Source organism: Phalacrocorax carbo, chromosome 1 (genome assembly GCF_963921805.1).
Source record: "Phalacrocorax carbo chromosome 1, bPhaCar2.1, whole genome shotgun sequence".
Lineage (NCBI taxonomy): Eukaryota > Metazoa > Chordata > Aves > Suliformes > Phalacrocoracidae > Phalacrocorax > Phalacrocorax carbo.
In genome coordinates, this window is record NC_087513.1 from 25244336 (window position 1) to 25723931 (window position 479596).

The window sequence follows — 479596 nt, forward strand, 5'->3', positions numbered from 1 at the left end:
TTCAAAATATTTGGCTCTCTGGGTACCCAATGGGCCGATTTGGCTCTGACTGCAGGCACAGAGAACCATGCTGACTGCCAGCAGAAAACATGCTCTTCATATGTCGCTTCATTGCTTCATTGCTTCATTGCTTTGTCCAGAATTTGAGAATATTGTGACGAATGGAAATGTGTCGATAATTATTTAAGAGTTGCTTAATATATGATGACTACATTAAATTGCTTTGTGTATAATTTTCATATAAAATGGTGTGGTTTCTCTTTGTCTCAGCTGAGTCTCATTAGTCTACTGTATTAGTACATAAGTAGTATTTATGACTTACTATTTATTTGTGGTCTCATTCCTGCTGAATTAAATGGAGCCTTTGCCATGTACTTCATTAGGGGAGATGTGCCAGGTCCTTGTTCTCCTTTTCTATAGTGTGCTATATTTAATATACTTTCCCTTTGCTTTTAGAAGCTGTGCTTTTAGATTACCAGATTTAGATTACCTCTTGACTGTTCAATTATTGCGATCAAATAGTCAGATCAATCTTGCAGTGTAAACCTCCTTATGTATTTTTACAGTGAAATATCTGTGCTTGTTTACCACAAGAGTCTTGCTTGTTTGAAGCCAAGCAGCCTATAGCCTGAGGGCTTGCTGAGGAGCAATGCGGCACAGCAGCTCAGGAAGGGTGTAGTGAAAAAAAAAAGCGCCTTATACCCTGGATCTTACAACTTTTTAACTACGTGTAGACACCAAGACAGTCCACATATTGGCTACAACAATCAAAAGACTGTTGTATGTTATGTGCTGTTGCTGGCAGGACCGGAAGGCTTTTAGTGACCCCTTAGATGCACAGAAGCCTGTTCCTGCCCCTCACTCCCGCCCTGCCGTTGGCAGCCCCCAGTAGGATGCCAGCTGCCCTGATGCCCCAGAGCTCCCAAGGCTGAGGATATTCCCCAGAGGTCAGGTCCACACAGATTTCAGATTGCTTTGCAGCTATTAGTGATAAATGATAAGTTGTTACCAGGTTGGTTCTTTGTCTCTGCAAAGTTGATTTGACGATTTATGGTTTTTAACAATTACTGAACTCTTTGTCAGTGTTGTTCCCTAATACTTTTGCCTTGTGTTTTTGGAAGCTGTTGTATGTTACTTTACCTGCACAATGTTCAATTTCTGTACAACGTTCTTTTACAATACTTATCTACTATTTTTAAAATAAATAATTCCCAAATGTTGTACAGTCAAACATGTATTTAGGGCTAAGTTAACAAAAGCTAAAATTGTGTCTGTGAAGAAAGGTTATCTTTCAATAAAAGTGCCTGAGATTTCTTAAACCTTTTTTATTGTTACTCTCAACAACTGACATACATGGCAGTGAAGAGTACCTGCTGAGAATAATTTAAGCTTACTGGCTATCAAAAAAGTCCACTTTTAAAAGAATTCAAAAAGTAGAAAGGTCTTTAACTGCTTTATAAAGCAGTTAAAGTAAAAATTCTGCTCTCTACTAAGTTCCTCTACAAACGGAACAAATATATCAGAGTCTTTAACTGCTTGGTGCTTCATTAGAAAATCAGAAAGCAATGCATACATCTGTGCAAAATAATCCCTGAGTGCCTGGTACTTGATTCAGTGCCCCTTGAAGTCAGGAGGAATAATTTTAGGTCAGGGTGCTACAGCAGACTCATAAGAATGGCTGGAAGAGTCACTTCCAAGCATTTCATTTGGACATCCTTTGACGAATGGCCTCAGGTTCTGCCGCATTCGGTTGTGGCAAATGTGGAAGCTTGGGTGTCAAGCTCCAAGAGTGGGCTTCAGATTTCCCTCCTAAATTCTCAGAACTCCTGTACGAGATACAGGGAAAAAGTATTTACTACATTAGGGCTGAAGAACCAGCAAATTGATACACCCAAACCATCCAAAATAAAATGCTAATGAAAAGCATGTGCCTGAAACTCTGTTCTCAGGCATCGATCATAGAGTGCTGCAGGGCATTTTTGCGCAACCTGCTTCTTCACTTAGAGATTTCCATTTCCAACCTCCAACATCCTCTAACAACACAGGGAGCATGAAAACTTCTTTTGTGATTCTTTCTCAAATTCTACATCCCAAGGGAGACCCCGATGTTACCAGGCTACAAGATGCATTCTTCTCTTGACAGACTCTGTGTAGCCCACAGAGAAAAATTAATGAGCCCAAAAGGATAACTATAAACCCATAGCATGGGCAAACAGCTGTGAGGGGAAGGTCTGGGTCTGCCAGCTGACCACAGTCACACTTTTGGCCTCTCCTACAGGTACTTCTCCAAGGAGCTGGGAGGGACCCTCCCCATGGGCAGCTGAGGGTCAGAATGCCTTGCTGTAGCTGGATCACGGTCTTACCCCCACCCAGAGAGACATAGGCACAGTGACGTTCAGAGATGCCTAAAGTAGGACCCAATCTGAACAGTTTGAGAGAGCAATCTAATATTTCCAGGACTTAGCAGGCAGTTAGATTTGTGAATTTTTCCTTTGGACATAGGCCTTTGGGTAAGTAAGCATGGAAAAAAAGAGAAGTTCAAAACCTATGTTAAAAAAGATGGACCTTCAGGTCAGGTGATTCTCTTTAACTAAAAATTAAAAAAAAAATCTTTTTATTATAAGTGGGTTTTAACACAGGATTCGCTAGGATTTATCAGGCTAAGAGGCTCAGCCTTTACACTGCACAGAGTATCACTGAGATAAGCTGTTCTTCACCTCAAACATTGTAACTCATGCTATGTGTTGTCCATCTTCATCTGTGCACATCGTGAGTGTAGCTAGCAAAGGCAACATACCGGCAAGCATACACACTCAAGCTACACAACATAAGCATTTCAGGCATGTGTAACTAAGCCACAAACATTTGATAGCTTTTACTATTTGGCTCAGCAGAAGTAAACAGAATAAAAGTCTTTTGTTTATTGTAGCGCTTGCTTGGGTGCATAACAAATGGAAAAGCATTTTCTGCTCTCCTAGATGATTTCCCTGAACAATTGTCCTTTATCAGACATTTATGTTGTCTTGCAAAAATCTGCTTCTTATTGTAAAAAAATAAAAGGATGAAAGGAAAAGAAATAAGAGGGGCAAGGGAGCAGGGAAGAAGGAAGGGAAGGGATAGAGGGAGAAAGAAGCTAACTTACAATCTGTAGTTCTGAGACTCACCTTTCAAAACTGGTGTTGATCCTTGTACAAGACTGACAGCTTTTGCTGACATCCTTCATAGATTTGAAAAGTTCAGTTTACATAATATAGAAACCCATGTGCCGGCTAGTTCTTTCTTTAGATCCCATTATAATGCATCAGAGGAGAAGGAAATGGATGGCATATATAGTACCATAATTTTCCCTGTTCACACTGTGAAAGCAGATGGAGTTTTGCACCCATTAAGAACAATTCTTCAATTCCAGTAAGCCATTAACCCTTTCCTGGTTGCACTGCATATTTTCAGTGTAGCAATTCTGGAATTCATGGCTTAAGCAACACCTTATGAGTGATATTTTTGAACACCACTCCTGAAGTTCTTAGGTGTGGAGCACCCTTCATATAATAGTGGATTATGACTGAAGCCTTATAATCAGAACCAAATTTCCAGTGCCCTCCTGCAGTCACTTACCCCCTCACTCTCCAGTTGTATTGCACTTCCAGGATGGTTTTACAGGCCACATAGATAAAATAGATTGTGTTATGCATGATGCTGACAAGGTCAAAGAAGGCTATTATATGACGTTGCCAGGAGCATGATTTTCTGCTTCTGCTACACAGTCATGATGGGACTAAATCACAGGAAAGCTAAACATCCTCCTAGCTAATGGGAGATAGAAACTCCCATCTGCTTTGGTTCCCCTTCAAAGCTAGCAAAGCACGGGAGTGGACAGCAGATCTCGGTCCAGCCAAACAGGTCTTTTGTCTATAATGCTCCCTCAAACTGTGTCACACAGTTAGCTAAATGTTAGCCAGACCCCAGCTCAGCCTCTTGCCATGGAGTTTACTTTCCTCTGTCATTGGGAGCACAGGTCTTGGGAGAGCTCTGGAGATGGTCTTCTGACAGTGGATACCACTCCAAGCAGCTTGCAGTCCAAGGAGGCATCCTCACCCTGAGGACCTGAGGAGCTTCTGCAACAAGCTTCAAAATCAGTCTCTCCTAAGCACATCTTGGGTCCTCTTCCTTGTCCACCTCTGAGAAGAGTCAAGCTATCTCTGATTTGAAACCACTGGGGTGTTTTCCTGACAAATAGATAGTGTTAGCAGAAAAGTAAAAAATACTAAGAAAACAAGAGTACTAATTACTGCTAGCTACTCTATTGTGCAGGGCCGTAGCAAAATTGTGTCTTTCAGGTTAGCAAAGAAAATGAAAGTAAAAAACCTTTAGAGAAACTGGTGACAGACAACATTAATGGAAGTTTTGAGCTATTTAGCAGTGGATCAGAGCTATAGAAAATCCCACTCATTTTACTCATAAGAATAGTCGTAAGCCTTTCAGCGTGATTACCCAAGGTTGTGAGCCACATCCTGCTGAAATCCATTTGTAAATAAAATTCATACACTTTCCCTACATAAATAAAATCACATCACTTAATTATGGTTGCAAATTAAATAGAACTGTTTCCCAAAATACCATGCTCCCCTAGGACAAAATGATGCATCTCAGCAGGACCAAGCAATTCATTGCCAGCATTATATTGGCTTCTTTCTTAATTGTGAAAATAGCTAAAGATTGATTGGAATGAGGAATTGGTTTGGGCTTTTTCATGTTTGTTTTTTTTTTCCCTGTGGCTACTAAGACCTCAAAGCATAGAAATAGCAAGATGTTTTTGTAGCTACTTATTACTACAGATTCAAAGGAGAAATATTTATTTGTCATTTTGGTTATAGACAGTAATGAAATTGTATTAACAATACTTGTGAATTAAAAACGTGTGGTAAAATAATGCAGTGGTTTGAATTCAGTTAACATTAATGTTTGCAGGTGATAATGCTGCTATTATCTTCGGGAAGTACTACTCCAGCTAGAAACTAATACCTAATGAGAAGAGAGATCTGTGTTCAGATAAATGCCAAGTTCATCTGCTGAATCATTCAACAAAGTAGACTTTGTATAGCATGGTACAGAAAGTTGTGTAATACAGATTCTAATCCCTGATATATAATCTTATTTTTTCTCACATAAATTAGTCACATCTCAGATAGCATCAGAGGGCATGGTGACCAGCTGGTCACTGTTCCCCACAGAAGATTCTTTTTTTGTCTATTTTAACACTTAAAGCTGCCATTCTGCCCCTCACTCAGACTTCTGCTTTGTAGCCTAGACAACTAAGAAGTTTCTGTACGTTCCTGGGCATGATGCCAGTGGCCAGTCATGGTTAAAGAAATCAAGCATGTGCAAAGAGACAATCTATAGCTTACTCAGGATGTCATTATCTGTGTATGGTGGCAGTAGCTCCTCTTTGAAATTCAGTAGCCTGAGGTCCTGGGTACCCAGAAAAAGTGACACAAGAGTATGGGAAAAGACATGTGTGTTTTAAGCAAAGTGTAAGCATTTAACTGATACAAGAAATCTTCAGTAAGATGTCTGAATGACGAGTTTTTCAACATTTGACCATTTTGCATTGCTAAATCACCTTGGTTCTTTTCCGCTTTATAATAATTACTTTCTAAACATCTTTTTTTTTTTTTTTTTGTCCTCTGCCAGACACTTCACAGTATAGTCACATCCCTCCTGAACACAAGGGTGCCCACAGAGATGGGGAGCCCTGTGGATCCAATAATATAGGCAGGTACACCTGATAAATCTACATACGGCCCCATCAGTTCTGAGTGCAATGCAAAAATTATTTTAAACCTCACACCTCTGTTTATACATCCCAAAATGAAGATTATTTTTTTTAATTCCTTTTGGAGAAGAATGGAATAGAATAGAATAGAATAGAATAGAATAGAATAGAATAGAATAGAATAGAATAGAATAGAATAGAATAGAATAGGATCTTTTCAGTTGGAAGGGACCTACGATGATCATCTACTCCAACTGCCTGACCAGTTCAGGGCTGACCAAAAGTTAAGGCATGTTGTTAAGGGCATTGTCCAAATGCCTCTCAAACACTGACAGGCTTGAGGCATCGATTACCTCTCTGGGAAGCCTGTTCCAGTGTTTGACCACCCTCTTGGTAAAGAAATGCTTCCTAATGTCCGTCTAAACACTTTGTGGTGCATCTTGCCCTCTTTGTGATCCACTATAGACCTTGGATTTTTTCTGTCTTACTGCTCTCCAGTTAAGAAGTCCTTAACTTCATGAAGGACTTAATGAACTCTTTAGCCTCATTAAGTTCAACAAGGCCAAATGCAGCATCCTGCACGGGGGTTGGGACAGTCCCCAGTATCAATACGGACTGGGGGATGAAGGGATTGAGAGCAGACCTGCAGAGAAGGATTGGTGGATGAAAATTTGTACATGAGCCTGCTATGTATGTTTGCAGCCCAGAAAGTGAATCATATCCTGGGCTGCATAAAAAGAAGCATGGCCAGCAGGTTGAGGGAGGTGATTCCCCCCCATTTTTCTGCTCTGGTGAGACCCCACTTGTATGCAGCTCTGGAGTCCCCAGTACACAACAGACATGGACCTGTTGGAGTGGGTCACAAAAATGATCAGAGGGATGGAACACATATCCTATGAGAAAAGGCTGAGAGAGCTGGGGTTGTTCAGCCTGGAGAAGAGAAGGCTCCAGGGAGACCTTATTGCAATCATTCAATATATAAAGGGGACTTATAAGAAAGATGGAGAAAAACTTTTTACCAAGGCCTGTAGTGCAGGACAAGAGGAAATGGTTTTAAACAGATGTTGGATGCGGAAGGTAACCTTGCCAGGAGAGATGAGTAGAAGGCTGAGGTATTTCATGCTTTCTTTGCCTCAGTCTTTAATAGTCAGACTGGTCATCCTTGGGGTTGTCAGGCCCCTGTGCTGGGAGATGGAGATAGTATGCAGAACGAAGTCCCACTTGTTGAAGAAGTGGCAGTCACTGACCTGCTCCTTCTCCTGGATGTTCACAAGTCCATGGGGCCAGATGGGATCCACCTGAGGATACTGAGGGAGCTGGCAGAGGAGCTCACCAAGCCACTGTCCATCATTTATCAGCAGTCCTGGTCAACCAGGGAGGTCCCAGATGACAGGAAACTAGAGAATGTGATGCCCCTCTGCAAGAAGGGTTGGAAGGAGGATCTGGGGAACTACAGGCCTGTCAGCCTGACCACGGTGCCGGGAAAGGTCATGGAGCAAATCATCTTCAGTGCCATTACGCAGCACATGCAGGGCACCCAGGCGTTGGGGCTCAGCAAACATGGGTTTATGAAAGGGAGGTCCTGCCTCACTAACCTGGTCTCCTTCTATGATAATGTGACCCACTTAGTGGATGAGGGGAAGGCTGTGGACGTTGTCTACTTGGGCTTTAGTAAGGCCTTTGACGCTGCCTCCCACAGCACTCTCCTGGAGAAGCTGGCTGCTCACGGCTTGGACAAGTGCACTCTGCGCTGGGTTAAAAACTGGCTGGATGGCCGAGCCCAGAGAGTGGTGGTGAATGGAGTCAAATCCAGTTGGTGGCCAGTCACGAGTGGTGTTCCCCAGGGCTCAGTGTTGGGGCCGGTCCTGTTCAATATCTTCACTGATGATCTGGATGAGGGGATTGAGCGCACCCTCAGTAAGTTTGCAAATTAAACCAAGTTGGGTGGAAGTGTCGATCTGCTGGAGGGCAGGAAGGTCCTACAGAGGGACCTGGACAGGTCGTATGGTTGGGCCAGAGCCAACGGTATGAGACTCAACAAGACTAAGTGCCGGGTCCTGCACTAGGGTCACAACAACCCCATGCAACGCTACAGGCTTGAGGAGGAGTGGCTGGAAAGCTGCCTGGAGGAAAAGGACCTGGGGGTGTTGGCTGACAGCTGGCTGCACATGAGCCAGCAGTGTGCCCAGGTGGCCAAGAAGGCCAACAGCATCCTGGCTTGTATCAGGAATAGTGTGGCCAGCAAGAGTAGGGCAGTGATCGTGCCCCTGTACTCGGCACTGGTGAGGCTGCACCTCGGGTACTGTGTTCAGTTTTGGGCCCCTCACTACAAGGACATCAAGTTGCTGGAGCGTGTCCAGAGAAGGACAACAAAGTTAGTGAATGGTCTAGAGAACAAGTCTTATGAGGAGAAGTTGAGGGAGCTGGGATTGTTTAGTCTGGAGAAGAGGAGGCTGAGGGGAAACCTTATCGCTCTCTACAACTACCTGAGAGGAGGTTGTAGCGAGGCGGGGGTTGATCTCTTCTCCCTAATAATAAGTGATAGGATGAGAGGAAATGGCCTCAAGCTGCATCAGGAGAAGTTTAGGTTGGATATTAGGAAAAATTTCTTTATTGAAGGAGGGGTCAGGCATTAGAACAGGCTGCCCAGAGAGGTGGTTGAGTCTCCATCCCTGGAGGCATTTAAAAGAAGGGCTTTTTAAAAGACATGGTGCTTGAGGATACGGTTTAGTGGTGGACTTGGCAGTGATAGGTTAGCGGTTGGACTCGATGATCTTAGGAATCTTTTCCAGCCTTAAAGATTCTATGATTCGATGAAAGAAGGTAGATTTAGATTGAATATAAGGCAGAAATTGTTTGTGATGAGGTTGATGAGACACTGGAACAGGTTGCCCAGGGAAGTTATGGCTGCCCCATCCCTGGAAGTGTTCAAGGTCAGGTTAGATGAGGCTTTGAGCAACCTGACATACTGAAAGTTGTCCCTGCTTACAGCAGGGGGGTTGGACTATGTGATCTTTGAAGGTCCCTTCCAACTCAAACCATTCTATGATTCTAATTCCCCATTTTTTATTTGTACAGTTGGTTTGCTTTGCTAAATACAGTTCTCTGTACTTAACTAAATTAATGTGGTTTTTTTTTTAATTTCAAATCATTTACCCAATTTAGCAATACAGTTTTGGATTCTAAACCTGTCTCAAAAGAGCTCATAACCCATAAAACATTTCTGTTATCTGCAGATTTTATTATATCATTCTCTTACACATGATCTAAATCACAGATTAAACTACACTGCTGGAACCATCAAACCACAATATTCTACAAGGTAACCTATTGGATATACGCTTCCACTTTTGGGGCAAGTGACCCCTGTTTTTTGAGTGCAGATTTTGAACACAGATGTATGCCCAAACTATATACTTTTCTTGTAGGTCATATTACCCTAATTTACTTAGGAGAATGTAATTGAACAAAAAGCTTTCTAAAACCAAGGTACATTACTTTTATTGCTTCCTTATCTACTAACCCAGTCAAAGTCACTGGGTAGTCAGAGAAGGAATTGCTTCCTTTGACATGACTTGCTCTTGACAAATTAGTGTTTGCTGCTTCTTATCAAGTTATTATTCTCTAAATATTTAAAATTGATTATTTAATTACTTGTTTCAGTAGCTTTCTGGATGTCAGAGTGAGTTTGACACACTTAGTTGATTTTTCTTTACTCCTGGCAGACCCCACCATCTGTTATGAGGTCTCACACACAAGTGCTAATTACTTAGAAATTGTTTCATGTGAATTCCTTAAGTACTCAAGAGGGCAAATTTGATCAGTTAACACTGGTCTGAGTACATTGTACCTATCCAAATGTTCTTTCACCTGTTCTTTTCCTGTTCTGGCTTGCTTCCTATACCTGTAATAATTTCCATGTATTGAGCATCTGGTCACCACTGACCTTCTGTATGAAAATTAAAATGAAAGCAAAAAGACTGAAGATTTTGTCTTCTCAGTGACATTTTTAATTGCTCCTCTTCCCTGTAAGTTACGGCCTACATTTTATAATCCTTTTAATTCATTTGTTAAATATTTTTTTTGTCTTATTTTTTTATGTCCTTTGCTACTCATAGCGCATTTTGAATATTGGCTGGAACCAGTAAGTAGCTACCAGTAAGCAGTCCCAGCTCATGGCTTCTGCTCAGCTCGGTGTCTTTGTGCATGTCAGGCAGCAGAAGTGTGGGCATTATTGGATATCTAGACTTCAGGATCATGCCATTGCAAAAGCCATGGGAACCCCAATGTTGTACTCACAGGTACCCTTATGAGTCCCTTCCTCTAATGTACACAAAAGTGGAATGGATGTGATTTGCCACTGATTTTTTTAAGGGAGACAGGAGGTACTTACATTAAGTTCTATGATTTTGTTTTTACTTCACATAGGGCAACTATGTAGTTTAATTTACAACTTTTCTTTACCTGATTTCTTTCTCATTGGGCCACCTGTGATAAAGGAATTTTGCTAAAATGAAAATAGAAGAAATTCTCAGTGTGAACGAACACATAAATGGGCTTTTTGTCACTTCATGTTTTTCTGCTTCAGGATGCACATCATTACTGAAGTAATTATTCAGAAGCATGTTAGAAGTTCTTTAAACAGCTGAGCAGAAACTTAAAGGTATCTACCCAGGAAGCAATGGAGTGGCAATTTTGTCTATTTTATTTCTAAGGAGTGTCCATATTTATCCATGCTTTGCTGGCTTCACAGAACCTTGATGAAGTGCCTCCAAGAAGCAAGCAATGGCATCTAAATTATTTATGGAAACATTCACAGCACTATAATGACTACTAACCCATCTCAGGAATAAAGGTCAGTAAATCTATTAGGGTCCTTGAGCTTTGCCTTGCTGATATTTCCATTCCTCTAGCTCATTTCCCTCTTATTTTTAAGAAAGGTAATATAATTTGTTCTTGAATTTATTAATGGTCTGTGCCACTAATTGGACTGCAGGTAGCAGTTAGAAAAACACAGGAAGAAGAAACTAAATAATTATCCACACACTTTTTTTAGTTTCAACTTTAATTGGCATTGCCTCAGCTAATCACAGTTAAAGTGAGGTGAATATACAACATTACATACTCAGCTATAAACATATTTACACCAGAAACTGTTTAATGGGTCTGTTCAAATGATAAATTATATTCCTGTAGCGACATATTACTCACTGCTCAACTCTCACTGGAAAAGAGTTTCTGTACAGAAGTTCAGTGTAGTGGCTCAGGGAGGACCCTGAGGGCCTTCTCTTCACTGTTTTGCTATTGCCTCATGCTAACAAGTAGCTTAACCTTCCTGTGCCTTTGGTTTTTTGTTCCTGGCTGTACCAACACTATCAAAGGTGATGGGGGGGGAAAAAAACCTCTCTCACTCTTTCTTCTAGGAGATTGCTGACTTTCAAAAGAAGTTGCTCAATATTTTTGGAGTTAGAGTTAGTATTTTCATTGGAACCAGGAGAAAACCCAGAGAAAGTGGAGATTTATGAACATCATAAGAAGGTGCATGGTGTGTTGAAACTTTCACTATAATTTTTGTTAAATCTATACATAAAAATTCATCTTCGTCAGGATAATACAATTCAGTACATCATACCACTTTCCAGCTTTGTCAAAATGCAGCCAACTTCAGGATGAAATGTGGAAGCTCTTCAGTAGTAAATGGGGCAATACTTACTTCTTAACCTGGTCAGAGGGAGTTAGTACCTGGAAAAAATGTAGAGCCAGGTATTATTGAGAAGGATGGTATGGGTCAAACAGATGGAACAGGAAAAAGTGATGCAGCACTGTCCAGCAGTAGATTAAAATACTACTGCTTCATTACACATAAGCAGGCCACCACTGTTCATCACTCACACCTGCATAATATATTGGCAGCAAATACTAATGGTCAGTGCAGGTCTTGTCTGCCTTAGCCAAATAGTTAAATCATTGAAATGGGCTTTAGATGAGCTGATCATAAGACTGATTTATATGAAGTTCTTACCCAACCCATATGTACACTGTGACACGAATGTGGCTGTAAACAAATATAGTACACCACCTGCTGATAGCTGAGTAGTGTATCGATTATCACTCTGCATTGTATTAAAGTAACTCAGATGAGACTTATGAGGATGTTGAGGATGATGTGGTAATATATTGTATATTATACAGGTCTAGTAACAGCAAAGTCAGCTAAGGTTAGCTGTTCCCCAGACTGAGAACTGCCCATAGGTGAGACAGCCTCCTCTTGAGACAGTAGAGCCCAGTAGGACCAGGTATGGTCCCTAGACCTCACATTTTGAAGCTAATAGATAAAGAAAACCTCAAATCCCTTTTAGCACCTACACCAAGGAATGTTGTAAGCTTCTCTACTGGCTGGCTGGTTTTCCTAACTAGTTCAGTTTCCAGCTACTTTTTATAAAAACAATCCTCTCCTCTGTATTGTCACACTCCTTTTATCCTGAGAGAAATGTTCAAGCACATGCACAAAAGAGGAGGAAATTGTCTAGACATCTCTCAGGAGACTGGGTTAGGGTTTGGCTGATCTTGTTCAAATGCTCACAAAACAGTAGGAATGCTTCGATACACAAAAATGCCACGCAGTCAATAAATCCCAAATTTTCAACAGCCATAATAACTGTTTGTTCAGTCATCATTGCTTTTCCTTTGATGTGACCCACAGCCACACCAGCTGGTATTAGGGTAAATCCCCCCCAGACAGGAGTGCTAGCGTGTGGAGATCAAAAGAAAGTGATATGACTTATTTAAGACACTGTCTTGTTGAAACATCCCTTGAAGACTGTACCAAGAGAGCTTGGCCATTGTAAAAATAACCTGTTGAAAGGGTCTCACAGGTGGCCAACTAAGAATTTTGTGAATACATACAGTTTATTCACAGACTAACGTTTAAATTTTGTGACAAATCAGTGTCTTTGTACTACAGGAAGAATTACTGCTCTCTGAGAATTTAAGATTGTGCTATGTGGTCAGCCACTGAATGGAAATACTGTTAATGTGAGTTACAGAACTTAAAGCCAAAAGGTGACTTCTGATCAAACAATCTGTCTTGTCTGCCCTTAAAGATTCTGAAGATAGGAGGTTACCCTTTAATACATGTAACACTAACAACCCTTATCATCCATGGGTTTGATGGTGGTTGGAAGGAGCATTGCTCTTTCATTGTTCCGTGTTCATGTAAAGGAAGATAGTCTAAATATTGAGTTTTGCTGGAAATAAATTAAAATGTTGTGATAGGGTACATTTTTGTTGTTATTTTAGTCATTCTGGTTGAAGCTGGATGAGAAAATTATCCTTTTACTTCTTAATAAAAGCGGGGAGAAGAAAAAGCAACTGCTGGCTGTAAGCAAATGACAGATGTGAAAAATCTAATAATATGTTCATAACAAGGTGGAAGAACTAAGCATATATTCACAGACAGAATCTCCAGGAATCCTAATCTGACAAGCTATGGCTATATTTCAGCAACAGCAGCAATGAAATATTGACATCACAGAAATGCACATTATCACTTCCTTTTATTCCAGTCTCTTTGTCAAATACAGATTCAAAAGTGAATTATTAGCTATCTGGATGTTAGACTGCAGAGACAGCAATAATTCTGCAACCTGTTTAGCACTGAAAAAAATTGAGAAAAAAGAATAATCTAGGTGTATCCTCAATATATTTTGGTAAAATAACGTTTTTCAATCAACTACGTATAGGTGTCTCTAAGAACCAGCAGGACACTATTCACAGGGCTTGTGAAACTGCTTATCACTAGTTTGTTCCAACATGCTGCCGGGTACTCTGGCTTGAAACCAGGGCATCATGTCCTTAAAACTAAGCAATCTGTAAGTGCTTTACTGGATAGCAGCCAATGATACCAGGCAAGATAAAGTCCACTGAGCTTTTAATGCTGCAGTTGTATAGATAAAATTTACAGATAACATAAATTGGATATACCCAAGAGTGTCTTAATCTGTTCATTGTATTTGGGAACCTACCCAAGTGTTTTCCTTTCTATTTATTATGAATAGCTTTACTCTGAAGACCATGATATTTGTTCATTTAAATTCCATCTGTCTTGTAGGGGATCCAGCTGCCTGACAGGATGAATGCTTTAAAAAAACCAAGCCTAAGTACCTGTAATAAGAGATATTCTCTTTCAGTAGCAGTGATGACATTTTTAAGCTCCAGGACCATCTCACACAGTTGCTTTTTCTTTCCTTGCAGTCACAGAGACAGTACCTAGATAAGGAAGGGGGAAAATGCGTTAGTATTTTTTTCAAAACTTTTCTAAAAACTGCTAAATGATAGCCAGAGGCAATTATTCTCCTGTTTTTCCTGTTTTCCCACTTCTTTGACTCCCTGACCCTCATGTGTGTTCTAATTTTGTTTCTGTTCTTGGCCAGCCTCTGGGCTGCTTATACACTTTGTACAAATAATACGCTAAAAAACCCCAAAACTTAATATTTAAATATTTAATGACCTAAGAGCAGAGGCAGATATGAGTTGCTGCTATATACTCCAAAAATAATATATTTCATGGTAGGGATTTTGGGAAAGAAATTTGAAATAAGCAGGGAAGTTTGTGTAAAATCATGGAATATCCTTGAAAAGGGATTCTAGCAGTGACAAACTGGAGATAAGGGTGACACAAGATTTAGAAGAGAAACAAATAGCTCTTGCATATTCACTTTAAATTTTATAAATTTAAAAGTTTAAATAGCTTTTTCATTATAAAAGCCCAAAAGGATGCTAGTGTTTGCCAAGGAATATTTTCCTTACAGTTTCAGGAATATTGTGGGTATACCATAAAGGAAAAATCAATGCTCACAGACTTGGGAACTCTTCTCCAAGCCCTGCTGGACATCCACCACCAGTGATGCATTTAATCAGGTGCTCTTCCAGCTCCCAGGCTCCTGCAGACTCCTAACATCGCCTCGGAGAGGGCGCTCTGCTTTTGTTTCAGGCACTTCCTACCCTCCAAATTTTCTCTTCTTTCTCCCCCACCTCTCTCCATTCCTGGAGTCACAAGACCTGGGCTCTTTTCCCATTCCCAGCTTTTCTCTATGCACATGCTGTGCGCAGAGAAGGGGGGAGCGCCTGGGAGCTGAGAGGGGACTCTCTGCCCCCATCATGGCCTGAGAAGCATTGGGTTTCTTCCTGCAGGTCTCAACAGGAGGAAGCATTGTCTGTGAGCTGCTATCAATTAAATACAATAAATGAGCATGTATGTGAGCATGTGTTTAGACGATCACACTGCAACCATGCTCTGATGCCTATAGAGGCCTACCTGAGCTTTCTATCACAAATAAATTAATCAAGAACAGCTCATCCGTATAAAAACATTGTCCCTGCCATGCAACCAGGAACCATGCTGTCTGCAATACCGTGATCAGTTGAACTAGTTCTTCCATTGCAAATTAAAACTGCCTGAAGGCAGGTGTATTTAATCTAAAAAACTTTTTCATGTCTTCACATAAAATGATAGAGACTATACGCATTCTATTGTTTTTAAATGAGTTTATTAAAAGCAGTTTTGTAGCCTCTTCTGGCCTTTGTCCCCTTCTTTACATGTACCAGATAAACAATTCACTGTTAAAGCCATGGTTGCTGTTTAAAAGCAATAAAAATCTGAGATTCACCAAGCAAAATGAAGTATGGACTGAAGTAGGACCTGAGATATTTTAAAATCTGCTATTGAAATGGGTTATGTTCACCTCTGCATGAAATTCTTCTCCCTACCTTTTAGCCATCTACTGTATAGATGTTTCAATTAATCCACTTGCCTCGAGTCCCTTTCCAGTTGAGAGGGAGAGAGAGATGTCCTCAGGAGAAGATCCATTTGACTTAGCAGCTATCCTACAGCGCACAGCTTCAGCCCTCTGAAATGGCTCCTCCCAGAGGCAAGGGAGAGAGACTGGCAAGAGAATGCTTCGGCTAGGAAGTTTAGCAGTAAAATGGCTAAAAGTTTAGCTTGCTTCAAAATAACTTCTCAAGTTATTTCTCACAAAGAGCCAAGAAACATCAGCTGGTTAAACCTGGTGGCAAATGTCATCAACTGAAAGCTCCCCACAGGTGCCAGCAGGTTGCAGAGGATGGCCAGGTTGTGCAGCAGCTAACAGGCATGGCTGTGGTCTGGGAGCAAAACTTAGTAGCCCTAGAGCTACTGGTTATTGTCTTCTTCCGTTTTTTGGCTACAAATACTCTCCTGGCAATGCTGCAGTGATACAGAGCTTATTATTGGTCTTTATTCATGCCTTTCTGCAATTCCTTAGGGCATTTTGTAGTTTAAGTCAGGTAGGAGAAGCAACTGACAGTCAATAAACTATGGCAATTTTCAGGGAGCCTATGGCTCCTGAAGTGATCGTTGTCAGTTGGTTTAAATTACAGAAATCTTCAGGCTATTGTATCAGTGTCTGGACTTCTCAGGGTTATGAGAAAAAAAAAATCAAGGATATTTTCTTCTCTGCTCAGTAAACGGAAAATTTCCCCCTGTAGCTTAGCTTAAGACAAAAAGCAAAGAAAAAAAAAACACTTTCTCATGAATTTTGTTCATATGAGCAAGACATCAAATTCTTAAGCAATGACATTAGAATCTTTTTGATACGGTCTCCAGGGCTGCGGAGAAACAGAACAGAGAGATGTGTACAGGCTCAAACAACTCACACCGTGGTCCCAGCTTGCTCCGAACACTATCCCATCAATCCTGATTCATAAAGGCAGTTCAACAGAAGGAAGGAGAAAGTCATTACTGATTGTTCATTGTTTCATCCCAAGTCACATTCCCTCAGAAATATTTTTTGACCCATAATGAGCCCATTAAATGACACTTACAAAAAAACCAAAAAGTAAGTTTGAAAGATTTTTTGATTCTGTCTTCTGACTTCATTGTACTTCTCTAACATTCACCCAGCAATTTATTTAACCAGAAGCATAAATTATGTACCTGCTAGCCAAAGAGCTCTTAATAAGTGAAAGTGACAGAAAGACTGAGATTAGCTGACCAGTTCTTTTCTCCACAGAACCCATAGCTCTAATTTTAAGTCATATCATATTAATTTGCGTTTCTTTCACAAACTATTTTTAGTCCCAGCCCTTTCAGATTGATGTGTATAGATATAAAACAAGGCAGGTACATGAGCTCCCTCCTTTTCATTTCTCAGTGTTATATTTGAATATTTACCAGTAGAGAAAGTAAGACCCAACGACGAGATTTCAATGCAGGATTTCACAGTACCTCTTTGGAAAGATATTTCTATGATTAATAATAGTTGTTGAAAGTACAGGATATGAATCAGCCTCTGTGTCCTGATGATTGGCTCTGTGAGAAGAAAAAATCATCATACCAGGGGAAAAAAAGTACTTATGAAAAATTACTGGAAGTGATTTAAAGCAATCTACTTGCTGACTTACTTAGCTAGGTAATCATTATGGCTACTGTCTAAGGAAAGAAATGAAAGAAAGACTTCTGGAGTGGCTTTGATTTAAAAAGATGAATTGATATCTCAGAACATGACTCCTGAGCAGGCCATTTCTGCTTCTTATGCACTGGGCAGTTTAACTGCTCAGTGAAAGGCATAATTGTTGTGAATGCAATGACCCTAGCATAAAAAGAAAGACAAAACCTTATTGCACAGATCTGAAAACTGGTCAAATGCAGGCCTACCTGAAAAGACAAAAAAAAAAAAGATGCTGTCTTTGCATTATCTTGGATCAATAGTGAATCTCTGACTATACACTGCAAAATAGGTATTCCTGGGCATCCTGTGATACGGTAATTTGTGCTTGCTTTTCCTTTGGTAATAGGTCTTATCTAGAGAAAAGTAGGGATGGACATATTCAGTTGGCTTCCTGAAATACAGTGTCACCGTTTCTTTCTCCTACCTTTTTATCCATGGACATTTTCCCAGTCATTTTTAGTTACTGCCTCCTGTGGGCTTGTGTAGCAGACATGCTGACTCCTTAATTAAAATTGCATGCCAGGAAGTAAGTAACTGCCAGCTGAATGCTTGCCTCCTACTGTTGCATTCTGTCAGCTCAGGGATGGTTTTCTTTCTCCTCCCCCTTATTATTTTTTTAAGGAAATGTCAGTTGCTGTTTCTGAAAGTGAATTTGGGAAACTCTGGAAAATGCACTTAATCTCATGATTATATCTAGGAAAATGTCATTATTTTTTGTGTAGAAGAAGAACACAAGCACATTAAAAGTATTAAGACAGTTTTCTGGGTCTGAATAACCCAAAGACCATGCAAATGAATACTGGGATAAAACCATTAATGGACAAACCAGAGTGGCTTATGCTGCGGGTTGGTACCCATCTGGGGACATATCTGTGGAACACTCCTCAAATTAAGCAAGAACCTCCTATTTACATGTCCCACCATAGATATATGTCTTTTTCCTAGAGTAAAGTCCTGTTCAGGGAGGAATGGGAAGTGTGGATGCCTGCCTGAAGCTTCCCAGGCTTTGAGAAGAGATGCAGGGCAGCAGTCTCTAAGAACACACAGGTGAGGCGTATGCATCTCTGCAAAGCAAGCAGCTTGCACACTAGCAGCGCTTCTGCGGGCTATTGCTGAAAGGGCTGTGGCTGGGAGGCAGCCCCATGCTGGCTGCCCCATGCTAGCCCCTTCTGGAGGCTGCCGGTTCTTCTTCCCTGTGCCTGTGCCCTGAGCCTCGTCTAGGATTTTTCCCTCTGAAAAAAAATCACACTACCTTTGCTCTGAAGGAAAGTGAGATGGAGAGTTAGAAGCCCTTTCTAGAGTGGGAAGGTTGAAAAAAACAATCATTATGGCCAGAATTAGGCTCTTGAATGCCTTGGGTAGAGGCCAAGACATCCACTCTTCTCTGCCTAGACCAACATTTGTTCATTTTCACCATTACTTCCTGTGATGTCAGGCTTAGGCATTTGCCTTTGTTACTTTTAGGAGACTGAGTAAGAGCAGAAACCTTTTCCCAAAGAGAGGGAAATAAAAGGTGTTTTGCAAAAGTTCCTCCCGTCCTTCTAGGTCTACCCTTCTTTATATTCCTTATGCTGTGACTATAAACTCATTTACTGTTCCAAAGCTTTCCAGGTATCTACAGAGATTTGAAACAGGCTTGGTTTTTTTGCCCTGATAAGTGGAATCCATCTCTACGTTGACTGCCTGAGAGTCTGAAATTCATCTTTGCTCTAATTAGAACAATACATTCCAGTATGGACCAAGACTCAGGGCATATACCAAAGCAGTCAAGTAATCGTGCTCCTTGGCTTCCAGTGTTTCTACAGGCTCACCTCATTGCTATGAGCAGAACTGGCGTGTTACAAGCACAGCAAAAATTCCAAAATAAGCATCCGTTTCACTACATCAGTACGTTTGCAATGGCTTGTACCGTACGGCATTCACGATGACTGCTGAACAGCACTGATGTTAAAAAGGACAAACAATGAGAACTACCAAAATCCAGGTAACTTCTGCTCTACCAGCTCCTGAGAGTGGAGCTCCTGGGCAGCGGGAGGCCTCAGCAGTTTGCAGTTCACGTGCCTGCTGTGCTTCACAGGGAGAAACAAGAGCTTAGCAGCTGTGATAACTGGCTACTTTAGCATTTCATATCTTCAGGGTAAGATATTTTTTTTACAGTTGCCTTTATTTTTTCACTTAGAATAAAATCTTTACCCCAGGAAACTCAATAGAAAAGTTCCCATTGATTTTAGCTAGGCTAGGATGTCAACTTAATATTGTAAAATGGGAAAGCAAAGGTTTTAAAGACAAGAAACATCATTTATTGCAGTAACTGACACAGTTGGAAAAAACAGGTAAGCTTTTGGGTGAACAAGCCTTATAGTCCATATTGCACTAGCTTAAATATTCATCTGAAGTTAAAATATACATGAGCATAAGATAAACACAGCAGGATGAATATTTTAACTAATCCCCAAATTAATCACACTTTTCAGAATTAATTTTGAAAATACCACTCATTTCAGGCTTCCTTTTTTAGGTTGGAACTGATAAAGCACAAAGCTCTACCACAACCAAAACACTGAAAAGGAAAATAAATAAAACAAAGGCTAAAAATACCCTTGTGGTTTGCTCTAGGTTATTTTCTCTGCCTAAGCCTTCACAGTGCAAAATGAAAACCAGCTAAGAATAGATCTTCATGTAGATGAGATAGCATTGGCTCTCTTGCTCTGCTTTATGTTTTAATTCTTATTTTCCATGTTTATTGCAACCAGGTAGGTGCAAAGATTGTGAGTTCAGATGTCTGGCTCAAACTCAACTTTCTTGAGTTTGAATCCCAGTGAGGAAAAAAGGAGCCGAGAAAAACATGGATAAATACATGATAACATTTGAAACAAAACTTTTAAAAACTAATCATGGTTGCTAAGTAACAAAAATGTACTTAACCTTTGCTAACGATTAACGAACCTCAAAATTAGCATAAGCCAGAAAACAAACAGCAAATGAGTTTTGCAGACATTCTTTTGTTCGGGGAGTTTTCCAGGTTGCTTACAGTTTTTGCTCTTCTAAAATTTGTAAAGAGATAAGAGGGAGGAAATCACCCAGGTTACTGAACTAAAGAAGACGTCGTTCCCCTGTGAAATACTAGCAAGTGATATTTGTGTTCTGAAGACTTTTTTTTCCCCTGAATGATACTCATCCTAAAATGAGATATGAGCCTGAATATACCAAGCTAGCTTTAGGGTAGGGGCCTATTTTGCAAGGCTTAGTTCACCTACCCATCACTGAAAAGACACTGTGCATAACCTGTGCTTTAACTGTTAAGAGTTAATTGATAACAAGAGTCTTCATAGAATATTTTCCTTGTCAGGTCTTTAGCCTTTATCTCAGCATATGTAATCGCAGATATTCCTTAAATACTATTACTTCTGCCCTTGAAAATGTCTTATTTCATGTGCTAAAGTTAAACCTGGTCCATCCATCTGCATTTCTCTTAACTTCATTTATAAAACCTTTATCACCATTTTGCTAACTTTCTTGCAAACTTCCCGCAAAGTATTATATAAGGGATCAAATTCATTTCTCTCTAAGGGTGAAGCTGTTAGATAACCTAAGGTTGTGCAGTGAGGTACAAGCATCAAGCCATGAAAAACACATTCCAGATTTTTCTTGGGTATCCGTGAGATCATAGTTCAGTCCACCACTATCAATGCCTCCAATGCCTAGAATCATGGAGTATCTTGACTTGGAAGGGACAGAATCACAGAACCAAAGAATCAGAGAACCACAGAACCAGAAATTTGTAGAGGTTGGAAGGGTCCTCTGGAGATCATCTTGTCCAACCCCCCTGCTTCAGCAGGCACACCTAGAGCAGGGGCACAGGAACGCAACCAGGTGGGTTTTGAATGTCTCCAGGGAAGGAGACTCCACAGCCTCCCTGGGCAGCCTGTGCCACTGCTCTGGCACCCTCACAGGAAAGGTTTTTTCTCATGTTTAGCTGGAACTTCCTGTGTTCCAACTTGTGCCCATTGCCCCTTGGCCTGTTATTGAGCACCACTGAAAAGAGTCTGGCCCCATCCTCTTGATACCCACCCATCAGATATTTATAAGCATTGATAAGATCGCCCCTCAGTCTTCTCTTCTCCAGGCTGAACAAACCCAAGTCTCTCAGCCTTTCCTCACAAGGGAGATGCTCCAGTCCACTGATCATCTTGGTAGCTCTCCGCTGGACTTGCTCAAGCAGTTCCACATCCTTCTTAAACTGGGGGGCCCAAAACTGGACACAGCACTCCAAATGTGGTCTCACTGGGGCAGAGTAGAGGGGGAGGATAACCCCTCTCGATCTGCTGGCCACGCTCCTTTTAATGCATCCCAGGGTACCGTTGGCCTTCTTGGCCACAAGCGCACATTGCTGGCTCATGGTCAACTTGTTGTCCATCAGCACTCCCAGGTCCTTCTCAACGGAGCTACTTTCCAGCTGGGGTTGTTCCTCCCCTGTTGCAGGACCCATAAGGATCATTGAGTCCAATTTCCTGCTCCTTTCAAGACTACCTAAAACTAATCCATATGACTAAGATCATCATCCAGGCACTCCCTGAACTCTGACAGGCTTGGTGCCATGACCACTTCCCTGAGAAGCCTGTTCCAGTGACTGACCACCCTCTCAGGGTTACTTCCCAAGTAGTTTTTGCCAATAAAATCCCAGGAAATCAGACACTTTATAAGACAATGTGTCTCCTTGCCTAGCTAGATGAGTTAAGATTTATCCTTATGGCTCCTCTAAGTCTGTGGTGTATCTGCCTATTTAAGAATGGAAGAACAACAACCTGCAGTTATGGAAGTAATGAATTTGTGTCTGACTGATTGTAAGATCCTTGATCTCTGTGCATTTCTGCTGTGTGACTCTATTTCTCCTTCTAGTGAGATCTCTTTATTTTTGTTTTCTACTCTACTTTTACTTTCTGTCTTTCATTAGCAGGTAGTACATCCTCACATGGTACATTGACACCGTATAAAGAGTTGGTGTCTCTTACTATCACACAGCCTTTGTTTGGCCCATCAAGGACAGGGGAGTAGGACAGAGCTTTCTTATTTTCTCCAGCTCAGACTAGAATGTCATACACCTGTTTCCTGGAAAACAAGATAGTCAGTAAAACTTGTTGGGTGTTTTGGGGATGATATGCTTTGTTCTCAGAAAAATAACAATTTACTGAAATTGAAATATTGAAAAGGAGCAGTATTGACCTTTTTTTATCCAATTTCTTTTATAAAAATACAAGTTACAGTTTTTCAGTTTGAAATTATATCTAGTTTTATAATTTAAGCTACCAAGAGATGTTAAAAGTGAACCAATATCTAAAAACCATTCAAAGTCAATTGGAACACTATATTTTGATTGCCACAACCAAATTAACAAACACAAATATGATCATCATTGTGCCAAAAACTTTCAAGGTGTCAACTATTTGATCTTGGAGGGGAAGTTCTTTTGATATCACAAAATCACTTTTGGTATGAAAAGCTTACTTCCTGGAAAAGTTGAAAGAAATTTTTGGCAGTATTGTTTCTCAAAAATAAGCCAGAGCACAAACAGACTAAGAATAGGTATGCCAGACAGATCACTAATACCTTGACAATTCATGTCTTTATCAGTTCTAAATTTAAACACTTATATACCAGTAGACGTCGATTTAAATTACCCAGGGACTAAGATACTAAAGATAAATTACCCCTCTGATCTTCAGAAGACTCTTTGAAGATCTAGATTTGGAGGATGTGCTGTGTATCAGAGACACAGATGTAAAAAAACAGTTTTCATAAATCTGTTCAACAGGTGTAAAGCTTATTCCATTTACTTGTGACATCTTTAAGTTAGATGTCTATGCCTTAGCTGATGTTGTGCTCTGTTTCTAATTGAGGGGTAAAAAGAGGCACCTCCTGTTGATGGTTTATCAGGCTTATACTAGAGATGTATCTTAGAATAAGCTGAATTGCTCTTGCCTATTTGCCCATGTAGATGGTTAAGGCACCTCAGATATCTAGCTGAGGCTGAGAAGCTTAAGGTTTGGGCACCTAAGTAAAAATAGATGATTTCTGAAGCTTGTTTGGTTTATTTTGAGAACATATATGGCCAAGATGACGATGTCTTTCTCAGATTGTCATGATGGTTCAAAATGTCGCTTCCTCGTGTACATGCTTTACCCATGGATTAGGGCAAACACAGCTGTGTATACTATTTACACATCCCTGGAGAAATCATTAGATCTTAATGTAGCTTTAGATATGACTGATCACAAAGTCAAGAGTTTTATTAAAACTTCCAATGTACTAAAATGCTTCCAATGTAAGCACACTGAAATTGCCCCAGGATTATGGATGCTATCATAATAGATTCAAAGCTATTGCCTTGCTTCATAATACTGCCCTTTTTAAAAGCATTAAACATCGAATTGATTTTAAATTACAAGATCTGAAATCAAGAAGAAAGTATAACTTATATTCATTTTACATAAATATTTTTGGAGTTTTAGAACTTCAGATAAAAAATGAACTAGCTAAATACACTCACCTTACTGATATTAATCGTTAAGAACTCATGTGCAGCAGGAGAAAAAATTGGCCACATCTGATTGGGTTAATAAAGTAGACAGAGGAATCAAGGCTCACAAAATTAGGTAACAGACTGCTGCAGACAACAAAAACATTTTTAATGGGTTCTCATTTTACTGTGAAAAGTTTTGTGAGACTAGCCAATGCTATAGAAAATGAAGGCACTGATGGGCTAGAGGAAGCACAATGCATTAGTCACTAAATACACCAGACATAAGATTTTGTACATTTGGAAGCTATAAGGAGACACAACTGAAGAGAATTTTCAGGCAGCTAAAAATTCGTGCAAGAGAAGCCACCAGGCTGGAAGGCTTCCTGCAAAAATTTTCTGTAGAAAATTATCAGTGCCATGGCTGAGATATCAAGCCTTGTTCTATCAAAAAATTAAACCTATAAAATTCTAAATAAAGCATGGCTCTCCTTATTCTGTTAGTCTATAAGAAATGCATGGAAATACTGGACTATACTTCTAAACAGAATAAAACCCCTTGTATTTAAAATATAGTTACTTATATTTCCAACACGTTTATGCAAGTAAACTGAGTTGATGAGAGGTTAACACGACACTGGAAATGTACTTGCACTCCCCTGCACTCTTTCCCTGGCACACTCAAAATTTTTGTCTTTTATACTAGAAGTCTTACATTTGTTACAGAGATGGAGAATTTTTTTCGTGGGCTTGCACTGGGCAAGATGAGGGGGCAATGATGGCGGAGAGTCAGAACTCCAACTCATTAGTCTAATTGGGTGCCCCCCAGATCTCAGTTACTGAATTAGAATTATATCTTGTTTCCACCTTTCTGCCTGCCACCTACACACCTATACCCTCACACATACGTAGTTTGTTGCTGATCATTTCTAAACTTACAGCAACTGCCTTAAATTAATTTACATTTTCAAGGGGTGGTTACTCTTAGCACTGAAAGGGACTAGAGATTTAGTTTTTTCAAGTAAGCTCCTTCTTTCCCCTTGGAGCATCTTTACAGGAGGGGGAATTCCCTGCTCTGGCACAATTCAAAGTCTAGTTCTGGAGTTATGTTTAGAATTTAAATGGTCTCATATGGCACTCTACATGTGAAACTCACTCGTATTCTTACGAACAGTTTATTTTTCAATATTCTGTTTGAAATTTTGCATCAGCTACCTATGTTCCTCATTAAAAGACAAATTTGTTTTCAAGAACCATTTCCAGAACTCCAGGCAGTATACGAAAGCAAGGAAAACTTCAAAGAAAGTGGTAGAAAAGGTTTATTATCCTGAGGAAATAGGGCCTTTGAGCCAAAATCCTGGGTCAGAGTGGACTGGCTGTCTGATGTATGCTGGGAAATATATGTTCACAGACTTGACAAAGAAAAGTCACTGAGTGATATTTTCATGCCTGGCAAAAAATGAACAACACTTTATTTACAGAAGTTTAACTCTTTTATCACAGAAGCCCTATTCTACCTCCTACTTTACTACATTCGGTACTCTAGAGCCAAATCTTGTTTTTTTATAAAAATTCACATGTGTATCTGTAGAAAGGAAAGCTCCCCCGTGATCAGATATCTCCTCTAAAATCTGATTTCATTGCCAAAGCTGCATGGCTACTGGACAGCTCAAACAGAGGCCAAAGGGATAGACAGGCTGATTTAATCATTTGCTTGTCAGAATATAAAATGAGCTCTCAGTTCTATTGCCATTAGCATTTCAAAGAGAGTGTGACAGGCTTATGTAGTTTTAAAAAATAATAATTCTGTTTCTTCCCAGATGCAGAATCCAGCTGTTTGAAACTAGCACCAAAGAAAAGCAAAGCACATCACATATAATTGAAATGCCTTGACACCCCTGCTCTCCACTTAAAGGCGGGATATGACAAAAACATTTGAAATTCTATTTGATTTTTGAGCTATCAATTATTTCAGCAACAGTAACACTTCAAGAGAATGTGACAAAGCAGTACCAAAATGACAGAGGTTAAGTATGAAATACAAAAAAAAACCACTCCTGCAGGATAGTATTTAAAATGGCCATAAGGCATAATCCAGTACTTAAGGTCAAATGATCCAAAGCGAGCTGCTACTTAATCTGAAATTCACCAGGCAGTTTTATTTTGGCCCTGAAAGTTCTCTTGCCTTTGGCACCTGACCTTAATCTCATGGCGACACCCTCGTCACTGGCAGCACCAAGTCCTACAAAAGGCACAGCTGTTCTCTCTCAGACTCACAGAAAATTAAAAGGTGGCAGTGATTTGTACAGTTGGATCCTGCCAAGTGCTACCATCCAGGAAAGCAAGATCAGGGTTTAATTCCCTCCCTAATTTGATGGGATTCAAAGCCATATCCCCCACAAGAATGCTGCAACCATCAGACTACAAATACTATCAAGTGGATGGAAGCATCCTATGAGCATACCCAATTCATGCTTTTGCTAAGGAGAAACAGGAATTCAGATACTGTGCTCTTTCCTCCATTGATTAGCTCCAAGCAGCTCCCTTGCAAAGGGATTTTCTGTAGACCAAGCTAAGACAGCTGGATGCATCAACTCACTCATCACTGAACTGTCTTTACAAGGGAACTGAACACTTTTCCCTGACTACATTACTAAGGAATATAGTGGACCTAGTTTGACCCTCCAAGTTATCCTAACGGGGTTAGTGCCTAACTTTATTGTGTCGCAATATTTGATTTGTCAGGGTTTAAATGACTTCTTTTCATCTCAACCTTACTGCACAAGGCCCTCAAGACTCCTGTAGCGTGGAGATGAAAATCTATTCCCTGTGGCTATATAGGAGTTTAGATCTTTTTTTCCATAAATATGTCCTTTGGCTTTATGAATGCCTCCACAGGGCAGAACTTTGTATTAATTACCCTGCATAAAAATCAAAAGGGATTCCAAATAAAAGCCTCATTTCTAACCTGAATGTATGAAAAATGAGTTCCTTCATTGACAGAAAGGCTACTTACTGTGGAATCTGAGAATGTTTTTTACTTCTGTAATTGCCATATTATTACTAATTATCTTATCCTCTGTCATATCTGTGGATGCTTGGTGGGTACCCTTAATATTTATGCATACATAGAGATTCTTTCATCTTGGAAGAGGGATATTTACATTCTTATATTAATCAACATTTTCTTTCACAGAAAGAATTTCTTGCACAGATTAAGGGCAATTATTAAGGGTTTAGAAACAAAATGCCTCTGTATTGCTGGTATTTTCAGAAACTGGATACAGATCAAATTCCTGGCAAATAATTCCAGGCAATACATTTGTGTTCCATTTATTTTCTGCCATTGCAGCATATGATCTCCACTGTTCATTAAGGCTGACATCTATTTTTTCATGTTGATGAGACTTTTGCTTCACATCAACATGTAAGACAAGTGGCAGTTAGCAACAGTGGCCAGCTTTCTACAAACCTCCCCTTCTTGCTCAGACTAGCTCACTGTGTTCTGTTATCTTGTCAATTTTCTGTTGACAAATTTTGTCCTCATTCATACAAAAAAGTCAATGGAATGTATTACTTGTATGGGAGAGTGTATTACCCTAAATCCCCAGTGAACATTTAGGAGTTACTAGCCAAAACACTATTGGAAGTTCGCATGTTTGGATTTTATAGCATGTCTTTTGGCGTCATGGACAGAGTGAAACACTCAGGCTCCATCACCATGCTGTTAATGGTGTGACCAGAGCAGGGCAGGAACATCAGGTTAGCACAGGTATATCTATATATGTTTGACATCAAAAGCAAAGGAGTCATAGAGGCAGAAAATAAAACCCATAGCTTAGGCAAGAAATCAAAGCAGTTGTCCAGAGTTTGGATAAATCAGAGCTGCTAGTTCAGATGTGTGTAATGCATCTCCCATTGTATAGATGTAGACAAAAAGCAACACTGAGTGCAGCATCCTTCTGAACAAGGAGGAGCATGTCACACCTCGTAACTTCTGCTGGATCGCACAAAGAGCTGCTTGCAAACACTTTAGCTCTTTCTGTTAATTCAGCCCTGATTAATTCTGAGAAGAGTTGGGTTTTATACCTGGTTCTGAAATGTGACTTTGGGAAAATCAGCTTTGCTTCCCTGGGTCTCTGTTTCCCTTCCTGTAAAATGGAATAATAAGAGCTACGTAAAGTATTCCAAGGCCTAAGAGCAGAAGGAAGTGCAGAAAGCAAAGCACTATTATTACTTCACCTTATCTACAGTATAACTCTTCCTCCAAACAACATTTTGTTCTAAACAAAAGAAATTCATCAGAAGTTCAGCATTATCCTTGGCCCATCATGTTTCTATGGTTACAGAGCCTGTGTTTTTCATCTGTAGAAACTAGCAAGAATTTTCCCATTTTAAAAGACAGCAGCGCCCTGGCTTTCTGACCCGCCCTTATCAAGGACTGGTTATTCTCATTTTGCCAGCCTCACCAAGCACTGCACTGAAAGCATCTCCAAATCAGACTGCAGGACAAAGCATTTAAAGACAAAGGGAGCATTATTTGCAGTAATACTCAGAAATGTCATAACAAAAAAACCAAAATGTAAGAAAGGAAGTTAAACTTTATCCCTGCAGGTTTATTCAGTCTCTATTTTTCAGCAGATCGGGCAAGCCTTTGCATGATGGAGGGAACACGATCCTCTTCCTGCCAGGGGCTGCGTGACTTGGCCTTCCTTTCAAGACTGTTCATAGCCTGTGTCAGAGACAAACCACCAAGCTTCATCTCAGATCCAGTCCATCTTGGGTATTTTCTCATGCCACTTGATTTTCTACATGAAGTGCAATACAATGTATACACAAGCATATATATATTTTTATATATGTATATACAGTCACAGTGCATAGGCAATATATGTAAACACATGCGCGTGCACACACAAGCCCTTTACTACATGAACCACTGTGAGGCAGTACAGATTCCTTTTCTCACCCCCAACCATTCCTTTCTGCAGTAAGAAGGCACACTTATGGATTAAACTTAAACTGCCCTTAAGCACAAGCTTGCAATTTCCTTAACATCCTCTAAAAATACTACTTCTTTTCTCTTCTCTACTGCCCTGTGGAGAAAAGCAAACCTCCCTTCTCAGAAAAGAAGCAAAGCCCATCCCTTCTCCAAGTAATGTCAGAATTTGGCTGCTGCTAAACCGGCTCCCTCTTTATTCCCCCTACGCCCCCAGCCTGTATATTCTTCATTTGCATTCCTCTCCTTCAGACCTCTGCGGGACTGTATCTGTTGCGGTAACGTTAGTGTCAATTACTACATAAAAACTGAGAGTTAGTTTGGTGCAATGATCTACCATGTCTTCTTCACAGCATGCTTAATGGATGGTTTTGTGATGACAGAGGGAATAACCTGCACCAGTCCTGTGCAAGATATTCAGAGTGCTCTTGAAAGACTGATACTGATGCTGGATGCTGGATCCATCTCTCTCCCATTTGAGGGGAAACCGTGTAAGCTCACTCATGACCACTAAGCTTCAGCTTGCAGGCTTTGGTGCAAGTTTGTCCATCTGGATTTGTCTGCATGTAAGCTTTGCTTCCATGGCTGCATCCCTCTGCAGGTGCTTTTCCCAAGATGTTTTGGGTTTTTTTCAAAAAAAATTATTTGGGAGCTTTCATCCTCCTTGTAAAGAACCCTTTACTGAAATAATATTTCCCTGGTCATTCCAGTCTTATTCCTTAATTTTGCTGGACTACTGCTAACTCCAGAGGAAATGACCAGGGCTCATATAACCTGCAAGGGTGTCTGAATGCAGAAGTACAATGCAGAATAAGCAAATATCCTCTGAAGCTTCAGTAGAGGAAATGGAGATTTCCTCTAGTTCACTAAAGGCAACTTCTCTATGTTTAATAACTGCTACTGCACTTTTATCCCGTGAACCAACACAGGCTCACCTTGAACCCATGTCAAACTTCCACAACATCCCAGAGCAAGGAGTTCTGGTCTAACTAGGCATGGAGTGAAGCACTTCTTCCTTTTGTTTGGCTTTGTACAAGTCCCTACTATGCAATTTCAAAGTGTATTTCTTTGGATTTTATCTTCAATCCTAGTTTGTGTGAATTGTCAGTGATGCAAAAAGGAGCAATAAATCAATAGCCAACGTGCTGTTCCAAATGATTGGCACAAAAGTTCAACTGAGCAGAGGCTGGCAAAACCAAGATGTCATTAATTTAAGAGATAGATCAACTAAAACTCACAGAAGAATAAGGTGTTGTTCACCTTTGCTTCTAGACTACAGAGTGTAGAAATAGCATAAATATCTAACTGTGAAAGAAGGTTTACCAGGGGTGACACTTGTCACAAAAAGGGTAGGAGGATGAGTGCAGGGATATCTTGGAGAGACACGTGTCCCAGCCTGTGTCTCAAAAGCTGCCGGTTCAGCACAATAACTAAAGCCAAATGTTCTATTATTGCTTTACCTTGTGCCCCAAATTCTTAGAAATACTGTCAGTGCCAGACAGCTGCTCAGCCTAGCTCATAAAGTAGCCAGGACAGAACCTGCTGGATAGGGACTTCTTGGGCGAAAGAAAGGGCTCCTACAAACTTTCCTAGATGGGGAAGGATCTATTTCATGGTGTTCCAAAGTGCCATCAGAATTTGTACTTGTCCCTTCTACATATTTGTGAAGGAGGACAACCAGATTCTTCAATTTTTTCACTAAAAATGCAGACACACAAAATTTATAATACTAGATAGAACTTCAGAAATCAGTGTTTGGCAAAACTGTATCAACATGCAACTTTACTGGTATAATTATTAGGATTAATAATTAGTAATTAATGATTTTCTTCTGGATTTTGTCCCCCTTTTAAATGCTTTTTTTGGTTAAGTGTATGTAGATTAGAGCTAAACTACATGTATCAATTTTAGATTTTAAGAGTAGAAATATTTCTATAGAATCGAATAAACTGCAACACCGAGGTCAAAGTGTTTTTAATGGGTCATTTTCTACTCCTTTTAGGTCTTTGAGGAAGGATGTAATTTTCCAGAAAGTTCTGAGAAAAGGTCAGTGAATCACTTCTTCAGGTGATTGATGTAAATCAACAGAGAAAAGCTACCTTCTGCTGACATCCATTTATACCAGCTGTAAACTGGGGGCTGTAGCTTTAGGTCTGGTTATGACTAAGATTTATTTTTATGGCTTATCAAAAGCTTAAATGGAGTTTTAATTAAAAACAAAGCATAGTTTGACAATGAAGTGGTTGCCAATTCCTCCTTAATTATCACACTACTCAAATACTAGGGCTAGCTTGTCAGCGTTTTGAATTTTCTAAGTGGAAAGAAGGAGAGGAAATAGATAACATGTCAACTACAGCAAACTGCAATTAAGATTATTGGCAGATGAAGACCCTCAGGGAACTAGAGTCCCACATAGCAGTAAGCTTGATAATCAGATGGTCCAACCTTGTGCTAAAGAAGTGAATGAGTCATGTTATACAATATAATCATTTAAAAGAAAAGTTTAAAAGAAAAATAGGATAGAGAAGCACACACACAAAATCCTCTCAGTTTTTCTTGTCTTCTAAGGGACAAACACATTTCTCATTTGATCACAAGTATCTTGATTACACGCAGAGCAGGAAAGCCAGGAGCTCCTGGCACACATCAGCCGTGTCTCAGCTCATTACCAGAGTGAGACTGGGTGTGCTCCTGCCTGAATGCCATCCAACAAGGGAGCCTGGGCATGCAGCCCATAAGGAGACTAACTGCTCCCCATCCTAGCTGTGGGGGGATCTGCTGGGCAGCCTTGCGAGGTTGTTGATGGGACCTGCATGTTGGGACTCACCACCGCACACCCCCAGCAAAAAGCCCAGATGATGGCTTTTCCTTCTGTCATTAAACTAGAGCAAAAGCAGCCAGCTGACCTCCAATGTAGGTTAAAAGAGATGCCTGAGGACTGATATTGAAGACAATATCAGAAAGTAGGGAGGCTTCCTGGATTACTACCTTCTGTGGCAAATTAATTCAAGAATTACTGCAGCGAGAGGGAAAAACCCTTACCCTCTGATACTGAAGACAATACCAGCTCTTTAAAAATGGTGGGAATCTTTCCACCAACCAGCAACCTTATGCAACAGCGCTTGTGACAAGTGAGAAGCATGAAAACAAGATCCTTTCAGTTCATATTTATTCCCACCACATCCCTCTCAAGCAATAATGAGGCTGGGGAGAAAGGAAGTTATTGTAGTCTTAACAGCTGTAATAAAACATTCAAACCAGCAGACACTGTGAGGTTAAACTAGATGAGATAACTCAGTGTTGCAAACAGCATTTCTCTCCTTAACCGTGTAACCACCACCGAGGCTTTGAGATGAGGGATATGCTGCGCCGCCTTTGAATTTCTTATTCTGAAAGGGATGCACAAAAGGGAACTCTACCCATTTTCCTCCCTATTAGCACTGCCTAAGGAGTCGTGTAACTCAGAAATTCCCATACAACAAGCATATTCTCCCTCTCCTTTCAGCTTGGAACTCCATGAAGCTGCGCTGTAATACCCTTTTATTCACTGAAGTTTCTTTCAGTGTTCAGAGTCCCATCTGATTTCACAGGGGACAGGAGGAAATTGTCATTCCTTTGGTCAGCAATAAAGCACCAGTACATTTCAGAGGACAGCAGTGGGGCTCTAGCATGACTTCCGCATTACCCTATGTTAGCTAAGTTCCCAATAGTAAAAGAAATTCTGCCCTCAGTTTTTCTACTGACAACACTGTGGTGACAGGGACCACACAAGCAAATAGCTTTTATAGATAGCCTGATAGACCACACAGATAAACTAGAAGAGATATAAATTCACATTGTTTCATGTATCAGTAAAGTTCGTCACTTAAACTCAACTAGCAGAAAATAAATTTTAGTGAAACCCATTCTGGAAAGAATAGAGCTCGAGTTCCAGAACTAAGATGGACTGGGCATGGAGACTGCTGTTTTGGTTCACAGAGGCAAGACATTGCCACCATGTCATTTCTTCAGTGGTTACTTGAAGGAATAGGGAGCTTAGTAGCCTGTGTGTAGAAAGAATGAGAAAACTTGGCAATTATTTCTAACAGTCATCAAGGATGACAGCTGCTTCTTTGCATACCTGACAGATTGTGACTTCCAGCATCCACTGTAGATAATGGGGTTGTGCAGGTGACATCTGCATCCCAGTGACTGGTTTTGGGCCAGGTGCTTAGAGGGTAACCGTGGTAAGACATGGGGCCTTATCAGTAAGTGGCATTTATGCTACAGTTTCATAATCTGCTGAAAAACACCAGTTCACCAGGCACAGAGGGACAGAACACCCTTCCTCATCCCGTCTGCAGTGGTGGGAAGCTGTCCAGTGTCAGCACAGAACAGGAGAGCAGGCTCAGAGCTCAGGCTGCTCCAGGCAACATTTACTGCTTTGAAGTAGTTTTTAATTTTGAAGGAATTATTATAGGTCTATACAGCTAACTGTTATTGGCCCCAAACTCTTCAGTAACTACTGCTCCTTTAATTTTTTCTTTTTAGTAAAATATATGACACTACTCTGTCCCGGGAACTGACACCGGTCACTCATGCTGGTGGTCTATTACAGTAAGACAGCGTAGGATTGACAGGTTCACTTAAATAATATCAGCATTAACTAGAATAGCAATGGCTGGCAATTGGTTGGAACTATATACTCTGTATGAGGGGGTTTTTTAAGTAAGCCTAACTTTGGATTTAAAGTAGACACAATCAGCTGAAAGGAAATGCAGGTTTCCCCCAGTAATCATTAAATTATACTTTCTGAGGGACAAGATACATTCTGGTTTAGAAAATAAAATATCATTGTGGTGAGAAAGACTTTCTGTTTAGGCAGTGATACAGCACATGGAGGTATTTGAGTGGATTTTCCTTTATTTGACATCTTTACACCAGAATTATCTTTCCAAAAGATAGACTGTCGCTTAAATAGGAAATAATGGATTCAGTGCAAAAATTACTGGCTCTGCTAAGCTGAGTGGTTACTTAATCATTGTGTCTCTCTACAGTTGAAAATATGTAACTTCCTCAATAAAGTTGACCAAGCTTGGTTAAGTTAGTGATGGATGTAGACTACAGGAAAAGGTGTTGCAAATTATCAGGACAGTTATTTCACTAATAACCCATCCTGCCTTGTAAGTACTCTCACACTGCAGTCCAGATCTCATCTTTTCAATAAATAACAACATAGCAATAGACTTAGGAAACAGAAAACTATTCATTTTGGTGAAAGTGAAATGGATGAAGTGATGCAGACAACAGAAAAGGAATTAGTGGTAATATTTAAATATTTTACTCATTTTAATTCTTATCAAAAGGGAGTTTTACAGTCCTAAATTGCATTATGCTTCCAGTTATTTTTCATATACCTCCTATTGTGCACCGCATGAATAGAAACCTCCCTGTAAACTGTAAATTACAAGCATCAAAAAGAATGAAGTAGTTGAAAGTTTGCTCCATAAGTCTTCACGGATTTTTGCATTCAGCCACAAGTCAGGGAGGCACCAGGGTAGAGCACTTACAGAACCAAACTTAGATTTAGGTTAACTAATTAGGTTAACCAACTAATTTATAGTCTTATTTAGAGATTTCATTACCCTCCAGAGTTCTTTGCTGTTTTCTCTTTGTAAGTGAGACACTTACACTACAAACTTCTTATTTAGGTCCTAAAACTGAGCTTTTGAGTCTCCATCATGTTGAGAAGATGAAAAAAAAATACTTTCTGAAAGAGACTTGAGAAGGAAAGGAGGGAGAGAAGAAGTTCTGAGGTGAGCTGGGAAGGACATTTTCTGCAGTGTTTTAGAAAAGCTGCATCCAATTTTGTACTTAACCTCAGGGAGGAAAAACAAACAAGTTTTGAAGAGACAATAGGTATGCTTGAATGGAGCTACAGAGGTTTTGATTGCAAAAGTCCTCGTAAAGGTATATCTATGCAATTAATTATTTAATAGTCTAACAAAATCTCAGGACTGAATGTAGAATGTGGATAGCCTCTACAAAGTTAATATTGAATACAGCTTTTCTATAGGCATTTCTGTATGCTTCTAGTATTGAATACAGCTTTCAGCTTCAGTCCTTTCCTTCTACTTTCTATCAAAAGAGAGAAAATATTATGCAATTTACACATAATAGCTCATCCCAGACAAGACATGTTTTGAAAAGTTTTTAAAAGAAATTATAATAGTTAAACTATTTCTGTTTATTTTTTAACATTTTTTAAACTTTATTTTCTACTTTTCTGAAAATAGCAATGGGAAATAGCATCATGGGGGAAATTTATTTAAATGAGTACAATTTGTCATGTACTCTATACCCTTCTGAAATTATATGCTAAATATCTCCTTCGAAGTGATTATTAGGAAAGTGGGGGCCTATGAGTTCAAAACCGGGAGCTAGATGGCTCAAAGTCAAAGCCATCTTTCGTCTGTAAGGGGTATGAGTTGATAACTTCAACACAGTCATCAACTAGCCTCCCAGTCACACCTGTCACTGGCTTAGCTCCTTTGGTTGCTCTAGAAAAGCCCAAAGCAGGTACACACACTTGCTTACCTGTTCCCCTCCAAAACAGGATACATGTTGTCCTCCCATTGACATGGCGCAGTCCAGATAGTGGACAGCACAAAAGCTGCAGGCACAGCCCATGACCCTTGCTATTCTATGCCTCCATTTCACTCCAAAATGTATCTTTTTTCTTTGTCACCAGCTACCACTCCTGAATCCTCCTTCTTTGGGGTGTTCATCTTTCTCTTCAGTCCCTCAAGACACATTTCAGTGGCTGAGAACTAGACAGTGTCTAAAACATCCTTGTATCTCCTCCTTTCTGATGGAAGAAAGAGGGAGAAGATCTGACTTACTGTACTGTGCCTTTTTCCTAGTCTTGCTGACCCACTTTGTGATCTAATTGACCAGATTTTCTATGAAAAAGTACTATCCTCTCCTCTTCCTTGTATCAGTCCAATTAAAGATTCTAACCTCTCTGAGGCAAGAACATCATCCTCTCCCTGGCTGGGGAGGTGAAAACCTGAAACTCTGGATGGCAACCTCCCTCCTGCGTGTTTATCCCATGTGCGAGCGGCTGACCGTGGGGCTGGCGGCCTCCCCTGATGCTTTGCCTGCAATAATTGCAGTGTCCAAACAGCTCCCGAGTTTTACACTGAGAGCATATGCTACCCTGGGATTTGACCGATATATTCTGAAAGGCTATCACAGCTTTAGAGCAGGCATGACTCACAGTTGGGACGGTAGAAAGTCAGTTATCATGCTAATAAATGTAATATGGAGGAAGCTTCTAGTGCTGCTGTTGAAATGCTCCCCTCTATGCAGTGTGCTCCATCCACACCCTTATCTTAATGGATCTCAGATAAAACTGAATGCCTCTCAAGCTAACTTTTTTCCATCCCTCTCTCTTCATACTCATGCTTTCTTCTTTAGTCATGCTTGTAAGATGTTAAGTAGATAGTCACAATTTACAGATTACAACCTAGCCTTCCCCCCCCCGAATGTGATGACGCCTTAGTTGGCCTATATTATGGATATAGCTATACAACACAGCTTTACAGTTTTATGCATAGTTGAACTTTGTTGTCCTGCATCTGCCACTAAGCAGTGTTTATACAATTCTGTCACCTCAAACATAAATATAAAACAACACATTTTAAAAACTAGTTATCAATTTTAATAAAATATGCTAGAAACCATTCACTTATATCCAAGCTATAACAAAAGAACATAGCAGAGGTTATCTTGAAAAAATGGATTAATATGTATTTACATCATATTCATTTTTAAGATAGTCATTATTAATAAATAATATTGAAATCTGATTATAGTAAATACTTTAGGAGTGCATTAATAATAGCTACTAATAACCATTATGTAATTAAAAGATTTTTGTTTTCTATGCATATATTTATACATTCATCAATGATCACTGGGTTTAAATGACTTTTTAATGACTGTAATTGCACATTCTCCCTTCATGCAACCTTGTCTTTTTTTCATACCATTTATTTATGCAAAATATAGTTTATATCATTTATGACAAACCTTTCTCCTACATTTTTCAGCTGCTTCTCTGGATCGTTCAAATCTTTTTCATTTGGATTCCTCTAGGTCAGGCATTGAAAGACCTGATCCAGAGAAACCAAAATCAAGTTGAATATAATCAATTGACCTCAAGGAGGCAAGCAGCATCCCATTCACATTAAAAGTATTTTCTTCTGGCTCCTGTTTGAACCTTGGTACTTCTGAAAGCCACTCACCAGTCTGGAAAGGGAAGACACAGAGAGGAGCAATTCAGAGAATGGAGAGTTTTGCAGAAGCCCAGGGCAATGGGCAACCCAACACGCTGGCACAAATGCGGGTGCTGCTCCTGGAGGAAAGCAGCCTTCATGCCTGGCAGGGCTGGTGTGACCTGCTGCTGCTGGGAGGCTTCGATCAAGCATTCCCACAAATCACATCAGCTAAGCCACCCTCACCACCACGGGAGAAGAAAGGCTTAATTCAATGCCTTATCTGCCCTCAGTGAATACAACTGGAAGTGCTGCTTTTCTTCATGTTTTCCCTCTGATATTTAGCATTAAGGATTGCTGTCTGGCCTTCAGCTTGTATCATTCCTTTTCAGCAACCCACCTTCTTCTTTCCTTTTTTTTTTAATTTTTCATTTTGAATTTTAGTAGTAAAAGAGAAATGACACTTAGCAATTCCTCCAAGGGTTCTTCTTTCAAGTAGGATTTGTGAAGTCCTGTCCTTGGCAGTAAGAGCTTTCCCCACTCCAACAAAGCGTCTACTGAATAGCACTGCTTACCTGTGTGATGGCACTATCCTTACAGGAACCAGGGACACGTGGAAAGATGCAGAATTTAGCACTAAGACTTGTAAGAATATTCAGCTTAACTATCTGTCCCAAGCTCTCACTGCCATAATTAGAAAAGGCTTCCAAATATCATAATGAAAAAGAAATGTATATGGCTTTACGGGAAACGTCTAGCAATCTCACTTCAAATATTATCATTTCTTATATTTTTCAGTGTTGTTGCTGCTTGTAGCAGATGGCTAGTTTATACCTTTTGCCCTTTGTGCAGGAATTCTTGTTGTTTGATGAAATAACTGGCTTTCAACAGCAATTTTAATTTAACTGACGTACTTTTTGGGAGCTGGGTGACACTTAAAAATTTTCATTGAAGCAAAGTGTCTGGTAACAAACATATTTAAAATGAGGAACATGTACAAGGCAATTTGGGTAGGATGTTCAGAACAATGGACTGAAAAAAGCTGCTGTTTATAAATGGCTATTTACATAATCTGCCATTTCTGTTATCTGCAACATTCTGCACAACAAAATTACTGTGAGCAAATAAAATTTAAATGTCACTATATGAACTAATCTTAGCCAAAGCATAAGAAATTTAAATTAGCTCATAGTTAAAGCAGCTTGCATGACACACTTAGACGATGAAGTAATCTTTTCAGCAGGACAAGGATGGTGGCTCAGCCCTGATCTTTGCTCAGCTGGTAATTTGGCCATCCCCCTGTATTTTGAAGGTGAAAGGTGTCATTCTTAGAAGGTGGCACACTGGCCTGCCAAAATAACACACTTCTCACACGGGGGACCCACCTGCAAGCCACCTTATGCTTCAGTTTGAACTGTTGAACAAAGAGGATGTTCTCCTTTAACTGCACAGTAATTGATATTGTCACATCTGGGCAACTAACCAACACTGAAAAAACATTGATCATTATGGGTTCAGTCCTTGCAAGTGTCTTCTGGCCCTGATTCAGCAAAGTGATTAAAGCTATGCTGAATGGGAAGCATGGAAGTAGTCCCACGGAAATTGAAAAGTACCTTGTGCTCTTTAAAATAAGCATGTGTTTATAGTCTCTGGTGGAGTAAGGCAAGAATGAACACAGGTTTGTGGGAGCAAGGCTGTATTTTGCCTTATTGATAACAAGGTACTTGTTCAGCACTCTGGGTCCCAACACGCTTTCTGAATGAATTCGCACAGTATCTGTACCACTAACACCAGTATTTGGGGAGCTGGCACAGACAAAGGAACACAAAGTAATGTACGTGATCTGACCAGCCATCAGCAGTCTTTGCAGCAGGAATTATTTTTAATGAAACACGGTGGGGAGCCCTCTCATACAAGTAAACCATGACCCCCCATCTATAGTGGTTGTGTGGGGCAGAGAGAAATAAGATGGTGCTTGATGGTTCTCCCCATCTTATCAATACATGTCTTCTAGCTGTCAAGGGCAGTCCACTGCATCAAATGATGTCGCTAGTACAGCCTGTGCTCCACCCAAGGTCTCCTCTTCCTGTCTTTCTTCATCTCCAGTATCATTACCCACATGAAGACACTCTGTGAAGCTTTTCTCCTGCTTCACACCAGAGATGTGCACTTGCTCACCAATCCTTGGAGCTGCTGCAGGTAATAAAGTCCCTTCCTTACATCCAGTGTGGCCTTAACGGCTGAGGAACTCAAGAGGAAGACGTGGCTCTTAGGCTACAGCATCTGCTTGTGGACACTCAGCACTCACTGCAGAAGCACATGGATCATAGGATGTTCAAGCATAGCCTTCTCTCAAAGATCTCATGCAGATCAGCATAGCATGGGCAATTATGTTCAGCTGCAGCCAAGAACCACACCTGTAAGCACATGGCCCTCATCTCTTCAACTCTGGATCCACACTGTGATTTAGTTTGTAAAAAGCCAGCTCAATCCAGGTGGCCCAGTGCAGTTTCACACTAGGACAGGGGAAGGGAAAGAGACAGAGAGAGAGGAGCTTTTAATCCCCAAATCCACCAGTACAAACACCACTTTTGCCGATGTTGACCACGGTTCTTTTTTCCTATACAAGTCCTTAAATATGCACATCTTGTACCATCTCATAAACATCTTTTTTTGTAATGGGATCCATATATGACCCCATGATAATGACACAATTATGGAGATGAATGATGAGGTTACAAAGTCTGATGATGACACGAAGGTAACATAGACAACTGCCACTGTAATGAGTTGCAGAGACACCTTATGGTCCTGGACGACAGGATGAAAAAATGGCAGAGGAAATTCAGTGTAGATAACGTGAGAGATGTGCATGAAAATAAACACTCCTAACTTTATATACAAAAAGGATGAGCTTTGAAACAACTATTTCCAAGCAACTAAATTTGGTTTTATACTAGATAGCTTTATGAAAACTAAGATTTCCCAGTCTTTAGAGGACCACTTCCCTGGAGAGGAATAAATTTGCTATTATATGTAGTCTTAAGGGGCACTTTGTAAAATAATTTGTTATAAGAGTATTACAATCATACTTTAATAGTTTTGTATTTAAATTGGTATTGTGAGATAAAACTAATGCACATTGTTTTATTGGATTATGTCCTGCACTTTATCAATTCCTTGTCAGGTTGCTTGTAAAGACTACAGAAAAATCCTGAGGGTATCATAATTATGTTTCATAATACGGTAATTATATGTGCATAACTTTAAACAGGAGAAATCTTTAGGGATATCTTCCTTTTATAGTCTGGTATTATCATAATCATCTACAGTCATATAGAAATTTAAATAAATATCTGAATTTGCTCCTGTTTTTAACTTTTTCTGCTAACTGTGTCACCGTGATTTGTTAGTACATATTTTTATACCCACATATATGGAGCTTTCAGAGAAAACCTTCTCAGAAATTATAAGCATTTTGGATTAAAGTGACAGAATTAAAATCAACCTTTCCTTTTAAATAATAACTGTTTAAAATAATAATTCTTTTAAATACCTTTTTCTTTCTTAAATTAACTCGGGGCAGTAGCAGGTACCAGATAAGTACAACCAAAATGAGTTTTGCTTTTCTCCAACTGCATTACAGGACTAGATGACCTCCCGAGTCCCTGCCAGCCAGAGTAACTCAACAGCTCTGTGATCATTGCCTGAGAGTGAGCCTGTCCCTAACTATAACCATCAGACCCTTTCCTGCCCTGCCGGTATTCCCCCCAGTGGTTAAATACACTCTTTGCAGGAGGAAAAAGCCATGGCCAATATTTTTAATTTCCACCCTTCTCCATGAGCCACGGTCTAATCCCAGCATTATAACCAGAGTCTGAAAGAGATCTGAGTCTTGCATTAGTGTAACTTCGTTTACTTTGGCTGCCTTTTACAGTGCCATGAGTGTGAAATGAATCATGCCCCCTATATTTTTAATCACCATGCCTGCAGCCGAAGTCAAGTGGTACAGATCAGCCAACACAAAGGTGGCCAGCATCTTAAAAAGCAAACTGCTAAGTTAGTTCCATACCCTGCTTCTAAGCTGGAAACTGAATGTTTCAAGGCTGAGACAAATAAAAGCAGGAATGGTGAGAATCATAAGGGCTCTGGCAGAGAAGAGGACGATCCCCGAACAATGCATGTTATCTGGTCTCTGTGCCTTTTCAAGTCCTGCAATAGAAAATTGTCATACTACTACCTGTTACAGAAAGGAGTGGTAAAAATCAGTGGAACAGGAATTACAGCCTTCCTCGGACTGCAGTTTTATTCCATTTCATTGAGCTATTCCACAAAACCGAAATAATGATGTTATTAGCCAGTTAAGTGATCAAAGGCTATAAATGTTTATAAGGCTTTAGCATAACAAAACTCAGTCAACACAGAGTTTGTCCTGCTTAATATAAACTCTATTATGAAACACCTAGCTACGTACTGATTCATTTGACCTGCTTCACCATGATAAATGGAGACCCGTGCCTGTCCATATGTAATGAACCTCTGCAGCAAAGGCTCTCATACAGTGAAAACTTGTAACAGTGGGTGTCATTGCATTAAACAGTATTAAAAACTAAAGAAGAAAAAGCAATGCCACCGGTCTTAGAAGACTGTACGGTGACTGTTTACAGATTTGTACTAGAGTATCGAGTTTTGATATGTGAGCACACACAGGCATAAGGAATTCAAAGGCATAAAATAGATGTGTCCTAGAATACTAGATTGATGGGCAAGTAAAGGTTAAACATTCATTTCCAGCAAAGTGAATTAACAGATAGGAGGAGATAAAGCTCTGTCTCTCCAAGAACCACCTGACTGATGAAGAAATTGAATGTGAGCTAAATAGAAAGCCCTCTGGTAAGGAAGAAGGGTACAGACATCCATTTACTGGAGTACTTAAAAAATTTAGAGACCAAAGACTAATTTCTAATTTCACTTTCATCAGTGTAAACTCAAATAAACTCCCCTGATTTCAGTGGAGTTGCTCCAGACTTTTAGCATTTTTGATGACAAGTCTGACCTTGACCTCTCCCTTTGTCAGAAATATCAACCCTTTTCCTAAACCTTGAGTACTATTGTCTGGCTTTCAGTGCTGTAAGAGTTTTGAATAAGATCAGTATTTTATCTCTTGATGTTCTCTTTAGTATTCCAGGCTACCCGATAGTTTCTGTAATGTTCTGTGTGGATGCCTCCATAAACTGTCCTTATTCTGAATTCATTGAGCAGGTGTTACTTTTATACACCTGCAGATGGTAAGGCTACCAGAAAGGACATCAAAGCAAAGCTAAATAGCAATTCTGATAATATAATGCAAATTCCTTATTCAGCGCACGGCTGACAGCACACAGTTACATCAGCAACTTTAAAATGGGCAGGCTCCAAATGCTGAATTGGACTTAGATGGTGTAGTGGATATACAGAGTTAGGAGGAATAGTCCAGGCAGTCGCTCACTTTCTGCAGAAAGATATGCTTTTGTTCTATACACAGGAAGGAATACTTACCAGAACCTTGCAAAAACCTGTCAGAAAAAGTAGTCTTATATAAAAAGGTGGTTTTAATTTTGATAACGGAACTGCTCGGGGACTTCCTTTATTATTTCATTGTTATGTTGTCTATATACTGTCTTATAATATTAAACAAAAATCACAATTATTCTCTGTGATATAGTTTGAGGGAGACAAGACGAGGCTGTGACTTGCAAGGAAAAGGACTGCTTTGTTGCTTTGATTTATTGGCTGTCTGGCTGAAGGTGTCTCCCCAGCACTGGTTCTTTTCATGCTTCTGATAATCACCATTCTTGAAAAGATGATGTCTTAACTGCTCCCCCTCATAAACAACAGCACAGAGTCAAACTGATCCAAAAGCTGCCATGATACAACCTCGTTACCTTTGTCTGGTGCTTTTTTGCATCAAGAGGAATGTGAGTGTCTTGTAGTGTCTTAGAGATGACCTTGCACCCTTTGCCTCCTCACCACCAGAGTTCTGCTCTTGGAGGCACCTGCACTTCAGGGAGGTTACTTGCACTACAGGAAACTGAAACCAACAGTTTCTAAACCAATACTGGCAGTTTTCATGGACCGGCTAAGTTTCTAAATGGGATGAAGAATAGGACAGGGGTTATGGTTTTCACAGCAAAATACAGTAAAAAGTTATGTCATTCTGAAGCAAATGAAATCACAGTTCCATTGCACGTCAGACAAGATGCAGTCTGGACTTTGGATTTAGGGAATATTTAACAACATTTGTAGTACACAGTAAGCATTTCGAACTAAGTTATACCAGTAGCTTCCACAACACTAGGTGATGCTTGATATGTGCCAAAGAAGCCTTAAAATGTGTAAGCAAATAAAATTCTAAGTCTAATACGTAAATCTTAAGGGCATGATATGCAGAAGACCAACAGTTATTGATTTAATTTCTTAGTCTCAAGTGCTGAAAAACTTGGACATTTTTATTTTTAGAATATGTCACCAACAGATCAGTCCAAGCATAACAAAGCAATAAAATACTATTTTTTTAAGGACAATATTTCTCCAGTCCTAACTATAGGAAAATTTTTCACTGCTTTAATGATCAGATCCAACTAGCACCTTTTTTCTCCGAAATAAAACTACAGTATTACCAGGGCAGTGGGGTTACACAGCCCTGCTTCTCTCCCACCATTTGGCACAAGGCAGTGACGCAGCTGACAGATGTCATTTACCCTACTGGCAACAGTTCTGTGTCAGAGATCAATCCCTCTATCTACAGCCAAATCCGAACCAAAATACAGCGTTGGTTTATGTACAAATTAACATCTACATGGCTGTTGGGGATTAAAGCACATAAAGTCATAGCCACTGAGACTACAGAGAGACTTTGGGGAAAGTACATATATTTACTCAAATTTGGGTCAGGATACATGATAAAAACCTTCATTCTGATCCTTTTTGTAAAGAGATGTAAATAACTTTACTTCGGCCCTGAACTCAGTCACATTATCAGCCTTGGATCCAAATGTATTTCTATTCTTTAACCAATAGTGATCATTTTAATGAGCTTTTCATCAATGTTGGGCATAAACATTTTATTCTGCTTGAATGGCTCTTAGCGTTCTAAGGCTGTAAGGGAATTTCCTGAGAAAAATCATAAAGTGCAGTCTGGCCAATCACAGCAGGTATGGTTTGTCATAAAAATACCAACGAAGAATTCCCAGTTGATTGTTAGTTACATTAAAATGTTATTAACTAATCTAGAGTTTCCAGGGAAGCAGAGAAAGAAATAATCTCTTGATTTCCAGAGTTACTGGCTTCCAAGTATAATGCACCAGAAATCTGGATAAACTATATTCTAGGGTTCTAACCAAATATAACTTTTCAGGTAAATAACCTAAGTCATAGAGGTATGTGGTGAAATGAACCTTCCTCATTACTTGATAATGAACATTAAATAAAGAAAAAGCTAGCTTACTTCTGATTGAAAAATTAGGTCCTGAAAACTGATACGTTATTTATTAAGTCCAGTTGGAAAAAATTATAGATCAGTTCCCAGACCTGAACATACCTGCAACCAGCTGAACAGGCAGACAGGTTCTGCAAGTACTCACATTCAAGGCCAATTTACATTTATGAGTGAGTCCTGAATATGCATAGATATGGAGTCTTGGAAAGGGAGTTCTGTATTCATGTGCTTGTTCATTTAATACACAAATGCAACACCAGCTACATTTAGCAAGAAAGCATAATATTTTATTAGGCAAGAATAAGTGCATACAATGGGAAAGGAAACATTATTATCCCAGTTTTACAGAGCATGGAATAATGAACAAAGAACTTAGTAGCTTATCTTGGGTTACACAGGAAGTCTGTGGCACAGGCAGGAAATGAAACCAGGTCTGCCTGCTTCACCCCCGTTTCTTAGTGCAAGATCATCGCTCACCTTTAAGCCTGCATATCTGAAATCAAAGGCATACACATTCTTTCAGACTAAATTGGGGAAGGCTTGTAGAGCTCTGTTCTTGCAAGTAGTAAACTTTAAACTTAACCTATAATTGAAGAGGAAGCATTTCCAGGAGGCAAGCCCATGCCAGGGCACTGGTTCAGTACAGAACATGGCTACTCATTAAATTTTTAGCACTTTTTCTGGTATCACCTCTGTGGTCCTTAGATTTTTCCATTTGAACTCACTATAACTAGTAAGATCATGACTATAAATAATAATGCAACAAGAAAACAAAGCAATAAAGAATATTGCAGAAATAATCTGGCAAGAGACCACTAACTTACAGAGCAGAACAAGAAGTATTACCTAATTAGAGCTAAGGCCACAGGTTTGTAAGACGAAGTAATGTTGACAGGTTATTGGCCAGCGTAAACTCTTGCTGAACACGTCTCCACCGTGAACTGTGCACCCACAGAGGTCCCTGTTACACAGGTACCTAGATGCCAAGAGGGACCCACTGGAGAGCCCTGCCTGGCCAATCTCTTTCCTTTCCGAGAAAACCAGAGTGCACAGAGGAGTGACATGGATCAGGTTTCCCCTGATGTAAAGTCTTCAGGTTGCCATACTAGGCAAAGCTACCACGCTACAGCCTTACAGTACAGCTGCTAAGGCTCAGATCTTTCACCATGCCTCCTGACTTTTGATTATGCTCGGCCTATCTCAGCACTAAGAATTTTTCTAACCTTTAGCTGCTACTAAATCTTTGTGAGAGATATTTTCACCATCTGCAAAGAAAACATACCAGGAAAAATATAGAGCTGAAAATATAATTTTTAATAGTTTTTCCCCCAGTGTAAGACAGTGTAAAACAAACGAACTTCTGTCTAAATGCAAAACAAAATTACAACTGTAACACACCCGTGTTGCTATGCTTTACAATAATTCCGTGTACCTTTGCTAACAAAACATATGTTGAGATCACACAATGTAATGGATTACAGAGAAAATACCACTGAGTTAAAGAGTTGATGCTACAGAAGTATTTTATGAATTGGGAATCCACACAGGCAGTTTTCATTAATATTAGTGACTTATCAGTGCCATTCTTTACTTGTTTTCCTGAATGGAATGAGAGTCCCTGCTAAGAAGAACAGATTCCTCACCTCAAAATGGGCAATAAAAAACTAAGCGTAAGTGTCATACACTCTGCATATAATTACATGTTGCTTGATGGATGTTAATAGAATTGCACTAGCTGATGAGTTGGTCCTGTATAAGCATAGGACTGTATAATCTCAAGATTCATATATTATACATAGCTGGGTAGATATATCTATACAACTAATCTACCCATACTTTATCATTACTACTGCTATTGCTATTGTCTGTTTCCCTGTCATGCACAGGAGAGACATAGCTCTTTAGTTATATCGTCTTCACAGAGACTAAGGCAGATTTTATTTCTTTTTACCCTTTCAGCTTAATCCTAAAGAATCTCGCACCTTCTGGAGACACACAGGAAAAAAAACGAATTCTAGAAAATTTGCATTTTCATAGCCCGGCCAAGAAAGTCCTATTGCAGCCAATGGCGGTTATCCACCCACCAGTCCTGCACGGGGTGCCGGGCTGCCATTCTGTTTGCTTCTGGATCTGAGGCCTTCAGAGAGGAGCTTCATGCATGTATGGAGAGTGTTTTGGTCTCTCCAGAGTCTCAGTGGAAACTTCTTTTAAAATCCTTTCTATTATTTCTGCTGTAGCATCTCTACTTGAGCAGAAATGTCAGAATGGTCTCACCTGACTAGATGCTCCACTCTCAGGCACTTCACTCCCAGGCACCCGCTTTGCCCTACCTGCCTGCCAACTATTAGCTGATACCCAGGGACTTTCCCACCATGTCTACCAGTCCATTAGAAGGAATACCATAGATTGTCAGCTAGTTGATTAAAGTTCTCCCTATTTTAATTAAGAACCAGCCCACACCCCTCAATGAACCTCAGGAGCTTACCACAGTCTCGATACTGTTTTGCACCCCCTTTAAAAATCTGACAAATTCACCCTGGGTGATTACAGGGCTTTCTGTCACTCATTTGACTCCTCCATACTCGTTGCTCTACCCTCAGATCCTTGCTTAGCCCACAGTTTTGACTACAAATTTCTCAGCTGCTGTGGGGGCCACGCAGTTGCCTTCATTCTCAGGAAGTGCTGCTCTGCTCTGACCTCCTCATTACAGGATCGTCTTCAGTCTCTCGCATCTTCTCAGTGTGGCTGCCCGTCCTGGGCTCATCAACTTTTTCTGTTCAACCTCTCTATGACTTTAAATCTGTGAGCCTTAATGACTTCTCATCAGCTCTTATCCCTCCTGCTTTGCCTGCCCTTTAGTTTGTTAATGTGGTAGTTGGTCCTGTCTATGTTTATGTCTCCTCCACCTTTGGTCATCACCATGGAAACCACCTCCATCTTGCCTATCAGTCAAGCTCATAGCACAGCCGGGGCCTTTGGCAAGAACTCTGAAATGCCAACAATTTTCCTAAATAATATTTCTAAATTACGATCTTTCTTACTACCCCGCAGCTAGATTCTTATGATCTCAATATTTGATTGCTGTGACATGTTTAATGCTGATTTTGACATGTGCCATCTTGCCCAATTGTACCTATCAAAATTCATATTCAAGGAGCACCTTCCTGGCTTGTGGCTACAGCAGCGTCGCTTTCCTCTCTGTCTCTTCACAGACTCTCCTTTTGCTGCTCTCCAGCTATGCATCATGTGTCCTGAATTCCTCCCAGCCTCTGTCTATTCCACATGAACCTCTTACTCAGTGTCAGGAGTTAACTAACAACTTTGTTTTCCCATACCACCAGCTTCCACCATGCACTTGCTAAATTTTCAAGGAGGCACCTTTGGGTTGTCTCCCCCCAAGACTTGCATGAAAGTGCCGACGGACATCTCCAGTAATGGCGGGCAGCACTGGCTGTTGCCACTGCCCTGCCAGGGTCAAATCTGCTACTTCTTATGTCACACTTGAGAGGCCACCTTTAATGTGCTTTGTTTGTTGGGATAAGCAGGTCTGAACCAGGTCTTCAGGATCCTGAGCACCATGGTGATGGAAGTAATATAAATGTTTCAAGATCTGAGCCCTAATTCCTTTGTTGCTGAATTTAATGGTCCCAGTAGACTCTCTGAACTTAAACCAGATCAAAGGAGAGCAGGAATCAGCCTGTGCATTGTAGCTTTCGTTTTAATCTGCATAACGTGGTTCTGGGCTGAACATGGTTTTACAATATGCAAGGACCATTTATTTCCTACCATGTACATCTTTAGCCGAGGAAAAATGAAGTGTTGTCACTTAATCACAGGATCCCTTCCTCAACACAAATTATATATTAAGTCTTGTTATTATGTATTGCACCTTCTAAAAATAGGTCACATGTCAACAGGAGTGATTCCAGATTTCGGGCTTTTTCACAGATATGTCTACTCTGACCTTTTAAAGTTACCTGTTCAGATTTGCTTAGTACTCTCTAAAACTTACCCAGGAAAGGTCCATTAAAATATTCATCAAATTCAATATTGGATGACTTAATTAAATCTACAAGATAAAGAAATAAGAGTAAGGTAGCAAAACTGAAAAGCAGTTACGTCATGCAGCAGGAGAACTGCCTTCGTCTAAGGGTTTCCTAAGTAATGTATTCTTAATTTCTGTACTGGGATAATACATTGTTTTGTGTGGGACTGCTCTCTCCTAACTAAATGAATGCAATTTATCCATAAGGTGGGGAAAAAAAATGGGATTTTATATAAGCTCATAGGAGCAAATCTACTTTGTGTTGTCACGGTGGCAGGTCCATGATGATGCTTGACTATAACCACAATCACCCCTTCAAAACTCTGTGAATAGTTTTTCAGCTCTATTTCCTTTGTGGTCAGGGTGTTCAACAAACAGTGTGAAAAAAAATTAGTCTGAAACAACCTGATTACTGATGATATAGAAGCAGTTTAAGAGAAGTCCTCCATAAAACCAAGTCATAACAGTACTGAACTGACCCTGTGGGGAACGACGGCCCGCTCCCTGACAGGTCACACAACTGCACCAGGAATCGCCGGCTTGCAGGTGACTAGATGGCACTGTTCTGCTTAGCACAGCTGTGAACAGAAATACGTCTGCTTCTCCAGTCAAACACCTTACGTCCTGGCTGAAGTCGCTTTCATCATCAGTATGAACACAAAAGGAAGAAAAGCCAAGCTTATATCTTTTTATAGGAATGAAATACGTTTTATTCTTTTCATGAAGAATTTGGTAGCCCTTATCTATTATAAGGCTACTTAAAGTTAACTATGCCTGAAAAATAGGTGGATAGGCTTTAGGTATGAAGAGGTATTACCTACAGGTCAATACACTCAGTCATAGACGTGTATAAAATCCAAGCAGAACAATGCTTTGTAACAACGTGTAGCTTTTAATGGCTTAAGATGCTTCCAAAGGTTTAAGTAATTCTACACCATATTTACTAGTCTGGTAGTCTTGGATAAGCTTTCATTAGCTAAATGTTTTAGTTCATTGCAGTAAGCAATTACAGTTATATTTAAAACATATTTTTCATGCAAGTGTTGATGTTTTTAAGATGAGCTAATTTTAATATGACTGACAGTCTAAGAGGAAGGCAATATCCTCTGTCATTCAGAGGGAGATTCAAAATCAATTATATATATATGAAACGTAATTGTATGTATGAAACAGGGGAACTCAAGGGACAGATGCAAACGACAAAAGTGTTAACAGTTAAATGATGACCTTTCTCAGTGCAGTGTTTGAGCTAAGATAATGATCTCTGATTAACAAAATCAAGGTTTAACTCTGCTTTGCTAATGTCCTGGGGTAATTTGTGGACTGACCTGTGATTCTGTGACTGCATTTTAAAGCCCAAAGCCGACCTGTCCCTGCAGAGCTAGCTGGAGCCGTAGACCTGAGCAGATGCACCAGCTGGAGCTCACGGGTTTTCCAGCTCTGGTGGAATGAGAGGTGAATTGTTCGTCATCCAATTCAGGCAGAATCAGCCAAATTAACTCAGATCACCTCCTTAGCTGCTCCAAAGAGAATGCTTGTGTGATCCCATCTGTTCAACAGAAGAGCTTGGGAAGTACGTAACCCCAGAAGAGAGGCTGCGAGAAATGCTTATGGGTTAATAACTTTTTGAACCATTGCAGCTGTTCACAAAGCTAATGTCTGTGCTTGACATCTTCTTTCCTTTATAGGGCTTGGCTGTCCAGGGGTTGGAGAAGACCTAACGTAATTCAGATTGCATAGGGCGGGGAGAGAAAATCTTTGTAATTAACAGAGCCTTCCTGGTCTGCTTCTGCCACTATGTGCAATAACCACGTATATCCCTCACCTCCAGCTCAGACTCATCTTTTCTTTTCTGCCAAAACTGCAAGGAAGTCTTCACAGATAGCGTGATGTGTTTACATTTGGCAAAGGGAGAATCTGCCACATGCCAAATACAAAACTCTTAGGATCTCATTGTAGCAATTCAGCCTTTCAATCTGGAATAGAAAAGCCAAAACAGTGGGTGAGGACTTCTTATCTTATATTTGTTCAGATTTCTAAAGTAACTTTTTCTACTACATGAAAGAATGCTGCGGACTGTTACGTGACTAAGGATTTGTCTGGTTCATCAACTCTTACGCCTGGGGACTTTTGTGCCTCCAGATGTACAATGAGGCACCTTCAATTTCTAGTCGTTACATTATTCTTTAACAAACCTTTGCCCTACTATTACTATAGTCCTAATGTAAACTATTCAGCTATGCCCACAATTAACCGCAGAATGAATTGCCTTGCAGCACAGAGAAAGAAATTATGACACGAAGACCTTTAAAATCAATTCAATAAAATTGATAGAACGCTTCCAGCACTTTGCCTGGGAGCAAAGCATTTCTCAGCAGGCCCATCAGGTCCAACGCAGGGAAACCAGACTCTTCGCTCACGCTGCCTCCCAGCTGGGGCTGAAACACACACATTTATGCAGACCAGCCTCTTTTCCAGTCTCTGATCCCACATGTCAGATCCAGTTAGCTGATGGGTCACTCCCGGGTGTTCAGAGGAACATTCAGTTATTGCTTTTTTTAATTTTATTTTTCCCCATTGCAATTCTGTTACACATAGCTTTGGTGTTAATATAAGACATTATTGTTATTATTTGGTAAGAAGGCTGTGAGGATGGTTTGTAAAATCCATAAGTGTTCTGGGAACACTTTACTGTGTTGAAACTAGTTTATCTGGGCTTTTTATTATGATTTTTCTTCTCTTTTTTCGTTGATATGATGTGCTTTAACCCACTTCAGAACCTAAGTCCTTTGTTGCACAGCTGACAGGAGGGTGACTTAGTACAAGGGAGCTAATGATGTGGGGATAAGAAGAAGCAGGCATGCGAAACAGTGGCAGGGATAGCTTTTCCTATGGCAACGAAGGGTTATTCTGGCTCGATGTTGTAGAAAAATACAGCCTTTGACTTTACTCGGCACAGGCGAGGCTGTTGCCCAAGGTCCTCCTGAAACACAGGATGGTCAGGTGTTTCACTCCTGCCAGAAGTGGGGAATCTAAGGTCAGAAATGCAGATAGCACAATGGCGGTGTGCACCGTGGCTCTGCGTCTCACCAGAGGGATAATGCTGCAGAGTGCTCCATTTTTGTCCAGGTATTCAAAGCTCATGAGTAAATCAGCAAGCCTGTGAGAGTATTTAAAAGAGTAATGTAGGAAGGGATTGTTTACTGTCTAATATCTACAGCTGGGATGTATTTCAAATTTCCTTTTTTCTATCTAGAAACTCCTTAAATAAATTAAAACCTATTTTTCTTCATTAGTGTAGAAAATCAGGAGTCAAGAAAAATGCCATAACCACACTCTTCAGCATAAGACTCTGTAAGCTGGCAATACTGAGTGTATGAGATGCTACCTTCTGAATTACCAATTCACTTTGTGTTATTTTTCTGCCTTATTTCCAGAGTTAATCCATCTTGCAGCCTCACCAGCCCCACTCCGCTTTGCTTATGAGCTCTGACAAGATCACAGCTTGAGGTGGTGTGGTTGCATACAATAGACAGAACAGGGTTGTGATCATGGTAATTGGCTGAGGCGTCCAAGCCTGTAATTGCTTAATAATAACCATATCTGGTCTTTTTTTGCACAGCAATCCTGTGTTAAAGTTTTCTGTGACTGCTTAGCTAAGACCTGTGGCGCACAGAGTAGAACTGCATGCAAATGATGGGAGAAACATAGATCAGATATGTAAAATACTTCAACTCAGGGGTAAGAGGCAGCCAGTAGAGAAATTTCTGCTGTGGAAGACCAAGGCTTGAGAAGCCCATAGTTTCCTGAAATAAAATACTACTTAAAACTTCTTAGGAAACACAGTTCTATATTTCAAATTAGTGTTCTACACAACATCCTGCCAGAGACATTTCAGAGAAAGGCTTATTGGCATTTTTAATTTGTGGCCACTTTTTAACTTTTCTTAATTGTTTTTCTGCAAATTGATCTCATGGTGAACCCCCGCTCCTGAACATGGTTACTTTATTCTCTCAATCCTATTAATTAAAGAATGCCAGCTGGGTGGGGGTTAGAAAGAGACAGTCTTGGAGAAAAGACTTTTGTGAAATGCCTTCTAAATTAAACTGTTTTAAGGACTGTGATTGATTGGCATGAATTTCTGTGGACCAACCACTAGTCACGTTAATTTCAGCAGGAGCAAGTCCTGAGGATATTCAGATGACACTTTTTTAATGCAGAAGGAAATCAATGCTTGGGATAAGTTGTCAGGCAGTAGTTGTATCTGTCACCATTGCTTTGTGTGTGAGCAATACATGAATTGAACAACTGTACAGAACAAAATCACAGTCTGGACGTGAAAGTTAGACAGAAGGATATACAGACTCAGATCTATGTCGTGATAAGTCACCTACCTGCCTTTCCTGATGAAATTTTACCGTTTTGAATTATATCCCAAGACAATAAGCATTGCAATTATATAAATAATAACGCAGTCTAGCTATTTTATTCAATATTTTAATTCTGCGTTTCTCCGTATATGCTTTTTTCAGCACTGAGGTGTATCATTGCAATGTAGGGAGTGCTACTGAGGAGAAACTAAGAGGAATAAAAAGGGGACCCGCAGTAACCCATACAAGGGTAGGAAATCTGGTAGAGGGAAAGAAAAAAAAAGAGTTAAAAGACATGGCATCGATTTATTATCTACTTAAAACTTACAAATGTCCTGACAGCCCACCACTTAGTTGGTTGCTCACAAGTACTTGAGAGAAAACAGATGTTTGCTTCAAAACTGTGTGAAGTTCATTCCTGGTAGCAGAGAAAGAAGATTATGAGTTTCCAGATATAAAACAAAATAGTTATGCACAGAGAGGGTGGCATAAATATGGAATGCAACCACTCCTCAGTTCTGGTGATGACAAGAACAGTGGCTGCAGGTTCAGGACTTAGGGACAGATTGAGTAGATACTGTAGCAAAGGACTGAACTGTGCAGAAAGTAGGTTATAAATGGCATCAGATATTCCAAGTAGTTTTCTGCTTCTGGGGTGATACAAGCTGTGCAAAATGATGATGATGTGCTTAAATTGAAGTGGTCTATTAATTTATACTTTGCCCATGATATGTTGCTATGGTCATAAATAAGGGTGCACGGTGTGTGTTACAAGAGTGCAGAGACACACAGCTACAGGAAAGAAAGGAGGAGTAAGTCGAACAAAACTAGCTGGCTTGAGGGAGCACATAGGTGTTAGACTTCATGGCATTCGCAAACAGACTTTCAAGCTGTACACTTTAGTCTCCTTAACAGCATTGTAGTTTAAAAACTTGCTAATACCTTAGTCTAAGACAAACAGCCCTGAATAGCAGCTGATTTCATTCTCTAAGGAAGCTTTCTAATCCTCAAGTCCAATCTTTAAAGACTTTTTGCAATTGTAACATTAAAAAAAAAAATTCCCCCCCGAAATTTCAAGCAGAAACATAAAAAGGAATTGCTAGTTTGATCAATCTTACACTGCATGAGCTTTCCATACTTAATTTTTACCCATTGGATCAAATGCCTGAAATCTTCCAGGCTGCATTGAACTTCTTTCATTTTTTACAAATAAAAAGTCAGTAATGTTACAGAAGAACCATGTTGTTAATATTTGAATAGATATTGTGGGTCATGTAATTACATTAAAAAAAAAAACATTTTAAAAATCTAGATTCCCACGTAGAGCAAGTGGCTTATTGACCTCTCAGAAGTTTCACCTATAGAAAAGCATCTCCTGCGTTCAAATCTGTAAAACTTCAATTTTAAATTTTGTGTAAACAAATTAATTCCTATTTTGTAACTGAAAGGATGTTCATGTTGGAAACTCTGGGGGTTCTACAGTTTTAAAGAAATCTAAGTCATGCAATGTTTCAAGCAGTTTGAATAACCTATTTCATGGGCAGACTCAAATTATTAAAGGGATTACTAGGCCTCCCAAGTGTAGGTGTCTAACATTGGTTTAGCTGCTGGACTTTAGTGGGAATAAATCTAAGGCCATTATTCAAGAAAATGTACACACTTAAACATGTTTTTATGCAAATCTCAAGACACGAACTCATACATCTCCTTAGGCCAGTGTTTTTTAACTAGATGTATCTATCTGAGTCGTCTTTCTTAGGAATATTTTCCCAAATCAAAGCCTGAAATGCTATACCTGCTGCAGACTCTGTAAGTATACCTGGTGGGTGTAAAGGATGTTCTTGCATCCTTCAACTCCTCGTGCTCGGCTACACAATCAGACTGCCACAGATGATATTTTCAAGGACAGCTAATCACACTGCACTTAAACAAACAACAATATTCAGCTACAGAGTGTTGGAAAATCCAAGGTTATGAAAACAACACAGTACTTTAAAGGCACACGGTAACCATTCTGTAGATTCAAATTCACTGGCAAAGTTAGGGAGCTTAAAACTTAGAGACACTGCCACTTTACGACCCAAAGACCATTCACGCAGAGTATATAAAACAAACAAACAAACAAAAAACCCCCCAAAACTGGCTGTGAGAATGCTACTATTGTGTGGCAAAGCATGTTCTTTCTTTTTTTTTTTGCAAAATACATAATGAAATACAATCCCTCACCAGCTCATCACTCAAAGAGCTAAATCTGATTTTACAGTGAAAATGCAATTTCATCTCATCAGGTTCCATAGTGCTGAAATACTAAACTTAACAATAGAAACTGATGTGATGTGTTTCAAATTAAATTGAACCGCTGCAAACAATGGGTTTCTTCAGAGGCTGGCCTTGACTGAATATGTTTTTCCACTTCATTTTGCAAGGAAATCACCAAGTCTAATGGCTTCAAGCAAACTAAATGATGTGCAGGTTGGACAAAAAAAAAAGCAATGTCACTGAAAAAAAGCCACACACAAACAAAGGGAAATTATCACACGCTGCACTGAAGGTGTTATCACTTCCCCAGGACATCTGAGGAGCTTCTAACCAAAGCAAGGAACCCAGCCTTAAACTAGTGAAGTCAGTAGAAAAGATTTTGGCTTCTTTAATCGCTGGATAAGACCCGATGTCTGAAGAACATTGTGTGAAGTTAGTGTATGACCTGAAAAGGTGAATACTGAGGCATGAGTTTGAACTGTTTATCAAATATCAGATGTTCTCTCAAGAACTTTTGAGAGGAATGCAGAGGAGCAAGCTCCCAGCTCACAGGAGATGAGCCTTGGAGCCAGCCTGACGGGCTTCTACGGCCAAGGCCAGCCACCACCCACGGACAACACAGGCAATGGAGCTGAGTAGAGGACGGTTATTGCACAACGGCCCTGACATCTTCCATACCATACCGCTTCCTTCCCTCACAAGGAAGGAGAATAAAGGCTGGAGCTAGGCATGACGGCAATATCTGAGTAATGAGTAACACTGATCAGGAGACTTCAGTGCCTGGGCTGGGCAGGATTAGGGCTGTGTTGCCCACGACTGCAGAGTCAATCCCTCCTGCATGGCTGCTCACTCCACACAGAAGAGTCACTCCACATAGAAGAGTCAGGCATTTTCCTCTAGAGGGAAGAGTCTTACAGAGATTTTCATCCACTTTCCCTGGAAGAAGGGGACAGTATAGGCCTGAAAGCGTGTCAGTGATATATAATTAAAAAAGGCTTGTTTAAGTCATAAACAGTCCTTACAAAAATTTAAAAGTAAAACTGGAGGCATCTCAGTCTGAATTTAGTCTTCCGTGGTCTTTTACTTCCTTGCAGATACTGTCAAAGACAGATTTCTTCAATGTAGTCAGAATGAACTGATTATTATTTTTTGTCCTGTGCCTACAAATAAAAAATAAAGGAGGGGGGGAGAAATATCCAGAACTGTTTATTTCTTTTAGAGATGAGCTGCCAGCCAATTCCTCCTTTCAAAGCCAGATGGCTGTGAGCTAATTCCAATGTCAACTGTCCAATTCCTAGATGCCTGTTTGACAATATTGTTCTTCTTTATTTGTTTACTTTAGGAATAGGTCTGCAGGGAGGTTTACGGTCTCTATCTTCCTCACTTAGGGGAAAGCCTGTGTGAGCAAAGAAGGGGTTAGGAAAACAAAACCTGGGGAAGGTTCCCAGGGAAGGCTTTCTCCTAATCCTTCCAGGAGAATAATGAGCTGACTGGCTTATTGAAAGCAAAAGCACTCAATGGCCAAACTGCTCCAGTCCTCTCATGATATGGATATCTAAGCCTTCCCTGCAGGACAGTGAGTACATGTCCATAGCAGTGTCCTCTCTTCAGAACTGAGCTCCACTGCATTCCCGTTGGCCTTCAAAGCCCTCTTGCTCAGCAACATGCTTCAGAGGGCTCACCTCAGAAGCTACAATGATGTCCAAAGAAGTTCTTAGGGGAAATATGTAAGTTCCCAGAAACCAGCTCAGCACCCCACATGGGAATCCTGCAACACCCAGGCAGTGGGTTAATGTCATTGCTGCAGCTGCTACAATGGGAAGCCAGTATTTACTTAAAACAACAGTTATATGTTGATGTTTCTAGGTTCGCCTTTTCAAAGCTCACCAGAGTCTTTTTCTTGGGGTATTTTAGCAATACCGACACACCAAGCTTGTGAAGCCTATTAACCTGTCTAAGCAACTAATCCAAGGGACAGTCAGCAATTCAGCTGATAGAGTTTGTCTAATTGGTAGTAGATATGAAAATGGACCTACAAGAGTTTGTTGCTTATCCTTTATGAAAGTATTTGTAATGTATCAACCACTCATCTGCTCATATTTTCCAGAGTCATATTCAGGGCAGTCAAAAACTGGTATGACAGGGTTTGACTGGTCACACATTGTCCAAGAGATGTTTCACCAACTCCAGAACAGCGGCTGTGAAGGCTCTAGACTTCCCTCCATGCCTTACGGCAAGTGTTTAGCTCATAATTTCAACAGATACATAAGAATACTGATAATAATAATGAAATTTTGCCTTCCTTCTACATTCATGTTCTTGCTCTGGCTAAGTTATAAAACCAGGGTGAAAAAATGTAGACCTGCTACACTCAATGAGCTAAATTAATTTCTACCATTTGAGATTCTGACAGATGATATATCAAGAATACCGTGTGGGTCAAAGAGATTTTTACATTTACAAATCTAAAGAGACTTTAAAAAATAAAAATATTCATGATTTCCTACCAGTCTTATATTAAAAATAAGGCTAGCTCTTTTTTTCCATTCCATGGGTAACACTTCTGAAAAGTTGACAAGCTAGTTGTTATCCCTGGCAGCACAGAATTTTCACTATTTATTTTTTATATGATTATGTTAAAAGCAAAGTCTACTGAAATAATAATGACATAGTCTGTGCTATGACTGCCTTTTTATTTCTAGGAAATGAAAGAAGTCTGATGCAATCTGGAAGAATGCAATCTATTGATCAAATGGGTAAAAATTAAGCATGGAAAGCTCACACAGCTAACCACCTCTTTATACATCATTTTATCCCAGTGAAAATAATTTTGCAGAATGACAGCACCTCAGCAACTTCTACATCAAATATTCCTTTACAATGAAACAGACCATTTTTCAAATGGCCGCCCTGGAAAGGCAACATGTTAACTGGGAATCACACCATGATCCTTTTGATTTCTTCCAGCCGTGTGGCTTGGTGGCAACGTTTCTGCAGGTCAGATTCTGCCTTGCTTACGTCTGTGGAGCTGCAGTGTTTTTGAACAGTCTCAGGAGCAGAAAAGGCAAAAGAGATAACTGACAGCACAAGAGATAGCTTGTGCTCTCTTGGGACAAAATTTATGTAGGGCTTCAAAGGGAACGTTCAGTTTTGTATAATAAGAGGAAAGATAGTAATTTAGCAATTATGTGACTACAGAGATAGAGATGAATTTTGGAGCACCCTTTTGGTCATGCTGATGTGAACAGGGAGAGTATTAGGATGAGTGACTAAGTTGCCTTGGGCAGGAATTTTAATGGTAAGGAAAAGCAGAATTTGGAATGTTAATCAGGAAAAAGCAACAGAAATTTGAAAGCAAGTTGATCTTGGGGAAATAGAGACAGTCGCTAGGGAGTATGATCCCAATTACGTATATTACCTTAGGAATATTTGTACTTAAACCAGACATTATAGATTGAATGTGTCATTCTTTATCAGCCCTTTCTGTTATATGAGAAGGGCTACACAAATAGGCTCTTGAAGTTAACCTGAAAATTCCCTTTTTCTTTTTTCTTTTCTTTTTTTTTTTTTGGCAATCAAAGACTTTCTAAAGGCTGGTGAACAAAAGTAATTGGCTTTCACACAGTAAGTAGCAGGGTTTCATTCTGATTTGGTAGGGGATTCATTTAAAATTGAGTCTTCAATGCCTTCTTTCTTAAAATGATACAAGTATATACATTTTCTCCATTCTTATGTTCATGTAATCTAATTAACAGTGAAAGGATTAAGCTTTTCTTAAAAGTTGATAAATGTGAGGTTAATGAGCAGTGGAAGGAGCAATTTGAACCATGCAGCCACACTACGTAATTCTAAATTAACTGTAACCATTCAGGAAATGGACTTCGGAATCATTGTAGGGAGTGCAATACAAATCTCTGATCTGTCTGTGAGAGCAGTTAAGAAGCAAACAAATTGCTAGAATTTAAAAGGAGCGGGTGGGAAAGTAATAATGAAAGTACAATAATACAGTTCTCTGAATTGACAGAATGATGCCTCTGGCTTCAGTCTCCCTAACCCCAAAAAAGACGCGATATAAAGTAAAGAACTCAGAGGTAGATTATGAGAATAATCAGAGATAGGAAAGAGAGATGGGAGAGAATGGTACCATTGCTAGAGAAGAATTGATACAGGTATGCAGAATACTGAATGAAAAATATCTTTTAAATATTATTTGTATGTTGTCCCTCTTTCTAAAGTACCTATAGTATGGTGCAAGCAGTTCTGACAGTGTCTGTACTGTACAGACTTCAGATCAGTTTTATCTACTTCCTGGGTGATAATACTAGCACCAAGAAATCTATTTTAAAGATTTTCTTTAAGCCAGGCCTGTGTGCACCTTGCTATATAATGACTTCTACCTTTGCCTGTGACCTGTCTCCTACCCCTAGTGAGGCCTATTGATGCCGTTGAAAATAATGCTTATTGGGGATCCAAATCAGTGTATAGACCCTAGCAGCAGGTGAGCCAGTGACACAGATGTGCATGGTAGTGCTATGCAGAAGACACACAGCTCTAGCTCTCCTTCAAAATGTTCAATCACATCAATGTCAGTAAATTGCCTGGTCCTCAGGCGTATTCTCTCCCATGTAAGGACCAGCAGGCTGGCTCTGAGTCCAGGGGAGGCAGGGCAATGTTAGCAGGCAGATGAAATCACTTTGAAGAATTTTCCGTGCAGCCGTCTGTAGTTACGGGTACGTACTCATTACGGTCAATTGAGCCTGTTGCTAAGGCATGCTCTTTCATTTCTTGGTGTGTCTAAACTCTTACAGCCAGCATCTCCGACAGGCTTCAGTTGCCTGGGAGACCCCCCTCCATCCCGGCAAGCAGCAGCTGGCCTTCCTTATGCACTCCTTCAAGGAGTCTCTTCCAGGCTACAGCAACCTGCCCCGGCACAAAGCAGTCAGGTCAGCAGCACAAAGTGCACTTGCCCATCCCTCCAACAGCTGGGCAACTGTGGAACACCACCATTGCGTACACGTGCAGCTCTGATTTCCCACAGAGTACTGTAGCACAGAAGCCATACTCTTCTTAACAATGCTCCATGGTATGGGCCTGAATCAGCTGGAAAAACAGGATTAATATAATGATTTATATCTCAGGGACAAAATAATTTTATTCCTAAATTATTACAGGGAACTCAGATTTTTCAGGCATATGAAAATGTGATATGAATTCCCACAGGCAGTAAGGTCAGCCTCAAACTTCACCCTGTTGCTTCAACTGCAAAGAAAATAGCTTCAAAATTACCTACTTTTAAAGTAAACAGCAGATTATATAACAAAAATGAAATAAATAAATAAATGCATAACCTTAAACAATAGTCCCATCAAAGCAAAGCACTGTGCTTCACACATTTCTCTCCTTGTAAAGCGGATGAAGAAGAGAATGAACCACGTGTAATTTTGGCCAGTTGGGTCATTTAAAGAACTACTGCCAAAAAAACCTGGGAGAGCTTGGCTGTGACTCACATTTTTCTATTAAAAACTCATCATGAAAAACCACATATTTCTGACAGACCTTGGCTCCTTAGTAATAGCACATCACATAATTGCTTGAATCTTTGGGCCTTTCTTATTTCTAAATCAAATTTCTTCAAGCTCATAGCTTCTAGGGAGAATTATGGTTCTTTTTCTGAAGAACCTAATTTGCATGAGGCTTTTCAAGAAAAAGAAAAGAAAACCCTGGAAATACACAAAGCGTATCTTTTCCCGTCATGACTAAAAGTCTTCAAATAACCTAGATCAGTGTTCTGTACATGTAAATAAAGTTATCTGATATACTGTGGATCATTTTATAAACTTAGTTAGATCCTGTTGAACATTAGCTATGCAAGGGACACAGATGAGATACTGGTTTACACCTCTACTTTATCAGAATTTATTGAAATTCAGTTACGCTTTTGAATTATCCATACAGATAGATTTCCTTCAAATAAGCTTTATTTTAAAAAAAAAATGTATCCCTTTAAACCTCAATTGTAATCAGGCTTCAGACAAAACTTCCAGATGGCAGTTCCATTCTAGACAATCTGCTCTCTTGAGTGCCTCTCTTGGTAAAGCCCAATGAGCATCAAGTGCATTTATGACATTCTGATGCAACTCCTAACGCAAGATAAGTTTACTTTTCATCTAATAGTATATCAAATATTTTACATTGTAATAATTGATGCAGTGATTGCAAAATTGCTGTTCAGCAGAGGAAAAAAATGCCATTACAGAACATAGCCAAGCACCCTGACAGTATGATGTGAACCCTAATGAATTAGCTGACAAGTGAGCACAATAAGTTCTGCTCAAGTGTGCTTTCTAGTAGCTGGTGCAGTGCTGTGTTTTGGACTTAGCATGAGAATAAAGTCGATAACACACGGATGTTTTAGTTGTTGCTAAGTAGTGCTTACGCTAGTCAAGGACTTTCCAGCTTCCCATGCTCTGGTGCACAAGAAGCCGGAGGGGAGGGGGCACAGTCAGGACAGCTGATCCAAACTGGCCAAAGCGATATTCCATATCATATGAGATCATGCTCAGTATATTAAGTGGAGGGAGTTGGCCAGGGGGGCAGCAATCACGGCCCAGGCACTGGCAGCATCAATCAGCAGGTGGTGAACAGTTACATTACTTTTTTTTTTTTTCCTTGGGTTTTACCTCTCTCTCTTGTTTTAATTTTCATTACATTATTATTATTAGTTATTATTCTTGTTATTATTTTATTTCAACTATTAAACTGTTTTTATCTCAACCCACAAGTTTTCTTACTTTTGCCCTTCTGATTCTCTCCCCATCTCACTGGCGTGGGGGGAGAGAGTGAGCGGCTGTGTGGGGCTGAGTTGCCGGCTGGAGTTAAACCACAACAGTTCTGCTCAGGTGTGCTCTCTAAGCAGCAATTCAGCAAATTTGCTTTTCACTGTATTTTTCCCTTGCAAGGCTAAAGTTCATGCAAATTAGTTCTTAGCTGGGGTGTCAGGTGAAATGTATTGGAAACATACAAAAAGCAGCTTCCAGTCCCTTGCCCAGCTCTGCGTGATGCACAGCACTTCTTTTCTGTACCCTGAGCCTCTCAGCCCTAGCCGTGCTTTAACACTTATGAGCCATGACACTGAAAGAGGTTGAAGAGATAGAACAAGGACATTTTGACCGCAGCACAAACCAGGCTTTGCTCATCTGAGATGTGGCTCCCTTGGCCTGTTGTAGCCTTTGTCTCAGAAGAGTCCTGCTGTAGCCTCCCAGGCCCACACTTCATGTGATGAAATCTCCACTATACTGAATCTGCTAAAGACATTTTGAAATTCTCCACCCCAATTATAGTGCAAAGTCTGCCCACCAAGTACTCTGCAAATCTTGCACTGGCAGATCTTGACTCAGGAGTAGGACGCAGCCCTAACCTCAGCAAGGATTGCAGTTTATTGCAGATAACATGCCACAGGAATCAAGCTACATTAGTTCCCCCACCTCCTTAAGGAAGTCCATCCACAATTTAAAAATCCCTGTCGTAATATTTCTAATCTTAAGCATGTTTTTCACAATGGATTCAGGACCTGCATTTCCTCCACTCTGTCACAGTATTGGGTAGCCTGGAAGGTTGTTGGTTGTTCTTTTTGAATTCATTGTAGTCTTCACCACTCTCAGTGAGTCTTCTGACCACGTAGGGACAGGACAATTCTCCCCCAGACCACCAACTCACAGCTTGTCAGAGACCAGGGTCTCCTGTCTGACCCATCAAGAAACACTAGCAGTAAGCAACTGTAACTGTAGCATCCAGTGGCTTTGGGATGGGATCACTCTTCACAACACTGTCCTCCACATAGCCTGAAGATCTCACATGACAATGGACATAAAAGCCAACATATTTTGGAGATGGAGATTTCTTTGCTCTGATGGTGGTTGGCAATAGGAAGAACTTCCCCAGTCTCAGCAGCCCTGTCTGCTAAGGTCACAGGGACAAGCAAGGCAGCAGCCAGCTCCACAGGATGGTCTTAACTCAGAGCAGCAGGAGTTTAGCTCAAAGCTGCATCTATATTTGTAGCTGCCCCTCAGTTACCATCTGAAAGCTAAAATCCCTCATCATCCTCACTATCTAGCCACAGGAGTGCCTGACAAACACACCAGGCATGAAAGCGTGCGGGAAAGGAGAGAAGGCTCAGGGCTGCCCAGCCTGTCACAGCACTCAGAAGCCCTCTGCCCAGAGTGACCCTTGGAGATGACAGTGCCTTTCCATCCATCTGGAAAGAGTGTCTCTGGGAAAGGATTTTCAGGAAACTGAACCACATAGGAGACCACCGATGACCTTGCAGAGAAAGCACTGCAACTGGGTGTGATGGTATGTAAAGGTGAAGAAAAAATGGAGAAGGCCCATGGTCAGGCCACAGACAGCAATTCTCCATTGCAGAGGAAGCAAATGTACCTCAGAAATGACCTTGCCCAGAAACACTGTGACAGAGAGGTCATATATGTGCTTGGAAAAGATGCTGTGAAAGATGTCCAAACTTTCGCCCCCAGTCCACTTCTGAGGAGGATGGGAGTCCAACATCACACACCTTTACGCAGCTACAAGCCTCTGCTTTCTGCGAGCTACCTGCTAAGGACGTCAAACAGGCAGCAACAGGCAGCCAGGTGACCTCCACCAGCACCAAACCACTGGTGCCTACAGAAGAAAGGGCATGGTTTGAGGAAATTGAGCAACAAGCCAGGACATGAATAACAAACATGAACAAGGAACCTGTCTGGGGAAAAGAAGCGGTGGTGTGTGAAAAGCATGTGTGTACCTGCAGGTACACTGTGTGCACCTCAGTTATGAGGCTGTCCCACCTCTCTTGGACACCTGCCCTCTTTGCAGCAGGGCACCCATCAGAGCTACAGTCTGCCTCAGGGAAAGCAGGGCCATAGTGACAAACCCGCAGGAACAGACCCAGCTCCATCCCTGTCCCAAACGCAGATGCAGTCTCTCTTCAAGGCAGGGTCAAGCAGAGACACAACACTGCAGTCCAGGACAGGAATGGTGTGAATGATGGAACCTCATGGACATGCCGTGAGATATCGCCCAGCTGTGGTCACAGTGGATACCTGGGGAATCACAGAGGCACTGTAAGATTGTGTAAAATTGATGCAGGCTGTACTCCAGCCTGGGATGTCCTCAAGAATTATCCCTAGATCAGGAACAGAGGATAATACCTAAAGATTCTTAATGGTATGGGACCCGGTTACTCGATTCATTACCTCCCTTCTATGTTCTGTCACAGAACCTGAGTTCAGAAGAGTCATTTTCTTCTGCTGTCGCTGTTGCATGGGACTTGTTAGTGCACGTCTCTCCAGAGGGGACCTTTGCTCAGGGAACCTATTCCTCACGAGACATTCTGATGTCTTCACTTGCCAGAAAGACCATTAACTGCAAGCATCTATGACTTTTATGACAGATCTTAGAAGTCATTTTAGAAGTTACTTCTGTTTGTATGTCATTTATATACCTACTGAAAAGACAGCATTTAGTCATCAGCTCTCCTGGAGATAGCTGCTTTAAAAAAAAATAAAAGAAATACATTCAGAAACATTTTACTCTTTTCCTTTTCTTATTTTGATGGTGGTCTATATATATAAAGCAAACCAATAATTCTGTCATGTTGAGATCACAATGCATGAGTTCATGAGTTCATCTTTTTTTTAATAGATCTTCTCGGTTTTGAATTATCTAACAAGTTTCATAAAGTGAAAAAGACAAAGCCAAGGGGCATTTTGGCACTGCTGCATATATATAGCTTTTACCCTGAATTCATGCTTGCCACTGAAACATTCCATCTTCGTAGAAATGATGTGAGCACTTTGCTTTGTTGATGTAGTACACTACCTAATGTATCAAATGAATGAGGTATCAGGTGGCATTATAATAACACAGCACATCAATGGAGATAGCTGTCTCTCTAATCAGGTCTTGCATCATTACACCGGAAAGCAATCAGAATGCTGCTTGAAAGATGGTACTATTGGCAGGAAGAAAAATTCCTGAAGTGTGTTTAACAACAATTCACAGGATTAAAGTAAACCAAAATATATCGACAGCATCTGTTCCATGATGCAAGGTAGAAGTTCTAGCCTTACATTAGCATGTAGCCTCTTGAAACTAATCCTATAGCATCTCATGAACAATCTGGCATACACTACATTTGCTTTATATACGTATATTTTTATCCTCCAATTTATAATAACTCCATTAAAGTAGTTTATGCTTCCCTCTTTTCCTCCTTTATCATCTGAATTTGTTCAAGAATGAATTTGCATGCAGAGAGGTGTTATCATATGATCATGCACTATTAAGAATGTTATTTCAGTTTTTGCTTCACAGCTAAATAACAAGGAGAAAAATGAAAATATCTTTCAAGTTTGTGCTGTATCTTTGACCAAAAGCAGTGATTTTTTTGCACTCTGGGGACCAAGGTTAGGAGTATAAGAACACAGGTTTTTCTGCATAACATTTGCTGGTGAATGAAATTCATTAGCCAGCTGGAAAGGAGTTTCGATCCTTCTAATGAGGTAATTGGAGTTTCACCAGGGCTGGAATCAATAGGGTCACAGGTTTATCCAAAAAGGCAAAGGGGGATGATATCTGCAGACAATATCATCCCAATCCCTCAAAAACAGATGGAAGATGTTATGAGTCTCTTAGGGGCATATTCCATCTCCTGGGCTAGCCCAGATCTCCTCAGATGCACTGCAACACTAAGTGCTCTCCCCTTCCCTTGACCATGGACAATTCATTCCCCATTTCCTTTTTCCTTACTGTCTATTGCATGATGCTTCACCAAACCCATCTTTCCTTCTTCTTCGCCTTCTGCATTAGCCATTTTGCATATCGTGTCTTCCCTGACTCTTGTTTTCAAGGAAGAAAACTGACTCAGACTATGTACAAATAATTCCAGAAGTAAATGCATAACTGAAACAAATTATGTTGAGAAACAGAGATTTATCAGCTGATCAGTTGCTCTTGTCATCTCACCCCTTCAGAGGAATGAGCAGGGAGAAAAATGTATGGGCAAACCTGAATGATTCATGCAGACAAAATTCCCAGTGCAACAAGGTCTTTGGAGGATTGCAGCCTTCTAGCTGTAACACATGTGGAATTGCAGGGACCTCGGCAGACGTGACAGCCTTTTCCCTCTCCAGCAGTCTCTTTTCCATCCTCCTGTCAGCAATTTGGCTGACTTGGGCTGGGAGCCACGGTACCACTGGCAGCTCAGCCCTGGCTGTGCATTATCCAGCCATGAGATGTGGGGGAAGGCAATTATTGAGCTATAACCCACTACACAGGCTCCAGCATAATAATGCTGTAATTGGTTGCTCTCCAGCCAGTCTTCCATTTGACACCATTGTTCTCATCAAAACCCTGCAATACTATGTGTTGGCTGCACATGAAATTTCTGCTCTCACTGCCTGTGTGGGCGGTTATAATGTCTCAGATTCATTTCTCCCACAGTCTTTTCATTTGCTGGCCAGATTTGGCCATTATCACTCATCCTACCCCTTTAAATAGAACCCCCAGTGCACCGTTTTGTCTCTTTTTCCATTAAAGTCATGTCTGGAGGGGTCCTTGGACCATCACTTGCCTTTAGCAAAAAAGGATGGAATGAAACTCAGTGGTGAAAGCAAGCTACTGGCAGCTCATATCCCAAGCGTCACTGAAAATACCTTTCAGCTGGGTTTACGATTTTCAGGCTTGAACAAAGACGCTGTGACTAATATTTTAATACATGTAAATTAACATATTGGAGTGACTGGAAACTAACATTTGCAATATGCCTGCCAAAGAAATTGTTACTAACATTCAGCTTACAACAAGAGCTCTAAGCTACAATTGCAACGCGCTTTATTTTTCAATGCAAATGACTGGTCAGATTTAAGATACAGCACCATCTTATGGATATTTCTGTATAGATTAATGACTGCAACTGTTTCTTGGTTGGCAAAAGTGCTTCTTTGCCAACAAAACACAGCAAGGCAGAATTATCCATCACTACCCTTTCTATATATGTGAAAAGTTAGAATGAGCTCTGGGAATGGAAAGGACATTGTTCTGACACACACACTTTGGCAAATTCTCCATTTATCTACCAAGTCTATGATCAGGATGCTGAGTATTCCCAGTATTCTAGTATCACAGCTTCCAAAAAGTACTAAAAATTTCATCTAAGAGATCTCAAAACACTTGAGATTCATTTCTTAATCATGATACTAAAAAATACATTTAAATCTCATTTTATTTGCCTCTTGGTTTCTAGGCCATTAAGATGAAGTATGGTCATATTTTCAAGATTTCCTCTGCACTTTTAAGTAATACTGACTATCTTTTTCAGTTTTCTTGCCATGACAGTTTATGTCCATTCCTATTTCGGTGATTCCAGAAACTCCAGGAAAAAAAACCCACATTCAAATAGCAAGGACTAGCAAACCTGTTTTCCAGTTTAAGTCCCCACTATTTAAGAGATCCTGTAATTAAAGGAAGTGTAAATGTTCACTCTCGTTTCATGCATTTTTAGTCAAAAATGTCATAATCTTTTGTGTAAATAACAGCCAGACCCTACCTTTTTTCCTTCCATCAGTATTACAAAAAATTAAACAAATTCAATTTATTTTTGCCATTTCTCACCTGGCAAGCAAAGCATTATCTGGGTTTGATACTTTGTTTGTTAAAGTATTATATAAAGGATGGGAGACCATTGAATGCTCCAACCCATCAACAGTGACCTTGTACGCAAACCCTGACTCTCTACTAACGCAGATCTGATTATAAGGAAAGGATGTATTACCCCTTAAAAAAAAAAAAGTGCCTCTTTGGGAACCCACATAAGTGTGTGTTTAATTATGAATCTAGTTTTAGTCTCATTAAAATCAAGTCTTAAGGTTTTGTAGGTACTTGCTTGACTGTGGTTAAGTTTACATGTAAAATGAAGTACCTTCCTGAATGGTGGAAAAAGCCTATGTAGGATGTATGTCTGTGTGTGTATCATACACAAATATTTTAAATTACATTATTGCTATTGATTATGTTTTATTATAAATACATCTAAAATTATAGCTAAAGTAAAATTCTAGGCACCCTGGTGATTCAGTAACAATACAGTACATGCAGTGAAATCCTAGGAGCTTTGAAACATTAATGGATTTCTAGAATAACTTACATCCAGGATTTTGTTTCTCTAGGGAGCATAGGCTCAAAAATCCCATTAGACTGCATCCTAGCAGCCTTCCTGAAATGTCACTACTGAGGGGCACAGGAGAAAGGTTTTCTTTGTCTTAGGCCTGTTCCAGGCCACTTACAGCTTTGTGATTTACAATAAACCTCTTAAACTCCACTGGAAACCAATGGACAGCCAGTGCAGTATCCTGATAATGGATAACAACGTTGAGGCTTCACCAGGTGACTACGCAGGTGGTGCTGGAGATAAAAACCCAGTTGCAAAACCTAGTAGCAACGAATGGCAGGTGAATTCGTCATAATTCCTGCCGTTTCATTTTGCTAACTTTCCATTTAACATTAATCTCATGCCATGATTTAGCAACCATCCCCAAAGCCTGTAAGCCAAAGCACTGACTGCAAGATGCAGGACAGCAAAAAGAAATTGTATTTGTATTTGTTGTTTGCTTTTGGAATTAGTTTAACACAAATATTTAAAGACACTCAATATGAAGAAAGTGTGACACCTTCTGCTTGCATTATCTTTTGTTAAGTGAAATATATTTCAGTAACCTTGTACTGAAGCACAGGTTTTAATCTAGGACCCTATTCTCTTCAAATTAGCTTTTGTAAACAAGTAAAATAAAATTAAAACAGCTGAATTAATTGAAAGATGTACTTGGTAAATGCCCACTTTACTTAAAATATCTATTATATTTCTGAAAAGATACAAAAAAAAAAAGGGAAGATAAAATATTATCTTTGCTCATACATATGTCCTTACTTTAGAAGCAAATGCAAGAATTATTTTTCTGGTAATGTTTTCCAGCTCTCCTTTCGGCTTACTGCCAGACAGAAAGTTGGTAATTCCAGAAAAATCACATCAGAGCTTCACTGAAGATATAAATCAAAATCTTACCTGTCTTGAATGATAACAGTGAATATATGACATCCTCCCTGACAGAGTCACCAGGACACTACAAACACAGATCCAGTAATGACAGTAGAAAGATGACAAAATGCTGAAGAGCCAATGTGACACTATAAAAAGATGCATACAGCCAAATGCGGTACGACCAAGCCCAAGTTCTCGGGAATCCAGGATCCCAAATCATATTATTGCCTTCAAAATTATTAGATCTGGAAAAAGCCAGACTCATGTCGTACTCTTTTTACCAGCCTCCTTTTTGACAAGCCACTTTGAGCGCAGTCACTTCAACTTCCCTCCACAGGCAGAAGGGCACGGGTTTTTAGGAGGGGTTGGGGAATATGAAAGCTCAGTTCTCACTACTGCAGCTTTCAAAACGAAAGATAACATACCCAGATACTATTAAGATTGCAGACAATTACATGAATAATGAAACTTCATGCTGTAACCAAAAATTTATAGGGAAAAGGAATCGTTAGGTCACCTGTGAGAAATGAACTGAGCTGTACTAAATCTGCACTGAAACTGTACTAAAACAACTCTATTGAAATCAGACCTTCAGCTAACCCAAGGCATCGTGTTAGAAGACCAAGAGGCTGAGAGCATGAGAAAGCAGAAAATTTTCACATGGTGATGCAGAGAAAAGAGTGCAATGTCACTTCCACTTCCACAGTTTAAATTACTGGGCTGGTTCAAAATAAAACCTGAAGTAGTATTTGATTCAAGTCGAGCCACAGAATAGTAATTTAAAGAATGAATGATTAAAAAAATGGTTCCAGCTTGCTAGGTCTAAAAATATCCTCCTTCAGAAAGGCTATAAGAAGGTCTTCTAAACGATAAATCCAGACACTAATGCAACTTCTCTTATCCCTGGTTTAAAAATGAGTATGTTCTGGCAAATTCACTAGCAACTTCATTCAAGTTCAAATGCAAGGCAGACTTCAGGAGCCTCTGGAAAATGAATGGAGAAAAGCCCACTGAAGAGAAAAAAAGGGGCTATTTCTGTCATCAGTGGACTTTGAATCAAGTCCTAACTTATCAGGATTTACATTCAACACATGGACAACTGGGTACGATTAGGAGGCTTTTCAAAGGGGGCATAGTCACAGTGATGACCTTTCTGCCCTTCCCAGAACGCACCCTTTGAGTATGCTCAGTACAGCTGCCTCTATCTGTATTCTCTGCAACATTTTTTCTGCACAATAAAGTACATAAGCTGTTTGCAAGGAATTCTTCTGGAAGAAAATATATCAAATTCAAGCTCATACATAGGCATCTGAGCAGATTTTGACTGTCCGAGTACTCAAAATGCAGATTTCAACTGTGACAGCAGGGACTTTTTTTGTTTTGACCATATGCTGTAAAAGGTCTGCCAATATGTTCAAACACTCCCTTCATCACAGAAAATTACCATATATGACTCCGTAAGGGTTTGAACCATGCTGGTTTCCTTGCATGAAGTGGGAAGACCTGTTCATAACCGCAAGGTTCTCTTGTTGCCATTTCAAACTCTTGAAGAAATTTCCATACACTCTCACCATCCTTGCAGAATGGTTTGATTAAACAGCTAATCTGGTTTTGCTATCTATTAATATTTCTTTTACATGAATCATTTAGGATATGAGTTAATGACCCTCTGTACGATTTATTTCATTATCCAGAATTTGACAAAGCAAACCTTGACTCTGGCTGTTTTTCTAGACATTAGGGCACCAATGCTTAAAGTTAATCTCTCTTCTTTTCCAGAACGTTGGTTCTCCACTCATCAGTCAGTGCGGTGCAGAATAGGGCCGTTTCCATAATAGAGCTCATTTCCATAATAAATGGAACGGAAGATATGAAAAGGACATTGTCAATCCACCTGAACTCCTACACACACCGTAAAGGAAGACAAATTCTTTGCAGATGACTAGACTGAGACTGAAGTACAGAGTTTAGAACAAACAAGAAAGGATGTCCCTGAACTATGCAAGCAGTCGTCCATCACACTATTCAGTTACAGCCCTGGTTCCTGGAAATAGTCCACATAAATGGCATTTTTAGTTAATTAATCACTTATGTACACAGCCTGGAATCTGAGCTCACACGTGAAGCAAAATTAACAGGATAATAATGTCCTCAGAATCTTTTTTAAGTGGCCAGTATGCAAAACTGCAGGCTTGAGTGGTGAAAGTAGGAAGAATTGGAAAGGCTGAGCCCCTCCTGCACCCCTGTTATCGCTCTCCCCACCTCACCCCTACTCCTGTCATGATCACAGAGCTGTTCTCACTGACAACAGCACCGCACAAAATCCCTGCTCTGACTGCAGAACGGGGGCCACATTTCTAACACAAGCCGAATGACATCGGTGGTGACTGCTCAGCTCATCGTCTTTGGGGAAAAAGGCAGCTCTGCCATTGGAAGTATTAAAAGGACAGTCATATGTAAACTTATAAAGTATTCTGTCTGGTCAGCATGATGTGGTGAGGCTGGCTTACCTTTGAGAGTGCCACTTCAGGAAAAGGGTACTACCGCTAGGAAGAAACAGGAATAATCAGAATTTGTACCCATCACCAACACAGGAAGACTGAGGGATCACGTAGCCCACAGAAAGCTGAGCAGGAGGAATAGAATTCCTTTTTATAAAAAAACCTGTTTTAAATAGGAAGGGAATAAACTGTTTTCCATGTTTGCTGCAGACAGACAAGACTAATAGGTTTAAATTGCTCAGGGACATGGTATAGATTTCAGTGGCTCTGAGCTCATTGCTGGCAAGAGGCTGAAAAAATCTCTTGCTTTTCCCCACAGCATCTCCCAGTCACTGTTCCTTCTCACCCCTGTCCTCCTCTCTGCAGGACTGGGACTAAGCTCCAAGGCAATGCTGAAGGGAGCAGAAGAATGAGCCACTTAGTCTCCTCTGCTTCAGCCTCAAAAGTGCCACAAGTCCTTGGCAGGAGCACACCGGCAGCGGCTCCTGGAGGAGGGATGGGGCCTGGCCCAGTGCACGCCTGGCATCTGCTTGCTTCCCTGAAAGCCCACCCTGTGCTTCTGTCTCCATGCCTTGACATCAAGTGGAGAACCAGGTCAGGCCCCCTTTGCAAGTGCCTTTTTTCTTCAGCATAAAAAGATGGACATCACAGGGTTTTTTCAGATGAGCTCCTCTTGCACCCAGAGAGATTCCCTCCAACATAGGGAAAGCTCTTAACGTCTGCCCTTGTCTAAACTGAGCAGAACAGGTCCGGTAGGAAAGGGAGTGGAGGCAAAGTGCTTTTGTCATCCTGTGTGACCAGAAATTCAGAAAACACAGTGTAGGGTAAGCAGGGATGGGGTTTGGAATCTTTCAAGCAGCACTAGGCTGCATGGTCCCATTCGCGGTACAAATTTCCAGAACGGGAGGCTTAGGGTAACATTAAGACAAGCTTCCTGAATTGAGAGTTCAATGTTGGAACTGTTTGCCTAGGGACATTAAATACTAGAATGTACTAAGAATAAGATTAGACAAGCATCAGTCACGAATGAGTTAGGTGTAGTGGATCTTATTTGGGAGCAGAAGTACAATCCCAATAATTTCTTAAGATCCTTTCCAAGACTACTTTCTATTATTGTTTATAGACCTGAACAGGGCCTAAGCAAGCACATTCCTCTGGAGATGTGACAGGATTCACTGGAACTCGCTAGCAATGTCTGGCAGTGTCACACGTGCGGCATCTGTATCACCCCGTATGAGATACCATGTTCCACTATCTTGCTCACAAGACTCCACACCACTCACATCAGCAAGTTTTGTGTCATCCGGGCTTGCTGAGAAACCAAGTATTTTAGAAAGCACTAACAATCCTTAGTAAAAATAACATTATCTGTGTGTTAATAACAACCACAGGAAAGTATTAAGGTGGTATTTTGGCTAAACAACAGCTACTTTATGGCTCTGTACATTTCTTGATATTGCTAATTCAGAAGGTCATTAACCTATAATAAGACTAATTTTAAGATTTCCACTGGCATTATTAAGCTAACAGGACAACAGACCCTCTGGTATATATGGTCCTAACATACTTCACCAATAAAGACAGGGTGCGGGGTAGTGAACTTTATTGTGGGTAGAAACACTCCTTTAAGAAAAACGGATTTGGATATCTCTTTAGAATTTTAAAGTAGATATTAATGTCACCTTTTCAACCCCACACCGAAAAATCAGATTGCCTTAACTACTTGAGCTTAAGGTGTGGAGAACAACACTACATTTTAGACACAAGGCTACCGTGAATCAAATTAATTCAAAAATCTCCATTTTTTAGAGTAGCTTTTAGTACTAAGTGATGATGTGACATAAATTTTAATCTGGCCTCTTAGCAATAACGTGCTCATTACATTGATGCCGCACAGCTTGAGAGCAATGCAGTGCCTCCAAAATGTCAGAGCAGGACATATGATTAGCATTTTCTCATATAATTCTGTACCATTACATACATATATGCATGAAGTAAACCTAAGCTACACAGCTGGAAGCTATGCCTGGAAATACTTGCATCTAACTTAGTTTTTTTCTTTACATGGATCAGCTATTGACATCACTTACCCAGGCCAGCTGCCCCTAGGGACGCACGTGAGAAGAGGATGGGAATTTCTTTTAAGGGCTAGAAAATCTAGTTAGGAATCAAGCATGTGGACACTCTTTATTCCTCCCTGTCCTCTTGCCCGAGACCCATCTAGCTCATGAACACTGGCATCTAGTTCTGGTGTGCCAAAAGGAAATAGCAGGGCATAAAGGCCATCTTGTTTAATGATTACTCTTAGGAAGTCAAATCAAATGGAATAGTTTGGGAGGAATGCTTTCCTAAGCTCTGCAATTCTGATATAGGTCAGTGGAGCAAAGGTGTTTAAGTAGGAGAATAAGAATATATTCCATCGTCTGCAAATGCAAGAGGTTGTGGTGGACAAGAAAGACTTTGTAGCAGAGTCACAGCAAGATGATTGCTGTGAGAGTGCAACAAAAACATGATATAATGTCTTCTCCACCTTCTAAGCCCATGAACGCTCTGCCACTTGCTTGCGTGGCTGAGAGGACCGAAAAAATAAATCCTGCCTTTTCAGGCATCAAAAGAAGCTGTGTGAATAGTTTCGCAGAGAGTTCCACCACCGATACAGTGCTATAGTGAGACACACTATGAAGTAAAAAGGTGGCAAGCCTGGTTTTCAGGGAAAGCTGCTTATTTTGTCAACTCAAGCTGAAAAGCTCTGTTTGTTGCAATACACAGTTACTACTGCCAAACCCATTTTAAGTGTGGCCAACACCACAATGTCAGTTAGTGATCCCTTTCTACAAATTCCCATCCAAATACTTGAACCTGCACAGAACACCTGAAATTAGAGGAGAGGTACCACCTGACATGCCTCTGGGAGAAATGCATTCCTGAAATGCAGTGAAAATATATTCCATAAATTAAACCTCCAGAAATTTTAGCCACCTCCTGCAAACACTTCACAAAGGAATGAAACAATCTGCTGCATGGAAAAGCTGGAGGACTGGGAAATATATCAGCTATGCACAAACTTCTCACACCACAGAGTTGAGCACTGCACACTGGTAGCACGTGAATGCTGATAATTCGTCATTATGAAGATCTATTGGACACTGCTTATCATGAAGGAGAATGCAAGCTCTTCTGCACTTTCAATCTTATATGTGTCCAGGTGGATTGTAAATTCACGTTACCTATTCCATATGCCCATACACCATCTTCATTATGTGTTCTTGTCTGAGCAAAAACTCATACATATCAATGAACAATGATGTCAACATTCAGATGTCTTCAGAAACTGTAAGCCAGGCCATGAAACAACACATGCTCAACTGCACCATCATATTATTTAAAAAGTAATAATAAAAATGCAGTTATTTCTTCTACTTTACTTTTAGGTTTGGTATTTTTGTGGGAGTATTCTTTCATGCTTTCAAGCTTTCCTCCCCAAGTTCATGGTATACAAAGGTGGTCACCTGCCACTCGATGCTGCCTGGGGTAGTATATTCCCATGATAAAGCAGCTACAAAGCACCCTAGAAACATCACCGTCATGTCTGGCTTTGGCTATGACCTGCTTACAAATAGCATAACGTGAGATTCTTGCTTAATGGCATGATTTGGTAACCCAATGCATTAGGGAAAAATAGTACAAGAAGTGTCTAACCTGGCAATGCATCGCATAAAGCTAAAACTCATTACTGTGAACTACTGAGCCTCAAAATAATAATGAATTTTATGACCAAAAGACAGTTTATAAGTGAATTACAAGGCACTGATTCTATCATAGGAAATCTTTACTGAGCATAAATATATTCTTATACATCTTATTTTTAGTCACATATTTTCCCAAAGGAAGGATTTGAAAACATAGCTAAACTTTTTATCTGCATCTTGAAATAAAAATCTTAGATCAGTTCAAAACTGAGTTTTTCACCACCATTTTTGCTGCTTTTTATCCCCTAAATAGAAAGCCTTATTGAGAAAATCCTCATTTCATTGCCATATGAAAAAGAACAGTATGGTCCTTCACACCGTTTCGTTAAAATAAATAAGCTCTACAAACTAAATTAGGCAAAATATAACATCTAGGCATAAAAAATTGCACTTGAATGAGTGCAACCGTAAATAAACCTATGCTGAGGTTGGACAAAGCGAAAAGAAAGTACAAATAAAATGGTTTTGGTCAGATTATCTTCATGTGAATTAATGGATGAATTTTCCTTTTTGTGGTTGGATTTTTTAAGTTTATAGGTGTTTGGATATAAACATTCTGCGTTTTACATTTGTTTACTTAACTGGTTGAACAGCATTTGAACAGAAGCATCTGAGGAATTCAGGGAGAGGTTCTGACTGATTTTTACAAGACTGATACCACCAATGTTTGATGGTAGCATTATCAGTAAAGTAGACAAAGGGAATTCAGGAAGGGTGGCTTTTGTGTTCTGCAGAAATGTTTACGATATAAGATACTCTACATTTAAGTGCACCAAAAAATAGCACCAAGAACCAACAAGGGATCAAAACCAAAAACTCAAATTATATTAGATTAGAATACCTTTACAGAATGGAAACACACAATACCAAATAAGGGTTTGTGCAAAAAGCTGCAGAAGGTGAGATTGTTCATCCTAAACTCTTAGATATGCCAATAGATATTGTCAATTCATTTTATTGATGCAGTCAATGCCAAGTTGAGAACATTCTGTTTTGGGCCTGGTCTGATAGAAAACAACAATCTAAATTGTTCTTGTTTTTATCTTTTCCCCCAAAGAAGGAGATGGAGTAAGAAAAGATGAGGCCTGAAAGGAAAGTACAAGACTTTCGCTGCCTTGCTATAGGCCCTTTGCATGCAGCTCTAGGGAAGACATTTAAATGAATGTTTTAAGTGGTAGAAGAATGCAAGTAGCAATTCTATCTTCAGTAAAGGCAACAAAAAAGAACTACAGGCCAGTCAGTCTCACCTTGATCCCTGGGAAGGTGGTAGAGCAAATAATCCTGCAAACTATTTCCAAACATACTCAAAGCGAGAAAGTGACTAGGAGTAGCCAGCACGGATATATGGAGAAGATATGGTGCCTGCCCACCCTGATAGGCTTCTACGACCAAATGAATGGCTTGACGGACAAGAGGAGAGCAATGGATGTAGTTTATCTGGTCTTCAGCCAGGCTTTCAACACAGTCTCCTGTAACATCCTCATAGACAAACTGATGGAGTGCAGGTGAGATAAGTGGGCAGCGAAGCGTAGTGAAAACTGACTCAACTGTCTGGCCCGGATGGTTGTGATCAGCAGCACAAAGATCACCGGGAGGCCAGGAAGCAGTGGTGTACCCAGGGACTGGTATTGGGACCAATACCATTTAACATCTCCACTAATGACCTGGGCAATGGGACAGAGCACACTCTCTGACAGTTTGCAGAGACCATGAACTTGGCAGGAGTGATTGATATACCACATGGTTGTGTGACTGTTCAGTGGGACCTCGACAGGCTGGAGAGGATGGCAAACAGAAATCTCAAGAAGTTTGACAAAGAGAATTGCAAAGTCCTGCACCAGAGGATGGAAACTCCCATGCACCAGTATAGGCTGGGGGCTGACTGACAGGAAAGCAGCTTTGCAGAAAGATTTAGGTCCTGGTGGACACCAAGCCAAACATGAGCCAGCAATGCAGTCTTGCAGCAATGAAGGCCGACAGCCTCCTGGGCTGCATTAGGACAGATGTCACCAGCAGGTCAAGGGTGTGATTCTTCCCCTCTCGCCAGCACTGGCAAGGCCACACCCAGAGCACTGGGTGCAGTCCTGGGCTCCGCAGTATAAGAGGGACACGGGTATACGGGAGCAAGCAAAAGGGCCGGGAGCTGTGTGGAGAGGCTGAGAGAGCTGGGATTGTTCAACCTGGAGAAGAGAAGGCTCAGGGGAACCTTATCAATGTATACAAATATCTGATGAAGGGAAGAAAAGAACACAGAGCCAGATTCTTCTCAGTGGTACCCAGGGAAGACAAGAAGTAATGGGCACAAAATGAAATTCAGAAAATTAATTCCCTTTAAATATAGGAAAAAGCTTTTTTACTGTGAGAGCGGTCAAACACTGACACAGGTTTCCCAGAGAGATTGTGGAGTCTCCATCCTTGCAGATGTTCAAAACCTGACTGGACTCAGCCCTGGGCAACCTGCTCAAGGTGACCCTGCCTGGGGGTTGGACTAGGTGAACTCCTGCCAATCTCAGAAACTCCGTGCTTCTGATGCAAAGCATGAAGGAAAATAAGAGATATCTTCCCTCCAAAAAGGTGCAGGTGGCTATTGGAGCAAATGTAGTATTTTCTACAAAGAAAAGTCGTGTAATCTTATGTATGACAACATGATCATCCTGGCTGTAATGCAGCAGTAGTCGTGAGATGACGCTGCTGGACTGAGACATTACATTTCAGAATGTTTGGGACCCGACTGTTCTGAAGTTTCAGAGAGTTCATATCCCAGTCGGTGCTTTGCATATCTTTGGTGGCAAGTTTTTTACAGTGTTACTTTATTTTTATTTGCCATTAGAATGAGAACAAGTTATTGCAAAAGGCACCCACAAATCTGAGTGCATATTTCATCCTCTTAGTGAAAAAGTAGTTTACAGTAACCATTTCCATATTTTTTATGGAACTACCCCTTATCTGCTACAGGACTAGCACTACTTGCAATGATACACTGGGAACACAAGCACTGACACGTGGCTGGTGATGGTGGTACCCAGGAAAACTGGCCTTAGCAATTCCTGCACTAAGGCAATGTGACGTGAGGCATTCAATAGGTCTACACTCATACTTTTCCCTGACTGCCTTTATGCATTTCACAAATTTTGCCTACTATTTTCAGTTAATGTTAAGGACATGAACCAACCATATAAATAACTCACTTATTTTTATATGACTGCTACACTTAAGACCTAAACTTCGAAGAAAGCCAGTGTATTTGTCAGCACAGCTCTCCCTCAGTGCTCCACTTCACTCCCCTGGTAAAGATCCAGAGGCAGAACCCAGACTGCTAATGCCTAACACTGCCATCTAGCTAATAGCTGGTGCCCACAGCACAAGTAATTTCACCTTCTGAAAGCTGCTTCACTTAGGAGATAACTGCCAGGTTTAAAGATCCTTTCGTAAATCTCATACTGGAAGTCTAGGCACTTCAAAACGTTGGTAATGGGCTAGAGCCTTTCACCACCCCAAAGCCAGCCCAGCTCACACAGTGAGAACGAGGTTGGCTGCTTGAGCCTGTTGAGTTTGCATTTAGGGCTTTGAACGCTTGCCACTGCTAATGAGCAGAGACCTATAGCTGCGCGGGCAGGGCCTCAGTCGCCACTGTTTTAAAGCAGCACAGTGGGACGCTGCCTTTCTCTGAGCCTGTCCATCCCTCCAGCCTGCGTCCTCCTGACCCCTGGCCCGTCCCTGGGCAGTAGCCCCACAGCCTGCCTCGTACCTGCACCACCAAGCGTGGGGGTGAAGGGAGCAGGAGAAGGACGTGTTGATCCACAAGAAATCTGATGTGCCCTCCCTCCCCAGGGCTACCTTTCCATGGGGCCGTAATCAGACTCCATAAATCTAGTTTTCACATGGGGAAGTCTTTTTTTATTTCATTTCAGAGAGTGATAGCGGTAGACTTCCATATATTTCCACCGCCTTAATTGTGAAGATACGAACCTGGCTGGATCCGCAGATAGCCTGGAACGACCATTTCAGAGAGATGTGAACTACCTGTTCGTGGCAGCGGGCTCCCAGCAGAGGTACCCTGCGAGAGCAATGCACGGTTCAGCGTCAGCTCACTCCCCATCTCACAACGGCATGGTTTCGGTGGCTTCTTTTTCTGGGGCAATTTGAGATGCCTCTCGTTTTTCCCCCATGCTACATGGCAGAAGGTGCCAGCTTGCTCGGGCCGTGCCTTGCCGAGCCGTGCCGAAGGCACAGCCCGCCGCTCTCCCCCCCCAGCACGGCGGGCAAGGCCAGGACCGGCCGGGTCCCAGCGGCGCTGAGGGGGAGCCGGGGGCTTTCCCGGCCGGCAGCTGCCCTCGTCGCTGGGAGCAGGACGGCCCGGCCAGACCCGGCCCGGCCGAGCAGAGCCGAGCCGAGGTAGGTACGGCCCAACCCCGCCCGGCCCGGCCCGGCCCGGCCCCGCCGCCTGCGGGCCGCTGCCCCCCGCCGGGGCGGGCAGAGGTGTTAGCCCAGCCCCGGCCCCGGCCCCGCCTCCGCCAGGAGCCGCTCGGAGCAATTCCCACGGCAACCCAGGCTCGACCCCCTTCCCAAACCCCGCCTCCCCTCCCCGCCCCTCCGCTCCCGCCCGCCCGGCCGCCGCCGCCGGTCGGAAACAGTCTGTGTGTAAACTCGACGTGTCCGGAAAGGTGCGCGCCGCTCCCCGCCTCGCTCCGCGCCCGGCCGCGGGGCGCGCCCGCCGAGCGCGATGCTGGACCCGTCCTCCAGCGAGGAGGAGTCCGATGAGGTGCTGGAAGAGGAGCGGCGGGAGGTGCTGGGGGCGGCGGGGGGCGGCTCGCCGCGCTCGCTGCTGCCGCCGCCGCCGCCCCGGGACCCGCGGGGCAGGGAGGCCGGCGGGGCGCGGGCGGCCGGCCCCGGCCCCAGCCCCAGCCCCTCGGTGCTGAGCGAGGGCCGGGAGGAGCAGGAGCGCCTGCAGCGAGAGGAGCGGGAGAAGCGGCTCCGGCTGCAGCTGTACGTGTTCATCGCGAGGTGCATCGCGCACCCCTTCAACGCAAAGCAGCCCACGGACATGGCCCGCCGGCAGCAGAAGGTGAGCCCCCGCCTCTCCCCGCCGCCCCCGGCCCCGCTACCGGCCCGCCCGCCGCCGCCGCGCTTCGGCCCCGCAACAGGTTGATGCGGGCGCTGGGGGGAGCCGCCCCCCCCCTCCCCCCCCACCTCGGCACGGCCAGAGCGGGCGGCGGTGGGGCAGGGGGGTGCCAAAGCCAGGCTTCAGCCCCACTTCTCCAAACCGTCACGTTTACCTAGAAATCCATCAGGCAACACGGGGAAAGTCTGCTTAAGTTTGTAGAGCTGCGCTTAAAGTCGCCGTGCGAAGGCAGCGGGAGCGCAGAGCCGGGCGTAGGGGCGGCGGGGCCGTGCTGGGGCCGCGGGGATGCTTCTGCGGCTCGGCGTTGTGTGAAGGATGGAGCGGAACCTCCCAGAGGTGCCTCCGGCAAATCGTAGTCTGGCCATCCGCGCCCAACTCGCGCAAATTCAGCCGTCGTTCGGAGGTGAACGGGAAAACTGTTTTGTTTCATGAATTGTTCAGTGCGGTCTCTCTGTACAGAGAAACAACAGGCGCGCATGTTTGTGATGAGAACGGCCTTGTAGCGAAGGTTGACCAAAATTATTCCCTGCGTTGTGTACATCAGAGACAAGCTCTTGAGAACTGGCAGGTGTGTGATAGCTATTTACGCTGTAACGGTGCTTATTCTCCGCTACTTTTGATCTGCTGAATAGGTAGAATACTCAAAGTTTTGAAACAAGGTGCTGCCTTTCCAGATAACCACTTAAAAGCTCAGTTCTTGAACTGTTCGGGCTAAAAAATGTGAATACTTTTTTTACTTTCAGTTCTGTAAAACAAACCAACCCAAATCAAAACAGAAAAGAAACAAAGAAAACCACCTCCACATCAGTTTCCAGAGGGAAGGAATTCGGTTCCGCTTGGCTTTTTGTGATCTTGGTATTCCCATATCTCTAAGGGCTTGTAAAATCCAATACTGAATGTTTTGGGGTGTCTGAATTATGCCTGCTGCAGGTAATTTGTGCTTGGTGAATTCTCTGACAAGTTAACATGGTGGTAATAACAAGATTATTTCTGGAAGAACATTTTGTTTTTATTAAGTGTTAGGTATTTAAACTCTGAAGCCTGTATAAGGGCATCTTGTAACCAAGAAGTCAAAGAAAATCTGGCAAAATGAGAATTCTCACCATCCCACGGAGAACTCCCCACCCCAGAACAGAGCTATTGTAGAAATGATATTTTGAAGGGACATCGGGAGGTCATCTAGGTGTGACCTCCCGCTGGACAAAGCCAAAACTGACTTGATGTAGTGTTGATATTAGCCTAGGTTCAAGCAGGAGGCTCAAAAGCCTCCAGAGGTGAGATCCCATCTGTGTGACCTGCTCCAGGGCTGCATTGCTGTCTTCTTGATGAAATTTTCCTAATCAGCTGCCAAGTTACAACTTGTGGCCATCAGCTGCACAAGATACTGAGCATTTGGAAGTTCTCGCTGATCTCAGTCTTTCAGTATAGGAACCGCGTTTTAAAAGTAACTACAGTATTAATTATGTTTTATTAATCAGATGTATGAAAAGACTGTACTGATGTGCAGCAAATACAGAAATACAAGAGCTGTGGATTTAACATATGAGCAGTGAACAGACTGATTGACAGAATTGACTTGATACCTAAAATTAAATGTTACACTTGCTAATTACTGTTTTTAAGTCAACTCTGACTTTTGGTTTAACTACTCTATGTAGAGAGAGATTTTTGTCACATTTAGGAATTTAGCTGCAGAGCAAGGATGATTTGTCTCTTGCCAGTCAGGAGCTAGTGTTTTTAGATAAGATGTAACACAAAAAAATAATTCTTTCTAGGAGTTGCATTCCTCTGTAGAAAGTGATGAAATGCACATAAACATCCTTCCTCTTCTTTGACAATTTGATATGTTACCCCATGAATTACTGAATACAGGGTAGCAGAACTGGCGCGGAGTTTTGAGAGTTCAGAAAACCTGCTTTGATAGCTCAGGATTGCTGAGAGCCGTACAAAGGAGACCTCTTTTGTGCTCTGGTTTTTTTGGCACTGCTGCACGGTGGCCCCGTGTCAGCCTTAGGAATGAGAGTGCAACCACCTGTCTTATGCCCTGTCCTGTAGGAAGACACTTTTGGATGTGTGACAGCTGGACTCATATTCCGTAGGGTAAAAGTCTGTCTTATTTCCTGAATGAATTTTCTCCCTGCCAAGGTATGATACAGATGTGGACTGCCCCTTCATCTCTTGCTCTTCCACTTCACATCTGACTTCTGTTATGTGGCGGGCTGTCCATTGTGAGCTGGACTGAGATTCCCTCCCTGTCTTATTTAACTGGAGCTGCTAACTACCACGCGCCCTGCCCATCATCAGCACATAAGTGATCTGAGGCACGGTTTTGAAGCAGAACTTATGATGCTCTGTGGTTCCAGCTCCCAGCCCAGTCTGCCTATCTCTGGCCGTGCACCCTTCCTGATGCTTTTGCACCAGCCTTCTTTCTGATAACCTGAGAATAGTATCCACCCTGCTTCAGAGCAGAAGTATTTTGTTCTTTCTGCCAGTTCATTTGGCATATTGCTGAGCAAATACTGTGGAATGCAGTTTGCTTCTTTTTTAATGTGGAATGTATTATCCAGTAAGGGAATGAGATAGAATTCACAGATCAAATATCCTCAATTGCACTGTAATATAAATAAGAAAATGGTTTACAATATGGCTGGCTTCTTATGTTCTTGCTTCAGTATCAGATTAAAATGTACTATATGGTATCTTGAAACTGTCGTACTTAATGGACTGAGTTACACTAATTAATGTAAAGAATTTTAAATGCAGGCAGTGTTTCACTCTTCCGTTGTCCTTTCTCATCCTTCTTTCTTGTCACTAAGTAAAATTAGCTCAACTCTATTGTGATAGATAAGAGTAATTAAAAAATAAGAAATAAAACTTTAAGGAAAAAAAAAAGAACTATCATAATTCACCAGAGTCCATCAACTCTGCTAACTTGTTCTTAATGCCAAATTCAATGTAATCTAGCCCAGACTTTGCTGAAACACATACTTTTATGATCTGGCTGCATTAATTTTTTTAATTTGTAGGATATGTGGTAGAAATACTCCTTTTGAACTCTTCAGAGTTAGTTGGTGACCTACTATTACATCCTGTCTTACTTTCATTACTGGTAGATTTGTGGTAGAGAAGGAAGAATAAGGTAATATTGGAGACATGGAACGGAAGTATGGTGTGATTTTTTTCCCAAGGTGGGGTAGCAGATCCTGATGGGTTTAGTTCTACAGAGTAGAAATAATATGTACTTAGTAACGTCTTTTCAATAGACGTTTATGGAGATATGTTCACGTATTCTCCAAACTTTTAGAGAAATATTAATGCATCAGTGTATTTCATGTCATGCCTTTATGAAGCAAGGTTTGTCTGCCCCTGGTTTAACTTTGTCACTTTTTTGTAGTTTCCACTTTTTTTAATGAGTCCTCTGGAACCTATTTCAGCATCTTTTTCTGCCTCTCCGCTCCTTTTCTTTCTGGGCCAGCAAAAGAGAAGAAGAGAATAGTTAATCCCATTCCTCTTCTTTCTCTCCCACCCCAGCCAAACTGAATCTCAAACAGGCAGATTGAATTTGCCCTCAGAATGGGATTTAGGTGGTGAAAAGAAATGCATTCCCAGCGTGACTGTCTTTCCATCAAGGGAAAGTGGTGTATGTGAATGTACAGAGTCAGTGATTAGATGATGACCCTGATAACTGTGGTTTATACTACTCAGTTGTACGTGTTGTACGTACTCAGTTTTACTCGGGGAGTGTGCGCCAAAGCGGGGTTCTGTATCTGGGAGATGAATCAGAGTTAAAGGTCCTGGGGAAGGAAGGGACAGCGAAGTGCTACAATTAACTATCAAAAAAGGATGTTCTTCCAGCATTTTTCTTCCTCAACATTTTAAAATTTACTCTAGTAACCAAGTGGTCACACAGTAGAAACCCAAGACTGCGAGAGAAGTAACACTCTAATGCTAAACAAGGTTTTCTAATTCATGAAAGGCTTAGTACATCAAAGCTGATAATTCAAGTCTTGCTTTCATAGGTGATAAGTAGCAGAAGTAATTGAGCCGGCTGTTTAGAAATCATAACTAAATGAGTTTACTTCCCAAACACATGCCGACCTGATTTCCTTCCATTTCTTCTCTCCACCTGCTCAGTCATGAGCATATCAAAAACCCTGACTTCTAGTTAATACTCAAAAGTAGGAGTGGTACTATTCAGTAATTTATTTTCATCTGAACTCCATGTGTTTGTTCTTTCCTGTTTCTTGGACTATACCTCTAAAGGAGAGGCTTGTAATGATATGTATCCACTAAACAATGTCATGAGGAAAATGTTGGTTACAGGAATAGACTTTATTCTCTGGATCACCATTTTATTCTCAATGTCTTAATTTCTCCTTCCTCAAGCCCACTTTTCCTTGCTTTTGAGCTGGTGATGCGTATCTACTTACTGATTGGCTGAGCATGTTTTAGGAAAGAAAAATTGTCTCTCGGCTTCTGAGCCTCGTTGGTAAGATGCTGTTTTCCCCATTTCTAAGGTAGCAAGGAGAGTACATCCAAAGCCATTGTTGCCAGAAACTCTAGACACATTTTGGAGGAAGAGCTTAGCTATAAAACTTGGCCATCTGGTCAAAATTCTGCTGAAGTCTTCCTAGAAAGACTTCTTCCATTTATCCCTTCAATGTTTCCTTTACAGATTTATTTATTTTTTTGTGAAGTGTTTCAGAAAGTAATTTTAAATCAAGTTTATTTGCCTCTTTGTTTTTCCCCATCACAAACACCTTGATAACCTTGTCAAGCTGTGTGTATTTTGTTTCACTTAAGTTAGGATAGAGTATTTTGGAAAATCCTGTCAAAGCCTGTTAAGATGGTGGCCTACAGAGCTGTCTGCGTGTTGAGACAAGGTTATTGGCAAACAGATCTTTTTACCGCAGTCAGAACTTGCTCTTTGGGGAAGAACTTGTTCTTGCCTGCACTAAGTTGCTCACAGTAGGCAATTGGGTCAACCATGGCAGAAAAGTTATTGAAGGGTGATGAGGGAAGCAGAGCCTTCTAGTTACCAGTGCCACTTCAGAAATGACAATCCATCAGAGTTTTGTTTTAATCTTCAACTGTTCTGCTGCCCTGCCAGCTCAGCATTGATCAGTGTGCCTTTACCAAGAGCTAGGCAATGTGCTGGGAAGACGAGGCTTTGGTAAACAGCTGTGTAATGAAGCGGACATGTAGGGTCAGTCTGCAAACCTCGTTTTTACTATGCTGAAATTCATCAGTCTCTTCTTTTGATTTGCTTTTTTTTTGTTTTTTTTCCTGCCTCTTTTACCCATACTTAGCTTTGAAATTCAATTATTTTTCTATTATGATTATTATTATTATTTATGGGGACAATTATTTTTTTTTTTCTGAATGAGTGTCCTCAGGTTGTTTATTCCTTTCTGTCACCCATGCAGTTTGACAAGTGTGTTAACTGTTGGCAAATACCCCATTTAAAGTGCTTGAGGAAGGCTACTTATTAGTTTTTTCTACTGGGGAGGTGACAGGAAGGGAGTTTGAAGAATCAGTTGACTGTAGCCATCTCTGTAGGAACAGGATGGGGGAATTTGCTGGCTGGGCTGCCTTGCATTTCTCACCCTTTGCAGGCAGTTGTTATTCTCGTGTTGTATTTTGCGTATCTGAACCATTGGTAATTGGTGACAGAGAAGCAGAAATACCAAATCAGCTCATCTTGTCTTTATAACTTTCTCTGACATCGTCTGAGGAACATACTTGTTGCTGCTGTGGAAGGACAAAGCTGGTGAGAGTACTCTTTTCCCCTCTGAACGATACTCCTTTCCCTGTATCTGGAGAGGGGCAGTATGTCAAAATATTCATTACCATATACTGTCTTTAACTGTAGATATTGCTAGAGCAGAAAATACTTGTTGATTGCTAGTTGACTATTCACCGAATGATGTAATTCTATCAAAGCAAATTTACCATTTCCCCCGTTCTTCTCCCATGCACACTTGTCGTCACCAGTTCATGTTTGGGGACACTACTAACCAATCACCTCTCCATTTGCGTGCTGCTTATTAAACTTGTTTTTTCCTTCTGGCTTTGTACCATTTCTTTTTAATATTGCTGAATGCTTTTGTTATATATTGTTTCGTTTTTTTTTAAATGTACCTCTTTATTTGTGTTCTACTTGTGTTCCCCTTATTTCTTTTTTGTATGTAGATGTCTCCTAGTTTGCTGGCTTAACACACCCCTCTCTCCTGCAGCTTTCCTTTTATTAGTATGCTTGCTAGAACTGGAAAGCCGATAGCTCAGGGACAAAACTTGCTTCCCATTTATCAACCCAAGAGGTGTCTGTGTGGGCAGATGGGATGATGCGTCTTCTAGGAGAGTGTTTGGCTCTCCTCTGCTGATTGAGGGGTGTGTGTTGGGGTGCTAGTCTTTGTGCCTTGACTCTGGTCCTATATTTAGTTGTATTGAGCCCCAGTTAGTATACTATTCTGTCTGAACTGAGTGCCAGCCACGGCGGTTTTTAAACTTTTTAATCCTTAAGTCTCTTTTCATATAGCTTTTTTTGGCACAGTGGCTGCAAAGATGCCTCCTATATTTCTTTCCAACTTACTCCTCTTGCTGCCTGCTGATGGCTGTGGCATGCACAGGTCTGGTACTCAAACTTCTCCTCGGTTTCTAGCTATTGCTGTTCAGGAGAGGAGGCAGGGAGAGGAACAGCATCTGTTGAACTCCTGTTCCCTTCGCCTAGTGCCTATCTCCAATGCCTGCTTCTGCCTAGAAGTGCTGGCACTGAATTGAAAGCAGCCCAGTTCGTGTGCGTTGCAGCTGATTCCCACAGGTTTCAGAATAGCAGCTGTGAAAAGGCAGTTTTCAGTTTGTTGCTGTGTGGGGGAAACTCTGAGCAGCAGGAGAGGCAGAGTGTTTGTATGTGGGTACCAGGCTGCATCAGCTTAGATTTGTGTTTTGGAGGTTATTTTCACAGTCATAAGCGTTGAAGGCTTTTCATTTTTTGTTTAAAATTCTCAAGAAGTTGATGGTACTTGCCCAAAAGAATTTATTTCTGGTTCTTGTTTATTTTGCAGTGAGGAGACAAAGCATATGCTTCTCTTCAAGCGTGATTACTTGTATGAATAAGTTTAAGAATGTTCTTGAGTGTTTTTCCTGTCAGGAAGGGGAAAAGCATTAATTAACAGCATTGTGAAGAATGAACAGAGCTGCAGTGAGTATTTCTTTAACTACATGACCTGGTGAAGAAAAATTAGAAGAAAAGGTGATTGTACAAGAATTTTTCTCCAGCTCTGTTTCAATTTTTCTTTCATGTATTAATTATTCATTTATGTTCAGTTGTCTTGGCTGTGGGGTTTTGGAAATAGAAGCCGCTAGCTTCTGTTTAATGAAAGTGCTGGAGGGATACTCTGAGTGATAGTGTAGACACACAAAAAAAATCACCTTAGGTTAGTACTTTGAGTAGACTTGTTTTAGCCACAGACAAGGATGTAGAAGAAAGGACAAAGCTCAGATAGTGTATAAATGAGGTCTCCAAAGAGATGATGGACATCTACAAAGATTGGGGAGAAACGGAAATCAGCGATGGAGAGTTTCATGGGCTGAGTTGAATGTATTGAGAAAATATGTGGAACTGAATTAATATTTTGAGTAGAGGAGATATTCAGCAAGGACAGTGACAAAGTTAAGAGGAATGAATTTGTAGCAGAGAAATCCACTGGTCATTTGAATAACGCTTTTCAGTATGAAATGGAAATGAAGGAGGAATGGGTTGGGTATAAGAGTTTGCAAGAAAGATATAGGGATAGGCAAAAGAGGTGAGGATTAAGCTGGGGAAAAGTGAATAGTCTCAATATCCATGTCAGTGTAATACAGAATCGCAAGGGCAAATTGTTGGTGAGAAACTTGATGCTCAGAAGTTGGAGTCCATGGGAAATCAGAGTGGTAGGATATAGTACATTGGGCAAAACAGTATTTTCATGGTCCCAGATTTTTTTCTGCAGGTTGCAGTTCTTTTATGTGTTTAGGTTTTTCTTATGGTGAATTCATGAGTTTTCTTTACCAATAAAAAAAAAAATCCACCTCCAGGAAGGCTGCACTGCATGTTTATCTTGCTGGCTTTTTCTGGGGAGCGTCCCCAGTTTGTGCCTATTGCTTATACGTTTCTTCATTTCTAAATTATGTATCTGAGGCCTTGTAGCAAGGTACCAGCGTCTGGTTTTCATTCAAAAGAGTTTTACAAATGTTTTGCCATTCAAAGTGTTTAATACATTAAATATGCATTTGTGTTAAAATATGAATATTGACCATTTTTTTCAAATTCTTTTTATTTTGATCTGCTTACGGATGGAGCATAAGCAAATAAAAGAAATAAAAATAAAGAAGTGGTTGTTTGGGGTATAGATCTGATATTAAATGATCTTAGTAATCAGCTCCCCTCTGACTCTCTCTTCCTTCCTACAGTGTCATTAAAAGGCATACGATTTTTCAGTCCCTTACTAGTGGGGACTGAGGAGCAATAAATAGCAATATTATTTGGAGATGGAAGTTAAACTCTTAGAAATTTTTCTTTCTAGTAATCTTCAACTTGCAGAGTTGGAGCATTTGCCTGAATGGACCCTTAAATTCAGCTTGTGGTGACTTAACACCAAATTAAATACCATTCTCATAACCGCATATATGCTACAAATGGTGGAGGTTCTGAGTGTGCTAGCATGTGGTTATGAAGTAATTAGAAGCATTTTAGCTTAAATATTCTGTGATACAAATTCTACCAATCTCATTTATATGGTTTTGGGTTCTTTTCAGAATGCTTTGGCTCCCAAATTCAATTACTTTAAAAACATAACTTGAGATTTTTAAGGCCAACTTTTAAAGTTGTCTTCCTCTGCCATCCAAGTTTTCAAGTATCCTTACTTAATGCTTCCAGGCCTTTTTCCATGATAATAAATGTTAGAAAATGACTAGCTATGTTTTGTGTATATAAGCCTTCTGTTTTACCACTTGGTACATAAAAAAAATAAACATCCTATAAAGGTAATCTGAGAACTATGTGAGATCTGGCAGCCTGTGGATATATAGATGTATTTTGCTTATGCACTGCTGAAAAGAAAATAAACAAGAATGTCATTCTTAACCATGTAATTTAAAGGTGATGGGATCGATCTCCAGGTCAGTCACTGGCTAGTATCAGTGTATATGAGTATTTTTGTGCACAGCTCTCACTTGGGCACCCAGTCCGTAGCATGGTTAGTACCGTACGGGACTGCTATTACAGCAAGATGAAGGTTAGTTTGTCCCTTCTTTGTCCCACCTCCCACAGGCTGGGGTGGGGAACTTTATTACTTGCTTTTTAAGACCTCTTTACTTTCTAAAAGGAAGAACAGTGGTACACTGTGTTCAGGGCTGGGTATTAGCAGTGGTTGTTGCTTGGCTCTTCCTCAAGGTTAGAATCATTGTGTTGTTTAGGTTGGAAAAGACCTCTATGATCATCATGTCCAACCATTATGTCCCTAAGCACCACATCTACATGTTTTTTAAATACCTCCAGGGATGTGACTCAACCACTTCCTTTGGCAGCTTGTTCCAAAGCTTGACAACCCTTTTGGTGAAGAAATTTTTCCTAATATCCAATCTAAACCTCCCCTGATGCAGCTTGGGGTCATTTCATCTTGTCCTATCACTTGTTACTTGGGGAAAGAGACAGACACCCACCTTGCTACAGCCTCCTCTCAGGTAGTTGTAGAGAGCCTTAAGGTTTCCCCTCAGCCTCCTTTTCTCCAGACTAAACAATCCCAGTTCCCTCAGCTTCTCCTCATAAGACTTGTTCTCCAGACCTTTTACCAGATTTGTTGCCCTTCTTTGGACACGCTCAAGCACTTCAATGTCTTTCCTGTATGAGGGGCCCAAAACTGAACACAGTACTCAAGGTGCAGCCTCACCAGTGCCAGGTACAGGGGCACGATCACTGCCCTGCTCCTGCTGGCCACACTATTCCTGACACAAGCCAGGATGCTGTTGGCCTTCTTGGCCACCTGGGCACACTGCTGGCTCGTGTGCAGCCAGCTGTCAACCAACACCCCCAGGTCCTTCTCTGCCTGGCAGCTTTCCAGCCACTCTTCCCCAAGCCTGTAGCGTTGCAGGGGTTGTTGTGACCCAAGTGCAGGACCCAGCACTTGGCCTTGTTAAACCTCAGCCCATAAATCCAGCCTGTCCAGATCCCTCTGCAAAGCCTTCCTACCCTTGAGCAGATCAACACTCCGAGCCAACTTGGTGTTGTCTGCAACCTTGCTGAGGGTGCACTCGATCCCCTCATCCAGATCATTGATAAAGATATTAAACAAGACTGGCCCCAACACTGAGCCCTGGGGAACCCCGCTTGTGACCAGCCACCAACTGGATTTAACTCTGTTCACCACCACTCTTTGGGCCTGGCCATCCAACCAGTTTTTTACCCAGTGAAGTGTATGCCCATCCAAGCCATGAGCAGCCAGTTTCTCTAGGAGGATGCTGTGGGAAATGGTTTCAAAGCTTTACTAAATTCCAGGTAGACAACATCCACAGCTTTTCCTTCATCCACTAAGCAGGTCACCTTGTCATCAAAGGAGATCAGGTTGGCCATGCAGGACCATCCTTTCATAAACCCACGCTGGCTGGGTCTGGTTGCCTGTACATGCTGTGTGATGGCACTGAAGATGATTTGCTCCATAACCTTCCCTGGCACCAAGGTCAGGCTGACAGGCCTGTAGTTCCATGGATCCTCCTTGTGGCCCTTCGTGTAGGTGGGTGTCACACGTGTTAACCTCCAGTGAACCAGGACCTCCCCGGTTAGGCAGGACTGCTGATACATGATGGAAGGTAGCTTGATGAGCACTTCTGCCAGCTCCCTTGGTACCCTTGGGTGGATCTCATCCAGCCTCATAGACTTGTGTGTGTCTAAGTGGTGTAGCAGGTTGCTAACCATTTCCTCTTGGATTACAGGGGCTTCATTCATGCATTGGAGCAAGTGGATTACAGCAGTCTTTCTGCTACTTTAATACAACTTGCTGTCTGTAGATGAAAAGCATCGTGTAAGAATGACAAGTATTATTTATTTAAAATGGCAACATAATTATCCAGATTTTCACTAAACTGCTTGCTGTTTTATGTGTTCTGGATATTTAAGCTCTAATAGATTAATAAAACATTAATTTGCTAACTATAGTTATTAGCCAGAACTCAGTCTGGAATGGGCTTCGAGAGGTCACAGAGATGTGATAAAATTGGTAAACTGGCTAAAGCCTTCATACCTGACCCTCTTGCTGTGTTACAGGCTCTATCTGTTACAAGTGCACTTAATTACACAGAGCAGCACACAAGGGAAGGAGGCTGTACAGGCTGGCAGAGTTCTCATATTATAAAAATCTATTTCTAAATCTGACTGCTGTATTTTGCTAATCCATGCCTCATGGTGTGGGCTGATGTGCAGCGGTCATGGCTACTGCCCAGTAGCTGCGGAATTATGATCTGTGGAGATAATTGAGACTTCTACAAAGTAAGACCATCCCCAAAGGTAACACACTTAATCAACGACAACGTTATTGTTTGCATCACCATTTTAGCTCAGGTCAGGAGTATGTTTTGAAGTCACCCTCCTTGTCCCATGTGCAGAGTTCTGGTTTGGACCACATGAATATGACTGTGTGGGCAAAGCTAAACCAGAAATTATATTCTGGGAGCACATTAAGGTGGTGCAACGGGACTGAGGTAGTCTCCTGAAATGCATTTAGGGTGGGTTTTAGGTCCTCAGCAAGAACTGCTTCGCTGTGCACTGTGATGCACTCTTCTGGTGTCATGCTGCTTGCCAATGTAGGTGTGACTTCAGAGTCAGAGAGATTTAAAATACAGCAACTAACACAGAGTCACGAGAGATGGAACCTAAATGAGATAAACAGCACAACAGGGCAGTCTCCCCTCTAAGCCAGTAAAGCAGGACAAAATATGCAATGCAAACATAAAAACAGCTGAAGTAACAAAGTAATAGAGTCTTGGTATGTCTGAAGTTAATTAGGGGCAACAAAGTGCCCCTAATTACTGAAAGGATACTCAGCAAAGCTGCCTGGGATACTAATTAAAAGAAGTTATTATAAGAAATAGAATGCATAATTAATGACTGAGAAATCATTTTCAAGAGTATCTTCAGAGAGCAAATAAAGTGTCCTTGAAAAATATTGTGACACCCTGAGCCATCCACTGAATCTAATTCTGCAGATAGACCTGAACTGATTTGCAAGAGGTTGCTGTGCTTATACTTTCTGGTGCTAAGGTAGGGATTATTGGGGGCAGAATGACAGGTAGAGTAGGAATAGTATTTCCATTTTAATATCAGATACTCTCTTCAGGTTTTTTTAATGTATTACTTCAATAGAACCTGGTAATGAAGTATGCTGACATACTGTATTTTGTTTTAATAGTTAGCTTTGCAATACTCTGTTCTTCATTCAGCTGAGTGAAGTCTTTAATGCTTGAAGAGGGCCTTCGGGTAGCATCCTCTCTGTTGATTAGTAACATGTATGTGTGGCAACTTTGGCTGTCAAGTGTACGGGCCACCAAATGGACTGTGATTTCTGTTTGCTCCGTTCACGAAAAAATAGCAACCTGAAAGTTACATCTGGCAGAACAAAAATGGAAAGTTTAAAGATTTATCTTCCTTGCAAAAATAAAAAATATCTAGCCTGATTAATGAGGTTTTTTAATCCTAATCAGTTTTTTAAAGGGCTAATCAGGGGTTAAGTTTTATCCAGGCGCCTGTTTGGGTGTTCCTGCCGAACTGAGCACTCATTAATTTATAAACTTGAATGTTTTTAATAGCCCTGGTCCTCAGTTACTTTGACATGCTTATAGAAACTTAGATTAGGAATAACAAAGCTATAAGTATTTTCAAGCATTGGACCCTATGTGTAATTTCCTGTGCTGCTTCTAAACATCTGCCGGAGGCCAAGGTGGGGGGGTGGAGGTGCCCCGAAGTGCTGGGGTGAGTGTGGAGGCAGCCAGGAGGGACATGGGTGCCTGTAAGCAATTAGGCAGTGAGACCAACCCACTGCTGTATGATGTCCCTCCAGGAATCCGTTGGATTTAATTCTTGCTGATCAATCTGTGATCATTGTGGTGAGCCCCCCTTTACGTGGGATTCATGTTCACAGAGGGAGCAGACCCAGAACTGAAATATCCATATGCTCCATAGTGTCTTTTTCTTGTTCTGGGATTCAATAAGTTGATTAATATCTCTTTGGTTCTGTAAGGCTGTGTATTGTAACTCTGACTGTATTCATATACTGGAAAAGGGGAAACTGTCGACTTATGTATGCCTGAAGTGAGACCATGACCATGCTGCTGGTGGTGCTGCTTCCCTGCACACTGTCATTCTGCCAAATTCCCTATGGGACATGAAAAATACACATATGTATGGTTATATATAAAAGGAGGGACAGAGAGTGTGTGTGTATGCATGAGAGAGGCTGGGAAAAAAGCTATAGATACTGTTATGAAGGGAGTAGAATGAGTGCTCCACAGCATGTTACAATCTAATCTGTTTTAAAGATATTACACGTTGAGCATAAAACACTGAATACAAGTCACTTAATACTGCTACTTTTTCAGAAACATCTTTTTCTGTTTGTTGTTGTAAATTGCCATACACTTTCTTTAAAAACCAACCACACCCACTCCCACCCTGAGCCGAGCCAAACCAACCCAACAAACCCAACACCCCAAACCCTGCAGATCTGTATTTCTGCCTTGGCTCAGTTTGGTGGCTACTTCATGCAAAATGAAACTCCTAAATCTGTTATAAGGAAGCAAAGATGTTCATATGGCTTCTATTAACAGTAGAGGTTTTATTTTTTTATTAATATTGAGCTTTCAGAATTGATCTGCTTCCTTAGGGCTAGCTCAGAGTGTGCCCTGTTGAAATCAGTACACTGAATTTCTACTTTTCTCTTTCTGCTTTTTAGGCATAAGACTTAAATATCTGATTTGTTTTTGTATATGAGAATGGATTTATACCTTGGCTGCAGAACTTACTCTGGATTGAAACATAGCATATGTGTTCTCAGTGTGAAGGCAATTTATTTTCCTAATTTGATTCAATTTGTATTTTCGTGCCTACAGTCAAAAAATAATTAGTTCCAAAAGGAAAACAACTATCCTGATTGTGTGGTTAAAAAAAAGGCAAAAAAACCAATTACCCCCCTGCACTGCACGACTGTACAGATAGCTCTTACGTTTTTCTTATTCTGACTTTAGTGAGGCTACAGAGCAACTGGCACAGCTGTCGTAAGCCACTCTTTGCAGGGAGAAAAAAGAAGTTGTCCCATTTTATTTTTAACAGTGATGTGGTTAGAGTGGAATAGCTTCTTCATATCAGTGATCAGAATCACAGTGCCTCAGTGCTAATAAGATAAATAGGGTAATGCATGCTGATTATAATAGCTGGAGTGACAGCTAGACTGAGAGATTGAGTAAAGAGGTGTGAGATGTTGAAGCTCTGAGCAATACAGATAGTCAGCGATGCAAATCCATTTCAATCTGTAATGCTGGAGAGCCTGGAAAATGGACAGGATTGCATAATAACATCAGAAGAAGATAGGTAGCCTTTAACTCTTCCTTTCACAAAGGGTGAAGTATTCAGAGCAAGAAACTAGATTGTTTTGTCAATGGAGTGAACCCATCCTTGGACAGTATGTGCATTTGTGTGTTAAAGGCAGGTGTCAGGAAATATTTATTCACTACAGGTATTCATATCAATAAGTAAAAAAAAATAGAACTTAGGGTACTATCAAAATTGGAGAACTGTACCAAAATGCTTGTAAGTTGCTTGCTAATTTTAAGCCTAATAATTTTAAGACCAATAAAACATTGAATTAATTTGATTTCTTTTTCTATAGTGAGTAAATAAATTTGTGCAATCAGTGCAGAAGAGTGAGAAAGATCAGAACGGTCTAAACTAATACCATTTTAAAGAGGGGATGGCATCTAATGCTGAAGACTTTTTTTGTTCTCTTTCTTTTTTTAAGAGGGGTCATAAACTTGTGAATGCTTTGAGATAGGCTGAGTTAGGGACACCATTTCTGATGCAGTAGCTTCTAAGCAGTTTCATGTGTATTTGGAAATTGTGTGCATACAACTTAGTAAACCATAATAAGGGCTTTTTCTGAAAGGTGTCACAGATAGGATATCTGTAGGTTTCCTCTCAATAGTTCTTATGGTACAAAAGGTATTTTATCCACCCGTCAGTTCAGAAGATTCTTTCTGAATCACAAAAGAGTTACCAGGGAACAGCACAGCTACTGCCAAACAGCTCTGCTACCGTATTTGTGCCTTTAGTGATACCTGTTTAATTAAATGCTTTGCTTCTGACAGAACATGTAGTAACCTAAGCTAACAAAGCTACTGTGCCTCAGGTACACCTAGTAAGCACCCTAGCATATATCATGGCTGAATGAAATGATTGCTTTGTTGTGGGATGGAAAGCTTATCTTGCAGAATTATTGCAAGGCTGGTGAATGTCTTTGACACACAAACAAGTTACTGTGTATCATAGTCTGACACCAAATGGGAAGGGACCTCCGGGGTTGAGGCAGTCTCATGTCCAAAATAGAGACCTGTTGTCTCTTTTATAAGCAGGTAAAACTTCAGTTAGTAGGTATCCCCCACTGTTTTTCATTACTCTAATAGTTGTGAGAATTCTGTTTCCCAGCTGAATGCATTTGCAGTTTGTTTTACACCCATTTGCTGTTCTGTCAGCTCTGCCCTTTAGTTAAAATAACAGCTTTTTCCTCCTGAAGGATTTAATAGGGGATGGTGTCTTGTTCTGCCATATGAAACAATCCAAACTCTGAACCATCCCTCAGGCAGTAGTCGCTCCCCTTCTCTGATTATGCTAACACCCTTTCTCTGTACGTTTTGCAGCTGGAATTAATGTACCCTCCTTCTCATGTTGCCTTTCACGTTAGCGCAGTGCCTGGGGTGAGCTGGGACAGCACATCTGAGCCTTCAGCTCAGAGCAGCCAAGGAGAAGAGAAGTCTTGCAGAAGTCCTTGTGAGTCCTGGCCTGAAGTGTGGGATGCCGAATTTCACCCCGTTTCTGTTACTGCAGCTGCCATGCTGGCTGTGTTTTCCAGTGTGGTTTTCTTATCCACTCTGTGTGCTAGTGCATCCCATCCTCAAATTTTAATATCAGTCTTCAAAAGTTCCTGTTCTCTTTGTCATAACAAGTGTGGAAATATTGTGTTTATGTTTAATTTGCAGGTATAGCCCTCCAGAGCTTTGCAGCTACCTTTCTGGAGGCCTGCTATTTCTCCTTTAACACTTACCATCAAATTTTCATGGATTTTTTTTTCCCCTTGTGGCAGTATCTTAGCTGCTTAACTCTTGTCTAGGTAAGATCTACGGCATTCTTTTAGTCAGAAACCAAGAATAAAAAGTGAACGGATTACTTGATCTTATCATCTTTTAAATAATTCTGGCAAATCTGTGACTTTGTATGACTAATCCTTCCCATTTTGGGTCAGATGTTGCCCTGTTACCCTAATTTTAACCTTACTTTTATATCCTTCTGAGGAGCCTATCCTCCTCTGAATATAGAGAGCTGCTGCCCTCCTTTGGGAAGGAGGTTTCTTTGGGCAACGCTGGACAACTTTCAGACAACTCCTCTAAAGGATTTCCACACCGCCTCATTCACGTCTCTCAACCCTTCAGTCTACATGATTGAATTGACGAACTCCTCTTAATTCCTTGACACAGAGAATAAATTATCACTTCTCAGTTTCCAGGCTAAAAAGATCTTTCTGACAAAATACAAACTGCTGAGACCGGATTCACGTTCAATAATCATGCATAGCAGCCAGCTCTCAAGATAATTAAGTGCTGCAGTGATAAATAACAAAGACCGTTCAGTGGCACAGTTCATATGCATTCAGTTGCAGCATTGCTGCGTGCCTTCCTTTTCATTTGTTTTTAGCCCAACTGCTATCAGAAGACCTGAGTTTCAGGTCATCCAATAGGCTTCTAAAAAGGCTGTTTCTGGCATTCTGCCCTGGCCACGCACGTTTGGCACGCTGCAGAGCAGAGTTTAACAAACATCTGTTGGGCCAAGCTTTTTGTTGACCACAGGAGGTTAAATGGTCAGGAAGTGTTGATTTCTCTACAGAACGCATCTAGACGTGTGAATTTTTACTACAGTTTCTCACATGACTTGAATGCTTGTAGCAGACAACATGTATAACGGTGCAATTATGCCGCAGTGTTTGCAGTTCATTCTCCCCTCTAAAATATTTTTCAGCATACTTGAGCCAATGTTTTTGTTTTCAAACCCACTGACATGTATATACAACTTCCTTTGACACCACAACTTTGTGGCTGAATAGAGCACAACAATTAGTGACTTCTGGGTCTACCTCATCTTTTATCCTGCCTGTGGTGCTATAATTCAGGCGTCTCCCAACTTTGGAAAGTTGCAAGGAGCCTTGGCCTGTCTGCCTAGCTACTTAGGCCTGTCTGCCTACTCCTACTTAGCACTTTGAAGTAATTACAATTTTTGGAAAAGCTGGTACAAAAAACATACGGTGAATTATTCTAAAGGTCAGTCATTATTTCTGTGCTTCTGAAGAACAGTACTCGTGTCTGTGCTAGGGACCAAGTGAATCACTTCTAAACTCTGGTTCTTGTTCCTCTGGGGTTTACCTGCACAAAGTTAAGCAGCCCACATTCACTACAACTCTCTTCCACTTGTCACAGTCCTCAGCTATACTGGATTTTACAGAACAGCATGTGCGGCTTCTGTTTCAGGATTGTGTTGTCTCATCCTTTGCACCAGAAGGAAGTGGAAAAGAGGCATCCTGTCAAATTAACTCAGTAGTCTCAGTAAAAGAGTTTGAAACTGGGGGCTGAAGGAAGGAATAAGCTAAGTCTTTCCCTCTGAAAGCTCTGATTTGGATATGCTTCAGTCGTTCATTGTTATGCCCCCTGCACAAAGCATGAAGCATAGCTAAGTATTGGTCCTCTACTGTCACTTTGCAAATAATAGACATATTGAAAGTTGATTTATATCTGAAGTTTGGAAAGGAAATTGCATGTCCAAAATAGCAGACACCCCGCAACACCCAACTGACTACGGAATAGCTATGCAAGGGTGTTAGCTCTCTTCCTCTGGCATGTTCCTAGTGGCCATGCCATTTTCTTCTGGGACAGTGGGAGAGATGGAGATCAGGAATCCTGTTCTGTTGCTTTTGGTTAGATAAATAAATTACCAGCACAGTGTGTACTGAAATCTTCTTAAGCAGCTTTTGCAGAATAAAAGATAAGCATTTACTCCCGACTTAAACGAGAAAGGCCTGTGCTGAGCATCTAAAGATCCGTCACTCAGCCCCTCCTGGTGATCCAGGAGAGAAGGGTACTTGATAATTGTATGTGATGAGGTTAGTCCAACTTCTTTTTCCCCAACCTGAATTGCTACTGTTAGAAAAATTCTCTTCAAAGGAAGTGCATGTTACAAAAAACAACAAACAAAATCCCAGCCTCTAGACATGCAGTGTTTTGGGGAGGGAAAAAAATTGCAGGTTTTCCATTCCTACTAGTTTGAGTAAGCCTTTGGTGTCACTTCAGACACTGATGGGTTGACTGAGTACCTCACTCAAGTTAACTCACTGGAGGTTTAAAAAGACATCTGGAGACACTGCATTTTCCTCCTACAGCTTACTGCTTCATTCATAAGCAAAAAGCTACAGTTCAGCTGTCTCCTAAACTTGTTGTAAAACCACCTCCAAAGAACTTGGTGAGTTTATTTCAAGGTAAGGTAGTGGTTTTTCTTCTGTTTGAACCTAAATGAAAGACCTGAGGACAGAAAATAAACCCTGAACATTAACTGCAGCCAATGAGTGTGTTCTCATTGGATTAAAACCAGGTCCTAAACTGTTCAGAAGAGAAAGCTGCAGCTTCCTGACATGTTTAAATATGATGGAAGGAAAGATGATGTCACTCCCTCATCAAACACTCTCCCTCTTGGGTGTGTTAGTTTTTCTTGGCCATAGCCTGGAGATGAACAGGGTACATTCACTGGGCAGTGAAGCATGTTAACCTACCAGTTTGGGACTTTGTCCTTGCTGCCTGTACCTTTTTATTCCTGCTTTGTGGTGCCAAGGTGACAGGACAGTCTCTTTCCCTGGACTCCCTTGTAGCCCTCCCCATCACCTGGAGGAACTGCTCTGTAGATGCAGACCTGTAGTGGTAGATCCTTTAAAGTGTCTTTTTTCTCCCTTGGGTTGGATTTTACAGCTTTCGTTCTACTCTGGTAATTCCCCTGTTGGCCCATTTTTGTTAGGTTTGTGTTTGAGCACGGTTGTTGTCAGCAGGGAAGGCTGGAAGGCTTTCAGCCAACTTCCTTTCATTGTTTCTTTCAAATATCTGATGTTATCTCATCTGCCTTCATGTTATTAAATATGTGTGCTGTCCTGGAATCACTTAACCTATTCCCATTCACGTGCCTGCAACGCCCTGCTTAGATCCTGGCCTTTGGGGGATTGAGCAAGTGATTTTTTTAAATTTCAGTGGGATTTTACGCAAGTAGGTGCTCTGTGAATATGTTGTGCAGTTGTAACTAAGAATTTAGAGAGAGTAATAGCTTTCAGACTATTTTCTTCTTTTCTTTTTTCCTTTTTTTTTTTTCTTTTTAAGAAGGGAACAAAAAATGGTCACACCGCTAAGCTCTAATTACAGTAGCTTCAGAGAGACCTGCTTGATTTGCCTTTTGAGCTCTGTGCTGTGTTAGGTAGGTTTTGATCAAATGCGTTCCTGCCAGCATTGAGTCGTTAGCATTCAGTTTAAGTTAGTCACCAGTGAATTATGGTCTGTGATATGGTTCAGGTCCCATTGCTCTAGTTCTTTTTTCTCTTTATTGATTTCCATTTTTGTTTTCATTATTGCCCTGGTCTCTCACTGCATGCTTCCTAGTGCTTTTATTTTATCGCTTTTCAGAATGAATATCCATGAGTCATGATTTGAAATAAAATGGCAATAATGACATTACGCAACACTTGGAAATAAACATTTCCGAGATTGTTCCTTAAGTTTTTTAAGTGGCAGACTTTGAGAAAAACCATACCACTCTGCAATGATATGGCAGTAGGGAAAAAAAAAAAGGGCTGATAAACTTTAACATTTTAATTTAAATACCTCATTCTTGAATAGGTTTGCCAGCATTAGGCAGAGAGAAAAAATTTTCTTGGCCATTTCCTTTAAACAGAAATCAAGTAATTAAATCATAACTGGTGCAGAATTAAAAATATAATGTAATTGTACACCTTTTCCTAATCTGTGCAGCTGAAAAATGGCTACATAATACTGTGTCCCCTCCCCCCAGGTTCCTGTCTTTATCAGTGTGAAAAAGTAAAATGTCAGCTCCTCCTGGTTGTCCGGAGGAACGTAATGTGGTACGGCTATGGGGCTAGCCTTGGTATTAAAATAGGTAAGAGCACGGACTATTACATGCTCAAAATTTACTAGTTTTTCACTGCCTCTAGTCAGATGTTGGGTCTACATTTCGGGGTTTGTTTCTAAACTGAGAGATTTCTCCTTTATTTCAATGGATTGCTTCTCCCTGGAAGCGGTATTTCAAAGACCTACTGATGGAAGTGAGGAGCACTTCTGGTAGAAATTTGTCTCCCTTGACTTCTTTTTCTTCACAACAGCTGTCTTGAAACTCAATGAGATTATGGGATGCAGCTGCAGCTGTTGATGTTTCATGATATGCTTTGCAGTGGTGCAACTCTTTATCCTCACTCCTGATTTTTAATGAAATAATTGAGATAATGTAATCTGATTATTATAATTTTGATAATTAGTTTCCAGGAGGGACATCTTTTCAGCTGTGCTTGCTGTCATTGAGGAATAGCAAATCTGGCAGCAAGTAACTTGCTGGACGGGGGGACTAAAACTTTGGGTAAGTTGTCTTTAGGAAAAAAAAAAACAAACCCCAAGCTAAACAAATCCTACAAGAGGAGGAAACTATCTCTTATCACTCTTATCTTAAGGTGCTTTAATTTATTAATATTTTCGCAGCAGGATTGGTATATCAGACACTTTACAAGCTTTGTTCCTTTGGTTGACATACTTTACATACATACATACATACATGTTTTGCCTGTGCAGTTTGTTCTCAGCAATGCACCTCGGTGTGAAACAAGTTACCACTCAGACAGAAGCCCTCTGCTCGCTCTGCAGTGTGTGCTGGGAGGACCTTTCCTCCGTGTTGCTCTGAGTGAGGCTGTAGGACAAGAATTTGAGGGAGATAAATTTAGGACTAAAGGAATTTATCTTTTTTCTAAACTTCTTCATACCTTCAAAAAACTTTTAACATTCAAGCTTAGACTATCCTCGTTTTGAATTGCTATCAAAGCATGTTTTAAGGCCCTTGAACTTTATGGCTCAAGGTCTAAGCTTATCTCTGTTTATTAGAGGATGAAACTTTTATTTAAGGCAAATTGACCCCAGTCTATCATGAGGATCTTGTGTCTTCCGCTAGAGAACCTGGTGCTAGCCTTTGTCACAGGCGGAGTACTGGGCTAAACTGGCTTGGTCTGAAACAAGGTGGAAGTGCTTTTGACCCCTTAAGTGTTGTGGTTGAAGGCAATAAGCAGATCTTGAATTTTAAGCAGTACTGTGAGATTCTGTAAAACGTCCTATGAACTAAATATAAGATATGGAGGAAAACAGGCAGAAACTGTAAAATGGCTGGCATGTGAGTTCCTGCATGGTCCCCAATAGTAATGAGGAATTTTGGAGGCATATGCATGGTGATGATACACTAGTTGTCTCTATTTTCGGGAAGATGTATAGAATGTACTGTCTTAACTGAGAGGAGGAATGTCATCAGGAAAGGGGAAAGGTTGAGGTGCCTCGGTTTTGTCTAGAGGTTCAGTTATCCTTTGCTAGAAAGTTGTGAAACTGCTAGTCTGATTGGTCTGCAGCCAGAAAGCCCTCTTGAGCCTGAAGGTTATGGCTGTTCTGTCTCGCTCCAGTGGGTGGCTTGGGGAAAGCTCCAGTGTGCAAGCAGAGCCTGCAGATCTCCTGTTCGGGGTGACTGAATGAGGAGCAGGCTAAGGATTAGCAGAACAGGTAATACACGGCGTAAGGACAGGCAGATGAAAAGGCGAATAGTTTGTTCTGGTGGAGGCAGTCTGGATTGTCTCTCACTGGTAGTGACAGACACCCTTGCCTGAATGCCTTGAAAACTGCAGGAGGGTTAGCAAAGGAAAATTGTCAGATAGTTTTTGGCATAATTTTTCAGAACTCAGTATACTCTTAGTTTGGATGGTACAGTGTTTCCTATAAATTTTTAATTTTTTCAAAAAAGAATTTAATTGGTTTTGCCTGTTTTGACAGCAGTGCCACTGAAGGTCAGATATGTTAAAAAAAAAAGCCACCAAAACCTGTCCTTTTTTTTTTCCCCCTCTCTCTTCTCTGTTCTGCTTTGAGAATACTCCTTTAGTCAAATTAATAGGAATTACAAAACTGTTGGTGGATGGGAGCCTGCTGTACATGACTGTGAAGATAAAAAGTGATATTAGAGAAGGGACAAGCATCTGAAAGACTTGGATAATCTAAACACAGGAATCAGACATCAGTTGTCTGAGGCAAATCTGTCATTATTTGACTTTAAAATGCCTGTTGAGCTAATCTACAGCTGAGCTGTTGCTAACTGGCCTGTGACATATGAGCAGTGGGGTAACCTGGAAGTAATGAAAAGACTTCAGTGTTGTTTGTGTGAGGCCATACGGGTGTGCATGGGAAATACTGCACTGAAAATTAGGTGTGTGGCAATAGCAGCCTATGACCAGGTTCTAAAAGATCTTTTTTTTTTTTTTTTTTAAATTTCATTCAGCCTCTTTTCCAGAAATAGGTTTTCTTTCTGACTGCTGTCAGAAATGGACAGGCTGCAAATTTGTCCTCATAAAATGTGTTCGTGAAGGGAATTGTTGATTTTTACTAGGTGTGTTCCTCTTGAAAGAACAGTAATTACTATTCTTATGTTTATACAAGATTTCTGGGTGGAGGAGGAAAATATTTGGCTTCAAACCAAATGGCTCATGGGGAGTGAGTTTATTCTTTAACATGTGACTCTGAGACTTCATTGTATATAAACAACAAAGTCATCCATCTTTTTTATCTTTTTTTTCTTTTTTTTCTTTTTTTTTTAACATTTGGTTGTAGCAGGTTTTCATAGAAGCAATATAGTATGTGGCTAAATATGTCTCAAAGTCCTGCATCTGGTTGTTAGAGGTTGGGAATTTAGGCTGGATGTGCACTATTTCCATAGCTCTGAAAGTTAGCAGAAGTGGAGACCAAATACTGGGGAAAAATTCCTTTGTTGAAAGATGAGGTGATGTTTACAGAAGGCTCACAGAATCTTAGTTTCTTTTCCTTATTTTTCTGCTGTTTGATACTGTTTATGATTAAATAATTAATGAAATACTGTTATGAAAAACTCTAAGTTTTGGCTTACACAGAATATATTTTCTAAAGTAAGAGGCATTGATCCTTATGGGTTACTCCCCTTAAGTGGGAGTCTACAAATTGTAGATTATTGTGGATGTTGTGAGCATGCTTCTGCCTTGTCATGAAACATCTGGTATTTTGGGTAATAAATTTCTCCACTTTCGGAGTATCTTGTAACCCATAATGCTGCATCAAGACGGAAATTGAGAGATGTAAAATTTTGTGTCAGCCTTTTTAGCGACTGCACCATATTTGTGTCCTTCATGATACGGATGAATCTGTGTTCCTTATGCTACCATGTGCTGCAACTACACTTCATATATTATATGTACAAAAGAATGGAAAATTTGCAGGGAATATGCCTAATTATTGTAAATTACAAAATCGTTCATACAGTAGGATTATTTCTCTCACTTGAGACATGAAGAGGCTTTATTACTTCTCAAGTGCTGTAATGTTGAAGTGGCAGATACTGTTGTGGATGTAACCGGTGATTCAAAAATGAGTTAGCTAGTTTTAATATTTTTATTTAACTGTAGAGATCGATTTGCTCATTCAAGAAGAAAAGCTTGGGAAGGGGGGCGGTTCTGTAAGATCTCCAGTTTTGGGTACACTTTTTGGGATTCCCATTGAGATAGTGGTGATCTGGTCGGCGGAGGCTAGTGTGCATCAGTTCACACTAGGTTATCGACTCTTTTGGGCCATTAATAAGGCATCTGCTGTAGAGTGAGGTGACTTGCCCACTTGGCTATGTTGACTGCATGGGTAAGATCTCCACTGAGTGTCCAGGGGAATTTGAACACCTCCAAGGATGAAGGCTCTGACCTCTCTGGACACCTGTTCTTGGGTTTGACCACTCTTAGGGGGGAAAAAAAATAATAAAAAAATTTCCATACATCTAGAGAAGAATTTCCTACGCTGAATTCTCCAGCTGTAGGTAGTGTTGGTGGGACACAGCTGTGTGGGTCTCTGGATAGTGGGAAGTGCTGAGCTGGGGTGTGATGGCTGCAACCCAGGTTGTGGTAAGGAACATAGTGTGCCTCTGTCATAAGGAAATGTATCCTGCTTTCTGAAGTGTTGCCAAACTGTTTACAGTATAAACTATATCTAGAGCTGAATTTGGGTGTTGTGTTCATTGTGCTGATCTGCTGCATTTTTACCACACACTTTTTCATGGAATCTCTTCCTTCAAGACCAGAGTTCATCAAATCCAAAGTGATCAGGACTCACACAACATTATTTTGCTTGTATGTAAGGGGGGGAGAGGCCCTGAGAAACCTCCGCTTTCTCTTAAGAAAACAAACATCACTTCTCAAAATGATATCCCCATATTTACTGGGACAAGCACCAGGATGAAGCTACTTCATGTAACTTTGGCCAGGTGCTGGGATTTAGAAGTTTCTGATCTAGAAGTTCAAGAACTTCTCTGTGAAGATGAATCCCTACCAACTTGAACTTTCATTTCCATGCGTAGATCAGTGTTGCTGTAGTACACTGCTGTAGACAAGTACTTCTCAGACGGTGGGCTGGGATGCTCCAGGGTCATGAAATACAGTTAGGCCTTAAGTTTGAAGGCATCCTGTGCTACCTGAAGTCAAGACAATTTCACTGCAGTACACTTGACTAATAAAGACGAGTGTTCTGTCAGTTGGTGTCCTCATTTTGGCTGGGATAGAGTTAATTTTCTTCCTAGTAGCTGGTGCAGTGCTGTGTTTTGCATTTAGCATGAGAATAATGTTGATAACACATGGATGTTTTAGTTGTTGCTAATTAGTGCTTATACTAGTCAAGGACCTTTTCAGCTCCCCACACTCTGCCGGGTGCACAAGAAGCTGGGAGGGGACACAGCCAGGACAGCTGATCCAAACTGGCCAAAGGGATGTTCCACATCAGAGGACGTCATGCTCAGTATATAAACTAGGAGAAAGCTGGCTGGGGCACCGCTGCTCAGAGACTGGCTGGGCATCCATCGGCAGGTGGTGAGCAATTGCACTGTGCATCACTTGCTTTGTATAGTCTATTTTTTTTTCAGTTATTAAACTGTCTTGATCTCAACCCACAAGTTTTCTCAATTTTACTCTTCAGCTGTGTAGTGCTCAGTCACCAGCTGGGGTTAAATCATGACAGTTGGCTACACACCCTTTTCTACAATAGATATAATAAAATAGTTAGAATTAGGAAGTACATTTATTTGATTAAGAAGTATGACTATTTTTTGTGTTTAATGTTGATAACTATCTGTCCCGATTAGTTTCTTTTCCTGTACCTCTTACATACCTCTTGCAACTTGCTCTATTGTATTTGAAGAAAAGAGCAGTTGTGTTTTTAATGTGTTATCAAATTCTATTAAACTTTATTTAGCAAAATACATTTAAAATTTTTATAAACAATTGTTTGACAATTATTTTCCCCTGGAAAAGTGCCTTTTTTTATAGCAAGTAGAGTATTGCTTTTGGGTTTTTTTGGTGTGATGTCTTTTTTTTTGTTTTGTTTTGTTTTCTTGTTCAGTGATGGTTGCCTACCTGTTCCTGGTTTTAGGGCTTTAGAAAATCTGTTTTGAAGGAAGAAATAATCTCTCATGATGAGTTTCCCTTCCTTTTTTTTTTCCTGGGTTGAGTGGTCCGAGAAAAGATACTTGTCCCTAAAATCTCCTCTCTGTAGAGAAGTGGCTACCACAGCGCTGCTGTTTGAGCTTTGGCAGTAGCTATTAGGCTGTCCGGTTCTTTACAAAGTCAGATTTCAGGAGACGATACCACTTGTTCTACCTTTTCTAATTCATTCACTTGAAAAACAGAATCTCATTCTTTGTATGATTTGTTTAATACTCTTGAGAAAGCAGAAAGCAATTTTATTTTCAGTCATTCTCCTGAAATAAAATCCTTTCAAGGCAGCTTGCTGCCTCTGAAACCTTTTATAATAACTTCATGCTACAGCTCCTATTGCCTCACAACATACTTTCATACGTTTGCCTTTAAAATAAGTACAGAAGCTCTACCTCCCTTTTGCACTTTTTAAAAGCAAACTTTCTTGGGATGCGGGCTTTTGAAAATTAAACTTACAAGTTTCAACTTTTATTTCAAAGGAGGACATAATGCCTTTATGAGAATGCTTTGCTTCCCTGCAAGCTTCTACTTCTTACACATCAGAGGCAATACCTTGAGGAATCAGTGTTTCGTTCAAAGAAAGAGACCTGTAGACTATAATGAATTAAATGTCAAGAAAGATCAGGAGGTGTATTTCAGTAATGTTAGAGCAGAATTGTCATTAAAAACTTACTCGTTTTTAATAATTTTTGTTTTGTTTTCAGCTAACTTGTAAAGCCATGTTGGATTACCAAGGAGTTTTGAAATGTTATGAGAGGCATATCTTTAAAAGTGAATTATTTAATGAATGTAGCTGAAGGTGCACATGAAGTAACTAAAAAAAGATGAAAACTGAAATACAAAGTTAAGTAATGTGCTGCCTTTAGAGAACAGGAGCATAATCTGCAAGACCCAAAAGATGGTGGACTATACCTCCAATATTTTAATAGTCAATACTTCATAAAAGCCATGTTATCTTGATGTAGATGATTCTTTCCATGACCAATTCTGCTCTGTTATCTTTGTGTTGCTGTGGAGCTCGCAATCCCTTTTTTCCTCTTCTCTGGAAACTGCCTTTACTTGTCTCACCCATGGGACACTGTAATAGGTATGCAATGTTCTGCTGGAATTTCTGGTCAGAAGAGCTTTGGAAATTTTTTGTACTGAGTTCTTGACTGACTTATTCCTGTGTTCACAGAAGGCTGTCTTCTGTTGCAGAATCTAAATGAAGCTGAGGTTGAGTAGCTTTTGTAATTTAAATTACACAGCATCTTTTTGTTGGGGTTTTGGTTCCCCCCTCCCCCTTTTTTTTTTAATTATTGTGTGTTTCTGCCTCTACTACATACCAGTATTGGTGCAAGTTGGTCAGCTTGGTGAGCTCATTTTGGAGCCACAGTGAGAAAGTTTTTCTTTAAAAAAGAACAGAAAAGTTAGACATTTGTGAAGTCTTAAGCTGTATTCGTAGGACTTCATATGGCTTTTTGTTGAAAAACTGAAACAGAACACTAACATTATTCACTGATCTTTGTGGGGAAAAAATAATTTTGCTTAGTAATTTTTTCTAAGTTGCCTTGACTATGGGGAAATGTCATTTTGGCTCTAGGGTTAATATCTCTCTCTCTTTGTTTTTCTTGGAGCCTTTTGTTGGCTTCTCTTGTGCTGGAATAGGGAACACAAAAGTTAAAGCGGGGACCCTGCACGAGCATGCCTGGTACTCTAGGATGGGTACTGCCTCCTTTTTCTTATGGATGTGGAATTAGTCTTCACCTACAGGGGGACTGAATTATAGCTCTGTTTGCTTGAACTCAGGCTAATAACAATGGTCTGCCTTCAGCACAGGGATGCAGTTACTTAGAGGAGACTCTTACAAAGTGGGAACAAACACGCCATGAGCATAATGTAGCGATTCTATTGATTTCTCTTTTTGTTTGCTGCAAATCTTGTGTTCAAGTGTAACATCCTTGTAAGATCTGGCACTCAAGAATTCATAAGAGCTCTCCCATCAGTGTTGCTACTTGTCTCTCAAGGGTAGAGATGCTTTCGATGTGCTGCCTAGTAGTCTGCTGTGCAAACTCTTTGATAGCAAAGAGTTCACTTAGGTGAGGGATGGAAAAGAATAAGCTGTTTCAGAGGGATAAACAAAAGTATTGTGGAGATGTAGTCTTTCAAATAATTACTACTTGTAATACAGTGGTTGACAGCACTTCAGATGATGTAGAAAGCTTACTTGCGACTTAAAGCACAAGAACAAATTAGCACCATAATAGCTAGATTAATATTTATGGGGAGTCCAGGCTCACATCAGACCTCAGTGCCAGTGAAAAAGCAGGTGAGAAGCTTTATGAAGGGTTGCAGCTAAGATGACGACATTGCTGGCAAACATGGGCGTAGTCTGTACTGTGTAGTACTACAGTGTACAACTAGTGTGTAGACTGAAGTTCCCTAACTGTGTTCGAGATTAGGAAGGGTGTGGCCTGTGGTCTAAGCTGAGGTCTTGGGAAACCTGGCGTGCAATGTTTGTAATCTTCGCTCTGCCCAAAGTGGTGTGGGGCTGGGAGGCTGGAAATTTGGACTGGGTGCAGGAGGAGACTTGTATGGGCCACAGGACAGAAGGGGAAAACTTACATAGGTGGCTGTGCAAAGGCCAGAAACCTTGTCGCTAGTGTTTGGCAGTGAATCAGTGAAGGAGCTGCTAAGCTTACATCTCTTCGTTCTGTCCGCCTCCCTCTTTTTCATACCTATCTTTTTCCTTTGAATGACTACAGGGCAAAATAAATGACTTTGAAAGCACAGTAAGCTCCTTTAAAGAAATATATTAGGAAGCTGAAACTTTTTGGTGTTGCAGTCTTTTCACACAGTTAGCACATTAGCACAGCACTTACGTTGTCAGAAAGGTGGTTTTTGTGCAATCGCTTAATTTACTGTGTGGTTTTTGGTTTGTTTTTTTGTTTTTTTTTACGAAGTAGTTCTTTATCTATTTAAAAAAGCAAAAATTCTAGGGGATGAGAAAGATGCTGTTTTTCAAAAATACATAAGTGAGTATGGCTGCTCAAAGGCCAAATGTAAACAGTGGTTATCATATAATGTCACTCAGAGTGATGAATAATCGAGTTACTTGAAAACTCAGAAGGTCACCTACCAAATGTCCTTTGTCAATACATTTCCATTGAGTCTGAAAGCATTAGAGGAGAAACGGAAGTAAGTGAAAACTGCAGAAAAAACTTGCATTTGAGGTATTGTCAAAAATTCATGGAATGGGTTGCATTCATATTTTTGCATTGATCATAAGATTTATTTGAATTATTAGAGGCTATCAAGGATTCTTTTTAAACAAATAATGTTAAATGCAGTAACATTTTCCATTGTGTTTACTGAATTGCACAATTCATGATAAGCAGTTTAAGACTTTTGTAAAGTAACTATATGTGGTAACGTACTGGGAAAGATTTAATATTAATTAATGCAGAACTACAGATGGAAAAAGGAGACATTTCAAACCTGCTGATCTTGAGTTTGTTTCCTCCAAACTGTTGGCACTCCACTGTCTCCTAATTCAATGCAACCGCAGTGACTATTTCCAAATGATAACCTGTGATCTTGATAGTTTGCTTTTAGGGTTTTTTTTTGTGCTGGGAAGTAGTGAAGGACTGTTAACAATGTGTAGGTGTGGGTTTGGTTCTCCCCATGCCCCTGCTGGTGTTTTGTTTTTTGTTTTGGGGTTTGTTTTTTTTTAACTGGATCACTGCTTCCAGGCTGGACCATGGGGCTGGCTGCCATCAAACCTTGCAGTTCCCCTCACCACCCTGGTGTACCCATGCTGCTGGAGTCCTCCATGCAGCATCACGCTGGAAGCGTGATGTGACTTGGGCTGCAGCCACCTGGCAGCAGAAGGCACGGTGGGTGAAACCCCATGCAGCAGGCAAGCTGTGGTGCCGTCAGACTGCCCTAGCATAGGCCAGGCCCATCTTTCTGCCCCTCAGGGTGCCTGACGGGCAGCCCTCTGCCATCCTGCCTGGTTTTTCAACCCTCATCAGAGGGGAATAAGAGCACTGTGCAAAACATCATTACTGCCCATGCAGCTGGGTAGGAGCAACTTGCTGCCACTGAGCGTGGGCTGGGTGTTGGCTTTGGTTTAGCCATGGTGGACAGCGTTTCCATTCTGCCAGTCTCTGCTGCTTTTCTTGCACACATTGAAGCGTATGTTGTAGGGCAGGCATCACACAGACAGCAGCCCTCCTTATTCCACCAAATTGACTTGTGGGGGTTTTTCCACCCAGTTCTTGTGTATTTTCCAAACTAGTTTTGCTTTCCTGCTAAGAATCATGCTGTAATGGAGCTCTCCTGCCGGTCTCATCTCCTTGCATTGTCCTTTTTCAGCTTCCCTGTGCTACCTCCCAGTCCTGTCCCAGCCTCGTTGCACAACCTGCCCCAGCTCTAGTTTCCTGTTTTCCCCAGTTGTCATCTCTCAACCTTTCACCATCCTCCCACTCTCCTTCCTTTCTTCATTCATCAGGTCACCTTCTATTTTACCATCTTTTGAGTTCCTAGTATCGAGGATACCCTGAGCTGAGAAAGGGTACTGACAGGCAATATTGCTGTTTGGAGTTTTCTTTTATAACTTGTGTAAACTTATTAGCTGTGTCAGAGGGCAGGCCAGCACCTTGGAGTTTGGGCTGCAGAGGGAGGCTCTAGCTTCTGGAGGTTTTTCAGGGTACGCAGCTGCAAAAGACTTGGTCGAGTAGACAAAAATGAGAGTTTTGTAGCTATGCTGGGTTGTCCATGGCTGGCTGCAGACACCCACCCAGCTGCTCTCTCACTTCCCCTCTTTAGTAGGACAGGGGGAGAAAGTAAGATGGAAAACCTTGTGTGCCGAGATAAACAGGGAGATCACCTACCAGGTACCATCACAGGTAAAACAGACCTGACTTTTGGGGAATGAATTTAATTTATTGTCAGTCAGAATAGAGTTGGATGGTGAGAAACAGAGATGAAAACTAAAATTCCTTCTACCCCCATCCCACCTCATCTTTTTCCCAGGTTCATTATCACTTCCTCATTCCCAGCTCACCTACCTCTTCCTCCCACTCCGAGTGGCACAGTGGGAAGGGGAATGGGGGGCTGTGGTCAGTCCAGAACAGCTCTTCCCTGCTGCGCCTTCCTCTTCACAGTTTCTCCCTGCTCCAGCGTGGGTTCCTCCCAGGGGCTGCAGTCCTTCAGGCAATACCACGTGCTCTGCTGTGGTCTCCTCCATGGGCTGCAGGGGGACAACCTGCTTCAGCGCCTGGAACACCTCCTCCCCTCCTCTTCTCACCTTGGTGTCATGGGGCTGTTTCTCACACTTTTTTTCCCTAACTCCTCCCTGCCATGCAGCATTTACCCTTTCTTAACTTTGTTTTCCGAGAGGTGCTGCCGTCATGACTGGCCGTGTCTGGCATGGGGCAGCTCCGGCCTCCTCACAGAGGCCACCCTGCAGCCCCCCTGCCAGCACCTGGGCACCTGCACCCGGTACAACAGCTTGGCTAAAATCAGAGGTTGTTTTTATGTAGATGGCAAAATACCTTTTCTGGACACAAAGAATGTTCTTTCATCATGCTCTAAAATCCTTTCTCAGCCTACAGAGATATTACAGCTTTTCCAAGAAACGCACCTGTACTGGCAGCAGTGGGCTTTGCCCAGGCTGCCCCTCTGGGCTCTGCTGAGTTGGCTTGGTTGGGCGGGGGGGGGATCACTGCAGGCAGATATATACAAAGTTGCAGCCTAAAAATTTGTTTGAAATTTTTGCCATGTGGCCCAGCTGAGGGGGTTTCCAATATAGTGCTGTCAGTCTCGCTTACCATAGCAAAACATCTATATAAGTATGTTTCATCATGCATAAGAAGAGACAGATTTATTAAGAAGTGAACTGTCCATTTACACAACACAGCAATTGCTTATTCATTTGTGGTTTTTGTTCTTATCTATGCATTTGAGAGATTTTCTGGTAGAATAATAATAATCTTCATTACTTTCTTCTGGTACAGTTTACATCTATCTTCCTTCCCCTTTTCTTATTTGAAAAGATGTAATTAACTTTTTGTTTGGGTTTTTTTGGGGTTTGTTTTATTTTTTTTTAATGTCTAGGTCAACTGGATATTATGCTCATTTTATTTATCTGCTCTGGCAGCCAGAGAAGGGATAGTGTTCAGTCAAGAACTGCACGGTCCTTTGTCATGTTGCTCCTATTTTTTTACTTTTTTAAAACAAAAAAATTGAATAAATAATGCAGGAGGAGAAAACAATAGGCTTTACAGAGATTCCATTTTTATTCTGTCTGCCAATAAAAGCTGGGGTGGGAGGCTTTTCTGATAAATATAGTCACTTAAAGCCCCCTGTATTAAATGTTATCGCTTCACAGCAATTATTGCTGTTCTTCGTGATTCGTCTATAATATTAAAAAGAGAGAGGGAACACGAGTTGAACTTAGCCTCCCTGTGTGTGAGGCTGGACCCTCAGATGTGCAAAGCACAAAACTGCTCCCTTTGTATGCCAGTGGCATTGGTGGTTTTTTTATTTTGCAGTGTCTCTGCCATAAGTATTTGCACCTGAACTGGATGTAATTTTGAGACTGGAACATGAGAGAGCTGTTTTAGTTGGGGGTGTCTTGGCAGGCTACTTATTTTCTCTTTTTCCCTCTCTCAGATTTTATTTATTACTTGAAGGAGACAAATAAACATGTATATAAAAGTTTCTGTCCATTGTGGCTTTGATCAGTTGTAGGAGGGGAAATGAGAGTTGCATTGCGGCACCCTGTCTCTAAGGGTAACCCTGCACTGCTATTGGAGATCAGAGATTGACTTTCATCCCTCCTAGCTTTTAATGTGTCAGGGAAGGAAGAACAGGGGACCAAACCTCTCTGCAAAAGCTGAGGGTTTTGGTGCTTTCTTGCACAGTAGAAATTCTTGCTTTTTCTGTTCTTTCCTCTCTCACCTGATGCACTTGAGGGAGTGCTTAGTTTTGGGTTGGCATTGAGAACTAGCAGACAAGTAAAGCTGGTGTGGAGAAGGCTGGCTATCAGGGCCATAGTAGGTAGGGGAGAGCTCAGTGCTTGAGACGCGAGGGAATCATGGAAGGAGGGAGCTCCTGCCAGCGCCTGGAGAGCTAATCTCAGTGTTACTTGTACAAGGATGCAGGCAACATGAAGTCCTACATCCTACGTCTGTCATGGGGTACGTTGGCAACTAAGGTATTTTTCTGGATTTCAAGACCTTTTTATTGGTCAAAAAAGCAGAGAAAGACAGCTAGATTTATCCAGTAGTCTGGTATTCAAGTGTACAGAAAGGTTTGCATGTGAGCCTGATTCTGTGCACATTTACATGCATCCTTGTATTTTCCTGCAGAAAGGAGGAATTAAATTCCTTTTATTAAAATCAGGCTGAAACATTGACAAAGAATGGAGTTAGTGTTTTACAGTGTTATCTGAATAGTCCAGTTGACTTTGAGACTTTATATGCTTGAAAGAAAAGTCATACTGAAGTACAAGTAATTTTGCTGTAAACTCAGTTTTATTGCTTCTTAATAGCTCACTCTTTAGCACTGAGAGATCTTGTTCTGAAACAACAGAATTTTTGTAACTTCCTTCATACTATTGAGTCCTTACAATTTTGGTTTGCATACAAAACCAAATAAACAATAAACCCCCCAATCCTGCAAATGTCAAAATCTTTTGGCAAGTTAAACTGTAGTTCCTATGACTAAGTGGCTAATGGAGGGGAATTCAAAACTTTGTGTGATTCAGAAACACAGGACTTAATGCTTTCCAGCAATAACTTCTGCTAGAGAATGTTTAATAGTCAGAAGTTCTCAGGCTTTTTACTGTGGTAGTGCAATGTATAGATGCATGATGTGATTTTACATTGTTCCTCTTGCTGGAGAAGTCACCTTTACTTTTCTAGTGTAAGTGATCACTTGAAGTGCAAAACAAGGGGAAAAAAAATATCTATGAGAAGACTACATCTGTAAAACAAGGTAAAACTTCTTTAGGAAGAATCAGGAAGCTAAAGAAATGCAACTAGAAATGTACTTGTAAACGACAGCTAAAACCTGAGCATCATCCAAATACATATGGTAGTGCAACATGACGTTAGGTTGAGATTGTTGGTGAATTTTAACCAAAAAACATTTCAAATTATATTTGTTTTTCTAAATCAGGAGTTAAATCATATTCCCATTATTGCTTACTGGTGCAAACGAAACCACAGGTTCCTTTTTAGATGCAGTGATTTCAGCTGGACCTTTCTATAAGCATAAGGGAAAAAAAAAGCTTTTTGGGGTTTGGTTAAGATTTTATTTGACACTTACAGTATGGTCATTTTTATTGGCTTCTTTAACGGAGGTATCTTTTAATACATTTCTGACAGTTTGTGAGCTGGAGGATGATTTTTATGTATGAAATACATTTACTTTTAAACCAATTGGTTTATCTTGTTTTATTTTTTCATTTTTAAGTTTTAATAGATATGGCAGGGATAAGGGAATTGGACCCTATATGGCAGAACAAGTGGAATTCATCCTACCAAGTAGAGATGTCTGGCTGAGTGTGTACTGTAGGCCACTTCACATCATCAGCAGAGGGAAAGCAGGCATTCCTGGGCTGCAGTTTGTCTCATCTGTAGATATCTGCTTGAGGATGAGCAGCCTGTGGTGTGCCTGTTTGTCTCCTCTGACTGGAAGGGGCCTAAGCTGGTGGTTCAGCTGTGGACATAAATATATATTCAAAGACATCTCAGATTAGGTGAATTATGCCTTTGATATTGGCTATATATTTTGGGTTGTGCTTTTGAAGGAGAGAAGGGGCATGTGTTGTTGCTATTGTGTTAAGTTTTATGTCACCGGCTTTCTAAACAGCAGTCATGATGTGTGAGAAGGCTTGGGTTTTCAGAGTCGTTTGGACTTCTTGTTGTAGAAGCTTAGTCTGTATTTACTGAGAAGAATTAGTATCTTATTATTAATGATTTTCATGCTCCTAGTTTATCATACAGTGCATTTGCTCTGTTGCAATTTTTTTCTATAATGCTTGTAGAAGTATTTAAAACCCTTCTGCAATCTAAGAAAAAAACCTAATAACATATTTAAAGTCACTAATTTAAACACTTGTTACTGTCTCCTTTTCCTGTTAATGACTGTTATTTTGCATTACTTGAGTGGATCAGGGGCTTTCTACTTGTGAATTGAGATGAGTTCCTCCACTTGTCCAGTCTGGCCTCAAGATTTTATATTTTCCTCCTACCTTTCTACCTCAAATTAAAAGATAGACCCTAGAAAATTCCTAAGATTTAGGTTGTCTATCTGAATCCCTGAAACCTCTCCCAAAACTTTATAAACTTAGAAATCTGTGTCTTGACGGAACATACGCTCCTGAATCTGTGGAGAGAAATTGTCACTAGGAAGGCTTTGAGCTATAAGACTAGACTTCTGGCATGGGGATTTTATTGCCAGACAAGTCGCTATGTAATTAACTGATGAGTTGGAATCACAAGTTCTTGTCAGGAAGCTAACTACTACATAATTCAGAATTAAGTGAGATCTGTTTGTTTAAAAACAAAGTAAATTGTCCTCTGCTTCTTAATATTTATGCTTTTTTTTTGTGTGTGGTCCTCTTTCTTTAGAAAATGGATTTTCTTAAAAATTCTGAATATTTGGCTTATCTTCAGTAATTTGCATTTAAATGCAAACTATGACTTTCATCTTTTGTGCAAGGAGAATATAAAGAAGTGGTGATAAAGACATAATTAGCTAGCACTTTTCTTTAAGGTAATGGTTTGAGGCTTTATAACTGCTTACTACTAAGATATGGGAGAGGAAAGGAAAAAAAATTGGTAGTGTTGTGCTGTTCCTTCCATACACTCTTCCTCCATAATGCATCCAATGCTTACCCTGAAGTTGAAGCCAGAAATCTGCTCTGCTGGCACACAGGAGTTTTAAGGGATAATTGGCCTTCGTACTTTCTAGTCTATAAAAGAGAGAGCGGTGGTCTGTGAGACTGTGAATATGTACACTTATAGAATGTATTGTTTAGGCAAGATAACATTTAGCAAATTGCTGGTTTTCTACTTCCTCTACTCACTTTGCTTTTCCATTATGTTAACACTTAGATTAGAACTAAATGGTCATCTCCTCAAGTGCATTTTGTATGAATAAGCAACGGAGGGGGGGAAATGACTTGCACTTGTAGAGTCACCCCAACAATATAAATGGTTTTCACACATATAATATAAGTGTAACCATGTATATGAATGAAATGGCAAGGAGAGTAGCTATGAATACTTAAAGTACTGTTCTATTTATAAAATAGTCTCCTAATAAGTGCTACAAGAGCTCTGCTATGAATTATGTGGTTTTAGGAGAGATGTAAGGGGGAAAAAGAGGAGGCAAAAGAAATAGTAAGTGTAGGAAGAGAAGTTAACCACACACTGTCCTCTGTCTTCGGGGAATCTTCTGTAAGCCAGGACATCAAGCGTTTGTTGCATTTATGAATGCTTTTGGTGCTTTCAGTAGTGTGAGTAGAATAACCTTGTAGTAGAATAGACTTGAACCCTAGAGGCATTGTTTGCTGTAAGTTGCACTGGTAGTAAAAATAGGATTATTTGCTTTTGAAGTACGCAGTAAGATACAGTGGGGGGTTTCGGGGAGGTTTCAGTTGGGTTTTTTTTTTTTTTTTTTCCCCTGTGTGTGGGTGGGGTTTGTTGTTGTTTTTGGGTTTTTTCTGCCTTTTTTTTTTGAAAGACGATACCTTGAAATGCCTTAATATATTGTGGTGGTATGCATTAGTAGAGTAGTGTCATGGTTTAACTCCAGCCAGCAACCAAGCCCCACACAGCCACTCGCTCACATCCCGCAGCACCAGGGTGGGGGAGAGAATCAGAAGGGTAAAAGTGAGAAAACTCATGTGTTGAGATAAAGACAGTTTAATACGTAAAGAAAAAGCCACACATGCAAGCAAAGCAAAACAAGGAATTTACTCACTCCTTCCCATGGGTAGGCAGGTGTTCAGCCATCTCCAGGAAAACAGGGCTCCATCATGCATAACAGTTACTTGGGAAGACAAACGCCATCACTCCAAATTCCCCCCCTTCCGTCTCCTTCCCCCAGCTTTATATACTGAGCATGATGTCATATGGTGTGGGACATCCCTTTGGTCAGTTGGGGTCAGCTGTCCCGGCTGTGTCCCCTCCCAGCTTCTTGTGCCCCCGGCAGAGCATGGGGAGCTGAAAAGGTCCTTGACTAGCGTGAGCACTACTTAGCAACAACTAAAACATCTCTGCATTATCAACACTGTTTTCATCACAAATCCAAAACATAGCCCCATACTAGCTAGTATGAAGAAAATTAACTCTATCCCAGCTGAAACCAGGATGGGTAGAATCGTAGAATCATAGAACTGTTAAGGTTGGAAAAAACCTCCAAGATTATTAAGTCCAACCAACACTACCATGCCTCCTAAACCATGCCCCAAGTGCCACGTCTACGTGTTCTTTTTAATACCTCCAGGGATCGTGACTCCACCAACTCTCTGGGCAGCCTGTTCCAATGCCTGACCACTCTTGCAGGAAAGAAATTTTTCCTGATATCCAATCTAAACCTCCCCTGATGCAGCTTGAGGCCATTTCCTCTCGTCCTATCACTAGTAACTTGGGAGAAGAGACCAACACCCACCTCACTACAACCTCCTTTCAGGTAGTTGTAGAGAGCGATAAGGTCTCCCCTCAGCCTCCTCTTCTCCGGACTAAACAACCCCAGTTCCCTCAACCTCCCCTCATAAGGCCTGCTCTCCAGACCCTTCACCAGCTTCATTGCTTTTCTCTAGACATGCTCCAGTAACTCAATGTCTGTCTTGTAGTGAGGGCCCCAAAACTGAACACAGTATTCAAGGCTTCACCAGTGCCAAGTACCAGTAGTATGTATTTAGAGGGCAATGAAAGTATAAGGAGCCTTTTCTTCATGTCTAAGCAGCCCAGATTTATATTTTCATAAAACATTTGTAAAATCATTTGTGCTACAAGGTGGTTGAAAGTGATGTAAACACTAGTATATTGAAGTTTCAGCTAGTAGAATTTAGTTCCCTAATAATAAATGGAAGAATATAAGTAAATGAAGAAATACTCTAAAGATAGGTTAGAAAAGAAGAAGAAATGAGTTGCTGGAATTGTCTTCACACTGATAGCTCTTTGATCATAGTCTTTCAATCCAATAATTTGAGAAATATGAAATAATAAATTGCTCCCTTAGAATATCTTCTGATTTCTCTCCCCGCCAAAGATTCTTAACTTCACTTTTTAATTTCTGCTCAAAGAACAGCATAGGCTTTTCTTGAAAGTCTTTCAATATCTAGTCAAAGCAGAACACAGAAGAAGTAATAAATGTTCTTTTATCTACTCTGCTCAAAACAACCCAGCTTATTCAAAGACTGTAGCTGTATTTCTGTGGTTTTAGACACTTTCAGAACTGCTCAAGATTTTGTGTATTACTATCTTGCGGGATGCAGCTGTTAGTTGCCCATTTTACAGCTGAAAGCTGTAGGCTTACATGTGGCTTCATGCTGAATTCCGAATAGAATTTAGCTCTGTAACTCACCGTGATCATCCAACATAGGAAGTGTGGAGGCTTCTCCACAACTTTCTGCACATCAAATAAGAAATGGTGGCAGGTTCAGAATTTATGATTCACATTTGGATTTCATAGTCAGCAGTGAATCTTACCTAGAGATGACATACAGCATTGGCTGTTGCAATACTTCACTTACACATTTTTCCACCTGCTAACTGTTCTTTCTCAGAGCATTTTTCTCAACCCCCCCTTATTTTTCTTAATTAGCTCCTATCCAGATTAGGACAAAGCTAACAGTATTTTCCTGCTTACCTCTTTTTTTTTTTTTTTTAAAGCTCCTGAAGAATTGATTAAAAAAAAGGATTTTTTTTTCTATTTTTGCATATTTAAATGTGACAAAAGTAGGATTTATTACCTTTTTAAGGGAAGAAGAGAAGGTTATTATAATTTTCCTATCCTAAGCAGTCAGTTTTCCCAAGCTCACTGGATCTTTTGGCGGCTGGTGTTTTTCAGCACTTTCTTTGCTAAGCCCTATTTGGAAGTTCTCTGCTTTTTGGCCTTCTTGGAAAGGACTTGGGTAAACTTTAACATTGTATTTGGTAATACAAAAATTGTTGCTAATTGGCATAACTTTAAAATGTACCATACGTTATTTTAATTTAATTTTTTTCCTTTAATATATCTTGTATTTTAGACAGAAAATGCTGGACTGCATTGCCTCTAAACTGAATTAATGTAAGAAACCCTTGGCTGCATTAGTGCGCCTGTGTGTTTTAGGACATTTAGCTGTTTAGTATTCTAGCAGGGGATCATGCCTGTTCTCTTCCCACAGATGACTCTAATGGGATATTTTATAATTGGATATGCTGCCTGCCATCTTTAGACCACACTCTGTTCTTGGAGCCACATACAAACATCTCTTACCCTGAAAATTGTGCTGCTGTCACAAAGTTAGTGGTTTCCTGGTGGAGCATATGTTGCCCATATGGGCTTCTCTACATGCTGCTTCCCCTCCAGTCATTGCTATCAACTGTGTTGTGGATCCGAGACTTTTAAGTTCCATCACTGGATGACCTACATAAGGCTGAAAAGTAGAGTTGGTTTGTTTTTTTTTTAGCTACTATAATTATATTGGAGCAATTGCTGAAAGCATTTGGGAGAAGTTGTATTTAGAAGTAAATATGTCGTGCTTTCTTTGTGAGAAACACTTGCATTATGTGCTTGTTGTTAATAGTATTTGTTCGTTAAGACCAGGGAGGTGTGCTTTATGGTCTTGGCAGCTGACAGAAGGACGTGGAAGAGCCGCCACTGTGCCAGGTGCCTCTGTGAGGAATGAAGGATGGTCTTACACGAGCACTCCCCTCCTGCATTCGGCTTGTACACAAGCTTCATGCTGCACAGCAAGATGGAGAGGTGCTGGAGCACAGAAGCGTAAGAAAAGCCAGGCTGGCAGCTGTCCCAGAGCCTGGTGGCTGGCAGGGAGTCTGTCACCAGTGCTGACCGGAGGAAGGGAGATGAGCCAGGGCACAGACTGAAATGTGAGCTGAGCTGGATGCTGAATCCACCACGAACACCAAAAGGATGGGAAATGGGGGAAATGAGTTGATGTCAAGATTGTTACATGGGAAGACCATCAGCTGGGACTGATGAAAAGGGAGTGATAGCAGACGACTGGTAGCAGGGGGGAACGACAGAGAGTTTCCTTCAACAACAAAACATAAATTAAAAGAAAAACTGCCAAAGCAGTTTGTATTGCCAGACTGTGAGACAATTCACCAATATAATAAAATCAATGACTTGCTGCAGTTCCTGAGCCAAGTATTTCCTGGGCAAAATAAACTAATAAAACAGCACCGAAGGCCCATCTGCTAACACAAGACACTGTATTAAAACCTGTCATGTTACCATTAGCGAGTGTGCATATACATAAAATGAGGTCCTACTATTCTTTAGAAAGGAAAAAAAAGAGTAATGCTATTTGTATGTAGTGAAAAAGCTATTAAAATGCAATCATTGTAATAATATTTTGCAATTCCCCTTGTTGATGTATGTATTTGTAATTGTGTGGGATGTTTTTAAGTGAGAGAATTCAATCCTCTTTCCAAGAGGTAGAAATCATCAGCATAAAGAACTTTTGAGAAGAGACTTAGCACCAGCCTCTGCTATTACCATAATGTTCAGTAATGTGCTAACTTTTAATCTATGTTGGCAGTGGAGGGGGAAAAAGCCCTTCTCTGAGAGCTCACTCTGCATATCTCTGCAAAAGAAAAAAAAGCACTTGTAGATGAAAAACGATGACACTGATCAGGAAAATCATCATTTTTGGGGACTGGGCCTCTTTGACTCAACTGATACCAATCGTGTATGGTTCTTACTCCCTTCTGAAGCTGTAAGACCACTACACTCTCCATGCGTTACCTCCGCTTCATTGTATTGCTAAAGTTTCACTGTTTTTGTCATACTGATAGGAATTTATAATTAATCTCAAATCAACTTTAGTTAGTACAGAAGCCTTTTATCCTGGCAGTGGTTGCACTGTTACTTGCTGGCCTTTGTACTGTGAACAAGGGAACAAACCTGAGATTTTTGTCACTTGCTTGGTGAAGTCTGGATTTTCACCAGTTCTTAACTGTGAGCTGTTCCCACTGTATCATGGAGCCAGATGATCAGTTATGCAGTTCAGTCTGTTGTGAAGGAAAAGCATTTCACCTTTTTGTTCTCTGTGTGTTGCTTATACATCTTGCCTGGGAAATGAGGCAGCCTCTCCTCCGTAAGCCGCCTTCTAGAGGAAGGATGCTTCTGGGAAGAAGCCCTGTCCAGGACAAGAGAGCAATAAGCCCCTGTTAAAACTGAGTTCTCCATCTTCAGAAACATCTCTTCAGTGACTGAGGAGTCTGAATTCTTCCCAGGAGCTGTGGTATCTTGATCATCATCTTAGATTGCTGGAGGGTGTCTCTTTTCACTCAACAGTCATTTTAGGATCTTGCATAGTAATACTACCCTGCTGTAGGGGTAGAAGCTGGAGTTAGAGGCTAGTGCTTTTAAGCAATGACTTAGGAAGGTGGGAGAAGATGGCAGATCTTAAATTTTGGTTTCACTGCGTCTTTCCTGTACAAATGTAAATAAAACCGGGAATTAGCTGTGCTGATGTAAACACTAAGGCTTGAAAGTTTTGAAGCTACTTTTTGTTCTCCTCTGTATGTTTCAAATCTTTTCCTCTCCAGGAAAATAGAAACAGCAAACCCCCCAACCTTGTCAATAAAACAAAAAAACCAACCTGAATCCTGGTTCTCCGTGGAACAGGGAGAAGTGACCCAGATTTATATCATTCATGTTTCTTACTTGTAGGATGCACTGTCTGTTCTGTAGGTACATCTTCTGGTTTTAGCTCTCAATTTTAGCTTCTTTTAAGACACAGCTTTTTGTTTTAACTCTTTCACCCGGTACGATTCTGTACGGTTTCTGTACCTTTCATGCTGCCTTTTGCTTTCCCGTATCTCTGCCCTAAATGCTCCTGTGAAATCTTAGAAGGAAGGTATAAACTGAGATGTCCCAAAGAAACTGTGAGAGTTACTTTTTCTAGTATTTATGAGGGAATTTACAATTTCAATATGATTGCTGGTATTTGTTAGATTTTTGGAGATCTTTGAAAGTTTATGTCAACTTTTTATAGCTGATGAACTCCCAAATCTAACAGTTTCATGCTTTAAGCAAAAGATTAACCATCTTTTCACCATTTTTTGTAGGATGTTGTTTCTTTTGGGGGGAGCAGGAGTAGAAGAAAAGGAGGAGGAAAAAGGATATTTTCTTAAACATTTCCCACTTTTAATGACTCAGATAAGATTAGCTGATTTGTCACAAATTTTCAGTGTGTAATGAAGAAGGGGATGGAGAAGGGAACCAGTTTATGGTAGTCTGTAAAAACAGGCAATTCCGTGTTTGTTTATCATGTTATACAATAAAGACTACAAAAGCACCAAGCTACCACATATCACAATTCCAGTGCGCTTACAGAATTAGGACAGTGGAAAGGCAGTGGCTTGAGACACATCCGAGGTGGTAAATACTGGATCTCAGGAAGATTTCTAAATACTAGTCGAAGATCACTGACTAGAAAGACAAAATGTTATTTCTTTTGATAACTTTGAAGTAATTTATTGTGTTTTTTTTCTTTAAATATTTCTTATAACAATTCATCGACATGGGACTTAAAAATGAAAGATTTCTAAATAATTCTGGATAACTATATCCCTGTTAATGCTCTAGACAACTTGATTTATCCTTGAAGTTAGCTTTGTTCTGGTCCTGGGGTTACACTAAATGACTTCCAGGCATGCCTGCCAACCTAAATTTCTCCATGATTATATCGGAACAACAGATGATTACATGATTAGATTCAATTGAAATTTCAAATTAAAAGTTCCAGGACTGCAAACAGGATTGATCGCATGTGTGATTGCAGATTAGGCAATTAGTTTGTTAAATTCCATTTGGAACTCATGTTTTATGTAGGTTTGGAAAGGAAAATTTGACTACTCTGAAATAAAGGGAAATTTTTCTAGTTGTTAATAGTATCTACTGCCATCTTAGAATTTTCAATCTGAACTTTAAACCAAGTTTCTAGGATTCAGAATCTGTTACTTGGATTGACTTCTTGTCCTCTTTGGAGTGCGAGGATGTAGGGAGTTCATTAACTAGTTGTTCTGCTTCTTTCAACACTGGTGTGTATCCTTTATAGTCAATGTGCTTGTCCAAACTTACCAACCATCATCCTTTCCTTTCATTAATTAGAATACTAATGAACTTATTTCCCCCCTGGTTTCCTGCTAAGAAATTTGTGAAGCAGTCTTGCACAACAGATTTAATAGAAGTGTTTTGGTTGATAAGACACATCTGAAAATATTTGGTTCAACTGCTTGATTCAGTTCTTTTCCACAACTGTTTATTTGTTTAAGCTTTCTTTTGAGATTCAGCTTCATCTGTGTGAAGGAGATCACCGTGTGGCAGAAAACAGTGAAGTGATTACCTTGGATTTCCATCAGTTATTTAACTGTCATTATTTACAGCAACAAATGGTATACAACGAGCATTCTTAACCTCATCCTCACAGAGGTAATCAGATTTTGGGACTGAACAACCCATTGCTTCTGTCCTGACAAATGCTCCATTTGTGGAACTAGAGTTGTGTCAGTTGATTGCAGTTTCCTGACTTAATTAAAATATCTGCTACTTTTATAAAGCTTTACTTGGCTTTTGATCAAACAGCTTAATTGTCTGCACAGTCAACTGCTTTATTTGTCATTGGGGCATGGGGGTACCTCAGGATGGGAACTGTCTTCTAGATAGATATCTGACATGCAGGGAAGGGAAACGTACATATGGCTGTGTGTATGCTATTTATTAAGATGAATGCATCTGAGAAAAATATTTTGTGATCATTTTTGTGAGGTCAATCAGCGTGACAATAGCATGTATAGATTACATGCTAGGAGGCAAGTTAGGGTGGTAATAAAGGTATTCTGGGGTTTAAGTCCTTGTTTTTTGTGATTTGAGTGAGTAAATGTAAACATAGTTTCAGTATACAGTTTCTTATCATTTAACTAATAAAGACAATTCCATAATCACTCCATTTTAAACCTCAGAACAAGAATTCCAGTTCTTGAGAACATAGTATGAACTGCCTGCAAATGTGGGTTACTACACAAGAAGAGGGGGGCTAATGGTGCTGCTATTAATATATGGTCAAACATATTGATAGACATACAAGTTTTTAGTTTCTAGATGGAAAGCCAGGAGACTTTCAGAAGTATATAGCCGCTGAATCTAAAGAAATCTCTAGGGCAAGTACAAAATAAATCTGAAGTCTAGGGCTTTGATTTAATTTCAAGGATTTGCCGCAAATGATGTTGAGATTCAGAGCTTCTGTTGGAATTTGCATGCATCTTTTCTAAAAGGACAGAATATTAGGCAGTGAAAATTACAGGTCATTACCAGCTTCTTCTTTACTTATTTGTATGAGTAGAAAACTACATTGGATGTGTTATTTTATGCAAAGAGCTGAACGCAGTACTGGAATCCTGAGAGCTTGCAACCTAGCTAACAGGCATCAGTTATTTTCTCCAAACTGAGAGTGTTTAAAATAGGTGTAACGTAGCATTACTGGAGAACGTTTTGGCCAAAAATCATAAAAAGATTCAATTGCTTTATCTAGTGGAGTGTTTCTTTTTTTTTTTCTTCTTCTTTTTATTTTTTTAGTGAAAAATATCAGATGCCGAAAAGAACAGGAGAGTGGGGAAAAACAAGCAAACAAAAACCCTTCATGAAAACAACACACCAAACTAAAACCCTATATATGCAGCTTCCAAATAATCATCCCTCTTTATCTTCTCTCTTAAAGCCAAAGTTTAGCAAGCCACTGACTTTTAAGATTTATTTTCCTTATTGGTATTCAAATTGTTGCTTTTGGATGGACGTTGGTGCTAACTGCTAGTGGCTGTAGTGCCTTGCTAATGCTTGTGCTTTTTGCCTTTCCTCCTTTCTATAAGTTTTTTACAAACTGGGGGTTTTGCTGAGATCAGAGGGCCTTTCAGAAACGAGTATTCCTGCCTCTGCCACTTGTTTTCTCTCTGGCAAGGTAGCAGGAGCCAGTACTGCCAGCTGGTCATCTTCTGGACACAGTGCCATCCTGCTGATGAGGCATAAATATCTGAGGCTGTGTTCTAAAGCACAAAAACATACCCTTTTGTGTGAGAGCCGTTCCTGCTCTCTACATGGCTTATATCTTCCTCTTATTGCTTGCCTATCATTGTTGTTCTGTTGAAATTACTGTCCTGTGTTCTGGCAGAGACTTGGCTGGGCTTGTGTGAGAAATCCCTTTCTACTTTATCCTCTTTCAAGGGTAGATTCTGCCAGTGTTGAAGTTGGCTTCTACTCTTCTGTAGTCATGGATGCTGAAAAGCCTCGTTCAAGATGGATGGATGTTTGACCTTTGAAGTCAGGGAGAAAATCAATGGGAATGTGGTGGAACGCACTAAAGACAAATAACATAATGCTTAACTCCGATAGGGACTGAAAGGGGTGGGGAAGACCATTTTAGGGCAGAAAGTCATTTTAGGGGAACTAGAAGATTCTAATCAATACTCTTTTAATATCTTTTTCAACACAGTTGAAAGATCCAATTGCTCCATAAGAGGCTTGTCTGCTTTCCTGCTGTATTCATCCTCTGAGTTAAAACTTACTTGGACTATACCAGTCAAGAACTTGCTGTCTTCCTTCTCACATTTTCTTGCAGAATAAGTGGAGAAGGTGATAAGGAATTACATATTGATGAACCAGAAAAAAATCTGATTCAGTATATGGAGAATCTTGGCAGACATTTCTTACCATAGTTGACATACGCTAACTGTGCTGCAGATGTATGACTAAATGTAATTTGTAGTTGTGAACATTCTCTGTTTCTCTAGTCAGGATGATAAATTTCAGATGTGTACACACAATATCAACTGAACCATGCTCTGTTGTTAACAAAAGAGTCCACGTGAAGATTTTTAGGCAAACTGATGCTCAAAAAATACTTGAATAAAATATAATCACCTGTATATCCAGCAGAACATGAAATGTAAGTTCTTCAAAAATAAGTAAGAATTTAACACTTTTTGCCATCATGCCTAGTGATGTAGAAGCCTTATGTAAGGTTGGGTCTTCAGGGAGTCTTAGGGACTTCCTTTAATTCCTTTGCAATTTGAGTGTAATTTGTCTTGAATAAAATAAACAGGAATACTCTAGAGTCAGGTCACTGAAACCTGAAGACTCAATATTTAGCAATCCAAGTAAGTCATACTTCTGATTGACTAGTTTAAATGCTCAACTCTTCTGAAACAGCATCCCAACCCCTCCCACAAGAAATAATTAGTCCTCCACAGCTACTTTCCCCATGCATACAGTAAAGGCTATGATTTGACAGTCAGGACCTTATGAATATTTTAGAAGTAAAGTATTGCTGGTCTTTTCCTTTAGGGAAAAAAAATCACTGCCTTATAGTAGAATTGGATTAGTAACTCTTAGAAACACAAGTAAGACATCTACAGAGCAGTTGGCTTGTTCTGCTGTGGAGCACGCAGTAGCTGGTGCTTTCAGACACGCTTTGACATTTGATCCCCAGTGAGTTTGATCTGACACTAATAGAAATGGGAGATTTCATCACGTTTTATGTTTTTTTCTTCTGTGGGTGATGCTATGGGAATAACTAACTGTGTTTGAGTGCCTTAATCATACTTCTTGCTTTTAGTCTTAAGTTTGGATTTCAACATACTTAACTCTGAATTTCAGCTATTTGTAAGGCATAGTTCTGGAGGATGACTGCAATCTGTAAGCTGAAAACCTTGTGCTGGCACCCATAATTCCAATATAATGTGACTCTTCCTAGTTTAGAAAATCTTGTTAAACTACTTTGCGTAGAGAAACACTATATCATAAATTCAGTTTCTGGTACAGGCAGGAGAGATGGGACTGTAGAATCAATGTATGCACTTTGAAGGGCCTTAGCACAGGATCTCCTATCTGTGGTACCTTGAATGTGACATCCATGTTTTCTGTTACTGCCAGCGTGGTTTGGAGGTGAGGAACCTTTAAAGGATGCAAAGATGTTTGCAAGGTAAGCTACTGAAACATGAGTATGTGCAGGATCTCTCAGACAACTAAGTACTTTAGAGTGGTGCTACTTTTTTTGACAGTGCAGTGTTCCTGTATCTGCTAATCATAGAATCATAGAATCGTTAAGGTTGGAAAAGACCCTTAAGACCATCAAGTCCAACCGCTAACCTGTCACTGCCAAGTCCACCACTAAACCATATCACATATCACCTGCGCAGAAGACCCATTGAGCTATTTCCTGATGTGTCTTCCTCATTTCTGCCTGGATATCTTCCAGTTGTCTGTCTCTTTGATGAATAACTTTGCTATTGATATGTAGAGAAATCATGGACAGTGATCTCAAGAACAGTCTCCTGGTAGCTTTTCCAGAGGTGGGGTCTGTGGTATAGGAGAAATGGAGCCAGATTCTTCTGAGAGGTGGACAGCTAAAAAGATAGGACGCAAAACTCACAAGTTACAACAAAGGAAGCTCCAACCAGATATCAGGAATAAAACCTCTGATAGTGAATGTGGTTAACCACTGGAACAGGTTGCTCAGAGATTTTGCAGAATTTGCATCCCTGGAGGTGTGCAGACCTGGACTGGCCAAGGCCCTGGCCACCGCAGTAGTTGCAATACAGCAAGTTTGATTGCTGACCTAGCTTGGAATAAGAGTTTGGACCAGATGACCTCGACAGATCCCACCCATCCTGAATTTTCCTGTGTTTTTTGTGCATGAGCAATACACAAATCGTGTGTACTTGCACAGCATACTTGATGCTTCCAAGAAATTTTGGATTGTTTTATTTGGGCATATGCATACCAACTGTATGATGTGTTCAGACACGGGCAGGAAAACAGATGTGTCTAAAAAGCGTGGGACATACTGAGCTTTGGCAACGTTGCCCAAAAATAAGCAACTGTTAGGAAAATCCTAGAAAGAAGTATGCTTAGGTATACCAGTTAGGGAGGGATGGGGTAAGGTGACTTTGTGACATGATTTAGAACTGTGAACTGAATGTGACTGTAAAAAGAGAAGAAGCTGGACTGTAGTGGTGCCACATGCTAGTGCATTGGAACATATGGGCTCTTGTCACAACTGAAGTTGCAGCGGTGCCACTGGTACTGTAAATGACATTGGTAATAACCCTGTACTACGGGTGACAGGGTCAACTTTTGATGATGTCAGAACACCCTGGTTATTCTCTGCCTGCTTTATAGTGTAATAATCAGTTAAATGCAGTTGTTACAATTTAGCTTAATTATTATATGTTTCCTTGAAATATAGCCTATGTGCTTGACTTCAAGTAATTGCAACCATATGGGAAACTACCTGTTTTTTGGGGGCTCTTTTTAAAAATATTCTTAAAGACTTGAGTGAAAGGTATGCCTCTGGAAGAGCTGAGTTAGATTGTTAATGGGTTTATTTGTGATTCAGTTTTAAAGTAAAAATTTAAACAGAACCTTTTGGGCATTATATGTAGAGGTTGAATGATTGCTTCATTCACTAAGTGTTGCTCAGCCTCAGTTATGCAGCCTTCATCCAGATCATTAGAGTAAGCCCTTGAAGGATTAAATTTTGCTTAATAGCTTAGCATGTTGGAGGTAAGACTTGTTCCACTGTTTAGTTCAACCAGTAGCTTTAGCTGTTGATAGTCAACTAGGCAATTTTGGTTATGTCTGTGCTTGCTTGTTTTCATCATCTCTCTCTACTCTTTCAACTATACAGAAAACAGTAACATCGTTATTTCATTCCTTTTTTTCCCCTTTGTTTAGGAAAACTTTGCTCATTGTGGGGGTGGAAAAAATAGAGAGTTGTGGAAGATAAAGGCAATAAAATGCATATGGAAAACCCTCTCCAGTGTATTATGTACATATTACAAAACTCGTGATCAGAAGTTTGGACTTTGAGAAGAGAGAGGGATGATGGCTTTTTCATTTCCTCCTTTGTAGTATCTAGAATAAGATATCATGATATAACTGATTTTGAGAAAGGGCATCACAGAGGTAGAGATTTAACTCCTGTTGGGCAATGTGTTTCCCATATCTGGAAACAGCTCTGCTGGAAACAGCTCTACTGGCTAATAGGAAAAAAAAACACAAAAAACCAAAACAACCCCAACCTGTAATCCTAAACTTCACAGATTTCCTGCTCTCCAGGGTTTTTGAGATTTTTAACTAGATGAAAAGCAAAGATGTAATTTTATTTTAAAACATTATTCCTGTTATCAGCAGAAATGCCTGTGTATCTTCCAAAAGCTATATGATGTGTAATTTCTTGCTGCTCTTCCTAGATGACCTGGATACCTAATTTTTACATATGTCAGGATGGTAGAAATTTAAGGGAGTGAAATGGCTTTTGGAACCGTAACTTACAATATGTTAATCAAACACATCATACTGCAAATACTTGTCAGCCTAGAAGTAAAGGTAAATTGAGAAGGGTTCACTGGTTCCATTTCTACACTTCATAAATTTGGGAATGAGTTTCAGCAGGCTGGAGTGAAAGTGTTCCCAGGAGATTTTTAATAAACATTCATGAATAACTCAAGTAAGTAGGAAACTGCATCTCTTCTCACTTACCTGCAGCCCATGTTATGCTGAGGGCTTGTCTCTCATGGCTTTTGTACCCAGTTAGGGTTTTTCTTAAAGCTCTTTGCTCCCTCTTTTCTTCCTTTTTTTGCTTGGCTATGAAAATCTGGCACAGGACATTGCCCCTTGGTCCTTGGATTGTGTTGAGCTTTGTCCTTGCCTTGCAGCTGGCCAGTTTCAATGCCAGAAACCCTGGTGAATCTGATACTTCAGAATTTTCTGCTATTTGTTCACGACTAACCAATTTCATTTGTGTATATCTTTCCTCCTGCCTCTATTTCTTAACATTATAAAGTAAATTTTTCTAGTGTAAGCAGAAACTAAGCACAATATGTGACTAAAAGTTTTATTGTCTTCTGTTAGGATGTCAGTAGTGAAGGGATTTCAAGTGTAAAAGCTGGTTGACAGACTCCATCCTCTCCTTCATACCCTCAGACCAGGTTTCAAAACCAGTTGTTGTTTCAAAGTTGTTTACTGTGTACATAAACCCCAAGCAGTTTAGTAACCAAGCAGTTACCAAATGGTATTGATAATATTATTTTTCTAGACTGTATTCCTGTGACTGCTCTTTTCTAAATAAACAGTCATTGAATTCAAATAATATTTCTTACAACTAGATTTCCTGTAACTGTGTGGTACTTTTCCGTGTCTATTTTCTTTAGCTAGCTCCTAATCAGAAACGTAAGACTTCTACAATATTTATTTAATCTTGATCTGACTCAATTTTTTTCCCTATGCACTGAGTTTAACAAATGCACATATCCCAAAACACTGTGTCAATCCAGTTTTCTTTCAAACCTTAATGAACAATCTGTGACAAGCTAATTAGGGATATTTATAATAGTTCTAGCCTCAGTAATATTTTTATCTGAAAAAGTTGTTAGAAGCTGTACTGTCCTCTGAACAAAGAAATGATCTTGTATGAGTTAAAATTTGGAGGTGGTAAAAATGGAATTCATCTGTTGCCATGTCCTGTCATTCCAGAAGAAACCCTGGCACTGGTTTAAGTGATTTAAGCTCTAGCAAACGTTAGAGAAGAGGAAATGAACATGATCACTTGTTGGCCGATTCCTGGGTTGAGCTGAGGCTCAGCACAGTATTGTCGCTATATAATAGTTTCAACATTCGGGTTATACTGTCTAGTCAGAGGACAGTTGTTTCTTCTATCTGAATGCTTGGGCAAGTGACAACCTGCTGAATTTGGCTCAAACTTGACTCACTTGGATCTCGTACCGTCTCTCCCTGCTCCACCCGGCTTGCATCCGATGCTGTTGCCTTTTTCTGCTGGTCTCTTCCTGTGTTTTATCAAACCTGATTCCAAAGTGTGCCCTGGGAATTATTGCACTCTAAAACAGTAGTATAAGACAGTCAAGTTTTCTGTCACTCTTCTCTTTCCAGCCTCATTCCCGCAGGTGTACTACACTCTCACTTCCTAGGAAGCGTGGGCTGTTCATATAAGAAAGCAATACTGAGGTTTCACAGGCATGAGCTGTTCTGGAAAAGACTTGTGAATCCTACCACAAGTCTAAAAAAGAACATCTTTTTAAAAAATTAACCATAGGTGAATCTTCAGATTCACGTTTTTGTAATGAAAGTACTTGTGTCTGAAGTGACTTTTTGCCTAACCTGATAATTTGAATTGTTACATTGGAGAATGTCTTGAGGCCTTTCTTCTTCATTATTTGATATATGGAGGCTGTACAAAAGAGGAGGGAAATAAAACATACTTGCTATATTCTGTTCGGCCTAAGAATGAAGACATTAGAGGCAACATTACCAATGGATCCTCTTTGTTATATTGCAAATCAAAAAAAAAAAAATTCTTTCCAGGGGAATGAGTTTTAGTAACTGCCTATATTTATTGTTGAGTTGTATATACGTGTATGGAGTAAACAAATCTGTAGTATTATACCCTACAACCTAGTTGTTTGTTGTGATACATTTGGTTTACTCTTTGAAGAGAGGGCAAGTTATCAATACCTCCAGCATCGTACAGAGTCATGTTTCAACTGGCAGACAGTCAGCTTTTGTTTTCAATATTCTGTCTTGTTTAGTATTCAGAGCATGGAGGAGAACGTGCTATAAGGGAATTGGTTTGCTGTTTTACTGACTGACTCAGCCATTTAACTCGGTTCCCTCGAGGCATCAAAGACTGCAATGAAGGAAATACATTTTGCCAATAACTTTGTATGGAGATAAGTGCGGCTTAATAACTTTTAAAATTAGTACTAACATTATTGCACAGTGGAAAACACCTTAATTAAACTTGTCTTTTGGTTTTTCTGTTTCCTCTAAGTCTGTATTACTGATACTGAAATCTTACGTAAATCTAACCTCTGATTTATAACTGGAGGTTAGATTTTTGTTCAAACTTCAATTGAAACTTCAATTGAAAGGTGATTTCTTCCAGCACTATTTCCTGTGGGAAAGCCGAATTTTGCTATTACTTTATTCCTCCTTATTTTTAAGTAGGATAAGTGATGAGGTTAAGGCCAAACTTCTCCGGACTTTTATACTATATTTTCACAGAATTACACGTCTCTCAACGCTTTGTCTTGTGTATTGCAATGTGTCTGACGGTCCCTGTTGCTTGTACAAAAGGGCTGTATGGGAAATGAGTTACTGGGATACAGCTGTAAAGGACATAAAGATTTTAAATATTGTTTTGAAAACCTCACAAAATATCCTAAAGCACAAATATTAGGGGGCTGAACCCCAAAGTTACTCTATTCATTAATTTAGAAAAATGCACCTGTGTAAAACTGCTGATATGACTGCATTTTATCTCAAGTGTCTACCTTGTTTTCATGGCAAAAGAAAGGAGCAGGTATTTGCAGCAGTGAATAATCATGTTTTTGGAATACAAAGGTACTGTTCTCATTAGGCAGAACTTGAAATAATAACTCAAGTGTAAGCAGCTTGTGTTGAGTGTAGGAAAAGTTGGATCACAGAGATTATTCAGGGGAAAGCAAAAGTTCTGCCTGGAAGGAGGAACGAGCTGAAGCTGATTTAGATTTCTAGTCTTTGTTGAGAAGTGCGGTGTCCATTCATGAGCAGTGAGGGAAGGAAGGAAGGAAGGAAGGGGGGACTCAAGCATGGACAACATTGTGAGCCTCTGAGGAGGGGTGTACTGGACCCAGGTAGGCACCTGAGCACCATGGGAGAGAGATCAGAATGGCAGTGTAGCACCAACCTCTTTTCTAAGTGAAATCTGAGGTGAGGGAATAAGAGGAAAACTATGAGTTGCCTGCTTAGATAAGCCTGTTGAATGAGATCTACTTGTGCATGTGAGCTGAGGGGAATGCAAAGGTGACATCTTCTGGATCCTCTCTGAAGCATCTGTGAGGAAGAAGATACATAAGCAGAAAATTGATTTATGAAAGCTGAAAGACTGCAAAATTTTGAAAACAGTACAAAAATGGAGAAGACAGATACAGCATGGGTTCTGATTGGAAAGAAATCATTGAAGATCTTGCTAAAAGCTATTCTGATAACATCAGTGCATATCTTATAGTTTACATAGGATGGACCTAAAGATCTACAGGGAGATGTTATAAATGGTGTAGTTTCTGCTTGTCTTTTGAGTAATGTAGATTCAAATGTTAAAGATACATTTTTATTCATGAGGGTGGGGGGTGATTGTTTTTCAGGGTCTTCTGCCTTTCTGCTGAGAGCATGTCTGAGAAGGAGGAGAGGTGAGATGGGGAGCAGCATGCTAGAAGCTCTGTGGTCACCAAAGTTGGAGGCAGGAGGAAGGAAGGAGGGGAGAACATATGTGGAGGCCCTGAGTTACTGCTAGGAAAGGGACAATTCTGATGGCAGTGGATGGAAATGAAGGGGATATTGGGGAGCAGTAGGGACAGGCCAGCCCCTAAGGAGAGGCAAACTGGGATGCCAGTGGCAGGTTGGAGTCAGGATCAGGTCTGGAGGCAGTGCTCAGCGTCAGCCTCCATCTGGTGGTCCCCTGGGAAGGCCATGGTGATGAGGCAGCTCGAAGGCCAAGCCGAGAAGTCATGTCGATGGTTGAGGGTCAGGCTGAGTATCAGGGATGCAGGAGACAGGGTGCTGACAAGTGTTGTGCAGCCACCATGGGGGCCGGGGTGAGCGGCTCCCAAGGCAGCAGCGTCAGGACCTCCCTGCTGCCCTTCTCCTCCACAGCTCTTTGCCACGAAGGGGCTGGTCTCTGACTCGGCCAGCGCATTGTACAGCAGAGGTCACAAAACCAGGTATTTTACTCAGAAATGTTAACGTATTAATATTGTCTGTTACTCAAATCATCTTGGGTGTGAACACATACGTGCTGGAGGCCAAATTAAAGCTTAGCAGTTACAGGAATTGTGGTGGCCTGAATTGTGCACATCAGGTTGAGGAAGGACTTGGTGAGAATCAAGAAGCATCCGTGTTGGGTTGCTTTTTACAGCATTTTCACAAGGGAAGACAGAATTAATACTCAGGAATGAAATTTTTAGATTATAATTAGTAGGTAGTGTGATAGCAAAAACTGCAACTTCATTTCAGATGGTTAAAAAGAGGGAAATATTTAATTAAGTAAAAAAAGAAACAGAATCCAGAGTCTTGATTATGAAAGAAAAAAACAACAAATGTTTTCTTTTTGGTGTGTGAAGCTGCTTCTTCTCTATAAAGAAGGCACATCAATAAGGATGAGATGGGAGAGAGATGCTCATAAACAGAAGTAAATTCTAAAAGGCTTGGATGATGTGAATATGTACCAAGCAGAGGAAATCACTTAGCATAGCAAAAGGAGAGTACTGGAAATAGGATTAAACTGCATTAAAAAAAAAAAGGGGGAAAGTTCTGAGTCACTGTCAGGAAAAGGCTGACAATAAAATCTGTTAGCTACTGTTATAATTTCCCAATTTAACAATTATGAGGATCCCGTTGCTTGGAACCTCTAAAACAGAATGGTCACACATTTATTTGTGATATTCCAGAGGGATTTTTTGAGTACTTCTCCTTTTAAAGGAATTTTAATCAAGTGTTTTCTTGTGGCTCTTGGTTATATAAAGATTTCCAAAGGAAATCCAACTTTGGATAGAATTAGTATACAAATCTCTTGGGTCTCTCAAGAGATGTGTGAAGTCTCACAGATTTATTTAGAATGTGAAAAGTGTACGTTTAGGTTCATATACTGTATTTTCCTTCTACATTTTAATATTATAGCTTACAGTTCTGAGACAAGCTCATTTTTTCCAGAAAGGTGAGTGAATTTGCACTAATTGATGAATAGACTTTACCTATTAATAAAGATGCTGCAGAAAGAAAATGTCAACAGACGTTTGAGTGCTGTGTGTAACTTTTCACAGAATGCTTCAACAAAAGAGGACACCATAGTCATATATAGTATATGTATGTATAATCAAAATGACATTGACTGTGAAATGCTCGATCTTGTGTTTCAGATATGTTCATTGATATGGCAAAGTAAGCAAATTTGGATAGTATGTCTATGTACTTTGGCATAAAAAGGGTGAATTGAATCTGGTGTACATAGACATCTGACAAAACATGTTTGATTGTAATATGCTCAAGGATCACATGCTATCTCTGCATCCCTGTTGGAAGGCTTTTTTTTTTTCAGTTTGAGAATTTGAAATTAAGTGGAACACTGCCTAAAGGTGCAATCAGATGTCATTATAAAATTTGTATTGCTCAGCCAGTAGTTTCAGCTGTGTAAATTAATCCCTGAGAACTTTCTGCAGACTGACCAGAAGGACTGTGACAATCTAGACTGACTTCCTAATTATGTGTACTTAAAATGCATCCATTTAGTTTTTTCAAATCCTTTCTTTCTGCTAGAACATTTTGTTCAGGAAGATGATCCTTTGTATTTAAGTCTTCAACTGATAGAGTTGAAATTCCATTAGACTGGTCTATATGATTTGGGGAGGGGGAGAAAGGGGGAAGGAATTTTAGGCATATGGGATATTCAAGTTTGAGGTAGAAGCATAACATTTCAGAGTTAACTGCTAGCTGGGGATAATAGTTCTTCATTGAGCTACGTTACAGTAGTCAATCAGACTGTGTTAGAGAATAGTAGTGTAAAGTGTACATGGGTATTGGGGCGGACATGGTAAAGCTTTTACCTACTTCTTGGATGTTTCTCTGATGTAAGCTAAGGAAGTGTGGGTCAGATGAGTGGACAGTGAGGTGAACAGAAAACTGGCTCAACAACAGAACTCAGAGGGTCGTGATCAATGGGGCAGAGTCTGGATGGAGGCCTGTCACTAGTGGTGTTCCCCGGGGGTCTGTGCTGGGTCCAGTCCTGTTGAACGTATTTATCAATGACCAGGATGATGGGATAGAGTGTAACCTCAGCAAGTTTGCTGATGACACCAAGCTGGGAGGAGTGGCTGATACACCAGAAGGCTGTGCTGCCATCCAGCGAGACCTGGACAGTCTGAAGAGCTGGGCTGAGGGGAACCTCATGAAATTCAACAAGAGCAAGTGCAAGGTCCTGCAGCTGGGGAGGAACAACCCCATGCACGGGTACATGTTGGGGGCTGACCTGCTGGAAAGCGGCTCTGTTGAGAAGGACCTGGGAGTGCTGGTGGACAACAAGCTGATCCTGAGCCAGCAATGTGCCCTTGTGGCCAAGAAGGCCAAGGGTATCCTGGGATGCATTAAAATGAGTGTGGCCAGCAGGTCAAGAGAGTTTATCCTCCCCCTCTACTCTGCCCTAATGAGACCACATTTGGAGTACTGTGTCCAGTTTTGGGCCCCCCAGTTTAAGAAGGATGTGGAACTGCTTGAGCAAGTCCAGCGGAGAGCTACCAAGATGATCAGGGGACTGGAGCATCTCCCATATGAGGAAAGGCTGAGAGACTTGGGTTTGTTCAGCCTGGAGAAGAGAAGACTGAGGGGGGATTTCATCAATACCTATAAATATCTAAAGGGTGGGTGTCAGGATTATGGGACTAGGCTCTTTTCAGTGGTGCCCAATGACAGGCCAAGGGGCAACGGGCACAAGTTGGAACACAGGAAGTTCCATCTAAACATGAGAAAAAACTTTCCTGTGAGGGTGCCAGAGCAGTGGAACAGGCTGCCCAGAGAGGCTGTGGAGTCTCCTACCCTGGGGACATTCGAAACCCACCTGGACGTGTTCCTGTGCCCCCTGCTCTAGGTGTCCCTGCTGAAGCAGGGGGTTGGACAAGGTGATCCGCAGATGTCCCTTCCAACCCCTGCCATTCTCTGATTCTGTGATTCTGTAATTTTATAATGCAACACAAAAATAAACTTTATTGGGCTCATGAGTACTGCAGTCCTCTAGGTTTATGAAAATTAGTTTCCAGAGATAGCTCTGAGGCATGGGGCTGGGAGGTCAGAGATTGAGCACTTTCATGAGAAGTGCTCTCTTTGCTGTTAAGGAAATGTTTCTGTGAGTTGGTTGCCATGTGCAGTTGCTTATTTTCACCCCTGTGGCTTTCCTGAGATCATCTGCTGTGCTGGTCCAAAGTAATATTATGTGCTGAGAAATAAATGTATTCAGGAATTTGGATGTGTCTGTCACAGTGGATGTTTATTGTGATGGCTATCCAGATGTTTGTATTTATTGTTCAGATAGCATCTAGATGTTGTTTGTGATAAATGGATTCATGCGGCTTGTCAAAAAGTAGGAGATGGAAGTGTTTGAAGCCTCATCTTGAGAGGCTGGGGAAGGATTTCAAAGTAAAAATTTCTTCCACTACGGGTTTCCAGCCTAGGAGAGAGTATGTGTCAAATGTTAAGTGTAGCAGACGACATGAGGTGATGCTTGGATAGCTCGCTCAGAGCTGCAGTCTCTTTCGCAGCAGTGGTGTCCTTGCCAGATAAAACTGAGGGTCACCTGCGTTAGCACAGTATATTTTGGGTTTTTTCTACAGTCCCTAATATTATTGTTCTTTGAGCATGCTAGTTCTAGCATACCATAGGTAAACTGGGTTGTGTGTGGTCATCTGTAAAGTCTGTGCCTCTGTATGATGTGAAGACATAACTGTTAATGACCTCACACGCCAGGCTTTACCTCTGTTTCTTTAGGTTTTTGTTTGTTAATTGGATTGGAAAAACAGTCTGTCTAGACAGCTACACTATTTCTAACAGTGACCTTAATGATATGCTTGGGCAGAGATTGGAAATGGAGCAAGTGTATGTGGTGATTCCTATAATTATATTAATCGCAGGAATTTCCTATACCAGATAGGGGAGAGTGGGGGTTGTGTTTAGTGTGTAGCATTTCTGTGTTTATAATCTGCAGTAGATTTCTCGTCCATAAACTTGTCTACTAACCCAAGTAGATTTTTGGTACTTACAATGTACTTTGGCAAGGTGTTGATACACGTCTGTTATCCACTAATGTTAAATTTTCTTGACATTGATTTGTTAGTTGGAATTGAAGGCATGTAATTAATGAGACAGTTTTTAAATGTGAATTTATTGCCCTTAACCTGAAGAGTGATTCAGTGGTGTGGACTGTCTGCTCCTGTCTAGTTCTGGGGAAGCCAGAAAGCTTTAGTTCAAAATAACTGTTTGTGCTGCAATTATGTATTTTCAATTTATCTTTCCAGTCTCCATAAAGAAGTGGTATTTTCTTGTTTCTGTTGGGATGATGGAACTGGGCAGGGGTACAGGTAGGTTGACCAAAAGGTGCTGATGTACAAGTACAGCAATCAAGCATAGATTAGCTTGGAAAATAGAACTGAATGCAGCCTCGGCACATTCTCAGATGACATCAAAATGAGAGGAGCATCTGATAACAAAAGGGCAGGGCCACTACTCAGGGGACTCCTGACTTGCTGGATAAATGAGCCAACAAAAATCTCCAAATGTTCAGCACAGACAAAAGCCAAGCCACACTTTCAGGCCAGAGCCCCATTTGTCTTTACAGGCAAGAGTCTGACTGGTTGGGTCTTCTGCAGCAGAGGACCTGGGGATCCTGAAGGAGTTGGGGGAAACGAAGTGTGAGCTGGGGGAATGAAGGCTGGCTGTATTTTCAGCTCTATTGGCAGGAGTAGAGCTAGCAGGTCAAGGGAAGTATGTTTACCCATCTGCTTGACACTGGTGTGGCTGTATCTGGAATACTCTCTCTGATTTTGGATCCCCCAGAGAAGAGTGGTATCAACAAACTAGAAGTCGTCCATCAGGGTCACGTCAGATGCTTAAAGAGGTAGAAGACACGATAGACAAGAGGAGGTAAAGAGGCCTGGTTTGGTTTAGTCTGGAGAAGGCTGAGGTTAAATACTGTCTTGTAGTGCTTAAGGGGGACAGGTCTACAGACAAGATGGAGCCAGACTCTTTTTAGAGGTGCACAAGGAAAGAACAGGAAGGAATAGTCACAAGCCATAACATAGGAACTTCTGACTAGATATTGGGGCATGGGGGGAAAGCTTCAGAAAAAGCATTGGAACAGGTTACGCAGAGAACCTGCAGTATCTTCATCCTTGGAGATATACAAAGCTTGTCTGGACAAGGTCCTGAACAGTGTGATGCATCTTCAGAGCTAGTCTCGCTTTGAGAAGGGTTTGACTAGATGAATTCTAGAGGTCCCATCCATCCTAAATTTCTCTGTTTCACAGACCTCACAGAGAAGGTAGATGGAGTATGGACACAATTCAGCTTATTCATGAAACTAGATAAATTTTGGGGGAAAATATTGTGTAAAATTACCTAGTTTGGTGAAATAAATATTTAAACATTATCAGAACCCAAAGTAGAATGGATACTGTGTTCTGAATTTGATTCCAGCCTTTACTGTTATCCTTTCTTTTCCTTGAATTTAAGCCAAACTAGTCCTGAAACATGTTGCCACAGTGTATGATGGGCATATAACTTGTGTTTGCCAGGTGTCGAACAGAAATTAGTGTCTTAGTTTTGTTTGCATTTCCATCACTGTAAAGAATAATTTGGATTTCTTTTTATTTCCATTTTCCAGAGAAGGGAAATCTTGTTATCTGTGAAACCTCCACACATTTATTTTTTTTTTTAATCAGAACTGATAGAACCTGAGAAGTGCATGCAGAAGTTACATGTGTGGGCAAAAAGCTGACATTTGCATAACCAAGGAAGGATTGTACGATCATAGTGTCTCCTTAGAAAGTGGGCTAAAATGGAACATGAATGCCTTGGAAAGATGAGAGTAGGTTGGGGGAACATGTATTTTGCTGATGCTTCCATTAGTTCAGGCAGCTCTGCTGTAGCCTACTCAGCTACACCTAGAGATCTTCGCTGGCAAAATGTCCTGGTGTAAGGCTGTTAGCAAACAAAGCTCTTCAGTGCAGTGCTTTTGAGGTACAAAAAAGCTGTTTCTGGTAGCTTTATTTATATGTGGAGAAGTTTTGCAAATCGAGAAAGCTGGTTTCTTGGAGTAAATATTTCTTCTGACAAATAGTTCTGGGGGTGCACAGTTGACTTGGGGTGGAAAAGATGATGTATTGCAGAGAAGGAAGACAGGAGCTGTGCTGTAGGAAGTGATGCAAATCCATTGAGTCCAGCACAGTTTGAACTGCTGATGTGCACTGTGAATCAGAGCTGTATATCTATCTACATGTTAGCAGCAGTTACCTCTAAAACTTCCCTCCATTTTCGTTTCTGGAAAGGCACTGGTAGCTGAGGTTCCAGCCATGGGCAAGGATCCCCGTATGCATCTCTGCCAGGCCTGATTTTCATGTTCGCCCACATGAGCCATCCTCAGCTTTCTTGGCTGGAAGGTTTGCTTCCGTAGCTTTCAGGCATGACTGGTCTCTTGTGGCTCTGGCAAACTCAAGCAAGTAAAGCCGCGGTGTCACTGTGTACTCTGCATGGGAGATGGTCCCAAACAGTGGTGGGACAAGGGACAGCAAAACACAGCTGGCCGAGCTTTATTGTGTCTGTGCAGCCACTAAAAACTGAGAGGAGATCAGTGTGATCTGCCACACAGAAGAAACAAAACCAGTAATATAAGTCTAGCTGATGACTGTCAGCTAAATTCTACAGCAAATCTCAGGTAGTAGGAGTAAGTACAAGGAAAGTGATTGCAACTGCACTGACAAACTCATCTCAGAGGAGATAGCTTTTACGGGAGTGTGATATTTACTGCATTTAGGACAAACACGTAGCAGATGCTTTCTTTCCTAGTGTGGCATAGGCTGTAAAAGGTTGACAATTTTTTTCAATGATATAGAAATCTACCATTGCTATGAGGAATTTTTAAGTAGTTACATTTTTCTGCATTTCTTTATATCTTTTCATTCTTCTGTCTAAATATAAGGAAAGTCTGATTACACACACCCACCCACCCACACCCACCCCAATACTTGTTCCCTTTCGTTATCAGAATACTTATTTTTCTTCTCCACTCAGGTGGCCAAACTGACCTTTTTGAAAGCTGTCTGCAGTTCTGTATTTTGGCAGTCAGTGTGGTACACCTGAATTCCTTCACATAAATCAGACTTTGCCTTTGCTCACTGCCTGTGATTTTTGTCCCGTCCCCTGTACTCCCTGAAGAAAACCAACACCCAAACCCTCTGTTCTCATGAAATATTTTGTAATCCTGACAAAGAATTTTGATTATGCTGCTCTGGGAAATGAAAATAGTTGAAGTTTCAGACTTAATGATACAGAAAATATTTTTAACTTAAAATGAAATAGTCTGTAAGTGGAATTGAATGACCAATACATTATTGGTAGTGTTTATAGTTTTTAAACAAGTGGCAGAGGAACAAAAGGTAAATCCCGTGTTGTGCTTGTTTGATTATAAGGAATGATACATTTGTTTGTTAAATGCATTATCTGGTTTTGGAAATCTAGTATTTGATTCTACAGGATGTGGAATTGCTGCAGAATGAGTATGTGCACAGGGCAGTCTGCACTGAATGACAGCAAACAGAATCCTTACAGACACGGTTTTACTTGGAATAACTTCAGCTTTAAGAAAATCAAATAACAGCTAAGGTTGCTAAGTGACAGCAAAATATTTATTAAATATCCCTTATTTAGAAAATCAAACCAGTTTATGCAATGAATAGTAAAGGGCAACATATATTGTGTGCCACCCACATGCTGTATAGGACCAGTATTGTACACCATGAAGACCTGCATAATTCAGCACAGTAACCACAGCTATCATCCCTGTCTTAAACAGTATTAGAGAATCTCAGTACTATTTAGTCTTCTTTCTCAGAAGAAAATCTCGAATAATTCACTAGAAACGAACACTCTGTCTCTGCTCTGAAACACAAGTAATGTTCTTGTTTGTGTAGGCAGATACTGGAAGAGGAGGCAAGGTGGGGGAGAAGGAGGGGAAATGGAGTGAGAATCACTCTTTATAACTGGCTATTTGCTTTGCAAGCTTATTCTCATCACCAGTGTGAGATGAAGCTCATTAACAGCCAACGATGTGGCACAGGCATTTAGTTTTCCTTGAAGGAGAGGATAATGATGGGTTCAGGCTAAGGCTCTGTGCCGTGCCCTTGGCTCTTGCTGAGGAAGTGTGTGTGTGGCTTTCCCGAGTCCAGCCCTGTGGATAAAGCTCTCCCCACCACTGTGGGCGGTGGTAGGAAGCTGGGCTTACAGCAGGGCTGGTCAGGGACAAAGACTTCGGTGGCTGTTGAGTCTGGCTTGGCAGTAGGGTGAAAGCTGTTCCAAGCATTGTTAGATGTTGTCCAGCTGTTTCTAAGGCTCATTTGGGAAGAGGAGAGCCCACTGTGATGGGTTGACTAGTAAATCATTGTACAGCTGATCTGGGAGGCCCTGCGGAGGAAGAGCAGGAAGGGAGTCCCTGAGCTCGACATCTTTGAGCATGCTGCTGTGGTTGGAGGATTTGGAAAGGTGGGGAGACCAGGGAGATGGCAGTTAGATCAGCACTTAACCAGCCACTTTTCAAGGCAGCAAGAAATCATATGAAAGAAAATCTAAAAAAAAAAAGGAAAAAAATCAAAAAATGTGTAAAATGCATACACGTTCCTTTTGTAGGCACGTGGAGCTTAGGTTGAAAATTTGGTTTGATGTGCAAGTGGACCTGTTAGATGTGTAGGGCCTTGAACGCATGGTCGATTTGAATTACTAGGAAATTATTGGTAGTTGAATTTTTATTGTCCTAGAAGTCGTGTGTTAAATTGAGCATCACTGTAAATGCATTGACCTTTTGTACCATCCAGGTTTGGTTCTGGCTGAGGGTATGGGCGAGTGGGATGAATTATCCTATAGTAGAACTCAATTCATGACATCAGAAAGTTAGTCCTTGGCATAATTTCTACTGTTTTATCCTTTTTTTCCCTTGACAAAGAGCCTGGCAGGACAACAAGCAAAGTTATGTTCAAAGAAGTGTGTGAGAAGTTGGATGGAAAAGGATTTATTTCTACCTGCATTTCTGTCCTTTCAGGAGGTGCGAACTTACCTCCTGACTGAAAGGGAAGGGAGAGACAGCTGTTTGAGGGATTGCGCGTTGGGTTATTTCTTTTTCCATACTTTTTCTGCTCTCAAGAAGTATAGTTTTAGCTAAAGTTGTCCAAAAGCAGCTGCTGCTGTGGAGGCATTGGACAAAATGGCATAGTTTTGAAATAACAAAGCTTCTTATTTTTAGGAAGTGTTCAGGGACTTAAGTCATGTTTGGTGCTACAGATCATATGCATTGCAGCTGAGAATGTGGGGAGTGGCTCTTTGGTTGGCTCCTCCCTACCCCTTTCTTTTTGTAGTCTGCAGAAGAAATATTTTATCTAGCTGTCTTTAGAATTGCAGTCATCACCTCCTGCTATTTTCCTAAAATACCCATATGGTCTGAGAAAGGGTAATTTCACACTGCAGTGTGGGAGTAGAGGAGAAGCAACGCTGTTGCTTGTGTTAAGGTCAGGGGCTTATTGATACTCGCACAGATCCCAGCTCCGAGTGTGAAGACGTGCAACCTGCGGTTATTTCTTTGCTATATTTCTAAAATTGCCACAAGGTGGCAATGGTTCAGAATGTTACTCCTCTGGCACCAGCTCTTTGGCTGACTGCACTTACAGAAAATAGGGTCAGCCACAGGCTGTGGTTGCAAGCCAGCATCCGCGGCGCTCTGGGGCATGGGGGGAGAGGCTGGCTGTGGCCAACGCACAGGCCACATTTTAAGCTTTTTCATTTTAAAGGCCAAAGTTTTGTAGAGGGCAGTTGTGCTGTGAGTTATGTCTTGGCCAGCTGCTGTGGCTGCATATGTTTAGGGCAGTAGCTCTTTGTACTTAGGCAGTGACAAGCGGATGAAAATGCTCTAAATCTAGCATCACAGTGTGAAGGTAGGGTTTTATAGTTTTTCCTTCTTTCTTTCAAAGAGAAGATAAACAGTATTACTGTTACAAATACATACATGCTTCATTTTTCCTTCAAAATGTTGGAGTTTATTATTTAATGAAGTAAAACCTGTGACATTGGAACAACTCCCTAAACTGCTAGATCTGTTTGAAATGCAGCTGCTTATAAAAATAAGAATTTAAACTCTGAGTAAAATCCATTTACTGAAATTGTTTAAAGGTATGAGGGGAGCTAAGCCAGAAGAGCCTCTAGCTTTTCATACCCAAGTTTCACTTTAGAAGGGAAAAAGCAAATCTTTAAATTAGTTCTTGAAGAAAATATATTGGGATATATGAGACTTCTTTGAAATGTTAAATGCAAGGTGAGAATTTTTTTAATAGTTAAGTGCTTGAGGCTCTTTTGATACCTTTGCATTACTCTGTAAATTATGAAAAGTTAAATTGCTACTGCAACTTGAAAAAAAGTTATTCTTAATTTAATTAAATAGCTCTTTGAGAAATTTATTCTATCTTAAATATATGTTTTCATTCTTTGATGATCTACTAAGGTTAGCAGATGAAAAGGAAAAAATAAATGTTACCTTTTGTGAAAGGCACAGGGATGGAGGGGAAGCAAAATTTTTATCTGTTGCGTGGCTGCAATAAAGAAAAAGCAAATTTGAGGGCAGTTAATCATGTTTTCCCTTAAAGTTGTCTTTGTTTATCTTCAGTCATTCTGCAGAATGCAATCAAACCTGATATTCTGAGTCACTGAAATTTAGTTATATGTTCTCCCATGAAGGAGCAGTAGTTATTTATGACTATTACACAGAGTTACGACCACAGATTTCATACCACTGAGAATGCGAAATCCAAATAAGCAGTACAAAACTGAAGCGGGTTGATGGAAAGCAACAGAATCAATGAGGCTTTGCTGTACGCTTCAGGTGATATTCGGAGTTCAGTTTACATTTGGGGGTACATGTAGTAATGTCAGTTTTTATTTTAATTTTGCTGTTGATGGTTCTTTCTCTTAGCATTAAAATACAGACACAGACACACTGACAGTAAAGATGTAAAGAAGTAGTGATAGACTGGGAGCAAAGGTCTGCCATGTGTGGGTCTTACACAGAGGAAAGGAGGAAAGGGTATGTGCAGTGGAAAGGTAGTCCTACTGCAGAAGGATTTTGAGCTCCATCATGTGAGCTCCTACCAGAGAGAATCTGGCCAGGCTTATTTCCCTTGAGTTTAAGGATTTCACTTGGGATTCTGGTTATGCATGATGTCCTCAACTCTTGTTACTTGTTAACCAAGATGGACAGCTTCAGAGGTAGCCCATACTTGGATATGTTGAGCTGTTTGGTAGTGTCCAAGAGTTAATGTCCTGTACAGATGCCTGTTTCTCTCCATTTGCTATTATGGCATTCTTATGCAATTAGACTTCCCTTTTTTCTCCCCATTTCTAAGCTACTAATTTTACTGTTAGTTTTGTGTTGTTTCATTTTTAAAGGCACTTGGCTGCAAATTGAGGAGTGTCGATGAATCCATTAAAAATTGCCAACATTAAAAAAAAATCGTACATTCAATATTCTGACAAAAAAACAGATGAACTGTATGTTATAGCAGACTAATATAAATTATTCTGTATCTTGGTAGTTAACACAACTCTGTCTCTATATATGACAGTACTTGGGACCTCTAAAATAGACTTCACATCATCCTTAGTCCAAGGTGTAGCTTTTAATATTTTCCATTGGAGTTATTGTTACTTTTTAGTTTTTCAGGAGAAATTTATTCCTTTACACATCCAGATTTTGCAATAAAACATAAGTAATTCAAGAAATGTACAGTAATCCTAAAATGCCACTCAACCCTTAGAATTACTTACCACCTGAAGTAGTGAATATGAAAGTCATATATAAATATTTTAAAGGCATTTCAGTTTGCTGAACTATGATGGTTAGAAATTAGGAAGTCAGAATTAAATTTATATTTCATTGCCTTATTCATAATGTTTTTGTTTGATATGTGGGTAATAGACAAGCAAATCACCTAAAGAATGAAGTCTGCAAGCGTGAAAACACATTTCCATAATTGCCTTGGCAGGAAGCCCGCATGTTCTCGTGGCAGAGCTGTGAATATTCCCTGGGATGAAGGAGCTGCTTGCTCAGCAGAGGTGCACCGCCTGCGGGAACGCTCAGCTCTTTTTTACGTCCCCTACGAGAACAAGCGTATGCTGAAAAAAACTTCAGACCATCCTTAATGATTTGCGTTTTCTGATACCTCAACTTGTCTGATATCTTTAGAAAATGAGAGAATTAGGGGAATGGAATAAAGGCAAAGACTTGTCCTGCATGTCTGGAAATAAAGTTTGATATTTGTTAGAAACCGCTAACCTTTGTGGTGCAGATTCTGCGCAAGGAGTGGACGTCTGGCAGGTAGGTGGATAGAGGCCATTTTTGGTGTATGTGCAGACACGATACAAATATTTCTGTCCCATTGGTTTTTAACTAGCCGTGGTACAGGCTGGCAATGTGTCAGTGCTAGTCTCCTGCTCTCAAGAGCTCATGCAGGAAACTTTTCCAAGTCGCAGCAACCTCTGTTGAAGTTTGCTTGTTTCAGCGGGAGGCCTTTTCCTCTGTAGGGGTTTCTTGGGGCTTGTTCTGTATTGCTCATCATTTCATTAAGATGAAGAAGAGAATTAGCATGTATTTTTAACTAGATAGGATTTTTTTTCAAAGGCATAGTTCTTTGGCTTTGCATTGCTACTGCCTACATTTCACCATTTTTCAGAGGATTTCTCATCTCAAGTATTTAGATGGCATCTATAATACTGTTTCCTGTGAAAATATAACAACTTTAAGGTTTGCATTCAATTTGGGGAGAGTTTTGCAGTAAATTGCTACATGTTTTGTAGAAGCACATGACTGGACAAACTTAGCAAACTTTGTTGGATGGAAATCCTCCCTTGATATGAAGGTCACCATACTTACTGTAGATGCCAAAAAGTTCTTCTGTAAGAAACAATGGTGCAATCAGAGTAATGTCATTTGTTGCAGGTTAGCCATTACAATCAGAACTTTCTGCCCCTGGAAAAATGTTTTCAATATCAATTTCTATACACTTATTTGTTTTTATTTTTAATTAAGCAAAATACAGGAAGGATGAAAAAACTTTTAAATCAGTGATGTTTGAATTTTTGTAATGTTAGGTTTAAAGTTTGGGAATACTCAACTGGAGTAAAGTCTTTACATTAGTTTTAAAGTTCCGGGAAAGCAAAACAACTGTTTTTAACTGTTGCTTTGTTATATTAGTATGTTAGTGGTAGTCTCCTTTGATGTGATATTCTAACTTCTCACAGATTTGACAAGGAGAAATATCGTACTAAATATTTCAAGAGTTGATAGGAAGCTCGGCAAAAGGACTGTGTCTGGGTCCCTGGAGAGCTTTCAGATTTTGTATTTTCCCATAACATTAAACTTTGATAAAAATGGGTTGATTGCAAGGTTTAATCATGCAATATTCTCTAATCACAGGAGTCTGTTTTCAAAATGCACTCGATTTTGATATGAAATCCACCAAATGTAATTTGGTATGAGCCTCGGAGCCTTGTGGTTGCTGTTCCCTAAGTTTGGTTGTTTCACGTCATTCATAGCGGTGTAACATCAGTGGCTAGAAGTCCATTTTCTTCATAGGGAGCATGTTTCTGGCATTTTCTTCACAGTGATCACGCTTATTAAAACACGCCAGTGGTACCACCTAGATTAGTCCAAAAAAATGGAGGCATCCCAGTTATTTTTCACTTATTTGAAGGCTAAAAAAATTGAAATATTTGAAGACTGGAGCTAAGAGCTGAATTTTATTAGCTGGTGCTGCTGCCGTGGGGAAGGCCAGCCATTTTATTCAGCATATACATATAAAATATTGCTCAGAAGAAGTATCCATGCAGACTTACCTGTAGCATCCTGAGGACACAAGGGAAAGAGCAGAGGTTTAGCTGCACGCTTGAGTGCATGTGTGACTTGCTGCAGCAGCCGGGCTTGCCCAGGTGCGACTCTGAAGAGCTGTGACTCGCTAGGGAGCCATCTGGCCAGGGAGCCTCTGCTGCCTCTTCCCTGTGCACATCTCCAAGTGTGTATAGTGCTGCATATTTTTACTTTGAGACTAACTGCATTTATTATTGTTCTCTTTCCTCTCCTTCTTTTTTCCTTGCATAGCTCAATAAGCAGCAGCTACAGATACTGAAGGAACGTTTCCAGGCCTTTTTGAATGGGGAGACACAAATCGTAGCAGATGAAGCATTTTGCAATGCTGTCCGAAGTTACTATGAGGTAAGTTATGTGTTTTGTTCTGTATTTTTTAAAAAGTTCATAGGATCTCTTTTAATGCAGATACAAGGAAATGGATTTTACCTTTCAAAGAAACAGCTTTCTCCTACTCCAGCTTTGCCATTTTAGATGTTGAAATCCACTGCCTGGGCACAGGGATAAACTGAACTGGAAAATATCTACCCTTTTTGAAGAAGGGAGAAAACAAAAGGAAAAAAAAAAAAGACAAAACTAAACCCCCCCGGTGCTAAAGTGCTAAAAATCTTTTTGGCAGTGTTTGATACTACTAGGCACCACTATCTTTATCTCCGTATGCCTAAGTTGCCTCTTTTAATCAGCATTTCAGTTGTAAGTTACCATCTTGAGAAATATGTCTTCTGATTTTTAGTTACCGCGCAGAGATTTGAGAGAGGAACAAAAAACAGAAGGGATAGGGGTGGACAGATCATTTCCCTGTGAGAACTTAGTGTGAGTTTCTCCAAATCACAGCCTGATCAGAACTGTGGAAGTTGAAATAAAGGACATCTCATAAAGACTCTTGTGAAAGGATGGGGATGGGTCTAACTTAGTTTACAAGTCTACAGGTGAAACAGGAGAATATGAACATTCACAAGGTACTACGTAGGGGTGCGAGAACAGTGTAGAAGCGATTAGAAAGTAATTGTTTTTTTGTGTATAACTATAATGAAGTTAAGACTGGGACGAAGGACAGTTTGGAAGCTGGTGCAGGGCAAGGCTGAGCTACTTAGCTGCCCAGCAGTATGTTTCAGAGGAGTAGGATGTCGAAGATGCTGAACGTGAGGTAGAATTGAAAAGGACGTAATGTTTATGTTTCTTTCTCTCAGGAAGCTGTGTAAGAAGCCTGTTGTGTTAAAGGAAGTAGCCTGCCCTTTGGAAAGGATGTGGTAGTGAATAAAGACAATTTTAAAATAAATGCCTAAACAGCAGCTGTTGTAATGAAGGGCTACGCTTAATAATCTAAGGTAGTCCTATAAAATGGAAGACTCAAATTTTCCAGCTATTTCAGCCATTCATCACTGTGAATGTGAAGCTGTCCAGTTTCAGAGGGTTCCAAAGATCTTGGCATCATTGTCAAGGCTATAGTGACACCACAGGCTGGTGGGATCTTCATCCCGTGTTAATATACCATGAGCTCATCTAGCAGCTGTAATTTGGTTCTCCAGTCTTTTTTTTGTTCATTCCACACCCCTCCCCCAATTCCATTTTCCATTCTTTCCAGGGATTTCCTTCCAGACTTGCACAACCTTTCCCAGTTGTGCAGTATGAGTCAGCATTTGCTAGTCATTTTTAATTTCTTTTCAGTATTGGAGTAGATAGTTACCAGTATGCAGTATTAGATTTAATGAATATTGCAATGGTGGAATCCAGCTGGAGGCTTGCTCAAGCTACTGCTCCTTTTCAATGCATTTTAATAACATTTTATGCATCTTGCCACGTATTCTCATATCATGGCTCATCTGTGCCTCTTGTATCTTTTTCGTTTGCTTCATTACCCATTTGTTGAAAATACTAATCTCTGTTACTTTTTTGTGTGTTCTGTTGCTGCTGTGCTCTAATGCTTTCTCATCTCTGTCTTCGACATATGATCCAGCACATCTCCTGTTCAGTGGTGTTAGTTTGAATTATGGACATCTTGCTTGTTTCTGTCATACAGCATCTCATAAGCCTCAGTGTTAATTTCCTTATACTTTAGTTGCTGAGCTACAGTTCAATTTTATCTGACATGGAAGGAAACAAATACGTGGTCTGCACGGTAATTATTTTACTCTGAAAATGATTAATTTCCCTTTAATCCCATGCAGTAGTTATGGTTTGAGACATTACAGTATTGCTTGCAAAGCCAGGCTATTCTCATTATTGTAGTTGATTTTCTACACCCAGCTCTTTAACTCTGAGTGTGAAAGAGACAGTGTGAAAGGTCATGGGACGTAAATCCTGTATTACTAGTTGCGGGTGTTTTGAGTCACTAAATCTGTCTATAATTACTGGGTTTGTTCAGAATTTTTCCTCCTAAAAATCTTAGAGTAAGTTCCTAGGATTTAGAAACTTATAGCTCAGTCTTTGATTTACTTTTCTAGCAATATGTGCTGAAGGAGTGATCTATTTACTAAATAATATGAATTTCACTGCATAGAGAGTCATGCTCCTGTGTCAGGACTACTTGGGAAGGTTTACACTGGTCAGTTTTTTTGCCTTATCCTCCAGCATTATGTCTTTTCTAATGTGGCTGTGGTTTTTAAGACTTCCTGTTAACATTCTGGCATTGTTTTGCTTTTATCTTGAAAATCTAATAGGAAAACAATCTGTAGGATAAGTTGCATAAACCTTTCTTTAATTCTCCAGAAATGGTTATTTTAGTGTTCTGCATAATCTCCCCCGAGCATCCCACAACACTTCCTGAAAGTATCACTGAAATTTAGCATGATTCATTTCTGTATTCATATAATAAGATTGTCTTGAGGAATTATTTCCTCCTCCATCCTAATTTTTGAGAAGGTATGGAAACGTTTACAGTTCTCTTTCTGTAGTCATTTTCCCAGAATTAACACAGGATATTTTATTTTTTTGTGTGGAAAATTCCATTACAGACGTTGAGCCAGATTCTAATCAGTAGAACATCAGATGTTGGTGATGCTTTTTGGATAAAGAGAAAAATTCAATCATATGGCAATTTATTATGAGTAATATTGGACACACTGCTAAGTATAAAATTAAGTGAGAAAGTGACTTATGAAATAACATCTTTCTTTGAATATTTCAACCCATATTTTTAGATCGTTACCAGTAAAATAGTGGATAATCTTTCATTCATCAATCCTTGCATGCTTCATGGAAAATGCTCTTGTGCAGAACCCTGAGAGGTTCATTCACCATCTTTAATATACATACCTTTAATAGGTATGTATATACCTTGGGCTAAACTCACAGTCCTAAATCTTTTGTCTGGAATGTATGCAGTCTTAGATACGAGCAAAATGGGTGCAAAGAAGTGCAATGAATGTTTGAAATACTGTAAAAATGTTTTCAATATCATAAAGATTCCAATTCTCAGATTTTCAATTCTCTGCTTAAAGCATTGTGCAGCTGCAAGAAATTTTATGTACTGCTGATTTTCCTTTTTTTCTTGCTGCTTCATTTTAAATATGTGGTTCTTAGCCATAATGACTGCATGCTGCTTAAATTTGAACATTAAATGCAGGATCTGTGGCAGTTAGCACTACGAGGGGTTTTCAGAATTTAAAATCAGACTTCGTTCGACTGTACCTGTTTGCCTGTGATACAGAGATCGTATTTAACTTAATTTCTATTTAAATTCAGGTGTTGTCCTTGGCAAATTAAATTGTTGTCTGCCGCAGTCAGGCAATAGGAGAGAACTGAAGTATGGCCAATAGTGAAAATTGATGAGGCAGAAGATTCATGTACAAACCTAGCTAAAGGATCGGCACTGCCTGGCTGGGGGGAGGGTTTAAAAAAATGTGAACTAAAAGTAGAAAACAACCAAAATCAACAGTAAGAAAGAGCAGAGGTCCCATGTTGTAGAATCGTAGAATGGTTTGGGTTGGAAGGGACCTTAAAGATCATCTGGTCCAACCCACCTGCCATGGGCAGGGACACCTTCCACTAGACCAGGTTGCTCAAAGCCCTGTGCAACCTGATGGTGGACACTTCCAATGATGGGACATGCACAGCTTCTCTGGACAGCCTATTCCAGTGCCTCACCACCCTTGTCATAAAAATTTCTTCCTTTTATCCAATTTAAATCCTCCCTCTATAGCTTTCTAAATGGAAAGAGAAACCCTTTCCTTTCCCTCTCCGCAGTGGGGGTAGGGGACACATTTCAGCTTCTGCAGTAAGCAGAGCAAGTGTCCTACAGAAACCTTTCTCCTTCGGTACCAAATCCTGAATGGCCAGCACAAGCCCTTGAGGGTAACGTGTTGGCAAAGTGTGAGTGGGATGTGAATCCTGGCTGGATGTTGCTGGTTAGGTGTATGTAGGCACACCTCTCCTAAGCCTGATGGGGCTGTCTTTGCTTTTGTAGCCTTTCTTACCTCTCCTCTTGAGGCTGGGGACACCTTCCTTCCCCGTGCTCCTGTGCTGTGGGGGCATGCAGAAAGGGCTCCTCGTGGGGTTTGGCAGCTGGTTGAGGTGGTGTGGTGCGAGGCAAAGGTGGCCAACCCCACTCTTGGGCATATTCAGAAGGGTTGATATTGGGCTGTTAAGGAGTTTGAAAGTTCTATAGAGACCGAGAATGAAAGAACAAAAAAAATATAAAATAATCCCATAAACATCCGCCAGTGTAGATGTACCTGTAATAATATCACTGTTTCTTTGTTTTGATCAAATCTGTGTGAGCATTTACAGGCATCCTGAAAATGTTTTCCTTCCCTTTACACAGAGCAATTGTTTTGTCCATAGGTGAAGCACACGCTAACGTGACAAAAACATTATTTCTTGCACTTATTCTTAGAAGCGGATGAATTGTGTTTATTGGAGCATTTTTATATGAAGACTTTCGGATGTTGGGTTAGTCTGAAAAAGGTTGAGGTATTTCTGTAAAGGAAGGAGTGAAGCAATGATGCTATTTCTGCCTGTAATTATGGAAAACTTGGTCTGAAGTTTTTTTATGCATGAAAGTGAGAGGCAAAAGGATCCCACCGATGAAACTGCAGAAAGGAACTAGCTTTCTGAACTAAGTCATATTTTGGTTGCTTTTACAGCTTGATTTTTAATATCAGCTATTTTAGGTACACAGTTTTTATTCAAAGCAACAAAAGTCATAGCTGATCCTGATAAATATTTCAGGGATGAATTTGACCCCTAAAGGAACTAAAAAGCATTCATTAGAATCAAAACTTAGTACACACAAAATAAATAGTAATTAAATGTTGGAACATTCTGTTTTGATATTATCGAGGCAATATAATGGAATCAGTAAATTAAAAATTTATTTAAATACATTAGGATAATAATTGTAGAAGCTAACTGGGCTTAAGGGCATAAATTCACTGGGTTTTGCTTTCATTTTGTTTTCTCAAAAGTCATAATTGGCATATGTATGTATTGAAGAATATGGACTTTTTGCTCTGTTCAGATCCTCTTCAAAAACGTGAATACTGGGACAGCTTGGGATTTATTGTTGATACAGTCTCATTTGGAGAAGCTGTTTCAACAGGATATTTTCTTACATTAACTTTAGGATTATCTTGTGTTTTGCCTTGTGAGGGAGCCTTTCATCAACAAATATGTTTATAGTTGCCCTTATCATGGATAACAGGATCAAGTGTAGCCTGATGAAGTTTGCAGATGGCACCAAGTTGAGTGGGGAAGTAGACACTCCAGAAGGAAGAGCTACTCTGCAGGAAGATCTGGATAGGCTGGAGGAGTGGGCCAGCAAGAACCTTATGAAGTTCAACAAGGAGAAGTGTAAGATCATGCACCTGGGAAAACATAATCTGGGAGTGCAGCACAGACTGGGATCCACCTGGCTGGAGAGCAGCTCTGTGGAAAGGGACCTGGGGGTCCTGGTAGACAGGAAGCTCAACATGAGCAGTGTGGTGCTGCGGCCAAGAAGGCCAACAGGATGCTGGGTTGCATCAAAAAGGGCATCACCAGCAGAGAGAAGGAAGTCATTACCCCACTCTACTCAGCGCTTGTCAGGCCACTCCTGGAGTACTGTGTGCAGTTCTGGTCCCCGCTATACAAAAAGGATGTGGCCAGGCTGGAAGGGGTCCAGAGAAGGGCCACCAAGATGATCAAAGGACTGGGAAGCTGCCATATGAGGATAGGCTGGGAGAACTGGGTTTGTTCAGCCTTGAGAAAAGGAGGCTTAGAGGGGATCTCATCACCGTGTACCAGTACTTAAGGGGTAGTTGCAAAGAAGGTGGAGACTCTCTTTTTACACGGAGTCCCATGGAGAGGACAAGGGGGAATGGATGCAAGTTGCTCTTGGGGAGATTCTGATTGGACACAAGAGGGAAATTTTTCACAGTGAGGACAGCCAACCATTGCAATGATCTCCCCAGGGAAGTGGTTGACTTGGCCACGTTGGACACCTTCAATAGTCGTCTGGACAGGGTGCTGGGCCATCTTGTCTAGACTGTGTTCTTCCTAGAAAGGTTGGACTGGATGACCCCTGAGGTCCTTTCCAACCTGTGATTCTGCGATTATCAGCACTTACACAGTTAGTTTCCTTCCAGTTGCTTTAAAATGTTGGCAAACTTGAGGTCAATGTAATGTTGGTATGGGGGCTGTTATTTTAGAGGTCTCTTTTAGGACAGTTCTTTGAAAAGCTTCATAAAAATGTTTTTAGGCCACCTCCAAGGAAGAGGTATAACAAAGGTTTATATCTAGGTCATCCATTTCACTGAAGAAGCTCTAATGCCTTCAACATTTTGTATCAGCAACACAATATGGCATGTAATGGTGATAGTCTCAGTGTTAGCAGTCTTATTATTTTCTGCAAAGAAGTGAGGGCGAGATAAAATACAACAAATTAAAATATGTTTTGCATGGTCTAGACCTCTTCTATGCTAAGGATAGACATGGTAGAGTTGAACTGCAGGCTTTGTGATGCACAGCTTTCTCTTGAGAGAGTATGGTATTGCCTTTGCATAGAAAGTGTGTCAGTGCTGAAATCCTCTAGTCTCTTGCTTTACAAATAGCTACATATAACTATATCCTTTGCATTTTTGAAGACCAGAAATCCCATTTTCACTTCCACCTGTATGGTGTCAGAGAAGGAAAGCATTTTGCTGAGCATCTGCACAGAACATAATTGCTAGCTGTGGAAACTGTGTCTATCTAGTCTCTTTGGACACTGATATTTGTGGGTGATTATTGTTAATTTGACTGAGGATGTTGTACAGTTTCCATATTAGCATTACAGATGTAATTATAACAGACCTGTATTTCAAACCTCTAAATGAGTGGAGGAAATGGCTCATTTAATTGAAATGAAAAAAAAATCTCACTAATGGTATCCCTTTTCTTCATCTTGTGACCACTGTTGTTCCAGGCAAATAAGGAATGCCTTGTAGATCTGACACTGCACTGCAGAGTAATTAGTGCTGGGTAGTGAGGTATTTCTCTGCTGTAGTAAGCACTGCATGACATTATTTACTGGTTTATTAGGTAAATTCTGAATGTCTGTTAATCTGAACAAACCAGATAAAGAACCAGCAATGGCTCAAATTGTCATGCAACAGTGAATTTGGTCTGTGTTGCTTAATTATTTTTCTCCTAATCCCAGTGCTGTTTCTGTCTGTCTAAAAAGAAAACAAAACCAATCGGGTGTTGGTTTTGCACAGTTAATGGTGTGTTGCACTGAGACATGGACTATGTACATTTTTGTTGATGCTGTCTTCTGGGCAACTGAAAACAGTGGAGGTTTTTTCAGCTAGCCTGATACTAATAAGAAATGTCAGTATCAGTGCTGCAGAAATCTTGTAGGAGATTGTAAGATTTTATTCTCTTTTTTTAAATTTGGAAATCATTATTTGGAAGTATTTTTCTTTCACTAGGTGAGGAAAGGATGTCAATTCTTGATCTTTTTAAGTTATCCTTCCCACTGCCTTTTCCAGGTGTCAGCGCAAAGCTGACCTTAAGGCCCTTTGGAAATGGAAATAATACTGCACAATATTTCATTAAAAGAAGTTACGTTAATGCCAATGAATTTTCCTTTGTGCCTTTATACTGTTATGTCTGGTGTGTTCTAGTCAGGAGTATATCAGGGACTCTCCAAAAAAAGGGGAGTGACAGGACACTTTTTTTCCTCCTTTCAGCAGTCAAACAGATATTCAGCCCAATCTCTGACTTGCTGTCTTTCTCCATGACCAGAGGGAAGCATATAGGTTAACATTAATAGTACACTTTAGGTATCTGGAAACAAGTGAAAATTTCCACAAGATGCCTATGGACTCTGTTTGAGCCAGAGTTAGTCCAACCAGGGTGTCTCTTTCCTGACTCTGTAGGTGCTGGAATTTTCTCACAAAATTTCCTTGGGCTTCAAGTTTTGATTAGAGATCCACTGTAGGAAGCTGCCATATTTTTCTAATCATTCATTCCACTGAATTGCAAGCAACTAATAGCTAAAGGATTTCTTGATTTTAAAAACAAACCAGAACAAACAAATGAACAAAAACCCCAAACCCAACCCACCAAGCAAACAAATAGTAAAGGAGAGAACCTCCTGTTTTCATGTACCATTAGATTGAATTTCTAGGCCTGGTATTTACTCTGGATATTATTTCATTTACTCTTAGATTTGTGGATGGTGGGATAAATAACTTTTGTTTGCATATTTTGATTGAACCTCTCTGTTACCATTTTACTTTGTGATAGAAAGCTTTACCTGTCAAATCCTTAGAGATGTGCGACTTGTCAAAATCTTTTAAACTTTAAAGTAATGTCTTGGAAAAGTGGCATTTTGTTCTTAATGGTGAATTGGTAATCTCTGAGTAAACCAAACTAGAGAGAACAAGACGGTAAGGGATAAAAAAGGTCAGCAAAAGCATGGCTGAAATCCAGAAGTCAGTAAATGAGAAGTGAGGTTTTAAATTCTCACTGATCTCTCTCAACCCCATTTCATTTCTGTTCTATTACTAATTTCAAAAGACAACAACAAATTCATATATCCTGAGAATTGTGAAGGCAGAACACAGACAGTGATGATATAAATATTATCTTAGTGATTCTTTTCAGGTTTTGATTGATCTACATTTCCCACCATAGGGTATTGCTGAAAAATCAAATTAGAAAATGAGATTGTTCTTAAGTTTTTATTTTCTGAAGTACGCTTTATGGTGCCGTAGAGATGGCTTTTTCTATTTCATGTTGCCTTAAAAAGGTTTTACTCCTTACAGAGCAAGAAAGAGGTTTCTTTAAAGTTAAATCCAGGCATAAAGCTGTTATCCACCCAAGATTCTCAACAAGAAACAACATTATCTTAAACAGAGCATACTAAGAGAAATAGATTACCCAGTCTGTTCCAGTTAGTAAATGCCTGCTTTGAGCACCGCTAGTGAACAGTAACTACCTCATTAAGGAAACTGTTCTTCTTTCCACTTGGTCTTGCCATCAAAACATTTCCTCTAATTTCCCAGTTCAGATTTTCTTCTTAACTTAAGATCATTGCTTAGCTTGTTGGTTTTAGATGTAGATTTTTCAATCTCTTCTTTTATTGTATTACTCTTTGTATAAATGGGTCTGTCTTTGCCTCCTTAGCAAAGCAAAAATGCTGAGCAGATTACATATTCATAACCTGTAGTAAATAGTTTGATATTGGGCATTTGTTATGACCCCTCTTTGGACCTTTCACTTTTCTTATTTCTAAATTAGAGCTCCAGAGACAGCCCTAAATCCTGGTGTGGTTCTGATAGTTTGTACCTCTTTATCTTTTACTCCTGTAATTCCTCGCACCCAGCTAGGTGATGGTCCTTCCAGAAGTGAGTGATCCAGCAGGGTTGTGAATTTTAAGGCTGACGTAAAGGAAGGAGGATTGACAAGTGACTGTACCAGGATAAGAAATTCCATGGGCCTTGGAGCTACCTCTGCAGGTGTTTTGAGCAGGTGTCTAGGGCTGTGCACAGAGCTACCCTGTCTGTAGCACCTTAGTTAGCTAGGGCAGAACTAGCTTTGGTCTGTCTGCTTGCCAGCACGTTGTCATGGAGGTGTACTCCAGCATTCAGAGCCGAGTCCCACACAGCATGCCTGCTGGCACAGTTGCCAGTGACTGGCAAGGTGATTAAAGACAGTGCTGCTGTCTATTTTTTCTTCTTCTGAAATGAAATAGTCAAAAGATGCAGTTCTGCATCTATATTTATAGATCTATACGGTCCTAGGCATGCATATGATTTCTCTGGACATCCTCTTTCTGTTTCTCAATCTTGTCAGCAGTGATGGCAAAATAAATGTTAATATGCTCACCTGTGGCATGCTACTGGGCCACACCTCCCAGCTAGAAAGCTGCATCTGGGTGCTTGGGACTTGTGAGCATTGCATTCTGTTCAGCAATTTCCCTCAGTTTGGAATGTCAGCATGCTGATTCACAGCCCAGCACGAGAAAATACACAATCTCCTGGGGGTGAGACTATGATGTTTTTGTTACATTTAAGTTTTCTGTTCTTGGTGTACCTTTCCTAAAACTAGGAAGGTTTTCCTTTGAGAGCAGCAGGCATCCTTCGTTTATATGTGTTTGTATCTCTGCAGTTCCACTGTGATAAGTATGCACCATGTATAGTATGTTATTCTGCTCATCGTATGCAGATACTAGTGCAGAAGAATCTTCCAAGTCTAAGAGTAGGAAGTACTTCAAAGATCAAATTTTATTTTCAATGAAATCCAACATTTTTTCAGACCTTTCTTCCTGACCAGCACAATATTAGCCAGGAATACATACTCCCTCTTCTGAGTCTATTCACTTGTGAGTCTTCTATAATCTTCCTCTGAACATTAACAATAAAAAGAGTATACCTTTGCTGTTTATATATGGAATTACAGCTTGTTTATTTGGTTTTTCTTAGTTCTTCTCCTTGGTTTGTTTATGTCCAGGCAGTCTAGAATGCTGTGGTGGAAGTCTGGACAAATCACAGGAGTCAGTATCCTAGTACTGTCCCTTGTCTGTTTTACTGGTTGTCTCTGAATGGAATTCAGTTTTTAATGTTTTCAAGAGTATTTCCTCTATAAGTAGTTAAATTAGATGGGAGCAAAATGAGCAAAGTAAATCTAACTGTCTAGTTCTGTACTGTTTTTCTTGCACTGTCGTAATGAGCTGTGGCACATGCAATGTGATCAGTAGGATTGAAATGCCCATGACAAACCCCTTTGGCTTTACTCTCTCGTGATCTCTCTACACCTTCCTCCAGAGCAGTAGTGCAGCAGTTTCTTATTTGGGATAAATCTGCAAATTAGAAAATATCCTTTATTTTTGCCATTAATTAAGGTGTAATTTTGCCATTTTAAAATCTAGCCTTTAGTAATGGAAAGCAAGTTACCTTTTTATTTGTCTTTTGAGCTTTTGGTAGCTCAGTAAAACTTAGTGGAAAACTATAAAAAAAAAATACAGCCAGATCAAAACTTGATTTTGAAAAAAGGCAATGGACAATTACAAGTTTCCCAAACTTAATAACATTCAAGCAGAAATATTTTATCAGAACAAAGTCCATAGGATTCAGTATAATTTCTCAGATATTACCAGATCAAAGGACATGAAAAATACTTGGCCAGGGGAGCCCCACGCGATGATTTCCATGAGTGTTCTCCCCAGTTGCAGTTGTCAGGGCTCAGGGGCTTCCTCTACTTGGCCACCTTTCCATCACTGATAACAGCATAAGGCAATTAACCAGTTCTTCAATTTTATCTTTCAACAACAGGAAGAGCTTGTTATTACTGTGTTCATATTCTGTGCAGGCAGTCTTCTAGGTCTGGAAAATGAGACTTGTATCAATTGTTAAAATGTTTCCTTTTCCCATTTCTCAGTTTTCTCAGAAGTTTGGTTTTGGGGGTACGAAGGAGGGAAATGGGTGAAGTTTTAGAAGCCCCATAGTCTTAGCTCCAGAATCCATTCGTTTCCTTGTCTTTACTGTAGTGGAGCTGGTTTTAATTGCTCTCCATCCATTCCTTCTCTGCTTATGTTGGGAAGGAATGATGAATTTACAGAAGTGATCTTAAAGTACAAACTTTTTTCTTTTGGGCAGTGGCATCCTGTCCAAACAACTACACAAATGTTCAGTTCTGAAAAGACTGAGTAGGCCGGTCCGTGGGGCCCCAGTAAGTGATGTAATTTGTGTACCTGGAGAAGAAAGTTCTTTTGAAATACAGGTTCTGATCTGAGGCTTGCAGCAGTAACTGGTGATTAATTGTAAATGATCCCTGTTGCCTTATGTCAACTCTCAGCCTTCGGACTGTGCTTCAGAGATGCAGCAAATACAACTGAGAAAGTTAAAAAAGGGAACAAAAAGAAGTGGTGCTTTCCATTTAGCTTCCGCTGTTTCTCTGCATGCTTTGAGTTGATGGGTCTTCTGTGCCTTGCTCCTGGCAAGAGACTCAGCAGGAAGTAAAAGTGAGCGTGTGTCTCAAAGTGTGCTGGGAACCCACAGTTCCACCATGGCTGTGCAGCTCACCATGATGCTTTTATCTCTGTTTCCCTCTTGGACTACTGAGCACATCCATAAAACCTCACTAGGAAGTAAGCTAAAGCTTTCATCTTTCAGCATGAAAGAGATTTACAACTTTTCTAATCCAACTAGCAGTGAGTACTGCTTCAGAAAGTTGATTTCTGCTGCCAAAGAATTGATGAAGAAGGAAAAGGTAAAGAGTGACCTTTCTCCCTACTTGTGTTCTTCTTTGAGCATGTGAATCACTTTTAACTGCATTTTCCCTTCACTTCAGAGAAGGGTCAAAAAGGATGGACTGCTTTCCAATTTTTGTGTTTACATTTCCATGTACATAACATTGAAACTAAAGATGAACTTGAGACAAGTATCTGTACCTAAACAGGAATACACCTCTTCTGTACTGTGGGTGTGACATGCAGGGTTAGCTACACCAGCGGCTCTGTACCTTCCTCATATTAGTCATGTTCAGCTTACTCTGCAGCTCAGTTGGCACTGTGATGCTTTTTTTTTTTTTGCCTTCTTATGATGGCAACGCCATCAAATCTTTTTTTTGTCTGAAGGATTTTCAAATGTGCAGAGCTGCATTGCTAAAACTACACCTTTGTCATTTGCTAACGACATGGCATGTTGGCGTGTGATGCCTCAGATAAGGTACAGGAAAGTTCATCAACTGCACGTATCATCTGAGTGAATACCAAAATCTGATGTGAATCCCTTTCCCCTCAGCTGTCGCCTCCATGCAGTACCACTGTTGGGAACTGCTTCTCACCTGAACCTAAAAGACTCTTCCAAGTGTAGAAGAGCTCCTGACGCCACCATTATACTGCTCTGAGTGTAGTATAGTTCAACACAGCGTTGAACTTCAAAACTAAAACTGAAAGGAAGGACAGAGCCAAGACCACACCAATTGCATGCTCGGAAGAGAAGATGAATAGGAGAAGTCCAAGATTGAGTCATCACCCTGATGTGAATAGAGAGTTTATCCCTGTTGGAGAAACGAGCTTTAAACACACAGGACTCATGGTAGTGGCACTTTGCCCAGATATGTGTGGGTGCTGAAGTCCTTTTTGTGGATACCTCTGAAACAAGCGCTCAGATGTCACCCCAGGGTCTACTTGAAAAGTACTGACTGCTCTCTCCTGGAAGGATACCTTGTTTCTGGCATCAAGCCAGCATAACTCTCCTACATTTTGAGGGTGAACCCAGAACGAGTATGTAGCCTTTGCTTCCTTGGCAATATCACAAAGATGGGTCTGAGAAGTGCAAGCAGGCTGCTAGCCTTCTGACGTGCCAGCCTGATCATCGTGACCCAACATGTGTGCAGCTTGTATCTAACTGCATTCTGTAGGTCTGTGAAAAGGAGGCTGAATTGTCTGCCAGCATTACATGGCAGGCTGATGATGCAGAGGTCAGACTTCTGTAACCAAAAAACGGCAGCAAGAGAGGAAAAACTTACGTGTGAGAGTTGTCATAAATATTTTAAGACAGCCTGTGGAAAAACGATAAGGCCCCTTTGAATAGGAGTCAGAGAGAAATTTCCAAGCAGTTGATGTGAAGATGTTTTAACTCTTTGTGGTTGTGAAATGCAGATTTTGGTTCTACTGTTAACTCTGAGAAGAATAAATTGTGTATATCACTTCAGAATCAGATTGATCACCATGGGTGTCTTCAGGCTCAGCATTGTTTTATGGCTCTTGATCTGAATATGCGTAGTCATTTTTCCTGACCTTTAAAATATGAAGACTCATGATGGCTGTAGGCTTCACAACAATTCTTTCTTTAAACCCCATCTCCTCTACTGAAAGGAAAGGTACTCTTTCCTCAAGTGAAACAAGAGGCAAACGCTGCATCCAAAACATGTTCATATTCAACAGTTAGGATGTTGAGTAAATGCCTGAAGGTCTGAAAAAATGCATAGGTAAATTACATGTGCTACAGGCACTGGAATAATTTCAGGTGTCAAGGAATGAGACATTTATGTTATAAGTACACAAGCCCTGTCTTTGCCTACGAGCCCAGACCTGATCCTTTGAAAAAGTAATAATGACAGTGAATACTGGTGGCAGGGGAGCCTGCAAAACAGGAGCTTGTGTAGACTGAAAGTTGTGTTCAGTTTAAGCAGCAATAAGAACTCCTTCTTACTACTGTTAGTTTAGAGGGGGAAAAAACTTTTTAAATAAAAGCTCTGAAAATGTTCTGAGGTTAACAATATAGAAAACATTACTTTCAAAACAGTCTGCAAATTTAATTTTTGGAGGTGGTCTTGATTTGCCTGTTCGCCTGAGTTAGAATAGATGTTAATGAATGTTAAGGTGATGCTGTTAAACTGTCAGAAAAGGTTATGGTTAAACAGCAGTGTGGACATTAACAGCTTTCAGTAAAGACAACTTTCCCTTTCCACTCAATAGACTATGACAAAGGAATCGATGATTTGAAAAAAAAGTCTACTTTTCCTGTCAAAATAATGTTATAGCCAGCCTAATGACAACCAGCGAGATAGAAATTAATTTGTTACCTTCAACACCAAAAGCATGACTCCTGATACTCATACTAAAGCAGCATTGCTTCTTTTTTATCACCTTGATCTCTGCATAGGGCAGGTAGCAGAAAGGTCTTATCCACCTGCTGCATGTTCAAATGCCATTGCTTTGTTTGAGAAAATGCTCAGGACTTCAGTGTCCACCAGAATTCTGTGTGGATACCAATGTAACAACAGAATATTATTTATATGAAGAATAATTTAACTAAGGAAAGTATTTAGCTCAGTCTTTGGTTCTTTAAAACATTTATTTATTCACCTTTAAAGCAAATTTCTAAAATGTGTAAATCAATGATCCTGAAACAGTTGAAATCAGTTGGAGACAGAAGTACATTGCACTTCAGAAAGTTGGAGTAAGTGTAAAATACCTAAATTATTGTGGGGTTTTGGTTTGTTGGTTTGGGGTTTTTTTTTCTTACTTTGTTCAGCAACTCAGTCAGCATGATGGTGAAAGAAGGTAAAGAGGGTCCAGAATATATAGAAGCTTTAAGATGAAGGTCTAAAAAAACCACAGGGAAGCTTTTTATGATGATTTCTATAAAAATGTTCTTGGAGCACTTGACATAATTCACCCGTAGCTGTGTGACCCAAAGTGAGCCAGCTGTAACCTGTCAGCTGGATCATGGGTCGGGCAGATGCCCTGAGCATGGCCCAGTAGTGAAATAAAATGCATTCATGAAGAACAACTACAAGGGAGGCTGTTTAAATTTTAAATTCAGCACACGTTTAGCTAATTAATAGAGCTTCAGCAAGGGACTCATCACATTAGAGCCTACAGATATTTATTTATTCTGGACTACAGCAGCATATCAGGCTACATCTTAGAGAAACGCTTATGTTCCGGTGCTCACATCTGTATTAACAGGGTGTTTAAACTAGAAATCCCCCTCAATTTGTTAGATGATCTGTGCCAAGTTTCAACACGTCCTGTGCAAGGCCCAGAAACTTGTGTTCCTCCTTATATGGAGGTTGGTTTAAGATTTTTTTTGAGTTCCTGAATAGTAACTGACATGGTGTTTTAAAAAGTAGGATTTAAAACAGGTTTTTCCAGTGGTCATCTGTTCAATTGTAACGGAAATAATGGACCAAAACTCCAGGGGAGTTTTATGTGCAGTTATTTACAGTTCTAGCATAAAGTCCGTGTTTTACACAGAAACTGCTGGTGCTGCCTGCCCTTCTGTGAGGGGTGGGATTGATAATCAGATGCATACTCTGCAACGGAGGGCTACTGAACTGAAATGGCAGGAAGCAAGAGGTTGCCATAAGCAGAACTGAATGTTTGTTTCTTCAAATTTGCATAACTAATCGACAGCTCTTTAGGAAAGCTGCGAGCTAGGTGCAGGAAAACAAGCTCGGTGCAGCAGAGGAAAAGTATCGTTACAGCATTTCAGTAACAGGGAAACTTCAAGCATGTTAGAAAATTATCCTTCAGAAGAGGAGATGGAGTGGTCTGTCAGGAGCCCTCAGAAATAACTTTCAGGTGGGTTTGTGTTTGTTGGTGTTGCCGCTCTTTTCAAAAAGCGGCTGTGCTTCTGCAGCACACTGCTTAACTGCTCTAACTGCAACCAAAGCAACAATAAATCTTGTTGCTCATTCTGGCTTCCTTTCCTAAGTGCTCCTGGATCCTGGACAGTCCCTGTCCTGGATCTCCGTGCTATGTTGGATGGCTGCGCTGTTCACCTGCTCCGGGCCCCGACAGGCAGAGCACTGACCCCAGAGGATGCTGCTGGATGGGCTGTGAGTTTTGTAGCTGGTCTGAGACTTCTGCCACGCGTGAGGCACCCGGTGCTGCTCTGCAGGGCCCCTCTGCTAACAGCGTCCTGAGAGACACTGCTGGAGAAGAAACTCTGGCCAGGGCAGTGTCTGCTGTATCGTACTGATTAACAAACAGGGTAACCAAGAGTAGGGAATGAAAGGATGTATCCAGCCTCAAGGAAAAGATGTAAAAAGCAAACAGTCCTGCCAGTGACAAATCCACCTCAAGAGCCCCAAAACAAGAAAGGTAGTATTTATCTTAAAAAATAGCTTTAATCATATATATCATGTGGCTATGCATATTTTTTGTGAGAACAATAATGGAAGCAACTCTTTGAAAGGTAAGAAATTCAGAAAAATTAGCTTCACAGATAAAAGAGAAGGCATCTCATGCAGGCCACTGATTTAAGTTTGAGAGTGGGAGAGACTTGTTTCTTAATTTCTGTTTCAAGGAGGGGAGAAGTTATGGAAAAATTATATTTAGATGGCTTTGGTTGGAGATTGCATGTAGCTGATTGTAAAATACCATCAGCAATTTTAAGATGTCTTGCAATGCTTTTTCATATAGGATAGACTTCTAAAGTGAAGGAACTCTTTTGGGTCATGTAAAAATAGGATTTAAAGAGTAGAATTTCCATAGCAGCATTCTGAAGCTCGTCCTGCCTGGTTAGCTGGCCCTGTGCCTTGTGCTGGGAGCATTTCAGTATGTGCTTGAGGAAAATGTTGCAAGGAGGAGGAGGTTTGTTAAGAACTGGCAAAAGTTTCAGCAGTCAGAGGGCTGTATGAGAGAGACGGGCAGCACCTAAGCCAGAAAAGAACTAGGTTGCTGGTACCTAAAATTAGAAAAAGATTGTACTAGATTTTTAAAAGTAAACCGTACAAGAAAGCAATCACTCCAGGATAATACATTGTTTGTAGATTAAATCGTAACGTCATATCTTAGAAAAAATGGGAAAAACATCTGTAAAAATTAATTATTAAATAGTAAAGAGCAATCTAAACAAATGTCAGTTAAGCAGAGCATTTAAATTAAAAACTGAAAATAATTTCCATTAAGTTCAGCCATAAAATCCAGGTGAGTAGTCATGCTAATGCTCCCTGTAGTCAGTTGAAGAGGACAGTGCAGCATATTTTCAGGTCGCAGGAACCAAACTATGGTCTGTAGAGAGCAAGTGATAACTCTACAGAGGGAAGACTACTCAAGAAAGATAACAAAACCATAATTATTCTGTATGACTTTAATTGCTGTCTCCTGTCACATTTGTTCCATCTCCAGAAAAGGATATAGCAGAACTGAAAGAGTCATAGGAAAGGACACCATATATATACATATAGATATTTGCGTGTATATATCTTGTATTTATATATAAAACAGTTTGCAGATGATAAGGGTATTCAGCAAGGCTGCTGGAGGAAATGCAACTACTCTTGCAGTTCCTGAAGTGCAGCAGAACCGCTAACTTCCTGAAGCTTAAGAAACTGGTAAGATTCACTGGTTGGGAGGGGGGGAAAAAGGATGTGGAAAATGTAGAGCTGTTTAATAAAAGCTGATTACCCACAAACCATGATTGCAAATATGGTGGGTGAAAGGAGCCGTATCCAGGAGGAAGGAAAGCCTGCAACTAAACTAAGAATAAGTGTAAAACAGCTGGAACTGGTAACAGTCAGTATAACTGAGAACACATGAAGCATAGGAGATTGATTAAAGAAGTATTCACTGAGGGTGGAAAAAAAAACAAAAAAAGAAAAGCCATAGTTACCAAGGCAAAGATGCATGTTCTCTGCCTTTGATTTGGCACTTATTATAGTTCATAAAAGAAAAATGAGTGCTAAAAATTAAAATGCAAAAGGTGTTCCTCAGCATCTTCTGTAACTACTACCTGTAACTACTATTAAAGCAGTTTTATTCTAGCAAAAAGAGACACAGCTTTTAGCCATTTTTCATGTAATACAAGAAAAAAATATTACAGTAATTAATATGACAATAATTAACTCCTTGGCTCTTTGGGTAGACTTCCACAAGAGCCTTTAAGATCAGAATAGGTACCTCCTTTAATATATGAGTTATATATAAGCTAGGTTTCCCTTGAGTTATCAGACTCACCACATGGTAACTGAATAAGATTCCTTGCTCAGAAGGTCAGATATTTTCTTTCTAATGATGAAAACAAGACCACGTCAAGCTTGCAATCAGTTTCTGACTTTAGGAACTGTAATAGCAGTAGCTCGTCCACAGTTTTTATCTGTTTTTCTGTCTACTCTGTTGGCATTTCATCTTCTGTAAGATTTCTCTCCAGCAATTTGTTCTTGCTCTTGTTTACGTGTTTTAGATTAATTGATCACTGATTAAAACAGATTAACGTGCCTTGGAGGAAGAATAAGAATACGGACTGCTTCCTCCCAGGTGGATGTTGTAATACCACTGATCTGGAGAGCCAGTGGAGAAGGTTCGTTGGCTGAGAACAGTCAGTCTCCTCATTGGTAGAGAATTAATTCTTCTAGGAAACAAAAGATGTAGTTTTCATTCTCCCAGCTCTCATCTCCTCACATCAGGGATAAAGGGGCTTCTTGCCTGCATCTGGGGGAAATTATTTGACCATTTCTCTCCAGGACAGTGTTCAGTACTGTGAGGCAAGTGAGGTCCTCCAGCTTGATGCTTGACAGCTGAGCTCTGAAGAGGACTAGGATTTTTAGATATGATTACTTTTCTCAGTGTTTACGACATCTGTGCCCAGTGTGATGCTATGCCAGACCTCCTGGTACGCTGATTTAGTGTATGGAGGCACCTAGGTAGGTCTCTCCACTGCATAGTAAATTCCTACCGTCAGAGCACTAGGGTCCTTCTGAGGTCTATCCTTGAGTTTCCCCAGCTCCTTGCAATATAGAGGGCATATGTGGCGTCTCTTGTCTGTTTGCCACAATTACTTAAATAATTGATGATTTAAATAAATGGACAGAGTGAAATTTGTTTTTTATTATGTGTATGTAAGTGTTTTCAAAGACAGCTGTTTGAGGATTCATTTGAGGCAACTTTAGTGAAAGCTGTCTGTGGAAGGATTTCTCTCCCCCCACCTCACCGTCTCTGCTGCACATCCATGCTGTGAGCCAGGCTTGACTGAAAAATAACTCCTGGGCAGAGAGATGAAGCAGGTTGTTTCAAATGTTGTCTAGTTTTGTGATATTTTGTTACTTTTCAGCTGGATCTGTTCCTTGATTTATATGACTGGGTCATGTAAACAAGATCAGCAGCAGATCTGAGTCAGCTGAAAGACAACCGCTGAACATTTGATGAGGGGTTTGGGCCAGAAGTATCTGCTGCCTTTTGTTGGTTGCCAATCTTGGGTTGCTTTAAACATTTCTGCTCAAGACTACGTCTTGTTCCTAACATTTTAATAATTTGTGGGGGAAATTGCATGAGAATATTGTTGGCCTTGTTAGATGTCATTATTTAGGTTTCAGAGACTGTGTTCATGTACAAGCATGCAATAATTCAGACTTGATCACTAGAAGAACTCTTAGTTTAACATTATGTTGGAAAATAATTGGACAACAATTCCATTGCTTTTTCACCTTTTTCCAGCATTCTGTAAGAGGTCCTAAATCTTTGTCCACTCAGAGAAGCAAATTTCTTTTTTTATTAAAAGGCAAATGCCCCTCCCCCCACACACTTTTTCACTTTTAGATATGGATAATCATGACTGGGTTCTGACATGTGAAAGAGCATGAAAATTATGTGCTCCATGTACTGTATAGCTCATAATTCTCTCAGACACAAAGTGAAGTGAACCCAATTAAACACCTGCAGGAATGAAAAAGGAAAAGTTGGGAGAAGGGGAGGAGCCACCTCTGTGTGCTTGGGCTACATATCTATAGTACATTTCTTTCCTACTCCTCTTTGCACAGATTAGAAAATATAACTTTTTTTCCTGTGATGTTCCCAGAGTTTCCAACTAGATAAAATGAGAAAAAGTGAATTACCGTCCTCTGATCTTAATTGAAATACCAGAAGATGTCATCTAAAAAGATGAGAAAGTCAGTAACTCAATTCAGCTGGATTTTAGATTGATGACATTGATTTCTTCTCTACAGTTGTGTTGGAATCAAAAATATGTTTTGCTTATATAGCAGTTAGACTGAAGTCTGTTCAGTATAATGGATTATTCTGAAGTTTTCTCTACTCCTTCAGTTGTTTCTTCTCTGGATAATGCTTCAGAATGGAAACCCAGCCTCAGGTTTACTCTAAAGACAAATAAAAAAACACTAAATGAGGCATAGTGAATACAAGCACAATATCTAAAAAGTTCTAGCGAACTAGGGTTAGCTAAGCTACTTCTGGACTGGATCTATGCAATATTTGACAACATATAACAATGCCTTTTTACTCATACGATGACTTGCTTACCAAAGAACTCGAAGGGCATAATATTCACAAATGGGCACTGTTCATAAGCAGTGTTTTTGTAGAAGAAAGCAGTGTTGTGGAGGATGCGTCTGGTGTCTTTGTTCAGTTTAGTTGTTACTTCGGAGTGTGTCTGGGCAGGAAACAGAAAGGGACCTGGCTGTGTTTCAGAGGCCGTTGCATACTGGGTCAGGGGAGACCTCTGATGAGGGGAGGCTTCATCTTCCTGGATGGAAGATCTCAAAGGGATTTTCCACCAGGGAGCAGATCCAGCCTAACAGGCTATAAAGAGGAAATTTATTTTCTGGGGACCAGGATGCCATTGAAAGTTTCTAGACTATAAAACAAAACCATGAGAAAAGGGGTCTACCTTGAAGGGCTGTGGACAGGAGTTTACATTTTGAGTTCAAGGACTGTTTTATCTGGATTTCCCAGTAGATCTGAGTTCTTGGTGTTCAAAGTTTCTTTCTCCTAGATTACGGTTTCAATTTTTTTTTTTTATAAAACCTAGCTTTAGAATTTGGAGGCTTTGATATTTTCTGATGTGCTTGAATTAAACTGATGGTGGAACAAAGTTGGTAGAGTCATATCTCAGGTGGCATAGGTAAATGCAGCTGTTATAAAAGTAGCATCTTGCTTTTAATTAAGCACAGTGAAGAATTGCTGGAAAGCTGTAATGAATCTTCATTCAAGTTAAAGCCAAGATCTGGTCAAACTTCAACATAAATCTGTTTCTGTTGCCAACATAAGGACATAATTGCCTTTCGTGAAGTTTTAGTTTAAGGTTTGTTCAAACCTAGCAGTGGCTGCTCAGCTGGATGGTGTTTTGTTTTGGTGTCAGTTATTCTTTGCATCTCAAAAGATCAAAGGCTGAGAGAGACAGTGACGTTTTCATCCCTTTTGACAATGTGTTTATGAGCTTCTTCTATGATCATTTTACTACCAGTCTCTTACTCGATGACATTGCAACTTTAATTGCTTCCTGATTATGAGAGTGATGCTGCACCTTGCTCTGTCCCTGGAAGCTCCAGGATTTTTGGTATAAATAATGCAGACAGATTCCAAATGCAACCTGCCAAAATATATATTATCTTGGAAGTTAAAGATGTTGAACTTGGCTCTGTCAATGTGTGATGAAGCACCTGCCAAAACCAATTGGATGCGCTGAGCATGGAGAACGAGGGCAGCTACAGGTAATGCCGAGGCAGCTTTCTCATATTTGCTGTAGCTTGTGTGCGCTGTTGTAGATGGGTCTTCCTAGTTGTGGCTGTTCCACTAGCGTGTGATCTGGGACGTGGCAGCGCTGCTACACGGCTGTATTCCAATGTGCTGGGCTTTGTAGTTTGTCGATCTTGTAAAAACTTCCTCGTCCCTGACTTGGCAATAGAGAGTTCACTTTTTTTCTCTTGTTGGGCAGCTACGTACTTTGTGACTGCAGCAAGTATTAGACTTACCTTCTAAAAGGCTGCCTCCTGTTACAGTTTTGTTCCTTCTCTTAATCTTTATCCCTTACCTGATCAAATTCACCAGCCTTTTGCCTGTTCCATGATTTATGGGCTCAATTCTTAGTGTAAAGATGAAATAATCTGAGTTGTTTCATAGGGTGGAAGCATTAATTGTGCAACACCAACAATATAAATTCTAAATACAAGGCTTATTACTTTTTACTAATTGGTTTTTTCATTACTTAAATAGTGATTAAGATCTGTATGCAAATTCCACAGTAAATTAATCTCTGTAATATAAGTGTCTTGGAAGGTACAATCATTTGTAGAAGGGGCCATGATAAGGAGGCTGTTTCTGCCTGTCATAAAACTTATGATTAAAATAAAAAACCTTGAGAGATTATTCTGGGCTTTTCAGAGCATCACATTAGAAAATCTGTGTTTGAAGATGGCAGAAGGCTCTTGGTATGACTAATGTGTTTCAGAAGTTGGCAGACGAATAGTGCAAATGTTTCCAAATAGCCTGACACAGAATTGAGTTACCTTTCGTATAAAAAGTACTTAGATCAGTGCAAGTCTACTTCTTGGATAAGTAAGCAGGAAATCTGTTTTCAGAATAGTCTAGAAGAAGCTGTAATAAAAATGAAAAATCTTATGCATTGATGGAATTATGACTAGAAATTGAGTGGAATAACAAAACGAAAATGAGAAGAATTTGCAATCAGACTTTGGTTTTGCAGTGTTTAGGGTGTAGCCTTAGAGGTGACCAGAGATGCACACTGTTCTCTCTACGCATTAAAAATGCATTAGGATGTTGACTAATAGGCTGGTCACAATAAGCAAATAACTTAAGCCTTATCTTGTCCTAAGTAGCACTGTTTTTACAGCAGGAGGGTAATGTTTGTTTGCTTATTACTTTTGACTTGTATACCATTTACATTTCTTGCCAAGTTCTTGACTGGCTTAGCTTGAAAATATTTCAGAATATCTGTGTAGTTACTAAAGGCATTTAAAAGAAAAAAAGCTAAAAAATAAGCACACCTTCCTGTATCTTTCTATTGGATTGAAACCAGTGCCTGTAATTGGAGAAAAGAGAAAGAGGTATGCCTTGTTACTGTAAATTTGAAACCGGACTAGGAGCAGACTGCAGAAAGAAAACTTTTCAACATCATCGTGGTGGTGGTTTTCCTTTTTTTCCACCCTCACTTCTCTACCCTGTACTCATTTCTGGGAACTGTGAAGCAAAAAAGTTCTGGGCTTTGGGGTTTTTAGCAGTGTTGGGGAGGGGGGCTCAGTTATAAGAGCTCTATGAAGGTTTATTTTTTTCCCTGCTTCCATGTGTAATTATCCAACAAAACTGTCTGCAGGATCTTGTTGGTAACTAGGTTTTATCCCTTGGTAAATAACCAAAGTTATCTCTAAGAAAGAGGTTCCTGTGACTGTAATCATTTCAGACTACCCCATTAGCTGCAAATGAAATTTTGTAGGTGATTCTGCTATTTTCGGCATCTCAAGAAGCACAGAAGAGGGAAGGCACCCATGTGGAAATGCTGAGGGAGGAGGACAAAGCCATGTGGACATTGTCTTCCCTGTTGCCCCAACCTGGGTACAGATTTTCTTACCTCAACTGTAGCATCCCGTCGGACTTTGTGCAATATCTGAACAGTACGGGCACCAGGGAGGTCAGGGGTGGCGGGAGCTTGGCGGGTAGCAACTGCTGCTCTAAAAGGCAGGGGCAGTAGCTGGCCAGTGTGGCTGTAGGGAAGTCTGTAGAGAAGTTACTGTTCGCTTTTGTGTCTTAGACTCTTTGCTCAGTTAAGTCCTTGCCATAGAATGTACTGCTAGCAAGGCAAAATATCTGATGATTGTATAAAATAAATAAGAAATTGAAGGTGTTTCTGACTTGGGATGATATATTGAAAAGTAATCTTTAAAATGGTCTAGAGAATACTGTAGTGGAGTGAATTAATATTTTCAAAACCTTAAGTACTCTAAAGATAGAGAGCAAACTATGACTAAGAAGCCTCAAAGTTACCATTAAAGCTATCTGGACCTTGACATATAATTGGAATGCATAAAAATAGTCTAATTTAAAAAAGTTTGCACTTTGCATGCTAAAATCTAGGGGGATTAAACTGCAGACCAAATGTTCATTAATCTTCCCATTGAAGCATTGCTGTCTGAAGTGTAGCCAGCTGGGTGATTATTAAATCTAAAGAAGGATTTAAGATTCAGAAAGCATTTTGAAGCTTTTATGTGTATTGTAACTTTTCTACCAACACCATGAATTGATCACCCTTGTGAAAAACTAATCAAGGAAAATGTATTGTTGTTTTTTGACACACAAAGATTACACCTTATAATGGGGGAGAGAAGGGAATGTATTTATAATAAAGGCAGACTTTTAAAGAAAGTTTTATTGGAATAAAAATATTTATAAGACTACAGTTAACAGCTAAATCCTACGTGCCAATGGCTTTGTGTCTGGCAGCTCTGTATAACCTGTGTACCACTTTCCAGAATGGAAATGCATTATAATGAGTGATGAGATGGTATCACTGTAAGAGAAATGTCCAGACAAATAATAATGCATTTTAAGTGTAAAAACAAAGCAAAGCGTTCCCCAAGCACAATGATGCATTGTCCCTGCCTGCATTTTCACTCATTTTCCGTTATTCATGTCCTCCTCTTAAGAGAAACACTTTGAAGTACAGACTGTCCTTTTTGTGGGGCAAGGAGGCAATTTCTATAACACCAAATATGTTGTCATCGTGAAGCAACTATTATCTATCACATCAGCTTGCACTTAAACTTGACCATGTTGTTCCATCCTTTTTCTCCCAAAATGATTTGAAGTCTTCTGATTGGCTTGTTTAGAAGCTTTTGGAAAGCATTCACACCACTTGCCTTGAGACGCTTTGTAGAACAGTCTGGACAATTAATCTTTGTGAGCTTCTCTGTCCTTGTTGTGGAGAGAGAGGTTCCCCCAAGGATTGCTTTAGATCAGGGCCTGTGTTAAGTGCTCTGAGTTGTCCTCTGGATGAGCATGCCCTTTCCCAGCACATGGAAAGAGGTCAAAAATGGGTGAGTTGCATAGCTAAACATGGGTTGTAGGACTGTTTGTCCTTATTCACCTCTGAATGGTTCCTTTCTCTTCCTGTGTAAATACAGATGGAGGTACAACACTAAGATTTTTCATTTTTCTCTTTGCTGAGAGTTTAGACATTACTAAGTTATGGACCAGATGGGGTTTTACTCCCTTAATCTTCGAGTTTGCATCTCTTCTTTATTTACTTGCCTCCAGTCATACAGCTCTTGGTGTCTACAGCAGTTTTTGCCTTCTTTTCTCCTGTTCAGCCTATTTGTTCTTATTCCATCATTTTAGTAATGACGGGATTATTTTTTAAACAATCCCAGTAGATTATCCTAGCAGCTATTGGGTCATACAGGAGACAAGAAGTGCAGACTGCCTTTCTATTTGGTTTAGGAAGTAGGCAGCTGTGGTTCTTTCTCGGAGGACCTTCTCTCTGCAACTTTTGTACACTACAGATTCTCAAAATCTCTAATTCTCAAAAATACTGTTAAAACAATGTCACCCTTCATGGGATGCAAAAGATGGAAAGGAGCTGAGTTTTCCCATGTATGTTTTCCCATGTATTCCTGGGGATCATAGTAGGAGAAAGATGCCATATTAAAAGATGAGACATCATCAGTTAGCCTTGCAAGGCTTAAGAGGGTCTACTCTTGTCTTTGTTTTCTAGTGACTATCCAAGTTTTGCAGTATTCATGGTGTGTCAATTCTTTCCCGGTTTCCTTAGACCCCAGAGTGAACTCAGTGCTTTAACCATTCTCCCCACCCAACAGTGCCCTTTCCATCCCACCAAAAAATAAACCACCAAAACTAAATAGTAAAGGGGAAGAAAGTGGCAGGTGCATTGCTTAAGTTGTCAGTTTGCTGACACTTTTTTGGTTGCTGAAACAGAGGCAGAAAAAAAATAATATTATGTGATGATGTTTTGGGTGGCTTCAGACCAATTTCTATTTGCTTGTGTGCTTTTTGAGCGTTCATCTGCACTGGCAGAATATATAGATTGGAAATGAAAACGTGATCTTGCTGAGTAAAAAATATATATTCTGAAGCAGTGTCCTCATTTTAAAGTATTGAGGGTGGTGGTGCGGAATAGGGACTGAAAGGATCTCAGCAGAGCTACTCTGACTGTAGGCTGCCTGGTATTATGTTCAAAAGTAGAGATATAGTAGTATGTTCGTTCAAACTAGAAAGTATTAATCCATACTTAGGTGAAAATGGTTAATGCAGGAGAGCATTACTGATAATAGGGAAATGAAATAGCCAATTCTTTTCATTGCTGACAAAATGAGCCCAGTGCAACACCAATGATGAAAACTGTCACTTACATAACTTCCACTTTTCAGTCAAGTTGAATAAAAATTAGAACCACAAGTGACTCTAGAGAAAAGTTCAGTGAAGGCTGTTTTCCCTTCTTTATTGTACTTGCCTATTTACTTCGGTTTTTCTCAAAGTTAATGCAAGAAATTGGATCTTGTACTTAGAAAGATTGTACCCTAAGAGATAAACACTATCATAAGAGATAAAGTGCTGGGTTTTGTTGTATTCTGTACAGCACTAAATAAACACCAAAAAGTCAGCAAATGGAGGTGTTCCTTAGCAAGGCAAAAGGAAATGTGGGCTATTGATTTTGAACAGCTGTGTTTTTCTCAAGTTTGCAGGTACCAAAGGAGGTAGTTATGCATAAACTAGTAATCTTCTGTGGTTGGGAAATAAATAAGTGTGCTAAGTAAATGATTTTTCTAATCCTTTCGGCATGGCTGTGTTTGCTGCTCATTATTTCTGTGTATATATGTTTCCTTTCTGAAGCCTGTTTCTTTCAGCCTTCAGTTTCCTCTTTCTTCTTTCTGCTTTATTATTTCTAGCTGCTTTTGTTGGCCTTCACCTTCTTCCCTCAGTCAGTGTTGAACACCTCCTTTCTGGAATTTGTTTGCTGGAAAATAAATAGGGCCAACAGTGCAGTGAGGCTAAGCCTTTTTTTTCAGTGATGTCTCCAAGGCATGCTGTGTTATACATTGAAGTTAACAGCCTTCTTATGGTTTTTGGTAGCTAAAATAAATCCTTTGAAATTCTTGCCACCTGGAGCTTTCCATTGGTCCCCAAAGGGAGGAGTTCTGGACAGGCAAGATCAGCATATTGGGGAGCAAGTTTTCAGCTCTTCTGTAAAGAGGGAAGGAACTCTGGAAGCAATGTGTTGATGAGCTCCAAGTGTTTGCTGAATTTCACTTTACTAACCAAGAAAACGCACTTTGACAAAAAGGGGCTTTGCAAATGACTTCTTTGCCAAGTAGATGGTGATGGATATAACCAAGGGCAGTGAACATGTTGTGGCCTTACACAGTGGAAGAAGTTCCTTACATGTCAAGGAAAACCTCTGCTTTGTATCTCCATGCTGAAATAGTTTCATGTCTGCTTGAATTGGCAAGTCTTGAATAAACTGGGAAAATAGCATAAGAATAGGTCGGTGGTAACTTGCCTGGCTTGGTGACAAGAGAACCCCTGCATTTAACTTGCAAACAAACAAATGTGTGCTTCAAAGCATAAAACTCTTCTCCCACCCTTTGGGGTTGTGTGTTGATCAGTATAAAATACTTTACTTGTGCTTATGGTCTGTATTAGTCAATACATTAAAAAGATAGATGTTGGAAATATCTCATGCCTAGCATGGAGTTTAGGTTTCTCTTGCTATGAGGGTAATTAACATCTTCCCCTGGGCAGGCTGACAGCTGGAGTACCATTTCTGTTTAGGAACTATTGAACTTAATGATTTATTCTAGATCCACTCTGTGCAATCTGTTCTTTCTCCTATATCTGAAGGACTTAAGAAGCATCTACAGAGATAATATGGCTTTTTTAGCATGAGAGAACTGTGGAATAGAAGAGCCTAGGCCTGTACAGAAACTGCTTAGTCTCCGATGACATTTATGAATTTATTCCCACAGTTAAATAGGAATGATGAGTGGACCGTATAGGTGTGATTTCAGACCTCATGGCACTGTCTACAGCAGACTTAATATATCATAGCCAGGAGGAAAGCAACATACAGAGGGAACAGTGCTTTCTCCCTAGCAGCACGTCAGATGTCCCAGTCCCATTACTGAACACAGAATTACTGAGACTTCTTTTAACAGCAGGCTGTTTCTTCTGTTTCAACAAACCAAGCATCACAACATTTTGAAATATGCAGGTCTATTTCTGCTGTCCTTTTACCTGCTTATCAGCTAATTTCTCCCTGCCACAGACAACAGGGAGATGAGAAGTCATTTTTGTTATTGCTTGCTTATAGGTAGCCTTATGCAGGGTCTAGCATGAAGGTACTCGAGCCTCATCTGTGGGGAAGAGGATTTGCCTCTTTCTGGCTGCCAGTGTTGAATACGTGGGTGTGGATCAGCCTGCACGGATCTTGAACCACGCGAACATTCAGTGCCTGGGTGAGCAAAGTCACTTGGGGGGGAAGCTGGACTATGGAGCTGTACATCCAGGTGATATTTGGAGAATAACTCCTCCGGAGCCTGAGGCCAATACCACAGTGCACAAAGTCCCTCAGCGCACTTCAGCCAGTGAACTCTGGGGCTTGGCAGAAGGGGAGACTGTACTTTCGAAGAGAAGATGAAAGTGGCTGTAGCAAGTAGAACTATTGCTAAAGTAATTAACAACTATGCTCATATAGGAAACAGTATATAACTTGCTACGTCTCACAAGGGTGCAAAAGCTATTGTTGCTGTTGTCAGCCTTGAAAGGAGGATAAATATGCTTGTTCCAAAAGGCCAACTGGATAACTTTAATAAATGAATCCAGAAGAAAACACTGCTTCTGGCTGAAATAGGTTTGTGGGGTTTTTTTATGGTGATTGTCACAATAGCTCTGTTAGTTCTTGCGCCCAAGGCACAAACATTGCAGTACATGAGTCTCTGAAATGTGTAGCCATCAGGAACAGAAATTTGGGAAGACTTTGGGCAATTGCTTGTGCCAATTTGAAAAAGGAGGCAAAGAAACAAATCCCAGTGCAGAGTGTTGTGTAGTATGCTTGTGAGCATGTAAGCATAGAGAAGTAGCACACATTTTAATTTGCAAGACTTTGGGTTTTAGTGTTTGGGTTTGTTGTTTTTTTTACAGATAGCTGGTTGCTAAGCTGTGGGAAATGTCCGACATGCAGCTATGATATTGCCCAAAAGAGTTGAAGAAAACAAAGTAAACTTTCTAAAGATTTCAGCTTGTGATGGTTTCTGAACCATTACTCTTGATAAGAGGAAATTATAGCTTAACATAGTCCAGAAGGGTAGCAAACGTGATATTAAAAAAAAAAAAAAAAAAGGAAAACTATTAAATGAAGATTATGCCTCTTCATACAATGATGGTTTATTACTTTAAATTTTATTTCCTTTTCTCACCTTAATGTAATGTGATATTTTAAGGAGGCTTTAAAAACAAACAAAAAAACTTGCTGTTATCCAAAATTTAAGATTTTTCTATTTCACCATTTTTTTTTCCCCCTGAATTAGGGAAAACTGTACAGTGTAGTGTATTTTTAGGAAAAGAAACCTGTGATTAACAAAATCGTGACAGAAATACTTAAATAGAGTAATAGAGAAATAGGAGTTTATTAGTGTGATCTCTTAAAATTTTAGTATCTTTTGCTTTTACCTGAAGGTAAGGGCTCTGTTCTGAAGACATACACAGACAAAGAAAAATGGCCCCTGAACTGCTAATTTCATTGAAAAAGAATCAACATCGTGCCTGGAGGATATTTCTAGGGAGTGAAAGGGAACAAGGGAGGAAGAAGACCTGCAAGCCAGTCTTAGAAATATTTTTTTTCTAAAAACATAAAAAAATACTTCTGATTTCAAAATACTGAGCAAATCTCAGTAAGCATCTCAATTTCCACTCATGTTTAGCAACCAGTAGTTATTCAAAGTAGTTATTAAAATGCATTGTTATCCATTAGTCTCTTCTTAGAATCTAAATGCTGGATCAATGGCTAATGCAGTAATTTTATTCAACTAGCATAAAAATAATTAATGTGTATTATTAGATGTATGAAGCTACTGCATAAGCTATTTATTTTTGATCCAAAAGGATCTTGTTCTTGTAGTCTGATTAGTTGATCAGAATAAACCTAATCTAAACATCAACTTCATAATTCTTCAAGTGTTTTTTTTATTTCTTTCCAGACTCTTATAACTGCACATCATATCTGAAACAATAGCTTTTTCTGCAGCTCCAGGGTATAGCAGCAAACAGTGTTGGTTATAATATATGTTAATTCCTACTAGGCATAAGCCTTTGTTCTTAAAATATGTAGTTGTGGAAGCTGTTCTCCGAAATGTCAGAAGTTTTTTGCACCTTCATCAGACTAGCCCCAATTCTCAGTGCAATGCATTGTGCGGTTTCAGAATACAGTAGAACTACTGAGGGCTGTGTGAGCTGGTCCCAGAGAATATTGCTCATGTTAATGACTGAAATGGGGAATATTTTTATTCCTGTGGAACAGGAAGAACTTTAAGAAGTGGGTGAGAGCTGTTGACTGCAATGAGAGTTGCTAATGAGGTTTTGTATAACAGGCTTTGAGGAGCTGCTGCAGTAGCAGCAAAGGTGCTATTTAATATCACACAGTAAATGCCCTATGCTTTGTTTTGCATTGTGATGCTTCTAGCACAGCAGGATGATGCATGTCACATCGAATTTTTAAGTAGAGAAACTTACTTCAATTCCTTTTAGTTCCTAGAGGATAATTATTGTCTTTTGCAGACATTTTAGAGCTCAATTTAGCCCTGAAAACCGCTGGCCATTTTTAAAAATGTATCCTGTGTGTCATCAACTCAAGACTTCTGGTAAATGTTAGAAGCACATCAGGAGCTTGAGTGGAGAACACATCAGGAACTGAAAAGCATTCACAAACTTGAGTGTTCCTTGGACTTCCGTTAGAGTCCTGTTTGCCCTTGTTCAGCCTTTATCAAAGAGGCACTTCTATTAATTTATATTTTTTTTATTTTAATTGACAATTTCCAATATGACATAGTTGCCATTAATCAGTATAGTTCTAGCTTTCTTTCAAGCAAGCAAATGTAAAAAAAAAAAAAAATGCCCTTTAATACAAGAATGATTAGTAGTTGTATATCTGTGCTTGATAAGGTTCTCCTGAAAAAAGTCTCCAAAGAGAAATATCTGTAAGCCTTATCTGACAACTTTTTTTCTTAGTGTTATGAAAAAGTTCAGGTTTAACATTAGTGTGTTTTCAGGATGCCCCAAACATCAGTTGCAGCACATAGGCATGAATAAATACATTGGAGATCCACGTAACTAGCTGGCTCATCAGTCTTTGAGCCCGAGTAGGAGAGACAGTGTTTGGCCCTTGTCTAGCCATACACTTTTGTGTGTGGAATATGGTTTGAAAGCTCTGGGAGCTCTTGAAAGGTGGAATGTGTGATGTTTTTAGAGGCTGAACTTGCCTTACATGCCTTACAGTGAAATTTGCTCTTTTTTTTTCTTTCCCCCCCTAAGAGAAAGAAAGATTAAACTAAACTTTAAAGGTTTATGTGGGACATCGATATTCAATGAATGTAGGTTTAAAGCATTGTATAGTAAGTAACAATGACAAGCAGATGAAATTGGGGCAGCTGTTATTCTGGGGACAGTGGGTCTATCCCCACCTTCACCGAGATCTTTTGAATCTTATTTCTCTGCACTGAGCACGGCAGATTGACATGGCAGTACCACAAAACACAGGAACAGGAAGTGGATTCCACCTGCCCAGGGAGGAGCCCACCAGCTAAAGAGCAGTAGTGCCATCACTGGTGGCACTAATATGGTGAAGAAACACAGCTCCCAGCAGTCTGAGCCTCTGTGACAAGCTCCAGCTCCACCTGGGAAAAATGACCTTAAAGTGTATTTCTTCATGAACAGGATGTGACTGGGTCTTGGAAAAGAGAGGCCAAATCCTCCCAGAGGTTATGCTTTGCAGTCTTGATGGTGCCCTGTCTGCTTTGATCACAAGCCCATGGACTGGGAACATTTTGTTCCAGGCCGGGAAGAGGACAGCGTGGGAGTCAGCGCCTGGTGGAGTCTTTGGAAGAACTTCAGCATTAAGGGCTGTGTCTGGATTGGTGGTGCTACCCAAATGACCACGCTGCACTGCTTGCAGCTCCTTAGAAGGCCAACAGAAGCAGAGCCCTCAATAGTCCTAGTTAGAAGGAGATAGCATACTTTCACAAGCAAAATAAAGCGTGCAGCGTCAGTTGAGCAATTTGTGCAATCACAAGTCTCCAAGTGTCGGCAATGAAGCATTTCCTACGGTCCGCATTACTGCAGAAGATACTGTTACAGCTGGAAGGCAAAGACATTTTATGCTTAATTCAAAATGGCATACAAGTCATCACAGCCATAGAAGTAGGAAGCTACTACAGCTCCTGGATGAACCATTATTTAGAGGCTCTCTCTGTGTGTAAGGGCTGTGGTGTTTTATTCCACCTCTTATTGTGCTGGAACATGCAGGATACCAAGGTCTTGGATCCAGTAATGCCAGAATTTAACAGAAGTGGAAAAAGCTATTAGGCAACTTAAATTATGTGTTGTAAAGAAAGGTGATAAGGAAGCTGGGTCAGATGATGTCTAGTATGTCTAGAAGTTTACTGAGCCAGAATCATACTGTGCATTTTGAACTGCAGCCATCTTTTCCATGAGAGGTGTATTGAGCCACGGCTGTTAAAACGCTGGATGTGCCTAGAGTGCAAATGTGATCTTCTCAAAGCTAGAGGAAAGGCAGTGACTGTCAAAAATGAAGAAAAATCTCTAGCTGCTCTTGTGGCAAATGAAGTTCCCAGTGCTGCTTTGCTTATTAAAAAGGAGAGTGTCAGTGCAGTTGCACTACGAGGAGGTGTACAGGAGCCCCATGAGTAAGGATTTTCCTTTGCAGAGACTGAGAAAGCATTCTTGTGGTCCTTCTGCCCTTTTCAGCACCATTTTGAATTTTAAAAGAACAAACAAAGTTTTGCTTAAACAAAATCCTATTTTACCACACAAAACTTGTACTCAGAATATAAGAACCAATAAGTCATAGCTGAATTCAGTTTGTCTCCAAAATGGATATGGATGAACATGACTGACTGCAATGCTTTTCTCTGTGTGTGTACGCACATGCATTAAACAGATACATATGCATTTTTATATATACACACACTTATATTTCCTGAAACTAAAATTTCTGTTTTCACATGGTTAATAAGAAGGCAATTTTATGTTCAAAAAAGTGTTCCGTTATAACTTATTACCTACAAGACCAAGGATTTTTATTTTATAGGACTGGATATACCACAAATGTCAGTGGTGTTCTGCAAGAGATGTGTATGGTACACGCATTTTTGCCATTAAAAATATGGGGGGATTACCTTCTGTGTTTTACTTTATAAAAGAATGTCAGTATGAAAGTGAGATTTTGGGTAAAAATCCTAATGTGTAAATATTTTTCCCTTTTGAGGTAATGTACTGTTTAGAGCACACTCTTTTTTGTTTGCTTGTTTTTGCAATCCTTTGTTTAAAAAGTGGGGAGGCTTAGATCTTAAATTCCCTCTTTATCAAACCCTTTTGCAAAGTTTTCTGCCAGAGAATAAGAGAGTTGGTAAAACAATTTGGTCAGTGCGAGCTTAGTGTGTTGCCAGTGGTGCTGTGCCTAAAGCTGAGTCAGGCTCTGCTGGAACTGATGTATAAGCAAGTAGCTGAAAGGTTGTTCTTTACTGGTATGTGTGGCAGAATTACAAAACGTTATTTTTTATTAATAACACCACTTACACAAGCTGGTAGAAACATTATAGATACTTATAACTATTTGGGTTTTTTCTTCCAAACTGGCTAAAAAGGTGACCTTAATAGAAAACTCCATCAGTATGTGTATTTGAAATGAAAGAAAACACATGTAAAAGTTTGTAATGCATGGCCTAATGGACTTCATATTTAATCTGTCTACAAAGAAAAGGCAAAGGTTATCTACAGTTGAGTTTATGCAAACTCTTTTGCATATTGCTTGTGGTTTTTTCTAGACTTTACAGTAGAGTATGAGTATCATATTTCTGTTGCCTGTAGATATAATTAGTTAAATTTGATATTATGTTTGATAAATAGAAATATTATTCAAGTGGTAGGTGCTAGAAGATGTAAAAGCAGTTGTTTGTTTAAAATGTCCAATGTTTTCTCAAGCTGTAGGCACTGCTAAATGATGGGTTTTCATCTCTAAACAGAAATATCCTTTTAATGTAACTATCTAGTGCTAAAGACTATTTGGAATTAAGCTTTTTATATGCATTTGCAAGATGTGACATTGCATATGTATAACGTTTGGATAAAAAGTGAATTTAAACCATACTTCAGTAGGTAGATGCAAATTATAATTGTTCCTGTAATTTTAAGAGAAGAAGAAATGGAAGAATTTTTTTTTTCAATTCCTTACCTGATCATCTCTGAATGGTTATGGTATGAGGAGAACTTTATCCATCAAAGACTGTATATATGGCTCAGTCCAAGAGTATTTAGAAGGGCTTTAAATAATGTGAATTGAAAAAGTTCCTCAAGATGGATATACTGGGCTGACCAAACCCTGTTTTTTAACTTTCTATTTTCTCTTGAACTCATTGTATGTGTTAATAGAGTGGGGCCTTTTGGTGTTTGATAGTTTGTTAGCAGAGGGTAATATGAAGAGCTGATGTTGACTTAGATTTAAGGAACCAAAAGTGACACTAAAAGTTCAAATGCCAGCTAACAAAGAGCATTACCTTAGGATTTCTTTGAGGAAGTCCAGAAAATGTTGGTAGAAACAGGAAATACTTCATTAAAAACTTTGACTCATGACAAATTATTTCTAAATAATACAAGGATTTCCAAACAATCACGGCTGATCTGCCAAATCTAGTTCCCTGTAGAAATAGATATCTTTGTCCCCAAATAACTTTTTCTGATATATTTTACATTCAAACCTCTAATAATTTTTTCTCTTCAGTTCCCCCTTAGTGTTGGCAAACTTGAGATAATATTTTAACACTGGACAGTTTTGAATGATGATTTAATTTGAATTAAGTTTAATGGTCAGAGAATCCAAATACAGGAATAAAGGGAAGAAGAGCCAACAATTTAGTGAATGTGCTTAGTTATAATTTTGCTTTAAAGATGGATAACAACATAAATATTTTCCCTAATAGGGATGATTGGGCTGTGCATATAATCCACATTGAAGAAAAAGTGGTGAGCTATGTTAAGACTACTATAGCTTATGTATTTCACTGTAAAAATGACAGCCAAGAAAGTACCGCCAGTGTTGTAAAGCATGTATGTAACTCAGTCTGCAGTCCTAGCCTAGACTCTGGACCCGCAGGTACTCAGCCAGACGAGCTTTCTGGAACAATGGTGGAAACAACAGCTCCATTGGCATGAAACTGGTGGCATAGCATTCTCTATATAGTAGCAATTCCCGTAAACTTCTGTTTAGAATTTAAAAAAAAAAAAGGCAGCCGTAAAATAGCTCAGAAAAGCTTTGAAACTGAGGAGACAAATCTCAAGAAATGTAACTGAAGCAAAGGATTCTGAATTTAACATGAAGAGTACCATATGTCTTTCAGGAACAGGAATAACGACATTAAATAGCTTTTTAATGCATCTTACTGTGTCAAATTTGAGGCACATATGCTACACTCCCAACTGAATTTCTGTTCTCTTATGGTTTTCTGTTGCAAACAAAGTCTTAAAAATTGAGTCTTTCTGTTCAAATGTTATTATTATTTTTTAATTACCTCAAATACAAATAGTTCATTTTAAAGATGATATTACATTTTTTCTCCTCTCAGGAAAAAATTGGTAAAATGTCACTCAAAAAGGAGTAGAACAGTAAAAGCTTCAGGTCCAATGGGTTCCTTTTCAGAATGAACCATGTACTTTTTGTAGTCAATTATCCACACCTTGGGTTTATATTTTGGGTAATTTCCTTTAACATCCGCCATATCTTTTGCAAAAGAATTATCTTGGAATAACTCTTGAATATTTAATAAAAATACAGTTTGTGATGTGAAACACTTCAGAAGGCAATATTTTAAGGTCAGGGATACATGGAAAATGTATTTTGTATTTGCACATACCTATATAAAAACTTGTTTTGCTCAACATGAACATGTCATCAATGTCAATGTTGTGGGCACTGAATGTTACAGTAGTACTCCCCTTCCACAGGTAAGTACTGAAAAAATGGAACATATTTTTCCTGCAGTCTCCTAGAAAATCAACTTCAAAATCAGAAATAAATTTTTAATTAGTCTGGCTCATAAGTGAAGGGAAATGCTAGCAGCTTTTCAGCCCCTGCATTCTGGAGTAATGGTTTTGAATAATACGACTGAAAGAAGGTAATGAAAGATGAATGATATTCTGATGATCTTACAGTGTGTGTTTTGCAGATTTATTTTTTTTTTTATTACAGTGATCCAGTTCTATTAGCAATACATAGGGTTGTGTAATCTTGGATAAACATGAGATTTTTGTGGGGAAGAGGCTATAAATATTCTTAATTTCGTTCTTTCTTCTGCATCTGCTTTCTCTCTGGCTATGCAAACTAATGTGATGGAAGCTTTAATGCTGTTTATGAACAAAGTATACAAAGTAGCTGAAGTTAATTTGAAGTAATCTTTTTAAAATATTTTTTTCTATTTGCTTTCCAGTGAAGCTGTTAGAGGAATGAATCAATTGTAATTGCAGACTGTTAAAACAAGGAAAGGTTTAATATCCTTGTACCTGTTTGTGTTGATAAGTTTTATTGTTGAGTGGAACTTCTGATTATTATTTGTTTTGAAATGAGATTCAATATTTTTGTAGTGTTTTTAGGAAATTAATATCGGTATTAAGTGACAGTAACCATATCAGGTCCCTTTATAAATAAGAGCTTAACCTTAGATACTTATGTTTCCAAAAAAGGAAATCTATCATGGTACAGTTAGACAATAAAATTAGCAGGTATTGGTGATGGTTTGTTTAACATCAATTAGGATGTCTGTTGAACGATATATTTTGTAAGTGACTGCATTTTAAAATATGCTACAGGGAAACATGCATCAACATGCACCGGAACTCTTAGAGTATGTTTTTCTTGATCTGTTTCCACCTGTGCACTCCTCTCTGCTCAGCTTTTTAGCTCCTCTCCTACTGCTGTTTTATGTTTTCTAAATGAAGCACAGTAATATTTTAGGTTGGTTGATAGGTACACTGTCTTCCAACATGTAGCATATGGAGTCAGAGCTCTACTGTGCTGTCATCTCCATTCATCGCATTTTCATAGCTCTCAGTGACTAAAGTGGTTATCTGAAAACACATAGCTAACTCATCTTCCGCAACAGTGAGAAAGGTGATCTATAGGAAGTCTGTTTAGACTATGTGGTATCCCATCTGTTCTTTGCATTCCAGCAGTGCTTGGGGTGTTCGTGTGGCGCCCAAGCAGTCGCCCAGCAGCCAAGCCTTGCAGGGCAGAGTGCCTTGACCCATCTCCCTCTGCTGCAGGAAGCCAGGGGGTTCTCCCTGAGTTGTCCATTCAACGACATGAGCAGTTTATCTCTTGTTCCAAGCAGATGTCAGTTGTTTACACGGCTGATCAAGCTGCAGTGTCATCTTTTTCTTGGTTGCATTTTGTAGAGGAACAATTTCATGAGACTTGCTACTAAAATGAGCGGGCCACGCACAGTGCCTGGGTGGATCAACCTCGCCAAGGCCTGTGTTAGAAGAGATGAATGCAACCGTCCTTGAACACTGAAAAGCTGTCACAGAATGCTGATGCTGATTTAATTGGTTTGTTGTTGTCATTTGCCCGGGAGGGGGTTTTTGTGTTGGTTTTTGTTTGGGTATTTTACACAGAGAATCCCATACTGTGTCTCCAGTACTGTATCTACAGTAGTAGAATCAGTTCTGTATTTTTGAGTCCTGCTTCCCTCTATTGTTAATATTGATTGTAGTATTTCTCCAGGTTTTTTTTGTTTCCTGGATTTCTGTCTCACCTTCCATCAGATTCTTGGCTGGCTTAAAGGTCATAATTTAACTAATACTCCTGAGTTTTAAGACACTGTAGCTTATCCATGAGTTACTTGCAAGTACTTTAGACTTCTATGGCTTTAATGGAGGAAAGACTAATTAAATCTTGTAGGTAAGTTTTAAATTAACTGCTGTTAATTCAAACCTCATTCTAGTTAGCTGTTGTAAATTTGTGCATAAATACTTTAAAAGCTACTTAGTTTAGAGTACTTGCTCAATGCAGAAACTTTTTCAACATGGTTGCTTGTTTCTGTGTGAAAAATATAGCAAACTTGGTCTGTATAACTCTTCCTTATAAAGCCATCTTACACAGAAGTAAAATACTAGTTTGTAATCCCTTTATAAGGGATTGTTTTGTGTTTGTATCCATGCCTAACTTTCTCTGTTCCTTTTTTTTTCTTTTTTATTTTAAAAGGTATTTCTCAAGAGTGACCGGGTTGCAAGAATGGTCCACAGTGGAGGATGTTCTGCAAATGACTTCAGAGATGTTTTTAAGAAAAACATAGAAAAGAGGGTCCGAAGTTTGCCAGAAATCGATGGATTAAGCAAAGAGACAGTGCTAAGTTCTTGGCTAGCCAAATACGATGCGATATACAGGGGAGAAGAGGACTTTTGCAAACAGCCGAATAGAATGGCCTTAAGTGCTGTATCGGAGCTGATTCTGAGCAAGGAACAGCTTTATGAAATGTTCCAGCAGATTCTAGGGATCAAAAAATTGGAACACCAGTTGATTTATAATGCCTGCCAAGTAAGTATCGGTGTCACTCGGTTCTGTTGTTTCCAAAGTATCTCGCCCCCAGCAGCAGGTCAAGTGCTTCCTCCCTATGTGCAGAAGCCTTCAGTTTTAAGTGCATCTCCACAGTCCAAGGAGATGAGACCCCTCAGGAAGGAATCTGCATCATTTGGTTGCTGGAGAGCACTCGGAAAAAGGGTATGCCAGATTATATGGTACTTATGCTACAGGGATCTCCTGACACCTCTTACAGTGTCACAACTCCAGTGATTTGGGTGATTCTGCAGAATGGTCTATATACCTGCATACCCTCATATAAATTACATATGTACGTTTGTACATGCATTTGTGTGTATGTGTATGTATCTTTAAAAGAAATTTCCTGCCTGATGGGTGACAGGTGGTTGAATTCGGGATCGTCTTGGCCATCCAGTGTCTAGAAGTTCGGTGTGTTAGAACTCAGCATGCTTCATTTCAAACACCATCTACAAAGCTAATTTGTACATTTTTACTTCGATATTCTGTTGGATAAGAGGGATGTTCCCCATAAATTACTAAGGCTGAGACAAACATTCTATTCAGCAGTCATATTTGGATTTATATGTGTAATCTATTGCTAATCAGTAGTGTAAATGGTATGTTAAAATATTTTATCTGGCCAGTCTTCATAGTGATGCAACTGTAAACTAGCAGCTACTCAGGGAGGAAAAACCTAAAAAAACCAAGGTTTTTTTGAAAGTCTTGCAACCAACCAGTGTGGCTGTGGCATTTAAACTGAGCTTTTACAGCTTCCTACACTGTCTATAAAATAGTAGACCAGATTACAGCTAAATTGTTTTTCACATATTTTGCTGAAGGCTGGCTTGTAGTTATGGGCCATCTTAATACGGGGACAAATGAGGAATCTTGGACATTATTGCCTACTTCCTTTATGGAGTAGTGTGGTATGTAATCATATAAGTGTTCTATGAAACGTCTGCAGTGTTTAATCCTTCTCAGGGTCATAGGTCCAACTTTCATAATGAGAAAGTGCAATATTTTACTCTGCATGAGGGCTTCCGTTTTCACTGTGAGCTCTTTACTGACAGGGTGGAAAGAGACTTCTGAATAAGCAGCATTTTGAATGGAAAGAGAAGAAATATTTCCTTTTTTTCCCCGTTTGCCCCATTTTTTTCCTTTTGCCTCTTAATTCACATATATTTATATCATGAAGGTAACCTCTGGGATATGCAGGTTGGTAACAAGATGAAGCAGCACTGAAAGCTTGGGGGATAATCCTGCTTATGTGAGTTTTTAATATAACAGAACATAGAGGCATAGGAGAATTCAGTTTGGAAAAGACCTCAGGAGGTCATTCAGTCCAACCTCCTGCTTGAAGCAGGGTCAACTGTGAGGACAGACCAGGTTATTGAGGGCTTTATCCAGCCAGGTGTTAAAACTTCCAGGAGTGGAAACTCTCTGGGCAACCTGTTCCAATACTTGAAAACATGAAAAAATAATTTTTTTTCCTCAAAATAGATAACCTGTTACTTACAGTAGAAATTCTGTATGGATTCCTCATTCGTGTGTGGTGTCTGATGATTGCTAAATCTTACTTCATATGTCACTGTGAATGGTCAAGATCTGCTGTTAGTCTATGTTGTGCTAGAAGAACACAAACAAATGTGATTGTAGAGCTTTGAACAAGTAAACAAACAAACAAAAAATTGTTTTCTTAGTCTGGAAGTGGTTCTGATGATACAGTCCACGAGGTTCTTGCATTTGTGTACTTGAAGGCTGCTTTGTTTTGGTTCGTAATTGTAGAAATGTTGATGGAACAAAACTGGTTGGTAAATATCAACAAATTTTTCTCTGTTGGTCCACATACTAGAGACTGATACATTGCAGTGACTCATTTTTGTCTTCTACCACAGTAGAATTTTGAGCATGGGGTCCTGTTCTGTTCTTTTTTAACTGCAAATTAAAGAGGAAATAATCTTGTGGTAGGTAGGAAGGGAGAAAGACTGATTGATCATCCTGATGCGTGCAAAAATGACTCAGTGGGATTAAGAGAAGACCCTTCTCATACTCTTTCTGATTTTGAGCACTGAAGGTTGTACAATCTCCTGTGCAGGTCTCCAAAGTACACATTGTTTACCCTGGTTTCATATAGATATTGGAGGATGGGAAGAAAGACACACTTACCTCTTTGGGAGCAGCTATAGGAGCACCTACATATTTCAAGCTGGGAAGAATGGAGAGGTAAAGGCTTCAAGCCTATACCCTTCTTGTTTGGGGTTCTAGCACTCTGAAGATTTTTTCCAAGGCAAGGATGAGGTTACTTAGCTAAAGCAAAAACTTTCATCGTGTACTCCAGCAGAGTTGCTGCCATCCATACATCTTATATCCTGTTCCTGTGGTCCAGTCAAGCACATGACACACCAAAGGTATGAGGAGAAGGCTGTTGCAAAGGAAATTATAACAACCATAGCCTTTCTGGGAAGTGTATTGCAGACAGCAACCAGTCTCTGATAAAGTAATACCTTTCCTCCTTTGGCAAAATCCCTTATTTCTCATTATAGTTTTAATAAATATTTAGTTTAGGCTGTATCTTATTCCTTTCTATTGACAGTGTATTTATAGATGAGATGAAGCTAAACTCAGATTTCAGTCAGCACCAGCAGTTTTCATTCTGCCCTAGAAGCCTCTGTCTGTCTTTGCATGAAAATGCTCACTTTCATTTCCCTTTGCTGCTGCTGTTTAGAATACTAGAGACTTGCAGATAATGATAATCAATAGTGTCTGGGAGCAGTGAGATAAGTGAAAGTCCAAACAGATGTTGAAATTGTATTTTTGATACAGGTTTTGATGAGTTGGCTTCTAGCCTGCGCTTCTAGCGGAGAATCAGATATATGAAATCCTGTGTATTTTGCAGCTCGGAGAAACAGCTGCCCTTAACAGCAAATCTGTATAGTTATAATTTGTGCAGAAAACTCTGTATTTTTCTTTCCCCCTTTTTTTTCGTTCCTTCCAGCCCTTTGCAAACGGGAAACAGAAAAATGTCTTACAATGTTGATGATAAGAGTAAATTATCCTGCACCTACAGGGCTGCTAAGCAGGCAAGGATGCTATTTGTAACAGTAGGAGGTATTGTCTGCCAGCCTCCTCCTCGCGACTTTCTCTCCATTTGGAAACTTGTTACTGGTTTTCAGCAGCTTTTGCTTCCTAGCCTATTCTAAATGGAGCATTCCCTTCAACTTTTAAACCCTTGGGTATCTTGCAGCAGCTCATCAGACAGTTCTGCTAGGGTGTGGGTTGCTGCGGGTCCATACAGGTGACACTCTCCATCCTTTGTGTGACAGCAGTGAGAGACAGTGTTCCTTCTATCGGCACAAGAACTTAATAAAAAAATAAAGTGAATAGTAACAGAGCAGTTCTCTGACACTGTCAAAAACAGTCCACATAGCTATGAGAAATTTATGCACTTTTCTTTGAAGAACAACTTTTTTTCACAATCTTCTAATGTATACTAAATGCCTAAGCTTGTCCTTAGGTAGTGAACATTAACAGGACGTTCACTTTAGGATGTTGAAGATTCCTTCTATGATCTTGTTTTCAACTTTACAACCTAGAGAAAGGCCAGCAACTGCTGTCAGCCACCTATATCTCTTTGTGATGAAAAGATTCAATTTGGTAAGTGCTGACACTTTCACCTGATTTTTATTTATAATTTGTTCCCTTGACCTGTGTTTTATGATTGCCAGTTAGCTGGGACTTAATGAGCTCCTTGACTTAATGAGCATCCTTTTGAGATGCCTGGCCACAGTGTGTTGTAATGACTTCTTTGATTTATAGAGATCAATCATGATATAGTCTTTTTTTTTTTTTTTTAATTATTCACTGCTGTAGAGGATAACTTTGATGCAGAAAGTCAAACTGAAAGTCGAACTCACTGATGTGTGGTCATGTGCTATTATTATACCACTTCACCAGTACCAGAATTTATGTATCAGGTAAATCATGACTCCACGCAGTGTTTATTTTATTTTGAAGTACCCTTATAAGGTTAACTTTTTAAGCTGATCTAAACCCTTTGTCTTGGGTGTGAGGAGCAGAGAACAACACTGATTTTCATAACGAAAGAATTCTTGCAAGTCACATTCTCTTTTCTGAAAGGTAATAAATAATTTTGAGAATAATGTAGCATTTTTTAAGAAGAATTATTTGCTAAGTCTTCTACTGTTGACTTTAGGGGAATCAACCACAAACGTAATTCTCTGGAAATAGCTTTAGATGGTACTTTGCTGCAAGACATAATTTTCTATTTAAAAGCCTTGTATTGTGTCTGGTTCACATCCTTTATTATCTTTAGCTTTTTTCAAGATGTAACTCTCTGTATGTGTCTATTACTGAGAATGATGGACTATATTGTGTCTTCCATAATAAACCTTTGTATTTTTAATTATGAGAATATTTTCTGTCAAGAATTTCTCCTGAACTGGAGTCTGCTTATGGTGCTCAGTACAATTGGACTGTTTCACCCAGTGCTTCACTGAAGTCCAGTTAATTATGCGGTTTTGGAAATGAGCCAAATTAAGGGCGATTTAATTTGCAACAAGGCCTTCATGACTTCTGAATGTTTGTAATTCTGATCCTTTGCTCAGTAAAATCATGAAAAGTAGTGAATTTATGTCATGGATCACAGAATTTCCCATATTTCTGGATATTTTTCTTAGAAACTTTCATACCCTGTGTAAGTTATAGGGACAAATGCAACTTCATGAAGCATAAAGAATAATTATATCTTCCTACAGAAAGTTTCATTGTGGAGCTGATAATCATCTTCTTGAAGTAATTAAACAAGTGTTAGGATTCCCTTTAGTATATAGGCCAAAACTTAAACAGATTAATTAATTTTTTAAGTAGGGCAAGGCACAGGAAAGAATTGGGAGTCTTTTTAGTCAAAAGATACTGGCTCCCTGAGATATTATTATGTGACCAGGCCTTCAGCTAAGCCAGTATCCTTCCAATGGTCACCAATGACTGTCATTAGTTATTTCGTGAAAAAATTATACCTGGTACAACAAGGTAACCTCTGAAAAATGCTGGTAAGGTCCATTGCTGTATTTTTGAGATAGCATCAGGTGTTAGGTAAGACATCCACTGTCTTAAACGTACCTCTGGGCCAAAAATGTGTTTTTACCCTGCCTAAGATATTCCTACGCCCCTATTTAGAAAACAAACAAAAATCCCTTGCGCTGATCACCTGCTTTATATGGGAGATCTGCTACCTTCAAGCCTTACCTGGTAAGAGGTTACTGCTGGGTAGCCAGAGCAGGCCCCTGGCCTGGGGCAGGATTTATTTTCTCTCTAGATAAAAGGCAGTTTTGCAGCGACTGCAGAGCAGACAGCAAGCAGGACAGGAGCGTGGGGAGAAGCTGTCTGGGCTCTCGGTGGGCAGAAGGGAGCGCAGTGGTATTGGGAGGTCTCTTGGGAGCAGAAAAGCAATACTTTTGTGGGACTGTGGGAGGCTATAGAGCTGTTGTTAGTATTCAGGTGTTGACTGCATTTTCATGTGATAAATGTGAGTTTAGAAAGTTTCTGCACGCAGTCATGATGCAATAACGGCATGCTTCCGTACAGAACAGGTCAGTGCTTTAAAACTGTCATATGTGTCTGTCAGCCTGAGAAGTGTTTCATGCCTTTGATAACAGAAACGTTCAAATGTTCACACTTCAGGCTTATTCACACATCAACTCTATTGGTTTCTAGTACCTGTAAATACAAGAATATATCTTCTCCCATGCCTTCCTCCTCACAAAAAAAAAAAAATAAATCTTCTTTCTGATTGATATTTCTCTGTTCTTCAAGGGGAAAAAAGATCTGCCATTGTCTGTTCTTGAGCGAGAGCAGAATAATTCAAACCAATTATTTCAATGGAGAAATAAACTGTCATTTCTCACAGGATTTTAGACGTCTCCTCTTCATGAGATGTCACTCTTAATTACGTGCACATAGGAGTTTAATATAAAGTTATTTCAACAGTTATATTTTTTCAGGTGCTTTTTGCTGAGCTGCTTCATTTGTCTTTTACCTCTGTTCAAGAAGTCTGGAGCGGTCTTGCTCAAGACAAAATCTTCAGTGGTTTGGAAGATAGTGCTGCAATGTCAAATACTCCTCCTAAGATTACTTCTGTATGGGACTGTGAAAAATCCAGAGCTAAGCTGAACAGTGTATGTCAGGTCAGTTTGGAATTTCAGCTTAATAATGTGAGTTCTGGTGAAAAAGGAAGTCTTGGAACCCCCAAGTGATTCAGTTCTGTTAACACACGTTGATGATATTTAAAAAGAAAAAAAAATATTTAGCTCCTCTAAAAAAGTGCTTTTTCTATAATAGCAGAGTTTACTTTGGAAAAAAAAGTCGCTGATTGCCCCAAGGGGTGTTGATTTGTTCTCATTTACTCTAATGATAGAAGAATGATGGAAAGAATATTAAAGCATCCTCAGAGAAGCAAGTTACTTTTTCAGTATATTTAAATACCTGGCTCTGAACAACATTTAAAAGCCTTGCCAGTTACATAATGGAGAAGTACTTTGCAATTTTTATGTTGGTAGTTGAAGGAATATGGAGAAAATTCCAGAGAGAAATGGTGTGTTGGCAACAGTAATGTATTTTCAGTACTTGAGGTATTGCAGTATCCTTCTACATTCAGCTATTGGGTGAGAAAAATTGGCTTTGACAGCTGCATTTAAAAGGAAAACTTGAGTGGGACATCTGAAAACCATGAAAATATTCAAAGGTTTACTTGTTGAGTATAAGTGTTAAGAAAATACATTGAGGGATAGCTTTTTCACTTTTAATCACTTTTAAAACAAAATTTATTTGTGGATTTTTTTTCCTATCATAGAGCTCTCTTTGTGCGTATGTGGCTTCTGTCCTTGTGGTGTTTTGTTTTCCATCTGCATGAAGGATTTGGACACGTATGGTCTCTAGAAGCCTGAGAGACTACCAGCACTCTTAGACTAGTGGATTTACTTCTGTTTTCTAAGTTAGCATCCTTCTAGGCCTGTTCTCCTCTGTATCACCTTTCTTGTCACAAGAGGTAAGCCAGGTGTGACTGAGAGTCATCAGAGAGTTACCCATCTCCCCTCCTTTGAGGATTGAAATCATCAGCATTGGGATTTTGGCTGCAGATCTTTCTTTCAAGCTGTTTTGTTTTCTGAGACTGTCCTTGGCATTCAGGGAGTTCAGGAAAGTGGCAGCAGAATGGGCATCGAACCACAAAAAATACGGAAGTTGTTTTTGCCTGGGTTAAAGCAGATCCCTTTAAGCTTCTATTTATTACCTTTCCCTGTGTTTCTTTCCCTAAAATATTCTTTTGGAGCCTTCATGAAGTAATTAATGCTGTTTTGACATTCTCCTGAGTTCCAGATCCAAGGGACTTAAGCTGCCTCAACAGTCAAAGCCAAATATACCCAGCATTTAACTTGCATTTATATTAACATCACCAGTGCATTTGACTCATCTTGCTTAATATTACCAGCTGAGGATAAAATTCCTCTGGTTTGGTATTAAGCAATAAAAATAAGTCTTTTCTCCCAAAGGCTGTAGCATTTTTTAAAACAAAAGGTTTTTTATTTTTAAGGAGAGATTCTGTGTCTTCAGGTAAATAAATAGAAAACAAATAATTTTACAGCCACATTTCCAGACTGATGATTAAGTTTATTAATGTGTCTGTTTCCTAGCTTATATGTGCATTTGAATGAATGCTTGTGAGCAAGCTGAATAAGTTAATGACCCTTAGCATGCATTTGTCCCCTGTTCTAAGACGTGGTGGTATTCTGTATTCCCTCATTATCAATTCAAAGTAAAGTGGTTTTGCTTAGAACAGTCACTTCCATCCCAAGGATCAATTTGATTATTTAGGTTTGTTCCTCTGCAGGGTTTTTCGTCCTCTGAGGTGGCTTCAGGAGCTGGTGTGAAGCCAGCAGAAGCAGCTGAAGAAGCCACAGGAAAAGAATGAGCCTATGTTTCTGTATCCCCCCTCACTCACTGGTACTGAATGTCTTATTCTGAAGTTTAGCTGCGTTTTTCCCCCATTTTTGAAATTTTTAAGAGGAAGTTTCTTTGCAGCTGGCTGCCTGGACAAGGTTCATATGGCTTCCTGCACCCCAATCACTCCAAAGGGAAATATGCAGGTAAATTTGGAAACGAGCCGGCAAATATATGTGGTAGATACATATTTTAAACAGAAATATCAAAGCACAGCCGTAATAGAGGATAGACTGTCCTGTGCAAGAATAATGATGTATGTCAAATGACTGAGAGATCTGCAGCTCTCTTTGAATATGCTATAATTTGTGTGTTTGTTTTTTGTCCTCTAGGAAGGTGTTTTTGTGGCTGTCCTTAAACTGAGAGAACTCTCAGGTCACCTTTTCAGCTGTGTCCTCTGCTGAGGCTGTCCTAATCTCTAGGATCTAATCTCTCAAGCTCTAATCTTCCAGGCTGTGCAGCCCAGACACCCTCTCACCCCAAAAGAGGATTGATTCCGAACAGAAGAGCTGTCATGCAGGGACGTGCTCCTTGGCATTTCATTTATTCCCATATTTTATATTACAAGACTCAAAGTTAGTTGATCGTATCATCCAGATTCAGTCTGGTGTCAGTGCTGAGGCTGTCTGCTTTGCGATTAGATGTTCATCATTTCAAACTTCTGACATGTTTACAAGAAAGTGCCTGTTTCTCTCTCTATAGGTCTTCTATAGATAGGTAGGTTATTTTCATTTTAATTTTCTGCTACAGGCATGAAAAATTCTCGAGCCAACTGAAATAACCCTTTTTTGGTCAGTAACACGAGTAGAGTAGTCTACAAGCTTACAGCGTGCTGGGAAGGGAAAGAGTAAGAGAAGAGTAGAAATAGGATTCATCTGTATTTTGTGTCCTCTATAGGAATCTGTTTATTGAGATAACAGAAAAATAAATTGACTTCCAGGCATTTTAGCTATAAACAAGAAAAATCTGAAATAAAATTGAAGCTACTCATTTTGTAGAAATGTTGACTTCCAGCTGCAGTTGAAAGGTGCAGTTGTATGGTAAGTGCTCTGGGGCTATGATAGAAGTAATGTCCCTTTGCAAACGAAGTAAGGGAAGAGGCAATCCCTCCATCACTTCTGAATAAACTGTTTTCCTAACTGATCATGCAGTGCCAAGCTTTTCTAATGCGGGAACACTAGGACTGCCCGTAAATGAGGGAACATAATACTGAGCCATGCCTGAGAGAGCCTCCAAAGGTACATACCATTTCTGGAGTACCTTTGTTTTATTCCTAGGAGTACTGTAGAATCATGCTCCAATCAGTCTGGCACAGCCTTCTCCCCATACTGTGTCTTTGCTCAGGAGACTGGAGACAGCCTGAGGTGCCTGAAACACCTATGCCTCCTTAGAGAAACTTATCTACCAGTATTCCAGTTTTACCATACTGGAGCAACTACTACATTTTACATATGGATAGCAGGATTTTTGTAACTGGTTTTTTTTTCCCACCTGTTTAATTTTAGTGGTTTCCTCCCATTCCCATATTTCCAGGAGGGTGGAAGATGGAAGCTTGTAACTTCTGGCATCAGGAGACAGCTCCCTGTCTCTTTGCAGTTGTTCATCTAGAAAACTGGTTCAGGACCCTGGCAGCAGAGGAAGGGGAGTGAGTCCTGTTGTGGAAGAATGTATGTTGGACACCTGAGGTCATGGGATTGGGACCAAAGCACAAAGAGGAAGCAACAAGTGCTAGTGTTTGGTGACTTCACCCTATCCAGGACAAAAGCACCCATTGGCTGGCCATACCTTTTTCCTTGCTTCTAGCCTGGATCTGTGATGTTGCAGAGAGGTTGCTGAGGCCTGTCCAGCCTTCCGGCTACTGCCCCTCGCTGCTTGTCTGTGCGAGCACCAGTGACATGACCTTGGGGAGATCAAAGGTGACTGTAAGTCTCTGAAAGCAAAGATGGTCCAGGGTGACACATCCAACCTGCATAATTGATGTAATCAGTGAGGCTTTGACCTTTGGTTATGGCACCTGGTTTTGAGGAAAAACTAGTAAGAAGTGATGAATCTGACAAGACTGTAAGAATTAATCTGACAAGAAAGCGTGTACATGTTTGTGGATACGATTCCTAACCTAACATGGAGGATTTTAAGCTAGGTTTTTTAAACGATAGGGAGCTAATCCCAGGGTTAAATGAAAAAGCAATGCATGTGGAGTAGATACATATGGTAGAAGGCTACAAGGGAGACAATAACGTTCCTTCTCAGAAAGGAAAGCATTCATAAATGTGTCTACACTAATGCCTATTCTATAGCATCTACACTATTTGGGCAACAAACAAGAAGTCTAGTCTCTGGGTCAATATGAGAAGGGAAAGTAATGTTGTTAATGATATGGTGAGGGTCAGTTACTGACCACCTGAACAAGAGGATGAGGCTATCAACAAACAATTAAGAGTCCCAGTGCCAGGCCTTGATCCTCATGGTGGATTTCAGACACCTGCCACCAAATTGCTGGGAAGGTAACATGACACTGTGCAAGCAATCGAGGAAGTTTCTGGACTGTGATGGTGATAATTTCTGAACACAAATGCAAAAGGAGCAGTTGGGATTATAGCTCTGTTTGACCTGCTACTCACAAACAGGGAAGAGTTGGGGGTGAGCGTGACCACAGGTAGCAGCTGGGCTGCAGAAATCTCCAGTTGACGGTTCAAGAGTTGGAGGAAGGCTGAGAAGGTAATCTGCGAACTTACCCTCTAAAGAATTGCTTTGCAGATACACTTGAGAAGCTGCCATGTGGGGAGAAGTAGAGCCAAGGAGTGGGCTGATTCCTTAAGAAAACATAAAGAGCTCAGGAACAAACCATACTATTGTACAGAAAGTCTGAGAATTATAGGTATTACCTTAGTCCCTGGAAAGACTGTGGAGCACAACCTCTTGCAATCCATGTTGACATGCATAAAGGTAATCGTTGTTAGTTTACATGGATTTACATGGTAGCTGGGAACACAGTACTCTGGAGTTTAGTATTATTAAGTGTTTTAATTGACAGCTTGGATGATGAGACAAAACATATCTTCAGTGCATTTGTGGACAGTGCTAAACTGAAGGGGAGGGTGATGCAGCTGGCATGCTGAATGGTTAAAGGTGATCTTGAGCATTAAGCTAAAAGAAACCTCATGAAGTTCATCAAAGAGAAGCAGAAGGTTTTGCAGATTGGGCAGGGTAATTGGGTATGAATATGGGCTAAGAACCAGCTGGTTGAATTGCAGCCCTACTGAAAAGCATGGCATGGCACGGAGGGTCGATGGCAGGGCGGATGCCAGGTTGAGTAAGAGCCAACAATGTCCTGTAATTGCAGATGAGATAACGCTGGACTACCTTAGAAGAAACATAGGAGACTGACAGAGTAGTTTTTCCCCCTCTGCCTGCAGAGGACATTGAGCTGTGGAATCTCCATCTTGGAGGTTTTCGGAACTTGGCTTGACATAGCCACGGCTCTCTCATCTGCTGTTACCAAGTAGGAGGCTGGACTTAATAACCTCAAAATTGCCTATATAACCAATGTTTCTGTAGTGCTGTGTCTTGTACTTAGAACAGAAATGAAGAGAATGTTGATAGGAGGTGCTGACAATGGTACACATTTCTTGATGCAAACACCTAAATATTCCTGTTTACATGTTTGCTAGGTGTCAAACCCTTGTTATGGTCAGTGGAGATCTAGCCAAGCAATGCAACCTAGAGAGCAGTATCAAGTAGACCCTTCCTGAGGGTTCTTAAATCCTCAACTAACATTTAACTAGAGTTGGCTACTTAGAGACCATATGGAGTCTTTATCACTAGAGGTGTTTTCTAGTAAGTTGGAGACATATGTTTCTAGGTTGGGCTAAATAGAGTTTGTCTTTCTTCTGGGATAACCGATGGTGTTCTCTGACCTATTTTCTAAGATAAGAGTTACCAGCGAAGTTGTTTGTAAACATGGGAATTTTCTGATCTTAAAGTCTTCTTCCAGTAGAGTAACAGTTGTTTGTAATGTAAAACAGGTGTTGCTCTTTCCTTGCATCACAAAAAAAAAGTTGTTCCTCATTTTAAGGACTTACTAGGTACATGCTCTTAAGCAATATTTTTTAGTTTTCCTTGTTAAGGTCTTTTTCCTGATCATTACGTAAACAGAAGATAGACTGAAATCTATAATATGTTTCTTTTGGACCTCACTCCAAACATGAGCTCTTTCTTACTCTCAACTTGCAGCCAAGAATCCTGTTGTATTCATTATTAGTCCTGAGCATGAAGAACAGTAGGAAAATGAAAACAATTTGATTAATAGCCCACTTCTCACTTTTGGGAATGAATGGAGTAGAGAGTTGGTGAAGATCTGGCTGTGGTCAGCCTAGAAATTTTTCAACCTCTCTGCTGATATGAAAGAAATTTGATGTGAGGAAAGAGCTTAGAAGGGTTTTGTGGAGTACTGTGTAAACAGGTGCTTGATTGAAGTAGCAGGTTACAATTCTTCATCAGGGAGAACAGCTGGTCATATCTTATTGTGTATCTAGAGTATACACATGGAAAGAAAGCTTTGTACATGCCCTGACCATGAGAGGAATTTTAAACAGAATTTTTTAGTCCTTACTCAACTATTTGGGATTTTGATTTTTATGGACAAGTATGTACACATCACTAATACCACTGACTTCTAGAAAAAGGTAGCAATACAGAACATTCTCTAGCTAATGCTGTGGTATTGAACAGAAAGGAAGAAAATGGGATTCCATTTCTGTCATCTTCTAACTTCTCTCTATGATACTTACAAACAGCTTCAGTAGTATCCTTCTACCCCGTGATTTTCTTATTTTCTTGAAGAAATTATTAGCTATTTTTAAAAAAGATTATCATTAAAATGCTCAGATATTGTATATTTAAATACAAATGCAGACCTTTAACTAAAGAGAAACATCTTAACTATTTGAAAGAACTGTTTATAAGCAAGTGAGTGTTTTGTCTGGGGTGCTGGTTTTTTCATGGTGCATTTTGAAAACAACATCATACACAGTTTTTTTAAAATCTGTGATAAATCAGTGCTTCAGTTGTGAGTTGTCAGCCTGAATTTTAAGTTTTCTATCTAGTTAAGTCAGCCACCTATAATTATTTGTGGAAAAATATTGGCATGACATTCAAGGTGTTTTTGCTTACTTAAAGCAACGCTCATTAACATTTATTGCCCTAGTTGCATACATTCTCTTTGGTTTTATTACTCTAAAGAAAATCTAATCAGTGATTAATAAGGCAAGAAAACATTCTGCATGATATTTTTGGAGAGTGAGGGGGGTAAGCAAAAAAGAGGGGATTTCCTTCTGAAGCAAGGATAATTTTAGGAAAATATAAAACACTGTGAGCCCATTTAGTATTATAGGTCATGAATATGCATATACCAACAAGGTTTGCATGCTAATCTTTGGGTTGTCTTGGATATGGTAATCTCTGTGCAGGTGGTGGGAGAGGAGGAGGGCGGAAGGGTTTTTCTAAGGAGAATCAGGACGTGAGTCATAGCTCTTTTAAAGCCCATCACTTTCTGGTTGGGGTGGATGTGGGAGGGTATTCCCTAGCCAGAACCTCAGAGCAACTTGTACTGAAGGAGAAGCCAGTATCTATTTCAGCAGGATCTGGGGGAAGATGAGAAGGAGAATAAGAACACCCATTTCTTCATTTCTTTGATCATCCTACCAGAGATTAGCAGTGCAGTTGGGACCTCCACAGTATTTATGGTAGGCACTAGATAACTGCTTAAGTGCTTTTAATAACCCTCTGGAGGCTTCTCTGTCTCTCCATTTGTTATCTAGGGACCCTAGGTTTCTCACTGAAAAGATACTTTATTTGGATTGCATAGCTCTGAAGCTTTTTTCACTGCCTAGCTGTAGGAAGAACACCCATACAAATAATGAGGCAAAGACTTGAGTGGAAAATAAGTGAAAGTTAAACTGTTTTGTGTGTGGATATTTATAATCTTGTGGTAGCAAAGTTGGGGTGGAAGATGTTTTACATAGTGAGCAACAACTGAAGAGTGTGACTTTTACATTGTGGAAGACACAGTGCTGTGATGAGTGTGTAGAGTCTGTCTTGACAGCACACCTTAACTCCAATACCTGGATGTGAAAAACAAGATACAGTTGGATAAAATATGTTTATAGTGTGACATATTACAGATCTTAATTTTCCATTCCTGTTAAAAAAAAGAATGATGCTTTGCATCCACATCCTTGATTTATCTTCTTAATATTGAGAGTGATTAGATCTGTAAACAGTAAGAACCTGCCATTATTCTCCTCTCTCAGCACAATGTGCTTTCCTCAGGTTTTTTTCCCTAAATAACATTTAGCATTTTCCCTAAATAACCTTGGCAGCTGTCACTGTCATACACACAATTCTGGGCTGGATTAACTATTTGTCTGATCTAACAGGGTGTTTCTTATGTCTGTCACATGTAAAATGATTGTATAATCCAGAGAGAAAACAGGAAGATATTTTCTTTAACATTTGGGGGATGAAACAAGACATACAGACTGGGGAACGAGAGGCTCTAGAGCAGCTCTGCAGGGAAGGACCTGGGGGTTCTGGTCGACAGCAGGCTGGATGTGAGCCAACAGTGCACCCTGGCAGCCAAGAGGGCCAACTGTGTCCTGGAATGCATCAAGCCCTGCATTGCAGCTGGTTGAGGGAGGGGATTGTCCCGCTCTGCTCTGCGCTGGTGCGGCCTCACCTCGAGTGTTGTGTGCAGTTTTGGGCTCCAGAGTACGTTAAGGATATAAAGCTACTACAGAGTGTCCAGAGGAGGGCCACTAATTTGGTGAAGGGTTTAGAGGAGAAACTGTACACGAGCAGCTAAAGTCACTTGGTTTGTTCAGCCTGGAGGAGACTGAGGGTAGACCTCATCATGGTCTGCAGTTTCCTCACAAGGAGAAGAGGAGGGGCAGGCGCTGATCTCTTCTTTCTGGTGACCAATGACAGGACCTGAGGGAATGGCAGGAAGATGTGCCAGGGGAGGTTTAGGCTGGGTATTAGGAAAAGGTTCTTCACTCAGAGGGTGGTGGAGCACTGGAACAGGCTCCCCAGGGAGGCAGTCACAGTGCCAAGTCTGATGATATTCAAGAAACACTTTCACAATGCCCTCAGAGATATGGTGTGAAGTTGGGGTTGTCCTGTGCAGGGACAGGAGTTGGACTTGATGATCCTTGTGGGTCCCTTCCAACTCAGGACATTCTATGATTCTATGATGCTATAACTGTACATAGTATAATTATGTATTTTGCTATTTGAAGAATAGCATCATTTTAGGAGATTGGTCAAAATGCTAAAACAATATGTATATCAGTAGTTTGTGAAGTGAGCAATTTAGAATAAAGCATTATTCATAATTCTGTCTTTTTTTTAATTCTTGTAGGACTGATTTGTAGAAGTGGAATGGCTTCTGTAAACTAAATGTTCTATCAGTTTGCCAGCTTCAGTTTCTTTCAGTTGTGTGTATATGCTTTTAAGCTTTAAAACAAATAACGTGTTCTGTTTTATGCAGGCTTTATTGCATCTCTACCCATCATTTCCTTGGGAAAGCCACGGGTCTTGGCTTGCATTAAGCTTAAAGTAAATAGATTCTTCCTGGACTTCTTTTTGAACAATTTATAAATGCAATATAGGTAAAAATAGGATAAACTAATTGAAGTGCTTTTAGTTTTATTGTTTAAATCTTGATGATTTACCTAGTGGAAAGTGCATGAAGGTAGTGCTCATGAAAGCAACAGCCATATATACTTTTAAGCATGCATTGGAATAAGTGCTGTGGGATATGAACCACTCTTTGACAACAGACAAGCAAGAATCATGCGAAGGGTTACATGTGTACTATTTTCATTGTCCACAGTGGCCACTAAGTATGTACCATTAGAGACATACTTAAATTTCCTGCTTTTTTATCTAGTCTATTTGAGTAGGGTCCACCATTTGTGTAGCAAGTGGGTTGTAGTTGCATTATGAAGACAAGAGGAGCTACAACCAAGACCAAAACATAACTGGAGAAAGAGGCATGGTTTGCAATTCTGGGACTCTGTTTTATAGTATAAAGCCTCTGCTACAAAAATAATTTGAAGTTAATTTTGAAGGAAACTAAGCAAGATTGAAGAGCTAGTTGTAGCAGAAAAGGGCATCAATGTAGTGAAACTGCTCTTGGTCAACATTCTTCTAATCAGTGTACATATACATACAGGACATTGAGTTGCTGGAACGTGTCCAGAGGAGGGCAGCAAAGCTGGTGAAGGGTCTGGAGAACAAGTCTTATGAGGAGCAGCTGGAGGAACTGGGGTTGTTTAGTTTGAAAAAAAAGGAGGCTGAGGGGAGACCTTATCGCTCTCTACAACTACCTGAATGGAGGTTGTAGCAAGGTGGGTGTTGGTCTCTTCTTCCAACTAGCAAGTGATAGGATGAGAGGAAATGGCCCAGGCTGAATCAGGGGAGGTTTAGATTGGATATTAGGAAAAATTTCTTTCCTGCAAGAGTGGTCAGGCATTGGAACAGGCTGTCCAGAGAGTTGGAGTCACGATCCCTGGAGGTGTTCGAAGAACGTGTAGACGTGGCACTTCAGGGCATGGTTTAGGACACATGGTGGTGTTGGGTTGGCAGTTGGACTTGATGATTTTAGAGGTCTTTTCAAACCTTAATGATTCTGTGATTCTATGATCTGTGTTTATACAGTTCATAAAATTGATACATCTTGATTCTCTTCACTGTGGAGAAGGTGAGAAGAGCACCAGAATCATGGCATTTATGGACAAGCTTGTGACAGTGTATCAACACTGATATGAAATGAAAAAACATTGATATAATGAATAAAATAAAATTCTGGGGTTTTTTAATATTGGAGTTTTCTTTTATAATTTCATTTTTAATGGGTTTTTCCCTCTCAGAATCTGCTGGTAGTAAGGTCCAAGTAATACAGTAACTCTAAGGCTATGCAAAGAGTCTCTAATACTTACAGAGAAATGCTGTTGTGAAAATACAGTCCAAGAAACACTAGCTAAAGACAAATCATTAACAGTCTAAGTACCTGCTGTCTGGTTTTTTTTTTCTCCTTGATGTCTAAACAGACTGCTATGCATAAATATTTAAAATATTTGTATCTAGGTCAGTGTATCTTTTTCACTAAAACCCCACAATGCATCATTAACAGCCTCTGTGTACCAAATATAGCTTCAACTTTATCTTTGCATTAAATCAGAGGAAAACTAATGGCAGACTCAGTATTGTGACAGAGTGTTTTCCTCTGTAAATATGAGGGCTTAGCAGGCTTTCTTCAAATATTGTCATCTAAACACCTACGCAAAAAGGTGATTTGTGTGCATTATTGAGTTGTATTTATTTATTTACAATCTTCATATCAAGGTTTGGCCAAGAAGAGAAACAGATCTTTTAAATCTTGAAATTTAGGTTAGCAGAGCAGCAATTTTAATTTCACATCAATGATCTTAAACAAAATGGAAAGAATGTTTCATTTGGGCAATCAGTGCAGAGCAACGGTATGACAGTGTGTTGTGGAAAAGACCGTGCACATAAATTAGTGAAAATCCTGGCTGGGAAGCCCTACTGTCTCCTCAGCCCATGTAGATAACCAGAGTGCTGGGGTCTGTTCAGATCCAAATAGGCAAACAAAAACCTCATTCTTTATTATGCAAATACATTTATGCTACTTTTCCGAGTGTCCTGTTCACAAAGTATCAGTTCCCGTCAGTATGAAAATATGCAGTAAAATATGGAGGCTTACTCCAATTTGGGCTAGGACAAATTTTGAACCATTAATATATTTTTCAACTTTATTCAGTAAAGATAATATTCAACAGAGGATTGCATTTGAAGAATCCTTCGAAGCTCATCTTTTTAAAGATTGGATTATTCTTTCCCATTTGGGACATATCATTTTGACGAAGGTTGTCTGGTGAGTTTAATCAAGTTAGCTGTTGATAAAAGGCATTTAACTTGTTACAGTTTCTCTAAAAGGTTAATAGCAGTCACATATGAAAGATGATTGTTAGGGAAGCGGTCACTGAATTAAGTTGCATGGTACATCTGTACATCACAGTGTAAAATAAACGTTCTTGCTAGAGATTTTCTCAGTAATACATGGTGAGTATTTAACTCTTCAAATGTCTTCTCACTTACAGTGTTGGCTGCATACAGTGAAAGTTTGACCTATGAACATATACTTTATGTTAAGTTTTGAGTGGGCTTAAATACACTTTTTTAACTGTTCCCGTTACATATATTCTGATTGGCGTGAATACTGTATGTGCTTACTTTCCTCTTCATTTTAAGGCTCATTGAAGATTTTCCTTGGGGTTTGGGTGTTGGTAGTCCCTGAATAAACAGAAATCTGTTTGTGAGAGAATATTTCAGCTGGTACTGAAAATCTCAAATCTGCTTTTCTAATGTTTTCAAAGCTTTAATGTAGGGAAATGCCATATCAAAGTGTTGTGGTTTAATCTCAGCCAGCACTGAGCGCCATGCAGCCACTTGCTCACGCCCCCCCGGTGGGATGGGGGAGAGAATCAGAAGAGTAGAACTGAAAAAAATACTTGTGGGTTGAGATAAGAACAGTTTAATAATTGAAATAAAATAATAGTCATAATAATAATGATAAAAGAATATACAAAGCAAGTGATGCTTGATTCAGTTGCTCACCACCCACTGATCGATGCCCTGCCAGTCCCCCAGCAGCGATCGCTGCTCCCCAGCCAACTCCCCCCTGGTTTATATACTGGGCGTGACGTCATATGGTATGGAATATGCCTTTGGCCAGTTTGGGTCAGCTGTCCTGGCTGTGGCCCCTCCCCTCCCAGCTTCTTGTGCACCCGGCAGAGCACGGGGAGCTGAAAAAGTCCTTGACTAGTGTAAACACTGCTTAGCAACAACTAAAACATCGGTGTGTCATCACCTTATTCTCATGCTAAATCCAAAACACAGCACTATACCAGCTACTAGGGGGAAAATTAACTCTGCCCCAGCCAAAAGCAGCACACGAAGTCTCAGCCTTGATTATTCTGCAAACTGCCAAAGTGAATGGAAAGCCATCCAATGGCAGATTGGAAAAAGGTCCAAGATTTCAAAACTGTGTCATTTTCACTTTTGTTTTTGTGAACTTTGAAATTGTGGGGTTTTTTAATTGAATTAATTAAAGTAATTTTGACTTTGTTTTGGTTTGTTTTTATATTTTTATGATAAGCATTTTTTACAAATATATAATAACTATTATTGATTAGAACAAACAATTAGTATAAATGATATGTTCTGCTACCTTAATCAGTTGTACATATACAAATCAACATTGAAATTACATAGGCAGGTTCAGAAATTTATAAACAAATTTCAGAGACCAAAACTTCTCACCATCTGAGATTGTACATGAAGTTTTTGAGCTTCTGGGGTTATATAGAGCTTGTAAGAAAATTCTCAGTGAGGTGTTGAATCTAATGGGCTCCTTGTAGGTACTCAGGCACAGCTTGTGAAAACATTGATTTTATGCTATTTTTTCATTTTTTTTTTAATCCAGCTGAAGCCACTGTAGAATATTTGACTGTTGATTGGCTTTTCTCTTTATCTGCGTTGTTACTTATTGTTAACAATACTGGCTACAGAAGAAGTGATACGCCAATTGCTTGCTCTGTTCATCTGTACCGTCTCCATCCTAATTTTGATATTTGCATTATTGTAAAATTGTTGCTCTCCCTCCCCCCAAAAAAAGATAAAGAAAAATTATAGTAGTCAATAAGCATTTGTATTAAAACAGATTAATTTAAACTCATGTTTGAACTTTTTGCTGGCACTGTGTTGTGGAAAAACTGAGTGATCACCTTGGCCAATTGTCAGAAAGACAATCTAGTTGTGCTCTATTAGAGGAAAATCGATAAGAAAAGGCTGTGAGGCCCAATGGTGCATTGCAAAATGCTCTTCGAACACCTCATACGGGCTTTGGACCTGAAAGCTTTTACAAGCCTACTTGCTGCAGACAAACTGAAAGTAGGAATGCTTTCAGTGGTTGCTGAGCTTGTCTTCTGACTTAAAATTAGCTGAAAATATGCATAGTGGTGTTCTACAAGGGAAATAATTCCAAAAATAAGTGGGTTTTCCCCCCTTTATTTTAACGATTAACAGATTTTCTGTCTCAGACATTCTTTCTCTTAGGTTTCACTCAGAGCTTGTGCAACATAGAAGCAAAGTTTACTTGTCCATCCCTGAGTTTATTTGCCCAGTCTAGCAATTTTTTGTTGTTTTTGTGTGTTGACTGGGAAAAGGAGTGAGTTGGGAAGAGGAGAGAGGAAGATTCAGGAACTGAGTTTTTAAGGTTTTTCTTCTGCAGAGTTCTGTGGGAAATCCACAGGATTTCACCATCACGCAGAGAGGGTCAGCCATCAAGATAGCCATTTGCGTGATACACGGTAAGGGTTTTGCAGGTTGCGGAGAACATGAGAGTTTTTAAATACCATTTTAGTAATCTGTTTTATGAATCTGAATTAATCAGCTCTATAATTTATACACAAGGAACAGAAAAGATTTTAAAATTGATGCTAAACAGCATAGCCTCCTCTGAAATAGAGAAGTGACTACATTTTCTTTGTTTTTTACAGGTGTGTCTTTCTTGTTGTGAAACAGGAGGCAGAACATTTATGAAAAAGTCCAGTAGAAGCCATTTAGAAAGCTTCACATGTCCTGCCCTTTAATCAAATCTGGTTTTTTCCTCCTATAGGAAGTGGAAACTGTTTACTTCTGTCATTACTTTGTTCTTGCGAAGCTAAGTCCTGTTGAATCCATGTCCAAAAGTGTCTGCTGTCGTAGACTGCAGCTGGGCGCTCTGTTTTCAGCCTGATTTGGAAGTTGATGATCCTCCTACCTTTACATATGTAGCTGCTAATCTTGCTTCACAAGCTAGGGAAACTTCGGGAATCTCCGGAGGCTGTTTGTGTTCAGCGCAGGGCAGCTCCTTAACGCTGCCAAGAATTGCAGACACCTTTAATCTTTTTTCCAGTCTGTTCCTTTAGAGCAACTCCATCTGTATAAAGATAAGAATGGGAACAAATCCGGTGGGTCTTAGAGACAGCAGGTCTGTATGAAGCAAAACACCTTTTTTTCAGAGTCAGAGGGAAGGGTAGCAAGGACAATGGTCTGAAAAAATGCCAGTATTTGCATCTGCTATCCCTCTGCCTGCTTGCTGCTTGCTTGATTGACAGCTGACATTGAGCGCTAGGACTCCTCTGGCATTCGCTTTCTCTTCCAGCCTTGCTGCTGGATGCCATTAGTTACTTCCAGAAATCCAGTTTCTTTTTCAGCATTATATAATCACAACACTTTTAATCCAAGCCCATTACTCCATTTGCTGTATGTTGACAGTTTTTCCCTTGGCTGTTAGACAGTAGTCAGGGATAGACCCTGCAGGTTACCTCACGTGGGCATCCACAAATAACCTGTCAGGTCAGCAGGGCCCGGACTCGGTTATGTGTGGCAAAAAGTGGTTGTAAAGAAAAAATGTCCATTACTGTCACACAGAGTAAAAAGACTTCGGATTTTCTGTTGCAGAAGTAAGAGCAAGATATGTGAACTGCCAATTTAGTCATTAAATGTAGAGAAATTTATATTTTTATAGGCAGGTAAATTGTCATGGTTTAACCCCAGTCGACAACTCGGCACCGCACAGCTGCTCACTTGCTCCCCCGATGGGATGGGTACTCAGAAGAGTAAAAGTGAGAGAACTTGTGGGTTGAGATAAAGACAGTTGAATAGGTAAAGCAAAAGCCACAAGCATGCAAGTAAAGCAAAACAAGGAATTCATTCACTCCTTCCCATGGGCAGGCAGGTGTTCAGCCACCTCCAGGAAAGCAGGGCTCCATCACACGTAATGGTTACTTGGAAAAACAAACACTATCACTTCAAACATCTCCCCCTTCCTTCTTCTTCCCCAGCTTTGTATGCTGAGCATGACATCATATGGTGTGGGATATCCCTTGGGTCAGTTGGGGTCAGCTGTCCCGGCTGTGTCCCCTCCCAGCTTCTTGTGCACCCCCAGCCTGCTCGCTGGTGGGGTGGGGTGGGGTGAGAGGCAGCAAAGGCCTTGACTTAAGTAAGTGAACAGTAAGCACTTCTCAGCAGTAACTGAAACATCTCTGTGTTATCAACACTGTTTTCAGCATAAATCCAAAACATGGCCCATACCAGCTACTAGGAAGAAAATTAACTCTATCCCAGCCAAAACCAGCACATAAATGTAATTTCACGTTGATGTTACTGTGACTTAGAAAGCTGCAGGGAAGCTAACGGAACACTAATAAAATAGTCACTTGGATAAACTCTCAGTTAGTTTGAGCACTTGTGAACATAAAGAGCAATAACTTGCAGCAGGTCAGTATTAATCCATAATCGAACTGGTCTTGTTTCTTGGGCAAAGGATATCTGACTGACTTTGTATGCAGAGGAATGCCAATGAGTGCCATGAGCTTCAGTGCGGTACCTCCTGGCAGCATTAGTATCTTCTTCACCTTAAGTTGCTCTTGCACATTAACTAGATTTTCTGCCAATGTACCTTTTTTCTTTTGCACCAAAATATACAAATATTTTATGGTTGTATAAGGAATATTTTTTTTCTGAAAAGTTATGATTTACATAGGAATCAATAAGTGTGCAGTCTTTTCCAACCTTTTAAAGTATGTAAACATTAATTCAATCTGATGTATTTCTGTTCTGTGCTGCTTAGGCACACAAATTAAACAACAGTTTGTCAAGCAAGAGATCATGCTGTTGATCCAAATAGTGATTTGTAGCTCTGATAAGCTTACAGTCTTTCTTAAATGAGCAAATAATCTGAGTATAGACTCCATGCATATTCAAGACAGCAGCATGACCTGAAGATGAATCTGAATGCTGAACCTGATTTAGCCTCTGGTAGTGGCTGCTTGCAGCGTGACTGCTGCAGATTTCATTTTTCAAAGGTTCATAACTTGGCCAGAGTTGAGCTGATTTTCACAGATGTACCCCTGTTAAATTTCAGATCCTTACTGCAAAGCAAGATGGTGCTAGAGCTCTTTGACAAGGTGGTCACCGGTTTTCTTATTATGGATAAAGCAGTGTATTGTCTTCCCTGGTCTCTTCAGAAGTAATGAAGTCTCTTGGTTTAAATTGTTAAAGCAGAAATTTGGAGTAGAAAACTTCCATCTGTCTTTTAGAAGTTGACACACACAAGCATCTGAAAAAATTGTTGGGCAACTTGTATATTGAGGATGTTCCCACTCCATCTCTACTAATAAAGAAGTTTGTAATAAAAATGATTGCCCTTTTCAGAGTGAGAAAAAATAAAGACAACTTCAAGCATTAACGAATAAAACCATTTTTGAATGAATAGCTTGATGTCTAACGGTGGCAGGTTTATTTTAGAAAGCTGTTTTTATATAACACCATTAGGGGGAAAAAAAGTGATGAGCTACCACTTTTAATAAAAAGTAGCTTCTTATTCACCCAAGCGTAGTCATTCATAACTACTGATTTTTTCTGAAGAAGCTTTTAAAATCCATATAATAATTGTTGCAAAACGAAAGGGCAGTAGTGGCACAGCTGTCTTATTCATACTCTTGCTCAGTGGGGAATTTTTTCTACTGAGCTAACTAGCCCTCAGGAGGGGAGTCAGGGTCTTTGTCTATGTTTTACAGGCTTTGGGGCCAGATACATGGCATTTAGGGGAAACGCTGCTTTGGTTGGTCAGGACTTCTAATGTATGTTATACTAAAAACAGGTCCCTGGTGTCTGTAGAGTCTTCTGTAGTAAGGTCCCCTGCTGCTAAAATACTGATTAATTGGTTATGTGAGGTTTAAGCAATACGAGGAGCCATCTCTAGTGTTGGTACAGTCAGTAAATAGCTATGGTGTATAAATACTACCATTGCAGTTGCAATACTGAGAAGTATCCGAGGTGCTCTTTTGCAATGTTACATTTATATGAATTTCTATGCACAGCGTCATATGCTTTTCTGGTTTTTACTTAACAGTTTGGAAATTACTGCAGCGCTTGTCATAGCTGTATATCCCACAGATGTCTTGGGTATGGGTTTGATCCATGAATGAGGAATTCAGGAAAAGGGTGCACTTAATGCTAACCCTTGTCACCGGTTCCCACCCATATGGTGGGTTATATCAAGCGTCTTCCCTAGCTAAAAAAGTGGACACAACTCACAAATTCCAAATGCCACCTGCATTTTCAGAACCTACTCAGTCTTACTGTTGTCACTTCAGATTCAGTAGATATTTAAAGTATGATTGATTACACATTCATAATAGCAGACCGCTTTGCTTGTAAAGTTGTTTTTCATGCATTTTGTTGAATTTAGAATAAAGGCAAGGAGAATGACCTTGCATGGAACGTGATACCAAAGTTATTGGTTTTCTCGTTGTCACTTCATTTTGCATACTGCAAAAGTACTAATATCAACAACTTTACTGCTTCTTATTAGGACAGCTCTGAATGACCTACCAGTCATTCTTACCTTGGCTTTTTTTCTATAAGTAAAGCTGTGTTCTTCGGTGTTTCACCTCTTCAGCTTCTTTCCATACCTTACAAAACATCATTACATACATGTGTTAACAGAACTGTTAAAATGTATAAGTATTTCAGGAAGAAGACTGAATTTTAAAAATAAGTAAGTAGGGAAATCAGCATATTTTTAAGTATTCAAGTACAAACAGATAATGTGAACCAATGCATAGTTAAGGAAAAAAATGTTAAGATTTACAAAACCAGGTTACATCTTCATTAATTTAAATTATCATTTCATGTGTTTTTAGATGGAAAATAACTAAATATCAATCTTTAAACAAAAGGGTTTGCCTCTTCAAATGAGTTAATAATAGAGACAGTCATTTAAGCTGTGTCTTGACACAGGAACAAGTTTTAGCTTCGTTCTGCTCTCCCACACCCTCCTTTTTGCAGAAATCAAAATTCAGTCATCAAAATTACTTTCAACCAGATATTTTTGAAGTAATTGCCTGCCATGGGATATATTATTAAAATAATGTTGACCTTCTCTTAGCCCAGAAAGCAAAATTGGTTTTCATATTAGATGGACTTTCACACTGATTAAACAAAAATAATTGCAAAAATTATATGGTTATCACAGAATGGCAGGGGTTGGAAGGGACCTCTGGAGATCATCTTGTCCAGCCCCGCTGCTTGAGCAGGGACACCCGGAGCAGGGGGCACAGGACAATACAGAGGGAAATGGAAATATTCTTGGTGACAAGTTCAATAAGCAGTCTCTTACTCTGTTAAGAAATGGAAGAATACAAATTTGGGAATTTATTTGAAATACTGTAATCGTATTCTGAAAACCTAAAATATTTGCTTTAATTGAGAATGCTCTTGCAATTTATGCTCATAGTCAAACTAGGAGCAGATTTACAGACATGCTGATCAGGAGGATCCTTCCAGTCCGGAACATGATCCATCTTCTACTCTCTATTTTAAATCTGAGCCTCTTTTAGGGATGCCATCAGGTTTTGTTCTCTTGCTTTCTGGTAGTCTGGATCAGTTCCTGCAAGGATCTTGTGAGACGCCAGATTGTACGGGTGACAGATTGCATGTTCTGTCATCGCTTCCATACTAGCAGTGGAAAACTTTTCATCCTGTTGCTAAATGTGGTCAGATTTACATTATACATAATGCTGTAGTTGACTTGCAAGTACTGCATAGTGTATTTTTAATTATTCCTTTTTTAAAATTGGATTTTGAAAGAAAAAATGCCTAATTTTCAAGAGCAGCTTGGTTCAATAAGATCTACTGGATTTAGCTGAGGAGCATTGCAAAGGAGATGGTGTTATGTATTTGGCCTGATCCACTGAATATTGGTCTTAGAAAGCATAGCTTAATGTAATCAATCATTTACCAAACTAATTGTGCATTCTTTAGCTGAAGATGTCATTTAATTAGAGAACCAATTTTTGCCAGTTTACATCCCTAATCAATTTAAGTTCTTTTAATGAAGAGCAATTAGGTATCCTTAAACCTCAGCCACATACTAAATGCACTAGGGTCGTATCAGCACTTCGCATGTGTCTGTGGTTAGCCCTAGGGACAGAGAGCGCCCTCCCTTGGGACTCTGTCCATATTTGGCATTTATTCAGGTAAGAAGGCATGTTGTGCCTCATCTTTTCCAGATGCATCACACTTCTTCCTCTTAACTAGCTGTGCGGGTCAGTGCATTGAGGTGAAGCCCCACTTCACTACACTCCCCACCACCACCCTTAACAAGTAAACAGGTGAAAAAGTAGTTGGGGAGGCTTTTTCTGTTGAGATTCAGCTGTTCTGTTGAGGTGAGGAGATGTGTTCTTCCCCTTTACCTCCCTGACTGAAGTGAGATTTTTAGTCATGACTGTTCCCTAGGTATGACAGCATTGGAGGCTCAAAAACTGCATATGCTTTGGTCTGAGCAGTTGGCCAATACTGGGGGAAAAGGGCTATGTGAGTGAAATAATATCATACTTAGTAAGCATAGCCACACAGTTTTCTTCCCCCATACCTATATATTCATATACAGGAGCTTATGGCACCAAAGAGTAGATTTCCATGCAAATCTTCTCTAAGCCAGTCTCTGGTCCAGTTTCTCATTCATGGAGAAATGTTTTCAGCTGCTATATTTTCATAAGGAAATAAGGCTTCTTCTGTTTAGCCTGAGTGTTAAAAACTCAAGGGAATGCTGGCTACCCTTCAGAGACCCTGACTGCCATGGGTAACTGGTGGCCGTTACATTTCTTTCATCTTGGTACAACTCAAAGCCATGTATTTGCTTACTGTTTCACTGATTTTAAGACAAAAAGGGTGCCATTCGTTTTTGTTTTTAACTCCATTACTTGCTATAAAGTTAGAATATAGTGTGTATTTCTCACCATTCATTTTTGTTCTCTATCCAAGTTGGATAATGGAGATGAGCAAGCAGCCCAGATCAGACGTGAACTGGATGGACGACTACAACTGGCAGAACAAATGGCAAGGGTAGGTGGTTGCTTTCATGTACCAAAAACGTATCTTCATATGAGATTGAGTGGGGCGATACATAGTGTGTATTTCCAGTTTCTGCTTCTAAAATTAAGCAGATCGTCTGAAAACAGCCCAGCAGATGCATTTCTTTCTTCTCTGGAGTATCTGTATCAACAGGCATAGGAAGAAAGCATAACTTGGTTTTGGAAACTCATGCACTCTGTGATCCTCCCTTTCCTTTATCAGCAAGTCCAGTGGTAAAACAAATGGTATATTAATTGTATGTTTGGTATTATGTGTTTTGGAAGTAAAATAAGTCATCTTTTACATACCGAAGTGCATTGTGCTTAGGGTATAACCATAATGTTTATGTCTTACTACAAGTTATATGCAATATATTTTTTAAGTATATATAATACAGTTTACATTTATAGATTAAGTTCATAATGGTTATATTAGCATTGCAAGAAACAAAACTATGAGTCTTTTAGGTCAAATTAGTGATGATTGGGTAAATTATAAATTCTTTTTGTAAATTTTAGAAAGCCAAGCCTATCTTTCTCTCCTGTAGCTTCTATTTTATTTTAGTGGACAGGAATACGCTTTCTTTAGTAAATATCACAGGTGGGATTGGTACTGTCCCTGACTGTATCTTATTAAATTTTGGAGAAAGGCTACTTTTTCACAGAAAGGCAATCTCACGTCTCGTCAATCTTCCGTGCAGCCTGGGCTTGTAATCACAGTTGTCCAAACAGTCCTATATTTGCTCTGTTGCCTTCTTCCCTTTCACTCCAAAAGTTACAAAATATTAGAAGCCTGAATGTGTGCGGAAGTACTGTGCGTGTGCAGAAAAATGAATATTCTATTAATGTGATACTAATTGTAAAGCAGTTAAGACTTGCTTGTTTCTTCAAAAGGAAAAAAATAATCATTTAGGTCTGTGAAGTTCATAAGAGTTGGATTAGACCTGGAAGTCTAATCTTTCTAAAAAACAAAATGCTGGCCATAAAAGTTTCAAATTCATTTTATAGCAAGTGAAAATTATGAACACTGTTTAAACCATATAAATCTTGTTCATTCTGTCTCTAGTGTGCATACACTGCACATCTGTAGATTTTTTTAAAGAAAAATTTATTTATCTATTTTTCACCTGAACTGTTACTTGAAAATTCTCATGGTAGCCACAGTGTCAACTGTACAATTTTGCACAGAATAAGGGACTCCATGTTCTACATGGTACATCTATGTTAGAAATCAGAGTTTTCATACACCTCTCTTAAACTACTTAAAATGCAGACATTTTTGTGGGGGACCTTGAGAGCTAGTCCTAATTCTAGCAGCTGTGAGAATTATTAAGATCATTTATGCCTAAGCAATCAAATGCTGCAGAATATGAACTTTATTCTCAGAGCTGAAAAACAGGGGAAAAGTGTTTTGATACTGGATTATGTATTCTAGCATCTTTGTGGGTAAAGAAAAGGATGTTCACTGATTACCTGCCTGTAAGAGAATTATTAAACTGCAGTCTCAAAAGATCAGCACAGCTCAAGAGAAATCTCTCCATATAGCTTTTTTGTTGTTGTTGAGGTCTCATTCCTTGTTCCTATAATACATTACTTCACGATTTTACAAGTTGTTAATTATAAGTGAGAAGTTTATTTCAGCAGAAAAGATAATTTAGCTTATTTAATGGAGGCAAGAACCTTAGAATATGTTCGTCTATGACAGAAAAAAATCAATGGGGAATTTGTGCATCTATTTGCCCATCTGTTTCTTTATATGACTAAATTTGTAGTTGAAATCAAAGTGTGTATCACCTAATGCATTTTTCTATCTATTGTAACTGGTGCTATGCTTTTCTAAGATAAATTTTTTTGTGATCCTATGAAAAGACTACCCAGTGTCTTTTTCTCCTTAAGAAATGCATCCTGAAAATCCATTTTAGCACTCTCAGAATCCAGACCTAGAGACTTGTGCATACGTCAGCCTGATCAGTGTCTCACATCTGTCCCCAGGGTCTTTGTTTCGGGATGTGTTCCAGTATGTTGCGATCAGAGCTCCCAAAATTCCAGTGTTGTGCAGGGGGATGTGTTCTTCAGACAATGTGGGCTTTTCAGATCAGTGTAATTACATGCCTGTGCATATGCACTAAACAAATATGGGAAAGCCTCCATTATTCTTGTTGTGCCTCTAAATTATTTTAAATATTGTGTGCTATAGCAATTTGTTACACATTCAGCAAATAATAGCGGGGGGAGGGGTGAAATCTGTAGACCTCACGGTGTTTATGGAGGATCCTCACCTGTGTTTTGTGAGGGAGAGAAGTGGCTACAAACGTTCAGGCTTTCAAGAAATAAAGACCTCCATATATTCTGATAGTGCTGTCTTAAATCGTGGAAGATTATGGTGATAAAAATGTACAGTAAAAGGCATCGTAAAAAGTTTCCTCAGTTTTTACAGTGGGGTGGAAAAAGCATCTTAACAGGAGGAAAGATGTTTTAGCAACATAATAGCAGTCTGTCTTCTCTGTCTTCTCTGTCGGCATATTATTATATGAATGATCGTCACAGGAGAAGTTACAGTTTGAAATACACTCTACAGTGGAGCTTTTTTTGGCTAGAGCACCTGAACCTTACTCCGTGTTTTTAGTTTCTAACTACAACTAACTTTATTTTTTATTTTTTCTTTTTCAATCTGTAATGTACTGGCTCTGTAATGCTGTAATGAGCCAGACCACTGGACTTGCTGCAGGTCTTGTGGATCACAGTGAACTTGCTTGGTCTTCGTTATTGAAACAAAATCAACCATAAGGGTTTTAATGCAAAACATTTTATGATACTGCTTATAACAGCTAATGATAAAAATTGTCTGGTTTAGGAGGAAGGTGCCTACCTTTGCAGACAATACGTGGGGAGCAGTGTTCGTTTCTTGTTTATACGTAAAACATATATTTTAGAATAATTTGCATTTTTTAAAAAAATCTTGAGTGACGTATTCTCCCAAGCTGCCCTATATTCAATATCAGGGGAGAAACTTTGCATAAAATTGGCTCTGTACAAGTTCATATATGCATTATCTATGTTCATTTGTTCCCTCTTTGTTATAAACACAATGTTTAAACACTATTATCTAACTCCTACAGAGGAAAAAAAGTGATTGTTAAATTATTTCTAACACGTTTAAAATAATCCCATGTGTAATAATTTGGCATTACTTTCAAAATGAGTGACCCATTATTAAAAATAGAAATAAACAATAGGATTTTCATGTCATGGTTGTAGTTTAACAGCTTTATGTTAGAAGCATGAATGTCATTGACTTATGTTTGGTAGCACGGGAAATGGATGAAATAACAAAATTATTAGTGGATTTTGTCAATTTATAAAATATTTGAAAGCAATCTTAAAGGCATATTGTTAATTGATACACTTAAAACACATGTATTAGAAATACCTAATGTGTACATATTCAACCTGGGTTCATGGTTAAATGATTTGGGTGGGCAAGTGGTTCCGTCGTTACAGATGCCCCTTACTTTATTTTTTTTGACGTGTCCAGAGAGATCATTTGTCTACTATTTTTGAGGAATATGAGAGAATTCTTAATTCAAATTACATTTCTTCTTGTCAAACTTTACTATTTATGGGATGGGATTATCCTTCCCATTACTGTTTTGAAGATATAAAAATAGATAGACACTGCAATTAAGTCTTATTTTTATTAAGTATCTCTTAACTGAGAGCAAATTGGTAAATTAACATGACATATAATGTGGGAATTTTTTTTCTCCTCAACTAACTTTTAAAATATATCTTCCAAGGAAAGAAAATTCCCAAAATTCATAACAAGAGAAATGGAGAACATGTACATAGAAGAGTTGCGGTCTTCAGTGAATTTGCTGATGGCAAATCTGGAAAGTCTTCCAGTGTCTAAAGGTGGGCCGGAATTTAAACTGCAGAAGTTAAAGCGATCACAGAATTCTGCATTCTTGGATATAGGAGATGAAAATGAGGTTCAGCTGTCGAAGTCTGATGTGGTCCTCTCCTTCACGTTAGAGGTAATCACTTATTTCACAGAAAACTTGTTGACAGTTTAGATTACTAGAATACCTATGTCTTGATACTTTTTTGTTATTGGTCCTTCTTTAGTAATTTTAAAATCTTATGTTAAAGAAGTAGATTATTCTTTGTCTAGGAGTTAGAATACAGCTATAAGATGCATTTGCCTTTCGCAGCAGTAGTTACAGTTGGGCCCACACAGCAATGTGGGCAGTTGAATCTCCCACACAAATATAACTTTAAATGAATTCCAGTACATTAAATCCTAAGTATACTTTTGAACGTAATAATGAAACGCTGTTGTTATCAGCAACAGAGAAATGACTTATCCCACTGTACAAAATTTTAACATTGCTGGCTAATAATGTAAAAGCCCAATATCAACTTTCAAAGAGTAGTAAGATCCATCATTCATACACCAAACAGTATTAGTTCATCAAGCATGTAAAACTGGAGTGCAGACCTTAGTACTGAAGTATATGACATGATAAAGTAGTTTTATAACTCCTATGCTGAATCCTGTCTGTCTCCATCACATGTTCTGTGTCTGCCTCAAGTGGAACACCAAGCCTAGAATGATCCATAAATAGCAATAACAAAGAGTAGTTCTGAAGCACTTAAAAGTACCTGGAAAAGGTTGTTGATAATGTTTTTTCTCTTCAACAAAGTTTGCTTGATAAGGGATGTAAGAAGAAGAAAAGCTTTCTCTGTGCCTCTGGAGAGAAGTATTGAGTATGTACTAAAAATGATGTGGTATTTGGGGGAAAGCACAGTAAAAGGTTGAAACAATCATGAAATGAAAAATGACAGGACATATAATTTCCGAGAAATTTGGAACAGTTTTGCTCTGTACACAGCTCTTCCCCTCTCACACCAGAAATATAGACTATTAGGTCTGGCGCACTTAGCTTTCCCTCCGCCAACCTCCCCCAGTCACTGATAAAGAAAACACACAGATGTCCTGAAAGGTTGCTAATCTACAGTTCATCCTGTGCAAGGCAAAGAATTAAAGTGTTACTCTACATGTAGCAGTTTTTAGTAGGGCAAATTTTCGTTTTAAACATGGTGTTAACCACACAAGTTGAATGTCTTGATGGACAAGTATGTGCATATCTTACTCTTTGGAAGCTAAGCCTCAGAGGATGTAAAGGCAAAAGGAAACAGCTGAACTGATATCCATTTAGACTGAAACATGGAAGAGCTGCTCTTTTTCCATGCAAATGGCCAAATAAGAAAAGCTGATTGCATTTCCTTGGAGACAGAATATTTTTGGAAAGTGATGAGGTCATATGTGCACAATTTTGCATTTCTTGAATAACACATAAACATACTCATGTCTTTTGGGGTGTGACTTATCTAGTTTGCAGGGTAACCAGCAAAATCCCCGCTGAGGACTGCTTCACAGGCACGTGAATGAACAGGAAATACATAAAATTAAACATTAGGACAGAGTATAAGAACTCTGTGAAAATTCCCTGGCAGGGAGAAAAGCGACTGGGGTTCATGCTGCCACTGCATGTTGTTGTTAAGACAGAACAGCAAAAGATGTTAGTAACATTTATAAAGCTCTGGTGGGAATGCACCTTGCTGACTAAGAGACATCCCTGCACATCACCGCAAGCAAGAGTGACTGTTTTTGCAAGTTGGATGTTTCCTCAAATAGCCCATTTGCAGAAATTTGTAAAATAAACAAGTAAAATATCAAAGTAGTAGGAGAAGACTTAATCACTTATGTTCTTCAGCTGTTGGACAGTTTCAGAAATAGGCAAGCAATATTTAGGAAGCTGTTTATCAGCTAATGAGCTAGTAAATTAGCTAGTGACATTTTCCTTCCTAATGAAATACAACTTTTTTCCATTGCTGGAATCCAGAATTGCAAAGGCAAATGTACTGTGCAATTAAATTGGAAACTCAAGGAAAAGAAGTATCAACATAAAAATGAATAAATATGAAGTCTGCATTGAACAAGGACATACGTTTGGCATGTGGAAAGACTGTAGAGGCAGTATTAGCTAGAAGGCTTTCTAGTGCAGTCTCTCAGTGATTGTTGATAACTTTCCTAACTATTTGAATGCCTAGACTACAAAAGATGGAAGAGAGATTATTATGTAATTCTCCCTGAATTGCTGTTATTGTTTATAAAGCATAATAGGCAGTGTTGATAATTTATGAGTAATGTAAAAATGTTCTAATGATTTGTCAGCCAGGGGTGAAGCCTGGTTTAACATACTTGAATTGAAACATATTGGCAAATATGCAAACAGTTTAATAGCAAACTATTTTAGTAGTTGCTTGCTGACCTAAGAAACCAATTGCCTCTAATGAGACCATTAGAGGTAATGAGTCATTACTTTTGTCACCTTTAAAACAATCAAACAAATATTGGTTTTCATGTATAGTTCAGTTGAGGACAGCTTCTCTGCTGATAAAAAGGACTGCATTTTTCCCAGTTTCTTCTCATAGGCCCAAATGGGGCTGGAAGGAAAAGCAGCTTCTCCAAAGCAAGCAGGGAAACCTTTTTTCTCAAATATTCTCTGAATTAAAAATATCTGAAGTGTAAAAATTCCAATAATTTCACACTGTGACAAAACATGAGGTTTATAAAAGGCGGAGAGCGTTTGAAGTAGAACTGCATTTGGCTCTTCTGAGCTATAACTGAGTAGTTCAGAAAAGCTGAAAAACTCTGGGATCTGCCAAGCTCAGAATTTCCCTGGTGAGGAAATTTCTCAGGGCGCAGCTGGTAGAGGTGGCTTTTTCCCTTTCTTTTCCTGCCCCTCCCCATATGCATGCTGAACCTGACTGCAAGTACTGAGCTGGGAGAAGGAAAACGGGTAGGTAGCGGGGGAAGAAAAAATTACAGCCAGCAGAAAACGATTCTCGACCTGCCTCATGCTCACAACACCAAATCACTTCTGAGATTCAAGGGTTGCGACCTCCAGTGTCACAGCACCACGATTAACCTTTCAAGAGATGTGATCAGTGTACTTCCTTACCTTGTTTACAGTCTTAGTAACCTATTCATTCCATAAATACTTATTTAGATGACTGCGTAAAGCATACATTTCCTCATGTATTAGGATTTAGAATTATACTTGGACATTAGTCTCAAATTAACTACCCGCATTTAAATTATGTTTGGAGTGAGTTTTTGGTCATTGTCCAAGTAGAAACAGAGCAAAAATTTCAATTCCTACTGTATGCTGTTGAAAGTGGAAAAACAAGGCAAAATTAAAGCTCCTCTCTGTCTGTGAAGATTTGAGTGAGTGGCGTTTGGGGATTTTTTTCTTTTTTCTTTTTACCTGCGTGGAGCTTCGTACTGCATTAGCTGTGCTATGTAATGTTTTCTGAAGGATGAATTATTTGCTTTCTTTTCCTCAGATTGTTATAATGGAGGTACAAGGTCTAAAGTCAGTTGCTCCCAATCGAATTGTCTACTGCACCATGGAAGTGGAAGGGGGTGAGAAGCTCCAGACGGACCAAGCAGAAGCTTCCAGGCCACAGTAAGCCTCTCTGTTGTTGCTGTACCATCCAGCATCTCTTTCCTCCATATCACAGGAGAACCTAACCGAGTATCTTTACAGTTTTTAAAATTAAGTTAGCCCTAGGTTATATGAAGTTTTTTTTCCTGGGGAGTCTTCTTAAATTCTGAAAAAATGAAAATACAAATAATAGTTATTTATGGTGAAGTAAGTACTAAGTGTGGATGCTATCCAAATAAATGCCATTGATTGTATGTGTGAGGAAAAGAGCTAGAGACTGCAGCATTGTGTTCTTACCTGCATCCTCTGAAAATACAAACCTCTCAATAGATGTTAGCCTGAGGTGATTTTATGTATTCTAGGTTAATGTGCAGGTGGCCTTGTGGAGTGTAACTGGTACAATTGGTGGAAAATCAATACTCAGTAATCAGTCTTGACAAAGCTTACTCACCTGCTGAGCCTATTTCATTTTAAATTATAGGATCCACTTCTTTCAATTAATTTTTCAGGGAGGCAGTCAGCAAACTGACTTGGAGGGGGATAACATAATGCCACCTGTAGTTGAACCAGTCCGAGTGGCAGAGAGGAAGAAAATTAAGTGTGGTTTTTGGTTGATTCGTTTGACCTTACACACTGACTTCAGACACTTTTCTATCTGTTAAAATGTCATTTGGAATCTTTTGTAGATAACTTTCCAGACAGCGTGTTGAGGTTTTACTGGCACCGTAGTGTGCCTTGAGAAAAACGATTTAAAAATTGCAGTTGTTAGAGTACCTGAGAAAACATCTATGAGGGAGTCGGGATGGTAGTTTCTATTCAGTTCAGACCAGAAATATGGACTTCTGTTAGGCAAAATTATAAGCACAGAGTTTTATCTGCCTCTTCTGGGGTTAGGAGGAGGAGGAGATCTAATTTGGTGGACTTTCTCGTAGTTGCAGCAAATTTCATTGGCAAGTAAACCAGCAGCCTACTCCAGTGACATATTCAGACAACTTTGCAGGCTAAGTATCTAAGTATCTGGCACAAGGTGTAAAATTCACTTGTCACAGTCCCTGGCTGTGTTCCTTCTCCAGGGCACAGGAACGCTCAGTCTTATCATTTGTATGTAGTGCTTGAGGAACTAAAAGCAACAATAGCATAAAAGACACACAGATACACATATTGAAGCAAGGTTGTAAGTGGGTATGCGACATTCCCTGCTCATTTGCAGGCCTGTTGGGGCATCCTCTGGTGGCTCGGGGTCCCATGAGAGTCTCAAGGCTTTCTCATGGAGGGCACATCTCCAAGCTGTGCATTCTCTTCAAACACAGAGTTGCGCTCCTATTGTTCCCTGCAATGAGTGCGTCCAACCTTTGCTTACTGTCATGGTCAAGGTTCCCCTTTCTTCTGATGGTGTGTCTCTCTTTTTCTTCACCCTTGAACTTGTTAGCTTCTGTTTTATGTGCTTTATTAACCCCTGATGTCATTGGTATGGGTTTTAAAATCTTGCTAAATCAGCTGGAATACACAAATCCTCGAATCTTGGGCCCAGTCATTCTCCTTCCAGAAAACAGTCTGTAGATGTTAAGGGTTTTGTTTCTCTCTAGCTGTTGGATAAAACGTGCTAGTGATGGTTCATGGTCAGTTCATGGTTTACTTATTACATATTGAGGGCTGCAGGTTAAGGTAAAGGTTGTAAAACCAATCAGAAGGTACTACATTGTCTATAGATTAGCTGATTTTCCTACCTGTCAAAGTAGAAACTTTGTGAAAAGGAAGTTCCAGAACAACTGGGGCATTTTGAGACAAAGCGATAATGTGAGGACCTGCTCTGAGCTTGTAAACTGATTTATCAGATTTCAGGCTCAACAGGTATGAGTTGATTGAATATGGGAGAAAGGCAGGTTATAGGCTGTTCCATATAAGTGATGTTCTCTGAACTAAAGTCATATGGTTTTGTATAGAAAAAATTATGCGTCTTTAGGAAGTGGATGATTGAGAGATGCCCTGAACCATACACTGGAAGGACAGGACTGGGAGTTACTGGTGCTGGTGACCTGCTGTCCTACAAAACAGTGTAACTTGAAGGCTGATAGAGCTCTAAAATCTACCTGGTTCTTGTGCTCTTCTGAGTTGTACTGTTTTCCATTTCTGGCAAGAGTAATTATGAGACATTGGCATACAGTAGGATTATGAGCATATAGGGACATGTAGTTTGTGAGCATATACAGAGATGTAGTTTGAGGCAGTGGAGGAGGATATTAAATTAGACAAGCATGAAATTAGCAAATTATGGGCAAACAGTAAAGAGGATGGAGGAAGCTGCCAATGGAATGGGAGATCCTTTATTCCACAGTTTAATTTTTCTGTTAGAGCCGAATCAGGTTTTCTTGACGCTAGCAATATTGCTTTTTTTCGTTTGATGGCAGAGGGAAGTAAGAGGGCTTGGCAGAATTTAGCCAAAAAATTGCACTGATGGAAGACAGCCTAGGAAATACTGTTACAGGCAGAGGGGAGTCTTAAGGTATGCCTCTTTTCTGTCTCCTATCCCAGCCTGTGCCCAGTCCTTCTAAGATCTTTCTTACTTTTACGACCAACACATCTCTAGCCCCATGCAGTCACCTGCCTCTTCTTGCCCCCCTGCTTCTTCCAGCACTCATCACTATTGTCTGATAGGGACCTGCCAGGGTGGTGGGGAGGGTCAGTCGCTGGCTGAGGGGTTGGATTTTCTCTTGCAAAGAGGAGATATGAGAAGAGTTGGAAACAGACGTGACTTTCTGCCCCTGATGATGTTAATAATGGTACTGCTACTGAGAAGAAAGACGCCTCCTTGTCCCCTCAGTCCTTTGGCAGCAATGGGCAAAGTCATGTAAGCAGAGGCCGGTGACCAGCTGGGCAAGCACAGCCAGTCCATCTCTTTTCTGATACAGAAAAAACAAGCTGTTGGCTGCCCTAGGCTACTGCCTACTTTGCCTGCTGCTGGAGCTGGCTCCGTACTGGGATAATTTTCAGTACTGTCATTCTGATATGAAGGAAAATAATCAGTGAGGCTGGAGGAGAAAACACAAAATGCATTGCAAAAAAAAAAAAAAAATCGAGAAATGTAGTTCAGCTCAGCTCTTCAAATCACTAACAGTAACATATTTGCACTGACAAATCCCAGATAAATGAGAAGGTAACTTCAGATTTTATATAGGACATGCAGCTAGAAAAGGGTGGCAAAGCTCTCGTACTAAGTGTAGAATGAGACAGTGATGAAAAGTGAATGATTACCGCCAGCCTGCTGTGGGAGACTGCTGGCAAGAGCTCCAAATCACGTCGTTGTCACACACATTTTCTGTAGTTGGTTTATCGTTTTGAACTGGTAGCTACATTTGTGAAAAGAAGCAGTATAAAGAATTATTTATGGCTATTTTTTTCATCTGCGAAACATCAGAGTATACAGTGCAATGCTACTACTCACTCAGAAGTTTCAAGAGCTTTGACAGTGAAAAGGAGAAAACAAGATACTCAGATGAATGTTTCAAAATGGAGTGCAAGCAGTGTGACCTTAGGATGGAGGTTAATGGAAGCATGAGTCAAGTGGAGACTTAATTCAGGATTTATCCACTATTCCAAAATGCTGAATATTTTCCCAATAATTTTTATGAACATGCCTGTAAGTATTCATCTGAATCACTGAATGCTTCCATAAGAGTAATAAGGAAATTACAAAAAATGTCCTTTCTTAAAGGGGAAAGAGCTAATTAGACTTCCAGAGAGGAGAGCACAGTTTTATCCTGGCTTTATCAGTAAGAAATATTTTCTGTTTTCTTATTACTTTTAACCCCTCTCTGCTTTCTCTCTCCTTGAATAATAATTTTGTGAGTTTATACTGAAGTGTTTAATTTCCTTCTTTAATAAGCTAAATAAAGCACTATTTATATGTATGTTACTGAGTAGCTAATGGTCATTCTAAAGTGCAAATGCAATAGAACAATATAGTTTGACCGAGCTTAAGCCTTGGACTATTTTACAAGCAGATCAGTTATACAGCTTCACATTCAAACCCTATAAAATTTTTATTACTGCCTGTGAAATATTTCTTCATTCCTTCCAACTGTTTCCTGCCTTTTAGCCCTGCTGAAAATCCCTCCAACATAGCCTGTGACCTTTTCTGCCAGAGAACAGTAATCAGAGCCTTTAGAGGAACCCTTCAGTTGTATGAAGCTTTGCATAACTTTGTTGCTGTGACGCCACAGGAGGTCATCTTGCACAATCCAGTGCTAATTTCATTTTTCAAATGTTACTGACGTGATACTGATAGTTTTTAGTCTTGTGCAATCTAGTGTCCACGTTTCCTTATCACTGAGTTTTATTCATTCTGAATATTAAATAATGTGGTTCCTTGAAAGTGTTGTCTTTTGGGTATGGATAATCATGCCTAAAGATAAAAGATGGGAATATGCTATCTTTATCACTACAAGTGACCTTCTGTTGTGACATATTTATGCAATAGAAAAAGATCATATCTTGCATGATGAGAAAGTTTTAATGGAGCCAACAGGATATTCTTCATGTAAACAAGACAAATAAGATGATCATATCATGCTGCCAGTGATTGCATGATCTTATAAACATATAAGCTGTTATATATTAGGAGTATGTGAAGAATGCATGATTAAATATCTGACCAGAGGAGGTAGGGAACCTCAGTCAAGACTGCACAAATAAAGGAAATGCTGCTGATGTTATTTTTATGCAGTATTCTACCATTGTTAATTCCATAAAGTATTTGAAGTATGAGTGCTTGTGGATACATAATTAAAGATTACTTGGAAAAAAAATTATAGAACACTTTATAAAAAAAAGGCTTAATTTCTAAAATTTAGACCTTCCTTAAACAACATGGTCGCTCATGAAAAAAAAAAAATTTTTAATGGAATGTTTTGAGGATATGTCCTAAGATGACATTTCTGAAAGGAAAAAGGATTGACAACATTTACAACCTGTGACAATCATGTTCCAAGCATCAGCTAGTTTTATTTCTTCATCATAGTCGCTGCAACTTTCTAATTTTTATTTTTGACAAAGGGAAACAAAGAGATGATCATACCTGCAACCGTCACCTAACTTGTGGTTACATGACACAGATGTACAGTGTGTAAGGAAAGAGAAGGCACGCCTACTCTTTTTTTCCTTTTCACCTGCTGCTGCTCTGTGTCTGGTTGATCTGCATAAATGAGATTAATTTTGGTCAGTAAGACTTTAGTTATACTGTCAGGTTTTAGTAACCATTCCTTATACTGTTTACATCTATAGGAATCCATGTTATTGCTCTTACACAGGAGAAAAAGTAGAATGAAAAAGTTGTCCCTGCCTCATATTGCTTCAAGTCTTAAGTGTAAAACTAGAGGCTAAACATAGGAAGAAATGAGAGACAGAGACGCAAGTGTCTGCTGATCAGATAGGCAGTAATCATATGGTCTGTTCCTGGCAAGAAGACCAACTCTCCTTAGGGTGTGGGGTTTATTTCCATTGTTTTTCTGGGTTTCGCATTCACACGTGGGATTTTTACAAAGGGATAATGAGACTGTAGTTTCATAGTGCCTGATCTAACTGTGCTTAGTTTGTTGTTGACATGCTTCCTATTATATCTTCTGAGGATAAAGCCTCTTTGGGATTTAGTTTCATGAACAGTGTCTTTTACTTGATGGATTTCACCTGTTCTTTTGACTATTACCTCTGGAAATTTTTCACATACAGATAAGTGCAGTGAAATCCAGCACTGGTCTTACAAAGGATAACAAAGTAGAATTGTTCAGCCAAATTTTGGCATCCAGATTTATTTTCTTTAAAACAGATATATACGTTTTATGCAACATTTACAAAAGTGAGGTTGTATGTTAGAGAACCTCTGTGTATATTAGTAACAGCATTTCAAAGGCTAAAGCCTGAGAGACATAACTATGTTGATGCGGATAGTGTTGAAAACTTGGTGAAGGCATTTGGGAAATTTAGGGGAGCCAGCGGGGTGAGGATCGTGACAGGAAACAAAGTGCGTCTGCTTTCATAAACTAGGTTCAATTGAGATGCATAGTGATTATTATCATTTGCTCTAAGATTCATTTTTATATTTTTAATGGATAAATTCCGTCATGGCTTTCATCTTATCATATGTCAGTAAGTCTTTCTGTTTTCGATTGTCATGATTTGTGCAATTCACGAAATAGGGTGGAAGAAATTACATTTCAAAAAATTGGATGCTATGAGCAAATATATTGTATGTCAGTCTAGTATCCAGCTGTGAAGAGGAAAAAGAAATTGCCAGTAGGAAATTATCTGATGTTTTCTTGGTTCTGCAAAGGAAAAGATGGCGAAAGGAAAAATACCTATTTATCCCAGCCTGTGTTCTGGATTAATGATGGAAGAGTTTCACAAAAGGAATATGGATTCAGCTGAAAATTTACATGACAATTTTATCCAGTTATGCTTGATGCCTGATCAATTACTTGCTTCCTTAAAGAAAGGAAATAATACCTAATCAGCTCAAATATAAAGACCAATATGATATCCACAAGAAAAAGATATGGGATTTCTAAAATAAGTAGGTTTCTATGCTATGGTCTGTCATTGATTACCATTGCATATTGTCTAAGAAATTTTTCACCTCTCTTATTGCAGAGAAATATGAATTACATTCAGGCTGTTAATATGAAAAGAAATTTGAAACTTGACCGGATAATAACCTGAACAACCTGATTTTAACTGGCCTTGCTCAGAGCAGGGTTTGAACTAGATGACCTCCAAAGGTTACTTCCAGCCTAATTTTACAGTGATTCTATGATTAATACCTAAAATAGTCTTGTAAGTCTGACTACCTAAGGGACTTGTGAAAAGCACCGTTAGAAGGGGATGTTCACTTGTCAGATCAAGACAAGTGTGGCATGGAAGAAATGGGGATGAGAGAAGGAAGAAGATAATTGAAGTTGGTTGTAATCTCTATTTAGATAGTTAGCAATAAACATATCTTTTTTTTAATTTTCTTCGCCGTAATCATTTTGATTGTTCTGGCTAAATCCTGGTTGTTCTCCTTGCTCCTGTGTGCTCAGCATGCTAATAATTGACTGAAAGCGACCAGGATTTCTGCCCTGGTGTGATGTTTGCATTTCTGAAGACGGCGGCTTTGGTGCACCACCTTCTGCTGCAGCGCTTAGACCCCAGGCAGAAAGCCGGTGGGATCCGGGCTTTATGATTAATGGGTTCTCTGTTCAGGGCTGGGATATTAACCCTCCTCATCTAGTGTCACTGCTGGAAAGAATAGCTGGTTTGGGTGACTGTCGTCTTTTAAAAGGTAGAATGATGTTACATGTCTCTTGCAAGACTGATACCAGTTTCATTTCATAGTGCATTTTGGAAACCTTGGGGCTTGAAGATGCATGTCCCACTGTTACCCCTTTTACTATAATGATCAGGGCTTGGAGAAACACTGTTCACATGCTGCTTAATGTACATGATATATGATACAGCATGGTATATGACACAGCAAATGTGACTAGTATTTTGCAGGCAGACATTAAGCATTCTCTAACATTGCACTTAAGCATCTATAGATGTGTGATCCAGCTTCAAACTGGAAGGCATTTGGCTGTGAATAGTGCGGTGTTGAGCCAAAGCCAATTAAATCCTGCTTAGAAGAAAAATGTTTTGGGTCAGGCTAAGCCTCATACTAATATAGCTACGTGGTCTCTGGCTGGGTCAAAGTAAAAGAAAAGACAGCCTGTAAAGTATCATGTAGAGGGGGGGTGGTTTGTCAAAAAAAAAGATGGGGTTGGGAAGGATTACCTCAAATTTTTCTTCCAGTCTCCTTCTGGAATACTCTGGTAGAGTAGATTTGAAACTTGTCGTTCAAAGTGGTCTGTACCTGCCTCACCTTTGGAACATTGAGTTATTGTTTGTGGGCAGTACTTGACATAAAAACATTTCCTTTGGGTTTCTCTTAAATTTTGATACGATCAGAATGTCCCATTTTACCTTTTCTAAAGAGAACATTCTTGTATCTTGGTCTGAAGAGTTCTTTCAAAAATTTGCTTATGTTTGTTGTAAGCATTATAATACAGGTACATTCAACATAATTGCTAAACATTTGACTAGATACAGTGTTTGAATTGGAACAAATTTTATGGTTTTATTTAGTTTGTTTTGTTGTTTTGGGTGAAGGGAAAAGTGGAGGAAAAGGGTTTAAAAGAAAGATGTTTTTGCTTTTGAGTCCTATTCAGGCTAAGAATACTTTGTACATCTCAAATGCTCATGACACTCAGAAAACTGTTTTTCACCCCGCCATGGGCAGACTCTGCTGTCACTGTTAATATGTGCATTGATCCTCAGAGGTGTCAAGAGGTCTCATACTTTTAGAATACAGAATAGTCCACTGAAGAGGTGAAGAAAAAAATGTATAGATCTTGAAATTTCTTAATAACTATGTAGGATATAAGGTGTGAGTCTACAGGTTAATGTGCCTACTTGAAAGCAATACCAGCAGATTGAGAGTAGGACAGCAGAAACAAAGGCAGAACGATGTGGACAGCTGAAAAGAACAGTAGGAGTCAGAAAGAGGAGTAAAAGGGGTTTCAGAGTAAAAGAGAAGTGGTGTGATGCCAGATGGAGTACTGAAGTCTTCTGATTTGATTCCTGGGTCTTCCCTGATAGACTGTGCAGGCTCAGATAGGTCAATCTATTTTGTGATTTGTTTTCCCACATCTTTAGACTGAGATGACATCTATCTGCTTCATCAAAGTACTGTCAGTTTATCAACATTTGCACAATATTTTGAAGGTTTAAAGTGTCACACAAATACTAAATACCATGAAATAAATAGGATTTGCAACTTTTAACAATGTTGTGGTGGATTCATAATTATCTTTTTCCAGGCAGAAGTGAAGTAAATATGCGCATAGAAATTTCGCAAGCATGAATGACTATGTCTTGCCTTTGTGTCCATCACCAGCCCCTAGCTGGGTTTGAAACTGAGTGGGAAACAGGAGTTAATGCCTCTCATGAATTCTTCACACAATATGTAGCAATGGTTCTCAGCGCCTGGCAGCATGTCAGTTTTGTTACATACCCTTGAAAATCTTCACCCTGACTTGTCTTGGTTGCCTGTACTGAAAATGAGATGGGAAAGCAAGACTAAGTAATAATTTATTCATACTGTTTTATGTTTGTGATGACAATACTTGTCATAACAGCAGTCTAGAGTGTTAGAGTGCACTTTTCTCATTTTCAGTGTAGAAAGCCTAAATGAGTGTTTTTACTTAGTTGCTTATTATGCATTGAACCCCTCTTCTGGTTTTTCTTTCTAGTTTGTTTTAGACACTTTTTTATTTTAAAGAAAAACTCTTCACGAATTTGTGGGCTTTTTTACAAGTAATGTTTTTCGGATATTAATAATGTTTTATGTTTAAAAATAAATAAATAATTTTGTCTAGCTCATTATTAGCTCTAAGTGGCTTGTAATTTTGAGCTCTGTTAATTCCTTTATTTAAAACAGTTAGTACTTTTACCAAAAGCAAACCCTGAAAAAAACACCATATGATCAGATTATCCTTTTCTCCCTTTCATATTAGTCTATTTGTGTAAAGGGGCTCTAAAATATAGCATATCCATCAAAACACTGTGTCTTTGCTGTTCCCGAAGTAAGGATCCAATTCAGAGCTTTCACTTCTTCCGAGCAGAGTTCCAAGAAGATATTGCCAATGTTTTGTAACCAGCCTAAAAGCCTTTAATTTTGCTGCTGAATCCACAGAAAAAAAACCAAGCAAAACATTCACTGCTTCTGAGGGATTATACCAGATAGTGATTCAACGATGCATTCAGAAATTGAACACCGGGCTACTTCATGTATGCAGCTTGTGTTGAACACCCAACTTTCCTATAAAGGAAGTTCTGAAGAGATGGCTTGTTAGTCTGCATTTCAAACCACTGGTGTGCTGAGTCAAAAGTGCTTATATAGATGGAAATAAATGAAAAATGGTGAAAGAAATAAAAAAGAAAAAGTAAGGGACAGTAGGGTAGACCCTGTGGAATCAAAGGTGACACTTAAAGGCAATTTTGTGACTTCCTTACACCAAAATTTCACTTTTTCCTGTACTTCTTCCTACTGTCTTCCATCTCTGTAGAAGAAATCATCTTTCTCATATCTATATTTTGTAGTTTTAGGATGATTTTTATGGCAACCTCAGGGTTAAACCATTACTATTGTAATGCTCCTTTACTACCTGACAGCTCTGAAAGTATTTATGCAAAGTATCAGTGTTTCTGTAGTAGGGTTTGTAAAACAATGTAAAACAATGAATCTGTAGGTCTCAGCATGATCTCCACATAAAATAGTGGAATCACAGTAACACAGGGAAGAGCAGAGTCAAGACACATAAAAGATTAGATGAAGTTAGTGATGAATGGCCAAGATACTTGGCCAAGCTCACAGTTTAGTTTGCTTGAGTGCAGGCTTGTCTGTGCTTCTACTGTAAAAGGACATTATGATTTGTTTAGAACCTTCTTTATGCATTGCCTTTCAGCTGCAATTTAATGTGCTTGCTCTGATGGAGGAAATTATGCTTCTTGTACTTCCACCAGAATAAATGAGTAATTTTCAAATAGAGAAATAAGAAAATGTAGATTATTTTTTTTTGCAAGAAAAATATTGGCAACTAAACCACGTTATAAGCATTTTAGAAAGTACAACCATACAAACTCTTTCCCTTGTGGTTTCAAACTTGAATTCCAGATCCCACTGATGTAATTGAGAATATATACATAAATATATATTGAATAAAATAGTGATGGTAATGTTGCATATAAGGAATAATCATTGCCCTGTTAAATCCTTGATGCTGCATAATAAACTTCTCTTGGTTGTGCAGTAACATTTCAACATCCTTTTTCACAAACTTTCATTAATGGGAGAAGCTGGAGTATTAGCATTATTTTGTAAGATGTGCAAAAGGGAGAAAATAAACGCGCCTTTGGGTTGTATGAGACAACTGTTAGCATTAAGGCCATGATTTCTAGTGTCAGTCATTGCCAAATGAATGGGTATTTCGTTGCTCATAAGAGAAAAGGAAATGCTTACGATATATGTCCAATTATTAGTGCAGAAGAACTAGCAGCAGTTAATACCAACTAATACTCTCTTTGGGAATCTCAGTAAAAAAGCCAAAATCAGATAAGTATGGATTTTGTTTGGCTGAATGGAGCCTCCTCATCAAATTAAAGATTTATTGTCAGATCGCGGCGGGGTAATTTGCACTGCTCTCTCTCACTTTCTCTCTCTCCGTCTGTATATATGCAGTTGTAGTTAGTAATATACAACATTTCATCTTTGCTAACAACAGAATGTTTGTCAGCCCTGGATTTAAGGTGTTTTGAATTAAATTAAAGTATCTATATAGACAGATGTGTCAGGGGGTGCTGTGAGTCTCATCTATATGGTTTTTTCCTGGACTTTCATCTCATGACTTGCCCTGTGAGTATGATTTCTAACCTGAAGATCATAGGTACCTAGTTTTCCACAGTTTCTAAACAAAACAACCAAGTTGGTATAGATTCTTGAAAGTTGAGACACGGAGATGTTGTGGAGACCCGAACATTGTGTTTCCAGTCAAGCTCCAAGATGTGCAAAGAGGAAGTGCCAGTAAATCTTGTAGACTTGTGGAGCAGCAGCTGCCTAACAAACTGGTTTTGGCAGGTCTTCCTGCTCATTCCAGCTCTGTAGCACATCCCTGTATGGATAGGGAATAACAAAACTCTTCTAGAAGACCTCTTATGGTGGTTTAATGAAGAATGAAGAAATCTATTGAGGTAGATTTGTGCAGTAGTTCTAAAGCAAGAATCAAACCTGGAAAGATGCAAAAGGAGGCACCAAACAGACTGAGACACTCTGGTATTGGTTTCAAAAAGGCAAAAAGGAGAAGATTTCCTAAGTGCTGAGGAAAATCAAGTCCTGATGGTCCAAAATTCTGCAGAGTTGATATTTTGTCAGAAAGAAAATATTCCAATAAACTGTGCTAAAATAAAAATTCTAGATGTTTGCTTAGAATAATAAATTCTATAACATTCACTCCCATGTAAGACTGGAGATTTAAGATCTCATAAAGAAAAGTTTTTACTAACAGAGACCGTGATTAGAGTGGAAAACCTGAGAGAGCAATTTGGTGCCATTTCCAGTATATCAAATGTGTTCCAAAATGAAGTAGAAAAAGTAAATTTGCCTAGAGCGGGTTCTGTGACACAGTGATAGATCTTTACCTGAAATAAACATCCGCCTCCTTGCTGGTAGTGGGTACTTTTGCAGTGAAGGGAAAGCAATGCTGGTAAAATACTCTGCCAATGATTATGGTATCAGCCCAAGTACCCCTGACAGAAATGTAAATATGGTGAAAAGACTGGGGCTTATGGTTGGAGATGGTCGAACATCAAATCATTGAAGTTTTTGTAGTAAAGAGAATGAGTAGGTGAAAGCAGAAAAAATGTGTATGCAAAGGAAACAGTTGTGGCAAACTGAGAGCCTAAAGAGGCAGGATGTTTTTTTTTTTAGGCTTAAAGTTGGTGGGTTTAGAGGTCTCAAGTATGCTGCACAGGCTGCAGCTGTCAGTGCAGTGAGAGATGCTGCAGCATTTAGCACTGAAATTATTGTTACTTTTCTAGCAAGATTTTAAAAAAAGGTAATAGTGGGAATTTTTTTTTAACTCAATATGAATACTGCCTGAGATCCACACTTGTTTCTAGGTGGGAAGTGCAAAATTTTTGTTGACACATTCATCACCAAAATTGTTCACATTAGCAAAAATCATCGGACAGATATTCCTAAATCAACGGCTTCTCCAAATGCATCGAAGCGGCTGATTTGCTCTTTCCATTGTTTACATACATTTGGTAGTTAAAACATATTAAAAAACATTAATTTGTGGAATGGAATATGAGCAGGTGTCATAAAAGAAATAACTAGGAAAAAAAAAAGTTGAAAGCTAACAGATCTTGAGCGCCAATATAGTTTGTTTTCAGAACAGTAAAGTGTATTTCCAAATAGGCTACCTTATGTACACTTGCATGCTTTACTCAGTCTATCCCATGCTTTAGATCACCCTTAATAAATGTTGAGTGCCCAGTATCTTTTTATATTCATGGCACAAGCGTTACAGCTCAGAACTTTATTTTTAACAAGACAAAAGTGTATTAGTGGGTGCTGACAGTGCAAAATGCAGACAGTAAGACCATTCTTATTACTACATTTCATTTTAGACTGACAAAATACTAAAATGCGAATTGCAAGTTGTTATTAGCAGCAATGTTCATATGGATTAGCCTACAGCTGGGAGTTCAATATTACGTATTTTGGTTACGCTGTAATTTCTGATTTCCGCTTCAGTTAATGCCTGATGCATTAATAGCGTACATAATAACATAATAATGTGCTTTTAAATGTACAGGGTATAGAAAAACTCAATTTCTGCCTGGATTATTGGGTCTCTCACACCCATGTTCATTCTTGGAAGAAGCAAACTAAAATGAACATGATACCACTTCTATTTTGGCTGCTTTCTCCCAACTTCTGATTTCAAACAGTGGGAGGAGGGATGACTCTGCAACAACACAAAGCTCCAGAGAAACAGGGCTTGTGTTCTAGTAATCCACAAGGAATAATAAGGAAGATAAGCAATGAGCCTTCTGTAGTTTGCTCTAATATTGGCAGCTGGGAGAAATATCGGGTGCCCGCAAGTAAGCATAATGTTAAAGAATACAATTGTGAATTTGCCTTTTCTAACAGAACATGATTCCTCACGTGCTCTTTCTTTTGTGAGGAATGATGTTAAAGTCTAGGCAGTAAAATCTGTGACCATCTGCTCTGCCGCATAATTCACTTCCAGAGACTTGGTCTTAAGAGGCTAGGAGAGTTAGCTGAGTCCTGATCAGCAAGGAGCATGATGATCAATGCGTGGAATATTTCCACCATGGGCATGAAGCTTTAGGAATAGATTCAGACCGTTGCTTTTCAACCCAGGATTTTCACTTACTGCTGCAGATGGAAAAAGGGGTGGGAGAAAGTTGTCATTCAAGGATAGTAATCAGATCTGACGTTAAAGAGGTTTTCCAGTACTATGTTGGTGTCAATAAGAGGTGGAAGACCCAGTGTTAGTTCCATCCACGTCAGTCTGTCATTTTGCATCTGAATTAGAGAAGACGCAAATTCTGCCAGGCTCCCTGGGCAAGGCTCATGTGTGCCCCATCCTTCCCTGCTGTGACCTGCAGAAATGGAGCCTGGGTATGTGTCTCCAGAGAAAGCTGTACCAATTTCTGGGGAGGTCCTCGAGCCAGATGCTGGGGTGCCCACACCCCTGCACATGCTGTAGAGCATACCTGCTGCTCAGCTTGCAGAATCACCCCAGGTGATGCTCTCTTCCTTGAGCAGGCTGGGTCTCTTCTCTTTAGTCAACATGACTTCTTCAGATTTCCTTTCTTCTGTCTGTAAGGGCTGGCTCTAGGTCTTTGTAGAGAGGCTTTTGTTTTGTTTTGTTACTGTAATAGGAGTTTCTCTTGATTATTTGCGTGGTCCTATCCATTGTGATGTGCACAGTTCAAGGCTTCTGGAAGTCAGGGGCAAATTATCCTGGTGCCTGAGAGAGAGCGAGCAACTAACAAAGCGCTTAGATTGTGTTTGTGATTGCAAGGCAGCATTCTTCCTGAAGTGGGTGGGGGAGACTACCTCATCTTTTATGAAGATGCTTTTGCCTTGGAAATCTCATTTCTGTATTGTGACAAAACCTACCCCTGGGACTGCCGCGGGGAAGAGCAGCAGTGCTAGGCATTGTTGTGTCCTGCGACTGCAGCATCTATCATCAGATTACAAAACAGGTTTTCTCCCTCTCAGGAAGGTAATTTCTTGTCAGAGTCCCTGTTTCAATTACCACTTTAACTGAGGCTGAGGCTACGTCCGTGACAGACAGAAAGAGTATCTATCTAATCCAGACAAAGCAAAGAAGACAGAATGTAATGTAAGGTTCAGTTAATTTTCATTGAACCTCCTTGTTGCAGTCTGGCATGTGTTCAGCCATCTGTAGGACAGGTTTATACAGAACCTCTGCTTTCTTAAAACTTTTTGGGTTTGGTTGCATATTACTATTCAGAATTTGTCTTGAAGTCTGTAACTGATGTTAGCTGAAGGATTTTCTTTTATCTGTTGCATCCCTTTGCTGGAGGATTGCTACTGTATGTTCATTATCCAACAATGGAGAGTTCATGTAAATTATTCTTGAACATAAAGTAAAAATACTGCTTTTTGTAAATAAGGCCCCCTAAGATTTTAGCTTGTGTAATACATCCTTTTATAAAGCATACTCTTAACGTCACCTATCTTCTTTATTTCCTTAGTGTCTGCTAATCATAATATCTCAAGTAGTGGAAAAAAATGAAGAGAAACTGGAGCTGGGCTCACTTTTTCTATTTTGTTTGAGCCTAGTAGCATAATCAGAATCAGCATCATCAATGCAATGAGTACCATGCAATTGTTCAGGAAAATGGAATAGCTCGTCAGAGGAAGCTGCAATCTAATGCGTGTAACTTTCCTTTTTTTGTACCGCTGGCACACAGAGGAGGAAAAGGCTGACAAACCAAGTGTCTTAACTGAGATAAGAGATTGAGAGCGAGAAGTTTGTCAGCCTAATTTAGCTTCTCTAAAAGCATGAAGCCATGTGGCAGTAATTGTCTTGCAGAGCTATAGTCACCCTCATAAATAATAATTTTTCACAGCTTTTGCATTTGTGTTTGCATTTTTCCTACATGCTTATACTAAGTTGTAACATCTTACGAAAAAGTTTTCTGTGTTCAAGTCTCTTACTTTCTGCATAGTTTGTTCACCTAAAGTTAATTTTTTTTTTCTTTGAACTGACACATTGCCCCATTCCTGGAAGTGTCCAAGGCCAGATTGGATGGGGCTTTGAGCAACCTGGTCTAGTGGAAGGTGTCCTTGCCCACGGCAGGGGGGTTGGAACTAGGTGATCTTTAAGGTCCCTTCCAACCCAAACCATTCTATGATTCTTTGCTAAATTAATTTGATTTGTATGAACAAGATAGTGAACCTAATAATATGCTTAATAGAAAAAAATTTCTCTTCCCTTTCCCCCTTTCTCACTTCCCCCCTTTCTCCTCCTCCTTTGTTTTCTTGCTTGATTCTGTTTTCTCCTATAAGGCTATAATTTCAGTTGTTTAGGTTTTGCCATTAAAAAATTTATTACGGATTTTTCTAAAAAGTCGTATAGAAAACCCCTGATTCGTCTTATCACAGAGAAAAGCTTATTTTTGGATGCTTAAAAATGTACTTCCTTGCTCTCTCCCCTCAAAAATTTGGAAATTAAGTTCTAGTAACGTATTAATAAGTATTCTGTAGAAAATATTACAGTCCTATCGCTCTTAAGCCTCTCCTCTGCCCCAGTTAAATTCTGTTCTATTATTTATTGCAGATGGGGAACTCAAGGGGATTTCACCACTACTCACCCTCGGCCTGTTGTCAAAGTAAAACTCTTTACAGAAAGCACTGGGGTGCTGGCACTTGAAGATAAAGAACTGGGAAGAGTGAGTATTATGTGTAGAAACAAGATTTATGTGAGAAATGATGCATAGAAATGCGAGTATTGATAAAGCATGCCATAAAATGGTATAAGGTATTCAGCACAGCACCTGCTCTGCTGCAGCTGTACCAAAGAGTGCTTTTTCTTTTAAGGGTGACTTTTTCCAGTGTTCAAAACATAATATGTTGACCTGGGTTGCCTTTCAGAAACTTGCATCAGGGATCCATGATGGTTCTCTTTGTCTTGTTTAAAACTTTTTTTAATTCCTACATGACCTACTAATGCTTGTAGCTGTTCAAATTAGGAGTGAAGTGAGAGAAGACTTGGCATGTAATAAATAGAGCAAATGATTGGGGAAAGGGAAGGAAGGACTTAAAGTGGCGGAAGGATGAGGGAGGAAGGAGCGATGGAGATAATATGTCAGGATAAAATAAGAGTTCTCACTCTTGTACTGTATGAAATTCCCTTCCCTTTTCACATTTTCCCTATCTTGGCAGGATCATTTATCCTTCTTAGGAAAAATCTTAGACTAGGAGTGCAAGGTGTCATAGACAGAGGAGGGTAGTGTGAATGACGCAGAGGAATTCTGCAGATCTCACCCCCGCCCCATCTCCTGTTGAAATTCTCCCCTCTGACGTGTAACGCATGGAGGATAGCTCACGTTTTAACGCTCAGTTCTGCATTCAGAGTCATGGCTGTTTCTTATTCAAGCAAGGACAGCTTGCTGGGAAGAGCTCTGCTCTTCCCAACTGTGTGTCCTCTAAGTGCTGGCAGCTACACAAAGACAGATTCTCCCACATACTGGGTCACTTGTTAAGATCAGGACTGTATCCCCAGTATTACTTCCTGTGTCCTCTCATGTCCTTCTAGGAGGCCTCCAAGGTCACTTGGGCAAGGATGGCTGAGGTGAAGGTGGGAATCTGTGTGGGGAAGATTTCCAGTAGGGGTAGCACACTGGCAGGAGCCAGGCAGGTGTTGTGGCAGATACAGAGGATCCGCAGGAGTGCAGCTGATCAGACCAGAGTCAGTAATATCTGGATTCAAAATAACAAAAAGAGACACAAGAAGGGTGGACTTAGAGGAACTGCATAGTGGTATTAAATGCAGACAAGTTTATTCTCTGTCCCTGCTTGTTCAGTCCTTTCAAAGAAGAAAAAAGGAAGGTCAATGCCAAGGTACAGGGCAGTGGAGAAGGGACTCTGTGGCCATTGTGATGAGTGGCCAGAATAGTGATTGACAAGGAGTCAGAGAAGGAAAGAAACAGTAACAGAATCAATGGGGTAAGAATTACGTGTGTTAGCAGGATCCTCTTGGTCTGCAACCTTAAAGAGCCAAACTTCAAGTATAGGCTTGGTCTGCTTTCTTATGCTGCAGCTTGTCTGAGTTTCTAGGACAGGGGTTAAAAAGATTTTAAATTATTTTAAAGGATTCAAACATTTCAAATGTGAAATATTGAATATAGCTTTTGCCTTAACTGTATCCTGTGGCCCCAGAGGGTTTGGTTTGTGTTTTTTTCCTGCCCCCTCTCCCTTCCCACTCCTGGCCTTCTTCTGACACATCTATATTTGTCAGCTGGGCAAACCAGTTTAAAGAAGGTAATACTTTTCCTTTCTTGGTTAGGAGTGGTGAGGGGAGAGAGAGAAAATAAAACTAGGTAGCTGACAGGGGCTAGTGCTGAGGTCACTGCCCTGTTGCTGGATGGGATCTGACCCAGCTTTCCCAGAGGCAAAGCAAGATATATAAAAGGAGAGGGAGGAAAGTGTAATCTCCTGTTTCTGTTGCTGATTCTTACTCTCCTGTTGTTCTTCGGCAAAGTCTGCATGCTTTTATCAAATGCTCTGAGGTTTGGCAGTTTGTACCAGAATTAGGCTATAAATGGCCCTCAGGCATCCCAGCCCCCAGAGAGAGAAAAAATCTGGACAAAGGAGGATTTTCCCTTGGTTGAGGAGGATTGGGTTAGAGATTAACTAGGCAAACTGGATCCTTGCAAATCCATGGGCCCTGATGGGATGCACCCATGAATGCTGAAGGAGCTGGTCATGTTCTTGCCAAGCCACTGTCCATCATCTTTGAAAGGTCATGGAGGACAGGAGAGGTGCCCGAGGATTGGAAGACAGCAAGTGTCACTCCAATCTTCAAAAAGGGCAAAAAAGAGGACCCGGGAACTATAGGCCAGTCAGCCTCACCTCCATCCCCAGAAAGGAGCAGTTCATGCTGGAGATCATCTGCAGGCATGTAGAGGAAAAGAAGGTTGTCAGAAGTAGTCAACATGGATTCACCAAGGGGAGATCATGCTTGACCAACCTGGTAGACTTCTGTGATGGTGTGACTGGCTGGGTCGACGAAGGGAGAGCAGTGGATCTTGTCTATCTCGACCTCAATAAGGTGTTCAACACTGTCTCCCATAACATCCTCATGGACAAGCTAAGGAAGTGTGGTTTAGATAAGAGGAGAGTGGGGTGGATTGAGAACTGGCTGAAGAACAGAACTTGGAGGGTCGTGATCAACAGGGCAGAGTCTGGTTGGAGGCCCATGACTAGTGGTGTTCCCCAGGGGTCTGTGCTGGGTCCAGCCCTGTTCAACATATTCATCAATGACCTGGATGAAGGGACAGAGTGTAACCTCAGCAAGTTCGCTGATGACACCAAGCTGGGAGGAGTGGCTGATACACCAGAAGGCTGTGCTGCCATCCAACGAGACCTGGACAGGCTGGAGAGCTGGGCCAAGGGGAACCTCATGAAATTCAACAAGTGCAAGTGCAAGGTCCTGCACCTGGGGAGGAACAACCCCATGCACGGGTACATGTTGGGGGCTGACCTGCTGGAAAGCAGGACACTGATTTTACATATTATAATCCATTCCTAATTTACCAGAAATGTCCGGCCCCTATCCTTGCCAAAAAAAATGTCTACTGTAAAAGATATGTCAGTAAAAGATAAAGCTCCCACAATGACCTTATGCACAGAGCATGGTCCTTAGCAGTGGAAAAGAACATAAAAAAGGGCATGCTGGCTGTGCATCAGCCTGTTTGGGTGTCTGGTCTGTCCTCCTGCACCTCCCACGTCTGGCAATACCAGGGGTTGCTGACAGACACCTTCCAGGTGGTGGTGGTAGATGCTCAACTCAGGAGAAGGGGGAATCTGCCAGCTTTCCTCTGTGGTTTAACCAGAGTATTTGGGAGCAGTGGTTGCTAGCTTCAGGGGAGTTTGGGAAAATATTTGAAAGAATTTGTAGAAAATAATTTTCAAGTACGGTGTACACTCATGGTGTACATTTTAGCTTTCAGAGTCTTGTTTTGTTGTCGATGTCTTCATTTTCAAATTTGAGAGATTTAAATTAAGGTGGCCTTTCAAAAGATCATAGAATCATAGAATCATTAAGGTTGGAAAAGGCCTGTAGGATCATCAGGTCCAACCGTCAACCCAACACTACCATGTCTACTAATCCATGCCCTGAAGTACCATGTCTACACGTCTTTTAAATACTTCCAGGGATAGCGATGTTACCACCACTCTGGACAGCTTGTTTCAATGCCTGACCACTCTTCAGTAAAGAAATTTTTTCCTAAAATCCAATCTAAACCTCCCCTGATGCAGCTTGAAGCCATTTCTTCTTGTTCTATGGCTAGTTATCTGGGAGAAGAGACCAACACCCACCTTGCTACAACCTCCATTCAGGTAGTTGTAGAGAGCGATAAGGTCTCCCCTCAGCCTCCTTTTTTTTCAGGCTAAACAACCCCAGTTCCCCCAGCTGTTCCTCATAAGACTTGTCCTCCAGACCCTTCACCAGCTTCATTGCTCTTCTCTGGACATGCTCCAGCAACTCAATGTCCTTCCTGTGGTGAGGGGCCTAAAGCTGAACACAGTACTCGAGGTGCAGCCTCACCAGTGCCAAGTACAGGGGCACCATCACCTCCCTGCTCCTGCTGGCCACACTATTCCTGATACTAGCCAGGATGCTGTTGGCCTTCTTGGCCACCTGGGCACACTGCTGGCTCATGTGCAGCCGGCTGTCAACCAGCACCCCAGGTCCTTCTCCGCTGGGCAGCTTTCCAGCCACTCTTCCCCAAGCCTGTAGCGTTGCATGGGGTTGTTGTGACCCAAGTGCAGGACCCAGCACTTGGCCTTGTTAAACCTCATACAGTTGGCCTCAGCCCATAAATCCAGCCTGTCCAGGTCCCTCTGCAGAGCCTTCTTACCCTTGAGCAGATCAGCACTCCCGCCCAACTTGGTGTTGTCTTCAAACTTACTGAGGGTGCACTCGATCTTCTCATCCAGATCATTGATAAAGATATTAAACAAGACTGGCCCCAGCCCTGGGGAACACCGCTCGTGACCAGCCACCAACTGGGTTTAACTCCATTCGCAACAACTCTCTGGGCTCGGCCATCCAGCCAGTTTTTTACCCAGCAAAGAGTACGCCCATCCAAGCCATGAGCCACCAGCTTCTCTAGGAGGATACTGTGGGAGACAGTGTCAAAGGCTTTACTAAATTCCAGGTAGACAACATCCACAGCCTTTCCCTCATCCACTAGGGCGGGTCACCTGGTCATAGAAGGAGATCAGGTTGGTCAGGCAGGACCTGCCTTTCATGAAGCCATGCTGGCTGGGCCTGATCCCCTGGTTGTCCTGCACATGCCTGGTGAGCTCACTCAAAGTGAACCACTCCGTAACCTTTCCCGGTACCAAGGTCAGGCTGACAGGCCTGTAGTTCCCCAGATCCTCCTTCTGGCCCTTCTTGAATATAGGTGTCACACAGGCAAGCCTCCAGTCATGTGGGACCTCTCCTGTTAACCAGGACTGCTGGTAAATGATGGAGAGTGGCTTGGCAAGCTCCTCTGCCAGCTCTGTCAGTACTCTCTGGGGGGTAACAGGTGGATGCAGGATCCCACTGGATAAGTTTAATTCCAATAAAATTTGGCAACTTTATGCCTGGTCAGTACACTGCAGTGACTTGCAGGAGTGCAGCTGATTCCGCTAGGTTTGTTATGCTCTGAAAAGGTCTGAAGATACTTCTGCTGGTATTTTTTCTGTACTTGAAAATTCAGCTGAGACCTGCCCATTCTGAGGTAGGCTTTCTGTGGACATTAATTCTCATCTATCAAGTACTTTCTTCAAAGCATGTGTCTTGACCTGATACCACTTTTCTACATTATTGAAGTTTGCATTTCCCATACCCTGTGGTTATTGTGAAGGTTTTGTTCTGTTTAATCTATAATTAGAAATAGAAGGTGGCTCTAGCTACATGGTTTGAATTTTGAACTTCCATCACATACCAAAGGGTTTCTTCTGCCACCAAGGGATCAGCTTTTTATGGAAGCAGATCTAAGGTATGAAATGAGGAGCAACAAAGGTTTCCCCAGAGCTGCAGGGGAGAAGGTGTTTCCATTGACCCCATCAGCGCATAGCAGTCTCTCACACATGAACTTAAGATGTAGGTCCTGATCTCAGTATGACAGTACTACAGCTCCTCAATTTAAGTAGGAGACACTGCTGATTTCCAGAAGTAATTAGCTCATATTGGAGCAGAAGGGATGCAGAATCTTGCTTCAGTAGAGAGGGCAGACCATACTTAGATCTTAATATACTCCCTGTTGGGAAGCAGAGGCTGGGGGCTGCAGAAGTCACCAGGTGAGCACCAAGTGACAGAAGGGTTGTTGTCTGTACTTAACATCTTCTCCCTTCAAGGCATTTAAGATGCATTTAACCAACAGGAAGTAGTACTTACTGTGTCACTTGTCTGACATTGCTCTTGTTCTCTATAAAACAACCAAAATAAATTCAATCCTGAATGCTGAGAGAAGATTTTGATTGCTGGGGGATATTTTTCTGGCTCCCTGCTGACTGCTTTAAGTGTCTTCAAACAAAACCCAAATCTTAACCTTTATTCTCTGTTCTACACGGACTGACGGACAGCTGGACAAACTCAGTTGTCCACTGAAAGAAAAAATGGAGACGTGTACTGCACAGGCAGGGAAAGGATGTTATGTGGATTTGGGTTCTGCAGAACGTGAGCTTCTGGAGTTGCTGTCTGTCTCTGCAGTTGTGCAGACCTCCCCATACAGTGAACCACTGAATTTAACTTCTAGAAAGTGAGACAGACTGCGTTTTTGAAGCTAAGTTTCTTCTAATACGGAAATATTAAGAACTTACTTTATTCAAATATCTGAAATGTGTGGCACAGTTCTTATGTGACTAACACTGATCTGGCTGCTTCAGTAATTTTTGTATGTGCATACAGAAGGCAGAATTGATGTTTGCATTTGTGCATGCAACAAATGAGGAAGCGTGAAGAAGCCTTCAGAGTTTGGAGTAAATAATTCTGAAAAATCAGCTTGGTGGTTTCTGAAACTCAGGGATCTGACACCATTTTTCCTTGTTCAGTACTTTGTGTATGAAGATGTTCAAACCTAGTAATTCAAAGTGACAGCCATTGTGCTAGCTTAGCACACATGTGAATACAATGTGAGAGCAGCAGGTGGTGTTTGATTGCTGATACTTCTTGAATATAAGAATATTTCAGCCCTGTCGCTCTGACTATTCAATTAAAAGGGAACTATTGTCTCACAACCTGCTTGTCACAGTCAGCTGCAGCCAGCAATAATTAGCTGTGCAGTTACATTTTTTTTCATCGGTGCTATTACTCTGGGTTTGATTTAAAGACGTTATAAAATAGCTCTACTGGCTAGGTACCCACACTTGCATGATTGCCTAGTTTCTGAATGCCGGCTGCACTGGGCACATTGGTTATCTTCTGTGCTGCGTTCGAAGGGCTGCTGAGCAGAGACAATTTTGTACTGTGAATATGTTAATTTAAAGCCTGCCATCCTGGGGAATGTGTTTCTCCATCACATTTTGAAATTACTGAGGTTTTGCAGGTCTGAGTTTTTCTGTCTTTTTTTTTTAAGTTTGGAAAATGATAAGAGATTGCTTCCACTCCCCCTTTTTCTCTTGCTCCTTGAGCAGTCTGCCTGGCAGCACCCTGCTATGTCTGGCTGAGTTATTGTTTCCACACTAGCAGGGGTTTTCTCAGTAGCTTCTCTGAGAAAGCCTCTCTCAGAAATTCTTGAGATATTTTTCATTCAGGCATGCTCTCTCATAGATTTGGGGGACAGGCTGCTTGGGAGGGACTTAGAGACAACTTTTATCAATTGCTAAGATCTATTAAGGTAAGGGTTCAGCTGGCAGCATCAGCAGAGGTCCATTGATTGCATAAATTGCAAATCTTCCTGGTTCTTTGTCAACAACAGTATTGTAGATAGCCCTTTCGCCGTGCGCCTCTTCAGTTTTTCAGTTTGATTTTTGTTTCTTTTTAACCACCTGTTACCCGGAGCCTTTGTTCAGTGTTTCAGCTGTAATACAATCATAGCTGAAAAGCAAGAGATCACTCAATAGGTGACACGATGGAGCTTGTGTAAAATACTCATAAGCCATCTCCTTTTCCCACTTCTACCTCCAACATTGTCCCTTCCCTTGAGTTTCTTTTGCTTCATCCATCTGGTAAAAGTGCATCATGACTTAATGCTCAGAGGACACGAGTGTGGTGCTGTGCTTGGCAGGCTGCTGCTGGGGCGTTTGAGGGAACTTCACTTCTTGTCACACCGACAGCAGCTTCTGTCTTTCTGACATTAACCTGTCTTTGGGCAAGGGGCTGATATCACTCAGAACAGCTCCAAACTGTCAGGTTAGGGGACAAGGTGACTTGAGAGGAGGCAGTAGACATTTCTGTCAAAAACAGGTAAGTGTCCCCTAAGTAAGTCTGCGGCCAGAGTTACACAAACAACATAACATCAAAGGGTTTGTACACTGTTTGTAGTCATCTGTTTCCTATCCTAAACCAGCTTCAATAATTTTTGGTCTATACACAATTCTCAAATCAGTAAAACAGAGCGTATTTAACCAGGAAATGTTCCTATGTTCGTTGCTAAGACAATGACCAGCAGCATAAATTTGCATATGCCAAATAATAATGGGTGCTTATTTCATAATACAAAATTTGCCTGTCCTATCTGCTTGCACTGGCATCTTTTCAAATCACTACATTTTAAAACATGAAAGAAAAAGCCTTCTATAGAATGAATTAGTCCTGTTGCATGATGAAAGCCTCAACAAATGCAGTTGAGGGAGCATATGATCTTATGTGTCGGGCACTTGCTGGTTTTCATAGTTTTAGATAATCACAAATTGAGTTAGAAGTGTCTCTGGTAGAGCACAGGGGTTGGAGAACTTAGTTTCTCCAATTCACCACGGGGTTTCTTGCATGACCATGAGGGTATTATTTGTTCTGAACAGAGCTTGCAATACTGCTTATGATTGAGACCATGTGACATAAGATTCAGTTCTCAACTGCCTGTAACTTAGTCAGACCTGAAGTGGTGAGGCTAAAATTTTTCACCCTAGGGATGGAATAAAATAAACAGAAAATGTGGGTTTGGTCAATGGCAAAAAGCAATCATTTGTAGCACCGTTTGTGTTCTGGAAGAACACATCAGGCATGGGAATTTCCTTCGTCTCATAAAATCTTCTGGCTTTCCTGTTGGGGACCATGCAGTTTGAAGAAAGGACTGGAAGCTGGGTGCCAGAAGCAGCAGGGGCAGGGTGGCAGGGAGCAGGGCAGGAAGGGGGACACCAGGGCAGCCCCAGGCATCAGGCATCTCCAAGGGGATGTGGACAGTCTGAGGGTTTGGACTGCTTTTTGAAGATGGCCCAGGCTGAGTTATGAAGAAGAGACTGTTGATGGGCTGCATCTTTATTTTCTTTAAGGCTGTGTGATGTGAGCTGTACTGAAGGAGAGGTAAGAGTTTTCTGTAATAGCATAAGTGTCATCTGCCTCTCAGCCAGGGCATTAAGGAGCAGGTGCAGATCTTCTTCACTTTCATCTTTTTTGCTTGTGACAGTGAGCCAAAGTTCAGCATAGACTGCTCAGAAATACCGTGATTACCAAGGTCTGGTGCCCGAGTTCTGAGATCTCAAAATGTGTGTTTGACCACCCCAACTTATAAAATCAATCTCATTTAAAACACTTGGGTCGAAAGAGTGGGTAACTCCAACGCTTGGGTTCAACTCTTGAATATCATGTTTTTGGGTGGAAGTAAGGCATGGGAAGGGGGAGCAGCTGGGATGCAAGGGAACAAGTTGGCTGAAACTGAACTCAGCCGCAAGCGTTGGGATGGGGGAGAAAGTAGAGATTATCTTGATTCTTGATTTTTTTCAAGCGTGCTCATGGCTTGCCAGTCTGCTTACCCCCTAGCTTCGTTGGTCCTTTTGGAAGGCTGCATTTTCTTTTGACAACAGGACAACTGTGGCCAGGGATGGTTAGCTTGAGGGCTTTATCTAAACATGGGAGTACCAATAGGAGGTATTTCTGCATAGCGGTTTTGACTCTGAACCTTCAGCTTGGTTATCTGCTCTGAGAAAGCAAGACTGTCCCAAGTTTGGTTTGTTCAAGCTTTCAGAGTATTGTGGACAACTCAGCTTTTCTTTTATACCTTTAAAACAAGATATGATCGTATGCCAAAGATAGAGAGTTAATAGTTGCATGGCTGGATTGACTGTTTGGCTCAGGTGTACTTAAAATGACTGAATCACAATCAATGATGGTTAGTTAAGTGGTTGAATGATATTCATATCTTCATATCTTTTGACCGCTCATATTTTAAGCCCAGGAGAGAAACATTTTCAGTCATTCACAATTAAGGAACGGTGTTTTGAGAACATCACCTTGCAGAAATCCATAAATATGTTGCTCTATAATATTTAAGATTTTTGTATTTATTTTACATCTGAATGAGGAAAGACATAAAGAGAACTTGCCACTTTTTCAGTCACAGTGTGGTCTGAGGAAATGGGCCACATGGTCAAGTATTTTTAATGATCATGGGATGATTGAATTTACTGAATTATCTCAACCCACACTGTTTTGATACTATTAATTTGCTGTAAATCAGCTGAAGCAATGCAACTTTTTATTTCTGCTATCAAGGAATGTTTGCCCAATGATTTGGTTTCACTGATTTCATGGGAGCTTACAGTTTGTGCCACCTGATTATACGGTTCACAATGGTTAGCATTGCCCTTTAGGGCAATATTAGTATAAAGGTTATTGTGAAGATAATTAATGCCTGTCAAACGCTTTGTGTGCATGTGCGTACATGTGTCTGTGTGTAATGATAAAAAGTTTGATGACAAAGTTCCTTTAGCTCTCATTGTTTAAAGCTGGAGTGCACGACAAAGTGTCATACAAACATGACACAGTGTGTACTTAAATATTCTGCCAGATACTTATTGGGAGAGGTTTGGAAACGAAGCTCTAAAATACTTCTTCAGAATTCAGAAAAGAAATTGTCAGTACTGAAGCTATGAATTAATTATACACTTGTCTGCTTATATTTTAATCAGCATTCTAAAAACTCCAGAAGGTGACAGGAGAAAGATGTCACTTGAGACACATGAGCTGTAATAGGTGGTTACAGGACAGCAGGACCTGCAGCCTGTAGAAATGGAAAAATTCGCAACTTTACCTACAGTCCTACGTGAATGCCAAGTGATTAAATGCAAGGAATGAGTAATAATTCTGCATTTAAAAAGATAAAGAAACTAAAAATCATTTTCTGTTTGATGCTTTAGAACTCAAAGTTTGCCATACTCATAATGGTTTTAAATTTTTTTTTAAGCGATGGCTTTTACTCAAAATGAAAATCAGCTTCTTTCTTGGGAAAGAAAGAATAAGCTCTATTATAAATCATGTTTGCATGTTTTGCAAAAACGAAAAGAAAAAGTAGCCTCCTGATTTATTAAAACCAGAATATACTTTTTCTTTTCCTATCTCTTTAAAAGGTACTGAACGTACTCAATAGTCTGACAGGTTGTTTCTCCCACTGGTGTTATAAAGGTTGCACACTTGATTAGGGGTGACGCATCATATTTCTCTGCTTTGCTAGAGCTCCTGATATTAACGGGATACAGGAACGTGTTTCTGCAAAATACTGAGATGAGAAGCTGAAGGGCCCTCAGCTTACGTCATCTGTCAGATGATTAGATCTGAATGACACTATTGTAATATTTTTGGCTGAATATCATCTGTTAGATTTATGCTTGCTTGAAGACTCTTACTTAAATCCTTGATTTAACTTTCCTAATAACACAGAGGAGAATATATTGTGTTTTATATACATGACACAAGGCACAAGGACGATATATAAGAAATTAACTTGATGGTTAATGTTATGATTAATTTTAATTTTCAAGAAATAAATGATGTGACGAACGCTGCTTTTTACAGCGTTGTCACTTTTGAAATACTGCTTCGTGATAATGGTAATTCAGAACTCACAAGTCTCCCAAATAACATGTTTAGAATATTTTAGAGTCTATATTGATTCAGAAGTAGTGCTTATAATAATAATGAAAGGAAATTATGTTTTAGCAGCATTTAACTGCTAAACATGTGACCGTGGGTAAGGATTTCAAGAAGTAGTAATATTGTTCTGACTATAAATGGATAAACTTTCTGGATAGTAAATAAACAAATATTTAACAGCTTATGACTAATATTAGTCTAAAATTAATGGTTAGCTAGTAAAACTATTAAAAAATTATATAAACCTTTTTAAAATTAAATATTTTATTTTTATATATCCACCAGTGTAGATTAAACAAAAGGTTTGTATCTTATCACCGGGGAACTGGACATAGTGTCTTACATGTATTATACTCCATCTGCAGCAAAGATGCTTTGGAATCAATCTCTAATTTCTGCGATTTTTTACTGTAATTGGCTTTTATTAATGCTAATGATCAAAAAATGCAGTTGGTAAGAAAGAGCGTATTTTGGTTTTCTTCACTCAGTCAGTTCCACTGCTGGAGGGATGATCTGTTGCATAAAGCTACAGCAAATTGTTTCAATAGGATGTTTCCAGAAGAGCGACAAGTAATGTAAAAATTTAGGTTCTTGTTTAATTGTACATTATCATTTTCAAGTGTCATCTGTTCCTTTTTGTTTAAAACTGTTAATTCAGAATGAACTAACAGAGGAGGAAATTTTATTAACACATAATATGAAAATTCCCATCTGTAAGAAAATGAAAGAGTTAATTTTGGAAATGTGTTAGTTACAGTAAGATTGAGTCAACTGGTTTATTAGATTTATGAAACCTTTTTTAGTCATCTTTCAGATTGGAGAAGATGCAACAAGAATCTTCACTGCTTAGAAGTTTCCATTAAAGACCAGCAGAATTTTTTGGTATCAATTCATTGAAGCTTTTATTTTATGACTTGCAGGTAGTGTTGTATCCAACATCCAATAGCCCAAAGTCACCTGATCTGCATAAAATGATAGTCCCCAAAAACAGCCAAGACAGTGACTTGAAAATTAAACTGGCGGTGAGAATGGATAAACCACCCCACATGAAGCACTGTGGGTAAGTGTCCCTTTTCTGGCTGTCTGTATTTATTATTTTGCCTCATTGTGCCTGTGTTTAAGCATGTGTAGCTAAAAACATCAAGTTTGTAAAACATTATAAATGTGTACAACAGTTCCTTTACCGTGCCATTGTGTTATACATAAAGTTCGGAATAGTCAGGAGTAACATTTGTTTCAGATGTTCAGTGATGTGTAAAGAGAGATGATGAGCTAACTCTGAAATGCAGAACTAAGAGTACGGTGTCATTTAGAAACTGCTTTTGAATGTTAGAATTTATAGCACTTTGGGAAAAAAAGTTGATATTTAGGAGAAACATGTTTTTCCATTAAAACAGGATTACTCATATATCTGAATGTGATGGTACTTGCAACATAGTCTCCCCTTTTCTTTCTCTGTCCACTGTGGTATTTCTCTTGAAAGGAAGTTATGTATGAATACCAGTTTAAGGATGTTTTTCTGTCTAACACTCAAACTATTGGAATAGATTATTCATAAAGACAGCTTCCCTAGCCAGCTGCCAGCACTGTTCTTCATCCCAACTGCAAAATCAGGTAGTGTTGCCGACAGTAAGCAAGTCTGTGTCTGTTGTTATAGTGCAATTACCAGGGCTGTTTTGCATCCTTTTAAATTCTTCTGAATTAAGTACAGTACATTTCAAAAAACAGAGGACTATTCAACATGTTAATGTAGAATTAATGTAGTGGCCACACTATTTTGATTTCTTTTTAATCCCCTCCTGTTAATATTCTGCTTGTTATATACAGACAGCAATTGCCAAAATTTCCTATATGCAATACTTTGAAAAAAAACCCTAACTTATTTAATTTTTGTAAAGCTGTAATTGGTTGGGCTGAAATTTCCCAGGTATCAACCCCAGCCCTCATTTTGGTTTTGGGAAACTTAGGCACAAATGATCAGGACTGTAACAATGAGACTTGCTGGCTGGAGACCTGTGGCTGGTGACCAGGAGCTGGGAGGAAAGGGGAGGAAACCGGTTGTGGAGCCAACAGGGGAACTGCAGCTATTGTGTTTGGAGACTGGGACAGAGATGAGAAGGCTTAGAAGTAGGGCTGCAAATACATGAAGAAGGGAAATGGGATAATGTGGCCGGAGAGAGCAGGAAGACCGGGCTGACGTAAGTTGGAGTAGAGAGGACCTAGGGAGGGGAGAAAAGTGCTGGTCTGTACTACAGCATGATGCTCTCCCATCAGTCCCCACCTCCCGCCCCATTCATTTGCACTCACCAAACACCTCTGAAATGGATTGGTAATTGTGGCACTAGCATGGTTTCAGTCTCCTGCTGCTGGAAGGTATTCAGCCAGTCAAAGTAGTGAATGGTGCAGGGGTGACATGTTGCTGCCTGCACTCTTCAGTTTTTTGTCAAAAGGCACCCATGGGGATGGGATGACTTGAACAACATCACTAATGAATAATACACAACAGATGAGTCTAATTTGCACATGACCTTGTTCAGCTGCATACTCCACACTACAGCTACATCAGGGATGGTGTGCTCCTATGCACCTATCCCAACAGGTGACTGGGAGAAGTCCCCATTTTTTATCAGATCACTGGTAGTGTTGGGGTTGTGCTGCCTACAACCCCAGTTAGGGTATAACATGCAACTTATTTTGACCTGGGTCCAGAAACAGGGACAAGGCTCCAATGCTTCCTCCCATTGTGCTCCTGGGTTTCTCCAGAGGCTTTATTGGCTGGGAGCTGTTCTGGGGTCTTCAGAGGGTCTTCCTAACCCCTCAGAATGCTTTTCCATACTAGTTTATGTCACTAGTCTTCTTCTCTGGGCATTAAATGGATTGCCCAACCAAATATTACTTTCAATAATTTACTTCAATGATTATCCTTTTCATCTGCTGTTGCTGGTTACTTCCTCATGCTGATTTTGAACCCTGAACTCCTGGCACAGTTGCTTACTTCATTTTACATCGGGGTCACTGCTGTCAGTATTCTCCAGGCAAATATTGTTATTCTCCCCACCAAATATGGTCAAGGCCAGCCATCGTTTCCCTTTCTTTATAGCCATTAGCTATAATGATTATTGCCTACACATTTGTCTAGAAAAGTTAGTTCACCAAGGGAAGTCTGTATGGACTCCTCCACCATAAATATATGTGAAATGAAATAAAAGATTAATAATTCCTCCAATAACCCTTGAAAAGGTTGATTAAATACTGTATGATGACACTGGAGTTGCAGTGAGAGGAGGGAAGAGGTTGTTTGTTTGGAGGGGAAAAGAACACCTGCTAGAAGAATTATTAATGTGTACAGCCAGGAACCATTGATGTTATGAAAAGCCATCATCCAGACACTCTGCAGCCTTCTCTTGGCTTCCTGGGTGAGTATAAGTATTAAAAGGTCATTCGCTATTTTTTCCAGAGGGATTCCCACCTGCTTCAACACCCTCTGTGAGGGTGCCAGAGCAGTGGCACAGGCTGCCCAGAGAGGTTTTGGAGTCTCCTTCCCTAGAGATATTCAAAACCTGCCTGGATGCGTTCCTGTGCCCGCTGGTCAAGGTGTCCCTGCTCAAGCAGGGGGTTGGATGAGATGGTCTCCAGAGGTCCCTTCCAACCCCTACCATTCTGTGATTCTGTGTGATAGATTAAAGCTATTCTGTTTCTGAACCAATACTGTGTTATCAGAGAAATCCTCATTTGTCAAGAGGCTGGAAACATGCAGTGGATGATGGACAGTGTTACAGGAAGGCAAAGAAATTTTTTGCGCTTAAGGTAGTTGAGGGATGCCTGGAAGAACTGGCTTTTATCCCTATTTGTGCTACACAGAAGGACCTGCCTGTAAGAGACTGAAGCTTTTCCACCTATAGTAACTGGTGGCATGTTGTTTCCTGTGCCCAGTTTGATAAACTGGAATCTGATTTCATGGAGGTGCCCAACACTCACAGCTACTAGCTGAATTCATTGGAAACTGGGCTGTAAATATACATTGTGCTGTTACAGTCCAAATATCCTAAAAATCTTCATCTTAGTATCTGAAGCCTAAAGTTTCTACTACTTCAGTTCCCCTGTTATGAAGTGAGAATAATACCACCTCCCAGTGTCATAGACATTTGAAGGTAAATCTTGGGAAGCAACTGGTAGGAAAGGTTCCTGCACCCCTCATGAGCTGGGGGAAGTAGGGCATGGTCACTTCTGTAACACATGGCAAAAGGCTTATGCTCTGCCAGGCGGTGTTATTGTGGTGCCAGGCTCTGCAGCTCCCTGGTGAAAAGGCAAGAGCAAATAACTCGATTCTCTCTGTAGAGCAGTGTTTGAGCAACATGCAATGAAACAGGCCATAGGAGAAAATGAAGAGTTGATGAGTCAGCTGCTGCTATCCTGAATAGTGAAAAGAACTGGGAGGTTTTTGTTTCCTTTCCCCTTTCCCCTTCCCCCTTTCCCCTTCTCCCCTTTCTCGCATGGTCTGATATTTAAGCACAGTGTCATAGCGTACACGAAAGGGGGAAATAACAGGATGAAAGAATGTGGTCATCCTTGCTGCTGGAATTTTGTCATGTTAGCAAGTTGAATTTTACAGCCTTGGTAACAGACTTCTAATGTAGTTAGTGTGATTGTCCCAGTTAAGTTCTAATTCTTCAGTTTATTTTTCAGAAACATCTTATGCTTCATATTTGGCCAATCTTTGAACTAGACAACTTATATTTTCTGTGTTGGTCTGAGCTAACATAGTTAGCATGAGTTAACAAGCTAACATACAAGATTCCTATTTGTCTCATAAGAGAAAAAGGCAATCTGTTGGCATTAGATAATGCCTTTCAGCTGAGAATCTTGAAATTTATTCAAAGTTGAAATAAGATTTTACCCAACAGCCAATTGCAGAAAGAGGGGTTTTATTAGATTAATGCTCAGTCATGATTTAAAAGAATAATGGTAGTAAGAGACTGTTTTCTCAGATATGGGAGCTATGCTCAAATATTTCAGTTTCTGCAGGATCAGCAAAACCCACAGGCCCAAGCTAATTGTGGGTTTACAGTTTTACTTCTTCAGAAAAGCTTCTCCTATTTAAGGCTGACTTAACTTGTTGATGCAGGGGATATGCTGAAGGACTTCTAAACCTGTCTTGCATTTATGCCTGAGGAATATTCAGTTTTACAAATTATACCGTCTGATACTTAAACTGAGATTTTTAATTCACAGATAGTATTCTGGACTGAAGCACCTTCAAATCACGTTCCCTCCTGGGGTTTCCACAGTCATAACACATAATTATATTCCAAATAAAATTATAAACTTGGGACTTTTTTCAATATAAATTTTAACCTTTCTAAGAGCAAGAAATAAAAATCCTTATGACTCATCACTACTATGAATCTCAATTGCAGTTCATTTGTACCTCTGTGAAAAAGAGGTAGCTTTGCTAACTGCGTTACTTTTACACTAGTGTTTATGTTGACACATTCATACAGCTGGTCTAGTGTTATTCCACCAATGTGATTTAAAAAAAAACATTTGATCAAGGAAACACTCTATGATTTTTCCATGTGTTCTGTTATATGCTTAAAAAATAAGGACTAGTCATATACAACTTAGAGTAAACATAATCCTATTACGTATTTTAGATTTTTTTTTTAATTCTTGCATGAAAGGCTCTCAAAGTATGAAACAACCAAAAGGATATATAACCATCCTTTTCTATTTAAACCCTGTCAATAGATTACAAGGGGAAGCATGCACAGCTAGAAATTCTGAGTAATGGCAATGTAAATGTCACTCTATTAATGGGAATTTGTCGAACAGTTCCGAATATTGGCAATTCATGGTACTTCAGATTCCTTTCTCATAATTTGTAATGTATTTGTCTTCTCATAGAATATGGTAACCTTTTCCTTGTCTAAAATGTAGAGCACAAACAAGATATTTTTCTAATCTTCTTTATTAAGGTAGTAAAGCCAACATCCATGCAAAAGGTCTTTTAATATTTGTTAATTTCTTCTGTTGCAATCTTGACTCCAAAACAAATCATCAGAGGAAATAAGCAAAATATGTCCTTAAAAATCCTATCTAAAATGCTAAAAGCCAATTTATTTCTGTTGAGTTAGAATAACAGCATTAGGGGGTACCGTTTGCTTCACAAAGGCTCACTTGGCTCTCCTTAGCTCATAATTAAATTAGGGTTGAGAACCCAAGCAGGACAGGTTAATCCACTCAAGTTATATGGGTTACTGTATATACCTTTTCTAATGTTTGGGGCGGGGGGGTAATGTGTCTTTGCATATCTGTGTGTATTTAAAGCATGCATTATTTTTAAAAGTAGATTTTGTGTCAGTTAAGTTGTCTGTTAGCATAGCCTAGTGGTTACTAAAGGGTATTTTTCTATTGCTTCCAATCTCAAAAAAAAAGGAACACTGAGATTTTTTCAAATAGCTTGCTTTAAAGGGCTTAGTAGAGCTTAATGATCATAGAAAAAAAAAAAGGAAAATAAATAATAATGTGAAATGAAATTCTTACAAATTGAATGGCCTGAACAGGACAATATTACAAAGTAGTAGTGTTTGCATTTGACTTCCAAAGTAAAACATTTCAGTAAAACATAGCTCTTGTCCAGAACTTTTTTTAGCAAGATTTGAAAGAAAAAATTCATTCTTATAAGTTCTGTTCTGCTATGACATATAGAAATATAGCATATAGAAATGCTATACCTTTAATTTCTTAAACTTTTGTGTTGGAACATCCATTCTACAAGCACTTGAGTATATACATGCCCAGATTTTCTCACTGTCTCTCACCTGTAAAGCAATTATTTTGGCAAGTTTTTTTAACTTGTAGTCTCCAAAATTGTAAGAAATCTGAATGAAAACATTTTTCTCTCACAACTTCTATTATTATCATTATTATTATTATTTTATGGGTGTATTTTCAGAATATAAAGATACCATGAAGTTTCTAACCTTTTAAAATTTTTCTCTTCTGCACTTGGAATTGACTGTAATGCTCTTAGGAGAGCAGTTATAAGCAATAAATATAGCTACTGGTTCCTGTATGTGACTGAAGTATCACATTTCTCCTCCTGCTGCTGTAGTTTTAGAGCTAAAGGAAATGTGTGAGACGAATGCCCTGGTTAGCAGTCTTCCAAGATGCAGAATTAGAGGATAAGTAATTTTCCACTCACATTTTTATGACACTTGTCACCCATTGATAAAAGGATTCATGGAGAGGAGAGCGAGTATAATTATCTCTGTTTTACAGCTGAGTGAAATGAAGCACAGGAATGAACAGGGATCACCCAAGGTCACAGGCAATTCAGTGACCGAGCTGAGGATAGCACTGGGGTCTGCTGGCTTCTCAGGGGGTAGGGCTGTAGTGTGTGACTGTCACCTGGATAAATCGTTGTCATAGCTACTAGTGAGCTCATAAGCCAGCTAAGAAGAGCCACGGGGTCACTGAAGTTAGCCAGAACAATGGTGGTGCCAGCTCTTATGTGCTGCTTGTCCATGGTCACCTAGCAAAGAAGGGCAGGAGGAGAAACAGAATTAGCTTTATAACTTCAGGATGTGTAATCTGAAGGCTGGTCTGAAGATGAGATCTGCTGCAGGTATCATTATTTCAGAGAAATGTGCAAGGTGACCACATTGAAATGACTCTATTTCAATTCTGGGCTACTTTTACAGATAGAGTAGGATGCCAGGAATACAATCACGCTTCTCTTAGCCAGTGCTGCATGCTCCTTGTCACAGATAGACCTTTGTGTTGTATATAATGAATTTGAAACTGGTTTCAGACCTTTCTGTGAGGCAAAACACATAGCTATGTCAGAATCATTCTAAATCATTTGTTTTACCAACACTAAAAAGATGAGATAGAACCAAAATTTTGGCTAAGCTAAAATGTCAAGTTTAGCTTCTCTTAGAACAAGTAGGTATACAGAGAAGCGTTGGAAACCTGTATGTATCCAACATCTTAGAAAATCCTTACTAACACTTGTTATGATGTTAATATGTAGCGCAGACTTCTTCAAATAGTATTGTTTTCTGTGAGATAAAAGCAATAACTTTCTACATTACTTTTCAACAGTTCCTGAAAATACTTTTCTCATTAGTGAAGACAGGAACATTCTTCTGTTACGAAAGGGAAAGGGGGCTGTCTGAGAGACTCCTGTTGCACTTTTTCATTTCTTATCAACACAGTTCCCTGAACCAAATGTTAAGAGAAGTAGATACTTACCTAGCTATAGCATTTTTTCATTTACATACATAAACTCTTCTGTTTCTGTCTTTGTAATACTTGGTTTGTCTTTCCAAGTTTGAGCGCCACACATCTAACCATACAGTCAGTATGTTAGCACCATCTAGCTTTCTGTTTGTTGCTATTGCACTTTTTTGTCCAGCTTAGAAAAAGGTAGCAGAGCGCTGACTTCAGCTGCTGCTTCGAAAAGCAAGGTTCTTGCTGTCCTTCGGTAGAAGGCTTGTTTTTCAGTTTGTGAAAGTCAAGACTGGGAAGCTTAAGGAAAGTTAGATGGAAGAAACTGTTGAGTCTGAATTTTGCAAACTTTACATAACATCAGATAGTTTAGAATCCTTTTCTGATCATAGTGATATGGCCTCACTGTAGCAGCCCAAAAATTTAGGTATTTAGGCTATATCAGAGTTGTCTGAGTTTTCTCAAAGCCAGTAGGTAGGGAGGAATACCTTGACAGGTTGGTTTATAGACAGTGGCTGTGGGAAAAAAGGGAAAGGTACATTGGAGTTGGTAAGGTAAAATTTTACATATAGATATATATATATATATGCACACATACAGACTGCACTCAGAAGTATAGATTATCTACCAACTTAAAATAAAGGCCTAATCACCAGACAGTTTGGAAAGATAAATTACCAGAGCAAGAGGTGGGTTTCAGTCATGTAACCTTTTTTCTTCTGCCTAATTCACAGTTTCTCAAATCTAAATTCAGGTCAAAGATAAACTATATGTAGCTGCCTAAGTGATTTCTGAAAGCTAAGCCTCCCTTTATTTTAAATTAAACTTGGGCTACAAGTAACCATGCAGTTAGGAGAAATATCTTCACTCCTACAGATATTTCTTGTCTTTCTTAATAGTTTTCTTGTCTCTCTTACTAGTTTTAAGTATTGATATTTATAGATAAAATAGTGTCTATGTATATACTTTTATGAAGATGAATGAAATTAAATAGATATTTTATATTAAATAATTCTCACTTCAGTTAATTCCTGTGAGGATTGTTTGTTTGCCATGGTGATAGTTTAGGGTTTGTGATGTCCTCTGACACATGCAGCTTGTTCTATTTGGCAGCAGGTACGCTTGATTTGTATTTTTAATGTCTGCAGTTTTGTTCAAAGCTTTTTTCTTATTATAAGGACAGCAGAGTTGTAAGAAATATGAACAGAGTATGTCAGTGCTCTTTATCATTTCTATTTTAATTACTCCTAATTAGTCTCAAATACAGTTAGGATGTAAATCTTTCTAGAAATACCTGACAGAGATTGCCCACTGGATGCAGCAGTCTGCTGCAGGAGAATCCCATCGCAGGAATCAGGTGTGTATTCAAGTCAGCTGGGTCTAAGTAAAACTTAGTCACTCCTCCTAACTATGATTTTATAGTGTGCACAGCTTTTCTGGTCTCTCCTGTTACTGGCAAATGGGACAGTGTTTGCTGAGTGTAGCTGGCCTCAAAATTAGTGCCCAAGTGGTCCTAAGAACCTCATTCTCATCTACCTACGTAGATTATCTCGTTTCCAAAGGGTTCCTTATAAGCTAACAGGGATGTCAGTAATATGGAAGATGAACAAAAGCAGACATATCTAAAGGGAATTCTCTAGTAAAGAAACTTTATTTATGAAGCAAAAGTGAGTTAGAGGTTTCGTTTTCATCTAAAAAAGTATTTCGGACATGACCATTTGAGGAGGTCATGAGACTTAGCAGCAGAGACTGAGAGAGATTATACTTGGCCACCTCTCCACCCTGACCAAAAAATGACAATGTGGTGCCAGCAGCTGCACTGCAGAACTGTTGGAGTCACCAACACGGTCACATTTTTGATTTAGGGTTGGCTCATGCTCAAACTCCAAGCATTGACAATATGACCACGTACATATGCAGAGGACCCTTGAGACAGTGGGTGAAAGATTTCATCGTAGTCTCTGGCAGGAAGGCATAAAGAAGTATCAGAGTTTCAGTTAAGTTTCACTGGCTTCGAAGACAGAACAGCTGCGCACTGCAAAGCTTCATTTTCCAATCTGTATTCCACCTAGACCAGGCACAACAATCCAGAACCTTAGGACTGATGAAGACAAGCACGGTAGCTGTAGGTAGTTCTGCAGTGCTGAAGCAAACTGTATTAACACCAGTGCTTTACTCAACACCACTTACGGAAGATGTGTTGTGTAGCTGATGAAATAGGCTGTGGTTGAATTTCACACACAGTTGACTGTTGACTCAAAAAGGAGTTTCAGTAAAAAATGTGAGTAGACAGAGCAGCAAATACCACTGCATATTCAGGACTTTCTGCTCTTCTCTTTACATCAAGGTATGCCAAAATGTAACCTAACGTCCAGCACCACATATTTATAAGTGTAGAGCATATTTTTTCTACTCAGTGAATGAACCTGCAGAAGGATATGTCATAAACTACTCTGAAAAGTATCCTGGTTGCAAACTTCAGAATACTTCATGAAATGTATTCATTGCTGAATACCTTGAATTGGAAAGGTCTGGCATGGCTGATCTGTAACCAGCTATTCTTCCTGCTCCATGAAGTTGTGATTCCTTTGAAACCATAGGGGCTTTTCACTAAAACTTAGGAAGAGGAGATTCCTTTTCAACAGTAACTTTCAGACAGTTGCTGACTCCAAAGATCCAAGACCCTGAAGACAAGCACGTGAGTATCCCTTTCTGCAAGACAAGACTAATAAATCCCAGCGGAGAGTAAACCCAAGTATTTCAAGAACTTCTGACACGTGGAATGAGACTACTGAGAAACTAACACGAAATTTGAAAACTAAAACAGCGACTTAACATTTCAACAGAAATATTGGTCAAATTTTGGCCCATAACTAATAAATGTTTTAAAATTTGGGTCCAATAGCAATACTGTATATTTTTTTGTTTAGTCAAAGGGTCAAAAGTGTCATTCATGTAGCTATAATTATATTTCTTGCTAAATTCTGACAAACCTGTCCTCATTTTTACATTTGTAAGGCAACATGTGCTTGTATATACTAAGATAAAAATTTCCTGTGTACTCTTACAAGCAGCATGATAGAATGGCTTGATTGTTAATTCACTTTTAGTGATGTATGGATGCTTACTATTATTAATCCAAGGTGTCTCATAGCAGTATTTTCTGTTACGCTAGTTTAAATTGTGCTAAACACTAGTATTTCATTGTGCTAAACGAATGCTAGCGTTTTGCCATGGAGAAAAGTGCTAATGTGTTAACTGTCTTCATTTAAGTTATTCTAATATTACACACTTTTGCAAAATCAGTTGACTGTAATCAGTTACTTTTTAAAAATGAAAATTGAACTTCATGAAAAATGACACATTAAAATTACATTAATGATTAATTGGATAAAGATGATGGGTTAATGCAAAATTACTATGGAAGGAAGAAGCAAAAGTGTTTATCCTGCTGCCAGATCCTTAGAGAACAGATTATAGCTATGAGCCTGATTTTCAGTGCTTCCCACAGTAATTGCTTCTGAGGAGGCATGGGGAATGTTGAAGACCTTAATGATATGCCACTGCCACTTTAATTGCTGAGAGAAGCCAAAAGAATCCCAATTGCCAAGAGAAGCATTACTAATTAAGATGTCATTCTTCATTCATCCCATAGTAATTAATCTGAAATATTTGTAAAAGCTGAGATATAAATTTAGATCCAAACTCACTTAGCTTTACCACAACAGACTTTATGTGAAAAAGATCTATGGATTAAGCAAGGTTAATAGTAAAAAAGAACTTAAAATATAGTTTTTTTCTTAAAAATTCTTGCTTCATTTTCACTCAGAACTTTTTAAAACATGAAGTAAAAGAACTGAGAATAGAGTTAAGAATCTATTCTCATGAGTATGTAATTTATATTTAAATTGTGATTCTACTTTTACATTAAAAAAATCAAAACTGTTTATACAGGGTGTTCCTTTTTCTTATATTTCACTGAAAAGCTAAATGCTTCTGAAAATGTTAAGATGGGTTTTCTTCAGCTCTGTGGAGAGCAAAATGATGCCAGTTGTATATGCATTGTCTTTAGATCATAACTTTAACAGCATTTGTTCAATATCTCCCTGCCTTCACTAGGATTGAGTATGCATAATTGATTAGGTATGGAGAATCCGCAAAATCAGTACTGCATATGTGTCAAATCCTTCTTTGGTTCACCTTTGCTAAAAACCTTATTCAGCCTCACAAAATAATCGATTGGACTGAGCTGGTCCTGTTGGCACTGGTCCATTTCCTTCGTGCTGGGTTTTGTACCTTCTTCTCTCCTCAGCATTCTTTAATGCAGTTATGTTGCTGGGTCCTAAACTCTTATTCTTTCGGCACAGATTATCTCTTACAGTTTACCTTAATGGTGCCTTGCATTCAGGTGTAAATGCCAATTTTTCCTTCTTATCACAAGATCTCAGAACCTATGACCAAGCATTGCAGTGACCCGTGGAACAGCTAGGTAGACTTTTCTAGTTTATACTACCAAATTTCTGTCTGCAGTTCTATACTTTACATCTCTCCCCATCTAAACTTCTTGGTCTTTGTGTGCATGTGTCAGGGAAAAAATAAATTAAAAAAACCTCGGCAGCAACTTTCAATTTATCATGTTAGAGAAGCTGTCACTTTCAGACCATAAAGATGGTGATGAGCTGTGCTGCAGCATCACTGAGGACTTGTCATCATAATTTGTGTGACCGACTCCTCATTCATGGCTACTCCACTTTTGCAAATATGAATGCAGCATCACTCTGTGAGAGAGACTGGTTGACTGAGTACCTTCTAGCAACAGCCACTTGTTGCAGCAGTAGGATGAGATTAAGCCCTATACCCAGATGGCAGATTGCATGTAATGATCCTACCGTGGAGAGAGATTAAAGGCTTCTTGGTGCAAAGAGCAGTAACCTGGACTTGTCTAACTGAAGCACCTATGAAGGATTTTTACCCACTGATGGCTACCAAAATTATGCTACCCAATACAAAGAGATGGAAATCTGGAAGACCTGATCTGTGCTGGCATGTGCCTCCTTCTTGACCACAAAGGGAGCCCAGTGTGAAGTGTGCCGAAACAAATCAAAGTGACTCAGTGGTTGCTGAGGACCTGATAATCACCTTATATGCATTTCTGGGGATTTAGTTCAGTCTCTGCCCAGCCCTGTCCTAGGCTGACTGTCCTTTAGTGGCTGGAATAGGAGAGATGCACTAGCTGAGAGAGACCGCATTGGATTTCATTTCATGCAAGAGGAGTCTAGATCACATGCTCTGAATCAATTCTGCAGTGTGAACCAAGTGCTGCAACTGGGGACAATGGAGAGATTCTCTTCAAAAGCACACTTCTTATTCAGACTAAGTTACCAATGTAGATGCATCCTTTTGTGCTTAGGTGCTTCATTTAAGTACCTAAAAGTAGTTGGGCAAAAGTGGGTAACAGCTTCTATTGATGCCCATGACAGGGGTTCAAGCAAGGGTTCAATCCTGAAAGTACATGAAATACATGCTGCTGTGGAACGTGACATTTGTCCTTGTAAATGTTTGCTTTACTGGTTTTTAAAAAAATGCAAAGAATAAAATCTAAACAGTCTTGCCTGTTATTGGAAATTCTCAAAACACAACTTCAGAATGCTATTAATGTGTAAAAAGGAATTTTTCTATATTTTCATAAAAAGTAACAAAGCTGGTGGTAACTTAGAAGGGCAAATGATGAACTCTATTTAACTGAAAATAGATCTTAAGTTCATTATATTGTAGGTAAGGAATTGAGAAAAATCTAAAGTTTAGTGTGATTTGTAACTGGCTTTTGTTCTAAACCACTAAGTAATTACTTTGATTTAGGTTTAATTTACATATATTTTTTTTTCATATACAAGGTAAGAAGAATAGATGGGTTGACCATTCAGTGCTATGTGGATTGAAGATAGTATTAAAATAATAAATGTTGTTATGTTGTAGCAAAATATGTGTCTTATCAGGTCCTCACATGGAAGGTCTGAGCAGCTTAGTCATGAAGTGAAATATAAGCAGGTCATTCTTTCCCCTATACATCATTTGTCTTCCTAAATGAGAGCATAGAGTAGGCTGCTTATTTTTACTACAATAAATGATGAACAGTTACAAAATTTTTATCACAATTTCTAAATTTGCAGTAATAATTTCAGAGTAGTGGGACCTTCCCAGTAACTCTACACTCTAACTGAGGAGACTCTGGTCTGACTGGAATGTTTAGGTTGGCTTCTTTAGCTTAATTTCCTTATGCCATTGTTACACAATTCCCATAGTATTGCAAAAGCATAATTCAGAACAACATCTTTCACTCTTAGTTTTGCTTAAAAATTAAGAAAAAAATTAGTGCTCTGTAAATACATCCAAAATATTCCTGACTAGAGTGAAATAGCACGTAAGTATCCCTGCTTCATAACCTATTCCAGAATTACGTATAGTAGAATTTATATTTTTATTTATTTTGTATTATACTTTTTAATGTTTTTGCCATCTAAGTACCTTTTGAAAGTTGTCTGGAAACTTCCCTTATGCGCATGAGTGTGTAATTATGAAGGTGCAACTGATTGTGATAGTCATAACATTATTACCATACATAGTCATCTAAGCAATATTCTTATTTTCCCAGACTGCAGGACAAAACATCATTGTTTTAGATTTTGTTTATATTGCTTTATTCTACTACAAATTACCATAGCACACATGTCTTGCAGGTGAAAGATGCCGTTTATTTATTAGCCTTTCCCATCAGGTGATCGGACTTGTTTCTTGGTACCGAACGCTAATCTGTGACATAGAATTTAAGGAAGAGTTATTTCCAGCTGTCATACACTGACATTGCATATAGTCTGGCATGGCCTAGCATTATTTCTATACAGAGAGTGCCAGCACTATTAACTGCAAGGATGCAGCGGGCATGCCACCTGCCTGTTGCATCCTTCTGTCACTTGTGCTGTCCATCTGTTACTTTAGGAAGGTAAAATTCACCTATTTTTTGTCTTTTGGAATATAAACCCTTACCAAATCAACGGCAGTTATGACAGCAAAATTAATTTTAAATGCTAACTGTACGTAACCAGTGTCATCCTCCGTATGTGCCAGAATGGTGGCTCAGTTCAATACTGTCGTGTAATTCTGTGTCTGAGATTGGATTTCAATTCATAATACGCTATGCTGGATGAGGAAAAATAATTTTAACACAATACTGAATGCAGAGGCAGAGGTAACTTCTTATAAATTCGATTTAGTGGTTTGGTTTTTTTTCTCCACAGTATTATAATTTCAATGATTACAGTATTGCATTTAATTTTGACATAGAGTCCCTATGGCCCCACACTACCGTTGTTTTGCCCAAATAGTGTATTCATCACAGCCAGCTTCCTTTAAATAGTTCATGTCCTGTTAAATGTCAACACAAGTGTGTTGGCAGTTCCATTCTGTACCATTCTGTCAGGGTCCTCGAGTACATCTCACATCCCTGAATAAGCAACGGGACAGCATCACCTTGGCAGGCTGGTGGTTTCTGCAGTGTCATTGGTGTAGCGGTGCTTTCATACAGAGTTCTGCACGATTAGTCCACTCTGTCTTTTTATTTAAATAAAAACTGTAATGAAGAGTTCACCCTGCACTACAAATAATCTTTTTAGTGTGCTTACTGTCACAAACCTGTTTTAATTTAATCCTATCCTGAATTAACTTTGTGTCTGTTCAATGATGCAGTATTGCTTTGTCTTTTTGTAATGTGTGGGCTTTTTTTTTCCACTTTACACATAAATGATAAAAGAGATCAGGTAGACAAAAAATGCATATGAGATGGTATGTCAAATCCTGTGCATGGTTTGTCTTTGGAGTAAGAGCCAGAAAAGACCTGTTCGATGATCTTTCATGCTGCTTTTATGGAGTAAACTGGGGACAAATTGGCAGGGGAGGTGTTGTGGTAGGTGTAGGTCTTGGTTCCACTGCTAAGTCTCCATTGGGGTCAGACCAAATTCTCTTGCTTTACCAGATGGAGGGCTCCTCTGATAACATTCGAAGACTGGCAGCCCAAAACTGCCATCTGCTTTTCTTCAAAGTTTATTCCAAAGATGAAAAGCTATATGGTTCTGGTGAGAGAACAGATTCCTAAATACAAAACTTGTAACCCTTCTGCAGTAAATCAGTGGCTTAGAAATTACTACTTTCATCATGTGTTCCTCCACTTCTGATTTTGACCACTGATATTTTAAGCTTATTTATATTTTGAAACCATTTTACGTTGAACGTTTTAAGTGGACAGCACCATGCCATTGACCAGGAAGAAGAGAATAAGAAACTTGGCTCGGTTAGTAGTAGTGCTGGCGTGGAGAAGTTTACGTGAGGATGTGCTCCCCTCACAGCCGGACTGCTGACAGCCAGTCTCTTTTCTAAAACTGAATGTTTATGGCTTTCTAGCCCTTTTTCATTTGGCTGTACATCTTAGCTTTGAAGGGCACCCTGAAATCTGAAGCAAGAGTCTGAACATGTAGACCACAAAATGATTCCTTTCAGGTTAAGGGCCGTAGACTGGGAATCAATGCTACGTTACATGAGCGTGAGATGTCATTTTAAGGATCTTTCAGTCAAGCCATTTAGAAACACATTCTGAGTAATGAATGCATTCAAACAAAATTGGAGTTGTTATGCAAGCAGCACGACCGGGGCTGGTATTAAATATAACAAATATTGCCAGTAGCTGAGAACATGTGCTAGACTAAGCTCTCCAAAAATGTTACAGTGGCTTTTCTCTCATTCGCTACTTATGCCAAGAAAAAAATGCCTCAGAGGAAGCACTAATTTGTGTAAGTGCAGCTTTACTGTTATTTTGTATATCAAGAAGCAATAGATCAATTTTCAAACAGAAGCTAACAGATCCCTAGATCAGTATTGTGTGATTAAGATTAAGTTAATAAAGGAATCATATGTCACGTAAAATTTTATTGCCATTATAGAATGTGAGTGTTCAATTTAATCACAAATGCTATATTCATTTTTAATTGAGCTGTATGTATTCTACTTAATGGAAGGCTTGGGTTTTTTCCTTGCACACTCAATAAATTTTAATTGAACACCTGATTCCTGCCACTAACACATTAACATCTGGACACTAGCTTTTATGCATATAGATACACTGATTAAAACTCGGCAGAAAAGCAGATAATAGGAAAACAAAAAGACAACATTATGGAACATTTTCAGCCATAATTTTTTGTTATATATTGAGAAGCATTTAATTATCTTATTTCATTTAATTAGCCCCACTACTTAGGTCAATTGTTTTTTATTGATACGGCATGTTAGCAGCTTCACTAATTGGCACAAAAGAGCATGTGACTACACTAAATGTCTTGTCCAAAATAATTTCTTATAGATTTTTGCTTTCCTGAGACATTTTATTTATTTCACAGCCTCTTCAATAATATATAAAAAATTTTGGCAGGGGGTGGCTTGATTTAAAATTTAGCATTTTACTTTTCATTTTCATTTCTGAGTTAAAGACAAAAAAGGTTCTAAAGAAAAAGTGCTTTCTAACATCATGTTTTAGTATCACTCTACCTTTTGTAGCTTTTAGAAATTTTAGTCTTTCTTTGGAAAGAAAAGTGTACTTTAAAGTATTCTTTATCATTAAGACTTTAAGCATAATTTGTCAGCATTTACAAATTTAGTCTAGAATAAAAGCAGCAGCATTGTATCACTCCAGCTACTGTACTTCAGTGGTTTTGGTATCTGTTCTGTACCACTCTGTTTTAAACCAATGATTTAACAAATACGATAACTTCAACGAAATATAGATAAGCTCAAATTAGAGAAATGTTTTAGTGCATAATTTTAATTTCCAGTTAAATAGCAACAGAGCTTACTTGAACAGAGGCTTTATGGAACTGTAATTGATCAAAAAAGATTTTTTTCTGCTTGAGATAATTTCTTTGAGTAATTGATTATACCTCTCCTTAATTTTAGTTTCGTCTATTCCAAACCATTTTTGATATTTTTTTCTTGAAAGACATAATGTATTTTTGACTCAATAATTCCTCAAGTTGTATTTGGTATCGCTGTACCAGCAAAAAAAGATTACAATTTCACCAGGTGGCACTTTTTCAGTTTACCAAATACCGATACTTTTGCAAGTCATTTCCATGCTTCTTGAGTTGGTGTTCGACTGTGTCGGCACTTCAGCGGATGAAGGAACTTGTCATTGTGCAATGAATGTTCTCCCCCTAAGTTCAGAATAAATATTATTAATACGTATGACTGTGCTCCCATATATACATGATTAGTGGAATAAGACATTCTACTTACGTAAAATATTTATTTTAAAACTATTTCAAATATAAGTTTCACAGCCCTTGCCCTGAAGTTTAGTTCTACCACTTTTTGTGGTTACACAGAGGCATTTTCTTTCCTCTTCAAGTCAGTCACAAAGAGGGAGCAGAGATCAATTTGAACTACTTTTTCTTAGTCTGGGCCATTGCATTATACATATCCTGACATCCACATCCACAGGAGGGCAGCATGGTTAAATTAAGAGAGAAGATGGGAATATGATTATAATGCAGGTAAATGTATCTCACTTGATTTTATATATTATTTTGTGAAAGCTTTAATAATTGAGAAGAGTGCATATTTTCCTAGCCAATACAGATAAAGCAATTGCATGTTAATTTTAGAAGTTTCAGATACTAGCTTCTTATTAGCTATAAACATGAGGTTTTTCTCTGTATATACACTGTCTATTTTAGAAGAAGGTTTTAAAATATTTAATGATGTGGGAGCTATTAAAGCCTAGTTGGAAATTGAGCTCTGCAACTGCCATTAAAATCTCTTTTAGTAATTTGGTAAATCAAATATTTGGGGAGTGGAAGCAGCTATTCCAGCAGGTTTACAGGACACTGGAACTACTCTGCTTTCTAAATCTTGACTTGAGTTATAGCAGGAAATTAGTCCTTTTATATAGATGTGTCTAAATATATATATATACACACACACGTAAAGTTCTGTTTGGGGGAAGAGAATGAAAAATCTCAATCTCAGATTTGAAAATAATCAATGAGTGGTACTGAAAAGATTAATTATAATTGTTGTTCCTTTTAAATTTATCACCAAAACACTCATAGAAGGCATTTTACCCTTTGTGCTATATACAAAAAAATGCTATTTTAAAAAAATAAATGAAGTTCTAAAACTTCATGTGAGGAGAAATGATTCACACCTCCCCTCATGTCCAATTCATCAACGTTACAACTTATATTTTCTCTTAGATTTTACGGATTGTTATTTTTTTTAATGTAACAGCAGTTATGCGGTTGACTACCACTTCAGTATTGCTATTTTGGGGAGGCAGTTGCTCGTCAGAGCAATCCTGTGCAGCAGGAATGGGCTGACCCCAGTAGATGGCTCTGATGCTCCCTCACAGGTGGTAAATTCTGTATTCCTGAAGTCCTACTTCTACAGCTCCAAAGGCGAATCAGCTCCAGTTTAATAATTCTAGTGCAGGGACAGTGTGTTGGAATATTTTTATTTCCTGTGTATTTGTTACAGTAAAGAACTTTTCACAAAGAGCAAATCCATGCTGCTGTTATAGGTTTATATCTTTCTTGTATATCACTTTTTTGTTTTTGTCTAAGCACCATCCAAAACAAAACCATATCAAGACATTAATATTTCTTTAGGAATTTTTTTCCTAACAATGTTAAGCCATTTGAAAAATCCTGAATTCCATAAAGGGATAATGAAGTAATGCATTTCTATTGCTTCATAGCGTAACTCCTGTGGAATTCAGTTTTAGATTGTTTGCTTCTATGTGGCATTTCCAAGGATAAACATCCAATCACGTCAATGGTTCTAATGCAAATTATTGTATGCTGTCTCTTCCAGTGCCACAAGAGAATCGCTAAATAATACTAGTAGGTGGCAGGTTCAGAGCAAAACAAAAAAGCTGCTTCTAGGCACAGGTAGTTGAGATGTGGAACTGCTGGGTGTGGATTTTGAAAGTTTAAAAGGGTTGAAAAAAACATTACAGAAATTCATTGAAACGAAAATCCATTAACAGGTAGTGAACACAGACACACCATTTCTAAATAAAGAAATTCCTAGAGCCAGTAAAAGCAGGAGTACAGGAGAAAATTCTGGGGATGTGCAACTGCCTGCTTCCATCCAGCTGCTCCTTCCCTCCACAACCTGTTGGGATTGGGCTTTTGGGTGGCCACTTCTACATTCTTTCATTAAGTTTCTTCAAAAGAGCTGAAGTGACATGGAGTCAGAAGTCTTTGTCTCTTCACCATCTTTAAAATTCTACATGTATTCTGTATAGGAAGGGTTCTTAATGGGTATTTTAATAGAACTGCTTGGCTGGGTCACACTATGAAAGCTTCATTCCTTGTTCTTACTCCTGTATTGTCATCAAAAGATGCCCACGAGTATAAAAGTACTTTTTTGACTCTAACTTTGATGAAAGGATCACCTACAGTTGTCATTCTGCACTGGTAGGTTTTCCAAGGCAGAACGTCTTCATCAGAATGTTAGATTAGCCTTATTTTCTTGAACCAAATGTTAATCTAATGCAGTATCGTGTTTCCCACCGTGGCCAGCAGCAGATGGCTGGGAGAGTTTATAAGAGGAGTCTCAGTACTCTTTCAGACTCCACCTGTCTGCAGAGCAAGGACTTTCTGAGCCAGATATGGTTCTTTGCGTATGCTAACGTTCAATGCAATTGAATTTCTTTTTCACAAACCTGTCCGGTAATGCCTAAAATGCACAATGAAATGTAACTAATTTGAGTTCATGGAAACAAGCCATAACAGTTGCTTTGCTGTGTGAGAGTGGAAATTAGCGCCTGGCACTGTTCCTGCATTCCTTAGAGGTGCTAGAGATGCAATGGAGGCAGTCTGCACTGCTGATACAGGCAGCATCATGTGTTTTTCTGCTGTTGTGTGTTGGATGGAAAGAGAAGTGGTGTTCAGTGGCTCCAAAGTTTACATGAAGTCTGGTAGATTAAAAGGGATTTCCCAATGTATGAAAGCATGAAGTGTCAAAATTTTGACCCAGAAGAAAATCACGTAGTTCCCGTTAAAAAGCTTTTTATTTCTGCAGCTTGGGGAGAGACTGCTATTTCAAAGATTGTATATTAATTCCAAGAAGGCAACTGCATTTTCCCAAACCGTTGCTTATATTGTACTGTAGCACTTGTCATCCCGGACTGTTCTGTAGTAGCACAACAGAAAAAGAACTTTTATTCTACCAAGTGTGCCAAGCATTTTGAACTCTGTACAGGCAACGTCGTCTCTGTTATCAGCTAAGTTCAGTCATTGCATCCACAGAAGCTTTACCTCATAGCACTGACTGAAAAGAGCAAACTAATACGTATTATTCTGAATTGTGCTTTAGAATGGGTACATTGGTCAGACTGCAGACAACAAACATTTTCCATTAATGTCACATTATCTACTTCTCATGAAGCCTAGGTACAGAAAGCCTCCTTCATTTCATCTGTTTTCAGGTAACTAACTGCAACACCTAAGTTTGGAGTCTTGGCACTCTAGGGATCTGGTATAGCTTGTGGAGGCAGAAAGGTGCTTCCAAAAGGTAATTTACAAAGCTCTGAAGACAAAATGTATGAATAGTTTACACTGGATCCATATAAAGTACAAGGGAAACATGGCCACTGAAAGTGGCATAGTGAAGTTGCAAAAACAAACATAATTAATTTGTTGTTTAACTTTGGAACATTTTCTTTTATATTTTTTAAATTCATGAACGATTTGCATGTTTGGACACATGGAGTGAAAATGCTGAACAGCTTTACAGGCTTCTGAAATGCATTTTCCAATGTCTGGAAGATAAGGGCTGGTGTGAGGCTTTCCTGAATGTTTCTTGTGCTGCTCTAGGACCTCAGGCTCTGAACAGTTCTCGCTTTCCTCCACTTTGTTTTCTCTCCCACAGAAGCTAATGTAATTGTGCTAACCTCCCTCACTGGACATGTTGTGAGGAGTAATTACCCGAAGTTTATAAAGCGCTACTCAAGTGTCAAGCAATGTTCCTATTAAGAAAAGAATGATAAGTTAAGATAGGACTTGTTAAACTGATTTGTTTCAAAACTTTGGTGACTTTTAAAATAGTGTTTTTAATTAAATTATTTCAGGGATTTTTAAAAAGATCCAGCTGTCAAGAATTTAAAAAAATAGGTTTAAAACATCATAACATTCTGAATAAACAACTTCTGTGTGCACAAACTGAAGGAAAGTGCTAGACTAATTATCATAATTTCTGTACTTCATTTCAAATCACAAATAGGGATACCAGGTGTAGCATATTTCCTTATGCCTTTGCTATATCAAATGTACTTCTTTATACTAATTCATAAGGTCTTTAAACTACCCACTAGTGACGATGACAACAAATGTTATGAAAATACTTAGAATTTGCAATCTTCTGGATGGAAATATACGTATTTTGTTCTGCTTATATGTTTTATTACCAAAAAAATTACAAGATTAGCTCTGCTGAGGTCTGTATTCTTTACAAAATTAAAGTTATATCAGTTCAAAAGTAGCTTTCTAGTCAGTGAAAATAAATACATGACCAGCAAGAGATAACCAAAGCCAAGTATCATTCCTAAAAGGAGTCACTGCTCTCACTAGCCTCCACCACTCTTCCCAGAAGTGGGCTATTTTCAACACTGGGACTCCAGAATTGGAGTCGCTTCAGTTGGCGGCTTAGTTCATTGATTTCTTTTATACCAGTGTGATACTGAGCAGGGTGTTTTGACTGGTTCCATCAGTGGCAGTGTATGACCTAGAAACAAAAGTAGATTTTTCATATTAACAGGTCCTCGGCTATTTAGGCTTTCTAGATCACAAATAATACCACTGCCTGACTGGAAAAAGGGTCACCAGTCTTTTCTGTGTAAATGCAGTGTGATGTGCTTCCAGTGATGTGGAGAGATGTCTAGGCGAGTGCCCAGGTGCTTCTGGGTGCTCAGAATGCTTCTGAGTTGATTTAAGGTCTGGTAAAGTAAAGAACTGTTTCCACAGCCAAACTGGATGCTCAAGGGCGAGCTGTGCACTTGAAATGTTTTCTGCTACATCAACATTAACATTTAAATTCAGACTTTCACTTTTAAAACCGTTCCCTTAATTGTTCCTGCTTACTGTGCTGTGTTTCACGTCATGGAGCAGTTTGTGTTCACAGACTGTTATCCTTTTAGACGATATTAAACCAAGAGATGAGCTCCATGCTGCAACCACTGGTAGCTCTTTGGTCCATGGGTTCAGACTAGAGCTAGTACAAAGCAAGCTACATCAAAAAGCAGAGAGAGTGGATGTTTGCTCCTCGGCACCAGCAGTTCACAGTTGTGCTGCATTACCTGTCTTCATTACAATTAGATTACATTAGAGTCAGAGCACTTTCTACATTTATGTTGCATCTGAAGGATTTTGGGGTTTTGTTGCCTGGAATTCTCCCAAGGCTAAAGGATGTTTTTCTGTCTTGACAAACACTCCCACTTTACATACCAAACAGGTTTCATGATATGACATAAATTTGATTCATTCTCAAGTTGCCGTTGCAGTTACTTCACAGGTTCCGTAAGTACTGGCATGCATGTTCACAAATGTTGAAGCGCTCTAGAGCGCAGTAAGGTATCACTGTTAAAGACTCTAGGGATACCTGATCTTCCAACATACCAATAACCATTTACACTGTAAGTGAAAAGTTTTCGGGGGGGGGGAGGGGGAACCCACACATTTTCCTGTTCATGTTATGAGTATCCTGTTCACTGGAATATGTGGAACTGTTTTCTGTGGCTATGGCGTTTGTATTACTTGACATTCTTCAACATTTCTTTATCCTTAGCAGGCATAATTACAATCGAAGTTTAGGCTGATTTTTTCGTTCCATCTGTTGAAGTCTTATTTAGTTCTCTTTCTCAAGAGCACAGAAAGTACTAAAATGAATCCGAGAATGTTTACAGCTAGGTTTCTTATGACCCAGGTCATATTGTTGTCTTGAATCAGTTTTCTCTCTCATCCTCAACTGAAGACAAAAAAATGGCTTAATCTTGCGGGGTTAAATAAAAGAAGGAATGCAGTGCAAGGAAGATTCCTTTTATGCAAGCACAGGGATGACTGAAAGTGCCTGTGGGCATTTGGTCCCCATTGGCTCTCACAGCGAATGCAATGATGCCCACAGATAGCCTGTATTGTTGTCAGTTAAATGGGATCATGAGTGTCTGAAAGGTGTTTGAGAATGAACTGAAAATCATTTTCACAAGTGGATGATTACTTCTGCCACATGTTAACCGAACTCTATCAGAGTGGCCCAGATTTTTGAGACTGCATTAATTGCTCTTTCAACCTTGACTGAGGTTTCTCTTTAAGAAAGGCCTTTGCTGGACTAAACTGCTACACGTATTGATTTTTCTTTCTATATTTTTTTCATTGTTTGTGATAAATGAAGCCTTTTACAAGTAGAGAATTTATCATTCAAGATGTAGATAGATTGCTTCATTCCTTAGAATAAAAAGGCTGGTCTAAAAATGATCTCTGTAGAAGTAGTAAGTCCTTTCTCATTTCTCCAGCAGTGAATAGCTCTGGTATTCCACACTCAATTATGTTTTTCAGCTATTCATTAGTGCTGATTTTTTCATCAAAAAGTAGAACCCTGCACTCTCACAGCGTGGACTTACAGCAAATAAGCTGCCATCTTCTTTCCCGTGTGTGCCATCACATAATTGAAACTGAGCTATAATATTTAGCAATATGGTTTTGCATTTTTGTAACACAAGGAAATACACTTTGAAAAATATTCAACCTTTACATATATTTAAAATACAGTGATGCCCAGACTTTTTAAAGAAAATGCTTGTTCAGTTTGTTTGTTCTGTTTCCGGAGGAGAAAATGATACTGACTGAGACAAGATAATATATAAAACATTTTTATCCAGGTGTTTCTGTCTTTTGTAGTGAAAATGTTAATTTCATGTATTTTTATTTGTTTTCCAGGAAAATGAACTTTAAATATTAAATGTTTATTTTTCTGCCATATTGTAAGCATTGTGAGTTATAATCAGGTAAATCTGTAACTTCATACAAATCCGATTTTTAATTTTAATTTGGGACCGACTGAAGAGAAAAGCAGCATTAAATAACATTGAAGAAAATAAAATTGTAAGAGCAAAAGTCTCGGGACAGTGATTGCATGGTTTGTATTTTTGGTTGCCTTTTGATATTACTACAAAACTGTGTTAGAAAATCTTTACGTTGTGGTAGCACTTAATGACTTGACCTGTTTGAGCAAGGTCCTATTTTCTACATGCTGTATGATCGCAGGTGTATTAGTCTTAAGTTATTGGAAATTACGTGAGAAAAAGAAAAAGACTGAAGAAGACAACCAAGCATATACATCCTAACTACAAATATGCTTTCTAATGTGCACATGTACAGATATAGATGTTATGTATGTGTATCATATTTATTATGTTAGTATATATTTACAGAATAAAAGTCTGCCATCTATATCTGTTTCTATGTACATCAGAAAACCAATCTTTCCTAACTTCTTGTCAGTCTACTCATCAAAAACACTCTCAAAACACAGTCTTAAAGGGAAATCAGAACAAATCTACTTACTAATAAGCAATTACTATTTCAGTGCTTAGATACAGAGGAGCTATTTCAGTATCTTCCTTGTCAATGTATGGCTGAACTGTAATAATTCAAGAATTATTTTAGGTTAACCCAACTCTGTGAACGCAAACCAGAGTGAGAGAAATTGTAGCAAATGGTTTGGTTAGTTTTCAGAAACACGGAGTTTACTACTTCTGAATATCAGTTTCTTCTTTGTATTGCACAGAATAGTTTACCTAACAAAAGGTAACAGTGTTTGAAGGAATGGCTGCTGTGTGTTTCTTGTTGCTGCTGGGGGTTTTTAAAAGTCTGAAGAATTAATGTATCTTGTGTACATCTTTTGGATGGAGAGGGTGAGCAAGGCTTGTAAATGAATACAGATACACATATGTGTAGAGAAATAGCAGCCTGCAGCTCTGAGAGTTGGTGACTATGAGGGTCTGCTCTGGTTCGTGGTACTGACATTTACATGAGACCTGTGAAAAATGATGCAATTCCCCATCTTAAAAATAAAACATTCATCCACTTAGGTCTAGGACTTAGTTCATTTCTGAATCCGTTAACCCCTTAATTTTATGCTCTAGTTGTGAAACCCAAGTGTCATTTAATTCTGGAAACTGGCTTTTGTAGACTTCTTCTGTTCTAGACATCAACTGCAGCTTCTACAAATCCTAGATATTACCATCGAAATTTAACAAGGTTCTTAGGTCCTTTGCTTCCCATTTTTTTCAATGGAAAATAAATGGGAAAGAGAAGTTCAAATAGGGTTCTAGGAGTCTAGGATGTTTGGCCTCTTCTGGGTATAAATGTTAGACTCTTGAGTAAGAATTAATCTCATCTTTCAGGAGCATGCACACTTAAGATGAGCACAGGATATATCCCTTGTAGATGGCTGAAACTTTCTACATTCGAAAAAGCCTGTCACCATTTCAGATGGCACTGGAAGAGGGCTTAATAACATAAGATTATAACTGTGTGTTTATAGTGATTTGTAAAACCAAATAACATAAGGCTTTGCACTTCTGTACGAAATCCCAGCTTTGTGTCTGGAATGGTATTTTCTTTGTTACCTAATCTTATCTAAGACCAGCGGATTTTAAAGTTAGGTAGTTAATGTTCTACTCCTTTGTTTCCCAAGGAAGCTCTTATTTAACACCTTATTTGGAATTGATTTTTAGGAGGAATAAAAAGTGCACTTTGCTATTTGATTTCTTGTATGCTTCCTTATTTTATAATTTTAATAATTATAATTTATAATTTATAATTTTGAATTTACTGTAACTTGTGATAGTTCTTCCTGTACTGCAGGACCATATGCAGTATATCTTACATGAAAAGTAATTTAAAAAGCAACCAACGTTTTCTCTGTGAGCAAATGTTCTTTCAAGATCTCTTTATTTTAAGAGGACCTTTCTATATGAGGCTCAGTTAATAATGAAAAAGAATGAATTAAACCCAGTGTTTCTAGGGTTGGGTTACTCATTTTCTGCCGTATTCCTGTTAGAACGTAAGGTCACTGCCACTGATGATACCAGGATTACTTTCAAGCAAGAATAATCCTCTGTTAGTCTATGGCTCCTTTACAGTCATTTAAGACATGCCGAGGAGGTGGGAACACGGTCAGCATATGTTTGCACTGTGGCATTTGAGGACTGTGTGTTCTCAGTTGGTCTTCACAGTACATGGCGCAGTTGTCCTCCGACATAGAGCAGAGAAACCTACAGGATATTCAGAGTAATGAAGCGAGGCAGAACTTCAACTCAGGTGTAGCAGGAGCTGAAGAAGGGCAAGATATCAGTGTCGTAGTAATGAGGGAACTGCTAGGTAGTCTGACAAACCACCATGGTTAATAAGCATTACACTGAACATTCACATTAGACAAAAATTTGTCCTTCATGATACCTAAAGCGAGAAAGAATGTGCTTGAGTGTATGCCCAGGGCAGGTGGAAAAAAGGTTTTGCCTGTATCTTACTTGCCTGTTTCACATGAGATTTTGTTTCATTGCTCTGTTTTTTGACTCTGCTAAAAACCACTGGGCAACAAAGACCCAGAAGTGATCACAAAGTAGAGGGCAGCAGATGCTATCTTCTTACCACAAAGGCACCTCTCCATCTACCAACTATCCAACCCACCATCTCTGATCCTAGTTCTTATAACTTCTCTATAATAAACATGCCAGCATCCTCTGGAGAGTGCCCTGTGAAGCCAGCATTCATTGGTCTGAACAGTTTGGATCTTTGTTCTGCCTTTGACCCACCTAGTTGTACTAGATGCCCTTGATAGAAGCTGGCCAGACAGAAGGGACAACTCACAGGTAATATTTTGCTCTCCTGTCAGGTTTTAAGCAGCAGATCCTTACCACTCATAGGCTCTTGCTGACAATCCCACAGCTTATCCTTTTCATCTTGCTGTCTTTGTGCGACATCATCCCAGTGACAGAAAAAAGTGTCACTATAATGCTATAAAATGCTGCAACTTCTTGGGTAATGAGAGTGCTTCATCTACAACAAAACACTATCAACATCTGTGGTGTTGTCATCTCACTGGTTGATGCTCCTGATTACATCATCTGATTCAAAGCCTGGAAATTGCCAAGGTGACAAGGAGGTTTTTGTAATCTACGAGTCTCTATAGTGAAGTGCTTCTGTTTGGGAAATCGGATTCTAGTTTACTCTGGAAAAAAAAATTAATCTTGTGTGTCTGCTGGCATTTTGTTATTTGAGCATTTTCCCAAACTGACACTGTGACTTCTCACAGACTAGAGAAACTCTAGCAAATCTGTAGAAACCAAATGGAAAAAAAAGAGATGAGGAGTTTAACCTTTCAAACAGTCAGTATTTCTATGTAGTCAAAGTGTTCTGCTTTAAGCTATTTTTTCTATTTTCAGAGGTAGCTGGCGAACTATAAGTAATAAGCAGGTTAATCTTCTCAAACATGAGATCTTTTGTTTCTGCTTTTTGTCTTATTTTGAGTGAAAAGGAATATCTACTTTTTTATGATCTGAGTAAATAGAAGAAAAAATCACTTCTTAGATGTAACAACACTGAAGCAGCAGCTCTGTAGGGAGAGCAAATGAATACACTCAGTTGTATTGGGTCTCCTAATATGCTTCTTATTAATGGAAAAATATTCCCTTTATTGTTTTCTTTGCAGATATTTGTATGCTTTAGGACAGAAGGTTTGGAAGCGGTGGAAAAAACGCTACTTTGTTCTTGTTCAGGTTAGTAGTCTGCCATGAAATTTAATTAAAAAGTTGTCTTGGACTATCAATTTTCTCATGTATGGTTTCTGGAGCTATTAGTAAATCAGTATCTTAAGGCAATATATGCAGCACTACTCCAAGCTTCTTCAACATAGAGACATCCAGGCTATTTTTTTTTAATCTACATATGTAGTAAACAGAAATGTCGCTGAGTTTTATGTATATACAAGTGAGTACCTACACTAAGCAATGTTTCAACTGAAACCTAGAAATTTCTGAATGAAATTGTTGTGACCTTGAAACATTCCACTCATAGCTTTCTAGCACTCAGTTTAAAATGCAGTTATATTTCACAAGGTGGATTGTGCTTTACTGTTTCATTTATTGTATCTCAACAAAGATTTCCTGCCTTTAAAATGAAATGAAAGCAACAATAGTTACTATTAAGAACATTTTCTTAAATATTTTTTCAATAATACTATTTTTTTCTTCTTTCTTGCAATATTAAATTGCATAAAATTTTGTAGTTGTTACAGAAAATCTAGTGTAGCAATTGTTCTTGGCCCCAAAAGTATGCTGGGCTGATATTTCATAGCTTTTTGTCCAAACCTAGAACTGTAAGTATTTCCCCATGCTAGTGAATTGTGACATTAACATGCCATTAATAGAATAAGAATAGAAAAGTAGATTTTGAGTGGTCAAAACTGAGAAATGAATTATTTTTGTGAGTCTTTGGAAAAAGCATTATTTTTCTGATTGTGCTTGTCTTTAGACTGCAGTTACAAATTTCATGTTCTGGGTCAGTTCAGACAATGCTGTTCTTCTGTGTCCTTTGTTTTGTTGACACAAAACTGTTAAAGTGTGAGTCTCCGTAAACATCATACAAAGGACGAAGCCTGTTAATGAGACTTTTTTAAGAGCGAAGTCTTCTAAAACTGCTTTATAGAAAACCTGATTCCTTGCTCTACCAGTCTGTCAGCCACACTCCCCTGGTCTCCTACACCTAAATGATGAAAATTGTAAGGATGTAAAAAAAAAAATCCTGAAAAAGGTCTTTAATAAAGTGAAGTTAAAAGCTGAGAGTATTTGCATTTGCCAGGTCTTCCTGGTTTCAGTGGGAATTGGCTTGCATATTGTTAAACAGTGAGTAATGACTATAAGGTTGAACAGGCTTTTCTGGAAAGTCTACTGAATTAATTTGGGTTATTATTTTACCAAGGTCCTCTGTGAAGAGATGAGGACTTTTTGTGACTTTAAGATTTGTAGAGGTTGGGAAGATCTCTGTATAGGATAGCATGGATGTGGAGGGAAAATAACTTAAAGTTACGGAGTGGGGAGGGGCTAGATGCTTCATTGTCTTTCGTGCCTTTTTTTAACAGTCCTCCTACATCCCTTGTTTCACAAAAAGAAAGACCTTGTTCTCTTCCTCTAAGCCACAGGTGTCATCTGAGTTTTAAAGTGCACACCTAAGAGACACATAGTCTTTCTGTGTATGTGATACGGAGCTTCCTGGGAGACCAGTTTATTCCAGCCAAGTTAATTTTAACTATCTTCTGCTTTCTATGCTGAAATTGAAATACTGGAAGAGAATATCACAGGAATTTTCCAACTGTGATGGGATTTAGACATCTATTTCATTTTAAAGCATCTATCAGCTCAATAAGGCTATATAAAAATACTGTGTTAAATCAATATTTACTGTCCAGACAGCTCTGGCTCATTTATATAGTCCAGCCGTAATATGTACGCTGACAATAAGCTGAAGTCAATACGTGTGAAATAAGCATCCAGTAATGAATATCAGTCTGTTGTATTGATATATTATTGACATATTGATGAGTGTTCCTCTATAGATTAGCTTTTAGCTTAAGTTAGTAAAATATTAAGGCCATGAAATTTAGTTGTAAGACAGAGGCTATCAGTATGATTTACACATGCTTTGGAAATTTAACTCAGGTGTGAAATTAGATGAATAATGTTGATTCTTCAGGAGCATGATGTGAGTAATGTGCATCTTTTTTATTGCTGCACGCATTAGAAGTTGTTAGTGGTTTGTGAAAGAATAGCTCAATGTTACAGGAAGGTTATAGAGTGTGGAAATTTTAACCTCTTCATAGTATTTGCTTTTCTTCCTTTTACAATCCAGTCACTTCTCTAAAAAGTTATCATTTCAAACTAGAAAAAGACAGGGACATAACATGTTAGGTGAAAAGCCTCAGCTGGACATGCTGGTTTATGTCATTTATTGTCTGAAAATATCTTCCTCCAGTAATCTGAATACAGTTTCACTTCTGTCATTTCAATTTAATCTGTTCTAATGTTTGAAAAGTCAGTCATTTGTTTCATGGATAATTTTTTTTCTGAACACCCCAGCTATGCAGGCTAGTTCTCACTGCTAAGCTCCTGAAGCAGGCTGCCCAGTGAACCCTGTAGCAGGGACCACAGAGTCAGCCTCAGGATTGCAATAACAGTTCCTCCTGGCACACTGAACATGGGGTCTTTGTGCCCCATGGGGACATCCCCTAGTGATACTGCTCATAAGTCGTGTCCACATTTCTGTGCCTATCTGTCTGTCATGCATGCACAGGTTGTTGGTTTTCCACTTTGTTACAAAATAGGTAGAACAGCTGATAGTTGGGTGTTTGGATCTCTGTAAGATGATGAAATTCAGGTAAATGGAGTTATAGAAAGGAGGTTCTCTTTTCTTCTGTTAAGCATCAATATTTAAGAAGGTGGCTTGATTCTGGTTTTGACTGAGAGTGTGTTGTATATAATCCTGACTTTTGAGTACCCATTATTCCATGAAGTATTGATACAAATTTGCTGAATTCTGAGGGAAAACTACCTACAGCTCTATTAACTACTAAAAATACACTTAAAACCAGTCATTGATCTATTTAAAAAGTGTGATTTCAGATTGTGCTGGTGGTTCTCACTATAGTGCTTGATAGCAGCCACCAATAAGGAAGAGGGTTTAAGATATTGCAAATGTAAACAAGCAAGGCAAGTTCTGTATTTATTTATTTTGTTGAGACCTTTTTTTCCACCCAACAAAGTTTCTGGAGTTTTTCTATTTGTTTCTTTGGTGGAGAGAGACTTTAAAAGGTCTCATTTTCAACAAAAAGATGAAGTGTAAGACTGATTTTGTCATTAATATCTTTTAGTAAAATTATCCTTTAAAATAAGAGAATGCATTTGAAGTATGTTTGAAAAAAAAGTAAAATCAACAGATTAAAAGCTCTGTCTGGTTATAGGGGTAAGGTTAAGAATGAACAAAGACACAAAGCCCAGCTCTTCCACAAGCTGAAGAAATCTGAAAAAGCTGGGCGTTCTATGCGTTTCCAGAATTAGTGTCTGCTATCTTCCTTTCTGATGCCTGAGTTGGTCAGTACAGTGTGGTTATACAGTTGTTGACATGAAAACGTGAGCGATGTGAGTGTCTGTCAGGTTATTTCATTTAACAAAATTGAATAATTTGAAAAATGTTTTTACTTCAGTGCCAGGTAACTGTAGGTTCCATTTACAAGAAAAAGAGAGGAGGCAGCTCTCATTAAATGCAGGAATAATTGCAAAGGATTTGGAGGTGTGTGACTAACCAACAGCTCCCTCTGTGCTTGTGCATGAGGGTAAATACAGTTCTTGGGAATATAAACAGAGAGGTACCAAGCAGTGACAGAGGTGATAGTGCTGCTGGGCCAGAGCAGAAGGCATGGCGTAGGGGCTGAGCCCAGTGTCAGGACCCCGAGGGGATTTCCAGCCCTGACTGCTCCTGCCCAGGTCCTCCCCACCCTGTCCACTGCCCAGGACCCCATTTCGGCCTCCCAGAGCCATCATCCCCTGCCCTGGTGACTCTGTGGCAGGGCTGGTCTCCAGCACCACACAGCCCTGCCCTGCCCAGCCATGGGCCCTGCTGAGCCAGGCCCACCCGCAGGCCCACATCCTGGCCCAGCCTTGGCCTGTGCCCAGGGAGGTGCCTGATGCCCGCGGCTGGGGCTGCCCCCGTGCCCCCAGCTGCCCTGCTCCTGGCTGCGCCCCGGCTGCCAGGCCCTGCCCTGCTACCCCAGGGATAACTCAAAACCTTTAAACCAAAATACAGTAGTTTTCTAAAATGCATACTATAAATGAAATCAAAACTACAGGCTTTGCACAAACAGTGAGGTGAAATTCTGTCATGTATGTCACACTGGAGGACAGGCTGGCTGTTGTAATTGTCCCTTATAGCCTGAAAACCTGAATTTCTGATAGTGATGGGCTAGATTGGTTTTTGTGTTTATTTGTATTTAGCTCTCTCTCCTTGGTACAGACCACTTGAGTGAATGACCTAAATCTGGTGTGGAAAGCTGGCACTCAGTTTTAGTTGCCTGACAGTGTCTCTCAAATTCTTATCTCCTGTAAAACTGCCTTTGCTTAACTAACATCTTAATTAAACAGGAACACCTATATCTAATTTCTGTAGCTGTAGACTTCTGCTGTGGTTCTGGAGACATCAGTTGAGCATTTGTGGCCTGATGGCAATTTTGCAGAGTGCTGTTAGAGTTGTTCCTTGTGCTTGTACACGTTGTGGCAGAGGATGTTTGGTCACTGCACCCTGCATACGCATAGCACAGCACCATCCTGTTTCCAAAAAACCCAAATGCTTGAAATAATAGAATATTTTTACAGCATTATGCAGATAATAATCACACCTTCTATCCTTATTTTTCAAAAATATCAATCTTTTACAGAGAGTCAAAAATCTTTTGTCAATAGCAGTTGAAGTCACTGGACTTTGAGGTGGAGTCATATGCATGTAGAGCACCAGCAAATATATGAATGAAGCTGAAATCAGCTGTCAAAATTTTACTTCAAAAAGGATCATTCCTAAAGTTGTAGCAAAAGCAATAAATCTAGGTAACAGTTAGCTGAGCAGTCAGCAACTGAGATAAAGATGGTTCATCGTCTATCAGACAAGCTCCTTGCCTATCCTTAGGTCCTTGCATAATTTTACTGATCTAAGAAATTATATTATAGTTGAAAACAAGTCAGTTGACCAGGTATCCTACAGACCTTGGAGACAAGAGTTTCAGAAACCCATGTAAATTCAGTTCCCTCAAGTTTCAAGTGTTCAACAGATTCTCAAGCTCTTTGTTCTGGACATCTTTTATGGTCTTTTCAGGTCTTCATTTGAGGCTGGAAACAGTTCTGATTCAGTGGTTGCTTTTCCTCTCCCAGCTGTTACATTCCTTTCTTTATCTTTTCAGTCACTTTTTCCCCAGCTCTCCTTATCACTTTCTGTTCTGTCTAGGGAGTCTTGAACCATGTGATGACAGATTCTCTTGTTTTTGCTTTATTATATTTTTAATAACTATACTTGATGAGAAGTAACTGATGTTGTTCATGCCAGCTGCAAGCTGCTTGGCCTACACAGTACTGTATCCAGTGAGCCAAGCAACCTGGAGATGGGTGTGAACACAGGTGCAAAAGATGCAGAAATTACACTATAAAATCAAACTGAATATCCTGGTACTTACCATCTTTACCTAGAATTGGCCAGATTATGTGTTCGTCTTTCCAGCTGCATGATTATTGTGGCACTCCTTATGCAAACAGTACTTTTATACATAAAAGTCCTTTTTTTTTCCAGCTTCTTGGAATACAGGACTGTTTTTTGTCACACAGTAGACTGAGCAGTTCAGTCAGTACCACAGTACCAAGTACTTCCCTACCAGAACCTAATTTGCTTCCTTTCAATTTTTCATAAAGCAACATCCCCAAATACGCTGTATTTCAGGAAACTGCAGAGAGACGTGTTTATGGCTTTTTCCCCCCCTTCCTTTTGGCAAGAAGGAGAGAGAATGCAAAGTTCTACACTGTAAATATTTCTGGAAAAAAGATGGGGTTTATTTCTTCAGCACAACTGAAAGCTAATTTAAACAGTGGTGCATGTGTTACACAATTCTAGAATCGAATTCAGCAATTAAGAAGTCCTTTCTTATTCAGGTTAGCCAATACACATTTGCAATGTGCAGTTACAGAGAAAAGAAATCTGAGCCTCAGGAACTGATGCAACTCGAAGGATACACTGTGGATTATACAGCTCCTCACACAGGTACTTTTTATGCTTTTAAAATATGAAATGTTTGTGTAAAGCAGCTGATTCTTGATCTGTCAGCAAGAAACCTCAAGGTTCTCTTTCAGCATATGAAGGTTTTGCAATGATTCCATTAGGATTTTCTAGTGTGAAAAATCATGCTTTTAGAAAGAAGCTTGTTTTAAGAAGAATGAACAATGAATTTACACTAAGGTTACCGGAAACATTGTAAGACCACATATGACACAAGGAAAAAATGATGAATTCTAGTCAATCTTTCCCTTTTCTCTGTATTTTTGGTGGTGGAGTCATATGGTAGTGTATGTGAAGTATATTCATAAATGACTTAGAAAAGAAGGTGAATGATGACAGTGCTTGCTAAAAACAAATTACTCAGAGTAATGAAAAATAAACTTGAGAATATCAGAAAAATCGACACAACTTAGTATTAAAACAGCAGAGGGAAATCAAAGTTATACATGTAGAGAAAGACTATTCTACTCTACCTACCCAGTGGAAGATTATGAATTTAAGAGACTTCTAAAATATTGAAGATTGATCTTTGGAAACATTGGCTCAATGTTTAGAATAATTGAGAAGGCAAACAATGCTCAGAAAGCGTTTGGAAAGCCAAAACAATGTTGTCATAAAAAAAACCCGGGCACAGCCACATTGACTGGTGTGTGCTGCACTGGTTATGCGCTCTCAGAGCAAAACACTGGAATGAGAAAAGGTACCAAGGAAGGAGCAACGACACTGATGTGAGATATGGAACTGCCTCTATTCAAGAAGAGATAAAGTGGTCAGGGACTTCCAGCTAAGAAAATGGTGTCTAGAAAGAGGATATGTTAGAGAAATGCAAAATAGCATATGACACGGAGAAGATGAATAAGAAATAAATTTGAATTGAACTGGAAATGCAATTATGGAAATATTTTCCTCTGTGACTTCTATATTTATTCTACTTACATGTTACTTCCATGTATTACCATTTGATCCCTATAGCTGTAGATTTTGTCATATTTCTAGGTCATAAATACCTATAAAATGTTTTAATGACCAGCCTCCCACCCTCCTCACACACAGACAGACAAAAACCAATAACATGATAAACACTGTTGATGATTTAGGAGTAACGTATTTATTAAGATTACCTTCCTGTTTCCTGCTCCAGGTCTTCAGGGTGGTCGAATGTTTTTCAATGCTGTTAAAGAAGGTGATACTGTGATATTTGCCAGTGACGATGAGCAGGATAGAATACTCTGGGTTCAAGCCATGTACAGAGCCACAGGTCAATCGTATAAGCCTATTCCTGCAAGTCAAGCTCAGAAGATGAATCCTAAAGGAGGAAATGTCAACACAGGTATAACCCCACTTTGTAAGTTGGCTTTCTTTTCTTTTGTGGCTTTGGTTTTGGTTTTAGTTGGTAAGATATGTAGCAGCTCCCTCAATGAAGTTTAATTAAGCAGAACTCATTCACTAGGGAAATGTGCCTAGCACTTTGTTGTTACCCAGAAGCTCTTTAACTCAGATTAATATTACCAGCGAGGGAAATCCTGACTTGCAGGTCATTATTTTTATTATAATCCATGAAAATATGGCAATTAGTTTCATATTCATTACAGTTGACCCACATATTACCATGGAGATGGTGTTTGGTTTACATTATATTTTTCAGTAGCCAGCCAGTGTAGTGTTGAATAGAAAAGCATCAATCTATTCTCAGAATTTTATAGATTTAGGTCATCTTTATCGTACACTGTATATATTAGTTATCTAAAAATTGCTATGCAGACAGTACATTGTGAGCTGAAAGGCACTAGATGGGCTGCTGGATTTTTTGCATCCCCCAGTGTAATATTAAACTACATATGAAAAATTTTGAAAAAACAATTCAGGTTTATGTTTTCCTCATCTTTGAGGAAAATATTGTTTCATAGAAAGTCAAGGTAGATAGCATATATTAACCATACCTTGAAATTTTCATATAATGTCTTTGAAAGAATTCTGTCGGGTCAATATCTGCATATAGGAAACATATATGATTTATTTTTTTTGTTCTAGAGGCTGAGTGCAATTCAAGGATATTTGTAATACCCATAAAATTTTTACAACATCGTAAGACTGTATACAATAAACCTTCTTCATTATTGTATATCTGTATATGTAGAGTGATAGAAGGGAGATGTATGATTTAAACTCAACATGGTTTAATGTCTGAAGTCTATAGCAGGTTGACCCAAAACCATCCTCCTCCTTCAGTCCTGCTGTCACGCATTCTCACAGCCTTCCATTCATCCTGTAATCTTTTATCATTTTGTTATTAGAAAAAATAATTAGTAAAATGTGCTCATTAAACTCAGTTATCTAAAATCCTGACTGGGCTGTCAAGAACATTGAAAATTCTACCTTCCAAAGTTGATGTTACATTATTGGCTGAAAATGACAACTTGTCAAATTGCAAGCATTTCATTAAATGTTTAACATTTCTAATCAAGTGATATGTGTAAATGACTATAAATTATATTTTGTTTTCACAGCCTCTGCTGTTTTCTGTATTCTCCGGTTCAAAACTCTTTGAGAGGTTTTGTAAGCTGTGGTAGAATTATTCCTGTGATCTGTACCATGAACTCCTTTTGTGGGAAAGGAAGTAGTAGAAAGGGAGGAGTAAGAGACTCCTTTTGTATAAAATAGGCTGTATTTTTTCAGTTATTGGTGCCTTGTTCCACTTAAGAAAATTCCTCCTACAAAAGAGTCCTTAAAATTACATGAACAAGATCCAACCACCTCAGAGTTGGATCAAAACAAACACATCAGGAACTCCTGAAAAGAAACTAGACATGCGATTATAATAAGCCACCCAGGGTCTGACTGATCTTTACAGCAATTATCACAAATGCAGAAAATGGAAATGTTGCTCTTGCATGTGCACAGCAGCAGCACTCCAAAAGGCCAACCTACAGATCTCTAACTGGTCCGAATGTGCAATCTCATCTTGTTGATGCTATGATGTGTGGCACTGTAGGTAGGATCATTCATGTAATTTGTAAGAAATCTGATATTCTATACTACCACATTGAAGTGTGGCACTGGAATCAAACTACTGTTGCACCCGTCCAACTTCTAAAATAAACACTAGCCAGTTTCTTCATTTCTGAGTAATGCAACGTGGTACTGCACTGAGGTGGCTCCAAAACAAAAGTGAACACAGGCTAATGTCAGCAATGATCAAGAAAAAGAGACTGCTCTTCAGTTCCGCTATCTGAATAAACATGCTGTAATGCAAAGAACGGAGTATTTAAGGTTGCATGATGGTAGAAAAGCCAGAACTTTCCCGAAGAAATGAATGTTTCAGGGAAAGCGCCAATTAAAAATATATTCATCTGAGTCACATAAAGGTGCAGGAGGCTATCCCTTTCTTAATGAGCAATGTACTAGGAGATCTATTCATCCAGTTAGAAAGGCTGCTGAAGTGATGATTGCTGTTAATAACTTGGTCATAACAAAGGAGTAACAGCAGCACGTGAGGGGATTGTCATGTTTTAATGAAGCAACACAAAGCCAAACATCATTCTGGACCTACACCACCATGACCTCTGAGATTACCTCTTTTTGAAAATATCTGCAGATGAGAAAGGAGACAGATAGATACTGGATAACCAAGTGAGGTCAGGAATCATTTGATCTGAGATGTATGGTTTTCCTCATCTCTATTTTGGAATGATGTCACTTATCAAAACAGCTCACAAAAGGAAAATATTTTGAGATTTTGGAGAGACTAGTTATAACAGTTGTCTTTAAAATGCTGTTTGGAGCTCATGTATGGAACATCAAATCCTATTTATTAAGTAGCAAGGGAGTAGCAGAAGGAGTCAAATACATAGGACTCTGTGGGGAAACCAGAATATGATTAACATAAGGTACTGGTGTCATAATGCAAAGACGCAGGAAATACCACTGCTTAACCTTATGGTGGCATTGCTCAATTTTGGAATAATTGGTAAAGTTCTAGTAAAGCAGTCCTTTTAAAATAGTTCTGAGAAGTTTGTATCTGTATCTTCAGTTAATTACATCTTTTAGAAACAAACAGAAATAAAAGATATTTTTTCAGTTGACATAGTTTTGTCAGCAGGTTGGCAACTTTATATCCAGCATACACTTTGGCACCCGGAAGAGTGGAGTAACTCCACCCTCCCTGTGTGTTCCCCCGTTCCCCTTCATGTCCCATTCCTGCTTGCCTCCAACTACTTCCATCTCCCTTTTAGAAAGAAAAGGTTAGCAGTGGCCTCCACCACCTTAGGCAGTCAGTAAGTCACCTTTCTGCTCTCTCCCTTGCTACTCAGAAACATGCAAAAACTAACTAGCAACCTCTTCAAATCAGTCCTTCAGCAAAATACTGTTAGTCCATCTGTGTCCATCCTGTCGGTCAGGCCATACGGGCCAGCTGCTTTCTCATATTCTGCCACTTTCTCTCCATCTGTTACTTCATTGTCTGATATTTAAATGATAAGGTTCTGGGGGCATAGATTGTCTCTTTGGCCTGTGTTTCTAAGCATGTAGCACTTTGGAGCCCTGGTCAATGATCAGGAGTTGAAATGTTCCCGATGTAAGCTGTCTCTATCTGTGTGGAGTGGCACTTGAAGAAATGTAATGCATGTCTTGCCAGTGTCTTTTGCAAAAAGCATGTGCACCTTCGTCTTCATCCAACCCGTTCCAGCCTCTTCTGTATCAGTCATAGTTCTTACCCTACTACTCCTAGTCTCTAAATCTTTTTAATCCCTACAGTACTAGATTTCTTGTCTCTACCTGCTCTTCTTTCCTGCCTGAGTTAGTTCAAATTGCTTCCACAATGGTTAAACTCAAGCAGGGATGTCGCTGAGAGACACAAAAGGGAAGAGGTCACCACTTTATAAGGCCAGTTCCTGTAGTTCACCCTAGCCCAGAGTAAATGCTACAGAAAGCATGTATTTGCTTCTGGGCTGGAACAGGGTGGAGATGATGCCTAGTGATTTAGTTATCACTGGGAACCACTCGAGCATGTGCCATAAACATGGAATTCTTGGTAGTCTTAATTCACTCAACTCTACTGAGTCACTGAGGATGTGATGATTTTTGTAGCCTTTGCAGCTGGGCTATAATTGGAAGTTTCTTGCAAAGATGGCAAAAGGCATATTCAGGATGTTATTCTGCCACAATAAATACCTTTGTCTAAAAGAACGCCCAAAGAATTTGCTAAAACTCCTGCTTTTGTAAGTTTTTCCCATGGTTTTAAAATACATATATTTGTCCTTCCTTGATCCAACAAAAAAGGATAGTTTTTGGCTAACAGTTTCCAAAAGATTAAATAAATACACAATCTGAAACAGGCAGTGTAACATGGAAATAGCAGCCAAACAGTTTGAGTTAGAGGTAACTTGAAAGCAGGACAAAAAATTGCATTAAGAAGGGAAGAAAATTAATTGTGAAAAAGCAGAAGTATTACTGCTTCAAAGTTCTCCTCAAATATCTTCCCAATATTTCACAAGATTAAGAAAGTGTAGAGAATAAAATGGAATTGAATTTTTTTTCCTAACTGTTTATCACAATAAAGCACCCTCTGTGTCTTTTGCATTTGCATGTAGCTTGAACGGGACATCTAAAGCTGACTTGTGTAGGAATTTGAAAAATACAGTCATTTTAACAATTTGTAAAAGTAGGTTGTTAAATAAATTTTAATTCACAATCATATAACATTTATTAATGCCTCATAATCTTTGATCAAGTCCTTATTTTTTAAATCCATTTGTGTTTCAAAAATATTTACTAGTTATCATGTATGCATATCATAACAGTAAAATAAAATGTAAAGTATTACATGAGATCTATTTTTCTATTGTTTCCTGCTTGCCTACAGCTGGCAAAGGTCAGTTTTTTGACTGGTTTTCTGTTAGAATACATTTGGTAGCAGATCTTCTGTTACTATTTGACAACGTTATTTGTACTGTTTGAGTCACTGTCATCGATCTTCCTGTAGAACTAGATGATCTAGAAACTATGTATATTTTTAAACTATATTTTTGCTTATTTTGCCCAAATTATGTAATAGCAGATTCTGATTTCACAAGCTGCATTGTATTCAATAGGTCACCTTACACACTGTGATCATCTAGGTGACTCTATCAGAATGTTGAATCTGTTTCCTTTGGAACATCCAGTCTCCTGATTTCAAAATACTTAATTACTTGTCAGTACTTACACAGATTTTCATTTTTAAAAGGAGAATCTTTCATATTTGTGTAGTTAAGCCGAGAAAAAAAATCAAGCCAGTTAAATTAAGAAAGATTCAGCTGTGTATAATTTGTACCTGAGACCAATGGCAGAGAGAAATATTAATCCTTTATCTTTTCTGTAATCTGTTTACTTTAAATAATGACTCAATAAATCATTTATCCTTATAAGAAGGAAAACTTGTAAGAAATGTAGAAACCAGTCACTTACACATTAAACAGATTGGGCGTGGAGAACTTTTATCTGTGAGTGGATCATTTTGGAAACTACGGATAACTTCATGTTGTAGTTTAGTACTTTCAGTTATGTAGTTGTGTTGATATCAGTTGTTTCTCTTTGAATTCAAGTGTTTAAAAACATTTAAGAGAGAGCATTTCATGTACCTATGTCAAAAATATGAACTAAGTTTGCCGTTAATAATAGGCTAGTCTAATGCTCATTGAAATATTGTTAATCTATGTAATCACATATGCCACTGATCCTTAAACCATTAAAAATATATGCTGCTGTTTCTCTGGGATGATGGTCTCATACCTTACACCATTGATGTATTGTCATACTGTTTATTTGCTACATCCACCTTGGTGAAATCTGTCACATGGATGTGACTCTTGCTTTGACAATGCAAAGCCAAGTGATATGAATTAGTTTCTGCATCTTTCCAGGATGTGATGCTGCAGATCCTTCAGCTTGAATTAAATAATTCTCCCATCCACAAATACAGCTGAAAGTTGGACTTGACATGGATCAATATGATCTGGGGCTAAATTTCTAAATGTGACTGATTATGTTAGCATCATGCGCACAGATCAATATTGAGTTTTATTATGAACCTGACTCTATAATTGGGTTTAATCAATAAACTTTTGTCTCCTTTTCTTTAGAAATTTTAGGTTTGTACTATGCAGGTTTTCAAAATTGCATTTAGGATACGCTTAGATCCATACTTTTCTAGTAACGAATATAAAAAGACCTAGGTTTGAATTTAAAGGAACAAAGAGCTAAGACCCTATTGAAAAGATAAGTCAATTTTTAAGTTGATAGGACTGTTCACCCCAGTACAGTCTATAGAATCCAAGACAGCTAATGTGCTAATACATAACTAGTCCTTTTGGGCACTGTAAGGCTTTTTCTGTCCATAGTTGATAGATAATTCACATTGAGGACTTTGACAAAACATAGCATTAATGAAAGCAATCGCTAGAGCTTCTCTTTTGATAAACCCGCGGGGTTTAAAGGCGTTGAAAGATGCAGTCTGTGAAGAACAATAAATTTGGGCCTTTGATTGAAGTGCCATTTCGGATGGTATGTTTTCTCCATGTATTTACACAAAAATGCTGCTCCCTTTTTCACTACTCTTTGCTGGAAGGTTGAAGGAGCTCTTTGCCATTACTACATTAAGGTTTGTCTCATTAAAAGCTGAGTACAAAAAGAAGGCTGGAAATGACCTAGCTCAAGCCAGTGTGTTCATTTCTGCTCCAGTTTGCCATTTGAGAAGTAGGCTTCAAGCCATGATGAATACTTCTATGAGTGGTACTTTGATCTGCAGTAAAGATGCTCTTTCTTATGTGAAGAAATAAATGCATAAACTTTTCTTTTTGCAATGGAGGGAAGGGTATGTATTTGGTTATTTTGCTAAAATTAGAAAGAGCATCACACAAAACCAGGAAATTATAGAACACGTTTTTTTCATGCTCGTAACATTGTTTTGTAAATTGTACCATTTGAAGAGCTCCACTAGGAAACCATACTTTAAGAATTATTTTAAAGCGCTATGTTGTATTTTCAGGTAGCCTTTCTAAATTGTTTTATTTAATCTGTCAATGGGTAAAAACTGTTATTTTTTCACTCCATAGATTGGTATGATAGAAAAGTAATTCAATATTATTTTCAGATTAAAAAAGAATATTCTATGATGTCATCTGCAAGCATCTACTTATGTAACTTGTTTCTTTAAAATATATTCAAGAAAGTTTATTATATATTGAGACTTCTATACCATGTGTGCACTTGTGTTTGTAAATCCACACACACACTCACGTGTATTGTTCCGCACATTTTTGCTTTGTATGAACAGATACAGACCGTGGTCAGAAACATGGCATGGATGAGTTTATTTCTGCTAATCCCTGCAAATTTGACCATGCTTCCCTCTTTAGACTGCTTCAGAGGCAGACCTTGGATCACAGATTGAATGACTCCTATTCTTGTTTGGTGAGTACTGGCTGGAAGATAGATATAAAGAAGTGAGAAATAGTTGTTACAAAGTAGTCCTTTCTTCCTAGTTCATTCAATAGCTGCAGTTGTAGTAGGAATAAAGGGTCCAATCGATTGGTTTCAAATTTGAAAATTATACACTTGCAAGCTGCTGCTGTGCCACTCGATAGAAAGCAAAGAGACCCAAACTGTCTCTGATTTTATCAGCTGAAATTTATCATGTCCTCTGTGGAGGTTTGAATAAAAACAGAAGGTTTTGATAATGGTAAGAACTCCTGTGGTAGGATTTACTGACACCTGTACAGGCATTTTAAGGTATAAATGCAGTCACCTCGTGTCAGACATTTTCACCTATCTTGTAATTCTTCATTCCACTGCGGTGTGAAGAAGGAAAAACGCCAAAAGAAGGGAAGCAGAACCACAGGCAACATGGATATATGGGCATATATGTATAACCTGAATTGCAAAAACAAAAAGGGAGTATAATTATTAAACAAAAACAAGGAAAGTGTGATCTCTGTATCAAAATTAATGTTTTTCACACTCAAAGACAGCTATAAAAGATGAGATATTGGCATAACATGCTTCCATATTTGTAACTGTGGTTTCCCTTTCCTACATAACATTCTATTCTATGCATTGTGAGGCTAAGAGTTGAGGATGGGGCTGCTTCTGCGTTTGTTTTCAGTAGGGAAACCAGCAGCAATCTTGTGAAAGTCCATCAGATTATACACACTTCTTAACTAGGTTTGTGTAGGTCAGACTTCATAAATTCCCAAGGCCTTATTTTTCACCTTATATCATGTCTGAACTAGTGATCTCTCACTAAGGACCTAAAATGCCTCATAGCACATAATTTTTTCACTTCATTATACCAAAAGCAACAGAAAAGTATAACTTTTTTTTTTACTTCTTTTTTCCATTGATCTGACTAGTCATGTAATCCAAAGATAACGATGGGTTTTATAGGTTTGTTTGCAAGTGTAAAAAAAGAAAAAAAATTATTATTTGATGGCAGTTGCTTCCTTTTTAAAATACTACCATATAAGTATGTATAGAAAAAGTTAAAGGACTCATTTGCTGTCTGCGGGTTGCACGCTGAATCAAAGAGGCCCGAAGGTACATCTGTACAAAGTAATTGGCACTCAAAGAGAAAATGGTTAGCTTTCTAACAGTGCATTGGGGTCAAAATCTTTTTTTATAATAATAATATAGTAAGACACTTAATATAACCTTGAAATCAGGAACTTTTAGAAGAGGTTAGGTGAAATACACAGTGCTATAGCAACCATAAAGCAGATGCATTTCTTATTGTTCTTTTTAAAATTCAGCTTTTAATAAGTAGAAAGGGTGCTAATTTTTTTTTAAAATTGCGTTTTTAACTATATTTTTAAATTAGAAAAATTGGGAATGTCAAGGTAGCAGTAGGATGCATGAACATATAAGTGTGATTTTTTTTCCTGAACAGCTTATTTCCTATCATCTTTAGAAACAATGCATTCCTTTATTTCAATAAATACAGAGTAACCACATGTACAAATTGTAAAACTAAAACCAATAATATGTAAGAATTAATATTAAGCAGAGTTCCGTATTAAATTACTATATGACTTCTTTAATTTTACATTCTTCTTGGCATTTGGGAGCTTCTTTTTTTGTGTCTTTTTTGCAATTATACAGTAAAAAATATGCAGTTATCTAATACTCTGTAGCATATAGTTGCTGTGTGTTTGTAGGACTTATGCATGGTATGGGCTTGAACAAGGGCAAGGAAGGCACATATTTATATGAAAATGACTACACTAGAACAGATCTGCTACAGAGACTTATGTTGGAGTAGTGAGTTCTTTAAAATTTTATGTTCTTGTCATAATTTTCTCCTACGATAACGTACAGAAATTGTAATAGTTATTTTTTTGTGTACTGCTAACGATTGCCGTGCAGCATTTTGTCATGTTTTCCATAAAAATGTAGGGAGACCAGGGACAATGACAATGTATTGGCAGAATATCAATCACAATAACCACTCTTTATTATATCTAGGGATAGGATACATATTATTGCAGAAATTCAGTTAAAATCCCTTTTCTTTCTTCTTTCAATGGAATACCATATTTTCTAGCAAACACTGTGTAAAGTACATAAGCCATTGCATCACGACTGCATGTTAGTTTAAAATGCTGAGTACTGTTCTGGGTGCTGTAATAAAGCTAAATATTCTCTAGAAACAGCTGACGATCTTTAAAGGCAGTGGAAACACTGACTTCAAAGAAATAAATCAGGAACAAATGAATTTATGAAATAACTTAGAGGTGTTCTTGTGTGCAAATAATACATTAAATTCAAAAGTTGAGGGAGAATATAAAATTTAAATTCCTGTCTCATGCAAGTCTTGGTAAAGTTAAAACACAGATGACTTAAACCTGATATGAATTTATTTTTAAGTATTGTTTAATAGTGTTTTGACTGATATTTTTGATAAAATATTGAGCATCTGAGCTTGCAGAAGCACTCACAAGCAATAGGGAAGTACCAGTCTTCAGCTGCTAAACTGATGTTTTAAATTGATGACTTGCAAAATCATTTTGCTTATCCAAGATATTTGTATATTTGAGTTCAGGTGCTCCTCAATCTCTCTTAATCATTTGGCAGGGATGATGAGAGGGAAATATCACCACAATTAAGAAAAGAACAAATAAAAATGCTTGTTTAGAGCAGCTATGCAGTAGCTTGTCGTTCTCCAAGGTTTATGTTTTTCTCCCTGCTGCTTTTTGGAAGCTCAATGAGCTATCATTTTTCATATTGGGAGGCAAAGCAATCAAGGCTCTTCTGTTCTACATTTCTGCATCAAGAATCAATTATATTTTTTTACACTCTGGATTCACTCAAGAACTATTTTTGTGGTGGGAAGGAGTCTCTACTTTGTTCATGTCTGTGTCAGGGTTACACCATTCTGGTCTCATCAAGACTCTGGCCGTGTAAGTCCTCAGTATGCCCCAGAATATCTAGTTATTATTTAAGGTCAAATCATACTCATCTTATTCAGGTGGCTTTTAACAAACTACTTAGCTGTGTACCTCTTTACTAGTACCAGTTGTTTAAAAGTTGTTAAAAGTGCACGTTACATAAGAAACAGGGTAAATGGTCAAATTGTGGTTCTATCACATTACAGTTCCAGCCACAGGGAAGCGACCGTCCAGAAACTGTGTTTTAACTGTCCACATTAATGTCCCTAACCATTACCCAAATGTTCTTTCTCAGCTCACAGTTAATAACTTGAACCAAATAAATTATTTTGAAGTGTTAGTTTATTTTATATAAGGTTTTGATATAATTTAATCTGTACCAGACTTTGCATGTATTAGCATGTGTTTATAAACCGTGTATTTCATAGTAACGGTAAGTCAGAACTGCAAAAGTTTTCTGACATTTCTCCTTTCAGCAAGAGGGCTATTGTTGGATCTAACTTCCAGTGCCATCAGCTTTATTCAGATATAAAACATTCTAGTATAAAAAGTTTATGTAATGCACATAAAAAGATATATTTCTGTTCTTTGATTTAAAAGCTGTGAGTGGGAGAAGAAATCTCAAAATGTTGTGGGTTTTTTTGCCTTTCTCTTTCAGGGTTGGTTTAGCCCAGGTCAGGTCTTCGTATTAGATGAATACTGTGCTCGCTACGGAGTGAGAGGCTGTCACCGCCATCTTTGCTATCTGAACGAATTGATTGAACATTCAGAAAATGGTTCTGTCATTGATCCAACCTTGCTCCACTACAGTTTTGCATTTTGTGCTTCTCACGTTCATGGTAACAGGTAATTTAATGGTGTATTTTTAAATTCATAGCCTTCAGATGAAGCAAAAGTATTTATAGGCTCTTGCATTTACCAGGTAGGGAAGTTGCACACAACAGAAATCAGTTCATGAAAGTTTCTTCAGGGGTATTGGAAGTTCTATACAGATACTATATATATTTTAAAAATCTCTTTTCAGTTTGTACTGTCTTAATGCAGTGTGTTTTCTTGGGTATTGTATAGACAGGCTGATTCAAGGCAAAAGGATATAATCCTATTAAAAGGTAGTCTTCTGTATTTTGTGTTTGTGTTGTGTTAGTGAATGGTGCTTCCAGTGAACATTTTTAACAAATTTGCAGTCTGAGGGAAATTTTGACTCTTTTTTTCTACAGTCTGTATCTCGGCAACTAATCATACTTTACTGAGTTGTTCTGGCTGTGCTACCACAAGGAGAAATAACATATTGGGAAAGTGATGTGACCCCAGCCAGGAAGATCTAGGGCACTTCTGGAATTCTTTCCACTAAAGGGGTAGGCTGCTTCAGGAGCTGTTGGTCTCAGTGATGCTCTTAGTGTGATGTCTTCCTTCCACTTGCAAGTGAAAGACTCAGAAAAAATTAAGTTGTTGCTTTGCTGTGCTAAGCACTTTGTTTAAAAGAAGCTTTTGATTCATCTGTGTCTTATTCCAAATCATGAGGGAACTAGCTCTGCTGTTGAGCAGCAGGTATCAGAGATAGGATCACTGGATAGCTCAGGTTTGAAGGGACTTCAGAAGGTCTCTAGACCAACCTCCTGATCAAAGCAGGGTCAGCTGTGAGGTCAGACCAGGTTGCTCAGGGCTTTATCCAGTCAGGTCTTTACCCAGTTTGAACCAATATTATTTCAACGTTGTTACATCTGCTGTCTCTTCTCAACCTCCTAGCAGCAGCTGAGGGGTTGCCTTTCAGTCCCCCTACACACCACCTATTCTTCAGGCTGAACAAGCCCAGCTCCCTCAGCCTTTCCTCAGAGCAAGTGCTCTAGCCTCTGACTGTAATGGTTGCCATCCACTGAACTTGCTCCTGTTCATACATGTCTTCCTTACACTGGTGCAGGGAGTGGGGTAGGACAACATACATTTATACTGTACTGTGCACACTGGATTTGTAGGCGGCTATAGGAAATATGTTTAAAAAGTTCAAAAATAAAAAAGGAAAACCCAGTAGATCTCCCCCTTTCAACTGATCCAATCCTGCCACCAGGGGAAAACTTACAGTACCAAAAAGCTATTATTGTGACTCTGTCAGCAAACCCCAAAACTGAATCCTGGTAGGGATCAGGGGAGAGAGAGAGGTTTTCTTCCCAAAATTATGCTTATGTTGCCTTGCAACCAGTCAGTCAGAAAGGCCATTTTACTTGTCCTCTAGCCACTGAAGAAGGGGCAATCCTTAAAAAAGATATTCTTTCCTTCATTAGGTCGGACAAAGTCCCATCTGTGAGAATAAGAGCTTAGCATTTGTGACCTGAGTGATTTGGTAGTGGGAGATCAACATTATGTAATCCTTGATAAAAATACCCAAAATTAAAATGTTTTTGAATGTGCCTGAAATACTGTCAAGAATCCTAATGTTCCTACTGGTAAGTTAGGAGATTTTCTGGCTTTTACTTGGTAACCTATTATCTGTAAAAGCATGCTTCTTTTGTCAGTTTGTGAAGAACCTGACACATTCGTGTTTCCTATTGAATCTAATTCTTTGTTATTTCTAGCCTTTTTATTACTGGTTCCAACCTAACAAGACAAATATACAGTGATAATTGCTCAAACTTATTTCAAGAATTCAAAAGAAAGGTAGATACATTTCTTTTTATTTCATAATTTAAGTGAAGGACAACAGTGTGTGCAGTGCATGAAAATATCTTAGGGAGCACATCATTTACACAGTGGTAAGCACTCTGTTTGTGTTCTGTCTATTCCTCCTGTACAGATATTCTCTGAATAGCATTATGAGTGTTTTAGGAATAAAAGAAGTGTTGAACAGAGAGGGTCTGACTAGAACTGAGATATTGTAATAAGGAAGAAAAAAGAAACCTGAAGAAAGAAGAAAAGTAAGTCAAGGACAGAAGCAGACACACTCACTGGGGATGGCAGACACACATATACGCACATAATACATCCACTCATTCATCTGCTGCAGCACTAAGAAATAGTAAAAGGGAAAAAAGAATTTCACAGACAATGCACGACAGGCCAAAGTTCTAGGCTGATCCCTGGCGTAATACATCTTAGTTTTAGAAGTCAGGCTGAGAATTAGAAAGACCACAGAACAAAGACAAAGAGCTCTATACTCTGGGCATTATGTATTCAGTTTATATTTCACCTTTGCTTCACAGAGGGATCTTAGGCCTTCCACTAGCCTGAGAAAGATCATCAAAAATGATCTTGAAGTCAGGTGATGGAGGAGCATGTAGAAATGCAGCTGTATCTGTAGTTCAAATTATCAGTTTCTTTTAGGCATGAATTTTAGAGTAGCAGGCAATCTAGTGACATCAATCAAATGATCAGATAAAGGTGTCACCTTCATTTTTGGTAGTCTGGTGAGGAGAAACTCAAGCACAAATCAGAGTAAATCTACAAAATATACTGGGGCCATACCAGGACATATGCTGAGCACACCAATGGCTACACCTGAAGTAAAACTGGTGAGGAAGCAGTCTCATATGATGGACCTCAACTGTCTGTTAGTCATAGGCACTGGGCATGATTGTGGGATTGCATGATCTGAATACTGCTCCTAGTAAACACTATGAAAAATGCTGAATCAGCTTTGGCTTTTTCCACCCTTCATATGGGTCCAGAAATCTTCCAGCAGATTTTGAACCCTTGGCTATCCCCCATACTCCTTTGCTGCATCCTAGGACTTGAAATATGAACTATCTTCCGTGCTGCAAGCTGTAATGCTCTTGCAGGCTGTAACACAATAGCTGTGGTTTTATTTCAAAACATCTGGAATGAACACATAAAAGTGAATTGTTGTCCTAGAGCTTCAGAGACATTGTGGAGCACAGAGGAGACCTGAAGTGAGCTCTGGTGTAGGCTGTATGCAGCAGACCTTTCTACCTGTTCTCAGGACCAGAGAACAGTCCCCAACTGTTTTCTTTCCTGAGACAAAGATATAGGTAACAACTTCTGACAGAGTTATCAAGCATACTGGTACTTAGTGTGTCTCTTACGCCGAGGTTGCTGGTTTGGGAACAGGAATGTTTCTGCAGGGTCGAGCACAACATGCCGAGTCCTAGACTGAGGAATTCAAGCCTCATTCGTGTCTTTCCTACTGGGAAGAGCATTTCAATTGGGCTAACAAACTGTTTGTGTAGAAAGGTATTTCTGCTTTCATGGGTGACATTCTTAAGATGCACTCTTCCTAAATAGCCAAAAAGCAAAATATTTTAGTAAAAGAGTAGCCTTGCTGAGTGTTTAAACAGAAACACATCCTTGTTTCTGAATCAACTGATTCCTTTTCCTCTAGTAAATAAAATCAGCTTCCTTGGCTGCGCTTCTGATGCTATGTAACTTTACAATAACTTCTCCTTTGGCTCCTCTTCACAATGTTTTTCTTCTGAAATTTGCCACTATATGGTCCCATCAAAGTTATTAGTTCACAAGTGAACTTTTCGCACTGCAGTTATGCATACGCTTCTGTATCTCTGGTGAAAGTGAAATGTGTGGAACAAGGAACTATAGGATATTCCTGAATGCTGACATTTCAGTCTAAACAGTCCAGGTAGGAGCTATTGTTTTCTTCCCCATCACGTTCACTTTTGTCTACTTTTCATGCTGTGACTTCTATTCAGTCCCTCTTGTCTGAAATGGATGCTGGTGGGTATCACATGAAGTGCAAAGTGACTTCTTTCCACCTGCTGAGTTACAGACTGAATTGAAAAATTCAAAATTCAAGCATATTCCCAGGTTATACCTTTTTCTATTCAGAAAGAAAGCTGATTTATTGGAAGTTCTTATATGAGAAGTGAAGGTGAAAGTAATGCTACAAAAATCAGTTTATAACCAAAAATAAATGGTTTCTTTCTGCCTTAATTTTGAAATCTTCAGCGTATGTGTGTTTGTGTAGACAAACAGTCATACTGAGTCAGGGTTCTTCTAAGCCAGCATTGACTTGTTTAGAGTAAGAGAAGGGCAAGCATATGCAGTATTTCCTCTTAGGGTTCTTTCAGCTTCCAACTCTTGCAGCTCAGAATATACCTGTTCAGAAACACGGAGTGAGTCTCTGTTTCAGGTACTTGTCCATTGTGCCCCTGAACCTGCATAAGCCCTTTGCACCCTCAGCACCTTTGGCAGCAAGTTCCACAACTCAGCCTCCTTTTGCTTGAAGAACTCTTGCTTTGAACTTGACTCCTACATATCTTGTTTCATTCTTTGTTGCTATTGGAAGAGATGAGAGTCAAAAAAGAAAAAACCTTCTCTGTTGTCTCTTTGCTCCTTAAGATTCAAGAAGTATGAGTGAACCATGCATTGATTACACTCTATGGATGTTTTCTGCTAATTCCTTATCCTTTTCTAGTAATTCCCAATGTTGATTTGCATCTTTGCTACTGAACAGGGACAGAGGGACACTTTCATGGAATTATCCATCATAACATCAAGTTCCCTGGCCTGAATAGCAACTGATTTTTCCTGATATTTATCTACCTTAATAATTATTTGCTGTTTTATTGCTACTTGATTTCATAAGGTCCTTCTGGAATTCCCCACTATGCCACATAACTATCATTACAATTACATTTACTAACATCTCAGTTCTTAGCTGTTTGCCGGGTCATTTATGAATACTGTGAAAAAAAAAGGGTCTCAGCGTAGATCCCTGCAGAACTCTACTGATAACTTACCTACTCTGTCTTTTCTGCCTTACAGCTTCAAAGCCATACAGACTCTTCACAACAGATAATGTTTACCCAATTTTCTTTAATTTTATCCTTAAATATCCTTATGTAATCTTTCCTTTTAATTTTCTGGGATGTGTGTAAAGCTTACTGGCCTGTAGTTCCCCCTACCTCCCCTGGAAACCTCTTCTGGTTTTAAATTGGTCTCACATTCCTCGGGAGGAAGACTTCTTAGTAAGCATTTTCACACAACCCTAGTTAATTCAGTTCTGGCCCTGGCAACTTACTAATGTTCATTTTCTAATTTGTTCCATTAGCTTTTTCTCAGTTGCTTTTATTTTGGACAGATTCTATGCTGAAAATAGATTATTTTTTTTCCTGTGAACAAAGAAGAGTTCCAGCACAGGAATCTTCTTAATTTCCTTCATAATAAACTCCAGTGGATCTCTGCAATAGCCTTGCCCCTCTGAAAGTTCCTTTTAGATCCTTGCCATCATTTGGCACTGTAGACTCTCTGGTAGGCTTCTTGTTCCTATTATGCTTGGAGAAAATATCTTAAAGTGGGGTAAATGAACACATAAGAGAAGTGAAACTATGAAAACTTCGGAGAGTGCTATGCATTCATATATTTCTTTTCACTTTTCAGTGTTTTGTGTTAAGAACCATTTATGGTTCTTCATGTCAAGTGATAAAAAGATGTCCAGAGAAATTATCCCTTTCAAATCTGAGATAAGGAACTTTCTAAAAATAAGGAAAATAATATCATTACATTACTCTGTCTTCCAATCATTTTTTGTGGAGCTTCTGAATAGATATGTCCTTCTCTTCCAACAAAATTAAGTCTAGAGTTAAAGTAAGGGTGTCTGTATCTTGCTGGTTTCTCCTTCATTTTATGTCTTTCATAAACAATATCTAATAAGATTTAATCTAAAATTCCAGAACTTAAGTCAGTAGTTTCACCATTTATCTGCATATGGTTACATTTTGACATAAAAGGCTTTGTCCAGTTGATCTCTTCACAGAAGTTTTTATGTTTTTATATGTATAATTTTGTATATAAAAATATTTGAACATCATGTAGGCTTCTTATTAGATGGTTTTCCCAAGAAACCATTGTTAGCAGGATTTTGTGGAACCTTTCTGTTTTAAGCAGTTGAAAATGCTTCCTCTTTCTCCTGTGCTTGTTACTCTCAACCCCACATGTTCTATGTTGTAATGATAGGTGAAATGTCTGCTTTCATTGGCTTTTGTTGGCAGTTGAGCCTTTTACTTTAATCTTAAATCTGTTCCAAGGCTGTCCAACAGCTGGAGGAAGGAGCCTGAGATCCCTTACAGTGTAGGATCTCTACAGAAGTGTGTTACATCAGAAATTATATTCCAGAAGACTTAACAGGAGTCTTTTGGTTCTGCAACTTGTCTTATTTTTCTATCAGTCCTCTATAATGGAAATGGTGAGAGTGGATTTCTCATATTTGAAAGCGTGTTTTTATTCAGAAGTGATTTATTATCAGTCACTCTTTCCCCAGAATAATGGAATAAGAAAATACACCCTTTAGTATTGATATGCTATGTGAGTTTGTGCTTCTAGAGGAGAAGCAGTGTCCTCTGGAAACTGGAAAAATTAGTTGATCCTTGGACATTTATATCCGTTTTATTCAAGTGAATGTAAACTTCCCCTTTTCTAAGACTCACTGGGCAATGCTGAGAATAGAACTTTTTCACTAGCTCTCTCAGTTTTATGTACTGCCCTGTGCCAAGTGTCTTGCAACATCCAGTTCATTCTTCACTTTTGGAAGCTGATCACCTCCAAGGTATATCGAGCACAGAGGAAGGTAAACCTTCTTCAACTTAATCTGTATTCTCCTTTTTAAGTGGTTCACTTATGAGCATCATACCCCCAAGCCTCTGATGTGAGGCCTCTCTAAATAGTTGTTTTGTTTTTTTTTTAATTATTGTTGTTCGATTAGTGACAGAGCTATATATTACTGTTGTAAAAGGCCACAAGAAAGTTATCAGTAGAGTTCTCCTGAGTTCAAAGCTAGATGCGAAGTTCTTCACCCAGTTGCAGGTACCACATGAAGCCATGTTGACCTCACCTTTGGTTTAAGGAATAATGCTGTCCTGTGTTGGAAAGTGCTAATAACTATAATAATATTATAAAATGTGTCCTCATTACAATATTAAGAGGCACATTTTTCAACATATCAAAACAAATCTCCTTCTGAAAAGCCTCAGAGAAATTGTCAATAGAAAATCAATCACAATTCACACATTATTAAGAAATATCAGAACAAAGTTCTGCATATTTAAGGTGGTAGATGGCATCTTATGCAATGAAGGAACAGCTAATGCTGTTACATACTCTCACCTTCCCTAAATGTTATATGCTGTTTTGTCATTAATTTCAACTGATTAATGCCTACACATACCCTTATACTTTGGGTAAAATGATATTATATTAGCACATGCTTAGCATTTCAGTAGAAGGGCATTAATGAATCCCACCTAAAATATAGCTGCATATAAGATCATTAAAATTAACCTGATTTATCATCTTAATCTGTTTTAGTGGCCTTCAGAATTGGTCTTTTTCGTTCACTTGTGAAAAAAAGGGTATGACCTGTAAGCAGATGTAGGATCAGCCTGAGAAATGCATACAGCAGAAGGCTCTATTGTGCTTTTTTTTTTTTTTTTTGTCAGAATGCTGCAAGAATAGTTAATATAAACAACAAAATGCTTGGTCTTCAAGTGCCTGCTGGTTAAACCTATGTTTAAATGCCACGTGATAATTTGCTCTCTTCATTTTCTATTAATAAAAAGATGTCTGCTCTGCCTGCTTCTAAGCTGATAAAGTAAATCTTTTTTTTTTTTTCTTAGACTTGTCTAACATAAACCATAGACTGCAAAAGCCTTAATTAATACAAATGTGTTTTAAAGGAAAATTTGGGTAATAAAGTCCTTGGATATTGAAGTCCTATAAATAGATAATATAATCTCTACATCAAAATTCTAAGCAATTTAATCTTCTGTTTACTAAGAAACAAGAAGTCAAGCTTTAATCTTGCTAATTTGAATATTTTCACTGGTCTTTCATTTTATTTTGCATCCTGCTGAGTTTAGAAACAAGTGCTCTTAGAAAGCACTGAAGTCTTCTAAAACAATTTGTTTCTAGCAGCCAAGATGACATTTAAGTTTCACTTTTGTTTTTCCTGCACCCTTGAAATGTAGATTATATAAATGTCTTGAAGTAAGACCTTAGCTGAAATATTTTTCTTGTATTTTGTTTTTAATCATGACTTCTCATCTTTCACTGGCAGATTCTTTTGGTCAGCCTTACTGTTCCCATCTATGTATGTGTGTGTGTACTTGTTAGGATATCAGTCTGTGCATTCCTCTTCTCATACTCTTTTTTTTCATGACAGGTCAAAGTGATGCTCTATGTTTTTAACAAGGAAAGCTTACTGAAAAGACTTTAAGCATTTAAACATTTCTAAAATATACAAATATGCAAAAAGCACCAGTATCAATGATGTTCCAGAGGAAAAAGCAGTCAGTCATGTTCAGTTAGTATTTCGCAAGGCTGTCTCAACAAAACAGTCTTGCTTAAGGTAACAATTCACTCCCCGAGAGGCCACTAGGAGAAGCTGTTTCCAAAGTTGAGGGCTGGAAACAATCTACAGTCAACGCAGAGTCCATCATATCTAATTCCCATTGGAACTGGAATGCCAATTTTATCTCATGTGCCATAGCTATTCACAACAATCTTAATCCTACAAGGCATCAAGTGACGTCTGCAAATTATTACAGGTTTTAAAACCTCTAGACATCAAAATATTTCTAGATGGTACTCCCAAGCCTTAAAGGATTATATCAAGTGACATAAAACAATCCATTCCCAGAGGAAAACCTAAATACACCACCTAATCAATCAGCTTCCCTAAAGTAACTGCTATCAGGACAGCAATCTTGCAAGACTGCCACAGTAAAAGTTTCTTCAAAAATTGTGGTCAACCTCTGGTTTTGGTGTCATTATTTAAGTGTCTTATCGTTGAACAGCTACTTCCTATGTGAATTTAGTAGCTCTAGTTCATGAGGTATTTATTTCAAATCTCTTTTGATATTTAAGTCTAAGTGAATTAAGCAATTTGAGAGGTGACCAGAGACAACATTACCTCTGTGCCAGTTAGACTGTGATCTAAGCAGACAAGACAGGCCAATCCAAATCCAATTGACAGAGTTCTCAAACAAAAGGGAACACTTCATAGGTGGGAGGAGAAGGCTACCCAGGTTTTGAGTGTTCACTGTTTCACCTCGTTCTTTAATCCCAAAAGCAGTTGCGAAGAATAAGGAGGATAAGAATGTGGAGGAAAGGAAAATTCGCTCTCCCTTTACCTTCTTGAGAGGATAATGTTAAAATGAAAACTTTTCTTAAGACACTCCATCACTTTTTTTGGCCAAGTCCTTGAAAGAGAGGTCTCAGGCTGCAATAAGAAAGATGAATACTGGTTTTGATTTGAAAGAATCAAGCCAAATCATTCTCCATAACATTTGGGAGAGCAGGAAAGGCACATTTGTTGTTTTTAGTTGCAAAGTAGTTCTTGCATAGTCTATGGATGACTTAAACCTTTGAAAACCAAATGACTGTTTGGGTCCGATTTTCTTGTCAGGCACAGTAATTTGTAAATTAAAATAACCAGCTCAAAACAGTGCTTTTTTATTTTATTCTGTCTTTAAAGCAATTAAAGAAAAAGATCTGGAAGACAAAATTAGTTGGGATTTTGAAATATTTATCTATTTTTCCTATCTCAGCTCATCTCAGAGTGAGATTCTTTTTTCTGTGGATTCTTTTTTCTCAGTATTAGATAGACATTCCAAGACTAGCAAAAAATTATCACGAGCACAACATGTGTCTCAGAACTGTGTTGCGAAAATGCATTTTTATATTCTGCTTCTTGCAATAAGGCTAACAGGAAGAAACAAAATAATCATTCAGAGTTAGTGCTGTTTTCTAAAAGCATGTTTTCAAGAGGCAAGCTTTTCAGTGCTATAGATAGAATATTTTCTAACACCTTTTTGTGTACTCTTTTTCTTCCGGGACATTTGCTTCTATCCAAACATCTGCTGAAAATATATTTAACAGCTCTGAAAATTTTAGGTGTTGTCAGTGAGTTTCTTTATGACAACACACTCAGTGAAGTGACAGGTCCCCGGTACATAGTGATCCTAGCCTTAGTGCAGGTTGACAGATATGACATCCTACTGGCTCACCTTTTTCACTTACTGTTTTCTGGACCCCTAGGTCTTTGCTGTCATATATGAGACATGCCTCAGTGAGGTTTAATATGACAGAACTATTTGCTTTATCACTCCAGCGCACGATCTCTCCTGACAATGAAATCAGACAGTGCAATTTACTTAAATTTGAACCCGTTCCATCTGTCAGAAGGCTGAGCTAAAGTATCCTGGCATCCATCAAAAGGGAGAAGATAAGTTATTTGCTCTTTCACATCAAATTTATACAATAGTATATTGATGTGTCTGGTTACTCATATCTCCACCATATCTGATTTTTATTGTTGTCTTCACAATAATTCAAGGAGGTCAGGCACTCTTTCCACCTTGACTTGACAGATCACAAATATAAGTGATTTAAGGGGTGAGAGAATTGTTTATGTCGTAACCAGGTAGCAACTTATCCCTCCTAGATTTAAGTATAGTGGAGAAACTTAAAGAAAGAATTCATCAAAATGATGTTGTCTTTCTTGTCATTGTAGTACAATTTGCTCAATTCTAGAAACATTGAGATGCAGTTTTGGAGACTCTGGAGGAGGTACAGGTTGGATCCACACTTAGTGTCAAGGCAGTAATCTCAGGTGGGAAGTGGTAGCTGTTTTGTTACCCTGGAGCTGGAAGATAAAAGGGTAACAGGAAGTTTTCAGATACTTCTCTTTAAAGTATGCTGTATGTGGGGGAGTTGTGACTGCATGGCAAAAACACCATTTGGGAAATGTGTATTTAAATTTCTTTAACTTTGTCATTATTTTAATATAATTACATTAATAATACTTTTGGGCTAAGACTCTAAGTGTGTGCTTCATGTACTTAATATGAGCCTTATTAATAATTATTGGGACTTAAAGTTGATGTTTAAAAAAATGCCAGTGGTTTTGGTTTTTAAAGACTACTTATTGCATCCTTTATGCTATCTTTATATGGAAGTCTTGTTTACATGCTGCTATTTGTCAATATGGCGTGGGGGATCAAAAATCTATGCTCACTCTAAGCAGGGGGCATTCCTAGATGTTGCAGCTCTGGCTTTTCCCACTGCAGTTTGGCTCCCACCTTTATTTTAAAATCAGTTTCATCCATATTGTGCCTCTGACAAAATATCTGGAAGACTCAAGGAGTTGAAATTCAACAAAATCCAAGTAGGCCCCTCTATTGTGCCGATAGTACTAATTTCCTTAAGAAAGGTTACTTTATATCTTTGGGGATTATTTGGGAGACATATATGCTGCCTGGTGTTCATATTGGGATCACGTAGAAACTTTGGACTTGAATTTAAAAGCTCAGCTCAAAAGTGAAATTGTTTGTCTAGTTGTAGTCTGTTCTTTAACTGTATTCACAAGTTACTGTCTGTCCTTCCAGGTGATGGGAAAGGGGGAAGGAGAGTTAGCATGCATATTAACCGAACACTTTAAAAATAAAGATCACTGTTCAAAGAGGAATCAGCGTGAAGAGGTATCAACAATTATTAAATATTTAATATTACAGGCCAGACGGAATTGGGACAGTATCTGTTGAAGAGAAAGAAAGGTTTGAGGAAATTAAGGACAGACTTTCCTCCCTTTTAGAAAACCAAATAAGCCATTTCAGGTGAGTGCATAATTTATTCAATGAATTCTAAGTTTCTTCTGGAAGAATTTTCTCATGCTATTCAATTTTGGTCTTGAACAGATGGAGTGAAAACAAAATAGTCTACCTGCAAAAATTTTTGAATATATTAAATATGAAATAATTTATTTACACAAGTGATTGTGCTTAAAATTTATTTGTGTATCATGTGAGTTATATTTTTTTGTGGCAGAAAGACTGTGCAAGAATGTAGGCCTGATTTTTGTCGATCCTTTTAAACTTTAAGCTTTCTATAGCTCTGATTAAGAAAATTGTCTAAATGAAAATAACTGAACGATAACAATTTCTGGATTAATGCTGATCAGAAGAATCATGTGAGACAAAATCGTATGAATCAAAACATCTTTGATAGATGGCAGCTAAACCTTTTCTAGATATCTAATGTCATTTTCTTGGTCTCATGATATGCTTATCTTCCCTAAATCAGCTAAGGTCCATCATCCTCAATAAAGAGTTTCTCGTATGTAAGGACTGTCAATACCAGTAGATGTTGTTTAGGGAAGGAGTACAAGGAACAGAGCAAACTTGGGGTGATATTTCCTTCTATTTTATAGCAATTAGTGGTTTATGAGGATTACCATAATAATGGCATGTAAACCACCAAATCTGTTAGTTCAGCACACTAAACCAACCATTCTGCCATCATTCTGTCAATCTAATCCTTTTTTAGAATATATTCATAGAAATTTTTTGTCTCTGTGTCACCTTATGACAACCAGTTCCACAGTTTAAATAGTGCTGTGTGAAACAGCTTTGTTTTGTTTGGCAAGGTTGGCTGTAGGTTGGTTGGATGCCCCTTTGGTTTGATGAGGTAAGTGTCTAGTATTCACTGATATCTGTCATGTTCATAACTAGGTTTTTGGGGATTTTTTGAGCATGGAGGACATAGCAGTCTTCACTTGGGACTTCATCTCTGTATTAAACTAAGGAGATCTAGGATTCTCCTTGGAGGGTATTCCTTTTTGGGAAAAATGATGCTCCCTTCCTTTATATCCTTGAAAGATTCCTCCCTGACACATTTCCTATTTCCTGTCTTCCATGGGATTAAATAGCTCTTGCCAGAGAAGTGATACAGAGCACCATAGGACAGAGTGCTTCCTACCCAGGCAGGAGGAGAGTACTGACAAAGAACATCATCTGCAGGGGGAAGGAAAACTTGTTTCTGTGACAATCTTCTCATGCTTGCTACAAAAAAAAAATGAAGGAGTATTAGAACTGGGAGAAGACCTCTGGCCTGTGACTGGCATTCTTATGACCATATGCTGTCAAGTTTATGGTGGAAGCACAATCGCTGTAATTTCCAATCAATATAAGTACTTTTACTCATATACAATGATAAGGTCAGTGAGAGTAGCTGTGGCCCAAAAAATATTAAAGCAGCAGAAGCCTTCTGAATACGTACAGAGAGAGGAAGGAGATGGGGGAACAAGAAGAAAGGCTAGGCAACTTCAGAATAATTCTGTGAACCTTCAGGCCTTCATGTGCATGAGACTGATTAAAAAATGTGTAGTAGTGTCTAAATATTTATTTGAGTTGGAACAAATAATGATAAAACCCATCATGCCTACTTACCTACACACTAAAGTACATTGATGAGCTTGGGCTATATCAGTGACCATAGGATCTTCCTGCCACAGTCTTAGTGGGTTTTGAAGGAATTCAAACAATGGTAGAAGCTCCTCCTTGAGAGAAATTAAATGTGTCATTCAAAGATGAGTGCCTTCATTCTTCAGAGGACTCTAAGGTTTGCCTTAAAATCCTGTTTAATCAAGATAGATAAACAGTGCTTGCCAGGTGAAGAGCGATTATATCTTTCTCTGAGCAAATGTTAGAAATAAAAAAAAGTGGGTGAAATGTCTGGATTTAAATGAGGGTACTGGCATAGTACTAGTAGAAGGAAGAATCAGTAGAGCCCTGGAATCTGAATTTATAAAGCATATAGAGTCATAATATAGGACATCCTGATAAAGAATTGGCATTAGACTTTAAAAGAAAACCTAGACTCAAATGACGTAAAAAGATCACCTGTATCATTAATTAACACCGAATAACCTTGGCTGTGGGACGGCTTTCTTAAGAAAGCATAGTATTAAAACCACTCCATATTTCAATACATCAAAATTGCTGTGATAACTGTGAAATGCTGACATTTTGGAAAATGCATTCAGCAGTAAAGACTGATGCAAAGCATGGACTGAGTTTCTCTGCTTTGGCATTACTGTCCCTGTGTGTCCTGTATTCCTTGTCACTCGGCGGTCCCACCATCTCCCAAGCTGGCTTCCTGCTTCCACAGTTCTTTCTACTGTCAGTTTGAGTATCCATGCTGTTTACATGTGCCCTAGAATATTTTAGAGGCATTCATGTCCTCCTCATTCAGATAGGTTTTACAGTTTTTAAATGCCAGATGCTCTACAATAACCTCTGATTTTCTCAGGGAATCACATAGAGGGCTTTTGTTTGGTTTTTTGACCATGTTTGTTTTTTAATTATGGCATGCATTTGACTTGGGCTTCTACTTTTTGAATTTTCCCTCAGGTTGTTTGTAGGTTTCTTGCTTTTTTGATTACTCCTTTAAGGTTTTGGCTTTTGTTTTTCAAGTTCGTTGTTTTTTCATAGTTCCCATTCTTGAAATTTAATATACATGTACCAAATGTACATGTACTGAATTTTTTGTCCTATTCTCTTTTGCTACATTATTAATTATTTTTTTTTTATGATCACTACTACAGAGCACCTCTCCTGCTCTGCACTTCTCAAACTATGAGACCAAATCCAGAATAGCATCTTGTGTGTTGTAAACCCAAGGAAGCAATTCAAAACTGTGTCCCAAAATATTGTCGTTGTATCTCATCATAATGAGACATTGATCAAGTGTACATGTGTATAGTTGAAATCTCTTACTGTTACTATTTGTCATCAATTTGCATCTCTTCTAATATCACTTAACATTTCCTAATCACTCTCATCATCCTAATTAGAGGATCAGTGGTACAGACTTTTGAGGATCACCAGCATTTTTTTTTCTGTAATATGTCGGAACTTTTTTAAGCTCTGCCCTTGTTCCATCGCTTAGCTTTGCATGAACTGGTCAGCTGTCATTGTGGACACCTGAATTGAAGAGTGTATTTCTCTTCCTGCCTTTTCAGAGATGCACTGAACATTTGCTATGTTGCCTAAGTCACTAGGTCACACCCATCTGAAAAAGATGCTCTCCCATGCCTGTCACCTAACCTAACCTAAGCTTTCAGACTTAATACTCCCCTATGGCCTTTTCAATTTTAATTTTCATTCCTATCAAACCGGCTCCATTATGATTAAGATGCAGTCTGCCCATCCCATGCTGGTGGCTCTCATCTAAAGTATTTCCCAGTTCTTAAGGTACTTAAACGTTTCCTGTTTGTCATCTTACCTACCCACTGAGACTCCAGGTCTCTGCCTGCCTCTGGGGCATCAAACATAGAAGAGACAGCATTTCAGAGAAAGCTGCCATGAGGGTCTGGGACTTTAACTTCTTGCCTGCATGCGTGAATTTTATCTCTGGAATGTTGCTCCTACACTTCCATCTGTTTCTGGTACTAATGTAGACCATAGGTACTGCTCCTTCTCTATTCTCGCCTGGGTCACTTATAAAAACATCTCCTGAGGTCCACTGCCTTTGTACTCAGCAACTAACTTACTGCTCAGTCCTATTGGATGTCACAGACCCAATTGTTCATGTGTCTAATAATTGAATTGACCACTGTTGCCATCTATGTTTCTCTATCCTTAAAGATCCCCCAGCTGTGGGAGCACCCTTGCCACAGCTGGACAATATGAAATCAGCTGCCATAGGGGTTTTATCCATGAGATTGACTTTCTCCTTGCCAGCAAGATGCTGTTTCCCTGCCTCCTCAGCACAGGAATTTACCACACAGAGGCAGGACTGCTGAGTGTTCCTTTAGGCCTCTACTGTGAACATTTCCTTTTCTTTAAGGTACTTATCTCAAAACAACTCTCTCTGTCGGAAGCTCCTTGCACCAATTGCACACATAAGCTTGCTGCCCATGTTGCACTCATACATATTGTCTCTGCAATATACTAAGTAACCCCTATTCTACTGTGGGACTTCTGTCTGCATCAAGAACTTAAGCTGTTTGGGTTTTGGAAGCTTGTTATATTATTTACATTGCAGAATATACCTGGAAGGAAGTGTTTTATTTGAAATATTAAGTATAATCAATAAATGAGTGACATTTATTAAAAAGTACCATTAGAGGTTGATAGGAATAAACAGTGAGAAAGACAAGTCAAGGACTGTGGAAATAGACTGAAAAGGGCAGAGACAAAACACCTAAAGAAGTGTTCTGTTTTAAAGGTCATTAAATCTGCTTTGTAATTTGTTAACTTGTCCCCGAATATTGTTAGCACTACAGTAAGAAAGAAACAAAATGAGACAATGCAAATACTGGAATTCTCGCTGCAGCAAATCCTTTTTTGACCTCATTTACAGGGCTCTATTTTGGCTGACCGAAACATACATACAAAATTCACTGGTCTGAATCCTTTTATCATTAGACAAGATTTTACTATTGGAAAACATTAGAATATGAGGCTACCATTCTCAGTGAGTAATAATAAGGAAAACATAATCCCAGCAAAGTAAAAAATCCTTTTTCCAATTGGGGATATCTCAGAAAGATTTTATAGACAGGATTAAGAGAGGTTATAGTTGCCTGACCATTGTAGTCTCATTAAGCTGATATATTGGATCATTCAGTAGACGAATATGAAAAACAAAGCTATGAATGGGATCACTTTTTAATTTACATAATTTTAGAAGTATTGAGACAGAAGTGGGTATGGTTTAAGTTGTAGTCCCAGTCAGCAGCCAAGCACCACCCAGCCGCTATCTCACTCCCCACTGATGGGATGGGGGAGAGAATCAGAAGAGTAACAGTGAGAAAACTCATGGGTTAAGATAAAGACAGTTTAACAGGTAAAGCAAAGCTGCACACACAAGCAAAGCAAAACATGAAATTCATTCACTCATTCCTTGCTTCCCATGGGCAGGCAGGTGTTCAGCCGCCTCCAGGAAAACAGGGCTCCATCATGCATAACAGTTACTTGGGAAGACAAACGCCATCACTCCAAACGTCCCCCCCTTCCGTCTTCTTCCCCCAGCTTTATATACTGAGCATGATGTCATATGGTGTGGGACATCCCTTTGGTCAGTTGGGGTCAGCTGTCCCGGCTGTGTCCCCTCCCAGCTTCTTGTGCCCCCGGCAGAGCATGGGGAGCTGAAAAAGCCCTTGACTAGTGTGAGCACTACTTAGCAACAACTAAAACATCTCTGCATTATCACCACTGTTTCCAGCACAAATCCAAAACACAGCCCCATACTAGCAGCTGTGAAGAACGTTAACTCTATCCCAGCCAAAACCAGGACATTTTTCCAAGCTATTTGTAATATAATTGGTAAAATCATGGAATATCTGCAGGCATTTTTGTTCCCATAGATCTCTAGAAACATAAATATCTGGCATTTTATCCTTATCTTAGTCCAATACTAAAACAAGATATAATATACCAAGTGCTACTTCACAGCTCCAGTAGCTGTCATGGCTACATGAGAAATAGTACTTCTTTCCAGGAAGATGCAGTTACACTCATCAGACACCATTAAATATCCTTCATAGCTGAGAAAGTGGAAGTGATGCTTTTTGCTTTTTGTACTTTTTCTGTATTTAGGCCTGAGCTGCTGTTGGGCTGATACTGCTGTACTATGTATATGCTCCATGGTAGACTACTGAAGAGGCCTTCTGCTTTCATTGGTACTTCATGGATAATTTAATGGAAGTTGTGTACATTTATGTTTCAAAGTAAAATCTTAACTAGGGCATTATAATACTGATGATTTTCTCTTCCTCTTTCTTCTTTCTGGTTTGGTTTTTTTTTTGTACTTTTTAAGGTACTGCTTCCCTTTTGGACGTCCTGAAGGAGCTTTAAAAGCCACACTTTCATTACTTGAAAGGGTAAGTTTAGGAACATATTTTAAATTCTGCCTGAGTACTAAGCCTGCATTTTTCCTTTGCATTCAGGCTACTGAAAGCAGATTCATGTCTTCTCAGGTATTTTACTACTGGTTTTAATAGTTCACTAGAAGGTTTTTTACTCAATGTCTTCCACACAGGCAAACAGCTGTTTTCTGTAGGACTTACTTATTGGACTTTCTTTTCAAGACACTGTAGTGACTCTCTGTTTCTTTATAATTTAATGATTGCCCAGTATTACCTCTAAAGCAGTACAAGTCTACTCTACACCCCCACTTTACTGCTTTCTACAGCTTCTATGCAACAGATGTTGTCTATACTAAAATGTAACATTAAAAAGCTTCTATATAATCCAAATAACCTTCCATAAATGCATAATCAGAATCAATTTCAGAAGAAAAAGCTATATGCAGCAAAACTGGCATGAGCAACTATAAATGTAAGCTCCTGCCTGGCAAATCTTCTGTTATTGACTGGAAGGGAGAAGACCTCGTTAATGGTAAAAGCATCTCAGTCATCTCTAAGGAAAGAGAACTTTAAATTCCAACAGAGATTCCAGAGGAATTGTATCAGCAGGAGCCCAATGAAGGTATGAATTAAAAAGAAGCTTATATCCCAGTCTGTGTAGCTTTGCCAAAATCTGAGAGGTCTGGTCCCAGGGAATGTCTGTTGTTCTGCACTGCAGAACACTCCATGGATAGAGATTAGGTCTTAGAAAACCTCTGCCATGTTCAAAACCACATAGAGAGTCTGGGTATATATGTTTTCTTTCACTCACAATCTCAATGATTGTAGTGCTGTGTAGATTCCTTTGTGTTATATGAAACAGCTATTTCCTCTTACTGTTTCTGCTATTACAAGTGGTAATGGTACCCTGTCTGGTGCTCAAGCGACACCGTTGTCCGTCTTGACTGGGAATAAATATGCATACCTATACTTGTGGATGCAGAATGGGTTAGAAACATTTTATTTTACCTGTCTTCAAAAATTTTGAAAAAAAAATCAGGTCCAGAATAAAAGTTTTTGAATACTCTATTTTCACTTATTGTTAACACAGAAGTTATTCATTAGAAAGAAACAAAGTTAACAAAGGTAGGTGCATCATATGTGTGTGCAAGTAATGGAAGAAGTCTGATTTTCGAGAATGTCTTCCTAATAGCTTCTCTGTTGCTGAACCTGTTTCTCTTCTCCAATATTATTCCCCAGCCCATATCTCTTGCTTCCTCCCTTTAACAGTAATTTTTAGGTATGTTTTATAAGCTTTTCTGGGGATCCATTGGTGAAGCATTTCTAAAAGGCTGTGAGTTATCTGAAATTTTATTATTTATATTAAAATGTGGCAAAAACTTATTGAGTTTTGTTTACACCTACCTGTTGAAAGTTAATGGAGTATAGAATTAAAGTAAAAATACAGTGAATTATTAACAGAATTTATTCAGGTTTTTTATAGTAATCCGGAGTATATAGTGTTGCATGCACATAAAGAGGTATATATTCTCAGTTTACCTCACTTGCAACAGGAGATCCAATTTATCAAAGTCCTATATTTTAAAAATGAATAGGCTTTAAAAACTGGCAAGTTTTGAAAAGCGTTGTATTATCTGTTCTTCTCCTTGTCCATAATAAAATATTCTGCCAGAAATTCAATGGTTTTCCTGCCTACTATATATGACTGTTTTTCACATCAAGGACATGCTGAATTTTAATAACTTTATGAAGGAAGAAAAGCAAGTCAGTATTAGCTAGCTCTGATGATGCTGTTCACAGTTTCTCCTTTACGCTGTTGAAGAGTCAATGGTTATGCAATGGTGGAAGCTTTTTCACAGGCAAGAACTAAGCAAATTTCGACATCCACATCCTTAGTGGGCACCATGATCCAGCCCATCCATGGAATGCTCTTGTTATACTGGTCTTGGCATCACCCAAGCGAAGACTGACTGGCACGCTGCAAGATGCCAAACGGTAGGGGTATTGTGTATAAATACCATATAGGCAGTCAAGCCAGGGTTGAACAGAAACCTTCAAAGACAAATATTTAGTTCCACCAGCTGAAATAGTTCCTTTTTTATTTCTGCCTTTAATCATTATCAGATCTGTAGTAACTTTAGGATACTTTTATCCTTTTCCCTTGGGTTTTGGGTAATGAGTGTAACCAAGCGGTATAATTGTCTCTGACACAGGTTTTAATGAAAGATATTGCCACTCCCATACCAGCAGAAGAGGTGAAGAAAGTCGTTAGAAAATGTCTGGAGAAGGCTGCCTTGATCAATTACACTCGACTTACAGAATATGCCAAAATAGAAGGTTAGTACAGCAATCAACTGCCAAAGTGGCTGTAAAAGCCAGCAATGCCTATTAACTGAATATTCTATGAGCAGCCTTTTTCCTTTCCTGAACAAACCCCTACCACAGCAAGGGGAAATGTCTCATTAAAATCTCAGCTGGTGAACTATGGAGCTTTTTCCTATTCATTGCTTTAATATGCCTCCTGGGACCGTGTTTGAATGGAAGACTAGGACTTCTTAATTTTAGTTGCTCTTTGTTCTTACTTTTGAGTTCTCCATAAATCTAAAAGGTTGTTTATGTGTTATTTTTTATTTCTCTAACAATTTCTAGTAATTAAACTATTGACAGGAACTTCTTTCCTTATCAGCAGTAACAGTACCTTGAAACTTGAAAACTCTGGATATAGATGCCTTTCTGATGTATATATAAGGCAGACAGATAGATAAGTATTATTTATTTTTGTTATTATGTTGTCAGATGTGTAATAATAATCTGATGATTAAAACTTTAATTACATCCTGACTTCCTGAATGAAGTGGTGGGACAAAATTCTAGATCTGATGGTAAACAGCATTTTTTCTGGAATTTCTGTAAGTTCTGTAACATATACCATGAAATTAACTAAGATTTTGCTCAAAAGAAATGGCTAGGATGCACAGTGTCATTTTAATATTTGTAAACCTTATGTAGAACAAAAAGGAAGTTATAATAGTCAAATGCCTTGTCAAGACCTATCTGTTATACTCCATAAAGTGCAGAAAGGCTGAGATACACTTGTACAGATATGTTCAGGAGTAGAAAACACTGGCTGTGCATCTATATAAACTGTTCTTTTGGAGGTGGAGTCAATTAACAGGAAAATATATGAAGGATGAATTCTGCTTGTAAAAAATTCAAATTTTATGCATAGTATGTTTTTCCATAGCATGTATTTCTAGCAATGCACTAGAAGAAATAGTTATCATAACAACAAAATGAAGAAGCCTCATATGTTTAGCAATATTATAAAGCCAACTTCTTTCCTTTTTCTATTTCTGCTCAAATTTCCTGAAAAACATGAGTTAACCAATCTCACAAGTGATTAACAAAAAACCCATCTCATCACTATAGCAACCAGTATTATATCATGGGTGTAACAACGTGAAACCATCTTAGTAACCAGTTTATCATAATTAATTATGATATCATGTTGTGTTAAAGAAAGAAGGAAGAATATTAAATCTATTCTGGAAAATAAAAAAGCAAAAATAACTGTTTTCCTTGGGTTGTAACTTTCTGTATTCATAAAGGGGATTTTTTAATGTTCAGTATTTCAGTCTTTTAGCAAACCTGTTGAAATAATGGGTATAAAAATAGAAACATTTTTTAAAGAGGACAAAAGCATGCAAAAGGTATCTAAACGTACTGACACTAAATGTATTGGAGAAGTTTTTTACAGTGATGTAAATACACCTTTGCCTAGGATTTTTAACTATATCCTGGAGAAGTGTGGCAGTTGCACTGCAAGTAGCAAATTTTGCACTTTAAAATGTGCACAGTGTTAACACTGCAGTAAGCTGGAACAGCACAGAAAATTGCTGTCCATCCCATGGCATATTTTGACTTGGAAATTTCCTTTTGGGTTTATTGTCTTTTGACTGAAACACAACCAGATTTCTTTAAGGAGTCCTACAGTCATGTAATTGTAAACTCAAAGCGCAATAGATAATTGCACATAGAAGTCTAGTACCTCAACAAGAAATAGGTTGAGTACTTTTCTGGGAATAAAGTAGAGTACTATTTAGAAAGTGAAGGGCTCCAGCATCATAACATCAGAAAATTAAATATGTTGCTTTTCAGTAGCAATGAGACCTGTGTTGGTCTCTTTCTGAACTCTGGCCATTACAAATATCCTACATTTTTACTAATATAAATGTAATAGTTTTCAGCAATAGTTTACATTCTGCTTATTCAGGTTTATGGGAGCATTATTGTATCCATGCACTGAAATTACATTCTTCTCTTGAAAGGAATTCATGTTAGTGTTTGCATTAATTTCTTACTCCTGAAATTGCATATAGGAAGCATATAGTCATTATCTTTATAACATTACTGATGTCTTCAAATGTAGCTGTCATACTTTTTTGGTATTTTTTTCCTATTCTTTGAATACTTCTTCAGTGAACAACATCATATCAGTCAGTCAAAATGCAACTATTGCATGATAATATCAGCTATAGACCAATATTAACTACCTAAAAAGTAGAGATGCAAAGAGGGCTCTAACAAAAATAATATTCTTATATTCTTACATTCTTATATTCTTTTGCTATTATTTATGTTTCTAAATTCCCAGCCACAGTATGGATGCTCAGCTGGTGAGCCTGAAATAGAGACCATATAGAACTAGTAAATAAAAATATACTACCTAAACACGTACACCATTTGTCTCTGAGCTGACAAAACCTGTCACTTGGGTAAGCTGACTGGCAGGACTTTCACTGCCATACTCAAGATTTTTAGAAGATTTTAACTCCTTATTTGGTATTGAGACTACTCTAATGAAATCAAAATTGTTACAATACTGTAACGATGTTTTTCTTCTCTCTTTTTGTTTGTTTTATGTTTAGCAACAGCAGAAAAGGACTCAGGTGATTACTATTTGTGTGCATGTCTGCATGTAGTACAGATGTAGTGTGCTGTGTCTGTTGCTTTATTATTTTTGTTGATTTCAACAATACCAATATTGACCAGAAGGGGTGTGAATATTAACATTAATATTAATGTAGTATAGACCATGCATTCTTCCTTTACACTGATACTTAACTATGATATGCATACATTAGCAATTTAGATAATTTTATAATTTGGAATATGATGCAATTGTGGTTTCTGTGAAAGAGGTGTAATTAAGTGATGTAGAAAAGTTTGGCTGTCAAATTGAAAATCAGTTTGTTTATTTAGAGAAATGTAATTCCATAGTCATCAGCAAAAATGGCATCCATTTTTTAATGGGACTGCTGGATTTATTGATAAAGATCTTGATAGGAGAACTAATTCCTTAAAGCTGGTGTTACATTTCTCTGATACGGCTTTGTTTAGCGATATGTTTCTTTTTCTAGTTACAGATCTTTGGGAGGATGGTGGTTCTTTGTGCTCCTAATTTCATGGCGCTGATACGTTGTATATTCTCCCGTAGTGCAGAGAGGTTTTTTTGAGTGCTTATGGCCAAATAATTATCTGAGTGACGATAAAAAGAGCATAGCTGAAGTCGTATTTGTGGCTGAGTAGTATTGGCTGCATAGAAGTATGAGGGATTGCGCATATATATACTTTGAAACAGACGCACGCACTGCTTTGCCTTACCTTTTTTAAAGACGCACCCATAGACCCAATGGAAGCCTGATCATGATGTTTTGTGGTGTTTCCACAAATATCAACCACAGTTATGGGAGGGGCATTGAGTTGGTAGCTTTCTCAGGATGAAATCATTTTCCATCTGGAAGGACAGACTGGGGTGGTGACTTTAAAGGTTGCATGAAAGTAGTTCAAAATTGAGCTCCTTGCCAATGAGGGGCTTTAAGGGAGTAAGATGGTCCATATTTGGAGAAACAGCTTTTTTAGCCAGTTCATAAGCAAAAAATACCAGCAAACTAGTAAAAAACCCTAGTAAGTAGTATAGTAAAACTAGTAAATAAAAACTACTTTTTTAAAAGTCAGTGTTTATAACTGAAGATTCAAAAAATTCCATTGGTTCCCAAAACTTCCACTGGTTTTCATGCGAAAGCTTCAAATGCCCTGGACACAGATGAGCTCTGTTTGGAATTGTTAAAAAAGAGAGCAGGTGATGCAGTGGTATGGGCATTCATGCCACAGCCTGTTAGATTGAGTTGGTACGAGCTCACATCGATCAGGTGATCTCCCAACCTCCTCTGATCACCACGGAGAGGTCTGTTAAGCAGGTGTTTCAGAGCGCTTGGAGGCTCCTTCAACAATTTCTCTGTGAAAGGATCTATCTCACGCCATCAAATACAAATGCACTCTAAGAAAGTTTCCCTACTAGGCAAGACACCTAAAGCTAGATAGCACAAATATTCCATTTAGTATTTTTATGCGTGTAGGTATTGAAGAAGCTATCTCTTCAAATTAGAAATTTGGAAAAATGTCAAAATTAATTTGTGAAATGAGAAAACTAATTTTAGCGCTTATGTCCTTTGACCATTGCACTCTATAACCTCAGCTGTACACTTTTATATAATGTGCATCACCTCACATACAAATCATCTTTGTGCCACATGCTTGCAATTCTTATTTTTTTCTCAGGCTCAGTATGTCAGAAATATAGACTGTTAAGCACAGATGACATACAGTTACAAGCACAGAAACAAAAAAAAAAAGAAAAAGACTGTACCTGATTTCAGTCATTTTACGTTAGGTTTATGCACGCTTTGAAAGAAACTATTGCCATGTTCTTAAGACAGGAGAGTAAAGCTGTCCCTTAAGTGACCTGGCAAATAACGATATTAGAGAATGGATGAGAGGAAAGCCTATCACATACATCGAGTAAATGGAAATTCACTGTGTGAGTTAGGTGAAGCTAGAGGTTTATAGGCTGTGTTTATAATTTAACTGCTCAATTAGATTTTGCTTCTGACTAAAAATGCAGCTGAAAAATAATCAGACAACTCAGAAAAATTACTTTCATTGAGAGGAGTAAATAGACTATGTTCCACCAGAATTTTGTGTACCATTGAACCTATTTCTCTGATGCAAAAGATGAAGCAGCTGAAAGGAATCCCAATAAAATTATTTTTTAGCCTGGCTAACAGGGCCAAATCCTGCTCCTGTTGAAGATAGCTAAACTCCCACAGATTTCATCATGAACTTGATGTACAGTGTGCTTAGCCCTAATAGCATATATTGCATTGTCGTGGGAAATAAAGTAAAACTCTTTCTTGATAACTATTATTTACCCTTTAACTGTGCACAAGATACTGTATACAGAATCTTGAATTGCAGGAGTGTCCTTGTTAGCTAATACAGAGGTGAACATGCAAATTCTTTTTGTTGCGAGAATCCTTTTTCAGCAGTGTGGTTGCCAGGTTCCCAGGTCTATTCCCCAAGTGCTCTCATTTTCACAGTCTCAATTGAACAAGACTCTGAATGCTTTCCCAGAAGACGCTGGTTACTTTCTTAATGGCAGACACAGTGGTATAAGCAGCACTTGCATCAACCGGATTTGTTTGCAGTCAGGATGACATTTTATTTAGCACTCCCATGTCGTTGTACTGTTATGAATATAGAACAGCTTTTTTCAATAAAAATTACATTTGCAATGACAATTATACAGGGTTCAGCATGTCATCCCTTACGACACGTACAGCTGAAATTCTCATGAAGTAGCTAATCTGTTCAGTCACTGTAATTGCCATTATGGAGAGAAAAGCAGCAAATGTACTATTATAATTTTGAACTACGTCTAAGAACTCTCATTTAATGCCCTTGTAGTTTGCAGCAAGGGTTTATAATTTGTCAAGGAGATGATGACAGCATCAATAGGTGAAAATCACTTTTTAAGTATAAACCATTTTCATTTCAGCACATGCTGCCTTTGAGGCTTTGCTACCTGAAAGCACTTTTTTAGAACATTTTGTGTATGGCATATTTTCGTGTCTTATTCAGTATTGAACTTCAGTTAACTCTTCCTATAGATAATGTTGAACATAACTGGACCTGCTAGATGCTGAGACCAGAGGCAAGTAGCATTTTGTATAGCTTCCAGTGAACAGCTTATAGAAATTTGCACTCCTCCTTCATCTGTTTTCTCTCCATCAAAAAAGATGAAATGATAATGAAGGAGGGATAGTCCCACCTTCATTAGCATTTCGTCATCTCCAATTCCTCTTCGCCCTATAATGCATTTTTAGACAATTGTTTTATACTTACACAACCTAGACTTTCATCACCTCGTCTCAGAGTTTTAGCCTCTTGTTCTTAACTGGTATCATCTTAGGAGGCTTTCTCTATTAAACTTTGAATTCCACCTTCTTGAACATTGGTGACCAGAGTGGTGCAGCCATCCCCACAAGATTCCCTACACAGTACTAGTAGTACTATAATACCAGAAATGCTGAATCTAGTATACTCAAGGAACACTTGTCTTTTCTTGTCTATATCATGCTTGTGGCACACAGCCATTCTGTGAAACATTACTTCAGTCCAGTCTTCAGAGTTTTGATCACTTCCAGCTGACGGCTTCCCTGTTTATAGCAAATGTTTATTGCTCTTCGTGTGTCAAAATGTATTGCCCTCGCTCTTAAAGTATCAAATTTTGTTTCTCTCTCTCATTCTTTGGAATTATCCAGTTCTTGTTACTGCACTTTGACCATGCTGTCTGTTGCCAGTGTTTTACAACACTGTCATCAGTGCGCTCCTAATATTTATTCTGAAGTCATTGGTGAAAATATTAAGGAAGCTCAGCCCTAAGATAGCTCTTCAAAGATTCCTCAAGAAGCCTTTCTTTGCTCTTTCTCAACACTACCCATTGCCTTTCTCTTGAGGCAGCTTCTTTATCCAACACATAGTTCCTTTTTTAATCTTCATTTTCTTCAGCTTAACTGGCAGTTTTCCCATGAGACATAGTATCAAATGCTTTAGTAACGTCAGAATAGATGAGATCTACTGAATTTCTTTTCTAAGAAAATATCCTATCAAGAAAAGCTACTGCACAAGTCTAGTGCGACCTACCTTTGCAAATCTGTTACATTTTATTCTGTTTTCTGTTCATTTTATTTCCTCAATTAGCCATTTCTTCAAATATTGTTTTAAAGTTAATTGTCAATATCACTTTTCCCTCCTCCTTACCTGCCAGCATTAGATTTGCTACTGTCATCTTTCGGTAACTCCCTAAAATATAGACTCTTAAAATTATTAGATTTTTTAAAAAACACTTGTTAACAAGTCTGCACTTTCAAATGGCAGTTTTCTCTCAGTCCAGGGTGTCAGTTATTCAGGTCCCTTTATTATGAAGCTCTTTGGTTTGCCGTGGGTGTTACGTCTGAGTTTTATTCCACAGGAACAGGAAAATGCTGAAAACATTAGTTCCTTCCCCTTCTGAAGAGAAATTAGAAGTGAGGGAAAGGAAGAAAATACCAACTGCTAATATCTGTGTTGCCAAAATTAGAATGCCAAAAATCATAAATTAGATGCCATTGATCAGTAATTAAAAATTGAGATTTCTTTTCATCTCTGCCTTTTTTATTTTGCTTTGACCTCTTCAAATTTGTTGTTTCATTTCTTTTCCAGCTTCACAGAGCCAAAAGATTTCCCTTTTTTAAAAACAAAATCTGTGATTGTCTCATGAAGGTAATCCCATTGGATACTATGATAAACTTAAAAAAACTGAAAACATTGTAAACTTTATAAAATGATAGGTTATAGACTAGGAGATGTAAACTCTAACTTTCTACGAATCTCATAATCTCTCTGTACATAGGTGATAATGGTAATTAATTTTTTTTGTCCTTAGAATTTAAAATCCTATGGAATTCTTAGAAAGCCATTATGGAAAGACTGGTTTCAACTTAAATTCCATTATTTATATAAGGCTATAATTTTTTTTAATTAGAAGAATATAGGATGTCCTCTCAGATGTCCACTCCTTACTTTTTCATGCAGAATTAATTCTGTGAGAATTTGCAAGAAAATACACCACAGTCAAATCAAAATTGTCTGTAGGTGAATTATGCCAGCTGCAGATTAACTCTGGAGAGTCAGTTCAGGTCTAGTAACATATTAGCTCCAGTTTGCTGATGTTTGTGCTGCTTTTGATACAAGTCCAGATGCAATCTTGCTGGTTTCACATGTCAAAAAGTCCGAATTAATGGACCCTACTGGAGCAGAGTTGGCTCCATACAGCTCAAATTATAATGTATTATCATAATTTATATCTATATTATCAAATTATATTACAGCCTGTTTCACTGCAGGGCTTCCTTGTCATCCCCTCTGCATCAATATGAGTTCACTCCCAGGCTCCTAGTTGGAGTGAATCAGTCAGATTCCTTGGCAAAAGAGCTGGTGTAGGATAAAGGGTAGCTCATTTAGGCTCCATGCACTGCAGCTGGATTTGGAAAGCAGCACATAAGATTTAGGTCCCTCTGCACAATACGGAAACAGGCAATACTCCTTCAGAAACACCCAGACTTGCTCAGGCAGTGCACTGCTGTGTGTGCAGCACATCCTGGAAGGAGTTTAACAGCCAGCAGTCATCATGTTATCTGCCCTCCTGCGGGTCTAATTCTGGCACATGCATAGAAATGAATTAGTTGATGATCAGACACCTCCCATAGTAAATATCTTGCACTTTCTCCAGGCTTGAATGGTGGTAGCATTAATGTTATGTTGTGTAACAGCACAGCTGCCAGTGACCAGTGCAACAGTGATTATGAAAATTAAAATAAATGCCAGTTGTTTTACATGAAAGATTAAAATACAAACTTGATGTTCTGTTGCAGTTTTGCATAAAATGAGCTTGACCAGCTCCTAAGCTGCACAAGTCTGCAGCCCCATCTATCTGGCTGGATGAGGAGGTACCTGTAGGCCCACAGGGCTGTGAACCTGGGGTTCTCTTTCAGAGTCCTCGGCCATGGAGGGACGTGATGATCCAAGGAAACAGCCATTCTCAAGTGTCACACAACTACTTGCCTTTTTTCCAATATCCCTGCAACTGGGGGATATTCCTCCTTGTGGGAGATCCGCTGGCTTGGAGACACATTGGCTCCCCTGAGTGTCTTGGCCTGGATATGTTTGTTTGAAGAAAAGGAGGAAGGATGAAACACTGGACAGGGAAAAATAGTAAGGGATATATGGTGTGCCATGGGGGGAAGACTGGCAGGCCAGAGACAGATACCTCACAGCTGCACTGTACTCATACCAGAGGAGGAGAATTGCCTCTTTAATCAGCAGATTCCTATGCTCAGCAAATGTCAATGAGAAATTAAATACATCCGTTTAACAGTTTACATGATGAGGAGGAAAAAAAAAGAGGTGAATTGTACATTTATCTTCAAGGATAAACTCTCTTCTGGAAAGCAAGCCTAAGCTAGGTTTTAGCCATAGTGATGTTAGGTTTTAGCCATACTGATGGGCTCAAGAAAGGAGGAACAAGGAGAAGTTCTCTGACCTGTGTGACACAGGTCAGACTGGGTGATCTGACAGTCCCTTCTGGCCCTGGGATCTATCGGTCCATGAAGCACTCACCTTTTCATTTCAGTAGCATTTTAGTCAGTTAACTTAGCTCATTTAACAATATTTTCTTGGTACCTATGTAGCTCACTGATAATGCGTACTTGAGAAAGCATCCATTATTTGCAAAGCCTGGCTTGCTTTTTCATTTCGGCAGAATGTGAAGCTGAAAGATGATTGACGGCTTTTTCTGTTTATTTTCTAAAAGATGTCAAGCAGCATATTTACTGACTCGACTCCTGCTGCAACCTGTTAGTTTGAGCAGTGTAAACACATCTTAACAACCCTTAGTAATTGTGGGGTGAAAGACATCATGAATATAATGAAAACTGACAGCACTGATTTCCATTCCTGTAAATTTTTTACGCTTATAAAGGCAAGCACAGTATTTTGCTCAGATGTTCTGGAGGTTCTAAAACTTGCAGGTAACAGCTTGCTGGTACTCATATTTCAAATATACTACTTGTTTGGTAAAAAAGAAGATAATATTTCATTCTTTTTCTCTCAGATTACTTCGTGGCCCTTGTTTATACACCTGTTTAAATAGTGGTTATCCATAACACATATGTGTTAGATTTTGGAAAGAGAAAAGTCATTAGTTACACAGAAAAAAAGACTAGCTGATATGGTAACTTACAGATGGAAATGGAAGCTTTAGATGAAGCCTAAGTAAAATGTAGGGAAGCATGTACCATCCAAATGAAATTGCAGGTATTGATTTATTCTGTGAATAAGTAGACGACAACAAAATTAGAAACATTTGTCCAAGGATGAAGAGTGTAATTATCTGCCACCTTTTCTTATCAATAGATCTTACAGGAAAATAATGATTTTTTATATATTATCAAAAGCTGCGCGAAGCATCAAGAGTAATTTGCATGTTTTTGGCAAGTAATAAGTAGTTTTGGAACAAAACTAGCAAATAGCATGGGGAATTTCATGGAAACTTGAAACTGGAATTCATTGAGCCTAATCTGTGTCACATTTTTAGTCATTCCTGCCATGAAATGTCATTCAGAAATTTGCCATATTCATGTCAAATTTACAGTTTTCATCCTCTTTTTCATCCTTTTTTAACACTAATCCTGTTGAAAAAGTATTCCTGAACATTAGTCCCATAATGGCTGAAATCCTTGCAATTTCTGGTTTAAATAATTTATCATAACTGATTTACTTTTATGCCAGCATCATCCCTGATCATAAGTAGATCCTCTCCTTCCTGAGTGTTCCCACTCTGGGAGCACTTCTGCTCCCCTCTTTCATCTTTTATTTTATTAGGCTTATTATGCCTTACAAACAAACACACAAACAAAAACAGACTCTCTACTCAATGACATTTCTGACTGAAATTCAGAATCCTTATCCTTTCAATACCGTTTCTGATCAAAATTCATCACTTCAACACAGATGACCAGAACAGCATTTCCTCAGTGCTTTGCTGAATGAAATTAATACTTCCCTGAGACCATGCTTCTCTTCGTCATGATCTCATCCCAGTTTTGGTCCAGGATAATCTTAGAGTTAGCCAGTAAATCTATGGTCTTTCTGCTGCTCTCCCCACTGATAATGATGTCAATTTTTAGGCTACCTTCAGCTTATTCCAGGTGTGGAATAAGTGAACTTACTCCAATGCAAAAATGCAACATTAGATTCAATAGAATTATTACAATTACTTTCTCAGTAATTTAGAGTATCCCTTATGATTTTTTAATAGTTTATGACTTTTTTTAGTTTCATTAGGAATTAATGCACTTATACATGCAATTATGTTGTTCACTTGGTTAGTGGTAAGGTCTGTGAAGATTGGGCTGTATTTGTAATAACATTAGTTATGCTAAAAACAGATGTGCCAGTCATACTCTGTACTAATATCACTGGTTTATTCCTAAGACTGATTGACCTCAGTGATACTGATAGTGATGTACCAGCTGTATGAATAGCACTTTATGTGTGTTCTGGGAGGGGAGGACACCGACCACTAGACGAAACAGCAGTTTCAGTCCTAGATAAGCATAGAAACCACTGTTTAAGTAGTCTTTATATTATAACCTAAATAATAGGGGCTGGATCAATCCTTTCTAATCTTACTTGACATAATACATTCTAGAGTTGTGGTTATACTCATATAATTGTTCTACAGTATCAAATCTGCAAATTCAGTACAGTGTTAATTACCGTGATCTTGACATTGTGAATGTGGTTTTGCATCTTGGTGAATGTTTTGTGCTTGGTCCATGTTCATACAATCACTCTTTCATGAGTTAGATTGTGGTTTTGGAAATCATTATTTGAATGTGTCTGTTTATGTGGTCTGTTTCAAAAAGGTTTAGAATTTTTTTTACTTGCTTCAGCAACTAATTTGCCTGCTTTGTTTTTTGCATGAAGGTAATGTGTTTCTGTAGTCACCTTTAAGTAGATGTTTGCTTGAGGTTCTAATCCAATGTTTCTTTAAAAATTGCATCAAAGCTATATTTCGTCAAGGTGCTATGCATCAGTGTGTTTATTAGTCTTGAAGAAATGGACACGGTCACCTGCCTTTAAGATGTCTGAAAAGGTGTTTTGACTTGCCAAAAATGTTTAGTGCATGCAGTTTGATATTTTTACTGATACCAAGGAGATTCTGTAAGTTCTTTAATCAATCTGCTAATATTCTATGACATGATGAATATAAAAAGTGGGAAAGAAATATCAGCAGCATTTTCTGTATATGAAGATGTGTATTCATGTGATTTGCTATTCACATGATCCATGAATATGCACAGAAAATGAGAAAATAGGATTCCTGAGACCCTCACTCACCATGTGTTCTCAGCTGCATAAGTCCTCTGCAAACCTGGTTAATGTGACCATAATATATATGATTATATTGTACAGCATCATTTCCGTCCCATGGCTTATGCTTAGGGACAAGGGCTTTCTTAGATAAAGAAACTCAGATAACTAATACTGAAGTTATTCCTAATGATACAAATTAAGGAGTTGGACAAGTTACTTTCACTGATTAAACTCTGACTGTAAAAAATTTCAGCTCGTCTCTTCCCTTATCTCACATGACTCTTCCTGGGAACTAGTCCTTTATTTTTTTTATTGAAAACTAAACTGAGTTTAATTGCCCTGTAAGATTTTTAGTTACATTTGTTTTACCTTTGTTGTTTGCTTTCTTTTTGAAGTCTCCTCTGTAGAATGGGTGATCTTCGTGTCAGTTGTGACTTTTACATTTCTCCTTGTTTACTTTTATGCAGAGTTGTAGGTTTGTGTCAATTCTGTTAAAACTTCTTCATTTTATAGTGCTACCTTTCACTATGGTACTGAAAAGAATACAGCTTCACTCTTGTCACTGAACATTAGGTAGAAAATTACTTGAATAATTAGTTATTAGAAATTAATTATTTCAATAATTATTGTAATTTTCTTATTTTTAAATATGCCTAAGGTAGTGTCTTATTTAGATTAAACACTTGGAATTTTTGACTGCTGAATCCAAAATTCATGCAAAATGCATTAATCTTGCTGATGGCAGTAATGAATCATCTAGCAAGAACAGCGTTGTACTGGCAGTACAATAACAAAAAAGGTCTCAAGTGTCTGCTGTCTTTGTACATCTGACCTTGAAGAGAATTAGAACTTGCTTGTTGCAGAAGTTGAGCATCTAATCATTGATGTACCTGTTAGTTCTCGCATATTAAATCTGATAATGTTTATAATGATCAGTGATTCTTTTGTGAGTTAAATATTTTTTCTTTCTAGTGCTCTGGATGTTCAGCTGTATTTACTTACATTAAAGGACTGTCCTTAACATGTGAAATTGCTTATACTTAAAGAAGTTGTAACTTTGCATCATTACCACCGATTTCTTTCATCATTTTCTCATACTATTGAATCTTATTTCTAACTAAGGCAATTTTGATTTGCATTTTATATTTGTATAGAGACCATGAACCAAGCGACACCTGCTAGAAAACTGGAAGAGGTTCTTCACCTTGCAGAACTCTGTATTGAAGTATTGCAGCAAAATGAAGAACATCATTCAGAGGTGAGGCAGTAACTGTATTTGCCGTAGAGAATGGTTTGTTCCCAGATTTTTTCTCCACTGATGCGAAGCAATTCTGTCAAGAAACATTTCAGCTTTACTTTCTGACATATGTTAAAGGCAGTTCGCATTTACAGAGGAATAAGAGACTTGAAGCTTATGAAAAGTGAAGTGAAATAACACTCTGCTTGAATTTGCTTGAATGAATGGTAGGTTTAGAAATGAAAATTAAAGAGCATAAAACAGAGAATGCATCTTTGTGCTGGAGGTGGTGAAATGGTATGGAAAACATTCATAGCCTTATACAGTTGTTCCTTCCAAGTTTTCACCTCTCATTCAAAATAGAAATAAAATATAATTGAATGCTAGTTTTCATCATGCTGTAAATATCTTGATTTTAATGTAAAAGTGATGATGGGTATAATAATCACATTCATACTGCTTTTCTGATGATTGGAAAGTACTGCTTTTAAACTTGTCCTTTTTAAAATGGCATTATAAGGTAGAAGAAAGAAAATAGAACAATTTCATGTTTCTTACTCTCAAGTCTTTCACTCCATGGTACATAAGCCATAATATTTAGAATATTTAGAATTATAACACCTTTTATATCAACAAATTACAAAAATAAACTTGACCAGGTACACACAATTGTATGTATTATTAACATTTAATTAATAAATATAGTTTTCTAGGGTTCAGGAAATTGTTTCCAAAATGTTATCTAAAAACTCAAATATTTTTTGAGGAAAATATGCAAAGGGATAAACATAATTTGGTGTATATAGTTATAAATCTGATCATTCAAAACATCTGGTTTTATATCACACTATGGAATCTAGTTTTTAGCTTACATCTGTCATGTGTGAACTTGTTATAGATGTTTTATCTTATACTGAAGAAACAGCTGTTTCAGTGATGTAAAATTAATTCCCTGGAGGTCCTATTCTCCACTACTGTTGCCCCTGTGTTACTCTGTAATGATTAGTTAATAAAATGTATATATTGCTGTCTTTGTCTTTTGAGGCCCTGCATTACTGTAAGAGTATTAGACTTCTGTGGAAAAGAACACAGAAGAAACAGATCAAATTATATATGTAGGATTAAACATTTCGATGTTCAAAATTTCTTTCCATATTACTTATTTGCAGTCAGAGATGTGGTATTTTTTAGAAGGGTAAATATACTGCATGTGCCTCCAGAAAAATCAGTTCAGTTAAAGTTTTCAATCTAATCTAACACAGCTTGAAAAGAAAAAAGAAAATTTTATTTTCCGCTTCCTTCACTCATGTAACAAATGTTCAATTCTACTGAAAATTATAAAGCATGCAGAATTTCAATGTTAAAATATATCTGAGAATGAGATGACAAAATTATACATTCCCTACTATAAACTGAAGATTAAATATGGTGACTTCACATCATAATGTTAAGTAAATGTTCAGTGTTTGATGGTGCAGCTGACGGAAAGGATCAGAAATCTTTAAGATAGTATATCATATTTTTAATACTTTTTTTTTTTTTTAATTCATAACACTTCCAAATTTCTGGGATTCCCAAGGGAAGAGAGGTATGTGATTCTTGATGAACTAAGCATTATTTTTCACCATTTTTAGCGTGGAACTGTGCATTGAGTATGTAGCATAAAATGTTCTGATGATTTCTGGTGTTGTAGTACCATATTTATGTGTCTTTCTAGAATCTAAGGACTTCAGTCTTCCTTTAATCTGGTCAATGTTTTTGTTCCTTAGAATGTGTGCCACCGTTTGCTAATTGCCTTGAGCCTGTTTCCATGTTATCCATACTGAACAACTATCTTAGCTGTAGTGTTTGTTTTTCTATTCTTCTTCCTTGCTGCCTAAGCAATGATGGGTAGCTCTTGAGAGGGTCAAAAGAATTCCTGTCTGGGTTCAAAGTGTCATTTACAAATGGGAAGAAGATGGAAAGAAAATGTGCTGGTTTTCTGGTTTTGCTTTTGCTTTGTTTGTTTTGAGTTTTTGGCAATATTTTCTGAAAATAGTTTTGCTTGCCTAACAGGGACACCTGCCAATGCCTGTATACGTTTCTTTTCTTCTTTTTTATTGTTTACTTTTCCTTATTTCTAGGGTAAGGAGTCTGTTCCTTTAAAGAGCTCCCATTTAATGAGGATTTACTAGTGAGAAACTTCTTCCAGTTTGAGGAAAAAGACTCCACTTCAAACGCTTGCTAAAATTTTTGAAGCCTCATCTGTCCTTTTCCCAATGGTGCCAATAAGCACACACAAAGTACTTTTCAGTAATAACAGAGGATGTTCAGCATTTCTTTAAAAACTTCATGCCAATTCATCTTTTCCCTATTTGCCCCATGTCAAAAAGAATGACAGGCAGTCATCAGAAAGTCCAGGATGCAAAAACCTATTTGTAGACCACTTTTCAGAAGTTGTCTTTTATTTTATGCCTTTCAGGCCTGAGTACATAATTTGACGTTACCTAGGACCTGCGTTTCAGAAACACAAGTGAGGATTTCTGTGACTTTATTTGAAATTGTGGGAACTCAGCACTTGTATAGATCAAGTTATAATGCCCTATGCTGGTAATTCAGAAATATTCAAAATGAGATATTCAAAATGAGGGGCATAAGTTTAGAAGCAAAGATATTTTCTTAGCTAATATGTGTAGGTGTTTCTCACTGTCAGATACTTTCATGAACTCTGAGCAAAACACTCTCAGCAGTATGTGATATTCATCCTATTTCATAAGCTCACTTCACCTTCATCTTTAACTGTAGGATCCTACAGCTCCCTCTGATCCAATACTCAACTTCAATACTGACCTTTCTAAGCCTAGATTTAAGTGACAGTGAAAAGGTACAGGAGTTAGATGTGAAGCATTCTGTCATGTGGAGCTGGCTTTACTTGCTGACACACCATTTGTCACAGATTTCTTCTCTTCTTTTAAGCTAAGATTACCTAGGAATCCAAATTTTTACCAAAGAAAACGATGTATTGCAACATGCTGTTAAGTTACTGAAAATTAATATAGTCATTAGTGAATTTCTAAAGATGCATTTATAGCATTTGTGGAAGGAAAACTGGATGCCTTCCTCAGGAGAAGAGGACATCTTTAAGGCAAAAATAGGAATTAAAAAGTGCTCTGTATCTATTAAAAAGACCCTTAGGCTTCAAGGAGTAAAATTTCACACTAAAACCATCCCTTCTGATTAACAAATAATTGCAAAAGGTATTCACAAGAATTTATTTGAAAAATAAATTTATCTGATTACTTATAGCCTTAGAATTGAATGAAACAAACAAAAAAAAAGCATATACAGTAATTTTTCAAGGCTGAGGCCTTAATTCTTTTCTTTGCTCTCTGGCAAAAAGAGTTGCAGGGATTTATACTCCTTTTTTGATTTTTTGTGTTACATTTTAGTTCTGATTATATCATCTTTCCTAGCATAATCTATTTGATTTCTTGTATTTTTGACGGAAGTTTTTATAAAATATTTTCACATTTTTCAATTGGCCTCTTCATCCTCCCCAAATGAGATAGAACATGAAGTGACATCCAAATGTATTTTGCCATAGATACAACACATCTCTTTGCTTTATGACTCGGGTTTAGTAATTGTATTTTGTTATGTTTGCAGGCGTTCGCTTGGTGGCCAGAATTATTGGCTGAGCATGCAGAGAAGTTTTTGTCTCTTTATTCTGTTGATATGGATTCAGCACTCGAGGCACAGCCGCAGGACTCCTGGGACAGCTTCCCACTTTTCCAGCTGCTGAATAACGCCCTCAGAAATGACAGTAAGATCTTAGAGTTTTTTACTCATTGTGTGCATAAAATTTTTCAATGAGCCCACACCATAGAAATGTATTTCTAATTAATATGATTCTCAAAATAAAAGTGGCAGTGCCCATGTTTATGATATATGTCCTGGTGCTCCATTTTTTGGAATTTGAGCAGTTTCTTTCTATCCTTGCAGTGTTTCAGTCCTTATTCTGGTCATCCTTTAACCATTCAGTACCACAAATTGCTCAATTTTAAATCAATGACGTACAAGCAGCATAATATATATTTAGAATTTCATGTTTCATCTATACTGCTTAAATAAAATTGTAGTTAATACTTCCTTCTAAGCCTTCATGTAAACCACTTCCAGACTAGTTATGTCTATAAAGGTATTGAAGGCTTAGCGTGGATGGGGTGAGATGCACACAACAAATCGGAGTGTTGCTGTCACTCAGTGTATTGTATCATTATTTGTGCTGGAGAACGGAGCTTGAGGTAGCTGTGTTGTCTTGCTTTTATTCATCTTTGAAGATCTAATTTTCTTTATTTTTTTTTATAATAGTTAAGTGATCTCTTAGGCCAGTTTTGTCTAAAAGGGATTTTAATAATGGAATTAAGGAAATTTTAAAAATCCGATTAGATGCTATTCTAAAAACACAGAAGTGCACCTTATTTTGCAGACAGTTAATTTCTCCTAACATTTTAAGCCATCATAAAGAAAAAACTATATTTGTGCTACATTTTTTATGTTTGCTCATACTCTATTTTAAAAATATGAAAAAATGACCCACTGTTTTTTTTATTATTTTGGAGATACAAAAGCTATTTTTATTCAGTGATTCAAGTTATTCCAAATTTTTTTTTTTAATTATAAATACAAGAAATACTTTTTAACTCTTTCTGGAAAATTAATCTCATTTCTGTGGAAGTTCAATAGCTTTTAAAAATTTTAGCTCTGTGTATGGCAACTGCCTAACTGAAATAATGGAAAATAGTATTCAAGATCTTTTCTCCAAGGTTACCCATACTGCAACCTATTTTATTTATCATTGTATTACTATTAACCTTATCTGCCAGGTGTTTATTCAAATATATAGGTTGTATCAGTATAGTACCAGTTGACCAAAGCACCATATCCTGAAATGGAGCAACTGGGAAATTCACTGTTACACGATGGCTGATGAACTTCATGGAGGGAAAGGGGCAAAGGCACAGGGCCACTAAACTAAAGCTGAACTTAAACAGGATTGTTGAAAGTCACTGTTATTGCACCATGTTGGATGTGGTCTAGGACAGAGCAAACAAAAATTAACATGCAGTCTTAGAGGTTTCTTTTTGTGAATTATGTTTCCGTACCCTGACATTTAGCGATACATGAAATGCCATATTCCTGATGATTTCGTTTTTCACATGTTATCCTACTAAAGAAAAATTATCTCTTAGTGTTTTCCTTAGTTTGTTTTTAAGATATTCATGAATGTTTTGTCTGGATCCCATGATAGACAAACTGCAACTACAGAAACGTATTAAAATCACCATTCTGGTGGTGATTTAAGCTCATTTTAGAAGGCTTCTCGGAAGGGTGTAGGAATTGTTTGATCTTGGGGCAGATCTCGTAAGAGTTAGACTCCTGCAAGGTGGGTTCTGCATTGCTTGAAATAGGTGCCTGATCATCTCAAATCCAGATTAAAAATCTGAAACCTATATTCAGGTGTCTTTCCTACCATCTTCCATTTTTAGTTTAGGAAGCACGTCTCCAGTGGTGATGTTATGTGCACTTAAAACAATTATTTAGTTTCTGAAACCTGTGGAGGTATTTTACGGTCGTATTGCAACACGTATTTGTGACATCAGTTTTAACTGCATTATTGTGTCATTTGTGTTCCTTTGCACTTTGGTTCCAACCTGGGAGAAGTGACAGAAACAAACAAGAGTTGTCCTCATGTGCAAAGAGGTTGTTGGTAGGCTACTGATTTTTCTTTCCTTAAAAGATTAAATGGATAATAATGTTAGATTATTAACACAGCCTTAGGAAAGACTTTTTTTGAAAACTTTCATGTCAAAAAATTATTAGAAAGATTGTAAAAGCTTAACTGAAGGATATGAAACAACTGCTGTATGAGATGTCACACCTGTATACCAATTTCAGTAATTCCCTAATGGTAATAGATATAGTAAATGACAGTTTCTGACAAGGGAAAGCCATCTGGAAAATTATACACTTTTTTTTACCCAGAACTATTGGAAAGCAACCATGGAAATTAGTCACCTTTTAATCGGTGGATATGTTAGCAAGTGGCAAGTGACCATTCTACCAAGAACAGATTCCCAAGTGGAACATACCTCAGTGCTTATTCTTTAATTAACAGCCTTTTCACCTTGCAAGTGCATTAAAGCCATTAGAAGGAGCTCCCCATGCTTATATAATCAATTTTACAGTCTTCCAAAATGAAATAAATAATTCTGGCTTTACCCTAAGTGAAAACCTTTTCCTGAAAACTATCACCTTCATAAAGATAAATTTAGAAAAAAAATCTAAAAAGGGGAAAACTGGAATGTGGTCTCATGAGGATAAAAAGGCTAGTGTTAATAATTAACAAGGAGAGTGAAGTGGAGTAAATTAGCCATAATAGAGCCCACAGTGACTGGCAAAGTCACCTCTCATTATCAAAAAACTCATTAGGAAATGAAGAGGTGGAAATCCCACTGGGTTATTCTCACTCTCCGGCTATATCAGAGATTACTTTTCAGATTTCTTTCAAATGAAGAACTGTTAGGTCACCATATTGCATATTAGCTTAATCTTCAGTGAAATTTGGAGGACTGACACCTGCATGTTATTCTATCTCAAGAGCTTTAAATGAGCTCTAAATCTTCGATGCAGGAGTCAGTTTTCACGTAAACCTGACATGAGCAAACTCCTAACAATAAAGAAAAAATCTAGCATTTACAACATAAAGAAAATTTATATATAAGAATATTTTTATAATTCTGTGACTAAAATATAATATTAGAAACACTGTGAGATAATAAAAATGCATAGTCTTTGCTATTCAAATAATATCAAATGCGTTATTTTACATAGTCTACAAAACACTATACAAGATTCAAGCCAAATACTTCAAAGCCAATATTCATTTAACAGTGAGAAAAAAAATGCATTTTCCAATACAGTGCATAACTTTTCATGAAGTGAAAGGGGGAAAGAAGAGGGAGTCCTGACTGTAGCTTCACATTTCTGTTATGAAGGACTTCATTTTGGGTCACTGTAAGCTTGTCCATTTTTTTTCTCACCTTATTCCACAACAATTAAGAGTTCATAAGTGATTGCTCTTAAGTCTAACTGAAGAACTACTTTTTAAAATGGTTGGAAGGGTATGATCTTTCTATCCTATAAAATATTTCAGCTTTTCTGATAAGAGCTAACAAAAAAAGTGATTTAAAAAAATAACAGTTACTGTGGAGATGAGTAACAGATTGTAGATAAATTTGTTGTGATTTTTCAAAATCAAAAATATTTTAGCTGCTTTTACAGTATATATTTTAATGATCTCCAAAGTTTCTATTGTTCATATGCAATTATGCAATATACAGAATTGGGTATTTGTAGAGGGAAGAAGGACATGACTGTCTCAGGATTGTATCTTCTCTTCTGCAATGACCACGCTACATTTTGTCCCCAGAGCCTGTAAATCACGTTATGAAGGGGCCTGGTCTAGAAAACAGTTATTCAGATTATTCAGGTTTTTAGTGCCTCAAGACAGATGCATTAATTCCTCATCATTTAAGATGGTGTCAGAGATATCTTTTATGTAACTAAGCATGTGCCTAGTTACATGAAGTATCCATATATTTGGCTTATTTTTGGAGGTTTTTCAACTGTATGTTCAATATTCTGCTCTTCTCCGTGCTAAGTTTTCTTCCCAGGTGTCACTTGCTGATACTATGTACTGTGCTGTTTCTCAGCATTACTGCATTACTACTTTGGCACGAATCAGCCAAAAATAGGATTATTATAAAGTTAACTCATAATCTTCATTTTCCATCAAGTATTACTCAGTGAAATGTCTGTGTACCTTGCTCTAACTCAGCCACGGTACACATGTAGAAGGTCCGATGAAGTTAATTTAGGAAAACCAGCATGTTGAGCGTTAGCCTCTTGAAAGCCATTGCCATTATCATGGCTACTGATTTCAAACAGGAATTCTCTGATATGTTTTTTCCACTATTGCTATTGCTAGTAGTGGACTAGCAAACACCACCAAAGACAGCATCACCTTCCTGCTTTACTACAGCCTATGTACCACTTTTGTACTAGAATTTATTTATAGCATCATAACCACCATCTTAAACTACAGGGTGGAAATATAAAAGAATTTGGATTTAAGGTAATCAGGGCAAAGCTTATAGCCACACATAACGATACCTTCCATCAAACCTTACACTTCATATTAATTGTAGTGGGAATATTTTCTTAGATCAGGGACTTAAGATTTTTGCTCCTATTAGGAGCTGCTTTGAAATAATAACCTGCCTTCAGTTTAGAGCTACATGTTTTGGTTACTGATACTGAGAGCATAATTGCTTACCAGAATATCCAGTAACCTTTTTGACTGACTTGGGCATTTTAGGCACAAGAAAATTGTGCGATAAGCTGTTTGTGTCACTCTGTCTTGTAAAGATTAAGTTCTTTGCAATTTCATTGCCTAAGTTCTGAGAGGAAGGGAAATTTTTACTTCTTAAATAAATTCTCAGTTTGCTTCCACCTAGTGTATATCTAAAATTTACTTTTAAAATATGAATTGTATGTAAAAATACACAACAATTTGTATATAAGCTGAGACGTTTGCAATTTTCACCACAATTTAAGTAACTGATCAATAAATGCTTTGTGGAGGCAGAATGTAATATAAACAGGAAAAGAATGGAAATATCAGCTTGCTTTTTTGGTGTTATTGGATGATTTTCAACTGCTGTGAATAGAATGGAACCCCAAGGAAATTTCCTTCTTGAAATTTAGTGGTTTTATTTTGGCTTTAAAAATATGCCAGGAAATCCAAGTGGTGCCTACCCAAGAATCCTATGGAGAGCAGGATAATTATGGACTGTCTGCCAAAGTGCTAATTTTGTCAGTGGAAAAGAGATTTGTGTTAACCTTTTGTCATTCTTCCTTTCCTTTGATTCTGCAGAAGCTCTTGAGGACAGCTTAACACACTGACTCCAGGATAACTCCTAAACTTTGCCTGTATAAGCCAAGCAAGCCTCGCAGCTTCTGATGTACACGAGCACAGTAGATTCTTTTCCTGCTAATAGAGGAGAAACCTCGTTCCAGTGCTGCGTTATTAGACTGTACTTTTCACCCCTGGTCTTTTCTTGACATATTTTAATATATTTCAGCTACCTAATACATAAAAGTTTAATAACTTTCATCTTCAACGTCAGTATTTCAAGAATTTTTCATTTGGGGATCGGTTTCTGTTCCTGCAATCTGTTTTCCATTAATATTGTATATACATTAGTTTGCCCTGGCATAGGCTTTCATTTTGTTGTTGTTTGTGTGAATATGAGATGGCTCATATGAAGAGGGTGTAGGGTGGCTATATTGACAAGACAATGGAGAATTAAGCTACATAGCTTTGAAGACAAGTGGTAGTTGAGGGATTTGAAGTGTGGCATTTCCTCAAGGATCTCTTGTTTCCCATCTGCTTTGATGCACAGGTGGTACCTTTTGGCAAGATCAATTCTAATCACAGGGTAGAGTGCCATGAGTCTGCTGATGATACTCAGCTATATCACTTACCCCTGTGCTCTGAGTTCTTCCCCTGCCCTGCAGTAATCCTTGACGGAGATCTCCAGATGGGTAAATCAGGGCTGCCATGTCCTCGGCCTTAGGAAAACAGAATGCTCACTGAGTTGTTGATCTGACACAGTGCTCGTGTGTGTGCCCACGTACAGGGGGATCTCTGTGGAGGTGCAGACAGATTAAAGAGTGTTGGCATCATTTTGGAAAGTTTCACTTCCCTGCAAAAACTGCTGTCAGGATGTTAGGGAAATGATTCAGCTTTTTAAGTTGAACAGCTTTTATTGCCTGTGACTTCTTTAAATTTTGATCTGACTTCTGAATAACAAGAGTCGCCCTGCTGCCCATGAGGCTTTATTACCATAATTCCCAGAGTAGGGCTTGTAGCAGAGCATTTCTGTGGTGTGCTCAAAGAACAGTAAACTACACGCTCATCCCTTCAAGTAACTGTGATTGCCTGATTAATGCCAGTCCTGCACTGATTCACTATAAAGCAGCAAAACTGACTTAATTGACACAGTTGTATTCTTGTTGTTGTTTTTAAGCTTAAAGTTGCCTTGAAAAATCAGCCGAATATGCAGCTTGGTAGCAGCCACCTTTGGTTTCTCAAAGGCAATGCTCATCAGCTGTTTACTGTGAAACACACAGCGTGTAGGCGAGCTTCCACACCTTTGTGTTACTATCCAAATCCTTCTCAGTTGTTATTACTGCTGATCACAGATGCTGCAGTTTTAAGATACATAAATATAAGGAAATATAACACCATTTTGAGTGTCTGATATATGAATAATTATGCCAGAACTAGCTAGTTAACAAGTAGTTCCATGAGCAGTGTAAATAATGGAGCATGTTTGTAATGGACTTATAGGTGCTCTCAAGGGTGGATTCTCAGGTGTTTAATAAGAGATGAGCCTATGCCACTGCCTTTTTCTCAGTGGAAACCCTAATAATCTCTGCCTGCTACTTAGCTGCCTGTTTTCATGAAACTTCATATATCTGATATCTCCTCCCCTGTGTGTGATCCGATTGAAATTAGCTAAAAGTTTCAAAATTCTTAGCAAGAGAGTGGCGAGTGAACACACCCAGAGAGAGCTGATCACATTAGTATCGTCTCCTTACGTAAAAGTACATAATCTCCCATTACCCTACAAGGATGTTTTCAAGAAAATAGTTCTTGCTTTCAGATCATTGTATTCAAGAAAAAAAGAATAATATTAAGTGTCCAGACATTCAGCAGCAAAGGCACTGCCTTGCAATATGAATAGCAATTGGGAACTGAAACTTGATGACACATTTTCCCCATAGTCGCCACCTCTCACAGGTTCAGTTTCTGGCGGACATCATTCAGGAATGGAAGGCAAATGAGTTTCTCGAAGTTACAGAAATTATTTTTTTATGTTGTATCAGTAGTGGAACAAGAGGGATTGTAATTTTATGAGATGGTTTCCAGGGTTTTGAGCCCCATGATCCAGTCTTCTCTTCTTAGTAACAAGAGGAAGCCTCCTCAAAATGCAGTTGGGGTACCCATCCAAATCAAATGAGAAACCTGGATGCAGGAATAGGTGGGAGGAGAAACCCACAAGAGAATTTAAAACAACAAAATATGAGTGGGAGAAAATGAGGGCTACCAGAATTATGAACATTTCTCTCTATGGCTCAGCTTGCCTGTACAGATGGGAATATTCTTATAGGTCCTAATAATAGTGCTGGATTAATGGGTGAACACGGACACATTCAAAACATGAAACCGATACACTCCCTTGGTGGGGCAGGACATTAGTGTGCTAAGAGGATTTGCTAAGAGAACATTTCATGGAGTACAGGGACAAGCACTGGTGGTGGCAAACTAATTTTCAGGTCTTAAGCATCTCCAATTTGCACTGTGTATACAGTTTTTCATGCAGTAAATCCCATCTGTGAAGCAGATAATTTTCTGCTGCTTATAGCTACTTTACTTCTCTTGAGTAATATGCTTCATGCTTAGAGTAATCTCACCAGTCAACTCCATTTCTTTCAAAAAGCAAGAGAACAGCTGTAGGTGTGTTACATGTTGTCAGCTGTCCTAAGCACTTCAGGCAACAAGTTTTCAGGACTTCCTTTAAATAGTGACAAAACTACAATTTCTGTGAAGTTGGAGATAATCACAGCAGAGAATTAGCAAACTTCCAGAAGGGAAGTATAGAGTTAGTGTCCTTTAAAATTTTGCAAGACAATTGGGAGGGCAGAGGACAGGCAAGTGTGGTTGCTGGGGCTGAGTTTCACATGAACACAGACTTGCTGGGAGGTACTTTTATTCGTGGGGGTCTTGATGAGGTTTGTGCACATGTCGGGATGGGAAAAACCAGGATTCTGGTGGTGAGCTCTGGCCTTCGAGATTTTTATGCATGGACATGCACAGGCATACCAAGACATGTTTTCTGTTCAAGAGCTCACTGAACGTCTTGCGTAGCTATAGGCAGTGATTCAGGACTTTGCCAGCTCCCGAGGACACAGAGCAGATGGGTAAACTGTTCTTACTCCCCCAAACACTCATATGTCACATATTGCCTTTTTCCATTAAGCAATCTGGAGGAAATGCTGTATACCTCTACATTTTTGCACATAGCCTAGTGAGGCTAGAATGTTTTACTGTAACCTTTGTTTTTCTTAGCATAAGGAGAATTAAAATAATTGAATGACACTCAAATAGTGTTTGTTTGGCTTGGGGGTTTTTTTCTATCTTGGTGTCTAAATATTGAATGAAATTGCTACGGCACAGATACAGCAAAGTATATTATTAATTTTAATTTTAAGAAGATGCAAAAGCGTTCTGATTCAACACAGAACTTCAGTATGTGCCTAGTTTTCGTCACAGTGACAGTTGAAAATACACTGCAGTGTCCTCATGGAGCACTTCATTTATCTTTTATGAACTGTATTTCCTACACAAGCTGGGTCTTGTTCTTAAGATGCTTTTGTGTACTACAAACATTTTAAGAGATACTTTTTTCCTGTAGCAAAATAAAGTAGGGAAAGGCCTGACTTTTTTATTTTTGTTTTGTTTGTTTTTAAAGCATTTTTGTGCAATGGAAAGTTTCACAAGCACTTGCAAGAAATTTTTGTTCCCATGGTCATCCGCTACATCGATCTCATGGAATCATCAATTGCCCAGTCCATTCACAGAGGTCTTGAACAAGAGTCATGGCAACCTGTCAAGTAAGTGCTTCTACAAGATCTGAACAAAGCACCTGCCTATAGCTTTCTGTCTAATCAAGTGTTCTCCCCGTTGTCCTCTAAATATTCTATTTTTTATGGTATTCCTACATTGTTTATTTCTTCACAGGAGCATCACCAACAGTCTTCCTAATGTAGCTCTTCCAAAAGTTCCAAGTTTGCCTCTTAATCTTCCACAAATACCTAGCTTTACTACACCAACCTGGATGACTTCTATGTATGACTCCACGTGTGTATTCTTCAATAACCTTCTGACTGTATGTCAGCTCTGCATGGCCTTGCTAGTGTTCTGTGCAGCTGTATTTGGATTGCATGGTGTTTATGATCTCTTAGCTGGAAATTATTGTTTCTTGGGAGTGAGCCAAGCATGGACTGTTAGTGAGTTGCGCTTTCTAGTGCATTAAAGTGTAGCAGTCTTAAACCTGATAACTTAAAAATTCAACTTGGCAAAGGTCCATCATAGTATGGATGGTGTTTATACCCTAAACAGCCTAACCATTCTTCTGAATTAATAAGCAGTGGGAAACCTTTTGGTTAATTGATTTTAGGTTGTGGTTTTGTAAAGTGAGGCAGCCCATCATATTTTTGCATGGGTTTGATTAACTCATTGTATATAGATGTTGGTCCTGAAAATCATTGATTGCAAATATTGTATTAGATTAAATATCCATGTTATAGGGAAATAGTAAAAGGTTAATAAGTACCCAGAATATAAGTACATCCATTTCTTTGTCTGTTTGAAAAAATATGTATTTCTTTCTGATTTCTCCCACACACTTCAGTGCTCTTTTCTTAAAAAAAAAAGAAAAAATAGAGCAGATGTGCCCTGTTCTGTGGGAATATTCCCATAGTTACAGGCCAGATTTCTGTATGAGGACACATTCATTAAAGAAAGGCTCAGAAGAACCTTATTTTAGCTAAAGTTGTGTTAGGAAAGGATGAACATGGAAGACTTCAGAAAACATACATTCAAGACCCAAAGCTTGATAATATGATTTCAAGCCAAGTATTGCCTTCTCAAGTTTTATGACAGTTAAACACTCCTAACAAGCACTCAGATCCATTACTGCAAGAGTCGATAGTGTGTGCTCTGCCAGACTTCTGGCACTTGTCTGTTGAGTATTATGGTTGTTGTTCTGCTGCTAATTCCCCTAAAAGTTGACAAAATTCCTCTTAATCCTAGGCTTTGGTACCTTTTCTGTTTACTATAATAATGGTAGGTTTCACCTGATGTGCTTATGCAAGTCATTTCAGTAGTAGAAATTAATTGGTCTTCTGCTACTCAGTTCCTTTCTCTTATCCCCATCCTTTCAAGGGTTACTTTTTTTTTAAAGAAGAGCTTTCAGAGTTAAGAGTTGTTATAATCTTAGATGTGATCTTCTTACAGTATTTATTCTAGCAGCCCCATCCAGTAAAAATAACTTGTATGTATTAAAATTCATGTATTTTGAATATTGAATTTATAATTAATGTATAATAAGTATAGATTCAGGTCGGAGGATTATAGTGGAAGAACTTTTCTAAATAAAGGTTTTGGTGTAGCCATAAATTCCTAGACTGTATTGTCAAAAAATGTGTGAGTAAAATTCAGCCATTGGCTCATCCCCCTTGCACATCCGGTATTAAGGTTCATGGTGTGTATGGCAAAGTATGCATAACTTCCTAAATTAATCAGTGAGGTATTCAACGCATTTGGTGAACGCTGAGGTTGACGTGTGCTGTAAGCACTTGCCAGCAGAAGCTGTTGCACTGCTGGTTCTCAAAAGAAGTGGGGATGAGCAGCATCCCCACTGCCGTGTGTCCTCTGTAAGGCCATCATCCCCTTTCACCCACCCCACACAGCATTCGAGAAGAGGTCTACCAAGGTGCTGGCTCCATTGTAGGCACCTCTTCATTTTCTTTTTCCCCAAATGTAGAGCTTTGAAGTTGTATTTTATGAAATGTGCATAAATTATCATTCAAGATTGCAGGTAATATTGTTACCTTTGTAATACCATGGAATTCAGGTAGTATTTTAAGAACCAGCCTACCTACATCCTGCTGAAGAGCCAAATAACTTCTCAGAATGGCCATGTATTGTATTTGGATCAACAAATAAAAGTGAAGGCACAGCAGGCCAGTTACTCCTTCTCCCAAGCTAATGAGTTTCCTCTTTCCTGCTGGTTACGGTGTCTCAGCTTCCAGTGGGGGAAGTGGTTGACTTTCACTGTCACATGAAACAAAGAAGGAGGGTGTTGTGTCTTCTGCTGCTCCCATCCCATCCTTTTCAGGAAGAACAAAGCTTCCTCTTTCTAGTTAAATTCTCCAGTGGGGAGTAGGCAAATACGTAGGCTCCAATACCTATTAAGCAAAACCCAGTGTTTCCCACTGGCTTTCCCTTTCGTTGTGATGAACAACCACTTAAATGTACTGGGGTGGCATATTGTATTGTACATAGAGTCAGTGGAGGCACCTAAATTCAGAAGCCCAGGCTCCTGAATCAGACATCGCAGAGGTCCCCTTCTCCCCACTGACTCCCCCAAGTCTTTCCCAGCCCACTGTGCTCCCTCCTCCCAGCCACACAGCTGATGCTTTGGCAAGAAGATGACTACATATGTCACTAAGTGGTGCTAGACTTCCCTCTTTTTCTTTGAAAGTGATTATTTTGGCCATTTAATCATAATCAATTTGAATGACACAAAGAATCTACGGGCAAAAAAGAATGAGAGAAAACAGTCTGTGAGCTGAGTTATAGTTAAATGTTTGCTGAGAATGCCAAGTCCTGTGTTTATTTTGGCTGCAATAGGAAGATTCTATACTCTCCAGACTTTGCTAATGTTCATGCCTTTATGTTCATGTTTAAGTCCATTCATATTCAACAGAGCTGTTACGTGCCTACCTAAGAACTTTTGCTGAAGAGAAAGAGGCATTCACAGTTAGTCATTTCTTAGTGTGCTTTATTGGTGAAAACAGATTTTCCTCTCTTTCACGTAAAAGGTGCTGCAATTCTTTTGAACATTACTAGAGAAGATTGTTTATATTTTTTAATTAACTGTTGCAGGTTTTTTCCCTTGATCACATGTTTTGGAGCAGTAAATGTATGCTGCTTGTAACAGCACTTAGGAAGATCGTTACCTCATTTTCACTTGTACTGGCTTAACCTTTTATTATTAGCCATTGGAAAGGGAGATATAAAAAGGCAAAAGTGTTACAAGTAGCAGTCTATTTTTCTTGATTGGTCTCAGGAGAGGACAACTCAGAGGACACGTTGGCTAGACATGCAGAGCACTGTGAATTACTGTTCCATTTGGCTGAAGACAGCATCCTGAAAGAGCAAAAAAGTTTGAATATTCTGTAAAATCTTCTAATCAACCAGAATGAGGGGGGTTTTTTTAATTACTTATTCATTAATTCAAATGTCCTACTTTAAATTGCATTTTTGTTCCATTTCATATTTTAAATGTTATTTCTATGCCTCTTCTCGACCTGGCTTTTAAATTACACGTGTGGGTGATTCTAATTGTTTATGGTTTCATTTGTATATTATTATTATCAGTGCAGAGACGAGAGAGATTCACTGGCCAAAGATATTGCAGATACAGACCTGAGGTTGTTGCTATCTAGTGCTGGCTAGAATGTCAGGTTCAGCAAAACTTAAGGCTGAGGAAACATGGAATAAGATACATGCTTGCCAGAGGATCCTCCTGTCTTGTCTTCCAGCCAGAACAGGCAGCGTCAAAGGAAATGTGTCAGCTGTATTCCTCCTGCTATGACTGAGCTGTAATGAGTGACAAGAGGGACTCGCTGAAGTACAGTGCTCTGATTGTGGTATGAAGGGATCTGGTCTGAATGTGCATAAGCTTCCATGCTGGGCCTCTCTGTGCATGCTGAATAAGTCAGGAGGCCACCTTTCAGTGCTGTTTGAGGGACTGCATCTGTAGTGCCACACATGTTCCTGCTGTAGTGCTTGCCTGCAGTAAAGTGGAAGGAGGCCATGGTTTGTGTTTTTAAGGATGACTATTTAAAAGTATAGCCATAGGACTGATGGAATAGTGAAATTTAACCATCTGCTTTCTGTAGAATAAGGAGTTTTGAATATAGCTAGCTCCTACTGAGTATTCTGGAAGACAAATGTATATTGTGGGCCAAGTTTCTTTTCTTCCAAAAATACTAACATGCAGGAAGAAAGAAGAATCAAGAAACATGTTTTGGTTGCTTGATCCTCAGGTTGCCTCACTCTTGAACTAAGCAGGAAGAACCATGAGGTAACTCTGTCCCTAATATCTTTGAGGGACTATACACAAGCAGTTACTTGCTATGCCGAAGTTCTGCTTCATCCTTCCCCCTCACCTGCTCACGGAGAATAGAGATGGGGCAAGCACCATTGACTCTGTAGGGATTTTCTGTTGAAGAAGTTCTCAGTTGACTTTCTGAGCCCTGAATATACGTCTTGAGGCAGCATACAGGAAGTAGAGTTGGAGCTCACAAGCTGGGGGCTCACAAAAAACACAGAGCTGGTGCCCTGTTTTATAAACACTAATGGGTAGTAACTCGGTAATAACCTTAGAAAGAGATAATTGCAGTAATCTGTAAAATCACCATCATTGCCTTTAGTAAATTCTACAAGAATGGAAGCCAGCTGATTTTAAATCTTGAGGTTGATTGAGAATGTCCTTAGATATTCAGTATTTCTCTGTATTTTCATCTCCCAAGATACCCTGTGCAGTTTGACATCTAGGCAAGAAATTACATATTCTGTGTCTACTCTGGAGTCATGTGTGTGCTGATCTTGCAGCCAGTGTGCTTTATTAGTGAACTGTTTAACTAATTGCTGCTGCTTAGGTAGCTGGCAAGCCTAGTGGGAAGCTGCCTCTCTCAGCTGTCAGTGGATAAGTGAATTGCTTAGGAGGCTGTATACAGCTCCTAAGTTTAATATTCTGGAGGGTCTTGGAGCAACAATATATCTTGGACCTTTTTTTGCTGTGTTCAGTATGATGCAGGGCATAAAGTCATAAAATAATTCAGGTTAAAATGGACCTCTGGAGGTATCAGGTCCAATCTCCCAGTCAAAGTGTGACCAAATACAAAGTTAAATTGCCATTAAAAAAAATTAGGATGGGCATAATATTTGCCTCTTTTAATCATTGGAAACCTTCTCTTACTGCCATGACCTGATTAAAAAGAGTGGACAACTAGATAGTACAGTTTGCACAAAGAACTAACACTGAAAACTTAAGTTTTGACCAGTAAAACAGTGGAGTTTGTGCTTAATTTTGAAAATATAGATAACTTTATTGAACACAGTTTTTTAAAAAAGAGTGCCAGTTCAGTTTCCTGGTAGAGCAATATTATTCCATTCATCAGATTGAAGTAGCTTCACCATACATGTTCAGATAAAAACTGTTCAATAGCCAAGAACATGTTCTGTCCCTTCACAGAAGAAAAATGGTTCTGCAATTGTGGATGTAGATTCAAATGCTTTGGTGGGTTGATTCAAATGCTTTGGTGGGTTGATTCAAATGCAGGAATTTCTCCTGCTGCCAGGAGGAGGTAAAAACTGAGTTTGGCTCTTCTTCATGTTACATTTTATGCAGTATTAAACCTTGAAGTGGTATAAAAAAGCTCCTAGCAGAGAAAGAAAATCTTTAGACTGTACAATCACTTCAGGGTATTGAGGTATGTGCTGACAACTGACACCATTTCTAATACTTTTACTGAATAGGGGTCAGGAAAAATCCTAGAATCCAAATAAAACAAGTATCTGGTACAAATAGCAGTAACAAGTTGATAGAAATCACAATTTTCTGCAGCATTTAACAAACAAATTAGATGTTTGTGTCTGGGTGTGTGAACTAGGAAAAAATAGCTGCTACTGTAGTACTTTATTCTCCTTCCCCATCTTACTAGTGTAATATGTTAGTCAAATTCAACTGTCATTGGACAACACTGAATAAAAAATTGAAGAATGGGACCTCAAAATTATATAAAAAGAGAATGAATGAATTAGTGCTTCTCACAGAATGAATTAGTGTTTCATGAACCTGTGTCTATTATTACATTTATTATAATTGTGAAACTTTATTTGGTAGTATAATGAAACCAAATTAAGTGGCTACCAGGGAGTGAACGTGCATAAGAATACATTGAAGTCATTGAGAGCACATTAGTCCTCCTGAGTCCTAAAGAATTTCATTTGGAACTCCATTAGGTAAAAAAGAAAAAACTATGGAAGAATAAAATATGGTTAAACTGTATGATCTGATGATAAAAAATGGTAGTTGTTTCTTGAGAAAGTATGGGGTTTTCTCTAGAAAATAAGTGTTCTTATCAACTGTGATATATGTTGAGATTGTCCCCATTTCTGTCCCTGTATAATTTGTCTTATTTTATCCCAGTCATCTCAAAAATTGACTACATCACTTTTGAATCAAATATTATGTATAACGTAGTATCTACATGTGTTAGCTGTTTCTTCATTCACTGCCAGTGTACGCAGGAGAAGTAATGAAATCTTCAATATTTGGTTATCATATAACTTAAGAAACACTCCAACAGGATTACAAACTTTCTAAGGAGCGTTGGTGGTTTGTTGTTTCTATTTCTTAATTAAACGTAGCGGTGTATAAAAGAGCTCCGTATTCAGGTCCAACCTTAACTATGCCAGTTGTAATCTTAGCAGTCCCATGGGCCTTCCTCCTGTTTCTGCTGTTTTCTTTCAGGAGCATGATACAATGTAAAATTAACAATTACAATTTAAAATAAGTGGGGAAAATATGCATGATATCAAAAAAGCCTGTCTGAAACTGTCGAATATCCTCCTATGCATACTGAAGACATCAAAATGTGTGCCATTAAAACCAAAGCCGAAGTCAGGGTTGGTTGCTGGGAGCCAGCCTTGTCCTTACGCAGGCACCACTGCTCCTAGCTTGTCTCCCACTGCCCAGCCCTTGCTGGGTGCCCCCTTCACCTGGCCTGGCAGCCCCTTTTGGCACAGAGACAGCATTGCAGAAGACAGCAATGGCTCTGAAGTTGTGGTAGCATTAAGGGAATGGGGCAAGGGGGCAGTTGGGTGGGTTTGGGAGATGGCGGGGTGCTGTGAGACTGAAGCAGTGCTCCTGCTGCATCCATGCTAACTCTTCAGAGCCCTGAACATGTGCTGTGCTTTGCTTCCCTTCACCATCTCAGTTAACCTGGTGCGAACCGGTGGTGGTGCTACTGTCTGAGGGGTGCATGAGGGGTCAGGTATTAGAGGTCCTTTCTAGTTTTTTCATTTGTTTTTTAATCTGACCCTGCTCTGATCAGAGCACTCTCAGCACTCGCTGACTCCTTCCATGAGAGCAGGGATCCCTTAACACTTTGATAATCATGTTCTTTTGTCATGAGGCAGAAGAAAGAAAATGGCAGCAGTGCCATGTTTAAACTATTTGGATCTGAACTGGGACTTTCAGGCTGAGTTTTGGTTGCTTGTGTCACTAACATCCTGGAATGCCATGCTGCATTATATGTGTATACATATATGTGTAGACATATATGTGTTGTATAACTGTCCTTAAACCCAGGCATTGCAATAGAATGCATCATGAAAATCCAAGATGACAATGGAAATGTAACTGTAGCTGTTGCTAAGATTAACCTTAAATTGTTGTATCTTATCACAAGTAAATGTCTTAAAATCTAGCAATCAGTTCAGGGTAGAAGAAGAACTTTAAAACTACCTTGACAATCTGAGATGACAGAGAACCTTATTAATCCCCTGTTTTGTTTGTGCATAAATTTCTTTAAATAGTTTCTGTTCTCTTTTTCCACCGGGATCTGATGTTATTCCCTCAATTAGAATTAATGAGCATTTATAAAGGAACTATTTGTCTGGGTATGTCTTTTACGATACTACTGCTAGCGTCCTCGTTTCTTTGGTAGGCTTATCTGCCAGCGTTATGAAGGCAAGAAAACATGTGAAAGTCTTCACTGTTTGTTACTAATTAATAATTCCTGTACCCTTTATTTTTCCTGTCTTTATATGAAAATTGAGCTACTTCATTTTCCATGTTCCCCATCATCCCATCTATCTCCCTAGCCTGTCATATTTCTCAGCTAACAGATGAGAAAACTTTACTTTTTTCACTTTAATGGCAATTATCTTAAATTTTCCATGACCGTTTTCACATTCTTGGAATAAAAGCTACTGTGCTATGAGATACGCTATGAGAAGGAGGAAAATGGTGTGATAATGACATCTTATTACCTTAGATAATTCTGTGGCAACAGGGAGAGACATCCATACATTTATCTTCTGTTTCTTGGGGACTTTGTTTTGTTTTGTTTCTTATAGCAATGGCTCAGCTACATCAGAAGATCTTTTCTGGAAACTGGATGCTCTGCAGATGTTTGTGTTTGATCTTCACTGGCCAGAACCAGAATTTGCCCACCATTTAGAGCAGAGACTTAAACTCATGGCCACTGACATGATAGAAGCCTGTGTTAAAAGGTACAGTTGAAATGATCAATTAAAAAATGGGAGAAATTTGAAAATTAACATAGGGACAGCCATACTGGCTCGCAGAGATACATCTGTACCAAAATTCTGTCATAGGAATCAGGGAAAGTGTAAAGAGATCATGACTTCATGACTTGTATGTACTTGCCAGCATCTGGCAATCAGCAATTTGGCAACATCTAAGAAATACCAACAAGAATTTCTACCTATCTTGTGAATAGACCCTTGGAAGTGAATAAACAAAATCTCTTTTCTATTCTGTGTTTGTGGCAAATATTAACAAATCTCAGAACTCTGCTAGAAGAAATCCTTTTTCTTTTTGAAAATTTCCTTTCTCCATTGCTATATTTTTCGTTGTGTTCAGTTAGTAATACTACGTAATTTGTCATGATTTTAGAGTACTGTCTCTAAGAAATGTATTACAAACTAAAGAGTAGATGCCATTTCTGCATTTATGCAATAAACAAAAGAAGGCTAACTGTAAGTCATCCCACGGAAATTAAGTTTTATATTGCTAAGCTTCTGGAAATTATAGAAAAGATAGTGGTGTTTTTTTCCTTGAGTTTATCTTATAATTATGAGTATATTCTTTTAAATAAAGCATAGGTCATCTAAAAAGATCTCTGCCATAGCTTTCAGTACATGTCACTGAGTTTCGAAGAAATATCTGTATGTCTAGAAAATTTACAGGGATTTCCTATTAAGTGCTTCAGAAGCCATGATCCCACATAGAGAGGAAGCTTAGTCTGGACACATAAAAATCATAATTTTTAAAAAAATAAATAGAAGAATGGGGAAAAATAAGGTAAGTTTGTAGACAATTTAATAGTGTCAATCAGAAAATATGCAACATCGACAAGGAAGGCTAAATAAACAGAGAACCTTTAACATCCAGTAAGGTTAAATCTGATAACACAGTATTTTATTATTTTCTCTTAAACGTAGTAGGACAAGGAGAACCTCAGGCTTAGTATATGAGCCTATTGCTAGAGCTACAGTGATGAAGTTATGGTAAAAGAGGTAGAAGCATTTCACAAACATTTCTGTTTGGTTTTGGAAGGGGGATGATATAGTGAATGGAATAAAGTTTAAGCTCTGTAGCAAAGGGAGATATGAGACAATATCTACTAAAATTGAAGTCATGTAAGCTTACATCCATCTGTTCTAAAGAATTTGGCATAGAAGCTCATCCAACTAACAAATCTTAGAAAAATGATGACAGCTCAAAGGACTGGAAGACTATCAGTGCAATCTTAGTCTTAAAAACCATAAAAAGAGTAGCATTGAGATGCAGTAATCAATTGATTATATTGACTTCGAGTCTGAAAAGAAAACGAAAAAAATTTTTACACTGGGACTCCTATCAAAAGGAGTGAAATACAAAGATGTATATAATTTGTTCTTGTTAATTTATTGAAAAAATTAATCTTTTCAAATTCATCTTATGTCTTTTTAAATGATTATTACAGATAGATGTGGGAAAGGCAGTTGTGGTAATAAAAATGCTTGGATTTCTCAAAGACATCTAATGCCACATGTTGTCATTATCTAAAACTTTGCACCATACAGATTTGACTGTGTGGATTTTAATGGCACACACGAAATAGGTTAAAAACGGCTTGCTGCCAGGATCCCAACCAGAAGCTGAGAACAGAATTATTAACACAGTGGCATTACAAAAAGCATTCCTTATGGAACAGTTTTTGGTCTGTGATACCAATCCTGACATCTTTACTGCTTGCTTTTGTAGAGAGTAAGAAGATCCTGCTGGCAATAAATGAAAGTTTAATTAATATCACAGAATGATCCTAGTGTCAATACATAAAATGTTTTATTATTTTAGAGTTAATACATAACATACTAGTGTTAATACACTATGTTGTCTGTTTTAGTGTGGTCAAAGATACCAGACATGAGGTAACAAAGTAAATTATATCCATAGGTTGGATTGTATTAGGCACCAGCAACTCAGAAAAGAATGGTGGAACTGTTCTACTATAACTCTTATTGCGATACTAATATGATCTATAAGACTTCTTAAAATGGGAATAGGATGCTTCTGTTCCCATCTTCTTAAAATATTGTGTCGGCTTCTAGTACCCATGTTTAAAAATAAGGGTGGAAATAAAACATTACTTTTATATTTAAGTAGTCTGAACTATTATAATTTATTTCAGTGACATTGCTCCTTATTTACTCTGGCGTGAGAAGAAAATAGGGTTTTTGTGTTATGTAACTCCTGATACATCTTACTTTTCAATGTGAATATTTGCTTAATAATAAACTCATTTTCTTCAATAAATTCTCTATTCTATTAAAGACAGAAAAATATTTTACAACTATATTTCTTAGAAGCAAGCCTTTGGTATGATAAAGTGCATTTTAAATAGAAGTGCTGGAAAATGTGGGGTATTTTCATTGCTTTAAATTGTTCTTAGTCATCATACAAGGAAGCATATTGTTATGTAGGAGGCAAGAAGATAATACTTTTATTCAACTGAATTAGCTGAAACAGTGCAGAACCTTGATGATACCATCAATGCAATTGTTTATTGAATGGGTGGATATTCTGCAGTTACAGAATTTTATTTCTAAGATGTTCTCGTATGCGTGCACATTGTTAAGCCAACCTGTTTAGTAAGGTTTTATACATTTGTACACTGGTGGTTCAGAATTATCAGAGACTCATATTATGAATTGTGTTTCAATAAACAGAACAAGAATTGCATTTGAACTCAAGCTGCAAAAGACAAACAAATCAACAGACTTGCGTATCCCTTCTTCTCTGTGCACAATGTTTAATGTCTTAGTTGATGCCAAAAAACAGACAGCTAAACTCTGCATACTGGATGGGGGGCAAGAGGTAAGTGGAATTTTGTATGTTTAGTTCCTATTTCAGTTAATCTGAAACAGCTCACACTGCAGACAGTCCTTAGTAGGTTAATCTCAAACTAGCTAAAACGTGTCACGTAGCTCTGTTTGTACAGGAGCATGCATAGACTGCTTCCTAGAAGCCTCATGCAAGACACAACCCCTCATCTTCCACCAGAGAAGACACAGAGTGTGTCTGTAATTTATTTGCTTTGACCTGTGAATCGGTTGAATAGTCAGAGGGTTTCTTGACTCACAGCCCCTCTGAGAATTTCTCTTGGGTTGCAGCAGAGAAACAGCCCACTTCAGGACTCTTCTGTAATATTAAAATAGAGCCAAAACATTGTCCCTTGCAGCCAGGTTTTAAATGAGGAAGGTTTGTTTTTAAAAGGCTCATATATTCAGCATTTATGCCTGTATACATGCTGAAAATAGAGGAAAGAAATAATCGGGTAATTTAATGGGATTTTTTACTTGGTCTCCAAGGACAGGGACTGTTTTGCCAGTAGTCTGCTGCCAGGACTGTAGATACTCCACAATAGAGTGCTGACGTGCTTTTGAAGGATATTTAGACTTCACTGACTACTGTCCTTCCCACGTTGTCACTCTGGGTGGGAATAATCTGTGAAGGGAAAAGGGCATACTACATAGACTGGTGAGATTACCAGCATAAAATTAAAACTGTTCTTGCTGCGCTAATGCATGAACAGTATGATTTTGTTTGATTTGGTTTTGGAGAGAGGGTAAAAACATTTGTCAGAATTTGGCAACAAAAAAGTATGTCTGCTCTAGGCAGTTTCACATTTGTATTATTTGGTCATATTGTTTCTGTTGATTTTTGCTTTTCTGTACTGTGCTCTTCATTTTATTGACTTCTTTTTAAGTTGGTGTATTCAATGTAATTGTCTTTTTTTTTTCCAATTCAATGAGACATTCATCATTTTCCTGTTCTACCCTGTCATCTTTATTTTTCCTTTTGGTTTTCCGTGACATGAACCAGTTTGCTAGTCAATGGGTAAGTGTTTTTTCATTGTTTTTTAACCTACATTTTTTCTTCGGTTATTAGCAGCCACTTTTTATTTAAATGGTAATACTGCTTTTCTTGTTAATTTGTTAGCCTGGCCCTCAGAATTCCTTTACAGCCTGACCTTGCTACAGACTGATCATCAGCTTCTCCATTCTTCTTTCCTTGCTCATCCTCTTAAAGTGGTTCCAGATGAATTCTTCACTCTTATGCTTTTCAGACCCAGTGCCCTGTCTTACTGGGTCACAAAGTTTTTAATTCTTTCAGCTCTCAGTCAAGCAAAAGAGCAGAAAACAACTTGTTTCAGGCTCATCAGAAGTAAATCACAACTAGCAACTCTTTGTCTTAGGCTGATGCTGCCATTTCATTTTTCACTTGCTGTCCAAGCAGTAACCTGCGAATACACATGTGCACACCCTTCTTTGGGGACAGACAATACCAGTACCTCCATAAAAACCTGCAGACAGATGGTATAGCCTGATCTCCACAGTCACGCCATTCCTCTGACTTGCTCTGGGCAATCCCTCCTGCATTGTCAGCCAGTCCCCTCAGAGCCAAAGTTCAACATTTGCAGTTACCTTTTGGACTGCAGACCCTCACCAGATTATATTCTGAAATCTTCCCATTCTCTAGAATGTCAAGCCCCATCATACACTCTTCACAACACCAGAACAGAAATACTGCTCTTGTTCCCTAGTAGGTCTGCCAAGACCCCAAATGCTTCCAGTGATTCCTTTCAGTGCAGGAGTTTAACAATTTAGCATACCTGTGATGAAATACATACTTCTTTCAAGGTCCCCAAATTAATATTCATGCTAATTCATCTAATAAACCAAAGGACTCTCAAATTCTTCACGTATCAGAAATTATCAGATAATGTGGAAACTTCCTTCTTTCTTATAAACTTTGAATTATTATCTATCAGTTTCTTCCATTCCCAAGGCTTTTTTGGAAGATTAAGAAAAAAATGGCTTTTCAATTGCTTGTATGTGATATCATAGTTGGTTGAAACATCAAGGTTTGTTGGGTGAGATATTTCTGGAATCTGCCCATCTGTCAAAGCAGGCAGGAGAGCATCTCATAACATAAACAGCTGCATCCCTGACTCCTCCATGGAAGTTCCGGCATTCCCAATTACTCCTACTTAGCCACTTGGTCTTGAAACATTTTCTTTCCGTAATACCTTTCTTTCCCTTGACTTCTGTCATCTTCGTTGTAGTCTCAAACATGGTCCATCATGCCAGTCAAGAAAAGCACTCCATAAGGCCTGAGTGAATTTTTTTTTAAAAAGGCTGTTCGTTCACCTAAAATTCAACACCAAATATCTGACAGGTTCTAGAATTTACTCTGCAAGTGATGGAAGGTGTTATTTAATTAGATGGTTAGACTCAAACATTTCCTTGAATACAGCATGCTCTTTTCATTCCCTATATGGAGCTATAAGCAGTTGTGTTTCTTGTTCAAGTAGAGTCAGATGTGGAAATTTTCATCCTGTGTTGTCAGATAGACAAGCATTCTTACTTAACATGTATTTAGGGCATTCTAGTCATGGTTAGCCGTTAGTGCCTTGAGTTTAGAGTTTAAATTTGACGGAGTCCCCTGGTTTTCCTACATTACTTGATGCACTGCTCACCATTCTCCCAAATGTCTTCCAGTTAAGTCCAGTCTCATAAAAAGTCGCTAAGTCTGCCATTCAGGAGGGCTCCCCTCCTTGCCTTCTGGATATCATCTTAAAGCCTAAGAGAAGCCAGCATAATTTGGCTGCATGGATGATCATTAGATTGTGTTTAAAGAGAGCTCAGCTGGCTGGATGCCTTCTGCATCGGTCAGCAGTCACCTTAGGAGGGTTTGAGAAGCAGGTCCAGGGGAGAATTGCTTTATCTCAGACTAACTGATGATGCCTGCAGCCTGCTTCATGGACAACCAGAATGGCAATTCATGGAGCACAGGGGAAGTGTACAGCAAGACAGCCAAGTATCATACCAGTCACTGCTATTTCTCAGACAGTTGCCTGCCTAGCTTCTTAGTTTCAGTGAATGTAATCTTGGGTAGTTCTGTGGTAAGCAGTATCCCACTTCCTTCTTCCCTAAATCAGAAACCAACAGATGCTAATCCTGTACAGTCCATGGATCCCAAGTCAAATGAATAGCAGCAGTAAGCGAAACCTCTTCTATCACACAACATTCAATCCACAGATTTTTTGGCCTTTGTTATTTGAGATAAATAGTTTAAAACCTATTAACTTAGAACTTTATGATCTAGATGGTGCAGTATTCTGGCAACATTCACCTTGTTGAGTATGATAGGTGAGAATCACACATGAAATATTGCTGGAGGCAAGAATCAAATAGAAAAATATTTCTTGGGCCGCTTAGGTTGACAAATAGTTAGATCCAAGCAGGACGATAGAGCTGAGTCACAGCTCATTTGTTGTTTTGTGTAACTGGGTAGCATGAACAGAGTAAATGCCATTGGTCTATACTGTTGAGCGCTTTGTAGCGAAGCACGTATAGCAACTATTTTAGTTGTTTCAGAATCACAGCCTCCTAGTACCCTATCATGCTTAGAAAAGGAGAGAGACATACTTTTCAATTTGGGGAAAAATTAGTGACGTGCCATTTCAGTGGAAAGTGCCACAGCCCGTGCTATGTATATCTGTAGAAAATTTTAAGGAAAAGTGGGCTTTAATTTGATGAACCTTGTTTCTGAAGCTATTTTGGTTCATACCATTCAAGGAGATGAATCATTTAACTGCATAAGTAGTCGGGGATTATAGCCAATCTGATAGTAAAAGTGCAGACAATTTAATACGTATGTAATAGTGTAATGTTACATGTTGGCAGTAGCAGTTTCAGTTCAGATGGTCATGTGCAATTTCTTCTCACAGCCATCCAACCTTAAAACAAACAAAAGAAAGCTAGCTTGAAAATCTTTTAAACAAAACCAAAACACCCAAGTAGTTAAAAAAAGCCACCTCCAATATTGGGTCAGAGGGAGATAGAATAGAAAAGAAAATTGAATATATTGTGGAATTGAGCAAGTTACAGTTCTGAGCTCATCACCATAGGAATTAGAAACAAACTCCTCTGTTCCCAGAAAACACAAGTGTCAAAAGGCCCTAAAGTACTTTGTCTCCATCCAAATGCTAGTATGAGCAGAGGGCCACATTTGAAAGACCAGCCAGATTGTCCTCAAAAGAGAGTCCTGTTTGGTTACATCTCCTGACACACTTTGCCATTGAGCATAGTTTTCTCCCATGTATCTCCTACAGCTGCAGCTGTATTCTTTATTTTACTGGGAGTTACTCTAGGGTAGCTGGAAAGGCAGAGCCCCCTTCAGGGGCTTTGGAATGATGCTGAAAGACTCCACAACAGGTATTCATGTAATTTAGCTGTGGGAGCTGGCTTGCCTAGATTCAGACTCCGTGTGGACTATGATCACATCAGCCAGCAGAGGAATGTAAAGGCACAACTAGCTGTAAATGTGTTTGGAAAAGGAGTGAGGATTTGTCTGCTCTCACCAAGCAAGCCTGGCAGAAGTAGAAAGCTGGAGTCCTACAAGTGCTGATTGCAGGATCGTGCATACAACCTTGTCAGCTCGTATAATTTTATTATTAATTCTACAATATTTTCCATCTTCCTAAAGCTTGTTTTCTGGAGTCAAATAATCTTCCACAAGAATCTGAAGTTTTATTGTGTCGAGGGTGGATGTTTTGGTGGAAATTAGCACTGGGGAATAGTAGGTTAAAAAAATGTATTATCTTATAGGTTGCAAAACAAATCTTGAAAAAGAGGAAATTAAATTCAGGTTACAAAAATAAAAAATTGTTTTAAATAAATGTCATGATTTTGGAAGCTTCTTGTGATATTTGAATAATTTGATTTAGTACTTGTTTTTCTAGGTCACACAGTGAAGTTACTTACCGATTATATTCCATTCCTACAAAATTATATTTGCCTTGTGATGATTTAAAAAAAAAAAAGGAAAACCCAAGAAAACAAAAAAGCAAAAATATAGGAACTATATATAGATCCATTAATTTAATGTGCTGTGGAGGTAAAGTTGCAGACACTTTATGGGAAGGACAACTGGGGTCATAGGAACACACATAGATTTGACATGCATCTATGGGAATGTAACATTTATTGTTTTCAGAGAATAAGAAACCAAGTGTAAGCGACAGATGCCAGACAGTTTGGGTGATTTAATCCTTAACAGAGCAAAAGAACATTATATTGGTCAAGACATTAATATGCTTAGAATAAAATGTAACTGATCCTTGGGAAGTTCTTTGATGATTTCTAATGGATTCTTTCACTCTTCCGACATGTCTGCTGATGTTTGTCTGAGAGGTGTATTCACATTTTCCAAGTGTTTTTAAACTTTAAAAGAAATTAAAACCAAAAATTAACACGCTTGGTGTTGGCCCCTGGAACAGATACGTATGTGTGGGCAAACACATCTCATAGTTTTAATCTCTTTAATTTAAATGCAAGTTCAGTAGGTGCACTGTTTAGAAAATCATTCCTAAATATATTAAGCAGATCAGATTTAGTGTGTTGGTTTGTGTGGTAACTCTGAGACAGAGGAAAAATAGCCTTTAAAAACGTACAACTATGAAAAGTATTCAGCTGGCAGCTGTTAGGTTAGGCTAATGTTTATGGTGACCTCAGTACTTTTACTCCAAGCATTATGCTGTTAGCTGTTCCAAGTAGCCTTGAACTATGAAGATAGGGTTAGTCTTTACAAGTCACATTTTCTGTGAAGTGGCTATTGGGGGCAATCTTTGCTGTCAGATAAATGTTTCTAAAGGAAGAATTACTGTTTAAATTGATGTGCCTCCTTGACAGAATAGGATCCCTGGTTCCTGTTAATTTCAGGAGGGAACTCTGTAGTATTATCTAAAAAGTCTTTCAGATTTATTTTAAAAGCATTTACTTAAAGGCACCTTCTTTATGAAAAAGCAAATGAAAAAGGCTATGGAGAATGAAGTCTGTTTTATTCTGCCTTTTATGGCCGATTAATTTGTTACCATCTATTCTGCTTTGTTGATGAAATTTTAATTTTGCCCTTGCTTGAGCATATTGTAAGGTTTGTATAAACTGCAGCTCACTGTGCTAACAGAAAGGCTTTTTTAGGATGAACAATTGGAGCTCATTTTATTTCTAGAGGACATTTAAAATAACTTATGAATGAGAGTTGTCAGACATGAAATGCTGTATTAATTAAATCTTATTCTAGTCTTTTTGCTTCTCCAGCTAAACCAACCCTTTAGAAAAAAAATACATGGCCACCTTAATTATATAGGAGAAGACAAAAAGTATCCTTCACATTCCTTCGCCTGAATAAGAATAAGAACTCAATTCATCTAAATAATAACCCCATTAGCTGCTTAACTCAACAGTGTACATGGGAAAATTTTCAACACAGAATGTAAGAAAGTGTTGATTGGGTGGATCGTTTTCAAGGGTTTGTTCTTCTGATGTTCAAAATGATAATTTTAAGTAAATCTGATCTGGGAGGGTTATCAGCTTTGTACCATTTATGACTTATGACAAAAGTGTGTGTTCGTATACATGCTAATGCTTCTTTATCTTTTGAAATACAGCAACAATACCATTCAAAAATAGATGACTTGATTGAAGAAACTGTTAAAGAAATTATTTCACTTCTTGTTTCAAAGGTAAAACAATTTAGATTTTAATCTGTAATACATCAGAAAAATACATCTCTAGTGAGCTTCTGAAATGTCTTTAAATATCACACAGTTTTTCTGTACTCAATGAGTTTGGGGGGACAGCAACATGATTTCTAAATAACAGTCATCCAAATAGTATTGCATTTACAAAATTAAATTTTATAACCCATTAGGTTAGCAATTTCTATGCCGTTTGCTAATTGGATAAGTTTCTCTTCTGTGTTGTAAGATCTGCTAGCAGCTAGTAGAACTGCTAGGACTTGGCTGTGTCAATATTATCTTAAGTAGTAGTGTGTTTTGTTTTTTGTTTATTTTTTCACATGAAAACGTTCTTCCTATCACTAAGTAGTATTTAAATTTTACATTTAAAGATGGACAACATCCAGAGTATCAGTATAACTTTTTAATGAGGTTTTGCTCCACAGACCATTTAATTTAAAAATATTTTATAAGTTGCTGCTCCTTGAAATTGACTTTGTAGGGTTTTTGTATTTAAAAAGAAAATATGTTTTTACATGATATAGGTACTTGGAGAATAAGTGAAGAAAACATTGACAACGTCTTACGTTACTGTAACACTCCACTCCAGCAAGACTTAAATGCTTGATATAAAAGAAAAGCTTTCAGTCCCTAATAGTTTGAAGGGCACAGCAAATAATGGCAGAACAGAAGGATAAGACATTTTGTTATCTATGTATTGCAAACTACCCAGAAATATCTGATTTTCAAAGTAGGAGGGAGAAGCTGTACATTTACAATTTGTGAGTTAGTGAGAAAGAAATAAGACAGTGGTCATACTTTCATCAAGCCTTCATTTTCACTTGTTACTGCTGGCTGACACATGGTGGGGGGAGCAGGAATCTCCTTTTGGATTGACACCCACCACGCCTGCACAGGAGTTGAAGAGGAATGTTTTTGTAGAATTGTTGTAGAAGTTTAAGCTAAATATGTCCACTTACTGATAAATGTGTAAAAACCACACATATTTTTCTCTCTAAAGTGAAGTTTTGATGTAAATGTAACTACAAATGGTTCAGCTCAACAGTTTCGAGTTTTATATCCCGCCTGTCATCACTCCAAACTGACCTGTCAGTTTATGGGTTTAGTGTTTTTGAAGAGGAAGAAAGGGGAGTTTAACCAGAGCAAATCATGCTATTAAAAGTTAAACCTTTTAATTATTTTTTTAATATCTGAGATTATAGAAGGAAGAAAATAGTCATATCCCTCCTGAATGTATGTACAAGAAATTCTAGAGACAACTGCTGTCAATACAGAGGGATTTGCATTACTAGGTATCACATATACTATTGCCAGAGGTTGAAATCTCAGAACAGGAAGCAAATATTCTGTGTCACTGGCTGATCATTAGAAGCTTAACCAGGCTCTCCTTGCTGGAGATATGAAATGTCAATGATATCCCGATTGCTTCTGTTTCAAGGCAGAAACAGAAACCTCTGAGGGTACAGAGGAAAGCTGATGTTTCACTCTTGGTTTTGGCCAGGAAATATGCACATCAATGTGCATAATATCCATGTGTGTTCATTTTTTTCATCTAATATATTTTCTTATTTTTTAGCCTTTGCCTCTGTATTATTTCCTTTGTGTTCCAGTGGAATAATGTTTCAATAATTGTTTTTCGCTGCAAGTCATCTATGAAAATGTAAAAAGTGCTTCCATTTCAGTAAGACTTTACTTGGTAAAGACCATATTATGTATTTACGCAAGACTTACCGAGCCAATGCATTTAACAAATCACAGGAATAGCACAAAACGGTGAAACAAAGCACAGTGTGTCTCAGGGTAACCAATTCAGAGAATGTGAGGCATACGCAGAAACACTCTTAGAGCTTCACGTCTCCGTACACTGAGATCTCAGAAAACATCTTTCCAGCTTCATAACTAAGCCTTTCGTTTAAATGGACATCCTTGACACGGCAGTGTTTTGCTCTCTCTTCTTTTGTGTCCCACTTGTATTGGAACCATTTGTTGGCACTATGGACACCATGTTGTTTGTGAGATCAGCCCCTTCCACAGCGGATCTTTGCACAGTAAGATTGAACACCCTTCTGCAGAAAGAATCCTTGTCAGTCAGATAAAATGAGTTAAAGTATGAACGGCAGCTTCTCACAGGCTTGCAATGGCAAAGCATAAAGCTGGTATTTGGTCTAATACAGGGACTGCAATTATGCTGTGCATGGGGTGCAGAAACAACTGCCACCCTTCCTCATGATGTGGTTTTATTCCTTGATCAGCACCTACATACTGATGTCTTAATTAATCACAGTAAATATGACAGGTTAGATTGATAAATGACAAATGTAAGTTTGCACTTGCTCCTGCTCCTTGAACTGTTAAGAGCAGGGCTTATTGTAAAGTGATGATCTCAGTTCCTCTGGAGGTGACACTGTTGTGACACTGTTACAGTGCCCATTAACAGTATGCCAGATGGAATTTTGTTCTGTCCTCACACTCATAAAATGATACTAGTAGTTGTGGGAATGACTGTGTTGGGAGAAAGGGATGACTTTTAAAACAATCTTCATATAAACTGCAAGCAGTTCATATGTGTAAAATAAATGTGCACGAATACAACAGCTGACGGATATTTTATGTTATATACCATGAATAACGTGAGCAACGTAACATCACAGAGGGATGTGAGAAGGGGATTTGTTTGTTTTAAGGCTAATTGGGGGGAGTTTAAACATTAAGGCTATAATTAATGCAATAAGATATTTTTCTTTGTCAGAAATAAATTTTGGCAAAAATGCCTTTTCATGCCACTTGCTGAGGAGTCACGCTACTCAGAGGATCGCAGGTGAAAGTATGGGGGAAAGGAACCACACCATACCAGAGATTTGGGTCCCACATTTTCTTGCCCCTTCTTGGCCATGTAGTAGCAGTTCAACAGCACATGCCATTGCTGAAGATGAGCTGACAGAAAACTCTAGCACTATTACACTGTTAGGTGAAATCAGAGCTGGGTTTCTACTCAGTAGCAAAGATAAAAGGAATATGATACTGAGATCACCACCTTTAACAATTGTACTCCATCATCTCTGAAGCCATGACCTTAGAAACTGGGGTCCTAGAAAATAATATGTTTTCTACCCAAAATACATGTTGGGTGCACACAATCCTATATCTAGCCACATGTGCTAGAGGCAGCAAAGTGGTGCCAGACCCACATCAGCAGAGTTTTGGGGCTGGGTTTCTATTTCTGCAGTGGTTCAACAATGATTCCCATCAGTTCGCTTCATAGGTGAAGCTGAGAAAAGAAGGTAGTCCTCAATTTCAGCACTCCATGAGATGTAGAAAGTGATCAGATTTACAGTTTGCATTGCCCTGATGAATAATAAAAATCTGAGGAAGAAAAATTCACATTCTCATTGAGAAGATTTACTTTTCATATTGTGCATTTAGATTTTTCTCTGTGCTTTTCCTCCAGGTTGTTTCGGTGTTAGAAGGTGTACTGTCTAAACTGTCAAGATATGATGAAGGAACTTTCTTCTCATCATTAGTTTCATTCACTGTAAGTGTTTGAATACAAAATGGTTCTGTTCTTCCTGTGCATAATTCTGAAATTGTGCATAATCTGTAGTAATAAGCACTTACTGTGTGTTCTTTTAATTTTCTAAAGGTGAAAGCAGCTGCAAAATATGTTGACGTTCCTGTAAGTACAACCGTTTTAAATTATTTTTTCTAGTGTTCATAATAATTCAAAAATTAGGGGTTTTGTTAGCTCACATTTTTTATTGTTGACATTTTGCTTTCCTACAGAGATTCATTATAGCTTTACACAGAGTATTTAAACAGCCACTACAACCCTCAGAGGGCATTTCATTTCCCTCAAGCAATGAGTAACTCTCAACGCAAAGCTTAGAAAGGTTATTCTCAATGCACTTTTTCAGTTGTGGAGGAGTGAGGATTGTAACTTAGATACTCTTTTGTAGGGGTCTTTCCATCACTTGGCTAAATTGTTTAGATGTATAGGATAAGCAACAAGTAAAAAGCATCATACCTGAATATCCATTATTTATTGATTTCTTACTTCAGGACCCAATCCCGATTTAGTCCCTTGCTTCCTAAATCTCTATTTGATTTACCATTGCTTATGCAACGTTGGTGTGGTATAAGTAAAAACTAAAAAGGGTACCTGTTGGAGCCCTTTTTTACATAAAAGTAAAAATCAGCTATTTGAGTATTTTTATTAGAGTATCATAGTAGAATATCTTTTCTTTAAAAAAGCAAGGAAGAGGTTATCAAATATTTTCATTATCACTGTCAATAAATATCCTTTGTTCTCATCCCTTTTTAATGTGATTCCAAAACAATCTTATTTTCCAAGCATAACAAAAAAAAAACCCAAAGGTTATTATGTTAATGACCTTACAAAAAATAAAATTACAAATATAGAAAAACACCAGACATGCTAGACTGTATGGTGGCCAGAAATCCTTTCAGTAGTTCTATATTTAAGAACAGAATACATGCAAGCTTAAATTAAATTATTTTTAATCCATGCATCCAAAGATAAAAGGAAAAATCTCAATTTCTAGAATTTGTTATTTTGATATCTTTATCTTTGCTTTACTCATAAGACGACAAATTGTAACGCTTCTTTTGAGATTATGTTTTCAGAACTTTTTTCTTATTTGGCTACGTGTGGCCTTTTTGTTGAATGGTATAAATGTTCTTGTGTTTTATAAAAAAAGGAAAAAAAGTAGGCCCAATCTTGCATTCAGCAGAACAACTTCACATCAAATCTAGTTAATCTAGAATATCTCTTGTTAATATATTGTGCTGTGGAGCCGCTCCAAAAGGTCCTTGGTGGTGCACTTAAGACTTAAAAGCCTAAAGAAGAAATTACTGAACAAACTAGAAATTCATTTACTTCTTTCAGGTAACATGAAAAGCTCTCAAATTACATAGAATATCTATGAGAAGGAGGTGTCAGAGTCTTTTACCGTTGGCCTGGATATGTCGACATTGAAGTTAACGACAGAGACTGAAAAATACCTTTGTCACAAGCTCAGGGGAATATTGAGTCAGGTCATGCAGGAAGGCACTGTGACAGGGAGGGGGGAAGGCAGAGCAGGGAGGTGGTTGCTGGAGCCCCATTGCCTTTCTTGCATTCACTGAATGGTGTTGCTTGGCCTGAAGAGATGACCAGATTGTAGACAGGCTATCAGGATCCTTGCATTTTTACAGCCCCTTCGCTTTTCAGCTATCCCACACACTTTTCCCACAGCCCAAGAGGTGAACTGGACTGTAGTACTTACAGTTGCAAACTACATGCGTAAACTGTATTTCAGGGTGGCTGTGGATCTGACCAAGCAAACATTTTCCAATTCTGGAGGACATTTTTCCTGGGCTGAAGGGTTTGATAGGCTGGTGCTTGGTTTTGCTTATTCCCATTCTTCCCCTTTTTGTGAAGATGCAGTTGAGCCAAGAAGAGCTGTTACTGTCACAACTGACAGCAAGTGTCCACTCTGAATAGGGTCTAAAGTCACTGCTTGTGGAAGTTACAAATTCCAACTGCAAAAGGAGGCTGTAAGTCATCACATTACAAGGTCATCTCCTGGGCTCACAACTGAAGTGAGAAGTGGAAAGGGGGGCAGCACAGGGTGAGGAGTTTACGCTGAGCTCTTCGTCATGTGATGGCAACCTAGCAAGCCTGCACTGAAGTTAATTGAATGCCTCGTGTGGCTGTATTTTGAACTGATATAGTTTAAAATCCCTTCTTGTCCCTCCTTACCATATAGCTGCATATATGGAAGGGACTTAAAGGTGGCCACAGTAGGCCCTTTCTTTTGATATAGTTGCAAATACGTGCAAAATTGCACTTCATTAGATGACTGCATTCTGCACCCATACCCCACCTCCATTCAGGGATCACACTGGGTCACCTTAGCGCTGTCCTTGGGGTCCCTGAAAGAGATCACTTGGCAGATCTACGGAGAAGGGGGGGCGGGAGGGAAGTGGGGCAAAAGGCCTTTGGGGTTTGAGTATGTGAAGTCAACAGGGTTTTTGATTACCAGGGTCAGTGTTTGGCAAAGAGGGAAAAATATTCTGGTTTACTGTGAAATAAGAAGAAACTAACTAGACAAAAGAGATGTTAGAAGAAAATGAAGGTAGTACAGAGCAGAATGTTTTAGAGAAAGGATGAGAGATAAAGGGGGTTAAAAAGTTAAAAGGTAAATAAAAATAGAAATAATAAAGGATTCAAAAAGAAGGAGGACATTCTTGGATGATTTTTAGTCGTTTTGAGGAAAAGGATAATTCTATTAATATTGAGAGGATTTAGACATTAAATAGTTGGGCACAAAGTTGCACACACACCAGAAGCGTCTTTCAACTTCTCAGGGCCAGAGTGGGAAATGTAGACCCAGACTTGCAGTTCATTTGGCAGATATACTTGTAAAAATGTTGTTATCTACCCTTCCATTCATTAATCTTGCCAGAGAATTATTAATAACTCCATCCCAAAAAAGTTTCGTCTTTTTTTTTAACCTGTTTAAGAAAGCATTCAACGTAAGCCTCCATTTTCCAGAATGCTTTTATGAAGTGGGTCGTACTCGGTCACAAAGAGCTCTCATGGTTTTCCCCAGCCATTGTGTATAGGGCTATATGGACACTGTGTATGTTACGGAAACTGAAACAGCAACAGAAATACTAGGAACAGTGCCACATAATCCAGACTAAGAAGAGTAACAGCGGTGGAGGCTTATGATTTCCTAAAAATAATAACCAAAAAAATTTAGTTGCTATTACGTTCTTTTTGTTGGTAATTGTCACAGTACACTATGCTCTAAAGTGAAAGAAATTGTGGCTGTTGTGGCTGCTGCACATGTGAAAGAAACCAAATGTTCAGAGGAAAATAATACAAACATTACAAATATAAGTAGTACGTCAATGATGCAATTTGTTCTCTTGTTAATGCTACGTTTTGATGTTTGGGAATGCAAGAGCTGATTTAGGTTACATTTCTTTTAAAAAACAACTCACCCAGATCCGCTATAACCCTTTTATTAGTTTCTCTTAAAGCCCAAGCAATCCCTAGGAGATGTAGAAGTACAACATGTCTAATTTTTTCCTTTTTTTGATATTCTGTTCACAAAGCCAGTTAGTTAATGAGAATAGGGAAAGAATGCAGTAGATCTAAGGGCAAAAAAATGGATATTGTTAATCTCAAATGATTATTACTCCTCAGTCATGTAGATAGTTTCATTGTGTTCGGTTTCTCATCATGTAAGTCACTTTTGCACACAGATAGTTGTGTCTCTAGCTGGTCATTTCCACACACATTTGCCTTATTTACAAATATAACCAAAGCAATTACTCATACAAATTGAGCATCCAGTTACATGCATATTTATATACTGCTTTTTTGTTCGGAAAGGTATGTTTAAATCCCTTTGTAGGAGCCAGTAATCTATGCCAGTCATGTAAAGGGCACAGAAGGAACCTAATCCTCCCTCACTTCATGTAGGCCACCTGTCATACCAAGTGCAGAGAGGCCATTTGAAGGACCCAGAGCTGACAGCAGTGCACAGCTCGCACAATGCCAGGCCCCTCGCTCCGCTCTTGCCTTTATGCGGGGATCAAAGGTATGAAAAGGGGCCTCACACATGTGCCAGCATTTGACTTATGGGGTCCTGTAGAGGCCAAAGTAGGAACTCTGCCTCCTACCAGGCACATGCACATTGCGACCTTCCAGATACCTCCATTTCCAAATATCTCACTTGTATTGCATGGCCTCATTTAGCTGGTTTTAAGAAGCAAATGACTTTTTCTGGGAAATCGGTGTTTATTCAGGTGGGGCCATACTGTGCCATTCATTTTTAAGCAGGATTTACTTGGAGACCTCTGTTTAAAAATAAAGAGCACAGAACAGTCATTAGCCTCATGATCGGAGCTTCTCCTGCCTTCCTCCTCCTCCTCCTCTGTATACCCCAACCTGGCAACTGACTCTTCTGGTGTCAGATCCGCAAAAAACAAGCTACTGCAGAATGGGAGGGAAAGCCCTGCATCATCTGTTTTAATTCAGCAGTGTTTGTGAGATACCTCTTAAATGGAGATCAGAAGGATGGCTGCTAATCAGTAGGAAAGTTAAAACAACATAGTTATTTGGGGGGAAAAAGCATATTTTAATACCTGATTTTGTCATAGTAACTGTAGTGTTTTGAAGACCTTTTGCCCTACAGAATCGAGATCCTGGTGCAAACACTTGCACGCCTGTGTTGCCCCATAAATGCAATGAAACTGCACTACATGAAAAAGTGTTTGTGTAAATGCTTACAGAATCACAGCTTAAGTTCTGCATGAAAGTTCTCAAAATACATGTTTAGCCTTTGCCAAGGTTTCTTTTTCATCTACAAGAAGATGTACTAGAGGCAGGGAAAATGCATTGTATTTTTTCATTAAAGCAAAATATTATTTTTCATTACCATGTGAGAATAAAATGTTACATTTTTAATCGATTGATTATACAAATGATGCATCTTCCTGCCTGACTTATATATTTTGATTTGTAAGAAATGAAGGGAGCAAGGTTCTTGTCATGGGTACAAATAGTTTCTATTCCAAAAATATTTTAATTATATTTTAATTCTGTCATTCCAAAGCCCAAGTGATGAGCCTTGCAGTTATTTAGAGGAGAAATTTCAGGCAGCGAAATTTTCCAATGTGCTCTTTCATTTGGTTGTGGACACTGAATAAGGAGCTCCTGTGTTTCTCACAATAGCCCCCTCCAGCTCATCACTCCTTTTCATTTCATTGTTATATCCACGCTGTAGTTAAAACGTCTCCCTCCAGGACGCAGGGGAGGCGAAGGGGGTGGAGAGGAAAGCAAACACAAAATGGGATGAAGTTTGTTATTATATAGTTAGTCTCTAGCATCTGTTCTCATCTTTGAAAGATGAATGCTTTGACAGGGTAGCAACTAGGTAAAACTAGATTTTTTTTCTTGGTAATATCAAGAATACAAGTTTGTTTAGTATTCTCTGCTGCTAAGAAATGTTCTGTGACAAATGCCAAAGTGAGAATAAACATAACTCAAGTATTTACAAACGCACACAGGTTTTATTGAGATTTGTGACAAACTGTTGCATTACAAAAAGCTGTGCAGAAACTTCAGTGTATCTATCCTATAGGGAAAGCCTAATACTAGTGGCAGTATTAAGCTGGTTTCAAACCTCTCAGCAGCAAAATATTTGAACGCCTAGAAATCAAGGCAATGCAGCATTGCTTTTGACTAAGTGCCTCAGGCAAATTTTGCCAGTGGGAGCAATGTGTGTCGATCATAATACAGCTTCCACATCGTCTTGGAAACTGGAACAATTTCTTTTAAAATTTGCCTCATTCTTAAATAGACACTATGCTAGTGCTTTCTTGTTTAAGGGGGAAAGTTAAGATGTTTCTTCTTTATCTGAATTTGTTGCTACGAAAAAGTGCCTGTCGATCTGGACCCACCTACCAGTGAATAGTAAAAGAGACAACCTGCACCTGTGGGATTAGGTGCAGCAGCAGGAAGTAAGCGCACTTGCAGTATATAATTAACAAGGATTTTTTTTCTCCCCAAACAGCATGTTCATCTTGCCAGGTTAACTAGTGATTAACCCTAAAAAAGAATGTGCTGAAGCCTACACCCTTGTTTAAACTCATTCACTCGCCGGTGTATTCAGTTACTTGTGTAACCAGCGACAAAGTAACCCTATTTACAACTCTTCATTTCCTGGTATTTTATTTGATGTCTTTGTGTTTCCAGTTTCTCCATTCATCTCTTTGTTTGGTTCTCTTTCATTTTCAGATAGGCAAAACATCTTGTCTGCTGTTCTGAATAAAACAAACCTACAATAACTTTTTATATATCATATAAAAACACTTTTTTACTTTGGGAAGTTTTCGGACAGAATACCTTTTTTTGTACTTATCTGGATAAATATACCACGTTAAATTATTCTCCCAAAGATGTGCAAATAACTCTCTCCCATTAACTTCAGCAGATGTTCTGCCAGAGATTCAGAGGAGCAGGACTTTTTATTTTGGGTATAGAAGTGGAGACCGAGTTGCTTAAGTCAGTCTGATGTTAGTCATTACTAACATTTCATTAAACGCCCCATGTAACAGTTACTTAAAACGTGTCTCAGTTTCTATCAGTTTGTCTTTTAAGGTACATCCAATTCCTTTTTCTTTTTTATATATATTCTATGTTAGCCTAGGATTTTTATGAAGTTTAATAACCCAAAATAGTAGAGGAATGATAGGATCGTGTAATGAGAGGTTCTCATCTAACAGATGAACCCTGTTTAAAAAAAAGTTAAAACATTAAATATATAGCACTAAGCCTGTTTTGATACTTAAAATAGCTTTCTTGTCTTCTCTTGCATGTTTAGAGAAAGCAAATAAATTCAGTGCAGGCAATGTGGAGAGATAATGGAGCATTTGATGTACTGTTGGTTCGTTCAATGTTTAATGTGTGTTTTGCCCACCATGAGCAGAGATGGTTAGCTTGCAATGATTTTGGTGAGTTTTTAAAACAGAGAGTTGTGGTGTTGGAGCATTGGTAACTTCTTACCCAGACATATTTCTACTGTAGGCAGAAACTGTTTAAAAGGAAAATTAATTTTTTTTCCACAGCAATTTCAAAGATAATTATCCTGCACACATTAAAGAAGGATGAAGTGTTTTAAAGAACTGTAATTCTAATTGGTAAATGTCACCAGCTGTTGCAGTTACTCTTACTTGTGTATATTCTTTTAATGATTACACTCCTATGCCACAAGCTACATGAAAATACATTCCCTAGGTGTGAAATTCCCATATGTCACAGCTTCAAGACTAGGTAAACATCTCAAAGATAAGGGGAGAGTTAATGCTGATGGGAAATGTTATTTTTCTAGCTTTGGCCGTCTGCAAGATGAACATTTTTTATTAGACTTAGTAAATGAAAGAATTGCATGATTCAGAGAACCATTTGGTTTTAGCATTCAATGGAAGATTCATTTTTACATTTAAGATATAATCTCCAAGAGCTATAATCGGCCTTTCATTTGTTAGATTATCTTCTTTACCCACCGCCCTGAGATTTTGAAATATTTTCCATTATGTCTCCAAGTTAAAACTAGTCCAACTCCTATAAATTACCTATCAAATTTCAGAAAGTACACAAGGTTTCAGTGCTGGCTGTATTCTTTTCTACCATCACAAATGAGTATACTAAGGGAATATGTTCAGCTTTCTGTTTTAAATCTCTTAAATCACTTTATGATTTAGTTTAATTTAAAAACATTTCTGTCATGTTTTAATAAAGAAGGCATTTTTATGAATGAAATCTATTGGTTTCTGTGAAACAGGTTTTCCAACAGAAAACCATTTTATCTATTGTAATCTTTCTTTTTTGTTTCTATGTTTAGGATCAAGGTGTGTACCTCAGATGTAAATATAAATGGCCCCGCTTTCCTCTTAAGAGTTATGGATAGGCATGTATGTATGTGCTAGGTTTTTTAAATGAGTTTTCATTGCCCCTGCAATGACCAATCTAAATGTGCAGGAGACGTTTCAGTTTTTCACTGTGGGTTTTGGAGATGGTAGGACTGTTAAACTGGACCATCATTCCACATTTAACTCTTACTTTTAAGCAATGAAACTGCCATTGATGCACATGTATAAATGAAAAAGAAAATCTTCTTATTTTGAATCATATTCCTAAACGTGTCTGTGGCAGAACCAGGAAAAAAGAGGTGAGGCTTGTGATCCAGGAGGTTTCATTCACTGCAGTTTTGAGGGGAGAATGCTCTCATCCTATTATTGTAATGGCAATTTCTGGACAGGTATTAGTTTGAGCATGTTGCACCTTTCTTTCCCTCTTGTGCTCAGACCTGATTATATACATTACAATATATTACATACAAGATAACAAAGAATGAGAAAAATTAAAAGTTATCCACTTGTAGACTAGGAAGGAAGCCTTACTATAAAATTATATGTAAATATTTTAACTATGTGTTTATGCATACAGGGCTTAAAATATGCTAAATATTCTGCACATACAGCTTTGTATGTATGCTGTTTTCTGACAATAACAGTTTCTGAAAAATAGAGATGACTTATGCCTGGGAATCCAGGGACAGGGTATAACTGCTTTTGTCCTCCTTCCCTAGAGCTGTTAATTATTCTGTACAGAGTCAGTCTTAGACACATCTGAATGCTTTATAAATAGCTTTGTGCTAAGGCTTACTGTACAGTATCATAAAACTTAGCTTCTTTGGCATGTCACAAACTTTAAAAACTATTATTTGGGAGCAAGTGATACTTTTACAAACTTGCTCACATAGAGGGCATTTACAGAAGACTTTCCAAAGTGCTTATGTTCGTTCATGGTTAGAGAAAGGTGAACTCCTGACCAGCTCTGCATATGCTGCCAGGAAAGGGGATGTTGCAGGCTTTAGTGTGGAACAACATTTTGTGGCTACAGAGGTCCAGAAGTCCCAGCTGGGCAGGAGAGAGCAGTTTCAGCAACCGCTCTGGCTGATCTGACAGTATCACATACACACGACATATCCTACCCTGTCCCATGTTTGGGAGTGTGGTATGAAAATTCTGCCTTCTCTGCTGTTCATACAGAGCATAGGTCGGTGCAAGGGAAACATTTTAGCCCTCATTCGTCTCCTATTCATCCTCTGAGCTGACTGTGCCAGCACTACAGTTTCAGAAAAATAGGGGTACAGGTCTACTTTCATACCAACCTTTTTATGCCATTGCTCTCAGGGAAATGCTTGAACTTAGTTTGAATCAGAATTAGTAGAAGTTAACCTCAAATAAAAATGCAGCTGTACATTGGAAGCAAAACTGAGGCAATGCAAAAGGAACAGAACACTTTTCTTTTAACCATTTTCTGAATGTGATAGCAGGATACCGTGAGGGAGGAGTAGCTATGACAGCCTCACTGACAAAAAAGGGGAAGATGTCCAAGTTTGCAACTGGCATTACCAGAGCCAAGGCTTCATTCAATTACATATGACAGTGAACATTTATGATTCGAAGCACCCATGAATTACAACACTGAGTACTTTATTAATAGTGAACCCTCCTAAAGTTGGTAACTAACCCAGAATTCACAGCAGGTTTAGTAAATGCATTTTATACATGTCTGAACATTGTAACGTAATCTCAGTTTCCTTCATGTTTAGGTATAACTTCTTATAAGTCTAGTTGTTGAGGGGTCTCTCTCTTTCCCTTCCCACTACTTCTTCCCCTTTATGTCTCCACAGAAACCAGGGATGGATCTAGCGGATACCTACATTATGTTTGTTCGACAAAATCAGGATATACTTCGAGAAAAGGTCAATGAGGAAATGTACATAGAGAAGTTATTCGATGTAAGTAACTACCCTTTCAAAGCTAGCTGGTATCACTACTGCATCAGATGGGATAAGTCACATTTTGCTGATACTCAACAAGCCGTTCAGATGTTCTTCCCTGTTGATCATTTTTTCTTTTGCTTTTTATTTACCATCTTCAGATGCCAAGGGTGGCCTTTCTTTACACATTTCTGCATGAAATTTTTAAGTGCTAGAAGGCATAAATAAAATTGGTAGATTGTTATTTGAAATAGTCATTTTTCCACTGTGAGTAGTCCAATTTTATTCCATCTTTTGATTTTGAATGTGTTAATGGAGAGAACTGGATTGGTGTGGTTTGTGGACTCCATTGCAGACCTAATTTCCCTAAATCACAGAATCACAGAATGGTAGGGGTTGGAAGGGACCTCTGGAGATCATCTGGTCCAACCTCCCTGCTTGAGCAGGGACTCCTAGAGCAGGGGGCACAGGAACGCATTATTTTGCTGTCTGCTCGTATACAGAAAGAGGCCAGGTATGCCAGGTATATCTACTGGTACTTTCATGGAATGACTTTTAGAATTTTGTTTTATGGATTTTTAGTTTAAGACACAATTTCTTAAAGTTGACCAAACATTTATTGAATTGGCAAACTCGTTTTCAAAATTCTAATCCCACTTCTGCAAGTTCAGAGTAATCCTCCTCTTCATCCTCAAGGCCAGCCTGTATCTTCGCAATAATTTCCCTCAACTTCGATACTGGCTTCCGCAGCCTCCTCCACTCATTCCTTTGCCCTGATTCTTCCTCTTTTTGTTAGAAATGATCGCCTACTCTACCAAAATTTTCCTTATACAAGGTCTCCTATAAGGCCATTGGCAACACTCTCGGGCATATTTCTGCTCATTCAAGTTCTGACCACTAATTTATGTCTAGTATGTCCCTTTCTGAGTTGTCTGAAGGAGAAGCTGTAGGCAGCTGAAACTGTACCTTCTGTATAAATTCAAAGCACTACGCATGTAAACTATGTCTAAAATAAAAGTTATTTTATTATAAACTTGGATCAATTTACATGACACTGATGTCAGTCACTTATAATTATGCAAGGATTTGAACAGGGAAAGAAGTCATCCCTGGCAGTGTGCAATGCAATTTATTACAAAACAAATTCTGGAACACAATACAGACTTTGAAGTGTATTTATTTGTGTGTCATCTCCTAAGTATTTTAGGAAGCTTAGCTGGCAGTTTCATTTAATTATGCAAGTTACAGCAAATGTTTTCATAACAGCAATTCACAGCCTTTACTGTGACACTACACTTGTGGCAGTCACAGAAGGTCCCATAACATAGACTCTCAGCCATGGTATGTCATGTCAGTGTTTGTTGTTTGTTAGACTGGGTGGTCAAAATGAGGCTTATCTCTCTGATTTTATATTTCCAGACACTCCGAGGCAGCTTTACAAAAAAAAAAGTATCATCTGTTTTAATAAGCTAAGTGCTAATATGTGTGAAAAGAATGATTTTATAAAAGCTTTGATGCCCTGCAGGGGTAGAAAAATTATCATCCATCCAGCTGGCACCTTCACAAAGTACTAAAACCATATTAGCAACTTCTGCTTCAGTTTGCTTTTGCACTGAATCTGCAAGCATATGTTTCATTTTCAAGATTCTATTTTTTGTTTTTCTTTGGGGTTATTTCTGCTTATGTTGTAATTTTCTGAATGTTAATAAAATTACGTGCCTAAGGCCAAGTCTAAGTCTCACTAGAGAGACCACATTGACTTCATTGATGTAGTGGGATTGGACCAAGCCTTAGGCTATGTCCATAGCAGTAGACTGGCCAGGGCCTGGGCTCGGGCCTGAAAATTAGCAGGTGATCATCCATACCGGTAAGTCATCAGCATGGTTCATGGTGTGATTTTGGGTTAGGCCAACTAGCACTAACCCAAGGACAGACCCTCAGTACAATTGGGTTAGCATGGGTTGAGGACCTCTTCCAAGTCTGGTTTCAGCAGTCAAGCTTTTCAGCACAAGAAAACATCTCCTTGTACGTACGGATGCAAGCCATGACACAGCACTTGCCTTTGAGACGCAAAACCACTCTTGTCCACTCCTAGTCAGTAGTGTGCATTGTATGCTGTCATGGCCAATGCTTGTAGCTGTAAGGAAAGAAAAAAGATGTACATTATAAATGTTCTGTGTATCAGATATCTACTTGTATCTTTATTTTTCTTCATATATGGTGGTATCACATTTCTACACAACATCACACTAGGAGATATAACCAATTGGTCAGAATCAGATAAGTGCACTAGTAAATATGTAAGCTTATAGCTTGCAGAAATTTAAAACAAAGACATCTCACTCTGTTAACTCACCTTTCGAGACGTTAATTCAGATTTAGAACAGTATGACTGAGCAAGATTTTGCCCATGATTTTTGGAGGGCTTTTTAAATTAGTGATATAACAAAACCTACGTACAGTTTATCAATTCAATTCTATCCAGTTATATTTCAGCAGAAAGAATAGAATATGTACAAGTTTTTGTGCAGATATACTTCAAGCCATCCAACTGGCTACAGTTGTAGATCACTGTTGATTTCCTCTTAAAATACATCATACTTCTATCAGCTAAGAAATCATCAGCCAAGCAAAATAGGAAAAGTGCGTGTCTGTGTTTCAGGCAGGGAGACACCTCATCCAGAATGACAAAAAACACAAAATTCTTCTGTATGCTAGAAGTGATAGTTATAAATATAGACAAGAACAGACCTCAGACACTATTTTAATCCAAAAAATGTGTACTTACAAACTATTTATGCACAGGTTTCATTGACTTGATTCAGGGCTGCTGTGTACTGACAGCTATTACAGTGACTGGGAGAGCAGGATGTCTATCATACAAAGTAATGTACAGATCAAAGAAGATCATTTAAATTGAAGAATAGTATTGATACAGGCAGAAATGTCTGCCAGTGGGTCACAAATGCATTGAAGCTAGAGACTGGATAATTTTCTATCTGAGAAGTCTCAAACAAGGGAGAAGACAAAAAATGTGCATTATTATATGGTGGCGCTTGCTAAGCCTGGAAGAGCACTACCATGCTACAGAAAATGTGACAAATCAGAGGAATGGCATTTAAGCTTGAGATATGAATCCTTACGTATGAGAGAGGCTCAAATCTCCAGAGGACTTTGAAAGAAGACTGGGCTGCTAGTTTTTTCTGCACCATTTTTGAACCATTTAAATCATGCTGTGCTTGAGTACCTCTGCTGATCATGCAGCAGAACCACAGTGGGGTTTTTTTCCCTTCTTTTTCTCTGAATAACTTGGCTTCAGGGTGCATTTCATTCTTCACCTACTCTACAAGGGGTATAGACAGCACGCAGAACAGTATGGCTTGGTGCTCCTGGTAGCACTGGTATCTACAAGGTCAGTGTGCCATTGTCTTGTTCTGAAACTCAACTACCAGATTTGGAGTCACAGAGTTTTTTGCTTGAGCAGTTTGTTAGAGAAACTTAGGACTTTTTGTCTTCCTTTGTGGTGCAGGACATGGTCTTCTTAAGATCAGCTGGGAATTTTATCTATCGAATTCCTTCCTGTCACAGGAACTCAGGACATTTATCTCCTACTCTCATGCTGTAGCAGCTTAGTTTTGGGTTTTGCTTGTTTGTTCGTTTGTTTGTTTTTAACACCACAGATCTTAAAGAGCATTATAAAGGTTTTGTGACGTGTTGTACATGCAGATGGTCTGCGGTAGCTCTGGGCTAAACGTCTGCTCCATGTTCATGATTTCTGTAGGCTTAATTGAATGAGTGGTCCATGTAAATCCTTCCTATCCCATACTCCACTGAAGTAAACCAAAACGATGAAGTTACATTGGGACAAGTTTCTCTAATAAAGCAAACTTTTCTACCATGAATGCTGCAGTGACTCGGGTAGATTCAATGTATTACAACTAAATCATGAAAACAGGCACTACAGAGTTTGTTTAATGATTACGGTTTTTAATTATGATTAAAAGCATCACCCACTGAAACTTCTTTGAAGTTTAACCGCTTAAACCAAGAACTCATTTTTTAAAATGTTTAGTGAAATGTTTTGGAAACAAAGTTACTCTTTAATTTCTTCTTTTTTTTAAAACCAGTGTTTGAAAAATACTTATTTTCAGAAAAAGCTGTAAAAGTAGCAGTTGGCAAATTGGAAAATTAACTATTTAAATGGAATTACACAAACCTAGAATAAATCTAAAATCTTACTAATTATTATTAAGGCCGCTCTTATTTATAGAGATAATCTGCTGGAAAGATGATATAAGAACATTTGTGCAGCCTATCAAAGAACAGTGCTCTGTATCTGATCACGAAATTAACAGACATAAAAAATATCCAACTATGACATTCCCATGCGGTCTGGTTCTACACTACAAAAATCAGTGGGAGTTTTACCGTTAACCACAACAAAAGCCATGCTGTATCCATAAACATGCCAGGTTATCATCACTGACTAGACTTAGAATCATGTTTCTACCTGAATTTTTAAGATGGGACTAGTAATTCTTCCTACTCCTAAGCATTTTAAATTAAATTAGACTTACAATTTAAAAACTGCTTCCTTTAAAACAAAATTGGATTTTGTTAACAAACCCCAGATTTAAACAGAGAAGTTGTTTTGCATAAAACATCAATGCAATACTTACCTTCTGTAGTAACGTAAAGTTCCTAAGTGCCACTTGGGTAGATTCTCACTTTCTTGTACCTGTTAATTGCACATGAATCATGGACGTTCTTGTCTGAATACAGAAAAATTTCATTTCAAACATTTTCCCTTCAAAACCCTTCTTGGTTTATTTGACATTAAGAGCTTTATCGTACAGGTTATATTTGTGTTGGATCTGTTTTGAAAAACTTATAAACAGATGTATGATTCCAATTTTATTAAGGCTACATATGCAAATAATTGTTTGCTGCTTTGAGAAATAAAGAATGGTTTAAGAGAACAGTTCTAATGCATCAGTGTTTTACCATTGATACAACCTGAAGGTTTTCTGAATTTTTTAGGTTCTAATTTCTGGGAAACCTGTGCACAAGTGTACTGTAAACACATAGAGTAGTCAGAGTGCGCACCCTGGAAAGGTCGGCATTGGCAAAGAGGTCCCTTCGTTATCTTGTACAAGATGGTACCTGTTAGCAGATGTTGACTTTGGCCCTGATCGTCCATCTCTTAATGGGTGTTAAACTGGTGTGCTGTGGCTGAGTAGTCCTGTTGACTTCACAGGGACTGTTCATGGAGGTGAATGTGCCTTGTGCAGGGTACGATTCAATAAGCAGTGTAAGAGACGTTAATGGCAGGGAACTCGTACAACCTTCTTTGGAGTGCAGAAAGACTGAACGTCTTTATGAGTCGTATAAATTCTTAAGCACTCCAGATTTACGTAGCTGCTTTTAGCTTTTCTATTTCAAAATTTCAGATGTATTGTGATACTCTTTTTGTGTCAAAAAAATGCTTGTATTTTGTCTGGAACGTGAATTAAATGCTAGTATTGTTCCCATATCACAACCATTATTTTCTTTTTCCATTAGGGGCAGGGATGGACAATTTAAGTTCAATGATGTACTTGAGGATATTTGAGGTAGTAATTATTCTCCAAAGATTACTATGTCATGTACTTCATTCTATGCCTAAATGGAGATATGAAGTACTCAGCTGATTCATTTCTGTTTGCCATCATATCTGCAAGTATGTTTTTAGCGAACACTTTTTTCAGTTGCATCATTTTTATAAGTTTCTGACCTTTTACAAAAAATGTGTTAAAAATGTGCAAATGCTTCTCCCTGGCAAGTGAGTTAATCTTCAGCTGGTGTTACACAGCTAAGAGGAACACACATTTTAAATGAGTGTTCTGTAATACCAGCTCCTTGTGCTGTCCACGTCTACCTCAAAAGCACCATTACTGTAGTATTTAGTATTCAACAATGTCTTCCTATAAAACTTCAATTGTGATTTTTTTCCTCATTCTCAAATTGCTTCCTGTCACGTTAATTTCAACAAGTAATCTTCACTTTCATTGTTATGTAATTACTTGCAAGTGTGTGATTTGACAAAAGGTCTACTTTTTGATCTAGATTATATGCCAAGGCGACTTCAGCAAGTTGAGACTAGGTAGAACTGGTTAAAGGCCACATTTGAATCAAAAGCTGTGTTTGTATTAACCTCTGAGAAACATGAGAGGACCGTGCCTAATTACTTGAGAGAGACTCAACAAAAATGGATTGTAGCTTGTTGATCTTCTTATTTCTTTGATAACTCAGAATAATCTTCAAGAAATATGTGGGCTTCTTTCTCAGATTCTTGAAATTTGATCACAGCGCAAAATTGTCCTTTGGCGCAAACCCAGAAGTACACATCTTTGCATGATGCACCTGGACATATGTGGCAGGTCTGGTAGAATCAGCTAATTAACAACACAGGCTTAAACAGGCACCTCATCTGGCAGTGTAGTTAGTTGCCTGATGGTGCTCAGCAGGATTTGGTAGTGCTTTTTATTTTTCTATCCTAATGGTCTGCTGCCCACCTAATTTTGCCTTATTGTCAGCCACTACTTACCGCAGCTTGAGGCCCTCCCAGGAGGCTAAATTATTATCAAAGGATTAGGGAGATGTAGCCTTGCAGCTCTGACATTTCTGATTACTTGTCTATGCCAGAACACTAATTAGCTGTGACTAATTAAGAAAAATGTTCCTGCCATAGAAAACCATTTAAAAGAACTGAGAAGTAGAAAAGCAATTGAAAAGCTGAGCAGTGCTCAGATTTGCCGATGCTCTTTAGATTTTCACCAAAGTCTTAACTCACCTTTAATTATGTCTAATATTTTATAGGGAAAATAGAAAGCTCTTGATATGAGAACCACTCTCAGCTTTCTCTGGATCTAAAGACGTTCCTGTCATTTTAAAACAGTTTGTCATGTCTTTTTTGGTAAAAGAAAGAATTTTACAGAAAACCATAGGCAGCATCACCAAATTTGGACTGAAAAAGTGAATTATATTAACATGCTCAAATACATGAAACTATTCTGCAAGATGGAAGCAACATCTTGCAAATTTACTGTTCAAAGTCTTTTCGAAGTTCACTAAATTATTCCTGATGTTTTCAAGTAGATTCACCTCATTTTTGAGATAGAAATCTCTATTAAAAAAACAACAGTTCATTTGAAAGCTGAAAAAAGTAACCTCCATCTGATTTCATATGGATATAAGTTTTCTTTTATTTTTTTTTCTGGAATATGCTAAAAGAGGAGAGGAGTGCCCACTCTTGGAGGGTGCTGATTATGCCGCTATCAATCCAGCAAAGCTCAGTACTGTTGAAATCAATAGGACGAGAACACACTTAAAGCAAAGCATGTGCTTCAGAGTTCACTACGTCGGGATCAGAATATTCAGCACTTTGTAAGCTGTCCTACACTGTGGCTTAAAGTGTTTTCTCTGGAGGAAACCATATCACAATGGCTGTTTTTGATAGGATACATTTCCCCACTTCTTCATTTTTCAGGCAATTTTGAATTTCTGAATTTCCGTCTTGTTGGGAATCAAACAGCCCAAAACCAAATTAAAAGGGTTTTCTCAAGACATTATTCCCATAGTCCAGTCTGCATTTAGTATTCACAGAATGGATGTCTGCCACCTTTTTCACACTAATTTAATCATATTATTTAAATCTTCCCAGCAGGGGAGTAAGAAACTATGAAATAGATATTCTGATATCTTGCTAGAAGAGCTCTTTGGGTGTAAAAGGGAAATAGAGAATTATTTTGGGGGGACTAAATGTCATATCCTGATATTCAGAATTCCTTAAGCTGCCCTACCCCCTAATTTCCCAGACTTGTGAGTGAGAAGTTCACTTTCTTGAAAAAAAGAACAATATATAAATTGCTATAAAAAGACTATTTAAAATGTGCATCATGAGTCAAAAAAGGAAAACCAATGGAAAGAAATCCCAAACTCAAGATTTTAAAGCCAATCTGATTTTTTTTTTCTGAGGGAATTGTATCAGTCGGGTGGAACTGCAAGGTTTTTTTGCTTGTTTGTTTGGGGAGGGGCTGTAACATTGGGAGCTTCCAGTACAGTTTCCCTGTAGACATTTCTGGTCTATACTGTTCATTCATTTATTTAACTTAGTCAAATGCATCTATCCATCACTAAAAACAATAACAAATTCTATCAAATAAAAGAGAACTCCTTCCAACATCCAGGCACAATTTAGTCCTTTAACCTTTTTATCCTGCTAGGCACAAAGTAGCAGCATCTCATTCCAGGCACTGCATTTTTTTTTTTATCTAGATGGCTTGAAATGTGTCTAGCAACTTAATGGAATCAATTGAGCTTGGACAACTATAAAAATATAAAATAGCACTGAAACTTTAGATGAGTCTGTCAGTAAGTGTTAACTGTGGCTGCAGCTTTCACATTCTACGCGGTCAAGAGAAATCAATAAGGATTGTACCATTTATATTGTCTTATCTAATGTTTGTTCACCATGAAGTGCCAGGCACAAGCACCATCTAGGGAATATTGATTTCCTGATGTACTGTAATTCACACACATATAAACAGCAGGAGAACCTTGTGGTTTCTCAAACCTTACTTGCAGGCTTGATACTTCTATTTCATTTGGGTCAAGCTTAGCTTAAAAAGGAAAATCAAGCAAAACTCTGCGTAAGTGTTCACAAATAGACACAAAACCACATTGTTGATCATATTGCAACAAAAATAGTGCCAGAAAGTGTAAGAATAAACTAGTTTTACTATAACGAGTGTGGAGTAACAGATAGAGATTGCTATGTTGTAAATAGTACCAGGTGAGGATGCTGCAGATTGCTCTGCCAAAGTCAGTGATTCATCAGTGGAAAGAGCTTCTTAACCTGTTTGATCATGGGAAACTGAAGCTTTAGTGGTGATTTAAATGTACAGAAGTGTTGACCTGTATAGAGATGATTTCCTTTAAATAGTTTTCAAGTGTTTCATTGTATGTTTTCGTAATTTACACAGCATTGACTATCCTTTGTACTTACACTGTACTAAAAGCATTTAAAACGTGCAAGAAAGACAGGGCAAATAATGAATAGAAGAATCAGCTCCAGAAGAAAAAAGCAACGCAGCTGTAAAATCTGCATAGCTGAAAGAGTGCACGGGGGCACTAGGGTCAGAGATGGAAAGGAGCAAACCAGGCATCTGTCCAATCCAGGGACACTTTCTCCAAAGAGATGAGGGGAGGAGAGAAGCAAGAGGGAGGCAGGAGGCTGGACCTCTGCTCCACATTAGCACTGCTCAGTGTGGTGCCCCATCGATGCTGCGTAGGAGGGGAGTGGCTACACCGCTGTGCAACTCCCTAAGAACTTCACAGCTGCATCCAACCCATCATATACCACTACAATAACATACAGAGTAAACGGATGATAAGTCAAGATTGCTGAGGTGGAAAGAAATGAGCTGCCTGTAAATATTCACCCAGAGGAACCCAAAATGTTTTAAATACTCTAATTAAAATAAGTGCTTGACCTCGTTCCACATGGAGCAGGCAATCTAAGTAGAAGACTTCAGGGTACGAGCTACTAACATGAGTCAGTACCTAAAAGCTACAGCACAGACTTTGGCCCAGCTTTGGTCCACCTCGCTTTTGATACAAGGTAGAGATATTAATAGTATAGTCATCTTAAGGGAGAGCTGCAGCTCACAGGAGGACTCTGCCACCTGCCTGAGTCACCCTTTGCTGACACCTCACTCCAGGGAGTCCCCAGGGAGCCCAGATGACTGGGCAAAAGCAGGCATAGGTGTCTCAGTTACATGTCTTACAGGCAGAGTGAACCTGGACCTTTAACCTTACTAATGTTACGCACGCGCTTAGGAAGACTGCCTAGCATTTGAGCAGCTAAGCGCATTCCTAAGGTTTGTAAGACTAGAGCCTGACAGAATCACAGAATCACAGGGACCTCAGGGATCATCTAGTCCAAGATATCAAGAGGCCAGTCTTACAGTGAGTAGCAGCTTGGTCATTTTGCATTATGTTCATTTGTTTATTTTGAGGGTCCAAGCTGGCTCTCATTTCAAGGTCACTCAAGTGATGTTCCCCATTCTGTGCCTTGGAGGATGTTTGCAGATATACTCAAACCGCAACACAGCACACAGTGTAGCAAGACAGACAGTGTGTTTCCTCCAGAGAGTTTTAGCACCAGAGTAACCTGTGGAAGTACTGTTCACAGATGCACTTCGTGTGCACAGTGAAGTACAGAAACTGTTTGTGCTGTTAATCTCTCGTGGTCGTGAGCATTATTTTAGTACCTAGTGTTTAAAATCAAAACAGCAACATTACATATGTCCAGATACAGAAGGAAGTTATGCATGTCTAATTTTGCAAAATTCCATTTTCCCAGTGCATCTACCATATGTGAAGAAGCCAGAAAAAAACAAAGGTCACAAGCATTATAAAGTAGCATAAATATTGTAAATTGCTGTTTAGCAACCAATATATAATGCAGGGAGAGAGGAGTACTGTATATTTTGTATTAAAGATGTATATTGATTTGTGAATTGGCAGCAGTTCAATAGCAACTAGCCAGCTGCTAATTATAAGCCTAAAATATGAAAAATTTACTTTCCTCCTAAAAGATAAGCTTTTCATATATTAGATGTTCTTTGCTATTTCAGAACAATATCCTTTTTGCCTAGAAGTTTCAGAGATGCTTAATATGCTTTTAAATAAGGCCCATTCTCTATTTTCTTCTCATTACTCATTTCTGAAAACTAGCCTGCCTAATTTATTTCCTGTATTACCAAAATACCTCATCCGGCAACTGTTCACTTGTTTGTTGTCATAAGTCCTGCTGAACAGGGTCTTTCTGGCAAGGTTTGGGTTCCTCTTTCTGTTGAGCTCCTTTCCCTTTTCTGCTAGTTGCTTTTGGAGTGACAGTGGGAATCCTTCATTCAAACAGGGAAGAGTCTGACTAGAAACTGAAGCGTTTGTTTCATCAATTGGTCGTTCTTAAGAAAAACAAAATGTTTTTTGAGCTCCCTGAGAGGTTCATTGGAGTAATGGCACAAAAAAGGCAGAGGGAAACCAAAGAGTCCCACTGGAAGGAAGAAAACCTTTCTTCCTTGGCCAAGTAAGGGTGCAAGAGGCAAGTTAATAAATCTGCTACAATCACCAAAAAAAAAAGACGGGGGGGGGGGGGGGGGGGGAGGGGAAGGTGGTTTGTAACTAGGCACTTTGTATTTGAAATGATCAACCTAAAGAAACCGTGGTCCTGATCTCTTTATGACAAGAAGTATGCGTGTGGAAGCAGACAGTAGTATGTGGTTTCTTCCTTGCTTCTCCTTTCCTGGTACATGAGCTGTAATTTAGTCTGTGAACTTTGTGTGTTAGGTTGTGTAATTTTGTGCATTCCCAAGCAAAAGTTCAAAACTTGGCTTAGGATTTCAGGCCTAGAGGAGGAAGCAAAACATGGAAGCGGGTTGGAAGCCTGAGATGTTTCCAGGAAGATGCCTTGATAAGTGATGCCAAGCATTAGAAGTGTAAGACGCTGGTGGGGTGGAAGAGGTGTGTCAGGGGCTCTGTGCAAAGTAGGAGCACATGAGGGAGCTCAGGGCTACAGAGCAGTCCAGCAGAAATGAGTGATACAGCAACAGGGGGACTTTTGGACAGGTCCTTGAATTAAAATGTGGGAAGGAACTGCAGCAAAATGGGAGGCGGAGATAAATAGAGTTTTTTCATATAACATTTAATATTGAAATCGATCAATATTAGTGAGATCAATCATTTGCATTTTCCAGATCAAGGACTTTTAAATGTCTGATTTTTGGTGTAGGGAAAAGGCTTCATTTGTTTGTAGTGCCCGCCAACCCCATGGTTCCAACAAGGCTAACTCCATGGATTTTCCACTTGTGCTTAGTTTAATCTTCATTTCTTTCAGTCTTTCTTAAATGAAAATTCCTAGGGGGAAAAAATTGCAAAGGAATAAATGTAGTGGTGTCATGGTAACCCCCAAAACAAGTAGTATTCTCCTTGAACTTTGTAAATGTTTAAGAAAATGTGAAACTAAGCCCTCCAAGCCTTCCAGGGCTGATTGATGCCTGCCTATACTGATGCCTGGATATATATTACTATTGGATGATAGCTGAAGTACATTAAAGTACCCTTTCAGTGTTAATATTTGTATTGATTTATTTTACATGTTTTAAATAACAATAAAAGTAATGTGTCCTGATACAGTAAATATACAGGAAATGAACACAGAGTTGAAATAGTGCTCCATCAATGCCCATAGAATGGGGATATAATTTCTAACTCTCAGCACAGTCATAATGTCAGCTGTTTCCCCCATATTTATTTTACTATGAAATTTATGCCACATTAAATTTTTTCTCCAGTGATAGCAGTGCTTTGAATCAAAAAGTGGATAAATTTTTCATGTTTCAGAGAAATAATACAAACTTCTTTGATGTCCTAAACAGAAAGATTACTCTCTTGCCAAAAACCAGACAACCAGAAGCATTAGGGTAGCTGGAAGAATAGCCAGGCTACAAGTGTACTTGAAAACTTTATTGTATCTGGAGATGGTATAATTTCTATTTCTACAGTCAGAGGCCAGCTAACTGACCATTTCTGGCAACTGAATCTTAACGTCTCTACTGTAGAAGCACATCTCAATAACATAAAATTATCTGTTGATTCAGAACAACAACGTTGAGATGCGCACACACACACACGCAAAACCAACAAACACACCTTTGCATGGACTTCCGACAAAGGCAAGATTCTGGATTTTGGTGAGAATATTTTTCAAGGGACGGCACTGTAAACTGGGGGGCTCAGAGTCAAATCTACCTCAGCATTTTTTGTTGTGGCACCGTGAGGCCACATATAATGAGAAACTACATCCTTGTGGGGTTGGATAATGCGTCGCAGAAGGGCAGTGGCTGTCACCATGAAGCTACGTGAGCTGATAGTGGGATGGAAAAGCTCTTGCATGAGAGCTTTCTGTTCTCTCAGGTTCCCCAACTTCTGTTCCTTCATTTTCCTGGTCACTGACACAGTTGTTCTCATTGGAAATGCAACTGGAAGTGCCTCACAGACTGGTGCACATCTATGACCAGTGCAGCCTAGAAAAGATAATTCACTGGGGAGATAATTTTTTCCTTTCTGGGGAGTGAAAATACAGGAGGGAGGGCACTACGTCACTACACATCAACAAGTTCTGGTCTCCCTCTGTTAGAAGAAATTGATATTTTAACCAGTTCATAAATTGCCTGTGTCGGGAATCAGAACTGATAGGCCGGGAAGAGAGTACAAACAAAATTTCTACATGTTGATACCTTAAATTTTCTGGTTTTGTCTACCTACAGTTGCCTCAACCTTCAAAGGTTTCTCAAGCTTTCTTAATGAAAAGGCTACCTAAACCCGAGGGAAAAGCATAAACATGCAAAGTTGCTTCATTGTTGCTTTTAGTTTGCAACTAAATATTTTTCATTTCTGCAAAAGTTTAAAGGTATTTTGAGTGTTAATTACTTCTTCTGACTTGATTTCTTATTTTGGTGTTCCTGTGTGTGCACACCTTCTGATGTATCACAGTGGCCCACAGGTTGAGAAATCCTTCCCCAGGTTTGGGGTTTTTTTAAGAGTTGCCAAGGCTTTCCAGCCTTCAGAAAAGTGTATGAACTTGTCGCTGCTCAGGTAAAAATCCTCATTTAAGTGGGTGATGTCTATACCTAGGCTTGAAAATAAGAGCTATAACTTCTAAACCTTGGGATGTTTTCAGACACTATAAATAACACTTGTTTCCCTTATTGTCTTTAACATTCAACAAAGGAAGTCAATATGATTATTCATTTTTCACAAAGAGGGAAATAAATTATGAAATTTAAATCAGGAACTTTTTTCTAACTTTTGCTGTTTGCATTTGAGGAACAACTTATTTATTCTTTCGGCATTTAACATATTTTTTTTAAATGTTCTAAAAGTTCCTTGGCACACTGCTAATGCTACCTACCAAAATCTTGAAATATACAATAGCATTGCCTTTTAATAAAAACTGGGTATTTTAGCATTTAATATTGAATATGCTTATAGCATTTCTTATGCATTTTAGCTTATGCTGCCTTTGATGTACAATCTCTTCAGTGAGAAGAATGCTTTCTGTTATTGTTCCTGGTAGGAAAATTAGAGCTGGAGGAAGTAAAAACATCCCAAAGATAAAAATGCAGTTCCTCAAAAAGCTGTTCCCCCTGCTGTATCCGGCAGAAAAAGCATTTTGCCAGTGCCCATTTATCAAGAGCAGGCAAGATATAGAAACTCGACGGGGTCTTGTGTCTCGGGCGTTAGGGATACCAGCCCTAGAAGCACTAAAGCATTGTGTGCTAGTATGTATTGAGCCTCCTTCCAGGTGGCAAACAGCTGCACCTTTTTATAAAACTTCAAAAATAAATCTGAAGTGCTTGCTTTCAGCCCATAAGTGTTATATTTAATTGAACTGTTCTGCAAATGTTATAGCTCAGGCACCCAGAAAGATGGTGAATATTTAATATATTTGTTTTGTATTTCCACTGGTCAACAGCATAATGAAATTCCTTAACTACTTCTCTTTAACTTGCCTGAAGAAAGCACGGTATGTTGCTAAATCGCTTTTCACTGGCCCTGCCGAGAAACAACTTTAATCCTTGTTAGAAAATTGCAGAGTCTGGGCCTGACAAAGAGCTCATGCCTGGCGCATTGTGAGCGCTGGGAGCGGGGCGAGGGGAGCCCTTTACAGCTGCGTGCCTCCAGCCCGCCTCAGCTGGACTATTTAGGCGAGGAGGTTTGTCAATTCCTCCCGACAATGGAGCGAGTTTTTCAGTGCCTGTAGCCTCGCCGAGCCCCGTTGGGGATCAATGCTGGCCATTCAAGCTGCACCCTCTTTCATTGCTTTGGTTTGTTAATTTAAGACTAAAGGTCCGCTGAGGGGGTTTAGGGTGTTTAAGAAAGCTGATGAACTGTTTAAGAAATCTGATGAACTGAGAGCGTTTATAGCCCTGGTGTGGCAACTATTGGCACTGAGGGAGCTGTGTCCTTGTTGACCCTCTTGTTATTAAAAATGCACAAGTGCTGCGCTTCTCAATATTTCAACACTCTTTCATTGTCAATACCACCTTCTGAGCCCTTCAGCTTGTTGCTTGCTCTAAAGATCTTCTTAGATTGGGTTTGAAAACTTCACCTTAAACACTAGATTAGACTGATGTTCTGTTTTCCGTGCTCCTGTTGATTTGTTGAACCTTCCCAGGGCTGGAAAGCAAGTAGCAGCTTGATGGGGAGACAGGCTGCTAATATGATTTACCAGTCTACAGTCATGCACAATAAGTGTGAATAAATACAGGGGTCTCACAGAGTCAACCCTAGCCTTTCCTTTTCTCTTATTTTTTACTTTAAAAGAGATATCTCAGGAAAATGAAGTGAGTAATGCATGCCCTTACAGGAGCTGGATGAGCTATGAATAAGAAGGGGGTGGGGGGAAACAGGGAGGCAAACATATTTTTGTTAAAGTGGTTGGCCGCTGTTATGTGCTGATGTGAAAAAAAAAAATAATAAACACTTACTGCTTTATTCTTGCATAGACGACAGCAAAGAATATGGCACTGATACCGTATCATTGGCACCTGCAAGAGTCGCATCGTCCTTTCAGTGCTATTGTTACTAGTGGGAAAGTGACCAGTTAGAAGGATTTTTTTTAATTACTATTACTTTAAAACTGTGTAATCTCAGGACCATTATCTAATCGCTGAAGCTTTTGAGTTTGCAATAGATTCCCATGAGTCACGGTAGACGCATCCCTGCCTCTATAACATGCTCGTGGTTGTCAAAACGTGTGGCCTTGGATTCCACCTCTGAGAGGCATTTGCAGTGCTGTGCATTTTAACAGGCTCCAAAAGAAGCTAGAGGGAAATATTTGTTTTTCTTCTTATGAAGTCCAGCAGATTAATGTTTCTGCAGCTTCAGCCTATACTAAGTGCTCAAAACCAGTGGGCGTAAGGCCAATAGTGAACAGGAATCCTATCCACAAGTACCCCTGGGAAGACTCTAAAAATACACTGGATGTGATTTTTTTATTAAAAACACTGAGACACTTCAAAATAAGAATGCATCTTTTTCTAATACAATAGCAGTCGTATTTTTTCTGAACACGGTATGTTGACAGAGGAGCAGGTACCGTACTATCATTTTTACTGAAAGTTTAACATATCAAAACTAATCAGGAATACATATTACATTGTTTTTATTCACAAATTTGAGTAGCAAAATTAATCCTCTCCAATTTCTTGGCTTTGTCTTCAGTACATGAAAGCATATCACAGAGAGTCTATATCACGGAGAGTCTAATTTTTACTGCATCCGTCTGAATTAAGTTGTCTGGCTGGGCTTTAAAACACGTGTTTTGCCAGAAACTGGGACTGGGTCTATTCTCGGTGATCTGGCACCATTTAGTGGTGTTGCATGGGGAAACCAGTCACAGAATTTTCGATCCTGTCTGTAGTTTGTTTGTCTGAGTAAGTTTGAGCCCCTTCCGCTTTCTGCTTGATACAAACCAAATACATCGTGGCTGCGTTATTGGATTTTTTTTATGGAAGAACGTCAGTTTTGAGAAAACGCCACTACTAAATTCATTGTCTCTGCCAGGATTATGTTAGGGATTAACAACTGTAGATTCTGAGTGGTAATATAATAATTGGGCTCATCTTTTTTATTATTATTATATATATAATATAAAGCAAATTGCAATAGGTGTCCTGGGTAGAATGCTTGGCATATGAATTTTTATGTTTATTAGGTCGATAGAGTTCCCCTAGTGAATAAGCTCAACTATATTTTACTTTCTAGGTATCTGTATACATACAACACCTGTCATATAGTTTACAGCTGCCACTTTGCAGTCACTCTGTCACATTTAATATTTTACACGTACTTATAAAGGAAATCAGAACCAGTACGCATTTTGGGGTGGAATAGTGTAAATAGTACAAGTGTGTCATTCACTGATAAAAACCAGTAGTTTATGGATGCCCAATCAGTCCCACATTTTATTGAATAAATCCAACCACTTTTATGAAATGTGGCAGCTGTCTGCGCTTTGTGTGGTGTGTTTGTTCACTTCTGTAAAATAGTAAATTAATAGGAGAAACTCTAAAAATATAACAGTAATTTATGTCTAATGACTGATAATTAAAATACATTTTAACACATTAAACAAAATAAATGGAAGCCATTATTATATCAAAATCTTATTTCAAACTTATCTTAAAACTGGTAGTGACAATGAGACTGTTTCCTGTAAGGAAAAAGTATTTGCATCTATTTATTGTATGTCTTTAAAGCTTTTTCCAGAGACCTTACATTTTGATGAAAGAATTTTATTTCTGTCTTTTGTTACATCCAGTAGCCAGTACTTCGTCTTCATTTTTTCAATATATATTTTATTTTATTTGTTAACGTAGAGGTGGTTAACGAGACATGTTAGATCCTTCCTTTGAATTACTTCACGATGTATACCTTGCCTAACGTGCCGCATTGTAAAATATGCACAGCGGTTCCTCTCTTTGCATATCTGTGTATTTTGTAAAGACACAGGAAATTACATTAGAAAAGAATTTAAGCCTCTTCCCTGTGGGGAAAGAGACTAGAAACAGAGCTACAACACAAACTCTTTTAATCTCTCACTGCTAAAATGAAAAAAAGAATCCCTTCCTTTTTACAGTTTCACTAAATTACATCTGGTTGGTATTTTACAGGAGGGGAAGGAAAACTGCTACAACTATGTTTAGTAAAATCTCTTTTAATCCAGTTAATGTGAAAGAACTGTTATAGTAGCTATTGGGATCTGAGCTTTTTTTTACGGTAACATAGACACCAATAGCAGAGAGCTTATTTTTACCCTGTCCATTTGTGAAGCTTTGAGTGAAAACATACCCATGCCTAAGACATAAAAAGGAAATAAGATAAGCTGTAATTATAGTTAGTAATTAACGCAAAACCAAACCTTAACATGGTTATTTTGGGAGGGGTGGAGTGGTTTTTTCATCATACTTAAACACAGTTTCCATGGGTTTCTGAATTTTTTTACTTAATAAAGAAGTTATTTAAAAGCAAAAAGCAAGACAGCTTCCATATTCTGTGTTCGATGCTGTTTGCCTCTTTGGATCGGAATATCTAGGTATGCGTATTCTCTCTCAAGATACCCTGCCTGTTTTTTCCCTTGCTGTTTTAGCTGTCAATTCTCTCATGTAATTGTGTATTTAATATCCATTCTTACTGACAGATAGCGAAGTGCATAACGCTATTTTGCTTGAAAATGTTGTAACTGAAAGATAGAGTGGCAGTTGCTAATTCATGTAAAGAACAGCCGTCTAGGTCAAGTTATTTGATTTCCTACTGACCCATGCAATTCTCTTAACAGGAAATTATATCATTGTTGACTTCAAGTGCTGATCTGTGATCATTTCAAAGCGTTTCATTACCTCTCATTACCAAATCTGTTAAATGAATACTGCAGGGTTGTTTGGTGCTTTTTTTTTATCCTTTTCAGCAATGGTATAGCAGCTCCATGAAAGTCATATGCATGTGGTTGGCTGATAGATTAGACCTTCAGCTTCACATCTACCAGCTGAAGACTCTCATCAAGATAGTGAAGGTAAATAAAATGTGTTTGTGTTAGACTGCATAGTAAAGAGAGAAAATTAATGAAGTATTAACATGGATGAGTATGGATCGCCCTAAAAGTTAAAAAATGTGGAATAAAGTTGCAAACTTATGTAGTTTTAGGTTAGGTTTGGGTTTTTTACTGTTGTAGCAAATTTCAGAATAAAAACAATTTATTAAATATATTTATTACATATAATATCTATTATATATTTGTTAAATATCTTAAATATAATGTTAATTATATGTGTGCTAGTAATTGTCATCCATTCTCGACTCAGTGACAATTAAGATTGTTCCAAGGAATTTTGCCAGATTACTGTTAGCTGTACAGCAAAGCTGTATGGTAGTCCCAATAAATTATTGTTTGTCATATTACTGATTTTTTTTGTTTTACCTTAATAATCCCAGTAGTGTTCTTTTTCCATTTTTCCCACTCACCTAAAAAGTAACTATTTTCTTTTTTATATTCATGTGATTACTAGATTCAACTGGAAAACGACATTAAATATATTAGATAACATTTTCTAATCTTTCGTACTCTGGGATAAGTATCACTAGAAATACCAACCCCTCCAGTCCAGTCCTCAGTTATTTACACCGGCCAATGTCATATGCTTCCGAGCAAAGTGTAGAATACCTTGCAATAGGCAATTAAGGGTTAACCTACCAGAAAAGAAAGTTTCCTCCTAACTCCCTTTCAGATCTTAGTTAATACCCTTAGGCAAGAGAGAGAAAGCCATTTCGGATTTTTTTCCTTTTAATTCTCTCTTGTTTACCTGTGAACGTTCTTGTTACCTGTGTAAATGTGGAATAAGAAGCACCTGTTGCCAAAGGCGACCTTGTTTTCTTCAGAATGTTTTTCTCATGAAGTTCATGCAAGACTGTAAAGTCAGAAGCATTTTAACTCATGGACACTAGAATTGCAACTGCAACTTTCAGGAAAAAAATAGAGAGAGGGATGCAAGAAAAAGTTATAATAATGATGGTATCATGGCTTCCTGAACCACCCAAGCTTAGCTTTGCTATTTTTGACCTTAACTGCTTTCTCTGGGAACAGAATTTGGCTCTTCATTATATTATTTGCCAAAATGGCAAAAGCATTTGCTATTCGTGGTTGAAATGAATGGCTCTTATGAAAGTTTTACAGCCCTTCTCAAGCGAAGGTAGTTATCACCTTCGGGGATGGGGGGCGGGGGAGTGTTACAGGACATAAAACCTGTGCCCAGTGAGATCTAAGAATGGGCAGGCTAACTTACACCAGTTAAATATCACCTGGGAGATTAAAAGAAGAGGCTCTTACAAAACTGAAGTTCAGGTGAATGAGCAACACTGTCAACCAGCCTTCCCTCCGCAGCCTGGCATGCTGGTTAGCCCTGTTCAAAGGAAGCAGGCTCCCAGTGGCGATGGTGGTAGCCTTTCTATGCCCGTGCACCTGGTTTGCTTTGCACACAAATTCCATGGCACCTTCTGCGGATACAGAAGATTGAAGAAGAGGATGTTAATCATAGAGGTCAATGGAAGACAAAATCTTGTCCACCCGTGCTTTGGTGGGTGAAGAAGACAGAACTGGTAAAACAGGAACTCGGCAAACGGGAGACTGCTGGGAAATAAGAAACAATGGTTCAAGCAGAGTATCGTAAGAAGCGTCCACTGCTGCAGCCCAGCTGGGGAGCGGCATGTGGGGATGCACAGTTCCTCCAAACTCTAGAGGGAATGAAGGCACTTTTCTGATTGCTTTTGGAAGAACTGGGAGGCGGTGTTGCCCCTCCCCTGTCATCTCTTGAAAATATTCCAAAAAATAAGTAGGAGGTCATTTTTAAGGGGCATGGGCTGAGTAAGAAATAGATGATTCTTTCATGTTTGGATGCAGCAAAGGTAGTGGTATTACGAAGAATAACCAGAAGAAGAAACATGTTTTGTTCCCGTTAAAGCCTTATGATGGCATAAAGGTATCATTAGATGTCTGAGACACGTGCAGAGGGATGTGACTAAGGAAGGGTCAAGGACCAAGAGGAAAGTTAGGGAGAAATAAAAAATTAAGCTTGGAAGTGAACATTATTATCCTGCAAACGTATGTCAAGAGAAGAGCAATGACTGAACCCCAGAGTGCTGGTCTGAGAATGGGAGGAATACAATGTAAAACTGAAAGAAATTGCTGTAGGACCTGTTAACAGCATAAAAGGAAATTGAATGCACGGTGTTATAAAAAGGGAATGCAATGGTGACACTTGAAAAAGACCAGGCAGGGTACTCGCAGGAGTGTGTGAGCAAAACATAAGCTGCATCCATTGACTCTGAAGTTGGCCTATGAAAGTCAAATAAATCTCAGTTGCAGTGATTCAAACAAGGTTTAAATAATCATCACAGATAGTGGCAGAAAAAATTCTCCCAGCTGAATGTTACCCATTTTGAGAGGTGTCTTTTGCAGTTCTCTGAAGTACTGAGTGAAACAAGATCAGCTCTTTTCCCTTTTCTTTCTCTAAGGGTTGTGCAGTCTCCTCTGGCAAACGAACGGGCCTGAGAGGCCTTAATTCTCTTCCATTTTCTTTTTCCCACATTCTCTTCCATAAACATTGGGAACACGTAGCAACAGTGTACACAAAATAAGAAACTAGCTAGATCAACTTGTCCTTCTTAGCCTTTTAGGCTAACTTCAGGAAAGATTATTTCAAATGTGTTACAACTTAAGAAGATAGATGATTTTTCCATACACTCACCTGAACACAGCATCAGTGAATAAAGCAATACTTACTTGATAGCAAGTAAAGAAGAAAGTCATATCTACTGGTTCACGGGAAGGCTGGATACCGGGGAAACAAAGTGGGAAAAAAAAGATGTATATGTGAGTCAAAACGTAGATGAATTAGAATGTAAATTAAGTGACTGAAATAGTCGCCTGAGAAACGTTTACATTGTAGAATATAATCTAAAATTTATTTTATTTTTCCACATTTGGCATATAAATTTAAAGATAAATGCAAACAAAATCATATTACAGGGAAAGAGTCAGACGTTTACATTTTCTGTGAAAGGACAGGACTACCTGTAGCCGGTCACATTTCAATATGCGGTTAGAAAAATTCTTTGTTGGTTTCTTATTGAATAAATGAGACAAATGGAAGTTGCTGAGAAATCAGCATACAGTTACAGAAGTGTCGTACAAAACACAATCCCTTAAAGGAGTGACCATCAAAGTGCGGCTTGTAAAACTCTGTAGAGTTTATAGATATTTCATGCAGCCCAGAAACTAAGCCCGCAAAATCTTTAGCAAACCCTAGATGATAGGTCCCTAACTGCAGGGGCAGCGAAGCTGTTCGCTGGCGCGCTAGAAATGGCCAGTGGATAGCGGACGACCGCTCAGACTTCCTCGAGTCCACTTCAGGATGTTTTATTTTTGCTGCAGAAAACCTACCGCGACTTCAGGTTGCAAGGCGTGCTGGAGGGAACGCTGAACAGTAAAACCTACGATACCGTTCACAGTCGTCTGACCGTAGAGGAAGCCACAGTCTCCGTCACGGATGCGGGAGGACTTCAGGGCATTACTATGAAAGACAGTGATGAGGAAGAAGGATGATGTTATTTCACGAAGCATTTGGAGTTCGGGAGTGATGGTCTGAGGGTGGGGGTTATCTTTGGCTTGGGGTTTTTTTGGTAACTTGTCCTTGTAGTTGCATTTATAGTTTTGCCTTATGATATAGGTGCAGAAATGTAATTTGCTCCATTTTTCTAAAAAAACCTGAAAGTAAGATTATCAGAGGAAAAGTGCCAAGGACTTTTTGAGAACAATGGTTGTAGCATATTTTAATGTATAGCTTTGCTTAGGGCTGCAAGAACACTGGCATGGAGTTTGAGTTCCACTTGTGATTACGTTTCTCTCCCTTTTGTTTGTTACCATTCGTTCTTGTATCTCCATCAGATATTGATGTCCTGTGCAGAAAACAAAATGTGTGCCTCACTTAAAACGCAACTATACAGGAAATCATTCTTGGAATAAGTCAGTGCCCTAGGTAAAAAAATCGTGTATTTTCAGGATTACACTTTGTTTACCTTTTTTTGTGCTTAATTTTACATTATTATGTGATGTGCATTAAAAATTTTAATCTCGGTTCTTTGTATTTTGAGGTCGGTATATAAGTAGTAGGACTTCAAGGACAGCCAAACGCATACAAACTACTTAGGAGTGTTGTTGTGTCTATTCATTTTGCAAGTTTAAAGATATCTCATCATGTTGGATGTCAGTAAGCTTGCCATCAATGTTTCTATTTCTGTGAAAAATTTCAGGCAATAAGAACACATTTTGTCGTGACCACTTCTGTATCTACCCAAGTTTGTATAGAATTCTACAATTAAAAGATGTTTTCAATATTTCAAACCATTTGAACCGTTTTATGATTCCTCATGAGAACAAGTTGTTTGAAAGATTGTATTTCGTTTCCATAGTGATTTATAGCAAATATATTTATTTTATAGGGCAGGGGTATAGATATAGCAAACAAATATCCAAGGACACGATGCCTTGATAAAGAAAAAAGCGAACAAAACCCCTCACTGGCAGATGAACAGACAGTGCCCACTGCCCGTTTTTCTACACCCTCAATATGAGCTGGAAGGAATTCAGATTTTCATCAGCCAAAAGTCACACAACTTAGGAAAAAATGAGCTTTTTTTCATTTTTAGTAAGAATATTACTAATTCCTGGATTTCTGTAGACAAAACCAGAAGGAACACAGAGGATACCCAAAAAAGCAAGGAAGGTTGCTGTGGTCCTTGTTGTGCCATAGGGTTATACCTGAAGGGCTTCGCTGATGGATCGTTGAGGATTTACGAGGCTGGCATGAAGTTTCCCTGCAAGAACAGAACACGGGACTTCAGGGGTCTGTCGCAATCACACGGGGCTGCAGGAACTGAGAACGAGAGCTGCAAGGAAAGTGTTTTTCAGCACACTTGGAAGCTCGGCGAAGCAGGGAAGGGCAAGTTACACTTCTTCCTAGCTGTCTAGGGAGAAACCCAAAGTGGCAATTCTTTCCTGCAGCAAACCAGCCTCCTCATCTGCATGTGAGTTGAGGTGAATTCAGCAAAAAGGAAGAAATGGGAACTAGTGAGGAAGACCGTTTGTCTCAGCTCTTCATGCCCCAACTGAGTGCTCGCCCAGAGGTGCCCGAGGAGGCTGGGAGAGCAGGGGTGCAGGCACCCCACGCCCCACAATGTGTGCGGCTGCAGTGCAATCCATGTTTTGGGGTGGGCTGGGCACACACAGCGCAGCCCCTCCATTACCTTGCGTTCACATTACCAGCTCTGCTGGGCTAGAGGGAGCACAGGGAGCCTCAGCAGTATTTTCCACCATTCCCAGACTCCCAGGGAGGTTTGCTGGTTTAGGTTTTAATAGCAGTGAAGTAATTGCATACCCCTTTCCAGTCCGTCATCCTAGTGGTGGTGCGTGGAAGTTGATGGCGTTTGGAGGGCCAGGCAGGGCTGTGGCTGACACCCAGGCTCGGTAAGGGGTAGCCTGCCAGGCCAGGAGCTGCAGCCTTGGCTCCAGTCTGGCTGTGGCAGGCAGCGGGGTATGGAGGAAGCCAGGCTGCCCAGCGTAACACCCAGCTCCCAAACCCAATGAAGCAGAGAGATCAGTGCCAGTCAGGCCCAGAGGGAGCTTTCTTTCTGCAAATGTCCCCCAGCTTGCCCTCTCCCCACTGTCTTTACATTCCTGAGACCCTGCCGAGGAGCCAGCTGTAAACAGGTGAAGGCAGGTGTCACCGTGACGGCCCTGTGGCTCCTGTGAGGCCTCCCAGTGCAGGGGCATGCCAGGTCCATGCAGGGCCCTCCTGAGAAGAGGGCAGGAGGAGATTTTTAAAGTTCTGTGGTGACATGAGAGTAGGAAGTGATACCAAAACGCTGTCCCTAGCAAGTCACTAACAGTGTGGAGACCTGGGTGGGAGCTAGAAACACTGGGACAGAAGTGGCTGTCACCAGCACAGCCCAGGAGGTGAGGGGTCCAACTGTCCTTTGGCAGAGACCGACCTGGCAGTAACCCCTCTGCCCAGCCCTGCTAGCCATAAGCCCTGTGGGAAACATGCTGATTTACCCTCACCTCCCCTGTGGGCTTGTCCTCTGTCCCGAGTTGTCCCCACACCAAGAAGGATTTCATTGTAAGGCAAACAACTCTCCCTATCAATTTGGACAATTACAGAGTAGGTTATAGTAATTTCACCTGTCAGGGTCTCAAGAAGACTCACAGGCCATCATGTTCCTGACAGGCCTCGCCTGGGCCCTCCACCCACAGCCTCTGCCCGGGAACTCCACCTCAGCTCAGTCTCTGCCCCAGCGATGGAATAGGAGTGCTGGTTTCTCTCTCCGCCACAGCCCTGATGGTGCTTGCTTATGGGCCCTGCTGATCCAGACCTGGACCCATGGATTGACTCCAGACCTTCCTGATCATCACAAACATGTCGGTGATCTGGACTCTGGGTTGCCACCACCCCTCCCCCTGCCCCAGCCCGCCCTGCTCCCTGGCTGGATGTGGTGGGACCAGCCCTGGCTGGTGGGGCCCTGCTCTGCCAGCCTGGGGACTGCCCCCCGCTCCCTGTCCCTTAGGGAGCAGTCAGCTCTTTCTGTGCCCTGACATAATAAAATTTAAAAAAAAAAAAAAAAAAGAATTTTTGTGGTTTGAAGTGGGTCTGAGTTACTCAAATTTCATGAAGTGTGATACGTGTGCACCCCATATGTCGAGCACTTTGCTATACAATTTCATCTGTGCACAGTACTTGCAAGACACATCTGTCAGTAAGATTGGGATGAGTATGGAAATAGTAAAAAAAAAAAGATGATGTAACCATGAAGAAGTTACAAGATGTTAGTGATTTCAGATAAATTAACTCAGACACAAAGTATGTGAAAAGTTGTTATTATTAGCAAGGCAGCACAGCGGACATCACAGGAAGGCAGGTACAGAAATGACAGCGCTCCAAAGGTCATTCCATTTCTTATTAATTCACCTATTTTTCTTAGTAACTAAAATTGTGAAACCGTGAACCAACGCCGAGCTTGAGAAGGCCACCGAGTATCTGTGTGACAGCTTCGGAGCCGGGCGCCGCCGCCGCCAGCAGCCGCGGCAAGACCCCGCCGACATGGAAGCGGGGGCCGCCGGTGCGCTTGGATTTACCTGCCTAAAAGCTCAGCGCACCCCGGAGGTGTGTGCCGGCCCGGGAGAGGCCAGCAGCCCCTCCCGCTGCCCGCCTTCGTGCGCGGCGCCAGCGGCGCTCCCGCCGCTCGCTCCCGGGGCTGCGCGGGGGGCGGAGCGCAGGGAGCCCTTAGCAAGGGGGCAGGAGGGGTTCTCGTTTAATTCATCCCCCGGCACCTTTGTGGCATAAAAGGGGCGGCTGAAGCCGAACCAGGCAAAGGCACGGCCGGGGCGGGAAAGCGGCCCCGTCCCTGCCAGCCCTGTCCCTGCCGGCTCCCCCGCCGCCGGGGCGCGGGTCCCCGGCGCTAAGAGCTCGCCCTACACGACTGTGGCTCCCCCTCTCCCCTGGCCAAGGAGGCGATGGGCCAGGGCGGCAGGGCGGCTTTGGGGTACAAAGCCCCCCGCCTCCAGCCGAGCTCAGCCCTCCCGCCGCTGCCGAGGCCAAGAGGGTCCCTGCTGCACTGCCCCGCGGCTGCCGCTGCCCCCCATGGCATCCCCACGGCACCCCACGGCCCCGCAAACCACCGTTTGCGCCCGCACGGGCGGTTCCCCGCCGGTAAGACTCGACCTTGAAGAGCTGCCCCGCGCTTTAAATCCGACCCCGAGCAGCGAGCGGGCAGCCCCCGCCGGGGCGGCTTTGCGGGGAGCGCTATACCCGGGCCGGGGGGCGAGTGGCCGCTGGGGGAGCGGGTGCTCAGCAAAGGCGCCCCGAGGAAAGGCTTCCCTCCCTGGCCCCGGGGACACGGCACCCACTCATTGCTTCCCGGGGTCCCGGGGGGGATCTCGGGTGAGGGCCCGGGTGTTTCCAGGCTTGCCTAGAGCTCCTCCTGGGACACACCAGACCCCCGGCGCGGAGGGCCGTCGGAGCACCCTGCGTGGGCAGCGAGCGCGGCTCCACGCGGGACGCGACAATGAGCGCGGGGTGCCGGGGAGGGGCCGTAGGGCTGCGGGGTGGGCTGCCGGTGAGCCTGCCCGCACAGGGAGTGCCCGATACGCCTCCTCCCAAGGGGCTTTGGGTCAAGCGTTTGAGTGAGGGCGGAGGGGCGCGGAGCCGCCGGCAGCGACGGGAGGGCCCTCCTGCGGAGGGGGGGCTGGGCCGGCTTTGTGCGAAAGGGACGGCACCCGGGACCCCCGCGGGACCCGCAGAGACACCCCGGCCGACCGGGGGTGCCCAGTCCAGCCCCCGCCCCCGCCGGGCTCCCACCGGCAAAACGGGCGCGTTTTGCTCTAGTAGCGCCTACAAACAAAAAACCCCAACAACCGTCAAAGTTAAGTTTTTGGCGCTAGGGAGAATGCTGCCGTCCGCCCCCAGCCCCGAGGATCCCTCGGTTGTCCCCGGTGTCCGTGCCCGGCTGGGGGGTGCGGGGCGAGCAGCCGGGGGCGGCGGGGAGCCCCGTCCGGGCGCCGTCCGGCTGCGGCCGCCGCAGGGGCACGGCTCCCGCTCCCGTCCTTAGGCTCGCGTTTTTCGCTTGGCTTCTCCCTCCCTCTCGGCAGCGGGTACACCGAGACGGCCGCCGCCGCGGGCCAGCGGGGTCTTGCCCCGGCTCCGTGCCCGGCGATGGCGGACACCTTCCTCCCGCCGGCACGGCGAGCCCGGCGTGCTCCGGCGCCGGGATGCAGCACACGGGTGCCCGCGCAGCCCGCCAGCTCTCTGCTTTGCTCCGGGTTAGCTCCCAATACGCTGGGAGAAAATAGAAACAAAAATAAGTTAATTGCTGCTGATCCTATTCAGGAATCTTAAAAATAAATAGCTTCCCCGAGCCAAAGAGCGCAAAGCGTTCATTTAGCAGCAACGGGGCTAAACATTTGTTGAACAGGGAAAGGAACAAATGAGAAAGTGTCACTCATGGCTCGGGCTGCCGCTGGCCCCTCCCAGCCACTTTCACCAAGGGCCCTTTGGAGCCGGTGACACCGCCGGGTCCCCTCGCAGGCGGGCTGATTAGATTAGGCGGGATCGCCGCGGTTCGCCATCCTAGCTGGCACACTCAGGCAAATCGCTTGCATGAATTACGGGAGGGCCGGGAGCGCTGCTGTAGAGGGTCACTTGTAATTTCGATGATATGTGATTAAAGGCTGGCTACGTGAAAAGGCTTAATTCGCACCCCTTTGGGTTTCGGTTTGGAGGGGTCTGTACGAGAGGTGCCGTACTATCAAACTTTGTTTTACCTCCGGCAACACTTGTGTTTGGCGGGTCGGTGTCAACTCTTTTTCCTTTGTGATGGATTCGCTTAAAAATAGCAATATTTTATTCTTTTCCTTGCGGAGGAACAGATCTAGAGGGATGCCAACACGCACTCACTGTATGGGGAGACTATACGTAGTCTCAGGAGGTATATGCACATATAGAGAGAGATTTCCCCCGAAGAAAATGTCAGTGGAGAAAACGCCGAAGTGGTACAACTTAAACCAACCCGGCAAAGCCCAAGAGCCCGCAGGTTCCCACCGAAAAGGACGGCTGATAAACGGGCACCGCGGCTGGCCCACCATCCTGGTAATCCTGGGTCTGCTCCCCCTTAACCCCCCCTCCCTCCCCGCGTTTACTCTTCTCCCCCCTCCCTGTTTATATTTCGAGTTCCCTTCAGGTGAAAAACAAGCCCTGAGTGGGAAACAGCGGCGAGCCCAGCAGCCAGGCGCTAATTCCGAGTTTTAGCAAGCCGGGGGCAGCGCACGGGGCGGCGGGAGCTTTAGTCCCGTGCCGGGGGTGCCTCGCCTCTTCTCAAAGCCGCCGGCTCTGGGGGCTCGGAGGGGCGGCTCGGAGGGGCGTTTAGGGAGAGCAAACCCCGGCTTTACCCCATCCCCGGTGTCGGCACTCTTCATACCGGTTCTTCCAATAACCACAGCCGCGACCAGGCTCTGACCGGGCGCCGTCGGGTCGGCCGGGGCCGCGGCCAGAAGTGTTTTCCGCGACCTCCCGGCTCCTTCCACACTAAACCGGCCCAGGCGAACGGCCCCGGGGCCCGGCCCCTTCCCCACGCGTGGGGGGCAGGCTCGGAGCGCACGGAGCGGGAGGGCTGCGCTAAAACACTTCCAGGAAAAGATTAATACGCGCAGCAGAAGGTTAGCGGAGTGATTATCCTTTTCAATTCGTTTTTTACTTAAAAACGCAACGGAATTATTCATTTTATTAAAGAGGAAGAAATTAAAGATTAGGCTTCGGGCGGTATTTTACCTCCCACTAATCGCCTCTGGGATCGGATTGGAGTAATCCTGACGACGAGATGAATTCGCCGGTGACTCGGATTTTTGAGTGCATGCGGAGATACGTTATGATAATAACGCAAGTGAGCAATATCAAGAACATAGCTTAGGAGCGAATGAAACGCAAAACCGATTACGGGGAAAAAGAGAACAGCAGCTTTCCCGGGCAGAACACGAAATCAACTCGAAGCAAAACTTTTGCCCTTAATTCCTCCGAGGGTTTGTAACGCCGGGAGGCCGGCGGGCCCGCTCCTTCCCCCGCCGGCCCTCTCGGCCGGCACTCGGGACCTCGGGAGAGGGGCCGGCACCCAGCCGGCAGCCCCCAGTGCCCCCTCCAAAAAGTAACCGGCCAAGAGATTACTGTTCGCCACCCTCGGAGGCCGTAAATCTCTCTGCCTCGGGGAAGAAAAAAAAAAAAAAACAACCACAAAAAAAACCCAAACGCAAAAACCCAAACGCAGAAACCCTGCCCGCAGCGGCAGGGCTGCACGATATTTGCAGCTCGGCAGCTCTGCAACGTCGCTGAAAAGACGCGGTCCGAGCGCAGGGCAAAGCGCGGGACAGGACTTTAAAAATATATATATCTCGACATTGATCTTACTAAGTCTAGCGGGCAACTCCAGCAAGGGTCCGTCTCTGAGGCGGAACAGAAGGAATTCCCCAAAACAATAAAATTTTTTTAAAAAATTAAAAATATGACCTTTAGATCGCCATTTAATAATTAGACACGAACATAAGTTTCTGTGTGCGGAACGGAAAGAAAGGGAGGCGTATCCGCAAAGAAGTAACGAATACTAAAGCTCCGGCTTCCTCAGGAGTGTATCTCGGTATTGAGGAGGCCAGTATGATCGTAATGGCAGGGCTGTAATTGCTGCTTTGGGATATTTACCCTGCTCAAATGACACTACATATTTTACTTTCAAACACATGTCAAAAAGTCAATCCCAAAAAGACCAGTTAAGAGCAAGCTGTTAACATATTAAGTATATGGGATTTGAAGCCTCTAAAACCCACTCAACAATAATTCCCTTCTTCAGCACCAATCAAGAGGAAATTTGCCGAGATTGAATTAAATGTAAATTGCTCTGAAGGAGGAAACTCTCCTCCGGCAGACACAAAATAAGCGAGAGACACCGACACCGAGGAGAAGCGGGGAGCACGGCGCGGGGAAAGGGGGGGTGTTAGGGCTCCGGCCACCCCGGGACCCCGCCGCCTCCCCCCGGGACCCCGCCGCCTCCCCCCCGGTCGGTGACAGCCGGGCTGGCGGTGCCGGTGCGGGAAGCAGCAGGTAAGAGCAGCGGGAGGCTCTAGCAACCCGCTTCGGGGCAGCAATTAGGGGCTTCACACCGCCACCCATCGTGGTGGATGGACACGGGGGGCGTGCGGGGCGTGCGGAGGGCGTCCCCCGCGGCCAGGGGTGCCCGGGCCACGGCCCACCGCCGGACAGCCCGTCCCGGGGACGGCGGGGCACCCCTTCCTCCGTCCCCCCGCAGCTCCCCCGTGCTCGCACGGCAGCTCCCGAAGCTGCGGAGGGACTTTCATGCCTTGTCCTTCGCAAACGGGGCCACGGTGACTCAGGGCGGCATCGGCCCGGCCACAGCGCCGAGGGCAAGGATGCTTCTCTGCACCCCTGCATCCCCCAATCCCCCAACCCTCCTCGGGACCCCAGCCCGTCGTCGCTGCTCCCGCCTCCCCGCAGGCGGGTTGTCCCGGGCCAGGCGGCTGCGGGGAGACAGCCTTTTGCAGGCTCCCCGGCCGGTGCCCGAGCAGCGGGGTCCGGGCCCCCCCGCCTCGCCGGAGGCTGCTCTCCACTAGCAAGACCCGGGACGTCCTTCCTCCCTCCCCCGGGGAAGGGCAGTGCCGGGCCGCGGGAGCGGAGCGTCCCCCGTGGGCCCCTCCGCCGGGGAAAGCGACGGGCCCTTCCCCGCCGTGCCCCGCCGGCCGCCCGCTGCCGCGGGTGGGGGGACCCTCGGCTGCTCCCGAGGATTTCGGTAGCGGCCTCTCAGTCACCAGCCAAGGGAACCCCAGGCCGGTGGGAGGAAGGGGTGCTTGTTCTGCCCCCGAGCTGTGGGGTGGTGGGACAGGGGGTGCACACAGAAAGGCCCTCATCCACTGCTGCCCTTCTCCTCTCCCCGACCTCCCACTTCGCTCCAAGTACAGACACGCGGGGCCTTGGAGCCACCTGTCTGGACCAGGTTCCGCCAAGCTTCGCTTAAATCCGCGGGGAGCGCACCTGTTACACCTATATATACACCTATTTTATATACCCATAGGCAGCGTGTCTGCTGTATATTCCGTCGTGTATCTATACCGACCCTGAGTGTTCGGTATTTGTGTTGCGCGTGTGTTATTTAAGGACAGAGAAGCTATACCTAGTGTATGTGCAGGTTACTTTATATACGATCTAAATAGTGCTTCAGATTTAAAAGGCACTCCCTCTTCCTACCTCCTTTTCCTTCTCTTCCCCAGCCCCAGGGCTGGATTCATCCCTGTGCTCACAAGCACTCGTTGGGTTTGGCCCGGGCAGCTCCTGCATCCCCGCGCGTCGCTCCCGCCGTCTGCTTGTCACAAGTTCCCCGCTCATTTGTTTAGTGTGTTTTCCAAAAGCTCACCGCCACCTGACCTCGTTCTTTAAAGCAGTGAGCAGGCCAGGAGCAGTCCCAGGAGCAAAAGCAGCCATCTCCCTCCCTCCCTCAGACACACACACCCCCACCTCCACGCACAAAGAGAGCTCGGGCTGGAAAGTGGCAAGGGAAAAAACAGCTTCCCCTCCAGCCGCTCCTTCTGCAGCACCTCGTTTGACAAATACCCTGGCGCTTGCCCTTGAATTGGGTTTCACATCCCTATTTAGCACTTGGACAATGATTTTAGATGATGTCACTTAAAGCCAAACAAGAAAATTGATCTCGGATTTGCTTGGCCTCTAAAGCCTGGTTAAGCAGATTGCAAATAATAATAATAAAAAAAAAAAAAAAAAAAGAGGAGGGAGGGAGAGGGGAGAGAGGCAAGAAGGAGGGAGAGACGCCTCCTTCCCTGGGCGGGGGAGGCGCTGGCGCCAATGAAAAGTAGCCGCTTACTGGGGAGGGGGGGAAACTTTTCCTGTTGACTGTTGGAAGCGAATTGAGCAATTATCTAGTTTACCTTCTCCTCTTGGAAGTTAACGATTGGCGAGATCTTGGCTGCGTTATTGACACAACAGTTTCTATTGATAGAAATAAGTAGCGATTGTCCCGAGTCATTGGTGCGCCAAAGTAAACTGTGATGGTCTGGCATGAGTCCACTGGACTGAGACGGCTGGTTCCGCCGGCGGAGGCTCTGGGGATGGTGGCGGCGGCGACGCTGGTCTCCCTCCTTGCAGATCAGTGACAAGAAAAGGGGCAGAGAGAGTGAAAGAGAGAGACGGGGGAGAGGAGAGAGAGGAAAGGAGAAAGAAAGAAAGAAAAAAAAAAAAAAAAAAAAAAAAGAGGCGTCTACCAAAGCGGCTCAAACCGGGCGAACAAATCCAACCCAGCCATGGACAATAGTGGCCACCACACGGCGACCAAAATCCTAGCGACTCCTCCGGCCAGAGAAAGCCTGTCTGCCAGGAGCAACATGATCAGCACGCCCAAGCCCCTCGCCTTCTCCATTGAGCGCATCATGGCGCGGACGCCAGAGCCCCGCTCCATCCCCGTCCCGCAGCTCCTCCACGGCTCGGTGGCCAAAGGCGACCCCAAGCACCCGCTGCACCTCAACTCCTCCATCCCCTGCATGATCCCCTTTGTCCCGGTGGCGTACGACCCCCTGCCCAAAGCGGCGGTGGCCGGAGCGGAACCCAGGAAGGCTCATTTAGACTCTTCTTCCTCGCCCTCCTTTAGCTGCGGCGATCTCTTGAACTGTGCCCTGAGCTTGAAAGGAGATTTCCCCCGCGATGCCCTGCCCTTGCAGCAGTACAAACTGGTAAGACCCCGAGTGGTCAATCACTCCTCCTTCCACGCCATGGGAGCCCTGTGCTATTTCAACCGAGGCGACAGCCCTTGTCACCCGTCCTCCAGTGTCAACATCCACCCGGTGGCTTCTTATTTCCTCAGCTCCCCCCTGCACCCCCAGCCCAAGGCTTACCTGGCGGAGCGGAACAAGCTGGTGCTGCCGGCCGTGGACAAGTACCCGGCGGGGGTAGCCTTCAAGGACTTGTCGCAGGCTCAGCTCCAGCATTACATGAAAGAAAGCGCTCAGATCCTCTCGGAAAAAATCGCCTACAAGACCTCGGAGTTCAGCCGCGGCTCCCCGAGCAGCAAGCCCAAAGTTTTCACGTGTGAAGTTTGTGGAAAGGCAAGTAGAGCGGCAGCCCGCCTCCCTTCCCCCTGCTTCCCCAGCCTCCTACCCCCGTCCGTCTGTCCGCCGGTTTGTCGGGCGCTTGCTTGCTTTATTTTTAAACGACGGCTTCCCCTCGGCGCTCTCGCCTTCTAATCGCTTTTTTTTTATTATTATTTTTTCGGTCTGATTTCACTCTCAAGGTATTTAATGCACATTATAACTTAACTCGCCATATGCCGGTGCACACGGGAGCCAGACCCTTTGTTTGCAAAGTTTGCGGGAAGGGCTTCAGACAGGCGAGCACGCTCTGCCGGCACAAGATCATCCACACCCAGGTGAGCCTCCAGCCCTCCCTCCCTCCTTCCCCGAGACCCCTTCGCTCACGCTTTTTGGGGAGCCCGGCGCTGTCCGGCCGCGGCGCGGGGGGCGGCTGAGCCCGAACCGCTGGGGGATTTCGTTTGCCCCACGCGCGGTGGGGTACCGCGGGGTGCCCCGGGCTGGCAGCGGGGCGAGGCGATGGCGAGCCATCAGCTAACACCCAAACCCTGCAAACCAGCACAAACCCCCCCCCCCTGCAAACCAAGCCGTGACCCGGCGTTTCTTCCCTCCAGGAAAAGCCACACAAGTGCAACCAGTGCGGCAAAGCCTTTAACCGGAGCTCGACCCTGAACACGCACACGCGAATACACGCCGGCTACAAACCTTTTGTCTGTGAATTTTGTGGCAAAGGATTTCACCAGAAAGGTACCGGTCTCCAGCGCCCCCTCCCTTGCCCGGGGCCCCCCGAGGCGAGGTCAAGCGTCGGGACAATTTGCGATGGGGCGGGAAAGATGATTTTGGTTTTAATTTCTGTTATTAGTGATCTAGGTTAATTTTAAGTCTGGCCAGCCCCGACACGCTTCCCGCGGCAGGGCCCGCGCAGCGGGGCAGGGCGGCCGCTCGGGGGGCGCGGGGGCCGCCCTCCCGCCCATCTCCGCGCCCTGCAACGCCCAGCGCGCTGCGGCAAACGAGTTCGCAGCCCTTTTTTCCCTTCCGACCGCAGGAGTTTGGCTGGTTTTTCTCCCCGTGTTGCTGGGATAGCAAAAGCCGGGGTGGGGGGGGTATTTCTGCAGTTGATATGATTTTTTTGTTTGTTTATTTGTTTGTTTATTCGATGGCTCCCTTCCCGTCGTCCGTCAGAGGAACAGCCGCGGGGAGGATGGGGAGAAGGCGGGGGTTTGCATGGAGGTCGGCGGGCGGGACAGGGTTTTGTTGTTTTCGGCCTTTTTTTTTTTTTTTGTGTGTCATTCTCCTCTTTGCAGCGTCCAGTTCTCAGCCCCGGGTCCCTTTGCCCTTCCCGTCTCGTTCCCAGGCAATTACAAAAACCACAAGCTGACTCACAGCGGGGAGAAGCAGTTCAAGTGCAATATCTGCAACAAGGCTTTCCACCAGGTGTACAACCTGACCTTCCACATGCACACCCACAACGACAAGAAGCCCTTCACCTGCCCCACCTGCGGCAAAGGCTTCTGCAGGAACTTTGACCTCAAAAAGCACGTCCGCAAGCTGCACGACAGCGCCCTGGGACTGCCCCGGCCCCCCGCCGAGCTGGGGGGGCCCGACCAGCCGCCCCCCGCCCCGGGGCCGCTGCTGCAGGGCCCGCCGCCGCTCCAGCCCTGAGGGGCAGCTCCCGCCGCCGCCGCCCGCCTCTTTGCATGCACCTGTTAAGCCGTTTTGTGTATTATTATGCTCTATATCGGCACTAACGTTTATGGGACTGCTTGTTTCCTCTTTTTTTTTTTTTTTTAATTATTTTTGTGGTTTTTAAAGACTTCTTTTTGTTGTTGTCATTGCATCTCAGGTGGAGAGATGGTTTAAAAAAAAAAAAAAAGAAAAAAAAAAAAAAAAGAAAAAGCGCCAAGCCAATTTCTGCGGTATTTATTTGGGATCTGTATTACCCCAGCCGGGAACGCTGCACCACTTAATTATTTCGATGTGTATATATATTCCCATTGTGTTGATCCTGCCCTGCCTCCGCTGCCTGCTGGTTATTCCCCCCCCCCTCCCCGTTCTTGGTTTCCTCCTCTCCTTCTCCCCCCTGAATATCGTATCTATATGGACAGAGGTGGTTCGCTATGTACGGATTTAAATTTCGGTTTGATTCTTGCACGTGGAGAAAAAAAAAAAAAAAAAAAAGAGAATTCGTTGACCTGGTGGAAATAAATATTTGCACACGCGTGACGGCGGCCCCGGGCCGGGCGTGGAGAGCGGCGCTGGCGCTAACGGCGAACCTCCGCCGCTCCCCTGCCAAAACACTGAAACAACCGCTAAAGACTTTAATTAAGAGGGGTAATTAGTTCGGATTGATCAAAGCCGGGTTGTTATGGTATTAGCTGCTCCGCAGACTCTGCCAAGCCGAGCCCGCTCGTTGGTGGGCACCCGAGGGGTGCCGGGGCCAAGGGGGGCTGTAACGCCCCTGGGGGTAACAGAAACGGGCGGGGAAAACCGGGTGCTGCCCCCCGGGAGGCGCAGGCGGACCCGCTCACCTCCCGCGGCCTCGGGGGTCCTCTCCGGTTAGGGGGGACGCGGGGCGGGGGGAGGCGCGGGGGGGGGGGCGGGTGTTTTCCCGGGGCAGGGAGGAGGGGTCCGGGGAGAGGGGCAGGGTGCTCCTGGGGGACCTGGCGGTCACGGCTGCGGGACCGCTCCGGAGCGGGCCCCTCACGGAGGGGTGATTCGGTCTTGCGGGGCACCCCTACCCTTGCCTAGGCTTTACGGCACCTGGAGCCCCCCTTCCCCCCCCCCCCCCCGGGTTTTGGGTGTACGGGGAGGTACGAGCGCGGTGCCGTTATCACGGTGCCTAAAGCCGGGGGGGGCGGGTGTGTGTCCCCCCTTCCGTGGGCGGCCCCCGCCCCGGGCTGGCCCTCTCGGGGGGGGGCTGCAACCAGCAGATCCGGCCTTAACGTTTAGGCCGGCGGCACTTGTCCCACCGCGCACCCGTGGGGGTGGCTGCGGCGAAGGGAGTCTCCTCCTTCCGCACATCTCGGGTTGCTGAAATCATCGTCCGAAGGGACCACTGTGCTTGCAAAAGGCAAAGCGAGGGGTCGGGCCCGCAGCTCAGCCGGAACCCCCCGGCACCCCGCAGGGCTCAGCCCCCCACGGAGCCCGCGGGGACGCGCCGTCCCCCTCCCGCCTCCCGGGGAAAAGCCGCCCGCAGCCCGGCTGGCTATCGGGGTGGAGGGCATCCACGGACACGCGTTGCATGTGCAGCGGCGTGGGGGTGTCCCGTGCCCCCCCTCACTGAGCGGGTCTCTGCTTCGGAGACCCCGGGGAAACGGGGAGCCGCTCCCCGCTTTTCCACGCCGGTTTGCGGGGGCAGGCGTGGGCGGCGGAGGTAAGCGTCCGGCCGAAGTGACCCCGGGTAGACCTGGAGGCGGACTGGAAAGGGGCAGGGAGGGGAGGGTCCTGCGGAGCGGCGGGGACGGGCTGGGCTCCCCCTCAGCATCCGTCCCCGGGGTCACTTCGCTCCAGCTCCGCCGGCTCCTGAGGCCGGGAGAGGGTCGTTCAGGCTCCCACCGGGATCAGCTCCTGCCAAAGCAGGTGACTGCAGCGCATCGCTAGTCCCTCTTCTTTCCTTGCTCGCCAAAGGTAAACTTTTGCAACGTGTAACGAAAGGTAAGATGTCCCAAAGCTCCCACTGAAATTACGTGGGTGTGCCGTTTCTGTGAGTCTCCGCTTGAGTGAAATATATCGAAGCAGAAGTCCGACTTGCTTTTCTTATTGCTCAGCAGGTGTGATAGTACAAGGTACTGCAACTATCTTGGCAAGGTACTAAGTATCTTTACTTCATAAGTCTCTTAAACAGTTCAAAACTATTCAAGCACTGCAGGTATACTGGAAGAGTCATAAAAGTATTTCATATCATGGTGAAAGGATATGAATGTAAACATTCTGAAAGGAAAGGAGAATCTAATCCGGCCACCTTGTGATGAGCATGTAACATCAGTCTCAAGTCAAACATCTACACAGGACCTGAAGACACCACAGAAGACTCTGCGCTCTGGTTACCCAGATACCTGGCAACTCTTTGCTCTACCTTGTTTTTCCAGACTGTTTTCTAAGTGCTGGGAGAAAGGAGGGCTCAGGCTTCCCCAGGCAGCAACAGTTAATTTATTTCTTTTGTACAGTTAGACAGGGAGAGAGAATTTCTGACGTTGGCTGACCATAGAACATTTACAGGTTTATAAATAGTAATTGGTGTTTTGGCCTTCCCTCCTGTAAAAGATCTGCAGCCACTGCATCATCTGGGTTCTTCTGTGTCTTCCTCCTGAAAAATGCTATTTTGCTAGGAATTCACGTGCAGGAGTGCCCGTGTTTTGAAATGGAGTGGAAATGATGTACTCCAGTTTTATTCCAAGGTGAAGTAGAGAAAGTCAGTGATGGGCATGGATAAGTGTTTCTCCTTCCTAGATTTCTTGAGATAAATACTACAGACGTGGGACTTCACAGGGAGATAAGGATAGCTCATTTGTTATTTCGCTATATAAAACCATGTTTGTGTCAAAGGCTGGGATTAATACATGTCTCGGGAGGCCTGCACAGCATTACCTTTCATTTCCTGTCTTTCAAGATTAATCTCAGGTTAAGTGAATTTCTAGTTAATGGTCAGAGGCAATTCAAAGCTGGTGAAATCATCATGAGAGACAAAAGCTATAATTTCATATACACCCAAACCTAAGAGCTGTTAACAGCTCCTTATCACAGACAAGATTAATACTTTTTTTTTTTAATTTGTGAATAATTTTGGTAGGAGAAATGGGGTCATGTTTACCTAAAGGAAAGATTATATGTCCTGGCTCCTGCTTGCTAGTCAGCATCATTGCCAAATTATCCGTATCCTGTATGACAACTGGTCATCCTCATTCTACCGGTCCCTCATGGATGCTGGGAGAAGGGCATTGGTGTATCTGGATCTGCTAAAACAGAGCTGCAGAGTTGAGCATTAGCATCCTGGTGACACTGTAGCCCACCCCCATCAATCACAAAAGCTTCACTTCAGTACTGAAAAAAAAAAAAGGAGACAAGTCCGGTACCTATGGGACACCGGAGCAGAGAGCCCTTGTAAAGCAGGAGCTGTTGCCCTCTACCCCCGTCCCTGCCCAGGATTTCTCAGACGGGACTGAATTTTTCTGTGCTTGTCAGATGCTGCAGTTAACATGCGTCAACGGTGAAAGCGCTGTGTGTCTGAAAGAGCTCCCAGACTCACCAAAGCTGCCATATATCGCTGTAGGAATAAAATATGGCAACAGCAAGATCTTCTCACAGAGTCAGATACAGGGTCCTTTCTGAAGGTGAAATGGTACCGGCCTTGCTTAACTGCTGCTTTATTGGCGATCAGATACCTCCCAGCAAAAAAAAAAAAAACAAAACAAAAAAACAAAAACAAGGGAAAAAGAGAGGTATTAGTAATGACCTTTGGGGTTTGTTGTTATTTTTTAAAAGAAAAATCCATGCATGTCAAAATGTAAACTAAGCACAAAGCTTTTCAATAGCTACTCAAAACTATGCTCTAGTTCACAGGTAGTTAAATAGAAATCCAGCATACCTCAAGGTACCCAAAATGGATATTGGACAATATTTAGTCAAGGAAGCATTTTGTTTTTAATTTTTTTCCTTCTTTATTACCACAGTGGTGAAAATAGACGAAACAAAGTGTCACAAATTCATCTGGAGCCAGATGAAATGAAGGCGTGTTGGTCGCAGCTTAGTACCAGAACAGTTTAATTGGACAGTGCTTGAAAACTAGAAATCAGAAAGCTCTTACTTGGCAAATCATGAATTTAGTCACCATTTTGTTATTTGGTGCTTAGTAAAGAAAATAGGGACTGAATTTGTGCCCGGTGTTTTGACATGCTAACAGGAAATAATTATAACTCTTAGGTATGTAAATCCACCCACTGGCTCTTTGGCTACTGGTTTGCTTAGGTACCATCCTTACAGAGGGAGAGCTTCATTGTACCCTGCTGGCAAACCTAGTAGGAACGATGCAGTAGTAGCTCCCACCTCTCCCATAAAAGCAGTGGTAGCTCCAGCTCCGCTCCCTGCTGGGTCCCCCTTCCCCTCCCGGCCCGAGGCTGCAGGCTGGGTCACTTTTGGATGACCACTTAGGGGCTGCGCAGCACGCTGCAAACCCTGGCAACAGCTGGCGGGACTCACTGTTAGTCCTGTGGGTTTGCAGAAAGTTATCATTTTGCTTCAGTAATCTGTGACTTGAAACAATGCAAAACTTCTTGTTTTAAAACCTCTGGTGGTATTATGAAGTATGAGCAGTGCCTGTCTTCGGTCCTCCTTTGAAGCTTTCATGGAAGTCACTCTGTTGTAATCAAACCTTTGCATATTTGATTAGTCACAGTATTAAATCCAATAACGACGCCTGTGGAAATACAAAAACTCCTCCCATTCTGCCTTTGAGATGGCTAATATTTCACCACCATTTCTATGTGATTTCTAAAAATTCATCTTCAGTTACCAAACAATTAAAACACATAGAAGCTGGTTTTCTGATTTTTTTTTTTCAGAATAATTCTATGAAAAATTAATAAATTATCAGTTTTACTTTGGGTAGAAAATGAAAGAGTGATACTTCGCAAAAGCAAGCATGAGCAGCTTGTCTGTAGCTGCACAGGTAGGTTAAACATTTATTTTCAGGGATGGAACTATAAGATTCAGTTGCAGACTGACACAGCATGTAAGAGAAACCTTGATTCATGGTACTTTAGCTTAGAGGGATTAAATACAACTGATGACACCAAACAAACCTTTAAAAATATTTCTAAAACACCTATTAACCTCTTGATGTTACCATGAAACATCTGGAGAATTTATACCTCCACATAAAAATCTTGCCTAACTCAGATTTAAGAGAAATAATCTTGAACAAGAACTTCCTTTCTAAATAAAAATAACGAAAAATCCTCAGATGATAAATATGTTCACATGAGGATTTTTTTTAACAAGCGAGAATTTGTTACAGTAATCTCTGCTGAAGTTCAACAAAATCTGAACCACAACAGGTTCAGAAAAATAAGCATTTAGCTTTAACTAGAGGAGCCTTCAATTGTTTATTTTTTTGTGTTCACCGGAAAATGAAAAAGAAATGGCGACCTTATTTTGTAACCTACTACATTTTAAAGGAACAATGTGTTGGCTCTTAAATAATAGAAAATGATTACAAGGACTGCAGAAATCAAATAATCTTTTCTTTTATGTTTGCCAGCAAATACACTAATCTAAATATCATAAATATGAATGCATCTTAAAAACCACTTCGGGCTACTTTAACTGAATACTAAAAGCTGAGGGCCAATGCTTGCTTATGTCCGGTAATGTTCTTGCATCCTGTGAACTGGGAAGTGCAAGAGACACAGAGAAATTAATTTAGAAGACATTTTTCAATTTCTGGAAAAATCCAGTTTGAAGACCGATAGCAGAACTGACTAGAACAGTCAGGTAAAGACCAAAACAAATTCATAATTACTTTCTTGGACAGCCTGTAATTATTATGTTTTCACATAATAAAGTCATGGACTGTTTTGATTTGCTAGTCCTAAGAAGCAGAGGCACCCTTCCCTACAAACAGCGTTTCTTCTGTTCTTGCAGAGCGCGCTTGTTCTTTAGGTATGTTCTTCTCACGTATCTTTAGAAATGCAGTGTTCAGTTACATTTTTTGTGACAATATTAAATTATGTAAGGATTATAACTACAGCAGAGACCGCGTTACCCCAAAATGGATCTGCCGCAAGGCAGGCAGCTGAGTCCTCAGCAATGCAAACCTCATATTTCTTGAAAAAGCAGTCAGGAATTGTTCTAAGTCCTCCCTGATGCTGAATGTCATTGCGCAGCAGACTGGCGTGTAGTGGAAGTTACAGTGGGCAAAGAGCTACTTTAATTTGCGCAAGCAAAGGAGTACATCACAGCTGAGTTGCATTTACTATATTTCACTTAACAACTGTCTCTATACTAATTACAGAGGGTGCTACCTTATAAGATTTTTTTTTCCTGAATCTTTTTGTAGAAGTTTCTTTGACAAATCAGCATTTATAACTCTCTGTAGAAGTTTACAAGTAGATTTTGATAAAACATTAGTATAAAAACATGTTGTATTGGGAGGAATTTGCTTGAAATCAGAGAAACCCCCTTAAGGGTTAGGAAGAGTCTGCTGGGTTGGGTAGGTTCTTGCCTGAGGAGGTCACGCTCCCATTCAAAGGCCCCTTCTGCTTCGTGTGCTTCCAAGCACTTCAGTAGCGTCTGTCCCATGCTGTAGAGTCAGTGTGTCTATATTGGTCTTTCCTGCTTTCCTTGGACTGCTTCTCTTTGCATGAATGACAGTCGTAGGATCAGAGACAGTTGGAGATTGGACTTAGGTCTCAGATCTGCAGCGTGTGTTTGGCCCAACCGCAGGTGTTCAGTACCGATATTTTGCAAGAGAACAGCCTTTAAATGTGCGTTAATTGAAAATTATCTTACTATGTTTAAGCAACTCATAAGCAGATAGAAATCATTGAAGTGTGGATGTCAGGCATCTCAGGAGCATTCCCCAGTCCCCAGGCTGTTTGCTATTCCAGATTCTGGGAATTAAGTTTTCATTCTGTGAGTGTCAGAAAAGGACTGTTGGTTACTCAGGGTGGGGTTGCAATGCTTTTGAAAGTTCTTGGTTTCACCGTGGTGCACGATGAAGATAAATTCTGGAATTATGAGATTATTCACTAACCAGCATTCTCGCTTTCCCAGCCAGTTTTGTTGGCCGTGCTCTTTGAACCAGCCGGCTGCTTCCTTTATAGAACTCTCAGCCTGGGTTTTTTTCATTTCTTAAGGAGTGTGAAGCACCAACTTGCAAAGTGTTCCACAGTTTATCCAAGGTTTAGATGTAGTTCCCTCCTCCTCCCTTTTTTTCATCAAGTAGCTGCTAAACACCACATGGAGTAATTAGGTTATGAATCATTTATTTTCTGGATTTTTTTTTTCTTTTTAGCAAAGCTCAATTCAGAACAATCTTGTTGAAGGCACGAATCAAACCAGCCTGTCTACCTCGGGCAATACTTACACCAAAATTCTGGGCTTCTTAACAGGAAGCAAACAAACATAAATGTCTGTATTTTCTACACCATCAATGGAGAGACATAGGTACCTCTAGCAGCAGGAAAAAGAGATTCAGTCCCTCCTGTGTTAGGTATTGCCTTCACTGCAGATAGTCTGCAGTTCTAGCAGCCTCCTGAAGCAATCCAGTTACTGAAGCATCCCTCCTCTCTGTTATGACTTCTGGGACAACAAGAGGAAACCCCAGCAAATGGTGCCAGTGACCACTTTTTGCATAATAATTTGGTGGTGAAGTTGCTTATCCACATAGCCGGAGGATGGGCAGCTGTTCCCTGCTTTGCTGGGCTGACTCACAGTGCCAACATCTGCATCCTAGGAGACGATCCTAGTCCTCAGGCCATGGAGTAGGCTGAGTGAAAGCACTCTCCAAGCCTCTTAGTTTGTTTTGCATCTGACATGAAAACATTGACGGGGCCAGCAGGATAGTAAGCAAAAAGGACTCCTTCCCCTGCCCTCCTGGGCCAGGCTTTCAGAGGGGACAGAGCTGCTGTTCTGGCTGGGTCCCCTGGAGAGCACATCCTGTTTTCAAACAGCCTTGGAGGAAGGGATGAAATCCCAGTCCTATTGCATGGCACTTGCGTGCTGTAATCACTGGCTGCTCCATGTCTTGCATGCCTGGCTGCGCAGTGTCTCAGTTTAAAGAAAATAAAAATGCTCTCATGTAAGATACTGAGCGGCTTGCTTGTTTTCTGCTTTCCCCTCGGATTTGTGTACGGTCCATTTTGTGTTGTGTAGACTGAGGAATTTTCATGCTGGATGATCTGAAATCTGACAGTTGTTAGATTTCATTATTGAATGTAACTCATTTGCACCTGGTAGATTTTAAGAAACCTCAGGCTCCCGTCAGTGCAGGCTGGAATGACTCTGGAACCCATGGTTGTGTCTGTATTTAACCACGAAGGCTTTATAGCCCAGCAAAGTGCCTGGGCAGACTGGCTATGACTGGCTATGACTGGCTATAACTGCTGCAGGTAATGTCAAAGCAGTTGATGTTTCTAGTAGCTCATACAGCTGAGGGAACAGAAAGGCTCTGGTGTCTTCTGTGAAGAAAAATTAAACTCACAGGAGACTTCTATCTCTTTAAGAAACATCTCAAAATTAATTTGAATTTACTGAATTGGTAAAACTTTGCAACTATTCGGAATAACCAGGAAACCTGTCTTGTATTTGCCTTTGGAAAAAAGCCCTTCCTTGGAGGGGAATTTCCTTTGAATATCTGTACCTTTCCAACAAAAATAGTATTTGAAAGTAATGTAACTGGAGAATGCATGCATTTACCTAGCAAAGGCTAGCATAAGCAAGCCTGACTATACAAACCTCTCCATTATTTCCCACTCATATATAATACTTTGGGTTGTATGAAGTCACATAAAAAGGAACGCTTCTTGCTCTATCTGTGAAACATTTGCAACAAGTGCAGGCAACCTTCTTGACACTTGGATACCTATCAACCTCTTCAAATGTTTGAGAGCTATCATACCCATACCTTATACCTGGGAAGCCAAGAGGAGAGGAAGCGCTAGGAGGGGCCTCACGGTGGTCTCAAGACAGCTGCGGCTGGATCAGACGTGAGGCTGAGACCTAGACAAGCTGGTGGCAATGACTGCAGACACATGCCTGTTTTCTTGCCTCTTCCCCCCACTGGGGACCTGAATTAACCAGCAGCCCATGCCCAGCATGAACTCACTGTACGTCATTTGACATCTTCTCAGTGTGGCAGCTGCACTTGTGGGGTGTGAGATCCATTTGCAATGAAGAACTGCAGTTTGAAGATCCTTGGTCTTGAGCACTGCGGCTCCTGGCAGGCTGTGATACTGAAGAACTAACATAAAATTTTGCTGCTCTGATCACACTGAGGGTCTCTGGAGTTCGAGTGAGGGTTTTTTTTTTGTGTTGGTTTTTATTTTTTCTTTTACTGAGAGTAGAATTTAAATCCTATTAAAGTGAATGGAAAAAAACCTCTCTCCTTGGAGTCCAATTGGTCAGATAAGCCTTTTTTTTTTTTTTGATAGGCAATTATCAGGAATCTAAAAAAGTAAAATATGGTTTATGGTACCTCAGTTTGTAAAAAATAACTTTCCATAACCATGGGGCTTTCCTAGCTGTCAGAACACCATACCCGAATTGATCTGGATGTCCTCAAGTACCTTAAGGGTTTTACTTTGTTACTGTTTTTAAAAATCTGGTGACATACCATAATATTCTGCTTTGCTGTAAAAAAGAATTCTTCAGTATGAGCAGCAGAAAATGTTTACAATTTAGATATATATTTTTTTAATCCGCTTCTTAAGGTTTATCTAATAATGAAAAGTGCTGTGTAATTTTTAATAAGGTAAAATAGTTTTATTAAGAACTTAGAAGCTTCTTAGAACTTAGATTTTGCCACCAACTTCAGTAGGACCAGCGTGAAATATGGGTATTTGAAAGATGATAATATGAACATGCTGAAATATTATCCACTTTGGTATCTAATTGCTTTGCGAAGACAAAAAAATTCTAGATATAAGCATTCTGAAGATAGAAAGAGAGGAAGATGGAGGTGTATCCCAAAAATCTAACGATTCTGTTTATATCAGTAAAAATGTTTGGGCATCAACAATGGTGGGTGTAATAAGTAAGGCACACAATATTTTCCATCCACAAAATGTTAACATGCTATAGTCCATTTCAAAATGCTGCTAAATAAATATTTATAGATAATCCTGCATTTTTGGAGTTAGTAGTCTGATCTCTTCGGTAGATATCTGGGCAGTGTCATTCCGCTGCAGATGTATACCATGCAGCCAGCCTTATACTCACAGTGGGATACTGCTGCTAATTGCAACAGTTGTAGCTCACAATAAGGTAGCAGCTTCTCAGTGAGATCTAAACAAATTAAGGTTAAATTTAAATGAATCAATCAGAAAAAAAACCCTTGTCTGTTGCTTTTAAAGCTCATTAGCTATTAACACTAATAGCACTGTAAAGGGATTGCTAATTTCCTTGCGATATATTGTATAGGCTATTATCCAATAAAAGGGAGTAGGTTTCAAATGTGACTTGATGGCTGAGGGACCTAGCTCAGGTCTTCTTTGAGCTTTCTGTGGGTTGATCCCTTGGTATCTGGGCTTTTTGGTGGGCAGAGTCAAGACTCTGCTCTCATGGGATCCTTGTGAGGGAGTATCATGTCCTTTTGCTTTGTTTCTTTGTTCTTCCAAGCCAGGAGATTTTCCTGGTCTTTGCCGCAAGGCAAGATGCAAGGGTTCAGTATCTGAGTTGAGAAGGTATTTTGTTATTGGCTCCTTCTGTCCTGAAACCTTCATCACACCAGTGAAGAAACCTGTTGTCAAGGAAGACAGATGGAATTCAAAACTGTGTTTTGGTTATTTTTTTTATTTAAATCCCAATCTGACCACTAATGCCATCATTTTATATTTGTCTATATTAAAGACAAAAGTGGGTCATAACAAGATATCCTTGAATGATATACTCTTTTAATTAAGAGGAGCATGCTCCTGATGATGAAGAGGTGGGTGACTAAAGCACCTGTTCTGGCTATAAAACTCTGTAATACGTAACAGATCCCTCACTGAACTGAAGGAACAGTCTGAGTTAGGCTTTTGCACTGGAATTACACTGATCATGTCTAAGACTGTAGCTAAGCACAAAGAAACTTGGCATGTGAAAACAGACATTAGAGAAAATCTTCATTGTTAAAGTCAGTGACAGATCCTGTCATCTCTGTGAAATCCAATTGAACTAAATCTTTGCTGTGAAGGGCAGAGATTTAAGCAATTGGTTTTTATGGCTGGTAATTGAAAGCAAACAGTGGAAATTCAGTGGAAGGTTTCTGGGAAAACCCAAGATTAGAAACTTGTTTTTCCCATAATTTCCCTTTGCATAAGTAGTTAATTCTTTCTCCCCACCCCTCTCTCTCCCTCATACACACACACACACACACACACACACACAGAGTGAAAAGATACTTTATGTATACTTATTCAAACTTGTAACTGTACACGCATTTTGTGTCTGCGGATTTACAAATTCCTGTGAGAGCGGGTACCTGTGTCTTACCATCCCAGCCTGAATCCCTGGCTCTGTCAGGGACCCCTGCACAGGAGCTCTTGGCTTGCATCATGTCCTCCTCTTCAATGCAGCATCAGAATGGAAACTGCTCATAAATAGCACCTTGGTGGAGACACAGACACTGCTTTAGCAAAAGGAAAACTCTGTACAGATCCTGCCACACAACCATGTGACTGGTGGTATTGGCTAATTCCAAAACAGTTGAATAAATGGAGCTGGGGAACCCTCTTGGGCACTGGAACTCAGTTGTCCATACTATCAAACTAGTTAGTCATTAGCATGGTTTAGTGTAGGCCAGCCAAAACAATTCCAAGGCATGAATAAGGGATTAGTATTGGCCAGAGACCATTCCCACTGGGCAGGTTGGATGCAGCCACTCTATTTTTGGAGAGTAAGAAAGTTGAATAATATAGATACAGGTTGATTTTGTGCCAACTAGGTTAAGTGCCTGCAATCCACTCCAGTGCATGTTTTATTTACTAACACAAAGGCAGTTATTGTGTATGCTTATGGTTATGCAATTCAGGGGGTGTTTCCATGGAGTGGCTGGATTGATTGCACACCTACAGGAAAAAAAACCAACCCTGTTCTGGGCATATAGAACATGTCCAAGCCAGCAGTCTGCTCCCTCATCTTCTGAGGAGTGCTGAAAGGAGGGCTGAACTGAAAACCTTAAAAAGCTTTAAGAAGTTGTGAGGGCTTCTTCAACCATATGGTTCACTCAGATGTGGGACCATGTTTTTGGTGCTGTCTGGTGTGGTGGCACAGGCCTGACGCAGCATTTAGAGGTTGTTAAATATATTTTTCTATAGGCACAATGTCTCCACTTTCCAGTATTAAGTGTCGCTGATTCTATAAAAAGTGATAAGCCTAACTTAACATATTGTCCTGGGTCAAACTGCTCACAGTGAGGGAAGATGACCTAGAAACACTCAAACTAAACAAGTGTTACAAGCAAGGCTTCAAAATACGTGCATTTTTTCAGCAATTCTGTCCAACAGATACAGAGAAACATTGGAAAGCATTTTCTTTGGTGCTTTGTCTGACATTAATCTTCCCTAACAGAAGGTGTTCACAGTCTAATTGACTACCAATGATCTACCTGTCCAGACTCCCCTTAGAGTAACTGGGGAGAAATAAGCATTTCTAGAGCATGATCCATCTCCTCTAAAACTGTTTGCATGAACTGTGCTTTAGATGTGCTTCTTTTATTATTTTCATTGAGTATAGAAGGAGTAGCGATAATCAGCTTGGGGTATATGCCTGTAGACCTAAGCAGCCAGTGCTAAGTTGGCTGAATAACACCCTCCTGTGCCTTTCTGGTAGGCACATGGACACATGCACCAGTTACCTAATTCCACCCACATACTATGCATTCTTCCGAAAAGAGATGGCATTCAGAAATGCCATGACTAATTATTCTTCTTAATAACAGCAATATCCTCTGTTTTCAATTGGGTTTTTTTCATTTCCTCAGCTGAGAGATGTCCTTTACCAGTAGAACTTTTAGCAAACCTATCAGCCTTCATGTGCTCGGTTTGCAGGCAGGTCCTCCTGCATGGAAAACCAGACTGATGCATTTCCTTTGGTGGTGGTCTTAGTATCTTCCTTCTGTGCCTTGTGCATTGTATATCCTGTTAATCATACTTTCCAAAAGACAATAGTCTTGTGGTATGGGCAAAGCTTTATCTACCTTTCTCAAGAGATGCAGCTTATTAGGACTTCAACATCCATTTCAAATGTTGCCTTTTTTTCTGGACCTGTTGAGATATTTGCGTATGCTTTACCACAATGCAGTTCCTACTTTGTATAGTAGCCAAAAGGAAGATAGTTTCACTGCTGCTACATTACTTTTTTTGGAGATGTTCTTCGTCTGTGTGCCCTGCATGGCCTGTTTCTTCTCTTTGTCTGTGTGGGATTCTAATGTAAAATGCTTAGCTTTGTGTCACTTTGTACATAGCTTCCCTAATGATACACATTCCTTTCCTGCATGATATAATCCACATCTGCTAAAAACCTGTAACATCTTTGCCTTTGCTACACACTTCTGTTTCCAAGCTGGAATGTGTGCTGCATTTTGTGTGTAATTATTTGCTGGTACTACCTTTCTGGTTTATAGTACACCTATCACTGGTGCTAGTGAATATTTCTCTCTGCTCTTCTGAATAGCTTGTTCTGGCTTTCTAATGATTTGTTCTAATATGACGTTGTGCTCTGTTAGTGATTTCCTTTGTATTTCTTTTGAGTGTCATCCTCTTGTGAACATCATATCACATTTATCGGTGAAATAGCTATCTTGTATTAATAGGTATAACTGGGTTACCCACTCACTAGCTGCCTCTGTGGGTTCCTGATTTCTCTCATAGAAAACACTTCTTTGTATGAAGGGTCTTTTTCTTGACAAAACAGTAGGACTCAAATGGCATAAACAACCTATCTGATTTTTTTTTCCGCTCTGCTTCAGTGAGCTTGCCACTTGAGACCCTTGCTCCGCTGATATCTCTGTCTTTTTGCCCAATACCATTCGGAAATGAGCAGTTTCCTGGATTGCAGACCACTTAGCTGCTTCAGATCCTGCACAGATTAACACCATTAACTCCTTCCTCTTAGTCCAGCTCTCTTCAGCAGCTTCTGCGTTCTGAAGTCCTTGCAGAACACATTTCTGCCATTAGTCTGTACAACAGCCATGGTCAGCTAATTTCTTTCTGCTGATACTATACCATCTTGGTGAGACTGTTTGTGGCGATGGAGAACTGTAGATGGATACACTGAAAAGCCTGTGAATAAACAGCAATTTCAATATGTATTCTTGTACCCTGGCTCATGCCTGTCATGTTACCTCAGGGCTTAAACCCTTACTGGAGCCCAAAGTCCCAGCTTATCCCTACTGCCCACGTGTTGGACACCTACACCTGCCTCGGAGAGGGTCAGCTGGCTTCCCACCTGGGAAAGGTAAAACATGTGAGGGTCCTGGGTCATGCTTTAGCTCTTCCACTATAATTAATATGGATGTAAAATGGCCTGGACCACATGTCTCGGAAAACTTAGACTAGCGTGTGGCACCTAGGCTTGACTGTGGTTACTGAAACCATGTCAGAAATATCCTTAAACCGAAAGTGAGCAAAGCAGTATCTTACAGCCAGAATCATACAGAATCTAAGCACAGAGACAGTAATTTTCTAACAACTTCATAACATCAACCATAATTAAACACAAAGCCCGTGTGACAGAAAAAAACAGAGGCAAAAGTATAGAATTTTTTGGCATCGGCATGCACATTTTATCTTTGCTCTATGACTCTATTTCTAATTTAAAATAATTTTCAGTAATAAAAATGAGGGGGTGCAGAATTTGTATAGAACAGCAGTAAATGATTGCTAACATATGAGAACTAAATCATGGGTATGTTGTCAGGATACTACATACTACTCAGGCAAAACTAGTTGTTGGAATATAGGAGGGGAAAGAGTAATTAAAGGAGTTGTGTTTTTTTGTGGCATTAGTAACTTCTGGTTTAATTGTGAGTTAAGACTAACATGACCAACTTCTATTAAATAGGGAAAATTAAGGGTTTAAGTGAGATTAACTTGCCCACAAAAAATGAGTTTGGCTGTCAGACCTCTGCCCTAGGGGAAGTATATCTGTTAATTAAACCCCACATAGTTCAGCAGAACGGCAGCAGTGGAGAGTGTGCTGGGGCTGATGTGCCTTGGCAGGATCTCTGCTCCCAGAGAAGCAGCTTTGGGCTGGACTCTAGATAGCTGAAGTGGCTTGGGAAGAAACTATGGTGCCAGGAGTTTTCTTCATCTGTGTGAGGAAAAGACAAATATTCCTCCCAGCTGCTATTTTTCATCTCTGATAAAGCTCTGACTAGTAATGATTGCTCTTTGTATTTTCCAGAGCCAGAAGGAGGATGATTCTCTTTTCACAGGCTCTTGGATTTCCTTACGATTTTTTTCAGCTTCTACCAGATAATGAAACAGCATAAATGTCATGTAGTAATTGAATGACAGCAATGTGCATGGAAGAAATGACAGAAAAGTGTAAAGTCAAATGAAAAGCTTTTTTTTTACAGTTAGTTGCAGTGAGTGACGTTATTAGAAATGATAAAAGATGACATGTTTAAAACAATAACAGAATTTCAATGAATAGTGCTGTCTTTACATATTTGCAGGACTGGGCTTTCTTCCATTTTGTTCTTCTAAAGTGGAAAGGAGGAAAGGTAGCCTGTGAGAAACACTGATCTCAGTGACTGAGTTCTGTTCCTGGCACAAGAACCCCAGCTACTTGAAACATTCACATCCTCCAAGAGAGGGGGTTGACCTCAAAAGTAGGTCTCAAATGGAGCTAATGATTGTGTGAAAATCTTCCTGGTGAGAACCAGGACTGGGCAAGAGGCTTACTTCCTCACAGAAGAGAGGGAAACCTTGTAGAGTTGCAAGATACTTCTGAAGAAGATAGGAAATCAGTCTGATCATAGACTTGTGCACTGGAGGTAGGTGAACAGGTTGCATTAGACAATCCTTTAAAACTCCAGATCAGAGGAGTCCTGGAGAGGAGGACTCATGACTCATGACTCAACTGGGAAGTTTGGACCTCGAGAGCAGAAAAAGACAGCAGGTGGCAGAAGGGGAGGGTGATTTATGGATGAAAACAACCTCCACCTAGGCCTTTCCAAAGAAGTCCTCCTTCCTTTAAGTTGAGTGAGACTTTTAGACAGCTAGCAGCCTGGTTGTGGTAGTGACAGTAGCTCTAATCATGCTGTGTACCTGAACATCGAAGTGATGGTGCACGTGCCTGCACAGAGCAGCTCTGTCACGGACACAGAGCAAACGTGACGCATTTGGGAAGCGTCAGCCCTGCTTTGCACATTCTAAACAGTTTATTTGCACCTGCACAATAAATACAACACATCCTAAGAGCTTGTCTAATGCACATATGCACAATGTCTGCACAAAACATGGATTGCAGAGTCTGCTCCTACAAGGGCCAGGTAAAAATACATCCTGTGGCAGACGACTTCTCGTAGTACCCTTTGCCTTGAAAACCCTTAACTGGTACCTGAATTTTGGATGAGGACACACACAGGATGATCTATCCCTGCTTCCCAATCCTCTCCCTGTCCCAGACTACCCCCCTCATCCTTCTGATGCCGTGAAACAAGTTTTAGTCACAACAGTTCTAACTCTATCACTTCCAAACCCCAATGCTGCGCTGCAATCTCTGTTTTGTGGACAGAAACGTGACAGATCTCATTACACGTGGCTAAAATGCTAGTCTGCAGTTGTAAAACCTCCACAGACAGTTCTGTACATCATTTGTGTCACTGTAGGATCTGGGAGGCTGAGCCATGAACCGAGTCATCCTCCCTCCCCCATGCAGGTACTGCACAGACACAGGACTCGGCCCTGCTTTACCCGGCTTACTGCTGAAAGAGGAGATGAGAAACAATAAATGGATATTTACTGTAATCTAATATTATCCAGTACATAATCTATTATTATCTGCTACACTGTACATGATGCTGACCATTGTCTAAAGCTTGTGAAATCTCCAAGAACAGGAAAACTATCTAAACTACAGTTTTGCTTATTTACACTTCTAGAACATACAAGCAAGGTTTAAAAGTTGTTTTTAAAGTAGTTAAGGCTGTTGGAGCATTCCTAGTCAGTAGTTATTACTAATAAGAAACGGGTAATTGAGGGTAAGAATCAAAATTGATACTAACCCCTTAACAAATCACCTGTTATTTTTCTATGATCTGTGGGGTGCCTTTCATTTTTAAAACAAGCAAATGCATTATGAGTTTCAAGGATGGGGCTAGAACCAAAATGTATCTTTAAAATGCATGATTCATCCACATTCAGGAGCCGACTCTTATGACAATATGGTAACACAACCTTTACTTCACTGAAAGGAGAGAGTCTCTAAGCAGTGGGGAAAAAAAATAGGCAGTTTGAATGACTACATGGTCACGGTCAAATAGAAGAGACAAAGCCACTGAAACAAATCCACTGTATTCTTTATAAACAACTGCAGATTTTTAAGAAAGGAAATGTTCTCAGAAAAAAGCATGTTTTTTTCCTGACTATCTCCTCGGAATTCAGCATCTCTTTTGTTAGAGAATTGAGTTGAGGTTTAAAAAAAATAAAATTTGGTGCCATCAAGTGGAAATATTCTGTATTGCAGAGAAGAGCTGGCAAAGTGGCAACGCGTAGATCGCATTACATACACCGGCACTTTAAACTGTTGCAGTGGAAACGTTTTCCCCATTATACACGTTGTATCCTGGTCTAGAATTGGTAAGAAGTCCCACCTGTTCACATGTTTTAGAAACTAACATTCTTCCCTCTTACACATGGAATAAATATATAATTTTTTTTTTTTGACAAATCATATTTATGTCTGTCGTTAAAGACAACTCCTCTCTGGTTTTGTCATTTCTTTGCTGTCAACATGGCAGTGTGCACCTGGCAGGAACGTTGCCTATTGCCAGACCCCCGTTCCAGAGGACAGCGGTCCCTCTGAGGGAGCTCTTCCGCAGAGCCAGCCAGCAGTCAATGCTACGTGTTGAATTTGTTCTAACGTGCAGGGATTAAAAGTCACATTCCTTTGCATTTCTAAATTTCTCATGGCAAACCCTTTTTTTTTTTAACACAGGATCACCTGACAGGAGGGAACTTGCTCTGGCAAGTCCCCTTGCAGTGGTCCAAGAAGCCCCTTAGTGTTTCACCTCAGTTATGGAAGTACCCTACCTTCACACTGCAACTGGCAGAGGGTAATGTCACCTGGTGATGGGCAAGGCTTGACACTGCCTCCGCTGCTTGTTGGGTGAATGCCAATCAAATCCCTTGGCTTTATGTCAGGGCGGAATTGCATGGGATAAACTTCAGCTCGACAGAAAGAATAGTCACGGGTTTCAGAGACTTGTGACGCTTAAAAAAGAAATTTCCCACCTTCTGGAGGCTTCTTTTTCAATATCAATATCAAGACACCTAGATTAAACTAAATAACTCAGGACATTGTGTTATTTTTACTGAGTTTTCCATGGCTATCCCCAATGGTTTAAAAGCATTTAGATATTTACAATTTTAAAAACATTTATTTATAAACTGAAGTAATTTTATTTTGGAATGGTAATAGTTGTTCAAAATGAAAGAACAAATTTCATTTTTGCTGAACCAAGATTCTTCAGTTTGAACTGAATGATCAAAATCTTTGAACTCTTTTGTTAAGCGTAACATTGGAAACACCCTTCACTTCGGTCACTTCTATATTCTTTTTTTTCAAATTCTGAACTGTTATTACACCAAAGGAGGTTGTTCCTGTTACATTCAGCGACACCACTCTGGCCACCAGTTATGACAAATAGAGTATAATGTATTTATATATGTATATATATGTAATGGTTGGACTTGATGATCTTAAGGGTCTTTTCCAACCTAAATGATTCCATGGTCAACTACCGCATTTTCTTCTAGGAAAGCAAAATTGGTAGATTGTATTATTTTAATTAAATTCAGAAGATGGTCTCTCTGTATATACATGCACACATGCACGCACTGTATGTATACACTCATATGTATGTATTTATAAAGAAATTATGTCCATGGTTTGGCATCTCTGGCAAAGTACTCTCCCAAAGCATTATAATATTCAGTCAGATTTAGACCAAAATGCTATATTATACTCTGCTCTGGAAAATAGCTGGGAAGGTATGAGAAACTCTAGCGTGTCATTGCCATGTTTTCATGCCCTCATAATGAAAGGGTCCGACTTGTGAATAAAGTGTCACTGATGCTTTTGCCACTGTAAGGTTTGACTCCTGGGTTTTGGTGGGTTTTGTTTGTTTGTTTGTTTGTTTTTCTCAGCGATTGTTAAGGATGCTGCAAACGTATAAAGCACTCTGCATGCGGCCTGGAAACCAGAGCATAGTTCTAGATCACCAAATGCCAAATATGCTCCTGACATGCTCTTGTGCCACCTCCTGCTCTGTCTCCGTGTACAGGGCTCTGGGAAGAGGGATGCTCTGGAGCCCTATTCTAGTGCTGTACCAGAAAAAGAAGGTCCTTAGACAAAGGTTATTCTCAGAGGGGCTGTTTATACACATTTGAAGGGTTTTAGAAGCCCTCTACATTGCAAAGTGGTTAAAAGGATATAAATATAACTGAGAATTGGGCCCCTTGGATCTCAAGGGAATGGTATGACTGTACTTGAAATACTAATTTACTTAAGCATTTTCGAGTGTTGTATCTGGAGGAGAGACTAACTATAATACATATATGGATGTTTTAGGAAAAAGAGCAGATAGGACATGGCCAAATGCTTCAAGGATCTCATATGAAGTATATTTAACTACATATTTATTATATATCTTCGCTTTCAATGTCTTAACTCTTGAAGTGTCCCGGGATATTGCTGTGAGGAAAGCATGTAGTTGTTTTTTATGCATATGGAAACTAACATGTAAACTGTAAGACCTCACAACAGAGGAAAGTGTACTCTTGTTAAAAGGAACAGGGAGTTTGTTATTGAATTCTTTGGGAATGTGGTTTGGTTTCTGAAATTTGAGAGACGAAAATGGTCCTATAATCACTTTGAATAACATGAGAATTTTTCTTAGTTTGTTGTTGGCCACTAACAAATAGAGTTGCATCCTGTGCCTTGATTTTGATCGTTTATTACAACCTCTTTAGTAGCAAAGACATTTGCTTTTAAGGCAGTTAATACATGCTGCTGTTCTCCATCTTGATCTCCCTAATAGATGGACCCTTTCTTGTGTTTGCTGAATTGTGTCAGAGCCATTAGTAATTTGAATTCTACATCAATGTTAAAGCAATACCCAGATCACTAAAAATTGCTGAGGTGGCTCGAAGACTTTATAATCACATAAACAATATTTAATATGTGAACCCAAAAGCAGCCATATCTGATTCATTCTAATGTCCTTCTTTTCAATGATAAAATGACAAACATTTTAATTTTCTGATTAAAGAGATACTCTGAAGCAGCCTATTTAAATCATTGCTATTATCTCAAGTTTAGGGCTGGTATTTCTGGGTTTTGTGTTCTTTCTGTTCAAGAATTGAAATCAAGGTAATGGTTTAGCGGTAGACTTTTGTTGCTATGGAACTATTCATTATCTTATGATATGGGATGCACAGAGCAGAGACACAAAGATTTGATTTCATAAACACAAGATGAAGCTTTTAATCCTTTCCCTCTTACTGAACAATTTATGTGGTACACTAGTTTTCAATACATCTTTTATTCTCCAAATGTGTGTGCTGGATGTATTTTAAATGCTTTCCTGAAGAAGTTGAAGTCATAGAGTACAAGTATGCATACATGCATGTGTTTGGATGTGTGTGTGTACATGCATATAAATGTGTTCACATATGCGGTGCGTCTATCATTTTTCCTATAGTGTTTTCAGATATATCAGATTTGAAATCTAAATATTGGAAATCACCTTGGTTAATGGTGTGATGTTTTTATGAGGTATTTATGGGGTACAAAAGTATTTTTTAAAGGGTAGCACAAAAGTAGCATTTTATGTGTCAGGCACCGGGGCAGATTCCTGGGCAGGTAGAATCGGCTGCAAGGGAAAAGGAGCCAGGTCATAATATTCACATAGCAAAATAGGGGAATTAAAAAGATGGGAAAATCTCCATGGCATTAGATTTTTTTAGTCTAGGTCCTGTTTGTGGCCCTCATATTCCCTCTGTGGAGAGTTGTCTTTCATCTGCACTGCACTCTTCCAGCTGGGGGAGTGAAAGGAATCTCCATAGCTACATGGATGGGAAGGCAGAGCAGGCTTTGTCCCACTTACAAGACTATTCAGGCTCTTACCCTAATGTACCACAGTTTACAGTTAACGATCATGTAAGAACACTTTGTATTTTGGTGAAGAACAAGGTAAAAAAATTATTTCAGTCCAGGCTTCATCAGCTAACAAATTTCGGGGTGGAAAGTTCACATTGTTAAGAAAGATGAGATTAGTACGATTTATTTATTAATTTATGTGGATGTCTACCTCAGCTTGAAAATACTGCTCTGATAAACAAAAGTAGACTGTAAGGCAGAGCAAGGAGGAAACAAAACAATGCCAGGGATAAGATCTCGCCAGGGAAAAAAAGAGCCTTTAGGGAATAATGCAGGAGAGATTAATCAGAAAGCCAAGCCTGCCCCCTGAGCTGTGAGCTTGAGAGGGAGTGTGTGTGCATGTGTGAGTGTGTATCTGGGTGCAATCTCAAACGAAACTTGCACTTCAGCTGTTGTAGGCTGAGGACACCAGCCTTGAGACAAAAGAGCTTCTGTGAAAAGGAAGTACTGCCCAAACCAGCAAAGACAGTTGGGGATCTCTCTGGACAGGAGAAAGAGGACACACAGAAAAGACAAATTATGAGATGCAGTCTGTGTAGACATGCAAAGAAACAGAGGCTAGACTCCAAAAATCTAAACAAGATTCAAGCAATCGTTCTGCTGTATTGAGATGAGCAAGCAGGGAGTCACACCAGATCAGGACAGACCTTGGCGAGAAGTAGTAGGCAGGGGCCACACTAGCCAGCAGTATCAGAGGAGGAAGATATTGAAAGGCACTGTAGTAGTAAGCTGATGGAACATATTAGCTGGCTTTATCTCTGAGAGTTTGCCCTAAATTAAACACCAGCCTGGCAAAAAAACCCCTCTTACTTGAGTCAGCTATTCCAAGTGGCTGAAACTGAAAGAGAAGCAGCTTGATGTTTGGAACAGACCGAGGAAATGAAAATGAAGACCAAGGGGTAAAAGGTAGATGAAAATGCAGTATGGTCCTAACTATGTGATGGGGGAAAGATGGAGAGAGTACCCTAGTTAATCTGGTGACGCAAATACCAGGCAAATGGTTTGGATGGCCTTCATTCTGCTAATCTGAAAATGTCACTCTTGAACAAATCAAGGGCAGAGAAATACTCAGCTTCTTGAAGATCACCTTCCAGTCCAGTATGTGCATATGACTCAAATCTCCATCCACTAGCTTTTTTTAAGAGCAGAAGCACTGATGCTAGAGAAAGCAATTTTGGACATGCTGGACTGGGCAGTTTCGTTGTCTACTTGTCTGGGTGAGGCTTTAATTTTATAGATATAACAACAGAAAGAGGGCAAGCGAATTGGCTGATTCCCAGAACTCAACAAAGGTGAACCAGCTGCAATACATCTTGTTGCACAGGGCAATGACACACAGGGTCTCTCTGACACTTTCTGTGAGGGTGGTGGTGCTGAGGAAAGGTGGGGCTGCAACATTCTGCCTACCTATAGAAGGTGCAGGGCTACCAGAGTTGCCACTGCTAGAACAGATGAGACACTGACAGACTTGCAAGTGGGCAAAATGCATGCATCTTTTTATGTCTGATCTTACAAAGGTGCAAAGATGGACTTGCAGGCAGGCTTCAAGCTGTATTCCACTTTTATGAAGGACTTTCTGAATTCCTGGTTTCATCTAGTGGATTCAGAGAAGTTCTAGCTAGCTCCTCTGACTGTCTCAGAAGGGACGTACAAATTACCATGGCATACATGAATGTATTTCACCCAGTCATAGAAAAAGCACGTGGCTTATGCTGAAAAGAGCCCAAAATCTTTAACAACTTTGAGCCAGCAGAGAAGAGTAAAGTAGTTAAAACGACGCTGAAGTGGAGTTTTGCCCTCTATAATTCTATCACGAGGGTGATCCCAGTAAAAGCATTGCAATTATGCTCTGCCCAAGACAGAGGGGTTAAAACTCTCTGCACTTCCTTCACTCATTTTGTTCTTCTCATAAACAGAAGGGAGAGGTAGGAATGAGGATGATACTTTATTATTTTTAGGATTATCCAATCTTCCTCATAGTAGTTTGATTCTACCAGACTATACAGGGTTACCAGAGCTGTTAGGGACCTCAAAGGAAAGAAAGACAGCAAAGATGTCACTTCTTAAAGAAGCACTAATAATAGAGCTATTAATTGTGAAAGGGCAAATAACACACAACCTGCATAGCAAGTCTGTTTTCTCATTCCTCCTTCACAATGCCAGAGCTGAGGATCAAAAGGACATAAATCGATATTTACCTCTTCAGCAGACAGGGTCAGGTTTCAGATGCTGGAGATGATATTTTGACCAGAAGAGAATCATCATCAGAGATTTGGTCTCTCTGCTAGAGATGCAAGTCGGTGCCTGCACAGAGGCTAGTAAAACTTGGGGGGAAAAAAGTTTAATTAGATGCGGATATTTGTAACCCACCTGTGCTTGCTACATGCTTTTGCATGAATAAACTGCATGTTACATTTAGAGAATCGATTTTGACTTTAAAAAACCATAGACAGACATAAAGAAATTTCCTTGTATAGGCCAAAATGCACTTGGGCTTCTTGTGTTACAGGGAAGCTGCAACTCCAAAACTGAGGGGAAATCTCCAAGTGGCCTCTTCCCTTAAAGAGCTGAAGATAATCTCAATTACATGTAATGGGTGATCTCTGTAGGTTCAATTTTAACTGCTCAAAGAAGAATTTTGATCAGAATATAGGAAAATCTGGTGGTAACTGGATCCTCACCTCCATTTTCCAATAACATTATAGACAAGCTAAAATAAACCCAGTCATTTATATACGGTACAACCTTACATTTTGGGGGCTCTCATGATGAACCATAACCAGTGAGATCCATTTATTACATAAGGACATATTTTATCAAGCAATTTGTACATGTTATTTTTATAGCCCTGAGGTCAATACTAGCTTCACTACACAGAGGCTGACAATTGAAATGGTTTTATTTACATGTATAATCAAACAGACAAACTTTTTCTGCACTTCAGTATTTTTCTTACTAGAAAAGGAAACAATGGAAGCATGGTAATTAATGATATGCCTCCTTTCATCCATTTGCATCCTTGTTTGTACTTTTTTAGTGGACCATAGAAATTAGGAATGCAGAAGACTTATCAGATCATGTCTTGATTTTTATCCATAGCTCCTGGTGACGTAAGAATCTCCCTTCTAATTTAACCATATTCCAGTTTATAGCTGAACAAAACTGAAAACTAGTTTTAAAGGGTAATTCCTGCATTTCAGTACGCACACATATTGGGTCAAAGCAGAAGTGCCTTCAAAGGAATGTTTTGATAAATCTTTTCCAAAGATGTTCCAGAATTGCCTTATTATGTCACCCAGAAACCACAAGTCATTTGAAAGCAGACTGGCCCTTGGGCATACTGTCACCCTGATGACATGCAGGGGCACGTGGGGGACCTAGTTTGTGACAGCTGCTTGTTATTCTCAGGTAAAATTTTGGTTAGACCCTGTGCTCCAGGACCTGCTCCAATACGTGCTTCTCAATGGAAGCCGAACCCCAGCATATTGAGGCAATAGTCTAATATGCATTTTTGTTTAAATCAGCAATCGTGGCTTAAGCAGACATCTTCTTTCCCTCCTCCCATCCCTGCCCCACTTTGTTCCCATGCCTGCACACACCTTCAGTTGTTTGAGTCTGCTGAGTTATGCTGGAGAGAAAAGCATTCTCATTAAAAAAGTAGCTATTTTTTTTTTATTAGCCAGCTTAGTCCTGTTTTACTACGTGGCTGCATGTGTAGTTGTGGCTACACAGTTGGCTGCAGACTTAGTTGTGCTGGTCTAGAACCTGTCACTATACATGTTACATACTTCTCACTATTTTCATGGGTTTCTAAATAATTTTTAAATCTCTGATTTTAAAGGCCCATAAAGAATCAAGAACTCTTGCAAAAAACATTTCTCAAGAAGTCCTGAACTTCTCTTCTGACACTGATCTGAATGTGAATCGTGGGCCGAACCACAACTTCTGTGTGTGTTTTTGCAGCTTTAAAATGTGAGTAATACACATTCTCCTACTGCCAAATTGATAAAGACATTAGCAGTATGAAAATGGAAAGCGCTAAATGAACGCAAAAAGCTGTTGGTTTTTGTTGTGATTTTTTTCAGAAGAAGGTCAGCACTTTCTTGCAGAGACAAACCACTGTGGAGGAGCTAAGGCAGGGACAACCATTATTTGCTGAAGGAGCCTCAGAAGCAAGGTTGCACTTTTAATGCAGCTATGGCATAATTGCTTTAATGGACTCTTTAAGCACTAAACCCTGATTCTCTCAAAAGAAGGCCCCGGTTTTGATTTTATTCACACTATGGATCCATACTTAGTGGTAGATTGTTATTGATTTGAAAGCCCTACTAGCGTGAGCATCGCTAAGTCTTAATTAATAGACTCAGTGAAGATTCTTATGGAAGTATATTTCAGACAGATTATTTTAGCTGAGCAGCTGCGGTTTCTTGCAATGACCCTAGTACTTGCCTTCTAATGAGTCAACTCACTAATTTGATATCACCGGCTGCAATTTTCTGCGTTTAGGTTTATTTGCACAGCAATTTAAAAATACTTACCTGGGGTCTTTGGAATTATGAGAATGACATAAATGGGCATCTCAATTTGATGCAGCAATCTAAATGTGCGCTGCAAATGCAGAAGTACCAAGTTTTACGGTGAACATAGACATAGATGACGCTACGGTGAATGCCAGTGTGTACAAATGTGAACATATATACCCTATGTCTTAGGTGTTACTAAAAGACGAAGGTCTTTCTCTGGGGGTGCTGTAAGCCCTGAGAGATGGCAATTTCTCCTACTGGGCAGTAGGAATGTAAATATATTCTCTACATGATTGTAGAGAACACAACACACTATGCTGTTCAGTGATGTCTAGTACTCTGCTGCGAGGTCAGCATTCACAGTGGCAGTCAACAGCCACTGCAGGTAGTGGCTTTTGAATAAAAGGTCATGTTTTTCAATAGCGTCATTCTGCCTGAAAGCCTGAAAGCTTCTTGGAACTTCTTGATCTCTGCAGTATAAAATCAGAATGAAATGAGAAACAGAGTTTGACAGGTAGATACACAGTCTGCAAAAATCTCTTCAGGATGCCAATTCCCCTGTTCATTTGAGACCCAGGGAAAAATTCTAGCCCAGCAGAAGCTGGTGTGAGTTTTTCATTGACTTCAACAGATTCAAGATTTATCCTTGATATTCTAAGAATAAAATCTATGAAGTCCACCTCTCTCTAGGTGCTCTGCGAGTTTATTGTTACCGTAATGGAAGTCAGCACTCCCCCCACAGTGCTGAGTAAAAAGCGTTCCAGCTGAGTAAGAATTAGACCTTATAATTAGGGATTGTCAGACAGATGGAATCACAGTCCACCTGAACCAGGAGGTATTTGTTACAGAAAACAGCTCTGATTCTGTATTAACATGTTTCGTAAAACCTGAATTCCAGATTAATTTTATTCTTTTTAAGCAATTCTGCCTTCTCTATCTGCAACACAGTACAGTGCAGGTGGGATTCATCTTACCTGGCTTTGCACTGTCACAGCGTGAGTCCACACTGGTTACTGAGGCTGCCTTTTTCTCTATGGAGCACAATAGGCACTTTTGGAGTGCAGTTTACGTCGCCTGTTTTAGATGCAGGAAGAGACTGAAATGGTGCTGATAAAGTTCTGAATCTTCCTTCAGAGAGATGGCAAATCTGTAGCAGAAATCAAGTCTCCGATAGGCGTTTTGGCAGAGTATCTCATTCATGTCCTTACTTGTTCTGCTCCTCCTGCTTGCACTTCAAGTTCTGCTGCTGAATACAGCCAGAGTCACCAAGTGTATCTGTGTGGATAGAGATGGATGGATCATTGGTTGGCTGACTGTTTTGGCCCAGCCTGGAACTTCATTTCCTGAGAAGAACATTCTAAAAGGATGTAACCTAAAAGGATGTAGTAAACTAAAATGTACAAACCCTAATAATTTCAAATATACAAAGAATACTTTGACCCCAAGTGAGGTGGATTTTTAGCGACAAGTGAAGTGTCTTTCATACATACATAAAGGAATCTCAAAATAAAAAGTTCTTTCAATAGAAAAGTTTTGAAAGTAAAATGGTTTGGTGTTAAAAAATGGTTTTAGCCAGTGTTTTTTTTAAAATCCAGTTCTATGTTTAGATGTTGGCTCCTGCTGAGCTGACTGGAGCTTCATTCCTACTGAGATCCAAGCAACATTCTTAAATCAGGAATCAACCTACCCTTCTCACCGACAGGATCTAGTAGGTGTCTAGATCATATCATTGCCCCCACAAAGGGCAGTGGAAACTTGTAAAAATGTTTTCATTACCGTCACAGTAGCGAGGGCACTCAGCGGTGACTCAGATATAAGTCCCTTCAGTTATAAGTAGTCACTTACAGATAGTCTCTTCCAACGTAAAAAACTGAAAGGCTCACCTTAGAAACCCCAGTTTTCTAGTCCTTATGCTACAGACATATGTTTTTAAGCCAATGTTTTGAACGACACTGCAACTTTGAAAACAGCCCTCAACTTCCTAGTAGAGTGCTCTAAGTATTTGGCTAATGGCCAAATTGGAGTATGGGAGACAAGGGAGGGTATCTGCGTAACATTTCCATTGGCAAGGCAGATCTGGCTTGGCAAAGGTGCCCAGCTCCTGGGGAGAGTTCACAGCTGACAGCTCTTGGCAAGAGAAGTCAGCTCCTTTCCAAGCAGTGTTAGGTTCAGGCATGGTGCCTTCTGGCATGCTCTGCTGAGTTGCCAGAGTGGCTCCCACTCAGTTCCTGTAAATAACTCTCTCCATCCATTTCCCTGTAGCGCAAAGGCTGAGCTCCCAGCTCAGGCCTGGGAACGCCAGGGAAAGGCAGAGCATGTTGTAGGTTTCGTCATTCATTTCTCTGGGTTCAGGTTCCTATGTGCAAAACTTCGAAGAGTACTGAGAAATAATTAGGCACTAAACTATTGTAGACAGTCCTAAGATAACATCTTACTCAAAGAAAGAACTTCCCCAAAAATTGAAAACTTAGAAAATAATAAGACCCCTTCAAGTAGATTTGGTGAGGTCTACTTGCTACAATAGATCAATCATGGTTTGTTTCTCAATTAATTCAACAAAGCAAGCAGCTCCTAAAATACTTACATTAATTTAATCAAAGCCAGCCTATACGTGACCCTAACAATGGATTCAGCCGTGTACTTTATACTAGTTTACAATTTGAGGTGATCAGTATGACGAAATCACATAGAATGATGAGGGACCATCAGTATTGTGTCTTTTTCAGTGTCATGGTTGAATTAAATTCTACAGCCATCAAATAATTACACGCTTTTGCAAGAACGGTCATATTTCAGTTGAATTTTGTGGATAAGAACAAGCAACTTTGCACATACCCACAATTCCATTTTTGCCAAAGTCCGTATTTGCATTTCATCATAAAATGAAAAAAACCCTCTGAAAAATCAGTTCTTTAAATAGCCTAGAATCACTGAGTGTGAGAACGAGAGAATGGCGTAATTCCTATAATTCACTTTCTGCACTTCAACTGAATCTGCCTCCAATGAAGCAGCTTTGGCAAAGTTTATCAATAAAACAGAAAAAAGAATACATTTTCTAAAAGGCGCGGATATATTTATACTCTGCATGTGTAACTTATAGAACTATATCTGCTTTATTAAGCCCACAAAGTGGAAATTAGACATGAGGGCATACACACAATGCCCTTGTACAACAGCAATATTTCCTTAAGTCTTTGGGGCCAAGCAGAAAGCTCACTGTGGTTGAGAGGTATGGTTTCTTCCTCTGCCCCTGACCAAGGGATGGGGGCAGCTTGCACGGTATGTTCACAGACAATATCTTGACAACCTGTGTTCTCATCTAGAATTGTTGTTGTTACTACAGCTTTTTAATTTACTTCTATTTGGTTGGAAACCAAGGGCAGTTACTGCCCTTGTTCTCATGGCAGATGGATTCCCAAATCCAGTGCTCTTCGAGTCCTTCTAGACAGCCATTCCTTGCCATGTCTTCCCACCTACAGACACAGCCCCTACCTACTGCAATGGATGTCTTCCCAAGAAGAGCAGAAGAAGGGCAGGAGCTTCTGCAGGGCTGGGTGTGCTCTAGACCTCACACATCAGAGAGGTAGGGAAAAAAGGGTCCAGGAGTTAGCTGGATGAGGTAACTTTCTTCTCCAGCAAGGAAAGGAAGGGAATGAAGATCCTGCAGGAATACAAGGCAGATTGTAGAAGGTTCTGGTCACTGAGGTTGGGCAGGGAAGTATGGGAGTTAGTGAGTGGAGAGAAAGGCTTTGTACTCACACAGTATCTATAAACCCCACTGATTCTGTCCATTTTGCTGAGGCCTTAAACTCTCAAAATCTCTGCTGATTCATTCCAGGTCTTACTCCCTAACACACACCTCCCTGTAAAACTTGTATTACAGTAGCAAACCTGAAGTGCAGGTCAAGCCTTGATGCTGTTTTCCAGCTCTCACATCCTGCCCTGAGTTAGGAAAATATTTGCCTCTAAACCAGGGAACTGAAGTCACAGATTATCATTGTCAGTTGGATGCTGCCTCCAGCAGCAGGAGGAGGAGAGGGAAAAGCTCAGGGTCATATTATGATTTTAAAGAAAAGTCAGAAAACTATAAGGAGAGAGTAATCTATGAAAAGGTACCTCTAAAGCCGTGTAGTGGCAGTACCATCAAAATTTAACTCTCTCTTAAAAAGAGGTCAAGTGTTACAGGTGGAGCAGCCTGCGCCGTGGCTCCAACTTCTCCCTCTTCACAGTGAGATCTCACTGCGGCACAGCGGGACGCGGACCAGTTCTCCTCAGACCCTTTAGTCCTCGCTGCTCCGCCGAGCGCAGGCACGATGCCTCACATTCTCACACTCTGTAGCAAGGTCCTCGCATCCGCTAACAGAGACCGGTAACAGCAACTGCATCTGCTGGCCCGCGGAGACTGGCGGAGGTGCACTTCCCACAGCCGGCCTTCCTCCGAAAGGAAAGCTCTTCTTCACCCCGCAAACCTGGTGCATGACTCCAGCTTTCCTTTGGCTTCTTACATGTAATTTTCATGATTTTAGCTACAACAGCCCATTACTATTTGTGGTAAGCCAATTTAGCAGTTGAGGCCCATCATAAAGGACCTAATTCAAGGCCTAAGTTCCAGCTGAAACTTGGCAGCAGCAAACGCAAGAAATGGTGGGTCATTTCTGTTTGCCAGGCCAAGTGGCTTTACCGCCTCCCGTACTGCGTTAAAGACACTTGAAAGGAGCGGCGTGCCTGAACGCACGGGAGTGGTTTGAGTCTATGCGTTCCAGGAACACGGTCGGACCGGGGGGCCGCGGGGAGGACGGGGATGCGGCGGGTCAGCGGTGGCGGAGCCCGTGGCACTGCCTCGGGGGCGGCCGCGCCGCTGCGGGCAGCCTGCAGCGACTCGCGTGGGGGCGGCGGGGATCCCCGCGGCGTACCGGGGCCCGGCAGGCCGCGGCGACGCCAGCACCCCCCCGCCCCAGGCCGCCGCCGGGCGACATGGCGGGGGCGGCGGGCCTTCCAGGGACCGGGGGCGGTGAGCGGGCGGGCCGGCCTCCGCCGTGACGCCGCGGCAGGACCCCTCCCCATTGGCGGTCAGCGGAGGGTGTAGCCGGAGGGCGTCCCGCGGTTGGCTGTCGCCCTGGGCGTCGGCGGAGCGCTGGAGGCCGGAGGGAGCCGGGCCGAGCGGCCGCACCGCCCCCGCCGCCCCGCTCGCCCTCAGGTAGGTCCGGCGCGGCCGCCGCCCCGCTCCGGCACCCGGCGGCGGGGCCCTGCGCTCCCCCGGCAGCGAGCGCGGCCTGGCGGCTGCTCTGCCACGGCCTCCCGCGGCCGGTGCCTGCGCCTCCCCTTGCCTGCCCCTGCCTCCCCTTGCCTGCCCCTGCCTCCCCTTGCCTGCCCCTGCCTCCCCTTGCCTGCCCCTGCCTCCCCTTGCCTGCGCCTCCCTGCCCCTCTTGACGGGGGTTTTCTGCTTTTCCTGCGCACCGTCCCTCCTGGCAGGAGGCTGGAGGGGCCCTGTGGGACCCACGGCCGCAGCTTCACGGGGGCGAAACACACTGGCAGCGCCGGGCGCTTTAGTTTAGCTGGGTCTCAGGGGGAGGCACAAGTTGCCCGTACAAGTGTATTAATCTCACTCTAGAAATAGGATCATGTTCAAAGTGTGTGCTGTGATCAAATGCATTGCTGGTTTGTTTGTTGTTTTTTTTTTTTTAAAATTTTATTTTTGCCTGTAGAGCTCAGTGCTATTTTAGTCTCAGGGAAACTGAAAGTAGTGTGGAACAGCCCTCGCAGCAGGGGCGATGAAGAGCCGGTGCCGTCGGGCTCCCTCGCTCAGCCGCCGTGCTGGGCAGGCCGGAGAGGATTCGCCAGCTCTGCAGGCTTTGAATGCTAAAGTTACTTTCACTTTTACGTGAGGATATCGGTATCGCCGTGGCTAAGCCTGAGCATACACGGGAAGGCATGCGGATGAACCTCTGGCCTGCCAGAGGTCGCTCAGAGTGTTTGCTTACTGCCCTGATGTCCCCTCACATGCTGAAAGTGCAGGGCAGCAGTCTTGTGGGACTCCTCTGTGTGAGTGAAATTTGCTTCACTGCAGGCTTGGGTATGAGGTACAGTGCGTTGGTATGAACTGCTCTCATCACTACATTTTAGTGTGCAGTAGCAGTGACGTGGGACAAGTCTTCCTCTGGTTTTGAGAGGAACAGCTGAAGAGCAGTGTCGTAACTCCAGCTTCTGTACAGTAACTTCTGTTGGTGTACAAATCCAGCGATGGTAGGAAGACCACGCCTGGAGCTAGCATAGAGGACTGCGTGCTTCCATTCATGCCTTCCCTTGTGTACTAGTTTTTCTGTTTAAGCAAGCCTGGAGTTAAACGGGACCTCTTAAGGCTTTAGGCTTATAGAGATTTTACAAGATTGAGGCATGGGGACAAACTGGATTTTCCAAGTGATTCGGATACAGAGGTGCATGTAATTAGTTAAAATTGCTTTGGAAACAAAGTTCACATCTTTGAAGCCTCTGTCTCTGAGATCCACAATTTTTAATTGCTTAAATATTGGAAGTCCTTAGGCTCCTGTGCAGAGCCCTTGCCATTCACAGCAGACCTAAGCATTGGCATGTATGCTTTGTTGGGAGTGAAGAGGAGGAGAGAGAAAATAAAGGGATAATCCTCTACAGTGGGAATCTGCACTAATAAAGCTTTTCCACTTTGCATAAAATTTTGATTAGGAAGAAAACCTGTTGCTCCTGGCCACACATATGCTGACTGCTAAGCAGTAGTTAAGGTCTTGTCCTTATCTTCCATTCTCAGCTTGTGTAAGAATTAGTTATGTAAAAATACTTAGCATTGTTCTTACATAGTGGGCTTTCTCTTTTAATCAACTGCTTGTATTATAGCCTGTGTTCTACTTCCTTTCTCTGATTTGTTGCTTTTTACTGTGCTCGGTGCAAGCTTTTGGTAAGTGCTTGGTCTTTGCATGTTTATGCTAACAAATGAATGTAATTGGTATCTTTACATTTCCAGAATTCTTTTTAAGCAGTGTAATTAAAAACTTGGTACATTAGACTTCGAAAGACTTCATTTACAGTAGTACAAACAATTTGTTTCTGTAAGGACACCCCACCAAACTGAGACACTGCAAAGTACGCTGAAAGTAAATTAATGTCTCTCAAAAGCAGGGTGTAACTGGAGTATGAAGTATCTGGTTTGTGTTTTACAGCAGATGTTAAAGGAGACCAGGACTTTTGCACAATGTTTGAGGCATACGTATACATGTATTATTTTACTACTTTGTCTTTGCTGCCACCAGGCTTTACCATGCTCCGAGCCTTTAGTCACACAAACGGTAGGTGCGCGTTCCATTATGCTAAGTGTTGGCATCATCGTAAGTCTGTGCTGGCAATCAGGAGAGAAGATGTTAATGCATGGGAAAGAAGAGCACCTCTAGCACCAAAACATGTTAAGGAATTGACACAGATGGGATACAAGGTCTTGGTACAGCCGTCAAACCGGAGAGCCATCCACGAAAAGGTAAGGTCCCGTTTTGAGTTAGATAAGCGAAACCATAGTTCAGGAAAAGTAATATTCAAAGGATATACAGAAGAAAATGTATTATTAGTTTTGTTGTTAAAAGGGGAGTCATTGTGTCCTTGTGGAGAGAAAAAGGAGTAGTTTGTTTAGCCTTTTAATGTAATGTTGGCACATTGGTGGGTTTTTGGAGTTGTTTTTATTGATTGCTTGCCCTTTCGTCTGTCTCTGAAGAAGTTCTGGGTGTTCTTGAAGTAGAATCTTGGGAATTCATTTAATGTTGGTCGTTTCGTCTTCTGTTTGTATGGAGGCAACACTCTAAAAGATAAGCATATTTAAAAAAAAGAGGAAGGACAAATGTGGTGAATCCTATTCCTGCTTCAATCCCATTCCTCATGTAAAATGAGGAGAGGGTTTTTTTTTAATTTATTGCTGTGACCTTCAGGACTGAGAGCTTTTACAGTTCTCGTAGCAGCGGTAATACTCTGCTGTAAGGTATCTGAGCCAACAGATGAAAATTGAAACGTAAGTAGGGCATCAGTGATCACTTGCACATACCGCCTTTTAATTAAGGCACAGTGCTGGTTTTCACCAAAGCATAGATCACATTCACTACACAACTACGATCCTGAAAGTTGGAATTTTAATATGTTTTTGAGTTAGGGGATAACAAAAATAAATTTCGATATGGGAGTCATTCTTTTAGAAGCTGCTTTTCAGCTTGGACTTAGTCGTACACAATTTTATAAAATCACGTCATCAGTCTTCAGATTAATTTGTCAGATTTCTCTAAACTTTTTCCCAAGTATCTCAACACATATTCAACAGACAAAAGACTGTTCATTATTGCAATACTATTAGATACTTTAAGTGTAGTAAAATATCCTTTATGTAGTCTGTGAATTTAAGATGAAGGGTTTTACTAGCACATAGTTACGATTTGGCCTTGTATAATAGGATGTTAACATGGAAATTTAGTTCGATATTTGATACCCCTTTTGATAAAGAGGTTTATGGACATATCACAGCAGTAACTTTTTTTCTGCTTTATAGAATTATCAATTTGTCCTTGGTTCTATTTGCTTATGTGCTGAGATCTGAATATGGAAAAAACCAGAAAAATTTACTTTGATTTTTCTCTTCCGTAGGATTACATCAAAGCAGGTGGCATTATTCAAGAAGATATTTCCGAGGCTTCTCTGATAGTAGGTGTGAAGAGACCTCCAGAAGACAAATTAATCCCTAAAAAGAACTATGCCTTCTTCTCTCACACTATTAAAGCCCAAGAGGCAAACATGCCCCTTTTGGATGAGATTCTAAGACAGGTAAATCTTGTTATAGCGAAGACAATTGGCTGTTAGCATGGGGTGGAAGCTGAACTTAATGCTGAAGTGTGATTGAAAGCTTGCTGCCTAGTATGGCTACTTTCAGCATGCATATTTGTAGATAGCTAATGAAGACTGTTTTCAGTATCCTTTCCTGGAGCTGAGTATTTCTTGCTCAGAGGATCTCATACTAGCAATGCTACTCTGTTTCCGTGCGTAAGGCAGTTGAATTTCGAGCATGTTATGCTCAAGGGAGGTTCATGCTGTGTGAGCACGAAGGCTTGTTGGCAAGTTATGAAGCTAGAGTGCATATTGGTCGTTCCAGAGGGAGGCAGCCAGTTCACTCAGAAATGAGCAGCCTCTTGGCAGGGGATGTGAATGGATCTGCAGCAGCTGGAGTGGCACATTGGGGAGCTCTGTGCCAAGTGAGCATGGGCAGTGCAGAGACTCTTTAAACCAGGAATTCAATACAACCTTTAGGTTTTTGGTTTTATACTTAAATCTTGTTATAAATTATTTGCCTTCCTCATATACACCATCAGCCTCTATCGCGAAGGATGACAAAAGCATACGAAAAGATACTTCCTAGGAGAGCAACGTGCCACTGACTGCATTCGCTGAAAATTTTAATACTCAGTTTGCTATGTATTTTCAGGAAATTCGACTGTTTGACTATGAAAAAATGGTTGATCATAAAGGAATGCGAGTTGTGGCCTTTGGAAAGTGGGCTGGTGTAGCAGGTATAGTGCATAAAGTAAAGGCAGGCTTGCAACAAGTAACATCTTGTAATACTTCTGGTTGTCTGCGTTTCCTGAAAGTTGGGGCTTGCAATAAGATTTTAACTGCATTTTTAACTCTTGCTTTTAAAAGCTTTTTTCCATTCTGCTTTGTGCTCCCTATTTTTGATGAGACTACATGTCAAATAGTCCTGTGGATTCCTGGCAAATCTACTACTTTATGTTGTCTTGAAGTCCCATTTGTCTGTTCAACTAATCTGAGGCAGACTAAATATCGAGAGATCAGCTGAATAGGCTTTTGAAAGAGATGGCTGCTGTCAGTCCTGCGACTTTGAACATCTGTTTGTCACTCTGTTATCCATTTACACCGATTTTTGTGAGGCATGGTTCTCATTCCTTTCCACTGAACTTCAACTCTGTTTCTTCAGGAGAATCTCTTCATTATCTCCTTTTTTTGGAATCTGGTGATGTGGATGCATCTCATAAAAGGATATCTGAGTATTAAATAGTGCTGAAATACCTAATGTGGGCCAAGAGCAGGTTTAAGGTCATGGCCTGCTATTGAATTTCTCCTTCCCTGGTTTTATGTAGACCTTCTTTAGAAGTAAAGTATTCATAATAAAAGACGGTCAAAAATAGAATGATTTTAGACTTCATTCAGTCTGCAGTTTCTAACTATGCACATTTATAATTAACACTGTTGGGCTGATTTTTTCTTTTTTTTCCTTTTTTTTTTTTTTTAAACAATAGGAATGATCAATATTCTACATGGACTGGGATTACGATTTTTAGCCCTGGGACATCACACTCCCTTCATGGTAAGAGTACACATGTATGTATTTTTCTTTAGGAAAATGACCTCCAAGCATCTGCTAATTATCTGTATTTGAATATGGGAAATATCCTGATGGCTCTGTGGCTTTGATTTCAGCACATTGGGATGGCACATAACTACAGGAATAGCAGTCAGGCTGTGCAGGCAGTACGGGATGCCGGGTATGAAATTTCACTGGGATTGATGCCAAAGTCAGTTGGGCCCTTAACATTTGTGTTTACAGGCACTGGTAATGTTTCTAAGGTAAGAATTCTGTCTTCAAGATGAAATGCTATATCATTTTTAGTAGAACTTCTTGGCATTTGATACATATCAGGTTAAATGGGTTGATGGGTTCATTTTGTTTGCTTGGACTTCAGGTTTTCCTTTGCCAGTAAGCATTTTTAAGTATCCTAAACTTATGCCTTTGGGATGAGATCATGCCTGACAAGGCTGACTGCACTAACCTCTTACCATAAGAAATGGGTTAAGTCCTACTGCTACTCTCTCCTTTCCCACCTGCATGATTTTTGTCTTCCTCTCTCCCCTCCTTTGACTCGGCTCACAAGGTATGTTGAATCACCCCATTAAAGTATGGGGGAAAGAATTTTTTTTTCTAATACTTGCTGAGTTTTTGCATCTGTTTTTATAGCATTGACTTGGCTTACAAGTGCTGGACTTCAGACCTGTTTTCTACGACATAGGGAAAAGGCTTACCCCTGGTTTTGGCCACAAAGATCAGTTAAATAGGCTCCAGTTATAAAGTGAAATCACTGCCTGTGTAAATGTGTGCTTTCTGGACAAAAGGATAGTGTGTCTGAAAGGGCTGAGTTCTATGACCACAGCATATTGGGAAGGTCATCTTGAAGTTCTTTGCCTTTAGAACAGACTGGTTGGTGAGGGAGTGGCTTCAGGAGTCTTCCCTAAAGAGAAACTGCTCCTCCGAGTGGCAGCAAACCATCTATTGTGGCTGAGCTGAGGCCTCCCAGCTCTGACATGAGGAGTATAAACCAGTTGTTGGACTGTGGGTCAGGCATACTGCAGTAATGGGGAATGATGTAAATTCCTTGTACATAGAGCCCAGGCAGCTTTGTTTTGGATAAGCAGGGGTATGTGTGAAGGTTTGTACATCTCTGAAGATGTTCTCTGGCAGGACTGTCAAGTTGCGCGTGGCATTTTTATATTTGTTTTCACACACCAAAAGAGCAGTGTTACGCTACCTTTGTAGCCTCTGCTCATTCTGAATCCTACTTCATGGTCTACAGGGTGCTCAAGAAATGTTCAATGCCCTCCCATGTGAGTTTGTGGAACCACATGAGTTAAAGGAAGTTTCCAGATCTGGAGGTATGCTGTGACAATAAAGTGTTTGAAAACACTGGAACCCTTTTTGTCCAAGTATAACAGCTAATTTATTTATTTTTTTTTAACCTCAGACCTCAGAAAAGTCTATGGGACAGTGTTAAGTCGTCACCATCATCTTGTAAGGAAACGTGATGGACTATATGATCCAGCAGACTACGATAAACACCCAGAACTTTACACTTCTCGCTTTAACACTGATGTGAGCATCTCCTCTGTTCTTTTATGAAAGGTTTTCCGCACAGTGTTTGTAGTTACTACACCTTTGCATATCCATTGACTGAGAGAGCATTCATTTAAAACACTAGATCACGTGCTTTGAGCTTCTTAAAGTACTAGATGTGAACATCAAGCATCTGTAACTTTCTCTGCAGATTGCACCCTACACAACTTGTTTAATTAATGGCATATACTGGGAACAACATACCCCTCGCTTGTTAAGTCGACAGGATGCTCAGAAGCTGCTGGTGCCAATTAGATCTGCTGCTGGTGCAACGGAGGGCTGTCCTGAGTTACCACACAAGTAAGACACCTCAGTTCACTCATAACAATTCTGCACCTCCATGATTAAGCCATAATGTTAGGCAGTTTCACCAAAGTATCTACCAAATGATTCTGTTTCTTACCTTGTTCCTCTTGCATGTTGTGAAGTGCCCTATTGATTCTGCTTTCATTCTTCTGTGCTTTGCAGTCTTGTTTTCAGTTTGAAGTTTTTGAAAACATCGCAGTACAAATGATTGACAGGTATCGGCTGTCTTTCTGCAAAGGTAGTTCTGCCATTGATCCTTGCGCAGGATCCAATACAAACAGCACGACAGCTGGGAAATGTACCTACTACACCATTATTGCTGGAATTTTCTAGGTCCTCGCAGAATTTGTTGGTTAAGTCCTTCCTACCCTGTCATTTGGCTTGTACAAGTCCAATAACTGTTCCTTAACACCTCTGATTTCTGCAGCAGGTAGTGGGAATGCTGCACAGCTCTGAATAGCTTTAAGGATGGAACTTGGGGTGCAAATCCAGGTTGACCCTCCTTTCAGTAAGGGTAGGAGCCACCCTTTCTCTAATAGCCTTGTGTAGTAATTCTCTGGGAGACTGGCCCAGGGATGGGTTTGGGGAGGATATAGCAGTGTATCCTGGTGAGGAAGCGGGTCTTTGTCTCTTTTCTGCCCACCGCTGACCCCTTTCTTTCTCTCACTTGACAAATAAAGAATTTAAGCATTAACCTTGAGTGGAGCCAGATGTTGTGGGTTAGGCTAATGAATGCTCCAGCTGTGCCAGCTGTCCATGAACTGAAAGGAGGCAGCAGCCTCTTTAGGTTTCCCTTTACAATGATGAAGTTATTCTAGCACAGGACTGCCCAGTGACAGCTTGGGGGAATTGGTAGATGGTTAATGAATGGGAGGTGTTGGAAGTACATGGAGTACAGGGAAAAATGATGGAGGGGTGCACTCTCCTGGTCTATGGGAAGTTTCGCATGAAATATGGATCCTGTTGATGTGAGTGGAAATCTTATGCGTACAGAAGGGTCAGATTTCCTGATTTTTCTGGAGGTCATTGTGTTGTGGTGACTTCTAAATTGATTAAGGTGAATGAAGCTAAAAGTCTGATCTTGTGCACATCTCTCTTATTTCCTGTTCACTTGTGATCTCTTATGCCTATGTTCCTTAGTAATTTGGGTAATGCTCTATTCCTTTCTCTTTTTTATTTAATTGCTTTAGACTTCTGGCAATATGTGATATTTCAGCAGACACTGGAGGATCTATAGAATTTATGACGGAGTGTACAACAATTGACAGTCCATTTTGTATGTATGATGCTGACCAGCATATTATTCATGACAGGTGGGAGAGCCTTTAATTTTTATTGCTTTCCTCTGTAATTTGGACAGTGAATCATTATACTGAAAAATCATGCATTTAAAACACTTCTGAAAGGTGGTACCTGAAAGGTACCAAGGATAAATTGATCAGAAGAGCTATGTTCTTTCTTTCAGTGTTGAAGGCTCTGGGATTCTGATGTGTTCCATTGACAATCTGCCAGCACAGCTTCCTATAGAAGCAACAGAGTACTTTGGTGATATGCTTCTCCCATATATTGAAGAGATGGTAAGGTCTTTTGTGTCCAAAAAGAAGGTAAAAGGCTCGGACTTCGATCAGCTTGTTTGTTGCTTTTCTGGTCTCCTGCATACCTTCAAAAGGACTCTGCTGTAGAACATAACTGACTTCATACTTCAAAAAAAAAAAAAAAGCTTTCTAAGTCTTCTTAGGGATTTGTCAAGAACACTTTCTGTAGGCAGGAAACAGGCTTTGGCAGGTAGTTCATTGCTCCTGGGCCCTGCAGTAGATGTCTAAATCTGATTTTCTTGGGACACTCAATGATCGGTCACAATCAGACTGCTGTTTGAATTCTTCTATTTTCATAAAAGTCAAGGGATGCTGATCAGGGCCAGGAGAATTTCAGATCTACAAGATGTTGGTATTGTTGCATGCATTTAAATGTTGCTTAAAATCTTGATGTTTACTCTGAAAAAAATTATGGGAAATAAAATGACCTGATTTTAAATAACTTATCTCCACAGCTGTTATCAGAAGGCTCAGAACCTCTTGAAAAACAGAATTATTCATCTGTTGTTCGAGATGTAAGTTTTGCAGTTTGGCACTCTGCTTGTCTTCCTCTGCTTTAAAACGTACAGGTACAAATAAAACCTCAAAATTTGTTTTGTGCATTTCTAGGCAGTGATTGCGTCCAATGGCTCACTGACACCTAAGTATGAATATATCCAGAAGTTGAGGGAGAGCAGGTAATGTATAGGTTCTTAAAGTTTGTTTGGTTCAGGATTTAAAAAAAAGTCTGTATTCTACCTCCCTTTTTGCATTTATATACTGTTGTGTTTTGGTGAAATACTGCTATATTGCACAGTGCCTAAATGTCTTCTAGCCTGATGATTTCCTTCTTTCTTCACGCACATTGCCTAAATCATTAACCTGTGTTGTTAGTAACTTATACTGAAGTTGAGGAAGTGGTCGTTTTTCTCTTTCTTACCTTATGAAGATTGTTTTACCACAGGCAGAAAACAGCCACATGCCAGTATTATCCTGTTACTCCTTGCCCTTTTAAAATGGATATAACATACAGTCCTTTGAAAGGAATGGCTGAAAGGAAAAGGCTCTCTAATATACCTCGAATCTAGTTTCCTCTAGTATGGCTCAAGTGCTGTGCTGTATGGTATTGTTCTGTGGCTGGATGTATTCAGGAGCCTCTGTGAGACTCTCAGACTTTTCATTACACTCCTGTAGCTGCAGCTGTAGCTACCACTTCATCTGTGCCCTGTCTCAGTAGTTATCAGCCAGTGGAAACATGAAAGAAGTAGCATTGAGTGGGTTAAGCTAACAAAAGTATAAATCACCTGGGTATCCTTTCCCTTCCCCTTGCTCCCTATTATTAACAAACACCTATAATCTGCCTATGAAAAATGTTAATTTGACATTAAGTGGGTACCTCTGGCTTCATGTTCATGGTCAGTGCCAGCTGTGCTATTCATCATGTAAAAGTTGAAATTGGTCTGACCCCAGGCACTGCATGCACTAGAAGTGTAGTGTGTTGACTCTTGCATGCCAGACTTCTCCAGTTCCCTTTGGGAACTTCGGGAGTTCTGTTTATGAACTTGTGCGTGACGAGCTATGGGTGCATTTTCCACCCAAAGTAACATGCTCTTTGCCTCTCAAAGACTCCAGCTCACACTGGTTTTAGTTCTGTGCTGTTTGGTAGACCACCTCAAGAGGATGTCTCTGTAACAAATTTTCCTATTCCTTGCTCAGCGTCTGGTCTTTTTGCTTTCTCCACAGTCACTTGCATGGTCTTGTGTGAACTACCCTGAGAATCTGGAGACTTGAATCCCGAGGGGGGTTTTGTGGGCAGATTTTTTATATTTCTGCAGACCTGTGTGTTGCATGTGATGTTCAGTTGTCCATCGATGTTCCTCACTTAGCTGTCAGAAAAGCAAGACCTGCTAACAGTACGCTCCTTTACTTCGCAAACTTTGTAGATAATGCAAATGAAAGCAGGGATTTTACTGCTTAAAGTGTGATGGTTTGGCTAGAGGTGGGCTCTTGTTTAGAGCCTGTCGGAGTTATGTGGCTTGTGTTATTACTCTAGCAAAGTATTATGCTGTCTCTCGTTTAGTTTCTGAGGGCTCTTTTTAGACTAATTTCTTATACCGTTTGGAGGTACATGAACATTTCGGGCTTTAGTGTAGCCAGACTATATGAGCTGAACTGTCTTGGGTGCTATCAGAATGCAGGAGCAGTTTGGTTTACAAAACTTCCCTCCATCTTTTCACCTTTACTGGCTTCATACCTGCTACTGGTTCCTCATCCACCCCTGCAGTGGCATATTCCATTAACAATGTGGACCTCTCAGTATTACTGTTGTTTGTTCGTAGCTTAACGTAACTGAATTATTTAAACTTGTATGTAGAGAATAGGCATGATCTGAAATGTTCTTTTCTGGGTTTGTGTAGATTCTGTTCCCACTCTTGATGGGTCATTCAGCAGCTCATGTTTGTGCCTGTCCTAGGGCAGACATGCTATGTTTGATCCAAGTGTGACCTCATTCTAGACACTGGAAAAGTTTATAATAAATATTATAAGAAGCTTGATTGCAAAATCCAGCTTTATTTCGTGTAGGAAGTCTTCCCTTTGTGAACGCTGTTGCTCCAAGCTCCTGTGTACCACTATTGTTCCCTGTAAGTAAAAGGCGGAGAGGAATTTTCTCTTTCCTTGCCTGTGAGGGTGTAGCAGTGGAAGATGTTCTTTTAGAATCAATAGGAGGAGGAGGAAGGTCCTTGGGTTTGTCATATGAAAGGGTATGATGGGCTTAGGAGGCTTTCTGTGAATGGATTAAATAATGAAATCTATGAAACTTGTATGAAGGTCAAAATGTACAGTAATCTATAGTAATAATTTAGATAGATTAAAGAAGTGATACATTAGTACATCCCATTCAGATTTAATGAATTGAAAAGAATGACTTTTTAAAAAATTTGAATTAAGCCTGAAAGTGGACGAAGGGAGGATGTAACGTCTGGAATTTTGGAGTGTAATTCAAGCTTTAGAAATACTCAGACACAGTTAGTAGGCTGGAATGTGCTTCAGACAGATGATATGGATGTATTTGGTATTGATTTAACTCTCTTCACTCAGGGTAGTTTTTCAACACTATTGTTTGAGGCCTTGTTCCCCCAGATGTGCTCAGGTCCTTCATGCCATGCTTTAGGTCATGCAATACTGCTCTTGTTGTTATGCTCTTAGGTATTGCTCTGGTCATTTTTGAACTGAAAAAAACACAACAAAAAAAAAGACTTATGGAGCCCTAAAAAGGTCTGAACCAAACAGTGTTTAGTAGACATATGGTTAGTCCTCTTCTAAGGGCAGTAGCTAAGAGCAAAGTAGACATGATCTTGTCAGCTAGAGGTCAGGATTCCTTCTGTGGCATAATCCACAATGCAGTATATGCCTGTGTAAACTCTCAGTAGATAAAGGGGAAATTGAGGAACTTGCTTATACGCTTATGAAGTTTCTCCTAAGTCTGTGTCTTTGAAGGTCCTACCTATTTATTGACATATTTTTCAGGATATGGGATAAGAAAAGCCAAGCCTCAATCTCCATTAATTATGTTAAAAATAGGGCAATGAACTTCCTTTTCTTCAACAATAAAAAGTGCTTTAAGAATTTTTTAAAATTTGCTATGTATTTGTATCTGCATAGTGATGATACTTCAGACAAACAGTTTTACAGTCCTAATTTTACAACTTATTGCAAATTTAAGCTAAAAGGAAAAGTAGTTATAAACATCCAAAGTGTGTTTTCCTGCTATAATCTATCTATTTATGAGAGCATATTTAAACAACTGCTGAATTACGTTATTCTGGTTGCCAAAAAGAAATGCAAAATCTGATGTGAATACATCTTATATTGAAAGTCTACAGGAGAGGTATTTAAATTTATTTAGGAGAGTAGTAGAAGCTTGGTTGAAACACTTGGTGATGGTTTTCAAATCTGAGTTCTTGACTGCAAACATGATTTCTTAAATGGGCATTAACTTTTATTTGACATCTATTAACTATAATGTTCTTATGATGGACTAATATGAACCTAGTACAACTTCTCTAAAATATGCTTTCACCAGCATGGTTTTGTGTACTTTAACAGTTATCTGTGAGGTAAAGGGAGAAAGGCAGAGCCTGGAGTCCTTTCTGTCAGCCCAACGTGACATAGAAAGCATGGCAGTCCTCAAACGATCAGGTTATGGTAATTTGGCCATTGGGAAAAATATAATGACAACTGAGGAAAAATTTGTTCAACGGCCAGTAGCAATTGGAGAAGCAGTGGAGATGTTGATGGATTTGGTCATGTTCATATTAGAGGAAAGATACTAGAAGCTGTGCGGCGGAAGAATGGAAGCTGTATACTAGACAGTGATTGCCCGGTCTTGGGTTAGATAGCCAGCAACTTGACTCTTGGTCTGAATAGAGCTCTTGGTTTGTAGACTTACTAAAACATACTTATTCTGTTAGCTTTAGCAGCTTACAGTTTCCTTCTGTGTGGTTTTTAATTTTTGCCTGTAACACCTCCTAGGGAATATGCTCAGTCACTGAAGATGGGTAATAAGAAGAAGGTTTTATTACTCGGATCTGGCTATGTTTCTGGCCCTGTACTTGAATATCTCACTAGAGATTCCAGAGTTGACATCACAGTTGGTATGTAAGACTTTGCTTGTTTTTCATAGAAAAGTTATGTCTTATTTGAACCTGTTAGCATGGTAGAACCTTTCTGATAAGTAACAAACTGATCTGGTTCTCAGAACAGATGAAGAAACTAATTGCTATTATGCACAGCAGAAAAGCATTTTGTAGCTTTCTAAGCATTTTAAGTTTATATAATTGACTTGAAAATGACATAGCCACATGCAAAGTTACTGATTGCATGTGTAACCTGTAGGGAAATTAGCAGTATTTTTCCTTCTAACCTGCTTTGGACTTGGGATCGGTTTTGTAGCTAGTCAGTCACTTTTGTTGGTCCTTGGCTGTGTTGTCAGCCCCACACAACAAGATGATGAAATTGTTTTTCTGTGTGAGTGAAGCTTCTGCTGTTGTTATAATCAGTACTGCAGTGGTAAACCTTCAGACCCTGACCTTCCCATCAGCCCCACATGCCTGCTTGTTTATTCCTGCTTGTTTTGGTTTTATCTGGAGCATGTTTCAGGCTGGCTATCTCAAAACCACCTTTCTGTACCCTTGATGGTGGCTTTACCCTGATTCTGTGATTTCAGATATAAAAACCAGGCTGTGTTGCCTGAAAGATACTTTGCTGGGAGGGGGTTTCCTTTAAAACTTACCATTGTATTTCTGTTGATTTTTGCTCTTGTTGCTTTGGTTTGGTTTCTTTTCCCCCCTCATGCTACTTTCATACTCAGTGCTTTTGCTACCCTTCGTGGTGATAACCTAGTACTTTTAACCCTTGGGAAAAGATTAATTGGGAAGAAGAGGGGAACTCTAAGGAAGCCGCACCCTTGTTATTAGGATTACAGCAATGCGCGTTGTCCATCCTCTCATCAGTACGGAAGCTGCATCTAGCCCCTGCGATACAGTAGCAGTAAGGGAAACCAGGTGAACTGGAAGATCTGTTTTGCCAAGCACTGGGCAAACACAAGAGGTGCCTCTTACCTGGGTAGCTTAAAAACATGCAGTTTCTCCAGCACACACACACAAAAGCTTAGAAGGAAAGAGACACAAATATGTTACTTGTCTAATATTTGACAGCAGGCAGGTAGATGAAGAAAACATAAAATGCACATGGCAGTGCCACATTAATTCCCTACTGTTAGGCTACACCACTTTAAATCCAAATGATGAAAATCTTAATCGGGAAACCTTCATGTACTGAATTTTTTTTGTGTTTGCATTTGTAGATGATTTTGCCTAGCTCTTTTCTCTCAGCACAAGCTGATTGATAGGGTACAGAGAATCACCCTCTGCAATGTTTATTTCCCATTGGCTTTGGAGAGTCCATAAGCAAATATGTCCCTAAGTTAGAGGCACAGATGCTTTTAATTCTCCGGTAGCCCATGCTCCACCTGCTGCCTTCACTGCCCACTCCTCTCTCCTGGCAGTGCTCCCATTGCCATCTTTGTGCTGGCAGCATGGTGAGCTGGGACAGGAAACCAATTCACTTTCAGTCAGATGTGGCAAATACTGTTTGCTTTAACCTGGATCTCCTTTTCAGTTCTGCTTTCCTTATAGTGGTAAGTGCTGATGGCAGTAGAAGCAAGATAATAGGAAGGAACAAGCGGAGGCAGGCACAGCCTGGATTTCTTCCTTTTAGTGATTAATATTAGCATATGTGGGATTGGTAGCACTAAGCCATAGGTAAATATTGAAACTAGTCAGATTGAATCTGGGCCTTTCAGTCATATTTGCCCTAAGCAAAAGCTTAATGTTTTTATCTTTCTTATGTTAAAAATGGTGAATGATGTGAATTGGTTTTGTTTTAAGCTATTAACCCATTCTTGGCTATGAATAGGAATTCTGTTAATATGTACTGAAACAGAGTTTTGCAAGATTTCTTTTTTAACCAGATTTATCTATGAATGTACGGCTGCGTGGAATGAAGGATGGGGTAGGCTTTTCTGGGCATGTGTTTGTTTGCTAAATCTGTTAGTTGGCTGTGGTGAACCTACGTGTTCATGAAGACCTTAAAACTAGTTAAGCTTTGCCTGTCTCACTTAAACCAAGCACAGCCTGAAAAAGAAAAACAAATTTTCCTCTTGGGACTTTTTCCTCTCCTGGACTTCTACTGAGCTTCTTGCTCTTCAGTGAAGTAGTCTGTGCTTTTCAAGAAATAGGTACTACCATCAAAAACTGATAGAATACTTCATGTCTGCATTTATTTGGCCAGGTTAGAGAAGTGACTATTTTTAAAACCAGGAGAAAATACATACTGCATAGGGACACTTCAGGCCTCAAGGTAAATTGTCGCACTAATGGTAAATGGTTGTTTTTCAGCAGGATGATGCTAGTCCAAAACCAGTTTACTTTTAAACCAAATTGGGCATACAATTTCTTGGTTGCATACTTCCCTCAAGAGTCAGTGCAACACAGTATTTCATTAAATTGGGAAGCACCAGGCATGTCTTTTCTGTATTTCCATGTGACAATCAAAGCAAGAACAAAACCTCTGCCTGTTTCAATGCTATTTAATTATTCTGCTTCACATGAGGTTGTAAACCTGCAAGGAAAGGCACTTTTTGGGATAGCCAATTATTTTTTATTTTTTCCCTTACCCTTCTAGCTGTGCAGTGCTCCTCCAGCAAATTGATGGACTCATGAATGCTAGTAGTATTTAATACATATAGGACCATCATGCGAGTTTCTGGCATTCTAGTTTTTTCCTACACCTTGTTCTGCCAAGTAGAGCACTGGATGACTCATTTAAATAAGGGTTGGTAGACCCAGGGGGTGGTGTCCCCCCCCAAATCAAAACATGAAGATCAAGTCTATTGTGTGATTATCCACCAAATAAATAAGGAAAAGAAAAATTGCTGCTTGGTTTCATAGTGCTGTATGTGGGATGTCATTGAGTTCCTACTCATTACTGTAACTTTGGTTCTCTTCTCTCGTTTTTGTTGTTTTTCATTTGCCTGATCCTTTTGACTCCCTACCCCTAATTTCCACTAATACTTTAGCTCCAAAAAACCCCACTGGTCTGCCTGAATGGCCTAGTGGTACTTTGGGCTGGGCATAGTAGAGCTGTTACTGTATTTTTCTGCTGGTCATCTTTATTTTTCCCGGACTTCATATGGTAGGAATATCGTTCCAGTTCAGATGAGCCGCCTTCTATCAATAGAAGTATTTGCTACAGCTCTTGCTGCTTTCTTGTGATCTTTCTCTAAAACTTTTCTTGAGCCCAAATGTACACATCCAAGCGCCCTTCTTGTGTGACTGTTATTTGCTTTCCCCACCCTCAAACACTTTCTTCAATTAATCTGCTTCTAGATCCAAGATAACAGTGCATTTCTAAGGATTCCAAAAGAATCTGCTTTTATCACAGAATCGCACAGAATGGTGGGGATTGGAAGGGACCTGTGGAGGTCACTCCGTCCTTCCATCAGTGGTTTGGTCACTTGTTCTTTGAAAACTTTGTAATGTCTTTTTCAGTATGTTTTGACACTTATCAGAGAGTGGCAGGTGTTAACCTGAGATATGAAAGACTAAACCTCCAGTATGTATGTTTTTTAAAACCCTGAATATACCTTGCTACAGGTTTTTATGAGTGGTCAGAGTTAAAGACACGGGCTTTTGGGGTGGATTGCAACCCTGCCTAGCCTCTAGTAAGTGTTGGGTTTTTGTTAATGACACTTTTGTGACACGTTTCTGCATAAGAGATGCATTCATTCAGCAGACTTTTCCCCCTCTGTCTAAAAAACACTTAGGTGTGAATGTGTGCTTCTTTCTGTTTAGTTTATCTGTTTTCCCACCACATGGGTGCTCAGTTACCTGGCAGATGTAGACAGTGCTTCTGTAGGAAATCATGCTGGGAGGACATGTGCACATGATGCAAGTGAGCCAGTGTGTTCTGGGGTGTCCTACTGCACAAAGATAGGTTTAACAGTCCTTTATCTCATGTTCTAGGCCTCCTTCCTCATAGGGTGGAAAACAAGTGAGATGACTTGTGGTTTTGCATAAATAATTTGTGTTGATCTAGTCTGCTGACAGGAAAACTGCAGTTAAAATTTCTGTTAATTTTAAGTATGCCCACAAAGTTGGTAGTTGGTTATACGTCTGTTCTTGTCACACAATTTAGCAGTGAGTGGTTGTTTACTTCTGAGGGTAAGTATTTTTTGTCGATTCTTGTTCTTAAGTTATAGCTGCTATGGCTTGACACTGGCAATTGATAAGAAAATTGACTACTTGAGGGGAAGTAAGGTGCTTTATGCCTGATTTCTCTTCAACTGTTAGTGAAGGAAAACATCCATGCAACTGTTTCTCTTTGGGAAGAAGGAGGTGTGTATAAAGCACAATTATATGTGGGAGTGCTTTGGATTTACCTTCATCTTTAGGTAACAGTTGATGTGTTTTACAACAGCATCTGTCATGAAGGAACAGCTTGAACAACTGACAAAAAAATACAGCAACGTTACTTCAGTTCATATGGATGTCATTAAGCATGAGGAAAAGCTGTCCTCTCTGGTGAAGAAACACAACCTTGTGATCAGGTCAGAATTCTCTGTAAAACATGATAGACCTAAGTCATGCTGCTTCTTTCTCTTTGATCACTGACCTAAATCGACATGGTAACTTTTTTATTAATGCTCAAGAACTGGGGTGATATTTATGTATGTAAATAGTTATAACTGGTCACTGCCTTCTCACATAGCAGGGCATCAGGACCTTCAAAGGTGTTTTGGCTGCATCACCAATTATGTGGACAGCCTTCTTAGTGTGAGGGGCAAGCTGTGACCACCAATGTATGTGTTGCTGGGGTCAAATTTGCATGTTTTCAGGAGGAGGCAAAATTCTGACATCTTGGTCATTTCTCCTGAATATCCCATTAAGAATGTTCTCTTTCCAGGTATTGAAACAGGAGGAAATGACTTCATAGTCCTTGCCATTCCGTCCCCTTTGCCACGGATGTCATGAGTGTTGTTTCCTTTCCATGTAGAGCATACTTTTCACAAAGTACTTCAGCAAGATCATTGTAATTAAAGCTTTCTCAAGGGTGGTTTTACAGTTTTGCATCTTCTAAACCTCCAGCATGCCTGTTTAGAGGGTGGCCTTGAAAAGAGGTCAGTGGTTTGTTTTTTACAAAGAGAAGAGTGACAAAAGATGCTGTCTAAGGAATGACTCCCCCATTGTCCTGCACCCTGTTCTGAGTGCGTACAACAGTGCTCTTCTGATGGGGTAGCATTTCACTTCTGTAGGTATGAAACTGCTCAGGGGAAGGCAGGTATGGCTGTTGCATTACTTGAGCTCTTTTTAGCTCACAAAATCATCTGTGAGTGTCTTTCCATTGACAGCATAAGTAACTGGTTGGATTTTGATGTTGCATAATTCTCCTTCATTTGTAGTTTGCTGCCTTATTCAGCACATCCTTTGGTTGCTAAGAAGTGTATTGAACACAAAGTGAACTTGGTAACAGCCAGCTACTTAACACCAGCTATGAAAGAACTCCAGGAGAGGTAGGTATGAGAATAGCGTCTCCCTGGTGTTGCTTCCTTCTTTAGTGCTTTATCTGAATATTTTGCAGTCTGTTATACCTGCAACGCTTATTGTGAATTGCTGTTCTCTGCATTCTTTCTCCTTCCCTTTCTATGAGGGAGGACTAAGTACCTTTCCCCAAAGTTGCATGTGGAGGCTGTGGCAGAGCAGAGAAATGAGTGCATGCCCCAGTCTGGTCAGGCTGCTGCTCTAAACACTGGAACGTACTTTTCTGCATGCCCCATCTTATTCCATCTAATGTGCCTTCCCCTCTCCCCTCAAACCTGTTAGAATGTTTGAGCTGGGCTGATATTCAGCCTGAGCAGCTGGGCTGTGTCCTGTTCTATCAGTGACAGCAAGCTTGTTTGTCATCCCCATTCCCCTAATAAAAACTCGTTCTTGGCTTATTGTATCTACAGTAATATCTTCCTTCATACCACGTTCTTTTGGACAGGGCCACCATAGTAGTCTCAAACTGGTGACAGTTCTAAATATTCTAATGTATCTGTTGTCCTACTTATTATATGATTGGAAGTTGTTTTGGACATGAAGCTTCATTTAGGTGCCCCTCTCAGTCATGGTACTGGAAACTCTGAAGTGAATTCAAGTGAGTTAGATGAGAATTGTACCTGCCGTGTCTCTACAAAAGATAAACCAAAGAAAGATAAACAGGTAGAGAACCAGTGTTGTGGACAATGAGGGAGGTTTAAGGGTCTCTCCTCCCCTTCTTGCTTTGATGCCAAGAGGTCATGTCATGGTGTCGCTCAAAAAAAAGAAGACAGTTTTCATTTGTCAAAACACAAAGTGATTTTGAAAAAAAAATAAATCACCTCAGTTTGTGGTGATAAGTGAGCTTCTATGCGAGTGTGGCAACTTGAAAAAAAGAAAACCCAAATGCTTGTAATTTGGGAAAGTAAGCTTTTCAGTCTCTCTCCCCTGCAGGAGCTGTTTAGGGCAATTATGACTAGCTCTGTGCTGTCCTCTGCATTACTACCTTCCTGCATTATAGCACCATCCAGGAGAATGTGGGGTATGGAGTACATGGTAGGAGTTTCTTCTTCCACCAGCTCCTAGATGTGGCAGCAAAGTAAGAGAAACCAAGGCTAGAATGACTCTTGTACAGTTGTCACTGTTCAGGTTTTAACATCTGCTTCTGTTTTTTTCCACAAGCTTCAGACAAAGCCTGGAATTTGCTGTGTTGGGGAAGGTTCTCTGGGCCTTTGGACACATTTCCTGAAGGCAAAAGGCCAGTAATAGTGAATATTCTGACAGCTCTGCATTTCTGTTATTTTAGTGTAGAGGCTGCTGGTATTACAGTTATCAGCGAAATGGGGTTGGATCCTGGTCTTGACCATATGTTGGCGATGGAATGTATTGACAAGGCAAAAGAAGTTGGTGCTACGGTAAGGTTAGCAGGTAGTGCATAGTTCTGCCAAGATTTTATTAGTCAAGTCGTTCCTTTAACACCACCCACTTTTGGGGCATGTCACTGATGCTTAACGGGCTCTGGACATCTTGCTTTTTCTGATGCTTGGAACTTGGTGCCCACTAATCCAATTGGTGAGACCATCAACTGAGATGGCTTTGCCCCGGTGTACGTTTTGGTTTTCTCTCCTTTACGGGCAGTGCCTGCAGTGTGACAGCTTGACACTGTTGCTCAGTGATATTCTTTTGGTTTCCCCTGTCCACTGTAGATCATCTGATTTGGCCCATTTGGAGGATAACATCAACAGAAAGTTTAAAGACTCATGGGCATTCTGCAGGGTAGCTCTGTACTGTTTGCATCCTGGTCTGCCTTCTCTTCATTGTTTCTTTCCTGTGGATGAATCTGACAGGTTGTATCCTACACTTCTTTCTGCGGTGGCCTACCAGCTCCAGAGCACTCTGACAATCCTCTGAGATACAAGTTCAGCTGGAGCCCACAAGGAGTGTTGCTGAATACAGTTCAGTCTGCTACGTATTTAAAAAATGGAGAGGTGAAGTAATCCTAACATTTCAATTTAAAGCCAGACAAAGAAGGTGTTATTGGGCTAAGAGGGGAATTGGGATTTGTAAGGTGCTGTGTTTACTTCCAAACCAGTGACAGTCAGTTGCCTAAGCAAGCTGCATACCTCACTTAATTCTGTGTTTGGAGTGTGATGGTGCCTGGCTGCTGCCAGCTTAATTCTTACATACTGTATGGAAACTGATTGCAAAGAATAAGCATGTTCTAATGACTAAAGTACTGGATTGAGGTTGGTGTTCTGGGTTCAGCTTCCATCCCTGTTGTGTTGCTTTTGTTGCTTAATTGCCCTGTCTTCAGCTCTGTGAAACAAAGGTGAGAGCATCTTTCTGCTTGCTTTTCTTTCTAGCCGTGTTTGTAAACCAAACAGCTTCGTTCTATACTTGCACAGTGTATAGCAGAGCTCTTGATTTCTTTTGGTGCAATCTGTAATACCAGTGACCCACTGAGTGGGTTTGTGAAAGTGTACAGTGCTTTCTGATGTGTTTTATATAAGCTCTGTTTTGCTGTTTGTGCAAGAGTCATTAGAGTAGACTTAACCTCGCAAATGTCACTGCATCTGATTTATGGAAATATCATAACTGATTTGTGCAAAGCTATTGCAAGCCATTATCGCATTTCTGCTTTCCAGTCCTATCTGCTTGATGACTCCCACTTGCTCAGAGTAGTTACTGAGCAGAGGCTCTTCAAATGTCAAGGAGGCTGCCTTGTATAACCACTGTAAAGTTCAGCTAATTATCTAAACCTTCTGATCTGCAAAACTGAGAAATCTTTTGAGATGTTTTATCATGACATTTTGGTGCTCTAGTGTTCTTATTGCAGTAAGAAAGGAGAAATTCAGGGACTGTACGTTGGATCATTATTAAAAAAAGCAACAACACATAGTTAAGTTATAAGTTTCAGATGAAAGGGTCTCTTGGAGAATGTGAAAATGCTTCTTATTTAGTTCTGACCTGTTTCACCCATTGCTAGGAGAAATTAGATCATGTATATGATTGATTCATTATGAGAGCGCTGTGTGAGCTTGTAAATAAATTATGCAAGGTTTTCCTCCTTGCCACTAAATCCAGCCACTAAAGCTGTCTTTGACTGTTGTGCAGGATTCTTCCACACTAGTGTTTTGCCTGACGAACACAGTAAGATCTTTTGGCATTGATGCAGACTTCATTGGCTTAGTCTTTCTTCTAGAAGGAAACCTTGGCCCTTTGCTCAAAAGTCACAAAATGGGTTTGTATTGATGCTGCATAGCAGATCTGTGCATCAGCTCCTTGAAGGAAGCAGGGTTCAAGGCTTTGGTTGTGAGTGATAATAGAACTAGTCAACCTTATTTAGTTTTCCTTCAACGGTGCATTCTCTCTGTGCTTTGTAGCTGCAAGTAAAGATAGATGTGGGCAGCAGTTTTGTATCAGTGTGGTATCACCTGATCTATTTTAATCTTAAGAAAAAAAAAACAAACCAAAACAACCCCCCCATCCTTCCCTTTGCATTCGCCTTCTCTTCCCCCATAAAAAAAAGAGAATAAAAAAAATAGACCAAGAAACAGGGAGCCTATGGGCAGACTTTCCCTTCACATTAGTGTAGTTTGGGGAGGTGCTCCAAAATTACGCTAATGTAAGTGGAAAGGGAACCTGCCACTAGAATATAGGTGCAGCAGGAATTATCAGTGTGTGCGAGAAGTATGTGGTTTGTTTTAGCCCTTTGATTAGTGAGGGCTGACATAGTACGTGCTCCTCCATCAGAGAATATGCTTAAATGGCTTGTGCAACTGCTTTATTTAGGTTGGGCCTTTGCTTGCACTAGAAAAGCTAGGCTTATTGTTCCTATCTTGAGTATACTTCATCTTTTCTGTTGTAAAATAAATTAAATAACACTGCACCAATATAATATTGCTGTTCTTTCACAAAATTTAGATTATCAATATTCCAGCTGGAGGAGCATTACTTGATTCTGTTACTGCGATGGATTTTTTCCCAGGATTAAATCTTGAAGGTTTTCCTAATAGAGACAGTACAAAATATGCTGAGCCGTATGGTATTCAGACAGCTCGCACTTTGCTGAGAGGCACCTTAAGATACAAAGTAAGTTGTTGTTTGTTATTATTATTAATTATTGTTTTCCTCAAGAGATGAATGTTGTCATTTCCAGAAAACTATGTATTTAAAAGCCAGCCTTTTTTAGCTCAGTACGTGCTATTTATGAGCTCTCCACTATCCCAACTGAGAGATACCAGAAAGCACTTTCATTCTTTTAATGTAGTTTTACTTGGTTTATTTAACAGGTGTTTGTTGCAAACTAGAAAAATAATTTTACTTATTTTAGGTAGCTGGTCAGTTGGCTTGCATAGTCTGTGTCTGTGTTTCTTTGTTCCTCTGGCTCTGTATTTGGTATCAGATCAATAGAAGATATTTAAAAAATCGAATAGATCTGGTGGGTTTGTGTGATGTATGCTGCTGTTACGTATTTTTAAGAAAGTACCTTAAAGCTGATAAAAATTTGAACTTACAGTTTGCATATATTCCTGTGAAAAATCTGATGTTAAAATCTTACAGAAAATTATGGTTTTCCATTAAAACCGAGAAAGTTTTTCATTAAGTAACTGGAAAACTTGAATTTGAGCAACTTTAACATTTTGATCAGTTCAGTAAAATGTTAAGAGATAAATGTGTTTTCCTTCTAACTGGGAGGCTCTTTTGCTTTCATTTGGTAGGTTCACAAAGCAGAATCAAAACATAATATAGTTTTCTTTCAGATTTCTTTTTTAATTATTTTATGGGCTAACATACATTAAGAAGGAGTAAACCTAAAACCATACTGAAGGCTTGAAAAAGCTTTTATGGATGTTGTGATATGTCTATTGACTTAAGGTTTATGTCAAGGTTTAAGTTGTTGTTTTGTACATGGCTTGAGGAGTGCGTATGCCCTTTCCCTCTTAATTCCTCTGTTGCAATACAGCAGGATTTTTCTGTTATTTCTGGGTGGGAGAGAGGCTTGCTTAGCAAAAGAAGATGGAAGGCCAGTGTGGGGGAATAAGGGTTACAAATTGCAGTAGCTCTCTTCTTGTTAGTCTAGACACAATCTCTTGTTCAGAAGCTAAAAATATGTGGAAGGCATCTATCTCGTCATGAATTCTTAATATGACAGCAGCTACTCTTCCATTTGGTGCCTGGTAGAATTTTCTTTTTTTGTATAAGTGTTAGCACAAGGAAAAGCAAAAATGTCAGGGTGACATGAAGAGTTGTTATCAGGTGCTGCAAGAACGATGTTTCTGTGGTTAGTGCTGTTTTCTTAACCCCCAAAGCAGGTCCATCACTTTGGCTTGGTGTGATGTTGGTGGGGTTGCATGGAGGAGCTTGCCACACCCCTGCCTGTATGGTACCTACATGCCAAACATAGTGCTGAGCAGGGCACAAGTTCATGTTGGCACTTTGCACACGCTGCTGTGTTGCAGAGACGAAAGCAATCCATCCAGAGTGGAGGCTAACATCTCCCAGTGCCTTTTATAGATTAAATTCAGATAGCTAATGGAATCAGTTTAAAAAGAGGTGTCGCAGAAGGAGCTCACCGCAAGTCCGTCTGAGCTGGTAACCTAGTGCTGGTGGAGGTGGCTCCTAATTATAATTAGCCCTCTCTGATGTGGCTTTATTTCTACCATTCTGCTTTTTTACAGTGTTTCTAGTCACTTGCATGTAAGTATTTTCAGGTATCCAGCAGCTATGTGGGAGTGTTAAGGGATACAAACAAAAATAAACAGAAACCAGTTGAGACTTCTTTTATCATGCAGCCTATTGCAGCCTTTGCACTTCCTTTTAAATACCATTCCACTGCTGTCCCGGTTGTCTGTCTGATGTTCCTGAAGGAAAGATACATAAAAATCATTTTATCTGATGTCTGTGCAATCACACTGGTATAAAACTGGGTTGAGCTGAGTTCAGCGTTGGGCTCTCTGTAGTCATTAGTTTGCTTATGGGCCAGCTGGCCGATATAACCCTGTCTGTAATGACGTGCTGGAGTTTGAACTGGTGCTGGCCAGCTTAGCTCTCTGATCTCATGAACCAATGCTGCTTGCCATGAGGTATTGGCAGCAGAAAAAGTCATTAAAGAGGTATTGAAAAAGTATGGGGAAGGGCAGGGAGGGGCTGGGGAAGGTACCGCTCTGCAGCAGTTACCCCACTGGCGTCGCATTACTGTGGCTGTCTTCCCATGGGAATAATGCTTAAAGCCACCATGGCTGTGCCCACCACTACATTCAAACCAAGGAGAAATACTCACCTCAGTTTCAAGTGATTATTAATTTTAACCATGTTATTCTTTTATTTCAGGGATACTCCAAAACTATGGGAGGCTTTGTAAAACTAGGATTAATTAACCCAGATCCTTATCCTTTGCTAAGCTCAACCACACCACCTCTAACCTGGGTGAGTTACTCTGATTACTCTGCCTTATTTCCTCTGTTTTATTAATATTTTTCTTAATGTTAGGCTTGGATGCGCTTGGCAATGGGAACATTGTATTGCATTCTGGTCTTCTCTGCTTTTTGTTCCTGGAAATTAGGAAGATTTTATTCAGCAGGAATGTAATACAGTGCTGGAACAGGTTTGCCTGAGAGGCTCCAGAGTCTCTGACACTGGAGGCTTTCAGGACTCAGCTACACAAAGCCACGGCTGACTTGAGTGCTGGTGGTACTCCTGCTTCAAGTACAGTGTTGGGCTAGGTGGCCCTCAGAGGTCCTGTACAATATTTTATAAATTGTCTTAAATTTTCTGTTAGTCAGAATCCAGCCCTCAGTGCTGTGAGTTCGCAGTGTCCATATTGGTACTGGCCCAGGATCTTCAGTGTAAAAGTATTTTTTTAGGGCATCAGGAAGTAAGAGATCATGCCTAAAGGAGTATATTAAGTGTATTTTTTTGTCTTCTGTTGTGCTGCTTTTCTGCCTTGCTTACTGATGCCTCACTTCATCTTAATCTCAGCCATGGTATGACTCCTATGATCTGCTGCTGTTACATTTGACAATGTTTTGGTTGTCTCTGTGGGTAAAGCAAGGAATTTCGTATTTTGGTAAGAGAGCAGAACTGACAAACAGCTTATTACTGTCTGGTCTGTTTGTCTTGTGAGAAATTTTTCTTCCATTTTGCAAACTGCTGAGACAGTAACTTTGTTTATTACTCAGATTAACAAAATTCAGATCTGTCTCCTGTTTCCTTCCTTTGTGCTTTTATCAGGATTAATCTGGAAAAAGATAGCAAGCTTATGCTGTGTGATGGTCTGAGGAGAGCACAGTATTTTTCTGATAATGCCAAGTTAAGAATGTCCTGAGTGTTCTTAAAGGCAAGAAAGCACAAAGTGAAGAGGCCCAGCCTTGCTTGTCTCTAACATACGCACTGCTCATCTTCCCAAACTTCAGGGGTTTTGGGGCTGCTGCATGGGAATTCCTTTTATTTTTTTTGAGATTATTTTTGTCCTCTTTCACCTTTAGGGTTGATTGTCATGCTCTGTTCCCAGATTGTTATCCTCAGCGAGACAGATTCTGTTTGTTAATGCGCTTCACTGATACGCCAGGCGATTAACATGTACCACAATTTATTGTATTTTCCACTGTCCTTAAGCAAGTTACTTTAACCCATATAGTAAACCCAATACATAATAAGACAGAAATTGGTAGAGCAAGATCCATGAAATGAGGGAAAGGGGGATTTGACCTATTCCGTGGTCCGGTAGTCTGCGTCAGGGTCAATGGTGATAGGGGTCTCAGGCCAGCTGAGAGGGGGCTCCACTGGGTTACTCCCATTCTCCAATTTTGTAGCTGGTGTGAAGCCCCTAGTCCCCATGTATCTTTCTACCCAGAGTCTTAATCGCCACAGCACGTCCTGCTACAGCTTTTGGAGCTGAACAGGGGCTGTTTGGGTAGATAAATGCAGGGAGAAAGAGGAAGCAAGGCCTCACGGTTCAGTGAAAATATTCATGCTTCTATAATTTAAAAGAGCAACACAACTAAATCTTCATCCACGAGTTGTGCTTGTGATTAGTGTTTATCTGCGAGTGGGTGACAGCTTCTTGAGTCGGTTTAAATACTTCCCAGAGATTGTTCTGTTAGAAATGTCTAGGCTCTTGACATAAGTTTAGGCCTAATTTTCTGGCAGCTGATAAGCAGCGCAGGGAGTGGCAGAGGCATATTATTGGAGTCTGCACAGTGGGGGCTGTGGGGCTAAGCAAGGGGTGACAACCAAGTCTTCACCCAGTTCTGCCCCTCACCTCAGCCTCATCGTGGCGTTCCCCTCTTCAGCAGACCCTTGATGTTAGTCTGGTCCCAGGGTCAGGAATCCACATTGATATCATCAAGTTTTTTTTGCAAAGTGGGCTAGAATTTACAGTCCTTCTAGCCTCACCGAATAGGTGTACAGTGTTAGGTAATCTGTGAAAATAACTATAATCTCACTGGTCTCGCTGAAAACCGTGTCTCAGCAACGTGGTTACACAACATTGTTACATCTTAGTACTTACCCTTTATCTGCTCTGCCTGGGAAGCAGAGGAGACAGGCCAACCTGAGCTTCTAAACAGACTCTGCAGTTCTTGCTTGCTTCATATCTTGTTCATAGCTCTGTTCATGATCTGTCTTGGTGTGATTGAAGCAAGCAATAATCAGCAACTAGAAAGCACAAAATGGCCTTCAGATATGCACAAAAATCTTCAGAGAGCTTTTTAGTAATACTCCCAGGATTGCCAGAGCCTTGTTCATCTCATCAGTCTGTTTCTTCCTTTTGAAAGGGACATTCTCAATTTGTAGACCAGCTGAAAGATATCCTTAAGTTCCTGACTCCCTGGCTGTCTCCAGGTGGCTTCTCTTTCACCCTAACATCCTCCCAGTGTTCCTTGTTTATGCAGGTTTCTATGTTCTTTCTTCACTGCCAGAGGAAGGGATAAGATTAAAAAGTAGGGGGAAGGAGCCAAGTGGTGGGGTACAAAGCGTTGTAGGAAAAGATGACCCCTATTCTCATGTGTTGCGATTAAAAAATCTCAAACTATCTCTGTGCCCCTGTATGTATAACCTGTCTTCTCAGACGTCCTGGAGATTAACTGAGTGTAGTGGAGCAGTGAGTTCTCGAAACTTTGACTGAAAAGGAGTGGGAACAGATGTCAGGCCTTCAGGAACTTTTTTTTCTTCTCCTAATACAGAAGGAGCTCATGTGCAAACTGGTTGGAATTAAGCCACCTGCTGAGTACCATGTTCTTAAAGAAGCTGTGTTTAGCAAACTGGAAAAGGACAAAAGTCAGCTGGAGGCAGTGGAATGGTAAAATGTTCCAGTAATTTTTAAAGGTTTAAAAAAGAAAAAAAAAAGTACAAAAAATGTTTGCAATTCTACCCATTTTGGTCCACGTTGAGACTGTTAGACTGGTATGCTGAACAAGCTGGAAATTACAAAACTGAGACTAAGCTCTTGATAGGCAATGACCTAAGTCTGTCTCATTTCTTCTGCCAGGCTAGGTTTACTGGGAGATGAACCAGTTCCAGCAGCAGATTCCATTGTGGGGGCCCTTGCAAAGCACATGGAGATGAAGCTGCCCTTTGGTATGTGAGAAATTCTTCTTTTTCATGGCTGTGAGTGGAACAAGTCGATATGTCTTATCAGCTTTAATTAGATTAGTTTGTTCACCTTCATTAAAAAACCTTCATGTTAGGTGTTCTTGTGATGTTGTCTAGTCCCCCAATTGATCCTTTTCTTTCCCTGTTATGTTTTTAGTTTCACCTTAATATTCTGTCTTCCCTAACAGTCCCTGTCTTAAGTGACTTCCCTGATATATGTGCCGTGTATGCGTAGTGCCTTGCTCATCAGGAACCTCATCTTGATATGACTGAAATACAAGTAATGAATAGCTTGTGTCCTTTTCTCTTAGGCCCTGGAGAGAGAGATATGATTGTTATGAGAAATGAAATAGGTCTCAGGCATCCTTCTGGTCATTTGGAAGACAAATTTATTGATCTGGTTGTCTATGGTGATAACAAAGGATATTCTGCAATGGCTAAAACAGTAGGATACCCCACAGCTATTGCTGCTAAGATGGTTCTAGATGGTAAGTGACTATTCAGGCTTCAGCAACTGTATTTCATTATGCTGGATCTTCCTGCCTGTAGAAAGCATATGTGTAGTGTTTCTGAAGTGTATATACATGTGGGTTTTAGGTTTGGGGTGGGTTTTTTTTTTTTCAATTTAACCAAACTTTTCCTGTTATCTTCACAGGAATTTTTAATCTGCGTGTTTGCATGTTTCAGTGACTCTTCTTAATTTATTAATCTATAGAGACTTTTAGTAATTTAATCTTAAGTGTTTCACTGGTGTGGAGGGGACCTTTGGTATTGTAAATTACAACTGATTATGCCACAGTGAAGCAGGCTAAAATATACCTGTGCTGAACAAACTAGTGACTTCCACTGCTGCTTTCTGGATTGATCAAATTTGAGGCTTGCGGCGTATTACCTGATGATGTTGTGTGTATAAACAAACAGGCAGACTCTGCCTAGTCAGCACCATGTTTGAGGAAATAGTGTGATTTCCCCTTGCTTGCTTTTAATCTTTATAACTTCATTCTTCTCCTGGCTAACTGAAAAGAGCAAAAACTTTTTTTTTGTCTTTCTTGTAATTTAAAAAAACAAAACGCAAACTTTTGAAGTTTAGATGCTTTTCATCTAATCAGTTTCACAGCTCTATGAATTAAATTCAAGCTGTGCATGCTGCTATTTAAAACTTTTTTCCCCTTGTTGTTTGATACAGTACTGCTGCTGCTGTGTGGGAACATAATGCCGAGGTTGATAAATCTGCATATATATATATATGTAAAAATATAAAAATTAAAATCTATATAATTGCAAATTGATGTTTTTACTTGTGGTGGGTTGACCTTGGCTGGCTGGCTGCCAGATGCCCACCCAGCTGCTCTCTCCCCTTTCTCAGCAGGACAGGGGGGCAAAATAAGATTAAAAAGCATATGGGTTGAGATAAAGACAAGGAGATCACTCACCATTTATTGTCACAGGCAAAACAGACTCAACTTCAGGAAAATTAATTTATTGCCAATTAAACATAGGTTTGGATAGTGAGAAATAAAGATAAAACATCTCCTTTGCCCCCACCTCTTTTTCCCAGGCTCAACCTCAGTCCTCCATTCCTGACGACTCAGTCTATTCGCTTTGCCTGGAGTGGTACAGGGGGAAGGGGAATGGGGAGCTGTGGTCAGTCCATAACAGGTCCTCTCTGCTGCTTCTTCCTCCTCTCATTTTTCCCCTGCTCCGGTGTGGTCTCTCCATGGTCTGTAGGGGAGTCTCTGCTCTGGCACCTGGACCGCCTCCTCCATCTCTGACCTTGGTGTTGCAGGGCTGTTTCTCACACTTTTTTTCCTCACTCCTCCCTGCCACGCAGAGTTCTGCCCTTTCCTAAATCTCTTTTCCCTGAGGTCCCACAGCCATCGTGGCTGTGGGGCCCAGCCTGCCCTGGGGCGGGTGGTTGGAGCTGGCTGGAACCGGCTGTGTCCAGCACGGGGCAGCCCCGGCTTCTCCTCACAGAGGCCGCCTCACAGCTGCCCCGCCAAAGCTTTGCCAGGTAAACCCAGTACATCACTTAACACCTTTTTTTTTTCCTACCTTCATCTCAGGTGAAATAAGTGCCAAAGGTATGGTTATACCATTGACAAAGAATGTTTATGGACCAATACTTGAACATGTTCGGGCAGAAGGCATTGTGTACAGAACTCACAGCATTATCAAACAGTAACTGGAAGCAGTGGATTGAATCAGGTTTTGGCCGTGTTTGGTGTGTGTCCCCGCCTTTGGACCAGCTAAAGGCAGCACCTGCCGTTTCACTCACAAATGGTGCCTTCCACAAAACCAGTCTCCTGGCTTTGATGTAGAAACAGTAGATACCCAGATGCATGAATTGTGGTATTTTCCTCTTAAAACTGTTACGCTTTCACGTACGTGTTTCAGCATCGATCAGATCTTTCCTTATATCTTTCCTAAAATATCTCAGGAGAGTTGGTTTTGGTTTTTGTTTTTTTTAATTAATAGAGTTTATCTTCTAAGCATATAGATTATTACTGAGACAAATTTAAGCTGAAAGAAAAATCCAGTAGTGGATTCTTCTGTGATGTAACAGTCTGGTTAATGAATTCCATTGATTAAGCTTGATTGTTCCTGGGGTAAAAATAATTTATCAGAATAACAGAGATGAAGGTGATACTCCAATTGTAAGTCTTGTTGTCCCTTTCCTTTTAACAGAATTTGTGAATGTTTTCACAATAACAATATGCAAGAAATAGTTTAGTAATTCTGCACTACTAGCAAATAAGATCCTGTTAAATCTTGAAAACGTTCCATTGTTAAATGTTTGAAATCTAGATCCTAGTATTTTTGAAATCCCTCTCTTGTGAATGTAAACTTAAATTAATTAGAGGAGGGAGGAATTTAAACTTGCCCTTTCCCATTACAGAGTGGAGGCTGTTTGCAATATGTTGAAATACCTGCTGTTACGTGTTGCCTTGTGCTGTGAAGAGAGCACATTAGCATTTAGCTCTGCAGCTAGGAAGGGCATTCTGAAATGCAACACCGTTAATGTGCTTACAAGCCGTTCCAAATGACACGTTTACTCTCTCCACTTACACTGTGTGCCTCATCCGGGTTAAGTACTGTTACAAAGGGAAGAGACTGTGTAGTATAAGCAGCTTTTAAATGCAGTAGGCTTGGAGGTTTAAATCACTGCTTTTGAATTAGCTTCTGTCCTTTTGCTATCATGCTTTTGAAGCGTTCATTTGGGAGCCTATCCATACTACTCAATACAGTGCCACTTTAGGCGGATGAGAGTTTGCCAGTGTACCAGCTCATTTGATGCTAAGTGCTGTGCTGCACAGACGTGCCGGCCCAGCTCTAGCAGCAGTTTAGCCGCATCAGCCCAGAACTGAACTTTAGCCTGAGTGCAGCTTCTCTCTGACAAAACAGCAGTTGCTTCCTTCCAGTTCAGGGCTGCTTCTGTGGCTTTTGCTCACAGATTTCTACACCACCTTGCAATGCAGGTGTGGCTTAGACTTCACCAGTTTGGCCTGTGAGGTGCAATGCTGTGGGCAGATACCATTTGTACTGGTCCCTGTGCAACTGACTGGAGCTCCCCTTCTCTAAAGCTGAATACTGGTACTGGAAGCTGTTTGCTTTTGACTTCGCTCACAAGCGCACTTTGCTGATAAATACACAGCCTTTACCTCCTGAGAACCATAGTGCTATTATCATGGTCCCAAGGGGCTGGAATTCCAGGTGTTGCTCTGCCTGATAGGAAAAGCAGCCATAACAGTAGCTGAAGTTTTGACCTCCAAGTCTTGCTGCTCAGGTTTTGGATTTTCTTTGTGCATATGTAATGAAGTAGCAGCTGCAAGGAAGAGGAGGGTGAGAGGAGCCAAAGGGAGAAGGAAGAACGAAGGGCAGAGTATTATTGTCAGAGGAGGTTTTTTATACTGAACCACTGAATGCTTTTGTACTGTCAAATTTGGATTCTGTTACAGTGCCATGCATGTTCTGAGTATCGGATGAAATCCTAGCTCCGCTAAGTTGCTTTGCTTCCCACTGACCCTACAGGCTGTTGGTCTGTTGGACGGCTGGTACGTGCAGCTGGGGTAAGGATGGAGCCTGCAATGAATGTTCTGTTCTCTGCTGCCTCCTCCTTCCCCAGGTAGATTAAAGGCCTGCAACTAAGGGTTAAAATTAGACTTTTATCTGCTGGTTCCTTCCAGTCCAGTGCTTGGTGAGACTAGGATTTCACTCGAGAATTCTCTATTCCCTCCTTTACCCGACAACATGCAACCATGGAGTTGCGATTCTGTATATATGCATGCACCTTGCTTGCTTTTCTGCCTAGGAGATGCAGTAGGCAAAGAAAATGGGAATTTTGAAAAAATGTGTAATCTCTTTGGAGCACAAAAAGAATGAGCACTACCGAGTGTTTTCTTCGAAAAACACTGCTACTATTTTTGAAACACTTTGTATCAGAATGTATTTCTGTTTCCCAGTGCAATGCTGCTTTTTAAGTTCAGACTTAAATGAATTTATTGCTCAGCTTTTGTATGAAGATTACTTCTAAACTCTCTTTGCATATTATTGGAAAGATAATTGTATCTTATACCCAAGATTGCTTGAAAAATAAATAATCTGAAAACCTGTGTTTCATTGTCAAGTCAACTTTACAGTCTAATGAGATGTATATGAATGGGATTTGGTTTTTTACACAGATGGTTATATTGAAAGGGTGTCTAACACGGACTCCTCTATGTGCATTAAATACCCTTCCATACTTCTTGCTGGACTCACAAGAGAAGACTCTTCAAGGATTGTTTAAGCATCCACATCTAACACCCATAATATATTTATAAACACATATATATCTCTGTACCTAGACATCATCTTCAGCTATTATCTTAAGAGATGCAGGTTTTTTAGCCCGTTTTGTGCTTGGGCACAAGGACAACTTCTTAAGTGGAAAACTACAGAACAGTAGATGTATAACGTCTCGCTGTACCCCTGGAAGAAATGAAAGCTTGGTGTCTCACTGCCTTTCTCTCCTTGAGGGCCTTGCTTGGCTGAATAGGTGGCTTGATTTCTGCTGTCACTGCCTGGTCTGAAAGGCTCTTAAGCTGTTTGTTCACATCAGGCTGCAAGGAACAGATTGTTTGCCACTGTGTGTCTCTTATTTTTCATTTTGATATTTATTCTAGTGCCAGCTCTCCATGACAGATAAGATCCTAGTTTCTTTCTGAGATGGAGGTGCTCGAGACCCATTACACTCGGACTTGCTTTCTTGCCACAACGTTTCACACTCTCTCTGCCCTGGATACTCCTGTAGATGAGAATTACATTCCTTTTCAGGGACTGGAGCACAAAAGTGTGACTGCTGGTCGAAGGGCATGTTCTCATAGCACAGTAGCTGTTTAAGGGGAGAAGTCTGGGGCAGTGATTGTGATTAGGCTGGAAAATTCACGAGGAGGGGGAGAGAAAAGATATTTAGCTTTGTCCAGGAGAATTTATCAAGGTAAATCAGGCAATCTCAAATATACTGTTGACTAATTAATTATAGGTGCACTGGATGTGACTTTGCTAAAGCAAGGGGATAAGTTCAGTAAGCCAGAAGGGGTTTTTTTTCCTACTTTTTTGGTTCTAAAAAGAAAAGAATGCAATTGGAAACAGGCGAATTGGGAGAAATGTGGCCAAATATCCTGAGAGGCTTCTTTTCCCTCTTGTCCCTTGGGAAGTCAAGTCCCTAGTCCACCAAAGCACAAACCTGTGAAACAGAAGTGGATGGAAGGGCCTTAGCCTTGCTGCAGGGAAGTAGTGAAAACCAAGACTGTGACCTCAGACTTAGGGTAGTAGTTGGATCCCTGTTTCTGTTTTTAACCCCAGCGAGGCAACACGGCTCCCCTCCTCCCCAGCGCTGCTTTGTTTATGCTTCAGAACGATCAGAGAGAGGAACGAGTTTAACTTTGCAAACTCATCTTGAAGTAAGCTTTCACCGCAGAAAATTTCAACCCATCTGAAATAAATAACACACGCTATCCTAGGACGTTGCGATGAGCTCTGCCAGTTAAAGCACTGTGAGAAGACATTGCTAGCTAGTTTAGTCAACTGATTTTCAAAGTCCATACTAAGGTCTTTAACCAATATGCTGTTGTACTGGTAGCTATGAGTTTGTATGACTTCTAGTTGTCAGTTCTTGCCGACTTCTGTAAAGCTTTTCCATAGGTAATAAATCACACCACCATGATTGCTGAAATGTTGGTGATGTTAGTGAATTACTTAAGTTTGTTTTTGTTTTTTTTTGTACGTATACTCACCTATGATTTTGTAGGAGGAAGCTCACTGATCAAGTTTTCCTTGGCACGCATGACTTACAGCTTTGTGAAAAAATATAAATCTTAAACTGACATTGTTTATTAATATCCTACTTCTTGCAGGAGATACATAACATCTTCTCCACACTTGACCCAGTTTGAAAAGGCAGGCTATATGTCTTTTGAGTCTGTGGCTTGGATTACAAGAAAAAAATTAATTAGAATATGGCCTTTGTCTGAGAGAGGAACTGACACGCATTTATTAAAATCTAATCCATCACGGTTGAAGATTATAGAAGATTTTTTATGATTCTTAACTTTTTTCTAGATCAGAACCAATATGTGTGAGTAAAGAGATTATCCTAAGCACTTATGTTTTGAATAACTTGTCAGCATGCTAAGATGATGAACGTGATTACAAACATCTCTGGAAGAAACCTTGAACAACAGCTGATTCCTTGGATTATCGTTTTAAAATGTCTGCAAATCATTTAGGTTGAAAGAAACAGTTGTATCAAGATGGGATTTTAGAAAGGAGGATTCCTTTTTCGCTTTTGGTCCATAGAGGCTTGAAAACATAGTAGAATTAATTAGCCTAAAAAAGACTTTGTATATACCGCCATATGAAACTGTAAATACATTAATAGAAGATATCAAAATAAAAAGCGTGATGTTATGTGAGGCTACAAGCCAGTTTTCCCTAAAGAAATGGCTGGAGAAGTAGCACATGAGCATTACGGTTTGTTATGTTGTGTGCTAATGTGGTGAAGAGCAGAAGTATACGGTAAGCAGATTATGGAATACGGTTTGTGAATGCCCATCAGATCACAGGTACCCTCTCTCGTACGGGCACCTCTAGGGATTAAGAAAGGAGAAATTGTGTCAATGTTTTTGGAATGAGAGGGGGGAATTGTATAATATCGCTGCCCTCGTTGGCCTAGATGTGCAAGTGGAGGGTGTCAGTCTGAGTGCTTTAGAGGAAGTAGTAAGGAACCCGCCGGCCACCTGGAAAAAGAAGATATTCCCTTCCTCCAAGAGCAATCGTTACACACCTTGGTGTACACCAGCTTTGTGCCTGAAGGCTGTGAAGAAAGTCTTCGTGCAGTTCAATGGTGTTATAAAAATGTCTGTTGTTTGGGACAATGAGATGGTCTGTACATTTGTAACTCATATCACCCCCAAAATAACAAATTAATAATAAAAACCCCCTAGATCCTATTTTTCACAGGTGCTTAACTTGGCTGGGGATACATTTTAAGTTCACCTGCACTTAGAAGCCGTTTGTATCTCAGTCCCATTCTTCCTGGACTTCAGAATTAGCAACTATGCAAGTATGACAAGAAAAAAGCGTAAAACCTTTATAAAGACGTCAGCTCAGAAAAGTAGTTTCCCTCCTCTCTGAATTATTCAATCAACCAGGTAGGGCTGTGAACTACAGCGGCAAGTACTCGTACCTGCCGGCGCATGGCTGCACCCTGGGCTACCTGCACAGATCCTGAGAAACTGCTGGGCACGGGAGGGGAAACGGCGGAAGCGAGCAGGAGCGGGCAGCTGATGAGACGTTACGAGCAGTGCCGTGACGTCTGTGTTTCACAGGCGGTTCGTGAGGAGTTACGTGAGGGAAGGCCAAACTCTGCAGGAGACCGTTTGGAAAGAAGAGCTTGTGAGGCCAGAAATACCAAGGTAACCGCGCCGGTAACGCCACGTACGGCTGAGAAGATCTCAGTGGCAGCATCAGAGGTTTCACATTGGGTATGGAGCTAAGAAAGCTGGGGCCCATGAAGAAAAGGTAATTAGGTGGGTTATCTGCAAAGAGACACTGAGACCAGGGTGGAGAAACAGAGGGATCAAGGTAGACAGGAAGAATAAGCAAGGGAAAACGGAGAGAAGAGGGGTAAAAGGGGATCCCTGCATGTCAGCAGGCTGCTGGGCAGTACCTTTACTTGTCTGTCCCCCATGCCTGATCACCACTGCCTCTCCTGCCTTCTTTTTAAATCCTAGTCCTATTTTCTGTGTGAGGAATCCTGTTTCTACCACTCTCTCTAGTGTGTGTACGTGTATGTGTGTGTGTGGAATACGTGCCCGGTGTGGTCCCTGGCGGACCTCCAAAGGGGAACCGGGCTGAGACAGGAAAGTCACCCTGCAGTCGGCCCTGGTGGAGAGGGAAGGGGAACCCCCCGGGCCACAAGCCCAAAAGATTCAGCCACTCCATATGCCTGTGACTGCACTACTGTGGTTATAAACAGAAGTGGTCAGGTGTAAGAGATAATTCAAGCACATTAACATGTTAACACAGTTTTACAAAACAACCTGTGCATTACAGTGTTTTGATTATTATGTCTGTATGTTTTGTTGTTTTTTTTTAAAGAGGACTAGAGCAGGAAGAAGTCTGCTTTACTGCTAGCTATTCTGTCATTCTGTGCCATTCTGTCTCCTGCTCTGGTACCTTCTCACTCACTTCATGTATCAACAGTATGAGGATTTTTTTTTAAAGTTTCCACTATTTAGCTTTGTCTAAAGCTGAAGTTTTTTTGGCTTTGTTGCAGCTCTACCTATCCTCAGTTCCACACTGCTGAAAGGGTCTAGATGTATCTGCTGACGCACTGAGCTCCCCTCGCACACCTCAGGACATCGGTCGACTAAAATCTCCAAGTGGCCATCAGGTCTGTCTCCTCCCATCCTTATTTTTCATCTAAGATACTGTCCACTAGATTCTCTGGCATTCTGATCCAGAACTGTATCTCTGCTCTCAATATTTCTGTGTAGCAACTGAATATACTAAAGTGAGAAAATAGTTACTCTCATGGCCTGTGACAGTTTTAAACAAAGAACTCTTCTGCTCCAGGCTCCGCCACCCTCCTCAGCGCTGCAACCTTCAGTACAATCAGTATCTTTTCTTGCCAGTTCAGAAGGTTACAGAAAATACTTGAGTGCCCAAGTTGAAAATTTTGCTTTTGTTCTTGCAGAGATCAGTTGCTTTACTGCTTCCCAGTTTGG

General features: G+C 39.9%; 3 protein-coding genes and 1 long non-coding RNA gene across 16 annotated transcripts; 3 read left to right on the forward strand and 1 right to left on the reverse strand.

Moving 5' to 3' along the window:
* Positions 1-44771: 44771 nt before the first annotated feature.
* Positions 44772-79778, reverse strand: LOC135312510 (uncharacterized). Of its 2 annotated transcripts, XR_010372080.1 has the most exons (3): positions 79493-79778; positions 51506-51587; positions 44772-50531 (listed from the first exon to the last, which is right to left on the reverse strand). It is a non-coding gene; the product is annotated as an uncharacterized LOC135312510 (long non-coding RNA). The 2 variants fall into 2 exon arrangements; XR_010372076.1 differs by lacking the exon at positions 79493-79778 and having other exon boundaries at positions 51506-54882.
* A 321-nt stretch (positions 79779-80099) lies between these two features.
* CADPS2 (calcium dependent secretion activator 2) lies at positions 80100-398851 on the forward strand. 8 transcript variants are annotated; one of them, XM_064446432.1, is made up of 30 exons: positions 80100-80588; positions 148998-149111; positions 187928-188260; positions 215234-215314; positions 219120-219356; positions 222736-222857; positions 239309-239420; positions 251695-251834; positions 279821-279887; positions 285849-285957; positions 287114-287302; positions 294284-294420; positions 298048-298235; positions 309863-309964; positions 315951-316014; positions 318213-318336; positions 320928-320948; positions 331473-331576; positions 335201-335357; positions 344197-344338; positions 344466-344585; positions 352665-352820; positions 355545-355692; positions 356701-356715; positions 362333-362407; positions 365871-365954; positions 366063-366095; positions 375697-375804; positions 394364-394468; positions 397883-398851. In XM_064446432.1, the coding sequence occupies exons 1-30, from the start codon at positions 80247-80249 to the stop codon at positions 398051-398053; spliced, it is 3900 nt and encodes a 1299-aa protein (XP_064302502.1). In that variant the 5' UTR covers positions 80100-80246; the 3' UTR covers positions 398054-398851. The 8 variants fall into 8 exon arrangements, with proteins under 8 accessions (XP_064302502.1, XP_064302509.1, XP_064302563.1 ...); XM_064446439.1 differs by lacking the exon at positions 356701-356715 and having other exon boundaries at positions 287114-287317; XM_064446458.1 differs by lacking the exon at positions 344466-344585 and having other exon boundaries at positions 80101-80588; positions 287114-287317.
* An 8725-nt stretch (positions 398852-407576) lies between these two features.
* On the forward strand, positions 407577-411186 carry FEZF1 (FEZ family zinc finger 1). 2 transcript variants are annotated; one of them, XM_064455698.1, is made up of 5 exons: positions 407577-408793; positions 408944-409165; positions 409351-409485; positions 409762-409894; positions 410502-411186. In XM_064455698.1, the coding sequence occupies exons 1-5, from the start codon at positions 408368-408370 to the stop codon at positions 410807-410809; spliced, it is 1224 nt and encodes a 407-aa protein (XP_064311768.1). In that variant the 5' UTR covers positions 407577-408367; the 3' UTR covers positions 410810-411186. The 2 variants fall into 2 exon arrangements, with proteins under 2 accessions (XP_064311768.1, XP_064311705.1); XM_064455635.1 differs by having other exon boundaries at positions 407577-409165.
* Positions 411187-441840: 30654 nt separating this feature from the next.
* On the forward strand, positions 441841-474938 carry AASS (aminoadipate-semialdehyde synthase). Of its 4 annotated transcripts, none has more exons than XM_064446561.1 (24): positions 441841-441955; positions 444039-444259; positions 445405-445581; positions 446237-446321; positions 447069-447136; positions 447250-447396; positions 448398-448476; positions 448566-448693; positions 448866-449014; positions 450211-450333; positions 450486-450597; positions 451071-451130; positions 451225-451292; positions 455128-455249; positions 459634-459763; positions 460616-460726; positions 462040-462148; positions 462581-462721; positions 464658-464825; positions 467067-467162; positions 469919-470034; positions 470224-470312; positions 470639-470815; positions 472391-474938. In XM_064446561.1, exons 2-24 carry the CDS (start codon positions 444047-444049, stop codon positions 472507-472509), a joined length of 2787 nt encoding a protein of 928 aa, XP_064302631.1. In that variant the 5' UTR covers positions 441841-441955; positions 444039-444046; the 3' UTR covers positions 472510-474938. The 4 variants fall into 4 exon arrangements, with proteins under 4 accessions (XP_064302631.1, XP_064302640.1, XP_064302623.1 ...); XM_064446570.1 differs by lacking the exons at positions 441841-441955; positions 472391-474938 and adding exons at positions 442067-442416; positions 471514-472330; XM_064446553.1 differs by lacking the exon at positions 441841-441955 and adding an exon at positions 442073-442416.
* Positions 474939-479596: the final 4658 nt, after the last annotated feature.

Excerpts from the sequence above, each read along its gene's own strand:
- AASS (XM_064446553.1), top strand. The coding sequence starts at position 442,380 with ATGTTCAAAGTGTGTGCTGTGATCAAATGCATTGCTG. Across the intron at positions 442,417-444,038 it reads TGTGATCAAATGCATTGCTG|GCTTTACCATGCTCCGAGCC; the intron begins GTTTGTTTGTTG and ends TGCTGCCACCAG. Across the intron at positions 445,582-446,236 it reads TGGATGAGATTCTAAGACAG|GAAATTCGACTGTTTGACTA; the intron begins GTAAATCTTGTT and ends ATGTATTTTCAG.
- CADPS2 (XM_064446439.1), top strand. The coding sequence starts at position 80,247 with ATGCTGGACCCGTCCTCCAGCGAGGAGGAGTCCGATGAGGTGCTGGAA. Across the intron at positions 80,589-148,997 it reads TGGCCCGCCGGCAGCAGAAG|CTCAATAAGCAGCAGCTACA; the intron begins GTGAGCCCCCGC and ends TTCCTTGCATAG. Across the intron at positions 318,337-320,927 it reads AGAATATGCCAAAATAGAAG|CAACAGCAGAAAAGGACTCA; the intron begins GTTAGTACAGCA and ends TTTTATGTTTAG.
- FEZF1 (XM_064455635.1), top strand. The coding sequence starts at position 408,368 with ATGGACAATAGTGGCCACCACACGGCGACCAAAATCCTAGCGACTCCT. Across the intron at positions 409,166-409,350 it reads CGTGTGAAGTTTGTGGAAAG|GTATTTAATGCACATTATAA; the intron begins GCAAGTAGAGCG and ends TTCACTCTCAAG. Across the intron at positions 409,895-410,501 it reads CAAAGGATTTCACCAGAAAG|GCAATTACAAAAACCACAAG; the intron begins GTACCGGTCTCC and ends TCTCGTTCCCAG.